This window comes from Macaca thibetana, chromosome 15, assembly GCF_024542745.1.
Source record: "Macaca thibetana thibetana isolate TM-01 chromosome 15, ASM2454274v1, whole genome shotgun sequence".
Taxonomy (NCBI): domain Eukaryota; kingdom Metazoa; phylum Chordata; class Mammalia; order Primates; family Cercopithecidae; genus Macaca; species Macaca thibetana.
Window position 1 is genome coordinate 77268111 of NC_065592.1, and position 464911 is coordinate 77733021.

General features: G+C 36.2%; 1 protein-coding gene, 2 long non-coding RNA genes and 2 pseudogenes across 18 annotated transcripts in view; 2 read left to right on the forward strand and 3 right to left on the reverse strand.

The window, feature by feature from the left end:
- LOC126938001 (ras-related protein Rab-13-like) overlaps positions 1–194 on the forward strand; it is a 1107-nt pseudogene extending 913 nt beyond the window's left edge. Inside the window, exon 1 of the transcript XR_007719924.1 lies at positions 1–194. This exon is cut by the window's left edge and continues 913 nt beyond it. The product of XR_007719924.1 is annotated as a ras-related protein Rab-13-like (transcript).
- A 17135-nt stretch (positions 195–17329) lies between these two features.
- Positions 17330–32577, reverse strand: LOC126938003 (uncharacterized). The gene is made up of 3 exons (XR_007719927.1): positions 31729–32577; positions 23256–23394; positions 17330–17575 (listed from the first exon to the last, which is right to left on the reverse strand). It is a non-coding gene; the product is annotated as an uncharacterized LOC126938003 (long non-coding RNA).
- Positions 32578–33240: 663 nt separating this feature from the next.
- On the reverse strand, positions 33241–39546 carry LOC126938002 (uncharacterized). 2 transcript variants are annotated; one of them, XR_007719926.1, is made up of 2 exons: positions 36595–39546; positions 33241–33525 (listed from the first exon to the last, which is right to left on the reverse strand). It is a non-coding gene; the product is annotated as an uncharacterized LOC126938002 (long non-coding RNA). The 2 variants fall into 2 exon arrangements; XR_007719925.1 differs by having other exon boundaries at positions 35130–39546.
- A 321-nt stretch (positions 39547–39867) lies between these two features.
- RFX3 (regulatory factor X3) lies at positions 39868–351292 on the forward strand. 14 transcript variants are annotated; one of them, XM_050762008.1, is made up of 19 exons: positions 39868–40212; positions 97349–97402; positions 114756–126719; positions 167711–167835; positions 222988–223085; positions 239345–239603; positions 262666–262740; positions 271099–271280; positions 276058–276177; positions 287352–287473; positions 289210–289322; positions 293557–293672; positions 294152–294306; positions 298313–298410; positions 301466–301615; positions 307301–307509; positions 322297–322450; positions 340691–340733; positions 344320–351292. In XM_050762008.1, exons 4-19 carry the CDS (start codon positions 167719–167721, stop codon positions 344556–344558), a joined length of 2250 nt encoding a protein of 749 aa, XP_050617965.1. In that variant the 5' UTR covers positions 39868–40212; positions 97349–97402; positions 114756–126719; positions 167711–167718; the 3' UTR covers positions 344559–351292. The 14 variants fall into 14 exon arrangements, with proteins under 14 accessions (XP_050617965.1, XP_050617968.1, XP_050617960.1 ...); XM_050762011.1 differs by lacking the exons at positions 97349–97402; positions 114756–126719 and adding an exon at positions 49243–49402; XM_050762003.1 differs by lacking the exon at positions 114756–126719.
- On the reverse strand, positions 96514–97203 carry LOC126938000 (uncharacterized; annotated as a pseudogene).
- Positions 351293–464911: the final 113619 nt, after the last annotated feature.

The window sequence follows — 464911 nt, forward strand, 5'->3', positions numbered from 1 at the left end:
GGGAGATGGCCTCAAGCTTCAGACCTTACCTGGGTTTTCAGGGCAAACATAAATGTAAATACACTGATTTATTCTGTTACTAGATCAGGTTTTAGGGTCCTGCAAAGGGCTAGTTCGGCACTACACTAGCGGATTTGCTCCTGTTCTGTCATTTTTCATGGTCTTCCTTGGTTTTAAAGGCCACCATTTGCACATACACACACACACAAAATAATAATAATAATAATGCTGTTATAAACATGGGTGTACCAGTATCTGTTCAAGTTCTTGCTTTTAATTCTTTTGGATATATAGCCAGAAGGGGAATTGCTGGATCATATGGTAATTCTATTTTTAACTTTTTGAGAAACTGCCAAACTGTTTCCATAGTGGCTAGGTTGCACCATTTTACATTCCCACTAGCAGTGCACAAGGGTGGCAATTTCTCCATCCTTGCCAACACATCTTCTGTGTTTTTTGTTTGTTTGTTTGTTTGTTTGACAGTAACCATCCTAAGGGGTGTAAAGTGGATCTTTTGCATTTTAAGGAGTTAAAACAGGAATTTCAAACTCAAATATTAATAGAGGGCAAGGAGGTAACTGTAAACAAGTGAGACAAGCCCCATTAAGATGATCTGTGGCACTGGACACTCAGTCTCAGGGTCTAGGAGGTAACAGGAATTGGCTGATACAATAGCCACTTGTAGAGCCCATGGAGTTATTACTCAGCTGTACCAGATTACGGCTCTGGCAGATCTTCATGCAGATCTTTCATGCATTACATGACATCTTCTGATTTTTAAGAATTAAGTAATGGTTTTGAATTTAGAGCCCACTGCAAGCCAATATTCTATAGTCAACTAGATTTAGATGAAAGGATGTGAATATAGGACTGTGGGTATAAATAGAAGCCTTCCCACATTTGCAGTGAGAATCTCACTCCTGGGCAAGACAGCAGAAATTCTGTGGTGGAACAGGTGCTGAAACCTAGCACCTGGAAGATGGCTGATATGGCAAATGAGAGCTGATGACTAAGAGCTCCAATCCTTTGGGCTCCTGCTTAGCAGGATGTAGAGGAGAGGCATCATGCTGGGGATTTCCCCTTTCTCAAACACTGATGACCGTAACTTCATCCAGCTTCTATGCTTTAGACACTACTACTGGTTAAGGGTGCTAGGACCATTCTGCTGCAATTGTCCCTCTGCACAAGTCAGCAGTGGGAGACATCACCTAGGCAAATTCTCTCTCAAGATACAGAGAAGCATATGGGACCACTAGAAATATATCAAGGAGAAGGTTGGGCTGCGCGTGTTTATATGGGGCCCATGAGAATGTTCTCCAGTATTTGCTTTTGGGGATGAACTACAGCCTGTTAGTTACATCCAGAACTGTGTAGAGCAGAGATAGGCAACCTTTTCCTGTAAAGGGCCAGATGGTAAATATACCAGGCTCTGCGTTTCACTTATAGTCTATGTCACATATTCTTTGTTTTATTTTGTCTTTTATAACCCTTTAAAAATATAAAAACCTTTTTTAGCTCTTGAGCCATATAAAAACAGGCCATGGGACAACTCATGGCCTGTAGTTTGCCAGCCTGATATAGAGAAAAATCCCAGTAACATTGTGTATACCTCGCCTTTCCAATAGATTGTCAATAGTCATTCAGGAAATTAATGACTTTTTGCATCCATTGTGGTTTCTAGCATGTTGCCTTATGAATACATGGGAATGACAAATACTGGTAGGTAAATGGATTCACAACTAAGAAGGGAGTTTTCAAATATTTTAAGCCAGGAGGTGATATCCTAGATCAGCTCTAGGATATAACCTTCTTACAGTTTTCTTTAAACAGAAACTCAGTGTCAGCAACTCATCAGAGACAGCAGGGCTCACCATTTGTGGCCTGACAGGATGCGGAGATATTAGAAAGGCAGATGGATGCCTTTCTGGATGAGAGGCAAAAGGCAACAGGAGCTGTTTTCTTTTTTTCTGTGTAAAGAAGCCAGAGTAGTTTTGTAAAGAATAGGTGAGAAGAAACGGTAATAATACTTATATTTCATGGAAAGAACAAAGATTATAAACATTAAAACCCTGTAATAACACACAGATTTGAGATTTAATTTAACTTAATTTATTTATCTGAGGCAGGATCTCACTTTGTTGCCCAGGTAGGAGTGCAGTGGCACAATCTCAGCTCACTGCAACCTCTGCCTCCTGGGTTCAAGTGATTTTCGTGCCTCAGCCTCCCAAGTAGAGATTGTATTTTAATATCCCAAATTCAGGGTGCAACCACTGGGCAATGTTGACTTAAATAGGAATAAATAAGAGTATATTGCCAGTGAACACATAATATTGTCCTTACTTCCTTTGTGAAATGTCTACTTTAAAGAGGAATTTTATAATATTCTTAGGTTTCCAATATTAAATGTAGAGCTCCAGTAAGGATTTGAGGGCAGAATTTTATCTGTGGTGGAAAAATTATGTTCACTTAATAAACTTTTTTATTTGGCCTTATGATTTCAGCGCCCATGCCACTCCCTGGGCACAACGTAATGGAGATAAGTTAACATTTCCAAGTCTCTAGGATACCAGTGTTTATACTGTTCTGATCAGGGTTTACTATGTGTTAGCAAAGTAGAAAGCTCTGAGTGTCATATGCAGGGCCCCAAGTCAGTGTCTAATCTAAAAATATTCCATTATTAGTACTCAAGAATGGTAATAGGACTATAAAAGAAATTATTCCTATGGGTTAAAACACAGAAACTACCAGAGTATCCTGTTAAATTGTAACACCTGTAAAGAAATAATGACATGTGAATTAACCCATTATCGGTCTTTAAGAACCCAAGAGGGATCCATTTTTCAGGTTACTAACCATCCATTGGTCAGCAGAGGAGAACGCCCTCAAAGCAAAAGATTTGACTGTAGAAGAGTTATAGTGATCCAGCATGTACAGGGCATGTAGGCCTGGATGGGGCTGAAATGGGAACTCTGGAAAGTGAAGAGAGATGTGAGTGAGGAAGGATGAAAAAATATGCTGAAAGAAATAAGGGCATACAAAATACACATGTACTTCCTTCTTAAAGCTGATAAGACTCAACCCTTGCATCATTAATTGAGTCTCCTAAGGTACAGAATTCAATAAAGAGACCAGCAACTACAGAAATAGAAGTAAGTAGTTTCTCAATAGATCCTTAAGAGTTGTAAGTGGTATTATAAGTATTGCACTATTCTAGATGTTATTAAGAGATGAGAGGGGAAAGCTAATATGTTCTCAGTATATACTGTGCACTCACCCATTATTTAGTTATCTCATTCAAGCCTCGCAACTACCCTGTAAAAGAGGCAGTAATTCTTATTACATATGTGAAAATTTAGAGTCAAATAGCCCATGTGACTTATACAAAGTTACTTGGCATAAAGTTTAGAGCTTAATAATTCTTGTTATTAAGTGCTGTGCTGGAAGATTTACATGCATCTCTTATTAAATATCAAAGGAGTCCATTAAGTAGATATTAGTAGTATCTTTATTTCATAGCTAAGTAATCAAAAGGTCAGTCAGGTTAATTACTTTGTTTAAAATAAGTGAGGATGCTGCGATTGAAACACACACTGACTGTTCCCAACCCTTAACTGAAGGATTACATTGCTTTCCAGGTAAGAAGTCCCTGGCTTCTGTCTTTGAAGCAATGCTTCCTATCTTACTATTCCAAAGGACATTTTTATATAAAATATATTATATAATATAACCATGTGGAGCAAAAATATAACAAACTCTCTTCGACTGGCAAAAAAAAAAGAAAATCCTCATCCTTTTCCTCTCTCCCCGCATTCCTCTTCCTTCCTCAATGATCTAAACTTCCTTTTGGGTATGGACCCCCATTACCAACTACAGGCAGATATGAAGAGCTAGAAGGGAGATACCTAAGCATGCCATTTAAAAGTATCTTGGACCATTTCAGGTGTGTATCCATTTAAGGTAAATTTCAAATTCCCGTCAACAGGTCTGTTTCCCTCCTCTCTTCCTATTTCCAGAGATAAAGTCTACATTGAAAAGGGAAGCAATTGTGTCCTTGTGAGGGTGAGACAGGGCTTCGGGAGCCCACATGGATATTTTGCCTGCCTTGTCTTTCAAGATATCTGATTGATTTCTGTGAGGACATTTGTCTGATTTGACAACAAGGTCCCAGACTGGCATCTCCTTTTTTTTTTTTTTTTTTTTTTTTTTTTTTTAGACAGTCTTGCTCTGTTGCCCAGGTTGAAGTGCAGTGGCACAATCTCAGCTCACTGCAACTTCCGCATCCTAGGTTCAAGCGATTTTCCTGCCTCAGCCTCCCGAGTAGCTGGGACTATAGTTGTGCGCCACCACGCCCAGCTAATTTTTGTATTTTTAATAGAGACAAGGTTTTGTTGGCCTGGCCGGTCTCGAACTCCAGACCTCAGGTGATCCACCCGCCTTGGCCTCCCAAAGTGCTGGGATTACAGGCGTGAGTGACTACGCCTGGGCTGTCATCTCCTCTTAAAGTCTGGGATCCGCTCTTCATTGGCTCTGACTGCTTTTGTCTTCACCCAATCTGGTTCCTGTCAATGACGGTGTTCAGCAACTGGCTGCATCATGAGCACATTTCATGGTCATCAGATAACTGCTGGGCTCATACTACCACAGCCTCCTGGTGTCAGAGACTTTTAGAGGTGCTACCTTTGCATTCCCTTATCCCTAATGGGTGACCCTCTCTGAAGTTTCTGCATGGAAACTTCATTCCCTTTGTCCCGCTGGAAACTTCTTGGATAAGGAGGGATGACAGCTATAGGTACCAGTGAGCTGGTCCTTGAGCCCACTACTTATATGGGTTCTTTTTTGTTTTCATTTTTTGAGACAGTCTCACTCTGCCACCCAGGCTGGAACGCAGTAGTGCAATCTCAGCTCACTGCAACCTCTGCTGTCTGGATTCAAGCGATTCTCCTGCCTCAGCCTCCCGAGTAGCTGGGATTATAGGTGCCCGCCACTGTGCCCAGCTAATTTTTGTATTTTTAGTAGGGATGGAGTTTCATCATCTTGGCCAGGATGGTGAACTGTTGACCTCATGATCCACCCACCTCGGCCTCCCAAAGTGCTGGGATTACAGGCGTGAGCCACCGTGCCCAGCCTTTATATGGGTTCTTAAGTACTACTATACATTTAGAACCTCCTGCAAATCCAACATTGGCTCCAGTGCAAATGTGAAGCAAACTTATGATACTACTGCGTCATTTCTAACTGCCAGGAAGGCTTAGGGAAAGCACTTCATGTCACATGCTGTGTCTCTCGAAAAAGGCATATTTACCCTAACCAGTTGAAAACTTCTGTCAACATAAAATTCGAACGCAAAAGTTATAGCAATTACCAAAATCTGGAAGCAACCAAGATGTCTTTCAATAGGTATATAAACTGTGGTATAGCCATACAATGAAATATCCATCATTAAAAAGAAATGAGGTATTGAGCCATGAAAAAAACATAAAGAAAGCTTAAATGCATATTGCTAAGTGAATAAAGACAACCTGAGAAGGTTACATGCTACAATTACAACTATATGACATTCTGGAAAAGGAAAAAACTATGGAGACAGTGAAAAGATCAGTGGTTGGCAGGTTTTGGGAAAATGAACGCAGGGGTTTGTTTACAACAGTGGAACAATCATACACTACATAATGTTTTCATCAATGACAGACCACATATAGCACCAAAGTGGTCCCATAATATTATAACGGAGCTGAAAAATTTCAATTGCCTAGTGACATCACAGCCATCCCAATGTCGTAGCACACCATATGACTCACGTGTTTGTAGTGATGTGTTTGCAGTGATGCTGGTGTAAACACACCTACTACACTGCCAGTTGTATAATGGTATAGCACATACAATTATGTACAGTACACAATACACAATAATGATAATAAAGGATTATATAACTGATTTATATATTTACGATACTATATTTTTTATTGCTTTTTAAGAGTGTACTGTTATTTACATATCTTTTTAAAAGTTAACTGTAAAATGGCCTCAGGCAGGTTCTTCAGGTGATATCCCAGAAAAAGGCATTGTTATTATAGGGGATGACAGCTTCATGTGTGTTATTTCCTCCAAAGATCTTCCAGTGGGACAAGCTATGGAGGTGGAGGACAATGATATTAGTGATCCTGACCCTGTGTAGGCCTAGAGCAATATTTGTGTTTGTGTTTTGGTTTTTTTTTTTACAGAAATGTTTAAAAAGTTAATATAATTAAAAATTACAAAAGTAGAAAAAAGCTTATAGAATAAGAATATAAAGAAAGAAGATTTTTGTATGACTGTACAATGTATGTGTGTTTTAAGCTAAGTGTTATTACAAAAGAGCCAAAAAGTTTTTTTAAAAAATTATAAGGGTTTTCAAGCCTGTAATCCCAGCACTTTGGGAGGCCGAGACGGGCGGATCACAAGGTCAGGAGATCGAGACCATCCTGGATAACACGGTGAAACCCCGTCTCTACTAAAAAATACAAAAAAAAAAAAAACCTAGCTGGGCGAGGTGGCAGGCGCCTGTAGTCCCAGCTACTCGGGAGGCTGAGGCAGGAGAATGGTGTAAGCCCGGGAGGCAGAGCTTGCAGTGAGCTGAGATCCGGCCACTGCACTACAGCCTGGGCTACAGAGCGAGACTCCGTCTCAAAAAAAAAAAAAAAGAAAAATTATAAGGGTTTTGTTTTGTGTTGTTTTGTGAGACAGGGTCTCACTCTGTCACCCAGGCTGGAGTGTAGTGGCGTGATCATGGCTCCCTGCACCCTCAACTTTCCCAGGCTCAAGTGATCTTCCTGCCTCAGCCTCCCGAGTAGGTGGGATTACAGGTGCCTGCCACCACACGTGGCTAATTTTTGTATTTTTTGTAGAGGCCAGGTGAGACCAGCTCTCACCATGTTGCCCAGGCTGGTCTCGAACTCCTAGGCTCAAGTGATCCTCTTGGTGCAGCCTCCCAAAGTGCTAGAATTATAGGTATGAGTTACTGCACCCAACCAAAAGGTTTACAAAGTAAAAGAATCACAGTAAGCTAAGATTAATTTATTATTGAAGAAAAAATTAAATATTTTTTTTTTGAGACGGAGTTTCGCTCTGTCGTCCAGGTTGGAGTGCAGTGGTGCGATCTCGGCTCACTTCAAGCTCAGCCTCCCAGGTTCACACCATTCTCCTGCCTCAGCCTCCTGAGTAGCTGTGACTACGGGTGCCCACCACCGTGCTCAGCTAATTTTTTGTATTTTTAGTAGAGACGGAGTTTCACCGTGGTCTCGATCTCCTGACCTCGTGATCCACCCACAACAGCCTCCCAAAGTGCTGGGATTACAGGCATGAGCCACCATGCCCAGCCAAAAATTAAATAACTTTAATGTAGCCTAAGTGTACAGGGTTGATAAAGTCTACAGTAGTGTACAGTAATATCCTAGACTTCCACATTCACTTATACTTTCTCACTGACTCATGCAGAGCAACTTCCAGTTCTGCACATTCTATTCATGATATGTGCCTTATTGAGGTGCACCATTTTTACCTTTTATACCATATTTTTGCTGTACCTTTTCTATGTTTAGATACATTTAGAAACAGAAATACTTACCCTGTGTTGTGATTGCCTATGGTATTCAGTACAGTAACCTGCTGTACAGGTTTATAGCCTAGGAGCAATAGACTATCCATATACAGGTGTGTAGTAGGTTATATCAACTAGGTTTGTGTAAAGTACTCTCTATGATGTTCACACAACTTGGAAATCTCCAAACGATGCATTTCTCAGAAAGTATTGACACTTGACTGAACTCTGTATGATAATGTAATTATGGATACATGTTACACAACACTTGTCAAAATCCATAGAATGTACAAAACAAAGAATGAACCTTAATGTAAACTATGGCTTTAGTTAATAATACTGATTTAATATTGGCTCATCAATTGTAACAAATGTGCCACACTAGTGCATAATATTAATAATAGGGAAAGCTGGATTCCTGGGCAAGATGGCCAAATAGGAACAGCTGTGGTCTTCATCTCCCAACGAGATCAATGCAGAAGGCAGGTGATTTCTGCATTTCTGGCTGAGGTACCCGGCTCATCCCATTAGGGCTGGTTAGACAGTGGGTATAGCCCAGGGAGGGCAAGCTGAAGCAGGGTGGGGTGTCACCTCACCCAGGAAGCACAAGGGGTTGCAGAACTCCCTCCCCTAGCTAAGGGAAGCTGTGAAAGACTGTGCTGTGAGGAATGGTGCATTCTGGCCCAGATACTATGCTTTTCTCATGGTCTTCACAACCAACAGACCAGGAGATTCCCTTGGTGCCTACACCACCAGGGCCCTGGGTTTCAGGCACAAAACCGGGCAGCCATTTGGGCAGACACTGAGCTAGCTGCAGGAGGTTTTTTTTCATACCCCAGTAGCGCCTGGAATGCCAGCAAGACAGACCCATTCACCCCCCTGGAAAGGGGGCTGAAGCCAGGGTGCCAAGTGATCCGATCCCACCCCCACGGAGCCCTTCAAGATAAGATCCACTGGCTTGAAATTCTCGCTGCCAGCACAGCAGTCTGAAGTTAACCTGGGACGCTAGAGCTTGGTGTGGGGAGGGGCGTCTGCCATTACTGAGGCTTGAATAGGCAGTCTTCCCTTCACAGTGTAAACAAAACCACCTGGAAGTTCGGACTGGCCACAGCCCACCACAGCTCCACAAAGCCACTGTAGCCAGACTGTCTCTCTAGATTCCTCCTCTCTGGGCAGGGCATCTCTGAAAGAAAGGCAGTAGCCCCAGTCAGGGGCTTATACTTCAAACTCCCATCTCCCTGGGACACAGCACGTGGGGGAAGAGGCGGCTGTGGGCGCAACTTCAGCAGACTTAAACATTCCTGCCTGCTGGCTCTGAAGAGAGCAGCAGATTTCCCAGCACAGCGCTCAAGCTCTACTAAGGGACAGACTGCCTCCTCAAGTGGTTCCCTGATCCCCGTGCCTCCTGACTGGGAGACACCTCCCAGCAGGGGTCTACAAATAGCTCACACAGGAGAGCCCTGGCTGGCATCTGGTGGCTGCCTCTCTGAAACAAAACTTCCAGAGAAAGGAACAGGCAGCAATCTTTTCTATTTGGCAGCCTCTGCTGGTGATACCCAGGGAAACAGGGCCAGGGGTGGACCTATAGCAAACTCCAGCAGAGATGCAGAAGAGGGGCCTGACTATTGGAAGGAAAACTAACAAACAGAAAGAAATAGCATCAATATCAACAAAAAGGACATCCACACAAAAACCCATTGGAAGGTCACTAGCAGCAAAGACCAAAGGTAGATAAACCCACAAAGATGACGAAAAAACAGCACAAAAAGCCTGAAAATTCCAAAAACCAGAATGCCTCTTCTCCTGGAAAGGATCACAACTCCTCGCCAGCAAGGGAACAAAACAGGATGGCTGACGAATTGACAGAAGTAGGCTTCAGAAGGTGGGTAAAAACAAACTCCTCCAAGCTAAAGGAGCATGTTCTAACCCAATGCAAGGAAGCTAAGAACCTTGAAAAACGGTTAGAGGAATTGCTAACTAGAATAACCAGTTTAGAGAAGAACATAAATGACCTGATGGAGCTGAAAAACACAGCACAAGTACTTTGTGAAGTGTACACAAGTATCAATAGCTCTATCAACAAAGCGGAAGAAAGGATATCAGAGATTGAAGGTTAGCTTAAGGAAATAAAGCATGAAGACAAGATTTGAGAAAAAGGAATGAAAAGAAATGAACAAACCCTCCAAGAAATATGGAACTATGTGGAAAGACCAAATCTGCATTTGATTGTTATACCTGAAAGTGACAGGGAGAATGAAACCAAGTTGGAAAACACTCTTCAAGATATTATCCTGGAGAAGTTCCCCAACTAAGCAAGACAGGCCAACATTCAAATTCAGGGAATACAGAGAACACCACAAAGATACTCATCAAGAAGAGCAACCCCAAGACACATAATCATCAGATTCACCAAGGTTGAAATGAAGGAAAAATTGTTAAGGGCAGCCAGTGAGAAAGGGCAGGTTACCTATAAAGGGAAGCCCATCAGACTAACAGCGGATCTCTCTGCTGTAACCCTAAGCCAGAAGAGAGTGGGGGACAATATTCAACATTCTTAAAGAAAAGAATTTTCAACCCAGCATTTCATATCCAGCCAAACTAAGCCTTCATAAGTGAAAGAGCAATAAAATCCTTTACAGACAAGCAAATGCTAAGGAATTTTGTTATCACAGGGCCTGCCTTAAAAGAGATCCAGAAAGAAGCACTAAATATGGAAAAGAAAAACCGGTACTAGCCACTGAAAAAACAAACCAAAATGTAAAGAACATCAACACTATGAAGACACTGCATCAACTAATGGGCAAAATAACCAGCTAGCATCATAATGACAGGATCAGATTCACACATAACAATATTACCCTTAAATGTAAATAGGCTAAATTCCCCAATTAAAAGACACAGACTGGCAAACTGGATAAAGAGCCAAGACCCATAGGTGTGTTGTATTCAGGAGACACATCTCATGTGCAAAGACACACATAGGCTCAAAATAAAGGGATGGAGGAATATTTACCAAGCAAATACAAAGAAAAAAAAAAAAAAGCAGGGGTTGCAATCCTAGTCTCTGATAAAACAGACTTTAAACCAACAAAGATAAAAAATGACAAAGAAGGGCATTACATAATGGTAAAGGGATCAATGCAAAAATAAGAGCTAACTATCCTAAATATATAGCACCCAATACAGGAGCACCCAGATTAATAAGCCGTGTTCTTTGACACCTATAAAGAGACTTATACACTCACACAATAATAGTGGGAGACTTTAATACCCCACTGTCAATATTAGACAGATCAATGAGACAGAAAATTAACAAGGATATTTAGGATTTGAACTCAGCTCTGGACCAAGCAGACCTAATAGACAGTTCCAGAACTCTCCACTCCAAGTCAACAGAATACACATTCTTCTCAGCACCACATTGCACTTAGTCTAAAATTGGCCACATAATTGCAATAAAACACTCCTCAGCAAAGGCAAAAGAATGGAAATCATAAAAAACAGTTTCTCAGGCCACAGTGCAATCGAATTAAGATTAAGGATTAAGAAACTCACTCAACACTGCACAACTACATAGAAAATGAACAACCTGCTCCTGAATGACTACTGGGTAAATAACGAAATTAAGTCAGAAATAAATAAGTTCTTCAAAACCAATGAGAACAAAGGCACAATGTACCAGAACACTGCTAAAGCAGTGTTTAGAGGGAAATTTATAGCACTAAATGCCTACATGAGAAAGTGGGAAAGATCGAAAATCAACACTCTAACATCACAATTAAAAGAACTAGAGAAGCAAGAGCAAACAAATTCAAAAGCTAGCAGAAGACAAGAAATAACTAAGATCAGAGCAGAACTGAAGGAGGTAGAGACACGAAAAATCCTTCAAAAGATTAATGAATCCAGGAGCTGGTTTTTTGAAAAGATTAACAAAATATATAGATCACTAGCCAGACTAATAAAGAAGAAAAGAGATAAGAATTAAATAGACAATAAAAAATTATAAAGGGGAGATCACCACTGATCCACAGAAATACAAACTACCATCACTGCATACTATAAACACCTCTACACAAATAAGCTAGAAAATCTTGAAGAAATGGATAAATTGCTGGACACATACATCCTCCCAAGACTAAACCAGCAAGAAGTTGAATCCCTGAATAGATCAATAATAGGTTCTGAAATTTAGGCAGTAATGAATAGCCTCCCCACCAAAAAAAGCCCCAAACCAGATGGATTCACAACCGAATTCTGTCAGAGGTACAAAGAGGAGAAGGAATGGTACCATTCCTTCTGAAACTATCCCAAACAATAGAAAAAGAGGGACTCCTCCCTAACTCATTTTATGAGGCCAGCATCATCCTGATACCAAAACCTGGCAGAGACACAACAAAACAAGAAAATTTCAGGCCAATATCCCTGATGAACATTGAAGTGAAAATCCTCAATAAAATGCTGGCAGACAGAATCCAGCAGCACATCAAAAAGCTTATCCACCATGATCAAGTTGGCTTCATCCCTGGGTTGCAAGGCTGGCTCAACATACACAAATCAATAAACATAATCCATCACTGAAACAGAACCAATGACAAAAACCACATGATTGTCTCAATAGATGCAGAAAAGGCCTTTGATGAAATTCAACACATCTTCATGCTAAAAACTCTCAATAAACTAGGTATAGATGGAATGTATCTCAAAATAATAAGAGCTATTTGTGACAAACCCACAGCCAATATCATACTGAATGGGCAAAAGCTAGAAGCATCCTCTTTGAAAACTGGCACAAGGAAAAGATGCTCTCTCTCACCACTCCTATTCAACATAGTATCGGGAGTTCTGGCCAGGACAATCAGTCAAGAGAAAAGAAATAAAGGGTATTCAGATAGGAAGAGAGGAAGTCAAATTGTCTCTGTTTGCAGATGACATGATTGTGTATTTAGAAAACCCCATCGTTTCAGTCCCAAATCTCCTTAAGCTGATAAGCAACTTCAGCAAAGTCTCAGGATACAAAATCAATGTGCAAAAATCACAAGCATTCCTATACACCAATAATAGACAGCCAAATCATGAGTGAACTCTCATTCACAATTGCTACAAAGAGAATAAAATACCTAGGATTACAACTTAAAAGAGATGTGAAGGACTGCTTCAATGAGAACTACAAACCACTGCTCAAGGGAATAAGAGAGGACACAAACTAATGGAAAAACACTCCATGCTCATGGATAGGAAGAATCAATATCATGAGAATGGCCATAGTGGTAGATTCAATGCCGTCTCCATCAAGCTACCAATTACTTTCTTCACACAATTTGAAAAAATTACTTTAAATTTCATATGGAACCAAAAAAGAGCCCATATAGCCAATACAATCCTTAGCAAAAAGAACAAAGCTGGAGGCATCACACTACCTGACTTCAAACTATACTACAAGGCTACAGTAACCAAAACAGCATGGTACTTGTACCAAAACAGATATGTAGATTAATGCAACAGAGCAGAGGCCTCAAAAATAATGCCACACATCTACAGCCATCTGATCTTTGACAAACCTGACAAAAACAAGCAATGGGGAAATGATTCCTTATTTACTAAATGGTGTTGGGAAAACTGGCTAGCCATATGCAGAAAACTGAAACTGGACCCCTTCCTTACACCTTACACAAAAATTAACTCAAGATGGATTAAAGATTTAAATGTATGGATTAAAGATTTAAATGTAAGACCTAAAACCATAAAAACCCTAGAAGAAAACCTAGGCAATACCATTCAGAATGCAGGCATAGGAAAAGACCTCATGACTAAAACACCAAAAGTAATGGCAACAAAAGTCAAAATTGACAAATGAGATCTAATTAAACTAAAGAGCTTCTGCACAGCAAAATAACTGTCATCAGAATGAACAGGCAACCTACAGAATGGGAGAAAATTTTTGCAATCTATTCATCTGACAAAGGGCTAATATCCAGAATCTACAAGGAACTTAAATTTACAATAAAGAAACAACCCCATCAAAAAGTGGGCAAAGGATATGAAAAGACGCTTCTCAAAAGAAGATATTTATGCAGCCAACAAACATATGGAAAAAACCTCGTCATCACTGGTCATTAGAGAAATGCAAATCAAAACCACAATGGGATACCATCTCACTCTAGTTAGAATGGCGATCATTAAAAAGTCAGGAAACGACAGATGCTGGAGAGGATGTGGAGAAATAGGAACGTTTTTACACTGTTGGTGGGAGTCTAAATCAGTTCATCCATCGTGGAAGACAGTGTGGTGATTCCTCAAGGATCTAGAACCAGAACTACCATTTGACCCAGCAATCCCATTATTGGCTATATACCCAAAGGATTATAAATCATTCTACTATAAAGACACATGTACATGTACGTTTACTGCAGCACTATGTACAATAGCAAAGACTTGAAACCAACCCAAATTCCCCTCAATGTTAGATTTGATAAAGAAAATGTGGTACATATACACCATGGAATACTCTGCAGCCATTAAAGAGAATGAGTTCATCTCCTTTACAGGGACATGGATGAAGCTGGAAACCATCATTCTCAGCAAACTAACACAGGAACAGAAAACCAAACACTGCATGTTCTCACTTATAAGTGGGAGTTGAACAGTAAGTACACATGGACACAGGGAGGGCAACATCACACACCCGGGCCTTTTAGCAGGTGAAGGGCTAGAGGAGGGATAGCATTAGGAGAAATGCCTAATGTAGATGATGGTTTGACGGGTGCAGCAATCTACCATGGCACGTGTTTACCTATGTAACAAACCTGTACCTTCTGCACATGTAATCCCAGAACTTAAAGTGTATATATATATATATATATATATATATATATATATGAATATTCCCACCAAACTCTGGGTTTGGGAGAATTGGCTCACAGGATCACAGGAGCCAGTATCAAATCTGATACTGGCTCTCAACTAGGGGATGCTGCTAAGGGATAGAGTGTTTGGTAACAGGGTGGCTGTGTCACAGCAGCCAGCATTAATCCAATGACTGAAATAAAGAATCATCATTTACTCAAAAAACAATAATAAATAGGAAAAACTGGTGGGAGGAATGAGGGAGAATGTGGGAACTCTCTGTACCTTCCACTCAATATTTCTATAGCAAACTGTTAAAAAAAAAAAAGAACGATTAATTTTTTTAAAAAGCATGAAACAGATTTTCCTTGGGATTCCATTACTGTATTTTTCTCCCCACACTATCTTTCCAGGGTTTCAGGCTTAAAAGTGAGTAAAGACTTTGATCTCCTACTTTTCCCAAACCCCTCTCCAAAAGACTGAAGGGCTATTTTTTACTTTCCCTTACTGGCTTTTAGGAGCATAAGATGTCACATCCTCCTCTTTCCTCAGGAGATATTTGCCCCACCTCCAATCTCTTCTACTAAGAGGTAAAGATGTAAGACAACAGTGAAAGGAGCTATCCTGTCAATAAGGAGGAATAGTGAATTATATTATTATTATACAAATCTTATTACTAATTGTACAAGTAGAAAAATCTTTTTTTTTTTTTTTTTTTTTTTTTTGAGACGGAGTCTCACTCTGTTGCCCAGGCTGGAGTGCAGTGGAGCGATCTTGGCTCACTACAAGCTCTGCCTCCCAGGTCCAGGTCATTCTCCTGCCTCAGCCTCCCAAGTAGCTGGGACTACAGGCGCCCGCCACCACACCCGGCTAATTTAGGAACACAGAGAAGTGTGTGTGTGTGTGTGTGTGTGTGTGTGTGTGTTGGAAAGTTGGTAGTAATAATCATAGCTATACTTTATTGAGGGCTCATTATGTACCTTATAACAACCCTCTGTATTGTATGTTAGATATCATTACTTATTTTCATTACTTATTTGTTTACACCTGTTTTACAGATGAGGAAGTTGAGACTTGGAGATATTAAGCTGCCAAAAGTCAGATAATTAGGATGCAGGAAGATCAGGATTCCAGTTTAGTCTCGTCTGACTCCAAAGCTTAGGCTCTTGTGCGTGTTCTTTTCACTTGAAACAATTATTTTATTACTATAAAAGTGATGCCTTCTTATGGTCAAAAAAGTTCTAAAAGTTGCATCAGTTAGGAATGTGCTTGTCCACATGAGCAGAAAAACCCTGTAAATAACACAGAGTGAGAGAAGTTTATTTGGTTCACACAATAAGAAGACCAGGCAGGGGTAGAGGTGGGGTGGGGAGGTAGGTAGAATAGGATCATTTATGGCAGCCCAATGGTAACATTAGGGACCCATTTTCTATTTTCTCACTCCATTGTCCTTAGTGTGTACATCTTTGCCCTCAGGATTTTCATATCAAGGTGGAGATACTCTATCTCCAGGTATTGCATCGGCATTCCAGGTGGGAAGTGGAAGGGAGAAGGAAGCAGGAAAGTTCTCTTACAAGGAAAACAACAGCTTTTCAAGAAACCCTTAACTTACGCCTTATTGTCCAGAATTGTGACACAAGGCCACCCTCAAACAGCAAGGGAGCCTGGAGAAGTATTTTAGAAAAGCCCACACTGCTACTCCAACAAAATTGGAATCCTGCTATTAGGGATGAAAAGAGAATAGATTTGGAGTAGGCAATTAGCATTGTCTTCCACAAACACCATAAAAGGTTATTAATTGAAACTTATAGGTCTTTCTACTACTTCTGACTATCATCCTCTTCTCATGTAATAATCACAGTTGATTTTTTAAGTCATGTTTAAACGACAGAATGGACATGTATGGGAGAGACTGGAACAACTTCAGTGGTGCAAAGGGGATATGTGCAAAGAAAAAAAAATAGAGTTGAGTCTGAGCAAGTAAATTGAGATGAATTAGGCATGAATTGACAATGGCCCTTACAGATTAGGCAGAGGAGTTTGGCTATTATACAAAGACTAAGAAAGCCACTGTGAATTTTGAACAGAAGAGTGAAATGTTTCTATAACACGAGAATACATATTTGTTGTCATACCGAGATTCTTAATCCCTTTCCAAGCTGAGTCAATATACTTATCAACACTTTGCTGCTTACCACCTCCGGAGCAACATGCCAGAGAATATGAATAGATCACTGGAGCATGATTCACCATTAATTAACAGCATTATTCTTTTTGGTGATTTATAAAAGATAAAGGAACAATTACTGTTTAACTAGAAATCTCTATAGATATGAACGCCTCTTGTTTTCTAAGTTGATTCTGCAGCTAGTGTCTTTTTAAAAGCCATATGGATATGGTTTAAGCTTTAAAATGATCAGCTAATTCTATTCAAGCTCAGTGTATAATTCATTAGAAAATACTTCCTTTCCTACCACCAAAATACCTCAGGGAATATATATTTTTTCACTCATTTGAATTGTGTCAGCTCTGTTACAAAAGAACTTCTTTCAGATGACATGAAGAGTTTACATGACTTTCCTGAAATACTTTTAGATAGTGTTTAGTGTTATTGGGAGCTTTCAGTACCAAAAAATATTTAGAAAGTCAAAAACTTGTTCTAATTCTTAAGCAACTTGAGCTTTTTAAGGAACCTCCTGCTCTGATATTTCAGGAGGTAATTTTTCTATGATTCTGTTTGTACATGTTTTCTCCTGCAACCACAAAGTTTTGATGTTACTGCATTTTGGGACCACCCTACCATTTGAAACTTCTTAATTTGAAGACATTTTTTCTTTATAGTTTTTTATTTTGCTTTTTTCCTGTAGGAAATCATGAAAACAAACAATAACAACAAAAAATGGCCGGGCATGGTGGCTCACACCTGTAATCCCAGCACTTTGGGAGGCCAAAGCAGTGGATCACTTTAGGTCAGGAGTTCGAGACCAACCTGGCCAACATGGTGAAACCCTGTTTCTACTTTAAAAAGTACAAAATTAGCTGCGCATGGTAGTGTGCACCTGCAATCCCGGAGGCTGAGGCAGGAGAATCACTTGAACCCAGGAGGTGGAGATTGCAAGATGGTGCCACTGTACTCCAGCCTAAGCGACAGAGACTCTAAAAAAAAAAAAAAAAAAAAAAATTATAGAAAATTATAGAAGCATTTCCTCTTCTGGCTTTCTTAATAACTTTGAATATAAAAGTTAACTTTTATTTACACATTTCACTTATTTTTTTACCAACTAACTTTAATATTATTTACTATAAAAGGGTTCACTAGTTTCTCAAATTTATCTACCTTGTTGATTTTATATTAATAAATTTGGCTAACAACTGGTCATGCTGATAGCAGTAAGATTAATTTATATCCTACCAGCTTATACTGCATGACAATTTGGCCCACGGATAGATTGGATTTTACCTTTGAACTAAATATGTAAAACTGTAAATATTATTTCAATAACGATACCATCTACTTAAGAAAACATATTGTCTGTCACTATAAAATTACTTCAGTAATAGACATTTAAGATCTTTTTTTAAAAAAAATTTTGAGACAGGGTCTCACTTTGTCTCCCAGGCTGGGGTGCAAGTGGTATGAGCTTGGCTCACTGCAGCCTCAACCTCCTGGGTTCAAGTGATCCTTCCACCTCAGCCTCCCGAGTAGTTGGGACTACAGGCACATGCCACCACACCTGGCTTATTTTTGTATGTTTTATAGAGACAGGGTTTTGCCATGCTGCCCAGACTGGTCTTGAACTCCTGTGCTGGTAAGATCTTAGTAAAAACATGCCATCTTTCTTCATAAAAATAAAAGCTAAATGAAACCAATAACCCAAAAATAAAAAAGGTTAGAGTCTCTAGAGTTGAAACTCAAAGTAAAATTTCCTTTGGGACAGAGAACTGAACCACATAGTCCTGATTCTATCCTTCAGACTTGTCTTTCATTAATGTCCAACACTAATTAACACTGCCACCACCAAAAATCTAGCCTCAGACATGAGCTGCTTATTCCTTAACAGTCTGCCCTAAGGATGACGTGTAATCCTTTGTTTAATATAAGAAAACAGAGCTAAGGCTGATTTTTAAAAAATTGTTTTTAAAAATTGAAAGAGAACCAAAAGAAAACTAGGTGATCTGACTTTGAAAATTTAGCCTTTTCTCCAGGTTTGCAGGTACATTCCAATGCTGTGGGAGCCCAATAATATAGGGTTAAAACTAGTTGCTGTATCAGATAAACTCTGAAGACTAACGCAACAGATGAGTATTTCTTGTTGTCCCCTGGCTCTTTCTACCTTTTACTGAGCCATCTCGCACACATCTTCTATGATGTCTACCTATATTACGTCAGATGGAGAAAAGCCCTGGAGACTTGCTCCTGTTGTTGGAGGCTGGGGAGCCGTTATGGGTCATGTAGCAGTTGCAGCGATGGAAAGCACTGAAGACAAAGGCAGGAGCTACAGGGCTGCCCTTTGCTCTTCAAGGTAAGAGAAGCCCTTGATCAGAGGTGGGATCTATACCACCCTATATTGGGCTACTCCATGCTACATTCTCATCACGCCTTAAAACCTAGCAGACTTGAAATCAGTGGTCTTGACAGAACATCTAATATATTTCAATCCCTTCTTCTAATATAAATGCTGTATTTAGCTCACAAAAAGTTGACCTATTTCTTTGTTTTTGTACTGTGAAGTATGAGTGAGTATTCAAACTTTGTCACAGTCTATCATGTTCTATTTGAAAGAAAAACAAGTTTGATTGATGTTGCACAGGATTACATCTGGAAATGAGTGAGACAAAATTTCCTCATGCTCCTTCTGACCATTTTGTAGGCAAGCTAAAATTGCTTTGCAGTCCCTAGAGTTGTGGGTGGGAGAACAGGCAGGTCTTAAAAGAGCTTACAAGCTTCTCCTTACATGTAGATCTGCCTCTCTTTTCACTTTTCAGGGACTGGAGGCACTTGTCTTAGTAAGACTAATGACTAATTTTCTTGGGCCTATTTGGAACAAGAGAACACACACCCTTGCCAGTAGTTATTTTAGTGTTTTTCCTCACCATTTTTCCTTCTCTTTGAAACTTGAGGGGTACTTAATGGTGAGCTGGAATAAGGCTCTGAAACTTATTAATTTGAAATAATTAGTTGAATATAACTTTCATCAAGCCATGGTTATTCGAAGTCCAATGTAGTCATGTAGCATTAAAGTCACAGGAAACAATCATTCTCTAGGATTATGCTAAAATCTCCAAACACAAAAATTAGAAAGAGGATAAGACATAATACCTCGTAAAAGTCAAACCTGGATGCAAAATAAGAATGAATTAGGAAAAACATTTTCTTTAAATATGCCATGCATGAGTAACTATCTTGAAAACTGTCACATGATAATGATTATTGGAAGCAAACAGGTAGTTAACTATGTAAAGTATAGAGAAAGACAAAAATAATGTATTATCTATATCTAATACTGTCTAGACAAGAGAATAGCCTGATTCTAGTTGACTGACCCCAGATTTTACTAAAGAAATATCCTGAAAGGACAAAAGAATAACACAACAGGCCACATTTAATTGACATCAATTTTCTGGGTGCAACATTCAAGTGTCCGCACTTACTGCTCCCTAAGCAACTTGTTGGAAAATAATAATTCATTTTTATTTATTTATTTATTTATTTTGAGAGGGAGTCTCGTTCTGTTGCAGGCTGGAGTGCAGTGGTGAGATCTTCGCTCATTGCAACCTCTGCCTCCCAGGTTCAAGTGATTCTCCTGCCTCAGCCTCCTGAGTAGCTGAGACTACAGGCATGCACTTCCATATCCAGCTAATTTTTGTATTTTTAGTAGAGACGGGGTTTCATTATGTTGGCCAGGCTGGCCTGGAACTCCTGACTTTGTGATCTGCCCATCTCAGCGTTTTGAAGTGCTGGGATTACAGGTGTGAGCCACCGTGCCCAGTCGGAAAATGCTAAATTATTAATTAAACAAACATTTATTGAAATTTTACTTTTGTAGTAGATACTTATCTCTTGATTTTTAGGAGCTTTTTAACCACTGGGAGAGCCAGATAAAGAAAAGATCATGTCAGAGATGGATGTGGCTATGATGATATAAGCACAAATGCACCTGGAAAGGCATCTCAAATCAGTCTAGGGAATTGGTGAAGGCCAATGGTGGTAACAAGCTCAAACTCTGGAGTCAGACCCTCTGGGCTTAATTCTCCATTCCATAACTTAATTGTTGCATAACCTCATGCAAATCAATTCATCTCTCTAAACACGAATTTATTAATCTGTAAGACAAGGAAAAAAGAGGCAGCTTTCCTAATGAGGTTTAAATGAGATTATGTATTAAAACATTTGGCATAGTGCCTGGAGACTGTAAATGCTCAATTTATGTTGGCGATTGCTATTTACAGAAGAGATGGTGCTTGAACTGGGCTATGGAATAAGTAGGAGTTAGAAAATAGGGAGGCAGCAGAGGGCATTTTCAGGGAGAGGCAATGACATGTGATAGGCACAGAGACATGAAACAGTATAACATCTCTCGGTGACAGCAAGTGGTTTATACCTATTCAAATTTAGTTTATTTTCCTAAAACCAATTATGCCTTCACAGTTTGCATGTAAATAACAAAAAAGGTTTCCTACAAACATGTGTAAACCTCTCAAGAATTCCTTCAGATATAACTTTCTCCCAACCCTCCTCATTCATTGGTTCACCAATGGGTTCAATTTGGCTTCCTACCTTGGTTTCTGCTCTTATTCTCTCAGATTTGCATTGTTTACTGCAGACCTGACTCTGCACTTCCAGGGGACACACATCCTGGTGTTTTCCTACTGATACTATAGTAGAGATATGCCTTACCATAGAACCTCAGCCATCCTCCTGGATACTCCCTAGCCTGCCCTGCCATTGATCTTGCACCACCAGACACAGAGGATGACTGGACTATTTTTTAGAAAAGTAGGCTGGTACGAAATTACAATGAGCTTTCTATGTTCAGTTTAGGAATCTGGACATTTTCCTAAAAGCCATGAAAAATTGCTAAAAATTGTCTAGAGGAAAGACATGATCAGATTTCTATTGTAAGATCATTCTAGTAGGAGTTTCCAGATTAGAGACAGAAAAAAATCACTGGAAATGTCTCCTCAGGTAATCCCAGTGAGATGGGACCTGTTCAAAAACAGTGGCAGCAGGCAAGAAGCAAAAGCAGTGAGAACGAGTGAGATTAAGGAAATAGAATGTCCTGAACTTGGAGACTGATTGGCTAAGAAAGTTAAGTTATAGGGAGGTGTCTAGGATTACTACTAGATTTCCAGTTCAGGTGACCAGAGGGGTGGTGATTCCAATCATCAAGAAAAGGAATACAGGAAACAAACATTAAATTAGAGTATAAAAGTAATGAGGCCAAATTTTGGATATTTTAAATTGAAGTTGATTATGGGACATAAATGGAGATGCCCATTAGCAGAGAAGTCTGGGATTCTTGCACATTCAGATTTTTTTATTTTTATTTTTATTTTTTGAGACAGAGTCTTGCTCTGTCACCCAGGCTGGAGTGCATTGGCATGATCTCGGCTCACTGCAACCTCTGTCTTCCTGGGTTCAAGCAATTCTCCTGTCTCAGCCTCCCAAGTAACTGGGATTACAGGTGTGCACCACCATGCCCAGCTAATTTTTGTAGTTTTTGTAGATATGGGGTTTCATCATATTGGCCAGACAGATTTTTGATTTAACATGTGGAAGGAATGTGCTTTATGAAGATGAGGATTCTTGTTTTCAGACAAATATATATATATATGTTCTATTAGAAATGAGTAATTCTTCTGTTCTAGAAATCACTGGTGATTTTGGATGCATGTTTAAATCATAGAGGGTCTGATTATCATTGGATTAACTGACTGAATCATTCTAAAAGGTATGGCTATCATACACTTTACCTTCTACGAGATTAGTTTGCTCTCTTTTATTTTTTAATATTTATTTATTTATTTATTTATTTATTTATTTAGAAATGGAGTCTCACTCTGTTGCCCAGGCTGGAGAGCAGTGGCACAATCTCAGCTCACTGCAATCTCCGCCTCCTAGGTTCAAGCAATTCTCCTGCCTCAGCCTCCCAAGTAGCTGGGACTACAGGCGTGTGCCACCACACCTGGCTAACTTTTTATATTTTTAGTAGAGACAGGGTTTCACTGTGTTAATCAGGATGGTCTCGATCTCCCAAAGTGCTAGCATTACAGGTATAAGCCGCCACGCCCAGCCAGTTTGCTCAATTTATATAACCATTGGTACCCTAGAGGGGTAGCTTGGCAAATACAGGCCCTTGTCTGAGTGTGTGTCCTGACAATTAGTTACTAACTTACGGTCTTGACAAAATTATTTACGTTTCTGGTCCTCATTTTCTCACTATGTAAAAATGAGAATTGTAATAGTACCTGTTTTCTCATGTTGTGAAGACAGAGTTAACTCACAGAGCAATGACTGGCACAAAGAAAACCCTCAATAAATGTTAGTTATAATTACTGTCCAAGATAATACAGTCAAACTCCATTGTAAAGCATCTCAATTATTGCATAATTTTAGTTTCACGTAAGCAAAATCTTACCCATCATGAGCACAGGCATAAATCATTGCAAATTTATAAGCTGCACTGATTTTTTGAAAATATTTTTAACTAACAATGAAGATTTTATATATATGCCACATTAATAACAGTATACACATTAAGAGATATAAACACAAGAGGAACATAGCCACAAATGTGATTAAAATGAACACGTGTTAAAAGTATTTAAATCATACCTTGGATTTACATAGTTGTTTTTTTTTTTTTTGAGACAGGGTCTCACTCTGTGGCACAGGGTCCCACTCTGTCACCCAGGGTAGAGTGCAGCGGCACGATCACAGCTCATTGTAAACTTGAACTACTGGATGCCCCCGCCTTTTAAAAAAAAGGCCAAAATATTTTGTAAGTTTACTTTTTTGAACACTTGAAAAATTCAATAACATTTCAAAAATCTTTTCAGCAGCCTTCTAAAGGTAGTTTATCATGCTTAACTTCTCACACACACACACACACACACACACACACACACACGAACCATGCAAACACACCTTGCCATGGTGAAAAACTATTACATTAATTAGATCATAAAAGCCCATTTATATGGATAAATTTTGCTTTAATGAATATTTCATCAAAAATTTATTGTGTTAAAATTTTTAAATAAGGTCTAGAATGTATACCAATTCAAGTCCTAGCTTGTGTCAGAGTACAATCTTTCTATATTCACTTTTACTAATAGAAAGTAGAACGTAAAATTGGGAGACTGAGGCAGGCAGATCATATTAGGTCAGGAGTTCGAGATCACCTTGATCTACATAATGAAACCCATCTCTACTAAAATACAAAAATTAGCCAGGCATGGTGGCGGGCACCTGTAGTCCTAGCTACTCAGGAGGCTGAGGCAGGAGAATTGCTTGAACCCAGGAGGCGGAGGTTGCAGTGAGCCGACAATGTGCCACTGCACTCCAGCCTGGGCAACAGACCAAGACTACCTTTCAAAAAAAAAGAAAAGAAAAAAAGGAGAAAAAAAGAAAAGAAAAAGAAAGTAGAATGTAGAAATTTAAACATAAAACTTCAAAAACTAAATTGCATTAGAATATACAGTATCTATTCAGGAGCTTTAACACTGCTGTAATTTCAGGTTATTTTGCCAATAACCAAATAACCCATCGGAGATTACAAACTCACGGTGAAACGGCTGCACTGTTCACATTTCTTAGACTCATCAACATCAAAGTGGACTATTCTTTAAACTTAAAAAAAATGCCAATCCATTTATAGACTGAACATTGAAGCCCAGTGAGGTAAAGTGATTTCCTCAAAGTAACACAGTAATGAAGCTAGTTCTGAGACCCAAATTCACAGGAAGTTGGGTAAATTCTTGTGATGCACAATAAAATGCAATTTTAAGCCTGCACAAATAAAATGCAATTGTCCTAATAAGAAGTGCAGAAAATTTCAAATCATTTTGAAGGTCATTAGTGAAAGTTAAATTTAGGATGGTCTAACAGTAGTACTACATTAACATGAAAATAAAGGTATGTTTGGATGAAAATGATAACTACATTTCTTTTAAAAGCACTTATTCGCATACTTCAAAACTGGAAAAGGATTATATAGCTTCCAAGCTTACCTAAAAACCCGTTTAGAATTTACAAAATATACACACCCATGATGGAGAAAAACTACAGCACAATGAAAAATTAGAAATCAAGAAGTTTTTATATTTTCTATGGAGAAAATTTGTGAAACCAATGAATCAATTTGTAGGGAGTTATAAGAGTAAAAGGATTACAAACTATGAACATTTAAGAACCATATTTTAAAGAAGCAAAATGTTAAGTTTGGTGATTTTTTAAAATCATGGTTTTAAACCTTTGTCAAATTTTAATTTTTATATTTCTACTTTCTAGTTTTTGACACTAACTAAATATTGCTAATGTAGTTATCAAGTGGTTCTTAATTTATTCTTCCTTTTATTCAATTCAGAGAAAAGTATAAAAAGTAAGGCTTTAAAAATTTTAAAGGAAACAGATAAGCTTTATAATTTTTTCTGTGTTTTATAATCTCAGATTTACAAGATTCAAGCAATGACATACTAATTCCTTTAACATAAAAACATTTTTTATTTTTTAGAGACAAGGTCTTGCTCTGTAGCCCAGGCTGGAGTGCAGTAGTGTGATCATAGCTCACTGCAAACCGAACCCCTGGTCTCAAGTGATCCTCCCACTTCAGCCTCTCAAAATGCTGGAATTATGGGCATAAGCCACCATACCAAAGCTAAAAACATTTTAAAACTGAAATGAAAATTCATTTTTATCTATAATAAGCTTTAGATCCCAGTGATATTTATTATACATTGTGGATTAGGCTGAAAGTTAGTATTATAGGTTAGGAGAACTAATATTTCTTCTTCTGTTCACAAATGTACTGGTATCCAACAACCACTGGAAAAAAGTATTCAGAGATTAAGATGAATGGCAAGGTAAAAGAGATAATAAAATGAAATCCTACTCATCAATAGTCATTGAAAATGATGATTAAATAAATGAAAGTGAAATAGGTTTTAATTGACCCTGAAAAGGATTTTGTATAGGACCATTTCTGACCCAAGATTCCCAGTCCTCCATGTCTTCTTCTTTACCTTCTTGCTTATATGACTGCTTGTTTTCTTTACTTTTAATGAAAATTCACTTTCATTAAAGGTGTAGCCCTTTGGTCTTGGCTTTGTGGAGGGGTTTCAGATTATAACTTCTCAGTTCATGAGGTCTGAGGTTTTGTCTCCAGTCTCCAAGAGGCCATTAAAATAGTAATTCTAGCTCACAAAAGAAGGGTAGATTTCCCTCCTCAGTACTGGTTTAGTTTTTTGATTTGGACTTTTGATCCTTCGTAGGTCTTTGAGAATTTCCCTTACTTTCTTGCCAGCTAACAAGTGCATTTAATAAGCTGTTTTAAAATACTTTATCTAGAATTTTTAGGTATTTGCTGAAGGAGGATCATTCAGTTTACCTAACCCACCTTATGGTGAGAAATGGAAACAATTGTTATAAACCTAGACAATGTAAAAGTATAATGTAATTTTAAAAATTGCAGTCAGAGTGAGAAAAACAAGGTGAAGGAAGGGAAAATAGTACAATTTTTTCATCATTCATTGTAGTTTCAAGAGATACCATCTAAATTTGAAAGAGAACCACGGATATTATGAAAAATAATACTGTGATTGCCAGAGGAACTAAAACCAAAGATTGTTAATAGTGTTTATCTCTGAGTCCTGAGTAGGGTGGGAGATTTTGGGAGAAGTGTTTTACTTTTTGAAAAGGTAGAAATAAAATTGTTTTTATTCACAACTGACATGTTCATCTACACAGAAAATCTGGTGGTATCAGCAAGGAAACTACTAGAAGTGACTTTAACAAGGTATCAAGATATAAAAGATGATAACAAAAATCAGCTATATTTCTCTACACTAGTAATGAACAAAAGACATTTAAAAACAATATTATTTGCAATAGCATCAAAATTATGATTACTCAGGGATAAATCTGATAAAAGATGTGAAAGATCTGTACACTAAAAACTAAAAAAACATTACCGAGAGAAATTAAAGAAGACCAGAATAAAAGATGTACCTTTTTCATGGGTTAGGAAGACTTTATATTATTAACATGTCAATTCTTACCAGATTATTCCTTAGATTCAACAAAATGTTAACCCAAATCAATGATTCTAAAATTCATATGGAAGTACAAAAGACTTAGAATATATAAAACAACCTTTAAGAAGAAAAACAAAAATACTCCGACTTCAAAATTATAAATTTACAGTAATCAAGATAGTGTGGTATACGACAGACAAACATATCAATAGAACAGAATAGAGAATCCCAAAATACACCCACATACATATGGACAACTTATTGTCGACAAAGATAGAAAGGGAATTCAGTGGAGACCAGTAGTCTTTTTAATGAATGGTGCTGGAACAATAGGATATGAAACAATCTATACGGAAAGTTGTGACCCTTCATCCTTATCTCATATCTTACACACCATTTAATTCAAAACATCTCATAGACCTAAACTTAGCAAAAATCATAAAACTGTGTTAAGAAAACAGATGAGATAAATTTTGGATCAGGCAAAGACTTTTTAGATGAAACAAAAAAGATAAAATAAAAAAGATACTAATAGATTAGACCATCAAAATTAAAGTCTTTGTTCTTTGAAAGATACCTTCAAGGAAGTAAAAAGGCAAGCCGTACACTGGGAGAAATATTTGCAAAGTATGTATGGCTGATGAAGGATTTGTGTCCAAAATATATGAACTTTTACAATCCAAGAAGAAGATGACAAACAAACAAACAAACAAAAAAGTGGGGAGGTAAAACATGAACAGATATCTCACAAAAGAAGAAATGGGACTAGTTAGTAACACAGGATATGCAGCTTAACGTTACTAGTCATTAGGGAAATACAAATTAAAATCACAATGAGAGTTGGCAGGGATGTGAAGCAATTAGGAATCCCTACGTTTCTGGTAGGAATACAAAATGATAAAGGCACTAGGAAAGCATTTTGGCAATTTCTTAAACATACATTTGGTATATGACCCAGTAATTTCACTCCTAGATGTCTACTAAAGTGAAATGAAAACATCTATCTACAAGCCCACTTATACATAAATTGTGGCAGCATTACTGTGGCAAGAACACTTATATATAATGGTGGCAGCATTATTCGTAACAACAAATATCTGAAAACAAACTGCGGTATATCCATACGATGGACTACTACTCAGCAATAAAAATAAATGAAGTATTGATATACACAACAATATAGGTGAATGTCAGAAACATTCTGCTAAATGAAAGATGCCACAGCACCCCCTCAGGAAAATTTAAATATTGTATGTTCCATTTACATAACATTCTAGTTAAAGGAATAATATAGTGGCAGCAGATCTAAGTTTTCCTGAGGATGGGGTGAGGTAATTGGTAAGAGAGAATTGACTACAAAAGCACAAGGAAGCTTTTGATGTTGATAGAAATGTCCAATATCTGATTGTGGTGGTGGTCAAATGACTGCATACTTTGCAAACATGTATCTAATTGTATTCTTAATAGGAGTGAATTTATTACATGTGAATTGTATTTTAATAAAGGATTAAGAACTCTTTTATACCCCCAAGATGGCATGACAATACCGATTATCATCAATATACTATTCCAATACCTTTGTTAGCTGAAAAAATTGGTTAGAAGCAGTAGAAATTAAAAACTACAGTATGTGTTGGAATAGATTTCAAAATCTCATCCTAATAAAACTGTTCTTGATTATCAGTATTACTTCTAGCCTGAAAGTAAATTGGGTAAGAGATATCATAGGTCCGTTGCCTTCTGTGTTCTTCCTTCTGAACTTACTTCAAGTGGATAAATGGATTCCTTACTTAATGCCTCATTTTTTTAGAGAATTTTAATGCATTAATATCCTCTGAGTAGATCCCATGGCCTTTTATGTGGCCAGATGGGAAGGGAATAAAACAATCTCCACTGGCCCAGTTTTTTCTCTTACTAAACACTAAAAAGAAAAAAAAAAAATCAAGACACCCTTAAAATCCCTTTTTCTCCAGTTTCTTTAAGAGAGGGGTTAACAAAGCCCTGTAACACTCTTAAAGCTCTCCTGCTGCTAAGGGGAGTGCAACAGAGACTGTCACCATAAGGACTGACTCCTGACTGAGAGCTGAGTCTTTCTCAAGAGAAATCTGACAATTAAGTGCAGAAGTTGTCCTTGGATTGCACCAAAGATTATCCCAGCTGGGGTTCTGAGAAGGACTCTGGCAGAATATGGCAAGGGAAGGCCCTTTGTGGCACAGATCGAAAACACCCTACCCTATGGGGCTGATCACAGTCAGAAAACTAGGAAGAGACTGCCTTTTAGATTTATAGAGAGCCTCCACAAGAGGCTCTCCAGAGTAAAGTCTTTTTTAAAAATTAATTTTAGAAAGAGACACATTATCAGTATTTCAAAAGACAAAGCAACTTAGGCAAAATTTAGACCAAAATAAGAAAGAAAATAAGATTATAGGTATATAGAAATCTTTACCAAATTTTTTCATGTAAGTTGTTTTCCCTGGTACACCGTGTGGAGTTCCAAATTCAAGATTCCCTTGTTTAGACTACTGCTTTAAAAAATAATTCTGTTTCTCAGATGCAAACGGGTTGGGTGTAGGATTAGAGATAAGAGGCAGGCAGTTCAACATAGCAGTTAAGAGGGCAGACTCTGTAGTCGGAGTCTGTTAGTCTGGTTCAAGTTCCAACTTCAGCAAAAATGAGGTGTGTTGTCTAGGGAAAATTATTTAATCTCTCTGTGTCTGTTTCCTTATAGGGGATAATAATGGTAATCTACATATAGAATTGCTACAGGATTAAGCAAAATAATACATACAAACTGAGAACAATACCTAGCACATAGAAAATGCTTGTACTATAGGATTAGGTTTAACTATGAGACCGAAAACAAGACTGATGTTTCTTTTTCATGTAAACATAATGCAGAGCAGTATAGTGGCCTCACAGTCATTAGGGTCTTAGTCTCCTACTCTGTTGCTCCATGTGCTTGACTTGGTGGCATCCTTCTTCTAAACACTGGGATGGAGAAGGGAATGAAAATGAAAGGATGAAAGGGTGAAGGACATAAGTAAGCTGGCTCAAAATTTTTTTGAAGTGGCCCTGTGAACACTTAGTTGACCAGAGCTTAGTCAAAAGACTCCATTCAACTTTAAGGGAAACCAGGAAAGGAAGTCTTCAGGCTCAGCCCAAAACATGAATAATTCTGTTTTCATAAAAGAAGGGGAGCAGATAATAATCTGTCAGAATGCTTCATAAATGTTGGTAATCATTGTTACTCTGTTACTTACATGGCTCCTAGATCAGTCTCCTCATCTGATAGTTCTTAGCTCATGGGACTTCTTTTGTATGTGCCTCTCCACTTGAATCTGTCACTGAAATTTGCTTATTTATAAAACTGCTTATTAAAAAAAAGTCCTATCTTTTCCCCTTTCTAATGTTCTGCTCAGAGTAAGTCCAATACTGTCCTTTTCTTATATTCATACCTACACTCATAATCTTAAAATATTTTCTAATTTATCTTATGCCTTTCTTCTTCAACTAGAGTGTTATACACTGAATTGTGTCCCATCCAAATTCATATGTTGGAAGTCCTAACCAGTAGTGCCTCAGATTGTATTTGGAGATAGCACATTTAACGAAATAATTTAGTTAAAATGAGGTCATTAGGCTGAGCCCTAATCCAATATGACTGATGTTCTTATGAGACAGAACACAGACACATGGAGGAAAGACCATGTGGAGATACAGGGGGAAGATGGACACCTACAAGCCAGGCAGAAAGTCCTCAGAAGAGACCATCTCTTGGTGTCAAGCAGTGACACCTTGATCTCCGATTTCTAGTCTCCTGAAGTGTGAGAAAAATTTCTGTTGTTTAAGCCACTCAGTCTATAGTGTTTTGTTATGGCAATTCAAGCAAAATTTTTCCTAGTCTCAGAGTTTATTTGGTGTTATCAAAGTCCCACCAAGAAACAGATGATACACTAGAAAGGGGGCAGTTTGATGAGAATTTAAGTACAAAGGGCCTATTTACCAAGATGTGGGTGTAGAGAAACTGAAAGAATGGTGCAGTAACCTAGAGAGCAGTGGAACTGTTACCACCCATAAGCCTAAAGAGAGGAAGGAGCCTTTATCAGAATTCCTTAGTCAATGGATATGGCTATCTTGAAGCAACTTTGCAAGGTAGGAGACAAGGTAATAAATAACCTGACTTTACTCTCCTCTCTCCATGTCTCCAATTTCCTGCCAGTGCTGCCCACTGATGGAAACCAACTGGCAGCCACAAAGCAATGATGTGGTCAGAATGCATGAAGGTCAGCTTTCTAGAAAGGCAGGTAAAAAAGAGTCAAGACTGAATATGGAGACACAAATAGAAGATAATCTGGCATAACAAGGAACTTAGACTTTAAGTTCTTTTGTACTTTTCACTCTTCCTTGTTCCTTATCCCCATGTGTCCATAATAACCAATATAGCAGATATAGCCAGTCCTCAATAAATATTAGAAAATTGACCATGCTTGACATTTTCAAGTACTGTAAACATTTCCTCCATTGTATTTTTTAGAATATATCCTCTCTCACTATTCCTAGTTATAGCTTTAACCCAAGTCTTAACCATATCTTACCTCTATAACTACTGCTTCCCTGTTTCTTTTGGCTCATTTACACAAATGGAAAAAACAAACAAAAGACAATCAACCCCTGAGACCACAATACTTAAAGAAAAAAAAAAAAAAAAAAGACCACACTAACCATCTCAGTAGATTATGATAATGTTTCTTCCTTTTCTCACCTTTACATTGCTTCATTATACTTGACATGAGATTAAGATCGATTGTGGATATTCCAGTAACATTCCTGTCAACTTCCTTCCCAAAAGTTATTAAAATTTCCAGCCTGTCTTACCTGTTTGTGGCAGGTAAGCATTATATTTTTTGAAGTCTACAATAAACTTTCAGAATTTTGTTTCTTTTCCAAAGATGATTGTCAAATACAGAGGTATGGCTTTTTCAAGAGATGCTAATAAGTTATAATGTTTTAATTGTACAACTAAATTAACTTAAATATAGTCTTATAGAAATTACTTTTGTAGTAGATACTTCCTTAATTTGCTCTCAGCAGTGAGAAGAACTTCCACCTAAACTCCAGTGTAGATCCACTTATTAAACATCATTCAATTCTGCCACCTCTGCAGCTGGTTTCTTAGCAGTCGATGGTTTCTGGTTCTTTCAGAAAGTCAGTGCTTTGTCTTTCATAGTAGGATCATTGAGTCAGTACTGGCTCAAAAGAAAATAATACGGATATTTTATGCAATTTTACTTATTTCATTTAAGGAGGAATTTAATCTTAAACTTATCCACTTTCAAAATAGGCATGTTTAACCCTATAAAAATCTTTGTCATACAGTTTTATATAATCTTTTTATTACTCACTTAAAAATTCTCGTCTATTATCAATCTTCAAACAAATTAGTGTTCTTCCTTTAAAGATTGTTTCTTCTGGGTGAAAAACGATGTAACATTTAACAAGTAGTCTATAATTACTCTTGTCACTCATTTGAAGTTACAAGTAAGATAACCCTATAAAGCAAATCCAACTGTCTTTATTTTTTCATAAAGACGTATATCAATTTTTAATGAAGGAAAGGTTGCAGTGCCAAATTAGGGTACTGAGTTCAAGTACACTTAAGTAATCACCCTTTTATTAGTTTTTTTCTGATCTTTGTGAAACTAGCAGAAAGTTCACTATAATTTATCTCAGTGGATCTATTAACTAATCCCTCCCTCTATAAGAAGAAGGAAAAAAGCCTAAGAAACAAAATTGTTTTAAATTCACTTTTGCCACTGTTATTTCAGGGCCATTTTATCCATCAATCACTATGCTTAGGATTTATATAGTTCTCAAGGTCTTTTGAAAATGTTGGGGATCTAAGAAAAAAAGTTGACTTCAAGATATGAAAAGCTGCAAAAAAAAAACACGTCTACAAAACATTTTTAAACTCAATTTTAAACTTATGTCATTTTTAAACTCAATTTTTAGTCATGTATATTTTATGTGATGTGGATGTATTTTCATGTGTTCAATATTATTTGGGGTTGGAGGTCTTCAAACCAAGTCTTTAAAATGGCCTTAATCTTTACAATTTTTTTGAGACAGGGTCTTACTCTGTTACTAGGGCTGGAATGCAGTGGTGTGACCATGGCTCTGCAGCCTCGAACTCCTGAGCTCAAGTGATCCTCTTGCCTCAGCCTCCCACATAGCTGGGACTACAGGCACACACCACGCCTAGCTAATTTAATTTTTTTGGTAGAGACAGAGTCTCTTTCTTGCCCAGGCTGGGCCTCCCAAAGTGCTGAGACTAAAGGTGTAAGGCATGACACTTGGCCCTTAATCTCTTCTATGAGAGAAAGTAGTACCACATAACATTTCAAATAGTACTTGCAGGCAAGTGTTTTAAACATTCCACTGTAAATTTTTGTGTTCCTTGCCCTCAAAACAAAAAACTAAATAAGCTAAAAAAAATTTTTGGAAAGATATTGCATGCATATAAATCCCCCTTTCAAAACAAACAAAAAAGGCATCATGAGACAAATACATGTTATGTCAATCAGTAATCTTTATTTTTCTTCATTAGTGGTTATATATTGCTTTAAAAAAACATTTTTAAGGATGAAAAAAGTTCAGTCATATGCTGTAACCATTGATATACACATTCAAAAACAATTTAAATGAAGGTTTTATGTATTATTACTGTGATATTGGTGTGTGGGGCGGGTGAGATCTATGACATGTTCCAGTGAGAAGATACTATTAGTATACTTCCAATAGGAAGAATGGCCCAACAGAACTTGGGAGATGTTTTCTCCAGACTACAGATTATACTAGAAGAAAAAAAAAAAAGGTAGAGGGAGGGAGGATGGGAAGGGGATGGAGGAAGTGGGAGGGAAGGGGAGGGAGAGGGAGAGGATTGGGGAGGGGGAGGGAGAGAGAGAAAACAAGAATTTGTTAAAGAATTTGGATAAATCTTTTTTTATATATAATTGACAATAATTTAGTAAATAAAATACTTTTCAGTACATATTATTGACATGAATTGCTGATTCATTTATAGGAATTAATCTTTAACAGTTAAAGTTCATTGTCTTGTAAAAATCTACTTGGGGTTCACAAAGGTCTTAAAAAATGCTGGTAGAAATATTTATTAACATTATTAAGGTACTTACTCTATCAACAATTTTTCTTAATTTCACTGAAGTACTATATAAACACATATATTTAGTATTTTGAATCAATTTCCCTGGTATTCCATCTCTTAAAATCCATTAAAATCAGAATTTTAGAATTGAGATCATTCAGGTCTTTTTATCCTTGACTTACAAATTGAGTATTCTTCTACCTCCAAAAGGTTTAAGTCTGAAGTGTTACCTACAGAGCTTATTTGACTTTCTAAACCTAGTCATAGAGTTAGCACCAATATCTCCCAAACACTCTTGTTACCTTAGAAGGTTGTATGATCTCCACCATATTTAAGATAGTTGATTCTAACAGAAAAATTTTTTTCTGTATTCATCTAGAGCTCACTTTAAGCCCTCAAAAGAAATTCCTTGTTTCTAGATGCATTCATAATTATAAAGTAGCAGAACTCATTTTTTTGAGCAGAAAATCAATGTTATCTATTGTATGTCACACTTACATATGTGAAAATTTGCCAAGAATTTTACTATTTATCCTTTCTCTGCAGGGTTGAACAAAAATATTACAGAAAACGTGGACTAATGAAGTAGATAATATAGTAACAAAAATTCTATTAATGATTTATAGTGTTTGGGGGCAGGTATTACTGGCATATAATAAATATATAATGCATATTAATTACAATTTTGAAAAATGTAAACACCTGCATAAAACAAGATCTAGACTAGAACTCTCTAGAACTTCTGAGATAATAGAAGTGTTCTGTATTTGCACTGTCCAACTTAGCAGGCAGTAGAGACTAGAACTCTCTAGAACTTCTGAGATAATAGAAGTGTTCTGTATTTGCACTGTCCAACTTAGGCAGTAGCCACATGTGGCTATTGAACACTTAAAATGTAGCTAGTGTGACTGTGGAACTGAATTTTAAATGTTTTAATTAATATTTAGATTTTAATAGCTACATGTCATTAGTGCAGCTTAGACAGTGCAGAACATTTTCATCATCCTATCACGTTCCCTCAGAATCCTTTCCACTAAAATCCCAACCTACTGCCTCTGCCATAAGATGACACTAAACATAGATTACTTTTTCCTGGTCTTAAATTTTATATAAATGGACTCATATGCTATGAGTCTGGCTTCTTTTGCCAAATGCAATGTTTTTGAGATTTATCTGTGTTGTATCAGCAGTCCTTTCCCTTGACTTGCTCAATGGTACTCCATTGTATGACTGTATCACAATTTGTTTTACTCTTTCTTTTACTTCTTTAAGACAAGGTCTTGCTCTCACCCAGGCTGAAGTACAGTGGAGTGATCATGGCTCACTGCAAACTTGAACTCCTGGATTCATGCAATCCTCTTGCTTCAGTCTCCCAAGTAGCTGGGACTCCAGGCATGTGCCAACATGCTCAGCTAAGCTTTAAATTTTTTTGTAAAGACAGGGTCTCGCTATGTTGCTCAGGCTGGTCTCAAACTCCTGGCCTCAAATGATCCTCATGGCTTGGCCTCCCAGTGTTGGGATTACAGGTGTTAGTCCTTGTGCTGGGCCCACAGTTTTCCCATCCTCCTATTGATACACATTTGAATTGTTTCTAGACTATTTCTTTTTTTGAGATGGAGTTTTGCTCTTGTTGGCCAGGCTGGAGTGCAATGGTGTGATCTCGGCTCACCGCAACCTCCACCTCCCAGGTTCAAGTGATTCTCCTGCCTCAGCCTCCCAAGTAGCTGTGATTACAGGTATATGCCACTACACCCGGCTAATTTTGTATTTTTAGTAGAGATGGGGTTTCTCCATGTTGGTCAGGCTGGTCTTAAACTCCCGACCTCAGGTGATCCACTTGCCTCGGCCTCCCAGTGTTGAGACTACAGGCGTGAGTCACCCCGCCTGGCCCCAGACTACTTCTTTTAAAGCTGCATGTGTACATCAAAAAGTAATTTACTTTGGTGTTAGGCAAAGGTAGTCAACTTATGATTCTATTATCATCTTTCTGTGTTGGAGTAAAAATGTAATTCCAAGACACACAGATGCACACAAATGTGTGTACACATGGGCATACACACTCTACACACACTCTTCAGAACTGCTGGAGTAATCAGCTGGTTTGTATTACTTAAAGAAAACAAAGAAAGACAAATCTAGAAGAAAATATTATTGCACTGTTTTCTAAACCAAAACATACTTTAGGTGGGGATAGGTAGGCTTGAGGGTGCTCCAGAGAATGGTGGCAAATTATGTTCAGTTTTGAATTATCTTGGCCCCACTCTCTGTCATTTTTTAATAATTATCACATATCCACAGAATTTCAGATCTAGTAAAGGCAATTAGTAATCCAGTAATATAATTATCCAGTATTCTACGTAAGTGCTCAATAAATACTGGTAGAAATGAAACAATACATTTTATATAAGAGAATCCACGACTCTACACCTCTCTCTCTCAATTGAAGAAAATAGGGTATAATCAAATGAAAAAATTTAAAACAGGTGTATTTCTTTCTTATAAAGATTCATCACAAATTCAACAATAAGGTGCCACAGACTGTATTACTTTTCAAAACTCTGATATTTTTCAGAAGCAAGCCTATCACATAGCAGTATTTTATCTTTTCATATGCATCCTTTCTTTTTTAAAGTATTAATAATGAAAAAACTTATTAAGTCCTTGAATATGCAGTGGATATGAATAGGCAAAAACACCCTAATAGATAATACAGAAAAGAAAATGTACCACTATGAATGTGTTAAAAGTAACTTACGAAATGCACAATCTATATATATAATCAGGGCTTCAGATTTTTCTTCAAGCAGTTCAGATACAAATGTGTTATTCCCTGTCTCTTCCAATCATTCTGATCGGAGAGAAAGAAAAGAATCCAAAGTTGAAACACAACATTCTAAATTAATAGATAATGTTGAACATTTTACATTCAGGAACTATGTCTGCCCCACTTTAGCTTGGTTATGTACTTTTTTTTAATCGATCACACAGTGTGTTTTGTACTATAATAGGTGATAACTGTTAGAGTGGTCCAATACTTGGTCTTTTCTGTGACTTCTTAGCAAATAATTTATTTCTGAAACATACATGCAACATACGTGAAGATGCATCTATGCAGCTTTAAAAAATCGTTAAGAAAAATTCTACAAGCAATGACGATGGGTTAAAAGGTTTCTGGGTTCTTTTGTAACTAATTAACAGTATTAAACAATACATGCATGTAAAATCCATATTTTCGATTCTATAGCTTGAATTGGTATCTTGCTTATTTGATTCAGTGTGGTGGTATATTCGTACGTTTTCACACTGCTATAAAGAATACCTGAGACTGGGTAATTTATGAAGAAAAGAGGTTTAACTGACTCACAGTTCTGCAGGCTTAAGAGTAAGCATGACTGGGAGGCCTCAGGGAAACTTACGATCATGGCGGAAGGTGAAGGGTACAAGGACTTTCTTCACATTGTGGCAGGTGAGAGAGGGGTAGTGATAAATACTTTTAAACAACCAGATCTCTTGAGAACTCATTCATGAAACAGCACTAGTGGGATGGTGCTAAACCATCAGAAACTGCCCCCAGGACCCAATTATCTCCCACGGGGCCCCTCCTTCAACACATGCAGATTACAATTTGTCATGAAAGCTGGGTGGGGACACAAAGCCAAACCCTATCAGGCAGGAACACTGATCATTTCAAATATTAACCTCAATATGGTTAGAATTGTATCATCATCAAGTATCCTAAAACATGGGTAAATATTTTAAATTCTAAATTTTCAAGAATTAACTTCAGGAAATGTATCTATTCCTAACTCTGGAAAAGATCAAACCTGTAAGGCATAAAAAAAAAAAAAAATTAAGCAGCTTAAAACTAATTTTATAATGTTCTAGCACAAGGGTTACACTTATTTTTTAATAGCCCCTCAAAGTACCTATTTATACTCTTGAGATACAGTTTTGCACAAGCTTCACTATGTGGTTTTCTTGCCTGTAGATTAAGAGTAGTAAATTAAAAGGGTGGTGAGGATAATAGAACTATGTTCACTGACAGCAGTAAAAAGCAACAGCTGACAATGAAAGAGGGGACAGGCAAACTGTAACAGACAATGGAACTTAAAAAACAAAGCGATTCAGAGAGCCATGTAGTGTGGGCATACAGCCCAACACACCATTATAGGAATGAGGACTTTATCAGTAAATGTAATAAAGTGAATATTCATAAGGACTACCAGTTTTCATAAAGCTGGAATATATACCTCATTTCCCATCTGTATGTAAAATGGGACCCACATTGGTCACCACAGTCATTTGTCTGACTAGAAACCCTTACTACCACAGTGGGTCAGGAAACCTTTTAGCTTTAGCACTAGGCTCACCACTGTTCACTACTGCAACACATTATTATTGTAAGAACATCTCTAACCCATGAGATTATCAAAGGCAACAATATTACTTTTTAAAATGTACCCAAAGTAGCTGGTTCCCAAAACACGGTAACCTTGTATTCCATGGCACACAGCCATAAACTAAAACCACGGACTTTTAGGACTCTGTGCCTGTTTTTCCTCAAATGCGAATATTACCTAGCACTGGTGGTGTTGGGATTACATGGGATAATGTATGTAAAACACTTCGCACCAGTTCTGGGAAACAGAATGAGCTCAGTATTATTTTAGCGCTGGTGAACTCATGCCGGCCCAAATCCCTTATTTGCAGGTGCAAAAATTAAGCCTCAAGAGGAGAACTGACTTCCTAACGCTCTACTTCTAATACGTCATTGTCTTGGATAAGCAGCTTAGTGGCAAATGTTGGCAGATTTTGGGTATTGGCAGGGCCTGGGGGCATGTGCCTGCTGGACTCGAGTCTGCAGAAAACTGGAGGAGTCTGTTCGAACCATGAGGCATTAGACGCTGTGCCTTATCAACGCGTGTTTGAGATGGCAGGTTGTGTTAACAACATTCAACACAGACGGAAGCCATTCGTCTATCTCAATTCAGCCGGAAATAGCAAGACTCTCAGCTACAGTAGGCTGAGTAAGTGGGGCTGAGGGCAAGGTAGGTAACAGGATCCAGGCTTGAGCTCAAGCCCCGGTTCAGTCTTTAAAGAGGGATGAGCACGTAAGGGCTTAAACTAACAGAACTAGAAACTAACAGGATGGTGTCGCAGGCAGGTGTAAGTTACCCCGCCCCTCTACGCCCTCCGTCGAGGAGACTCGCCAAATGCGTTTTCTCAGCCTACGGGCAGGGCAATTTCTTGCTCTCTACAGGCAATTACTCCCAGCCCTGTAAGCAGGGAGTGATGACCTCGCCTTTTCGTTCTGAGTGAGGGCCGGACACGCTTGGACCTCACCTCTCCGCGCCACTCTGCGGCGGGGCCGCGGGAGGCCGGCTCGCGCCCACGCGCACCCCACGCTCGCCTTCTCTAAGATGGCGGCAGAGGCTGCTCGCTCACGCCCCGCCGCCCGCGCTCCTCCAAGTCGTGCCCTCAGCAGGCGGGAGTGGGTCAGAGCGCGGAAAGCAGAAGGGCGAGAGTGACGCGGATCCTCCAGTCCAGCGCAGGCCGCGGAGCCCTGAAGCGTCCAGGAAAGGGAAAAGCCAGCAGGCTAACGCGACCAGGAACACCGCCAGCACCTCAGAAACGAAAAAAACGGCGGCACATCCGGGCCCCTCTGCCCGCCCCGCCCCGGAAGTAACGTATCGGGCAGGGGCGGGGGTTGCTCTTCAAAGTGGATTCTTCCTTAGCCATAGCTCGTCTTTCCACAAAGTGCCTGGAATCACCCTCGCCACCCCCTCCCTCGGGTTAGCCGTTACTCTCTCGTGGCTCCGGGACGTCTCTGCACAAAGCTGGCTGCCGGGAAAGGCAGCCCTCGTTTCACAGATAGTAATCCTCGCACCGCGACTCTAAATTCTCCTGGGCTTCGCCAGCGCGTGTAGTAACGTCCCTCTGAGAGGACTCTTGGTGACCTCAGCCCCAACCAAGCATAGGCGCACCTCTTCGGAGTCCTGTGTTGGAATCCCGGCCTCGTGCCCCGTCACCCCGCCACCCCGTCCGGCTTCGGGAGCCGTCAGTCACAGCGCTGCTCCCTCCCCTTCCGGCGGCTTGGCCGGGCCCGCCTCCTCCCCTCTTCCCTCCCCCACCCCTCCCCGTGCGAGTGTCTCCCTCTCCCTCTCGCTCTCTCTCTCCCTCTCTCTCTCTCTCTTTTGTGAGTTATAGCAACCGTTGCCTTGTGAATCAAGCGCCATAGTCACCGTAGTCCTGGCGACTGTTACCCATCAACAACAACTACTCCTCTCCTCCTCCTCCTCCTCTTCCTCCTCCTCCTCCCCACCACCACCATCTCCATCACCCACCAACAACACCACAATAATCCACAGCCAAGGTGAATATTCTTCGGTCTCTACATGTGTGTGGGAGCGTGTGGCTGCGTGTGAACGCGTGTGTCCGTGCGTGTGTGTGTTCGTGTGTGCGAGCCGAGTGTGGCTGTGCAGGGGTCTCACTCCTGACACGGGGGCTGCCGCTGCGGCGCCGCCGCCGAGGGGCTCTGTTCCCCGGGCTTGTTTACAATGGACCCTGCGCGCCGCGGCTGGGTCGGGGGTGTGGGCGCCGCGCTGCCCGCCGGCCCCGGCCCTGCGCCGGCCGCACTTCAGGGATGGAGCGGGAGATTGGGGGGCTGCGAGCCGAGCGGGAGAGGGAGCCACAGTTTTCCGATGCGGATGCCGGATCTTTCCCTTAGGTCTGGTATGAGGAGAAGGGTCAGGTGAAGAGATAAGAATTTGTTCTTTCTTTAATTTTCTTCTTTTCTAACGCTGCTTGTTTCCTGCTTCTTTCAAAGCCGAAATAGACAACAGTGTGCAGGGGGGGACCCAAGAGGTGGTGTTTTGTTGTTGTTGTTGTTCACTTGTGGGGCCTTGTTATGGGTTTCGTTATTTTTATCCTCGTACGTTGGTGAACTTTTCCCACCGCCTATTCCCTTCATTTTTGCCCCTCTTTGCTTGGTGCTGAATGGGCTGCTCTTCTTTCACCATCATGAGCTTCACGGTTTTCCTTTTTCTTTTTAAAACTGTGTTTTCTTTGTGCGGCAAACAGTCTTAATATCCATTCAGCACTCTTCCCTCCCCCTCTTTCTACTCCCCCACCCCCCCACATCCCTTGCACACACACGGAAACCTGGGGCCTCTTCGTTGGGCTCTCTTTGCTGTACTGGGAAAGAGATTTTTCTTTTCTAAAGTCTGTCTCCTCTCTCTTCTTTGGGGGGTGTGTGTGTGTGTGCTTGTGATTTAAACCGGATGCACGGCATCTGTGACACTTGGGTTAGTAGTTACTGACAGTGCTTTATCCTTCATGTGGAGGTGGGAGGGGTAGTAGTGAGGTTCCGTTTCACTTTGATGATCCTCTTTCTCCGCAGTAGAGTGTTAACAATTTTCATTGTGGTTATGAGACTTTGTGATGAACAGGGAAGGGACACAAGGAGGCTTTGTGAGAACTCAGTTCACAATGTTATTTGTGACAGTTATGGTACTTTAAGAGTTTTTTTTTTTTAATCTACTCTGTTCATTTTCCTTTGAGAGTTGAAATTGAAGTCAAGTTCATAAAGAATGTATGAAGCTTCTCAACTTGAAACGTGTGTATATTTCACTTTCTTTGTGGTTAAGATCTAGGCATGTTTGTACTTAACATATTCTTTTTATTTACTTTTTGATTTTCTTTGGACAGTGACTTGAACCTGCTCAGGAGAGAGAACTTTTTCCTTTTTAAGTATTTCTTTTAAAAATTATATTTCTCTGTAGATTTGAATACTTATTAGTCCTTATGTAGTAGGTTCTTGGTTAGCGTTAACCCAGTTTTACAGATCCCCTAAATTTGTTCATTTTTTTCAGCTTAACTTTTAGTTAATAGATTTATCAATAAAGAGTTTTGAAAATGAATGTGTGCTAAAACAAATACAACGTACTATTATAGTTGCACATATTGAAGTTTTTAATTTACAGTTTTAAAATGCTTATTCAAATAGTCTTCTAACAGCAAACATATATTGATTTAACTGACAGCAGCTTGTGAATAATGTGACAGTACTAATTATTCTTGAGATTGTCAATGAGCAGGGTAGGTAATTATAATGCTATTAAGGCTAATATTTTGTAAACTAAGAGTTGGGATTTTAAAAAACTTTTTCAATTCATTTCCTTGCGATTGCTATTTTAAATGAAGACGATATTTTGTTCTGAAAGAAGTCTTTCTCAGAGTACTCAGAATTCTTTATAATTATTCCTCCCCTCCCCAAACTGGGTTCCATGCAAATCTCTAATACTAACTTGTACTTTTTTTTGTTCAGATTGAGTGTCAAATGCCTGAACACTTTTGGATGATGAAGCTCCTGGGTCCTATAAACTCTCTGAAGTTAATAGGAGTTTTGCTGTCTTGGGACAGTTTCAGACCTTATGCCATTTATATAATAGGTTTTCAGTTAAGTAAATTATATGCTGGAATGTTACAATTTAATATTTGCAGTGTCTGAGAACTTTTTTGAGGCATTTCACTCATGTATAGCTCAAGTTTTCTGTGATTTAGATTTTCATTCACAAGTTGATTTGAGAGCAGAACTTAAATTGAATTTCATTACTTTTCCATTTTTTGAAGCATATATGTGGAATAAAATCGCTATTAGAGCTGCTGTGGAATTGCTTAAATAATCAGAAACACTAAGAAATGGTAAATTTAAAAATTAAACCCAAGAGTAGATACTTAGCTTTTACTTTATTCTTTCTTAATATTTTTCCTAGAAGGGACTATATTACATATTGATACTTTCTTGTGTTTTTAGTTTTTATACTAATAGAAATTTGTAAAAGTGATCATGCTTTGAAACTAAAACTATTTTAGCAGAAGTCACTTGTAACTTGTTTTGAATAGTTAAAGATCTGTGATTCAATGTATGCCATAATGCCTCAGTGTTGTTGGTTTGTTTTGCCTGTGAATTATATAAAATGGTGTAGGCATCATACGTATACACATATTTGGCAAACTAATGAATTTCTAGAAATTTTGCATCGTTTCACAATGTTTTCATTAAATGTTGTAGTGGTGCTTAGTTTTTCTATATTATTCCTCCAGTACTCAAATAGTCCTGTACTCTACTTTGGTACTCAAATAAAAGGTTATAGTTTATAAGCTTAATATGCTTTAACCCGGAACAGTGTATTTTACCCTAAACAAATTTATTATGGTAAATTTTTTACCGTTAAAAATAGCAATTAAAAAATGAATGAATCTTAAAAGCAAGTTGGATTTTATGCATCGTTTAAATGATAATATATGTTACTTTTTGGTAACATTTTTCATTTCTTGAGAAAGTTGATATTGTGTTGGTATTCTCCCGCTGAAGAAATTAGCAGGTAGAATATAATGATTTTTGGTTTTCAGATTTTAAAGTGTGGGTATATTTGTGTGTGTGTTTGTGTTTAAATGGGTGGGCATAGCAGAAGATATGTGGCAAGAGTTACACACACACACACACACACAAACACACTTTTCCAGAACACTAATAGGAATGTTACTTTGTTCTTAGTATTCATAGTGAGAATGTGTTACAAGAAATGAGAATAGGGAAGAAGTAAACTTTAACATTTTGGAGAGGCTCCTGATTATTTTGTTTTTATGCAGAACCATTGGCTAAAAATCCTCTATTTGAGCTTAATTACTTTAAAAACAGTTTTCATAACTGAATAATTTGCCTTTAACTTTTTGGTATATATTCCCAGTGGCCATCACAAAGTATGTTTTAAATTCCTCTCTATTCAGTTACATAGTGTTCCCATATTTTGGAAATCCAAGATTAAGTGGATTTGATTAAATCTAGCTTGTTAGAGACAGATGGCTGCTTTAAACAGGTGTCACTTTCATTTTTTACTGCATTGTATTGGGACTTCCAGTGGTTGACAAAAGGGCTGTCTAAAGCAGGTGGCATCCTTTGCTTTTGTTGTTAGTAAAATCTACTTTAAGAGTTAATTATTTTCCTAGGAAAAGTTTTTTTTTTAAATAAAGTATAAGTTTTGAACTACTAAAGATTAATAATTTAACGTAACTTTTATTTCTGAATATTATTCTATTTTTAAGTTGTAGAACTTGCAGATTCTTTCACAAAACACTTATCAATTCTTATAAATAATGGTAAATTCCCTTTGAATCCAGAAAAAGTACACAGGAACATTTTACACACCCAAGTCAAACCCCAGGGCCGATTTGAATAAAGTGAAATTTGGTTAACATGACAAGTTATACTTTTGTCGTCCTTCACTGAAATAATTTTTTGACAGCATTTTTTATATGTTGGAAATAGGTATTGTTTTTGTTGGTTAAATATTTTCAAACTAAGCGTTTTCCTGACTTCATTTACTGCTATAAAGTTTATAGTGATCTTTTAAAATGATAATATTTTTAAGTATTAATGTTCAAAAATATGTACTGCAGTAAATAAAAAACTATCAACCTATTGATTTCTAAGGTTCACGTTACTGTATAATTCTGTCCTTTTCTGTGGGAATTTTATATTTCTTATAACAGATGCACCAGAGGGTGCTGTGCTGTTTGCAACATGAGATTATTATCACTAAGAATGTGAACTCACTAGAACTTTTATTTAAAGAAAAATATTTTAATTATATATGCATTGAAGCATATAATAGGCTTATTTTTTATGGAGTTTAACATACGATCTTAATTGGCACTTTTACATCAAAACCTATCTTCGTGTACTAATACATATTACCGCAACATATAACAATATAAAGATTGGTATCTTTGGCACTGTCTGAATGTCAGCATTAGTCCTATGGGCATAATGTTGATTATCTTATGTAGATATTTTAATCTTTATTTCAAAACTTAGGTTACCCTGAGAATCATACTATTTGGTGATATGTGACTTTATACTTGTTAAATTTCATATGGTTAGCATATATCAGTAATTGTACATTCTTATAACACTTTAACATGGCATAATTAGTGATATACTTTTTATTGTATAATCTTTAAAAAACTGCACTGAAAAAATAAATGGCACTGGAAAAATAAATGGCAATAGTGATTATCAGGCTAATTCATAATAAAATAGTATTAACATTATCTAGATAACTCTGGCTGGGTGTATTTGTTCACGTTTAGAATCCCAGAACTTTGGGGCTGAGGCGGAAGGATCACCTGAGGCTATGAGTTCAAGAGCAGCCTGGGCAACAAGGCCGCAAGATTTCATTTCTACAAAAAAAAGAAAAATAAAATTAGCCAGGCTTGGTGGTGTGTGCCTGTAGTCCAAGCTACTCAGGAGGCTGAGGTGAGAGAGTTGTTTAGCCCAGGAGTTTAAGGTTACAGTGGGCTGTGATCATGCTACTGCACTTCAGCCTGGGTGACAGATCAAGACCTTGTCTCAAAAAACCAAAAACAGAAACGAATGCAATCCCTACTTCACGCTGTTGGAATAGGCTGGTTTGATTGTTTAATTTGGCTCTTTATCTGAAAACTTTTAGATTCTCTGCCTTACTGTGTGCCATATACTTTTAAACTGGGAGTGATCTTATATTACTTTTTTTATTTTATTTGTTCAGTGAGAGATTTTCAGGAGAACTACTGAGTCCAATCTTGGGCTGCTTCTTGTATCATCGATTCTCTTTTCACAGCAATATATATACTCTAAAAGACATACTGAAACAGTAATATCTTCCTTAAGTAAGCTTAGAAAGACATAGTAACAGCATATAAACTTTTAAATCTTGATAATGGATTTATCTGTACTATTACACATTTTACTATAATTAATTGTGATATTTTTATAAAGTAACCTTACAAGGCATAGTAGTTCATGTGTGTTGGACTGCCTCAAAGAATCCAAAACATTTAATAAAGTAACACTATGTTTAAATACTGGTCTTGCTAAAATAGGTTAGGTATTTTTGTTTAAAAATATAGTCCTACAGTTTACCAGTTAGTTTTTGCCAGTAAGATTTTTCCTTTTTTGAAACAGGGTCTTGCTCTGTCACTCAGGCTGGAGTGCAGTGGCATAGTCATAGCTCACTGCAGCCTCGATCTCCTGGGCTCAAGTGGTCCTCCTGCTTCAGCCTCCTGAGTAGCTAGGACTACAGGCTATTGCCATCATTTTAAAATTTAAAACATTTCAATTTTTTTTTTTTTTTTTTTGTAGAGAGAAGGTCTTGTGTTGCAGGCTAGATTTTTGAAAGTGTATTTTATGACAAGTTATATTGCTTAAAAAATCTTTATTTTTGTAGTTTTTATTTCGTATCAAATGCAGAGTGCTCTTAGTGAAAACAAATCAGTTAAAAATTGAAATATATTTAGAGTATCAATAAATAGGTATAAATAGGTTTTGTTCTTTAAATAGATGGATAGAATAAGTATACTGGTGAAGAACAGGCTTTGGAGTCAGATTTCAGATAATCTCATTAGCTGTGTGACTTTGGACAAGTTATTACCTTCACTTAACCTCAGTTTTCTCATTTGAAAAATAGGATCAATCTTGCCTGCCTTATGGGGTTTTGTGAGGATTAAAGGAGATAATTTATGTAATGTACTTTGCTCAGTATTTGACACAATATGTGTTCAATACGTGTTGGCTTTATTATTAGGGAAGGCTGAGAAAATACCTATTCTAATCTTTTTGCTACCTAAGAATCCTTTGACCATTCCTTTTTTAATGAGCCCAAAAAGTTTTGAAAGACTTTGCTTACCAATCTATACTCATTAAATAATAATTATTCCTTTTCCTCCACTTTAAAAAATAAAGCACGGACAAGCTACCAATCACAGGCTTGGATTATCATTTGATAACCAGTCTTATCACACTGAATTAATAGAATGCTAGCCCAAAGTTATGTTTTAGTTTTATTCTGCAGCCTTATAATGGGTTGCTTTTACTAGGTTTGCATAACTCTCCTGGTCAAAGGATTTTAGATTAAGATCTAATGATGTAATATTTCATTATCTGTTATACTGTCATTGTTCAGTTCATTGTCCCACTTATATTTTTATTTTCATGTTAGACACGAATTATTTTAAAACAGTCTGAGCCCTGTTTATAAACTTTATACCGAATGCAGTCAGTAATGTTTAATAATGATAGTCTAGTCAGTTGTGTAAAGATGAGTTTATCAAGGAATTATTCTACATTTTTATAATACATTGCTTAGTATTGTTACTTTACTAAGGGTAGAAAAATGTGTGAGGTCACTACTTGTGTACCTACAGCAATAAATAATTTTGGCATAATTTGTCAATCCCAATCTTCAGTTGTAAAGTAACCTTGGAACATTGTTTAGTGTAATATATAATATGAAATCATAGAGGAAATATGTCACCTGTGGCTTCCTTTCATTGGATATTAAAGATGTTTAAGTAACATTTTCAAGTTGGCTGCTTAATTGTTAAAGTTGCTATTCAGTAATTTCCTTTATTTCTATATTTTTCCTGAGTATTTTCATTGAAATGAAACAGTTTTCTCATTTTAGAGTGATCTATAAATAGTTCTAATCTTTCTGAAACTGGAAATTTGATTTATATATTTCAGTTGAAAATTTACCTGATACTATATGTCTTTTCTTTTTTGCCAAAGCATTGTATGTTGTACAGATGTTTGTCTGTGTCACTCATTTCACCATTCTCCCCACTCCCGTTAAGTGTTTAGTTATGTGACCCCTTTTGCATTATTTTTGTAGATAATTAGCCCCAATGTATCAATTAGACTGACTCTTAGCTTAGCCACCTCCTCAGCTTCCTTTTGCCAGTAAATTTGACACACATTTAAAAGGAACTTTTGGGAAAACGTTAGGAAATGTGATTTGGATGGTCAGGTTATGCAGTCATACATTGCTTAATGATGTGGATATGTTCTGGGAATTACGTAGTTAGGTGATTTTATCATTGTGTGAACATCATAGAGTGTACCTAACACAAACCTAGATCGTATATCCTGCTACATGCCTACGCTGTATAGTATAGCATATTATTCTTGTCTATAAACCTGCATAGCATGTTACTGGAGTGAGTATTTGTGTATCTGAACATATCTAAACATAGAAAAGGTCATGCATTGTGTTAAGGTGTTTAGTTGGTTATGATGCCACTGAGCTAGAGGAATTTTTGAGCTCCATTATGTTGTGGGATGTGGTTTGTTGTTGACAGAAACATTATGTGGTGCGTGACTGTATGGTTATTCTTACCATTTCCAATAGTCTGTTATTGTCTTACAATTTCTACTTATCTGACTGTCCTCTCGGACAAATATATAACCTTGTTCCACTAACTGTGTAATCTGAGTGTGGTTTTGATTCATAAGGCTCCCTTCTTAGTCCTGGCTATGTGCTGGCCTCTGGCTAAGTACTTTAGGGTTAAATCTCTAGTCCATAAATATTGTGTTTGCACAATCACAGATGCCTGCCATTGCTGACTTTTAATTCCTGGATTCTTCTTTCTCACTTTTATTAGAAGCAGTAATACCCAGCTACTACTGCTTGACTTTGCTTTACAGTGCTTGGTCTAGATTTCTGGAGGTTTTTGGTAATTCCTGTTTAGGCAAAAATGAGGTATTGGGTAATAGGAGTTGAGAGTGAGGCAGCTGTCCTCAAAATAATAGTGTGTTAGTTGGTAAGAGGAGACAGATAAAATGAAAGATGATAAAAGGAGAAAGGACGAGTGACCAGGCCAAGATATAAAGGACTTCAAAAATGCTAGCCAAAGGAGGTTAAAAAGAAAATAAAGGTTCTCACTCTATTTCTAACTGTAAAGCCTTAGTGTAGTCACTTAATAGGCCTCAGCTTCTCCATCTGTAAAATGAAACAATAGGGCTGTGGGATCTCTAAAGCCCTTTCCAGTCTATGATTCTGTAGCAAGATTGACACTGGGAAAAGGGAAACATGCCAATGACATGGAGCCAGGAATTGGCATTTCCCTTGCATGTTCTCAAAGGCTAGCAAGTTGTTTGCTTATTGTTTCTTCTGATAAGAACAAGAAAGAAAGAAAACCCACAGCCTGGTACTAGCATAATGGCCATACCTATAGCAAAATCTCAGAAGGTTCCACCATTTCAATGGCTTCTGTAGAGAGCGGTGGCCAAGTGCCCTCATTTTCTCACCCACATAGGAATTAGCTGAGTCTCACAGCTTGAGTTCCTGCCGAAGCCAGCTTCTCTATGTATGTGTGCCAGACAAGTGTCTGACATTTGGGGCTCCTCCTGTCTGTTGCTCACCAATGAGATATTTAAAACAGGACATAATTTCCCAAGTATGTGGATAGGCAATTTAACAGAGAGAGAGAGAGAGCGAGAGAGAGTGCGAGAGCGAGCGAGCGCATGCGCATTCTCTTATCAGAATAAAAATTAATTTAGGTTTCTGTTGATCTTGTTTTTAAGACGTTTCTTCCCCAATTATTGAAGCTATTCAACGGGTTTTTAAGAAGTGCTAAAAATCCTGTCAAGGCCTAGACAAGCTCTGAGAGCCTTTGGACTACTTTGGTGTCCCTGGTCTGGAAAGCATTGCCATCCTCCACACTAGTCTCATATTTTTCCATCGGTAATAATTTACTGCTTTACTTTCTCTTAATATTGTTTATATTTGGATAAGCATTCTTTTAATTAAACTTTGGTAGAGAAAAATAGTCCTTTAAGAAGTATACATTTTCTTAAATTTAAATACATTTTTACTTTAATACTACTTTGGTTTGTAGACTTACCAAGATTTTAGAACATAGCAGGCTAAGAGAAGAAGCATTTTTACATTTATTCAAGATAAGTCATATATTCTGCTGTATCTCAACTCTTTTACCAGCCTAATAGGGGAGTATATTAAAGCTTAGATTGTAATTGTTGTTGCTTTAAAAAATTTATTTTTGCATGCTTTTTTACTGATTAATATAACATATTCAATTTTCTGGACTACATTCAGATTTGCATGCCTAATAGCATTTATGTACTTCAGTATAACTTTCATCTTTAAAATATATCTCATCCCCTTCCGTCTCAGTCAGCATAGTTTACTTTAATGTGCAAAACCATTTTAGAGATTCTTTGCTTGTCAGTTAAGTGTCTTCCATGTTTTAGTTGTGGAGGAATGGGGGAGGTTGCTGTAGAAGGGCAGGAAAAGCAGATACATTTAGAAATCATATCCTGTTTCTATTGTTAGACATCAGTGCATTACATATTTTCCCCAGTTAATTTTCCTGGACCATTAAGTTCTGGTGGGTGTGGGGGCTTGAGATGGGACTTAGGGGGCATGGGGAGTTGGGAGACAGAAGACTTAGGTGATCCAGTATTTCTTCCAGATTTCTTATCTGTTGAAATAGTGTGCAGAGTACAACTATTTTTGTGAAGATGGGTATTCTGTTTAATTTTGTTAGTGATTCCTTTTTTCTAAAGACTCAATATATCTGTATATATCTATCCATTTGTACATTAGTAGATGTAAAATAATATCTTTCTTTTTTAAGGAACCAGAATTTTGATTTAGTCATGTACAAATTTTAGAAAGGTAGGAATTAAAAAAAAAGACATGAGAAAATCTAGTTCATAAACAAGATAACAGCAGTGATTCCTTAAATCTACCTTTTTATGTTTTGCTTTGGATAAATGGTTTTGTGGATATATATTTTTGCATTAGAATTTAGTTTTCCCCTGATACTATTTATACTATTTTAAATAACCAAAGAGCAAAACCTATCACATCAGGCATTTGCTTATTGGCATCTGATTATATCTGATGACAGTCTCAGAGATGAATTTTGATGAAGTGTCAGTTTAAGGGTCATTAATAAAAAACATCAAAAGTTATTATATGAGTAATATGAAATTCACCTTTACAACTTTAAAAGTACAATATGTATTTTGATGTGCCATGTTGAAAACCCAACATGAAAAATCAGTACATAACATGCAAACTCATAAATTTAGATTCTTTGTTTTATAAAATGATTATATTGCATATGTCTTAAGAGCATTTTAAAATACTTTGTTTAGCTCACACTTGTAATCCCAGCACGTTGGGAGGCCGAGGTGGAAGAATCCCTTGAGCTCAGGAGTTCAAGACTAGTGTGGGCAACATAGTGAGACCCTGTTTCTACAAAAAATTAAAAAATTAGCGAGGTGCAAAGGTGCCTGCCTGTAGTACTACCCCCTCTGGACTGAGGTGGGTGGATTGCTTTAGCCCTCAAGGTGGAGGCTGTAGTGAACCCAGAACCTGGGCAACAGAGGGAAACTCTGTCTCAAACAAAACAAAACAAAACAAAACAAAACTTTGCTAAAAAAAAATTGCTTTTCAATTAGAGTGTAGTAGATATATTAAGAAAAATGGAGTTTAACTTAGATAATGTGTTTTGTGTGTGTGTATGTAGATATTTAGAAAGTCATTTTAGTTTACATTTTGCTTGGTGTTGTAGAACTATCTGTATTGTTTTTGTGCACTGATGTTTGCATTATCCATCTCTTGGAGGATCATTAGGAACATTTAGTATTTCCACCTCAGCGCTATTTTCTTGAGGCAAAGAAAATTAGGGGAACTGTTTAATGAAATTCTTTGAATGACCTTCGTGTGGTTTTGTGAGCAATTTTTAATAGTGTCTCACATTATATGATGATTTTTAGAGGCTACTTTTAGTTAATAAAGACCATGAATGTTGAAATTGAATTAAATTGTAGTTAAAGACAAAAATTGTAATTCATTCCAATTATAGAAGGTTAAGATATTGTGCTGTTGGATCAACATTTGATCTGCTTATTTTTAGAAGTCTGCTGAGTTTTGAAATGTAAAACCTTTTGAATAATATTGAATGAGTAGAGCTGTATAATAGTTGCAGGTTTATATTTCAGCAAAGATTTGAGTGCCATATGTCTTGGAAGTAAGGTGGGATTCTTTTATCTTGGAACTTGGAAAGAGATTTATTTTAGTATTTTGATTGGGTTAGGTTTGCTTGAGCATTTTTGGGGGTTGATAGAAATGCAAATGACCACAGACTGGAGATACAGATCAGAGTAATTTGTGAGAGGAGGTTATTGTAGCGATCCTGATGCAGCACTCACTTCCAGTCCTGTTGCCTGTGATAAACTTTACGGTAAAGACTTCTTTATTGAATAATGTAAGCCTCTCTATTAAAATGTGTTTTTGTTAATTTTCATTGCTGCCTGGAATTTCCTAAATGTACATTATCTGGGAGCTTTGGAAGTCCCAATTTACCTTTTGTATTATAAACCTTAGAAAGAATGCCAGTAGATGGCACCCCATGCCCAGAACAGCACCTTAATCTGAAGGAATGGGGTAGAAAATGAAGAGCAGGATCATATAATTTGAAAAACTGGAGTATGAACAGTGACTAGTACAATGTAGAGAAAAAGAAGTATCATTTCAGGGACTAAATATGAATCCCAGTTCACCATATTCTGCGTATCTGATAATAATATTGCTGTCATGACTGATGACATTTCTAATATTTGATTCAAAAACATTCTAGCAGAGACCTAAGATAATTGGATAAATTAGTCTCTAAGCTTTTGGTTTTTTATTTTGTCCTTTAGCTTTAATTTTGAATGAGGAATTAAAGGATTTATATCAATGTATATTTAGTGCAGTATTATTTTGGTTAATTTAGGAATCCTGAAATGACTTAGATTTCCATTGAGTTTTAAGGAGCATAAAGTAATGAGGGAAATGGGTTATTAGATACAAAACTGGATATTCTCAGCTATGTGGACATATTTTTTAAGGTTTCGAATTGTAGAGTGTTACAAAAAGGACATACGATATTTGGGAATCAAGAAAGATAAAAAAGGGTAGGAAGAGATACTGAAAAGTGGAGTTGAATGAAATTAGTAGAGAATTTGTAAATAAAGATAAATTAAGGTAAGATGGAAAAATCACAATATGAATGATGAAATAATTTGTTGAATGAACAATTTCTTTTTAAAATCTTTACTGTGATTTTTACCTAATGGGAGGACCCGAGGAAAAAGATTGTACCTAGCCTCTTTTTGAGTGCCACATTTGTGTTTTGTTTGTTTGTTTGTTGGAAATTATTCTAACAAGGTGCTGGGATCTTTGACTAGTATTGTATGAGGTTTGGGTATTTCTAGACATTGTATATAGAAATTAAATTGAGATGTTGCATCAGAGTTTTCTTGTACTTATTTTATTATTACAAGGTAATATATTAATATATAAAATACATAAAATTAGTATATCCAGTTGAGATATCTGATTAGTTTATCTGATATCTAAAGCATCCTACATTTGTAAAGTCAGTATATAGTAAAAAAACTGTGTCCCGTAAGTGTATGTATTCCTATAACATTTTATATTTTGGGACATTTAAAACTTATATTGGAGTAGTCTGGTAAGCTCCCATATGCCCATTACACGGATTTAACAAATTAGTACCTTCTATTGCTCTAAAGCTGTATAATTTGAGGTATTTGTTTATTGAAATAACCTTGAATCATTCTTTACTTTGTGTTGCTTTGAAAATATTTAAATCTTACGCTAAGAACAGATTCAATGTATACTTGAAAAAATGCTTGTGTTTAAAACAAAATATTTAAAAATGATTGATGTTGTTTTTTCTCTCAGCACAGCATTTCTCTTATTTATTATTTTCATTTTTGTGGGTACATGGTAATGATATATATTTATGGGGTACATGAGATATTTTGATACATGCATACAAAGCATAGTAGTCACATAAGGGTAAATGGGGTATCTATCACCTTAAGCATTTACCATTTCCTTGTGTTACACACATTCTAATTATACTTTTAGTTATTTTAAAGTGTACAATAAATTACTGTTGACTGTAGTCACCCTACAGGCACAGCATTTCTAAATCAGGAAGTTTGTTCTTGGTTTCCGGTCATATCTTTTGTTCAGTAATTGAATTCAAGGCTCCTTTACTTGAATCCTGACCCATCATTAAGAAAGGGAGAAAGTCCAGGGACAGTAGCCCGCATTTGAAGAAACCTGTGTTGAAGACTAACTCTCCAAGGGTGAAATGGGGTTATCTTTTGTCTACCATTCTTTTAACTTTGTTTGTGGGTAGATTCGAGTAAACAGTTGAGTCATTTTGTAAGTTAATGAGGGAAGAGAACTATCTTCCGCTTCTTCTGGAATATTTCCTTCAAAGTTTGCTACTCATTTTGTTTGTAATAGAACATAAAGGAAGAGACATCCAAGAGTTAATGTACTGATAGTTTATGATATCACTCAAAGCAGTTTTAATATTTTGTGATTTAGTATCTTCAGAGAATGAGGAAGTTACTTTTCTGAGTTTTTTTATTTGACTGAGGCCAGACTGGTATGAAAGAAGTTTATTTTACAATGCTAAAATCTATAGCCAAAGAAAAAATCATTATTCATGTAATAATATTATTATTACATGAAACTATTCTGTAATGAGCAGACTAGTATGTATAACAAATAGTGATTACTGGCATTTTAGTAAACAACACAAAATGTATACCTAAATCTTTTTAAAAGCTGATGTTTCCTTGTTTGAACCCAATTCAATGATTAAGATATGAAGAGGTAAATACAGTACATTAAATAAGCTTGCATTTTTTGTTTATATAATAACTTTAATTGCTAAACTTCCTTATGATCCAGAGGGTTCAGTGGAATTGTGTATGACTTAATATATTTTGAGGCAGTCTTTAAAAATGTTTCTATACAGGGTAACTAGACAAACTGAATAGTAAAGTGATACAAAAATAACCAAAGTGATATACTAATTAAATGATCTTATTTCAGAACTAAACTACTCTTTCTTTTCTCAAAGGGTTATATATAATTCTATCTGACATTAGGAAATGTCTTCATTACGTAATTCTGCCTGTTAGATCTTTATACTTTTCAAAAGTAGATAGAAGATACAGTGTATGAAGAAAACACCAGTATAAAGTTTAATGAGCCAAACAATATGTGAATAAAACATAAATGGAACCCTGCAAAACAAAGGATTATAGAATGTATATGTTAATTTCAGAAATATTTATAGATTTCCTTATGCATTTAATGCAATATCAATTTCAACATTTATAGTAACTTTTTCTGTGCTTTCTATTAGATACCTTGTACTTAAAATCAAAGTATAATTTTATTTGGCTTTTTATTATTTTACATTCTGTTTAGTATCAGTGAAAGCACAGGCATTTTTATTCTAGTGTTTCTAAGTTGTTTAGTTTTTAATTGGACCACTACTACATTTGTGTTATAGTATATAATTTAAAAATCAGCCATTTTCAGGGTGGGGATAATAATATTGACCCACATATTCTATGCTTGAGTAACTCCCCAATAACTTAATGCTCTAATTTGGAAGAACACTGTCTCTTCACATTTAAAGGAGAGTTTTGTTTGTTGCTTTTTTTTTTTTGCAAGAAATGATCTGTATTTTATAAACTGACCCTGTTTGCATAGCAGCTAAGGTTTTGTGTCTGGAACCTCAAATCCCCTATGATGAGTATCTTTCTTTCTCAGTGGCCAACTTCAGCCTTTCTTCCTATCTCTACTTATTTTACTGCCATATTCCTCTGTCCCTTTACTGTGTCTGGCCCTGCACAGCAGACCAAAAGAGACAGCCGTGGGACTACAGCAGATTAGAGAGGTGAAAAGGTCTCTCACTAGAGTTACACTTGTTTCCAAATGGCCCAAATATATAGGATTTCAGTAGAGACATAATTAGAATGTTTTATTTGAGTCAGATTTTTTTAGTTGGAATGGACTTGGGAGGTTATCAAGTTGAACCCCCTCCTTCCTCCTCCCCACTTATTTTACAGGTAAGAAAACTGAGGGTAAGTGACTTGTACAATGACATAGAACATCAGAATTAGGACTGTCGAACTCCAGCCTCCACACTCCTTGACAAATGTTCTTAGGGCTAATACAAAGCTTTTTTTTGAAGGCAAACAACTCAAATGTACTGCCTTTAGTGTTTAAAATACCTGTTTATCTATAATTTTGAGCTCCGTATTTTTTCTAGAAAAAGCAAGTTTATAAATCTGCATTCAAAATTTGCATAAATATTGTTTTAATTATTTCCAACTATAATTTTTGGTATGTGGATTATTTTATTTTAGAATGACGTAGAAATAAAATTTAAAAATGTTTTCCAAACCATAAGTAGGCTTTATGTTAAGGAGAAATGCCATACTTGTTAGGTTTTTTAAAAAAGAAAAATATTACATATTTAATTCCTATTATTTGTATTTCCTCTTGTTGGGAATTAATGGTGTATGTCATAATCAGTGTATTAGTGTAAATAATTTTCAGTCCTAGTATGCGTGTCTTTACTTTTTTGATGAGGGTAAAGGTGCTTTTAATTATTTTAAGAATTTTTGTAAAAATTCATTTATTATGAATTTTAAAAATGGAAATGTTTGTTCTTGTAGGTCACTCTCTTGTGGAACAAAAGTAAAATACTGGCAGCTGATGTAGGTGGAACAAGCTGAGACTTGCTCAGCTGGGCTTTAAAAGTGTGGCAGCACTCTTAAGTAGCAGTGAACGAACAGAAGGAATATATGAACAAACTGCCCTTTATTCCATAGCAACCAGACGCAATACCAGAAACTATGCTATTATCTGATTTTTTATTTTCTTAAGCTGAGTTTTTGGAAGGTTATGTTGTTTACTTTTTAATAGTATGGGACTGTGGCAGGAATTGTAATTACCAAGATTTTGTCTAATTGTTTCTCTCTCTCTCCTCTCTGTCTCTGTGTGTGTGTGTATGTGTGTGTCTGTTTTACAATTAGAAGTAAATCAGTGAGCTCAGGCTTGAATTTAGTTTCGATATTGTGCTAAAGATGAACAATTTGAGCCCTAACTCTGTTAATTATTTGAAACAGTCCGTTTAAGAGAAACCAAGAATATGACACTGAACTTCCCAATGTAACCTGATGCTCTCTGCAGCCTCATTTGTGGTAACAAATCTGAAAGGATACATTTATATAAAACAGGAGTATGTTTCCTGTGGGGGAAAACCACTTGTCATTTGCTTTTAACAAGGTGTAAATCCCCACAGATAAACCTTCTTGTAAAACTGTTCCCTTTGGATTTAACCTCACCTTCAATAAAAAGGGAGATGCAATAAACAGAAGTATGATGAAATATTAGTTAGCTCTTGCATTTTTTGTCTAGAAGTTCCTCATTTTTATTCTTTATCATTTTTAAAAATTTAATGCTGCTGTTTCAGATGAATTGAGAGAGTCAGAATGTAATGCATTACATTCATTTTGCTTTCTGTTAATGAAATTGTTTTTAGCAGAGAGATCTAAATAATATACTTTTAGATTGAACTGTATTTCTGATGTATTGGCATATATACTGGCTCATAAATTAGAATGGAAAATACAAATATTGAAAGTGTAATTCAAATGAATAGAAAGTGCTAAATACTTGCAAGTCTTAAATTGAGATTTGAATATAGAGATTGAGTTACCAGAGTAACTAAATACTAGACTGCTATATTTGTTGGATGTACAGAGAAGGAAACTCAAATATGGAATGTGGTCTTAATGTCTTACGAATTTGTAATCTAGATACATTTTTACTTAACTTTTAAATTCGGATTAATAGAATCCTCTAAAAAGAAGGTTTTTTTTGAATTTTTAGAAATAGCTCAGAGTTTTATGTTTCCGTCTGTCAGAATCTTTTCAGGATTCCTCATTGCTTCTTCATCAGAGTCGTTTAAGAAATATTTTTTTTCATAGTGTCCCACAGAACAACCACAGTCTTTGCTGTTAGGAAGCTTACAGTCTCATGTCCATTTTCAAACTAGCATTTCATGACTCTTCTCCGTACTTCCCCTTTTCTGACCAGTCTACATTTCGTTGTCTGTGGGATCTGCATTTGTGAATTCAACCAGCTGAGGATGGGAAACACTTGAAAAAAGACAACAATAAATAACAACACAACAATAAAAAAAAGTGAATATAGTATAACAACTATTTACATAGCACTTACATTGTATTAGGAATTATAATCTAGAGATGATTTAAAGTATACACAGGAGGATGTGTACAGGCTATACACAAATACTATGCTATTTTTTATAAAAGAGAGTTGGGCACCCTTTTTTAAGATGGGGCTCCTGGAACCAATTCCCCATGGTTATGGAGGGACAACTGTATTATGTATTGGTTAAGAGAATGAAATTCAAAATGAACAGCCCTGGTTGTGAATTCTAGCTCTGCTACTGACTAGCAGTTTAATGTTAGGCAGATTACTTGCATTCTGTGAAATAGGATTAATAAAATCAACCTGAAAAGATTGTTTCAAAGATTATAGTATATGACATAATCAAAATAGCACTGTGTCTGACACATAAGTATTTAATAAATGGCAATTGCTATTATTATCCTATATGGTCTCCTGAATTCTGCCTTGTCATTTCTTTTCTCTAAAACTTGGTTCTCATCCTTTATTCTACTTAGAATGTGTTTTCTACCCTGCGTAAATTAATCTCTTCTGAAATTTGAGTGGTCCCTAACTTGATGGGTTCATTTCTAGTAATTTCTTATTATCTCTGCTAATTGGAAATTGTGATTTAGATTTTTGTTTGTTCAGTTGTAAATGCTTAATCTTTCTAAATTGTTTGTAAGCTTACTGAGGGCAGAAGACTCCATAATCAAGATTTTTGAACTCAGCATGAGACCCAGTGTCTTTTTCTAGTAGAAACAATGAATAGTTGTTTAAGCTTCAAATTGCTGATTTCGAATCTCTGATGAAAGTTTAGAAAACACATTTAACTGTTTAAAAATTTTGTCTAGTTCTGATTTTACAATGACCTTTCAAGCAATGCAGTTTTATTGTTATTATTTCCATTGGATTTATTTACTTCCTTTTTTTTTTTTTTCCAAAATGAATTTAATGGCTTGAAGGCATGAATTTTGAATATTTCTTCAAATAGAGGATCATGTAGCTGGCAGTAGATTGGGCTGACCTTAATCCAGGTCTTTTTCTTCTTTTCAAATGACATTTTGTCACCTCATTCTGTATTTTTATGTATAAATTTCTCTATATACGAAATGCTAGACTCACTTACCTATATACAGATATAATTCCAGACTTGTTTGGATTTTCTTAGTATCCAACAAGACTAATATTTTACTTTCAGAAGTTGGGGAATGCCGTTTAGGATTCTATACCTTATTTCTATTTTCTAGTTGTGACAGGGTGCAGGAATTCCTTAATATAGGAGAGACATGGGGCATTATGGGAACCTTGCTTTGGGGGACTACTTTGAATATCCTAAACCTCTTGGGTTTTTCCTTCTGCTGCCTAACTTTCTTGTGCCTGCTGGGATGTCAAAAGTAAAGGATCTGGACTTGAGTTCCAGGGTTACACCAAGGCAGCCGGTATCAGAATGCCAGTATCAGTATCAAGGCAGGTAATATCAGAATGGAATTACTATGGAAGTGAGATCCATGTTTGCATTTGTGATAGTTTAATTAGGGTTGTACTATGCAAAGGTATGAATATCTGCCTTTATGTCTACTACAGAGATTTTACCCTAAAAAACTTAAAAAAAAACCCCAAAAAACAAAAAACAGAGTTGTCATTCATGATTCTACCCAGCCCTCATTTTAATCAGTGTGTTTTCATTGTATACCATCTCTCGAGATGATGAGTTGCTGAATTTAGTGCCATTTGTGAAGCCATCTTAACCTCTTTTTCAGACTTAAGGAGTGCTCTTCAATTTCTGTAAGTTTTAATATACATGCTCATTTCACTTTTTAAAAATTATTTCATTCAATTCTTGAGCAAATATTGGCACATAAAGTAGGGGCTAAGAAGTGAACTGCTGTGAAGGATACAGGAATGAATAAACCTGATCATTCTTCAAGGGCCTCTGCCCTTGAAGGAACTCATAGTCAAACAATTGGGGATGAGGGAGAGAGAAAATAAATGAGTATGTATTATAATAGATAGTTGTCAATGCTATGGAAAAAACATGTGAGAAGCAGGGGGATAGAGAGTGTAAATGATATGTAAATGATGGGGGTGGAGAAGGTTGTAATTTTAAATAGGGTGATTAAGAACACCTTGCAGGTAAGGTAACATTTGAACAAAGACCTGAAAGAAGGAAGTTTTGGGTATGTCTTCAAATGTGGCTTTGTATATTTATAATATTGATACTTTGATAGCTGCTGGCCTTCCTTTTATATTAAAGAGTCCTAATTTTTACATCTGTCCTCACAGAGCACTTTTTGCCTTTCTCTTTGCCTCCTTTTATCATTTTTATATGCCTTTCCCTGATATATATATATATATATATATATATAGAGAGAGAGAGAGAGAGAGAGAGAGAGAGAGAGAGAGATGTATTGACCAAAACTAAGGAATCGATCAGATTGATACACTTTCAAAATTAAATTCTTGAAGTCCACCCTACCTTCTTCCAAGTTGGAGGCTCTTCGGAAACACTTAAAAAATTGAATATCATGTACACATGAAGTGTTAAAAGTAAAAATCACAATAATAGGCAAATAGAAATTAGAGTTAGCCAGACTGCTAATTTGGTTGGTTATACACTTAGTTTACTTATGGCTAATTTAAATTGGACAGAATCTTTGCATATGATGGCTTCTGTGATAAAAATGCTCTTCAGTGTTTTATATGAAACAATGTCATTGTTTATATAGCATAGCTATCATCTAGTCATCTATAATAATGATTTATGAATTGTATTTATTTGTAAAACTTTGTACATGTAAAAAGACATAAATGAGAGGTTGTTTAAATAAAAGTTACTAATGGAGACAAATTTGTCTTAAATTCTATTATTTTGACAAATAGATTGTCATACTGATATTTTTAGAATGGGATTTTCTGTGTACTAGTGTCACAATCATATTTTCCATTTCAGTTCGATGTCACATATTCAGTTCAGTGTCAGATATTCAGCGTTATGTGCCTGTCATCCATTATGAAATGTACAGTTTCACAGTATTCGAGGCTATTGTACTCTGTTGGATTGCTTAAAAAATGGTACAAAATAAAATATGAATATAACATAAATGTGTATATGTTTTAAGTTATTTGAGGAAGTAGACATTTTTATGGAACCTTAAGCAAAACAAAAAAATACCTTTCTCTATTTGAACTTATACAATTATATATACAGTATTTATTTTTAATCTAGGTTTCTATCCTGAAAGGCCGGTTCAATGATTATACTTGCAAATATGCCCAGGCATTTATGTCTGAAGTGAGTCAGCTGTGCACACATTTTATCAAGCTGTGGGCCAGAGTCTGTTGAAGACGAGTACCTGGTTATTTCTGCCATTAAAAAAGTAAAAAATTAAGCAAGATTTAGTATCTCCACTTGTTTGTACCACCGTCGTGTTTGTGAAAAGATACGTGAGGTATGAGAGACTTTGGTGACCCATGAGTCTTCTCTTGTGTTTTTCCTCTTAACTCTTTTGATTAGGAAGCATTTAAGCATATTACAGCATAGAGCAGTTTGATGAAATGATGAAGTGAATTTCCATGTATCCATCACTCTCCTTTAAAGTTAACAACTTATGGTTAATCTGGTTCCAGCTATAATCCTTTATTCCCCACCTATCTTCTTATTCCCATTACTTTTTACCTTTGGAAAGAGAGCCGACAAAGATGACTCAGGGCTAACACTCACATTGCCAGTCCGTTGCTCTGCCTTGTATGTTGTGTTATCTACCCTGTGGATGGAGGGGTGAGGAAAAAAAAATCGTGAAAATAATGAAAGTTTCTAAACAAGTGTTAAATTCAATATTTTGAATTGTGAACTGTCATATTTCTGATGTTAGAGTTGGAATTAAATACTGTATAATTTTTCAAATTTAGTACAGACTGCACAAAGACTGAAAGTGTTCTGTGAGATGGTATCATTTACATCTTTATTAAGATGGCTTTTATGTTTTTGAAAGATTTTCTGTGTATTTTTCTTTCATTAAAAATTATGAAATATATAAGTGAGTTTTTGGCATTCATAATATGATGTGACTGAAATGATCCTTTGGATTTACACAATATACTTCAAGGTACCTTTTCAGTATCCTCAATTATGAATTTCAAAAATCAGCTCATGTCAGTATCTCAAGTTTTTAGATGTATAAAGGTGAATGGTAGTAAAAAAGTGAAAGTGATTTTTAATAGAAGTTAGAAAATATGTTTAACTGAGGTTACTTTTCTAGTTAGTTCTAATCAGTATCACATTCCTGTAATAAATTTTAATATTAAAAATTTCTTTGGGCAGGGCATGGTGGCTCACATCTATAATCCTAGCACTTTGGGAGGCTGAGGTGGGTGGATCACTTGAGGCCAGAAGTTCGAGACCAGCCTGGCAAATGTGGTGAAGCCCTGTCTTTACTAAAAATACAAATATTAGCTGGGTGTGGTGGTGCATGCTTGTAATCCCAGCTACTCTGGAGGCTGAGGCATGAGAATCGCTTGAACCCGGGAGGTGGAGGTTGCAGTGAGCTGAGATTGCACCATTGCACTCCAGCCTGGGTGACAGAGTGAGATTCTATCTCAGGACAAAAAAAAAAAAAAAAAAAAAAAAAAAAATCTTTTTGTATATCAACATCCTTTTTGAACTTGGCTAAACGAATTGTTGAAATAATTTGAAGAAACAAAATAAGGAAGTATTCTGTCAGGAGAAAGGAATAATTTTAATTTTGGCCCTCAGAGTAATTTTATTTTTCTTTTTATACTTGGTAATACGTGTGTACAAAAAAGTATTCTAACCTGTAAGTCAAGTCCTTGGTTACCAACTCTAATTATATATCAAATAATTTACAATTCTTGATAAAAATTATGAAATTTAAAAAATCTGGCAGCATTTACTGAAGATCTTTGATTTTTAAAAATTTTCTTTTAGGAAGGTGGGTAAATGGAGATGAAGCAAATGTAATAGGGTGTTACTAGTCCAAGAAAACTGGAATTTTCCAAAAAGAGGCTTAATTGCATGGTGGAATATGTTATTTTCTATAGCTACATAGTATATAGTTTCTTTTAAGGATGCCACACTTAATTATATTGAAGCTTTGTAGCCTTGAGGAGACAAGGACCCAATGAATACCAGAAGGCACATTCCGATGACACTGCCAATATAGATATCCATACTTGCTGGTTTTATTTTTGGCATTCAGTTAATAGTATTGACAGGATCCTAAGTATTCATGTAACCAATTTAGAACTTTGATTCTTTAAGATCAGATCCTTACAGAATTATTTAATATATTCAACTAGTAATTGACCAAGTATTAAATAACTGTTTTGGAAGTTAACACATTTGCCTAACACATGCCTCGTGACTAGTATACTCCTCAGTAGAATCTGACTTTAATAACTTTATTGACTAATGTGTGTGTATGTGTAGCATGTGTGTTTGAATTATTTGTTCTTATTTGGGAAATATCAATTTTTAAAATTGCTTTTAAAAGGTTTTCATATATTAGACCCTACAGAATCAAGTTAAATTTTTCTTGTCATACAGGAGAACTAGAAAGTATTCAAATTAATTCTTTGTAAAATTAAGTGAAGCCTATAAGTTACTAATCTTGGTTTTCACATTGTGTCTGCTGACATCACTGAATCTTTTAAGAACTTTTTTTCTGAGTTGCATTTTTTTAAGAAGTAAGGATGAAGCAAGGAATATGTAATTATTGAATATAAACTTTCATATTTGTTTTCTCTTTTTTCCTTTTCATTCGGAAAATGAATCCGCATTTCTTTTAACAAATCCTCTTTTAATTCTCTTTCTAACATGTTCTTGTCTCTCATTTTTTTCTACCCCTTTTATCCCATTTGCTTTGCTCTGCTGTGCTTTGCTTTGCTATAGGCTATTTCAGTTCTCAGCCACCTTAGTGAACCCATTCTCTTCTTGCTTCAGCCTCAGTTCTTTCGTTAGATGTTGCCTTTACACCTTTCAGCGTACTTCAGCTCTCCTTCATTGTTGATTTCTTGGCCTTTCTTTTTTGGATAGTTGTTCCACATTCCTCTGTTTGTTGCTCTGGGGTACTTTTAGAGAAACAGTTAATTTCTTTTACTCTGCTTTCTATAGTGTGTAATGAGAAGAAATGAAACCAACCATTGAAGGACAGATAACCATGGCTCTTAAAAAAAGAATAAGGTAGTGCAGTTGACAGGTTATTTAAAGGGTTCCCAGCTCAGAATAGTTAAGTTGAAGGGCTAAATGCTTCCAAGAATGTAGAGAAAATGTCTAACTTAAAAAAAATTAACTTTCCAAAGTTGCAGGCAATATTAATATAGCAAAAATATCCGTGTAAAGTTCTGGATAGATTTTCAGTTAAGATGATTATTGTTGTTTTTGTCTGTGTGGTCTTTGGTATTTTATGATAGAACACCTTCATCTTGGTCTCCAAATATCTTATGAAAACGGCTTATTTAAAAATAAGTAACACAAATTAGTATAATTTCTAAAGGAATTAGAAGCTCTCCCTTAATGTCTATCCACTTTTCAAAATCCATTTCACACAATTTGATTTAACAGTATTTCATTGATAAACTGTGCTGTGCTTTTCTTCTCATTTACATTCAAATAATGCTATCTAATTTTAGTAAATTTATGTGAATAATTTATTAAGTGCTAAATCTTCAAAGTTATAAAATGTGCATATGATAGGCTGGTATAGATTTTATAATTAATATAAAATTATTACTGTCCAGAAGTGATGAAAAAAAATTCTCCGTTTTTATAATGAAATGTAGAACTTCTTTATTTTTAAAATAATATTTTGGGGGGAATGGTTTTTATTTTTACTAACTTCATGACTTCTGGGTTCCTAGGTTTAACTTATTTTTCTATTATTGAAGTTTATAAAAGTTGAAGGTACTTAGTACTGCTTTTTTCCCTAAAAGTTGCTCAGTTCATTTATATCCATTATGACCTTTTAGGGGACTCTATGAAAATAAAAACTTGGGGATGGTAGGTGGTATAATTGAAATGTAGATCATAATCTGTTCATTGTTTGTTTTACCAAATTAGTTAGGGATTCTGAGGATACGTTTTGAATATTTGTGTATGTTTAACATTTTGTCCCTTTGTTAGAAATCTCTCAGTGTGACTTGTTTTTAATAGGATGTGTCTTGAATTGTGGGCCAATCACTCTTGAAAAGTATTAAGCCCTTTAAACACACTGGTTGGACCCATAGAGGGAAGCCTACAGGTTTATTAGCACTCCTTAGCCTGAAAGCACAGCATACCCTTTTAGGTTGCACAGCAACAGACTCCTAGCAACCATAATAGATTGAATTTCTAAGAGTGACCAGGCCGGATGTAATAATAAAGCAAGAGGTACAAACAGTTGTCATGGTTTTCTTTTCACGGTAAGCTAGTTTGATTTGGGGAAGCTTAGCCTTTCAAAAATGGGCAACCTTCTTATAAAACTACTACTATTTGTGCACAGGACTTGTGGTATTAAAATAGCAATAATAGTACCAAATTTAAACAGCTACTGCTTAAAAATAGTATACCCAAAATAAAACAGCAACAACAAAAAGGATATCATGTAAAGAAGTTTTCAGAGAAGTATTTTTAAAGAGTTTATCAAAAACTTAAAAAGTGTACTATAGCAAAATAATCATGCTTTTTAAAAATAAAAAATTTTTATTTGTGTTTTCTCTTGTTGTGATCCTCTATTTAATTTTGCAGCAGCTTCTTGTAGTTTTGTGTGATTTAAGTGATGTTCATATAAAACTGATGATTATAATAAACTTAAAAAAACAGGCTATTTGAACTTTATGTAAACAACATTTTTTGAAATTAAGAACTAATAAGTAGTGGAGCACAGAATTTATTCAAGAAGAGTAAAGTTTTGTTAAAACATATAATCCTTTACAGTGACAGTAAAAGTATCTGTGATATTCCTAAGAGTGTAATATTGTGCTGTAACTTAACATTTCTCCTTTGTGTCCTTTAGTGTGTGATTGCTAATGTAGACATGAAAAGGAGATTAATTCAGATACATTCACAGCCTGAAACAAGATGCTCCCATCAAAAGAATCAGATCCTCATATAGCTGCTGGAGTTGGAACTACAGTCTTTGACAGCAATAAGCTGTAAATATACACACATGCTAATACCCTTGATTTGTTCATCTTTTGTGTCAGCATTTGGAAAAGATTGTTAAAGTGGCAGTTATAGTAAAGACTGGCAATTACAGTAAAGAACAGAAATTAGGTATTTGTGACCTATTATATTTCATTAAAAGACTTCCTTATTAAAATGGCACTGCTTACTCTGATTACTTGACAGCTGCCCTAAACAGATTAGAACATACACAGCTTCAGCTAAAGGTAAAATCAACCTCTTTAAGCAAGCTTATGGCATAGAACAAGTAAATGGTATAGAGTAAGCTTAATTTTTTTTTTTGTAACACATTTACTTGAGGTAGAGATGTTTATCAGTGATTAAGTGGTATATTCTTTCATATTCCTATAATAGTTTGCCCACAGTGGCATTTCCCATTGAGATATTTTTATACACCCATCTAATATCATACTAGTTCCTACTAGGGGACCTTATTATGAGGCATCATAGTTCGAGAGATCAGCATGACTTCACCAAAGAATCTTTTTCCTGATAAGTGAGCAGTTACAGCTCCAATTCAATGTAAATACTGCCTTTACCAGGCAAAACTCTAATTTTTGGAAGTTTCACCACGAGGTTGTTATTTTCTTTAATAATCCACTGGAGCCACTGTGAATTTAATATTTGAATTTGGGCATCACTTTCAGAACACTGAATTGTTTGCTTTTTTAGAGAAGAATTCCTTGTGGCACTTGTTACCTTCAAGATATTTCTATTTACTTTGTTATATAGTATAGTGAGTTACATAGTGACTATAGCACTTTATAGAATAGTACTGCCTATCAATTATTCTGATTGTAGTTTAGCAGTTAAGTAGGCTGTCTTGGTACATATTGTAACATTCCAAGACTTTGTCCCTATATTTGACATCATGAGGTAAGGCATAAACACTGTAGATCAGCCTGTGAGTATCAAATCACAGCTCACTCTTGAAGACACAAACACAGGTTCAATATGAAGCAGATTTGTGGGAAGGTTACCTCCTGCAACTAATCTTGAATGTAGATTTTTGTCAGGACTGTCACAACATTAATAGAAGGCTTATTGTAGTACTTGCGTGGATCTGTAAAATTTCCACAAAGATGCAAACTGTGCTGTGTGAGACACTTGTATGCCAGTTCCACATACACAAATATCTTTGACTTACATCTTTAGCTTAATTATTTTAATCTGATGCATCTTGCATAAGGTGTGTTAGCTTGCAAAATTGTTAGGGAAAAATGTGAGTTCTACTGAATAAGAGAAACCAGAGTTCAAATCCTGGTTTTGTCTTTTGATAGCTAATTATCCTTAAATAAGTTCCTTAACTTCCTAGATCCCAGATTTTTAGTGTAAAAATGGGACTATTACCTACTCTTTAGGGGTTTAAAATGAAAGATAAAGTGAGAGGGAAAATGAGATAAGTGTATATAGAGAGCTTAACATGATGGTACAGAATTAGTACTCAAACTGTGGAAACTAGTATTCTTATTTTCATCTTTCTGTCTTAGTCTTTGTGGTGTAGGATATGAGGAGAGTTTTGCAGGAGAGGGTAGCTGCTGAAAATAGTAACATGGCAGTAGACAATCGGAAACAAATTTGTTTTCAAAGAGGAATGTTATGTACTATATAATAAGTCATTTTCAGTATTGGTAAGTGATTTAAGAATTCTTTAAACTTTCATAAAATGACCTCTCAGATTTCAATCTTGAGGCAGGATCTTTAAAGATTACAGGAGCAGTGATAGAAAAAAATATGCACTAAGAGATGAAATACTTACTACTTTGGCCAAAGAGTAAAATTTAATTAATAGAACAAGCTTAGTTATTTTAGTACATATATACAATGAGGCTTGTATTATTTAAACAGCCTCTCTTTAAAATTTTCTTCCGTGTAAAAATCTGTACGAGCAGAAGTGACTAAACTGCCCAGGCTTGTGTAAGCACCTTACAATGTTGATATAAGAGAACTGAAAATATAGCTTCTGCTTAGAAGAAGCAAGGCAACAGTGGAGTCACATAAAAGTTTGATTACCTTTTGGCACTTTTTGGCCCACCCCTTAAAACTATTTAATGTGTTCATCATTGATTTACAAAATATGGTAATTATGTTTGAATATATTCTGTTGTTGCTTAAGTGACCATAAAGGCATTTATTTTAATTAGAAGGTAATATTTTTAAAAGAATAGAAGTGGTTTGAAATACAATAACGGTTTGAAGTAGCTAGTGTGATTAAACTGGTTTAGGTAGTGGCTATTCTATTCTTTGAGGAGGGTAAATCCAGCCTAAGATTAATGAAAGAAAGAGGCACAGAACATGTTTAACATTGCCTTGATATTTTAAGAGTGAGAAGAAAACCAGGCTAAAGTGATACTTTTAGAGCCAGGGGAAACAGTACTTACACAGATACAGTTACGTAGATACAGTCTTTCAGCTAAAACCACTAGCTGATTCTGTCATTCTGCACATTTTAAATTAATGATTTTTTTCTTGAGTACAACTTATGTGTGCATATTGTTAAGCCGTTTAATGACATTTTAAAGAATTAAATACTGCCAAAAATAAATACAGAAATGTTAAATTTCAGAGTTAAAATATATTCTATTGATAGCTGCCTTTTTTTTACATCAATGAATATGTAATTCTGATTTATTTTGTGTGGTGCAATGTTTCACTTATGTATGCTACAGTACAGTTGACCACTTGTAGAGATGTAGAACATAATTGTACCTTTTATGCTTAATTGCATATTATGTCTAGCTCAGTGAAGATTCATACATTAGCTTCATAAATTTTCTTGCTACATAGAATTTTTTTTCCTAAAAATGGAGAAGTTCTTGCTTTATGGTTATCTTTTTTCCTTGATATTCTGAGCAGTTTGAATGGTTGAATAGGGGAAAGTATTATATATATACATATACATTAATATACATACATATGTAAATATACATACACATGTGAAATAGTGTGGACTTTTCAGGTCAATTTAAAGTTGGAGTTCTTCATATTGATACAATTACTAGGTGAGAAAAACTAATTAAACTACCAAACTTTTCCAGATTCTCACTATTGGTATGGCCTTTTAACACCAAAATCTTTTATGCAAACTGTACACTATATATAAATGCTTCTCAAAGTGTGAATGGAAGACCCCTGGAGGCCCTTTTTCAATTCCCTCTCTGTGTGAGGCTGCATTTTCTTCATAACTTCTGATAAAACACCAGATTGAGTGCAGAACCAGATGTGAGAATCTGCCTTCTGTTAAGCAAGACATTAATGGATTTTATAAAAACGTAAACCAGTTCCATACTTATCAGATTTTTTTATTTGGAAAATTTAGATTATTTTATAATTTAAAAATTATTAACATAAAATGATTATTATTTTAAATTAATGAATATTATATTTCTCCATTTTATTTTCTAATAGGATGAGTATAGATAGATACAACTATGATTTTCTGAAGCCTTACCAGCTGGAGAGAGCCACTGTTGCTCATCTCTTCTTAATTCTGCATTCAGAATGTCACATTTCTAGGTTGAAAAGTAGCCATTCCAGAATTATACACACCATGGAAATTAGTAGAAATCACAAATCTGACTTTTTTTGGTAGGGAGTTAAAGAGTGGAAAAGGGAGAGGGAAAAGGGAGAGGGAAAAGGGAAAGAGTTGGTTTTAAACATTTATCAGTACATTACTGAATATAACACATCCCAACAAAAGTTCTTTGGGATTCTCAAAAAATTTAAGATCTGAAGGGGTTCCAGGTCAACAACTCTGCTTATCACAGAACTGCTGCTTGTTACTATACTATGCAAATTTAACACCAGAGTCTATGCAAATATATGATTGAGGCAGAATTTTCAGCCAGGTACTCTTGTCTGTAGAGTCACTTTACCAGTCTTTTTTTCTCTAGTGTCTTCCAACAAGATTAACTCCACAAAGTGATTTGAAGTCAAAAGATATGTGATATCTTTTGTGGCTCTCATCATACTAAGTACATAGGTTAATTACTTGTTGACTGGTTCGAGACTGTTGGTATTATGGGGATATAGAAAAATGGAAAGAAAAAGGGTTATGGGCTTGAGTGGTTAGGGAAACCTTCAGAGATGAGTTAAAGCAGGGCATGGATCTTAAAAGGTTGTTTTAGAGGTATACTGGCTGTGGGGAAGAGGTTAAGCACGTGATGGCATAGAGGCAAGTGTGATTTTGGTATAGAGTTTGAAGAGTTTGTTGGGAAATTGTGAAGCAGATGGACTGGAAAGGAAAAGGCTTAGGATTTGGACCTTAACTAAGTTTATAGGATAACCAGCCTCTGTGTGTGTGTGTGTGTGTGTGTGTGTGTGTGTGTGTGTGTGTCTATATATATATATATATTTTTTGTTTGTTTGTTTGTTTGTTTTTTGAGATGGAGTCTCGCTCTGTCACCCAGGCTGGAGTACAGTGGTGCCATCTCGGCTCACTGCAAGGTCCGCCTCCTGGCTTTACACCATTCTCCTGCCTCAGCCTCCTGGGTAGCTGGGACTACAGGTGCCCGCCACCACGCCCAGCTAATTTTTTGTATTTTTAGTAGAGACGGGGTTTCACCATGTTAGCCAGGTTGGTCTTAATCTCCTGACCTCGTGATCCACCCGCCGCGGCCTCCCAAAGTGCTGGGATTACAGGCGTGAGCCACCGCGCCCGGCCCATTGTATATTTTTTAAACGTCGATCACATGTTAAGATGAAAGTGGCCCTTTAGGGAGATTAATCTGACAGGTCTGTGTAGTATAGATAGCAGAGTGTATCTGAAGTCAGGGAAACCTCTGTCAATCATCTGAAAGGAAGCATAGAGTACAGAACTTGGGCTTTTAATTCAGAAAGACTTTGGTTGAAATCCTTTTTCTGCTAGTCTTTTACTTTCAGTTCATGGATAAGATGTAGATAACAACTAGCCAGTGGGGTTGTAAATATTACTAAGGGTGTGAAAGAGCCTAATACAGGTTAGATGTCTGGCACCATGCTAGGACCCTCAGTAAGTTATTATCAATACAACATTTATGACTACTACTGCTACTACTATAATAATAATATTGTTATTATTTGATGGATTATAATGAAGATTCAGGCTGGGGAACCATCCTTGGAAATAGGATGTGTGGGAATCAGTCCCACCCCAACACCAGTAAGAGCAAGAATACAAATGAAACTTCACTCATTATATTTCTACATACTTAAATGTTGCGTGTCAGTAAAGAAATGGTTAAATCAAACATCCTGTGACCTCCTAACATGACCAGAAGCAGCTTTGTAATGAGATAAATGACCACTTAGAATTCTCAGATTTTTTTAGCAGTTCTGTTCTAGAGCATAGTGGCAAAGGGAGAGCTGAGTCTGTCACCTGTCTGTGTCCTGCAGTCTACCTCCATTTTTCATATCCTGGGCTCTTTGCCATAGCATGCCCACAAGATCCTCCTGCAAGCAACGTTGCCCCACCCCTTGCAAGCTATCTGTTGACAACCCCGTATGCCTAGAGTTGAGTATGCCTGAATCTCGTTCTGTCATGGGGAGTGTAGTCCAGAACTTTGCATGGGAATTTGGGGTACTGGGAATGTGCTGAAGTAGAGTCTGAAGGATTCAAGGAGCGTGGCCCTGGGCTGTGCAGACTTCTTGCCTCCTGAGGAGGTACCGGGCCAGAGGGCCAAAGCAAGCTCTCTAAAGTGTGTGGCCCAAGGGCAATGGCCCGTCTCGCCTGAGTCTCAGGGTTGTGCTGGAAGGGACATCTGACATGAGTGACAAATGAACATGGCTTATTTACTGTTAGTTATGGGGTATGAGAAAGTGCGAGTGAAAAAAAATGAAAGATCACTGGGTTTCAGGAGAATGATGGAGCCACTGAGAAAGTAAGACAGTATTTGGGAGTCGGTAAAATGGGACCTGAATGTAGAATAGCCATGTTTTGCTCACCATTATATCCTCCAGCACCTAATTACCTCCTAGCACATTGCCAAGCATCTAGTATTGACTCAATAAATTTTGAAGGACAGGATAGATACTTTGAATAGCTGTGCCAGAGATGAAAATAAAGTCATTGTAGAATATAGAAAGAAGGAAAAATAAGGTCTTGTGGGTGAGGCCAATGTAGCACTTTGGATGTGAGGTAGATAGCATTGATTAGCATGGTCATCTGTAAACTATTAGTGTGGGGGGACTGTATTATATATTTAATTTTTGTATGTGTGATACCAAACAGCTGGTCTTTCTTGAATACTTGAATACTATACAAGAAGGAACTTTTTTTTTTTTTTGAGACGTTGTCTCTCTCTGTCGCCCATTCTGGAGTGCAGCGGCGTGATCTGGGCTCACTGCAAGCTCTGCGTCCTGGGTTCACGCCATTGTCCTGCCTCAGCCTCCCGAGTAGCTGGGACCACAGGCGCCCGCCACCACACCCGGCTAATTTTTTTTTATTTTTAGTAGAGATGGGGTTTCACTGTGTTAGCCAGGATGGTCTTTATCTCCTGACCTCGTGATCCACCCGCCTCGGCCTCCCAAAGTGCTGGGATTACAGGCGTGAGCCACCGTGCCCGGCCAAGAAGGAACTTTTAAGAAATGAATTGGATTTTAAAGTTATGATGAATGACAAAAATTAGTATCATCAGTAAACTGGTGTAACTGAGGAAGTTGTAATCATAAAAAACAGGGAGATCCTGAACAATTGTGGTTTTTGCTCACAATGAGATAGGAAACAGTGAAAGATATGTTCACAGAATAGGTTTTATTTGTAATCAATTTGGAAAGAAGTAAAGGACACAGATGACTGTAGACTGGCCTGACTTTTTCACTTGATATTTACAAGGTATACATAGGGAAAGGTAGTAGGAGAAAAGGATTATAATTAATGGAGTAAGTTGAATTTTATAAACATTTAACTGCAGATATGTTAGACTCATGTTGCTGAAAATTGTTAAGAAGTATTTTGTAGTCACTTAATCATATATGTGTACTACAAATAAGGCCTCATGTCAGAAAATATTTTTATAATGAGAGTAAAGTAAGAAAATATAATAATATGGTTAAAATTGCCAAGTTCTTTTTGAGAATCCAAGTGTGTTGATTATTGTAGATTATTGCATTTTTGATGTATCTGGTTTGTTATCACCTAAATACACAGCAAACACCTGTGATTGTTTTAGTGATCCTTGTCTTGTCTTCTTCAAGTAATCCCAAATATGTGTATTTAGACTGTTGCCTATTCATATATACTCAGCTGTGCCTGTTTGCTTTGTTACTTTTCTGTGTCTAATGGAGCAATATAAAAATTGATGGCAACTGTCACTTAATGTCACCTTTACCTTTAAAGAAAAAAGGTAAAGCCAAATCGTGCCAGGTAACTACGATGCTTTTTATAGTTAACTAAATTATCAGATATACTTTGTAATAAGTTGATCTCTGATATCATGGGCCAAATTTAGGGAACATATATAAATACATACATGTAAGTATGTTTGTATATCATTGCTACTCCACATTTACTTTATTAGCCAATAAAGATCATTAGTTTAAAAATAACTTGTGTATTCTCCTTCCCTGAACAAAAGATCTTTCTTTTAAAAATTTCCATAACAGTAAATTATTTTTAAGGAATGAGCAAATGCATGTCAGCTGCTAAATCATTCTCACTTTTGCTTTTCTGCAAGAAACTAGCAGGGTGATTTTCAGAATCGTTTGCTGTCTCATCTTCACAGTGTAAAAGCATGTATTCTTTTAAAGAATGCTTTTTCTCAGATTTCCCCTAATTTATTTTTCTTACTATCACAATACCATGATTATTCTTTGAATTAGAATTCTTTGAAAACTAAAAATTCTCTCATGTAAAATGAAAAACACTATCTTTTTTGACTAAATCACAAACATTTAAAAATAGTGCATTCATGTGAAGAAATACTTTAAATTTATGTAATTAATATAATACTTAGCTATAAACTTAATAATTTTAAATAGTCACATGCCTTCTACATATCAAAAAATTCATTTTTAATGTGAACTAATTGTTCTTGCTTTTAATATTTTAGGCCACTTGGTCATTCTCGCATTTTATGGTAGAGAATACATTGAGTTTGGCTCATGGAAAGAATATGAGGTAATTTGAACACATGTTCTTTATAAATAATGAACTGTTTATATACAATACAGAGTATTTTGAGATGTCATATATGGAATCTCATATCTGGATTTTTTCAATAGTAATTTTCTTTTTTCATATTTTGATGTTTTTCCTTTCTTGATGGTTGGCAATAGTTAATATAGTGAAGAACTTTATTTTCTGTCACTACTATATATGTTTTCAAGAAAACAGTATTATTCTTTACATAGTTAAGTGTTTTCAGTTCATATTTTTAAATGCTTCCGTTAACCTAGCTTTCTGTGGTGCTGTAAAAACCACAAGATAATTCCTTTCTACCTACCCAGTTCCCATACCAACCAAACCTGCCTTAGGTAGGATTAAGGTCATGCTGCATTTAAAAGTCATAACTGCCGCACAGAGTTTATAGAGGAACCATAAAGAAAGAGCACTGGAACTCCAATAATGTAAGATTTTCAGGCAGTACTCAGAGTGGTTTGAGAGCACAAATGTGAGACTCATTGGTTAGTCTTTTCCTGTCCTTTGATAACCATATGTGACCCTGCATAATGTGTGGGTTTGTCATTCTAAAATGGGAGTCAAATAAGTGTATATGCCACATATATTTTCACAGTAGTTTCATAGACTAAGCATTAAGCCTATATCAAAGTAAGTTTCACTTAAAGGTAGAAAAATAATAGTTGACTTTCTGAAATTCAGCCAATGATACAATAGCATGCTTATCAGTAGATATTAAGTATTTGTAGAGTAATTGGTTAACATACTGCTGATGTCATAATTCCCCTACTCAATAATAGTTTTGTTATGTAGGAAGATACAGCAGCTTGTTTGTGTGAACTTCTGCTTCCACTACAAACAGTACTTTAAAGAGAGGCCTTCCACTGGCATTCAGAAAGGTAAAAAGAGCAGGAGTCAGGGTGGGGTGGATAGGTGGGAAGGGTGTCAGAGGGATAGGCATAGTGTCTCTGAGTACTTGTAAGCTGTTCATCATCATTGGTCTTTGAGGTTATGTTTGCACCCACATTACTTCCTTACCTTTCCAAAGAGTTGAAATGCAATTGCCAGCCCATTGAAGATGATCAAACATTGCTATTTTAATGTTTCTTAATTTTTATAAATGAAGCCTATATGATTAAAATTGGTATTATTTAAAAATAATCATGTGATTTACTTTTTTGTAAGCATATATAATCTAGTAATTTTTTAAAAAGTGTTAATAATTTAAATACTACACTTTAATTTCTAAGTTCTAAAAATTGTGTTCATATTGTTTCAATCAAAGATGTGATGATGAAATAGAATCCATCAGTCGTCACAGAGAACAAGGTGTTCCTTATTTCAATTTGATGTATGGTCTCTGTTTTAGTAGCCATTACCATGGAGGATACTCTTTAGTTTCTTTGGGAAGATAAACACTCAATCTGCTAGTTAAGAGACAAAACTCAAGAGGAATAAGCTGAAGTTGTATCCTTCATTTCAAACTTGTGGTTCTGCATAAGTCCTCTGTAAAATACATCAAAAATTACCCTACGCATTTTCTAAAATTTTATGGATATAAGGTTGAAAGAGAAATTGAGTAGTTTTGTGTCTAAGGCCTTCACAACATTATTTATAGTTAGTAATTGCATTTATGTATAGAAGTTACAATTTAAGAGTTGTAATAATCTTTATCATAGGTAGTATATTTAAAGGGACTTAGTACCAACTCTTTTAAGTATTTTTCCTAGGAAATAATTACAGTTTTATTATATTTCTCAAATCATTTGAGTTGTCTGTGTCAAACAAACCAGTCGGACATTCTTTTCCCTTACCAGTTTTCATGATTGAAGATACCTGACTATGGACATTGATATTATACCTAATAATTGTGAATGTTTTTATGGATTTGAAGAAAAGCATTTCCATAGTATATTTTATTAAAGTGCTTACAAACTTATTTATCAAAAGTAGTTTAGAGGAAATTAATCAATACATGTGTTGGTGAAGTAATAGGAAATGAGCTTATTTTAAATTATCTGAGAGAAGCAATAGAGAACAATTCTACATGTGTTTCTCCTTCCATCTTTTTCTCTTTTAATTTGATTTTTGGACCTCTTTTCATTTTGATGACATTAAACTCCTTTGTGGTATGTGAAGTAAGGAAGTATCTTGGGAACTGGAGTGGTAGGAAAAGAAGTACGTTTATTTAAAAATATTGCCTAGCATATAGAACAGTAATTATAATATGCCTCATATTTTCACGGGTCATGCTACACAAAGGTCATGCTTTACAAAGCTCTTTTGTGTGTAGCATCTTATTTAGCTTTTCCCAACAGTAAGTTATATGGGGAAGGAATTGTTTCCAAATTAAGGGTGAGGAAACCAAGACAGAAAGGTCAAGAAACACTTTTCCAGATCTTTTGACTCTTACTCTAGTATTTGTATCCACTCTATTAATAATTTTTAAATTATATTTTTAATAATTTGAAAAATTTCTACTGAAAATTTTCAGGGGACACCTTTGGAGGGATGATTGAAAGCAGAGCAGGTCCATTTTTGTCTCTTTTTAAATTAGGACTCTAGTACTTTATTGGGAGACTGTTTGAAAGCTGCTGTTCTATATTGCTTTCCTAGGTGGAAGGACTTTAAATTAGAGTAGTAAACTATACCTCTCTTTTTGTTATTGCAGTTGCTAGAAGTGATGATTAAAGTTATATGCTGCTTTTTCTAATGGCATTGTGGATCTAGAAATAAGAATTAGACTCTTGGCAGTTTCCTTTACTTTTATTGCTTTCCAACTAATATTTACTGACTTAATACTGCACACAGGATATACAAGTTACTAACCTTTTACCAGGGCCAATAACAATTGGTCTTTAAAGAGTAATATAGTTTTAAAAATATAAATGAGAAAAATTGTAAACATTAAAATAGAAACTATCCTTATTAAACATAGCATGTCTTGGGCATAAAGTGACATTAGTAAGTATCATCATTCTTTATACAATTAAAATATTGCTTGAATTTCATAACCCCAAACCTGGTATTTAATTAAGTACATTGGTTGTTGAAAATAATTTTCATAAGCTATTGTCTGTTTATAGAACTTTGAAAATTCTAGGCCAGACGTGGTGGCTTGTGCCTGTAATCTCAGCACTTTGGGATGTCAAGGTAGAAGGATCCCTTGAGCCCAGGAATTGGAGACCAGCCTGGGCAACACAGGGAAGCCTGTCTCTATTAAAAAAAAGAAAGAAAATTCTAAGTTATGATAGCATTTATGAGTAATGGTAATAGTTTCTAGAAATGGCTCCTTCTTCATATTGTAGAATTCTAGAGTCTTTGATAATAATGAGTTCCAAAATAATGGTTTCACTTTACTCAAATATGCATTTAAATCTTATTGTAACAGTCTATGAAATTACTTATGTGCACACAGGAAATAAACCATATCGGGGCCCATCAAAAACGTGATAACATTTAATAAGGGTTAGAAGTTAATCACGCAAATTCAAAAAAATTGTTTAGACACAAATCATAGCAGTCTACAAATTGAATATGTATTAACGATTTTGTGCTTTTAGATATGAACATGACTCTGGAGTTTAATATTCAAAAGCTGGTGATTATTATTTTTCTTTAACTTGGTCATTGAGCTTTTAGTTTAGAGTACTACACTAAACACTCTGAACTGATAAAGTTTGATTACTTTGTCCATAGTTTATTCTGCGCATAAAACAGTTGGAGAGACTGAAAAGGGCAGAAAAAATGGATATTGACAGCAGTGAGAAAAGATTGGAGCCGTGGAAACTATTTCATATAGGAAAGGAGGGGAAATAACTTAAAATTAGTTTTCAAACTTATTTGTATTTCTCTTTACTCTTTGTTACAAACTGCCAGCTAAAATCGGTAAAGCAGCATAATATGTTAAAGAGAGCCGTAAATTGTTGCCTTGAAAGCTTTTAGAAAGGGTGATTTTTATTTGTCATAAAGAAGACAGACCCTAAAAGTTCACTGGGCTCTGGAGTAGAGTATAGAGGGATATTTGGTAGATTATACCCCACAAAAATTTTTTAAGACCAGAATGGTTAGTAATTCATCTAAATAATATCTGTATTATTATTATTATTATTTTTTTTTAGGCGGAGTTTCGCTTTTGTTGCCCAGGCTGGAGTGCAATGGGACAATCTTGGCTTACTGCAACCTCCGCCTCCCGGGTTCAAGCGAGTCTTCTGCCTCAGCCTGCCGAGTAGCTGGGATTACAGCCATGCGCCACCATGCTTGGCTATTTTTGTATTTTTAGTGGAGACAAGGTTTCTCCATGTTGGTCAGGCTGGTCTCGAACTCCCGACTTCAGGTGATCCGCCTGCCTCGGCCTCCGAAAGTGTTGGGATTACAGGCGTGAGCCGCTGTGCCCAGCCAGCATCTATTATTGTTAAAGTCTTTACCAGGTTTAAAGTTCTTTGATTATAGTTCGGATGCTAATTGCTGGGAAATGTATTGCTATATATTTATGAATATGCTCTTATAACTAAAGATGATGCATGTAATTTTTGGAGATTTTAAATTGTTTTTCAGAGATAAACTAAGATAAAAATTACAAGTTCATTTCAAATTTGGGATTATAGAAAGATTTAAAATTCTTTTATTCTGGGAGAGATTACAAATTCCGTATTATGTACACTTTAAAAATAATTGATAACAAATACAGAGGGAAGCAAAAACGTTGTCAACAATGTGAGAATGAAGCAGCATCGTTTGGCAAAGTGGTCTAGTGTAAGCAGCTCATGGTTTTTTGAGTCAGTCAAACCTGAGTTTTACTATTGGGTCACTCACTTACTAATTCAATATTTTTATGTAATGTGAGGACATTAATTGTTACCCTGAAGACTTGTGAAAATTGTGTAAAGGACTTATGCAAAGTGCGTAATCCAGTGCCTGGCACAGAACAGTGCTTCAGAAGTAATAGTTTCATTCATTTCTTATGTAAATGTGAAAGTTTATTCAGTAGATTGGATTAGGAAAAACTAATAGAACAGGGAGGTGATATAGGGGCAGATTTAACTCCATTCGTTTCCAAGGGGAAATGGTATTTGGTATGTTTTTTATTTTTATTTTTTGCATTTACTATTAATTTAATTAATTTTGTTTTGAGACAGGCTCTTGCTCTGTTTCCCAGGCTGGAGTGCGGTGATACCTTCATAGTTCACGGAAGCCTTGAACTCCCTGGCTCCAGCAGCCCTCCTGCTTCAGCCTCCTGCCTTAGCCTCCCAAGTAGCTAGGACTAGAAGTGTGTCACTATGCCCAGCTTTTTTTTTGTTTTGTAGAGAGGAGGGGGTCTCCCTGTTTTGCTCAGGCTGGTCTTGAACTCCTGGCCTGAAGTGAGCCTTCCTCTTTGGCCTCCCAAAGGGTTAGGTTTACAAGTGTGAGCCTCTGCACCCAGCCTTTGTGTACTATTTAACTGCCCAAAGTTTACTATATTCTGTGGTAGGCAACAAAAACTTAATTGGTTTATTACCTTAGGGAGAAACCAGTTTTGGTCCTACCTTGATTAAAAATCTTCAAAAACTTGATCTCCTTTTAGTAAGAAAGCTACATAGAGTTGTAAGTAGAAAACCACATGTGAAGTAGAAAATAGTAAATGTTTTCAAATACTAACTTTTGGAGAAACTCCCATCTATCAAAAGGAAGTAAATGTGTACTTAAGAGTTCAGTGTGGCAGATACATTATTTTCTTGCAATTTATGGTTAGTCAACTCTCATTTTGTTTTATTTTGATTAGCTAGTTATCTTAGGTCCCTCTGACCACTACTCATCCCTACCCACCTGCTGCTCTGTAAATCTGCTGACTCCTTTAGCTACCTTGCATTGTCTTGTATTTCATACACTAGCTAGCTACCATTTCGTAACAATAACTAATATTTATTAAGTGCTAGTTGTGTGCCAGGCACTGGGGTAAGCACCTTATATAAACTCATTTAATTTTTACTTGCTGTCTCCGAGGGAAGTAGGTGATCTTTTATATTCATTTCTGAAATTCAAAGGTTTTGAAGATGTTTCCCTATGTTTATAGCAAACTAATTTGGCTAAAAAACCTGAACTAAGTGAGATGAAGCTACATAAGGGTCTTTATGTATCCTACATCTGGAACATTATTTTTATTTTTTGCTACAGAAACATTAGTGTGTATGATTATGAGTTGCTGCCCTGTGTTCACCTGGGATGTTATATATATTTGGTATTACTTTACAAAATTCAAAAAATTTTGAGTTGTGTAATATATCTGGCCCATATATTTAGAGTAGCGGGTGGTGAACCTATTTCATTACTCCATTTTGTAGATAAGAAGGCTGATACTAGAAGACATTAGGTAAGTTGCCAGGTTTATAAATAGTATGTTAAGATATCAAGTAATTTACTCAGGTGATGCATGTATAAAATCAGACTCAAACCCAGCAGTTGACTCCAGAAACTGTACTCTGAAACCACGGTGTTGCCACTGCAAGATTGGCACTGGTATGTATGTCTTCAATTGACACAGTTTGCTGATCTTTACTAATAGAGGAAAGCATATACCTGGATATCTATAATCTGGATTTGAATATGAATTATTGTGCTTTTATAAGTATCTTAGGTATCAATGTGTCTGATTATAGAGTTCCCCTAAGTATAACAGAGCCTGGCCACTATGGCCTGTCTTAGGGTAGAGGTAGAATCTAGTTTCTCTGTTGTCACTTCTTTTTCCTCCTTTGTATTATCTGTGTCTCATTCAGTGCCATAAATTGCATATTTTGATTTTATTCAACAAATATTTATTTAATTCCTGTTACGCAGTAGGCTGGAAATACAACATTGAGCAAGAAAATGGTACTTGTCTTAACAGGGACACTATTGTTACTATAGATTAGACATATCTTGGTGGGGTACCCCATGTTGCAGCATATTTGGCATCTCTGGGCCAAAATGGCATTAGAATCACTCCCCTCCCCGCATCATTGGGACAACTAAAATGACCCTAAACATTTCCCAAAGTCTCCTGTTCAGGGATCAGGTAGTGGTGTATCTGAGTGATACTCAGCCTCAGCCCTGAGAGTAGTAGCTGCCCACTTGCCTGCCTATCCACTGTCCAAGTGGAATAATTGATTTTAAGTATTTCTTTTGCTAAATCCTGGCATAATACAAAATAAACAGCTGAGAGATCTAGGAAGCAAATAGCTAAACTGCTTATACTCTTGGTACAATGGCTAAACTCAAAAGCAAGATTGGTTGTGGATAGACTACCCATGGCTAATTGAGAATTCCCATTATACTGTGTAAATAATAAGCATAAGTTAATAAGCTCCCAAGTGGACATACCAAGTGATGCTGGATTTTTTTCATTATAGAATCAAGGTCTCTAGGCCCTTACATATGCAAGTTATTCAAAGACATATAATATAGCACACTTACACTAAGTGTATCTTGTAACACTTATACATATCTGTTTCACTTTTCATTTCTAAGTTACATTTTAAAATAAATTCCCAATTCTAATACATGTGAATAGAAACAACTATGAAGGTTTTATGATTTTGAATCCATCATTTGAAAAAGGAATAAAATGTAAATCTTCATTGAGTATCCATATAAGCTGCTTTTTGGGCAATATTTTATGTTAAATGTAATTAACATTCAAAGTTTACAGAACCTGTCCATGCTTATGACAGTTGACATTATTTTAAGTGAAAATGATTTTATTAAATTACAATTACGAAAGTTGTATATGCTTAATGGGAAACATTCAGAAAATATAGAAATGTACAAAGAAAGTAAAAATATATATATTCTTCTGCTCACAGATGACTACGTATCTGCTTGCAGCATTACTGTCATGTCTTCTCGGGATTTCTCTGTGAGTGCATATGGGCTCACCCTGGCAGTCTTGGTGTGCTTCTGCTTGTGTGTGTATGCACTCTTTTCTCCTACAAATGAAAGTTTGTGCACTTTATTATGAAAATTGGGTCATACCGTTTGTTTTTTTACTTTCACACTCATATTTTGAACATCTTTTCATGGTAATGAATAAAATTTTATATCTCTGTTAGCATCGTATGTATGTATCATGTATTTAAACAATTCTGTACCTAGACATTTGGTGGTATCCTATACAGTACTTTGGCATGTATGTGCATCTTTGTGTAGCTGTCCAATTATTTTCTTTATATGAATTCCTAGGAATGGAATTGCTGAGTAAATGCTGGGTACATTTAGAATATTTTTTGTCAATTATCAGATTGTTCTCTAGAAAGGTTGTACCATTTCATATGCCAAGCAGTAATGCTTTAATGTTTTGTTTCTTTGTTTACTCTGACACTGGATATAATCAGTCTTTATATTTATTTATTTTTTATTTTGGCAGTTGAATAGTTGAAAAAAATCTCACTTGGATTCACATTTCTTCAATAACTAATGACAAAAGTATAAAGAATTCGTTAGCCGTTCATATTTCTTTTGTTGAGTGTCCATTTATATCTTCCGTCTGTTTTTCTGTTGGGCAGTTTCTTTTCCTCCTCTTAAATTTCAAGATCTCTTCATATTATAGGATATGGAAATTTGTAATCCATCATGCACCTATTTTTTTATTTAAAAATATGATTTTTGTTTTAGTGATTTTTTGTATGCAAATTTTTTTTTTTTTTTGCTTTTCATTCCAGTTGACGTCCCCACATTGTAACACGATTATTATAATTCAAAATAATTCATTAGATAGGTTAAATATTAGATTTTTTTTAAAAAAAGGTACTTTTCAGATGGGAAACTATTTTCTTGATGCACAAGGTGAAATTGTTCATGTTAGTTAGATGTGTTTGCCATGATTACAGTTTTAATAGCTGTATATAAAAATAAGGATTGTGAGAGAGAAATTCTTTGATAATAGTTGAACAACGTTACATTAAAGCCAGATAGCCTTGGCTTTATTTGTTCTTTAATTTATCCAACAAATATTTATCAAGTGCCTATTATGCATTAGATACTAAGAATGGATTTTTCGTTTACCAGCTGTGTAACTATGAGCAGGTTACTTAAAGTAGCCAAGTGTCAGTTTATTTATTTGTAAATGAGGGATAATACCTACCTTATTGAGTTATTGTAAGGGTTAATTATAGATTACTGAAAGTAACCAACAGCACCTGACATATAATTGGACAACAATAAATTGTAGTTAGTATTATTATTCTTCACAGTAACAAAACATAATGTGATTTTAGCTTGCTATTACATATATTATTGCAATGGTAGTAATTTAGCATATAGGGTAATTAATGATGATGATTATAATTTTATTAATAGGGAGATGGAACCTAGCTAGGTTGATTATACTTACCATCCTGTCAGGTAAATAATATTTCCTTGTATTTGTATAGCAGTTTACAGTTTTCAAAGCTCTTGTCTTATTTATTCTACAGCATTCCTCTTAAGACAGGCAGGGTATGTGTAATTTTTCCTGTTTTACAATACAGCAGCTGAAGCTTAAGAGAGATTCATTGACTTGTCTAAGGTCATACGGCTTTTAAGTGATTAACAGGTTCCACTTATAATTAAGATTCCCGATGAACCTAGATTGACTCTTTTTGTGGGAAAGAACAGAGAATAGAATCTGACTATAATTGCCCAGTCTTCAGGCTTTAGCCATTTTATAGTTTCTTGTGGTTGCATCCATTCCAGTCATCTGAACATTGGCCTGAATGTTTTAGTTGTCTATTACATTGATGACATTCATGCCCTTGTGAAGTCACTTTCCTTTCAGTTTGAGTTGGGCCTGTAGCTTATTTTAACAAAGAGAATGCAAAGGAATTAAAGCTCTTCCAGGTCTGGGTGCAAAAAGGCCTAACAACTTTAGCTTTTATGTTTTTGAGAGACAGGATTATCATGTAAGAAATCTGACCATTCTCCTGGAGAGACCCAGTGGAAAAGAGGCCACGTGGAAGGGAGAATTTCTGAGATTTCATGGAGAGTGACACTCAGCCATGCTAGTATCTTAGCTGATCTCATTTCTCATCTGCTGGCTGAAAGCAGTAGTATGAATGGCCACCAGCAAGATGAGTGTAAGAACTACCCAGCTGAGCCCTGCTCAGATTGCAGAATTATAACCAAATAAAATGGTGGTGGTTTTGTGCCGGTAAGTTTTGGGGTGGTTTGTTACACAACAATAGAAAAGCAAAAGAAATATGCGACAATATTCTTGAAAATAAAAGCTTTGCTAAAAGATGTTTACTTTTCTTGGCCTACCTTGACAGTTTTGGTCTTTCCTTGGCTTGCCAATACCAGCTAACAAAAGAGAAATAGTAATGAACAACTCTTTTCTCTTCCAGAAGCCCATGATTTTGGCCTATACTTGGGTGAATCTGAGGTAAACTCAATCTCTGTTCTGAGTCTCTTCAGCGAAATCTCAAGAGATAGGGTTGCCTCCTAAGTCAAGTGTCTGATTCTTCTTTTCTGTCGATTTCCCACTTCCAGTTTTCTGTGGTTTTAAAAAATTTCTTACTATCAGAGTATAGTTGGTTTTGGCCTCAGTCAGCCAAGTAAGACAAGATGGACTAGGCTTTCCTCCTCACTTTTACTTGTTTCTGTTGTCCCCAAAAGATTTGAGAGGCCATTTAGGTCTGAGAGTGGCTCTGAGACCAGTAATCAGCTTTGTTTTTGATGATTCACGTATTAACAGGAAAGATGTGATAAATTGTTTATGCAGTTTATTTTTTCCTATCTCACAGATCTGTTTCACTCTCATTTAAGTACTGAAATACAGATTTTTTTCGTAACTTTCTATTAGAGATAAGAATCAGTGATCTAAAAATTTTAAGTATTTTTGAAAAAACCAAACAGGGGTTTTTTTTTTTTTTTTTGGGTAAGATCTTTTTGTCATGAAAATTATGAATTCAGAATATTACAGAACTTGATCAACTTCCAGGAGGGTGGAGTGAGGGCCTCGGTGAATTTGTGCTCCCTATACAACAACAAAAATATGGGTAAAATAACGAAAATCAGCCATTTTAGAATTCTGGCAATTAAGCAGGAGTGTAAATTGAAAATTATCTGTCGAAGAGAAAACTAGTGAATCTTGGGAAGACCAGTGGGATCTGTGATATTTTGACTTGGGGTTATTCTCGTCTCTCTCTCCAGCTTAGTGGTGTAGCCAAAAGCTGGCAGTATTGCAGACAATGGAGATAGCTGACCACTTTTGGAGCTCCATTAAAGGCACCATCCCCAGAGCATAGTTAATATTTTGTCCCAACTTGCAGCTCCCTGGGAAAACTCTTCTTGGAGAGTGGTTGGATATTTGATTTGACTCTGAACTCAACTCAGTTGGTGGAAGAAAAAGCTTACCCCCAGGGCATTACTGAAACAATAGCATACTTGGCAAAATGTCAACTGCCTAAGACTGTGATTTCAGTTGAGGCAAAGGAAGAAGCTGGCCAAGAATTTACAAGGAAAGTCTGGAGAACTAGCCAACTATAGGGAACTTTGGAAAGCTCTGACATATTCCTGGGTATTTAAAAGGCTGTACAAAGTGTAAGTCTGTACACATGCCCAGAAATGACCTGGGAAAGGAGAATGTCAACTCTGACTGATTTTGAGGCACTGAGTAAGCAGGAAGTGAAAATCAATGCTATTTGTAAGCTTCCTGAAGTTTGAAGGTATGATTTTTCATGATTTCTTTGGCAAAGGGTAGAAGACATATAGGTAAAGCATTTAAGGAAATCTTTTAAATGATGATTGGTTGACTGCTACATTATACTGGTCCAGGTATGACTTCTAGGAAGCCAGGCTTATAAATAAACACAAGATCCTAAAAAAAAAAAAAAAAAGTTCTAGTGGAGAACTTGGGGGCCACATACTACAGGTAATACAGGATCTTAAAATTAGTTCATGAAAGTACTAAATAAGCAGCATCAAGAAAAACAACACACTGATGATCAAAAAGGGGAACAATGTAGAGCAATCTGATATGAGATTTGTTAAAATATATTACCTAAAATGTTCAGTTTTCAACAAAAATTGAGAAATGCAAAGAAGCAGTAAATATGCCACACATAGAGACAAATAATAATAAAAAACTAACAAAAAAAGTCCCTGTGAGAGCCTAGATTTTAGACTTCATAGTCTTTAAGTTAGCTTTTCAAAGAACTAAATGAAACCATGTCTAAAGAATTAAAGGGAAGTATCAGAATGGTATTTCACCAGAGAAAGAATATTAATAAAGATAGAAATTATTTAAAAAGGGAATTCTGGATCTTAAGAGTATAATAACTGAAATGAAAAATTCACTAGAGGAGCTCAGCAACAGATATAAATCGGCAAATGAAGGAATCTTTTAACGCAAAGTTAGGACAATAGAGATTTTTCAGTGTGAGGATCAGAAAGAAAAATGAACAGAACCTCAAAAGACTTAGGTGACTCCATCGAAAGTTGTACCAACATGGGCATTATAGGATTCCGAGAAGATGAGAAAGAGGCAGAAAGAATATTAAAAAAAAATAATGGCGGAAAGCTTTCCAGATTTGCTGAAAAATATTACTCTGTGCTACACATTAAAGAAGCTCACTGTAATCCAAGTTGAATAAGCCCAAAGTGATCCATACCTAGACCATCATAGTTGAATTTAAAGAAAAATCTTGAAAGTAGCAAGAGAAAAATGACTTGTTACAAGGAATCCTCAATAGGCTTAATAGCTCACTTATGAGAAACCCTGGAGGCTAGAAGACATTTTGAACGTTGAAATAAAAAGACTGTCAACCAGTAATTCTCTATGTAGCTAAACTGTTCTTCAAAACTGAAAGTGAAATTAAGATTTCCAAATAAACAGAAACTGAAAGGATTCTCACGAACTCGTAAGAAATGTTAAAGGGAGTCCTTCAGGTTGAAATGAAAGGACACTTGATGGTAAATTTTAATCAGTGTGAAGAAATAAAGAGGAATGGTTAAAGGTAACTACAGGCATTATGAAAGACATATATAAAAATACATATACATGAATTTTTCTCCAGTTATTTAAAACACTACTGAATAAAGCAATTCTTATAAAGTTGTATTGATGGGCTTGTGATACATAAAGATGGATTCCTTCATAGTTTTACAGATATGGTTCTCTTCTGGAATTTATAATACAACATGAATGCATCACTACCTTATAAGGCAGAGATAAGGTGCTGTTTGTCTCTGCCTCTAGTTTCTAAAATTAACTTGGTTTAATGGCATTATCTTAATGGCAGTTGTCGTCACTGGGCTACCTCATCTCTTCCTCTGTTTTCAAGCAGTCCATAAATACTAAACTTTGCATCAATGCTGGTAACTAGCTCCCTTACAGTGCCCTATGTTTGATGATCCTCTCTTGCCACTTAATAAGTTCAGCTTATGGATGATGTTTATGATTATGTTCAAGATAAAGATATAATGTTTATAATCATCCGGTTATAACTGTTTACATTTGGCAATTTTCTTTCTTTCTTCTTCTTCTTCTTCTTTTTTTTTTTTTTTAAGAGACAGGGTCTCCCTCTGTTGCCCAGGCTGTAGTGCAGTGGCACAATTATAGCTCACTGCAGCCGCAATCACCTGGGCTCAAGCAGTCTTCCTGCCTCAGACTCCCGAGTAGCTGGGGCTATAGGCCTGTGTCACCACACCTAGCTAATTTTTTACTTTTTGTGGAGATGGGATTGCCTCAAGTGATTCTCCCTCCTTGGCTTCCCAAAGTGCTGGGATTACAGGCATGAGCCACCATACCTGGCTGCTAGTTTGGTCATTTTCTGTTTTGCAGACATTTGGATTGATTAGGGTTCTAATGGTGTATTGTTGCAAACCTGTCTTTGATTCTTTTAAAGATTATACGGCAATATTTTGTGGTTTGGGAAAATAAGCACTGTTTTTGGAGACAAATCTGTATTCAGAGTCTTGGCTGCCACTTGTTGGCTGACTTACCTTTAGATATGTTTCTTCTGGGTCAGTAATCTCATCTATAAATTGGAGAGAGTGATACTAAACCTTTTAACTTTTATTTTAAAAGCGTCATTGATATGAGCTTCTATGAGTTTGTGTTTTGGGAAGTCTCATAACCAATGAGACAATCACGGAGTTTCCTTCTTGCAAATGGTGAAGGTGAAGAAACTTTGAAACTTCAGTGGTACTTTCATAGTCTGTATTTGACAAGGGATCTTTTCTGATGAGATTGGTTCTTGTCATTTGACTGTTAATAGAAAAAGTCAGTTAAAACAGTAGGTCGTAAAAACTGCTGCACACTTCTCACTAATGTTTTAACTTGAAATGTGCAAAATGTGTAAATAGGCTGTTTTTGTGACTAGGGTTGAGGGCCTTTTTTTCAATATAGGCTTGCTTATTGCAACTGCAAGTCTTATATAAATCTACATCTATAAAAAATCATATCCAGTTTATGCTGTATTTCTTTAATATAGATTAAAAAATTGAGACACTTGCAGAGCAGTGGTTCTCAAAGTGTGGTTCCCAGCCCAGCAGCGTCAGCATCATGGGAATTTCATAGCATGCAAATTCTTTGATTTTACTGCAGACCTACTGAATCAGAAACTGTGGAAGATGGGGCTCAGCATTCTATTCTTGGCTTCCATGCTATATTTTGAGAAACATTATATTCTATATTTTATTATTTTTCCCAGTTTTAAAAATTTCTCTTACCTTTGCCTGTTTCAACAGCAGTGTTTTATAGTGACTTGCCTTTATCAAGTCTTTTCAATGCATTTGACTTAGTTTTTAAAGATCTCAAAAAAAAAAAAAAGATACAAGACCTTTTATTTTTGCTTTCATGGTTTATGTGATATTTAATTAAATTAGCTAATTACAATAACAATAAAACTCCCCTGTTGAGGTTTTGGAACAAATATTGTTCTGGGTGAATATACAGCTCAGCAGTTGGGAGCAGAAGTGTTGAGGGGCATGCTAGAGAGAGTCCTGCAGGCTGTGAGTTTTCAGTATTCTGTGAGCATCTGTCAGTATGGTTAAAGAGGAAATGAACAATGTGCGTTTACATAGCAAGCTGGGTAAGTGACACTTGATCAAGAGAGCTTCTCATGTGTATTATTTTATATAGGCTTATGGATTTCTTGGATCCATTTATCTTTATAACCCCTAATTCAATATGCATGTTTTCGACTTTTGTTAGTCTGTAGGTAGTCTTTTTGGCTAGACCCCAGAGTTACAAATTTGTTTTTGATGATTTTCAGATCTCTCAGGTCAGTATTGTGGAGAAATAAGAGAACCCAGTAGTTCATGAAAAATATGTGCCTGTTATTATGACACCAAAGGGGAAACTGTAGCAGCTAATACTTGAAGTAGAAAACAGATGGAAATCTTCTTCTCTAGCCTGACTCCAGCTTTTGCCCTGGCTTATAGTGCCTACTTTAATTTGGGAAATCCAATTATGTGTGGAGATAATTCCACAGGTGAAGTGTTTGCCTACTATTGAGATCCTTAAGGGTTATATAAGTGGATCGAGACTCTGGCCTGCTGAATCGAAACCGTTTCTCCTCAGCAACGTTCTAAATGGAGTTTTGATTGAGCTACTTTTTTATGAGTGTTTTAATTATTAGTATATTTTTAACCACATTGCTAATCCACAAAAGGAAAGGGCCTGAATAGCCTAAGTCAACTCTGGATCATCTTGTTACTGCAATAGTTAGATCACAGTACTGCTTTGCAGCATTAATAGAAAACTACGTCATGTGCAGAAAATAACTATTGCATAGCAACATCAGGATACTGTAACAGTTGTTCAATAAAACAGCAGTATTAGTCCCCCTGAAGTTGATTTGATATGCCGAGTATTCATTCTTCACTGACACAGTAACTCAGTCATTTCACTAACAAAATAGTAGTTGCTACATATCTGATTTAACAAATAAAAGAATGTTGCTTAAATCTTTAAGATAGATTGAAGTTTTTGTTAGGGATAGGCTCAATCTGTATCTTTTGTATAGTATAAATTGTGATTCTATATTGGAATTATACTTTGCTGTCTGGAAAAGTTTATAAAAGTAATGAAAATTTTGGTTTCAGACAAAACAAAAATTAGACTGAAAATAATTATTACATAAATTTTGAATAACTATGAGCTAGTGACATGTATGTATTACATCCTTTTCTCATTATATCTTACTAGGTTGTGTTATCTAGATTTTATAGATTGGGAAAATTGAATTAAGAAAGAAAGTGACTTGCCCAAGGTCATTTAAGTAGTAAGTGGTGGAGCTGGGATTTGAACTGTAGTCTATTTAACACTAAAGCCCAAGCTTTTAAATACTGCTTTACACCTTAATATCCGGTGCTTTAATAGTCTTGGCCTTCTTTCAAAAACTTCCGTCTTCCTGTCAATTCTAGAGATAACATTCAATAACTTGACAACAGTGACCTTTCTAAACAAATACAGTGTGTTACAGAGCCAGATGGCCTAAGATTATATTTTATTTTTCTGGCTCAAAATAAATTGCCTGCCCTAAGACTGATAAAGTCCAAAAAAAGACCCTTGTGTGTCTCAGGACCTCATCAGGCCACATGGCCAGCCAGTGCTGTTTATCATAAGTCAGCCACGAGTAGAAAACCTTATGTCTTTATACTATAATTTAGATTAGGACCTAATGAAGGGACAAGAAGCTGGTTTACTAAATGAGATCATTCAGTAATCGCAGTGCATTTGGTAGAAAGATTCTGAGGAACTGAAGACAGAATTCTAGGCAGTACTACTGTCTGTTCTATAAATTGGATGTATGGAGAAAGCTGATTTATAATTCAGCAAACTCCCAAATTAGGCATCCCTTTCCCCCCCTTGCTGGGATTTAAGGAGGATTTTTTATAATAACTAGCCACCTTATTCTTGATCACTCAAAATCTGGGTGAGAATTTTCTTGAAAGTCTTAGACAAATATATTTTAAAAGTAATTCTATATTGGGAACATAAGTTATTGTGCCACACATAAGCATAAACAGTACTTTCATGAGTTCAATTACACTTAATGAATTTCACACGTAGAGAGACAAGTTTAAGCAGGGTAGGCATAGAAATGTTTCAAAGGTATGTTGAAGCCAAACTTGTAGTTGACAGATATAGTGACAAAAGAAATACTAGACTTGGAGTTAGGAGACCTCTGTTTGAGACTTGGCTTTACTATTACTCTGTAAGGATCCTTGAGCAAGTGATTTAAATTCTCCAAGACTCAGTTATTTGTAAAATGATGCCAGAATGATATTACTTGCCTTGTTTTATTGCAGGATTGTTCTGAGGACCGTTAGGGAACAGGTGACAAAGGTACAGTGATGTACAAATGGATGCTGTTATTATGGCAGCATCTAGTATATATAAGGGTAAATGTCCTGAGCTGTGAGTAGGACAGATTTGCCTTTAGAATTGCTCTGCTGTTTAGTAATTTGGTGCTTTGGGCCAAGGCACCACAATCTTTTTGAATTTCAGTACTCTCTGTATAAAATAATCAACATCACAGAGTTGTGAGAATTACATTAATGTAGATACTATATTTAAATGTTTGTAAAATAGTGATGGGGTAGGAGTTATTATCCTGAACAGATTTCAGAAAGTTAGAAAAAAATAGCCAGAGATTTTTTATCTGTTCCCAAACATCTTAATAAAATAAATTACTCATAGAATGTTAGAATGCTAGAAGAACCTTTGAAGGTCATCTATCTTTTCCTGCTCATTTTAAGACAAGGATCACCTCCTAATATTTTTGTCAATTCTGCTCTGTTTATATGCATAGAGGATAACATTCTCACTAGCATCATCAATTATAAAGGATAGCAACTGTCTCTCAATCACAATAGATACAGATTTCTGAAAATGTAAAGCCATATCAGAGATGAACTCTGGAGGTAATATCAGGCTGTGAAAAGAATTTGGGCTTTGGCTGGGTGTAATCCCAGCACTTTGGGAGGCCGAGGCAGGTGGATCACGAGGTCAGGAGATTGAGACCATCCTTGCTAACACGGTGAAACACTGTCTCTACTAAAACAAAAAAAAACCAACAAAAAATTAGCTGGGTGTGGTGGTGGGCACCTTGTAGGCCCAGTTACTCGGGAGGCCAAGGCAGGAGAATGGCATGAACCCGGCAGGTAGAGCTTGCCATGAGCCAATATCATACCACTGCACTCCAGCCTGGGCGACAGAGCAAGACTCCGTCTCAAAAAAAAAAAAAAAATCTGGGCTTTGTTGTGAAAAGCTGAGATGGAATCTTGCTCCTGTCAGTTACTAGTTTGTGACAGTGAAAAATTTACTTAGTATTTTGTGGCCACATAACTATACTGTTTTTTTTGTTGTTGTTGTTTCTGTTGTTGTTGTTGTTTTAACCTACCACATAGGCCATGTCTATGTCTGTACTTAAACCTGACTGGCTCTCCATTTTTATATATCATTCTTTGGATCTGAGATGTGTTTGATTTTTATGTTACTTATACTAATGGTTCTTGACCTTCTCTTTCTTGTCTCTAACACATTTGAGACTGGGGATTACAATAGTGATCCCTGAAGATTGCAGGGGGTGCTTGTGGCAAATCAGCATCTTGGAGTTCTAGGTCAGGTGTACTTTGAAAAGGCTTCCTTTTTAAGACTGGTTTAGGGACTTACACACGAGCTATTTATTTATTTATTTTTTTGATACAGAATAAATAAATTCTGTTGCCCAGGCTGGAGTTCAGTGGTGTGATCTCAGCTCACTGCAACATGAGCTATAATTTTTAAAACTATAATTATTTTGGTCACATGTCATGTTTTTCTTACATTGTTGATTTTGTACGGTTGAATTTATCTGTGTTGGTGTCTAAAAATTATTTGAAAGCTAACTGGACAGTATTTTAATGTGAAATTGTAAAATAGTTTTAAGTGTATTCCCATGAGGAGAAGAGCTCTTCCAAAGAAAATAATAGGAAAATAATATTTAATCATTACCAGTAAAAACAAGTGCAAAAAAATTTGTTCACAATCAAGAATAATGACCTTTGTCCACTTTTTGAACACAGCGTTGAGAGGTTTCATAGTTTATATATTGACTTTATCTTTGACTTACTGAAAATATTGTTTTCATCCTTATTGGGTGTCCTGGAAAAATACCCAAGTTGATCCTTAAATTTGAAAAAAGAAAATTCAAAACCAAGTATTTAGTTCTGGATTCTAATGATACTAGACTAGAAAATAGAAGATTGGCAGGTAAAGAAAATAATATATATGAAATAGTATATGAACACAGAAGCATAACCTATTGGTGTTCCTACATTGAACACAAATTCAGTGTGCATTTTCTGTCTTTTTGCAGCAATTCAACTTTGGACGTGTGTTTCTTTCTCTTGTTAAATAAATGAACAGAATTTATCCCTTGATCATCTGTAACATAGTTTCATTGTAACCAATAGTCTGGGCTTTCACTTGAATTTCTTTTTATGAATTTATGTGGAGATGCTTTGCATTTTTCTAAATTTTGACTACACTAATTAGAGAGTGGGTATTACGAAAAACTGACAGGCAGTTTTAAAAAATATTAAATGAGTTGGTTATGAAAAGGGATACAAGTATGTAGTTTATATTTTTCAACTTGTTTTTACATTACCCTTTAGAATGTTTAATATTTTGTAATGAAAGTATGTGGTTTTTCTTTCTTTCTTTCTTTTCAAAAAGAAAACAATCGGGTAAAAATCTGAGAAATATTTTCAGTTGTCCAAGGCTGATGTTGACTTAAATAGGTCTAGGTCTTCATGGTTGACAGCTGCAGATAATTAGCTTTTTCTTTCTTAACAAAGAAAGCAAATGGAGCTGCAAGACATTCATTGCCTTTTCAGTCATCATAATAATAATGTATGTATTTAACTCCTGCAGTTCCTTAAATTGATTTAGTGCTAAGCTGCCTACATTACATATAATAGGAGTGACAAGTGAAAGCTGCAGCACATATTTGCGTGGCAAAAGGGAGCAGTGATTGACGGCAAAGTTTCTCTCTACAAGAAACAGCAGTGTTGTGGAGCTCAAAAAGGGCCAGATACATAATTCTTAAAATTGTAGAGCAGATTCATGAAATGAATTTTAAAGTGATTGCCACTTGGTGTACTTGAGTGTCTTTATGTTTTTGGCTCTGGGTGAGGGGCGCAGATGGACAGAATCTCACCTGACTGCGGAATATCAATAAATTCCTTTTAAGTATGTTAGTATTTGTAATTTAAGAATGATACTTATAAATTTTAGATCAAAAATTATGTCTCTGTACTCAGTAACTGAAAATTTCTTTTAGCTGTAACAATTCACTGTATTTGAAGAAGCCGAGTAATACATCTATTCAAATAAGGATTTTGAAGGCCCCAAATTGAGTTATTTTTCATGGAAGGTACCCATTTTTACATGTCTATAAAACTTGAGGTATCATTTCTGGAAAGGTAATGACATAGGATTGGTGGTTTCTTTTGGTCAGACAGTGGCTAAATGCGATCATGTTTCAAAAGTACTTGAAAAATATTCTGGCATTCTTTTGTTCCCATGACATATACTGAGAAGCCACGGTTGAAAGGACCCTTGGTATTTGCTGCTTCATGATGCTCTATGATGAGCCTAGAGTGCTGGGCTTCATATTATACCATGGAAATGTTTCTTATTTTGTTGACAACTCTGTGTCTGTGGCAGGCGGGGAGGGGAAGCCCTGTGTGTGCTTGTACACTGGCAGCCTCTACTGGCCATCGCAAAGAGCAGCATTGACCTCTGTTCTTTACATTCCAGGTTTCATATGCTTTTACTTGGGTTTAGCTCTTCTTTGATCCTCATCCTCTTTGTTATCCTCTTTTGAAGACTAGTTATTCTGTTGGATGTCTTCATTTATAATTATTAAAGAGCTACTAGTCCAGTATTTTCATTAAAAAATTAATATCATAAGTGAATGGAATTCTTCAGGACCTTGGAAGAAGTTATGAATATAACCTTTCCTTGAGAAATAATTTTCATATAAGAGGGAAGATAGATTCATCTTTATGTAGGTTTAAAAATACTTTCTCAGTTGCAAGCCTTAATGTATGATATAGAGATTAGTCATTTACTTATGACTGACAAATAACCCTGATTCCCTGAAAGAAAGCCTTGGCTCAATGATAGACTTAATTACACACACACACACACACACACGTGCTTGTACACTGGCAGCTTGTACACGTGTGTGTGTGTGTATTTCTTTAGATTTAGGTATATCAGCTCTCTCTTAGAGGTTTCCAGGAAGTGGGCATAAACGCTTATTGGGCTTTATGGATATGAATACCTCTGGGGATTGGATAGATGGTGGTGTCTAGGCTTTAAGTCTAGACAGAAAATGATAAGTATTTGTAAATAAAAGATCCAAGGATGGTAGTAAACTCTGGATTATTCTGTTTCAGGGGTAGAAACTTGTGAAATGTTTGATCTAATATCTTTGACTTTGGGCAATAATTTGACCACAGTAGATGATTTCCCCAACAAAATAGACTCATTTCTTGATATTTACATCTTGCCAGTGGCTCTACTTACCAATCACCTAGTTATCTTTGAATCTCTTGGTATTTTCAAAATTGAATCTTTTTATACAAAGTCTCATATCCAGTGGCTTCTGTTCCTACTGCTACCACCAATTCCTAGATTATTACAGTAACTTTAGGTTAGTGCAAAAGTAATTGGCAAAAGCCACAGTTACTTTTGTGCCAACCTATGCTAATAGATTTCATTTTATCCATGTTCTTTACCTTTTAATTCAACCGTACAACCTAGCCATATGCATTTGACTAAAACTTTACTTTTATTGCATCACTTTTTTTTCTTTTAATAATTTATTATTTGCTTGAGAAAATGAAGAGGACTAAAGGATATAGCCAGTAGAGCAAGACAAGGAGCATGGAGCTAGGAATAGGAAGATGTGGGATTTTTGCTTTGGTTTTGGCTATACGATTTTAAGCATATGCGTATACCTTCCTGAGTCTCTGTTTTTCTATTATTTAAAATTATTTGTTGCCAAGATTGGTTAAAATAATGTTGTATAAAATTGCCATGAGTTCTTTAGAACTCTATTTTCCTGCTACAGAGTAAAAAGACAAAATTTCTTAGTCTGGAATTTCTTTTCAAACAGCTCATTTCTGTACTATGCATGGCATATAGTAGGTACTTAATAAATGCTGTTTGAATAAACTCTGTACTTCAAATCTTGTATTTCTCTCTTATTTTCCCACTCAAATATGTTGTCTCTACTCTGATCAATGAAAATGTTGTTCATATGGTCACAGCTACGTCATTCTCCTATTCTTTGCCCTGCTAAGAATGCTGTCCTTCACTTTTTTTTTTTCAAATCCTGTTTTTTAGGAATAGTCAAGTTCCCCCATCTCCTTTGAGTCCACTTTTGCTTTTGCTTTTTTTCACCATAGCAATACTTATTGTCTTTCCCACTTACTGCTCTGTTTTGAGATATATGATATCTTGTATTATTAATAAAAATGCCCTGTTTATATACCTTCTCTTCTTTGTATACTGTAAACTCCTGTAGAACAAGAATAATAGCTTTGATTTTTGTAGTTACTCTTTAAGGATATTTTCATCGAACTTGTAGTATATCCAGATTAACATATGGGTCAAGTGCAGTGGCTCACGTTTGTAATCTCGGTACTTTGGGAGGCCGAGGCAGGTAGATCACCTAAGGTTGGGAGTTCAAGACCAGGCTGGCTAACATGATGAGACTTTGTCTCTACTAAAAAAAAAAAAAAAAAAAAGTTAGCTGGGCGTGGTGGTGCATGTCTGTAATCCCAACTACTAAGGAGGCTGAGGCAGGAGAATCACTTGAACCCCAGAGGCGGAGGTTGTGGTGAGCTGAGATCATGCTACTGCACTCCAGCCTGGGAAACAGAGTGAGACTCTGTTTCAGAAAAAGAAAGAAAGAAAAACAGATTAACATATGATGAGAAATGGTTTGTATTTGCCACAAGATATTAGAACAAGGATTGGCAGGTTGTTAGAAGTGAGATACTAAGATGCTGTCAGACTACTGATACCCTTGATTTATAGGGGTAAAGAATTCAGATTTCAAGGGCTTTGGGGAAGGTTCCCCTCTGGAAAAGAATGACCTGCATATTGTTATGAGTTAGTGATTCTTCTATTTTAATAAAGCACCCCTTTAACATATTGTTAATTAACTGTTCCTTAAATACCAATATTGTTTCCGTGTGAATATAAATTAAGTGGTAAAAGGCATAGAGTCATAGGGATGCGAGAGACACTTACTTTTCCACTGATACCTTTTGAATTTTTTTTTTTTTTTTTTTTTAGTATTTACATTTTTACCTGTTCAAATCTAACAAGTTGGAACTGTTTCTTGGATGGGTAAGTTATCAAACATTACCACCAGTGTAAAAGTCCTCAACATATATTTAATTGCTTTTATTTGTTAAATCAGCTTTATTAGGATGTAATTTACTTACAGTATAATTCACCAATTTTAAGTGTACAATTTGATGAGTTTTGGCGGATGTATACAGTTGTGTTCCACCATTACAACCAAATATGGATCATTTCCATCACCCTTAAAAGTTTGTTCCTGCCCTTTTGTAGTCGATCCTTTACCCTATCTCCTTGCTCCTGGCAACCACAGATCTACTTTATATTACTACAGTTTTGCTGTTTCTAGGATTTTATATAAATGGAATCATGCAGTATGTAGTTTTTGCACCTGGCCTCTTTTAGATTTTACCTGTATATGGATCAGCAGTTTGTTCCTTTTTATTGCTGAGCAGTAGTTTACTGTGTGGCTATACCACAATTTGTTTATTCTGATTACTATATGTTGGAATTTTTCTTTTTCAGGGTTTAGCTATTATGAATAAAACAGTTATGCAGACACAGTGTTATGCAATATAAGTGTTTTTATGGACATATGTTTTTATTTTACTCGGATAATGTGTACGAAGCGATTGCTGAGTCATATGATAAGGGTATGTTTTAACTTTTCTAAGTAACTGCCGAACTGTTTTCCAAAGTGGCTGTACCATTTTGCATTCCTACCAGTTGCTCTATATCCTTTTCAATACTTGGTATTAACAGTTCTTTTTATTTTAGCTATCATTCTAATGAAAGTGTAATGGTAACTCATTACAGTTACATTACTTTTTATTTCCCTAAAATGATTAATTGTTTGAGCATTTTTTCATGTACTTTTTGGTCATTTGCATATGTACTTATGTAAAGTGTCCAAACCATTTCCCTATTTTTAATTTTCATTTGTATTTATGAAGGCAGCAGTGCAATGGCATGATCACAGCTCCCTGCAGCCTTGACTTCCTGGGCCCGAACAATCCTCCCACCTCACCCTCCTGAGTAGCTGGGAACGTAGGTGGGTACCTCCATGCCTGGCTAATTTTTAAACTTTTTGTAGATACTGGGGTCTCCCTATGTTGCCCAGGCTGGTCTTGAACGCCAAGGCTCAAACAGTCCTCCTGCCTTGGCCTCCCAAAATGTTGGGATTATAAGCGTGAGCCCCAGTGCCCAGCCCCTAGTTTTGAAAAAACAGTTCTTTTTTTCCTTCTTATTGAGTTCTATATATACCTCTACATATTCTGGGTACAAGTCCTTTATCAGAGATGTTTTCCAATTTTTTTTCCAAGTCTATCGGCTTGTGCTTTCATTTTGTTAAGTGTGCCTTTTCAAAGAATAAGCCTTTAATTTTGATGAAGCCCAGTTTATTGATTTTTTTCTTTTGTGCTTTTTGTGGAGTGTTAAAGATTTTTATCTAAACGAATATCATTTAGATTGCCTCGAATGTTTTTCTAGTAGCTTATAATCTCATTTTTAGGCTTCTGATACATTTTTAGTTAATTATTGTATATGATGTGAGGTGTCGTATCTTTCCAAATGGGTATGTGATTGTTCCAGTTCCATTTGCTGAAAAAGACAAGAATTTTTCCATTTAATTACCTTAGCGTTTTCATTGAAAAATTAATTGACCATATATATGTGGGTTTATTTCTATTACATTTTTAAATTACTATCTTTATGACAATACCCTATTTTCTTGATTATTGTAGCTTATAGTCTTACAGTTAAGTAATATATAAGTCCTCCCACTTTCTCTTGTATTTCAAAATTGTTTTGGTTACTTTACATCCTCTACATTTTCATATAAAATTTTAAAAGCCTACTGGGATTTTGAATGGAATTGCATTGACTCTATAGATCTGTTTCAAGAAAATTAATATATTAAACAATATTGGGTGTTATGATCCACGAACATGATATGTCTCTTTCTTTACTTAGGTCTTTAATTTCTCTAACCAGTGTCTTGCAGTTTTTAGTGCATAATTCTTGCATGTATTTTTTGTTAAGTTTATTCCTATTATATGTTTAATACTATTATAAGTGACATCACATGCTATTATAATGCTAGCAATGCAATATTAGCAATGCTAGTATTGAAATACAGTATGACTAGTATTGAAGTATGGTACGCTTTTTATATTTTGACCTTGTAACATTGCGATGTACTAAATGCACTATTTCTAATAGCTTTATTTAATTTTTGGTAAACTCTTAAAAGTGTTCTGCATAGACAATCATGTTGTCTGTAAATAAAGACAGTTTTTACTACTTCTTTTCTAATTTGTGTGCCTTTTATTAATCTTTCTTACCTTATTGCTTTGGTTAGGACCTACAGTGTTGAGTAAAAATGGAGAGGGAGGATATCCTTGCCCTCTTGTATTAGAAAGAAAATATTCAGTCCTTCCCTATTAAGTATGATATTAGCTATAGTTTCTTTCTGGATGCCTTTTATTAGGCTGAGGAAATTCCCTTCCATTCCCAGTTTGCTGAGGGTTATTTGTGAGTGAATGTTAAATTGAGATGACCTTATACTTTTTCTTTTAGTCTGTTAATCTGGTAAAATATCCTGATTGATATTCTAATGATAAAGCAACCTTGAATTCTGGGATAAATCCCATTTTGTCATTATCTGTTTATATGTATGTTGCTGAGTTTTATAGGATTTTGTTACAGATATTTTGTTATTTGTCTTCCTAAGGAATATTGGTCTGTAGTTAAATTTTCTTGTAGTATGTTTATCACTTTTTTCTTTTTTAAATCAGGGTAACACTGGCCTCATAAAATGAGTTGGGAAATGTTCCCCCTTTTGTTTTCAGGAGGGGTAAACCCCAACTTAATTATGAATTGGAAACCACAAAAGTTCACTTGTGGCACTTAAACAACTTAGTTCTTGTGACTGAAATAAGAAATATTTTAGTATTGAAGGGCGTGTTCTCCCTTTCAGATGGTCTCCAAATGATTATTTGTATGTAAAAACAAAAAGTAAAACAGAAAATAAAACAGCTTATGTAGGTATGCTTATATAGGCATTTGTAAAAATTGATATGTAAATTAAAATTTAATAACCTTGGATATTAATTTAATATCAATAAACCATAGATATGGTATATGAAAATATATTCACAGAGATGTTAATACTTATATTATTTTGTTTTTGTTCATGTAAACATTTTGTGAAATCTCTTGTACATTCTCATTGTCATACTTTGTTTATATTTCAACTTAACAACTTGTCAGTGGTAATTGTTACGTTACATTAAATTAAAAAAATTCTTTTTCTAGCATAATATTGTTCTATTAACAGTTCTTTGTGGCAAGAAACTATTCCTTGAACATGCAATAGTTTTTAAATTGTATCCCATTTAGATGAGAAAACTGATAGATGTATTTAGATTGCTTAGTCACTGATTTGACCTCGTTGGGTGACTTTTTACATGTTGGTGTTAAAACTGTTCTATTTTCATCCAAAGCGCATTCTGTGAACTTTAGGATCAGGATGACAAATGCTGTCTACCGTCTAAAACGGTATCTGTTAAAATTGTTTTGGATGATTGGGAAGTTGGATTAAATGAATAAAAATGGTGAACTTTATTGAGTGACAAACATGAAACTCAACTTATATTTTTATGTGATGAAAATAGTTTGTTGCTCTCTTATGTATTTAAAAAATATTAGAATTTTAACCTTGTGAAGAGCTTTGTAAACATTTGCTACATATATTTTGTCTACCTAGTTTTGATAAATATTATTGATATTAAGTACATATTTTAAATAAATAATGAGAAAAAAGAAATAGTAAATCTCAGCGATGGATGTTTAAAAAGTACCAAAAAATACCAGATTTTATAAATATTGATAACCTGTCATCTTATAAGAAAAATAATCTGTGAGAATATTAAATACATTAGAGTAAGACTATAGGAGAAGTATTGAGAGGCGTTTATAGTTCTGTGTTAGACATGTAATAAAAATATGTTGTTAGGAAATTGGTTAAGTGATTAGGGAAGCATTGTCTTTTCTTAGTGTAGAAATAGAAGCATGCATACTTGGAAATGGCAAGAAAATAGTACAGTGTTTTGAAGCTTTTTTTGATAATGGGCATGTAGCTTTTAACTAACTAAGCCTGAGGTGGGGTTGGGATGGGATTAAGGGAGGTAAGGTACTAGCTCTGAGAGTCTGTGAAATCCTGCTTCGTTTAAAGTAGACCGAAATGAACTAAGTGACATGAATAAGGTTTTATAATGACTGAGTTTATCAACTTCAAGTTTAGAGCTAAGAAAACTAAAATTGAACATTGAAAATTATATATTTTAAAATGTTGGTTTATCTTACTTGATGAGTACAAGGTAGAGGAAAACTGGGCAAATAGGGTGATGATTGTTTTATGGAACAAGGACTTTTTAAAAATAATATTAAATCTATTATGTGATGTTGTTAAAATATTAGTTTCATCCATGCATAGATTGAGGTGCAAGAGGATTTGTGTTCTTAAATTGGTGTTGATTTTATTTGCATCTCATAAGAAAATTGAGCATATTAGTAAAATACAATGTAATTTGTAGAGCCCAGAATAGATTTAGTATCTTTTCTAAGTACCTGAAATGTAAATTTTAGGTTTTATTGGCCCCTGCCTTCCATCATTCAATTTGTCACATTCCCTACAATAAAGCTTATGGTTTGTGTATTCATATCTAAGCTGGGTTGTAAGCCAGAGTAATGGTAGAAGGCAAGAGGAAGATCCCAGACTAGGGTCCTTTGATGTGTAACCAACCATCTTTTTTAGTTGAACATTTGTTATAATAAAGTTTTTTTCCTCCATCATGTCACTATATCATTGTTTAAAACCCCTTTCCTCGATTACAAAAGCAACATGTACGTTATGAAGAGGAAAGGAACTACACCCATACTCTTACCATCCATGGATAACATAGATACCCTTCTTTAGGTAAAATACTTTCAAAATGAAATTGTGTTAGAGTCATTATTGGAAGATGTCCTCTTTTAAATTCTACCTTCTATCAAACTATAACTTACTCTGAGTAAAATGGATAAGAATGTAGTAGAATGAGATAACTAGGGGCTGAAGTGAAACTTCAAGAGAAGATTGAGAAGGAAAAGAATCCCCATGAAATTACTGAAGCACAGAACAAAAAGGGAAGAGCAAAACAAAAAATTCTGACCCTCACGAGTGTGTCTATGGAAATGTAAAGTTATATAAATAAGTATTGTTATGTATTATGTATACTTTCACTTATTATTCATACCATTTATTTTGATTTGTGTCTCTTTTTAGTTAGTTCACTGCATCCAAATGTAAAACAGTGTCTTCATAATAGAGGAGTGCCCAGTAAGTGTGCCAATTTTATGTTTTCCAGTCCTTTATTCTCAGAATTTAATCAGTAGAATCTTGTCCTGAAACTTACCACGTGTCTTCCACTTTTCACAGATGTGATTGGGGTAGAAATTCTTCCTGTTTATCTGAATGAGAACCCTTTGGTAAAATTCCTTTGATTCTGAGATAACTAGATGAAATGTGTTGCATAAATCATGTCACAGCAAACAGTTGTCACCTGGCACTAGAGCTTGATGAAATTTAAAAGTGTTGGCTCATTGCCTGTAGTGTTCAGTTACAGTTCTATAGAAAGTCTGTTTGTACAGATGAAGCAGTTCTTGGTGTAATGCAAGATTCATCTCTCAAGTGATAGGGCGCATATGAGTTTATTCCAGAGATCTTTACTCTGAGCTCCCAAGACATAGTCAGAGGGGCATTGTTTTAATTTCTCATTGCTCTCCCTTTGGCACACTTATAAGAAAATGAACAGATCTTCAATTTGGTGAAATTCTTAGCATTTATTTAATTCAGTGTCTGCTGCAATGCAGGAATGTTTTCAATAGTATTCTTGGCAGATAATCAAATTTGAGTTTTAAGATGCTGCTTTTATCTGTAACTACTTATTCCCTGTCAGCTCTTGTCTTCACTTTCTTCTACTACCAAAGTTTCTACATCCATCTTTACTTATTGGTAGTTTAGTCTTATACTTAGCCTTTTCTTACAGAATAACAAAGATCTATTAAGCATGTGTAGATAAAGGGTAATGAACCCATGTTCATTGACTCCAGAAGAAACTACAACTACAGGACTGTATTCTTTACACTGTGCCAAACTTTATTCCTAAAAGCTACATTAGATTTTGCCATTCCCCGGCTTTAAAGCCTTTGTCACCTATAGGAAAACATACAGACTTTGGGGGTCATAAAACAGGTGTATATCTGCTTTAAAAAAAATCACTTTGTTTCTGTTTCCCACCCCCATTACTCTTCTGCTCCATAGGTAAATTCTGATGTTTCTGATCTGAATCTTTTTATTTGTATGTGTCCTTGTAAAACATGTAGATTTATTTTGTGTGCAGACAAATACTGGACATGCCTGTATTTTAAATTTGCATTACTTGTGTTATGCTCTAGACATTTTTTATTTTGACCTCAGCACTGTTTTAAAGATCTGTCTGTATCATTGGCATACATCTATATTGCTACTCCTAACTGCTGCATAGTATTCTTTAGAGAGTATTTGCTTTGTTTTATTTATTCTATATATTGGAGACTTACATTACAAGGCCTTTTTTATAACTGACCCCATATTTTTAAGTTATCTCTTGGAATTACACTTCATGCACCTTAAATCCTAGCTGCATCATTCCCGTATGAAAACAATGTCCTTTTTTATATTGCCATGCCTTTGCACATGCTGTTCCCTAGGATACTTCCAGTCTTCTAATGACTGCTTCCTCACGAGTCAACTCAGATGTCATTTCCTTGATGAAGACTTAAGCAGCTATTTCATGCTTGAGCTAGTTGCTGTGTACTCTGCTCACACAGCACTTATTTTTATCTTGGGAATATAGAAGCCTACAATTCCACCTAGCAGTCTATATATCTGTCTAGATTCCTTGAAGACAGAGACCAGATAGATCTCAGGTATCTTTGTATTCTTTACTCTAGTTTGGTGAATTGCGTATAGATGGCAATCAGTAAAACATTCATTGAATGAGTGAATTGTGTGGAGTTCCTTAAAGTGAAACACTGACCATATAAGCAAAAATGGTTCTCATAAGTAAGAAAAGGTTGAGACACAAATACAAATGTCATATAAAGCTGAGAGAATAGCATACAGGAAGCTGAATCCTAAAATGAATTGAGGCTTGTAAAGATACTAAGTACTGGAACATGTTATGTTCAGATCATGAAAAAAATAATAATAAAAGAATAAACTACTGGTTGGGACAGATGTAACACTGGATAGTAGAGTGAAAGCAGAGTTATGGAACTCCTGGGTTTTTAATTTCTCTATCAAAAGAAAATGATACTCAAGTTCAGTAAAGAACACTAATGACAGTAGCAAGGGAATTGAAGTTAAGAAAGGTAAAACAATGATGAGAAAGCACTTTTTTGCTCTCAACTAGTTAATGTCCTTGGATTAAAAGACTTGCAAATATGAATGGTTAGGTAATCTTTGAACCATTATGACCAGTAACAGAGATGACAGAAAACTAATGATCATGGAGATACTGTTTTTATTTTCAAAAAAGAGAGAAAAAGGTAGAATTCTGCTATTTTAAGATTAGTAGGTTTTATGTTTATCCTTGGGACAATTCTTTTCTTTTCTTTTTTTCTTTGTTTTGTTATTTTTTTTTTTGGAGATGGGGTCTCGCCCTCTTGCCAGGCTGGAGCGCAATGACATGATCTCGGCTCACAGCAACCTCTGCCTCCCAGTTCAAGCTATTCTCCTGCCTTAGCCTACCAAGTAGCTGTGATTACAGGCACATACCACCACGCCCAGCTAATTTCTATAGTAGAGACAGGGTTTCACCATGTTGGCCAAGATGGTCTCGATCTCTTGACCTCATGATCCATCTGCCTCAGCCTCCCAAAGTGCTGGGATTACAGGCATGAGCCACCGTGCCTGGCCCTTGGGACAATTCTTTAACTGATGATTAGACAGATGACTTGTGAGGACTTACCTAGAAAAGGAGCAGTCCTCTAGGGACCACATGGGCTCACCAGGAGTGTGTCATGTTAAATATGTGATTTTTTTTTCTCCCTATATAGTTGGAGTAAGTTGATTTTAGTAAGGTTTCAGACAGTGTCTCATGAAATGTTTATGAAATATTTAACAGATGGCCAAATTGGGAGTTGGGTTATTGGGCCAGGTAAATTAATGGATGGTTGAAATATTTTGATGAATGAATTGATATCAGCTTGGAGAAAGGTATTTCCAGTGACATGACGTGGCCGTTTTTCTCACTCTGTTCTATTAATCATTTTTATCATGGACTTGGATTAAACAGGCACATCATATTTGCATATCACATAAAGCTGGGAGCAAAAGCTAATAGTTTGGATGAAGGAATTAGGATTGAAAAAAGCTTAGCCATCTGAAGTGATTGGCTGAAACTAAGATGGTCTGTAATAATGATTAACATAAAATTTTGCATATAGGTTTGTCAGATTATCACACTAGCCACGAATCAAATGGATATGTTTTAAAGGAAGTTCATGTGAAAAGACCTGGGAAGTTGTGCCTTAACTGTCACTGCCATGTCCCACAGTGCCATAGTTTGAATGTGTCTCCTCCAAAAGTGAGATGTAGAAATTTTTCTTTTTTTTTTTTTTTTTTTTTGAGACGGAGTCTCTCTCTGTCGCCCAGGCTGGAGTGCAGTAGCCGGATCTCAGCTCACTGCAAGCTCCGCCTCCCGGGTTTATGCCATTCTCCTGCCTCAGCCTCCTGAGTAGCTGGGACTACAGGCGCCCGCCACCTCGCCTGGCTAGTTTTTTGTATTTTTAGTAGAGACGGGGTTTCACCATGTTAGCCAGGATGGTCTCGATCTCCTGACCTTGTGATCCGCCCGTCTCGGCCTCCCAAAGTGCTGGGATTACAGGCTTGAGCCACCGCGCCCGGCGAGATGTAGAAATTTAAGGGCCAATGTGATACTATTAGAGCGTGGGACCTTTAAGAGGTCATAAGGTCATGAGGACTTCTTCCCTTGTGAGTGGGAATAAGACCACTGTAAAAGTAGCTTTCCACAGCCTTCAGGAGCTTGCTTTTCTGCCTTCTGCCATGTGAGGACACAGTTTTCCTCCACTCTGGAGGATGCAGCCCTCACCAGACAACCAAACCTGCCTACACCTTGACTTCCAGCCACGGATTGTCAGATATAAGTTTTTGTTCTTTGTAAATTACCCAGTCTCAGGTATTGCTCTGTCAGCACAAACTAAAACACAAGTGTAGACTGTTTTAATAGAAGTGAAGTACTTGGAATGGGGAAGTGCAGTCTCTGTACTGATGATGAGATACCATTGTATTCATTTATGGTTTCCAGGTTTTAAGAAGTATCTCGGAACTTTATTTTTTGTATTATTATTATTATTATTATTATTATTATACTTTAAGTTCTAGGGTACATGTGCATAACGTGCAGGTTTGTTACATATGTATACTTGTGCCATGTTGGTGTGCTGCACCCATCAACTCGTCAGCACCCATCAACTCGTCATTTATATCAGGTATAACTCCCAATGCAATCCCTCCCCCCTACCCCCTCCCCATGATAGGCCCCGGTATGTGATGTTCCCCTTCCCGAGTCCAAGTGATCTCATTGTTCAGTTCCCACCTATGAGTGAGAACATGCAGTGTTTGGTTTTCTGTTCTTGCGATAGTTTGCTGAGAATGATGGTTTCCAGATGCATCCATGTCCCTACAAAGGACACAAACTCATCCTTTTTTATGGCTGCATAGTATTCCATGGTGTATGTGTGTCACATTTTCTTAATCCAGTCTGTCACTGATGGACATTTGGGTTGATTCCAAGTCTTTGCTATTGTGAATAGTGCCGCAATAAACATACGTGTGCATGTGTTTTATAGCAGCATGATTTATAATCCTTTGGGTATATACCCAGTAATGGGATGGCTGGGTCATATGGTACTTCTAGTTCTAGATCCTTGAGGAATCGCCATACTGTTTTCCATAATGGTTGAACTAGTTTACAGTCCCACCAACAGTGTAAAAGTGTTCCTATTTCTCCACATCCTCTCCAGCACCTGTTGTTTCCTGACTTTTTAATGATTGCCATTCTAACTGGTGTGAGATGGTATCTCATTGTGGTTTTGATTTGCATTTCTCTGATGGCCAGTGATGATGAGCATTTTTCATGTCTGTTGGCTGTATGAATATCTTCTTTTGAGAAATGTCTGTTCATATCCTTTGCCCACTTTTTGATGGGGTTGTTTGTTTTTTTCTTGTAAATTTGTTTGAGTTCTTTGTAGGTTCTGGATATTAGCCCTTTGTCAGATGAGTAGATTGCAAAAATTTTCTCCCATTCTATAGGTTGTCTGTTCACTCTGATGGTAGTTTCTTTTGCTGTGCAGAAGCTCTTTAGTTTAATGAGATCCCATTTGTCAATTTTGGCTTTTGTTGCCGTTGCTTTTGGTGTTTTAGACATGAAGTCCTTGCCCATGCCTATGTCCTGTATGGTATTATCTAGGTTTTCTTCTAGGGTTTTTATGGTATTAGGTCTTACATTTAAGTCTTTAATCCATCTTGAATTAATTTTTGTATAAGGAGTAAGGAAAGGATCCCGTTTCAGCTTTCTACTTATGGCTAGCCAATTTTCCCAGCACCATTTATTAAATAGGGAATCCTTTCCCCATTTCTTGTTTTTGTCAGGTTTATCAAAGATCAGATGGCTGTAGATGTGTGGTATTATTTCTGAGGACTCTGTTCTGTTCCATTGGTCTATATCTCTGTTTTGGTACAAGTACCATGCTGTTTTGGTTACTGTAGCCTTGTAGTATAGTTTGAAGTCAGGTAGCGTGATGCCTCCAGCTTTGTTCTTTTGACTTAGGAGTGTCTTGGCAATGCGGGCTCTTTTTTGGTTCCATATGAACTTTAAAGCAGTTTTTTCCAATTCTGTGAAGAAACTCATTGGTAGCTTGATGGGGATGGCATTGAATCTATAAATTACCTTGGGCAGTATGGCCATTTTCATGATATTGATTCTTCCTATCCATGAGCATGGTATGTTCTTCCATTTGTTTGTGTCCTCTTTTATTTCATTGAGCAGTGGTTTGTGGTTCTCCTTGAAGAGGTCCTTTACATCTCTTGTAAGTTGGATTCCTAGGTATTTTATTCTCTTTGAAGCAATTGTGAATGGAAGTTCATTAATGATTCGGCTCTCTGTTTGTCTGTTACTGGTGTAAAAGAATGCTTGTGATTTTTGCACATTTATTTTGTATCCTGAGACTTTGTTGAAGTTTCTTATCAGCTTAAGGAGATTTTGGAATGAGACGATGGGATTTTCTAAATATACAATCATGTCATCTGCAAAGAGGGACAATTTGACTTCTTCTTTTCCTAACTGAATACCCTTTATTTCTTTCTCTTGCCTGATTGCCCTAGCCAGAACTTCCACCACTATGTTGAATAAGAGTGGTGAGAGAGGGCATCCCTGTCTTGTGCCAGTTTTCAAAGGGAATTTTTCCAGTTTTTGCCCATTCAGTATGATATTGGCTGTGGGTTTGTCATAAATAGCTCTTATTATTTTGAGATACGTTCCATCAATACCTAATTTATTGAGCGTTTTTAGCATGAAGGACTGTTGAATTTTATTATAAAAAAAATTACGAAGAATCAGAATGGTTTTCTAACATAACTTTTGTGTGTGTAGTGTAGAGAAATTATTAGAATAGTAACTATTTTCAGATATTTAAGGCTGAAAGAATTAACCTAGTTCTATATTTGCTCAGCTTTTAAATCATGTTATCTATTAGCAGGCTGAAAATTGTGCCAAGCACTGGGGATATAATAGTGACTAAAAACAGAAAAACTGACCTCCTTTTTACTCTTTATGGCACTGACAGTCTGATGGAAAAGACAGACATTAACCAAGTAATTACATGAGTAAATGTAAATTGCAACTATGGTAACTTCAGTGAAGTAGAAGTATACAGTGTCATGAAAAAGAGTATATAGTAGGAGCATTTGATTTACTTAGTAAGGTAAGGGAAGGGAAGGGAAGGCTTGCCTGAAGTAAGAAAGAATATGCATTGACTAGGTGAAAAGAGGTGGAGAAGGATCTAGGGTGAGTAAGCATGGTGCTTAAGAAAAACAGCCTGTCTGATGTGCACAGAATCTGCTCTAAACCTGAAATGGTAGGAAGGGATGAGGCCACTTAGCCTATAAAGACCTTGGTAAAGAAGTCTATTCCTTATGTAGAAATAGTGAGAAACATTTGCTGGTCTTACATAGAAGACTATCTGATTTAAATTTGGGAAGATATTTCTGGCTACAGTGTGGGGAATTGACTAGAGAGCATTTACTAAAACACCTAAGGAAGAACTCCAGTTGCGTGGACGAGGGGGCATTGTGCTGCAAGAAACAGGACCTATCAGGGAAAGTGGAATTCAGTTCTGAAGATGAGGTGGGAGACAATGAAGATACATTTAGGGGCAGGAGCCTTGGGTATGCATCTCAGTTTTACCACTCATAGTTTAGTGGCCTTGTGTAAATCACATTATTTCTGTGTCCCTGATTTAATTGTACCACATTTTTCTCATAGGTTTTGTTGAGATTAGATGATTTGATACATTTGTGAATGGCTTATAAACTGTGAAACATTATATAAAATGAAAGATTTGTCTGGAAAAAATAGTCAATAATAGCCATTATTGGACAGGTTAGCCTAGTCATAAAATGGGATTTCTTCAGTGGTTCCTAGTCTTAACTACTTGGAATAGATGATTCTTTAAGATTTTTATCGTTGTAGTTTCAGATTTCCCTCTCTCTTCTCAGTTGCTTTGGAGCAGCCTAAACATTTATAGCAGGTCCATGCTTTTTGGCTTTCTAGTGGCAACCAAGTAGCTTGATGTGATTTTAAATCAGTTTTACACATGGTCTTTCTCTTATATGTTATCTCAGATGTAAGAGGCAATTTAAGGAATCTTGTAGCAAAATCTAAAGCAAAGAATTAGAAAGTATTAAAAAATTCTCAATTTATCTTTTGGTAAGGTAGAACATACATATCTGAAGTTACATTCAAGTACATAGAGATATACATGTATTTTGAGTGTTGCCTGTGTGTATGTATGTTTTTGTGGGAAGCTATGCAAATACAGATCCTATGACTAGAAATATACCTTTAGTTTTTGAAATGGTTTATTTTACAACCCAAGATAAAATAGAAATCAGGGTAAAATATACTGTTTAGCTACTTTCTTGAGGCAGGAAAGGAATGACATTCCTAATTCATAGCAAAGAGTGCGTGTAGGTAACATTAATTATTCACATATTTGTGCACACAAAATCTACTCACATATCCATTTAAACAGCTAATATATTTATATGTACTACTCTAACCTGTATTTTTACTAAAATTATTTATGTATCTTTTCACTAGTCTCAAAAACCGATGCCCAATTTAAATGTGGACATACCTTTTTTTACAGTGAACTAAGGCAAAAGGCTGGGGTATATTTAGAAATATATTTAAAATATATAAAACATCTAAATTTATGCCATAAATTTCTTTGGGATAATGCCAAAGACAATTTCAACAGTAGCACTCTGCACAATTAAACATGTTTTGTGTCACTGTTCTTAAATTTTTTGTTGCTTTATTGTTCATTAGAAGTACTTTTTTTTTTTTTTTTTTTTTTTTGGAGGCAGGGTCTTGCTTTGGTGCTCAGGCTGGAGTGCAGTGGCACCACTTTGGCTCACTGCAACTTCTGCCTTCTGGGTTCAAGTAATTCTCATGCCTCAGCCTCCCAAGTAGCTGGGATTATAGGCATGTGCCACCATGCCTGGCTAATTTTTGTATTTTTAGTAGAAACAGGGTTTCACCATGTTGGCCAGGCTGGTCTCGAACTCCTGGCCTCAAGTGACCCACCCTCCTTGGCCTCCCAAAGTTCTGGCATTGCCAGCGTTACAGGCATGAACCATCGTGCCCAGACGGAATTATTCAATTCTAAGTAGGTATGACTTCTGCATGTGTCTTAGGATTTGGGGCATTTCTATGCAGAAGAAATACTGTTCATTTTAGTTAGTTACTGATAAGTATTTAGTTCCCTAATGAACTAGGAATAATAATTGCTGAAAGTCAATTGCATTTGGTGGGTGTTTACACTTGGGAGTTGCTTCTGGATCCATAGCTGAGTAGAAGACATGACAGAGTGATAAATCAGATCTCCTCCGCAGACTTCCATTTATACTGATAATGACCATAATAGATGTGCCTGTCACTAGGCTAAGAAATTTACATGTGTTTTTATTTAATCTTTCCAACAGTCTTATGGGATGTGGGTACTGTTATTCCTGTTTTGCAGATGAAGAAGCTCGGATTTAGTGAGGTTAAATAACTAGTAAGTAGAAAGGGCTATGTTCCATCCTAAGTCACTTTTGATTCCAAGACTGCTATGCTATTTTGAAACAGCTGATTTGGTACAAAAGAACTTGATTGAAATCATTTTAGTCTAATCTCCTGGAGCCATACTACTGTCTATGGTACTATATTAAAAAGAGATAATACACAGATAGCAGATACAAAGGTTGAAATCAGAAACCTGTAGTATTCCCTGAGTAATAGTGGATTTCTTGTTGCTTTTATAATAAGTTTTTAAATAGCTAATGCGTACACATAGTAAAAAATAATTCAGATAGCCAGAGTGTCTATGGAGTGTAAAGTATGTCTTTTTCCCACACCAGCCTCCTATTCCCCCACACAGAAGCAACCATTGTACCTAAATTATGGTTATTCTTCCAAATATGGTGTTAACATGAATTTATTTTTATTTTTATTTTTTTTGCCCAGGCTGGAGTACAGTGGCACAATCATAGTTCACTGCAGTGCCAAACTCTTGAGCTCAAGCAATCTTCCTGCCTCAGCCTCTGTGGTAACTGGGACTAGCAAGCATGTGCCACCAGGCACAGCTATTATTTTTATTATTTTATAGAGCTGGTGTCTCCCTATGTTGCCCAAGCTGGACTCGAACTCCTAGTGTCAAGCAATTCTCCTGCCTTGGCCTCCCAAAGCACTGAGATAAGAGGCTTGAGCCACTGTACCTGGCCAGTAGTTGGTTTTTTATAAAATGACATTTGAACATCAATTCTTAAGAAAACTAAAAGAGCCAGATCTTGTACCAGATTGACATCTGAGCGGGCCAAGCTAGAGAAGGCTGGAGAAGGATGCAGATGACACACTTTCAGTGATGGGAGTGTCAGATAGGGCATCAGCGTTACCCACCGTCCCCATAGGGGTAACAGAAAGCCCTTGCAGCAGGTTTGCCTTGTTTCATAGATGAGAAAATTGGTTATTTAAGTCATGTAGACAGTTGCAGGTGGAGCACAACTCAGATGCAGAAATATGCTTCTCATTTTTCCAATTCTATTTCAGCACAAGTGGCTTGCAGATTTGAGAGTGTAACAAAGAATTGTACAATTGAAATTGTACAATTCCAAAATTGACTAAGGGTTTCTACTGGTAAGCTAAGTAGCAAACTTCAGATAACCAAAGTCAGTAGCAGATATTAAAAAAAAAAAGCCAAAATAACTTTTAAAATACATTTTTGTTATTTTAGAATAAATTTAGATTTACAGAAAGCATGTAAAGATATTAAACGGAGTTCCCATGTAAGCTACACCCAGTTTCCCCTATTATTAATAGGTTTCTCCACTATGAAGATACTCTGGAAGGAAATCACTATATGCAGCCCACACGTAAGGAGTGGAAGATTATGTTCCACTTTCATGAGGGCTAAGTAAATTATTTGGAATGCTTCTACACAAGAGATATGTCTCTCATTCTGTTTATTTTTTCAGTCAAAACTTATTTATTGTCTTTTTGAGGCTCTCTTTGTTGCCCAGGCTAGAGTGCGGTGGTGTAATTGTAGCTCACTGCAGCCTAGACCTCCTGGGCTCAAGCCATCCCCCTACCTCAGCCTCCTAAGTAGCTGGGACTACAGACACACCACCATGCCCTGCTAATATTTGTAATTTTTGAGAGATGGGGTTTCACCATGTTACATAGGCTGATCTTGAACTCCTGGGCTCAAGCGAACTTCCCACTTCAGGCTCCCAAAGTTCTGAGATTGCTGGTGTGAGTCACCATCTCCAGCCTCAATCATTTACATACATAAATATGGCTCATGGATTATATCATTTTTGGGTTATAATCCAGTACTACAGTTTTATTGCTCAAATTGTTCCAGCTTTGGCCATTGAGAGCTCTTTTAATTGGCTTCTGTATCTCTTTAACACACTTTCATCATTGTGTTTTATTTTTGTTTTCTTTTTTGAGCACTTCTTCACTTTTCTACACTACAGGATGCTCCAGATTTGCCTTTTATATTTCCTGCTTCACTCCTAGATTCAGCTCTTTTTCCATGGACTTCTGATTCTTTTTACTGGAAAATAGTGTTGGAAACCAAGATCTGGGTGCCAGTTGTAATTGCAGCTCTTTTAAAACCAAATATTGAATAGAAAAGGAAGTTTTAGCCATTTTCCCAGGTAGTACTAAATTTAGGCATTGTAATAATTTATTTTATTTCACTGGACTGTAAAATTTGCATGAGTGAATTGAATGAAATGATCCTAGGATTTTTAAGGGAAAATTCTAAGAATTCTTATTACTCTTTTCTGCTACTCTTTAAAAAAATTTCTGTACTTGATATCACTTGATTTGATTTTTTGTGTGTGTGTCCTTGACCAAAAAACTTGAGGCAAAACTTCAAAACGTGGTCATCTGAAGCAGGTTGAGATTAACTCTGGATTATTGGAAAGACTTTAAACTCCATTAGGAAAATTAACAAACATGTAGTCTATGAAAGACATGTAATTCATATTTATGTAAAAGAATAATACTTTCTTCCACCTTCAGACATCTAAGATTTTAAAAAATGTTCTTTTTAAAAGAAATAATAGTACTTTCTTTTGTATCACCAAACATTTCAAATTTGTGTGTTGAACAGATGATTGGGGAGAATCTTTTGTTAAGGAAAGAGAAAAACAAAAAAAATAGTTAAAAAAAAGAAAAAAAAGACTTCTCAGCACAGTTAAAATACATTTTAACTATGTTTTATGTTGTTTTAAACAGACATTCCCTCTTATGTATTTCGTCTTTCTGACACCAGAATTGAGATTTTCTTAATCTAATTGAGATTTTCTTAATCTGGGGTATTTTCACATAGATCAAACATCTCATTTTTAGAGGTTTTAAAGGGATTTATTTGTATGTGTGTGATTGCAATCTTAGTAGTACTGATGAACCTTTTTGAAGCTTATATTTTAATTTTATTTTTTTCTCTGCCTTGCCAGGCAAATATTCTCTTTAGCATCTACCATTTCAATAAACAAGTTGAATTTTACAGCCCATCAAGCAACCAGGTCAGTAGAATCATAGGATCTGATAGGTGAGTGCATAAACTATAAAAACCAAAATCATTTTCAAAGAATTAACCAAATGTTTTTATCCTGGGCTACGATGATCACTATTTGTCCTAAACTATTTTAATTTTCTGTGTCGTAGGTTTTTTTTTTTTTCTTGAGACAGGGTCTCGCTCAGTTGCCTAGGCTAGAGTGCAGTGGTGTGATAATAGCTCACTGCAGCCTCAGTAATTGTAGCTTCAATCTCTTGGGCTCAAACGATCCTCCTCCCTCAGCCTCTGGAGTGACTGCTACTACAGATATGCACTTCCACACCTGCTAATTTTTTTCCTTTTTAGCAAAGACAGGGTCTTGCCATGTTGCCCATGCTGGTCTTGAACTCCTGAGCTTAGGAGCTCCTTGGCCTCCCCAGTTGCTGGGATTACAGGTGTGGGGCACTGTGCCTGGCCAATTTTCCATATCTTAGTTTAACTGTGAAGAATAGTCTTTTAAATCAATGTGAATAGAAAAGTGTCAAATAAACCGATAGTGTACAGTTGTAATTAGTGAAGAAGCACAGCACCAATGAGGAAAATAACCAGGCAGGTAAAAACTGAGGCAAGGGTAAATGAAACTATCTCTAATAAATAAGCAAACATGACCAGTGCATAGAAAAACTGTGCGAGGCAGGGAAGCTCCAAGAGCTCTAGGATGAAAATAGCTGGGAATCCTCAAGATGGATGGAACTGAGTGTAGAGATGGGGAAATAATTTTGAAATGTTGAGGCCCACACTTGAAGAGCCTAGAAACAATGATCTTGGACACGACAGAAGGAAATTAAGTGTCTAAAGTATGCTAGGTGTTGCTCTTCTATGTATTAATATGATATCATTTAATTCTTACCTCTATTCTTTGAGGGAGGGTATTATTAGTAACAATATGACAGATGGAGAAAATGAGGTACAAAGGGGGTTGAGAACATGCTGCAAATCACACAGCAACTAATTGGGGGTAAACTCAAAGGGCCTCATTTTTAATTTTAAAGTAGTTTGGGGATAAAGATAATAGAATCAACTAGGTGTAGCATAGGTGCAGATTTTTAGGGCCTAGGTCACCCATCAGTACTTCTTTGGAGTTTTCTGGGTTGAATTGGTTAAAAGAAAAGAGTTTAAAATTGTTACATTTAGATTTAGGTAGTTTATTGTAGTTTAAAAATGTGGGTTATGGCTGGGTGCAGTGGCTTACACCTGCAAACCCAGTGCTTTGAGAGGTCAAGGTGGAAAGATCACTTGAGGCCAGACGTTTGAGACCAGCCTGGGCAACATAGCAAGACTCTTTCCTTACAGAAAATTTGAAGAATTGGCCAGATGTGGTAGAATGCATCTATAGTCCTAGCTACTTGGGAGGCTGAGGCGGGAGGATCACTTGGGACTAGGAAGGAATTTGAGGCTGCAATTCAAGCTGTGATGGTGCCACTGCAGTCTAGCCTGGGTGACAGAGTGAGACCGTTCTCTATTTTTTTTTTTAAAGAAGAAAAAGAAATACATGGATTATAATAAACTGCTGTATTGTGGGAGGGCCTCTGAATGGACAGAGGACTCTTGGTGATACAGCTGATGTAGCAAATGGATTTGGGGATGCAAAGGTCGAAAGGGAACTTTGAACAGGATCCTTTGTCAAGATCCCTACCAACTGTAGAGAATGATTTTTGACTCTCCTTTTTTGGAAAGGATCGTTTTTAAGAGATTACTCTTAGACTCTGGCAAAAGGATTGTTAGTATATTAGTCCATTTGTGAGTGGGAAAAAAAAAATAACTAAAACCCCTGTGAATTGTAAGAATGTAATTTTTTTAAAATCATGTGTTTATGTTTACAGAGTAAATCTCAAGAGCAAATTAATTATATGTCTGTAGTTCTTGAAGTTAAGTAGGTTAAGTGAGGGAAAAGCATGATTTAATCTTGCTTTATTGCTGGCCAAATCTCTAGGCTGGCCATTTTTCCCTTTTAATAAAAATGCTTGTGATTCCTTGTCTTCCCATTAGCTCATAGTTGAAAGCTCTGTTAAGTTGTCTGTGAGACGGAGTATATTAGGCTTGCCTGATTAAAATTGTTCATGAGAGATCAAGCAGACAAGGGACTTTTAGCATAATTAAAAAAGCACTGCTAGCCTTTAAATATGAGATTTCAGAGACTTTTGAATTCATATCCACCTGTAGGGAAGTGTGTTTATCTAATTAGATTTTGATTCTCTTATGAATGCTTCTTTCTTAATTCATGCATGGTGTCCTTTCATTTTATAGGCTATTATCCCTTCATGCAGGAGACACAAAAAATGCTTAATGAAACCAAATATTGAATGAACTGAAATGTTTCCCTTGAAAGATGACAATGTGATAAGAAATCGGTTACCTCCTTTTGTTAACCTGTATATTTATAAAAGGAGCAAGAACAAAGATGAAAATAGTAAAATAAAAAATCAAAACAAATTGTATATCCTGTGTTCTCTGGTTAACCTGAGAAAATTATATCAGCTTTTGAGAAATAGTCTTCTTTTGTTTAATGGATGTCTTAGCCCAAAGTTTTTATTTTTGTCTTTTCATTTTTCTTTTGTCAACTTTTGCATTGCTGGGCTCTGAAATCATTCAGTTATTATTTCCGTGTTACTATCATGTTTCAGAAAAAAATGAGTATACCTAATGGAGTTTAAAATTGCTGCTGCTTTTATCCTTCTGAGGTGAAGTCCACTGTTATTGACTGAGTACTTCATAGAGCACTTCAGTTTTTTTTTTCTGTGTGTTTTTTAAAAGACATTTTAATTCTTCAGAAAGGAATGCTTTTTAGCATAAATCAAAATGTTATTGCTATAATGAGGCAGCATGTTAGGAGAAAATTATCAAGGTGTGAATTTTTTTTAACCTACATGTATAAGGCATTAATTTCATAGACTAAGGGCTTCTGACATGTGAACACTTCTTTAGAGAAGGCATTTTCCTCAACGAATAAGTAATGCTTTGTTTTCACCCAGAAGATTGCTTTAGAACATTTTTCATGTAATTCAAATAATTTTTCCATTAGCTGAGGATTGTTCTCAAAGCTTCTTGACTTTTTTAAAGTTCCATCTTATTTTGCATTTTTAAAAAAGAATTAGTTTTAGCCTGATTTTAACATAAAACAGCATTGTCCAGCAAGAACCCAAATTATTTCCATTTTAAGTCTGTGTGAGAGAATAGATGATAAAAGAAGCCCCTAAAACCAAAATGTATCATACATTACCCCAATTTATTAAGATTGATTTTAGGAAACTAATCAAACATATTGATCAGGCATAAAAATATTTTAATTGAAAATCATAAAGAATGGAGAGGGAAAGGAGTCTGAAATTTTAAATGGTGAGAGTTGTATGTATTTTTTTTTTTTGTAAGTCTCATTATCTGCAGAAGGACTGCACTAAACAAGGTTACATCTTGAAATGGTAAAATCTCTGAATAGTTTTGTTTGTGGGAGGAGGTCACAGAAAGGTTATTCCTCTGGCTTTCTCCTTCTTGACAAGTAATCAGAGTATTTCACAGATCTCCTGGTTTCCAACCATTTTACATTCTTGAGAATTAGTTTTTGCATCAAATTATATAATACGTTTACCTTTGACTAAATAAACTCTTTTAATAGGATCACACAAGTAGGACAGATAGTAATAGTTGCTTCAATGAAGACTTCATTTAGGATGAAATAGTATAAATTAATAAGGTATAGTTCTATATTATAATTATGGCAACTTGTATACCTCTGTCCTATGTAAGTACTATTTCTTTTATATACTCCTCCAGTAACCCCTTAATCTCAAACACTAGTTTGTGTATCAGTTTGTTTACACATTCACCTGTCCATCATCTATCCATTCAGTCAATCAACATTTATTGAACTGTTCTCATATATCAGGCATTGGGCTTGGGCACTGGAGATATAGGGATGAGTAACTGTCTTTGAGGAGATGTTTTTACAGGAAACACACCTACAAATAAATAATACCAGTATGAATAGAGTGATGTACATGTAAAAGAAGGTACATCTAAATGTGCCTGGAATGTCAAAGAAGACTTCACCAAAGGAAACAATATTTAAACTGATCCTGAAAAGATAAAAGTTCATTCACAAGGCCAGAAATCAGGGCATGCAGAAAAGTGAGAACAGCAAGTACAAATGCATTGCATTTTTAAAGGACTTTGAAAGATCTTATTATGTCTAGAATACAGGAGAAATAACAGGAAATGATGCTGGAAAAGTAGGTGGGAAGATCTATCCACCATGTTGACAAATTTACACTTTGCCTCTAAGGAATTATAAGGCACAAAAGCCATCAAAGTTGGATGCATAGCATGAGAAAATTTGTATTTTTAAAAAATAAATTGGGTGGGAATATAGGAAATATTTGGAGAATGAAGAAAGAGTCTGTACGCAGTGATCATCAGATGGCCCTTATTTCTTCAGTGAACTAGGAGTGATTTTGTAAGATTGGATTATGAAGCCAGATGGGCTTGTCTTCAGATCCTCAACCTGCAGATCCCCTTAACTTTACTCACCCTGAGATATTTCATCTGTAAAATAGGAAAAATAGCTATCTTGAAGTATTGTTAAGTTCATGTGTTCAAGATGTTTTGCTTAAATTTCTAGGCCTATGATAAATATTCAGTAAGTAGTGGCTATTAATATTATGTATTAAACTCTTAACTGCTTAAAATTGCATAGTAAACATTATAAATGCTCCCTTCTCTCAATAAATTTGTAATAACTTACTATATGAAAAACACAAACAGAAAGACAAATACATATTAGAAAACTATGTTTATCTTTGAAGATTTCTTTATTGCTTTCCCTACATGAAAGATAACTCAGTTGAACATTGACAAGCGCATTCATTAACCCACAGGGTCCCAAGTACTTTAAATCATTCAAAATGTTGGGTATTGGTGGCTTTAAAGTTTGATGAATGTGATTAAATATATTTCTCCCCAAGTACAAACTGTTTGTTTTGATTTCCTGATGACTGGCATTAAAGATCAGGAAGTACTGTCTGTCTCCTGTCCCACATGGAAATTTATCCTAGACCCTCACCTAACAAAGTGATCATTTGAGTTTCTGCTTCAACTCTTTCTGTGACTGAGAGAAAGCTTTATCTTACAAGGCAGTCCATTCTATGTTCAGGCAGCTTCAATTGTCAGTATATTCCATTGGTGTAGCTGATACAGCTTCCTTTTAATTTCTCCTCTGTGGGTACTGATTCTCTCCTGAAACCACACAGACCAAATCTAATCAGCGTTTTACTTGCTCTGCCATCAGCTGTTTGGCAAATGCCAGGATTCCTTTTTTGAGGCTTCATCATTTCTGGGTTTAGTGTATTCCCAGTTTTGCCAGTCATGATTTTGTGAAAAACAACTTTGTTGTGGTATATTTGGCATACAATAAACAGCATATAGTTAAAGTGTGTAATTTGGTAAGTTCTGATGTAGTATATAGCTGTGAAAACTAACACTACAATCAAGATAGTGTATATACTGTCACCCGAGAAGTTTCCGTGTCCCTATTCTCTTCCTCTTGACTCTCCCTGCCCCACCAAGCTCTGTCCCTCCCTACCCTTGCAATTTGTCTTCTGTTTTCTGTCACTATGTATTAGTTTACATTTTCCAGAACTTTATAATAATAAAATAATACAGCGTGCATTCTTTCTGTGTGACTTCTTTCAGTTAGCATAATTATTTTGAAATTCATCTATATTATTGTCTATAATAGCAGTTCATTCCTTTTTATTGATTTCATCACATAGATATACCACAATGAGTTTATATATTCACCTGTTGGTAGATAATTATGTCTATTTATTGATTGTTATGATTAAAGCTCTTCTGACTGTTGGTGTACATGATTTTGGAAAAATGCTTTCTTTTGGATAAATCCCTAGGAGTAGAATTGCTTGGGTGATATGGTAGGTATGTATTTCAATTTTTAAGAAACTCCCAAACTGTTATACAGACTGGTTGCCGTGTTTTAGATTCCAAACAGCATTGTTGGGAATTGCAATTTCTCTACATCCTTACCAACAGTTGATGTAGTCAATTTTTAAAATTTTAGACATTCTATTATTAACAAGTCAAAAAACAGCTGCTGGCAAGGTTACAGAGAAAAAGGAATACTTTTACATCATTGGGAGTATAAATTAGTTCAACCATTGTGGAAGACAATGTGGCAATCCCTCAAAGACTTAGAGCCAGAAATACCATTTGACTCAGCAACCCCACTACTGGGTATATAGTCAAGAGAATGTAAATCATTCTTTTATAAAGATACATGCATGTGTATGTTTATTGCAGCTCTATTCAAAATAGCAAAGCCATGGAATCAACCCAAATGCCCATCAATGATAGACTGGATAAAGAAAATGTGGTACATATACACCATGGAATATTATGCAGACATAAAAAGGAATGAGATCATGTCCTTTACAGGGACGTGGATGGAGTTGGAAGTCATTATCCTCAGCAAGCTAACACAGGAACAGAAAACCAAACACCACGTGTTCTCCCTTATAGGTGGGAGCTGAATGATGATAACACATGGACACATGGAGGGTAACAACATTCACTGGGGCCTTTTGGAGAGGGTTGGTGGTGAGAGGCAGGGCATCAGGAAGAATAGCTAATGGATGCTGGGCTTAATACCTAGGTGACGGGATGATCTGTGCAGTAAACCATCATGACACACATTTACCTATTTAACAAACCTGCACATCTTGCACATGTACTCCTAAACTTAAAAGTTGAAGAAAATAAAATGTTAGCCATTCTAATGGATGTGTAGTGGTTTCTTTCTGTGGTATTAATTTATACCTTCTTAATTTGTGCATATTTGCCACTTTATGTCTTCTTGAGTGACTGTCCAAATCTTTTGCTCACTTTTAATCGGGTTGTTTATTTTGAGTTTTGCGAGTTCTTTACATTATAGATGTAAGACGATTATGTTTGCAGAGCCTCGCCTGCTTTTTCTTTTCCTTCCTGTACAGTGTCTTTCAAAGAGCACAAAATTTTAATTTTGATTAAGTCTAATTTATCTTTTATGGATTGTGCTATTAGCATTATAACTAAGAAATTTTGCCAAAATCAATGCCAAAAATATTTTTATGTCTTCTTCCGGAAGCTTTATGTTTTTATTTTTTACACTTAGGTCTATAATCCATTTTTATAATAAACTTTTTACTTTGGAATAATTTTAGATTTGCAGAAAAGTTGCAGAGGTAGTACAGAGGTTCGCATATACCCCCATTCATTTTCTGCCTTTGTGAACGTCTTAAATAACCATGATATATTTGTTACAACTAGGCAACTAGAGGGTACATTACTGTTGGCTATATTTCAGACTTTATTTGGATTTCATCAGTTTTTCCACCAATATCTGTTTCTGTTCCAGGTTTCTACATTTTGTTTAGTTTTTGTGTCTCCTTAGCTCTGATCCTTGATGACTTTTCTGTCTTCCCTTATTTTTCATGACCTTGACAGTTTCGAGCAGTACTGACCAGATATTTTGTAGAGTATCCTTAAATTTTGGTTTGTTCGATGTTTTTTTCTTGATTACACAGGGGTTTGGATTTTTTTTTTGGAGAAGTGCCTTTTTCATCACATCATATGATAACAACATACCTTTATCATTGGTGTTGCTTAACCTTGATTACCTGACTAAGGTGATATTAGCCAGGTTACTCTATGGTAAAGTTAATTCTTTTTTTTTTTTTTGAGACCGAGTCTCGCTCTTGTTGCCTAGGCTGGAGTGCAATGGCATGATCTCAGCTCACTGCAACCTCTGTCTCCTGGGTTCAAGCGTTTCTCCTGCCTCAGCCTCCCAAGTAGCTGAGATTACAGGTGCGTGCCACCACGCCTGATTAATTTTTGTATTTTTAGTAGAAACGGGGTTTCACCATGTTGACCAGGTTGGTCTCGAACTCCTGACCTCAGGTGATCTGCTCTCCTGGGCCACCCAAAGTGCTGGGATTCAGGCGTGAGCCACCATGCCAGGCCGGTAAAGTTCATTCTGTTTACTCTTTCTATATTCTGTTTTTTGGGAGCAAGTCACGTAGCCTATGCCCGAGGAGGGGAGGGTTTTATAGAGGAGGGAATTATGTTCTATCTCCTAGAGGTGTGGGTATTTACATAAGTTATTTGAAATCCTTTATAAAAATAATTTATCTCTTCTCTCCCATTTATTTCTTCAATCATTTATCAGTATGGCCTCATATTTCATACTTTACATTCAAATAGTACATTATTTTGTTACTCGTTCCAGCTTTGGCCATTGGGAACTCTTAGGTTGGCTCCTGTGTCTCCTTAACTTGTTACCCTCCATCTTTTTTGTTGAGCACATTTTATTTTTTGATACTACGAGATGCCCAAGTCTTTTATTTTCTATGCCCCAGCTCCAGAATCATCCATTTCTCAGAGGAACCTTGGTTCTTGTTTTTAGAGCTTATTATATAGAAATTAAGACCTGGACACTGGATATGCTGGTTGTTGCCACAGGGTGTCACTATGTCTAGGTTTGCTTGGCAGACAGAACCAGGAAACATGTAAATGTGCTAACACATGGATCTCTTTCTCTCTCTCTCAAATTAATTCTGTAGCTGTCTATTTGTATATATATATAAACAAAATGCATTCATACTGGTGTCTCTGACTCTAATCTCATACTCTGTAATTCTTTTTAGTTTGGTTTATTATCGTTAATGTCTCTCTCCAACAATGAGAAACATGGCTTCCATCATCCATTTACTTGGTTGTACAAACCCAGTATACATATAAAACAACTTCAGAGTTGTTAGCCTGTATCCTGCAATTCATTTTTAGTTAGTTTTGTATATGGTGTTAGCTGTGGATCAAAGTTCATTTTTGAAAATATGGATATCCATTTGTTCCAACAATACTTGTTAAACTATTCTTTCTTTACTTGAATGCCTTTGCATCTTTCTTGAAAATTGGTTATCTGTTTATATATGGATCAGTTTTGAAATTCTGTATTCTATTTCATTGGTGTGTTTGTTTGTCTTTAACCCAATAACATACTGGCTTGGTTGTTGCACACTTACAGTAAGTCTTCAAATCAGGTAGTGGTAGCTCTCCTTTTTACTTTTTCTTTATCAAAGGTGTTTTTGCTATTCTAAGTCCTTTGGATTTCCATATGAATTTTAGAATCAACTTGTTAATTTCTGCTGAAAAAGCCTATTGGGATTTGGGATTTGGATTGCATTAGATCTTTAAATGAATTTAGCAAGACTTGACATGTTAACAATATTGGGTCATGTAACCCATGAACAAGTTATACCTCTTAGTCCTCTAATTTCTCTCAGAAGTATTTTTTGTAGTTTTCAGTGTATAGATCTTGCACATCTTTTGTCAGATTTATTCCTAAGTATTTTGTATTTGTGGATGCTATTATACATTTATTTTTTAATTGCAGCTTTTAAGTTTTAATAACTAGTAGGTAGATATACAATTGATGTAAATATTGGTTTTGTATCTTGCAACCCTGTTAAACTCACTCGTTCTTATAATGATTTTATAGATGCTAACTTTCTGTGTAGATGATTATGTTGTCTGAATATAATTTTATTTCTTTCTTTAAAATCTGGATACTTTTTATTTCTTTTATTTTGCTGATTGCACTAGCTAGAATGTCCAGCACAGTATTGAATAGAAGTGATGAAAGCAGACATTTCTGTCTTGTTCCCGATCAAAGAGAAGAGATACTTAATTTTTCATCCTTAAATATGATGTTAACTGCAAGTTGTTAATAGATGCCTTTTAATAGGTGGAAAAAATTCTATTATTGCTACTTTGCTGAGAGTTTTTATCGGAAATGAATGTTAGAATTTGTTAAATACTTTCAGGTGCCTATTTAGATGATCGTTAAGTTTTTCTTTTTTAGTGTCTTAGTATGGTAGATTACATTTAAGGTGATCTGAAGCCCTAAACAAACTTTCAGATCCTGAGACTGACTCTATGTAGTTCTGATGTATTATACTTTATGAATATTAGATTCAACCTTTTAAGATTTTTACATTTATGTACATGAGAAATACTGATGTGTGGTTTCCTTTTCTTGTAATATCTCCGTGTGTATTAAAGTAACGCTGGTCTCATAGCCTAGGTTGGGACGTATTCTCTCCTCTGCAATGTTTGGCAAACATGTTAGTATTGTTAGTATTGTTTCTTCTTTAGTTTGGTAGAAGTAGTTTGGGCCTGGAGTTTTTCTTGTGGGAAGGGTTTTAAATTGCAAATTCAATTTCTTTAATAGATACAGGTATATTACATTATTTGTTTCTTCTTGAGTGAGATTAGGTAATTTGAGTCTTTCAAGGAATTGATTACTTCTGCTATTAAATTCTCAAACTTATTGGCATAAAGTTGTTAAAATATTCCCATATTATCTATAGATTCTGTAATGATGCCACCTCTCCTTTGTGGAATTCCTAATTTGTATCTTTTAATTTCAGATCAGTCTGTCTAGAGGTTTATCAGTTTTGTTGACCATTTCAAAGAATGAGATTTCGTTTTCACTGATTTTTTTTTCTATTATTCTATTTTCTATTTCAGTGAATTTGGCCATGATCCTTACTTTCTCTCTTCTCATTTCTTGAGGCTTGATTTACTCTTTTACTGATTTCTCAAGGTGGAAGCAGAGGCTATTAAGTTAAGACCTTTCTTATTTTCTGATATAGATATTTAGTAGGATAAATTTCCCTCTAAGTACTGTTTTAGTGGCTTATTACAATTTTTGTTTTTTAAAAAATTTCATTCAGTTTAAAATACTTTCTAATCCCTGTTTTTGTTTCTTCTTTGACCCTCTGGTTTATTTAGAAGTTTTATACTTAGCTCCAAAATATTTGGGGGTATTCTAGAGACCTTTCTGTTACTGTTTTCTAATTTAGTTCAATTGTGAGCAGATAACATACTGTTATAGCTTGAATCATTTTAAATTTGAGACTTGTTTTATGGCCAGAATGTTATAAATCTTAGTTTCTGTCAGTTTTTGATTCATATATTTTGAGCTCTGTTATTTGGTGCATAATCATTTAAAATTATTATGTCGTCTTGATGAATTGAATACTTTATCATTATGAAATTATTCTCTGTATTCCTGATAATAGTTCTGTTCTGAAATCAACTTTCTTTCTGATACTACTATAGCCACTAGATTTCTTTTGACTGGTATTAGTGTGGTATATCTTTTTCTGTCCTTTTGCTTTTAACTTATATGTGTCTGTATTTAATGTGTATTTCTCAAAGGCAGCATGTTGTTGTGTCTTGCTTTTATAGGAGTCTATTAATCTCTGCCTTTTAATTTTTAATTGGAGTGTTTAGATCATTTGCACTTACTACTATTATTTTTGATATGGTTCCTTTTGTCATCTTGCCGTTTGTTCTTTATCCCATCTGTTCTTTCTTTCTCTTTTTCTACCTTCTTTCTGTTATTACACTATATTTTTCATGGTTTCTAGACCCTTTAAGCATCTCAGCTGTCCTCTTGACCTAACTCCAATTTATTTAAAGATAGATATGGACTTACTCTATCAAGTTCTTCAAGACTGAAGTCTAATGTCATCTAAGTATTTTTGACTGAGGATTTGTACAGGTTATTTTGTCAGTTCTAAAAAACACTGCTTGCTAATTTTGCATTTGCCATAATACTTAAATGTGAAAGTATATGAACATTATAGTTGGTTTTGAATGACCTTTTTTAGGATCAACCGTTGGCTTCTTCGCTCTTCCCATTCCCAGATGCAAGACTCTGAGGCAGTGACACACTGAAGCCTGACATGCTTATTTACGATCATATGGAGAACATCTTGGAGATGGCCAGCTTGTATTCTTAGGTTTATCAGTATGTTTCTATCTTTATTCAAGATCTTCTTTTTTCCATTTTATTTAGGGAAAGGAAAAAGAAAATATATACATAGTTTTTTTCATCTCTGCCTCTCTACCCATTCTTTCTCTACCCATTCTAAAATATAGAAGAGTTGGTAGAATATATTTTTCAAAAAGTTGAGAAGCATTTCCCTACCCAATTTTAAGGAAATATATTTAATATGCCATCTCACATAGAGAGAGGGCATTCAGGTCTTGCAGTTTCTCCAGGTAAGTGAATCACATGAAGAAGGGTGAAAGGAGAGATAGGATTAGGCTTGAATACTGCAATGGTTATTTAATGAGGTTTTGAAATAGGCAAATCAGCACCTTTTAACTTCAAATCCCAGGAAGTAGGGTGGAACGAGGTCTATGTGCGGACTCTTAAGAGACCTAAACCTGAAATAGCTCCATGAACCCTGGCCTAGTACTGAAGAAAAATAACTTCTCTAAGATCCCCCTTGTGTGAAGTTGCCGCCGCCTTAGAGGATTTCCTTGGAGTAGCTTTGTTACCAGAGGATTTTTGTTAAAGCAGCTCTAGTTTCTAGAAGGTATATAAATCAGGGTATTCTTGTTCATTCTGTATTCTAAGTCTAGCTCTTAAAATTTCAAAGAAGCAGAATGTGGTACATCCCCATTAAATGCAGGTGCTTTCTGCCCTGTTTATTTCAGACAGTTGAATGTCTATAGTAGTTAGGACTGATGATTTGTAAGCTGATGAATGATGCCAAAAACTAAAATGTCTCTTGAGTACAGTGGAGCCTATAGTCTAGTCTCCATGAATATTAGGGCAGTGTGCCAACTAAAGCTGGCTTAATTCTGCAAGCAGGAGCCCTTTGCAGAAGGATTCATGGTAATTAACCAATTGAAAGTGCAATATTTTCCTTTCATTAATTTGGCAGAAAACAACTAAATATCTACAGCAAGAATGTTTTTGACATTTTCATTTGCTCTTGGAAAATAATGTATACTTTGAATTGTGCTATAAAATAAAACTGCTAGGATTTTGTCATTTCCATTTCAACTTCCTAACAAAAACACGGATTACTCAATTAGCAATTTTTTTTTTTTTAAATTAATAGGAATAGTTGGCTGCAGGAGTAACCAGAACTGATTGACATTTTGAGGTGATTGGCTTGTAGGAGATTCTTAGGGAGTTTATTGGCTCAGGCTTCTTGCTTGTCACATCTCCTTCCCTGTATGTCTGAATAATAGAATTGTAGTTGGGTGTGATCGTTTCCTATCCTTTCTCTCTTCTCAAGTTCATTTTTATCCCAAATATTGCACAACATTTTGCTCTCTTTTCCTGTTTCTTTTGGGTTAAAGAAGTATTTATTTCAATTAGTTCATGCAAAGGATTGTTAATTTTTTACTTTTAAAAATGTACTTAGGACCAGCCACCTCGCAGGTAGTATTTTGAATAATTTTGGAACTAAGTGTCCATTGATGACAAATGTTTTGCTGGAGGTATTATTGAAGTATTTATTCATTTTAAAGTATATTAGTTTTGACATACTCTTATTTGTTGATAGTGTTTATCTTTTCACTAAAAATATAACATTTTATAATCATACCTTTGATTACTAGACTCTAGTTATTGAAAATTTGATGATCACTCAACATTTTTCCCTTCTGCAATTTTGACACACTTTCTGGGCTGTGTTTTTGCTTCTTTATGTTCTTTTATAAACTGCATATGTTTAGTTAGAAAAATACCAGTTGTAATTACCAGAAACCCATTTCAGCCTATCTGAAAATGGAAATGTAGAAGGATATTGGGATAACTCCTGAAATCACAAAGAACATCTTGGCTTCATGAAGAACTGGAATTTGCCATAGGTAAAGCTGTTAGGAACATAGGTAATACTCTTCCCATCTTTTATGCTTGCTTCTATCTACATGTCTCTTCCTTCTTTACACTTTGTAGATTTACTTTTTAGCACTTTCAAGGATGTACATGACCAAATATAGTTACCTACCACTACTACTTAGTTAATCAGTTAAAGTGACCCGCAGAGAGACACCAGAGTGTCAGTCCCAGTCCCGAAAATACCACGAGAGAAAATGTAGACCAACTCAGAGCAGATATTCCCTCTTGATCTAATTAGTTATTGTTGAGAGAGCAGCATCATGAAGTGCAAATTTGGCTTCTGTGGTCCCACTCAGATAAAAGGCACTGTTTTTTGTTTTTTTTTTTAAATAATGCAGATACTTCTTAAATATAAGGATAACGAAATAAATTCTTTGTGAATGTGAGTAATTATCCATTCAGTCAGTAAATATAATTTTGTGTTTACATGTGTCAGGAACTATGCTAATTGGTAGGGATTCAGTGGTGAGTAAGGTAAATACAGTATTGAGCTTATATTCTAGTAGAGTAAATGGGATTTTTAAAAATCACCATATGAGTAAATAAAATATAGTCATGAACTGCATAATGATGTTTCAGTCAGTGATGGACTGCATATATGACAGTGGTCCCCTAAGGTTATAATGGAGCTGAAAAATTATTATAGCCTAGTGATGTCTTGATGATCCTGAACCTATGTAGGCCTAGGTTAATGTGTATGTTTGTGTCTTAATTTTTAACAAAAAAAGTTTTAAAAGGAAAAAAAATTAAATATACAAAAAGATTATGGAATAAGGATATAAAGAAAATATTTTAGTAGAGCTGTGCAAGGTATTTGTGTTTAAGCTGTGTTATCACGAGAGTCAGAGTTAAAAAATTAAAAAGTTTGTAAAGTAGAAAGGTTACAGTAAGCCAGTGTTAATTTATTACTAAAGAATGAAAATTTATTTTTATAAATTTAATGTAGCCTAAGTATACAGTGTTTATAAAGTCTGTAGTAGAGTACAGTAATGTCTTAGGCCTTCACTCACTCATTGACTCACCCAGACCTGACTTCTAGTCCTATAGGCTCCATTTCTGGTAAGTGCCTAATTAAAATATACCTTTTTTAAAAAAATCTCTTATACCATATTTTTACTGTACTTTTTTTGTTTAGATATGTTTAGATACATAAGTACTTACCACTGTGTTTCCATTGCCGGTAGTATTCAGTATGGTAACATGCTGAATAGGTTTGTAGCCTAGGAGCAATAGGCTATATCATGTATCCTAGGTGTATAGTAGGCTGTACCATCCAGGTTTGTGTAAGAACACTCCATGATGTTTACAACATGATGAAATTGCTAATGATGCACTTCTTAAAACATATCCCTGTTGTAATTGTGAAATGTGGTAAGTGCTTTAAAGAAGACACCCATGGCTGAGCTAGAGAACTACATTTGGAGTGCAGAAGGAGGGTGGGGAGAAGGTAAGGACACTTACTGCACTGCTTTCTAAAGAGGTGATATTTATCTTTAGACTTGAAAGATTAGGGAAGGATGTTCCTGTCAAGGAAAGTGGAATGTACAACGACCTTGAAGTACAAGGGCTGTAGAAAGCTTAAGGAAATACAAGATGATCATTGTGGAGGAACACAGTAGAAGAATTTGGGATGAATTTGTCAACAACTGCTTTTTGTAGTGTGTACATAGACCAAAGCTCTGATTTAATCAATTAGCATTTATTAGAAAATCTGCCGTGTTACAGAGATTGCTAGATTTGGTAAGCTTACATGCTAATAGGTGAACATAAGGATGAGCCTCATAAAGGATGACACACTTAATAATGATATAAGGCAGAGCATGATATTCTATTAGAAGTGTATTTGTTCATTTCTTAAATATTTATTGAGTGGCTTTATTACATGTCAGACACTGTTCTAGGCACTCAGGCCAGATAGCAAATAACTACTAATTATGTAGGACCTCTCTTCTCATGGGGCTTATCAGAGCCTTGCTACTCAGAAATATGATTCTTTGAATAGTATCATCATCAGTCAACTATGAGATGGTTAGAAATGCAGAATCTCAGGCCCCACCCAGATGTACGGAATCAGAATCTCCACTGAGATTTCACATGATTAGTATGAACAGTATAGCTTGAGAAACACTGTTTTAGAGCAGGGTTTGGCAGACTATGGCCTTGGTGCCAAATCCATCTGGCTGCCTATTTTTGTAAATAATGTTTTATTGGGACAGCTATGCCCATTTCTTTACATGTTATCTATGACTGCGTTCACAGGCAATGGGGCATTTGAGTGGTTGTGACAGCGGCTCTAGCCTACAAAGCCTAAAATATTTACTACTTGGCCCTTTACAGAGTAAGTGTCCCACCCTTTGTTCTAGTCCATGAACAAAGAGCATGATAGATATTTTTACTTATTTGATTGTGAAAAGCTTTGTGGAATAGGCAGTGTTTGAAAAGTTCTGAAAAGCATTGGTTTAACACATTTTCAGCCTGTAATCTACAATACAAATGAAATACAGTTGACCCTTGAACAATGTAGAGGTTTGGGGTGGCAACACCCCCACCCAAACAGTCAGAAGCCAGCTATAACTTTTGACTCTCTCAGAACGTAACTATTAATAGGCTTACCAATAACATAAACAGTTGATTAACACATATTTTCTATGTATCTGTATTATGTACTGTATTCTTACAGTAAGCTAGAGAAAAGAAAATGCTACTAAGAAAATCATAAGAAGAAAAAATGTATTTACTATTCATTCAGTGGAAGTAGAGAATCATAAAAGTCTTCATCCTGGTTATCTTAACATTGAGTAGGATGAGAAGGAGGAAGAGTAGGGGTTGGTCATGCTGTCTTGGGGAAGTGGAAGAGGTGGAGGAGGTAGAAGCAGAGGTAGGCACACTTTGTGTGACTTGACAGAAATACAGTTGACTCTTGAACGACATGGGCTTGAGCTACAGGGATTCACTTATATTTGGATTTTTTTCAACCACATGCAGATAAAAAGTACAGTATTTGGGATGCAAAACCCACATGTATGGAGGGCTGCCTTTTTGTATACTTGGGTTCTGCAGGGCTGACTGCAGGACTTGAGTATTCAGAGATTTTGTATATATTGATTTAGGTATACGTGGATTTGGTAAGCTTACACGCTAACCTAGAACCAATCCCCCATGTATACTAAGGGACAACTGTATGCTGTAATTTGTATCTGATTTTTTTGCTTTTTCGTTTCTTTAAAAATGTTTCTTTACAGTACCAACCCTTCTTCCACTGTGTTTTAGTGCCCATGTCATAGAAGCATCCGTGTCATAGTGAGATGAACTGCCCACTCAGAGATGATTAGCATCATAGGGTGATACTCCCAGCACTTGAGCTCACCCACAATAGCAACACAAGGTGGCTACAAAATTATTATAGTTGTACGGTAGGTATTACAGTTAATTTTATGCAGCTATTGTTTAATACTGCATCTTTACATTTGTTTGCACTTCTTGACTGCAGATGGTACCATGTGCATTCTAAGTTCATAAGTTTTGATACATTTTAACTTTTTATCATAGATTTATATATATTTTATGGAAGTAAATGAAAATAGACTAGTACCTGCATATATTTTATGCATTCATGACATACTTTCAAATTAATTTTTTGATATTTCTGGGGTACTCATTCTTTATGTGATTTTTTTTCAAATTGTTATACATCTTTAAAAAATGTTCCAATATATTTTTTGGAAAAAATCCACATATAAGTGGACCTTCACAGTTTAAAGCTGTGTTCTTCAAGGGTCAGCGTTACATTGAAGTCTGATATATAAAACATTTAAAAATTCAAAAGAGTGAATCAGATTTTGTGATGGATACCATTATGGCAAGTGGAGAAAAGACCTAGGAAATTTAAAATATTGGTGTCATTGTGATGAAATAAAAGAACAACAATAGTATAAATTTATTTATCTAAAAAATTTTTACCAAATGCCTTTGAGGCACAAATGTTCATTTGATGGTAATGGTATTTTGAAGATTGCTAAGACTTAATGTTTATATGTCTGTCTTATTTCTGAGGAAACTGATACTAAAATTAAAGCAAAAGTGTTTTGCCAGTGAGTACAACAGTAGTAGAGCTGGAACTAACTGGGATCTATGCCTTCTGATTAAGCTGATTAAAATTCACTGAATCAAAGAGATTTAAGGAGATTGATGGTTAGAGCCTAGCATGCTATCCATCTTTCATTCCAAGCTTTAACCCAGAACACTCTGCTATTAATTATCCTGCGTATTAGATTTACATGTAAGATTTCTTTTGAATGCCTTTGAAAACAGCATTTTATTTTCTTACATATCCTTTTCTCTTGTTGAAAATTATGTTGGTCACTCTGAATACAAAGAGTACTTCTGTTATGAAACTAATAATTTGAATATAGAAATCACTTGCTTGAACAGCTATGACTGATAAGTATTTAAGAAAACTTGGGAACCTCAGTGAACCTGGTAACCTAAGTCAACTAAGGTTTGAGACTTTAAGAGTTGTCAATGTGATTATTATCCTGGCTCTGCAAATGGGCTGTGGGTTGGAAGCCAGTGCTTAGACAGAAACCTGTTACGTTGTGGGCTGCTTCAAAGAGATTGAGGGCTTTGAAATAGGGAGATATCAAGTCCATCTTTCTATTGTTTAAAGCAAATGTAAAGCAGATGTATAGCAGCTGCTAAGATATATCTGTTATATAGTAAATTAAAAGAGGGCATGGAGATATGTAGCTACCCAGAGTACCATCTAGCCAATATCTTCTAATTATCGACCTGCCCAACTACTTTGCAAGTCAGTGTAGTTCAGGCAAGCCAGAATGTAAGAGGGACATGGGTTAGGATGAGATTAGCACCTCCAGGAACGTAGAGGGAAAAAAATGCCTTATCTAGTCCAGTGGAAAAATACCTGGGGCTTCACATCCTGCAATCAGACAGTGTTCAGGTTTTATGAGAAACTGAGGTTTCTAGAAAATCCGAAAATAGTTGTCAATTTATATCTATCTCCACAGACACAAACACACAATTATATTTTACGACAGTATTGGCATATATTAAGATTATATAGTAAACATTTTCTTTGACCTAAATTTTTAATCATAAGAATAACTAAAAATTAAAAAGAAATGTTTAAAAGAAATGAAAACATTTTTTGTGGGCCCTTGAGAGTATTATGGGTCCTTGGCACTGTGCCTAATGGGTAAGTTAACCCTGTCTATTTCTAAGCATTTGTTTGAATGAGCATATCTAGTATCTAGAACAATTGAGAAACTCATGCTTGGCAAAAATATGCGTTATTTGTGGAGCTATTCATTTCATGTAAATGTTTTAAAAATTTTTTAAACTTTCTTTTGTTTACTTTGTCATTTAAATCTCTTGTAGTTTGTCTGGGGACAGATAGGTTTCCACAGTCTTTAAATATGGCTAGAAAGACCTTTATGTTCTATTGGTTGTGTGGCAGTGAGATCAGACTAACTTCACAAATAGGGAAATGAGAATTTGGATCACTTGAGATTTTCTGAATTTTCTATTCTTTTTATTTGGACTTGAATAAAAATAAGCAAAGGAAGGTTTATGAAGGACAACATGGTAGCAGAGTATTGCTGATATTCGCTTGTTCATGAAAAAGGAAAAGTGTGGGAGGAAAGACTTTTTAAAATAAATTTTAAACATTTTTGCTTAACTTCAGAAACTCTACAAAACTTGATTGTAATACTTTCAAAGTGTTCCATCATCATTACAAGATCTTAAAGTTCTGAGATATTCTATCAAAATTATTTAGCACTACCTATTCATTCAACTCAAGCTCATAAATTATACAAGTTGGAGATAGGGAAAAAAGAGGAGAAATAGAAATTGAAAGAGTGAGAGAGAATAACAACAGTTTAAAGGAATGTGTGCAAGAGCTTCTGCTACTTGCCTTGATGTAATATCTTGATTCTGCAACTTCCCTTGATGTAATGCCTTGATGTAATACCTTGATGCTGGATTAATTCTTCTGCCATAAACTGTGATAAAACTGAACAAAATATATGAGGCAACTTTTCACGTGTTGGACAATAGTGCAAGACTGTGATTATTGACAGAAGGCAGATACATAAAAAGAGCCCCACATTTTCTCTGCGTCTCTGTGTAGGGATATTTTCCTGACTGTGTAACAAGGACTTGGAGTCCAAGCAGAAACAGTGGCATCTCTGAGCTGAGAAGGCAGAGACCAGAATTTAGGGCTGTTAAAGCAGCTGGAATCTGGAGTGGGGCACCAGAAGGGTGAAGGCTGCACAGAAATGGGGATCCAGAATTCTGAATATGGGTTCACTTCAAGTCCTTGACTGAGTGATGAAGTGTACATATGGCAAGTCAAACTGTGGGCTTACCAGAGATTTCCTACTATGGATCTGAGATCGTAGGTAGATATTGGAGCTGTGTCCCAAGAACACATCATAGGCATCCAGCTGAGGAAAAAAAAAAAAGGCCGTAACTTAGTAAGGACCACATCCTAGAGTAAGAATGTCCAACCTAACATGTCTCACCTCATGTTTAAAACTAGATCTTAACATAATCTACCAGGAAGACATATAGACGTTTAATTCTGCCAAAAGAGAGGAGCTTGAGAAACACCTTGGGATTTTCTCAAATTAATACTAACAAAACATAAACAAATTCAGAGTGTTTAGCCAGTAATTATACTGCCTGAGAACAAAGATTATCATTCTTCAGAGGATCATAGCAGAATCCAGGTTCTCTGCATTTTATTATTATATAATACTATATATATAGTACTATATATATTTTATTTATATATTGTATTATAGATTATATAGTATAGTATATAATAAGTTACTACACATGCAAAAGAAAAGGGAAAAATGTGACCAATAGTCAAAAGAAAATAAAGTTAATAGCAGTAGACCTTGAGATGGCCTAGTAGTTGCGTTTAGCTGACAAAGGCTCATGTATGCATACCAGCAAAAGGACTTAAACAAACAAATTGTGATCTTAATGAGTAAATGGGTTAGAAATCTTGGCAGAGAAATGGAAACTACTAGTGTTCTATACCAGTGGCCCCCAACCTTTTTGGCACCAGGGACCAGTTTTGTGGAAGACGGTTTTAACATGGACTAGGGGGTGGAGGAATGATTCAAATACATTACATTTATGGTGTGCTTTATTTCTATGATTATTACATTGTAATATATAAGGAAATAATTATCTACTCATCATAATGTAGAATCAGTGGGAGCCCTGAGTTTGTTTCCCTCCAGGTAGACAGTACCATCTGGGGGTGACAGGAGGCAGTGACAGATTAGGCATTTGATTCTCATAAGGACATGCAACCTAGATCCCTCGCATGAGCAGTTCACAACAGGGTTTGCACTCCTATGGGAATCGAATGCTGCCACTACTCTGACAGGAGGCAGAGCTCAGGCGGTAATGTGAGCAATGGGGAGTGACTGTAAATACAGATGAAGCTTCACTGGCTCACCTGCTACTCACCTCCTACTGTGTGGTCTGGTTCCTAACAGTACATGGACCGGTACCTGGGTAGGTTTCACAGACAGTTGAGAGATTGCGAACCTTGTTCTATACCACTGTAAGATGACTATAGTTATCAATTATTTATAGTTTCAGATAGCCAGAAGAAGGGTATTGAATGTTTGTAATACAAAAAAAAAAAAAAAAGATAGATATTTGAGATGATGGATATGCTAATTATGCTGACCTGATACATTGTATGTATGAAAACATCACTGTGTACCTCATGAATATGTCAGTTAAACAAAAACTTCAACAATCACTCATTTATAAACATAGATGGAATTATGACTGGCTTTTTCAGTTAAATGAGCCAATAAACTGTCTTTTGTGCTTAAAAGCAAAAACAGAAACATTGTTCATAAACATTGTATTAAAGTTGTAAATAAAATACAAGTAAATCCAGTTCTGTATATTTAAAAAAGATCATTATTCCAAAATAATTGAATGGTGGGGTTTTTTTGTTTTTGTTTTTGTTTTAATAAATTCTACTGTGTATGAAAAGCTGAGTGAAAATTCAAGAACTGAAAAGAACAATAACTGTAATCAAAAATTTATTGGCTTTACCATCTCCAACGTGCTGTTAAGAAATAGCATTCAACTTGATGCATATCAGTGAAATTTATTCAATCTGATTAACTTAGAAAAAAATTGAAGAAAAATGAACAGAGATTCAGGGACCTAAGGTGCAATACCTTATGATCTAGTATATGTATAATTGCAGTTACAGAGGTGAAGAGCATGAAAATGGGGCATGAAAAGTATTTAAGAAATAATTGTTGAAAATTTTCCATTTTTGATTAAGAATACATTGACTTATACATCCAATAAGTTCAGCAAACCCCAAGCAGTATGAATATACTATAATGTGCCACATTAAACTGCTGAAATATCTAATTGTTATTTCAGTGGGTTCTATATGTTCCACACTATTCAGGAAGAAGCCACTAACTTTTTTCACATGGGGAAGGATATGGCACAGGGAAGGCAGGGCTATTTTATACATTTAAAAATGTTGAATCATAAGGTTTTGCTGAATGTGTGGGTCTATTTAAAACTAAAAACAATGTTTTTCAAATCATAAAAGTAATGCAGGCTCACTGGAGAAATTCATAACCATACAGATATATAAAATTTGCCTGTGATCACAAGGCCTTTGACCCTTTTACCCTACCACATTTCTAGTTTGTTTGTTTTTGCCACGTAGTAGGCAATCATTAAACAAAACAAATTTTCTTTTCTTTTTTGAGACAGGGTCTCATTGTATTGCCAGGCTGGTGGGAAGTGGTGTGTGATCTTGGCTCACTCAACCTCCGCCTCCTGGACTTAAGCAATCTTCCCACTTTAGCCTTGCAAGTAGCTGGGACCACAGGTGTGGGCCACCATGCCTGGCTAATTTTTAAAATTTTTAATTTTTTTGTAGAGACAGGGTTTTGCCATGTTGCCCAAGCTGGTCTTGAACTCCTGAGCTGAAGTGATCTACCTGCCTTGGTTTCCCAAAGTGCTGGGATTACAGGTATGAGCCACTGTGCCTGGCCAACAAAAAATCATTTCTTATTAAGGCATATTACTCTCTAAAACAAGCCCTAAACTCTCATCTCCACCTGAAGTTTTTATCTTAAGTTGAGACTAGTATTATTCTTTTTGTGAGAAAATCTCAGGATGTGAATTCAATCTATATGTATTATATATGTATAATTTTAAAGATATACCAATTATAGATGAGAAATTATGGAATTACAGAGCATGAACATAGCTTATATTTGCAATTTCTGTATTACAAAAACTGAATACATAATTTCTTTATTAATTATTAAGAGAGTTAATTATGGAATTAGAGTGACTCTACTGTTGCTATTTATCTTTCTTCCTCCCACACATTTGGGAAGATATTGTCCTGCTGAAGATTTTCCACAGACATCTCTGGGTATTTAATTTTTTTTCTCGTTGAAGTGATATTTGGACAAAATGAAATTCAAGTGATTTTGTACCTGAAGTTCACCAGGGACAGCCTCCTATTTCTTCTTTATTCAGAGATTTTTTTATCAGAGGAATATAAACTGGAATCTGCAATGGTTCTCAAAATTCCAAAGTGGTTAGTGAGACCAATTAAGTCTTTCCTTACCAGTATTTAATTATGATTTTTTCTCTATAGTTTTTAACTGAAATATTTAAAATCATGAATCACATTAATTCTGGGAGTCTTTGCATTTAATAAAACCTTTTCTTTTAGCAGTTTTATCATCTGGCAACTTTGTAAATCTCTTTTTTATAAGTTTTGTGTTTGTATCCTCAGGGCTGTGATTTATTTGGGACCTGGAAAAAAGTCCAAGAAAAATTGTGAGAAACTTCATAGAAAAGAGGGCGCCTACATTTTCCTTACCATTTTGGAGCTAACCGCCTGAAATCCAGAACCTCGACCCAACTTCTGTTCGATTGTGGTAGATTGAGATTAGAGATAACATATCCCTGTTTTTGCTCCACCAATTCAAGAATTATAGCCCAGACCCATTAAGTCTGGGGCTGATGTAGAGCAGGTAGTTGAAATGAATCTAAAAATATTTACAAGTTTTAAAATAAGTGCTTATGAGAAATATCCACATAGGACAAATAAAAGATGCTCAATGAATGGGAACTTATATTATCCAACAGCAGAATTACTTTACAGATTTAGCTATAAATTTTGAAACCAGTTTTAAAGTCTTACTGGCATCTTATTCATTCCAGTCTATTTTCCTTTGCATTACTTTACTTTTGTTGCAAATAATAAAAAAAAAAAAAAGTAAAAAAGCCTAAAAAATGACTCCAGTGGATTTAAGCCACAAATGAAATACATTAGCTAATTAACTCAAAAGTCCAAAGATAGGGCTATTTCAGCAGTGTTCCACCAGCTTAGTGACTTCCATTTCCTTCTTCTGGATTCCTGGTGTTTGCTTTATTGTGATGCTCTTGATATGGCTTTTAGGAGCTCCTAAGGCTTATTATTTCCATATTTACTTGGTGTGCCATTTAGTAGTCGTTTTACTACTGATAGGCTGATATGGCTCTGATAAAATGGTTCTGCTATGGCTTTTGATAGGTTCTAAGACTTACTAGTTCTATATTTACCTCTCCTGGGAAAAAGAGTATTTGTTTTCAGTATTTCTAACAGAAGTCCTGATATTTATTCTGATTCAATCAGATAGATCCTAGTTCCACCTGTATCTGTATTACTAGCTATACTCACCATTCAGCTTACCCTCCTGTTAATTTTCTTTCCCTTAATATGATCTGAACAGTACAATAAGTATAGTGTGGATATTTTTTCCTTGTTTTAAATGTATTCTAAGATTTTGTTCTTTTTAAAAATTACCTTAAAATATATACATATATGAAAATATATAATACATAAAATGAAATATACCCTTTTAAAAAATGTTCAGTTGAGTTTTTAAAATTTATATCCATGTAACCACCACCATAATCAAGTTGTAGAACATTTTTATACTCCCCAAAGCTCCCTTGTACCCATCCCCAGCCCCAGGCAAACACTGATCTACTTTCTGTCTCTCTAGGTGAGATTTCTGTTTTCTAGAATTTCATATAACTGGATTAACAAATGCATTATGCACACTTGTGTCTGGCTCTTTTGCTTAGCCTAATGTTGAGACTCACTCATGTGCTATGTGTATGAATAGCATATGAATAGTTCTTTTTATTCCAGAGTAGTAGTGCATTTTATGAACATACTACAGTTTGTCCGTTCACCTCTTGAGGTATATTTGGTTTTCAGTTTTAGCTATTATGAACATAGTTTCTATGAATCTTTGTAAGTCTTTGTTTAGACAAATGTTTTCATTTTTGTTAGATCAATACTTAGGAGTGGAACATTGGGTCATATGGTTACTATATGTTTGACTTCAGAAGCACCTTTCAAAGTGCTTTCTGAAGTGGTTGTACCATTTGAAAACATTTCCTTCCTTAACAGAGAGCTCCAGTTGTTCTGTATCTACTCATTGTTTTAAAGTTGAATAGAATTCTCACCATATGTTTGGATAGTGTTAAATTAATATTAAGAAAGAAGCCTGTAGTCATCAGGAGTCTGTATTTGGTCTGACTAAACTGTAGGATAGTTCAACAATAAGGAAATAACTTTTTTGTCTTTTATCTTCCCGAGGTTGTCAGTTTTCACATAGATCTTTATTTTCTTGACAAAAGTACTATTTTTATAGAGGTTTTTTATTATTTTTAAAAATATAGCTCCATTGTCATAATCCAGATAGGCAATCCTACTGTAATCATATAGAAATCACATTTCTGAAATACGTTTCTCTTTTTGAATCCATTTATTTTTATAAAACCTCCTGAACCCCAGTGTCTTATATATAGCAGATATCTTACATAGTGCAGATGTTCAGTCAGTGCCCATTTTTTGAATACCATATTTTTACTTCATAATGTATAGTATTTACCATTCATGCCAGTAGCTAAATTGGACAAAACTGTAAAATAATAAGTCTGACTTATTTTGAAGTCTTCTTAACTGGCATAATGAATGATTCAAGTTGTTGAATTTGATCTGTAAATCACTTAAAAGATCTTTGATTCCCAGTAGCATCAAAGGTAGAAAAGAGTTTCTTCTAATAAGGCAGAAGGGTTTCTCCTTTGCTTTGTCTAGTAATTCAAAATAATCTTGTAAGGTTGGGCAGATCTACCCCATGCCAGGGTGGAACAGCCACAGTGTTTCTGTGTTTAACTTTAGGTCATCTCTTCTCTTTTAAAATACACACACACGTGAACTTCCACCATTACCACCACCATTACCAACAACAGCAACACAAAGCCCAAGTTTGTTTCAGGATCAGTTTGGGAATGTAGAAAAAAGCCATTGTTGACTCTGGAGTCAGCCCTGCCGAGCTGAAACAAGACTACTTTTCATTTTGGGTGAGTGGGATAATGTTCATTGTATATATGTGCCAGGAAGATTTAGAGTTTTCACCTGTGGTAAATCCCATGGGTTGAGTTTTGTTCTTCAGCCTCTTGTCATACTAGTCATTTTTAGGGCTTCTCCTGCCTTCCTTTAGGTATCTTTTCTACTCTGAATAAGAAATCAGGTCTCCTTATCCAAATGCCTCCTTAGCTTTTATTTATTTATTTTTTTTAAAGAAAAGTCACTTACAACACTATCATGATCCCCGGGAGAATATAGAAGAGCACAGTCTCTGGCTTCAGAGTTCCTATCAGTTCCTGTCAGTAGAACCGTACATACTGTTGTTGGAATAAAATTGCCTGCTAGAGTAATTTTGTGATAGGCTCTCTTAGGTACCATTGCATTAGGAATGGAAGACCAGAGGGGCAGAGGATAAGAAAATATATTAGAGGTGATGTGAGAGGAAGCCAGCATTAGTCTATGAGGGTTTACTTTCCATATGTGATCTGTGTCACACAGCAACTCTACCTACAAAGACAGTAAACCAGCTCCGTGCTTTGATTTGTCCGTCTGTAAACAGAGTAATACTACCGGTGTCATCAGGTTAATGGGATGAGCAAATGAATTCATATAGGTCAAGGACTTGAAATGCTGAGAGTTTTAATCTTCTGCTATTCTGTACAACAATAAAGACTAAAGTATTTGCTTTAAAAATGCACGCACCTTCTGTCGTATATTTTTACAAAATAGAGTAGAAGATATTAACCATGGTTATTTCTATGGAATTGGATGTTTGGTGATTTAAGTGTTCCTTTTTTCTATAATAAAGTTTATTTTACTTTAAATTTTAGATGAAAGGAGGATATTCACTCTTCATAAGTAATGCTGCCTAACAGTTGCATTTAATCAATAGGGGTTTCTTCTCCCTTTTTTTTGTTAGCTTTCTCTACTTGGTTTTGACTAGCTCCTCAAGACTTTGTAAGCTGTGAGTTCAGAACATACTGTAAACCTTTAACATGATGATCTGGGTAGTTCTTTAGAGGTTCATTAATGTCTTATTTTGCTGTTGATTGTGGCTTAATAGTTATTCTCAATGTTTGTTCTGGCTCAGTCACTGAATGTGGCCATCCTGTAGCAAATAGTCAGTCCAGAGCCTCAGGAGATACTGTGTTGATTATTTATTGCTTTCCTGGTTGTTTTTTGTTTGTTTGTTTGTTTTTGGCACATAGTAGAAATATTTATCTCTGAGAGTCCACAGATTTCATTATTCCTTAGGCTAGTTTCTGTAGTAGCCACAGAACTTTACAGATGGGAAAGATCCATATTTACTGGTTTCAGATTTGACCCAAGGATGTCTTTGGTTATGCAGATCAGGATCTAAGGGATTTAAATGGACAAAATGGTTTCTGACATCTTGGATTATCTGAAGAAAAGAACCAGGAATGAATGGAGGTAAGGAAGTAAAGGAAATAATAGTACTGATGAATAAAGGCAGTTATGGAAGAATACAGGGGTTTATAGAAATAATTACTGACTTTGCTATGGAACCTGCCTCTTAAAATTTACTCCTCTTTTATCTATGTGGGATATGGTGTTGCAGCTGAAAGACTCTGAAATCTACAGTTAGTTTGGGGGAAGATAGAAGTCAAGTTACTGCTCACTTAAAATGACCTTAGACAAGTCTCTTAACCCTTTTCAGTTTCTTCACCTGCAAAATACAGGTATTAATAAAAATATCTATACTGCCTCTTAAAAGGGCTGTTGCGGGGTTCAAGTAAAATAATGTATGTAAAAATGTTTTGTAAATAGTAAAGCTGTAGCTAAGTATTTGATGGTGATGATATTTATGACCACAGTTGGTCTTCGCAACTACGATAGCTTTCTTATGTTGCTCTGGGCTTCTGTGTTCACATTTCAGCTGTCCTCTGTGTAGAGGCATTTGGTTTCATGAACCATAGACTGTCCTGTTAGTATTCAACCTGTGTATGAGTGTTTTCCTGGCCTTGATCATTCTCCCAAGTGGTGAAAGCTGCTGATTATTGTGCTTCATTGCAAAAATCTGGAAGAAGGCAGCACACATGGTGAGAGCTTTAATCTACTGCTGGCTAATTGAAGGATGGATGGAGGCTGGGAGGTGGTTCTGAGGAACAAGTGGTGCTGTGGGCCCCATTTCTGCCGCATTTACCTAGTCTTCCTCACTGCCTTCATGTACCATGATGACAAACTTCCTTATAATTTTGAGTGTGGTAGGAGGAGAAGAAAAAGGTGATTGATTTTACAAATGCAGAGGTTGTAGTTGGAATTTTACAGTTTGCCCTCTGTGAGCAAGTTCTGCATCTGCAGATTCAACCAATTATGGATTGAAAATATTTGAGTATAAAAACAATTTAAAAAGTATTAAATATTCTACGTATAACAAAATTTCATATGTACCCCATACATATGTACCAACATAATTAATAAAAAAATGAAAATACAGTATAACAACTATTACATAGAATTTACACTACAGAATTTTATATAAGGGACTAGAGCATCCATGGATCCTTTTATCCTTAGGGAGTCCTGGAAGCAATACCCTGCAGATACCAAGGGGCAACGGCAGGTTGTTAAAGGTACAGTAAATTTAATAATGCACTTAGTTCTCAAAAGAGTACAACAGGATAAGTTGATACTTTACAGACTTATTTGGTATTTTTACCATATTGATTCAGGTGCATGCTCATTTGGCCCAGGTAAGAAGGGTTTGCCTCAGTGTCAAAAAGACACAGCATGGATTACAAATAGCAGTTTTTATTAAAATATGATATTTTTAAGATATTTAGTAAAAAATATACTTGTTTTATCTTATTCTCTCAAACATATAAGAGACCCATGAGATTATTTTAATTAAAGAAAAAACAAAAACTTGTCCTTTTGATACTTGGAAGAAATTATAAAGTATAATTATATCAATTTGGTATTCTTTACAATTTGATAGTACAGCATCTATTTTTATGCTTTTAGTAATGTATGCAGTGTTGAAAGCATCGAATTTGCACAAAATAAAAAAATGTGAAATGTGTTCCACATTTATTTATTTATTTATTTTAACCAAATGGAAATTGTTCCATTGCTAAAAGGCTGAATGTTGCCTTTTAGCCATTTAAAACAAATTCATAAATAAATATTTTAACCTTCAAAATTAAAGTATTTGAATCTATAAATTTTGGTTGAATGGAGCACATAATAAGAAATAGTTGAAGGCAGCAGGACAATATTAATAGGTAACTTTTGTATCATCTCGTGATATTATTAAATGTATTGGTTAATCCAAAAATACTCCATGTAATACATAATTTCCCATTGGATCATCTCTCTTGCTTTGAAAAGAGATTGTTCCAGCTTTGTTTTAACATTGGCATTCAAATAACTTGAATAACTTGTCTTATTAAAAATATGAATTCTAAGCAACTTATTTTTCTATGATGATGTCCTATTTTAATTGATGTTACCTAATTTAAAAAATTCAAATCAGTGTTTTGATTAATAAGCTTCAAGTATTTGGCTGGGCACAGTGGCTCACGCCTGTAATCCCAGTACTTTGGGAGGCCAAGGCAGACGGATTGCCTGAAGTCAGGAGTTTGAGACCAGCCTGGCCAACTTGGTGACACCCCATCTCTACTAAAAATGCGAAAATTAGCTGGGCATGGTGGCAGGGGCCTGTAATCCTAGCTACTTGGGAGGCTGAGGTAGGAGAATTGCTTGAACCCAGGAGACGGAGGTTGCAGTGAGCCGAAATCGTGCCACTGTATTTCAGCCTGGGTGACAGAGCAAGACTCCGTCTCCAAAAAAAAAAAAAAAAAAAAAAAAAAAAGCTTCAAGTATTTATAAATCAATGCTATGCTATGTAATAATGGTTAACATTTATTGAGCTCTTACCAGGCACTGTTGTAAGCCCACAGAAGGCAGTAACTTGTTGAATCTTTATTATCACTGTAAGAAGGTAAGAACTATTTATACTCATTTTATAGTTTATTCTTATTTTACAGTTGAGAATACTAAGGCATTGCTACTTAAGTAACTTGACCAATATCATGGCTACTCAACTGTGGTAAAGCCACAGTATGAATTTAGGCAATGTGGATAGAGAATTCAGCATTCTTATTCATTGTGTTTTGTGAAATATAGAAAACATACAGATAAAGCACAAAATGCTCACATTACTCAGATTAAGGCCAACAAATATGCACATCTATTTTGTAGAATCGGTATCTGCTTTTATTAGGTGAAAATAGTCATTTAAAGAACTCAGATATTTATATAATGTCACTACTGGTAAAGACTGCTTATTAAAAAATACTTGCTATTATAAACCCTATTAAGCAAATCATATGTTCTTCCTGTTTTCTATGTGAATTTTGTGAGTTTACAAATTTTAGAAGGATTTCTAGAATTCTTCCTGTTCTAATATTTTATGAATTTATGATCCCCTTTCCTTTAATCTTAATTCCTGAAATTGTTCACTTGTAAAACTGTTGATTTGTTTAGTCATTTAATTCTTTTTCTTTTGTTCTTCACCCAAATTTATTGAGGGGGTTCTGCATCTCACAGATGATAATATGTTTTCATTTTCATTCAGTTCAAAATACTTTCTCTCTTAATTCTTTGACCCATGGGTTAGTTAGAAATGTATTATTCAGTTTCCAAATATTTGATTTGCTTTATATTTTTGTTATTGATTTTTAACTTAATTCTTTTGAGATCATACAACTTACTTTGTAAGATTTGAATCCTTTAAAATTCATTGAGATTTGTTTTGTGGTCAGGTATGGTCTGTCTTCTTAAATGTTTTGTATGTACTTGAGAAGGGTATAAATTCTGTTGTTTCTGGGTGGAATGTTCTATAAATGTCAGTTTGTACAAATTGATAGATGCTGTTCAAATTTTTTATATCTTTACTACTTGTTATGTCAGTATTAAAAGAAGGGTATAAAGTATCCATCAATAATACTGCATTTTATTATTTCTTTTTCAGATCAACTAGGTTTTGTTTTATGTATATTGGAGTTCTGACAATAGGTACATAAACATTTAGGATTGTTATATTCTCTTGATGAATAGACTCCTTTATCATTATGAAATGACTCCTCTTATTCCTGGTAATATTTCCTGTTTTGAAATTTCCTTTGACATTAATATAGCATTATATATATTTACATAATTTTGATTTTAATCTGTGTCATATTTAAAGTGCATTTCTTGTAAACAGCATTTAGTTTGTCTTTGTTTTTTATATGGTTTGACAATCTCTGTGTCTTCATTGGTGTCTTTGAATTTTATTTAATGTGATTATTGATATGGTTGGGTTTAAATCTGCTGTGTTGCCATTTATTTGTTGTTCTGTCTATTCTTTGGTTCCTTTTTTCCTTTTTTCTTTCCTTCTCTTGGATTAATTGAATAATTTCTATGATTCCATTTTATGTTGTTAATTGGCTTATTGCTCTACTTATTTATGTTTTACTCTTTCAGTGGTTACTATATGGTTTAATGTATGCTGCTTTAACTTATCACAGTGTACCTTCAAATAATGCGTCACTTCATGTATAGTGTAAGAAAAGCCAGTGATTCTCAACAGCACCTGGGACAATGGGATAAAGGACCATACTGGAATCATACTGGGTGCACATATAGGAGCTTTGAGAATTCCTCATTTCAGATGCCCTTCTATTGCCTTTTTTTCCCCCTAATAAGGATACTGATAACATCCTTTCTTTTTCTGGATGAGAACACTGAGGCTCAGGTTAAAGTGGCTTTAGTAAATGGCAGAAACAGGCCCAACATAGCATAATATAATGAATACTGGTCTTTAAGTCAGTTACACCTGAATTTGAACTCTAGTAACTCTTGCTTGCTAGATATGTGATCTTGGACTAGTTAATTAACCAGTATAATGTTCATGCTAAAATATGGAGAATAATCACCTTATAGGGCTGTTGTCCCATGTGCTCATACAACACTTGATTTCTATCTTGGTTGTCTAAATGGGATAGTATTTATAAAGCACCTAGTTAAATTGCTTGGCAGGACTTCAAATATACTTGTCATGTAAAGATTCTGGAAGTAATTGGCTGACTCCCAAGTAAGTGCTCTTATTTTACTTACACAGTAAATTATCTCTGCAGACTTTAACCAGTCCTTTACACCTTGAAACATTTTGTGCACATGTTAGAGAAGCAATGATTAATATAACTGAAGTTATTATGAGCGGGTATGATAATTAAACCAAATAGGTTCAGAGTTTGAAGAGATCTAGGTAGTGAATAAAGCTTCAGGAAGGCTAGTGGCGGGGACATTCAGGAACGTTGCCTGCTGTCTTCTAGGAATTGATAGAGAGATTGAGGGGTCAGCACTGATGTGATGTGAGAGGGAATATAATCTTGGATCTCATTGTGTTGCATTTGCAATTAGGCAGTTCATATTATAGAATTAGAATTTAGGTAAATGAGAAGGATTTGGAGCAAGAGATTAGAAAGTCATCATGATATGCAAGTGAAAGTTGAAGTTGCAAAATAATATTTCAGGGAGAGTGTGTACAGAGAGGAACAGAAGAGGCAAAGGATGTATCTTAGGGGACTAGTCCTTATTGAGGAGAGAAGAAAGAGGAGATAGCCAAGGAAGTTAATGCTTTCCTCATCTTGGGATCTTTCCCAGCATCTAACAACAGTGACCTGCCTTCAGTAATGGAATATTTTATTGAATTTATAGTGGATGTAGGTCTTGTTAGTTTTATTCTTAAATAGATCTGGAACTATTATTGTGTATATTAAAAATGCTAGTCATTGGCCAGGCATGGTGGAGAATGGTACTGGTTGACTAGCCGTGGTGGCTCATGCCTGTAATCTCTGCACTTTGAGAGACTGAGACAAGAGGATTGCTTGAGCCCAAGGGTTCGAGGCTGCAATGAGTCATGATTGCACCACTGCACTCCAGGTTGGGCAACAGAGCAAGATCCCAACTCTTTATATATATAGTGGTATCTACTGCAATGTGCTCTTTTGGTAAGGCAGCAAATACGTCTTTGGGTCTTTCAACTAGTATGAACAATGAAAGCTAACTAACTCTGTAGTGTTTTTAATTTCTCACTGATTTTGCAAGATAATGATTTTACTCAAGATTGACATTCTCATAACTTGAATATTTCAAATATGAAATGCAAATTTTGTTTCTTTTAGCTTGGAAATACAGAAAACATTACAGGTATTTTAAGCAGACTGGAATATGGCAGGAGCATAGCCTTTACAGTCAGATGTAGTTTCATGTGTGTCCTGGTTTTGTCTTGCCAATGCTGAGCTCTTAAGAAAAATATTTGATCTTTCTGAAGCTCAGTGTCCCATTTCAATAAAGTACGCAACCAACACACACATAATTTTCACACAAAGTTATTGTGAAAATTAAAGTATTAAGTTTAGTAGCAGATATGTGGTAGGTGTTCAATAAATAGCAGCTTTTAAAATTTTTAATTGGATGTAACAGAGGAGGTAAAGATGAAAGAAGACAATCTTGATTTGTTGGGATCTTGATTTATAGATTTATTGGGAGAATTTGCAAGTACCAAACACTAGCCTTACCATTCTTCATGTTATCTAGGTGGAGAGTACAATTTTTTTCTTTTCCTGGTTTATTACTTAGTATTCATCCTCCCACACTGGGATGTTATTCAAAAAAGCATAAAGGTTTTTCACTTGCAACCTTACTAAGAATTGTCAAGAGAACTGCTACACTGCAGAACTTAGCTTATATTTGCTCCAACTGCCTCTACTCAAAAGGTGTTAAAGCAATGAACTGTTAGGGTAAATTTCACATTCAGGAAGCATTTGTTCCGTGTCTTCAGAGCAAGGAGAAATAAACAGGGATGAATTCTTTAAAGAAACTGTGTCTAGGATCTGCAGTAGTTTTAGATATTTTTCTTTATTGAGGTTCTTTTTTTGTCTCGTAAAGTTAAACTGAAACATGAAAAAGAGCATAATCTAAATACTAAAGGTGGGCCACTTAAAAATAAAAGTGTTCACTTCTTAGCAACTTAAACAAATCATAAGCTATAGTATGATGTTCCTAAAATATTAAACTCCCATATAAAAATAATTTGATTGTGTATCCTTGAGAAAGAACATAAATTACCTAGATTATGAATTGTTTATTAAGTCTTATAGTATTTCACAAAACAATTTACTAAGTAAATTGAATGCACTGAAAGAGTTCTACTTGGTATACATTACCTTGTGCTTTAACAAGTATTTTAATATTCTCTTAGGAAGATGCCATTGTTTCTGTTTGGGAAATTGGATTAAAAGCTGGGACTAGTATCCTTAGGAGAATAGGTTGTAACTGAAAAAAAATTCAGTCTTGCTATAAAATGACAATTTTGTAAAAATTTCTGTGTATTTCTCAAGGAGAGAGGTTTTTGGGTTTTTCCTGTTAAATTGAGAAAATTTTCTATATGTAAAGCCTGTGCTTTAACCAGTTAAAGAAGTGTGATTTTTTAGACTCAATATAAAACATATTAGAATCTTATTTTCTGAAGTTACCCTATTCTCTATAGTTATTGACTTTTATTCAGCTCACATTAAATAATAAACAAATTTTCAACATTGGTGGTAGCTTTGTTAATATTCAGTTTGGAAGAAAAATGAATTTACCAGTAGAATTGCCAGCATCAATAATTTTTAAAAGTAAGAAATTTGCAGTTTTTTTCTGGTCATTCAAAGCTAGTTATAAATTTCCCTCTCTTTCTAAGAATAACTAACAGAATTGATATGCTTAAAAAGTGGACTGAATCCTGTTATTTTAAGCCAGGTGATAGCTTTTACTGCAACTATGTTGCATCTCCTGAAATAACCCTGAGCTTCAGGAAATACCAGCTTCACCCTTTGCACCTTTCTTTTACAACCTTTTACTTACATATTTACCTTAGGAAAATGATATTTTTGTTTAGAGCCCTCTCAAGAAGAAGAAAAAAAAAAACGAATTAATATATCTTTATTAAATGGTTTGAAGCCTTTCTTTTACCTCTCTATAGGTAATTACTATTTATTTACTTGAAACAAAAATAGCATTATTGTTGAGTCAACTTAAGAGCTCAATTCTATAATTCATAACATTCCTTATAAAGTGGTATGGTAGAGCTTCATTATGGATATTCAAATAGATCATGGCACTAACCATGACTCAAGGTCACCTTGAAGGCCTGTCCAGCTTTAGAGTCTGTGAGCTTACATTTCTCTGAACATAGATAAAGTAAAGTAATATGACATGATTAGTGTTGACCTTCAGTGGTCTTATTATGAAGTAGTTCTACTGTACTTTGGAAAGAACAAGCCAGAATACTCAAATCAGATACTGATCCTATTTCACAGTAAGCTTTGTTTTGAGACACTGAATATTTTGGCCAGGTGGCTTATGTCTAAGTACTGAAAATAGCTTAACTGTTATTTTTGATGCCCATAATGTTTAAAATGGTGTGACTATAAGATCCTATGGATAATGTTACAAGTAGTCATCCAGATGTGTGAAAATAATTTCAAAGAAGGAAATGATACAATTAAGCTGCACTCCTGATTCGGCTTATATATGTAGAGTATTTTGGAGGGGCCGTTGGTGTAGCCAGTGTTTGGCTGTGCGACTGACTAGGTCCTTATAACTGGAGGTGGAGGAAAGGTAGAGAAGAGAACAAGAGGCCCGCGTGGTGGCTCACACCTGTAATCCCAGCACTTTGAGAGGCCGAAGTAGGAGGATCACTTCAGGTCCAGCGTTCTAGAGCAGCCTGGCCAACATGATGAAATCCCCTCTCTACAAAAAAAAAAAAAAAAAAAAAAAAAAAAAAAAAAAATTAGCTGGGTGTGGTGCCACACACCTGTAATCTCAGCTACTCAAGAGGCTGAGGTGGGAGGATCACTTGAACCCAGGAGGCAGAGGCTCCCCCAGGCTGAAACCCCATCTCTACTAAAAATACAAAAATTAACCAGGCTGGTGGCAGGTGCCTGTAATCCCAGCTACTTGGGAGAATTGCTTGAACCTGGGAGGTGGAGGTTGCAGTGAGCCAAGATCGTGCCACTGCACTTCAGCCTTGGCAAAAGAATGAGACCCTGTCTCAAAAAAAAAAAAAAAAAAAAAAAAAAAAAAAAAAAAAAAAAAAAGGAGAGAAAGGAGCAAGAGAGAAAGGGAGAGAGAGAGAGAGGGGAAGATGGATTGATTCGCTCTCCTACATTTAAAAAACTTCCATTGCTGTCTTAATTTAAAAAGAATTTATGTATTAAATGTTGAGTAAACCTTATAGGGAAAGGGAATAGAGTTTTTGTATGTAAATAACCTTTTAGTTTTATTTAGAAAACACTATCCTTATAAATTTGGTTTGTGAGAAAAGTGGCTCCATGGATCATGAGAAATAATCAGCCCATATTTGTATCTGATTTTGAATATAATATGTAAATATTAGCTAACTGTTATGGTACAACAAGAATATCATTTATATTACCTTCCTAAGGAAGATTACATAGAAAGTAAAATTTTTGAGTCAGTTATACTGGGAGGTGTTTGCTTCTACTTTGCCTTAATATCATATTGTAGAAATACTACTTTTATGAAAATTAGGCATAGGCAACTTGTGAGCTAGTAAAAGCCAATAGTATGCATCAGATGATTAAAGAAATCAAGCAGTATGGTTGGTTTCAGAGTTATATTTATGCAAAGCAGTTTTTAAATATTTTTAAAAGGATGCATGAACATAATATGTAAAGAGGTAATTGGGAAGCATTTTAACGTGGATAAATAGTACATGTTGTGGAAAGCTTGTAAACCTGCCATCTAAAACTGATTACCCTTATGAGCATTTCATGCTGTTTGACAGTGAAAAGTGCACCTTGTAAAAGCTGTTACACAAACCATTACATTGAAAAGGTTTCCATCTCACACCCCAAAATTACACTTATTTGCTGCAAGTGAAAATTCAGAATTTGTTCCCTGTTTATTTTGGTTACAATTACTGTTGTGTTGAATTTTGCTTTTTGCCTCTTCCAGGAAAACTAGAAATTAGTGTTTTTGGTTTCTTTATTTCAGTGTAAATAGAGTCAGTTTGCATATTATAAATGGCATCCAGAGATGATGTAATAATAAAATTCTGAGCCTGAAACACTCAGAAACGCTGTATAATAATAAAATACTGAGCATGGAACACCAAGATACTCCATGTAAAGTATTTTGGTAGATAGAGAAAAACAAGTTGGCAAGATGGTTCAGAATTCCTATAGAATATAAAGTCCTGTGAACCATTTTAGTTGATAGCGCCACACACACACACACACACACACACGCAGAGTTTGCCTCACTTGAAATCTTGTTAAACATCCTGAAACAGAGCCTTACTCATTTATGTGAGAAAGAAACTTGGAAATGTCTAAGAGAAACTCTTAAGATTGCGTTCTTCATGTTATATGAGTATTTCTTTCATTGTGTAATAAGCGCTTTGCACATATGTCAGGCCTTCCTACCTCTGAGTGCCTTCCTCCTTTCTTTTATTAACCATAGTCTGTTAGAAAGAGCTTTTGACTGGGAATTGGGAGTCTTGTATTCCAATGCTTGATCTGATACTGTTGGATCCATTTGGTTGATTTTTCTCAGATTCTTTGTGAAATGGGAGCCTGCACTCGATGATCTGAATACTTTTAAGCTTTAAAGGGCTGTGATTTGGGGAAGCAGGTCAATTATCTGAAAACTGATTACTCCTTCACCAAAAGAAAATTTACTGGGTGATCAATTCACTGAATAGATAGATAGTTTTTTAAAAATCAGTTTGCTGAAACATAAATTCACTGAATGGCTATTTTGTTAAATTTACCTAATACTCTGATTTATCATTTTGTCCAATGACCAGTTTTCTATATAAACTGCCTGAAATGTGTTTGTATTAGCTACATAGAAAGTTTATCACAAATCATGCTGCATAGAATAGCTGCAAAAGTTTTTGAAATTTTTAGTGGGAAGTAATTATTAAGTTTTAATTTGATTTTAATTTTTCCATCGCAATTTCAAACCTGATATTTTGCAATAGAATTATTTATCAGTCTAACTCAGCTGAATGCCAATTTTATCATTGATACTTCAAATACTGCATGCTTTGTAGTTACTTAAAATGGAAGCAACATGTTCATCCAATTCAATTGGTTAAGAAGTGTGTGAATTAAGGGAAGTATAGAATGTATTTAAGTGGATAGAAAGTGTGTTAAAAGAAACAAATCTTCTGTACTATAATTTATACACTTTTTGGTATTCAAAACATTCATAACCCTTTGATTTAAAATAGATTCTGATCCCCAAAAGTTGTTAGACCAGAAAATAGCAAAATGGCAGAATATAACATAGATAGACCACAGTGCTGGATTACAACAGTATTTCAGGTAAATTAAAAGCTTGAACTCGTCAACTTAAATATCAGAGAATTCTTAAAAGATTCTTTGAAACTATTTTATTCAGTTCAAATAGCTGTTAACAATGTAAATGGTTAAAAGAAACAAGTTTTGACTGAATGGGTAATTTGTCAAATTGGCCATTAGGCAAAATAAGTTTATTTTTGGCAAAGTAGACCTAGTTTTATCATACCCCATCACCATCTGTGCCAGGGATGGGGAAAAAGAGGCAGTAGTGGAAGACTACTGTATTTGGAGTTAGAACACTTTTTCCTCAGTCACACCCTATAAGCCAAGTAGGAACCATTTGGAAGGTCTCCCTCTGTGTTTATTTGCATGTGCCTGTGTGATGTACTGTGTGTCCAACTTAACTTTTGATACCAAAGACCTGTTGTCTGTGTGTGTGGCTGTGTGTGTGTGTGTGTGTGTGTGTGTGTGAGAGAGAGAGAGACAGAGAGAGACAGAGATAACTCCTACAGCACAGACTTTTTTGAAATAACGAAGTAGTACAATAAAAAGGCCTGGGTGAGACTTGAAAAATTGCTTTTTACTTTCCTCTGCTTGGCCGATCCTTGTAACAAAACATGTCCTATATAAGCATGATTGACTGAAACAACAAAATGAAAAGATCAGGGTATATGATGAATTATTTGGCATGCACCAAGGAAGGGTGGCCCTGTGCTCAAGCAGGAATAGAGACGTTAGTTGTACTGCAGGATTACCTATGGGATTGCTATGGGGCTTAATTACCCTGAACAGTGTCTTTGGCCTACAGCCTTTCTTAAAGCTCTGTCTGTTTCTCAGTTATTGCTCTTGATTGCAGTGCCATTAGTAAGTAGAGTTAAATATCATTTTCTTGCCATTGCTGAATGCAATTTGTGATCAAATGTAAAGGTCAGGGAGCAACAACCCCTGGCACCTGTGCCGGAGACTCACTGAAACCAACTCATTGGTGAATGAATGAGTTGAGATTGCCCTTTCTTTTGGTGTCTTGAGAAGCTGTAGGCCGTCATTCCTACTCCTTTAGAAGTAGGTGTGATGGTATGTACCTGAGAGCTCAACTCTGAGATTTCAGAAAGAAAAGATATTGTATTGTGGCACATTGATTTTTAACATTTTCTGAGCCCTAATTCAAATTCCACCAAGCCCGTCTGTATGGATGCTTCAGCAGAGTTAGTATAGAAACTCTGAATATTCCATGATTCAGTCATTTTTATTAGTCTTAGCTAAGATCTACAGAATAGACAGTCATCTTGTCAGATACTCTGCATTGCTGGAAATGAAATTAAGATATTTTTTAGAGGATGATCTATCATGGAAAACTATTAACTGGATTAAAAAATTACAGCATATCTAATTTCCATAATATAGAAGAATGAAAACATAGAAAAGACTCTAGACAGGACTACATAATAGTTGCTGTGTTAAACATCTAAATAGTTGTCATATTTTTAGCCTAATACTGCATATGGGTAGGTTAAAAAAAAGAATGAAACAAAATGTTGCTCCTTGACTTAGTAGGTGGTATAGCATATTCAAGTTCTCACTCTGCCCATTTCTAGTTATATGAAGTTATATGACCTTGGTGCTGATAGAATTGTTTAAGTTATGTGCCTTAGTTTTCTCATCTATAATAAACGGGATAATAATAGTACATACATCAGGATTTCTAAGTGTGTTAACTAATTAGTAACTAGAGGCTTCTTAGAATACCTTTTTTTGGTAGAAAGTTTCAATGATTATTAAGAGAACATAGCAGAATATCAGTTGAATGTTACCAAGCTCAAATATATTTCAAGTGGTTAATTAACGATGAAGTCAGAACAATTACTATTAGGCTAATTACTTATTCTTAGCATTTCAGCTATTAAAGATCTCTGAGTGCTTCTGTCCCATAAAAACAAAGGAATCATACCAGGCCGCTTATTCTAAGATGACATGATTAGAGCATTAGATCTGAATCCACAATTCAGTGAATCAGGTGTACTTATTAAAACACAGTAAATGATATGTCAGAAGGTTCAGAGCAATAGCTGAAGACTTGATTTGTTCATTTGAGTTTACTTAATCCTTATCTTGTTTATTTTAAAAAACTATACCCAAAGTCTTTTGAGTCTTTTAATTCTTTGAATATGGGAATTGTTATAAAATTCTGTTGTAATAGAAATTGAACATGAAGTCACACTAGAAAATTAAGAAAAAACACTTAATAATTTGATTTAAAATGGCTGTGATATACAATTACGTTTATGTAGAATTTTTTAAAAATTATATAGAAGATGCCTCTAGTACAGCATATTCTAATATTAATGTTTCAATAGGGTCTTAAACTCATCTTCTTTGGAGATTATTCTTTCAACAAATCAAAGATTCTATGTATATATTGGGTGCTGTGGCTACATATGTAGGTGAAAAAGATAAGTATAGTCCATGAATTCATGGAGTTTGTAGTCTTGTTGGAGACACACTTACACTATAGATGTGATAATTGCTGTGTACTGAGTAAAGATAGTGTGCTATGGGAATACCAGGAGGACACTAGATTCGGACTTGTTAAGAGCAAGGTGGAAAAGCAGTGGTTGTTTGGGAAGCTATCAGGAGAAAGTAGGATTTCTCCTGAGACCTGAAAGACAAAGTGAAGATTAGAGGAGGTAAGAAGGAAAAATTGTTTCAAGCAGAAGAAAATACCTGTTCAAATGTCCCCAGGGTTGGCTGAGTCAGTGGCTCATGCCTGTAATCCCAGCATTTCGGGAGGCTGAGGCAGGTGGGTTGCTTGAATCCAGGACTTTGAGACTAGGGTGGGCAACATGGTGAAACCCTGTCTCTACAAAAAAATCCAAAAAATTAGTTGCCAGGCGTGGCGGTACGTGCACGTGGTCCCAGCTACTCAGGAGGCTGAGATGGGAGGATCACCAGGGCCTGGGAGGTTGAGGCTGCAGAGTGAGCCAAGTTTGTGCCACTGCACTGCAGCCTGGGCATCACAGTGAGACCTTGTCTCACAAAAACAAAACAAGACAAAAAACCAAATGCTCCAGGGTTGGGGAACTGTGGGTAGTTCCATAAGGCTGGACTGTATATACTCTTGGGAAGACAGTAGTAGGCAGGGGCTATATTCTAAAGAGCCTCCTAAGCCTTGTTAAGGGTTTGCAGTTTATTCTGAGGGCACTAAGAACCTATTGTAGGTAGTGGCCTGAACTCTAGGGATCTGTGTGGCGAGATATAGATATGTGGGTATATTTTTGAGACATAATTAGGAAGCAGACTCAGTAATTTATTAAATTTGGAAGATGAGAGAAAAAAAGAAATCTGGCTCTTACTAGGCTTCTTTGAGAAAAAATGATGCCAAGATGACTGGATCCCAAGATTACCACTTTTATCTTATGCTGTCAGTAGAATTTGAATTCATCGAGGGCAGACTGTGTATCCCCCAAGGCATGTAACAGCAGTTATTGGCAGAAAGTTTAACAGAAAGGATGAAAATCTAAATCGAATTTTGATGATTTCATGTAAACAGGTGGACTAGTAATGATGATAGGGTATTTAAAAAGATTCAATGGGTAGTTAAAGATACAGAACTGTAGCTCAATAGAAGGAAAGATTATTGATAGAGTTACAGATTTGGGAATTATTCACATACGGATAATAGTTACTAGTGACCAAACTCTTTAAAACAGAGTGTTGAGAGAACAGAATACACCCCAGCTCAACTCTTTTTTTTTTTTTTTCCTGTTCAAAGGGAAGAAATTAAACTTCTGAGGCAAATAGAAAGACTGGCCAGACAGTTAGGAAGAAAATCAGAAAAATTGAATGTCTTGGAAGGCAAGGAGGAAGAGCTTTTTGATAAAAGAGATTGTTATTAATTTCAAGTGTAATTTGATAGTACAATGAGTGTGAAAAATAAGAAAAGGTCATAGAATTTGCAGATTAAAAGATTGTTCCTTGGTGACTTTGGAAAAGATGATCTTCTCTTGGAGGGATATGGCAGAAACTAAATAACAAGGTGTCAGTAGTGGAATAGAATGGGCAGAAATGAAGACAGTGACTGTAGATAACTCTTCTGAACAAGTTTGGTGATGAAAGTAGTGATTGGGATGTTATAATTAATGTATTATCAAGGATAAAAGAAGAGTTTTTTCCCCATTTTAGTCTCTATGGAAGACCACCAAAGTATAATGAGAGAGATGACAATGAAACTTATTATATGAAATTTCACACTTATCTAAAATGTTATATAATGACAACTATATTTTTGTAAAGAATTTACAGTTGATTTTGAGCATTATAATAAACCCAGTTAAGGATATTAACTCATGATTTATGAGACAGCCTAGGATAACCAACTTTAGACGATGTAGCTATATAGTAATGAGATTTTAAAGGAATTCTTGTTTCTGAAGGCAAGAAAATGCTTCATACCAAATTGGAAGGACAGCCATCCACGGAGTGCATCACCAGTTCCCATAGATAAGTACCAGTGGAACTGTTTGTAATTCAGTATAGATGACTTATTTCAAATTTTATGATTTTTACAGAGAAATAATTTTTCTGTTAAGTATCTGAATTTACAGAATTGGCTATAGTCTTTAATCTGTTTACATTTTTATCCTTTGGCCAAGTCTTTATTCCAAGTGTATATACATATAATGAAAATCAATGTAAAAATTTAATAGCATTATGTTTTACAGCAAGTGTTTTCAGAATTTATGTGTATGTGAATATATAGAGGTTTTTTTGAGGTCCACTTACACCCATGTTCACTACATTTGCCAGAAAATGGCAGTAATGAGAATTCTGTTCTTTAAGATATTGTACATTTAAAATGGGGTATATTGTTTCCATTATTAGCAATGTTATTATACAGTATTATTTTTCTCTTTTAGATGTGTTGATCTCTTTGAGCCTGTCAGAATAGTTAGCAACTGCAAAAGACTCTATTCTGCACTTTTATAAAAAGAAAAAGAGAAGAGAGGAAAAAAAAATTATTGTGTAGGCAAGATAATCTAAGAGGAACACTGTCATTGGAGTCTTTTCTGATGTGAAGAAAATTAAGAATTTCTGTTCTGGCTGTCACTCCCTATAAAATCTAAAGGAAACTCTGGTGCAGTATTACCTGCTCGTTTCTTTTGTGGCTCTGTAAATAATGCTGCCTTTTAAGCTAATCTTTGCCTCCCTTTGCTCCTGTCCTGTATGTCTTTCCAGCACTTTGGCTTCAGTGTTAAGGGGATTGTTTTATTTTAGATTTTGGTAATTAGTTCTTTAAGATAAAAATTACAGTAATTTCATTTCTCTCTTTAAGTAATAGTTTTTCATAATCTATTCCGAGTCAAGGAAAGAATTAGTTAAGAGAAAACCTTTGAAAAGTGAAAAAAGTTACCCAGGCAACCTGTATATGTTACCAGTGTGCTGATTAATCAGCTTCAACATTAATCACTGTCATCAGTTATCACAGGAAGATGACTGCTGAACAGTCTACACTATTATCATTCCATCATTTTTCTACAGATCAGTTTAGTACAAAGATTTATTGTACACAGTCATGAGGATTACAACATCAAACCTAAATAAAGAGGCAGCATTTTTATAATACAGAAAATCATGAATTTTCTTTTTACATTCCTCATTTACTTGATTTATTGATTTGATAAAGCCCCGTGTTTTACAATGAATAAATTTTCACAAGGATGTGTTTTATATAAAGAAGGGTTGGTGTTTGACTACAGTTTGTAGTTTAACTAGTTTTTTCATTTGTACTGGGTGAAGGTGGAAGAAATTTGTAGGTGAAGTAATCAGCTCCATATATTTTTTGCCAGAGTTTTAAGAAACTAAATTTAATACGTGACTATTTAAACATGTATTTAAATGTAGCATGTGACTAAACATGTTTAAAATACTTATATATGTGTAACATATATATGCATTAATAATTTCTACTATGCCTCATCATTGTACATTGTCTTTCTTGAAGTTGTCTAATGTCCTTAGGTTTTTTTTTGTTGTTACAGTTATCTTAATATTGTTCATTATCTACTCCAGAATAGTCAGAATTTTGTACATTTTGTACTAAATTTATGTTAAATGTCAGTAATTTCCTCCCCAAAAGCATTGTTCATTTTAGTTGTCTTAATTTTAATAGAAATCTTAACTGCTATAGACGCTATATATGCTACTATTATTTTCCAGCTTTTATTTAGGAATGCTGATGCTGAATCAGAGCATTAGTAATAAAAGTGTTATGCTGCAGAACTTCAATTACAATAATTTTGGGTCTTTATGTAAAAGCACACCAACACACCAATGTTAAACTCCTTGTTCTATGTTTTAAAAATAGTAATTTTCACCTGCAAAACATTTTTTTCTGTAAATGACATTTCTATGATCTTATGTTGAACCAGGTTTCTAATGCTCTTGTAAATAAGTTATTCTTGAATATGATCACATTTTAGATGTCGTTTATTTTCACTATACCCATTAAGTAACTATCATCATAATTTTGGCTAATTTGGTTCAAGTAGGAATGGGAGCTAGCATCTTTTGTCTTTCTATGCTAAGGAAAAAGGAAGGAAATTCTCTGTTGAGCTTGAAAATTAAATTACAGGTCTTTGTTTTCTATACTGAATTAAAACCAGTTACATTCCTCAGTGTTAAAAATAATACAGTAAGTGTAGTGGAACCAAACTTTGCACACTTTGCTCTTTAGGAGAGCAAATTATTTCAGGATGAAAGACCCCAATAAAAATTAGGTGGATACTACCTATTTTTAAGCTAGCCCAGTAACATAGTTGTGTTTGATAAGTAATTGATTAGGTCAGACTATTAATCCATTTAATCTGGCATGTACATTGTGAGTGATAAAAGGAATCCAACTGTGAATTTGAGTGTATTAAATAACATTCAGGAAGTTCCACAAAGAACATTCGAATGCCTTAAAACTTGCAATAATGCATGTTTGTTCCAAACACATTTGCTTTGCCTAGGTTTTACCCATCAGGTTGAAGAAATGCTAATCTTGTTCCATTCAGCAGCTGGGTTTTTGCAATATCTTTTCCTTCTCCTAGGGGTTAATTAGCCTTCTTTCAAAATGTGGCCTATTTAGCTGTAGATTCAAATGATTCAGTCAGAGCTGGCTGTACAAAGCAGAACCGTTAACAGGCGGGTGTGTCCAACTGCTTAATTAGCCAGAATAAAAAGGTCCTTTGTCAAACAAGCATCTGTTGCTCATGACACACCTGACAGCCACATTAGACGAGAATGACTAGACTGAAATTGTGCATATCTCTCCTGTAAGAATATACAACTCATTTACATATGGGCTGCATCATTGACAAACTGCAGGGGTTTATTTAGCTTATCAAAATGGATTAATGTGACGGCATTTGTGACTGATAAACAAATATCACTTGAAAGAAGGCTGTGAAGAAAGTAAACTAACCAAATTACTCCCAAACATAAACAAAACACCAGAAACCACTGCTGGATGAATGGGAACACCTCAAATGTACTCATAAGTGATTATGCTGGGAATAAAACAAAACCTAAAATGGAGCATGCTAGGACACTGCTCTCCTGTGATGATCCTTACTTTGCAGAAATGTTGGAAGCCTACCAGAATACTATGAATGTGTCAGTGGGCTTCAGTGATCTGTTTAGCAGAATTTGGCAGGAGGGTTATACTCCTCAAACATGCTTTAACATTCTAATTGATCTGCTGTTTTTATCAGGTCTTCAGAATTAATCACTAAAAATGCCTCTGGAAAGATACGTATTCGTTGGGTTATATGGTCTCAGTTGAAAGAGAAGAAATACTTCCTAACTTTGGTGTCAGAAAGAGGGGATGTCTTTCTATTGTTGTTGGAAGTGTAAATCATGTAATATCGATTGAGAACCCCAAAGATTGCTGTCTAGACCAACAGTCTCTAGCTTTTCTTTGGAAGCCCTACCATCATGATATTGCAAAGCAGTTTATGTACTGGTTGATATCATGCGCTTTAGAGTCAGACAGACATCAAGTGAATTCAGGCTTTTTCTCTTACTAGTTTTGTGGCTTTTGGCAAGTTATTTATTTTGTGCCTCAGTTTCTTTATTTCTTAAGTGGGGATAACACCTCCATCAGGGGATTCTTCTGAAGATTGAACTAGAAAATGTATTTAAAGCACTTAGTGTAGTGCCTGGCACCAGGAAAAGACCTATTAAATGAGGGGCCAAATTATGATCTTTTCAGTCAATCTGTGGAATGGATATGATTGATGCCCTCTAATGTCATAAAGCATGGCAAAGAGAGCCTCTCTGTCAAGGCCGAAGATAGTGAAATCAGAGGAAAATGAAATGAAATTGTGTCTATGAAGGAAAATGGAGACACGAAAGAGAGGCTAAGTTTTTATCAACTGGCATGACCCAATAATCCAGGAACCAAGTCGATCAGACCTATGAGCAGTCATTTGGGAATAAACAGAACATGTGCTAGGACTTGGTTGATACTTGATGTGATACTTGGTTATGCAGGACTAGGCTTTATGTAACAGTTTGGATGTGGTTTATAGATACAGCTGGAGGTTAGATGGAAAGTTCTGTATGACTCCACTAGCTTTATGTTTTACAACCATTGTTTTTTTTACCTATCTTATTTCCCCCACTCTATTCTATAAAGATTCCTCCTATTAAATAGTTCACAACTTTTTCTTTTTTCCCCATCTCATTCTAAAAATTCATCAGTTTGCCTTTCTTTACTTCTCTTTGTGCAGTGTCTGTATGGCCTTGGGTAAGTGATGTAACATCTCTGGGCCTCAGTTAACTCATTTTTAAAATGAGGAAAATCATAGTTTTAATCTAGTGATACATTTCTAGCAGTAAAATGGTCTAAGCTTGGGTATTACTTTTCTGTGTAAAATTAGTATAAATGTCATCAATATTGTTTTAAACCCGAAAAGCAATTTTCTTTCTTTCTTTTTTTTTTTTTTTTTGAGAGAGAGTCTCTCTCTGTCGTCCAGGCTAGAGTGCAGTGGCACGATCTCGGCTCAAATCAACCTCCTCCTCCTAGGTTCAAGCGACTCTCCTGCCTCAGCTTCCTGAGTAGCTGGGGTTACAGGCGTGCGCCCCCACGCCTGGCTGATTTTTGTATTTTAGTAGAGACGAGGTTTCACCATGTTGTTCAGGCTGGTCTCAAGCTCCTGACCTCGTGATCCGCTCCCCTTGGCCTCCCAAAGTACTGGGATTACATGCGAGAGCCACCGCGCCTGGCCCCCTCAAAAAGCAGTTTTCTACTTTCAATCTTTATTTGTAGAAATAGATTTCTGATTATTCTTGAAAGAGTCACAAACTCAAATTCCTATAGAGGCCAGTCAATTGAAAAGAGTATAGCCATTTAAATAATTTGCCTGTAGAACACATAATATGTGCTCACCTCTTTAAAACTTTCAGATATTTCAAGAAATTCTGGAAACTTTTTTGTTTTGTTTTGTTTTGTTTTGAGACGGAGTTTTGCTCTTGTCACCCAGGCTGGAGTGCAGTGTCGCGATCTCAGCTCACTGCTGAGATCAAGGGATTCTCCTGTCTCAGCCTCCGTAGTAGCTGGGATTACAGGCGCCCACCACCACGCCCAGCTATTTTTTTTTTTTTTAAATAGAAATGGGGTGTCACCATATTCACCATATTGGCCAGGGTGGTCTTGAACTCCTGACCTCAGGTGATTCATCCACCTTGGCCTCCCAAAGTGTTGGGATTACAGACTTGAGCCATTGTGCCCAGCCTGGAAATTTGTTTTCTAGTACAAAGTTTTCTGATTTTCAAATGTTAGCAATTAAGAATTTTGTAATCACTCTGAGTCAAACAAAACCCGAGTGGGGAGTCGAATATAGTCCATAGAAGGCCAATTTCCAAATCTATGTGTTTTATCTTCTGATATGCTCTCCCAGGAGGCTTATTGGGAGTTGTTAAGAATTACTTTAAAGGTCGTTTTAATTTTTAAAGAGAACTTTTTTCTTTACGTCCTTGCATGTGTTTGATCTAAAACAGTAGATGTCAAAGTATGGGTCATTTACCAAAAAAGTATGCAGACTAGTCTGTAATACAATGTATGCACAAACAAGTTAGCCTCTGGAACATTCCCATCCAGCTTTGGGGGAAATAGGCAGATTTAGTGCGAGTGACATCATTGTAAGAAACTCATCTACTCTTAATTGAACAGCTTAAAGGCGAAGCTATAACTGGCAACGCTGTCTTCCTCATCTGTACACTAAACTGACAGAGGCCACCAGCCATCTTGGAGTTGGCAAGAGAGACTGAAAAAAACCTCACAGAAGATGATATCTAATGTCTGGTTCATTCCTTATTCTTTCCAGAAAAGCATTGCCTCACTCTTACTAATAGTTCCTCTGCTATGGCACAAATGACATATAAATATATAATAAATCAAAGGACCCTGGCTTTTGCTTTCTTCCCCACTCCCCCTAACCCCCCCCCCCCCCCCCCGGTCTATGGTAGAAGAAAGAGGAAAAGGCACAGACTGGGTTCTTAATTTGTGTATTCTCTCCACAAATTTTGAGAACTGTAGGTCCTCTAGTAATACTCGTTAGGCAAGAATTTTGTGTAGTAAAAAATACTGTCATTCGCAAACATTTTTGGTCATTTCTGTGGTCTTAATGCTAGTTCAAAGGTGTGTATGTGTCTGTGCGTGTGTGTTTGGAGATCAGTACTACGTTTAAATAAACCACCATTTGTGAGATTTCACATAAAAATCTGGATTCTCAGCTTCTTTTGGAAAATGGAAGGAAGTTTCCCACATACGATAAGCTGGAGCTGAACATTAGCTAACCCATCTAGGAGAATTAGCCACTGAATTTATCACTTTCCTTTTATTTTGTAAACTTCTAGTCACTTTTGCTCTCTATGCCTGAGGTTCCTCATCTGTAAATGCAAATTATGATCATACCAACCGCATTGGGTTGTTACACGGATTAATTTTTAAATTAATAAATATATCAAACACTTAAAATAATTCTTAGCATATGTTAAACAATCAATGCTAGTTGTTACTGCTATGCCTTTTGTATGTACAAGGTTTATTGTGCCGCTTTAGGGGTTGACTAACAAAAGAATGAGAAAATAATCACTTAGAACGATGCCAATGTCAAAGTGTAGAAAGAAAATTAAGCACAGATTCAAAGAGAAAAAGCGCAGTCCCAAGTCTACTCCTGTTACCTTGAACAAGTCTCTTAATTTCTCTGGGCTTTAGTGTCCTCATTTATAAAAAAGACAAATACATGTGTTGTCTTTAGAGGTCCGTTTCTGAAATTGAATATGATTGAAGGTTTTGGGGGAAAATTACAAGAAGTCATGCTGTGACAAAAGATGCCAAGAGGGATTAATTTTCTCCTTGAAAAACTGAATACTCTTTCAAAAATTTCTTAATGAAACTTAATGTTCACTATACTTCATATAGATTTAAACTATGATGCAGTGTTTTTCTTATGCTACCAGTTAAATACTGTTTCTTTTGCTCCATTCCTCCAGGAAAGAAAGTTAGAAATCTGGTCTTTGCTCAATAACAAGGAAATTCATATTCATTTCATTGAATGCATAAGTAGTAAAAGGGGATGTCAAGGCCAGGAAGCCGGAGAAAGCATTCTTGTTAGAGTAAACAATGCAAAATTTACTCCTATGTTGGCAGGTCAGGCAAAACTGAGAAACGTGGCATGTTTAATTGTGAATGAGAGAAACTACATGTCTTTGTTTACAAATCTCACTTACATGATAGTAGTCTCCCCCATCTTTCAACTGTATTAAATGTTATGGATTTGGGGCTATCTTTGTATAAGACTATAATCAAATTTTGATTTTAGTACCATATGATACGATACACAAAATTAGTTAACTTGATTCTTTGGCTAAGTTTAGGGTATATCAGTTGGCTTTTGGATGTACATTAATTGTTTTAGATCACCAAATAGTTTTTTTTTTAATTATACTTTAAGTTCTAGGGTACATGTGCACAACATGCAGGTTTGTTACATATGTATACATGTCCCCTCCCCCAATCCCACAACAGGCCCTGGTGTGTGATGTTTCCCTTCCTGTGTCCAAGTGTTCTCATTGTTCAGTTCCTACCTATGAGTGAGAATATGCGGTGTTTGGTTTTTTGTCCTTGCGATAGTTTGCTGAGAATGATGGTTTCCAGCTGCATCCATGTCCCTACAAAGGACATGAACTCATCCTTTTTTATGGCTGCATAGTATTCCATGGTGTGTATGTGCCACATTTTCCTAATCTAGTCTGTCATTGATGGACATTTGGGTTGGTTCCAAGTCTTTGCTACTGTGAATAGTGCTGCAATAAACATATGTGTGCATGTGTCTTTATAGCACCATGATTTCTAATCCTTTGGGTATAGACCCAGTAATGGGATGGCTGGGTCAAATGGTATTTTTAGTTCTAGATCCTTGAGGAGTTGCCACACTGTCTCCTACAATGGTTGAACTAGTTTACAGTCCCGCCAACAGTGTAAAAGTGTTCTGTTTCTCCACATCCTCTCCGGTACCTGTTGTTTCCTGACTTTTTAATGATCGCCATTCTAATTTGTGTGAGATGGTGTCTCATTGTGTTTTTGATTTGCATTTCTCTGATGGCCAGTGATGATGAGTATTTTTTCGTGTGTCTGTTGGCTGCATAAATGTCTTTTTCTGAGAAGTGTCTGTTCATATCCTTCGCCCACTTTTTGATGGGGTTTTTTTTTCCTTGTAAATTTGTTTGAGTTCTTTGTAGATTCTGGATATTAGCCCTTTGTCAGATGAGCAGATTGCAAAAATTTTTTCCCATTCTGTAGGTTGGTTGCCTATTCACTCTGATGGCAGTTCTCTTGCTGTGCAGAGGCTCTTTAGTTTCATTAGATCCCATTTGTCAATTCTGGCTTTTGTTGCCATTGCTTTTGGTGTTTTAGTCATGAAGTCCTTGCCCATGCCTATTTCCTAAATGGTATTGCCTAGGTTTTCTTCTAGGGTTTTTATGGTTTTAGGTCTAACATTTAAGTCTTTAATCCATCTTGAATTAATTTTTGTGTAAGGTGTAAGGAAGGGACCCAGTTTCAGCTTTCTACAGATGGCTAGCCAGTTTTCCCAGCACCATTTATTAAATAGGGAATTCTTTCCCCATTTCTTGCTTTTGTCAGGTTTGTCAAAGATCAGATGGCTGTAGATGTGTGGTATTATTTCTGAGGGCTCTGTTCTGTTCCATTAGTCTGTATCTCTGTTTTGGTACCAGTACCATGCTGTTTTGGTTACTGTAGCCTTGTAGTATAGTTTGTAGTCAGGTAGTGTGATGCCTCTAGCTTTGTTCTTTTGGCTTAGGATTGACTTGGCAATGTGGGCTCTTTTTTGGTTCCATATGAACTTTAAAGTAGTTTTTTCCAATAATGTGAAGAAAGTCATTGGTAGCTTGATGGGGATGGCATGGAATGTTTTTCCATTTGTTCGTGTCCTCTTTTATTTCGTTGAGCAGTGGTTTATAGTTCTCCTTGAAGAGGTCCTTCACATCCCTTTAAGTTGGATTCCTAGGTATTTTATTCTCTTTGAAGCAATTGTGAATGGGAATTCACTCATGATTTGACTCTCTGTTTGTTTTAAGTTGGAAAGGACCTTAGAAATGATTTACTCTAAATTATGCTCTGGTGACATCCTGACAGCCTATAAAAGTGTCTAGAAAGTAGAATTCGTGACATTTACATCAAACAAAACCGGAGTGGGGAGTCGAATATAGTCCATAGAAGGCGAATTTCCAAATCTATGTCTTTTATCTTCTGATATGCTCTCCCAGGTGGCTTATTGGTAGTTTTATCTTCTGATATGCATTCCCAGGTGGCTCATTGGCTTATAAGAGCATTTTGACATAATTTTGGATGATAGTTTATGAAGGGATTTAAACAATTTATAACAGATGAGATAGAAGGTAGCTTTCAATGAAATTTAACCCAGATAGTCTCAGGATAAGTGGTGCTAATGGGAATTTTTTTAAAGAACGTGGATAAGTAATTTTCTGTATTTATTAAGTGGTCAAAATGACTATATACATATGTGCATGGACTGTCATGGTAGTATGTTGGGATAAGAGGTATAAGAGTTGAAAGTTAGTTTTAGTATAGGATTTTAAGAACAATTGTAAGGAAGCTAGTCATGGAGGAGTAACATTTTAAACTTTAATTTCATTTTAATCTGTTTCAGAGACCATCATGCAGACATCAGAGACTGGGTCAGACACAGGCTCGACAGTGACCTTACAAACTTCGGTGGCTAGTCAAGCAGCAGTGCCTACGCAGGTGGTACAGCAAGTACCAGTACAACAACAGGTAAGGAGCTGCTGAACTTAGAAAAGATGCTGTTACTTTCATTATGTTGGCTGTCCAACATACCTGTATCCAAAGATTATTTGGACTTTACTGTCTTGCTATGACAGGCATACTTCAGTTTTTAGGTTCATTCAGCAAATGTTTCTTGAGCATTTCTTGGATATGCCAGCTTCTTTCTGTGCTGGGCTATAGGGATACAAAAATGAATACTTAAGTTACAATCTCTATTCTCAAACAGCGTCTCTTGACTCCTGAAGCGAGTTATTTTTTCTGACATGACCACCCAAAGTTTTCTCCTTCTCTTCGCTCCCCATTGTTTATCACAACTTTCTATTTCTTTCGTATTGAAATGTCAGCAATATTATTCTTTATTAGGTGGCTCACAGTAGTACTTAATAGGATGTATGTACCTTCCAGGCAGGGATTTTGCCTTTGTGGTATTTTAGAAAGTGCCTTGGCATTAGGTGGCTGATAAATACTGTTGAATGAAAATAGAATAATCTTAAAGGTCTGGAGATCTGACTCATGCCATTTAAAAGTTGGAAGCGAATTTATCATCAGATATTAACTACAGGTCTTATTCATATGCAGGGCAGTTGACTTGTTTTGGAAAGATACTGACAAAGTAATGTTGTTCATGTATGTGGATTGTGAACACACTGGCCTGTGATTTCTTCTAAAGAGTGGTGAGAACATAAGTGAGAAAGATCATATGTCATATAACATTATCTTGAGATTCAAGATTTGCCTATAATTTCTTAGTATTAAAGAGACTCTTTAGCAAACTTTGCTCTTACAATTATAAATAAGTGGTTAGGGAGAAGGATATAGATGGGTTATAGATGATGAAGGACATTTTTGTAAATGATAGATACAAGGTTATATTCTTTACAGGATATAGAATTGGGTTGGGCAGGGAGTGTGGTGGAATCGTACAGAAGTCATTGGCTTTTGGGATAAGTAAAGACATCTGAAATAATCGTTTTGTGTTTTATTCTTTTTGTTTGTTTGTTTGTTTGTTTTTTGAGATAGGAGTCTTGCTGTCTCCCAGGTTGGAGTACAGTGGCGCGGTCTTGGCTCACTGCAAGCTCCGCCTCCCGGGTTCACCCCATTCTTCTGCCTTAGCCTCCCAAGTAGCTGGGACTACAGGGGCCCACCACCACGCCCGGCTAATTTTTTGTATTTTTAGTAGAGATGGGGTTTCACCGTGTTAACCAGGATGGTCTCGATCTCCTGACCTCGTGATCTGCCCCCCTCGGCCTCCCAAAGTGCTGGGATTACAAGCGTGAACCACCGCACCTGGCCGTTTTGTGTTTATTTTTTAGATTTAAAAAAAAAAAATCTTAGCATACTCTACCATATATACATACACATCTTTCCTTCCCATCCCACAAGCTCCCAGTTTATTCGATTGAACTATATGTAGTTTTGATCTTCAAACAGTGTTACATGTTTCAATCTATTGCTTATGCTTCTTTTATTTCTTTTAAACATATTCTGTCTTTTTTAAAATTACAGATCCAGAGGATACATATGCAGGTTTGCTTTATGGATAAATTACATAATGGTGGGGTTTGGGCTTCTAGGGTACCCATTACCCAGATGGCGAACATTGTACCCAATCGGTAATTTTTCAACACTTATCCCCTTCCCACCCTCTCTCCTTTTAGAGTCCCCAGTATCTATTATTGTCATCTGTATGTCCATGTGTACCCATTGTTTAGTGCCCACATTATTGGTTATGTTTTTATCTTTTTATATATTTTTTAACCATTAAAAATGAGTCCTCAAAATGGTGATTTAAAAGGCTCTGCTATTATTAATGCCATCACCAATTTTAAGACTCCAAACCTTATTGAGAAAGGGATAGCTTATGTCATGTCATCCAAAGAGCAAGTAAAGAACAATGCAGACATTGTTATAACTAAGTTTAAAAAGATAACAGTTATCTTTTTAAAGGCAATGTTGAACATTTAACTCACTCTGGTTTTCATCTCTATGGAAGAATGGTTTTGAGAGAGTGCCTATCACTAACAAGAGTGTGATGAAAATGGTGTTCCTATCTCCAGAAGGTGCCTTCTGTAAACATGAAAAAAGTTTTCTTTTTATTGAATTTACATATTATCAAATATTTACACCAGGTCTTAATAGGTCATATAATAGTGTAAAGAGTCGAAAAATTTCGCACGGTTTGTTATTTTAAAAATATGGTCTTTAACCTTCCCCATTCTCCCACAAACCACTCCTCATAGGCAACTACACTGACTTCTTTAAACTTGTTATTTTGATATTTACTTCCATTTACTTAAAGATAATATACATATTTTACTGCATCTTGAATTTTTAGTTTTAAGCATTTAAAGCATTATCTTGGCATAACCTTCTTCTGGTTCCTAACACACAAACACACAACCTGACCCACCCACCCACCCTTCAGATTCCTCATGTTCTTGACAGATTGAACCATATTTTTTTTATGTACAAAAACAATAATTTCATATGTCTCAATCTATGTTATGTTTTAATTTTAGTAAATAAGTATTCAGTGCTTACACTACCATGATATATAAATGCTTTTCAAATCCAGCCTTGTAGTAAGCATTGATTACCTTCCTTTCCCGTAAAACTCATTTATTTTTCTTAGATTTAATGATTGTGTTTCTTCTGGTTTGCAGGATTGCCATGGACAAGCCAAACACCAGTTTGATTTCTGATCTTTTTTATGTGGTTTATGTGATTTTTTTTTTCTGAAACTTTGTAGAATATTTGAAATTCCAGTTTTATGAACTTTTTGATGATGTGCATTGATGCGGGCCTATTTTCAAATACTGTGCTAGAACCTTTGATGGGCCATTTCAGTCTGGACATTCATGCTTTTTCATTTCTGGGAAACTTTATTCAGTTTTTTCATTTATGATTCCCTCCCCCTCTGTTTTCTTGTGTTTTTCACTTTCTGGACCTTTTTTGTTCTATTTTCAATTTCATTGTTCAGCCTTTCTATTATTTTTAAATTCTATCAGTTTTTTTTTTTTAATTTTCAAGAACTTTAAAAAAGTTCCTGTGTATTCCTTTTTGTAATATTATGTTTTATTTCATGGTTTTCTTTTTCCTCTCTGAAGATACTAATTTGTTTTAAGTTGTTGAATTTTTTTTTCTCTTTATCTTGTCTCTTTTAAGGTACCCTATTCTGTTTTCTTTTGTTTTTTACTATGTCTCTGTCTTTCATGTTAACAGCTTTTCTCTGATGTCTGATAATCTGTGCGTGTTTATCCATATTTTAAAATGTGGGTATAAGATACTGATGTGAATGTATGAGTGAGTCTTATTGACTTCAAAATGGGTCATCTCACTGACGAGGCTTTTTAATTAAGAACCCTCTGATGTTCAGTATTTTTGTTTTTCCTCTTTGGCTGGTCAATTTTTTTAAGAAGACTTGTCCAACTTCCTGCCTAGTGGGGGAATACTTGGCTGCCTGGGAGCTGAGTTGGGGAAAGAGTTGGGTATTTATTGCACTAATTTAATTAATCTTTCTCTTTTTTCATGTGATATTTCCCGTGCTTGGTATTCCTCAATGCAGAGATTAAACCAAAGAACAAACTCCAAACATTTTACTAAAGTTAGGGAAGGCCAGTCACCTTACTGCATAGGGGTTGGTAGAGGGAGCCTGATTGCTTCTTAAATAGAATCATGTTTTATATTAAATACATATATTAAAAACAAAAAATTGGATTTCTGTCAGAAGTGGAAAATCAGTGTCACTAACCATAAATAGAAGATTATACATACACACCCTCACCACCCCTCCGCAACACTTCAATCTTGACCTCAGAAAAATTAATCTTGTGTACACCTTGACCACACTTTGGAAAAAACATTGTACTGTACCATATGGCTCACCACTAGCAGGCATATTTTTCAGTTCCTCAAGTTAGCTTTTTCTTCTGGGACATTGAAGGCAGGTGATACCTTATATTCCTTTACACCAAGGAAAGAAGGTAAGAACTCTCATTTTCTTTTTGTCAACAAAGTGTTTTATTTCACGCAGTTTTTTGTTGTGATATTTGCCTGGAGACCCTTGTTATGTTGTCCTCCCAGAATTATTTGGAAGCCTGTTTTTCTTCTTTGTCATTATTATTATTTTTTTTTCTTAAGTAGAACAGTGTTAGGTTTAAGCTCCCCAGTATATTCCAGTGGTATCCCTGTGGATGTAAATTGTCTATAACTGACAAGATTAGTGCTGTAATTCCTTACTCCTCTGACATGCCTATAATGTTTGAATTGTTAATGTGCTGCTGTTATCTTGGGTTTGCAAACTATAGTAAAATCCTTTAAAAGTTTCTAGCTTTTGTTACTGACCCGTAATGGATATAGCAATCATGATATTGATGTCAAAGGTAGTTACTTCTATTGATTCAATTTTTCATTGTAACTTTGCTTTGTCGATTTTGACATAAAGAGAAAGTTTATAGCTAATGTTTTAAAATTTTGAGACATTTCAATATTATATATAGGTTGGTGCAAAAGTAATTGTGGTTTTTGCCATTAATTTTAATTTAATTTTTGCACCAACCTAATATACTAGAATGATGAGTGTATTAGTCCATTTTCATGCTGGTAATAAAGACATATGTGAGACTGGGTAATTTATATAGGAAAAAGCACTTAAGGGACTTACAATTACATATGACTGAGGAGGCCTCACAATCATGGCACAAGGCAAGGAGGAACAAGTCACGTCTTACACAGATGGCAGCAGGTCAAGAGAGAGAGCTTTTGCAGGGAAACTCCCATTTCTCAAACCATCAGATCTCATAAGACTTATTCACTATCATGAGACCAGCACAGAAAAGACCTGCCCTCATGAGTCAGTTACCTCCCACAACATGCAAGAAATGTGGGAATTACAATTCAAGATGAGACTTGGGTGGGGTCATAGCCAAACTATATCATTCCACCCCAGCCCCTCCCAAATCTCATGTCCTCAAATTTCAAAACCAATGATGCCTTCCCAACAGTCCCCCAAAGTCTTTACTTATTTCAGCATTAACTCAAAAGTCCACAGTCCGAAGTCTCATCTGAGACAAGACAAGTCCTTTCTGCCTATGAGGCTGTAAAATTAAAACAAGTTAGTTACTTCCTAGATATGATGGGGGTACAGGCATTGGGTAAATGCAGCCATTCCAAATGGAAGAAACTGGCCAAAACAAATGGGCTACAGGCCCCATGCAAGTTTGAAATCCAGTGGGGCAGTCAAATCTTAAAGCTCCAAACGATCTCCTTTGACTCCATGTCTCACATCCAGGTTATGCTGATGCATGAGGTGGGTTCCTATGGTCTTGGGAAGTTCTGCTCCTGTAGCTTTGCAGGCTACAGCCTCCCTCCTGGCTACTTTCATGGACTGGCCTTGAGTGTTTGCGGCTTTTGCACATGCACAGTTCAAGCTGTCAGTGGATCTGTCATTCTGGGGTCTGGAGGACTGATGTATCAGGTGAACCAACTCCCAATATTTCGATGTAAGTTCTTTCTGTTTTCCCTAAGTGTCGACCGGTCTGAGAAATAAAGAGAAAGAGAGGAATTTTACAGCTGGGCTGCCGGGGGTGACATCACATATCGGTGAGTCTGTGATGTCCCCTGAGACGCAAAACCAGCAGGTTTTTATTAACGACATTAAAAGGGGAAGGAGGTGTACAAACAGGGAGTAGGTCACAAAGATCACATGCTTTAAAGGGCAATAAAGATCACAAGGCAAAGGGCAAAACAAAGATCACAAGGCAATGGGCAAAACAAAGATCACAAGGCAATGGGCAAAATTAGAATTACTAATGAGGATCTATGTTCAGCTGTGCACATATTGTCTTGATAAACATCTTAAACAACAGAAAACAGGGTTCGAGAGTAGAGAACCGTTCTGACCTCAAATTTACCAGGGCGGGATCTTTTCCCCACCCTATAAGCCTGAGGGTACTGCAGGAGACTATGGCGTATTTCAATCCTTATTTCAACCGCATAAGACAGACACTCCCAGAGCAGCCATTTATAGACCTCCCCCAGGAATGTGTTCCTTCCCCAGGGTATTAATTATTAATATTCCATGCTGGGAAAAAAATTCAGCGATATCTCTCCTACTTGCACATCCAATTATAGGCTCTCTGCAAGAAGAAAAATATGGCTCTATTCTGCCCAACCCTGCAGGCAGTCAGACCTTATGGTTATCTTCCCTTGTTCCCTGAAAATCGATGTTATTCTGTTATTTTTCAAGGTGCACTGATTTCATATTGTTCAAACACACATGTTTTACAATCAGCTTGTACAATAGTGGTCCTGAGGTGACATACATTCTCAATTTATGAAGATAACAGGATTAAGAGATTAAAGTAAAGACGGGCCTAAGAAATTATAAGAGTATTATTTGGGAACTGGTAAATGTCCGTGAAATATTCACAATTTATGTTCAGAGATTGCAGGAAAGACAGGCATAAGAAATTATAAAAGTATTAATTTTGGGAACTGATAAATGTCCATGAAATCTTCACAATTTATGTTCCTCTGCCACGGCTCCAGCCGGTTCCTCCGTTTGGGATCTCTGACTTCCCGCAACACAGATGCCCTCTTATCACAGCTCCAGTAGGTGGTACCCCGGTAGGGAATCTGTGTGGGGAATCCTACCTGACATTTCCCTTTCACACTGTCCTAGCAGAGGTTCTCCATGAGGACTCTGCTCCTACAGCAAACTTCTGCCTAGACATCCAGGTGTTTTCATACATCTTCTAAAATCTAGGCAGAGGTTCTCCAACTTCAGTTCTTGACTTCTGTGCACTAGCAGGCTCAACACCATGTGGAAAGTTGCCAAGGCTTGAGGCTTGCACCCTCTGAAGCCACCACCCGAGCTCTGTGTTGGTCCCTTTCAGTCAAGAATGTCTTGGTGATTACCATTCGGCTCCTCATTACTTATGCAAATTTCTACAGCTGACTTGAATTTCTCCTCAGAAAATGGGAATGTCTTTTCTATTGCATTGTGAGGCTGCAAATTTACCATTTATATTCTGTTTCCCTTTTGAAACTGAATGCCTTTAACAGCACCCAAGAATCAAATCTTAAATGCTTTGCTGCATAGAAACTTCTTCCACCAAATACCCTAAACCATCTCTCTCAAGTTCAAAGTTCCATGAATCTCTAGGGCAGGGGCAACATGCTGTCAGTCTCTGCTAAAACATAACAAGAGTCACCTTTTTCCAGTTCCCAATAAGTTTATCATCTGCATCTGAGACCACCTCAGCCTGAATTTCATAGTCCATATCATTATCAGCATTTTGGTCAAAGCCATTCAACAAGTCTCTAGGGAGTTCCAAACTTTCTCACATTTTCCTGACTTCTTCTGAGTTCTCCAAACCGTTCCAACCTCTACCTGTTACCCAGTTCCAAAGTCACTTCTACATTTTTGGGTATCTTTTCAGCAGTGCCCCACTTTACTGGTACCAATTTACTGTACCACCCCTCATGATTCAATCACCTCCCACAGGGTTGCTCCCAAGACATGTGGGAATTGTGGGAGTTATAATTCAAGATGAAATTTGGGTGGAGACGCAGCCAAACCATATCAGTGAGAAACCAGAAAATTTCAGGATTCCAGTGTTACACACTTCTTCTGTTTCTTCAAAGCCATAAGACTTCTAATTTCACCGTGTAGTAAGTACTGAATAAAACAATTCTAAAATTGTTTTTATGGTTTTTTGTTTATTTTATATGACCTCAAGTATCCATTTGTCACATTTTCTTAGACAATATGGTTCAAGGATAGAAAATTCTGAACAGAGAATAGCAAGATCTTACTATGTACAGGGCAAATATTACTTACCTGAAATACCTGGGAACAGAAGTACTTTTGCTTTGGAATTTTTTTCAGATTGTGGAATATTTGCAATATACATGATGAGAGATCTTGGGGGTGGCACCTGGCATTAAACATGAAATATATGTATTTTTATGTATACCTTATACACATATCCTGAGGATGAGTTCAAACAATATTTTAAGTAATTTTGTGCAGCCTATTACTTGAGGTCGGGTGTGGAATTTTCTTGTGGTGTCATACTGGCACTCAAAAAGTTTAGAATTTTGGAGCATTTCAGCGTTTTGATTTTTGGATTAGGGATACTCAATCTGAAATGCTATATGAAATTTCCTGTCTTTTCATTATCTCACAGAACATCATAGAATCTTATTTCCAAATACAGACATTGTTGTCCAATTCAATAAAATCAATAAAAATATCTTTAGTATTTTGACTAGAAACTCAAAATTTGATATTACCCGTCTTATCATCTTTATAAAGACTTTTTGGACTGATGGGTCTCTATAGAATATGACTAGCAATGGATTGCTCCTTCTCAATCTTCATTCTTGAATGATTCAGTAAAGAGTTTCTTGTAGATTTTCGTTGTTCTTCATTTTATGCCCCAACCTAGGAGATTGTCTAACCCCTGCTTGTCCTAGAACTGAGTTAAACATCCAGGAGAAAGACAAAGGAAAATGTCTTCCTGCTATTCCATAGCCAGCCAGATTAGTTTTATTTTCAAGGTAGAACTTTGAAAGAAGTCAGAACTTTTATTCCTTGTTATAGTCTTGGGCTCCAGGTATTCCACAAGTACTGCTAATATCGAGGATAATTTCTAAACCATCTTTTTAGGTTTTTCAGTTTTAACTGCCTTCGCAACAGAAGTCCTCCTCTGTACTACCTCTGTCTGTCTTACCTCTTTCTTGGAGAAGGGCACAAATCTTTCTATCTCAAAATGAGTAAATGTATTGTCTCTATATTGTTTCTTCTAAATGTAACACGTAAGGTACAGTGGAACCCTGGGGTTGAGGGACTTCTATTGAATTCAAAGCCAGATTTTTTTTTTTTTCCAAAGAAGCTTTCAATTTTGCTGAAATTCTTTTATTAGAAATTGTAGTCTTTACCTTTTCCTGCTAAGGGACTCAGAGAGTTTGTTTCTGGTAGATTTTTGGTTTGTAATTGGGATATTTGAAACCCCTTTTTATGCGATAAAAGCTTATTTCAAGACCATATTCAGGAAATAACCTTTGTTTTTTCTATAAATTGCCTGAATAGAATAGAAAAGGACACTTTGTTCATAATCTGAGTCATTAAAAGGAATAGAATAGCTAGTTGGCTATATTGGGTTCTTTTTGGTTGGTATCAGTCTGTCACACATTTACCCTTTCCACATAAAAGATGGTATATCCTGCAAACTGAGCATATTATCCTTGTGGTCAAAAAGATAAATGACATTTTCTTTGGGGAACAAATCTAACCAGAGTTGTAAATTAGGTTGCAGGAGAAGGGCAATCTTCAAGTAGGGTAAGTTTTAAATGAATAGTCTCCATTAGATCTCTTTATTTTGGGTATCTACAAAATGATCTGTTAATCTTTAGGAAATAGATTTTAGTAATTTAAGTTTAATATGAATACTTCTCAGATCCTCACATTCCTTAGACCATAGTTTCAATACTGTGTCATTTCCATCTTCACTTCTATTTGCCGTATTCTAAGTAGTATGTCATTACAACCAGCAAGAAACCCTGATAATTAGAATTATATCTATGATAAAGTTATTGCTGTGAAAACAATCAGTTGTGATTTTAAAAAATTGCCTATAGTTTGCTTAAATTCATAATAGAATATTCTCTTGGATCAAATTTTGATTAAAAAATATCTTAAATGAATTTGTTAGTTTGGGGAGCTATGCCCAAGATAGTGCACTCCATCATTCTTGTCTTTATCTTTCTTTTCTGTTCGGGGTCAAGAGGTTTGCTTTCTGTGAATCCTAGCATTGATGGACATGAATAGAATTATTTTCATTTGAGACCATTATTTCATATAAGCAGCTGAAACAAAGGCTTTTTTTTCTGGTTTGCTCTTGTTTGGGACTTGATTCCCATTGGCTTGGTTCCCTGAGGGGGACAGTGTTCTCATAATTAAGATTGTGGCAGACATCCTGAAAGGTGGAGCTACATTTTAAAATGAATTCCAAATAAGTGTCTTAAAAAAAAAAAAAAGACAATGATTTTAGCTCTTGGAAAGATTTATTTTTAGAACCAGAACTGCAAAATTTTGGTATCCAATATAAAGAAATAAGGTGTTTTGAAGGACCATACTGATTTACAATGGAAACAAATCTTGCTGTACCAATCTAATATTAAGGCCCTTTGGTTGTCCATCTCTACTGAATATTTATGAAAATGAGAGCTGTACTATTTAAGTAGTTGAGTAATAGTATGCTTTGATTCTCTATTAAGTAATTTTAAAAATATTTTTTTATCCAGAGTTAGATCATCGTGATCAGTTCTAGATACCATGTTCTAAGACGAATGTGCCAGGCACTATGCTAAATGCTGGGGTTTCTAAGGAAATTTGAGGTGGTATTTGATGGGTAGGAAGCCAGCTTTTGAAGAAAATACAAGTTTGGTGGAATTGGATACAAAGTGCTTAGGAGCAAAGATGGAAGATTGTCTTTGGGAGTGAGGGTCAGTAATGTGAAGGATGTGACTCTTGAGCTGCATGCTGAAGGAAAAGTTGGAATTCACAAGAAAAACAAACTGGTAGAAAGTATCTCTGGTCAAGGAAAGCATGAAAGATTTCAAGTGAAATAAGGCAATCTGTAAAGGTGAGTGGGAGAGGAACCTGGGAAGTGAGGGATATGGAACAGTGTTGCACAAGAGCCTCTTTGCAGAAAGTTGAATCAGATGACTCATTTGTGGTGCCTTCATATGTGTCCCCTCCCTAGCATTTTCATTTTCTTCCTACTCAGTTGACTTATTTCATTAGGTATTCCCCCACTGCCAGTTTTCCTGATAGAGATATCTGAACTTGCCTACTACATTTCCTTTCTGTATGTTCAGTTCTTAATCCTATGAAATTTGGATTCTTCCCATCCAACTATTGAAACATGTGCACTTCTGAGCAAGCTAAATCCAACGTTATTCTCTAGGATCTTTCTGGATTTTTCTTTGACACTTGATACTATTGACTATTATCTCTCTTTTCTTCCATGGCTTCTGGGGTTCCTCTTGTATTTCTTTGAGGACTACTTCATAAAGGGAAGCAGATTTTGTGGAAACTGAGTGGGCTTTATAGTTGGAAGATATAAATTCAAATCCTGACTCTAGCCCTTTTTACTTATATGACTGGGCAACTTATTGGCTTTTCTGAAACTCAAGTTTTCTTATCTATAAAATAGTTGTAACAATATCTTGTTCATTTTTAGCTAAAAATATTAAACAATACTTCTATTAAAATATTTAGGGTAGTAAATAAGCCTTTAATACATTTATTATTTTTTACTATTATTATTTTCATTGTTATTATTAATAGTAGTAATAGTAGTAGAATTCATGATCTTCTAATAAAAAAATTAGGAGTTTTTAAACTCCCTTTTTTGTAACATTGGCTTTTGGCCACTTTCTCTTTGCTCTCACTTTCAAGTAACTTATCCTCTGTAGCTATTTTAGTCTTCAAACCAGTGCTTCATTTTCTTTACTAGGCAAGAACTTTTCTTCCTCCTTCCTTGTATTGGACTGGATTAAGAGTCGAGGACGCTCAGACTCCAGATCAGAACCAACATCAACTTCATCTGATCTGCAGGGGTGGTGGTGGTGTCTTTCACTTTGAATAGGCACCCAGTGTAGTCATCAGTCATTTGAAAAAATGCCAGAAGATTTCTCAATAAAGATACCTCTACCATTTTATCTACCTCATAAAATATAATAGTTTTGGATCAAGTGTGGCATTGTGATAGGATAGAAGACTTTAGGAAATTAGGGTGGAAATAATATATTATTATTTTAGATGACCTTATTGGAATTTGAGTTTCTAGTTAGAAGAGGCTTAAACTATTCCTGTAGTGCAACTATTCCCAAGGATGTCCCAGAGTTGAATTGCAAGGAGTTTTCTTTTCTTTCTTTATTTTTATTTTTATTATTTTTTTTGAGACAGGCTGGAGTGCAATGACGCGATCTCGACTCACTGCAACCTCTGCCTGCTGGGTTCAAGTGATTCTCCTGCCTCAGACTCTCGAGTAGCTGGGATTACAGGTGCACACTACCATGCCCAGCTAATTTTTGTGCTTTTAGTAGAGACGGGGTTTCGCCATGTTGGCCAGGCTGGTCATGAACTCCTGACCTCAGGTGATCTGCCCGTCTTCGCCTCCCAAAGTTCTCAAATTATAGGCATGAGCCACTGCACCAAGCAAGGAGTTTTCTTCTTCAACAAATCACTTACTGTGTAAGACTATGTATAGACTTACATTAGTTGATTCTATAGTTTTGTTCTTAGAGACATGTAATTTCTTTCCTATTAATATCTAATTTGTCTATCAAACTATCAATTTTAACATTAGTACTTTTTTTGCTGGGAAAATTCAATGTGTCCTATAAAATGTTTTACATGAGTAGAAAATAGAAAACTTTAGGATAACTGGCACCTGCACTTAGATATAATTTGAATAGTTTGCAACGTAATTTAAACAGAACACCTACCTTTTGCCACAGCAAATTAGAGGAATTATTTATGTGTGCTAAAAATACACCCTCATTCTAACAGATCGCAATGTATGGCTGAGTCTGTTTGTCATCAGTGTATGAAAGAAAGGGAAACTTTAAGGTCCAAATCAAATTTGTCATTTATAGTATGAACTGGTCGAGGAAGTTTCCCCAGAGGGACTGACTTTTAAGCTAAGGTTTGAGGAATAGAGGTAACAGTGAGGGAATAAAAGAGAGTGTTTATTCAGGGAAGTGTGTGTATGAAGACCTGGCACAAGAGAGGAGCTGGTGGGTTTGTGGAGTTGAAACAGAGTCTGTATGGCTGGGGGAGAGCATGGGAGGGGTGAGTGGTAAGAGTTGAAGTAGGGTGTTAGGTGGCACCTGAACAGGTGTCTTGGTATCTTCAGCTTATGAATAATATTTCCGTCTGTACTATAAGGTATTTAAGTTTTCAATAATAGCTATCATTTTGAATTTACCTACCATTTTACTTCTGTCAGAAGTCCAATTGAAACAATGGATCATAGTAATAGAAGCTACCATCTACTGAGCATCTTACTATGTGCCATTCCCTATGCTTAATGCACGGCTCATTATTTCTCAAGCTTAAAACAACCCTATAAGGTAATTGGTATTATCTGCCTTTTATGGATGAGGAAACTTGGCCTAAAGGAATTTAAATAACTTGTTTTGGATAAACAAGTCTTATGTTTGGTCTTGACAGCCTGTGCTTGTATTTGAGAGGTATACTCCAAGGCAGTAATTATAAAATTAATGTGTGTGAGCTTGATGTTACATTGCTTTCAGGAGTGGGGCACATATTATCTGTTTAGCAAATGATTCTTTTTTTCAAAGGCTCTTTCATGAAACCAGTAAATACTTGGCCAGTAGTAAATGCTCAGTATGAATTGGAGAAATATATTAAATAATGGAAACACTGAGGTATTCTGATAGCATCATTGTGTATGTGGAAGGGAAAGGACTTGGGCCTTCCTTGCTAGTTTCCACTTGCCCCTGATAGCAGCTCTTGCCATGCCTTTGTGGAACCTCTAGGGATTTATGGAATACAGTTTGAGAATCATCTCTCCTGGATTCTTCTGTAGCCAAATGAATTGGTCATCAAAAAATTTCAACGTCTATATCAAATTGAACCGTTATATCAGAGGGTTAATTTAATGGAACACTTACTTTCCTGTCCCTGAAAATTAAGTATTGTACCTTTTTTAAAATGCAGGGCTGATTTTAGAAATAGATGCACAAGTTATGCCTCTTTATTTTCTTTGAAAATGTGTGTTGAAAGTTTTACATATCTTCTAGAATTTATCAGGCTTTCCACTTACCAGAAACCCCCATCCCCATGCAGAACACTCTCTCCCTGCCCGAAACAAAACAAAACTTGTGTTGACATCAGTCAAACCATTTCTGAAAAGACTCTGATGGTTCATTTTCCTTACAGCCCTTATGAACTGATAGGCTTTCTATTTAGAGCAAACTGGAGCCACTCTCTTTGTCCTGGCTGCCTAGTAGCTCATTGCTAAGCCTTAAGTCTAATATTTTAACTAATATACCTTGCTGTAGCCCTTTTTTTTTGGCCAAGAGTCATTCTCAAGTCACCTGACTTCATGAGCTTTCAAGCTCTACTTCCAGAGATAAAGCAGTCAAATGAATTAAACAAGATAAACTGTTAAGTGCTATAAGCCCTCTGACAGCAGTACTAAACATGGCAGCCGCATGGCAAAGAACATAATATACTTTATGTCAAGATGGATTAATTTTAGCTCTATCAATCACTATGCATTATCAAGAAGTGTCACAAGCAAAAGTAGGAAAGCAAAGAAGAGCACCCAGGATATAAAGGACTTTTTTTTTTTTTGAGCAAAATAACTAGCAAATTTTAAAACGTGGTCCTTGAACCTCCTATGCCCTGTCTAAACTCAGACTCTAAGTATGAACATCAATAAATATAGCACCTTAAAAAAAGAGGGAAAAATGGTAAAATCCATGTAGTAAAATATTAGCAACCAAGTAATCTGTGGAAAGGAGTGTTTTGTATAATTCTTGCAATTTTTCTGGGCATCTGAAGTTGTATTAAAAGAAGAACATCTTAAAATAAATAACTTTGCCAATCTGAAATAAGTTTAAAAAGTGGCAATATGAACTACTAATAAATTATAGTCAATAGACATAGGTATTTATTTAGTATTTTATCTTTAAATAAATGAAAACTGAAAGTTTGCCTTATATATTCTAAGCAATATGAGCTCTTTAAAAAGGTATCCAGTTTAAACCACTTTATTGTCACCTAGAAAATCATCTAGAGAAAGATAAATTCTGAGGTTTTGCCTGATTTTCTCTACATTTCCCATCAACTCTTGTCTTGATAATTACTATCAAGAAAATAAATTTGTCTGAAAAACACATAAAACAGATGATAGTTAAGAATTACAGGTACTCTAAAGGACTATTTTTAAAACAGGTCTGTATAAGGAATTAGTGGTACAATTGGACTACTTCACAAACCTCATTGCTAGAAAATACAAACTAAATGATTCTCAAGAAAAAGACAAAAGCATTAAAAATTAGAAATTAGGTACTAAACTCAAAATTATGATTTGCCAGTTTGTGGCTTTGCTTTTTGTTTTAATTAGTAGGATATATATCCTAGTAGACTGAAGTCCCGCAGTTTCCACCCCAATCTCTAAGAAAACCTAGATTAATTAAATCAACTGATCAGCGTTTTTAAAAAACTGTTAAACTCACCCAAATTCATATTATGATTGCCTATTAATTATTGAATGTGGGGCAGAACACAAATTTTTAAATTAAATACAAAGGTACAACTTTTCATTTTATAATTTTCTTAAATGTTGCTTTAAAATATTATCTTTTATTTCTGTAAAGTATAATTTTAGCAGGTGACTTTTAAAAGTAAGCCTCAGGCCAAGTGTGGTGGCATGTGCCTGTAGTCCCAACTACTTGGGAGGCTTAGGCAGGAAGATCACTGGAGCCCAGGAGTTGAAAACTGCTGTGAGCTATGATCACCACTGCATCTCTAGCCTGGGTGAGAGATTGAAGGGGACACAGGAGATAGAGTGGAATCTGTTTTTCCCCTAACAAATAATAAATTTATATATTAACCTCAAAGTGTCAAATGGAGAAAAATGGAACGTTCTCCAGTTGAAAAAACAAACCAACAAAAAAGGCTCAAAACTGAAAGTAGTAATATATATAACTTTTTATTTCTGGTTTACAGATTGGTCAAGCTGTTTCTCGTAAATCTACTTATCTAACCAAGGACATGATTTTTCATGATTTTTTTTTCTCTGTCTTCCTTTATTACTTGGAGTTTCTAGGTTATTAAGTGTTGATAGCTTTGGATCCTATTAAATCTGTGCTTTTTATTAGTAGTAATTTCAGCTATTTATAAATAGTAGGATTAAAGAAGAGAAATCAAGGAAAATATATTAATTAAGAAAGTATGAAGAACAGAATTATATTATTAAATAAAAATGCTTATGAATATAATTAGGTTTAAAGAAGCATTGTCCCATTTGTGAATCTCAAGTTAACTTTGTATCTCATCATTAGCAGAATTAAGCCATAATACAGATTTACATGTTTCTTCTTGTTTGTAAACATATCTATAAAATCTGCATGTTGAATTGATAGAGCAAAATTATTTGTGAAGTTTTTTGGAAAGTGATACTAAATAAATTAATTTTACTTTGAACAAGCCTAAGCTTCAGATCCCAGTGATAACCTTTTTATGGATTTTTTTTATGAGACTGATAAGATCATCAGTTACAGTCCTGTTTATGACCATTCATAACATAATAATTCTATGAAAAGCCTTTTTACCAATAATATTTGGAATTTTTTTTTTGGTCTTTGTTTTGGGCTTATTTTCAAGGCTTTTCCTTGAATTTGAGGTTCCCTTGACTTTGAGAGTTTGTTGCCTGTGGGTTCATTGATTTCGTAGACAGTTACAATATTTAAAACTCGTGATTATGCTTAATTTTCCCAAGCACTTTTAGAAATACATTTTGAAAAAATGGAGTGTTTCTTTAATTACTTTAATTAGATATTTAAAATATCTAATTTTTAAGATATCTATATTCGATATAAAAATAGCAAAGCAAAAGTGCGTCAGAGAAGTTGAGAAACTTTATCATGGGAAAAAAGGGATCTAGAGAAGCTAGTGTAATAAAACAAATTCATACTCTTTAAATTTATAGCTCAGTATAAAAATGTTCAGTATAAAAATAGCATTACTAACAATGCTAATTAATTAGATGGTTATTAACTAATTGTGTTAAATCTAAGTAGAAAATTTATTTCACGTGGAAAATATTGTTAATGTTTGAGCTTAAATTATATTTCTGTCTTTGTTTTGGTTGGTAGTACTTCAAGTTAGCATTCAGTTAATGTGGTTTTTGTCCTGTTTCTTATGAAGCAGTAATAATATTGCCCTAAAATGTTAGAGATATGAACTAAAGGGATAGTGACTTGAATATGATCTAATGGGATGTAGGTGAATCAGAATCCCGGGTCTACCACTTATAAGCTATATGGTGTTAAGCAAATCACTTCAACCTCCCTTAGCTCTACTTTTTATAATACTGGTTGAGCATCTGTTATGAGCCATGAACCTGTTTGGTGCTGTGATATAAAGAACTTTGATGTTAGGCCAAAGAGACTGGCAGGTAAACAGATGACATAGAGAATGGTAGTGCCTGAGGTATACATACAGGGATGTGGGAGCAAAGAGGTGACTCAGTTGATGGGAGGAGGAAACTGTGGGAAACTTTCTTGAGAGGGTGGTACTTCTTCAAGGTACCCCTCAGTCTTAGTTTTCTTATCTTTGAAATATAATTTGCCCATAATGAGGCGGGGTGCAGTGGCTCATGCCTGTAATCTCAGCACTTTGGGAGGCCAAGGCGGGTGGATCACCTGAGGTCAGGAGCTCAAGACCAGCCTGACCAACATGGTTACTAAAACCCCCATCTCTTCTAAATACAAAAAATTAGCCTGGCATGGTGGCGCATGCCGGTAATACCAGCTACTTGGGAGGCTGAGGCAGGAGAATCGCTTGAACCTGGGAGGCAGAGGTTGCAGTGAGCTGAGATCACACCATTGTACTCCAGCCTGGCAACAAGAGCAAAACTCTGTCTCAAAAATAAAAAATTAAAATTAAAAATAAATGAATAAATAAATAAATTGCCCATAAGTTATAAAGGTCAAATGAAAAAAAAATTGATGTAGTGGTGTTTTGCAAACTGCAAAGCATTTTACAGATATAAGTACAAATTATTGATTTGTATGTCACCTACTGTGCTAAGAACTGGAGATAGGCAAATGGTTGCAAAGAGTAGTGTTTCTCAAAGTGTAGTATATGGATGTATTCTCAGTTATCTCCGTGTGTGTGTGCAGGTGTATGTGCTTGTTTAGATAAAATTTATAATGAAACTACAAATTGAATCTATTAATAAATGAGCTGAATAACCACATTATAACTGATATTGCCACTCAATTTCAGTGTATTTCGTATTTGCTTATGTTGTTTTTCCTTCTAGGTGAAACTACTATAATTGTCTTGCACTAATGAGGAAGAGAACCAGTCTTAATATGAAAATGTTAAAGCTAAGTGATATCACAGGCAAATTGAATACAAAAAAAAACCACAACCCAACCTCATTGTGCTAGTTGGTCCCACCCTGTCATTGTTTATTCCTCACTTTGTGTTTGCTTATGTTTTAATAATATTTTGTGAATACTGAAGGTCAGCAGTCATGGCCCCAGGGAATCCTTCTTGTTCATCCTATCTAGGTTAACTTTCTATTATGCACTCTCCTAGCCCATGTACTTTTCCTTCACAGACTGTTTCATTACTGTGGTCTTAAATGATTCATGTAATTAGTGTCTCTCCCCAAAACTGTATCATACATTGATGATCCAGGGACCATGTCTCCCTTTGCTCCCACCATAGTCCAACCTTGCACGCACTGTATGTCTGGCACATAATGGGTCCTCAGTAAATGTTTGTTGAAATAATGAGTGAACTAGGTTATGACTGAGTTGCCTTCTAAATTGACAGTAATTTATTTACATGTTTAGTGTTAAATATGTACAGGCACACACACTCCAATTTTTAAACTATAATTTCTGAATACTGTAAGCAGTCACTATCTGATGTATCCAAAATGGAGCATCTCTATTCCAGGTTGGTGCAACAAGACTTACTAGAATATGAGAAAGAAGGGCAGGCATGGTAGTTCATGCCTGTAATCCCAGCACTTTTTGGGAGGCTGAGGCAGACGGACCACATGAGGTCGGGAGTTCGAAACCAGCCTGGCCAACATGATGAAACCCCATCTCTACTAAAAACACAAAATTAGATGGGCATGGTGGAGCATGCCTATAATTCTTGCTACCTGGGAAGGTGAAACAGGAGAATCGCTTGAACCCGGGAGGCAGAGGTTGCAGTGAGCCGAGATTGCGCCATTGCACTCCAGCCTGGGCGACAAGAGTGAATCTCCATCTCAAAAGAAAAAAGAAAAGAAAAAAAGTATAGAAAAGATGCATTAGAATTTTTATTTCTATTTATTTTTACTTAAAAATAAATATGGCCAAGATACAGAAACTTATACATATCATATATATAAATGAGGCATACTGAGGGGCAAAAATGCAACTTGTTTGTTACACTTTCTGTTTTCAGCAGGGTGGATTAATGGATTGTGTAGTCTGATTTTAAACTAACTTCATAATATTGACAAGTGGCTTAAAAATTTTTCCACATATAGCTTACAGATTGAAGATTGCATGAGTATTACAGGCAGAAACAAGAAAAGGGCAGAATGAGTACCTGTCCAATTCTTTGACAGTCATGTAACAATTTAAAGACATTACCTAAATAAGAAGTTGGCTCTAAAAGTTCCAAATTCTAACATTTTTGACACATGGATTTGTGTCTATTGTATGTATTATTATTTTCGGTGATGAATTCTTACCCAAATATATATTGTGCTCTAAAATAGACTAATGAAGTTGCCTCAATTAACAGGATATTTAAATCTTTGATCTTTAGCTTTTTATTTTGTAATTCCTATTTTTATATGTTTTGTAAAGTGTATACTTATATTTATACACTAGAACATGTATATAATTTATAAGTAAGTATTTTTAACCAAGAAGCAAACGATAAAAAACATTCAGAAACTACTGAACTAAAAAATTTCTAAGAAGTATAATTTATATGCAATAAAATCCATTTATTTAAGTGTACCATTTGATGAGTTTTGGCAAACATATATACCTGTATAAATACCACCAAAGTCAAAATATTGAACATTTTCGTTACCCCAAATACTTGCCTATTCTTTGTTGTTAGTACCTCTCTTCCCTGATCCAAATTCTAGGAAAATACTGGTCTGCTTTCTGTTAGATCGCTTTGTCTTTTCCACAACTTTTATTTGAATTTCCAATAAATGATATCATACAACATATATTCTTTTGTGCAAGCTGGCTTCTTGCACTCACCATAATGTTTTGGGAGTTCATGTTATTCTGTGTATGAGTGTGTGTGTTTTTATTTAATTGATGAATTGAATGATGTTTCATTATACCAATATTTATTACAGTTGGTTTATCCTTTCGCTTGTTGTTGAACATTTGGGTTGTCTCTAGTTTTGAACATTCATATATTCTTCGGGCATAGGTTTTTATTTGTCATGGGTAAATCCTTAGGAGTGCACTTGTTGGGTCCCGTGGTAAGTGTTTTTTGAACCGTATAAGAAACTGCCAAACTATTTTTCAAACTCGTTATACTATTTTATATTCCCATCAGCAGTATATGGAGTTCTAGTTGCTTGACATCTTTGTCAAACTTGGTATTGCCAATATTTTTAATTTTAGCTGTGCAAGTAAGTTATATAATGGTATCTCATTGTGGTTTTAATCTGATTTCTCTGATGACTAATAATACTGTCTTCTTATGTGCTTATTGACCAACTATATATTTTAATATCTTTGCCTACTGAGAGCTTATTATTCTTCCCTTTCTACTTTTATTTAAAATAGTGAGTACCTAATTTGTGTCTCTTTTTTTTTTTTTGAGATAGAGTCTTGCTCTGTCACCCAGATTGGAGTGCAGTGGTGTGATCTCAGCTCACTGCAACCTCTGCTTCCTGGGTTCAAGCAATTCACCTGCCTCAGCCTTCCAAGTAGCTAGAACTACAGGCATGTGCCACGATGCCTAGCTAATTTTTTGTGTTTTTAGTAGAGATGAGGTTTCACCTTGTTAGTCAGGATGGTCTCGATCTCCTGACCTTGTAATCCACCCGCTTCAGCCTCCCAAAGTGCTGGGATTACAGGTGTGAGCCACCATGCCTGGCTAATTTGTGTCTAATTAAATGGATTTCTATAATACACTTACATAGGTGTAAGTAACCTTTTAAAATTCTAAGTTAAAACCAAGGAAAGCAAGAATAAAATAACTTTAATAATGAAAAAGTAACATACGTGAGGTCATGTTTTTGGTAAGAAATAAATGGAATACTAAAAATGATATGAAATTTGTTTAATTTAGAAATCTTATCAGCTTGTATTGAGAAACTTGATAATTTATGGGTAGATGGTATGCTAATTTGAATAAATTTAAATGTGGCCTCAGCATGCCATGGACAGAGTTAGATAAGGCAAATAAGCTACATTATGGCGAGGGCTTGCTCACTGGGATCAGAATCAAAGTAAAATGGCAGACATGTGCACAGCTCATCCTGATACCTGTCTGACCAGAGAGTATTATGAGGTGCACTCCTATAATTCTGACTGGGAGTTAATGGCCTTCAAAGTGGAGATGACAGCTTTGGAAAGAGATCAGTAGTAATCTTCAATCTGCAGAATTTTGTATTTGACCATAAGATTTTCAACATTTAGGTAATACTTTAGAGAATCTCTGTAGAGAACTTGAGTATTAGTCCCTGAGGCTCATTTCTTGGATCATAGAGATTAATGGTTATAATGTACATACTGCAAATAGTATGGATAATATTTATGGGATAAATAATTTTTTGTTCTAATTTTGTTCATGAATCTTGTATCATGACAATGATAAATTACGTAATTGTTGTTAATGCTAATTTGAAGACTATGGAGCTGGAAGAAGTCTTAAATGTTATCTACTCCAGTTTTTTTTTTAACCTGTGTTTTTAAAAATTATGGTAAAATACAAACTTTACCATCTTAACCATTTTTAAGTGTACAATTCAGTGCATTAATTACATTCACATTGTTGTGCAACCAGTCTCCAGAATTCTTTTCATCTTGCAAACCTGAAACTCTCTACCCATTACAATTTCCCATTTCCCCTGGTAACTGCTGTTATAATTTTGTTTATATGAATTTGGCTTCTCTAGTTGCCACATAAGTGGAATCATACAGTATTTGTCTTTTTGTGATCTGTTTATTTCACATAATGTCCTCAAAGTTCATCTGTGTTGTAGCATGTATCAGAATTTCCTTTTTAATGCTGAATAATATTCCATTGTATAGATATATACCACATTTTGTTTATTCATTCATCTTCCCATGGACACTTGGGGTACTTCCACCTTTTGGCCCTTGTGAAGTATGATGCTATGAACAAGCTGTACTATTGGGAATTATGATGCTATGAACAGACTGTACAAATATCTCTTTCAGACTCTGCTTTCAATTATTTTGAGTATATACTGAGAAGCGGAATTGCTGGATCATATGGTAATTCTTTTTTTAAAATTTTGAGAAACTGCCATACTGTTTTCCATTTCACATCCCCACCAACAGAGCACAAGGGTTCCAATTTCTCCACACCCTCACCAACACTTACTTTCTCTTTTCTTGAGAGTAACCATCCTAATGGATGTAAAGTGGTAGTTGGTTTTTGTTTTTTGTTTTCTTTTGTTTTGTTTTGTTTTGTGTGTGTGTGTGTGTGTGTGTGTGTGTGTGTGTGTGTGTGTGTGTGTGTGATGGCATCTCACTCTGTTGCCCAGGCTGGAGTGCAGTGGTGCCATCTCGGCTCACTGCAACCTCTGCCTCCTAGGTTCAAGCAATTCTTCTGCCTCAGCCTCCCGAGTAGCTGGAACTATAGGCGCATGCCACTACTCCTGGCTAATTTTTTTGTATTTTTAGTAGAGACAGGGATTTCACCGTGTGAGCCAGGATGGTCTCGATCTCCTGTTTTGTGACCCACCTGCCTCCGCCTCCCGAAGTGCTGGGATTACAGGCATGAGCCACTGCGCTCGGCCAGTACTTGTATTTTTAAAAGTCGATTTTTCTTTTTCTTTCTCTCTTCCTAATCTTTCACCTTCTCCTCCTCCTATACTTTTTGTCCTCCTGCTTCTGGCAAACAGGTTTGTATATAAAATTGATCTTCCCAGAACTTCACAGGGCTGGGAAACCTAGAGATTCACCTTTCCTTATCCCTTTTATTCCTGAAGGGGTCAGGAGGAGAACAGAAGAGAAAACACAGATCTCTTTAACTTTCTTATTTTAAGACTGAGGAAACTGAGACCCAGGGAAATGAAGTGCATTGGCTGCAGCCACACAGGAAATCAGGACTAAAATTTTATTCTCTAAAAGTTTTCTTAAACTATATAGGTGTCAAAGAAATCTTAAACGATCTCTAATGATTTTTTCTGGGTGGGATTGTGAATTAACTTTCTCAGGTTACCTAGTCAGTGGCTTGATATTGTCTGAAGTGTGGAATGTTTATTCTATTGGGATGTGGAGTGATTTTAGGTGACCTTAGCTGATAAAAGATGGACTTCAGTTGATTTTGGGAAAGAGCTTTAAGAAAATGTTGAATTGCAGAGTGATGAGATTATTCCCTCATCCATTCTCTCTCATTCTCTTGGAATAGTCAGTGAGGTCAGTTTGGTGCAGAGTATCGGTAAAACCTCATGAATGTTTGCTAGTCTTCCCCTATACCTATTGACACACCTGAAACTAAGGAGTAGTATTCAAGCTTAGAGATACAAACATAGAGATATGGCAACAAATAGTTGGCTAGTACTAAATACCTGTTTTGATATTATTTTTAGTTTTGTTTTAAAACAGTGAAAGATGGAAGATAGTAGTTTTCCGTTTTTTTCTTGTGTTTGCAACTTTTTTTTCCCAAGAGATTTAAGTAAAAAATGGAAGAACTGTTAAGTATGTAAGATAAGAGGTGAGACCGGGCACAGTGGCTCATGCCTATAATCCCAGCACTTTGGGATGCCAAGTCGGGCTAATCACTTGAGGTCAGGAGTTCGAGACCAGCCTGCCTGGCCAACATGGTAAAACCCCCATCTCTACTAAAAACACAAAAATTAGCTAGGTGTGGTGGCGGGCACCTGTACTCCCAGCTGCTCGGGAGGCTGAGGCAGGAGAATCACTCGAACCCTGGAGGCAGAGGTAGAGGCAGGAGAATCTCTCGAACCTGGGAGGCAGAGGTTGCAGTGAGCCAAAATTGCGCCACCGCACTCCAGCCTGTGTCACAGAGCGAGACTCTGTCTCAAAAAAAGAAAATTGGCAGGTGCTACATGGAGATGGCATATATACTGCCTTAGTTTGGGTACTAAAGAAGCAGACTGATACAAGGATTTGAGTACAAGTAGTTTATTTGGGAGGTGATCCCTGGAAATAGTGGTAGGATATTGGGAAAATGAGACAGAAAGGGGCTTTATCCAATACAGTTTTTCTTATTATATAAGATACAGCTGTGGATAATTATCACAATGGAGAAATCTGGGAGCCAGTATTATCCCACATCTCAGAGTTATCCCACTTGAGGTGTGAGGAAGCCTACGGTGTTTATACACTTACTTGTTTGGTCACAGGCAGAGAGATACAGGGGTGGTTAATTTCCTGGTATTGCTAGCTGATGTGCTGGTAGGCAAAGAAGGTACTAGGGGACCAAGAAATCTCTCAGGCAAAGAAATACAGGTGCTGTAGTGAGAAGCTTGATTGGTGTACACTGAAGAGGTAAGAGTGAATGTATACAGACTTGGGGCACATAATATTTACCCCTTAGGTACTAGAATAATGACTACCTTAGGTAATCTCTAATGTGGCTAAACATTTTCAAAGATAAAATGAATTTATAGCCACCTTTGTTATTAGGCTGTAAAGTCTTGCAACTGCAAAGGGAATTTTTCTTGGTACCTAAACATAGTCCTTCCAGTTGCTTCTTGAGTTTGTTTTTAGATCCTTTTCTCAATGGGCAAAGTACTGAAAGTGTCAGTTCCCGTAGTATTCCTTCATCTATTTGAATAAAGACTATTATTACTTTCTACCCTAGCCTTCTGTTCTCTACTAACCCAAATTATTTTAGGTTTTCTTTGTTATGCCACTTCCCAATCATTTAGTAATTTATATTACTTTTTCTTGGACTTCCTCCAGTGTCTTTTCATCCTAGTTAAGTTGATGAGTCTATTTTCTATAGCTGCTTTTTCAAGATAATACAATTAATGAAAAGAAGTCTTATATAATTTAAATTTCTGGCCACATGTAAAACTTCATAATTTATTAATTATCATCATTTGAATAGTAATTTAAATGATTTTAGTTATACAGATCACTGAAATTATCCCCAAAGTCATAGCATATCTATATCAATTATTTGATAGTTATTGTAATATATTTTAGAGCTGTGTAAGTGGAAACACTCATTTAATCCTAAGTACTTTGCTCTAATATAAAGTATTAAAATTAAAGAGTAAGAATTAATTGTGCTGCTAAAGAAATGGAATTGGTTACATTATTTTAAAGTATCTAAATTCATTTTGCTTTATCTTAACTCCACTAGCAAATAAAAAAGTACTATTGCTATTAAAACAGAAACATCTGAATTTTTGAAAATAGGAGCCACTGTAAATGATAAACAGGCAACCCTGATGTTTAGAGAACTTACCCTTGATAGCAACTAATGATATTCACTTGTAGTTATACATATACAATAGCGAATAAATTGAATGACTTTACTTCTAATTAGTCTTTCCCGCAAACATTAAGTAATTTAGTAATTATTTTGCTTTTTTTAAAAAAGGATTCATCTTATGTTAAAACAGTACTTTCAAGAATCTTTGCTTTTAATTACATTCTTGGTCATTACTCCAACAGACATTTTGTCATTCTATTGTGGCCATATGTCATTATGAGAAACTTAATACACTTCTGTTCAGTTTTCTGAGGGGAAACACCACACGTCATAGACACACACACCAATCTGAATTACTTCTCTGGACATTGTAAAGTAAAATACTTAATCTCAGTTTGCAGTTATATTGTATAAGCATGTATTTTATGTAGTAGAGAAAGCAGAAATATTTTATATACTTTTTTGCTTTTAATTTTTAGGGAGCTATAATTTATTTACAGTAAAGGGCACAGATCTCAGTTTATGCAGTTTATTGTGTTTTGAAAAGTGATTGTATAACCCACAATTTAAATTAAGGCATTTTTATCACTCTAGAAAACTTTCCTCTGGCTCGTCCCAGTCTCTAGCCTCCCCATCCCTCGATCCCAGAAACAAACACTGTTCTGATTCACAGATTATATAATTAATAGTTTTTTAACAAATAATTTTTAAAAATCATGTACTTCATAGACTATTTGAAATGGTACAGTTGTCAATTTATTGAAGACTGTTTTGAACCACTGAGTAGGCAAGGGACTGAATATTGATACTATGATTGGAAAAAGGAATCATAAAAATATAATTTCCAGTAGTACTTACTTTTTAATAAGTATTTTGTTCAGTTTTCTGAGGGGAAATAATTGAATTAATAATTGAATTAATATATATTACCTATATATACTCTTTGGATAACTTGCTCTAGGGATCATTTAATTTTTTTTTAATAATTTGAAACATCCTAACCAGCAATCTTAAAATAACTGCTCTGTAAACCTAATTGGTCATTAATTCAGCCCCAAATTAGTCATCAGCAATTTGTGATCCATTTCTTTAGTCATTTGTTGTTGACTTCAAAATATCATTTGCTTCCTCTAGTGTAAAAGTATTTAAGTAATTATCTGATTTGTTGTCACTGCTTACAAAGCTTTTTTACATCTTCAGAAGCAGTCCTTTTATGGTAGGATTTTAATTTCTACCATTTCAATAACTTTTATTCTTATAAAATAGCACATGGGTGGAGGTATTAAATAAGAAAGTAATGAAATAAGGAAAAATAAAACTCCTTTATTTGGAAATATCTATGGTCTGAATGTTTGTGTTTGTCTGCGGACAAAATTTATATATTGAAATCCTTACCCCCAAAGTGATGGTATTAGAAGGTGGGGATTTTGGAAAATGATTAGGTTATGAGGATGCAGTCCTTATGAATAGGATTAGTGCACTTACAAAAGAGAACCTAGAGAGACCCCTCTTTCCATCTACAATGTGAGGACATAGGAAGAAGGTGCAGTCTATGAGCCAGAAAGCAGGCCCTCATCAGGCATTGAATCTGCCTTGATCTTGAAATTCCCAGCATCCAGAATGGTGAGAAATAAATTTCTGTTGTTCGTAAGTTACCCAGTTTTTGCTGTAGCAGACTGAACAGACTAAAACAAGAATAGTTCCAGCACTCTTCACTATCTTCATAACTTTTTCTCCTGGTATGCCATTTGCCTGTGTGATTTTTTCCTTGGAAGCTCAAAGCTACTTGTCATATTTCAGTTTGTATCTGCCTCCTTTCCTTCACCAAATCCTTATTAAGGATTCCCTCTGTACTATTAATAGCAATTATGATAAGTAGTAAAGAAGAAATAGACATTGTTCCTGACTTTATGGAGCTTACTTACAAAATAAAATTATCTTTCTCTCATCTGCGTCAGAACTACCGTTGTTTTTGCAAGGAAGCTAGTTATACTAAGATGTAAGTGGATGACAGAACATGGAAATTAACTCTGTCATCCAATTCACGTTATAAACAACAGTGCTTAGGAGTCATTCTTTGTTGAAGGGTTCCAAGCAGGTGGGTGATGGATTTTAGGTGACTAGGCATTCCCAGTGACTGTCAATTGACTGAAACTTGTTACATCAATGTGCAGGGACACTTTGGTAATTAGATCAATAATATCTTTTGTTTACTAAGCCAAAAACCATGGAGATGTCAAAGAAAATCAGTTAAGGAAATGAGATCCCTGTCTATCTTATTGGTAAGACCATTTTCTTATCTTTAAATTATTTCAATGCCCTTTTACTTTTCTCTAGATTTAAGATTCTAAAACTTAATTATGTTGTTCTCAGTCCTCTTGAAATTGAAATCATTATCTTTAATATTCACTAATTTTTTATTGCTTTACCTTATTTATTCTTTTGTTTTAAAAATGTCATACAAGTGCTAAAGGCAACACATTTTACTAAAAAGGATTCAGATAGAATAGAAGCACACAGACAAAGTGAAGCTTATTTTATTTTGTCTTGTCATCCTGGTATCATTAAAATTGTCTTTTAAGATATCTTTTTTAAAATTACATAAATCAGCTATATAGCAGTTTGGATTTCTGTGAACTGCTTTCAGAGTAATATTTCTTAGAGTATGAAAAGTTTTAGAAATGTAATGTATTATACAATAAATTGCATTTTCACTTAGAGGCAGAAGGTCAACAGTGGAACAATTTATGCTAGTGGAACTGAGATTGTGGATTAATTCCTATTTTACAAAAATGTTGAATTCTCATGTAAACATTGTAGTCACTGCATGTATGTAGCTGAAATACTAAAATAGCTCTGGTTATCTTATATATCCTAACCTCTTGTGAAATAGATTTCCGATTCTAGGGTTTGATGATAGCATTCTCCTTAATTTTCATGAGATACTTTACTCATTGACTTTGAGATTTCATCTTGTCCTTTGATATTTTTAGTTTTCAATTTGCTTGTAACTTAAATATTTGAACTTTTTGAGGAGGAATTATCCTTGTATTTTACCAAAGCCTTAACATTTAGCAGGAAATTAAGGATTTAGGTTGTTATGTGTGTTACTCTTAATTAGGGAATGTCAGTGAAGGTAAAAGCAAAGAAAGCAGAAGTGGTTCTAAGTGTATTTCCTTTTCCCTGGGGAATTCTGAAAACCCATGGAGGTGTAAAATGTTGGTAACAATTCCTTTGGAGTCTGGACTTATGTTTCTTATTGCTGTGTATCAAATCACAATGATTTAGTAGCTCAAAACAGCACCCACTTATTGTCTCACAATTTTTGTAGGTCATAAGTCTAGGGTAGCTTGATTGGGTTCTCTGTTCCATGTCTCACAAGACTGAAATTGTGTCTGTCACATGGGGCTTTTGTCTAGAGATCCTGGGGAAGGATCCATTCCAAGCCCATTGAGTTGTTGGCAGAATTGCAAAACTAAGGCCTCTGTGTTATCTTGTTGGCTGTCTGATGGGATCTGTTTTCCACTCCTAGAGGCTGCCTGCTTGACTTCTCTTGTGGCCCCTCCATTTTCAAAGCAACAATATGGCCTTATGTGTTGACTCTGACTGCTGCCACCAGCCAGAGAAGCACTCCACTTTTAAGGACTCATGGGCTAGATCAGGCCTACTCGATTTTAATGTCAGCTGCACCATAGCATGACATAATCATGAGAGGGATTTCTCATTGTATTCACAAGTTACAGGAATTAGAGTTTCTAATCTTGGTTGAGGGGGAGGCATTTTTAGAATTCTGCTTACCCTACCACTTTGAAATCTATTATCAGTCTTCATAATACTTTACTCATAGCCAGTGAGCTAGAATGAAGTATATAACTCACATATGAAAGGGCATTAAGAAGGCCTAAATTTTAAAATGAGAGTTTTGCTACAAAATCTCAAAAATGAGAGTTTTGCTACAAAGGATATATGGGGAAACTACTACTTTTTTGAATGGGAATGCTCCTTATTATAAATAATGCATTTATCTCCCAAGTGCATGCATGGTTTCAATACAATCCAACTGAAACATCTAGATGACTTTTGAATATACATAAGAATAGCCCAAAAAAAAGAAAGAAAGGAAAGAAAGAAAAGAACAGAAAAAAGACATGACAAAGCAAAGCAAAGAAAAGAAAATTTGCCAAAAACAGACTAGTGATAGAGAAAGGACTTGTTTTATTTAATCTCAGAAGATACTATACAGTTTTGGTAATCAAAACTGAAGTGATATCAGACCAGGAATAAATAAGCACATTACTGTATAAATGAAAACTTAGTTCATGATGTTCATTAATAGTAAAATAGTTAAATAAGTTAAGCTTCGTCTATACTGTGGAGTACTCTGAAACCAAAGTAGTTGGTGCATGTATGTATGTGCATACACACACGTATACACACACTTGGAAACAATCCAAAGATGTATTGTTAAGTGCCAAAAAAAAAAAAAAAAAGTAGGAAAACACACATATCTCACCTAGGTTCCTATACTATGTGTACTGCCCTATAAAAGACACTGCATCAGGGGCATAAAATGCTCACCTATAGTGTTTCTCTTGTATTTATATTGGGTCCTGTAGCATATTCTCAATAGTGAGCTATGAGCAACAGTACCATGTATTATTTGTGAGCCAAGACATTTAGGAGCTAGTATGCTTCTATAATCTCTCAGCTGCTGCAAGCCTACATCAGAGTGACACAACTAAAAGGTGGTGGAACCTCTGTTAACCAGGGTCCCTAAGTGAGCATATGGAGCAGGACCTGCTGCACCACTAACTGCCACACAGACAGCCTCCCAGTGGTAACTCCTAAGTTAGAGAGTTAACTTAGAAACATTTTCTAAGTTAGAGAGGTAACTTTGGAGTTACCACTGGGAAGTTATGTTTGTGGCTGTTAGTGTTAACTCTCCTAGTTAGTGCAGACACAGATAAACACATGAGGGTGAAATTACTGGTAGGGGGTTGGAGGATTGTATACCATCCTGTGGTTAGACATTATCTCTGTGAAGTGGAATAGCAGGAATTGTGAGCATAAAGGATGCAGTTGCATTTTACTTGGATTGTTTCTTCGTTGTCTGAATACTTTATGAAACTGTGTATATGTATAATTTTTGTTATCAGAATACTGGGATCAATAAAATGCAATTCTCCTAAAAAGTAGGTAATACACTAGCAGTTTGCTTCAAAATTAACTTTACTCTTGCTAGAGGAGTATTATGATTGCTACTCTTTTTCTTTTCTTCAGGGATTTAGATGAATAGTAAGTTGATACAATGAAACAGCTATTTCTGTTTTAATTCATGCATGAAATGTAAATCTTTAAAGTAGAAGTCTTTTGTTCATGTCTTTATGAAGAGTGTAATTTATAGTGTATGATATGCAGTGCATTATTTTCTAATGTTCTATCTTTTGCAAACTACCTCATGATTTTTTTGCTTTATCCAAGATGCCCATTATATTGTTACTTTTTTGTTGTTGTTGTTTTTTAGACGAATCTCGCTCTGTCACCAGGTTGGAGTGCAATGGTACGATCTCAGCTCACTGCAACCTCCACTTCCCGGGTTCAGGTGATTCCCCTGCCTCAGCCTCCCGAGTAGCTGGATCTACAGCTGTGCAACACCACGCCCCGTTAATTTTTTGTATTTCAGTAGAGATGTGTTTCACCATGTTGGCCAGGATGGTCTCGATCTCCTGATCTCGTTATCCACCTGTCCCGGCCTCCTGAAGTGCTGGGATTACAGGTGTAAGCCACCACGCCCAGCCTGTTACTTTTTTTACTTAACTGTTTTCTATACAATTACTTAAAAGAATTAATTTAAAACAAAAACTTTGTACCTAAAATGAAAAGTCAGCATCTCTTGATATAAGATTTATCTTGTATTCATAAAACTGAATATAGTAAAAATGAAATAATACTTATGAGATTTGGCTCGCTGCATTTGCTTGAAAAGACCCAGTCCTAAGACCTGCCTTCTCTTAAAAAGTGAGATTATTCTTCAATAGAACCTTGGTTAAGCTTAAGAAGGCTTCAGTTAACATACTGAGGATTGTAGAACCATATATTGCATGGGAATATCCAAACCTGAAGTCAGCAAATGAACTAATCTACAAGCATGGTTATGGCCAAATTAATATGGAATTATAGGGGTGGGATGCGGGGAGCTGGAAGGGTTGACAGTGCTACGGGGGGAGGAGAGGGGGAGATGGTGGGATGGTGTGATTGTAATGGAGGGAAGATTATGGGAGTGTTTAAACGGGAAGAAAAAAAAAAGACAAAAAAAATGGAAAAAAGGAAACAGAAAAAAACGAAAGAGAAAAAAAATAAATAAGAATAGAAAAGAAAGAAAAAAAAAACAAAAAAAAGAAGAGAAAAAAAGTAGAGGGAAGAAGCGAAACAAAGAGAGATAAAGAAGGACAAAAAAAGAAAAAAAAAAAAAAAAAAGACGAAGGAAGAGAAAAATTCGAGAGAGAAGAAAACAAAAGGAACAAGAAAAAAACAAAAAAAAAGAAAAAGAAATACAAAAAAAAAGAAAAATATCATGAAACAAATAGAGAAAAAAGGGAGATGAAAAGAAAAAAAGAAAAAAACAATAAAGGGGATAGAAACAGCAAAGAATAAGAAAGAGAAGAAAAAAGAGACTATGCAAATTCCCTTGACAGATAACATTTTGATTGCTCAGTCTCTTCGTAAATATGCCATCATCTGCCTGGAGGATTTAATTCATGAGATCTATACAGTTGGAAAGCACTTCAAAGAAACAAATAAATTCCTGTGGCCCTTCAAATTAACTTCTTCAGGAGTTGGAATGAAGAAAAAGACCACCCATTTTGTAAAAGGTGGAGATGCTGGCAACAGGGAAGACCAGACCAACAGTCTTGTTAAATGGATGAGCTAAGGTGTATCCCATGATTATTTATGTAATCTAGTCAGTTACTAAAGTGACTGCTTTCAAATTGAAAAAAAAAAAAAGTGAAATTAGTAATTGTTATAGATGGTAAAGGCTGAGACCTTTTCCTTGACAAAACAGAATGATTGTAAAGAGAATTGAAAATGGGCTGGGCATCGTGGCTCATGCCTGTAATCCTAGCACTTTGGGAGGCGAGGTTGATCAGGAGGTCAGGAGATCAAGACCATCTTGCCCAACATGACGAAACCCCGTCTCTACTAAAAGTACAAAAATTAGCCGGGCATGGCAGCATGCACCTGTGGTCCTAGCTACTCAGGAGGCTGAGACAGGGGAATTGCTTGAACCCGGGAGGCGGAGGCTGCAGCGAGCCAAGATCGTGCTACTACACTCCAGCCTGGGTGACAAAGTGAGACTGTGTCTCAAAAGAAAAAAAAAAAGAAAAAGAAAATGGAGTTTTTAGTATATGATTTATTATTATTTAATGTCTTGCCTTTGTACTACCAATATCATTATTTCCATATTTGGGGAAACACTGGTATTGTGAGAAGAATTCTAGGATTAGAGTCAGAAGATCTGGAATCACTGCCAGCTGACACCATGTCTTTGCGTTGTCATTATATCTTTGTACTTAAGTCACTATTTATAAAATGGAGATAAAAACGCCTACCATTTTTACTTCACCTTAGGATTTTTGCAAAGATCAAATGAAATATTATTGCATATCACTATTAATAATAGTATTAGCACTAGTTTAATAATCATGTGTAAGTAAGAAGTTCTGTTATTTAGGCTATAGTGCTTCGGCTGAAACAAATAATTCATTCTTGTAATTTCCAGTACTATACCCTGAAAGAGCCAACATCTTTACTCTCCTGCAAATATGCATAATATCAATAGACATTGGGAATAAATATGAATCTGTATCTATGTATTCACACCAGAAAATACATTTAAAGTACATATTCTTATGATCTCCCTAGAGTTGCCAAACTTAATTTTGCGCAGTTAGATATTTTGATGTGCTGCATACATTTATTGATATTTTATGTTTTTGTAGTTTCATGTATTACTAGAAAGACTAGAGAAGCCTCTTGTTACAAAGAACTCTCCTAATACTGCAGTAAGCTTGACATCTTTTGCTCATTTGCTCTTTCTGGTCACCATAGTATTATTTAGTAAATGCTTTTCACAATAAATTATTACTTACTTTAGTAGAATCTTAGCATTGGTGGCTCTGCTAGGACCCAAGGGAAATAATACTTAAGACAGCATTATAATCCTGATAAAATATTATTCACTTTGTAAGAAGTAATGGTTACTATGTTCCTTTTGATTCACAAAAATAGGTTTATGTATTTTATGTAATATCTATCCTGTTTTGTCACTGAGAAATTATTCTAAACTAAATCTTTTCTGAGAAACATTCCTGCTCCCAGACACACTCCCCCTCTCGCCTTTGAAACCTGCTTTACTTCTCCCAAGTAGCTTCTGCTCTTTGATGCCAGTCTATTTTGGGAAAAATAAATGGTAGGCATCTAGGGATGATATATTGAACTAATTCACTTCCATTTAATTCCTCCTTTCTCAGATGGTCACAAGCTCAAGAGAGCCAGGACCCTACTGCTATGTTAGCCTTCATATTATTCCTCTCAAAAAGTTCAAGCATAACACTGTTACACTTACGCTATCCTCACAAGTTAGAGTTGCCTATAGCAATCATGTAGTTTTAGTAAATAATTCCTATAAAGCATAAGTTTCATGTTTAACTGCAACCCTGTAGAAGAAGCAGGCTTTTGGTGTTTATTGGATTTGAATCTGCTGGAAGCATCTTTTAAGGTCTAATGAAAAAAAAAACAAACAGCTATATCCAAACAGCTAAGATTTTCTGAAAAACAGAAGAAGCTACATGGTTTATAAGTGATAGGGTCATCTAGCACAGGGGCAGTGAGTGAATTTATAATGTAAATAAACAAATTCTATTTTCTACATAAAATGAATTCTGTCATTTAAATTCACAATACACTGTTTTCTAATCTTTGACATTCATCACATTCTTTGACATGGAAGGCCTACCATTCCTAGAAGATTCACAGCAACTTTGTACTTAACATTGAATATCCCAGGAAGTCCTTTGTAAATTAATGTTAAAGATCCAGGGAAACTCCTGGCTCTTGCGCAATAAACACAGTGAGAGAGAATTTAACTAATATTTTTTCCAACCCCCTTAACCATGCTTTTTGTTCTCTGTGATCCCGTGCTCATAAAGTATAAACATCCTTTACCTACAAATTATACCAAACATTCATCATACTTGTAGAACTTCTTTTGGGCAAGATTTATTAAATAGCCTGTGACATATAATTTATTTTATTTTATTTTACTTTATTTTTGAGATAGGGTCTTGCTCTGTTGACTAGGCTGGAGTGCAGTGGCACAATCATGACTCACTGCAGTCTCAACCTCCTGGGCTCAAGCAATCCTCCTGCCTTGGTCTCCTGAGTAGCTGGGACTACAGGTGTGTGCCACCGTGCCCAGCTAATTTTTTATTTTTTGTAGAGGCAGGTTCTCCCTATGTTGTCTAGGCTGATCTTAAACTCCTGGGCTCCAGTGATCCTCCCATATTGGCCTCCCAAAGTTCTCACAATTTTTTTACTTTTTTTTTTTCCACTAAAGAAACAAGGTCTCACTATGTTGCTCAGGCTGGTCTTGAACTCCTGGGCTCAAGCAGTCCTCCCACCTCAGCCTCCCAAAGTATTGGAATGAGCCATTGTGCCTGGTGCAAAAGCTGTTTTCAGGTTTATGATTTCTATTTTCATAACACTTGCTTATGGAGAAAATCAGTTTTTCCTGTATGCTTTTTCTTTTCTTATGTCTTCCCTTCTAGCATACCCATACTGTGCTTTCAACTTTTTGACTTCTCTTTCCTCTATTGTTTCATTTCCCTATGGTTTTACTGGGCCAGAAATACCGACTGAGTTCTATTCCTTCTCTTTTCTCAAAAGGTTACTTTTGTAATTAACCTCCCTGCTGCTACTCTGGATGGCTTACTTCTCCACTGTCCTTTTATTAATAGCTGTTATAATGTGGGTCCTTTTTCCTCCTGTTTCACATTTGGTCAGTCACATAGCAGCCTCTACCATAACTGTTCTAATATCCTATGTTTTTAATCTGCTAAGAGCTCTCATATTTCTTGTAGGTCTGTTAAAATGATCTTAATATAGTTTTTCACATTTCTGAAAACTAAGGTTTGAAATGTTTGGTGCCAACCAAATGTGTAAGAAATGCTCTTCTGTGTGAAAGGCAATGAAGGCCTTGACATAATAAAGAAATTTTTACAAAGAGACTAGCATTGTTCTTAGCTGACTAGTAAGCTTAACAATTATAAATGAACTCATTTACTATTGAAAAGGATTTCTGTTTTGAAGTGTGATTCATTTTATTTTCTTGAAGCACATCCAAAATAACATATTGTATAAATTTGTCCTCAAAATATACTAATTGATTCTGTTGAGCTAGCACATTTTCCTGTGGTATATAATTTGTTTTGATACTCACTTTTTTATAAATAATACAAATTACAAAAAAAGTACACAAAATTAGCAAATGCATTTGTAATACAGCATTTGAATAGTAGTATGAGGTGCTTCCATATATTTAAATATGCATCAGTAAGAGAGTGTTAAGTTTTTTAATTCATCTAGTGTTTATGAATGTAAATACATCATGCATGTATTTATATTTGGGGATAATTTTTTTTCCCTTCAGTTGACAGAATAAATTCTGGTACAGAATGTTATTACAGTCAGACTTCATTGCTGCCAACATACTGATGAGTACTAGGTAACCATTTAAAAGTTAACTCAAGTTCATTTTAAACCTGATATGGTCAGGTCATTTTAATTCATTGAACACTTAATTATTGAAATTACTGATTATTCCTGCTAATTCCACCTTTGTCCTTCTCTTTTCAGTTCACATTTTGCCCATTTCACTGTTTTTTAAACATTTTAAAGTAGTGAAAAATATTTTTTATTCTCTTTGGAAATACTTCTGGGAATTTATTTTGGGAAAGGCAATGAAATTGAGATGATTAATTTCATAGAGAGTTTATTTAATTATCTCTTCTCTAAGTGCTTAGATAGTACAAATAGTAAATGTGTTAGTTTAAAGACTTCACAAAGATGGGTAGGAAATAAAATTATTGGGGATGGTAATGAAATGACTACAAGATGCTGGTTTCCCCATCTCTTTTAGAAAAGCAAACCTGAATAGTTCCTGCACTACGATAATGGCAACTAAAATAGAAAATAAGCTTTAATAGATAACTTAGTAAATATTTGAACAAAAATTAATGTTTAACATAGTAGCAACTAATATTTGAACAATTTGAATCACATTTGATCATTTTAGAAAGAAAATAGCATGCATCTTTACTTTAAAGTTTCACCTTTGGTTTTTACTGATACTCTAATGGTATTAAAAGTGATCATATCAGTTCACTTTGAAAAACTAAACATTTCTTTGTTTATTTAAAAAAATACACATCCCCATTTAGAAGATTCTATCAATTTTATAATATTCTCTAGGCATTGTTTGTTAGTGAATAATTTTTAAATATTTATAGTGTATTTGCCCTCTACTGGACTCTGGGAACATACCAACAAATATAGAAAATGCTGCTGCTCTCTCTGTATGTGCACTTGGGCCAGGGCTAGGGATGGGCTGGAATTCTTTTATTCTCATTTCCCATCCTGTGTCTGGGTGTATACATCCTGATAGACTGGCTCTCTGGTCACAGTTCTCTTCCTGGACCTAACTGACTTTACTTTGGGTAGAAGAGAGCATATCTATGGCTTTCCAGTCCACTTTTACTGTTATAACAAAGGCAGAGCCTCATTGCCCAAACAACAACAACAACAACAAAAATGACAAACTCTAAACTAAAAACTAGGGTAAAGAAAATGTTCTCGAGGGTCTTAACTTCTTAACTTCTCACTGGTAGAATGAAATATGTATACATGAGATACTTTCCCTTTTTTGGTTCCTCTTTTCATTGTCTGCCCTTTTTAAATCCCTCTTTCCTTCCTCCACTATCTTTTGCCTTTGAAAAAAATCCCTTCTCAAATTATAAGTGTTATGCCCAATTCCATTTCTTACCTTCACCAAATCGTTTCAAGGGCCTCGTAGGCCCAGATTCTTAAAGGTTGGCAGAAAAACCATACATACCAGATGATGTGGTTTGGCTGTGTGTCCCCACTCAAATCTCACCTTGAATTGTAATAATCCCCATGTATCAAGGGCGGGACTGGGTGGAGATAATTGAATCATGGGAGCAGTTTCCCCCATGCTGTTCTCCTGATAGTGAGTGAGTTCTCTTGAGATCTGATGGTTTTATAAGGGGCTTTCCCCTTCACTTGGCAATCTTTTTCCTTCCTGCCGCCATGTGAAGAAGGACTTGTGTTTACTTCCCCCTCCTCCATGATTGGAAGTTTCCTGAGTCCTCCCAAGCCCTGTGGAACTGTGATTTACTTAAACCTCTCTCCTTTATAAATTACCCAGTCTCGGGTATTTTTCCATAGCAGGGTGAGAATGGACTGATACACTGGATAATCATAAAAATGGTGTTACCTCCAAAATATGCTGTAATTCAGTATTTTCACTATTTAATTTGGTGTTCCATTCACTTTGTCAATTTGTTAACTTGGTAGGTAGTGTAAAGAAATATGCCCTATTTTTACGTTGTACTGTAAAGTCTCCATGTGATCAAGAGACATATTTATATATTGCTGTCCTAGACGAGTTAGCCAGCATCTATCCTGATTTCTTTTCCAAGATTCTTGACATTTTCCAAGTTTCATTTCTACTTTAATTATAGAATCTCATGATTTTAAGGGACCCTTGATGAACATTTATTGTGCACATTTATGGCTGAAACCAAATGGGATCTAAAGATGAAATTTGCACAGACATAAAGACAAGACTCTTGTTTTTGAAGTATTTCATAATTTCACCAATTATTCAAGATGTATTATAATTGTCATACAGACCTAAACCATGCTTTGTATCTACACTTAATTGCTTTGGATCCTCACAAAAACCCTTTTGATATATTCGATGTCATTTGTATTTTATACACAAGGAAATCATTGCTTAAAGAAATAACTGACCACCCTAATATCCAGTATCAGCACAAGAACCTCTTAATTTCAAAGTAACCAATTTTTCCATCTCACCATATTGGCCACCATGAAGGAAACCAGTTGAGAATCTGAATTATTACTAAGCTATGTGTTACTACCTGTGTATTCATAAATCCTGAGAGCATAAAGAAAGGAATAGTCTCTTATGGGATAAAATAAGTTATAGAAGACCTTTTAGAGAAACTAATTTTTAAAATATATATTATAGTTGTACATATTTCAGGGATACATGTGTTATTTTGATACACATATGCAATGTGTACTGAACCAGTCAGTGTAGTTCGGATATCCATCACCTCAAACATGTATCTTTTCTTTGTATTGGGAACATTACGATTCTTCTAGCTATTTTGAAATATATAATAAGTTGTTATTCACTACAATTTCCCTACTGTACTACCAAATACTAGAACTTACTACTTTCATCTAACTGTATTTTTGTACCCATTAACCAACTTCTCTTCATCCTTCCTTCCCCATTTCCCTTCCCAGCCTCTGGTGAAATTTGGTTCTAATATAAGCAATTAAGTAAAAATTCTCTCTAAACACTACTTTCTTGCGTGCCACAAATTTTATGTTTTGTTTTTATTATCTTTAAATTCAAAATATGTTCTAATTTATCTTGTAATTATAACTGCAAAAATAAAAATATTATGTTGTTTAAAAATTTAGAAAAGTAGAGAAACTAAATTTTTAATTAGGCCTCAAAGGAAATAGTGGATTTCTATTGGTTGATGAGATAATTTCTGCAGAGAAAACAGTATAAGTGATGAGAAGGTAGCAAGAATATGCAAGATTTTAGTGGATGATTATAAAGGAGGGAGAGGCTATGTTTGAAAATATCCATCAAGGTTTACATATTATAAATGAAATGATTTTATGTCCTGGTTATTTTGTTTTTATCTAAAATATGATTGGGACACACTTAAGAATTTAAACAGAGGCATTATATTATGAAAAATATGAGTATTTTTGAAAGTGCTAACGCTCTGTTTCCTACTATTAAATATAATATTTGTATTTTTTTCTATAGATGGTTTGTCAGGTTAAGGAAATTTTTCTCTATCCCTAGCTTACTCTGTGTGTGTGTGTGTGTGTGTGTGTGTGTGTGTGTGTCCATGAATGGATGTTGAGTTTTGTTGCATTTACTGAGGTGATCATGTGTTTTTTTCTTTTATATTGTAAATATCGTGGATTGTATTTGTGGGTTTATCGTGGATTGTATTTGCGGGTTTAATATTTATATTAAACTGGCATTGCATTCTTGGGTTAAACCCTACCTGATTATGATGTATTGTCCTGTAAATATATTATTGAATTAGATCTACTTATATTTTGTTAAAGATTTTTGCATTTAGGTTTATGCGAGACATTAGTTTGTAGTATTCTTTTCTTGTAATATCTTTTCTAGTTTTGGTCTCACTTTTAGGCTAGGCTCATAAAAACAATTGGGAGATGTTCTGTTGTTCTCTGTTTTTTAAAACATTTGTGTTAGATTGGCAATTTTTTTCTTCTTGACATGTTTCCTACAATTTACCAGTGAAACCATCAAGGCCTGGAGTTTCCTCTGTGGGAATCAATTCAAGTTTATATATATGATTTGGGATTGAGTATTTTGGCGCAAGTTTTGGTCATTTGTGTCTTTTATAAACTTTGTCCATTTCATCTTAGTTGTTGAGTTTACTGACACTACATTGTCTTTATTACCACCTTTTTAAAGATGTATAGTGATGTTTCCCCTTTCATTCTTGGAATTTGTAATTTATGTCTTCTTTTTCTCTTTGATAAGTCTACCTTGCTATTGTTTCAATTATTTTTTTCTGTTTTCAGATTTTTATTTCTTTTATTAGCCTTTCTTTCTCTCTTTCTTTCCTTCCTTCCTTCCTTCTCTCTCTCTCTCTCTTTCTTTCTTTTCTTCTTATCCTAGGTTTGATTTGTTCTTCAGTTTTTAACACAAAGTGGAAATAGGTTATTGCCTTAGATATTTTCCCCCTAACATATATATATTTATAGAGGGGAATTTATATTTCCCTCTATATGAGGCTCTGGCTGCACTCTGAAAATTATGATATATTTTCAGTAACATTCAGTTCAATACATTTTCTAATTTCCCTTGTGATTTCTTCATGATATAAACCATAGATTATATTAATAAGTATATTGTTCATTTTATAAATATTTTGGACTTTTTAAGATATCTTTTTTTTTTCTTTTTTCTTTTTTTTTTTTTTGAGGCGGAGTCTCGCTCTGTCGTCCACGCTGGAGTGCAGTGGCCGGATCTCAGCTCACTGCAAGCTCCGCCTCCCGGATTTTATGCCATTCTCCTGCCTCAGCCTTCTGAGTAGCTGGGACTACAGGCGCCCGCCACCTCGCCCGGCTAGTTTTTTGTATTTTTTAGTAGAGACGGGGTTTCACTGTGTTAGCCAGGATGGTCTCAATCTCCTGACCTCGTGATCCGCCCGTCTCGGCCTCCCAAAGTGCTGGGATTACAGGCTTGAGCCACCGCGCCCGGCCAAGATATCTTTTTGTCTTTGATGTCGAATTAATGTTTTTGGTCAGAGAGCATGCTCTGTATTGTTTTAATACTTTTAAATTTGTTGGGACTTGTTTTATTCCTCGTTGTTTGAACTTTCACGAAGCATGTTCATGTGCATCAGAACATACCTGTTCTGCTGTTGTTACGTAGATTATGACATGAAAGTCATTTTGGTTAAGTTGATTGATAATTTCTATATTCTCAATGATTTTCTGTCTTTTTTGCATATCAATTATGGAAAAAAGAACCCTGAAACCTCCAATTGTTACTGGATTTTTGAATTTTCTTCTTTCCATTGTATCAGTTTTTGCTTCAGGTATTCTGAAACTCTTGTCTTTAGGAGCAGACACATATAGGATTTGTTATTTCTTGATATTTTTCTTAATGAAATATTTCTCTTTTTATCTGGTAATACTCTTTGTCCTGAAGTCTACTTTGACTGATATTAATATAGCCAGTTCATTTTTTCTTATAATTGGTATTTGCAAAGTTTATCTCTTTACATCCTTTTATTTTTAACCTGTTTCTGTATATTTAAATTGTGTTTTGGTGGATAGCATATAGTTGGATCTCACCCATTTTTACCCATTCTTGACAATCAGGATTTGAATCTTGTAGATTCCAGGTAATTATTGATATGGTTGCATTTAATTCTAGCATCTTGTTGTTTTCTATTTGTCCCATCTGTTCTTTTATTTCCTTTATTTTTGCTTTCTATTAGATTTATTGACTGTTTTCTAGTATGACACTCTATCTTCACTATTTTTTTCTTTAGTATTCAATGATTTTTAAAAATATGTATTTATCAGTCTGTGTTCAACCAATAATTTACCACTAAATACATATGAATATTATAAAAGAGTATTTTCAATTCTCTCTTCTGTCCTTGGTGCTATTTTTGTCATTCATGCATTTCACTTCTACATGTATTGTAATAGTGCCCCACTAGGCATTATTATTTTTGCTCTACGTAGTCAATTACCTTTTACAGAAAAGTAAAAGAAAACAAAAAATTCCTATAACTTACCTAAAAATTTATTATTTCTGATGTTTCTCATTTCTTTATATAGATCTCAGTTTCCATCTAGTATTATTTTTCTTCAGTCTGAAGAACTTCTTTTGTCATTATCTTCATTGACTGTCTGATGGAGAAGTATTTGTCAGCTTTTGTTTGTCAGAAAAAGGATCCTCTCTTCATATTTGAAGGCTATTTCACTGGTTATGGAAATTTAGGTTGAAATTTTTTTTCTATCACTATTTTAAAGCTGTTATTTTTTTGTCTCAGACTTGCATTATTTTTGACTGAGAAGTTTTCAATCATTCTAATATTTGCTGCCTGGTATCTATCTTTTTTTCTGTCTGCTTAATTTTTTTCTCTTTATTACTGGGTCTAGCACATTAATTATAATGCATTTTGGTTTAATGTTCTTTCTCTATTCATTTTAAAAAATTTTTTTTGGTAGAGATAGGGTCTTGGTGTGTTGCCCTGGCTAGTCCTAAATTCCTGGCCTCAGGTGATCCTGCTACTTTGGCTTCTTTGTCTGTACATTGATGATGTTCTTCTATTTTTGTTTATCATTTCAATCAAATTTGGAAAAAGAAATCTACCACTCTTTATTCAATATGTTTTCTGTTACTTCTCTGTCTGGGACTGCTAAATACTGTCCCATAGTTCATTGATACTTTATTTCTCATCATTTCTTTTTTAAAGTCTCTGTTCTTCAGGGTGAGTAGATTTTATTGCTAGGCTTTCATTTTAAGTGGTCTTTTCTTCATTGTGTTATCTGCTTTTAATCCTAATCAGTGAAATTTTCATTTTAGATATTATATTTTCCTACTCTACAAATAGTACTTGGTTCTTCTTTATAGCTTCTTTCTCGTTTTCTCATCATGTTCATGTTTTCCCTTAAATCATAAGTCTATTCATAATAGCTGTTTTAAAGTTTCTGCCTGATAGTTCATTTCTGACTTTTCGAGGTCTGTTGCTATTGATTGATTTTTCTCCTGATTACAGGTCACATTTCCCTGCTTCTTTGTATGTGTAATTTTTTTTTATTGTATGCTAGGCATTATGATTCTTACGGTATTGTAAGTCTGGATTTTGCTGTCTTCCTTTAAACATATTACATTTTGTTTTGGGTAGTCAGTTACACTGCTTGTAATTCAGACTGATATTGTCAAGTCTTGTTATTTAGCGTCATTAGGATGAGCCTAAAGTTGTCTTTACTCTAGAGCTAGTATAGCCCTACTACTAAGGCTTTACCCCTTCTGGTACATCTACGGAATGCCCTAGGGGTTCACTAAAGTCTTACCACTATGGGTAGTCACATCTTAAAACATCTCTGCACCTTACACGTGTGCAGTTCAGAAAATGATGAGAGATTCTCTTGGGTCTGTTGCTGTCGTTTTCTCTAATGCCTTCTCTAATACTCCGCTCCCACCTTTCAGCGGCCGTTAAGCCTTCCCATTTCTAATCTTTGTTTCCTTATCTCAGTGGGACCATCATTCTGTCCTAGTTTCTCTCTTCCTTTTCTGCAGTGTGGAAAATGGTTCTAGGTCAGAAGCCAGGATCATGGCAGGATTCACCTTGTTTGTGTCCGTTCTCTTAAGGATCACCATCTTATGATGCCTTTTGTCACATGACTGAAAACATTATTTTATATATTTTTGTCAAGTTTTCTATTTGTTTCTTGTGGCAGGGCATTTCCAGTAGTATTTACTCCAGCATGGCCTGAGGTGGAAGTCTTACAAACTTTCAATATATTTTAATATGATGTGTAAGGTGTTTAATGTATAAGGTGCAGAGATGTTTAAGATGTGACCAGCCATAGTGGTAAGACCTTAAGTATGATTTTATGTTTAATATGATTTTAATATGTACATAATATATGAATTCATTTTCACTTAAAAAATCTAACAGCAACATAACTATGCAGAATAAAAGATAGTTTTTTCACCCATCTCACCGCTTTTCATGTCATTCAGCAGAGTTACCATTTTTAGAAGTTTGATGTATATCCTTCAGTTCTCTTTTATATGAATTCGTATACACATGCAAACATATATGCTGATACATATATGCACACATACATACACACATTTTATTTACGTTTATGTTTCTATGTTCATAAATTTATTTTTGTAAGCACAAAGCTAATAATACTGAAAGAATAAGTATTGTTCCACAACATACTTTTTTAACTTAGTAATATATATTGGAAATCTTGCTACTAAAATACATATAAATCTTACTTTATTCTTTTATATCGGCCATATATTCTATGGAATGGTCGAATTAAAATTGACTTGATAATGTCAGGTTTCATCATCATTAAGGTTTTCCTTTTTTTTATAAATTACATATTTTTTGAAATTTTTTTGTACAGCAACTCTTCAGATACTGAGTTTTCTTGTTGAGGAAATTCACAAAAATGTCAAATGATATGCCTGTTTATAATTTATAAATTTTTTAAATTACCTTTAAATTGCCTAAAGAACCTATTTATATTACTACTGACTATATGTAAGCATGCTTGTTTTCTTAAAATAATGTCTTTAATTAATATAATCCCTTGGTAATTTTTATAGTTCTAGAGAGTAAAAAGTAGTTTTCTTTTCATTTGAAGTTCTCTGATTACGTTTAATGTTGAGCTTTTAACTTTGACATTTGTCGTTCATCTGTAATTTTAATTTTGTGACACACCTATGTTCTAACATGTTTTAGTTCTTTTTTTTTTATTTATAGGGAGTATTTATATATGGGATACTATACCTTATTAAGTATATTGCAAACTATTTATTCAATGATGTCTAGATTCTGAACTTTGTTTATGGTGTTATTTGTTCTAAACTGTCTTTGTTGTTGTTGTTGTTCAAATCTGACTGGCTTTTCTGGCATCTGGCTCTTGAATGTTTCTAGGGAGGTTTCTTCATTTCAAGGTCTATAAATATTTGCATGATTTTATTTTATTCTATTCATTTGTATATTATTTAAATAAACTAGAATATGTTTGTATATTGACATATGTATGTGCATTCACATTTAAAAAAAGATTTTAGTTTCTTGAGAACACTTCATTTTTCTAAATCACCTTTAGTATTACTGCAAAATTGAGAGGAAGGTACAGAGATTTCCATAAAACCCCTTGCTTCACACATGAATAGCCTCTTCCATTATAAACATTCTCCGCCAGAGAGGTACATTTGTTATTACTGATGAACCCGCATTGACACATCATTATCAACCAAAGTCTAAAATTTGTATTAGAATTCATTCTTGGTGTTGTACATTCTATGGTTTTGAACAAATGTATAATGACATATATCCACCATTACAGTATCATGCAGAGTAGTTTCACTGTTCTGCAAATCCTTCGGGCCCTGCCTTTTCATCTCTCCTTTCCCCCACTGGCAGCCACTGATCTTTTTACTGTCTCCGTCATTTGGCCTTTTCCAGAATGTGAGATGGTTGAAATCCTACAGTATGTAGCCTTTTCAGATTACTTTCTTTTGCTTAGTCATATGCATTCAAGTTCTCTCCATGTCATTTCATGGCTTGGTAGTTCATTTCTTTTCAGTGTAAAATAATATTCCATTATTGGAATTAATGAAAACAATATTTCATTGTTTTGATGTGTAGTGCAGTTTATTCTTCCATCCACCTTCTGAAGGACATCTTTGTTGTTTCCAAGTTCTGGCAATTATGAATAAGGTTGTTATAAACGTGTATGCCTGTTTTTGTGTATACATAAGTTTACAACTCCTTGGGTAAATACCAGGGAACGTGATTACTGGATCATATGACTAGATTATGTTTAGTGTTGTTAGAAACTACCAACCTGCCTTCCTAAGTATCTGTACCATTTTCCATCCCTCCCAGCAATGAATGAGAGTTTCTATATTTTTCACATCCCTGCTACCATTTAGTATTGTCAGTGTTCTGGGTTTTGGCCATTGTAATTCAGTGTTTTAGATTTTGGTATCTTATGATGGGAGAATATTTTCATATCCTTATTTGTCATCTGTATTAAGGTCTTTGACCCTGTTTAAGATCAGCTTGTTTATTTTCTTATTGTTGAGTTTTTTTTTAATTACTTTATTATTATTATTATACTTTAAGTTCTAGGGTACATGTGCATAACGTGCAGATTTGTTACATATGTATACTTGTTGCTGTGCTGCCCCATCAATTCATCAGCACCCATCAACTCGTCATTTACATCAGGTATAACTCCCAATGCAATCCCTCCCCCCTCCCCCCTCCCCCCTCCCCATGACAGGCCCCGGTGTGTGATGTTCCCCATCCCGAGTCCAAGTGATCTCATTGTTCAGTTCCCACCTATGAGGGAGAACATGTGGTGTTTGGTTTTCTGTTCTTGCGATAGTTTGTTAAGAATGATGGTTTCCAGCTGCATCTATGTCCCTACAAAGGACACAAACTCATCCTTTTTTATGGCTGCATAGTATTCCATGGTGTATATGTGCCACATTTTCTTAATCCAGTCTGTCACTGATGGACATTTGGGTTGATTCCAAGTCTTTGCTATTGTGAATAGTGCCGCAATAAACATACGTGTGCATGTGTCTTTATAGCAGCATGATTTATAATCCTTTGGGTATATACCCAGTAATGGGATGGCTGGGTCATATGGTACTTCTAGTTCTAGATCCTTGAGGAATCGCCATACTGTTTCCCATAATGGTTGAACTAGTTTACAATCCCACCAACAGTGTAAAAGTGTTCCTATTTCTCCACATCCTCTCCAGCACCTGTTGTTTCCTGACTTTTTAATGATTGCCATTCTAACTGGTGTGAGATGGTATTTCATTGTGGTTTTGATTTGCATTTCTCTGATGGCCAGTGATGATGAGCATTTTTTCATGTGTCTGTTGGCTGTATGAATGTCTTCTTTTGAGAAATGTCTGTTCATATCCTTTGCCCACTTTTTGATGGGGTTGTTTGTTTTTTTCTTGTAAATTTGTTTGAGTTCTTTGTAGGTTCTGAATATTAGCCCTTTGTCAGATGAGTAGATTGCAAAAATGTTCTCCCATTCTGTAGGTTGCCTGTTCATTCTGATGGTAGTTTCTTTTGCTGTGCAGAAGCTCTTTAGTTTAATGAGATCCCATTTGTCAATTTTGGCTTTTGCTGCCGTTGCTTTTGGTGTTTTAGACATGAAGTCCTTGCCCATGCCTATGTCCTGAATGGTACTACTTAGGTTTTCTTCTAGGGTTTTTATGGTATTAGGTCTAACATTTAAGTCTCTAATCCATCTTGAATTAATTTTCATATAAGGGGTAAGGAAAGGATCCAGTTTCAGCTTTCTACTTATGGCTAGCCAATTTTCCCAGCACCATTTATTAAATAGGGAATCCTTTCCCCATTTCTTGTTTCTCTCAGGTTTGTCAAAGATCAGATGGCTGTAGATGTGTGGTATTATTTCTGAGGACTCTGTTCTGTTCCATTGGTCTATATCTCTGTTTTGGTACCAGTACCATGCTGTTTTGGTTACTGTAGCCTTGTAGTATAGTTTGAAGTCAGGTAGCGTGATGCCTCCAGCTTTGTTCTTTTGACTTAGGATTGCCTTGGCAATGCGGGCTCTTTTTTGGTTCTATATGAACTTTAAAGCAGTTTTTTCCAATTCTGTGAAGAAACTCATTGGTAGCTTGATGGATGGGGATGGCATTGAATCTATAAATAACCTTGGGCAGTATGGCCATTTTCACGATATTGATTCTTCCTATCCATGAGCATGGTATGTTCTTCCATTTGTTTGTGTCCTCTTTTATTTCACTGAGCAGTGGTTTGTAGTTCTCCTTGAAGAGGTCCTTTACATCCCTAGTAAGTTGGATTCCTAGGTATTTCATTCTCTTTGAAGCAATTGTGAATGGAAGTTCATTCATGATTTGGCTCTCTGTTTGTCTGTTACTGGTGTATAAGAATGCTTGTGATTTTTGCACATTAATTTTGTATCCTGAGACTTTGCTGAAATTGCTTATCAGCTTAAGGAGATTTTGGGCTGAGACAATGGGGTTTTCTAAATATACAATCATGTCATCTGCAAAGAGGGACAATTTGACTTCTTCTTTTCCTAACTGAATACCCTTGATTTCTTTCTCTTGCCTGATTGCCCTAGCAAGAACTTCCAACACTATGTTGAATAGGAGTGGTGAGAGAGGGCATCCCTGTCTTGTGCCAGTTTTCAAAGGGAATTTTTCCAGTTTTTGCCCATTCAGTATGATATTGGCTGTGGGTTTGTCATAAATAGCTCTTATTATTTTGAAGTACGTTCCATCAATACCGAATTTATTGAGCGTTTTTAGCATGAAGGGCTGTTGAATTTTGTCAAAAGCCTTTTCTCCATCTATTGAGATAATCATGTGGTTCTTGTCTTTGGTTCTGTTTTTATGCTGGATTACGTTTATTGATTTGCGAATGTTGAACCAGCCTTGCATCCCAGGGATGAAGCCCACTTGATCATGGTGGATAAGCTTTTTGATGTGCTGCTGAATCCGGTTTGCCAGTATTTTATTGAGGATTTTTGCATCGATGTTCATCAGCGATATTGGTCTAAAATTCTCTTTTTTTGTTGTGTCTCTGCCAGGCTTTGGTATCAGGATGATGTTGGCCTCATAAAATGAGTTAGGGAGGATTCCCTCTTTTTCTATTGATTGGAATATTTTCAGAAGGAATGGTACCAGCTCCTCCTTGTACCTCTGGTAGAATTCAGCTGTGAATCCATCTGGTCCTGGACTTTTTTTGGTTGGTAGGCTATTAATTATTGCCTCAATTTCAGAGCCTGCTATTGGTCTATTCAGGGATTCAACTTCTTCCTGGTTTAGTCCTGGAAGAGTGTAAGTGTCCAGGAAATTATCCATTTCTTCTAGATTTTCTAGTTTATTTGCGTAGAGGTGTTTATAGTATTCTCTGATGGTAGTTTGTATTTCTGTGGGGCCGGTGGTGATATCCCCTTTATCATTTTTTATTGTGTCTATTTGATTCTTCTCTCTTTTCTTCTTTATTAGTCTTGCTAGTGGTCTGTCAATTTTGTTGATCTTTTCAAAAAACCAACTCCTGGATTCATTGATTTTTTGGAGGGTTTTTTGTGTCTCTATCTCCTTCAGTTCTGTGCTGATCTTAGTTATTTCTTGCCTTCTGCTAGCTTTTGAATGTGTTTTCTCTTGCTTCTCTAGTTCTTTTAATTGTGATGTTAGAGTGTCAATTTTAGATCTTTCCAGCTTTCTCTTGTGGGCATTTAGTGCTATAAATTTCTCTCTACACACCGCTTTAAATGTGTCCCAGAGATTCTGGTATGTTGTATCTTTGTTCTCATTGGTTTCAAAGAACATCTTTATTTCTGCCTTCATTTCGTTATGTACTCAGTAGTCATTCAGGAGCAGGTTGTTCAGTTTCCATGTAGTTGAGCGGGTTTGATTGAGTTTCTTAGTCCTGAGTTCTAGTTTGATTGCACTGTGGTCTGAGAGACAGTTTGTTATAATTTCTGTTCTTGTACATTTGCTGAGGAGTGCTTTACTTCCAATTATGTGGTCAATTTTGGAATAAGTGCGATGTGGTGCTGAGAAGAATGTATATTCTGTTGATTTGGGGTGGAGAGTTCTATAGATGTCTATTAGGTCTGCTTGCTGCAGAGATGAGTTCAATTCCTGGATATCCTTGTTAACTTTCTGTCTCGTTGATATGTCTAATGTTGACAGTGGAGTGTTGAAGTCTCCCACTATTATTGTATGGGAGTCTAAGTCTCTTTGTAAGTCTCTAAGAACTTGCTTTATGAATCTGTGTGCTCCTGTATTGGGTGCATATATATTTAGGATAGTTAGCTCTTCCTGTTGAATTGATCCCTTTACCATTATGTAATGGCCTTCTTTGTCTCTTTTGATCTTTGATGGTTTAAAGTCTGTTTTATCAGAGACTGGTATTACAACCCCTGCTTTTTTTTGTTCTCCATTTGCTTGGTAGATCTTCCTCTGTCCCTTTATTTTGAGCCTATGTATGTCTGCATGTGAGATGGGTCTCCTGAATACAGCAGATTGATGGGTCTTGACTCTTTATCCAGTTTGCCAGTCTGTGTCTTTTAATTGGAGCATTTAGTCCATTTACATTTAAGGTTATTATTGTTATGTGTGAACTTGATCCTGCCATTATGATATTAACTGGTTATTTTGCTCGTTAGTTGATGCAGTTTCTTCCTAGCCTCGATGGTCTTTACATTTTGGCATGTTTTTGCAATGGCTGGTACCGGTTGTTCCTTTCCATGTTTAGTGCTTCCTTCAGGGTCTCTTGTAAGGCAGGCCTGGTGGTGACAAAATCTCTAAGCATTTGCTTATCTGTAAAGGATTTTATTTCTCCTTCACTTATGAAACTTAGTTTGGCTGGATATGAAATTCTGGGTTGAAGATTCTTTTCTTTAAGAAAGTTGAATATTGGCCCCCACTCTCTTCTGGCTTGTAGAGTTTCTGCCGAGAGATCTGCTGTTAGTCTGATGGGCTTCCCTTTGTGGGTAACCCGACCTTTCTCTCTGGCTGCCCTTAAGATTTTTTCCCTTCATTTCAACTTTGGTGAATCTGGCAATTATGTGTCTTGGAGTTGCTCTTCTCAAGGAGTATCTCTGTGGCGTTCTCTGTATTTCCTGAATTTGAATGTTGGCCTGCCCTACTAGGTTGGGGAAGTTCTCCTGGATGATATCCTGAAGAGTGTTTTCCAACTTGGTTCCATTTTCACCCTCACTTTCCGGCACCCCAATCAGACGTAGATTTGGTCTTTTTACATAATCCCATACTTCCTGCAGGCTTTGTTCATTTCTTTTTCTTCTTTTGGTTTCTCTTCTCGCTTCATTTCGTTCATTTGATCCTCAATCGCAGATACTCTTTCTTCCAGTTGATCGAGTCGGTTACTGAAGCTTGTGCATTTGTCACGTATTTCTCGTGTCATGGTTTTCATCTCTTTCATTTCATTTATGACCTTCTCTGCATTAATTACTCTAGCCATCAATTCTTCCACTTTTTTTTTAAGATTTTTAGTTTCTTTGCACTGGGTACGTAATTCCTCCTTTAGCTCTGAGAAGTTTGATGGACTGAAGCCTTCCTCTCTTATCTCGTCAAAGTCATTCTCCGTCCAGCTTTGATCCGTTGCTGGCGATGAGCTGCGCTCCTTTGCAGGGGGAGATGCGCTCTTATTTTTTGAATTTCCAGCTTTTCTGCCCTGCTTTTTCCCCATCTTTGTGGTTTTATCTGCCTCTGGTCTTTGATGATGGTGACGTACTGATGGCGTTTTGGTGTAGGTGTCCTTCCTGATGTATAGTTTTCCTTCTACCAGTCAGGACCCTCAGCTGTAGGTCTGTTGGAGATTGCTTGAGGTCCACTCCAGACCCTGTTTGCCTGGGTATCAGCAGCTGAGGCTCAGTTGAAAATGCAGAAATCACTGGTCTTCTGTGTTGCTCGCGCTGGGAGTGGGAGACTGGAGCTGTTCCTATTCGGCCATCTTGCTCCGCCCCCATTGTTGAGTTTTAAGAGCTCTTTGTAAATTTTGGGTAACAATCGTTAATCAGATCAGTCTTGCAAATATTCTATCCCAGTTTGTGACTTGTCTTTTCATTTTCTTCACAGTGTCTTTCAAAGTAGAAATTTTCCATTTTAATGAAATCCAGCTTGTGAATTATTTGTTCGATGAATTACACCTTTGGTGTTATATCTAAAAAGGCATCACCCAACCCAAGGTTATCTAGATTTTCTATACATTTTAAAAATAGGATTATCAGTCTTTCTTTCTCAAAATTTTGGATGCTCATTTGTCTTTGGTTTTGCTTATTATATTTTTAACCTTGCAAACAGGTTTACAATTTTATTTAAAAGTATTTTTTATCACTTCTGAATTTTGTAGTGAGGAAAATTTTTCATAATTCCAAGTAAAAAGAAATATGTTCCTTTTTTATTTTATGTCATAATGTATCATACTTGAATGATCTTCAAATGTATGCTATATTGTTAAGTTTAAGAAGCAAGGTTCAGAACAGTGTGTGTAAAATGCTGGGTTTTTTTCTTAGAATGAGGTATGTATGTATTCACATGTGGGTGCTTCTATACACATTCATATACATTTGCATGTATGTCTAAAAAGATACAGAGAAAAAGGCAATGAAAGGATAAACCAAAAAATAGTGAAAATGGTTACTTATGGGGGATGTGGGGGGCAGTTAGTATGATAGAGGCAACAGGGATGAAAGGAGGATCATCTGTCCAAATATATTCCTTGTTTTATAGTTTTGGCGTTGGAACCACATAGATATTTTATGTAATAATAAAGCAAAATTAAATCAAAATTAAATACAGCAAATCCTAAAATTAAAAAGAAAATTAAACACATGAATTTAACTGTGTATCAAGCTGATGACTTATTTTAAGTGACTTTATAGTAATACAGTTATACATCTCTAGGGGCATATATCTTAAGGGCAGAAAAATTGGAGGAAACAAATAATATTTGATACTCAAATATTAGTAATATGGTATTTTTATTTTGAAACCATAAAATTTCGTGATAAAGCAAATAAGTAATCGTGTTAAAATCTCTAGTAACCAAAATTTGTAGCATTAAGAGCAAAGATGGGCAAATATATCAAAGATATATTTAATTTGTATCTATTTAAAATTCATTGAAAAAATTAGTATGAATTTATATGTATTTTTATCCTTCAAAAATATTTGTATTTCTAGCTTTGATCAATGAAAGGACCTAGAAATATGAATAGCATCCTAGCAGTGAGCATTCATGGGTTCCAGTTGTAGTCTTTGAATACCATTTTCCACTGAGAAGAGCCAGGGCTTTTTGAAGAAATGTCTGATTCCAGATCTTGAGTAGAAAATATGACAAAAGTCTAGAACATTTGTTATAGCAGAAAGTAGCAGAGTTAAGAAAGATGGGGTTATGTCATAGGAAGCAGTTTGAAGAGACTACCATTGGCCAATTTTAGCAAGGAAAAAAGACTGCTAGGATTGAAAGTCATTCAATATGTTCAAAAGCTGGGAATCATAAGGATACAAACAAAACAAAGTGAAAAAACACATCGATCACCTCTGGAGGTTACTGGGGGATAAAGTCATTTTCAGTGCTGTAATAATAAAAGAATCATGTACTTATCCTATTCTTCCCATAAAAACTTTTCAAAGTAACTAAATAATTAATGAGAGGAATTTATTCTTTATAGAAGGATTTTGCTAATAAATGAAGAAAGAATAATAGACTACCGCAAGTTAACAACCTTTATTTATTAAAATAATATCTGTAGGAAATGATCATCAATGGCTACTAATATCCTCAGGCAAAACATGGATAGGGAGCAGGATACTATTAATAGACAGATCCAGCTGACAGCATGTGACTCCACTGGTCAAACTTAATATTGAAGAGGGACAGCCAGTTGTTATATGTCAACTGATATGGTACCATAGGAAGTACACAACTTTTAAAAAATTGAACTTGTTCAAGCCCCAACATGTACCAGTTTATACAGCATACATGAGATAGAGGAACATATAAAATGACATTTCAGGATGCTGTTTATCAAATCTAGGTGCCAGAAATTCTCCAAGATAAATGACCCAGTTTCTTGAATAAGTAATAGGCAGGAAATAAAAATGATGGGGGAACTGTTGGAGATTCAAAGAGAAAGAAAATATCAACCCAAATGCATTATGTAGACCATGTTTGGATCTTACTTTGAAAAAACCAGTAATATAGTGATTGGACCCATCAGGGAAATTTTAACAATGACTGAGTTTTAGATGATGTTAAGGAATAGTTAATGTTTTATATGTGATATTATTGTGTTCATGCTAAAAACAATTCCTATCTCTTAGAAATACAAATGAAAATATTTACCAGTGAAATGATATAATCTCTGGAATTCCTTTTTTTTTTTTTTTTTTTTTTGAGACAGAGTTTCGTTCCTGTTGCCCAGGCTGGAGTGCAATGGCACAATCTCAGCTCACTGCAACCTGTGCCTCCTGGGTTCAAGTGATTCTCCTGTCTCAGCCTCCCAAGTAGCTAGGATTACAGGCATGCGCCACCATGCCTGGCTAATTTTGTATTTTTAGTAGAGATGGGGTTTCATCACATTGGTCAGGAGGCTGGTCTTGAACTCCTGACCTCAGGTGATCCAGCTGCCTCCACTTCCCAAAGTACTGGAATTACAGGGGTGAGCCACTGCACCCAGCCTTCTGTTAATACTTTTAAATAATCCTGTGAAGGGAATAAACAGAAAAGATCATTATCTTGGATGACAAGTACATAGGGTTATTACAATATTTTTTACAAATTTGAGTGTTTGAAATTTTCTATTATGAATTGTTCTTAATTTTAAAAAATTCAGCTTTAATTTTTTAAATTAAAATGGAATAGAATTTCATGTCATCAAAATAATAACTTTCTTCTTTTTTTACTTTTTCTTTTTTTTTTTTTTTTTTTTTTTTGATACAGAATCTCACTGTGTCACCCAGACTGTAGTGCAGTGGCACAATCTTGGCTCACTGCAACCTCTACCTTCCGGGTTCAAGCAATTCTCCTGCCTCAGCCTCCCGAGTAACTGGGACTACAGGCACATGCCGCCATGCCCGGCTAATTTTTTGTATTTTAATAGAGACAGGATTTCAGTGTGTTGCCCAGGCTGGTCTTGAACTCCTGAGCTCAGGCAGTCTGCCCACTTTGGCCTCCCAGAGTGCTAGGATTATAGGCGTGAGCCACCATGGCTGGCCAAGAACTTTTATAATTTTAAACCTGAACAGTTGAAATGTGTCTATACATTTATACCTGCAGGAATGTTACAGAATTTATTCTACATAAATGTTGTAGTTGCTCTGGAACCAACACGTACTTATCTTGAAACTACAGCATGAATCTAATAGTTTTTCTTATAAGTCATTCTCACATTTATCAATAATACCAGAGAAACCTTTGAGGTAGATCTAATGCTGTGTATTCTTCCTATCATACCTACCTCTTACTAAGGTCCTAATACTTGTTTTTCAGGTACAGCAGGTACAGACTGTGCAGCAGGTACAACATGTCTATCCAGCTCAGGTGCAGTATGTGGAAGGAAGCGATACTGTCTATACCAATGGAGCAATGTAAGTTTATATGTGGAAGTCTTTTTAATTCCCCCACTCAGAGAAAAATAATGTACTTTTGAACACCTCCCACTATTCCCAGATTGTTTCCTTTTTTTCAAAGTAACTTTGTACTAGAACAGAGTTACTGAAATTAAGCTGATGTTTAGAGCTTTTATCTACATTTATTAAGAATATGCACTCATTTTCCTTTCACTTAACCCCACAGGATATTTTAAATTATTAAAAGTCTTATGCCCTTTAATAGTTATTCTTTGTGCAGAGAAAAAATGTATATACCCCTTGTTAGTGATATCTGTATTTTAATGATAGCTTCTAAACTCTATGCTTTTTGTTTTTATGTACAAGGTCAATTTTTATGTGATGGAGTTTGGGATTTTTAAACATTTTTAAAATAAGATATTCCACATAAAATTGCCTGCTACTCAATAAATCTTACTTTCCTACCTAAACCTGCCCCCTGCCTAAAACCAGGTTAACTCTTTTGCCTCAACAATAATATAAATTTTTATTTGGGCTTCTTAGCTGCTTCGGAATAAGACGCAGAATGTTATTATAAATAAAGGAACTAAGAATTATTGTAAATCACTAGGATTGTTTCCAAATTGGCTTTTTTGCTTGCAACCCATAGGCTTCCTCGGTTAACCTAAAATGAATTCAGGTTCTCTCACTGACTCTTCTGCCCACCTCCCATCGATGTTGGTATACCCCGGGATGATAACCTCTGCTGTCTTTATTCTTATTACATCTACTCTTTCCTTGAGTGATTTCATTTATTTCCATGATTTCAACCTATAAGTTCCATGAAGGCAGGACTTTTTTTTTTTATTCACCACTGTAATAACTTTTAACATCAGAAGTATTCATGACCTGTGAGTTCAGTTGTTGTTATCTGTTATTATAACTAAAAACAGAATTCTGGTTAACTTCATATTCATTTTATAATTGTGACCAATGTACTTAAATATTCTGAGCTTTTTGTTATTGTTTCCATGGAAGTGGAAGGAGAATAATCTCACTCTTACTGAGTTTTTATGAGGATACAGGGAAATATATTTAAAGTACTGAATACAGAGCCTGGTACATAATAGATGATACAAAACTAGAAGCTTTTCATTGACTCTTACTTCTCTCATTTTTTGCTATATTTGGTCACTGAATCTACCCACATCACTACTGCCTAACGCTACCTCCATTCCCTATAAAATAAAATCTAACTTTCCACACTGGCATTCTCCCCATTCCTACTTCCCTAGCCTTATTTTCTAGCTTCTAGGCATAACCAACTTTGTGCATTTTTCCCCAAATATTCCACCTTCATACTTCTATGTTTTTGGACATGTCATTTTCTCTGCTGAAATAGCATTCTCTGTCTTCTCTCCTTTCCTCCCAGTCTCCCCAAACCCAGTCTAGTGTGATCTTTATAGACAGACACGTTACTCCCTTCTTTGTGACATGGACCCTGACTCTCCTTCTCTGCAGTTAGCTTATCCTTCCCTTATAAAGGGCAACATTATCCCCTGACTTTTACTTACAGCATTGTACTATGAATGCTTGTTTATGTTTCCCATAGTAGGAAGGACTCTCCCTGAATGGAAACTTGGCATTTTGTTTTATTTACATTTACTTAGGTGATTGGCCCATGATAAAGTCAGTAAATTTCTGTTACCCTCTTAAATCTATACCTCTTTACATATTTTAGACACACTGTGAATGTTTTTCACTCTACTTACTTGTTGTTTAGGTCCAGGGCCCCCTGGAGCATGATTTTGGAATCTTTACCGTAAACTTAAACTATTGTTGGCATTTATACCAAGTGAAAAAGACGCCTGCCACTTCGACCTTTATGCTCTCAGGGAAAATAAATGGCTTTCTAGACACTGCTAGACGTCACCCAGTTGTCAGTTGTCATTTCATCTTTGTCTGTGACAAGCAGTAATGGTCACCTGCAGGGGAATGTGAGAATGGGAGTTTGTAGCTTTCATGACTGTTGTGGTAGAATGTGACAAGGGAAAAGGGCAGTTGGAATGGGTATTGAGAGAGTTAACTGTATAGTACCTATCACAGTTATTTCTCATTTTGTATTGGTCCAAGCTAAGGTGGAGAGATTAGTCTGTTAAGTATGAAATGAAGTACCAGTTGAGCTGAAAATCAGAAATCCAAAATACTCCCAAATCTGAAACTTTTTGAGCACCAACATAATGTTTAAGGGAACTACTCATCATGCATTTCAGATTTTAGATTTTCAGCTTAAGGATGCTCAACTGGTAAGTATATAATGCAAATATTTCAAAATGTGAAAAAGTAAAAAATTCGAAACACTGCTTGTTCCAAGCATTTTGGATATAGGATACTCAACCTGTAACCTCAGTTAATCAAAAGTGCTTTATGTATCATCTAAAGAATAGTAAGCACTCAATAAACATTAGTTATTGCTGTAAAATTATGCACTTCGTTTACATTTTTCACTACTACTTATAGTTCTGAATTCTGCATATTGTCTTGTGCATTTTTAAACTGCTTTACCAATGATCTTAGGGTCTTCCACATAATAGCTGAACATGAGTTGAATGAATTCATTCATTCACAAAACCTTAGAAAAACAGCATTTGTAAGGTAGGTTCTTTAAAACTATAGAGCCCGTTTAAGTTCAGAAATGATTCAAAGCAAATATCTAGTGCTAACATGTATTTTCTATGGCCCACTAGCTCAGTTGGTTAGATCATGACTAATGAGGTCTAGGTCATGAGGTCATTTGTCACAAAGTCCAATTAGCTTTGATCTGGTCTGTGTGGACTCAAATTGTATCCTCAACTCTAGCCGATAATGTCACAAATGTGCACTTTTGGTCAAGAGGGAGAAGATGCATCTTTAAAAACCTTTCTTTACTATCAAGGATGATTTTTGACTAAAGGTTCTGTAGCATCATTTTTATACTTAATAAGGAAATGTCATTGTGTTGCCATGAATTATACTCAAAATTTTAGCAACTAGGGACTATGAATATTTTTTCTCAAATAGGACTAGAAAATTTTTTTCAGCATAAGCTATTTCAGTCTTTCTGTAATTTTGTAGTGCTGACATTTGACTATTACAATTTTTGTCTCTAATGTTCATTTTAGGGTCTTTCTGTGGCTTCTTTTTATTTGGCACATTTCCATGTATGTTAGGAAAGAATATTCCATATTCTTCTATTCTACCACACTGAATTAATAGCAAGTTAGTGTTTGATCCCTGACTTGTATCACAGTCAGAGTCCCACTCCTATGTGATAATAAATGCTTTTTGCTAATGATACTTCCAGAAGATAGGGACTCTGATCTTTATCATGAACTTTTGAGCACCCAGTACATGGCCCTACAACCTATGCATGCTTACTAATGCTCTTGTCACCAGTGTCCCCATGTCATGTAGCCATAATGCATGGGGTCTCACTCAAGAGGTGATGACAGCTCTCACAGATATGTGTCGTCACTTATGAAAAAGTGTAATCATTATAATTTGATGATACTAAAGTGTTTACCTGGTTCTCCCTGTGAATATGGACAATTACTGCCAGCAAAACAGGCATAACAGTGTGGGTTAGTGAGTGAGTGTACATTTCAGTTAAACAACTGAGACTGCTTTACAGCACTGTGTGTTGGAATATAGTAGCTTTTTGCTCAAGGGAGAAGGTAATTTAATTCACTTTTGCCCCTGTTTATTTTATCCTGGCTTCTGTAGGAACCTATGCTACATCATTTGTGTATTTCCTTGCAGTAGTTTTTCCAAGATTTTCCCAAAGGCTTGATCATTATCTTTATTTCTATAAATTCTTACTATTTATGATATTTAATCATTTAGAATACTATGATCAAACCTGCTGGGAAACATTGCATACCATGTAGAGAGTTCATTTCAATGGAAATTTCTTGGTGTAGTTAAGAAATATTTTTTTTAAATAAAAAGATTTTTTCTTCCCCCACTCTTTTTTGACTCATACCTCCCCCACTTGCTCCTACATCATGCTAGTCAAAGTGGAAATAGAGACATCATGCTGTATTGTGGTCAAATTAAGAAATCTTTATTTTAAAGGGTTTTCTTATAAAACCATTCTTTGAAGCTTGCCCACTGTTTAGAGATAATCAGTGTTTTAAAAAGCAAAATTATTCATTGTGTGTATATCTGTTCTAGTAGTGTTCCTGTTTAGATTATAGATTTCTCAACTCCAATACATAACTTCTCATACCATGATTCATTATACATTAGTCCCTTAAGAGTTCTGTGGTTACACAAGCAGGGAAACACTATGTGATTCACTTTCTCTTTAGAACACTCAATTCCTGTTACCCTTTTAAAAGCTCTGAAAAGTCCTATAGAAATGCATAGAACCACAGAACACTTTTACCTGAATAATATCTAATAAAATCACATGTTATGCTTTGGGAAATGGTACACTAATATATATTGACATTGAATAATTTAAAATCCATTTTTAAAGTACTATACCTATAGTCATCCCTTGAAAAATCATGTATTAGTGCATTTTTAAGTCATCTAACTATTTTCCCATACAGTTTAAATGATTAATAAGAAACCTTAAAAGGAATATTTCTTCAGTAAGTGGAATATGAAATTTCAGTATTTGCAGGTGAAATTATGCTTTCTTCTTCTTATTCAAATGCTGTCTCCTTAAGAGAAATGGTTACGTGGAATTCTGTAATTGAGATGCGGAGGTGCTTTCTTCATTTATGCTTCTACTTATGTACACATTCTGACTGGTATAGGAGTTGGTTTTTTAATCCACTTGCCATTTAGATTTCAGTAATTGTATATGGCTGGTTACGTAGAAATTTCTCTTGGAGAGAGGACTGCCCTTATGTGGAAAAGACCATGAAAGGGCACCCTGTTCGCTGTCTAATACCTAAAACAATGGCCCATGATAGGTGCTCAATCTGTATTTGCTGAATGAGTTAAATGAAGATTAGCATTTAATGATGGATGAGACAGGAGCTGACTACTTGGTGGCTTTAAGTACCAGAGATAAAATGAATGAAACTGAATTGAGATACTGCTGCCCACATGCTCTTCAGCCCCTTCCAAGCTTGCTTGCTTCTCCACATTACAATACAATTGCCCTTATCAAGGTCATTGATGACCTTCAGTTGTTAAATCTAACAGACATCCTTCTAGATTAAATTTACTTAATCTCTAGCCATCAATCAGTCAACCACTCTATCCTTAAATCAGTGTCTTTTTCTGGCTTCTCTGACTCTATATTCTTTTCTCTTCCTATCTTATTTGCTTCTCCTCATTCTTATTATTGACCAGATAAGTTTTCTGTGACTTTAGCTTCAGAAGCATATTGGTGTACATATTTCTCTGGTATTCTCTAAGAGAGACCACATTTCTTCCATAACATGTATGACTATCTGTCATTCTCTTGACTATCATTCTTAACTGATCACTTCTCTCTCCCCCACTAGAATGTAAGCTTAATGTGGGCAGGGACCTGGTTTGTTTGCATCCTGTTCTCTCTCTAATACCTAGAACAGTGGCCCATGATAGGTGCTCAATCTATATTTGTTGAATGAATTAAAGACTAGCATTGAATGATAGGTGAGAGAGGAGCTGACTACTTGGTGGCTTTAGGTACACAGGGAAAAAATGAATGAAACTGAATTGAGATGCTGCTGATGTAGCATTCACATAGCTTTCTTATTTGTTTTGTTGTGTTTTTTCCTCTGGTGAAAAACTTTTGAGACTTACATGTGTGTGGTTACTCAGTTTTTCTTGTTTATAAATTTTTATCAGTGACTTCAAATCAAATCTTTTATAGTGGCATTTCTGCTAAAATTGATTTAAGTCCATATTTATTTCCCTGACCTCTGTTGTCAGGGCAAGTGACTCATATATGTACTGACTATGTATATCTTTTTGGTATGCTTCAAAAACCATTATAGCACTGGAAATTTTGGTAATGTTATCATGAGCAACTGCCACAGAATATAAAATTACTTTTTATAACAGTAGAGTTTGGGGTTTTTTTTAAACTCAAGTAGGCTAAAAGAATTAATTTATTTTATTTTATTTTTGAGATGGAGTCTCACTCTGTCACCCAAGCTGGAGTGCAGTGGTGCCATCTCAGCTCAATGCAACCTCCGTCTCCTGGGTTCAAGCGATTCTCCTGCCTCAGCCTCCTGAGTAGCTGGGACTACAGGCGCACGCTACCACAGCTGGCTAATTTTTGTATTTTTTAGTAGAAACAGGGTTTCTCCATATTGGCCAAGGTGGTCTCGAACTCCTGACCTCGTGGTCTGCCTGCCTTGGCCTCCCAAAGTGCTGGAATTACAGGCGTGAGCCACCGCGCCTGGCCTAGAATAAATTTTAAAACACCTTTTCCCTTTCATTAATGTGAAAATCAGGTTTCATAATTGTAGTATCAACTAGTACAATGGTTCTCAAAGTGGATTCCCCAGACCAGTAGCATTCACATCAACTGAGAACTTGTTAGAAATGCCCGCTTTTGGTGCCCACCCCAGTTCTACAGAATTAGGAACTTTGGGGGTGGGACCTAGCTCTCTGTGTTGCAACAGGCACTCCAGGTGATTCTGATGCACATTAAAAGCGTGAGAACCACTATTCTACCCTACAGAAATAAAGAATTTAAATGCTAAGTAAAGATGTGCAGTTCCTTACAAAATAATCATAGGATGGTATAAAGTTATGACTCCAGTACTCTATATTATCAGCATATATAGTAATGAAAATACGACACATGAAGGAGAAAACTCAGTAAATTATTACAAGAAGTATTACTGACTTTTAACATTTATTCTTGCATTTCCTCCCCAGTAGGTATAGCAATGGCTGAATAAATGCTTTTTATTGTTTTACTTTTTATTATGGCAGTTGAAGTTAGAAGAAATAAGTATGTCTTTTGAATATAAGTGAAAGCAGATGTTTTGTTAGTGATATTCAGTAGTATTTATCACTTTATATTTAACCTTGTTTTTTATTCTTATGTAATAAGGTGAGGTTTAATATCAGGTCACTTGAATTCCTTTCTGAAGTACTGTTTTCCTTTTGGTGTCTTCCACAAAATAGACATGTCATCTTTCTGGTGTATCCTCTGCCTTCAGTCTGATGTGGAGCACTTGAGAATATCTGTTTTGAAACTTAAATAAGTCAATAAGTAGTGCATGTGGGCCAGGCAGAGATTTTACATATATACGTGTGTGTGTGTGTGTGTGTGTGTGTGTGTGTGTGTGTGTGTGTGCGCGCGTGCGCAATTTGTTGAAGATTCCAAATAATGTAGCTACTTCTTTGCAGGGCTTTGGTGGTCCATGTAAAAACTACATAATTTGAAGCTGTTTAAGGCAGAGGTTCTTGGTTTCAAGCAACAGAAACCAACTCTGGCCTATTTAAGACAAAGAATTTATTGAAAGATATTTGTTACTCACAGAATTTCCAGGAAGTCTGGAGAATCACGCTGGGAAAAGGCAGGCACAAGTGATGTCAGGCAGCAGGCAGACCTTGCACAAAACCATAGCACAGAGATAGTGCAGTACAGACACCACACCACTGCAGCCATCCCAAACACTGTCTGCCATTGCTACCCCTGGATACTGATCTTGGATCCTGGCCCTACTGCCACTCTAAACTTGACATGTCTCTCACAGTGTGTCACCATTTCCATTGCTTTGTGCCCCTAGCTCCTTATTTAGAGCAAGTCCACCTGGTTATTTGAGTGCTAAGTTGATTTCCTTTAGCTTGTTTATAAGGGAGGTTGGAAAAGCCAGTACCTGGCTTTTTGAGCTATTATATTTGGAAGTGGGATTAGTCTCCCACCAACATTCACAAGTTAAGAAACTGTACAAACATAGAGAGTTCAGATGCTGTATAACGAACAGAAATTACGGTAAGTATCTCCACTTCAATGAATCTTCAACATGATAAAAATGGACTCGATTCCTAGGCAGGGATATAGGCTATAAGTCTTTCTGGCCATAAATCACAGTGCTTAAAATTGTGGAATAAGTATTTAGGATATTAGTAATTCCTCTGAATTAAAGAATTTTAAATCCTTTGTGGGTAGTGACTTTGCTATGCTTTATATGCTGTTTTATCTGTTACAAAATATGGTTCTTGAGACATACTCAATAATTATCTGTTGATCAACTGACAGAATCACTTAATTAATTATTGGTTGTCTGTGTCCCTGGAATCGATCAATTAATCACTGGTTGTCTGTGTTCTGTGGAGCCCTGGAGTTCTACGGTGGAGGAGAGGCGCAGAGGTGGCTGTACTGGGAAGGAAAGAGAGAAACAGACTCTGCTCCGTCTTCTGTGTCCCCCCTTCAACTGGAGCATGTTCTACTTTTATCCATTTGACACTTTGAAGTTAATATATAAATTTAATTGGAAAAGAGTCTACACACCAGTGGGCTTGAAAGTAATTTAAAAAGTAATTAAATAATGAGAAGAAAAGAGCATCCTACCTTCTTTTTACTGTTTGTTTTTAATATTGACTGAAATGGTTTTCCTGGCCAATTATTTTTGGTAAGGAGTGTGTGGATTCATGGGACATTTTCTGAAAAAAACAAGAAAATTCTACAGCAAGAAATAAAATATTTACTAGATTTCTCTAAAAACCAAATATTACTTTCTCTTCCAAGTCCTTAGAAATAAAAACAAAACAAAAAAGTGTAGGGCCAGTTTTTATCCTGCTCCAAAACATATGGCTGATTTCCTCAATCATATAGCGAGTTTTCTAAGAAAATTTTAATTTGCCATTCCTCTTTAAATCCAGTTTATTTGGTAGTGTGTACACGTTTCAAACAGAGGTATCATAAAAGAAAGAGCGCTGGACTGGGAGATAGCCAGACCAGAGTTCCAGTCTTCCTTCATCTTTTCACTCTCTGTGTCATCCTCAGAGCAAGTGTTCTTACCTCCTCACATCTTACTTTCCCCATCTATAGAAGTGGGGTAACAACTTCTAACCTGTATGATTAACTTCATGTAGATTAAGGAAGATAATATATTCCCCTGTCTCTTAAAAACATTTGTCCCTGGTTCCCAAATGCACCTCTTGTGCTCTCAAACTTTTCTAAGATACTAAAAACTGGCTCATTCTGACTGCCTTTAGTTATTAACTCAGTCTAGTTCAATCAGACATATAAATGCCCTCACTTCACTGAGCAAGCTTCCAATAAGATCACCTCCTATTGTTGTATCTAATTCGCAGGTTCCAGAATCATCTTACATGGCCCATCACAGTCATGGTCCCTGATTGCAACTCCATTTTCTCATGGTGTATTTTTACCTGTCTGGCCTCAGGACTTTGTAGGTTGTCTCTCTGGCTAGAACATTGCCCTACCTCCTCCTACCCATAAGGCCTTTACCACTATCCCAGCCCAAATCAGAATCCAAACTTCTTACAATAGTCTGTAACAGTGGCTTTTAAGCTTTTAAAACTATCACCCACTGTGAGAAAGTTAGGCATACATTTCATACTCTGGTAAGTACATACATACATACCTGGGCATTCACACACACATCATCTATGTGTATATTCTGTATATGATAGAAACAAAATTTCTAAAAATGATTCTTATTCAGTGTAATAAGCACTGATGTTTTCTAGTCTAGTCTAGTCTCTTTTTTAAATGCTGTTGTGACCTATTAAAATTCATTTCATGACCCACTACTGGATCATGGCCTGCAGTTAAGAAAATTGTTTACACTGCATGCGTGTTTAGTTTTTACCTACTTTAACCTCATTTCCTTCTAACAGCTTTCTCATTTGTTGTATCTAAAATACTTAAGACTTCTAATTTCTTTCTAAATATCAGTATCTTTCCTGTGTTGTGTGCTATGTTGTGAGTTTTTGTATTCTCTTCCTAAAATATTATTCTTCCTGTTTTCCATGGGGCTGACTCCTTTTCATCTTTTAGTTTCAGTCTAAAAAAAAAAATCTGGCTTTCAGGGATAACTTTCCTTAACTATCCTATCTAGTATGCTCTCTCTTATTTATTCCACTTTTTTTTTTTTTTTTTTTCATTTTTTTTTGAGACGGAGTCTCGCTCTGTCACCCATGCTGGAGTACAGGGGCTCGATCTCGGCTCACTGCAAGCTCCGCCTCCTGGGTTCACGCCATTCTCCTGCCTCAGCCTCCCCAGTAGCTGGGACCACAGGCACCCACCACCACGTGCAGCTAATTTTTTGTATTTTTAGTAGAGACAAGGTCTCACCGTGTTAGCCAGGATGGTCTCGATCTCCTAACCTTGTGATCCACCTGCCTCGGCCTCCCAAAGTGCTGGGATTACAGGCGTGAGACACCAAGCCTCTGGCCTATTCTACTTTTATATTGTATTTTTTTGCTTTCATAGGAATGAAGAAAACTTCTAATTGTCTTATTTTCTTTCTTATTTTTGCCCACTTTCTCCTTGTGTTATGTAGCCCTAATAACAGTAGAGGTCATGTCTGTGTTGTTCCTTTTATTCTAGGTGCCTGAATAGATGCTTATTAAATATTTGTTAAAAGAATGTATGCAGAGTAACCTAAAAGCAATAAAATGTTGTACCCATGTAAGATAATGGTTACCATATCTATATTCCATCTTTATAATACAATTTATGGTATGAGATTTACAAGCTACTTTATTTCCTTAATTTATCACTTTCATGCCATTGCTTGATTTTATAGTGACAAGCTTATTGGTTGGAGGATATTCAAAATCTTAGTAAAATACAAAATACAGAATTTAGAGATACTGAGTATCTGGAATTGTGGATAAGACACCTGAAGATAAAGAAAACAGAAAAAATTGGTTATGGCTAAGATAAATTGCCATAATCATTCTAGTGAATAAGTAAGTAGGGAATATTCAAGGTCATCCTTAGCCAAGGTATGTGCTAAGGCACGATGGGAAACAAACGGCACAAAATTACTGAATTCAATGAATCAGAGTCCTGACATTTACATAGAACCTTATAATAGAGTCAGCTATGAAGAAGCTTCTGTCAGCAAGTATACACATATCGATGTGTTCACATTCATTACTGGATACATATGCAGAACAATGGAAAGATTTCTCTGCTGCTATAGAAATAATGTAACATATTTTCATGATTTAGTCTATGGTAATCAATACAGAACAAACAAAATGAACACAGCGGTATCTTTTAAATGTGCACAGAATTGCTTGGGGATTTATCTATTTCAGGAATGTACAGTCCAGAAATAGTTAGCTGCTTTCAATCTGATATGCCAAAAATTGAGTCGTTTTCTTGAACATATGTTTAGGAAATTTCTGGAGAAAATAGTGTGCAAGCAGTAACTCTTATGAAGAATATATTCAGTATACAATATAAAAGATGAGCTGATCTGAGATATCAGAATTAGAGAGTCTATTTCTGGTACCTTAAAAAGAACTGTTTATTTTTGCTGTTGGTGCTTCCTTTTTAAAATTAATTCTTAAGTGTTTATTCAGGAGCTTAAAGTATTTAGACATGGAAAAAACCTTTAGGAGTTACCTGTTACTTGTGCATGTTTCTGGCTCTGGCTCTGGCTCCAGGGACTCCAACAAGTGGGTTCATGCTTGTCTTCTTACCTTTAAGGGACAGTGGCTAAGGATATGATGATGATGATGATGATGATTAATTTGGAGATGGAGTCTCACTCTGTTGCCCAGGCTGGAGTGCAGTGGCGTGACCTCGGCTCACTGCAACCTCCATCTCCCAGGTTCAAGCGATTCTTCTGCCTCAGCTTCCCAAGTAGCTGGGATTACAGGTGTGTGCCACCATGCCTGTCTGATTTTTTGTATTTTTTTTAGTAAAGACGGGGTTTCACCATGTTGGCCAGGCTGGTCTCAAACTCCTGACCTCAGGTGATCCATCCACCTCAACCTCTCAAAGTGCTGGGATTGTGGGCATGAGCCACCATGCCTGGCCCAGCTAAGGATATTATAATCTGCCTGTATTACTCAACCCAGTGTTTGAAAGTCTCCCCCATTTCCAATTGCAAGTGTATTTTTGTCAAAGCCAAATTCAGACAATTTATCACACTTCATTCCTTAATATAATTGTGTGCTTTTTCTCTCTAAAAATTGCTACTCTTTACCCCAGTGTGTGTTTATAGAGTAGCCAAGCCTTGTCCACAGTCGCACAATGTAGTAATGGGGATAGTTTATGGATTAGGCATACTCTTTAGTGACTTTATCCCTTCTCCTCTTCTTTGGTCATTTTTTAGCTTATGAACTGACTTTGAGGGCTATATAGAGATTTTATATATCTGTGATGCATTTATTTGCATTACTGTCCTTTACTGAGTATAATGATACAAAGAGGACAGGCCCAAAAGCTGCAGTGATCCCTTGGGATGTTTTTCTTATGGTGGGGTAGCAACTTCCATGATCACAGAACATCTAAAATTCCAATCTGAAGTGGTAAGTATCTTCTGAAATGGCCCTGCCTTTTCCATGGCTGCTTCTTTACAGTTGCAAGTACATCGTCTATAGGCCTCTTTCTGGGTAATAATGGAGAATAGTGTAGTGCTAGAAAACAGTAAAGTAAGCTGTAAGGAAATCTCAAAATAGCAACAAGAAGTTCATATGGTCCCTATTCCATTTGTTAAGCTATTCCTTAGTAGTTGTTGACATGTATCATTGACAGATGTAAAAAGTTATGTTCCTTTTTTTTGACATAATGGTTGAGAATATAGATTGTTTAGATTCCAGATCCATGATTCATCAGCTCTGTGCTGTAGACTAAGTTATTTAACCAATCCAAACTTCAGTTATTCACCTTGTATGTGAAACAGGAATTATTAATATAACAACACCTACCTCATGGAATTATTATGAAAATGTAATGAACTAATGCCTAAAAAGCACATAGAATAGTACCTGTTGCATAGTAAATGGTCAGTAAATATTAGCTATATTTAGCTATTATTATGTTTTATTTGAGAAATCTGCTTACTAGTAGGGGGCATCCTGAATCATCCTGCTTGGATGATAAAAAGGAAAGGGGGCACCATGTCCCGCATCTGTCAAAGTATTTATTGTCCTATATCTGTTTCTATAGCTTATTTGACTATACTTAAATATCAACATCAGATTGTGCTGCTTTAAGCATAGTTAATTGGGCCACTGTCATATTTGGTAGACAAAAATTAAAATGACCCCATTTCTCATTTTATCAAAATTTGAAACCAACATGGCTGTTTTATTTTATTAAATAAACATGTAAATAAATAAACAAATGAGATTTCCAGTTGGGAAATACAGCAGTGATGAGAAGAATGGTACATGTATTTTAAGTGACATTTTTCTATGTCACTTAAAAAAAAAAACATTTTCTATGAATCTGTTTCTATCATCACCCCAGACTAAACTTTTTACCTGGATTTGCTGTGGCTCTTTCTGGAAAGGGCACTTTACCCAGTGTGGAATATTTTCAGAACACTCTTATTATTTTACTAAAGTATGTATTGTAAATTACAACTATGATTTATAACGAGTTAAAAGTACTTGTTTTAAATTAATCAAAAATCTTGGAGTAGTTTAGCATAATTTCTCATGTTTTAACAAAATAAAAGATTTGTGATACAGAAATTTATGAAACTGGCTATTATGTCTACTGTACTTTTAAATATTTTTATTTGTTGACTGCTTAGTGTGCCAGCTATGTACCAGCAACTGTGTTAAGTGTTGAGAGTACTGATGGGAGTAGGAAGACTTGAGGAAATTAACACATCAAGAGCTATGTTTGAGGAATTCAAAGCATGTTGGGAAAGTACAGACCATAAAACATAACAGCCCTGTGAGGAGTGGCCATAGAGGGCAAAGGATGCAGAAAATAATTTTGAGATAAGGAGCTTCTGTTGGGAGTTTAAGGATGATTAGGACAAAGGAAGGGAGGTGGAAAAAAATGAAAAGGCCTTTCAGGCAGAAGAATCCTTATGTAGTGAAGTAGAAAGGCAAGAGAAAATGGCACTTTAGCAGGACCAGAAAAATGGTCAATATGATGCGAGTGAAGAGAGCATTTGATAACATGGCTAATACCAAGTCTTGAGATTATGTAGTCACGACCCCCTGATGATTTTTGTAAGATGGACGAGAGTTTTGAACTTTTTTCTGAAGGCAAGAGAGAATCATAGGAAGGTTTTGAAGCAGTTTAATTTTTATATTTGCATTATAGAACATTCTCCTGGCAGCAAAGTTGGAGATAGATTGCAAGAGCAACTGATTAGAGAAGGGAAAATCAATTAGAAGGCAGTTGTAGGTTGATCATCCCTAATGCAAAATCCAAAATCTGAAATGCTCCAAAATTTGAAAGTTTTTGAGCACCAACATAAGAGTGACATCTTTGGTTTCTGATGGTTCAATACATACAAACTTCGTGTCATGCACAAAATTATTTAAAATATTTTATAAAATTACCTTCAGGCTATGTGTATAAGATGTATACGAAACATAAGTGACTTTCATATTTAGATATGGGTCCTATCCCCAGGATCTCTCATTTTATATATGAAAATATTCCAAAATCTGAAAAAAATCCAAAATCCAAAACACTTGTGGTCCCAAGCATTGTTGATAAGGTGTTCTCAGCCTGTATAATAGAGAACATTATGAATTAAAGTAGTGTGTATGATAATGGAAAAAGAGAATTGGAAAATTATTTAGAAGATAAAATTGACAGGACTCAGCAACTCATGTCAGTCAGAAGGAAGAGTAATCAATAATTTCCAACGCTGAGGATGGTGGTGCTGCCCTCTACTGAGAAGCGGAAGTGTGGAAGAAAGAACAAGAGAGGAAAGGAATCTCATCATATGTTACATTTTACACAGCCTCCCATATTTCATAGGAGTTCTGAGTAGTGATGATCACTTGGCTGTTAGAAACCCAGATTTAATATTCTTAAAGTATAACTAGGAAGTAAAGAGAGCAGTGATACCAACTTACGTAAGATTGTTTACTAAAAGCGTGTAAATGATTATACGGTACTGTATGTAGTAAAGGTCTTTGATCTAAATAAAAGTAAGCGCTCAAAATAGAAAACTCAGAAAAATATTAATATTTGATGATGTGGTAGAAAAATTGGAGATTCCAAAAGGCTCTTGAGAGGTTATGGTAAAAAGCAAAAAGTGGAAAAGAAGGGCCGTAGAAATTAAGGGACAAAAGAGGTTAAGATATCCAGACCTTAAGATACATATAGTACATGTCTGAAAACATACACACCAAACTCTCAGGAATGGCTAGCTTTAGGAGGTAGCATTGAAGATAATAGCAAAAGAACTGGGAATTTCTATTTTGTATTTGAATGTTTAAAACATGTTCTATATATGTTTTTATAACTTCTTGAGAACTTAGTATTTTAAAATAAAAATTTAAAAAGATCCTCTTAAAATTGAAGTTATAGTCAATTGAAAATAAAAATAGATGAATCAAATAAGCTTAATCAGAACAGAAAAGGGAGGTAAAGGGTAACATGGAGTGGCCAACAGTGTCATACTATAGATAGGTCACAAGAGATAAGGACTGACAGGAGTCTTTTAGCTTGGTATTTAGCTGTGGTCACAAGTGACCTTATTAAAAGCAGTTCTAATGAAAGGCTAAGGGCAGAAGCTTGACTGTAATTGTTGGAAAGTGGAAAGTGAGGACATGAAGAGTTGGAATAGTCATCTTATAAAGGAGGAGCTTAAGTGTGAAGGGATAGAGAGAGATGAGGGAGGGACTTAGTGTCCAAGGTGAGTAAACTGTTTGCTTAAGATCCTTGTAGAGGTAAGAAAGAGATCCATGCTAGCTCCTTTAGTCATGGAGGTTTATTGGGACTCACCCAGGAATGTTAAGTAGTCTGAGTATTAGCAAAGTAGGAGCTAAGTCAACTACTCACACTACTCCTACTTATTCCAGGTTCCAGCTTTTCTAAAACTGGGATTTGTAGTACGTTTTATAAGCAATTGAAGTTGTTCAGCAAGATTTCTTGGAGGGAAGAGACCTGAGCTTATTTATATGCTGGAGGTAGGCACCAGGAGAGGGCAAAATCTCTGTAACAGAACTAGTTGAGGTACTTATTTAAATGGGTGAACCCTTAATTTGAAAAGTAAATCAAACTGTTTCTGGGAATGAAATTTTGTACAAAATGCAAAACTTGCCATATTCCGAGGGCTAAGCCAACCAATATGTTTCAATTACATTCATATTAGGAAAAAAATTAATAAGATGACATAAATAAGCTAGTAAATTTCTTTTTTCTTCTTCTTCTTCTAAAGCCGAACAACAACGTATCCTTACACAGAGACGCAGATGTACAGCCAAAACACTGGAGGGAATTACTTTGATACTCAAGGGAGTTCCGCCCAGGTGACTACCGTAGTCTCATCCCACAGTATGGTGGGCACTGGTGGGATTCAGATGGGCGTCACAGGAGGACAACTCATCAGCAGCTCTGGAGGAACCTATCTGATCGGCAACTCAATGGAGAATTCTGGTCACTCAGTGACACACACAACTCGGGCCTCCCCAGCGACAGTAAGTATTTGAGTTTTTGGTAGTTTAATTTAGCTTTTAATAGTCTCTAATGAACATTTCCTTTTATAGAGGGAAAGGAACAACACAGATGGGACTGGGGCAAGAATGTGTTAGATAGTTTTAATATTGTGATAGTTTGCAGAATATAGTATATGTAGTATTATGCAGAATGTTACTGATATGTATGCCCTCTAATCAGGTGAATTAGAGTTTTTAATTTTACTGGCAAATTAGAAAGGTGAGTTTTGCTCATTGAACTGCTGGTTTTCATAAGCTGTCTTCCATCAGTAAAATATCTTAAATTTATATAGAAAGAACTCACTTTCATATTGTGCTTACTTTATGAGATAAAAGCCAGGCAGTAATACAGAGAATAAAATATAATTTAGCTTGGAATTTTCACTTCTTTCAACAATAATATTTATGCTAGCTCATCCCCAGAGAAGAATAAGAAGTTATGTAAGCCAGCATTTCCCAAACCTTAAATATGTAAATTTTGCCATATTCTCATGCCAACTGTATTATTACTAACTTAATACGTTTTCTAAGTTGACTCACTTTTAAAATAGAAAATAGTGTGTAATTTTTTCCTAATACATATTGAAATCAGTGTTTAAATAGTAAAATTAAAAATATTTACTCACGTGTCATGTGTAAATTCGTGTTATTCCACCAGAGAGATACTTTAGGAAGCATTAGTATAGGTGATTCAGATGAAAAATATTTGTGTTGGCTCTGATCATAGATATGAGTGAATAGTATCTTAGTCTTAGGAACATACATATTTAAGTTAAATTTAATAGATATATTTATTTTAACACATTGGGTTATTCTTTGTTTGTGGGTTTTGTTTGTTTGTTTGTTTTTGTTTTTTTAGATGAAGTTTCACTCTTTGGCCCAGGCTGGAGTGGCAGTAGTGCAATCTCAGCTCACTGCAACCCCTTCTTTCTGGGTTCAAGTGATTCTCCTGCCTCAGCCTCCCAAGTAGCTGGGACTACAGGCACATGCCACCATGCCCAGCTAATTTTTGTATTTTTTTTAGTAGAGATGGAATTTCACCATGCTGGCCGGGCTGGTCTCAAACTCCTGACCTTAGGTGACCCCCACCCTCTTCAGCCTCCCAAAGTACTGGGATTACAAGCATGTGAGCCACTGAGCCCGGCCAACACAATGTATTTTAATGTACTGAAATGATGTCATAGAAATAGCCATAGAAAGTTTTGCAGAATTTGATATCATCAAACTCTAGCCTGAACTTCTGTTTTTCACCTCAACTAAGCATATGAGAAGGGTCATTTAGAACCACATAGCTAAAGCAGCAATGGAATAGATTTTCTAGGTGTTACATATAAAAGGGTGCTGGGGATTTGAATTAAGGAGATGTATCCCATTTTATCATCTCATCATATAGTTTGTTCTTGCAACGAAATAGAGATAGAAATAAATTGGGGAGAAAATAGTAATATGAGAAGCTTTATATTTCTCATTTTATGGATTTTCTCCAGGATATTATATGTGCTTGGTAAGTACTCTGTATATACTTTGTATATTTGTAGTAATTTCTTGTGTTCCTACTTTAATCATTCAGTGCCTTTTCCCTAATACATTTTTAAAAAACTCTTGATTTTAATTCACTATTTGTTACTAGCATCAGAACAGATGACTAGCTCTTCTGAGCGGAGAGTTCCTTTTTGTAATTTTTTTCTTTGTAATTTTGAAGCATTTCTTATGTGTATTTATTGTCTCTTGCTTTTAATAATATTAAATACAGTATTTTAAACCTTTTAGTCACACTAGTATATTTATGTAGATTATAAGCAAGGGAATTGCTACTAATAAACCATAGCTTTTCTGGATCTCAGTTCCCCTTATCAATAAAATAAGACGTTGGTTAGACTAAATGATTTCATAATTTCCTCCTACTTTAGAACCATTAGATTTACAAAGGAATTATAAAATATTCTAGATGTAAAAATAACTATATCTTCAACATAAAAAGAAAAGAGATAGACAAAGGTGGCAATAGTATATAGCACTCCTCCTATAGGCCACCTAGAAAATTATTTTCAGTGAAAGGAAAATACCACTTATCAAGGCCTTAGGAAAACTGAAAAACGGGGCAAAATTTGCCTTTCCCACTTTCATTTCACCCACCCTCTCTTATTCTAACATACCATCCTTTGAAACCCCATTCCTTTCCTGCCTTACCTCCTCTAGGTGTTCCTACTTGCCTTCATGCTGATTCTGATACCTGTTTAACATCCTTATCAACTGGATGTGGGTTTACTAAATTTACTTGCTCTCTCACTAAATTAACCAAATTGTTTAATCCAGCTCATGTAAATACAGTTGCATTGCTAAACTTTATAGTTTGATTCTTCTTCTTCTATTTTTTTTTTTTATAAGGGATACACTTTCTATGTAGATATGTAGGTATGAAAGGTGGCATTACTCCTTAAGTTATCCATTAAACAAATTTGATGTGTGATTTTTATTATACTAACTGGTAAATTAAACAGATAAAGTAACTGAATTATAAAAACTTGGAATAGTTGAAAACTTTTACAAAACACCAATTTATAATATCAATTGTATATATTAATTTTGTACTAAAAATATTCATATTTGAGGTTGTTTTGTTAAGGATAAAAATTCTAAGGTGATTTTTTTCTTTTTTTTGGTTTTGCTTTCTTTTTTATAAGAAAATTTTCCTTTTATACAAAAGTTAAGAAAAAAAAAAAGGTAACTTTTGCATGGAAAAATCACAGTGATCTCACCAAAGCCCATATTGATTGATAGTGCGGTACTTGTCTAAATATACTTCTGCTAGTGTTTTTGTATTACCTTGAATTGATTATTGAAAAGTATATTTGATTTAAATCCCCTTCTCAATTGTACTGAAGATGTGCTTGACTCACAGTGAGGTTGTGATTCTCAGTTTACAGTTTCACATCTGTTACTGTAGTAAAATTAACAAAGTTGAAGTCCCGTGAAACCTATTTAAGATTTCGTATCATCCGCCTCTTGCCAAATGTTAGAAATGCTAACCATAGATTTTTGGTTGTTTTCACTCATAAAAATCAAGTTTTGTTTTGTTTTGTTTTGTTTTGTTTTTTTAAGGAGATGCCATGTCATTAAATGGGATTTAATTGAGTTTATGTATATTTTTCATTTACTGTAGAATCATACAAAAGATTGTATATGAACACAATCTTTAAAGATTTGTTGGTCAAGACTCAAGCCATTTCTTTCCAAACATTGAGCCCATCTGTACCATATAAGTTCAGTTTTCCTTACTGTTCTTTAGTGTTCAACATATAACCTGTAGAATGACTGATGCAACTTACTGTGCAATAGTAGCCTATACTGTGGCTGAAATTCTTGACTGAGAAATCGTCCTTTGGGTCACTCCTTAGGGGACTATCAGTAAGTGTAATGCATAGTCAGTTAATTCAGTTGATGTAAAACTAGCTGTGTTTGGGTACTTGGGAATAGCACAAACCAAACACTTGGCCCAGTTCCTGTGGCAAAGTTTTCTGCTCCAGTTCTTAGAATAATTGCCTTGACACTGTCTTACATTTACCTGTGCCTATACAAAAACACTTTTATTTAAAATTTTAAGGAATAATTTCTTACCACAACGAAAAGTTTATCCTAATGTGCAAATCAATTTCTTGAGATATATTAATGAAAAAAAGTGAATTGATTTGATATTGAAGCCACTACTAAGAAAAATGATGAGCACTTTTCTTACTTAGTCTAATATTCAACATAAAACCTAACACCGTCTTTCTCATACTGGAAGAATCTCTGAGTCATTAACAGAAAAATTTTATTTGAGCATATGATTTATTCTTATAACTTTAAATGAAAAAAATTTGCATAAAGGTGTCTTAATATTTGGCTTATGTATTGTACAGTTTTTCAGTTTTCAAGGTACTTAAAAATCTCAGCATTTTTCTGGTGAGGTAGTGGAGAAAACGGAACGCTTATACACTGCTGGTTGCAGTATAAATTACTTCAAACATTGTGGAAGACAGTGTCGTGATTCTTCAAAGGCCCAAAGTCAGAACTCCCATTTGATCCATCAGTCCCATTACTGGGTATACACCCAAAGTAATAGAAATTATTCTGTTATAAAGACATATGCATGCATATGTTTATTGCATCACTATTCACAATAGCAAAGACATGGAATCAACCCAAATGCCCATCAGTGATAGACTGGATAAAGAAAATATGGTACATATACACCTTGGAATACTAAGCAGCCATAACAAAGAATGAGATCATGTCCTTTGCAGGGACATGGTTGGAGCTGGAGGCCATTATCCTTAGCAAACTAATGCAGGAACAGAAAACCAAATACTGCATGTTCTCACAAGTGGAAGCTAAATGATGAGAATACATGGACACATAGAGGGGAACAACACACACTGGGCCTTAGAGGAGGGTAGAGGGTGGGAGGAGGGAGAAGATCAGGAAAAATAACTAATAGATAATAGGCTTCACACCTAGGTGATGAAATAATTGGTACAGTAAATCCCCATTACACACATTTACTTGTATAACAAACCTGCCCATCCTGCACAAGTATCCCTGAACTTAAAACAAAAGTTTAGAAAGTCAGCATTTGTTAATTTGGTAACAAATTTTACATGATGAATACATTATGTCAACTACTAATATTCAAATTTAGTCAAAATACTATTTCTCCTTTGATTTACTGTTTCCTTTTATATGGTCCATGTGTGTATAATTATGTATATAGATATATACATCCATGCTTTTACTTATGTAAATACATACACATACATTTAAAAGACATTTCCTGTGGATAATATTAAATAGCAATTTTCAGAAAGATTTTATAACATTTTTATTGAATTATCACTGGATATGGGTTCAGCTAAGTTGTGACCTGAAAATGTTAGGGATCTGTTTATTGCTACTATTTCAGTAGCACATGGACGTTAAGGTAGAAGAATTGGCTACAGTCATAAATCTGAACTCATTATACATCTGTCTTCTAACTATATCAGCATAATATTTCCCTCTGTTTTCATTCATTTGATATTCTAATGTATTTTTCATGATTATTTTTCTATATAATCACATCATTTATAGAATTTTAGAGTTTTGGAACTGAACATACTTTTCACTTAAAGATTAAAAGTTTGTGAATGTAGTTAGTGATTTTTTTGGTGCTCATCACAACATAATTTATCTTATACCAGGTATGCAGTAATTACCAACTTGCTTTAAAAAGCCTTATTTACTCACTCTTACATAAAATAATATTTTTATTCTTATAATTAGATGGTTATGTATGGAGTTTTTTTTAATTCTTAATACTTAAGATTACATTAATCATTTTTGAGACTGTGATATGAAAGTTAATTTTTACACCTTTATGTATATACATTTAGTATTTATATATGTTAATGGGATGTTGCTAAAATTAGATCCCACCAAGAGGCACAAGAAAAATATGTTGAAATTAATATTGTTCATGTTTCCACCTCTTTTGATTAATGTAAAATATTATAATTTATTTAATTATTTGGAGGAAAATTTGAAAGTCCATCTGCTGCTATATAAGTAAAAGTTTGGCCTAGTTTATATAATTAATAGAAAGTTAAGAATTAATTTAAGAATTGTGAGTGCTTTTATTTATTTATTCTTGGCTTGGCATGTTTATGAATTTGGTGTAAGAGAATGCTTTTTCTAAGAGGATAAATATGTTTAGCTCTCCAAAATAATTTTACCTTCTTATTCTTTTGCTTCTGTGTTACCAATGGCCATGTGTTTGATTTTAAAATTTTAATTTATTTATATGAATTAGTTACACATTCTTAAGTTGCACGTTCAAAAGATACAAGAAAGTGCATGAGTCTCTCTCACCTGTTTCCCAATTCTCATCCTTAGAGGCAACCAATATTACCACGTTCTCTCTTATCTTTTTTAAAAATTATTATTATTATTATTTTTATTATTTTGAGACAGAGTCTCACTCTGTCACCCAGGCTGGAGTTGAGTGGCGTGATCTCGGCTCACTGCAACCTCCGCCTCCCGTGTTCAAGAGATTCTCCCACCTCAGCCTCCCTTGTAGCTGGGATTACAGGTGTCCACCACCATGCTCGGCTAGTTTTTTGTATTTTTAATAGAGACAGTGTTTCACCATGTTGGTCAGGCTGGTCTCAAACTCCTGACCTCAGGTGATCTGCCCACCCCAGCCTCCCAAAATGCTGGGATTATAGGCATGAGCCACCATGCCCTGCCACCAAGTTTTTTAAGTATTATTCTAGCAATATTCTAGCAGGATATGCAAGCAGAATATATATTTTTTCACTCCCTCTCTTTTTCATTTTTTTTACACAAATGGTAAGAAAAATGCCACATCTTATGTCTTGGAGACTTTTTGTTTCATATTAGTATATGAAGGACTTCCTTATATTTAAGGGAAATGATTATGTTAGAAGGAGCTGAATTGCCCATCTATCTTACCGGAGGAAAAAATGTTGAAATAATATTAGATTATTGGTTATGACTACATTGAGACAGAAAAGCAATATAGTTACATGAGATGAACACTTCTAATTATCATATATGAAGATACGCTTAGAAGAAATTTTAAGTTAGAAGTATGCATAAATTATGCATAAATCACAGTTCTTATTTTATGTGAAAAACAGTAATTTTTATTTAAAATAATTTACTAAGTTTTACAGTTAGCCTCAATATATTTTTTTAAAAAACTCTGTCCACTTATTTTGGCAGAAACATGTATCACCATTATGATCTTAGCTTTTTCTGTTTTCCTGTGTCCCTTTTCCCCTGGGCCAACTCAGTCCCTCAAATGAAACTCCTCAGACAGAGTACCATGAACCGTCTGCTTCCTACACTAAACCATAAATTGACTGAAGGATATGGGCCTCATTTTCAAAGCATTTAATAAAATGGGGCTTTGAATGACTTGTAGTCTCCATCACTTCATCTGTATTCCATTCAGCTGTCAGTCAGTTCCACACTGCTCCAGCCTCGAAGCTGATAAGATCTAGAGGCAGTAATTTTACCATTAGAGCTGTAAGACATTCCACTCCTAGAAATCTTGATAAACTAGCAGGTTAAGACAAAGAGAATGACAGGGTCCTTCATTCTTTCCTGAGCATAGCCAGTGAATTACTCTGAATTTTAAAGCAAAATATAATGAATTATTTTATTTTTTAGCTACTTCATATTTGAAACAGCATTTCAGAACACAGGTGTATGGGTAACATGCCAGAAAAAGCTAGGTTCTTTGTCATACAAGATCTAGATAAGCAAAGTTTAATGATGCTCAAAAATTGTACTTATAAATATTAAAGTAACCTATATCTCAGGCAACCTCTTAAATATCTTTTGCTTGATCCTTCCTTAGGTCTACATGTCAAGTTTTACGTTAAGTTACTAGTTTGAAACCAGCATAATTTTTAAAGTAAAAAGTTCTACCAACTTAATGCTTCACTTATAAAGATTAGATAATCCAGATAAAATATGAAATGCTTTGGTGCAGATTAAAATATTAATTAAAATATTAATATCATAGTCTATGAGTGACATATGAGTCAATATTAGACTCAAAAAGTTTCAATACTGCCTCTTCTACTGGTCCATGTGTTTAATTTAAAGGGAAAAAATACGACACAGTGCCTATGACCAATTGTCAGTTCTCTGAGAGAGAATTTCACCATGTTCCTGTGCATATTAGTTCATCCCCCAAAGTCTGTGATTTGATTACCACTTTCTCAGTACACATAACTCCAGTTGTTGTGTTTATTGGCCACAGAATTATCTGGTTTCCTTTAAACTCTAGTTACAGCATTTGATTGTAACTATTGGTGTTAGTAAATTCCATGACATAGGAGTTTTGTAATCTAACTAAGGACTTAGAAATAATTTTATATATACACTTCCAATTTACTAAGTGTAAGTTTGAGTGACTTTTTCATCTGTCTCATAAGAACGGAAGATGTGATATTTAATTGTGCTTTTAAAATTATAGGAAAGATGCAGTTAGGCCAAAAAAAGGAAATGTGAAAATCAAAGGGAGGTAAAGATGTCAGAACTTGCAGATGATATTATTGTGTACTTGATAAAAATCATAGAGAATGAAATTAAAAACTATAACAACTAATAAGACATTTTAGTAAGGTGGCAGTACAATTTTTTTTTTCTTTCGAGAGAGAGTGTCACCCTGTCACCCAGGCTGGAGTGCAGTGGCACAATCTCAACTCACTGCAACCTCCACCTCCTGGGTTCAAGCGATTCTCCTGCCTCAGCCTCCCTAGTAGCTGGAATTACAGGCACCCGCCACCAAACCCAGCTAATCTTTTGTATTTTTAGTGGAGACAGGGTTTCATCATGTTGGCTGGGTTAGTCTTGAACTCCTGACCTCAAGTGATCCACCTGCCTCGGCCTCCCAAAGTGCTGGAATTACAGGCCTGAACCACCGTGCCCGGCCACAAAATTAATACACAAAGAAATCAATAGCTTTTCTAGATAGTTAGAAAATGTAATAGAAACAAAGATCTCATAATAAAAACAAAAAATACCTGGCAACAAACTAATAATAAGTGTGCAAGATCCAGTTGCTGAATAAGAAATACTTAAAGTTCCCCAGGGACACAAAGGGAAACTTGAATAACTGGAAAGGCATGCCATATTCTTGGATAAGAAATTTCAGTATTAAACATTTAATCTCCCTAAGTTAACATAAAATGTTGCAACATAATGTCAGTCATAATGCCAGTAGATTTTTTGACAAGAAAGGCTGTTCATGTAAATAAACTTGCAAGAATTGTATAGAAAATTTTGTAAAAATTAAAGTAATGAGGGATGGGGTAGAGGGAAACAACCTATCAGATATTACAATGTATATAAAATTATAATAATTAAAACAATTGTCTAGGCGCATGAATAGACTGGTAAATGAAAGACTAGAGACCAAGTAGGCCAAATGCGTGCAGGAATATTGTATATAATAAAGGAGGCATTGCCTGTGAGTTGAGAAGTCATGGATTATAAGTAAATGATATTTGAAACAACTGAATATTTTATAAAAGAAAATTAGATTGGTTCATATATTAGTCTTTATGTCAAAATTAATTTCACTTGGATAGAAAAATGTGTTTTATTATTAGAGTGGGAAGCATAATATAAAATCCAGAAGCTATAAGGAAAATATTAATAGACTCAGTTATATAATGGTGAAAACATTCTGCTGAGAAAACCACAGTAAACAAAGGCAATGGTGAAACAACAAACTGGCATAAAGTTTTGAGGTATTATACTCAAAGGACTAATTTTTTAAATATATAGACCACTCTTACAAATCCATCAGAAAAAAATAACGAAAATGGAGCAAATACAAGAACAGGCAGTCCAATGAAAAGGAAGTGAAAAAATAAACTACAAAGAAATACCACCTTTCATCCCATACAAGCAATGTGGAAGAGGTTGGTAAGCCTTGCTAAGTGTGTAAGGAAACAGATACTCTCAATCATGATTGATGGGAATCTAAATTGGCACAAAATTGGAGAGCAATGTGGAAATTTTTTATCAAAATTAAAAATACACATATCCTTTGACTCAGTGAGTGTGCTTCCAGGAATTTATCATACTGATAATACTCTTATGTATATGAAATGCTACATAAAAACTATATTTGTGGTAGACTTATTTGTAATAGAAAAAGATTGGGGTCGGACATGGTGTTTCACGTGTGCAATCCCAGCACTTTGGGAGCCTGAGGTGGGTGGATCACCCGAGGTTAGGAGTTCGAGACCAGCCTGACCAACATGGTGAAACCCATCTCTACTAAAAGTACAAAAATTAGCTGGGTTTGGTGGCAGGCACTTGTAATCCCAGCTACTTGGGAGGCTGAGGCAGGAGAATCACTTGAACCCAGGAGGCGGAGGTTGCAGTGGGCCAAGATCGTGCCATTGCACTCCAGCCTGGGCGACAGAGACTCTGTCTCAAAAAAGAAAAAGATTGGAAACCACCTTATCCATTAGCAGGGAAATATGTAAATAAATGTTAGTACTTTTATCTCTTAAGTGGAATTACATATAGCCCCTAGATAATGAGGCAGTATATATGTGTATGTGTATGTGTGTGTATATATATATGCTATGTAGCATGCTTATATATGTTTATATAGGCAGTATGTGTGTGTGTGTGTATATATATGCACACACACGTATATGCACATTTATATGAAAAAAATCTCCAAATCATATTGTTGAGTGACAAAGCAAAGAGTAGTGTATGTGTGTAAATAGAAACACATATTGCTATGTGCATAATATAAGGTATCCTAATTTTTTGTTGGGGGGGTGGTGGTGGGACAGAGTCTTGCTGTGTCACCTAGGCTGGAGCGCAGTGGTTTGATCTCGGCTCACTGCAACCTCTGACTCCCAGGTTCAAGTGATTCTCCTGCCTCATCCTCCCAAGTAGCTGGGATTACAGGCACGCGCCACCACACCCGGCTAGTTTTTGTATTTTTTGATAGAGATGGGGTTTCCCTGTTTTGGCCAGGCTGGTCTCAAATTCCTGGCCTCAAGTGATCCGCCTGCCTCGCCTTCCCAAAGTGCTGGGATTACAGGCGTGAGCCACCACGCCCAGCCATCCTAAAGATATCTTTAGGAAGGATACTTGAAGAATAAAAGGTGGGAGACATGTGAATATATTATCTATTAAAAAAAAAGTCATTTGTTATTTTTTAAAATTTTGGACAAGCTGTTAATGATTATACGTTATATGTATTTGGTCATATTCCCCAAATGCATGTAGATAAAACAAATCCTTTATGTGCCCAGTATTAATATTGTCTGTGAGGTGTCACAGTTCACATTAAACCCTGATCCTAGGTTTCAGATAAAGTCCTCATTTATTAGACAGTTGAAAGTTTAAACATTGAAAGTTGGCATTAAATTTAGTAGAAATTTTTAGAGCCATTCTTATTGTTCAATATTTTGGAGTGGAAGTTGATGTTTGTATCTGTATTTATGTATTGAGAATCTGGGTTTTTCTTTTTAGTCACTGACTTTCTCAAACATTTATTGAGGTATTACTGTTGACCAGGCACTGTGCTTCTATGAATTTGAAGACTTACAGTATGGGCTAATGGAGCTAGTTCCTGCACTGAAAGGTACCTAATCCTGCAAGGCAAAAATAGAAATTCACAAATACCCTCCAGACTTCTTTTTAGGCTTAGTTTCAACTACTTTCTTTCCACATTATTTTTTAAATCACAAATGTTAATACGTTATCAATTGATTAATTTTAGATTTATCAAAATTGTACTTACCTTCTGATAATATTGCTTATATAAGTTCAAAATTGCCTAAAGATTGGGTAGGATTGGATAGCAAGAGAGTGAAAGAGAAGCATGAATGCAAATAATACTTAAGATTGCAGAATCACCCTTTAAGTAGAGTTAACTAGCACCATTGTGGGAATGCCCGTTACCAACCTACTTATATTCCCTTAAGTAGTCATTGCAGTCTGACTCTGGCAATGAAAAAAAAAAAGATCATGTTTCAGTGCACCTGTTTTCAAACTTGAGTGTGCATCCTCTGGAGCACTGATAAAACGCATCACTGGATCTCACCGCAATGACTTTCGATTCAGTCAGTGTGGGCAAGGACCCCATAATTTGCATTTCCAACAAGTGCCTGGGGGATACTGAAAATACTGGTCCAAGACCACACTTTAAGAAAGCCTGTTTTAGTGATTATGGAGACTAACTACAAAGTGAAAGTGTTCTTAGTACTCAGAATAAACTGCAAAAGGCAGGGACCATTTGAAAATGTAAGATGGAGTTTAAATCCAGTATTTAATTATAACCCAACAAATTTCTGAGGGGTAATTCCAACTCCAAACTGCTTTTGTACTTCCTGTCTCATAAAGTAGTTTTATCATCACAGACTCTTAGGCTTCTAGTGAGGGTGGAGGAATCTGGGCTCCATAGAATAATCAAAGAAGTCCAAAAAGACAATCTTGATTTCAACCCAGCATCCCAGCATCAGCCAAATGTTCTCAGAACACATTCAATTTATACAGGTTTCTTATGCAACCATTTTTTCCCCCTTATGAAAATGTTCAGAATAACTTCAGGTTACAACTTTGGCACAAAATTGCCAAAATTTCAGGTTGAAAGCATAATAACTTAATTTTTTTCTCTAGATGTCATAAAATTATCAGTGAATAGAAAGGAAAAGATTTCATGTATTTGAACATTTATAAAACAGACAAGATTTTGTCTTTACTAGCTACTTTCTGGTTCGAGAGGATGTGAAAAATAAAGCTGGCTAGATTTGCTTTCTGGATTTTTTTTTTTTTTTTAATTGAGGATTAAAAGAACAGCCTATCCTCAATCTCTTCAGTTAAGCTACTTCTTGACATTGCTGTGGAAGTAATGTATTTACATATTGTTTGAATATACAACTTAAAGAACGGTATCATAGCTAGAACCTTAGCTTGATTGGTGGTGTTTCTGTATATATCTGCCAGGTCTGCTGAGCTCAAGGAACACTCTGGAGATCCTTAGAAGGAAGTATTCATTGACTAGACGGGAACTGATACTGTTTCAACTGCTTATTACAGGGTATTTGAAGTTTTAAAGCCACAAACTACAATGAGAAATACCTTTACACTGTGGCCCAATACTCACTCATATGCACATACATATATTCATGAGTGCACATCTACATACATGTACATACATGTACGTATATACATATGACTGAAACTGAAGTTTCATGAAGCAATACTTATCCATACTGTGTGCAGTTAACTCTGATTATTTTCTACTCTATTCAGTTAATTTTTTAGGAATGCTGGTCAGTACCTACATTATTGATTCTGTAACCCACTAATTAGTTGCACCTTACATTCTGAAAAACACTGCTTTGGGCAAATGAAAGAGGAGGTTAGAGCATTTACAATACATGTATGAAAGGCCTGGGGACAGAGTCTCCATTGTAGGGGTTTGTTTTGTTTGGCATTTTTTGGGGAGGTGGGGTGGGGGGGTCGGGGGCAGAGTCTTGCTCTCTTGCCCTGGCTGGCTTGCAGTGGTGCAATCTTGGCTCACTGGAACCTCTGCCTCCCAGAGTCAGGCAATTGCCTCAGCCTCCCGAGTAGCTGGGATAGCAGGCGCCCACTACCACTCCCAGCTAATTTGTTGTATTTTTAGTAGAGACGGGGTTTTGCCATGTTGGCCAGGCTGGTCTTGAACTCCTAACCTCAGGTGATCCACCTGCCTTTGCCTCCCAAAGTGCTGGGATTACAGGTGAGAGCCACCGCGCCCGGCCTTGTTTGGCATTTCTAACAGGTACCCAAATGATTTTGATACTGCTGGTTCAGGATCACAATTTGAAGAACCGCAATTTTAGTGATTATAGAGACTAAATGCAAAAGGAAAGTGTTCTTTTGTTGTTCCTGGTTGAATGGCTTCCTGTAGGATGTACCCTCCTCTTCACACACACCAGGAGGCTGTCATTTCACACAGGTGTGAGTGGTGGCTACATGCTGATGCCAGCCATCACAATTATCTTTTCTAAACATAAGTCTCCAAGTAGAAATGTTTCTATCTTACCTGATCTCAAGACGCAAACCAGGTAGAAATGTTTTTGTCTTACCTGATTTCAGATACAAACAAAATTTAAAGTCCTAAAGATCAGAAGAGAAATTACCCAGAAGGAAATTCCTGGTTTTAAGTGTATCCTCTTCATTAAGTTTCTCTAAATAATTTGCTGTTTTCACAAGAAAACAGAAATGCTATGTCTCTGAGAAAGCACTCACTGATGAGGTTAACAGAGTAACCTGTATTAACAAGAAAATGCAATTGTTATACATTAGGTAACTGTTTTTATGATTAAAATTTAACTATCTAGTTAAAACTTTTTGTTGCCTAGTAACTTCATCATTTTAAGTCATTTTTGAGTAATGCTTATCAATCATATTTAAATTTTTCCAGTTAGAAAGTCAATTGTTAACAGTAAATCATTTAGCAAATTTTGGTTTTATAAACCACTCACTCCTCAGAAGATAATTTCATTACAACAATTTGAAATATTTATACTTTATTTATATTCATGTTATATTTGTATATGATGGCAATGATGTTGAATTTAAGCATGATAAATCTTGGATTTCAACTTCATAGTTAATACCCAAGAAAGTCTACATATCTCAAGAAAATCTGTCAATCCCACATAGCCTCAGGTTTCTAATCCGTTAAAAAGGAGATAATATTCCTTACCTTTCCTATTTTACAAAGTTGTTGTGAAGATAAAATGAGAATTAATATGGAAAGCCTTTATAATTCATAAAGCATTGTACTATTCCATTTTCAAATCACTTTAACAGTTCTAGGAAAGAAAGTTTCTACCATGAAACCAATTTTAATTACAGTGATAGTTGAATATATCAATCTTGACCTTTAATCTTTTAACAAAAGATTAAAAAGCCATTTCAGAGTCGAGAGAACATGCCTTGACCTATAAAGACAATAAATAAGATGATATAATTGTTCTTTTTCTTCCTGCCTTATTAGCATATAATGGAATGACAGGTTGATATTTACATTAAGAGAGAGTTCTAATTGTCCATATATATGATACTCTGTTTGGGACGTTGCATAGGTGTGTATGTAACCAACATGTCCAAGGGAGCCTCTTTTGGTTCCATGTAAATCATAGAAAAGACTCAACACCTCTTCCCATTTTGCTACATTTCAAACTGAGGTTTACCTTTTTGGCATTATCAACTGCCCCTAAATGATCCCTGTGCTCCAGCCAGTCTTGATTACTTGTACTAGAAGTATCTGCACGTGGCATCGGTTTTACTGAAGATTTTGTAGGGGAAAGCACTGTTTAGCATCACACCCTCCAAAAGATGGTCACACAAAGCCTCTTTGTACCACCTTGTTCTCCCCACTCTGTGCTTTTATTCTGCCACTGATCCTCCACCTTCAGTCTTTCCAGGTCTGGGATCATTCTCTCTCCTCTAAATCTCTCAAAATCTCTCAATGTTTCAGTGAACACTTAAACCTGAGAGCAACTCTGCAAAACAAAGAGCCATCCTATGAGAAGGACTCTCCTTTAGAAGGCAATGAGGACTTATAATAGGGAAAATGTGTTCCCTTATAATAGAAAAAATGCATTCCCTTATAATAGGGAAAATGTGTTTTTTCTTTTCTATTACATTTTTCTTTTTCACAATATGTATTGCCTTTGAAAAAATATAATATTGATGCCTTCTTTGAGCATGGGAAGAGAACACAAGCACAGCGTTTACTGGACATCATTTGACCCTCTCCTCCCCTCCCCCATCCTCTTTTCCCCCTGGCTTAGGTTAAGACTTTTCCCCAAAATCTCTTTTTTGATGCTAATTTTTGGACAGATGTGGCATAAGCCTCAGGGTGGCTCAGCATAAGCCTCAGGGTGGCTCTTGAATACTTGGAGACTGTCTGCCTGTCCCTCATTCCAACAAGGCAGCATTAGCATCTTGGTGATTGGAGTTGTTTTCAGCCTGAGTTTTAGGCCACGGATTTATTGCACTGTCTCTGTCCCCAGGAGATAGGTGCCCTGTACCCTACAGGTTCTTCCTAGAAGGGTTGCTGTATCTTTGTTGGAGCTCCACTAAACTTGATATTTTTTCTCCCTGGGTGTGAAATACGACATCTCCCTTGCCCTTTCTGAATTCCTAATCCTAATTCCTGAGAAATAATGGAACTTCCCTTCACTGCTGTAGTCTGTCACAAAATACCCATGCTTGATGTACTCAAAAGAAATAATATTCTCTGCCATACAGTATCTGCATTTTTGTTTTCTTGAATCTACCCAACAAGAACAAAGGCCAGGTGAGTGCTTGTGTGGTCATATTTTTGTCACATTTGTGACCATGCCACTTTCTATACTGGAAGCAAATTAATTGGTATACTCTCTAGCTTTCCAGGCTTAGTGTGGAGATCATTTTGCTCAAATAAAGGCAACTCCTGGGATTGTGTCTTTCAAGGATTCAAAGTTTGGTTAGGGGAGCTTACTCACAAATATATTTACTGTAACTCTCCAATTCCTCTCTGGTGCTCCAGATATTTTCTCATAGCAACCCATACACCTTCCTCTCTTTCTTCACTCAGTTGAACTCATTCACAGCAAAAGTCATGGCATGGGGGTGGGTCGTCTCTATACCCTCTGATGAAATCTAATTTACTCTGAATAGGCTTCATTGTAAATCACTCTCTCAGCAAGTTAATCCAACCAGGTTTGATTTTTCTATTTATGTTCCATAGCACTTTGTCGTATGACACATTGCGAAGAGATCTTTTCATCTTCCTGGTAGTATGTGATCAGAAATCTGACATGTAAATTGGCATGTAATGTGGAAGTTCTTCACACTGCCTGAACTTTTCACTCTTCAACCTTTGCCAGGCTTTGAGACCACATATAATTCCTAAGGCTGGGAAACTTTTCATTGTCCTTTATCACTTTTCTGCCCCAGAGATCAGTCACTCGGACATTTCAGCAGTCTGTCTAAAGGCAGTGCTGAAACCCCCTCTTCATCTTCTGAAAATATGTCTGGCTTCCAGTAGCACTGAATGGAGGGTTCCCATCTTTGGCTGAGAACCAACAATGGCTCACCCCACCATTTGATCTTAACAGGAGTTGCCATAGCCTCTTATCTGATTGTGAGGCAATAGTCCAGGACCCTCATGAACCAGTCTTAATTCCCAAGCACTATGTATCCTAACATTAGATAATCATAGGGAGGAGGTGTACACTATTAGTGACTCAGTCCCAGAGTCATTTAATAGATTACATATAGACAGTGTGTCTTAGTTCAGAGAATTGATTTTTCTAATATCCATAGTCTAAAGGTTTATAAGTTTAAAGAAAAAAATGGAGAATGTTTACCATCCCCATTTTTAATGGAAAAAAGGAACTTTTTAATATTAAAAAAAAATTGGTTCTGTACCATTAAGTAAAAAAAGGCAGAAGAACATTTTTAAAAATTGAAAGAATCTAAGAGGAAAAAGAGAGGAAGGTGCAATGCTCAAGAAGAGAGATATCACTGAGGCTTTGAATTCGTCTAACTTAGGTTGTCACAAGGCCTCTTGTTAATGTGATTACAGTACTTTGCACTACAGTTGAAATTTCAATAACAAAATGATCTGTATTCTTAGAATAAAGACTATGCAGCAGAGAAATGAGCAGGAAAAACATTTTATAATCTATTCATGTCAATGTGTTTGATACGTGTATTTGAAATGTTCTAATCACATAGTGATGAAATAAAGGCCATTGTGTTCATTTCAAGTAAAAATACGGCACTATCAAGCCTTCTCCCTTAGACTCCCACCGTTAGAGCTATAATTTGAAAATATTTGTATTCATCCCTTTCATTCTCACTGCAGTGCTATCACCATTTTCTCACCTCAATCCTGGACTATTATCATAGCTTCCAAGTTGGTTTTCCTGTCTAGATTCTCTCCTATCCTACATTATATCCCAAATTATTAATAATATATGAAGTAATGCCAGATTAATTCCGTTTCTCAAGACTTTTTAACAATGGCCCACATCCTGTATAATTGAACACTCCTAGCCATGAAATTGCAGTCTGTACATATTTACCTATCCTTAAAGGAACGTTATCATTCAGCCAATTGTATTAGTTCATTTTCATGCTGCTGAAAAAGACATACACGAGACTGGGCAATTTACAAAGGAAAGAGGTTTAATGTATAACTCACAGTACAACATGGCTGGGGAAGCCTCACAATCATGGCAGAAGGCGAGGAAGAGCAAGTCACATCTTATGTGGATGGTGGCAGACAAAAAGAGAGCTCGTGCAGAGAAACTCCGATTTTTAAAACCATGAGATCTCGTGAGATCCATTCATTATCAGGAGAACAGCACGGGAAAGACCCGCCCTCATGATGCTGTCATCTCCCACTGGGTCCCTCCCACAACACATGGGAATTATGGGAACTACAAGATTAGATTTGTGGAGGGACACAGAGCCAAATCATATCACCAATCTTACCCTTCCTTGAACCTACATTATGCAATCTTACCTTGTTTGCTTTGCCTAAAATGTTCACTAACCTGCCCCTATCAGAATGCCTGGTATTATTTGTCAATTTTCTACTAAAGAACCACCTTACCCATGCTCTGTCAAACTGTAACAGCAAGAAGTAATATCCCTTCCTTCCAGTAGTATTCAGTTATTTAATTCATTCAGTTTGCCTTTAATCACTTACGTATTTTTGAAACTCTGCTAGTTTAACGAATTTCCCACTATAAGCAGCACACACCGTAGTTATACTGGAAGAGGAGTAGTTGGTTGATTTTATTCTTATACTTTAAAAAAAGCTTGAATTTTAATCACTTTTAAATTCTAGCTACCTGGTAACGTAATCATTTTCATTGCATGAAGCTATGGGGATATAATATCTTTGTTGAGGTTAGGAGCATTTCCTCAGATGATATATGAGAATATCGCATTGAACATTTGGGCCAGTAATCTTCTGGATCAGTGAGCCTACTTTTAAGCAAATGTTCCATCGGTGTTAACTGATCATCATTTCCTGTCTTAAATATGACAGTCATGAGTATTATGGTGAAACATCATTTAGTGTTAATATATATTTCTATTTAGCAGAATTTATAAATTTTTCCTAAGGAATGAACTTAACTTTTTAAGTGATCCACAATAAACTGGAAGCATGTGATCTCACCAGTCCACTTTGGGATTAGTATTTTGGGTGTCAAATGCTGATGTGTGCCATCTTTTTCTTGAGATTGGTAAACTCTCAGAAGACTGAACAAATATTTACTTAAATATCTAATCTACAATAATGGAAAATTTAACAAATCAATTTAATCTTTGAAGAGACTGGTAGAAACTTATCCTAATTCACTAACATTTTATCTAGCATCTAGCTAATTTGCACACTATCCCTCTGTCCCTCTATCCAACTCTTCCCCATATGCATAAAACTACCCCCTTGAAACTATGATAAACCCAAATCATGGGCGAATTCATAGGAGTGACATTAGTAATCCATTTGGAATCATGCAGCTAGTTAATCCTTCATATCTTTGTAATTTCAAAATTCCAACTCATTATTACTCTTCTTCCCCATTTCTGCATTATTCCTCTTGCCTCTTCCTCACCCTCACTTTCCCGCCATTGTCATAATATATTCCTGTGAGTGATAGTCTCTTCCCTTATTGTTGTCCCAGAAGCTTCTATTCAATCCACAAGCATTTATTGGGCACACTTTCCTCTTACCTATTTTAACTTTACTACCAACATGGCCCATTATACCTAGCAAAACCCATCTCCTGGCTTTATCTGAAAATTAGCATTTTTCATATATCCCTACACTTTCCTCAAAACCTTCATGACATCGCTTTTTCCCTAATTCCCACATACATTATCTACTTCCAACCTATTTTTTTCAGCCTCACTCATACCGCTCCCATATATATATGAAATGTATATTTATAGCTCATGCCCTACAAACTAGGTTTTTTGCCATTTCCCAATTATGGACACACCCTGTGCTTTTTTGACTCCTGGCTCTATTAAGTCGATTCTTCCTAAATTTCCCTTTTACCCCCTGAATACTTCCATCTTTTAATACTTGGGTTTTGAATTCAGAGAGTCAATAAACTAAGAAAATAAATATGAATTTTGTAGGTGTTCTTACATACATTTTTTTTTAAGTAGAGAGTTCACAGTTTTCATTACATCTTCAAAAGGGTTAAAGGCCCCTCAAAAGTTAAAGACTACTACTCTTATTTTCTTCCACCTTCCTGAACTATACTTGTATTTTTGTTACAAAGAGTCTTGTTTGGTGTATTAGTCCATTCTCATGCTGCTGATAAAGACATATCTGAGAGTGGGTAATTTATAAAGAAAGAGAGGTTTAATGGACTCACAGTTCCACGTGTCTGGGGAGACCTCACAGTCATGGCAGAAGGCAAAAGGCACATCTTACATGGCAGCAGGCAAGACAGAATGAGAGCCAAGCAAAAGGGGAAACCCTTTATAAAGCCATCAGATCTCGTGAGACTTACTACCATAAGAACAGTGTTGGGGAAACTACCCCCATGATTCAGTTACCTACCTCTGGCTCCCTCCCACAACATGTTAGAATTATGGGAGCTACAATTCAAGATGAGATTCGGCTGGGGACACAGACAAACCATAAAATCTGGGTAATTATGCATTTATTCATATATATGACTATATACCCTATCTCTCTTACTGGATTGTAATGTCTATTGAATTATGAAAAATTTTTGTAATCATGATCTTTTGCACACAACTTTATAAATGACAGTCACCCAGTTACTATGTACTTAAAAAAACTGTTCTTTTAAAAATGTAATCAGGGCTGTGATCCTTTCATGAGATTGGAATTCCCTTCAATATATTTTTTAAATGAATATAATAAATGTTAATTTTTTGTATGCATCTCAGAAGTTCTTATCAGTGAGATGGTAACTAAATGACCTGGTTATCCCATTGGACTAATTAATAAGCCTTAAAGAATTCATGAGTATTTGGAAGCCGGTGGGTTTCCAAGTAGGCTCTAACATGCATGCTAAGACTGGTGTCTTCCTTGTAGAAAAACTCAGTCTTTGTTTCTTGATTGTCCTATCATTCCATGTTTCTGCCTTTCCATTCCCCGGGCTCCACAAATTCAGCACAGGCCTAAGTCGGTTAGGCAGAAGATTCCTAAAGCCAAAAGAAATACCCCTTTTGTTACCTATATTACAAAGTGACACAAAGAAGAACCAAAATTCTGAAGGTCCAAAGCATTCTGGAATGTCAGTGTATCCATTCCTGGGGAATCCAGTTTCACCCACATATTTCCTTGCTCCTTTCCAAAGTTCTTAAAAAACTGGCCAGAAATGAGAAGGCCGTTTCCTAAAAGCCTGGACTTCTAAGGAATCATCTGGAAATCTAGGACCCCACCATAAAATAACAGCTTCAATAACAGAAGCAGATCTCTGATTTTTTTTCCCCCAGAAAAAGAAGTGCTGGTTTATCCAACTGAAAGGTGCTTATTAACGAACTGAGAGCATGAACTTCTTCTTTAGTGTTGCTCAGCAATTACATATCTGGTAATTTACCTTTCATTTAAAATTATAATATCAAAAGTTACAGATCATCTTATTTTTATTTGCTAGACTGAAATCTTACCTCAAATTCTCCACACTCAAACTTTAAAGAAAATATAAGTATAATGGCAAATTAGGGTTTTGAGCAAATTCTTCCTATAAGTGAATTATAGTCATATGAATCCTTTGACTTGTTTTCTGCTCTGTTTTCTCTTTGAAAACAAAGCACTTATTGATCATGTTTTAAGAGATGTTATACCAAAGTCCTTTATAGTTTCACAGTTTAATGTTTTGGCAAAATGTTTGTTTATTCATTACATTTACATTACTCTTTCTGTAATATATCTGTTTTCATTTGTGCAGTATCACTATTTTCAAGTATAGTGATAAACTGCATTAACATCCATTCTGGCAGAGAATGTTTTAGAAGCCAGTTTACTTAATTTTGTTGTCTAAAAAAAGTTAGCAGTAGGATAAATTGTATTATATCTTCCTATGAATTAATTTAATATCTAATTTTAAGAATTTTTTAATGATTTCTTAATCTAACATATGCTTTTCAGTATTACATTTTATTAACTCCAGGGAAGAATTAGCAATGTGGGAAAACAATGTAAAATAAAATTAAAGCTATTAATTCCTAAGTTGTTTAGAAGAAAATTAGATTTAATGTTGATATAATTGATACTGAATATTCTGTGTATAAAGTGTTTTACCATAAAGAAATTGGCAACTTGGTAGACAATTAAGACTTTGCAATGGATATTACTGCATTATTTTTCTTTGGGGGGTGGCAGTATGTTAAAATTTCAAATCTTTTTCGATTTCCATAGCCAAAGTATAAGACAGTTAACTATGTTTTAAAGCTCTAAATATTTTTATAACTGCTTATACTGAATTGTTGATGTAATCAGACTGTTAAAAATAATGAAATCAATTTTCTCTCTTAAATTGCACGGTGTGATTTTTTTTCTTTTGAATTTAGCTAATATTGTTAGTATAGCTCAGTGTCCAAATACAGGGTGTTCAGTACCTGTTTTTAATGGAACTTGCAATACTTCCAGGAGTTGAAAGATAGATAACTTTAAATATGAGGTTATTAAGAGTATATCACATTTATCAGTAACAGCTGGTATTTAATAATTTCTCATGCTATGCTGAGATTTCATGGAATAAAGCTGTTTCTGTGGTTGTCCCTTCTCTTTGTTGGCTCTGAATTATTTTCTCTTCTACATTCCATTTCTGCTGTCATTTCTAATATTTCTGCCTTACCACTATATCCTAAAATATAATGTAGGGATCAGCACTACTTCTTCATATTTGGTCGTACTAATCACCCCCTACTTCCATATTTTAATACGGGATTAATGGAGGAATGTATAGATTTAGTAACTTTTGGACATTAATGAAAGAATCTTGTTCATTTGCATTAAAATATTAATGCATATTAAACTCAAAATCCGCAGTATGATTTTCCTTTCATGACAGAATAGCACTAATATTAAATACTCTTTAGGTGGGAGACTATTTAGAAAGAGAATGGTTACTATCCCACATCCTGAACTATGTAAGTCAAGAATGTTTATTCATAAGGAGAAAAATCCACCGGGGTTCCTGCTCCTCAGGTCTCCATTCTGATAATTATGGAATGTTCAAAAAAGGTTTACTTTGTGAATGGGCTTATTATTAGTGTGCATATTTTTATTTTATTCTCTGGAGGGTGGGGAAGAAGTGGGGGGAAACACATTAAGTGATAGCTATTCATTAACAACCATTGAGGAAGAAGTTGAACTTTAAAGAATCTATCAGAAATTCTCTGGTCAGCCTTTTATTACTATCTTGTCTTGAGCCCTTTTTTTAATGACATCTATTATCAGATTGAAATGGCGATTGAGACGCTGCAAAAGTCTGACGGTCTGTCCACTCACAGAAGCTCTCTTCTCAACAGCCATGTAAGTTGCCTCTTCTTCATGTACACTAATCTCTTGCTTGTTCTGCATGTGTTGCTTGCCTCTAAATGCTTGTTTTATTTATTTACTTATTTATTTTGCTTCTTAACCTTCCTTTCTCAGCCCCTTATGATCTCTGTGTCATTTAATGGCTATTTTGTACAGTGAAATATCCAAAAACTAAGAGTCTCCAGTATAATGCCTTATTAGATTTCTGTACTCTTTGGGTACAGATACAATATTTTCAAGTTAGTAACAAGTTGCCGTGTATTTGTAAAAAGTAATAATAGTGATTTTCAATATTTAAAATGTTCTGGTTTGATATTTATTTACTATGAAGCAAATACTTGTAATCTGCATCCCTGTCAAACAGCCATGTCTACTTGCGTGACCGGTAATATTCTTTAAGTAGAAAAAAGATTATTAATGTCAAATCCAATGATAAACTGTTTGAAAATTATTTGTTTGCCAGTTAGACTATGTAAAGTGGGCAGTAGACAGCCCTATAGTTGAACTCAGGTCCTAAGACCTAAAGAGAAGTAAAAGTGAACCAAAAGAAAAAGGGAGACTGTCTACAAGCCATAAATTGCTAATAATTGAGATAAAACAATTACCATTACTATTTCCTGAAGCTGTTCCCTGTTATCAGATGCAGATATCACTATGACACTGGTAAGTGTAAGAAAGGTGATGATAGTTTTGTGAAATTATAAACATTTTTATCAACTGTTCACATTTGCGAAACCCATGAAAATGCTGAATAAAAATTTATTTTGTTAAGATGATTTCTGAATATATGGAAAAAAGTAAATAGACCCATGATTTAAATTTGTTTTAGATTGATTTTCTGCTAACTTAACACTAGTGACATTTTAGTAAGAATTAGAATTTCTCCCCCAACTGACAATTTGTTCTTAAATTTAGGGATAAAGTATTATGACTTCTTATTTCTTTTTCATATTTTGTAACTGAAAAGCTCGAAATTAGATCACCCAAATGAAACGATTTTTTTCAATGAACCTAAAACTTACTCGTAGAAAATGTTTTAACTGTGTTTTTTTAAATACTTGATTTTTGAAACATTTTCATTTTAAATCTTAAAATAGCACTAAATACCTCCTTATGTTCTTACACATTTGTTTTTAGATGGGGTATTTTATCTTGTGTCTTTTTTCAAAGGAAAGTATCATGGAAAACAAAACCACGTTAGCCAACTTGGAGAATGCCTATAATTTTGGCGAAAAATCATACATATAAACTTAAAGATAATAACATATATTCTGGCCCTTCCTTTTGAAACAGTTTAAGAAATATAAGTTTTTTCATTTCTGAAAATTGGTATTTAGTATGTCACTCTTTTATATTTCATAAGTATATTCCTGCTATGTTGGCATGTATCTGTGATTGTATTAAAGGCTGATTTCTTGTATACTACTAGGCTGCGTGTGTCGGGGGGGTGATGACCAACTTGTATTTATGCTTTGAAAATGGCAAATGAAATTGTTCTTCCTTTTAGTCAGAAATGTGCAAGGACATAAGAAAAAAAAAAAACCTGAAGTTTCTAGTTACCTGTTTCAGCTTTCAGACTTCCAAGTTGTGCTTTCGTATTCAACTTAGAGTTCATTTTTACTTGACATGTATAATTTAGTAAAATATGTTATGTTTAATTTTAAATTTAACTTCAGTTATTCATCTTAATATTTTTATGAACAATAATGGAGTATAAGAACATGTTTTTTATGTATTTTTAAGATGTATTTGTTGATTTGTTTGAAGCTTTTCAACTGTGTTAGAGATTTTTAAAAATTACTTTTCTCTATAGAATTCATGAAATAATGTTTAAGGTTAATAAATGTGTGAATTAAGCTACATAAACAATGACAAATGTTTATTACTCCATGGCTTCATTTTTTTTTATTACATAATATGTCTGATCTTCCATACTGTTAACAACTGCCGGAACACTTCAGTATGTGGAAAGAGTGGGAGCAAATGTTGATAGTGCAGTGATAATCTTTCTCCAGCTATCCTGATTCATTTTTATTACACCTCTGAGGCACAGTGAAGTTCATTCAAAATTATATTTATAGTCAAATATTTAGAAATACAAATGATTCTACGGATGGTTTATAAACAGTGGAGAAAGGATCAGTGCTTCTGCTGACTAATCAGTGAGGTTAGTTTCTTCCTAAACGCAGAAGAAGATCCGGTTGTCTTTTTCCTCCTTGGAAATTTGAGGATGCTTTTAATGTTTCTGAGATTTATCAAAACAGCTGGAATTTGCTAGTGCATGCATTCTGGTTGATAACTACTTGCTAAAGATATTTTACATTCTGTGAACCTAACTGGTGATTTTATGTTGCGTAGAATTTTTTCAGTGGAGAGATTGGGTTTTTTAAAAAAAGTGTTATTAATATTTTAAATGTCAGTAAACTATGCTACCTTTATTTCTCACTACATAGGGCATAATATAGAATTATTTGAGGTTTGTGGGATTCTGTAAGGTGAACATGAATTCCACTTTATGATGATTAGTTCCCTGATTTATCACTATCTCCACAGGATCAATTTTATTATGTAAAAAAAATGGGAGAAATTATTGATAATTTGCATCCCATATTTTTCCTGTTTCTAAAGAGGGGTGTTAATCATGACTTTTGAGGTGAAAAGTCTATTCTCATTCTATTTTGGAATATGGGTAAGCAAAGATTTCCTATTTTCTCTTTCTATATTTGCTTATTCACAGTAATTTTAAAAACTCTTATTAGGACTAAATAAGATAAATAATCCCCTCTCAGCAGAATCCAACTTGATTGCTTTGCTTTATACCTTTCCACACATTAGAAAATGGGGTGGGGTATTGAATTCTTATCCCATTTTCAACATATTCTTAAGAGAATTAACATGGTGGGAGTTATTTTAGTACCAGCATCTGTAATAGGCAGTTAGCAAATCTTTATTGTAAATGATAGTTCCAAGAAAGTAAGGATTTTTGTATGTTTTGTTCACCGGTGCATCCCTAGTGCCTAGAACGGTACCTAGTACATCATAGATACTCACTAAATATTTGCTGAATGAATTAAAAGAAACAATAAAAGGGATCAGGCCTTATGTTACCTTCATTATTTTAGGAATTCTAGGATGCCATTGCCAATCATGTATACATTTATTTGGAGACTCATATTCATTGTATTGTTTCCTTTGTTTTCAAGTTTGCTTCTAGTAGATGTATACGTGAACATTGTTGGTAAAGGGTGGTCTTGTTCTGGTATTCCATCTGAGCAAAGAATATATGGCCACTCTGTTATTTCTCTACAAGCAGCCTTCAGTTTAAGAGTAAATAACTCTTTTTTTCTCTAAACAATCTCATCTTTTAAAAAGTTCTTGCCAAGAGTGACATTGTTTGTCTCCTGGTATTTTAGAATGGTTCTTTGTATTTGGCTTTACAGAATTCTATTAGTCTGGTAATTTTTTATTTAAATATTTTTGTTTCTTATTTTTTTATATATGAAGATGCTATAGGTAAGTGATGTATAGTCTGCCTAAATCAAATTTGAATATCTAATTATTTTCATTGCAGACTTAAGATTTTTTTATACTTTTTCTTGGTGTTAATTAATACAAATTAGTATTTAATGGTTGTGGTGTGTTCACTTGTTTACGAACTACTTATTTTACATTGTGAATTTGAATTCAGAAATGTTGTTAATTGTCCCCAATAATCGCATAAAATTTAAGGTTGTACATTTCTTTAAAATTCCATTTAAAGTTTATGAAAAGCTCTAGCCATCTATTTTATGTATTTCTCACAATCTGGCAAATAATTACTTCATGTTGTTTGCTAGTTTTAGCTACCAAAATACATTCAGCTCAAAGCAAAACCTTGTTTTTTTACTCACTTTTCGTTGACTTTGCTGTATTGTAAATATAAGTTATTACAGAAATAAGGCCTGTCAAAATGCATATCATTAGTAAACTGAAATAAAAATGAATCCTGATGGGTAATAATCCATCTGGGAAAAAATGACAAATGTTACATTTAGATGTTAATTGGGCAGTGCAATATTTGTTTATTTTTATTTGTCAATCAGGATTTCCCTTTGGGAAAAATGGGAACCATTCATCTTTAATCTATCTTGATTAATACAGATTAAATGCAGAGGTTGAAAGATGCAGTTATCTTGGTTTCCACCCTTAAATGAGTATATGTTAGTTCATTAGTAGAATAATCAAGTTTTAAAGATAAAGGTTAAAAGTTCCTATGTTATTTTATGGGCTTTTGAAATAATTCCTTGTTATTTTACGGGTTTTTGAAGTCAGGAAACATTTTACAAGACATTTTATAAAAGAGCAAAACAAATAATAATTGTTTAGTTCTAAATTGCTGAATGTTAAGATTGGGGAATACTAATGTCCAAATACATTGTATTAAAGACAAAACCCAAGGAAGCAATATTTAACAGGCATTAACTTCCCTTGGGTAGCTCATGGAGCCTGTGCCTTTAGGTTGCACTTAAACTTACACAAAAACTTAACTGCCAAGTTTCTCTTACAATTAATGTAATGCTTTCTAATACTATGTTTTAGACACAAATGTCTGATTTATAATTCCATCACTGTATCAAAACGTAAAAGTTAAATACTGGCATATAGGATGGAGATTATAATCCCCAGCCAAAGTCTTATCTGGTGGATCCTTTTAAATCAATTTCTGTTAATACAGTGAATTTCTAGGAGATATAGCCCGAGGTGGGGCAGTTGTTGGCAGTCTTCCTAGCTGGGACCTGCAGGGCTACAGCAAATCCATCTCCATCCTTTCAGGGCTTTTACCTCCACTTGACTTCCTTATGCTCTCTCAACCTGCTCTCCAGGCATCTGGCAAGGAATACAGTTCCTCTTTCTGCATATATCGGGTAGGGAACAAAACGTAGCTTTGCTAGTGTCAAAGTAATAGTTATCAAAATACCTGTTCTTATACCATTTTTCAAACTAACTAGTGATTTATATAAATATATATATATGTATATGCATGTATACATGTAAACAAACTGATTTTTTGAACTAGTTTGGAAATGAAGAAGAATTTAAACAGAATTAAACAGAATTTCTTCAGTTTAAGAATGTAAACTATGTAAGACGAACAATCAGTTTATAAAACAGTGCAGATTTTTTGACTTACCTAGCCATTTCAGAGGCCTGCCTAGCCAATCCAGTAAAAGGTTCACTTCCTGTAAATTATTCAATTGGGATATAAGTAATATCATTTAGGCTTCTAAGTAGTTTGTACCAACATTTGCTATAATTATCTCACTATTTCTATGAAAAGTTTTCTTTATTAAGAGTGGGCTGATTAACCCATATATATATATATGTATATAAATGTAAATATACTATTGGACTCAAAATATTTTATATTAAACTTTAATATTTGTACTTTTACTTTTATAAAAGGTAATTTATTACAGTATCCTTCAAATATTCTATTATTGGATTTTCTTTTTCAAATTTTGTAGTACAATTTTTAATCTACAAGATAATTCCTATGATCATGAAAAATAAGTAAGCTCTCATTTTTACATATTTGTCTTTATTTTTAAGTAATTAAATGATGCACGAAGACTAGTATACAAGTAGGGCAGTTTTTAAAATGTTTTATTTGTTTCTGGTTAATTAAAATTATTTTTATTTGCTTTTATCAGACTAAAATTACATTAATCTGTTTTTATTATTTGTATACTTTTGGTTGTAAAGTTCATATTATAATATTGACTAATTCCATTTCTGAAAAAAAAATGCCCTTTAAATTAAGATTTTTCTATATAATATGTCTTCTGTTCATTAGCAAAGGAAGTAATATTGATTTATTCACTCAGAAGAAATCATACTATTATACCTTTGACAATATGCATTATTTTATGAGGATATGTAGATGTACATACAAACATATCTTTGGCGTTTTCAACTTACACATATTGTGTGTTCCATGCTTGTGGATGTGGAAACTTCATTAGTTTACTTGAAATATACTACTCTGTTTCAAAAAGTATTAACGTTTTTTATGTCTGCCTTTCCAGAATGTTTTTCTTTCATGTCTTCTTTATAGTCCTTTATATCAAAAACCTATATGCCTTTCTTTAATATATTAAGACTGCCAATAGAAGGTGGTCAACCCTTGCTCTGTGTAGTATATGTACACAAAACAAGAACCAGCACTGTTGTACGGTACAGCTCACTAGGACTGCCATAACATCACTCAAGTGCTTCCCAATCTCAATCATTTTACCAAAGCATGTGGATGAAATATATGAATCAGGATTTTATTGCTGCATTTTATGTGTAGTCTCCCTCAGCTATACTCAAAACTAATAAAGTATTAAAACTAAAGAAAAAAAAAAAAACACTAAAGATACGTGCTGTCCCACTGTTGTAGGCAAAATACTAATTTGAACCTCAGTAACTTAATTTCCCAATCAGACTGCCTTATCTCTTTTACACTAAATGAATATGTCTAGTAAACCTATTCTGTGTGTCACTTAGAATGCTCAGAAATCATGTTTAAGCGCCCCTGGACAACTTGTTTACTGACAATCAGGTTCCAGATGATTCATAACAAAATAGTTCTTCTGGCCCGTAATACTTTTATGTCATTGTAAAAATGAATGTTTATTTTGTGTAATCTTTTTAAACTTGTATAGGTCAGCCTTGTATATGTTAAGAGGTGTTATGTACATTTAAATGTGCATATTCATTCCTATATGTGCCCTGTGAAGGACTTCAGGTCTTTCTGATCAAAATTTGAATTTTATTTTTAAAAGTACTCTGGATTGTCTTGTAGATTTGGTGGCTATGTTTTGTAAGCCAACTATCAATATGGGTTTAATGACATACATTTAATTACATAAACATCATGTAGGAATATTTGACATTAAAATGGTTTTTGGAAATTAGTTGTCATGACTAAAGTCGGTAATTCTGAAAATATTTTTAATGAATTTTTAAATTAAAAGTCTGAAAATTCAGGTTCTAAGTTTGATTGCAAATCTTAAAATATGTAAGCAAAATGGAGAAATTTTTTATTTATTTAGATGTTCATATTATCATTTTTAGCATTTCATTGGAAATTCCTGGAGGACAAGGATGAGATCACATTCATTTTTGCATCACTAGATGCCTGGCACATTACCTGGCTCATAGTTGGTGCTCAATAAATGAATTCTTTGGCTTCTAAAATTTATATTAACTTGAATTGTGTGTTAAATGTCAGCTCTTTATTACACCTGTCTTATATATGGCATGAAAATTTTTTTTTGAGACAAGTAATGTGAAGTATTTACTGCTTTTGTGAAACATTGGTCTGGAGTAATCAGGATATGTGAATTGGAAACCAGCTCAGGCATGGAAACAATATGTGACTTTGAGAAAGTAATTTAAGTCTATTTCAGTTCTCCTTTTATAAATAAATAAATGAATAAAAAATTTAATTTTGCTAATGTTAAAATTCAATAATACAGACTTGGATTCAATTTTCTAAAATTTTCTTGTACATCCAGTGCTTTAAAGATGTTTTTTTGTAATGTACACAGGACAACATAAAACTTTAAAATGTGAACATGGACTGAAAAAGTATTGCGTTACCCACTACCATTGCAGTGTGCCTTCCAAAATTATGAATAAACACAGTTTTGAGGCAGAAAAATTCAAATGGTTGTAATAAATGATTCATTTTCATTGCATGTAAACTCTTTGCCAATGTCTAGTTAGTTTATTTTCATTTGGGGACAAAATGACTGCATTTTGTCCTTTCTGCTTTCAGAATCTGTCCCAGTAGACCATATTGTTATTTTCTAGTGGTAATTTGAGATAAATAAATTAAAATTCTATAAAAATGAATATAACTTTAATATAAACACTGATACCAGGCAGGCTGCTGTTCATGTGTTATAACAAGCCAACACTAAAGACATCTTATGTACCATGCTACCAGGCTTGGTAACATGTTTTGTTCCGTAGCAATTATATTTCTGATATTTATGACCAGTTAATGGGATTATTTGAACTCCTTGAAGTGGTATCTATTTTCAAAATTGCAATCAATACAGAGAAAATTAGTATGTCTCTACATGTGCTTGAATATTTGAAGAAATGGATATTGTCTGAGATCCTTAGTGATGTTCAGCTATTTACAGTGTTTCTGAGCATTTTCAAAGGTAGATTACCAGCTTCTGAATTACAGTAGTTTACTCTATCATAAGACTTGATGAAGAACTTCTGAGTATTTCTGTATGTTGCGTTTGCAGTGTCTTGTAGAAATTTTGGCAAATTATGTGATTTGTCTGTGTTTACTGTGTCTTATTTCCCTAGCTCCAGTGGCTGTTGGACAATTACGAGACAGCAGAAGGAGTGAGCCTTCCCAGAAGCACTCTATACAACCACTACCTTCGACACTGTCAGGAACACAAACTGGACCCAGTCAATGCTGCCTCTTTTGGAAAATTAATAAGATCAATTTTTATGGGGCTACGAACCAGGAGATTGGGCACTAGGTTAGTATTGAAAAATAAGATCATAAACTAATCTCTGTTTTTCAAACTAGAGCAATTCAGTATATTGTTTAAACAAAAGTACTTGATTACAGACAATATGTAAGGAAATACGTAGAATGAACTCAGTTTATAACATCCCCAGGAAAAGGAAAGGACGTTATTCAGTGACTATTTCCAAGCCAGAATTATATGTTGTCTAAAACATTAACCGAGCAAAGCTTTGAGAAGAGCTGATTCTCAAACTACATAGAAATTAGTAGACCAGCCTGTTAATGCAAGATTTGCATATGGTGCTTTAAGACACACACATACACATACACACACACATAAAAAAATGTATTCTCTTATTGAAAGAAATCCTACTAATGATGATGCATTAAGTGACATAGTAAATGGAAAACTATGTATCTCTTAACTCTTGAAAACTTACATTTGTCTTTATAAATAATTGTTCAGTTAGAGTAAGAAGCTAAAGCAGAGTTTTTTCATTTGATTTCTGGAGACCAATTAAAAATCATTTGGTAAACTTGCAATATAGTGTTTTAAATTCCTCAGTGATAAGATAGTTGTATTTTACCTCTTATTAGCCCCTACTATTTTTTCTGCTTTTAATGTGAAACCATATGTGTGTGGAAGGAAAAGCATAGTATAGTTCAATTGAATTGAAACAATGTGAAGAAGTCATCTCTGGTTTTTCTTCCTTTGGAAATAAGAGTGTTTTCACCAACCGAAACATCATGAAAAGAATACTTAGAACTCTGGAGCTTCATTTTTGTCTTTCCATATTTCTATAAATTATCATAAGATAATTATTTTAAGTAGCTGGACAGAAGGCTATGGATGTTTTTAATTTCCTAAATCTTATAGAAATCATATAAAAAGTTAAAATAGAGATACTATACTATGCAACATTAGGTGATTTACACTTCATTAGCTATAAAGCACAACTTCAGAGTATTTTAGCAAAGAGGTTTTCTTTGTTGGCTTTTTTTTTTTTCTTTGTTTGTTTGTTTTTTTGAGATGGAGTCTCATTCTGTTGCCAGGCTGGAGTACAGTGGCACAATCTCTTCACTGCAACCTCTGCCTCGCAGGTTCAAGTGATTCTCCTGCCTCAGCCTCCCGAGTAGCTGAGACTACAGGTGTGCGCCACCACGTCCAGCTAATTATTGTATTTTTAGTAGAGATGGGGTTTCACCATATTAGCCTAGATGGTCTCCATCTCTTTGGTGATCCACCTGCCTCGGCCTCCCAAAGTGAAGAGTTTTTAATCTTAATAAAATAAGCACAGCCTTAGTAATTGACTTCATTAAAAATGTATACCAAAAAGAAGAGTGAGTGTTGTGGGGAGAAAAGATTGATCTTTTTGTCACCATCACAAGACTCATAGCTAGGACCCCTATAGCAAAAGATTAACAAGCGAAAAGCATACAAATTTGTTTAATATAAGTTTTACATGACTGGGTGCCTTCAGAAATGAAGGCCCAAAGAAACAGAGAGATCTGTATGTATTTTATGCAGTCTGATGAAGTGAATAGTTCTGGAGAAATTGGACAGAAAGGAGTATGATCTAATGGTTCTAGAGGTATGATCTAATGGTTCTAATCTGGGGGAAACTAAGCAAGGCCTGTTTTGTTTTGTTTTTGTTTTTGTTTTATTTTTTGAGAAGGAGTCTCGCTCTGTAGCCCAGGCTGGAGTGCAGTGGCCTGATCTCAGTTCATTGCAACCTCTGCCCCCTAGGTTCAAGTGATTCTCCCTGCCTCAGCCTCCCGAGTAACCCCGGTTACAGGCGCCCCCCCACCCACCCACTGCGCCCAGATAATTTGTGTTTTTAGTAGAGATGGGGTTTCGCCATGTTGGCCAGGCTGGTCTCAAACTTCTGACCTCAGGTGATCCACCCGCCTCGGCCTCCCAACATCGTGGGATTATAGGCGTGAGCCACCGCATCCGGCCCAGCAAGACCTGTTTGTTCAGATTTTTCTGCATCCCTGTGTCTTCAAAAGTAAGAACGTTCTTTTCTGCAAGGTATAGGAGGACCCCTCTGGAATGAGGGTCCCATTACCTGTTTTCAGGAGAAAGTAAGCTAGGTTTTATGGCCTGCTTCAGAGGAGAAGGAGTGAGGGGAATTTTTTCTAGTTTCTGTGGCCTGCTTCTGTTGTTTCCTCAAATGCCAAGGTGCCATAGTTTGGGATAGCATGTCCTAAACCTCTTCACTGTCTCAGTTTTATGAGATTTACAAGGCCTGTATCTATTCAAAGCATGAATTATTGCTTTCCGGTTGCATTTTAAGTGATTATACAGCTTTTAGTTTGCTGAAGGTTTAGCTCTCTCATAAATATGTTTCCTTCTTTCTATACTTCAAAAGATAGTATATTTTAAACTGAAGAATATGATTGTCTATTCACACTAAAGGAATAGCTTTCATTCCCTTGAGAAAAGCTTTTTGTTTCTATAGTATTTTTTTTTTCCCAAAACCACAAAAATCATTATTTGGGGACCTAACCTACTATCTCCTAGCTGGTGGCTCTGCAGTTATGCATACCGTGCCAATATTTTGAAACTCTGGGCTTTATTCAACATTCTAATAGCTGTATTGTTGTGCTTCTTTTGTTACTGAAAGGGATTTCAATGGGTCCTATTTTGAGGCTCCGTTCAAACCTTGAAACACGTCTTTAAAATAGAAAGGGACAAAATTGGGGTTGTTTGGTTTTGTGAATGGGTAGAATCCATACTCTGTAAGTACATATTGCAGTATTGCAGCTTTTACCTTCTGATGTTCTGGGTTCCTCCCACCCGCCACTATGTAACAATTATGATTTATGTCTCCTGTTTGTTTTTTTTAATTGTATGTAGTGTTTGCAATTAGGTTTGTGAAGCGAAGCCTAGAAAAATAAGGAGAAAATAAGTACTATGGAGGGAGTTTAAAGAAATGAAGTGTTAAGAAGATAGAATTCTAATGTAGAAAAACTGGCAATTGTAGGAGTAAGGTACTAGACATTCTTTCTACCATAGAAACTGTTTTGCATTTACTTTCTACTCCTAATCCAAGGAACAGATGGAAAATTAATGTAAATCATGAGGCAAACTAAATCAAATACTTTTTTTAAAAAGTGAACTATATGTAAAACTATTATTAATATTATCCATCAATAAAATAATCTGGTGAAACCACTCAAACCAGAACCAGATCTTTTCTAAAGTTTTTGGACCTTAGTAAACAAAAAGTAAATCAAATCACTGTTTTAAACAAAGGCAAATAAAAAGGTGCCTTTTGTTAGATCCCATCTCCAGGTTAAGTTTGAGTAAAGAAGACCATGGATATACTTCTCTCCCCCAGCCATTCCCAATGAAATAAAAAGAACCTCTCCCAACCCAACTAAAATGTTAATTTGTAGGAAAGGCACCCCATCTATTTGAGGTCTCACAGGAGAGATGTCATTTTCCTCTGTAGTTTTGTCTTGTAAGTAATGCCTCCTGCTTCCTACCCTACCTCCACTCCTTAGTGTCCCCCAGTTTGTACAGGAGAACACCACAAATTGGGTATGTGGAATTTTTTGGTTTGGCTTATTGCACCTTTCTGCAGTGGATTTTCAAGACAAGATCTAATGTCTGCAAGTGGAAGGCCTTGCTTTACGGGCATTAAGTTTCTTTATCTGCTTTATTGTGCTGAAAGCATGTAGATATTTGGATGCCCTGCATTTCTTTTAAACTAGCAGTATAATTTATGTAATATGATTTTAATGTCTTCAAATATGTATAAGGTTCATTTAATATATGTTTTTAAATCTTGGAAGTACAATTCTGCCCTATTTTTATAAAAAATATTTAATCCATACTCTTCTTGCATTTCTTTTTGTAAATGGAAGAAAAAATTGGAAAAAGCACTGATGTATTGCCATATATGGACTTGTGAAAAACTACTATTTTCTCTTTGCAAGAATTTACATATGTAAGATGATATTTTGCAAGAATTTGCAAATTCCATTCAGAGCAAAACTTTATCATTTCTAATAGCAAACGTGGTCTTTCTCATGAACATGGCGAAATTGTGACATTTTTATTCCAGGTGGAAATTTGCCATTTTCATAGAGAAATTTCCCCATGTCTGTTGTGACAAGTCCTATTTAGCCTGCAGAACTGATACAAATCCATAAAAACAGAAACTAATAAAATGTGTTTCAAAATCAGTAGATTAAAGACTTACTTTCTTTTTAGGTTTCAAAATATTAAGTAAGTCTTTACCACAACATTTTGTAACAAATAATTAAGTTATCTTACTTCATCATCACTGAAGTAAAGAGAAAAATGTCGAACTTATCCAGGAAAGTAGAATTAAGATTTTTTTTCTTTGTTCTGTATACATACTTTACAATGAATGCGTATTCACTGACTGATTTTTGTTGGCCTGTTAACTAATTTTTACTGGCTAAAAACTTTTTTCCTATCTTTACCCTTCTTAACTAAATTTAAAATAGATATTTGAAAATGAAATGTAATTTGTATAGAACAAATGGACTGTTTGACTAATATTTAAGTGAAAGTTTATGAACAAATATCTTTAGCAGGGCCTTTAGCTGATTGATTTAGACTCTTATTTTGATTCTTCAAATTTTATCACCATAAAAACATAAAAGTATTCAGAACAGGTTAATCATAATATATAACATTAATATACTGTTTTTACCAAATTTTTCCAAGTGTGAAGTTTAATGGACATCCCATGTGATTAATATTAGTTTGACTGACTTTTGTTTCTAATGTTTCTTGTTCGCTAATGAAGAGGAAACTCCAAATACCACTACTATGGGATTCGTGTCAAGCCAGATTCCCCTCTTAATCGTCTGCAAGAAGACATGCAGTATATGGCTATGAGGCAACAACCCATGCAGCAGAAACAAAGGTAGACTCTGACATTATCGTTGATATGTCCAAGCTATGTATTTCTTAGTTGTTCGGGTCTCCTTTTTTCTGAACAAATACCTAAGTATAAAAGAATGTTCTTATTGTTGGCATGCTTTCACTACGGATAGTTCTTAAATATGATTTAGAATTTCAGTGATCCCGCCTGTTTTCCAAATTTTTAAAAATTACTTATCAGTCAGCCTGTTTGGTCCCTTTTAAGTGTGACATCCCAAACTGTTCAGACAGGGAAATGAAACACAAACATAAGGAGCAAACCCAAGCAAATACCAACTGGAGAAATTGGTTTCAGTATTCATGAGCTTCTGACTTGCTATTCTGCACATCCCTCAAGTCATTCTTTTTGACACAGTATGAATTTTTGCAGAATGTTTGGGATGTCTTACATTTGCTTTGAATCCAACTTTCGTAGATACAGAATTGCTGATATTAGAGTTGTAAGAGATCTCAAGCATTCATGAATGGATGGATGGATGATGGATGGATGGACGTATGGACAGATGGATGGATGGATGAATAGAATCATAGATCTTAGAATTGAAAAATATGTTAGTCTAGTCTGGCCTTAAAACCTTATGACAATCAAAGCATTAATAGTCTCTGTTTTTTTCAGATGAGTCCCAGAGAGGTTAAATGATTTGCACAAGCCCATAATGAAGTTGCATAGCCAAAAGGGCCTTCAAGTCCCATGTGACTTATGTCACAATTTAGAGTAAATAAAATGAAAAAATCCTTTCCTCTTTACCAGCATAGCTCAACCAAGACAGTAGTTATGATTTTTCTTTTCAAGTGAGCATGCAGAATTAGGTAGGAGAAAGGAGGCCTCTGCATAGGTCCCAATGTAATGATCTGTAGTGATTAGTTGCCTTGGCCACATCTCCCCATCCATGCTAGTTCACTCAGAAGCATTAACTCTAAGATAATGTCAGAGAAAAGAATGTATCACACAGTAATTGTATACTATTTAGTCAGCCAATACTGATTGAGTCTCTACCATGTGTTAAACCCTGCATGCAGAGATAAGACACAGTTCTATGTTTGAAGAGTTAAAAAATTAGAAGGGGAGGCACATGGAGAATGGGAAAAAAATGGAAGGCAGTCTGGGAAGTGCTGAAATAAAACTTTGATCAAGGAACTATCACAATACAGAGGAGTTTTCAGGAAACTCTGGGAGAAAGGGAGATTGGGAAGTTTCTAGAGAAAGTGCTATTTGAGTAGGAACTTAGAGAAGTCATAAAAAGAGAAATATTGAAGCAGAAGGAAAATTCACCTAGGGGTGAAGTCCATGATGTCTGTGGTAAATGGTCCATGATATATTTAGTGAGGTTGGTATTACAGAAGGAGAATCAAGGAGTTAATTGAGTAGTTTAGTGGGAGATGAGATCTTAAAAGTAGTTTGGATCATATATTAAGGGATTTGCTTGTATGTAAAGCTAATAAGTTTGTTCTTTGTGCAGAACATAGCTTTGAAGCTATGTAAGGCTTTGAAGCAAAACAATGAAACTTTGATTTTTTCTAGAGAGATGACTTTTTGATTTTGGGCAAGACATATTTAATGGAAAGAGACTGGAGGTAAGGATACTTGTTAAGTGGTTTTTTAACACAGTCATAATTTCCAGTGTAAGTTTACCAGACTGAAGACTCAGTTCAAGATTGGCTATTATATAAAAGGTATCTTAAAGGTTTTAGATTTTTTTTATTACAGATTCTCAATCTTATTTTTTAATTGCTGATTCTTATTTTTTGATGTATAGCCAGTGAAAAATAAGGTCTCTGAAAAAAATAGTAAAATAAATTATAGACTAGTACCTCATAGAGTTGGATAGTACCTCATAGAGTTTGTGTGAGTTGCAATAAATTGTTACTGTTTTGGATTATGATTGCTTTTTGCATCTGTTAATGGCAGCACTTATAGCCTTTACTTTCTGGTGTGATTTCTGCACTCATGCATAGCAGCACTACACAGTGGAGATGATGGTGAAATCAAGAAAAAGAAAGTTTGCTTCAGAAATAACATATACTCAAACTTAAGTATGAATAAAAACTTAATAAATTATACCTAGGAATTGAAGCCCATTATTTGACTGCAAGGAATCTCCTGTGATTTAACTATAAGGAATTCTAGCAAGCTTTCATAGAAACAGAAGCCTTCAAGGGACATTCTTTATAAAAAACCTGAGTTACATAAGTAAAGCCTAGGACTTTCTTTGGTCTCCTGATGAAACAGATTCTATAAAGATTAGCAAGCCATAAAAACCCCTACCTTCTCAGGATAGTGGTACTTGAGTTTGAAAACAGATAAAATATGGAGACGTTTGAGAAATGATATAAAAATCTCAGTAGTATTAATAAATTGAGTTTGATTGTTATTTCTTGTGAAACAAAAATGTGAAAGAGCCATAAAAGTACTGAAACTTCCTTTAATTTGTTGGGTTTTTTTAATGATACAAGTTTAGGATTATAGACAGTTGCTCTTAAAATGGTATCTTGCTAATTGATTGCAGTGTTAGTGTTGCCAATTCCATGGGCCTCTCTTATAGGGCAGCAGGAGTGTTCTGTGGTCTCTCTGAAGGAATCTGTCCACTGACAACACTTAACTGAAACCAATTACCCTGTTGTGCAGAAATATTTAGACAGGAAAGAAGGAGTTTCTTTTCATGGGTGTGTACATAGGCTAATTTAAGAATATTTGTTGAAAACAATGGGAAAAGAACTTCTTAAAATATATTTTATGGCTTAAAAAATTTTTTAATGATGATTTCAAAATTCAAATGATTCTGCTGAATACAGTAAAAATTATGTAAAGAGACTGCCAGTCTCTTGCAAAAATACAAATGACATGTGAAAGGTTTAAAGTATAAAATAGAAGATATTTCAAAATATTCACATTATTTGAATACTTGAAGGTTTATTAAATGTATCCATGTGTGCTTATCTTTCATAATGTAGATTTATGTTTTATATGTTATAGTGAAGAAATGCAAGTCTATGCAGTGATTATTTTGTTAATTAAATTCAACTTTTGGAACTCAATTTGTACATTTTTCTTGTGAATTTGGAATTATTGTTACTGTAGGGATAATAGTGATTATTGTTTTTATATAGCTCACAATTTCTTGAGCTCCTTTATGTAAGGTATCACTTGAAGGTTTGATAGGGTGGTAGAGGAGATCTCCATTTATCTATAAATCCAGTTCCCAGCAATACAACTGTATGGAACATAGCCATGAGTCTGAAAATAAATGTAAACAACTTCTGATTGGAAAGCAGATGTCACAGAGCCTGCAGTTTCACTTAGTTGAAAAGATGAAGGCATACTCAAGCCATTTTACCTAAAATAAAGGAGATTAGAACCCACTTGGTTCACAGACAATCATGAACTATGACAGCTGGCAAGAAGAAATACAAGTAGACAGGCTCTTCTGTTTACTTTAAAGTTATTCAGTACAACAGTTTGTGGACACTCTGTGGAGGGGCAAATGGACTTAGGCACTCCAGTAGATACTTCAAATACCACTCTAATGACTAAAATCTAGCCTAACACAATATAACAACTGCTTTGCGTATTGATGGCATTATGGGTAATCAAGGAGAGGTAAAATACCATGGTCTTTAAGGAGGCAGGAGAATGTGTAACAGTTTTTGTAAAAAAAACTTCTATTAAAAATACTTCATATGAAAATAATTTTTTTGCACTGAAATGAGGTGATCTTCAGTTTTTGATGAAATTCACTCATGGACTAATTTGTTTACCCTAATTTAGATAATAAGTAAGTTAGATTATTTAGAGCAAAAAGGAGATCAGTAATTTCCAGCTCTCCAAACCAAGTACAATGTTTGCTGCAGTTTATTTTTAATAATGAAAAGAAGTACATAGAGAGTATTGACACATATATTTTAGATATTTTTCCAAATTCCAGTAATGAAAGCCAAATACTTTTGATAATGTGCTTGGCTGTGTTTGATCCCAGTAGCCGTTCTCAAAATATTAAATGTCATTTGTCATTTCTTCAACAAATACTTATCAATTGTTATTTGCATAACAATCTGTCAATCACATCTAAAAGACATAACACAGAATCATAGAGTGTTAGAGATGGAAGGAAGAGATCACCTAGTCCAACTTACCCTCTTAATGAGAAAACCGAAGTCCATAAAGTTTAAATAACTTATCCATAGTCATATAGCAACCAGGATAAGAACGCTTGTCTTTATTCTCATGAGACTTCCACCCTCAATGAAGTAAGATAACCCAAACAGAAACACACATGTAATAAAATTTTTGCATATGAAATAAAGGGAGAAATCACATTTTAATGAGTATGTTTCAAGTAATTGAGGAAATGTACTACCTCCTGCCTCTTTTCATGGTCTCTTCACGGCAATTGGATTCTGTGAAAGAATAAACCTTTCTTTCACAGGATGTGAAGTAAGAATGTCACTGAGAAGAGAGAAGAGAGGTCATTTAGAAAGATGGTACAGCAAGGCTACTTTTGTTTTGGCTGTAGATAGATGTAAAAGTATGCACATTCTTTTAGAAGTGAGAGGAAATTTAAGAACTTTTATCATTAGATGGCCTTTCTTTTTTTTTTTTTTTTTTTTTGAGACGGAGTCTCGCTCTGTCACCCAGGCTGGAGTGCAGTGGCCGGATCTCAGCTCACTGCAAGCTCCGCCTCCCGGGTTCCCGCCATTCTCCTGCCTCAGCCTCCCGAGTAGCTGGGACTACAGGCGCCTGCCACCTCGCCCGGCTAAGTTTTTGTATTTTTAGTAGAGACGGGGTTTCACTGTGTTACCCAGGATGGTCTCGATCTCCTGACCTCGTGATCCGCCCGTCTCGGCCTCCCAAAGTGCTGGGATTACAGGCTTGAGCCACCGCGCCCGGCCTAGATGGCCTTTCTTAATATAGGGTTCAAAGACTAGTTAAACGAACCCTATATTTAGAATTGGAAAATGGGGAATTGAGTACAGACTACATGGGCACTTCTACAGAGTGTATGAGTTAACCTCACTGAGCCTCAGGTTCTTCATCTGCGAAATAGAAATTCATAATAGACTATCTCACAGATTGTTTTGAAGTTCAAGTGGAATTAAAGTATCTGAAATTTTGTTTAATAACTGGAAGTGTTCAAGTGTTAGATAATTATTATTGGGATCACTATTATATGATGAGTACTGGAGAAAAATATCTTTCTTATGGAATATTTAGTGTTTTGAAGGAGAATGAAGCCTGGCAGTTGGTCAAATTGGGCTTCCATTTCTCTATACCTCTAGGCTAGTGGTTTCTAACTTTGATTGATGTTAATAGTTTATCATTCCTTTCCTAGACATTAATGCCCTGGGGTCATTACAGAGTTAAACATCTAGTGCTGGTAAATTGCTCTGAAGCAGCTGAGGGAGGCAGGAGTCTTTAGTGAGAAAATAATCAGGTGCCTGTGTAATTGGCTTTTGGATACAACTAAGGAATGTTGGCATTAAGATATTTAATGTTCACCATGCCACTGCTCTTGTCCCTGATGTAATAATCGTCTTTTCCATTGAAGAGAGGAGAAACATAAATAATCACAATTCAATAACTACCAAACTATAGTAATTTATGCAGTTTGTTAATAATAACAGTCACCACTTATGCTCCTAAGTAGTATTTATTGAACATTTAAAATGTTTTTCAGTAAACACATTACACGCAAGATCTCATTTGGCAATTATATTGTTACTTACTAATAAGGAAACTGAGGACCACTTAATTTTGCTGTATTCAAGAAACTCACTAATTTATTCTTTCCTAGATAGAGCCTCAGATGCCTTTTTTGTTGTTGTTGTTATTGTTTATCTCTTGGCATCAGATGGAGCCAGATTGTCGTTCTCTAAATAAAGAAGGTGGGAAAGGGTAAGAGATAAAAGAAGTGTCATGCATACTTGTAGCAAGAATATATCAGTTCTATATAGCTAACCATAAACCACCTATGCTTAGAGGACTCAATGAAGAAATTCATGAGATCAGGGAATCATGTCTTTCTCTTTCAGCACTGCATCCTCAGCACCTGGGAGAGCTCTAAGCACATTGTCAGTGCTCTCTAAATATTTGTTGAATGAATGTCCCACAACTCTGATTTTCGCCAGCAGCTTCAACTGCCTCCTTTACCTGCTGCAATTAACATATAGCCCGTTTCAATTTAATTGTTTCTACCTCTTCTTGCCCAATTATAGATGTAAAGCTAATGAAGAGACAAATAGAGAGCCACCAATAAGAATTGAAGAGATGGAATACCTATATTAACCAGCAGGGTTGATGTTAAAAGTCATTTGGATGTATTATGAATATATTCATTGTGACATCAAAGTTAGTTACTATTCTAAAAGAATGGAACTCTTCATATTTACTATTTTCTTCTGATCCATTAGTGTTTATATCACTTGGTTCATTTCAGACATGAAGTCATCTAAAGACTTTCTGGGACAGTTTTTTTCCAAAGAAGATTACAGTATTCCAGTAGAAAATTCTAGCCTCCTGACCTTGTTCTGAGCTCAGTATTTCAATTTATTCATGCAAATAAAATGATTGTGTAATTTCTGGAATTACAAAACATAATGATGATTCCTTTTGCCTGTACAGTTTATATTTTGTGTTTTGCATGTGCATTTTTCAGCCATTTTGAAAGGATTTTCCAAATGTTTCATTTAATCTGTTGAAAATCCTTCCACCTGGTGTTGTTAGTTGAATGTAATGGTAAATATGTACCATTCTTGCCTTCCATTGGACTGTTTTAGTATCCATGTGTGTGGGATTGACAGAATGTTACTTTTACAATAGAGTTACAACTCTCCAAGTCCTAAATGGCAGCTATGACTAACCCCATGGAGGAAGATTCCTAATTATTTTCTAATTTTTCTGTGTTAATGACAGATTTTATGCATACAGTCAGCTATTAAAGCATTAGAGTTTCTTTTATTTCTTAATCATTAACAACTTTAGCACTGATTGCCCATAGAGTTCCAAGCTGTTAAAATTATCATTTGCCTCTTACTAATTTTGAAACCAGGAGCTGTTTCATTATTTGATAAAGCACAGGTCTTTCTCAGAGCACACACAATGCAAGAGTACTAAGAGTTTACTCTGGGTAAACCGAATCTAAAAATAATTAATTTGTAAAGTAAATGGAAGTAAAGGGAGGAAAATACTCTTAAATATTTAAAAATTCAGTATTTTTAAAGGATTCAACAGAAAGGGTTTTTTGTTTGGCTTTTTTTTTTCCCCAACAGAAAGCTCACCTGTTTTTTTTAATTTATTCTCCACATATGGTAGATTTGATAAAGTTTACGGTGATTATTTTATGAAGAGTATAGAGAGTCAGAAAATCTACATGTCATGTTTCAATGCTAAAATGTCAGTTGAAATTCAACCAAGGTTAACATAATGTAGAATTATTATGTGAGCCAACAGAATGTAAAAGACATCTTGGAAAAATTATTTTTATACCCAGCATTTTAAAAACCATGTGCCTATAGTGGCCTACCCATAATACAGTATGTGCTCAATAAATATTTGTTAAATTGATTTGATATATGTACAAAATCAGTTGATGATATGATAAAATCAAGCATGTTACCTTAAACATTTATTCATTCAAATATATTTATTGTACATTCCAAATACAGTTTTTTGAGAAAAATTAAAAATTGATGACTTATTTTATTTAAAATGATGTGGTTTTTTAAAAAAATATTATTTGATGTATTTCTACAACATTGGGCTGAAGGAATCTATTTGGGATCAACAGCCTCCTATGGACTAGGGCTGTACAACCTACTTAAGAAATACCTCAGAGACTTGTTACAATAACCAGTTCCTAAGCTCCACTCTCAGATATTTTGGGGGTGGGTCTAGGGTGAGCCTAGGCACCTGAATTTTTTGAGAAACTACCTAGATACTGATATGCACTTAGTTTTCAAAACCAGTGATATATAATCTACAACCACTGTTTCTGAGAAGAATCACTTGCTACCGGTATTTGTTTAGCCTATTTTTAATGTAATTGTTCTTGACTTCCTGTTAAACTCCCTCCTTCTTTGGGAAGACACAAAATTCTGAGGTGAGGGTAGGGATAGGATATTTTCCTTAGTTAGGGTACCATGAAAATGAGGATCTAGGCTTTCTCAGTCCATTATTTCTGATTTCTAGGGATTTTTTCTAAGTTCTAATCCATTGCCAGAAATACCACGACATGATTCATTACTTAAAGCAGGAAAAGCAAAAGTTAGCACTACCTGGAAGCTCTCTCATACTTACAGGCTCACATTAGCCCTCTTGTACATGAGCTGTATTCCATATTACCTTCTTGATGTCATTCTTTATGGCACAAACCCATCCTAAACTTTATCCCTCGACCTTTTCCCAGGAGGCATAACATACGCTTCTGGCTTGCAGAGGTCCTGTAGCCAAGCAGCCAAGAATGGATGCACATATTGTGTCTTTGCTCAATCTTTGTCCATCTTTCAATCCACTGTTCACCTTGCTACCCTTACTCTTGTGGTTAGAATGAAAACACTCATTTCCAAGTTTTAATATATTTTCTTTGTTTTTCTTTATTTCTACTGTATATTATAAAATCTTTTCCTAAGTACTGACCTGCGTAGTTTCTCCAGAATTTACCAACTTACCTCCTTTTTTCCCCTGAAAGTTGATCTTGATGCATTTTTCATCTCCCACATAATATAGTTTATCTCTAATTAGTGTTTCCCACTCAGTATCATTAAGTATAATCATATGTTAATTATGATGCATCATGATTTTGATTCCTTATTAAAACTATAATCTCTCCTTTCATTAGGTACTTCCATTTGCAATACTAACAGCTGTCTCCATCTTCCTAAGGAAGCAGACAATCTTGCTTGTAGGCTATAGTCTTCCTAAGCATTGTGTGCAGTTAGATTGTGATGTAACATCTGTCTTTTGAAAACTTAGTCTAAGTGGAATATAAGTCATTTTCTTTTATAGTTAAATTCCATTTGCCCTTGATATTTGTGCCTATTAAGCATCTGTAGTATGTTAAATGCTGTGTAGGACAAAGAAATGTGGGGCAAAGCATAACTGGGCAAAGTCTTGTAATAACTTTACAATCCTGTATTAAAACTTAATGTAATTGAAGTCTATTGGAATTATTTTCATTTTTTCCTTCTCCAGGGTAAATATTAATAATTCAAATTCCTTTAACATAACACTTTTATTTAAGCTCCATGAATCCCAAATTCCATTAACTTAAATGAAGAAACATGGTTAAACAACTTTAGGCTATTTTATTAATGAGATACAATTCCATAGCTGAAAAGGGGAAGCTAAAATCAACTGAAACTTGGAATGAATCAATAAGGACAAGAAACCTTCCTGAACAAAATAAGGTTAAAATCATTCAAATCTGCTACAACAGAATGGTTAGCAATTGCTCTACCATACATGTACACAAAGTGCTTGCTTCATAAAGTTTCTTTGCTTCTCAAAGATGATTCTTTAAGGAGGAAAAAAATCAGAAAAACATTAAATTTTTTATAAACAAGACATATAGCACATCACAACACTAACTCTTCTGTTATCTTTGGATATGGCCCCAGTTGTAAAGCACCTCCCAGAAGGTTTTTCTATTAAATAAAAGATTAGGCATGAGTTCTTTTCTCTCATTAGAAAACAGCAATCAATTTTTTGGTAATGAGGAGTCATCACTAAAATTATATTCATAAGGATGAAGAGTGCCGTACTGATTTCCAGTCTCTTCCCCCTCTGACTTTATTTTTTGTTTTTCATAGTTGTTTGTAAGATATTGTCACATAAGAAATACATGTAAATGTCATTATGAGAGATTTGGCAATTTTTTGAAAGTTTCATTTATCTGAGTTGTAATTGATAACATCTAAGATTGATTCATTTCCTAAAGCAAGCTGAGCATTAGTTTGTATGATGTTCTGCCAGGTTCAGTCACTTCATATCTGGTGTCAGCATGCAGGCGTCTTTGAGTATGTCTTGTTCATATATTAGGGGCATTGTTATTCATAGTAACTTCATATTAATGATGCAGTTGAATTATAATATCAGTATAGGGGTCAAGTGTCTGGATAGTGAGAATATTAGTTTATTTTGTTTGTAAATATAATTAGAAATAGGGAAAAAAAAGAATGGGAGGCCAGACAGCATAATGTCAATGTTATCTCTAGATAGTAAGTTTATTTTAGATTTTAATTTTTCTTATGCTTTTCTGTTATTTCCAAATTTCTGAAATGAAGAAAAATAAGTGGAATCAGAGAAAAAGAAGAAATTACAGTTGCTGCTTACTTATTTTGTTTTGCTTATCCTAGGAGACTTGGCCAGGTTTTTTTTTTTTTTTTTTTTTTTTTTTTTTGGTGTATGATACTTCTTTTCCAAGACATCTTCCTTCTTCCCCATGCCACTGAAGCACATTTTTTCTCTTTTAGCTGTATGGAAAGTACATAAGTTCGTATGACTAGGTTCTAAAGATACATAACTTTAGCTGACTTTGATTCTTCATTTTAATTTGATAAACTGTTTGTAGATGGATTCTTGCATATATTTTGCTACAAAATGATGCTTATGGCCTTTGTATTTGAGGATGTTGATAAGTGTCATGGAGATAAATGTGTTGAGATGCACAAAAGGTTCTAGGAAATATGAAAAACAATATGATAGGATTTGTAGGTTGATCATGTTTTAGAGATATTATCTAATTGAAAGCCATTCATCAACATTTCTCAGGCCTGAGCTCCTAGATCATTGTTCAGATTAAAGTTCCAATATATCCATTGGCCATTAAAAGTTACTTTCAAGCTGTGTATTAAAACTTAATCATGGACATCTTTGCTCCTGCTGTCCAAAGAAATACCTTATAATTCTTTCATTCTTAGGTAAATTTCTGGATTTCCAAAAATGGGTACCCTCCATGCACCCCTTTCCCCCTTTTTTCTTTTCACAATTGAAAAAAAAATATTGCATTCTAACTTTATGAGACTATCAAGGAAAAAAAAAATCCTACAACTATCATGAGACATTAAAGAAGATAGTATGAAACTGAATGCTTTGGAAGTTTCGGGTAGTACAAAAAAGCAAGGAATAATTTGGTTTATTTGTTTTTTTCCATCTAATATTTTTAGGTACAAGCCTATGCAGAAAGTGGATGGGGTTGCAGATGGTTTCACAGGAAGTGGTCAACAGACAGGCACATCTGTTGAGCAAACTGTAATTGCCCAAAGCCAACATCATCAACAGTTTTTAGGTATGTTAAGGTGTAATGCATATTAGTTGCTACTAGGATTTTGAAAAGAGAACAATGGTAGTGTTTTCTCCAAGTGCAATGTCTATTATAGATGTCAATGACATAGAAAGATTTTTTTGGTGCCAAAATTATGCACATCATATGTATAACAGTCCTAGTTCATGTCTGCCTTTCGTGTTTATTAGAGCTTATTTTTAAAAATCTCAAGCTGTATAGGACTTTTATGCATATGAATTAAAGACTCATTGCTATGAAATTGTTTTCCAGAATTTGTATTAATTGGCTTTTGTGATCAAAATTATGTTGTTTACTTTCAGTAGTAACTTCAAGTGCCAAAAAGAATTCTCATTTCCTGTGTATAACGTTACATATGCACAGGCTCAGATTAGAAAAAAAATTTTTATAAACTTTTTAAAAGTAATTTATTCATTTAAATTAATCACAGTACTTTCTTTTTGTAATTTAAAGATGGAATACATATTTCTTGTTATTGAAAGAGTTAGGAAGAAAAACTTGCATATTTTTCATATTTTTGCCATAGCCAAAGGGGCAAAAAAGTGGCACTTTAATTTAATTGACAGCTCTTCTAGAGATGAACATGCATATTTTCCATATAACGAGTCAAGATAAGTAGAAGCTATCAGAGAGTGACTGTGTGTATGTGTCTGTGTGTGTGTATATGTGTCTATGTGCACTTTCTGACAAAGACAACTAAAATAGACTCTCAGATTGGAATCATTACTGAAGTTGAAAACATCATGGCAGCATTTCTCAGACTGAAGTCCTCAGGTTATATTTTTGGGGACCCTTGGTCATTCAACAAGAATTTTATTTTGTGATTTCACTTCAATTATCATCTTAAAAACTAAGAATATTCTGGATTACTTAGAAAACTAGAACTAAATACCGTTCTGCAATTTTAGTTTCCATATTTGTACCTGGATTTATGATAAGATAGGCACCAAAATGTCTTACATTAATTGTCCAGAGCTAATAAGAAAAGAACAGAGAGAGAGACTTACTATGTAAATTATGCCTCCCTCACAAGGGAAGCCTAGATCATGTCCCTGTATTCTGTGTGGAGGAAAGTTTCACAGTCATTTGTGCATAGAAGAGTAATGGGAGAAGCAGCCACCACAAAGCACATGTTGGTATAGACCTGTCAGAACCAAAAGATCCTCTGCTGCAGCAGTCAATACTGATCCTTGTTGCAAGAGATAACTTAGTTACAGGACAAGAGCATCATCCATCACATCAAATTAATGTTGTTAAGTTGTATGTTATTTTTGTAGTTTTCTTTGTATCCGCTTTGTAGCTCTTTAGGTTTATAACTCTGTAACAGTTAAGAACATAATGATTTTAAAGCTAGTTTTTTTATGTAGTTAAGTAACATAATAAAAATATCTAAAATAGGTACTAGCAAACTCGAGATATTTTTCTTTTAATAGGGGCCTTGTGTTGAGAGAAACTGTGATATGCAGTATACTATTTGCAGTAAAATTGTAGTGCAGATTTTGTTTCTAGAAAATTCTTAAGTGTTCCCTTCAGTTTTATATTTTGTGCTGATGATGGTGCTTAGTTTTACTTGTAAAATATTAATATAAAAAGTCCTTGCTCTCTGGACCCCTGACCTTTAAAATTTGTTTTTCTTTTTGGTCTTCTTAAATTTTCCCTCATTAATCTGTAATTGGCACCATACACAATAGCTTTTTTCTGTTCTGTTGTCATGGTAACAGATGCATCTCGAGCACTTCCAGAGTTTGGAGAAGTTGAAATCTCTTCTCTGCCAGATGGTACTACCTTTGAGGATATCAAGTCACTGCAGAGTCTTTATAGAGAGCACTGTGAGGTAAGTCTTTTCAAATGTAGTATGAACACATGCTAGGTTTTGCCAGACAACTTGCTAAAATAAAATAATCAAGCTTATTCCTAAAGGACAGACGAACTTAGCACTAATTCTTTTGAGCATATCTTTTAGCACTAACAAATTCATTTTTCTTCTTTCTGGTCTCAGAGTGGAGAGATGAGAAATGCAGAAAATTGAGAATAAATTTTATTCTCTATTTCTTAAGCCTATCCTGATATGAATCCTTTGATGTAGCAATTCCACGTCTACATATTTGTCCTACAAAAATACTAACATATGGGTGACAAGAGAAGCGTACAAGGACATTTGTTGCGTTATTTTTAAATGCAAAAGATTGGTTATAATTAAAGGTTGATTATTATTTCTTTATCTAATAGGGAGCTGCATAAATAAAATATGGTATTAATACAATCTTTAGAGTAGAATACTATACAGCCATCAAAAAGAATAGGAAACTCTATAAACATACCAAAATGGATCACTTCGAGATTTAATATTAAAGGAAAAAGCAAATGCAAAAAATTATGTATACATATTTTCACTTCAGTGAAAAATAACATGGGTGTATATGTATGTGTATATATGTATGTATCTTCCTTTTCCTTCCAAAAGGAGGAAAAACAAGAAAATGTTAACAGTGGTTGCCTTTGTGAAGGAAACTGGGTGACTGGGAGTTAGAGGGGAGAGACTCAACTTTTCAACAGACCAGTTTTATCTTTTGAATTTTATATCATGCGTATATTTCTATTAAAATAATTTCTGGAAATGTTTAATAAAGCACCTTACGTGTTCTTTCCAGGGATCATTGAGGCTCCAGTTTTGTTTGTTTCACTTTTGTGGTTAATTAGGGTTCCTTTTGGTGTTTTCTAGCCCTACTCCTACTCTCATTTTGAGTATCCCACATCAGAATTTGCTTCATTGTCTAGGAGGTGAACTCTCTCCATGCCAGCATATTAATGTACCACAGCTCACCTGGCAAAAAGGGGATAATGGATTATAATAAGAGTTTTCGAGTGCTTCTCCTTTTGAAAGAAGAGTCTATTTAGAATTTAAGTAGCTTTATTCTAGGGATATTTGTGATCTGCTTAGGAGTAAAAGATAATCCTTTGGATTTCCTGGGCAGTCCTCCTGGCTGCTGATAATGCAGTATGCAGTAAGAGGTCTTAGCTCATAGCATTAACAGATATTTTCCCCCACTTCAGAAATAAGAATTGCTAGAGCAAATCTGAGTGCTTGTCAAGGGTACTAGATTATTAACAACTGAGGGCAGGTTCTCTCCTTATTAACATAACATGTTCCAGAAGTGTTCTTCAACGTGCCCTACCGGTTCCCAACATTTCTTGGAATGATGAAAGCACTTAATATTCATTTTCCTTTGACTACTATGCTTTTACCCATATTAGAGAAGTTCTGGATTTTCCTTATGTATATAGAAAAAAATTATTTCTTTCTACATCTATCATCTTATTCAATAAAGATTTGTATAAAGATTCTCTAAACAATTTCTCATTCCTGCGTGTTCAAGTGAACCTTGCTTTAAGCAAATCAACCTATATGGATTTTTTTTTTTTTTTTTTTTGAGACAGAGTCCCACTCTGTCACCCAGGCTGGAGTGCAGTAGTGCAATCTCAGCTTGCTGTAACCACCACCTCCTGGGTTCAAGCGATTCTCCTGCCTCAGCCTCCCCAGTAGCTGGGATTACAAGCATGCACCACTATGCCCCACTAACTTTGTGTATTTTTAGTAAAGATGGGGTTTCACTGTGTTGGCCAGGCTGGTTTTGAACTCCTGACCTCAAGTGATCCACCCGCCTCAGCCTCCCAGAATTGCTGGTATTACAGGCATGAGCCACCACGCCCAACCTATGATGGATTTTTTAAAAATTTCTCCTATTTATTCAAAATGTAAGTTGGAGCATAATTATTTATATTGCTACAAAACATACAGTAAGATTATTCTAAGTGACAAACTCGCCTGAATAAGGTTGAAAGAGCCTTTGGATTATAAGATTTTTATTAACATACCATTTTCAAAAATAAATATACTTTATACGAAGAAATAGAGGCATGTATTATAATCTGTGTGGAAAATGGCAGTCCACAGAATGATCCCCACTTATTTCAGAATTACCAGTGTTCATGCCATCTCTCTCACGGGGCTGAGCTACATATATAAAAAAGAAAAATTCTAATTATTTTTTCCTGTTAATAAATATTCATTTTGAATAAATATGAAAAAACTTTTGAAATACAGCTGCCTGAATCTCATATGTAGTCCCATAGTCATTTGCCCTAAGCCAGTAGAATATGGATTATTTTAATTTATATTTGCCTATATATTTTAGTCTGAACATATTTGAAAGTAGGTGGACAAATGATAAAATGTTTTATTCATGTGTAAAACTGCCTGAAATGAAGCTGTTATGAATGTCTTTTTTGAAAGAGTTATTTGAGATTATTTAATTTGAAGAGATACTGAATTTAAGATACACTGATTATATTTCACATTTCCTACAGTACATATTTTTAAAGAAAGATTAATATACCTACTTTGCCTATTATTGGGAATTCTCACAATTTGTTTATCAAAGATATTTTTGTATCACTAGTTTGTTATATAAGGAACAAGTATAACTTTTTATACAAGTTGCTGAAACACTTTTTAATTTTAGTGTAGGTTAAAAGAAAAGTGTTCTTACAGCAATCTCTTATATAGAACTATGTAAGGTATTATGTATAAGGTATTAATAGTTGCCTCACACTTTTAGAGATGTCTCTTGGAATGTGCCTAAGCTACAATTGAGAAAGCAGTTAAAATATTTGCTGCTTGAGAATATTTTGATCTTTGCTGGGATGAGGGACATCTACATGCCCTTTATTTTCAGGACTTGTATTTTGCATTTTTATTGTTACTGAGGACTGTGTTAATGAATTTGTCTCCCTATCTTCATTTTCAATATTTAACTACTTGCAACATTTTATACTTTTAGAACATATTTCATATCAGTTATTCTCTGTATCATGCATAGGGCCAGCTCTATACAGGTGGCCCAAACTCGACAAATATGAAGTTATGGTTGCTGTTTTTGCCTACATTACTCTGATAGACTCTCTAGATTGTCCCCCGATTTATTTTATCTTCCATGAATTTTATAGATATTTGTGGGGCTGTTTTACCTTCGCCTCAAAGGTGATGACATCAATCATACTATACTGACTACCTTTGTCTTTTAATTCCCAAAATAATCACACAATCATGTGTTATTGGCACCAACAAATTATTCTTTAGTTTTATGCCTGCTTTTACCTGAAGACTTATTTACAAACTAATTGCAAAGGCAGGGTAAAATTAAATATCATCATTGACAGTTAATAGGGAAAGTGGTAGATTTAAACACCATAAAAAAAAAGTCTTTGATGCATCTGGGAAATAGTTCCAGGAGATTAAATTAAGGAGAAAGAGGAGGTGAGGCCCCCGAGATTTGAAAAGTAGATAGTCTTAAGGTTGTTCTGTAAAGGAGATGTACAGAGATAGGATTGGATTCTCTTTAATGTTGAATGCTATACCCAGACAGGCAGTATCCACTGAAGGCCTGCTGACTCCATGGTTTCTGCCCCAGCCTCTGTTTACCTGGGAACACACTGGAACCCGTGGTCAGCTTCCTTAGACAAAGCTAGTTCAGCCCTAACTCCATCTGCCACACAAAAGCGACTCCACACCCTTCACTTCCACCCATTTTGATGGCCAGTGGTTACCTAGCCCTAAGAGGACTGCTGTAAATTGAATCTATGTTCTATACCCTTCCAGGTCTGAGAATAGGTAGGGTGACAGTAACTGTAGAGGCAGAAGAAAGCAGTAGGTAAAGGAATGAATGAATGAATGAATGTAACTAGAGAGGAAGGAAAGTAAGAATGAAAACTGGAAGAAAAAAGAGGTAGAAGTGAGGGTGGCATGAGTACATTATGAAAAGAATGTTATCCTGCTTAATTTTCCAAGAGTTTTTTCCCCCCTTTATCTTCTTGCTAGCTAGTTTTTTTGTTGGTTTGTTTTTTGTTTTTCTTCCACTTCCTTTGGTAAAATTTAGTGTGGTTTCACTATGTTAACTTATGACCCCAAGGGAGAACTTGACCATATAAAATCTTGTCATGTTAGGTTGTCCTCACACAGTCCCATAAGTAATATTGTAAGGTAATACTGCTACCATTTTGTTTTTTAGGCAATATTGGACGTTGTTGTGAATCTTCAATTTAGCCTGATAGAAAAATTGTGGCAAACATTCTGGCGCTATTCTCCCTCTACTCCAACTGATGGCACTACTATTACTGAATCGAGGTCAGAATCAATATCTTTTCCAATTCATTTTCATGGCTGAGTAGATGTCACAGCTAATAAATTAGAGATATGTATACCAGTTGTGAACCTTACCTGATGACATTAAGTGAATAGATTGATGTTTTGGCCATCCTAGAAATAAACCACGAACTGCTCTCTTGAGGTTTCAGTGTGTGTATATAGCTCCCATTTGTATTGATTTGGGGGACTGTGGTAGTTATTTCATCCTCATGGAATTACTATCATATCTGCCTTTCATACCGTCAGAAAATACGAATGTGCATAGACAGCTCTGGGGGAGTGTTTTATATATCTGTCTCTCTCTCTATATATATATATAGCCAGCTGTATGGCACCAGTGCAATGGTGGTATAGTTCTAACCTCAGTAATATTTGGTAAACTTAAACTATTTTTAAAGTCCATTTTCTTTTTTATCCTCATTTGCCATCTATTCATTTGCTACATTTATTCACACCAGCAATCTGAGTGAAATAGAAAGTCGACTTCCGAAAGCAAAGCTGATAACTCTGTGCAAACATGAGTCTATCCTGAAATGGATGTGTAACTGTGACCATGGGATGTACCAGGCTTTGGTGGAGATTCTCATCCCCGACGTCCTTAGACCTATTCCTAGTAAGTTAAATGCAGACGAGTACGGATGCTTTTGTTCTCATACATTCCACCCAGGAAGTTTTGAGAAGTGACATTGCAATCTATAATGATTCTAATTTCATTTAGATATGCCAGATAGAAAACATGCAACACAGAGTATTGCGTGAAAGCAGCCTAGAGCAAAACAGTAGTAAAAGGGAAAAGATGATCTATTTTTCAGTCTGTCTTATGTTTTTCTTTTTTTTCTTTCTTTCTTCCTTTTCTTTTCTTTTTTTTTTTTTTTTTTTTTTTTTGATAAAAAAGCCAACCTGTAGATGTAACAACCCAAGTAAACTAATTGCAAGAACACTAGCAGGCCGGTCAACCATGTCAAAATTATTCTACCCAAGGACACAGTCCCCTTCATAAAGCCAAAAATTATGGAAACCTGTAATTGCTAGGCCAACCTCCTTCATGGTTGCTTTTGATTTGAAGTGAATCTATCTTGATTTCCACTGAAGTTGAATTCCATTATAAAAGCATTTACTTTGTCACCTACATCATGTTAAGAACTACAAATGCAGTTTCCATTAACAGTAATGGTTAACTGGCATTTTAAGAGAAAAATCTTTGTAACTACACAAGCATTGTAATCCCACTACCAAGAAAATGGGAATTACATAGATAGGTTAGATTATCTTTTTAAGTGATGGTGCTTTTTAAACTACTTTGTAGCAAACAAAGCTATTTTCTGCAAATATCAATGATATAAATGCTACCACAGATACTGTTAGAAGCAGCTGAAACTATTTTATGCCTACATCTATATGAGTACACACTAGTGACCTTAACTTTTTAAGAATTGAGACAGTTTCTACTCTGCATTGACACTAATAAAGTAAAAGCAAGCGTAGAGCTTGTGAAATTGGCTACTGTGTACTTATACTATTCACAGATGATTTGTGTTAAATTATTCTAGAAAATACAAAAATAGGAATTTAGTAGAACAAAAGGGGAAGATATTAACATTTGTATGCTTATACTTTCTTTTTCTCTAAATAACAATAGACAGCAGTAGAAGGTATAAGATCTTTAATATGTTCCCGACCACCTTAAAATATATGCTTAAACATATTTCCAGATAATATTAATGAACACACATAAATTTATATAGGAAGAAATAAAAAAAAACTTAGCTGACATTATCTCACAATTTTGTAAATTGCTAATATAGTCTACTCTATCACCAAGTTTCCTGACTAAAGGTTGATTAAAAATGGTGTTATGGAAAGTTTCACTAGCTAAACTCTCTACTGATTTATGTTCCAGAATCGGATTTTCCTTGTTTTTCTCTTGCTCCCTGTGTTCTGAGTGATAATCTCTAGAGATGTTTATGAGAAGTTGCATAGAGTAGCTCGTTAGCCTCTGACATCTTACTACCAACATAAAGTTTTTCTCATGAGATAAAAGAAGGGATGTCAGCAAGTACTTTCTTTTTTGAGGCAAATCAGCAACATCAGTATTCATTAAACAGTTCTAACATCTTTTGCTTCTGTAACAGCACCATAAGACTTTAACTTGTGAGTTTAACAGTTCTCTATTTTAAATCTTGTATCAATTTTAGTTTAATTCAAGCCCATAATTTTAAGTACACAACACACTGACCTTTGTCTTTTGCAAATTTTGATTTTTAAAAACAGTTTATTCTGTCAAATAGCTTGTCTCTAAATTAAGCAGACGCCCAAATAGTTTTATACTCTCTCTGAAATTATAAGATGCATTGATATACCATCCTACCAAGGAAATTTGGAAATTTAATTCCCATTCTACAATGAGGTGTAACAAAATAAAGCTTAAAATACAACTTAGATAGCTGTTTTCTGGTTGTATGCATTTTAATATTAATCTTGAGCAGGTTGAGACAAGTCAGCTTTGGAATAGAATTTAAATTCCAAACCATCCATTCATGAGCCTTTGAAAGTTGTCAGAGTCAATCTGCACAATTTTGTACATACATGAATCCCTATAGAGAGAGCAAACTTAATTTTATTTTTAAAAATTGTATTTTCCTGGCTACTAGCACTTCACTGTACCATTTTCTGTCCAGATGGGATTTCTTTTTTTAGCTAAAAAAAAGTCTGCACATCACACTAATTTAATGTCAGCTTGAAGCTACTATATTCTAAAATACATTTATCTGAAAGTGAAAAAACGTTAATTGTATGAGCACTCAATGGGTAACACTTAAATGTACAATTACAAGTATAACCAATGGTGGCCCAGAATATCATTTAGTAGAAAAAGTGAAAATTCACAATTATTTAAAATGCAAAATATATCTTTTCTTATCTAATCACCCTTGCATTAAATTTATCTAGATAAAACAGGCCCATAATAAATATTTTTAAAGTAACATTTATAGATTTGGGGGTTATTTTTCAGATTAAATAATTATTGTATATTAATTGTAAGAAAAATGGAAAATGCAGATTGCCAAAATGAACCTTGAACAAAATTTTACTGTTTCAAAAGGGATTATTAATTTTTTTTCACTCTTTTTCATTTCCATTCATGCCTGCCCTCCATGGTTTTAGCACATAATACAACAGAAAAATATTTTTCTTTCTTTTTTCCTTTTTTGGCTAATGTGGGAAGCTTTGAAGGTTTCAAAAGATTGGTTCTCAAGAAATTTCCAATTCAGTGTTTCCAGTTATGATCCTTGTGGTTAAGGATCTGCACTGCTTGAGTGTTTTTCCTAACCAAAATTTAGCCCGTTCCAGTCTCGTCTCTCCAGTTTTTAACAGTTAAACAAATCTCTTAAAAATGCATTTAGTTGTCTTTATTATTGGAATAGTAAAATTTATATTGTTTGCAAATAACTTGAGTAAGTGAAATTATTTATAAAACCTGGTTTTAACAGAAGCATAGAGAATCATGTCAGACTCATTTGACAACAGAAAGAAAAACCAAGGAATTTAAGCCCATCAGTAACATTAATATTCTTGGGGACCTTGGCCCAAAATATAACTGTGTTTCTTATAGTAGCATATTTTGATACCTACCCCATTATAGAGAACCTACAAAGATGAATTTTATGTTGTGGGTGCTTCAGGCACTTATCTATTAAATGTCTATAATTGTCCTCTATACTACTATGGAGCCTTGGGCACAGAGGAAGTAAAATACTATTAACTGAATTACTTGTTGTACAAGAAAAGTATTCTGTCTCCTACTATATAGCAATCTCAGTAAGCAGATTTTTTCTTATTAAATAGTCATAGTCATCACTGATAACTGAAGATGCTTCTAATTATTTTATGACCACCATCAAATCTTCTGTCATGGGACCTGTCCCTATTTCAGGTTTTAACAGATATGTCAAGAATACAGAATGAGCTATTTTAGGAATATCTTAAGAATATGGGTTTCCCTAACAGCAATTTTATCATACTGATCTTTTATCTCTACCTGCCAAATGAAATGGAAAATAATTACCCAAAAATTTCAATTCAGACAATTTTAATTTTTACCTTTTCAACAAGGATGAGAGAGAATTACTCCAATTCATAGATTCTAAGTAAATAGATGCATAGAGAAACAGAGAAAGCTTTGCATTATTTTTCTTTTTAATAAAAGAAATGGAAATAGATTAAGAGCTTGAAAGAACAAGACGAAGAATTTTAAAGAAAATACATAATCTTTAGCACAAAACTGTTAATGAAAGGAGTGTTTTTTCCAAGCAAGAATATTCTATAAGTATATTCACAACTGGTATATGTTGCTGTAAGCAAAAATGTTTGAATCCTTTTTTTCCCAAAAAAGTGTCACAAGTATCTGGGAACAAAATAACTTTAAAGGAAAAAGCCCAAAATATAATTCTTGGATGCTTTAAAAATTAGGAATAATGTTAAATAAAGTTTTATCAATGAGGACAATATGAGTTCTGTGCTATATCAGATATTGTGTACGAGCATTTTCTTTTATTCTAGCACAAAAATTAATATTCTTTCATACCTTTTTTATTCTGCTTTTATTCTTTAATGTTTAGGTGCCTTGACCCAAGCCATTCGAAATTTTGCAAAAAGCCTTGAAGGTTGGCTTTCCAATGCCATGAACAACATTCCACAGAGAATGATACAAACCAAGGTATACTTTATGTCCTTGCTTTTTCTTTTGTGTTTAGGAAATTATTCTGAACTGTGAACTTTACATCTATCCTATCAAACGGTATTATGTAAAATGTTAAGGTTATAATATACATCATCTTTTAAAACTGATTTTTATATTTGTATTTTATAACCATGTAATAAAGAACTTGCACAAGAGATGTTTGGCAATGTTCCTTTCAAAGAGAATAGGGAAGCATTTCAAGCGTGGTGCATTTACAAGCCCTTTCTAAACAATATATTAGGTATATATATTCTAAATTATATATATAAGAAAGATATAAACTATGTGTTTAATTTCAGATATTAAAATAATAGCCTAGAATATTCAAATAGTTTTCATTTGAAGGAATTTTCTATTTCTAAAATTTCTTACTGTACCTATCATATCCTGAAAAGTTCATAGAAATTAATATTGTTTTGCTTTTTCAGGATGTTTTGGTGTTTTTCTAAACACTGGAGGATGCTTTTGTGAATCAAGTGAACAATTAACTCGTAATTAATCAATGTATCTCAGGAATGTGGATTATTTAGCTAGAGATATAAATTTTAGTCTCTACTTTGTCTCCTACTAGCCATGTTACTTTCAGTTAATCTGTGAACATATCCCCATAGCAAGATTGGACTAATCCTAAATTTTATTTAAATTTTGGTACCAGAAATCACATTTGTGGCTTCTTGTCAATGACTGTATTTACTGTCAGACTCCAGCAATATACTTTGCCTTTGAATCTGGGGGCAGAGTTGGTCAATTGAAGTTATTTTAGCTGATAAACCTCTGTGGGAACATAAGTAGCCTCCAGTTCGTTCACTTGGGCTTAACGTTTGCAATAAAACTTTCTCTCTCTAAAACATATATAGAAGGCAACATTTCACTGATATGCCCATATTAGAATGTTCCTCTAGAGCTGTGCTGTCACAGTAGGGCCAGCCTCATGTGGCTATTTAAATTAGAATTTTAAATTAAGTGAAATGAAAAATTTAGCTCCTCAGTCACACTTGTTACATTTCGAGTGCTCAGTAGCCTCCTCTGGCTGCTGGCTACCCATGTTAGGCAGCATATATGTAGAGCATGTCCATCATTGCAGGTAGTTCTTCTCTTTGGCAGTGCTGTTGTAAAGTACCACATTGAGGTGTGCAAAAAAGGAGGTGGTCTTTCATTATGATCGAGGAATCCTTTCAACTTTCGGTCACATTTATAACAATGCCTCAAACAGCTAAAAGCACTTCCTTCCCAATGTTGTCAGAGTGAATGTGGTAACAATCCAGTTGCAACATTGGCCGTCTCATTGACCTCCAGAGTTTGCTTGAATGATTCACCAGAATGATTCACCACAGTAGAGGGTGCCGTCTGTTCTTCTGGTTTCACTGATATGCAGTCTCTTTTCCTCTCCGCATTCAATTAATAGAGATAATTTACCCTGACAGAGAAAACAGCATTCCAACTTCTGTGGCTTTTGGAATCAAAATGCCCAGGTCAATTCCCATCACTAATGGAGTTTCTTTGCAACCTTGAGCAAGCTACTTATCTTCTTTAAATCATATGTGTCTAATAAGATAGTTAAGAGATTTGAATAGGATAATATATGTAAGGCACTTAATCCAGAGCCTGGCACATAGTATATACTGGATTAATTTAAACCACAAAAATGGAATAAGATTCTTTTTTGAGTATGTGTGAGCTTCTCCCCAAGTTCCAAATAGTCCTCAAACATCTCACTGTCAGGATAGAGCATCCTGTTCCCTGTGAACACCGTCTACCACTCCCAAATGATCATTCAACTACTCACACCTTATATACCCATATAAGTGATTGAGTGCAATATTATACATTCCTGTAAATTGTCCATTTTTAAAATATATTTTTAAAAGATTAAAATTATTAGATCTGTATTGTGCACATAACAAATTTCCATGAGATAATGTAGACTTTATGTAGACTTTTTGCATTATCTTTGCTATCTTTCAAAAAAACTGCTTTATTCAGGGTGTGAACAGGAAACAAATCATGCACCCAAAGGTGGGGATAATCTAAGAGAGTTTAAGAAGAGCTTATTTCCAAAGGTATGAACAAAGTTGATAAAACCAAGGAGGAATAGTAAAGCATCCCAGGGCTAGCAATAGTGAGAATCCTAACCATCCCTAGGAATGAAGGGGTGAGAGGTAAAAGCTATGGCATTAGGAAATCCACTCTTTCCCTCAGGACTGTGGTAACATTAGAAAAGGAAAGCAGGCTCCACTCTTAACAGGCAGCAAGCAGAGGTTGTAGTGAGTAGGTACCATGGTAACCACTCTTTCTTCCCATCCTTCCGTCTCCTGATAGTGCCTGTCATTGGTCAAACCCAAGTGGAAGCCAGAGAACAAGGAGGGAGGTTAATGTGGTCCATTCAGATCAATCTTCAAGATGAAGAAAAATGGAAAGTAGATTTTGAGAGACAAATAGAAACTTCCTGCATAGCCGTTTTAAAGAAACTGTAATTCTGAAAAAGGGTTATTCTGGTTGTTTGCCTCTGGTAATTTCACCTCAAAATTACTCGTTTCTATAAAATAAAGGTAGCAAGAATAAATCTGAATGGTAATGCTCTGACATGCATTTTTAAAGTCAGTTTAGAGTAGGAATGTCCAGATCTCTTTTTATTTGAAAAGCCAAACTGCACATCCCTACTTTTAAAATTTGCCTACTTTGTACTTGACTGTCCAAAGAGCAGTAAAAAAAGAAATGAAAACCAACATTTTTCCTGCTTACCGTGGATAAGAAGTTACTTTCAAGACTGATTTAATTAATGCTACACTCAGATGTCAAAGAATGTGGGAGTTTGTTTTAGTCTTGACCTCAACCTACTCAAAAGGAAAATAATACTTGGTTTAGAGATTTAAATGCTATAATTTACAAGTAAACTCTCTCACCAAATGAATTTTAAATAAGTATCAGAGGCAAGCATTTAAAATTTGGCAAGGGAAAAAAGATTTGAAGATGGCAGTGGTTTGTTTTACTGGAGAAAACAGAATCCCAACTTAATTGGATTGCTTTACAGGTTGCCGCTGTAAGTGCCTTTGCCCAGACTCTGCGAAGATACACGTCTCTCAATCACCTGGCCCAGGCAGCTCGTGCAGTGCTTCAGAACACTTCCCAAATCAACCAGATGCTTAATGACCTCAACCGTGTCGACTTTGCCAATGTCCAGGTACTCTATTTCCTTGCAAAGTATGTCTCTTAAGGCAAGATACCCAGTTTGTTCTTCTTAATTAGGATCATCAAATTTCTTTTCAAAGTCTCATCTATATACCGGCAGCATCTATATTCACAGTGTCCTGAAAGAGAGAAGTTTGACCCAGATACAGCTATACCGCTCCCATGTTTGTGGTTAAAGTAAGCTCACATTTACAGTCCTAAAAGACAACATATCACCAGTGTTTGCTGAATAGTTAGTAGATTAATAAAGGTCACAGTCATTGAAGTAAGACAGGCAAGAAGTTAAACTCTTTCATATACTAGCTGTGGGATCTTGGGCAAGTTACTTAACTACTGTAGGCTTCATTTTCCCCACCTTATAACACCTATCTTAGATTATTGTTTATATATTTAATAATTTGTACCATGACATGCATAGATACTTCTATTTTAGTGCCCCTCCTTGAAAGAACTAAGAACAATTCTATTTCAGAGTTTACTATAGCTGCCTAGTAAATACTTATTCACTTAAAAAGAATTATAGGCAATAAGTTCGGCTCTTGTGATAGTTCAAATGAAAAATATTGTTTAACCTTGTGATCACATTACCCACTTGTACTTTAAAGTACACTTTAAAAGCTGAGTTAGAAACAGTATTATAGAATTTCAATATCAATCACTACTTTATTTCTGGTTCTAAAGTAATGAATCTAAATGTTACCCTATAAAAACAATATCATTGTCTACCAAAAGCATAAGCAACAAAAGGAAAAATACATAAATTGTACGTAATCAACATTTAAAACTTTGGGGTTTCAAAAGAGACCATCGAGAACACGAAATGACAACCCACAGAATGTGAGAAGATTTTTGCAAATCATATATGTGATAAAGGATTTGTTTATAGAATATGTAAAGAACCATTACAACCCAGTAATAAAAGACAGCCTGATTAAATATGGACAAACATCTGAGTAGACATTTCCCCAAAGAAAACAGACAAATGGCCAAGAATCACATTAAAAGATGCTCAATCTCGTTAGCCACAAGGGAAATACAAGTCAAAACCACAGCGAGGTACCATTTCATTTACTCTAAAATGGGTCTAAGCAAAAAGACATGTAATAACATATCCTATTGGTGAGGATGTAAACAATTGGAACCTCATACACTGCTGGTCAGAATATACAATGCTGTAGCCACTTTGGGAAACAGTGTGGCAGTTTATCAAAAAGATAAACATAGAGTTACCATATGACTCAGCAATTCCACTCCTTGTTGTATACCCAGGAGAAATGAAATCATGTCCACACAAAACTTATACATAGAGGTACATAGCAGCACTATTTATATCAGCCACATAAAAGCAGAAACAACCCAAATGTTTGTCAACTGATTTAATAGATAAACAAAATGTGATCTATCCATTCAATGGAATATTATTGGGCAATAAAAAGAAATGAAGTTCTGATTCATTCTGCAACATAGACGAACCTTGGAAACATTATGCTAAGTGAAAGAAGCCAGGTACAAAGGATCACATGTTCCGTGATTCCATTCATATGAAATTCCAGAATAGATAAATCTATACAGACAGAAGATAGATTGGTGGTTACTTAGGGCTGGGGGATTGAGAAGACTGGGAGGTAACAAATAAGAGTCATGGGGTTTATTTTTAGAAAAATGAAAAAGGTGTAAAATTGATTGTGGTGAGTGATGTACAACTTTGCGAATATACTAGAAGAAACCTTTGAATAGTATTCTTTAGATGAATGAACTGTATAATGTGTGAATTACATTTCAGTAAAGCTGTTAAAAAACAATACTGTTGTTTTAAAAATAAGCTAATTGTTAATTATTTTATTTTCTAGAAATTTTAATTTCTACTTCTTGCCTAGTTTTGTCATTTAAAATATACCAAAAAGTAACATTTGGGCTTGATCCATTTTAGAGTATAAATTAGTTGTTCATTGTGATTTTCATGGACTGGGTTCAAACATCTGAGATATATATAGAGAGAGATATCAATATCTAATATTTTATATTATTTGTATCTAATGTAAAACTATATATATGAAGTTTTAAAAAATATCTATCCATCTACAAAAACACATACACACATACAAGTACATAATCTTTACAAGAACAAACTTTCTCAGCTTTACAAAACCATTTACTTTACATATTTCAGTAGGATATATTAACTAAATATGCAAAAATATTAACAGTTTATATTGCCTTAAAATTTACTGTAATATTTATTTCAAATCTTTTTTCAGAAAAGTTTAAAAGTGTCTTAAGAAAAGTTGAAGAAGGCAGCTTCTAGTTTCAGAAAGTAATTTAAACTCAATAACAGAAAACATTTTAAAGAATTATTTCTAATAATATCTGAGAAAGTTTTTCAGTGTTCTGTTAGTATTATTATATGTATAAATACATAAATGTATTTGTGTATCTGCATTCCAATGAAGTATTTCTACAAATGAGTTCTTCCCTGGTTATAAGCATTAACTTTGAGAACATCTTTGCATATTAATGATCAGTGATATGTCTACTGTACTACTTATCCTCTACCTGCCAACTTTGAGAATACCCTTTCTTTTCCTCTATTTTTGACTATCATGTTTTTCTGGGTCCACCATGATAGTCATTACTGCTGAAACCCGTATGATTCAGCATCTGCCCTCCAAAACCTTCTTCCTTTTTTCAGAGTACCATGACACTGTAGTGAGTCCTTCATTTCCCCCTACATTTTACTTTTCACAGCTCTGTACATTTTAATGAGTAATCTCTTTCTCAAGGTAGCACTTTTCGTCTTTAACACCCTTATTTCTTTCCTTTTCTTTTCCTAGTTTTGCCAGATTTTCCCAGAGTCCCTTTCCTCCCTTTTCACCTTTATCCCCATCTCCAGTTCATTTGGAAGTTGTCCCAACTCCTGTAACATGAACCTCAATAATCTGACAATATACGAATGATGCTCTTGTAATAAGGAGACTTCTATTTAAAACAATGAAATTACATGTGTGTCAATATTATAATACACTAAGAGCTTGAAAGTGCTAAAAAGTTCCTTTCAGGATATCCATATATCACTTTTTACTGCTCTATTCTTCTCTAATTAAAATTTCTTTTCTTCATGCATTTAAGATAATTTTTCTATTGCAGTACAGTTGGTTTCCTGTTTAATTGATAGTATTACAATGGCATCATTCTCTAATTTTTTTGTGTAAATGGGTGGTTTTTGAAGTCCACATTATGGGCTAAATAGGTTTGGGTGGGCTGACTTGATAACTTAGCTATTGCATATACTTATGTTTCTGTATTTAAAAGCATTCTGATTTTGAAGCTCCTGACTACTTTTCATTTTGGATATATATTTTTTTCTAAGTTAAGAACATCTGTAAATGTCCTTAGCTTTTTCAATTATAGACTTGAAATATCTACATTCGTTTCACAGGGAAATATTTACAATGTGCTCTATTGTTAGTATATTTTCACTGAAGAGAGTAGTAAAATGAAGTATAATATAAATTAGTTTGAAAAGTCAGAATAATGTGCTGTGGTTTATTTCTCTAAGTTAGGTTTTAGATTATCATCTTTTCTTGGCAAAAACTAACTGCCAAGTAAATAGTGAGTTTGAATTTATGGTAAGATATGAAATTAAATTGCTTCATGGATACTAGTAAGTTTCTCCTTCCAGTTATCAATGTGCAAACAAACAAAAAAACCTATCCTGCTAATTTCAGCTTTATTTGTAATACTAAAATGTTGGAACAAACAAATCAAACAAATGTCTAACTATGTGGGATTGGTTATATAAATAATAGTACATTATGCAATAAAACAAATTCATTCAGTGGACAATAAATATAGGTCTAATTTGCCTACATGGAAAGATGGTTACTATATATTTCTAAGTGAAACTAATCAGAATATCTAATAGAAAATATAATATGATCCTCTTTTATTTTAAACATTTAAGTATGTATAAGCATATAATAATATAAAATGTATGTATAAATATGAGTGTTTTATATTACAAATATATATTTAAAATATAAATGTATGCATAAATAATATAGTGTATGTGTGTATTATAATATATGCATAAATATATATATTTATATATGCAGAGAAAAGTTTGAAAGGTACATGCATCAGCATGACATGCCATAATTTCTTACTGTTGCCATTTTAAGTATTCTTAATGTTTTGTTCCTTTTTAGCTTGTTTGTATTTACAGTTTTTTCTATAATTATATTTTAGTATACTTAAAATATTTAAAAGTGGTATTCAGAAGGTAACATCTGAATGGATTTATGATTAATTAGTTAAGAGAAAAAAGACAGTGAATAATATCATCAGCTGAGATACAGAAGAAACAGTAGGTTTCCCTGAGAATTTAAAATAAGTTAAGTTTGGGGCATTTTGCATTTGAAGTGCCTCCAGGTTGAAATGTCCCTTGAATAGGTAAAGTCTGTAGGATCAGGAGAGATCCTGGAACTAGAAGAAGGAGATAATGGATTTATTCCGTTGAAGTTGTCAATTTGAATGAATTTGATTTTTTGAGAGCATATAGAAAAAAAAAAACTATAGACACCCTTTTGAGAAAAATACGTATATATTCACAGGGTTTTATTGGGAGCCTCATAGACACTTCTCCAAAGAAATCTGTCTTGACAAAATTATCTGGACACAACGAACCCAGCTTAAAATTTTTCATTAAATTTCATTTGTTTAATATTATGCTTAGGGAAACTGAGGCCCACCTAAATTAATTGCTCGAGGTTAGTTTTGTTAATTCAGACCCTAAAGCCTATGTCTTCTCATTCCCCATCAAATATTACATTACCAAATAATTATGTTTTGCCTTGAATGAATAGGTTTTTTTAAATCTTAAAATACAACATAGCACTGGAGACATCACAATACTTATGGCAACCACTGAAAAGTAGCTTTAAAATTTGCTATTTTCATTGCTGTTACCAAACATTTTCCAACCAGAACCAGAAGGAAAATTGCAATAATCACATTTTTTGGCAGGAAGCATGTCTGCATTTTCTCAAAAGATTTTTTGTTGTTGTTGTTATTGTTGTTTTCAGTTCTCTGAATTAATTTGCATTCGTAGCCTTGCCTTGATAGCCCTTGAGATTTCTGTTCCCAATCCATAGAACTCATAACAGCATATGCTTCTACCTAGTACCATTCAGTGTTTGTTTCTGTTTTAATCTTGAGGGGACCACTTTTGGCCGATTGTATCTGTTTATCTGTCTGATTTACCCTAAATCTTCTCAAATGAATTGGTTTTAAAGTTTTATCTGATGGGGAACAAAAAGAGAACTTCTGAAAGCAGTGTGAAAGCTGAATAGAATGAAAGACCCTGCCTACTGTAGGTTCAGACTTCTGTTTTTTGAAGTAATCATGTATTTTAGTCTTTTACACAGACTAGTTAATGTAGAAAAACCAAATCATACTTACATGTGACATCACTTTTTTATGTACCAGAGTGAGCAACAAGAAATATTCATCCCTTAAAACTGATAAAGATTGTGTTACCCTAACAATTGACAGTAGTTTTTTATTTTCTGGATTCATTTAACTGTGTGAAGCTCTGTTCTTGCATCTGGTGTGTGTGCTGATGTTCAATGAAAGGATGCTGAGTTGAACTTTTCCTTTGCTTTCTGTGTTACTGTCTCAGGAGCAGGCTTCCTGGGTGTGCCAGTGTGATGACAACATGGTTCAGAGACTAGAAACAGATTTCAAGATGACTCTTCAGCAGCAGAGCACCCTGGAGCAGTGGGCTGCGTGGCTTGACAATGTGATGATGCAAGCACTGAAACCCTATGAAGGAAGACCCAGTTTTCCTAAAGCCGCCAGGCAATTTCTGCTAAAATGGTCTTTCTACAGGTATCATCTAGGTTTTTCCTAGACTTGCTTCTTCATATTCTGCAAATATGTGTGTGTATGTGTGTGTATATGCTTCTGTGACAAAAGAAAAGAAAGGAGTAAAGACTTTAGTTTGTGGAAACTCCCTGTTACAACTACCTTCAACCCAAGTCAGTGATTACAACATCATGGAAATGTACCAGGAAACTTAGAGAAATGAACTTTCTGCTAGGAAAAGAAATCTCTTGCTCAAAGCCCTAGATGTCCTCAGATGTGAACATCTGAGATTCCAGTCTAGATAATGTATTCAGCAATAATCAGAAAAGGGCTACTGTACTCCCTCTTGCAACATACATTATTTAGACTTCTTTCTTGAGGCCTAACACTAGTCTCCTTTAGTTCTCTGTTTAGTGATGTTCAGAATGTGGTCCCTATACCAGTAGCATCACTATCAATTGGAAACATGTTAGAAATGCAAATTCCTAGCACCTCCTCCAAATCTACCTGTATCAGAACCTGTAGAGATAAGGCCCAGCAATTTATGTCTTAAAAAGTACTTCAGTTGATTCTGATGCATACCCAGAACTATCTACCTTCTTGCTTCTATCAGTTATAACTGTTTTCAAACCTGGCTGCACATCAGAATTAATGTAAAACAAAGAAACAAATCCTAAGTGCCTTCCAAGACCTACTAAATCAAAATCTTGGTGGGTAAGAGACAGTGATTAGTGGCTGAGCATGGTGATTCATGCCTGTAATCCCAGCACTTTGGGAGGCCGAGGTGGTTGGATCACGAGCTGAGGAGATGGAGACCATCCTGACTAACACAGTGAAACCCCATCTCCACTAAAAATACAAAAAATTAGCTGGGCATGGGGGCAGGAGCCTATAGTCCCAGCTACTTGGGAGACTGAGTCAGGAGAATGGCGTGAACCCAGGAGGCAGAGCTTGCAGTGAGCCGAGATCGTGCCACTGCACTCCAGCCTAGGCGACAGAGTGAGACTCCGTCTCAAAAAAAAAAAAGATAGTGATTAGGAATGAGGATAATCAGGATTTTTTTTCACAAAGCTCTCCTGGTGATTCTAATGATTGCCAGTAATCTAGTAGACAGTAACATAGCTTATTAATAATATAAATCAGTTTTTGACTAAAATAGTATAGATAGAAATGTGTACTTTTGTAGACATAGAAGCACCCAGAAGAAAAGGGCTTTCTGATTACATGACATATATCAAATGATGGGATGAGCTGTTGACCATAACTCCGCCACAAAAATTAAAAACAGCATTTATGAGGCAGTTCCAAGATGGCCGAATAGGAACAGCTCCAGCCTCCAGATCCCAGCATGAGCAACACAGAAGACAGATGATTTCTGCACTTCCAACTGAGGTACCGGGTTCACCTCACTGGGGCATGTCGGACAGTGGGTGCAGGACAGTGGGTGCAGCCCAGTGAGTGAGAGCCGAAGCAGGATGAGGCATCGCCTCACCCAGGAAGCGTGAGGGGTCAGAGAATTCCCTTTCCTAGCCAAGGGAAACCGTGACACACAACACCTGGAAAATTGGGTCACTCCCACCCTAATACTGCGCTTTACCAAGGGTCTTAGCAAATGGCACACCAGGAGATTATATCCCGCGCCTGGCTCAGAGGGTCCCACGCCCATGGAGCCTCCCTCATTGCTAGCACAGCAGTCTGAGATCGAACTACAAGGCATCAGGGAGGCTGGGGGAGGGGCACCCACTGTTGCTGAATCTTAAGTAGGTAGACAAAGCAGCCAGGAAGCTCAAACTGGGTGGAGCCCACAGCATCTCAAGGAGGCCTGCCTGCCTCTGTAGACTCCACCTCTGGGGACAGGGCATAGCCAAACAAAAGGCAGCAGAAACCTCTGCAGATGTAAATGTCCCTGTCTGACAGCTTTGAAGAGAGTAGTGATTCTCCCAGCACAGAGTTTGAGGTCTGAGAACTGACAGACTACCTGCTCAAGTGAGTTCCTGATCCCCAAGTATCCCCTAACTGGGAGACATCCCCCACTAGGGGCAGACTGACACCTCACACCTCACACGGCCAAGTACACCTCTGAGACGAAGCTTCCAGAGGAACGATCAGGCAGCAACATTTGCTGTTTAGCAGTATTCACTCTTCTGCAGCCTCCGCTGCTGATACGCAGGCAAACAGGGTCTGCAGTGGACCTCGAGCAAACTCCAACTGACCTACAGCTGAGGGTCCTTACTGTTAGAAGGAAAACTAACAAACAGAAAGGATATCCACACCAAAACCCCATCTGTATGTCACCATCAGCAAAGACCAAAGGTAGATAAAACCACAAAGATGGGGAAAAAGCAGCACAGAAAAGCTGAAAATTCTAAAAATCAGAGCACCTCTCCCCCTCCAAAGGAACGCAGCTCCTCGCCAGCAATGGAACAAAGCTGGATGGAGAATGACTTTGACAAATTGAGAGAAGAAGGCTTCAGACAAACAAACTTCTCTGAGCTAAAGGAGGAAGTACAAACCCAGCACAAAGAAGCTAAAAACCTTGAAAAAAGATTTGATGAATGGCTAACTAGAATAACCAATGTAGAGAAGCCCTTAAACAACCTGATAGAGATGAAAACCATGACACAAGAACTACGTGACAAATGCACAAGCTTCAGTAACTGACTCAACTGGATGAAAGGGTATCAGTGATTGAAGATCAAATGCATGAAATGAAGTGAGAAGCGAAGTTTAGAGGAAAAAAGAGTAAAAAGAAATGAACAAAGCCTCCAAGAAATATGGGACTATGTGAAAAGACCAAATCTACGTCTGATTGGTGTACCTGAAAGTGACGGGGAGAATGGAACCAAGTTGGAAAACACTCTGTGGGATATTATCCAGGAGAACTTCCCCAACCTAGCAAGGCAGGCCAATGTTCAAATTCAGGAAATACAGAGAACTCCACAAAGATGCTCCTCGAGAAGAGCAACTCCAAGACACATAATTGTCAGATTCACCAAAGTTGAAATGAAGGAAGAAATGTTAAGGGCAGCCAGAGAGAAGGGCCAGGTTACCCACAAAGGGAAGCCCATCAGACTAACAGCAGATCTCTCGGCAGAAACTCTACAAGCCAGAAGAAAGTGGGGGCCAATATTCAACATTCTTAAAGAAAAGGATTTTCAACCCAGAATTTCATATCCAGCCAAACAAAGTTTCATAAGTGAAGAAGAAATAAAATCCTCTACAGACATGCAAATGCTGAGAGATTTGTCACCACCAGGCCTGCCCGACAAGAGCTCCTGAAGGAAGCACTAAACTTGGAAAGGAACAGCCAGTACCAGCCACTGCAAAAACATGCCAAAATGTAAAGACCATCGATGCTAGGAAGAAACTGCATCAACTAACGAGCAAAATAACCAGCTAATATCATAATGACAGGATCAAGTTCACACATAACAATATTAACCTTAAATGTAAATGTGCTAAATGCTCCAATTAAAAAAAACAGACTGGCAAATTGGATAAAGAGTCAAGACCCATCAGTTTGCTATATTCAGGAGACCCATCTCACGTGCAGAGGCACATGTAGGCTCAAAATAAAGAGATGGAAGATCTACCAAGCAAATGGAAAACAAAAACAAAGTGAGGGGTTGCAATCTTAGTCTCTGATAAAACAGACTGTAAACCAACAAAGATCAAAAGAGACAAAGAAGGCCATTACATAATGGTAAAGGGATCAATTCAACAAGAAGAGCTAACTACCCTAAATATATATGCACCCAATACAGGAGCACCCAGATTCATAAAGCAAGTCCTTAGAGACTTACAAAGAGACTTAGACTCCCACACAATAATAATGGGAGACTTTAACACCCCACTGTCAACATTAGACAGATCAACAAAACAGAAAGTTAACTAGGATTATCTAGGAATTGAACTCAACTCTGCACCAAGCGGACCTAACAGACATCTACAGAATTCTCCACCCCAAATCAACAGAATGTACATTTTTCTCAGCACCACATCACACTTATTCCAAAACTGACCACATAGTTGGAAGTAAAGCACTCCTCAGCAAATGTAAAAGAACAGAAATTGTAACAAACTGTCTCTCAGACCACAGTGCAATCAAACTAAAACTCAGGATTAAGAAAATCGAAACCTCCCAACCACGTGGAAACTGAACAACCTGCTCCTGAATGACTACTGGGTACATAACGAAATGAAGGCAGAAATAAAGATGTTCTTTGAAACCAATGAGAACAAAGGTACAACATACCAGAATCTCTGGGACACATTTAAAGCGGTTTGTAGAGGGAAATTTATAGCACTAAATGTCCACAAGAGAAGGCAGGAAAGATCTAAAATTGACACGCTAATGTCACAATTAAAAGAACTAGAGAAGCAAGAGCAAACACATTCAAAAGCTAGCAGAAGGCAAGTAATAGATCAGAGCATAACTGAAGGAGATAGAGACACACAAAACCCTTCAAAAAATCAATGAATAGAGGAGCTGTTTTTTTGAAAAGATCAACAAAATTGATAGACCGCTAGCAAGACTAATAAAGAAGAGAAAAGAATCAAATAGATGCAATAAAAAGTGATAAAGGGGATATCACCACCAACCCCACAGAAATACAGACCACCATCAAAGAATACTATAAACACCTCTACGCAAATAAACTAGAAAACCTAGAAAAAATGGATGAATTCCTGGACACCTACACTCTCCCAAGACTAAACCAGGAAGAAGTTGAATCCCTGAATACTCCAATAACAGGCTCTGAAATTGAGGCAATAATTAATAGCCTACCAACCAAAAAAAATCCAGGACCAGACAGATTCACAGCCGAATTCTACCAGAGGTACAAGGAGGAGCTGGTACCATTCCTTCTGAAACTATTCCAATCAATAGAAAAAGAGGGAATCCTCACTAACTCTTTTTATGAGACCAACATCATCGTGATACCAAAGCCTGGCAGAGACACAACAAAAAAAAGAAAGTTTTAGACCAATATCCCTGATGAACATCGATGCAAAAATCCTCAATAAAATCCTGGCAAACCGAATTCAGCGGCACATCAAAAAGCTTATACATCATGATCAAGTGGGCTTCATCCCTGGGATGCAAGGCTGGTTCAATATATGAAAATCAATAAACGTAATCCAGCATATAAACAGAACCAAAGACAAAACTACGTGATTATCTCAATAGATGCAGAAATGGCCTTTGACAAAATTCAACAGCCCTTCATGCTAAAAACTCTCAATAAATTAGGTACCGAGGGAACTTATCTCAAAATAATAAGAGCTGTTTATGACAAACCCACAGCCAATATCACACTGAATGGGCAAAAACTTGAAGCATTCCCCTCAAAAACTGGCACAAGACAGGGATGTCCTCTCTCACCACTCCTATTCAACATAGTGTTGGAAGTTCTGGCCAGGGCAGTCAGGCAAGAGAAAGAAATAAAGGGTATTCAATTAGGAAAAGAGGAAGTCAGATTGTCCCTGTTTACAGATGACATGATTGTATATTTAGAAAACCCCATCGTCTCAGCCCAAAATCTCCTTAAGCTGATAAGCAACTTCAGCAAAGTCTCAGGATACAAAATCAATGTGCAGAAATCACAGGCATTCTTATACACCAATAACAAACAGAGAGCCAAATCATGAATGAACTCCCATTCACAATTGCTTCAAAGAGAATAAAATACCTAGGAATCCAACTTACAAGAGATGTAAAGGACCTCTTCAAGGAGAACCACAAACCACTGCTCAGTGAAATAAAAGAGGACACAAACAAATGGAAGAACATTCCATACTCATGGATGGGAAGAATCAATATCATGAAAATGGCCATACTTCCCAAGGTAATTTATAGATTCAATGCCATCCCCATTAAGCTACCAATGACCTTCTTCACAGAATTGGAAAAAACTACTTTAAAGTTCATATGGAACCAAAAAAGAGTCCGCAATGCCAAGATAATCCTAAGCCAAAAGAACAAAGCTGGAGGTATCACGCTACCTGACTTCAAACTATACTACAAGGCTACAGTAACCAAAACAGCATGGTACTGGTACCAAAACAGAGATATAGACCAGTGGAACAGAACAGAGCCCTCAGAAATAATACCACACATCTACAACCATCTGATCTTTGACACACCTGACAAAAACAAGAAATGTGGAAATGATTCCCTATTTAATAAATGGTGCTGGGAAAACTGGCTAGCCATAAGTAGAAAGCTGAAACTGGATCTCTTCCTTACACCTTATACAAAAATTAATTCAAGATGGATTAGAGACGTACGTGTTAGACCTAAAACCATAACAACCCTGGAAGAAAACCTAGGCAATACCATTCAGGAGATAGGCATGGGCAAGGACTTCATGTCTAAAACACCAAAAGCAATGGCAACAAAAGCCAGAATTGACAAATGGGATCTAATGAAACTAAAGAGCTTCTGCACAACAAAAGAAACTACCATCAGAGTGAGCAGGCAACCTACAGAATGGGAGAAAATTTTTGCAATCTACTCATCTGACAAAGGGCTAATATCCAGAACCTACAAAGAATTCAAACAAATTTACAAGAAAAAAACCCCATCAAAAAGTGGGCAAAGGATATGAACAGACACTTCTCAAAAGAAGTCATTTATACAGCCAACAGACACATGAAAAAATGTTCACCATCACTAGCCATCAGAGAAATGCAAATCAAAACCACAATGAGATACTGTCTCACACCAGTTAGAATGGCGATCATTAAAAAGTCAGGAAACAATAGGTGCTGGAGAGGATGTGGAGAAATAGGAACACTTTTACACTGTTGGTGGGAGTGTAAACTACTTCAACCATTGTGGAAGACAGTGTGGTGATTCCTTAAGGATCTAGAACTAGAAATACCATTTGACCCAGCCATCCCAGTACTGGGTATATACCCAAAGGATTATAAATCATGCTGCTATAAGACACACGCATATGTATGTTTATTGTGGCACTATTCACAATAGCAAAGACTTGGAACCAACCCAAATGTCCATCAACGACAGACTGGATTAAGAAAATGTGGCACATATACACCATGGAATACTATGCAGCCATAAAAAAGGATGAGTTCATGTCCTTTGTAGGGACATGGATGCAGCTGTAAACCATCATTCTCAGCAAACTATTGCACGGGCAGAAAACCAAACACCGCATGTTCTCACTCATAGGTGGGAATTAAACAATGAGAACACTTGGACACAGGAAGGGGAACAGCACACACCGGGGCCTGTTGTGGGATTGGGGGAGGGGAGAGGGATAGCATTAGGAGATATACCTAATGTAAATGACGAGTTAATGGGTGCAGCACATCAACATGGCACATGTATACATATGTAACAAACCTGCACGTTGTGCACATGTACCCTAGAACATAAAGTATAATTAAAAAAAAGAAAAAACCAGCATTTATGACCTTTGTAAGTCAGTGTCTTTACCATATATGTAGGATGGAATTCTTTCGTAAGTCGGGTAAATTATATTTTTAACTCTGGCATTTGTTCTTGTGGTAAGAGTTCATTTTTTAGCTGCTTTAGAGAAAGCTGGCCCCACTGATTTGGCCCTAAGGTTAATGTCTGCTGTAAAGCATAGGCAGTCTCTAGTGTAGAGTCTGTGCGGCCATGCACATATCAGAAAGTGGTGGCCATAAGACATACGCCCGACTGTAGCTGTGTCTACACTATGGTCATCATCTGGACATCAGTGGTGAGTCCAAAGCTCGTTGTGAGGAAGGAAAGACTATGAATAAGTAACAGAATTTAGGAACGAATAGTACTTGTGAACTCAGTAAACCCAGACTATAGGATTTCCATATTGTTTTGACTACCGTTGGTTATAATGATGGAATCAGAGGTCTTTTAATTATGATGGTAGTTCCTTTGGTTTTATTATAAGTGACTTTTTTCTTTCTCAACTGATTTGGTCCAAATTCTTATTTCTTAAACTGAAGTAGACATATAGATCCACATCATATGTTTCATTAAGAGTTAAATTATCCTTACGTCCTGAAAATAGCCGTCTAGTGTCTAGCCCAGGGTCAAATGCAATGAAAGCAAGCCAGCCAGTTTTTTGCTGTTGTTTTGTTTTTGTTTTTTTAGTGGTACAATTCCATAGTCCTGCCTCTCATATATTTAGTACCTTTAGCCCACATAATTCAAGAAGCAAATTATTAAGGTGTTGTCTGGCTCTGTGACCCACTAGTATGCATCAGTGAAGCCAGTGCTAGATTTGGATCTGGGTGTTCATGAGAAATGTGTTGATGAGAAATTATGTTTTCCCTTGATACATCAGAAGGATTTGAAATGCGTTATCACAGTGTTCTTGAGGTAGATGCAGCAACAGTTGTAGTAATGGTAGAATTAGAAAATTTGATTTGGGAACATTTTTTAAGATTTCAGATATTTTCCCAGTTGCCCAAGAGTTTTTTATTCATCAAGTTTTTTTCCCAGAAAATAACATAAATGGTATATGTGCTCCATGAATGATTGATGAAACAGCAGTACACTGACTGGCAGTACACTTGACTGGCTGTTCCAAAACTTACATGACCAAAGTCAGAGTCCATCCTCTACATCCAAAAAAGCAAGGTGTTTTTTTTCTTCCTACTGCTTTCTTATGTTGTTAGTGTCAGACTTGCCCTTACCTCTACCTGTGGTTGTTGGTTGTTTTTTTTTTTTTTTTTTTCTATATTTAGTCGATGTCATTTTAGAAATACATCCCTGGAGCCTTCATTCCACAGAGATTTGTTGCAGGTATCTTGAAAGGAGAGAAAATTACTTACTTGCATTTCTTGTTCTCTGCAGATATACAATCCCAGTAGATCATCACTTGCCTGGCCTCTGTCCTCCCTGAGTTGAGGATAATTGGCTTGTTGTTATTAGACACTATTATGGTTATTATTTTCGTTTCAAAAAGACTTGAAAGCATACAGTTCAGGGCCCCTGAAGGAAAGGCGCATTCAGACAGATGCATACCTCCTGCTGGTAGGCAAAGTCAGTAACTTAGAAACTTGAGCCTTTAATATCTGAACTGTTTTTTACTGAGACATAAGAACATATTGAGTAGTGAAAATTGCATTCACAAACTATCAGAGAAGCAGAATTAGAATATTTTTTAATGTTTTTGGCATTGCAGATGCCAAAAATTTGTAAATTTGTAAATGCCATTATAAATTTGGCAGTCACATACATAGTAGGCCCTTCATGTTCTGAAATCAGATGCTTAATCTCTTAATTTCTAACATTTTTTGTATGTATTTACATACATAGAAATATAGAAATGAACTTGCAGAGAATCATGATAGCAGTTGATACAGCGCTACAAACAGTCTCTGCTCTGAATGGGGGCTCTCTCCTTGCCTAACCTGGCTTTCAGTGACTAATGGTGGTTCCCTGGGAGGCAGAAAAAAAAAATCACTGCCTTTCTTGGGCAGAATTGGAGAAGTTATGTGGGCCATTTCTCAGCTTGTGTGTTTTGTGGATAACAGAAGAAAGCATTCTTCAGGGCCACCCTGAAGGTCATTCAGATATCCCATTTTTAAAGAATGGAATGTATAGCTTTGATATTGTGGCTTGAAAGTAGGCACAGGGTGCCTAGTTTGCCTACAACTGGACAATATATGAATCTTCCAAAAAGTAATACTCTTTTCTGAATCAACTGTAAGCACTTTTCAAAGAGTGAGTTCACATAAGGATCACAGGTGTGATGTTCTTACCCGAAGGGTGTGATACATCTTCAAACACTCAGAAGAGGCAGGTTGGCTATCACATGTTAGGGTATATGTTTCAATTTCCACATGATGAATTATAAAGATAAATATACAAAGGTATTTCTTGTCCATTATAAAATAATTAACGTTTACAACTCTGATCTTAAAAAGAGTTGAATTCATGGTAACTTAGCAACACTTCAGTGGAGTCAATTTTACAACATATCTTACGGAAGTCTGAATCGGACAGTAGGATTCCAATTAAACTGTTAATTGTGTCATTTAATACTTGGCATGTAGAGCGGAAGCCTGACACAGAGAGAATAAAGTAGATATAGCGTTAATGATACAATCCAGCTGATTCTTTTCTAAACATATGACAATAATTTTGTGACATACATATCAGTATTTTTTAAATAACTAGGTAGTATAATTGAGGATCAATAAATTTTTTTTAAAAAACTTCCAACAGAATTTAGTATTACATGTGCATTTTATGCTGAAATAAGGTGATTGCCTAACCATCTAGAAGTTTCCAGAACACTCAGAATGAAATCCAAAGGCCTTATCATGGCCTACTAGACCCTACACAGTCCAGCCACTAGAGTCGTACAGACCCTATCACGTATTCTTCTCTTTGCTCACTGCCTTCCTACCACATTAGCCTCCTGGCTGCTCTTTGAACACAGCAAACAGTTCTGTCTCAAGCTCTTTCATTTGCTCTCCTTTCTGCCAGGAAAATTCTTCACCTGTGTTCATTTCCTCACTTCAATCCAGTTTCTGCTCAGATATCACCTCCTCAGAAAGAATTTTCTAGATACCCCAACTTAAAATGCCTGCCCTCATCACTCTCCAGTCTCTGGCCCTGATTTATAGGATCTCTTACTCTCTAACTTTATATTTTTTATCTACTTGTATATTTACTGACTGTCTTGCCTAATAGAATGTGATCTTTTTTGAAACCAAATTTTGTCTCTCTTGTCTGAACCAAGACCCTGCTGCAGAGTAGGAACACAATAAATATCTGCTGAATAAATAAATGTGAATTTTCTTGGAAAAGTTGAATTTGCATTTCTAAAATGATACCAGAAAACTATTTGTTATGAACATTCTCCTTAGTTGTTCACATGATTTCAGGGTTATTGTATTTTAACAGAAGGCCAAGGTGGGCGGATCACCTGAGGTCGGGAGTTCGACACCAACCTGACCAACATGGAGAAACCCTGTCTGTACTAAAAATACAAAATTAGCCAGTCGTGGTGGTGCATGTTTGTAATCCCAGCTACTCGGGAGGCTGAGGCAGGAGAATCGCTTGAACCCAAGAGGCGGAGGTGGCAGTGAACCGAGATCATGCCATTGCACTCCAGCCTGGGCAACAAGAGCGAGACTCCATCTCCAAAACAAAAAAAGAGAAAGAGAAATACAAAGACCTAAAATTCAAACTTAGAAATGTATAAAGAAAGACTCATTCTCTATCTGTGATATTCATTCCTGAAAAGATTTATTAACATTCACCTGACTCGGTATTGTTTTTCTGTATTATTATATAATGAATGACATCTTTTAAAATAAATATTTTTATTATGCAGTTAATATATGCTCACATTAGAAAATGTGTAAATACAGGCCAGGCATGGGGGCTTGCACCTGTAATCCCAGCTATTTGGGAGGCTGAGGCAGGAGGATCTGTTGAGTCCAGGAATTCGAGACCAACCTGGGCCACACAGTGAGACCCCATCTTTAACAAAATAAAATAATAAGCTGGGCATGGCAGCAAGTGCCTATGGGAGGTGAGGAGCATAAGATCACTGGAACCCAGGAGTTCAATGCTGCAGTGAATCACTATAATGGCATCACTGCACCCCAGCCTGGACAATACAGCAAGACCCCCATCTCTAAAAAAAAAAAAAAATTAATTTTTTAAAAAGATAATCTAGGAAATACAAAAACTTCTACCCAGAAATTGCCACTGGTTAAATGTTTTCTTTTTGGGTTAAATAAAATTGGGATCCAGTTGTTTCCCGTGAACTATTTAACTATATTTTTCTCTTAACATTTTTTATTTGCAATTGTATCTTAAGCATTTCTTGCCATTAAATATCTTCAGAAACATAATGTTTAATGTCCTCGTACTATTTCATTATGTTTATGCCTTATACATTATTTAGACATTCCCTTATTCTTGAACATTAAGATGGGTTTTGGTATTTTGATACAGTTTTTTAAAATGCTATCATGATTATCTTCATATACAATCGTACATATATCTTTGGATAAGTTCAAGTAAAAGGATATAAACATTTAAAGTAACTAATACTACTTTAATGAAATGTGTGATCTCAATGCTAATAAAGTATTAGATATTCCAGTTTACTTGGGGGTAGGAATGTTTTGAAGTATGGAGTGTTTTTATGTAAATGAGCTCATATATCTTGCTTCAACTTAACCATTATATTATAAACATCTTTCCATGTTACTACTTATTTGTCTACTTCATTTTTAACTACTTATATGCATACAATTTTATATCTAAATGAGCCATAACTTGTTTAATCAGCATCCTACTAGATTATCTTTTTAATGATATTTACTTTCTCCTCCTAGTTTCTCACTAGTACAAATATTGTGCTGCAGCTGTAACTATCTTTGGTTATTTGTGTAAATTTCTAGAATTCGATTTCTGGGTCAAAGTTTTGACGTTTTAAATTTTGACAAATACTGCCAAATTTCCCTCTACAAAAGTTTTATGAATTTATATTCATAGAGACAGTAAAGGAGAGTTTTTCCAAACCAACTCTAACATTGGGTCTTTTAACCTCTGACAGCTTTGTAGAGTATATAAGGTATCTTACTTTAATTTTCATTTCTTTAATTCCAAATAAAATGAGTCATTTTTTTATGTTTGTTAGCCATTTGTCTTATCCTTTAAATTTTTAAAATTTGAAAATTTTAGATACTTGCTATCTTTCTTCAGCAAGATAAATGCAATTAGGAGCAAATATTCTGTTCGTGCTTTACTTTAAAAATCATTTATTTCAAGTCTTTGTTAGTATGGGTAAAAATGTTACATAACATTTTATTTTTAGTTTTGTGTTGTTTTTGCTTTTTTTTAGTAAGTGATTCACTGCTTTAAAATTTTTTTCCATAGGAATATAAACATTTATTTTCACATAGCTCTTATATTATGATCTTATAAATTATTTTTACAAATTGGTAATATGTCACTGAATTTTAGAAAAGTCATGGATAGAGTTATATATAGAATTTTGTCATATATTTTGGCATGCAAATGAAAGTATTCATTTATTTTTAATAATTATTTATAGAGTTGTAAACTTAAGGAATTCATTAAGGTAATCAATTACAAGATATTATTCACTAGACCTACTATTTATGATAATGAATATATTATTAACACTAATGTAGGTAACAGTATAGTTACATGGGTAGTTTTCTTAAGATTTCACATACATTATTTCATTTGACTCTTGGGCTAACCTTTGAACCTTACAAAAAATTACGTGATCACAATTTAAATCACACAGTGGTAACCTGGGTCTGTGTAACTTCAAACCCACACTTATTCTTCTTATTATAACTTAGTAAATAGATCTACAGAATTGAGAGGCCCTCTGCCATCATCATATAATAATTGCTATTCTTGCCACCATAAATAAATGAGAATGAGAAGGTCAGCTTCTCTTTTTCTGTGTATTATAATCACAATCACTTATATTTGAATAGCATTCTAGTTATAAGTTGATTTCACATCCTTTAACTTATTTTATCCTTGAAATAAGCATGTAAGTTAGATAAGACTAAAGGCAGTGTTTTGTTTTCATGCAAGAGGAAAAACATCTCAGGGAAATAAATGATCTTTTTGAGGTCAACAGTCAATGAAGAGACAGAATCAGAATTCAAGGCTTCTGTGTTTCAGATGGACAATGATGATTTGTCACTTGCCAAGTTGAATGCATACAATTTGATGTATTAGTAGCCTCTCTTTAAACAAGGTTGAAAAATGAAACAGAAAACAAAAGTACAGTCTTTGTTTTTCCATTTGCCTAATGTGTTATAATTCTTTACTGTAAAACAAGGCATAGGTGAGATTTTACCTCTTTCTCCTGAGAATTCAATGGTGGTTTTAGTGTTCGTGTGCCAAAAGTCTTTAGAAAAAGGCCAATAAATGAAAGTGGTAAGAAACACACACATACACACACTCTCACACACACATCACTCTGATTCTAAATTTTGACTATTTTAAGGTTTGAAGTGTGTGAACAAGCTTAATGATTGGCATGTTGAAGCCAAGATTTTATTTTGGACTCATTTCCATTTTAAATATAATAGAGTTTATTATTATTTTATTAATAATATTGCTTATATTTTCATATTATATACATTAAATGCATTTTCAAAAATAATGGATTTCTTAATTGATTTTATTGTGCTTATTTCTAATGTAAATATGCCATAATTTAAGTGGAAATCATAAGAAACTGGAAGCACTTAATACGTTTACCTTCCAAGAAAACTTGCTGGAATCCTTGTACATACTTGCCTGTAATCTATATTGCCACATCGGGGAATATTGCTTAGTATATTTTGTAAGCTTTGTCTGGCAGAAATACATATTTTTCCTAAAGCATACCCCAGAGGTCATTATCACTGAGAGGGGACAGACTGCCAACCTTCATCAGTAAGATTTTTACTTCAAGTTGCTTTTTCTTAGGGTAGTGATGAGTGCTGAATCTTTCAGAAATATTTTTTGTTGAATTCTGATTTATTTGTGAGTTTGGTAGAAGCAGCAGACTTGCCTATGATAGTAAAGTGACTTTTTCCACTAAGACTATCTATCTCTAATAAGGATCAAGTCTCGGTGAGGATTACCTCTTTATCATTCTATTTAAATGAGTTGAGGCAACTGCTTTCAATAATGAAATGATTTCATGGCAGGTTTTATACTATACCAACCATATAGACTCCCAGCTTGACTTTTTTTAAGAGGAAAAATAGGTAGAGTGCTAATTTTTGTCATTAATATTAGCTGCATATATGTCTTTTCTCTTGGAACAGCTCAATGGTTATTCGGGACTTAACCTTACGCAGTGCTGCTAGCTTTGGCTCCTTCCACCTGATCCGTCTACTCTACGACGAATATATGTTTTACTTAGTAGAACATCGTGTTGCTCAGGCAACAGGAGAGACTCCCATAGCAGTCATGGGCGAGGTAAGAGAGACTGAAAGAGCTGTGACCCATTGGGTTATTAAAAATAAACCAGAATTATACTTCAGTCTAAATATATTAATTACTGATTAAAACTATGGTTCCTAACCAAGTCAGCCTCAGACTCAGGAGGGGCTGTAGAGTTATTGCAAGAGTTCCTTAAATTCCTCTGTTCTTATGTGCTTAATCAAAAGATTCTAAAATTGTAGATTATATCGTGAAAGTTCATGGAATGTCTCTCTATATTATACAGGTGCCTATTTAAAAGAAAAACTTGAGAACCACTGGAATATGAAAAATATTTTGAGTGGGAAAAAGATTGATGCTCCTGATAAAGCAAAGGGCTAGGAATACAATGGAAAAGGTTAAATATGTATTTTGTAGACTCTTTTCCCCAGTCCCCAGAAACAAGTAAATGATTCTGTTTTAGAAGGATAAAAATGGTAATGATGATAACTAACATTTTTTGGACACTTAATATGTGCCAGGCACAGTTCTATGTTTTTTACATGTAATAAAGCACTCAATGCAAGTCTTTGAGATAGGTTCTACTTTATTCTGTTTTACAATAAGCATCCAAGGTTTATGCAGAAAGCTAAGACACAGAAAGGTTAAATGATTACTCAGCTAAAAAATGGTAGAAATTTTTTTCAAACACAGTCTGATTTTCAAACCCATGCTTCTAACCACTAGTGATGTGAGGGGGAAAATTCTCTTCTTCAGAATTTCTGAATAGTAATCAAAATGGCTTATCAAAAAGCTAAAACTCTGAATATAAACAAGGGCTGGTTAATATAATAAGGAATAGATGCAAATGCTCAAATGGTTCAGCACTGGCTTATTTTGTTACATTGAATGCAGGAGGCAGGGGTAGTTTATACCTTGTTGAATTATACCAGATTAGAAAATGTGACAAATTTCCCAAGGCTGTAAAAAAGACATGTTCACTTTTAAGCTATGTGTATGTGCTTATATAAATAAAAAAGAGTGAAAATAGATATTATTCAATGCTTTTCCTAGTTTAATATAATAAGGCATAAATAAAAATACATTAAAATACGTCAAGGACCTCCCTAATATTCTAGTATAAATAAAATGCATGTCAAACTTGCCTAGAAGGTCATTTGAAATATTCATCTTTTCCACTTCTTTAAAACCCCTTGCTGTATACCAGTCTAAATGTCTTTGTATGATGTTCCCTGATGATGGTTAAGCTTTAATGATGCCAAATATATGTGTGAGATTAAGCAGGAATCACTGTGGCTTTTCATTGTAAGCAGGACCTCATGTGACCAAAGCAATCTGGACTTTTCTTATATTTGACTTCCCCTCATTGCCTCTTTCTTTAGTTGTTTTGTAGATGCCGTGTTGGAAAATGCCCAGTTAGCATGTGGACTCAGTACCCTAAAATTTCTTAACTCAGGGTTCAAGACTTCAGAAATGGACCTTGTCTTTTAGTATACTTAACACATTTGCCATCTACCTCATACACTCCAGGACTTCTTTAACAGGATAAACAGGATAATGATGGCAGGGATTCTCATTAACACCATGTGGCTAATCCTGATGCATGGCCTTTGCTTTCCTTGTATCTCTAGGGAACAAAGGCAGTGGACATGAGCCAGTCACATAGTGTGAAGGCTTAGCAACCTCCTGGTATGCTTGCAGAGGTGGCACCAGAATTAAAATGGGCTACATAATCTATAGTGCCAACTAACCATCCTAATAGGTATTCTTTTTTTTTTTTTTTACTACATGTAAACGATCTAAATGAACATGACAGATTTTACATGAGGCAAAGATATATACATAAAATCTAAATTAAAAAAAAAAAAAAAACACGGTCAAAGATCCAAGCATACTTCCTGATTTCTTTGCTTACTCAGTTTATAGGAAAGCCCTTTGACCTGCCTATGCTCATCCATTATTTACCCCAAAAGGCAAATTCAGACTAATTTTATAGGTTGGTCTCCCCATACAGCATTGATGCCTCATACACCTGTTTGCTCTCATAGATCTAGTGGCCATGGTCATACTATCATATCTAAAATTTCTTGATTTGGGAAAAAGGAGAAGGAAATTCAGAAAATTTAAAAGTCTGTTTTCTCATGTTCTCCTCACGTTATCCTAAGTCTACCTTCTCTTGGTCCCTTGGATGACTTCCTTTTCCAATCACCAACTCCAGATGTGCCTGTGTACATAGTGGGAGTAACACATCAGGCCAAAATCCACTGAAATCCATAAAAATCACCATCACTCCCAGTCACAGCAAGTGGTTTGGAATAATGATTAATAATAGCAACCACAAAGACAATAACAATTGTCACTATTTATTGAGAGCATATCATATATTTAACGAAATTAATAATCTTGCTCTGTCTACTAATGGCTCTCTCAGTAAATGGTGCCACAATCCTCCCAGTTGATTATACCAGACACATCAGCATTCCCTTTTTATGTCCTTCTATCTTGACTCCCATCTCCAACCAATTACCAAGTTTTCTGTTTCTGAAATCCCTCAGAGTGCAGTCAGTATCGTCTTATGAAAATGCAAAGCTGACTGTGTCATCCCCCGCTTGAAACCCTTCAGTGGCTTTCCCTTGTGTTACGAACATGAGCTTTTGCATGATCTGGCCCTGCCCCTCTGATCAACGTCAGCCTCCCACTTCCTACTCTTTCTGTTGCAATCACAGTGGCCTTTTCTCTGTTTTCATTCACCTTTTCTCATCCTTGGACTGCTGCATAAATGGTTCTTTCTACCTAGAAGCCTCTGCCCATCTCCTCGCACCCATTCTAACTCCTACTTCATGTTGTAAAAATCAGTTTCTCAGGGAGACTCAGTTCCTCCAGAATACTTTAAATAGTTCAAGTCTTTCTGATTTGTACTTTTACTTGTCATTCTAGAAGCTCCACAATACTAATTGCACAGTTCTTTGTTTGATTTGTATAATCAAAGATGTAATACCTGGAAACAATAAAGGACTTTGAGTCAGAAGTGAATTCTACTTCTAACTCTGTCGTGTCTACTAGTATAATCTTGGGCAAATCATGTTGACTTGTGTTGAACTCCAGACTTCTGATCTCTGAAATTGATTTATCATTTATTAACAAGTTTTTCTTGTGCAAATACTCTATGCCAAAGCTATCATGATTGGGACACAATGATGAGCAAAATGGATTTTTACCCTGCCTTTGAGGAGCTTAGATTTCAAGTGGGGGATATATATTTAAATAGTCACATAATTATAGCCGCAAACTTTGTTAAGTGCTATGAAAGAAAATTAAAGGGATATAAGAACGCTTAAAGCATGGGGCCCTAAATCTAGCCTGGTAGGACCAGGGAAGGTTTTCCCAAGGAAGTGATGTTTGAGGTGAGAACTAAAGGACAAAAGATGTTAACTCTGTGAAGAGAGAATCTGAAGGTAAGGGGTGAAAAACACCCCAGGCACAGGGGAATGTGCTCAGGCCCTGACAGATGGGAGGGGGCACTGCCAAGGTGAAGTTTTTCTGGGAAACCTAACGTTCAAGCACCACGGAGACCAAATAAACACTGTCAAATGCAACTGACAAGAGGAAAAATTGAATTAGGATAGAAAGTCTAAATTTCAAATGAAGCTAACACCTACATAGCAATTGTGTGCCAGGTACTGTTCTAAGTGTCATATATATGTGTTAATAACTCACCACAGACCTATAAGTGGATACTATTATTACACCTATTTTACAGATGATGAAATGAGAGGCCAGGCACGGTGGCTCATGCCTGTAATCCCAGCACTTTGGGAGGCCAAGGCGGTGGATCACCTGAGGTCAGGAGTTCGAGACCAGCCTGACCAACATGGTGAACCCTCGTCGCTACTGAAAATACAAAACAATTAGTCCCAGCTACTCAGGAGGCTGAGACAGGAGAATTGCCTGAACCCAGGAGGCGGAGGAGGTTGCAGTGAGCCGAGGTCACACCACTGAACTCCAGCCTGGGCGACAAATCAGGACTCCATCTCCAAAAATAAAAAGAAGAACAAATGAGACACAGAACCAAAAAGTAACTTGCCCGAGGTCACACAACTACTAAATTGTGAAATCAGGTCCCGAAACCATGCCATCAGGCACCAAAGTCTTTGCTGTTAATCTGCCATGCTTATGACCTGCTACAGATTGGAGCAGGATTGGAGTAAGAACAGTTTCAAGGGCAAACCTGCAAAATAGTCACAAACTTTGCTGGGCATTTGTTTTGCCTTTATAGGTGCTTGCTTTGGAAAAGGTGTCAGTTAAATAGTTTCATAAGCAAAGAAAAAGACTTTCCTTTTAGAGTGACTTAAGAACAATGAATGTATCTTTTCAATAATGTGAACTCAGTAAATGAGTTTTAAAATTAACATTACTTAACATTATTTGAGCAGGCAGGCAGGAAAGAAGATGTTTTACATATAAAAATACACAAGCATACAAACCATTACTTTTGAATTCACTGTAACACTGTCATTTCAATTGTTGCTGGTGTTACTGAAATAAAGACTGCTATACAGTGGACTCCCCTAAACTGGAAGCAGCTTCACAGTCCCAAAAAGTTTTCCTCTAAATGTCAGTATGCTACTACATTAATACTGACTAGTAAATTATTTAAAGCATATGCAATTCTAGAGTTTCTTTTATTTTTGCCTAAATGGTAAAAAGGAAACAATTTATTTATTGCTAGAATTTATATAATTTTTAAATTTTCATTTAAATATTATAAATTTATCCACAAGCTTTCTGGCAGTGGTGAAATTTTAAGAGTAGGAATAAAATAAACAAGTTGCATCTGTTTACACACCTGTTAAATAAACAATTTTAAAAATCATAAAACTTTCTGTACAACTCTGACCAGAAAAATTGAGCAGAAAAATGTCCTTTTATTCAAATGTTATGGCTGTTTAGAATCTTTCTGCTTTATTTCTTTAAAACATACATAGTGCATTAATATATTCACTAAATCTGTAAAATTTTTATTGCTTCATAAAATTATTTTGTTACAAATCTTTTAATAATCTATTAAATATATCTAAATTCTTTTAATCATAATTTATACTTAATATTATATCTAAGACACCTCTTTAGCCATTTTCAAATAAAGAGGAACCGGTAGAGTCTTTAAGTATTTAATTGTGAATATCAATATAGAAAAGATAATATTTCAGTAATATTTTTTGAGAAAAATTTAACCTGTAACAATTTAACATCAAAAGAAAAATGTCTTGGATTCATCAAAATTAATGTACTTGGTTAATTTTTTTTGGAAGGAAAAAAAATCTTCAACCTAAAAACTGAAGAAGTGCAATAATAATTGAACATGTAAGCTTTTGGGATAAAAGCTCAGTGAAAGAATTCCATTTGGTGGAGGTGGAATTACAGTCACAGTAAACAAGTATTGGTGCTTAAAGTAAAATCAAACCAAAGAAAAACAAAGTTTAGCGAGCATTGTGCTAGTGTGACTAGGGAATACACTTTAAATGTGCCTGTTGAACAATAGACTTGTTATAACAGAGTATTTTAAAAGGAAAGAACATTATCACAAGTCAAGATAGTTTGCAGGAAAAAAAATAGAATCTTGGAACAGTAGTAGCTTAGAAAATGTAAGGAATGTTTGTCAAAAGTTATATTGTTGATTGTTATTTATAGTAAAGCTTATTATTTACTATATTAGTATTTTTCTAATTGAGGGCAGGCCTTGTGCCAATCACTATGCTAGGTGTCTTACATTCTTATTTAATATTGACCAAAACCTTGGAAAAGATGTCTTAGTATCCCTATTTCACCAGTGAGGAAAACAGAAATTGAAAGTTGTCCCAAGTCAAAACTAGCAAGTTTTGAAAGTAGGACTGCCTCACTTCAAATAGTCAAATGGGATGGGCTTAATCTATATTTCAGTTTTTCACCATATAAATTACATAGTTTCAGAATAGGGACTATGTGTTTCAGAATAGGAACTGTGTGCAACTCCCCAAAACACATAAACACATAGACACACATTTTCTCTCTGATAATCAAGCCAGGTGCTTAGCTTATAAGTTATTATTATTTTGTTTCATAGTTTTTTTCCTCTGCCTTACAGGATGCCTCTTAATACTCTTGCCATCTTTTCCCCTTGCACTTTTTGTTAGTAGATGTTTGGAATATGAAAACTAAATGGATATTAGTCTAAGCAAATTGCATTTGGAAAACTAAATCTGCCAGAAAATAACAAATTACACCCTTCAGCTCCTCTATACCCATCCTGAGATCAGACCTAAATCAAACATTTTTTTAAACAATTCGTAGTTTGGTTTTAGTTGTAAATCTGCTCATCTACTTTAGCACAATTTCTGACTTGAAAATAAATTATAAAAGTGACCCCAAAGTTCCAGAGAATTGGCACCTTGTCCCATTTTTCTTCCTTTTTCCTGGTTTGTCATTCTGTTCATTTCTCTTCTTGCATTTGAGAAAAGAATCTGTTGACTCAGCAGCCCAGGGCTACGGTTCTTTCCCTCTGGGATCCCTGCTCATTAGCTTCCTATGCATGGCTTTCTTCCCTGCTGACTCTGGGCTATAACCCCTCCTCTCATCCTCTTCAGGGAATGGAGAAAATTTTGCTTATAACGTGATCTAAACAATCACACAATAGGTACCCAAAAACTACTCACTCAAGGAAGGAAGTACAAAGGAGTGAGAGAAGGACAGACTGCCAATTGATAGGACGTCTTCTTGGATTTCATGATTGATACACTAGATTTCTTTACCCCGGGGGAGGGGGGAACTCCTAGACCAAAAAGTGTACCTTCTCCTCAGAAAGTGCCTGTCAATACTATTTCAGAGAAATACGATAAAGTTGGACTTTCATAGGTGCTTACAAGAGCACTTTTCCTAAAGAGCTTAGAAGTGGGAAAAGAAACCAAAATAGAAGTTGAAGACTTTTAAACATATTTCAAGGACTAAAATGGTCACTGTAGACGTCAGGAGAGAAATCTCATCAGCACACAGTCCTCTTCAGCAAAGTCCACCACTAAGTTACTTGTTTAGTAAAGAGTTTCTCCGGTAGCACTGCAGCTATTTGGGCAGACCCAACCAGAGAAAAAGATTCCCTGGCATAGAATAAGCATGACAGTGCCACCTACTGGCCACTTTGCCACACTCTGTCATCCTGTGACACTTTGCCACACTGTCATCAAGTGGCTCTGGCTTTGAGATAGTCTTTATGGTGGTTTTGCTCTCAACCACAGGTGAAGATGGTGGTTGCTGGCCCCCCCGATAAATAAATAGCTCTTGTTTGGGATAGGTAAATTTCTAAACTCATAGGAATTGTTTTCTGCCTTTCTTTACACCATCGTTGTGTGAAATATACTGCCATAAAATGTCATAAAAATTAGAGATTTTCTGCAAGAATATGGGCCTTATGTGATGATAATACAAGCACTCCAAACGTGGTTGATGCTTGTTGTGACGGTTTTCTTAGTACCAAGGGAACATGTTTCTATATTGCTGCTCTGATTGTCTCTCCAGTTAATGATTTCCAGAAAAGAGAAGTGGTATAATCAAATTTAAGATATAGTCCTCTGATAGAATAAATTAATGCTATGCTTTCCTATTAAATAATATAGGTGTTTTCAAGGGGAGCCAGTATTAAATTAGGAGCAAGGTTCATTCTATTTCCCCAATAGCTTTACTTGCATAAAAGATGTGCTACCTGGCCCAGCCCTGCAATTTGCAGGGCCCAGGATACCATATGTCTAAATATTTTAAAAGTTATGAATCAGACTATAAATAAAATCTGTTCTATCCACCTACCTTGACAAATAGGTCTTGATAACAACTTGGAAGGCTGAGTTTGGATTTGAAATTCTGTCTCCCCTGAGTTCCATACCAGAAAATAGTGACATATACATAGCCAGCCCCTGTCCCCAGCCTCTGGCCCCTAGACTGCTTCATCACTCCCCATCTTATATTATGAACAGCTTTGTGCTCAGATTTGTGGACACCTCAGCCCAGTCCTCAAGTTTTGTCTATGTTTTGCAAACAGCTGCCCCTTTTCGGCTATCTCTTCATGCCTCTGAATGGTAGAGTTGGAGAAGAGAGCTGCTGGGACCTGGAAGGGAACTCAGAGCCATGGGGCAGGGAATTCTAGGGTCTCAGATAACAAGAGGTGATCTGGGAGAAGGGAGGAAAGCACAGGCTCCAAGAAGTCACATCCAGTTGGCTCTGTGGACTCCTTACACTGTAAGAAAGGGAATGGCAATGGAAAAGACAAAACAGAGTTCTCCATAGTGTGGGTCTTGGGCCAAAGGCCCCTCTCACTTTGGCCTTAATGGTGGTGTTAAATGCTCCTGTTTTTGAAACCACTTTTCTCTTCCAAGGCAACTGAGGCTGATATTGTAATCTGAACACTTCACCGCCTGCACACTCACTTGTGTGTCTTAGGCATTTAAAAACATTTAGGTACACCTGTTGCTGTGTGCCCAAGGCAGGCAGAAAAGCCTGAACAGTTAGAATCATGCTGCCCTGTGTACAGAGTGAGCAGTAGCACACATTGCCAGGATAGCTGTCTAGCCCACAAGAGCAAGACCAACAGCAGCTACCGGTAGGATTTGCCCACGTGTGGAGCAAACTGCCAGAGATCTTGGCCTTCTTAGCATGTTTCAATAAAAACTATTTAAAGATACATAGAAAAGTGCACATACACATACATAGAAAAGTAACCAAGGAACACAAAGTTTTACCAAATGGAATGTTAGTAATCCTTGCAAATATTATGAAACCTGAAATTAAAGTCAGCAACCTTTTCCTTGGTTGTAAAACCATGTATCAATGCTAAATGCAAAATGCTTTGATTTATTTGGTTCTTGTTTGGGAAACATTTAAAGAAAATAATAATGCTCTGGACTCCTTATATTGAAATTTCAAGATGTTTCTTTTCACCATCAAAAACATCCAGAATAGCTGCCATTACCGACCTTTTTTGAATCACTTTTATTATCTCTTTTTTTTTTTTTTTCTTTGAGATGGAGTTTCTTTCTTGTTGCCCAGGCTGGAGTGCAATGGCAATCTCAGCTCACCACAACGCAACCTCTGCCTCCCAGGTTCAAGCAATTCTCCTGCCTCAGCCTCCCGAGTAGCTGGAATTATAGGCATGTGCAACCATGCCTGGCTAATTTTGTATTTGTATTTTTAGTAGAGACGGAGTTTCTCCATGTTGGTCAGGCTGGTGTCAAACTCCCGACCTCAGATGATCTGCCCGCCTGGGCCTGATCACTTTTATTAACTAAGGTTAATAAAAAGATTGCAAAGCTATATATTATTTGTAAAATTCAGAATGTTACAAAGTTCAAGCTAAGTATGGAATGGTGACATTTCTTCATAGGGCTTTTGTGAAGATTAATTTACGTAGGTGAGTAGAGTAGATAGGCAGGCAGACAGGAACATAGTAGGTTCTCGATCTTTGTTAGTTCCATCTCCTTCCCTTTGCATAAATATATACATATCTGATAAGTATTTGATTGCCTTCTACTCTGGATTAGATTTTTAAAAATCAATTCTGCATTGACAATCCAAGTAATAATATATATAATTAGATCATCATTTTTTGGACCATACAAAGGTAAACTTAAAGTTGAAATTGATAAAACAGATGACAAAAAGACACATGAAGGCATTGATAATATTGTACTGCAACTGGAAGAATACCCTGCAAACAATTTTTGAGTCAAATGATTCATGATTTTGAATGTTGAGTCAAATGATTCATGGAATTACAAAGAATCCAACAGCATTCTTTGGTATGTAGCCAAAGTGGTAATCAAAAGCAAAATAATTCAATGCTTTGAAAAATACAAACAACAAAATAGAATGGGGAAACAAGTCAATTAGAAAAGAAAATGGGAACATTAGAGAAGAAGCATAAACATAATTCTAACTAGACAGTCATAGCTAGACTTGAATTAAATCTTAACTAGTAGAAATGAATGAAAGGTTTTATAAGTACTTGTGAAATGGAGAAAAAGGATAATATATAGAATTTAAGCAAGTTAAAAGGTAGTTTCCCAAAGAGATATCTTATTCCAGCCACAAAATAGAAACTATTTCAGAAAACTGTATAATCATTTGTTCTTTGGGCCTGTGACAGCTTAAAAATCTTCTTTCCTAGAGCAAATGATTAATTCACAGAAACTGGCAAAATGTATACGTATACACATACATACATATTTTATCCCCTACATTTGTTTATCTAAAGTTACCATTGCTGGCAGAACTGGTCTCCAAGGTACCTGATAACCCTCAAGTGAGTAGTCTTTTCTGGTTAACATTTTCACATATGTGGACTATCTGTTGCTGATGATCATGTTCCCAGGTCAGCAGGAATGCTTCTGGCAATGTGGTGTTTGCTTTCTGTGCTGGGCCGTGTCCACTGCCTGTGGTCACTTCCTCCATCTGATCACATGCCAGCACCTTGGCCTCTTACTGCTCTCCTCTGCACAGCATGGATCTTCATGGAGCCATTGAGAAGTGCTGACACAGAGGGCTTTCCAAGGTCTTTGGGGCTGCTTGTAGTGCAGCTGGTAGCATGGGTTGGTACTCATGAAACTGTCCGGAGAACCAGGATATATCCTCTTTTTTAGTGTGTACTTTAACATATTCGCTTGGATATGGAGCTTAGGACTGCTCTGGCCCCATTATCCCTCAGTATATTTTGGTTTCCTCAATTTTGGTTTCCACTTCTTTCTCTGAATGACTTCCTTGTCAACTTCCTTAACAACATTCTGCTCTGTGAACCTCATAGACTTTTTAGATGCATGTATGGTTTCAACAGTCTAGACCTTGAAATGCATGCTGTAAACACTTTCAGACCGTAGGAACTTGTATATAAAATTAAAAGTCTGTAAATGAAAAATAAAGTACAAATGTACTAGTGACAAATGTATCATAAAAGATGAATTGATTCCTACATACCATTGTACCCTACCCTTAGTGAAGAACATAAACAAAATTCAGCAAAAAATTACTATGTTCCAAATAGCTTAATCTGGTTGGATGTGTTTCCTCCGATACTAGAAAAAAAAATATCATATGGTTTCACTCAAGCAAATGTGATAATTTTAAAAAATAACTTATGTATGTGTAATAAGCAGTAGGATGGGCATTAAGATGTCCACATCTTAATCCCTGGAACCTGTGAATATATTAAGTTACAAATGGAACTAAGGTTGCTAATTGGTTGAATTTAAATGGGGAGATTATCCTGGATTATCCAGGTGTGCCCAATGTAGTTACAAGAGTAACTACATTGTTAGTATGTGGAATACTAACTGAATACTAACTAGAATACTAATCGCTGGCTTTGAATGGAAGGAGGCCAGAAACCATATGTAGAATACTACATACTAACCTGAAGAGAGAGGTGGAAGAATCTGTGTCAGAGTGATGCAGTGTGTGAGACTCAACCTAACATCGCTGGCTTTGAATGGAAGGAGGCCAGAAACCAAGGAATGGTGACAACCTCTAGAAGCTGAAAAAGAGGGGAAAAAAATGTTTTCTAGACACTTCAGAAAGAACCACAACTCTGCCAACACCTTGATTTTAGTGACTCCAAATCCATTTAGAAGTTCTGACCTCCAGAGTGACAAGATAGTAAGTTTGTCTTGTTTTTAGCCACTAAGTGTGGTAATTTGTTGCAGCAGCAATAAGTATCTGTTACGGAATGAAAGCTATCTTGCTCTGAATGAATATTGCTCAGTGATGACTTATGGATTTATAGGTTCTTCTTCCAGTACATTATTTTTTTCTTGCTTCCACCTCTCCTTGCCACACATCTTACTGTCCTTTCTCCATTGATGACCCACCCTGAAAGTCATCATCATCTGGAACACTCCCTATTTGCTTTTACCTATGGAGAACTTCTATATTAGACTCTCTCTTTACATCTTCACCTGCCATCCAAATTGGAGCAAATGTCCCATTAGGGAAGCTTGCCCCACCTGAATTAATAATACATGTAACTTTTCCCCAATATTTTGTCTTGCAAACTTTCATGCAATCTTTTCTGTCACTCTAGACTTCCTTCTTCTTCCACGAATGCATACAATTGAACACCAGCTTTGGTCTGTCTCTCTTTGCCTATATATGCAAGTGCCCAGCGAAAGTAGAGGAAGATTATTTTTCTAACTCATTTCTGTCTTTAAAAGCTGACACTTGTTTTTTCCCTTGTGACCTTCATCAGTGATGCCCATATGCGTGAGCTGTGCTCTCTTGAAGCCTCTGGTTCCGTATCCTTCCTGTGACCCACGTCCTTATATATCTTTCTCAAAGATAAAAATCTTCTGTTCCCTTCACTGTTAATGAGCTGGAGCAGGTCTTCTAGGGTCTTACAAGCTCTTCCTCTAGTCAGGTGTCAGCAAACAGTGGTCCACAGGCCAAATCCAGCTCATCATCTGTTTTTGTAAATGAAGTGGTTTGTCTTGGGGTAGGGTGCTTTTGGGTTTGTTTGTTTGTTTGTTTTTGGAGACTGAGTCTCACTCTGTCACCCAGGCTGGAGTGCAGTGGCATGATCACAGCTCACTGCAGCCTCGACCACCTTGGAGGGTGATCCTCCTACCTTAGCCTCCCAACTAGCTGGGACTAGAGGTACATGCCACCACGCCCAGCTAACTTTTTTGTATTTTTTGTAGAGATGGGGTTTTGCCATGTTGCCCAGAGGTCTCAAACTCCTGGGCTTAAGCAATCCGCACACCTGTGCCTCCCAAAGTGCTGGGATTACGAGCATAAGCCACTGTGCCCAGCCCTGTTTTTGTAAAGTTTTATTAGAGCTACATCACACACATTCATGTACCTGTTATCTATGGCTATTTTTGCACTACAATGGTAGAGTTGAGTAGCTGTGACAGAGTCTTAATGGACTATAAAGCCTAAAATATTTACCATCTGGTCCCTTACTGAAAAACTTTACCAGCCCCTCTTCTTGACAATACACTTTTGTACTTTGCTGCTATCAGTTTTGTTTTATTTTGTTTTGTGGGTGATAGTTAACATAGTGACATTAGACTTGGACTTATAAATAGAGAAAGAGACAGAGAGGGAGGAAGGATGAAAATGTGCTTACCCATAAATCTGTAATCTGGATATACTAACAGGGAGATTTTCTGTAACATGCAATTTTTCTATACAGCTTTTGGTATCCTTTCAGAGTACTGGGATAGTAGAGTCAGACTGATTCTGCATGTCTGGTCTGCAGTTCTTGGGAGATAATGATGATACTTATAAATAATAACAATATTGATAATGGTGGTCATTTGTTAAGTGCTTCCTATGTGCCAGGCACTATGTGAAGTACTTTAACTTGCTTCTTTGGAAAGATCCAAATTAACACTATTGGGGAACTTGTTACAGATTTGCTTAAACAATTAGCAAGCGATGGCTGTGCTTACAAAGAATTAATGATACGTATAACATAAACGTGATTATGATTACTCACTAATTCTTTCTCAGGGTGGGGTAAGCTCTTCCAGCAGGGAAGGTGTCCCTAAGGGTGAGGTCTTCATCCCAATCCCCTGAGCTCTTTCCTTCTGCCCTACTTCTGTTCCAGTATGTTTCTTGCCCCCCGCATGGATCCCCACCTGTTTGCTCTCTAGGCACCCTGACTTCCTCTGCATTGTTTCAGTGCCCAAACATTACAGAACAAGGCTGGCCTGCCTCACTATGAAAAGTCAGCTGTTGCTGAACTGAATGTGCAACAGTCTCTTCAATGCACCTGTGGGCTGCATTCTCCCATGCTGAGCCAGGTTCCTCTCATGGTGACCATGCTCAGGGACAAGTACTAGGCCTCAAAATCCTGTAATAAACAACTCAGCTGCCTGGCTACAACCCAGGGTCTCTCAGGGATCCTGCCCATTGTTGCCCTGACTGTGCTAAACTGTTGCCCACTTACACTTCATGGACATTGCTGGTCTTACGTGAATATATGTGCTAACAGACTCTCACTGTCTACCTCGAGCATGCATTTCCCAGCCCGCTGTTGTCCAGTGAAGTGTTCATTATTTTGACCCTAGTCAGGACCTGGAGGAAATAGTCTATAGGATAGGAAGTGTTTCCTCTCTCAACAATAGACATGCTTTCTGTACCGTCTGTTCTAGTTTCTCTTCAAACGTTTCCTATTTATCTCTCTGACTGATGGAATGTGAATTCATACATTGAAGGCCATATGCTTTCTAACTCCAGAGCACTTTTAAAATCCCTTAATTTATATTTCTTCCTCCATGTGTGGGTGTCTCTCTCTCTCTTTCCCCTTCCCCTCCCTCCCCTCTCTCTCTCACCCCACATCCCATCCCATTTCTCTCTTTTTTTCTCTCTCTCTCTGATTCTAAACCAAGGAGAATATCTGGTCTCAAATCTAACAGCACCATATTTACTACTTGACGTTAGACAAATCAACTCATTGTTTTCAATAGCTGTAACATGAAATCTAAGCACTTAACTTGCCAGATCCCTAAGTTGTTTTGGTGAGGCTGAAATGAGGAAGTAAATTTATTCATCTGGTAAGTATTTATTCAGCCTTTAATGTGTATCAGGCACTATACCAGGTTCTGGGATACATTTATGAAGAGAACAAAGGAACTTTCTTACCTATGGCAGTGACATTTTGGTTGGGAAGACATATATTAGGTGAGGAAACAAACAAAATAAGTTTTGCAGGTTGTGGTGGGTGCTTTGCGGGAAGTGAGCATGATGCGGTGACTGAGAGTGACAGGGACAGCGATACTCAAGATAAGGCTGCCAGGAAAAGCCTCTTCAGGGAAGCGATATTGACAGTGTGACACTCGCAGTCTGTTTGAGAGAAAACCTACCGTTTACTGAACTGCAAACACACCTTGTAAGTGGTAAGATGTCACGTCAGTGAAGAGTAGTCCCCTCTAATCCTTTGTGCAAGAGGAAAAATTACGAAACAGTAAGTTTTCCCAATTTGTGATGCTGTAACTTCGTAATAATCACTATACTTTCTTGTGAGCTCCTTTTTTTTTTTTAATCTAAATCTTTTACTACTTTCTCCTCTTCTGTTTTTTGTTTCTTTGTTTGCTTGCTTGCTTGCTTGCTTGTTTTTGAGACAGACTTTCGCTCCTGTTGCCAGGCTGGAGTGCAGTGGCATGATCGCAGCTCACTGCAACCTTTGCCTCCCAGGTTCAGGCGATTCTCCTGCCTCCACCACCATGCCCAGCTAATTTTTGTATTTTTAGTGGAGATAGGGTTTCACCATGTTGGTCAGGCTGATCTCCAACTCTCAACCTTAGGTGATCCACCTGCCTCAGCCTCCCAAAGTGCTGGGATTACAGGTGTGAGCCACCATGCCTGGCCTCTCTTCTGTTTTTGATTTGTACTGGCCTCATCTTGTCATCTGGCCCCTATCTATGGTACTGTTTTCCTTCTGCCTGCTCTCAAACTTCCCTGCCACTGTTCATACCCTTCCTTCCTGCTGCTTGACCTGCTGCATGCCATAAACCCATGAAATTTGTTTCCATTTCTAAGACTTGAACCCTATACTTCTAAAACCTTCCCTAAGGTTTCCTAAGCTGCTCGTTTTTCTGCTAACCTACCTACCCTTCAGAATATAGGGAATTTCTGCTACTTACCTCCTGAAGACAGGAGTATTTCCAAATTGATCTGACTAGAATTGGCTGGCATAGTGCCTGGCACATAGTAAACCCTCAATAAGTATTTATCGACTTTTAATAAGTGAACTGATTTTGCTGATCTCATGCAGTCTATCTACAGGGTTAAAGTGTTTTTTCCTCTATAATTTTACATCTATTTTCCCCTCACATGTAAAATGCATATAAAAGCCTTCACCTTCAGCTCTATAGGATAGTAAAATCTGATCTCTTCTTCAGAGGATTTAAAAAAATCGTAATCTACTTTCTCTGTTTGTCATACATGTAAAACTTTGTCGTTGATCCCAGAAACACCTAGAGGCATTGACAGTGTCTCTGAGATTCTTTGTACATTGTCCAACATAGTGCATAATGACAAGCCTCGGAATTTAGTATGTAAATGGATTTTTGTTAATGATAATAACCATCACTGAAATTTCAGCTGTTTTGGTTTCTGTTTTCAGCCTCTTGAATTATCAAATGTCTTATTCATATTAAGTAGAAACGTCTAAGGGGAAAATCTTTGTATTAAGGAAGTTGTCATGTTTTCAGAGTTAAGTAGCAACTAAATGCAATGTTTCTTTTGAAGAGGATTTTCAAATATATCCAGAGTTTGGTTTTAGACACTCTGTGTGATATTATTGATCAGCAATAGCAACAATAACTTAGCTACAAATAACTTTCAGAGACTTTTCAACAGCAAATAGAATACTCACTTTTTATCAGTATAAAGTTGTGTTTAGAATCATCACTGCCAACTCGTTTCAAGAACTTAAGTGTTAAGTATTCCCTTAAATCTATATCTTTTTGTGTTATGTCAGTTAGTAATAACTTGTAAATGATCCTTCAGTTTTGAACATTCTCTGTTTATAGTTCTAAAATACTTAAATAATACCAAAAATTGATGAAGAATCCCTTTGGGTTTTTGTTGTTTAGATTATATTCTTTAATTCAAGAAAACCCACATAATTTACACTGGATTTTTATTTAGACTTATACAAAGACCTGACCTATGTGATCAGGAACAACTTCAAAATTTCAGTATTTATGATTTATATTTGTTGCCCCGTGGGATGTATTAGGTTGGTATAAAAGTAATAGCGGTTTTTGCCATTACTTTTAATAACTCTAAAAAAAACTCTAAAGCAGTGGGGCAGACTTTCAAATAAATATACTAATAATTACATGTCTAGGAGGCCCCTGTCTCCTTCAAAGCAGTCACCTAGGAAGGCTACACATTTGTTCCAGTAATGCTGCTATGGCTTAAAAATGTTGTGGAATGCCTCTGAAATGCTAAGAAGTAAAGGTAAAATGACATTATTTTAAATAACCTGAATTGTGGCAGAGGTGAATTGAATTTTGTTGAGTAGTCAAATCATCCCAGGAACAAGTATAGTAAATAAAATCTGGAGTGTTGCTTGGAGGCATAGTTGGATGTAAAATAACAAGATGGGCTTTCCTAATGATGCATAAACTAACTCTTAAAATTGTCAAAGAGGAATTCCAGAACTTTGGACCTTGGAATAAATGTATAAGCTCCCAAGGTAGCTACTGTGAAGAACAGTACTTGTCTAGGTAGGGAAAAAAATATGTGTATGTTTGCAAAATAAGATCAGTTTTATTACTTTATAGACAAACCTTGTAGATGAAAAAAATACTCCTATCATGGAACTCTTTATAATCAAACTTCCGAATGTAAGTAGAATTTCTGCCTCATCCTTTCTAAGCCTGTTGAGAAATCTGGATTTCTAATAATGACTTATTACCTTAAAAAAGTAATGTTTACTGTTTTAAAAGTAGATGCTTTGCAGTTTCTCTTAACCTTTTTTTGATTAGCTTTGTTACTGTATTCAATTTTTATTTCAGTGTATCCATCTTTATTCACTCTGAGATTCTCAAAATGTGTTTTCTCATTGTAAAATTATCAAACTGTTGAACTAAGTTAGAAAATAATATCTAAGCCGAAGGCTATTAGTTGTTCTCTATTGTTTCAAGCTCTTTTTTGTTGACATTAGTAATGATCAAATGCCTTTCTTTTCAAAGTGAGACCCTATTATCTAAGAGAGAAGTCTCAAATTAAAGATTTTATAAAAACAAATAGCCCTCAATTTTGGAGTTTCTATTATATTTTTATGTTTATTAATAAAAGCTTTAAAAATAGAGTTCAGCCAAACTGCTGGATATTGTTTCTCTAATGTAGAGACTTCCAGGTGGACTCATCAGCCAAGCATGGGGGGTGGAGCTGATGTGTCTTGCTTGATTGGGGCTTTTCCAAATTCATTTTGCCACATCAGTCTTCATCCAAGTCATCCAGGCCCCTGTTTCTTCATTGCTGAGTTGAAATAATAAAAGGTAAAATGGAGCATGGAAAGCAGAGAAAATTGTTATCCTTCTGCAAAGCGGCTAAGACAGCTAAATTGTGACATAATTTGAACTGTTCAAATTTGACAAGTTTGATTGGAAAATTATGTGACCCATGTAATTAGAGATCAAAATGGCCACTAGTTTGCAGTTTTAAAGAGTCATAGATTGGTGTTTTTACCACAGACTGATATTATTCTGCCCCATATTAACTATTGCACAAATGACTATTGTTTTGCAGTTTGGTGATTTAAATGCCGTGTCTCCTGGAAATCTGGATAAAGGTAAGAATTGAAAATAATGTACATTTTAAGAACTTTTTTTCACTAACAAATTCTCATAGAGGAAAATACAGTGTATGTTTACAATACTCTGATTTTGCAGAAGTGGCATACAAATCCTAGATAAATGTGAAACTCCTGTCTTCATTATTTCTCCATTTTTCCCCATCGCTATGCCTTCTACATATGAGGCATTTTAATTGCAGATAATTGAATTTAAATGTAGTTATAAAGTTCTTTACACTTTTTGCCTGAAGTTCATTACAAGTAACAAGAAATTATTTCTGACCATGGCTAGAGTCCTGGAGATAAGTGATAAAATTGGATGAGACATTTTTATTCAAGGCCCACCAGGCAAGAAAAAAGATTCCTTGGCTCACCTACCTCACCAATTCATACTTTTGTGTAGAAAAAGAACTCAGAGATAGCAGTGAGGTTTACTGTAAATGCAAGATTAGTAATGGTATAGATGAAGAAGGTAACATACATACTTCTGAAATTTTAATAGCATTGCCACTCTAATATACAGTATAATATGATAACATGATATATGTTTCTGAAGAACCTCAGGATCAACAAAATCACACCTAAAAAGGTGGACTTAGGGGGAGATAGAATGGGGATAGAGCACACAAATCTTACCCACCTTTTTAAGCAGAGCACAAGCAAAACAATACTGATAAAAATACCAGTGCAATTTTTAAAAACAAGTAAATTTTCTGTTAAACACTGCAGGAAACAGAGCTCTTTCTTTTAAAAGGTGGTGGAGGGAGGGAGGTATCTTGAGGTTTTAAAGAATTTTTATGGTTATTGACTATTGGAGACAGGTACAAAATGCACAGAAACTGGGGAGAACTATGCACTTAGCCCTTCCAGGCCAGAGTCACTGGGGAAAATGAGGTGAAAGGAAGTACGTGGGGAGTCTGTAAAGAGGTTCAGCGCTGTTCTCCAGAGCGTGCTATATTAAGGTACTCAGTACAGTAGCAATGCAGGGAAATTAGAAAATTATAGCCAAAAAATTTGTTACTACAAATATATACTCTATAGGATTAACCAAATAACCCTCAGAAAAATAAGTCAATGATGATATTAATTAGTAATTTTAGAGCAAGAAACGTGGTAACTGATACCCATGTCCATTATAAAGCAACACTGATGATGTACTCACACCAAAGCCTCATAACCCAAATTTAGGGGTTTCATCCCAGGGTGTCCAGAAGGGCAGTAGAGATTTACTACTCAGTCAGACTGCATTCCAGCCAGCCTTCTTCACACAGTGCTGAACGACAATCTTCTGTAAACTCCTGTAGCACCTAATTTTAGTTTTTATGCACCAAATTTCCATAACCTGACGTAGATTCCTAGGAAATGTCTTCAAGTTTTTATAGAAGCATAAAATGTCTACAGAATTACATCCCTTTGTCCTTAGGACCTGGAGAACGGGCTTGCTTTTATAAGTTGCTTTGTAGATTTTCCAAAGGAAAATCTATCACCCAGAGATACGTCTATTACGTCTATCACCCAGAGATAGACGTAAGCAAAACCTACCTGGAACACTTAAGTTTGTGCAGTCCGTTATCTCACTACCCTTTCCATCCACAACAAAATAGATAGAAGGACTTTCCTCACTTTGTCTGCACTGCCCTCCCTGCCTGAAAATGAGTTTTTGTCTTTTCAGTGCTCCCTTTTTTATTATTTTGACACTAATTTCTTAGGCACAGGGAAGTCTGTGGACAGGGAGCAGAGAAGCAGTGTGACTTGTCCTCACCTGCTGGAGGTGGCCACGCTGGTCCCATTTACCCCCAGACCTCTTGATGGCTCTTGAGATAGAGCCCGATGGGCATACTCGGGGCCTAAAGATTTAATGTGAAATCCTAGGAGTTTTTGAGGGCTTCTCCCACAAAATGAGAATTCTTGTTCTGATAATAAAAGGGATATTTGCTCCATATAAAAATTTCAAATAATACAGAGAATTAGAAACTATAGAAAGTGAAGCTTTATTATCACAACCCTAAGAGACTACCACCACGAAGAGTTTGTGTTAAGATCCTTACAGACATTTTTGTTTTATGTATAAAAACATGAAAAACCAAAACATTTCATGCAAACATGTTTCAAGTATACCCTCTTGATGAAGCAAATGTCTACAAAAGGTATCCCTCTCCCTGTAGCCCTTCAACACTTTGAATATACTTGTTCTGACACACTCAAATATTATCATTGTTCATTTTCCAGAGGCAAAAAGGTAACTTGATAAAGTAGGTGGGCCAAGATATCTTTTGCCTCATCTAAGAGCACTTCTTTGTTTTATTGGTCACTAATGCATGACACACATTTCTAGGTAATGCATATTAATCTCCACCTATTTAATCACAAATTACCATTTCTCAGACCTTGCTCCTGGTGGCTGTACACTGTACAACCATATATGGAAGCACTTTTACCTCTCACTGCTTTTTTCTAGAACCAGCTTTACCCCAATCATAATGAAATAAGAAAAGTCAAGGGGCCTTGTTTATAGAGACAGCTGCATTAGCAGAGATTTTTGCTGTGGGTGTCTGCCAAGTGGTAAAGCTACAATTTTACTGCTAGCAAAGAATCCAACTTAATCTGACTAAAGAGATACTTGTTGCACGTTCATTGTATGTGATATGCCATAGAACAGTAGAGAATGGAGACCTGACTTTGTTTATACAAGCCACTGTAATTATCCCTCATGAAGAGGTATTCGGAGGAGACTGTCACCCAATAGTAAAGCTGTATATGTGCATTTTCTGTCTCTAATGTACTTTTGAATTTTAACAGTGCATACTGGAAAAAAATTAAATGGCATTCTATTATAATGATGCCTTAGTTAATATAAAATGTATTACAATTTGGGGGTAACCGTGATTATATAGTGCATTTGATTTCCAGAAATGAATACCAGCTATTAACAGTATCAGCTGCCAAGAATGGAAATCCATTGCACATTTTTAATCTGATACTACTGCCTCAGCCTTAATAACTTTTATAATAAAAATTAAGGGTTTATTTAATACTGTGACCATCTATAACATTGATGAATGCCAAAAAGTCTTACAGCAGCCTTTGTTTATACATGGAATAGTAATATTAAGAATCAACTAGTTCTGACTCACATTAACGCTAGCACAGATAAAATGTGTATTTAGTGTAGATTTTTGGAGGAAACAAAACTTTTTTTGTATTTGCGTTTTCAGCTCAGTACATTCCTCAAAAGTCAGCATAACATACCAAAGTGACTACTTTATTATGACACAAATTATGCCATTATTTAATATAGACACTTATGGAAATTCCAAAGGCTTTTTTAAAAAAGTTAATGAAGTATCAATCACAAATTGCCAAAAGTAAATTAATCTCGCTTTGTTTGAAAGAATTATAGATGCATCAATACAGCATTGATATGAATACATTCCGATGAAAAGAAAACCTATAAGCTTTGTTTCCTGAGAAGAGCTAAGATGTTGCTTTCTTAATGTACTATATTAAAGTGTTTCTAAAGCACGTGTTGATTTGCTATTTTCTAATTTGTTTTCTGATAATAGTCTTGGTTTTATTTGTGCAGATGAAGGCAGTGAAGTGGAAAGTGAAATGGATGAAGAACTGGATGACTCTTCAGAGCCTCAAGCCAAAAGAGAGAAAACAGAGCTGAGCCAGGCATTTCCAGTGGGCTGCATGCAGCCTGTTCTCGAGACTGGCGTGCAACCAAGCCTCCTGAATCCAATTCACAGCGAGCACATTGTCACAAGTACTCAGACTATCAGACAGTGCAGCGCTACAGGAAATACCTACACTGCAGTCTAAAGAATATTAAAGCGTATTTCTCCAGCTTACATTAACCCTGTTGATATTGGGCTTAAGTTGAAAATTTAATAAGCCTGAAGGTCGACTGTTGTCAAATTCTATCTGTGCTGAACATTAACTTTTTGGAGTTGTGAAATGGAATGGGTGTATGTATTTTGCCAGATTTTTTTTTTAACGTAAACAAATTATTTGCCTCTTAATAATGAATTTTTTCCCTTAGTTTCAGGTGTCAAGAAGGATTTTTACAACACTTAATGTCAATGTTTTGTTTTCTTATAATTAAAAAGTAATTTACATTTTTTTGTAGCTTAAAATATTTTCTTGTTGATTGTTAGTCTTGGTGTATGATTTCATGTGTAAGTTTTTAAATTAGATGCACTTCTGTGAAATATCAAAAGAAATGATTGTTTTGATTGACACTGGAGGCATGCCCATTTGGCAGCAGATGCATCAAATTTGCTTTTGAAAGGTGCTTTTCATTGGACAGAACCATAAGACACTATTTTGATAACATTTTGAGTACGGAGAGAGAATACAGAGCATTTTTATTATAGTGCTAGAGGGTTTGGAAGGTCATCTATTTTTCGCTGAGGAAAAATTGAGCTGTGCATTTATCAGTTCAGAGTAAATGACAGAATTGCAAGAGATTATGCTAATAGGTACATAGTTTGTGTACATAATTATTAAAACATGTTAACAATGCAAGCTTCCGTTAAACATTGAATTTTAACTATTATTTGCATACCAATTCCTCTGTTTAAAGACTACTGATTCTGTATTTGGGACCACTGCACAGATGCATTCTGCTGTTAAGTGGGGGCTGTTATAGTTAGATACTGAAGCAGGAAAAAATGACTTGACTTTTTTTTTTAAGTGTACATGCTACTTATGCTGAGCTGGACATACAGGAAACCATTCCATTTGGATGACTTTCTTTTATTCCAGGTCTTTTTCCTAATAGTAGTTCAATATGCTGCTATTATAAACGAGAATTTATAGAATGCACGGAATGTAGCAACCTACATAATGTTATTTCCTTCAAAACTATTTCCTGGTTTCTAAAGTATGTGGATTTAAATTGTAAACAGAACCTGAAGGCAGTGTAACTGGCACACCTCACTGTTACTTATCCCCAATTCTGTAGGATTTGGATAGGTGGCTGGATGGACCATTGCCATTGAAGAATGTACATCAGGGATCATCGTACCTCGGCTATTACATGGTGCCTTAAAACAGAACTGAAGCTAAGGTTTAGTAAGGTTTATTTCGTTCATGTGACTAACTCTTCAATCCATTTGACAAAGTGTGCCTGTCATTTTCAGATTCCCGAAGTAAGGACAGGTGACATGTTCTTCAAAGGAAATTTAGGGAAAACAAAGAAAAACAAAAAGACAAAAATCAGTTTCCCTCTTTGAGTGACCGTGGATCTATTTTTTATTCTTAGAGCTGAATATTACTTGATTACAAATCAGATTGCTTAAGGGTGTGGAATAGCAGGCTAGTTTTAATACCAACTTGTTACATAAAATCATATATGTTTTAGACCATTCTTATTTAGTTACAATTTTAGAAAGTTAACAAAGTAAGCAGGTACTTATCGAAGTGCATCTTTTCAGTCTAAATGTTTGTCTGTGTGTCTAGGTGCTGGTGTGTCCACATGCACACATGAGTGCCCATGGGGCAGGAGTCTGCTACAAAGTCAGAAGGTGAGATCCTAGAGAGTTATACCCAGCCCCATTTTAATTTGCATGAAAAGCCAAGGTTCTTTTAAGCACTCAAATTATTTAATGATTAAAACACAAAAAAGGCACATCTGTTCATTTAAATAGTTGTAAAAAACTAATCAGCAAAAATAAATAGATAATAAAGCCAAAAAAAAGGAAAGCACAAAATGATTGACAGATTATCAAATGAGGCCTATATTAAAACCAAGATGTTTATCTTTCCAGTGGTATTGGGGTAAGGGGGGTGGGGGGTTGGAAAGAAGAGGTGAGCCAGTCTGTAAAGTTAGAAATACCAAATGGCTTATCAGGTAATACGCAGTGTATTTAAGCTGCTGTTGCTTGATTGCCTCAGACTACTCAAATAACATCAACGACATTTCTTAAGTAAAATTTAAATATTTTAGATATAATTTTAAAAACTGATCCAAATTTTTTATTTTACAACTCATATATTTGAAAGTCTTCACTAGCATGGTAGCATCACCTTCATCTAAATATCATTTAAATTACTGTCCCCCTTTTTCCTCCCAAAAAGACAATGGATTTGTACCAAAACACACACACAAAAGGCAAACAAAACATGGTAAGCTGCAAAAGATCATGTATCTATTTCATTGTGCATAGGAAGTGTTTACAGGTAAAATTAAAATCAAAAATTGAAAAAAAACTCTTCATTTTGGCTCTTCTTTCTGAATTTTTTCAGTTTCCTGTCTCTACCCACCATCCTTTGAATGATACCATATCTGTATTGGACCAAATGTATTTATTGGTTGCATTTTGTTTATTGGATGACTTTAAATGTATTTATTATCATTGTTTCCTTTAATTTAATGTTGGATATATTTGTATCATTACAGGAATCTGATAATAATGGGCAAATTTAGATTGATGAGGCTTAGGGATCGGGGATGCTCCAGGATTCAACATTTCTTCCAATTGTTCATGGTTTGTTCTAAATTAGGACAGATTAAGAACTAATAAACATGATTACATTTGAACTAGACTCAATAAAAATATTCTGATCTCCTTTATGAATATTTAGGAATATTCTTTGTGACTAATGTAAGTAGTTTGGATCAAAACATAAAAAGAAGACCTATGGTTTATGCTACTTCTGGTTATTTGTAGTTCACAGTAAAACATGCACACACATACACACAAACATTTTCATCAATTTCAAATTTGAATTGTGAAATATTTGAGAAAATAAAAACATAATTTATACATTTGAGCAAATTTAGCAATCACATTTATTGCATCTATTTCCATTTTTCCCTTTTTTCATTCATTGAAACTGGGTTTTCTAAATAATATTAGACACTAACACTCTTAACAGATTTATTCACAAATGACACAAGTACACATTTTAAGACTTCTTTGTATTTCTTGCAATTATAACCAATCACTAGTCATGAAATATACCTACATAAACCAAGTGCTACACTTTCAGTGAGGAAGCATGTAAGGAAGGTATGTTGACTGTTTTTAAGTTTCAGAAAAGATATTTTCATATGATAGGATTGAGTATCATGGGTATAGTTTGATCTTGACATATACTTTGAAAATCATACTCAGAAGATTTGCATTCATGAAACCAATGAACAATAGGGTGGAATGGATGAACCAGCTCCTTGGAAGACAGGGCCCAATTTTCAATTTTTTCTTTGGCTATCAAGTTGCTAGTCACTTATTCAGGATTTTCATCCAAACTGTGTTTGGACTGACTGTATAAGTCTTACTGCCTTTTCAGAAATCTGCTTTCCTTTGTGTGATTTTTCTCGTACTGTATAGCACGGTTTATGCACCTCTCTTTAGATGGTGTACTTTAAAACAAAGTAAAATTTAGAAAATGGTTTTAACACTGCATACCTAAAATTAGTAGTGTGCAGCATTGACTGCCTTTGATTTGTAGTAAACAAGTAAAAATGAATACGTTCTTGCAGATGCTGTAAAAGTCATTCAGGAATGAATACGGTTTTAGTGCCGTAATCATGAATCTTTTTATATGAATGCACTGTCTAAAAGTGCTAAATGCATTTTCAAATTTTTAAAAATTCCTCAGATGATATATTTGAAATGTCTAAAATAATGCTGTGCTTGAAACATTAGTGTAAAAGAAAAAAAAAATGTGTGTCACTGTGATGTTGGTCCTCCCTGTGTGGACACAAGTAGAAAGTAAAAACTTGGCAAGTCACTTTTGTGTACAGTTTGAGGCAGTGGTTATATACAATAAATTGACCTTTATTAGATCCCCCTGACACACACATTCTTGGTGAGAAAATAACAACCATCCACAAATTGAGATCAGAACTTTTGTGATCTGTATGAATCACACCAGATCATGGGGGAGGAGGATTGGCATGCAGTGCTATTGAAAATTGGGCTTGTTGCTAGATCAGAACAACCTCCATGTATATGGTTAGAACAAATCAATTAATGGAATCCTAGTATTTCTGCAAGTTTGGTGATTTTTAAAAACTGGAATAGAAGCATTAATTCAGTGCTTAGTTCTAGTATTAGAAAACCCTTTTGATGTAATGCCTTGTATTAACCCTTTGAGCATTGTAAGATATACAATGGGGGACAAAAGCCTTTCAGATCATTTATTTAGACTTAGACCGGTAAAGTATACTCTATATCCAAATGTCTAATTATGCTGTTTTTTTAAAGGGGGGGGTAGGAAGAAAAAGTGTTTCCACGCCGAACACTTGCATTTTATATACAACTCTTAATTTTTCTTCAAGAGGGCTTGATATATTTATTCCCAAATATTCACTGCCATCTAAGTAAGTGTACTGTTTACAGAAAAAAAAAAAAATCAACTTTTCTAGCATCACACCATAGTTTCTAGAAAAGGAGGACAAATACATGGGCCTGGATAGACCTATGTCATAACTGATTTCTGCACATTGAAGGTACCTAGATTGCCTTTAAAAGGTATGAGGAAAGGGTTGTTTCTTTTTTTTTTTTTTCTTTTTTTCCCAAAATGAAACAAAAGATCTCATTTATTTAGCTTTAGAAAGTACAAGTGTAAGTGAAGCCTTAGGAAGAAACGAGTTCGAGTGGATTAAGAGAATCTGAACTCTTTGGGGGCAGTTAGGCTATTTGGAGTTAGATCGCTCATAAAATATTGTTTGGGAATTTCACACAGGGCATAATTGTATCTATGCTCCAAAACTTTAATACTTTGTCAAAAAATTATATATAGATAGAATGGAGAGCAAAGCACTTGATTTTAAGCTCATCTGTCAGGAGATGCTATGACTACTGCTTCTGATATCTCTAAATGTCAGTCTGCTTACACCATTGCTGATTTTGTTCAAGGGACTCGCTTCGTGCACTTGATTCCCTCTGTTCCCTGCGTGATCGAACATGAAAGCAGTGTTGTCTGCAGATGTGCTTGCGCTGCCCTAGCCGGGCGCAAATAAGAGTGTAACCTATTCTGATGTCTGGTGAAAGGACATCCATAGCATAGTGCAAGTATGCCGTAAACATTGCTTTTTAGGCAGTTTAGGAAGTCAAACCATGCAAATTACTCATGTGTTAACATGCAATACTCAAAGGGTTTTAATTTAACTCTCTTCTTTTGAATTCTTCATGATGATTTACTGTAAATGCTTCTCAGTTTGCATGCCTTGATCATTGCTGCTAGTGATTTTATGTGCCAGTAGACCTGAGTTTAGTTTACCAATTTTACTTAAATAGTAAAAGCCACTTACAAAGTGACTGCCTAGGATTTTTTTTTTCCTTTCATTTGAAATAATTGATAATACTTTTTTTAAAAAGAAAAATGTGTTTTGTCTCTTCTTTTATTTTGTTCTATTTTATTTTTCTCCCCTCTTTCCTTTGTTTCTTTAAATAAATTATGATGTTGGGATTGGAAGCCCTGAGTAATGAAAATCTTTGGTAAGAATTGTTTATGTAGCTCAATAATGAGGACAACAAATCTTTTTTAGAAGAATTTTGATTCTGGGGAGGAAAGAAAATATAAAAACTCCCATTGACTGTTGATAACCAAGTAAATTTTTCCTTCAATAAATTAGTGTTTTTGAAGAAATGATCGCCTTGTTTTAACCTGCTAAACAACAATTTTAAATGACCCAATAAAGAAGCTATTGAATTTTATTCATTTAAAAAGCATCTTTTGTACCAAAGCAAATTTTTTTCTCTACTCATTTCCATCATCAATTTGGACCTATGGTGGTGACCAATGCATTGGTTACAGAAACTTTAAGTGAGTGCCTTGAAAAAACTTGGAAATTTGTGCCTGAGGTGGTAAACTTTTAATTAGGTTAATTGTAGTGCTTACCAATCAGTAACTTCACTATCACTCAGGGCTTTCGTACCTTCTAGGTAAAACTTCTTTCATTGTGTTTTTTTAAGATAACTGTATTTTTTTTAAGTGCCATCATTTAAATTTCACTTAGTAAGTGGCCGATTACATTATTCAGTCCCACAAGCACAGAAACATAGTAACACTAGGAGATATTTGAACATTTATTTTACAATCGACTGAATATATTATGTAAATGAGGTAAGCAACTTTTGTAGAGATTGTATGTGTGAGATAATGTAATGTTCTTTTCCAGTTTTTGGACTACAGTTGAATAAACTTTTTAATTATTTAAAAACATCTTTACCGAATAACATGTGATGGTTTTTTGTATAATGTATTTGATTTTGTAAATACGTATTTCCTGATGTGATTTTTGTGAGAAATGCTAAATCTTTTAGTATATCATGTCCTCTCAAAATTGGCAGGAGCTAAATAATAGTTTGTGGGCGATTTGTATTGTGTACTGTACAATAACTGGGGAACTTTTATAATTATAAAATTATATATTAACTTTTAGTGTGTTGTTTAAACAAATGACTGGAACATACTAAAGATATTAGTAGGATTTTTCTGAATATTTCAGACTTGAACTCAGGCTAGCTTTCTTGTGTTTTTCAAAACAAAATGGTGTCTTGTCTTTTAAAATCAATAAATTTGTTTCCTTGTTACAAATACATTGGAAATGGCTTGGGTTTTTTTCCCCTCAAATCACTGCCTGGAAGCTAATAATACAGTACCTCATCTGGAGGGTAGTATCTGTCATTCATTAACTTAGAAACAAAATTAAGTTGTTTTCCTTTTTTGTGTCAAATGAAATTGGCAATATTTACACATGAACAGCACAAAAAGAGAAAATTATAAGCCCAGCAGGGTACAAATCTTACCCTCAAAGAAAATTAATGATTGAGTGCTATATAATTTCAGAAGCTGTCACATTTCCATTGTAAATCCAGATTTTTGGATGTGCATAGTGTGTTTGTTTTATGTCACTTCACAGATATTTGGCACTCAAGTTCCTTTCTTACATTCAGCTTGCTTATTAAAATTTAACGCACTTAAGAAGATATGCTGCCAGTGTTTTTCCATAGAATACCTACAGGAAAATTCACTTTTTGGTGTACAATTCTATGAGTATTGACAGACACATACAATCATGTAGCCACCACCCTAATCAAGTTTAAAATGATTTATGTCACATTTAATTTACTTTCAAATCACTATATATATATATATATATATATATATAGCCTCCTGTTAGAATATGGAATAGCCCATTTATATGGGGTTTCTTTAAAAGAAATACAAGGCAAAAAATATACTTTTTGGAATCTCCAGCATGATACTTCCAGATCGTAGTCTAAAGTTATCTCTAAAACTACACTATTGCTGGGTGCAGTGGCTCATGCCTGTAATCCCAGCACTTTGGGAGGCCAAGACGGACGGATCACGAGGTCAGGAGTTCGAGAACAGCCTGGCCAATATGGTGAAACCCCGTCCTACTGAAAATACAAAAATTACCCAGGCGTGGTGGCACACACCCATAGTCCCAGCTACTTGGGAGACTGAGGCAGAAGAATCGCTTGAACCCGGGAGGTGGAGATTGCAGTGAGCCGAGATCGTGCCACTGCACTCCAGCCTGGTCAACAGAGCAAGACTCCGTCTAAAAAACAAACAAATAAAAACAGCTACACTATTGGCATCGTAGCCCACAGAAACACCAAATTCATTTTAACTTACATTGGTATTTAAACTAGTAGCTTAGAAACGTATCCAAATAATGTTATTTAATAAACAAATGAAAGAACCGTAGGCAAAATTATAGCTAATAGTAGAGACAATACTAGAGTAGAAAGAAAAGTAATCTGACCAATTTAGGCATTTTTATGTTGCAGCCGTTGCCACTTGTGAGATATTTGGAATTTTCATACAAAATGAAGAGTTCCCAGTTTCTAATCTTATTTTCATACTTGATTTCCCTTGGAAATTTTAGGTCTTTCAAATCTCTTATAATTAGTGCATTACTTGGCTATAATACTAGTCCTGCCATGAGTTTTTAATATTATTTTCTTCTGCTTTGGAACTCAGACATTTCAAAACTTGAACTCAGCCTACTACCAGAGAAATGTAACTTGTTTTTATTTACCCATTCAATTCGATCACCAAATATGTTTTCATTTTGGTCTAAAGGTAATGTAGTTTCTCTCTGTTGCTCACTCTCTCTCTCTCTCTCTCTCTTTCTCTCTTTTTGAAAATACAAATAAAAGATAATGAAGTTTCTTGAGACTATGGAGTTCACATAGCTAGTCTCTCATGATCAATAATCACAACCTCGAAGGAGACAAACATTCATGTGAATGTGGAGCAACCTCTAAAACTGAGGTTTTAACTTGTATAACACTTGAATGTTTTGCAGTTTGTGTGTATGCCCATATTTCTGCGAAGAAGTTTCATAGTTTTCATCACATTTTCAAAGGTATGTGCAACCCAAAACTCACTGTTTAGAATGCTACCACTAAATTTCAAACTTATATAAAATGACAAGTCTAGAAATAGCATATTAATAATTACTAATAGCATGTTGATTCGTTATTATCAACAGTAAATAACAAACCCCAAGCCTTTGCATAATCTTAAAAGATTATGCTCTCTTGGGTTCAAAAAGTTATAGTGAAGCCTTCAAACTCAAACCATTTACTCTCGATTTTGTACTCAGGTTGCAATGCAATAGAAACAATGACAAAGTCAAAATGGCATAATTCAGTTGGAGCTTCTGAAGAATTAACTGATTTTAAAGATATTGGTGATAATTCTTATCTAGAACTGTATCCACTCACAACAAGAATTATATGGCACACTCCCACAGGAATTGAGGAAAGCTTAATGGAGTATTTGCAATGATGTGTTAATGGTTAATTTTTTTGTCTTTAATGATAAAATGTTTATATAAGATAATTCTGTTCATATAGAAAATAGATACAAGTTGGGTAAATAAGTACTAAGACAGTTGCTATAGTTCCCGCTTCCCTAGTTGGTCATTAGGCCTCAGTTGATGACCACATCTTACTAATTCCTCTCCTCATTGCACATTCTTACTCTGCTAGGGCCTGCTTGGTAGGTTGCTGAAAGGGTGACTCAACCATTCATTCCTTGCAGTCTTGTTTATTGGGTTATCACAGTTTTCCATTGACTATGAAGCTGAGATACTGAGAGGACAAGTAGCAGGATAGTCCTCCTGACTCCAATTATGAAGCAATAATCCAACTTCCTTTTTATAACTGTGGTTAACTACCTGAATCACTAGAGCAACTGCCTTCCTTACCTGTTGGTTCAGAACCATGAGGAACCCAAACTGGCCAAGGGATAGTCTTAGGACTGACTGTCTCGGCTTCCAGTTTAATAAAATCATGACTTGGTTCCCAAGTGGAAGCAGTCCTGCCTTGAATATTTGGGCCTCCAAAGTCACTAAGCTCAATGTTTGAGGCCTGAAAAGCAAAAATCTTGTAAATGGCTTGTTTGGTGTAAAAAGGGGCTACTCCCAACTAGATTCCTTGATTCCAGGAACCATGTATTCTAACTGTGAAAGAAATGGTGCTAAATATTGATGGCTATTTATTGTCTCCCAGCTGACATCATGGCTGAGCCTTTAGCAGGCTGTTCTATTTCTTGTTCTATGGAGTGAGCTGTTTCCGTGTGATGAAATGCATGAGACTTCTGAATTCTGTGGTGAAAGCCCACATCCCTTCACCATATAATTAGTTCTATAATCAGTAGAGGATTGTGTAGGATATCATATTCATGAATAAAATAACTATAAATGGAAGAGTGATGGAAAAGGCAAATCTACATCTGGAATATTTCTCTATTCCTTTAAGAGAGTTGCTTTTCCCTCTTTGATGAAAAAGATCCTATGTAATAAACCTGCCACTTGGTCGCCCTGGGGAATAGGGCCACTTCAGGAGGCTTAGCATTGACTTCTGTTATGGGCAGGTTGGCACTCTGCAGCTCAGCAGTAGTAATGGCCTTGGTGAGGGGAAGTCTGTGTTGCTGAGTTGCCGAGACCCTGCAGAGTGTCATCCATTCTGCTATTTGAGTTTCCACGTTCATGGGGGATTTCCATCTTAGTCTTAAAGTAATTAACATTCTCCTGACTTAGAGATAAATAAGATAATCACATAGGGGGAAATGTTCAGGACTGGAAGTCAGAAGCCTGAACTGTCTGTCTTATTACAAGTCTGCAACTTACTAGATTTCTATTCTTGAGAAATTCACTTAACTCTACAAATCGGAGTATATTTAGAAGGAAGATGAGATCTCTTCCCTAAGCAGTGACTGGAAAGATTGGTATATGTATGCTGGTTAAGAGATAGTCTTAGAAGTCAGGTAAACCTGGGCTTGAATCCCAACCCCACAACTAACTAACTATGTGACCTCACTGGGTAGATTGAGGAATACACATTTATAAGACTGTGTAATATTTGCTAAATGCTTAGCAGGTGCTCACACGTAGCAAGCCCTCAATAAAAGGTAACTATTGCAGGTAACCTGCTTTAACTACCCTCTAAAATAAAAAGTGTGAGAACTTCATTAGCTGCCAGTCAGTAATCTTATAAAATGGGCTTATCCTATTATTTCCAGAAATTGCTCTAGAGTGGAGTCTGGTTGACTCAACTAGGATATTATTTAACTGTGATTAAGCTTTGCCAATAAAGTGCATTCTTGATTTAAACAAAGAAAAAGGAAAACGGGGAAAAAAAAAAAAAACGGTATATCCAGAAGTCTAGACTTCAGACAAAAGAGAATTTACTTTCTAATTCAATCAATTCAGGCTTCCCAGGAGGTAAAAATATTTCTTCTGGATGTTTAGATGCTTCTGAGCTTTTCTTTCTTGCATGCATTCAAAAAACAACCATTGAATCTCCCAGAGTTTCTTTTAAGTATTCCAGACAACTTAACAACAGTTTGGGGATAGACTGTCCCCATTTCTCTCTGTAAATTTTTTTTTATAGTCAGCTCATCTGCCTTTTAAGCTTGTCTTGTTTTTAGTGGACATAGTAGCTGGACAGACTTTCTCCCACCTCTGAATCTTTTTTTTTTTTTTTTTTTTTTTTTTTTCTTGAGACAAGAGTCCCACTCAGTTGCCCAGGCTGGAGTGCAGTGGCACAATCTCGGCTCACTGTAACCTTTGCCTCCCGGGCTTAAGCCATTCTCCTGCCTCAGCCTCCAAAGTAGCTGGGATTACAGGCGCCCGCCACCATGGCCAGCTAATTTTTGTATTTTTAGTAGAGAAGAGGTTTCATCATGTTGGCCAGGCTGGTCTCGAACTCCTGACCTCAGGCGATCTGCCCGCCTCAGCCTCCCAATGTGCTGGGATTACAGGTGTGAGCCACCATGCCTGGCCCCACCTCAAATCTTATAGCACTTATCATCTATATCAGAGGCTGTGCATTAGCAGGCTATGGATCACAGGAAGGTGATGTTCAGCTTACATAGTGTTAGGCTACAAAGGGCTTTTGTGGTTTTATGTGTGTGTGTGTGTGTGTGTATTTGTTTTATTTTAATTTACTGTCAGAAATTTGAAAATACCAGAAGATCTCACAGTAATTATGTCAAAGTAAAATCTAGTTTGTGGTTTCTCTTGAGCATGGGAGGATCAGGCAACACTGAGCCTCCATGCCCCCATGGCAGTCTTCTGGGACCAGAGAGACAGGGCGTGTACACTCCACTTGGCCCGTCTACTTTATGTTGTGTCCATATTGCTACTTTGGATCCACTCTATTACCTTCCTTACCCTGTAGGCATGTGAGGTATTTTTAATTTTGTTTTTAATCAACACATAGTAATTACATTTTCGTGGGCTACAGTGTGGTAATTCCATACATGTATACATTGTGTAATGATCAACACAGGGTTTTCAGCCTATTCATCATCTCCTACATGTATCATTTCTTTGTGGTGAGAACATTCAAATTCTCTTTTCTAGCTCGTATTAGTTCATTTTTGCATTGCTATAAAGGAATACCTGAGATTGGGTAATTTATAAAGAAAAGAGGTTTATTTGGCTCACAGTTCTGCAGGCTATACAAAAAAACATAGTGCCAGCATCTGTTTCTGGAGAGGCCTCAGAAAACTTGCAATCATGACAGAAGATGAAAGGGCAGCAGACATGCCACATGGCGATAGAGGGAGCAAGAGAGAGATGGGGGAGAAAGATGCCACGTTCTTTTAAACAACCAGCTCTCACGTGAACTCACAGAGCGAGAACTTGCCCACTACCATGGGGAGGGCACCAAGCCTTTCACGCAGGCTCTGCCCCCACAATTCCCCAAACACCTCCCATCAGGCGCCACCTCCAACATTGGAGATCACATTTCAACATGAGATTTAGAGGGACAAAACATCCAAACCATACCATAGCTATTTTGAAATATACAATACAATATTATTAACCACAGTCACCCTACTGTGCACTAGAACACCAGAACCTGTTCCTCCTATCAAACTGTAACTTTGTACCCACTGACCAACCTCTCTCCATCCTCCTCAACCTCCCAGCCTCTGCTAATTACTGTTCTACTCTCTATTTCTGTGAGGTCAATGAGTGAGAACGTGCAATATTTGTCTTTCCATGCCTGGCTCATTTCACTTAACATAATGTCATTCCAGGTTCATCCATGTTGCCACAAATGATGGGATTTCATTCATTTTTATGGCTGAATAGTATTCTATTGTGTATGTAGACCATGTTTTTCTTTATCCATTCATCCACTGAAGGACACTTAGGTGGATTTTGTATCTTGGCTCTTGTGAATAGTGCTGTGATAAGTATGTGTGTGCAGATATGTCTCTGACATACTGATTTCATTTCCTTTGGATACATACCCAGTAGTGCATTTGAGTTTTTGACTTGTGGTTCACATGTTCTTAGCATATGAACTTCTCTGCCAGATATAATTTATCTATCAAGCAAGGACAAATGGGCAGTCCTCACTCATGGCACATAGAGTGGAATTGGTAGCAGGTGTGTGGTCTCCCTGTTGCCTATCACACTGTGAGACAGAATGAGTGTCTAGCATGGCTGGATATCAGACTCTGAGAGAGAGAGAGACCAGCCCTTGAGTTGTGAGCTTTAATCGACACAATTAGGGAAAGCACCAGCCCCTCCCTTGGAGTGATTAGATGCTGGCACCCAGCAGCCGTATGTGCTGTTGAAAAAGTGGTCTCCTTCTGAAATGTCAGCATTCATTGAACAGGAGAGCACCATTTTCTCCCCAGACACATGTTCTAAGCCTTGAGTTGTGTGATCTGGAAAATCAGTGTCTTTGGTCTTGATTCTTCACTTCAGCATTAACCAGAATTGACTGCCTTATGCCAGAAATGTAGAAAGCTTTGAGATAGCAGGTTTCAGGCACCTGACAGTCTCTGTTCTGCAGAAGGCCAACCTTCTCTTAGAGAGGGCGCCCTGCAGGGAATTTGCCTGGCACAAGTTAAACTTTACTTTTTATTATTTCTTCAAGTTCTTTCTATTTCATGTAGCCCTTGCTAGCTGCATTGTAATGATTGACTGAAGTTTGCTGGTTGTTTGACTTTGCTGTAGTGTTTCACAAATCTGCCAATCAACCAATAACTTTTGGTTCTTCGATTACTTACACAGTAGGAAAAAAAGGCAAAGAGTATGCCTCATTATCTACCTGTTGGCACTTCATTAATGCCTTTTATTTGCTTCCCAAAAACAAGAAAGCAGGACATATCTTTAAGAAAAGGGGTCAGATTACTATTATCTGACAGAGGAAGGGGCAAGAGATTTTTTAAGAAAAGAGAATAGCAAAGGTTTTCACATTGAAAGAAAGATTTCAAAGCACAGGCTATGTCTCAAGATGATTGAATAACATTTTAAAAATTGAATTCCTTTACACAAGGCCTAAAACCAACTGGTAAAAAATATTTCAGACTGAACCCACAGAGACAGTGTCCTTCTGTTTTGTGGAAAAAATGTAAAGGAGATGTCAAATTAACATGCTTAATTTCTTACAAGTGTGATTACCATTTTCAAAGATCTTTTTATATGTCTAGCCTAGTAGAATGGGATGCTGCATAATGAAGAGAGAAAGCAAAAGTAGACACAGAAAGTTGAGAGAAAAGGAATCAACTCTGTGGGATAATAAAAGATTTCTAAGGAGAATTTTAGAAAAGAAAGTTCCTGGCCAGGCGCGGTGGCTCACGCCTGTAATCCTAGCACTTTGGGAGGCAGAAGCGGGCGGATTGCCTGAGCTCATGAGTTCAAGACCAACCCGGGCAACACGGTGAAACCACATCTCTACTAAAATACAAAAAATTAGCTGGGCGTGGCGGCATACGCCTGTTGTCCCAGCTACTCGGGAGCCTGAGGCAGAAGAATTGCTTGAACCCAGGAGGTAGAGGTTGCAGTGAGCTGAGATCATGCCACTGCACTCCAACCTGAGCAACAGAGCAAGACTCAATCTCCAAAAACAAAGAAAAGAAAGTTCCTTATTTGATCAGAAATCTGGAAAGCTCAAGGCAGCAAAATAATTCATATTTATCTCATCACCTCTCAATTCTCATGCTGGTGTTCCAGGAAGGAATGGGTCCCTGAGTCTCTCCCCCAGGCTAAAGAATTGACCTTGAATTTCTTGGAACATCATCCTTGAAGAGAGAAGAAAGTCCTGTAATATCTGCCACCTACAAGATACTGATCAAAGAATCTTCCATAAAATGTATTTGACAGTCAAGATTGCTCATTGAGAAACTTGTAACTTGTGATGTTTATGTATACCACAGAATGGAAGTTAGCCACTTATCCTCATGGGTGCTGGATGGCGAGCCACGTATTGAGGCCGAGGGACCCTAGACAAAAGAGTTTATGCTGATGAGACCTGATTTGCATCAGCTTATTGCTAGCCCTGAGATCGCAAAGTATTCCATGCATGACTGGGGACGTGGGAAGCTGTGTCTGAGTTGTCTGAATACAAATATAAATGTACTATATACTCCAATTAAAAGGAAAACACTGTCAAATGAGATTTTAAAAATATAACACTGCATACAAGTAAAAAGGCTCAGAAAGGTTGAATGTATAAAGATAGGGAAAGAAATAGAAATAGAAACACAAACTATTAAAAACTTAATGATGAATCTGACAAAAGATATGCAAGACTTGTACCCTGAAAACTATAAGACATTACTAGGGAAAACTTAAACTTAAATAAATGTAGTGATATACTGTGTTCATGGGTCAGATGACTCAATGTTGTTAAGATATTAATCCTCCCAAAATTGATTTATAGGTTCAACACAATCCCAGTCAAAATCCCAGCAAGCTTTTAATAGAAAATAGCAAGCTGATTGTATAATTTAATACATATGAAAATGTAAAGGACCTAGAATAGCTAAAACAGCTTTGAAAAAGAAGGACAAAATTGGAGGAATACCAGTACCTGATTCTAAGACCTTTATAAAGATACCATATTCAAAATAATGTGGAATTTGCATCAAGATACCTCAGTGGAACCTATCAAATCAATGGAGCAGAATAGAGTGCAGAAATGGACCCACACATTTATGGGCCATTGATTTTTTTACGATTTATTTTTACAAATACGCAGTCAATTCAGTGGAAAAGATAGTCTTTCAAAAAGTGATGCTGGAACAATTAGGTATGCATATGTGAAATCTGATCCTTATTTCACACCAACCACATACAAAAATAACTTAAAATGAGTTATAAACGTAAATGTAAAACCTAAAACTATAAAACTTTTAGAAGAAAACATAGACATAATCTTTGAGACTTTGGGTTAGGTAGAAATATTTTAGATATCAGGTCGGGTGCAGTGGCTCATGCCTGTAATCTCAGCACTTTGGGAGGCTCAGGTGGGCGAATCACCTGAGGTTGGGAGTTTGAGACCAGCCTGACCAACATGGAGAAACCCCGTCTTTACAAAAAATACAAAATTAGCTGGACGTGGTGGCACGTTCCTATAATCCCAGCTACTTGGGAGGCTGAGGCAGGAGAATCGCTTGAACCCGGGAGGTGGAGGTTGCAGTGAGCCGAGATCATGCCATTGCACTCCAACCCGAGCAACAAGAATGAAACTGTCTCAGAAAAAAAAAAAAAAAAAAAATTTAGATATCACTGTAAGCATGATCTATGAAAAATCAAATTGATAAATTGCACTTCATTACAAAATAATTTTCTGTTCTTCAAAAGACACTGCTAAGAGAATTTTTAAAAGTCATATAATAAGGCAATTTTCTTTGGGTCTCTCATGTTTCTGCAGGTGTTCCAAGCAAATGCATTCACCACTTTTGTTCTGACCCATCTCTTCGAAGATATTTATGCAGCAAAAAGCCTTGGAAGATAGAGATAATGGCTCCCTGTGGCTTTGGGTCATTTCTTTCCTGACCAGTATAATAAAGATATTGTCTTTTGGAGGGGCGAGGGGAAAGGTTGGGTAGGCTTGCAAGCAGCCCCCTTTAAATATCTAGGATTTCCTAAGCTTGGAGTATCTCACCTGTGACATAAACCCACCTCGTCTGTAGGACCTCCCTGGGCCTTGCCACAACATCCTCGTGGGTCTTGGGTCAGGGGTGGGCAATGGAAGCAGATGTGAATGTGAAGCTCATGCTTCTTGTTGTGATGTTATCAAGTCCCTTTTCTCTAACCAAGGAGCTGCCAACTCCTGCCCATTTCTTGGAACCTGGCAGGTTCACTTGTTTGTTCAACAGCAGGGTAAAATACCAGACCCTTCACAGTCCTTGACACCACAGACTGGGAAAAAATATTTACAAATAATATATCTGATAAAGGACTGGTATCCAAAAGATGTAAAGCACTCTCAAGTTCTATTTTTTCCTGTCCTTTAACATTCTTCTACAAAATCACTTTTTAAAACTAATTGAAAAATTAAATTCTGGCATGAGGGGTCTCATAATCACTGGTAAATAAACAAATAAATAAATAAGTCGGGTGCATTGGCTCACACCTGTAACCCCAGCACTTTGGGAGGCCAAAGCAGCTATCTCCTGAGGCCAAGAGTGTGAGATTAGCCTGGGCAACATAGCAAGATTACATCTGTATAAAAATGTTTTAAAATTAGCCAGGCATGGTGGTGAGAGCCTGTAGTCCTAGCTACTTGGGAGGTTGAGGCAGGAGGATTGCTTGAGCCCAAAAGGTGGAGGTTGCAGTGAACTATGATAGCACTACTGCACTCCAGACTGGGTGGCAGAACAAAATCCTCTCTCTATTAAAAAAAAAAAATCTGAAACCCCAAGGTGTTGAAAGTATGTGCATAGTACTTAACTTTTAACATTAAATAATATTTGGATGAATATTTACTTAACATCTATCTCCCTTTAAATTTCAAACGTCATTATCTCAAGAAACTTTCAGTCTTGATTACTACAGAATTCCCAATATATAGCACTGTTTGGTATATAATTTAATCAATGAGTATTTGTTTTATGAATTAAGGAACCAATTGTCTTATGATTGTACCTAATAATTATATGATTTAAAGTTGTCTCTGCTATTACAAATAACTCTTAATGATTCTTTTCCACATACATTTCTAAAAGCTGAATTTGGGGACCAATAAATTGCAAAATTTTAAGCTTTGGGACATGTTGCCAAACTCTACTTTGAAACCTTGAACCAATTTATAATTCCTTCAACAGCTCCGGATTAGATCACTAGAAGCCAACTAACTGAAAAAAAGTAAAAACATCTTACATCTGATTTAGGGCTGTTGGCCATTTTACAAGCAGAGAAATCAATACTTCAAAAGTTCCTAAATAAGCTAGCAAATTGATTACTCAGAAAATGATATTTGATTATTTGGAACTCTTCCCTCAATAATTGTCATATTTTAGATGCATTCCAGGTAAATAAATATTTTATACATCAAGTGATCATCCTAAAGTTAAATTTGGAGTATGAATTGTAAATAGAATGCTAAGCACTTATGTTAACATATTACACCTCTGTCATTTTAATTGTAGCCCATTAAACATATATTCATATCCTCAGAACACTTCATTATATGTATTAAGGAAAATGTTCTTTAAATTCAATGTGAAAAAAACACTTTTTTTTTTTTTTTTTTTTTTTGAGATGGAGTCTCGCTCTGTCGCCCAGGCTGGAGTGCAGTGGCCGGATCTCAGCTCACTGCAAGCTCCGCCTCCCGGGTTTACGCCATTCTCCTGCCTCAGCCTCCTGAATAGCTGGGACTACAGGCACCCGCCACCTCGCCGGGCTAGTTTTTTGTATTTTTTAGTAGAGACAGGGTTTCACCGGGTTAGCCAGGATGGTCTCGACCTCCTGACCTCGTGATCCCCCCGTCTCGGCCTCCCAAAGTGCTGGGATTACAGGCTTGAGCCACCGCACCCGGCCAAAAAAAATAATTTTTATAAAGAAAGCTTTCTCACCTAAAAAAGGTAACTCATAATCTCATCACACTGAAAACAACCCAAGTTCCTTTCAAATGTGGAATGAATAAGGAAATTATAGGCTGTTCATACAATGGAAACTATATATTAGTAAATTGAACCAAGTACAAGTAACAACGTGATAAATCTCACAAACACATGGAAACATGAGGCCAGATATGAAAAAATACATATTACGTTATTCTATTTATAAAGCCCAAAAACAGAAGTATGCTACAGTATTGTTTACCTTTGAAGAGAAGAAAACGGTGCTGCTTAGGAAAGAGCTCAAGGCCACTTTTAGGTGCTAGCAATGTTCTCTTTCTTGATCTGTATATTGGCTATCTTTATATTTGCATAGAGATAATTTATTGAGCTGATATTTTAAAAAGTTAAAACTAGTTTGGGTCCAGAATCCCCTCTCTAGCAGAGCCTGATGGCTTAAAACCCCAAATCCAATCAATAATTTTTTGAAGTCCAAGAGGCATTTAACTTAAGCTTTTACGTGAAAGACATCCTGAATAATTTTCTGCATTCTAGCTCTACTTTTAACACATTTTTCAGTGATGTCTTAGACCAGAAGTATCCATGAAATGTTCATGGTTTAATAATCACAAATGAATACTGCCTACCCCATTTCTTACATCTTATCACAAAAGGATAGATTTGTTGAATTTTATTTAACAAATGAATATTAAGAATTTTCTTTTTTAAAAAAACTCTGGGCATCTGATAAGTTACCAGTAGAGGATACAATTTTAACTAGATCATCTTTAAAAAATCAGAACAGGAAATTTTGGAAAGTCTCCAAAATTCACAAGCTGTCTCTATTCTGCAGAAATGTTTCTCAATGGTCTGCAGTGCCCAGTGTTTTTCCACTTTGTCCAAATGGCTATTCAGATGATTAACGTCAGCAGGCTCTGTGCATTTGAGTAGTAGCTCTGCGATCTTTACAATACAGAGACCTCAGTGTGACATGTGGCAGCAAACCAAGACCACAGAATATGTCTAGGAGAAACTTTAAGAAACAGCAGCTATTATGGTCAGGAAATCAACCTGTTTGTGTTGCAGAAATAGGACAGTTTACTGGCTTGATAGGTGTGCTATCACTGTGATATGCCCAATCCCAGGCAATTAGATTTAGGATGCCATATGGCCATCCTGAATGATTTGCAGAATCCAAAATGTCACACAGCTTAGGACCAGTGGAACAGCAACAATCATACACAGGAACACTTGTGCTAAACAGTGTCATACAAATGAAGAGAGTCTGAGAGGGGTCACCCCCAGGGTTTGTCCATCCCACTCCTCTGGCTGCTCCCATCCTTGCTTACTCTCAATTACTGAGCAGTGAGAATGCTCACACTCTCAGTTTCTGCCCTCCTCTCCATCCCACCATTCTATTTCCAGCTTTTATCGAACACAACTTTATTTTCCAGCACTAGAATATTTCAGCATCTTATTAGAGGCCCAATCCTGACAATGATCTAGAGGTGCATCCATCCTAACATCCGGTTTTACGAGGTGGCTTGGGAGAATATAGCTGTGTAGGGACAAAAAGGTGTAATAGCTTTTCCTCACCCATTTCACAGACTATGGCTGATACTCCTATAATGGAAGACAGATTAATAAGATAAATGTATGACAAATTTATTTAATCAAAGTTTTCTGTGACATGAAGACCCTAAGACCCTGGGAAAACTGAGTGTTTTTGTAGGTGCAATAAAGAATGGACAGCCATGTAGAAATGTGATTTAACAAAAAGGGGTGTAATTTTATGGTCATAAACTGCTCCAGCAAAGCCTGTTTGTTCAGGTTCTTCTTAGCCTGTCTATGTAGCATTCCTTCCTCTGAGTGTAGGGCAGGACACCTGTCACATGAAGGCTTTCAATGAATGTCTTAATTTTGTGCGTCTACAAAAGAATACTGGAGACTGGGTAATTTATAATGAATGGAAATTCTTTTTTCATGGTTCTGGAGGCTGGGAAGTCCAAGATCAAGAAGCCAGCATCTGTCAAGGGCCTTCTAGCTGTGTCATCCCAAAGTGGAAGGACAAAAGAGGGTGAGAGAGAAAGAGAAAGGAGGGCCAAACTCATTCTTTTATAAGGAACCCACTCCTGTGACAGCAAACTCACTCCCCGATAATGGCATTAATCTGTTCATGGAGGCAGTGCACCCGTGACTCAAACAGCTCTCATTAGACCCCACCTCCCAACACCACCACAATAGGGATCAAGTTTTCAACACATGAGCTTGGAGGGGCACATTTAAATCATGGCAGGAGAAAAGAAAGAAGGACAGAGAGCTACATTTCTAGTTTTTATGGCTTGCTTTAGGGGAGTTTTAGTCTTCATAACCTGCTTTGGAGAAGTGGGGAAAGGAGAAAGAAGGGCAGGAGAAGGTCAGAGGGAACTGCTTGCTTCTATGGTCATTTCAATTTCCTTGAGTTCAAAGTACTCAGCGGGCTAAGATGCCATACTTTGGGGTATTGTGTTCTGAGTTCCAATATCTGCTTGCCATGTTCTTCTGGGAGGATCGAGAATATTCTGAAGCATCACCATCAATCAATTGCTTTTCCATGGGTAACAACATTGGATGGGTTTGTCTGGGCCTGGCTCAAAGTGGATTATAATTAGGAGTTAGGAAGACTGTACCCTTTTTCATAAAATAATAAAGTAAAATCTTACAGGAGTATACAGAGTAAAATGTCAAAGTTCTTTATCTCAATTGAATTCTACTTTATAAGTTAACTGCTATTAAAAGATTGATGTGTATCCTTACAGAATAAAAACATAGTTATTAAAAAATAAAATTTATTTACAACTCATGCAGGTTTGAATATACCCGTTTTTCTATAATTTGCTATTCTATCATAGTGATATATCAAAACTTATTTTCAAGTCATACATGTGTATCTATATCAAATATTCTTTATAATAATAATATGTTTGTATAATTTTAAGACTGTGACTTAATGTTTTAATACATTTTCTACTTATCAACATCTAATTTTTTTTGTTTTGTTTTTGTTTTGTTTTTTGTTGAGACAGAATTTCACTCTTGTCCCCAGGCCAGAGTGCAACGGCCTGATCTTGACTCACTGCAACCTCCGCCTCCTGGGTTCAAGCAATTCTCCTGCCTCAGCCTCCTGAGTAGCTGGGATTACAGGTGTGCACCACCAAGCCCGACTAATTTTTGTATTTTTAGTAGAGACAGGGTTTCACCATATTGGCCAGGCTGGCCTTGAACTCCTGACCTCAGGTGATCCACCTACCTTGGCCTCCCAAAATGCAGGGATTACAGACATGAGCCACTGTGCCCGGCCAACATCTAGATTTTTAATTTTTTTTTGTTACTATAACAAACACTGCAATAAACATCTGTATCTACAGCTATATTACCTTTATATGCATGTGCTAATATTTCTGTAGGAGAAGAAATAGATTACCATGTGATTACTAGGTAATATGGTGTATATACATTCTATTTTTTCACATTGCTCTGTCATTTTATTATCTAGTTTTCAGTGTACATGTATAAGCATTTCCTATACTCAGCCAAACTTTTATAAATTTTCAGTTTCATGGACAAAAATAACATATATTATGCACTGAATTATGTTCCCCAAAAAGATAGGTTCAAGTCCTATCCTCATGTACCTGTGCGTGTGACCTTATTTGGAAATAGGGTATTTGCAGATGTAATCAAGTTAAGGTGAGGTAAATAAGGTAAGCCCTTATTGAATATGACTAGTGTCCTTATAAGAAGAGGGGGAAAGTAGAAAAATAAATAAATAAAGAGACGTTTAGTGCACATGAGTTCTCCCACCCCCTACACACACACACACACACACACACACACACACACACACACACACACAGAGGGAAAATACCTGAGGACAGGGCAGAGACCAGAGTGACACAGCTGCAAGCCAAGGAACAAGGATTGGTGGCCACTGCCAGAAGCTAACAAAAGTCCAGGAAGGAGTCCACCCAGTTCCAGAGGAAGCATGGCAATATTGACAGTTCCACTTGGGACCTCTGTGTTCCTGAACTGTGAGACTGTAAGTATCTGTTGTTGTAAGCTACCAGTTTGTGGCAATTTATCATGGCAGCCCTAGGAAACCACATAAACTGGTACTTCTTTTTATTAGTAAGATTGAGCATCAATTTTATATATTTAAAGATCATTTCTACTTCCTCATTGAATGTCACGTTCAGGCTCTGTCCATTTTTCTATCGACTTATAGGGAAAGGAGCCTGGCATTGGGGAATTTACATTCTATGGGAGTTTGGGCACTGAGACATCAGGCGCTTCGATGGTCTGCAAGAGTCTCCTTCTCTTTAAGGACTAGTAATGAATCAACTGTCATCTGAAGTCCCCTAAATTCAAAGATAGTGAGAAGCAGATGTGAGACAGAAAAAAAGCACAATAAATAGTAATCATTTTTTTTTAATGTTTACAGATAAAGTCTGCAGAAAGAAATGAGCAGGCTTCCAAGTGGTGTCATAGCTGGAGAGGCGGAAAGGCAGAGTGGCAGACATGGGATCAAAGTCTGTCACTTTTATAGCAACATCAACCTCTCAGTGAGTCTTCTCTTTCCTTCCCTTCCCTTCCCCTCTCTTTAACCAAACAAAAAATGTGCCAAGAATGAGAAAGATGATGGGCTGGGGAGTGTAGTGTGGTGTGAGTGCACTGACTCTCCAGCTGGAAGATAGGATTCATATCTCAGTTCCCCCTGTTCCGAGCCTTATGACTTTAGGCTCTGGTCACTTGACCTTTCTCTGTGTCAGTTTCCTTATCTATAAAATGGGGATGTTCATAAAAATGTTCATAAAATAGTTCCCCCTTATCCATAGGTTCACTTTCCTTGGTTTCAGTTATCTGAAGTGAACTGTGGTCTGAAAATATTTTGAAAGAGAGGGGGAGAGAGAGAGAGAGAGAGAGAGAGAGAGATCACACACTCATAAATTTTATTACAGTGTTTTCTTATAATTGTTCTATTTTGTATTAGTTATTTTTGTTGATCTCTTACCATGTCCAATTGGTAAATTAAACATTATCATAGGTATGTAGGTATAGGAAAAAACACTGTTTTATGCTATTTGCAGTTTCAGACATCCACCAGGGTTCCTGGAAGCTGCCCCCCTTGGATTAGAGGGACTAGTGTAATAGCAGCACAGAGTCATTGTGAGGAGTAAATGAATTATTAATAATTTACTCCTCAATTAATTTTTATATATAAAGCTCTTAAATAGAGAGCAAAGTATAAATGTTAGCTTTAACTATGATCCTATCACTGTGTGATATGCCAACACAGAGAGAGGCTGAGCAAGGACTTTCTTCCTGATGCTAGATGCCACAAATGCCTACCCACTTGGGGAAAAGAGGGAGAAGACGGGACTTGTACCTCCTAAAAGAGAAAATTTCGAAATTCCTGAAAATACCAAGAATCGACTAGTTTAAATTTTCTGCCAATCCACAGAATGAAAACTGTAAATTGAGTTTTAAAAATACTTTGGTAATAGAGTTCAGTTTATGGACTGGGAAATCTGTATGCACTACATAAAAATTCCTGGGACAGAGTGATGACCTGACGGTCCTGTAAAAGGCACACCTTTCTTTCTCAAATTCAGCACATTTCAAAGCTTCCATTTTCTAAACATTTGTCAGATTTATGAGGACGCCTACATGAATTAAATTATTTTGTCTGTGGCATCAAGACAACTACGTGCTGGGGGACTCTGGCCCTCGCTCTTCTTGCTCAGACCTGAAGGACCGAGATGGGATGCTGATGGGGAAACAGCCACTCCATTCCTGCAGCCCCAATTACTCGAGAAGGGGCTTCTCTCTGCTCACCAAGTAACAACCGCTTAGTCATAGCCAAGCCTGTCTTTTACAAGAAGGCTATTCTTTAAATTTGAGTTTATATTTTTATTTCAACCTAAGAGTGAATTTGAACACAAAGGTTCAAGTAGACCAAAATATATTCTAACCCCCCACAATACACTCAACCAAGCAAAGATACAAATAGAAAATGTGTGGATCACATGACTTATGATGACTTAGACTTGCTGTAACACACTTTGGACTGATTCACGTAACAAAAATCTCTGAGAAATCAAGCACTGAGCCTGGCACAGCTATAGAAGGGGTGAGAGTAATGTGTCTCGATGGGAAATATATTCAGATGACAGGGGACAACTCTAATTCAGGATGAAGCCACGAGAACTGGGGTAAGGTGTATGCTTGTAACTGAATTGACTTGAACACTCACCAACACTCCTTTAGAATCATGATATTTTTCTTCTCTGAGAGGAACAAAATCATGACATTTGGGTCTTCTTCATAACTGTGTGTGGATGTTCATCAGAATGGAAGGCAGTTTGAGCTGGACTGGTGCAGCGTCCACAAGAAGAAACCGCTTTGCTGGCCATGCTCAGAGGGTGGAAGGTGTTGTATGGGGGTGACTTCTGACTGCTTGCTTTCTAGGGGATAATATAAAAGACATATTAACTCATTTAGTTTTCCCAATAAGCCTGTGGGATAGTTTCTCTTATTAATCCCTGTTTTTGGGTGACAATAAATATCAGTCAAGTGCTATTTTAAACACTTGGCCGACTTGACTGCTAACGGTTGACTCCCTGAGATTGCATGATGGCAGGAACTTCAGAATGTCGACCTTCTGGATATAGCTATTCAAAGGTCAATTCCCAGTGCCATATGCTTCTCTGAATAGTCATCACTGCTTCATCTGTGTTGAGGAAGAGGAGTGTTGTGGGAAACCAAACATCCCTGACTGCTCCTGCTGAAATGCTCACGGGTACCACCAATAATATAGTTATGGAAGAGAGGAAAGAACTCAGTTCTCCAGTCCAGTTTTCTGCCTCCATTTCTGCTATGCCACCTGCTATGTAGCCATGAAATCAATTTTCTAAAGTTCAGTTCTATAATCTGCAATATTGGGATAATAATGGAACCCACAACATAAGAGCAGTGTGAAGATTAAATGAGATAACACATATGCTTTGCCAGGGATCAGTGGGCTCTATGACTGGCCCAAGGACATCTATGTGGGAGGGTCCCACACATGTTGCCCTGATCAGTTCAGAGGTGAGGCTTGGCCAGTCATTGCCATGGTTATGCTGTGGGGGGAGATATTTTTCTGGGATCTCAGCCTCTTTTTTTGGACTACTGTATTAGTCTGTTTTCAGACTGCCATAAGGAATACCTGAGACTGGGTAATTTATGAGAGAAAGAGGTGTAATTGACTCAAAATTCCTCATGACTGGGGAGGCTTCAAGAAACTTACAATCATGGTGGAAGGTGAAGGGAAAGCAAGGCACGTCTTACATGGCAGCCAACATAAGAGGGAGAGAGAGAGTGAGAGCAGGGGAAACTGCCACTTATAAAACCATCAGATCTCGTAAGATTCACTCACTATCATGAGAACACTATAGGGAAACGGCCTCCATGATTCAATCACCTCCCACCACGTCCCTCTTTCAATACATGGAGATTACAATTCGGATTACCATTCGAGATGAGATTTAGGTGGGGACTCAGCCAAACCATATCAACTAGTAAAGTTAATAACTAACTTTTTGGAGTGCTAATCAGGTGTAGTAACAAGAACTTATATATTACTAAATATTTTCACACACTGCTCAGAAGAAAAGAGGTTCTCTTCAAAATATTACTGCTCACTGACAATGCACCTAGTCATCCAAGAGCTCTGATGGAGATGTACAAAAAAGTTAATGTTGTTTTCATGCCTGCAAACACAACATTCATTCTGTAGCCATAGTTAATCTAGAAGTAATTTTGAGTTTCAAGTTTCATTACTTGAGAAATATACTTCATAAAGTTATTGCTGCCATAGATGGTGATTCCACTGCTGGATCTGGGCAAAGTAAATTGAAAAACTTCTGGAAAGGATTCACCATTGCTGCAATCTCATGTTAAAACTGTAATGGGTAAGGAGTTGAACAAAGAACGTGATTTCTTAAGAGCGAACATACTTCTAGTGAAGAGATTGTGAACACTGTTGAAATGCCAACAAAGGAGTTAGAACATTTTTATAAACTTCATTGAGAAAGCAGCGCAGGGTTTGCAAGGATTACTCCAGTTTTGAAAGAAGTTCTATGGTGGGTGAAATACTATCAAACAGCATCACATGCAACAGAAGACTTTCATGAAAGGGAAAGTCCATTGATATGGCAAACTTTATTGTTGTCTTATTTTTAAGAAATTGCCACAGCCACCCCAACCTTCAGCAATCAGCACCCTGATTGGTCAGCAGTCATTTAGCATTGAGGCAAGACCTTCCACCAGCAAAAAGATTATGACTCAATGAAGGCTCAAATGGTATTTTTAGCAAGGAAAAAAAAGAAACGAAGTTAAGGTAGCTATATTGTTTTTAAGACATAATTCTACTGGACACTCAGTGGATTACAATATGGTATAAACATAACGTTTATATGCATTTGGGAAACCAAACCATTAGTGTGCCTTGCTTTATTGCATTATTTACCATCAACATTGTGGTGGTCTGAAACTGAACCTACAATCTCCTGAGGTATGACTGTACTTTTAAATAAAAGAGATTGGAAGGTCACAGAAGTAGGCTCAGAAGAAAAGTCTCTTTCTCTGACCTTCTCCTGTTCTCCTGTCTCTCACCTGTCCTTCCTCCTTTGAAGTGAGTCATAGACACCAGAATTCCTCTTCCCCAAAGTGAGCCATAGAAACTAGACCCTAAAGCAAGACAAAACCTAAAAAGGTCACTCTGTCCTTCCTCTCTTTTCCTTTAAAGACTCTCATTTCCAGAGATCCTTCCCTATACCCAGGAAGAAGGAATGCTACACAGAGAAGCCAGGAAGAATCTGAACACACAGGCCTTGCTGGGATACTCCCCTCAGTCTGTTACCACGAGATCATAACTTTTGTCCACTCACATTTTTACATGGCTGGTCATTCTTCATTGAACCTAAGCATAAAAATAGACAGTATTCCCTGGGTCTTTGGGTCTTCATTTCTGAAGGTTCCTATATCAAGTGAAATTTTGATTAAATAAATTTGTTATTATTTTCTCATGTTAACCTGTCTTTTGTTATAAGAGTGTTGTCTGTGACTCTTATGATGAATGAGGACTTTCCACCCCTGCAATGCTGTATGAGAGTAGACAAGAGTTAGTCCTCCTGTCTTCTTCCTCTATGGCAAGAGCTTTGAACCACGTGACCTTTAAGATGCCCACTGTTTCTGAAGGGTCTATGATTCTCTGACATCTGACTCATAAGCCATGTTTCTCCACATATACGCCTTTGGAGTAAGATTTGTATCTTTGGTCAGAAGAACTTTCAAACATGTTCTCATGTTATCAGAATCTTTTTTTACCTCTTTATTACAATATGGCCTCCTCCATGTTCTCCTCTGTGTGTTTGGCACCTCACTTTTACATAAGCTTCACTCCTCCTCCATGCAGGGGTGACCAGGCTCTGACTGAGTGAGCAGCACTGATTTAGAAAGTCAGGTGAAAGCCCATCAGGAGCTGTCACTGCTGAGCCTGGGATGCCAGACCACAGGGCAACTGCACAGGTGCTCGACTGAATGGGAACAAAGGTCTGTGACAAGGGCAGCTCCCGTGCTGAGATTCTAGGCGTCAGCAGCCAGCAGCGCTCACTGTCAGGGAAGAGCACACGGGCTCAATCTTGGCAGAACCTAAGCTGGTGCTTTCTCAATTCCCAAGGCCAATGTGGGAAACCGTCATGCACAAAATCCCTCTGCAGGTGTTCAGGACAGCTGACAGGGTAGAGAAAGCAAAACCGAAAGGAGGAATGTGATCAAGTAGTTTGCTTAATTGTGTGCATAACTATTTGTATATTCATTCATTTGCTCATCCACTCAATAAACATTAAATATAACAAGACTTCCAAGACCGTTCTTTAACTCGATGGAAGACCTAGGTTTGTCTTATCCAAGTACATGCTGCCTTTTCTCTTGTGTGCTGGGGTATTTAGCATGTGGACAAATTAAACAGGATTTTAAGATGTCCTTAGCTTAATTTACCATAATTTAGCTACCAGCAAATGATGAAGAATGGAACCAAGATGCATTGATTTATACATAGTGTGGAAAGAGAAAAAAATGTGCAATTAGAAATCACGTTAAATTATTTTTAAAACTATGAAACAATTTCACCAAACTTTTTTTTTTTTTTTTTTTGAGACGGAGTCTCGCTCTGTCGCCCAGGCTGGAGTGCAGTGGCCAGATCTCAGCTCACTACAAGCTCCGCCTCCCGGGTTCCCGCCATTCTCCTGCCTCAGCCTCCCGAGTAGCTGGGACTACAGGCGCCCACCACCTCGCCCGGCTAGCTTTTTGTATTTTTTTAGTAGAGACGGGGTTTCACCGTGTTAGCCAGGATGGTCTCGATCTCCTGACCTCGTGATCCGCCCGTCTCGGCCTCCCAAAGTGCTGGGATTACAGGCTTGAGCCACTGTGCCCGGCCAATTTCACCAAACTTTTAGTTGCCTGTGTTGCATACAATAAATTGCTTTTGTTTAGAGAATTTGTGAATACCTCATGAACTATGGGGAGTGGTTAGCTACATTTGTTAAGATGAAATGGCCTAATTGCTAAAAGCTTGCTTACTTATAAATTATTGCCATTCTTTGTTTTCCTGACCCTAAGTTCCTAAGAGATTATCAATTCTCAAAGGTGTATTGTCTGCCTTTACCTTTTAAAATATAAATCTCGACCTCATGTTTTGTGGAGATGCCTCCTTCAAATGTGGTCTGCAACTCCTTTTTCTCTTTCTCAATTTCAATGGCTTGAAAAGAGCACTTCAGGCAAACTTCGTTTCTCTTTCCACTCCCTGGGTCTGTCTGCACTTTGTGAACGATGCCGTTGAAGTTATGTGATGTGGTGGCCCTGATAACCCCCTCTCATGCTAGATACCACTGTTGCCTGTCTTTTACTTCTGGCTTGTCTCTATGCACACACATTTGACATTATTACCGCTGTTTTGCATAGCCAATGCTGGGTTTAGATTTACCCACACATTCACCATATCTCTTGTATCTCACACTTTCCACTTGGGATCATTTGCCTTCTGCCTGAAGTAAATCCTTTTAAATGTCCTTTAGTGGAAAAATGTAATGTTTTAAAAAACCACTTTTATTTTTTTAGAGACAAGGTCTTACCATGTTGCCTAGCCTGGCCTTTAACTCCTAGACTCAAGTGATCCTTCTACCTCAGCCTCCCAAATAGATGGGACTACAGACATGTGCCAATCATGCCTGTAGTCCCATCCCAATCAGTGATTGAAAAAGCTTTCAATCATTTTTAAATAGCAGCTTATACAAAGTAATATGTGCTCACTGTGGAAATCTTTAAAATACAGGGCAATACAAAAAGAGTAAAACATTGTTTAGCATGCCACTATTAAGAAAGAGCCATGAAAAAATAAATTTTAAATGCATTTCTGCATTAGGTACCCACAACACACACACACACACACACACACACACACACACACACACAGAGCTGTGCACATAATTAGCTCCCAGTACTATTGGCTATTTAATATTATATACCTGGGTTTTCTACATTAAGGGGAACATATTGTAAGGCTGCTTTTCAACCCTCCTTTTTCATTTAATAATATGCTTGACTATTTTCTCCTGTTCTTTCATATTCTTCTACAAAATTCCTTTTTTTTAAGAAAAGGGTCTTGCTCTGTTGCCCAGGCTGGACTGCAGTGGTGTGATTACAGCTCAGTGTAACCTTGAACTCCCAAGTTTAGGCAGTCCTCTAACCTCAACTTCCCAAGTAGCTAGGACTACAGGAGTTTGCCGCTATACCTGGCTAATTTAATGTTTAATTTTTTTATAGAGACAGGGTCTTACTATTTTGCCCAGGCTGGTCTCAAACTCCTGGCCTCAAATGATCCCCCTACCTCGTTCTCCCAAAGTGTTGGGAATGCAGGCGTTAGCCACTGTGCCCAGATCAAAATTAATATTTAAAGATCATTGAAAAATTAAACTTTGGCATGGGGGTTGTCTCACAATTACTGGTAAATATATATTTTATCCTAAGCTGGATAGTAGGTATGTCAATGTTTGTTTTAGTAGTATTATTTGTACTTTGTTCATATGTAATAAACATTTGTGTGTGTATTATTAAGGTCTTTTAACATTATAAGGGTGAATCTTACGGACATCAAGACTTGACCTGGAACACTAGTCCCCTGATAGCTTTGTGGCTCAGTCTCACACCTTTATCCTCTGCTCAAATGTCATCAGAGAAGCCTTCCCTGACTCCTACCCCCAACTCCTGATACCTCCATCTCTTTTGTCCTGCTTTATTTAATACAGATCCCTTCCTACCTCCTGACATGTCATATATTTAATCGTTCATTTGTTTATTGCCTGCTTCTTCCACTAGGCTATAAGCTCAATGAAGAAGGCAATTTGGATTTTTTGAATAACTATATATCAGTGCAGAGCAGTGCATGGCACACAGTAGGCTGTCAGTAGTTCTCTGGTAAATGGTAGAATGGGTGAATGATCTGCATAGTCATAAAGAATAGTTAGTACCAGAGTTAGTAGCAATACATATTTGTGCCTCTTGTCAATCACTTAACCATGTTATGACCTCATGTTGAACTCTCTAGTTTGTACAGGAGAAAATGACACTGGCATTGTTTTCTGTCCTCTGTGATGGGCATAATAAAAGTGTTTCTGACGTGTTCTGTACTTAAACATAATGCTAAGTTTGTTTTCTTTCTCTTTGACATTAGTGTTTATGGCAGAGTTGTGCACTTGGAAAGCACCTGGAATGTGTAATAATTTAGTTGAACCCTTTGTTTTCCCCCATGTAGAAACTGACGTCCAGGTAGATTCAACGTTCACCTAAGAAGATGCAGAAAGTGAGTGAACAAATTGGGGCCAAGCTAAACCCTATAGAGCAGATAAGAAAACGGAAGCTTAATTTGTGCTTCCCAATCTTTTTCATATTATGACATACATTGATAACCATTATATAGTGTCTGTGGAGGCTGCTCATGGCTAGAGGGAAATAAACAAGGGGTTCTGGCCACCCCAGGCCTTGGTACAGCATAGGTGGTACTCCAGCATGCTACCATATGCCTGCCTGGAAAATCTGGCTTAAAGAGTTGATGTTCCCAAAACAGCAAACAAGAGGTGCAGCTGCAATTTGCATTCAGTTAGTTCCAAGCCAGAGCCCTTAACTATGGTGATCTAATGCCCTAAACTCAAACTCAGCATCCTACAGATTCCCAGGTGCTGGGGGGTTTGGAGACAGTAGGTTCATCTTCTCTACTTTACAATCATAACCGACTTTTTAACCTGAGTACGACAGGTGGAAAGAATATCTACCCCTTTCATGAGGAGTTCTATGCCCAATCTCAGAGTATAATCTCCCCAACCCAGAGAAGGCCATCAGGAAATTTAACACTACACTCTCCAAAAGCTATTGAGTCTTAAATAATATCAGGAGGTAGATGCTCACTGTTATAGACTGAATGTTTGTGTCCCCCCTCAAGTTCAGATGTTGAAATCCTAGCCTCCACTGTAACTATAATTGGAGAGGGGGGCCTTGGAGGAAAAAATTAAGGTTAAATAAGGGCATAAGGGTGGGGCCTTGATCGTAAAGGATTAATACCTTAGAAGATGAGACACCTGAGAGCTCACTCCCTCTGTGCAAATGAGCCAAGAAAAGGCTCATGTGAGGACACAGAAAGAAGGGATGCAGCAAGAAGGTGGCCGTCTGCAAGCCAGGAAGAGAGCCCTCACCAGAAACCAAATCAGCTGAACCTTGATCTTGAACTTCTAGCCTTCAGCGATGTGAGAAAACAAATGTCTGTTGTTTAACCCAGTAGTCTATTTTGTTCGAATACACCCACCATTCAGGTTAAAGACCTATTTGGTAGGAAAACCCTTGCCTAACTCTTACTGGAATATCTTTTAGGCCAGCTAAAGATGCCACAAACTAGATGCTCAACTAGATGCTTGCCTCTTGAGTCTGCAGTATCCACATTCAGATGTGGAGATAACTTTTGAGCTCAAAACAAACACATTTGTGGCTATTGTTTTGATTTTTGATTACTGAAGGGTCAATCTTGATAATGTTTTAAAGACGAAAGGAGTCTCTTCCAAAAGTAATCACATTCCACCTCGGAAGCAGACACTTGCCAGCAATCTCTCAAATGGCAGACTCCTCCTTACATTAAAAACGACAACAATTTATTGCTTCTCTGTCACTGGGCACCCAACCACACAAAATGGGTGCAATGTGGTACCTAAGTGGTTGCTCCTTACAGTAGTGTAAAATTTTGAATAGTAAAAGATGGTAAAACCAAATGCCTAACATTGTACAATGGTCAAAATTATACAATAGAGCATGCTTTTTTATGATTAGGTACAAAGTTATGGAAAATATTTGATGTTCATGATATATTATCACATTCAAGTGCAGATTAAAAATAATTTTAGACACAGGCATGTAGGAAAATTATCTGGAGGATATGCATCAAAATATTAACAATGATTGTCCCTGGATGCATGAATTATGACTTTTATTTGCTTCTCTTTACTTTCTGTAGCTCCTACTTTCCTTATGGAGTACTTGTGCAATTGTTGAAAGTTAAATAAAAATGAATAAATCCACCTACTTAATCCACCCCACTCCAACCCAAGAGAAAAAACAGGCAGCCGGTGTGGATATTTTGCTCTTACAGCGCCTTCAGCAATCTGACCACGGGTCTCGCATCATGTCAATATTGTGTTCTGCTGGTGGTTTGTATCCTCTTCTCCCTCCCCCAACCAACCCTCACCAAACACCGGCTGGAGCCCTAGAAATTTCAGTCGTTCTGACGTGACTTTGTTCCTGCTCCACTTTATTTTGAATTAATGAGTTGTCTTCTCACTGTAGTAACAATTGCTACGGAGTTCTCTGGAGACCACACCTGGCTGGCTGTGTTGAGTTCTGAGCCTCTCAATTGTATGCAAGAGGCTGGAAAGATTTGAGAGAAGATTGCTAAAACTACTTCAGGGGCCCTGGAGGCACTGATTTAGGAGGCGGAGGAAAGACATACATGCGAATATGTCAACCCTGCGCTAACTAAATAGGGAATGTAGGGAAAACAGACTTCCGGTTTATGAAGAACATAAATACCAGAAACATCCCAAAGGGTAAGTGAGACCCCCTTAGGAGGCATGGAGCAGGGGGTGGGGTGGGAAGTGTATGATGCACAGATGTCTGGGTAATTCTGCCTAAAATGAAGAAAGTGGAATCTGATTAACCTGGCCTAAGAATTAAGAAGGGTGTTCACCCCAGGTCTGCCAAACCTTGAGAAAACATTTAACAAAGGGAAAGGGGAAGAATAAGAGGAGAGTTTTGGCTGATGGCGTGATGTGATAAGGGACTATCGTTATGCAACGTGTGTGTTGGGACTACTGTTACGCAAAGCAGTCTGGAAAACTGACCTGAAAAATCATGTAAAAGAGAGGAGTTTGATGGGGCAGTGTGGAAAGAGAATGGAATTTCGAGTCGAAGATTTCCAGTTTTTGAGCGCTGACTCTGCTGACTTCCAGCTTGTTAATCCCTTGTAGGAGCCTTAGTTTCCCTCCCTAGAAAAAAATGGGAAAATGGCTCCTCTGAGTAGTTGTGAAAATCAAATGGGATAGTGCATTAATGTCCATGACTTGTGGCCTCTAAGGAGCTGTATTTCAGGAGATTCAGTTCATAGGACTCGGTGACTATTTAAACGCAGGTGCTGAGGGAAATGGAGACACAGCATCCAGCAATCCTAACCTATCTTAAGCCACTCTGCTGCTTCTGCTTCCATGTAGGCTAAGTGCTCACTGATCTAATTTGCTGCAGATACTTACTGACAGCTGTGGTGAACACCTATGATGGGGCCCAAGCACAGGTTTGGTTTTATTTTTAAAGCTTTCCAAGTGATTCCAATGTGCAGCCAGGATTGAGACCCTCTGAGGTAGCATAATGAGAATGGGGCACACAGCCTTGAAAAGAAAGAAGAAAGAAATGAGTCTGTGGTGAAGAGTAAGTCTTCTCTGCTCTCCTCGCCCAAAGGCTCCCAGTTCTTCTCTCTTGAGGCACTTTTAATCAGTTTCTTTTTTTTAATCCTTCCAGAGAGTTGTATGTATAGATCAGAACCTATTGTGCGTCTTTGCTTTTTCCACTTACCACCATGTCATGTGGACTGCTCCACACCAGTACTATCTAGTCTCCCTCCTGTTTAACACAGCTACATTGTATTCCATAGTATGGCTATACCAAATGTATTGAATCACCTTATTAAGTTGTTTGCAATCTCTTTAGGCAGTAAATATCCCTGTCCACACATGTCCAGCACTTGCGTGATTATGAAGTAGAGTTGCATTAAAAGACATTTGAGTAAGCTCCTCTAAAGAAAATTTAAAATTGTCACAAATTCGGGAAAAGATAGATTGTTTTGTGGCCGTGAAAACAAGGAGCCACCAGAACACAGATAAGCCAACGGATCCGTGTTAACCCCACCCTTCTAAAAGTCAGCCTGTCAGGGACGGCACTCACTCCAATAAACATGCCTCTTCATCCTAAGCAACAACAGTCTCACCCCAGTAACCAAGCTTCTGCACACAATGTCAACACCTCTGAAAACTGGCCAACTCTGAACTTCAGACTTCCAAAATAATCCATATAAGAATAGTAGTCAATTCTATGCAGAATATGCCATTATAACTCTATAGGATACGTTGTTCTTTGAGGGGAACTGAGGGGCCTTCAGGGTAAATTTGTGATTTTTGCTTAGATTTTGACTTTAAAATCTAGTCTCATCATAATGTTTGATTCCAGTTCATCTGTAGTCCATTTTTTAGAAGCAGGATTGCTGAGTAATAAGACATGAGTACTTTGAAATTTGGTAGATGCCATCCTCCAAAGAGATTTGCCAGTTTACCTATCCATAATCAGTGATGTGCTACTTATTTCTCTGTCCCTTAACTGAAACAACTTGAAACATCTTTTGCAATTCGACAAAGTGGAAGAATGTTTTCTTTAGATTTTCATTTCACATTTTCCAGATTTAATAAGCTTGAGTCTCTGATCTTATATACACACACGTGTATGTATATACAATGTATACACTCATATGCATATATATGCTAATTTGCATTTTGTGTGATTTAGCGGTTTATAGCCTGTAGACTAGTGATGTTTGAAAATCATGCTCAAAGATGGTCATTTCTCTCAATTGTAGTAATGTACATGAAGAAACTGAAAAAGTTGCAGTAATCCATTTTTCATTAAAACTGGCTCACTAAGAAATATGCTGTTTGGCCAGTTCATTTCAAATATTCAGAAAAACAACTTGTTCTTGTTCGAGGAAAAAATCTAGATTGTTTTAAGATACAAAGGAGGAGAAAAATCTGATAGTACTAAGGTTGAAGTAGCTCTCTGCTCCCACTTGTGTTAAACCTACACAAGTTAAAGTGGTTTTCTATTTTTAAAGAGCAGAGATTGCAGCTGTTCTAAAGCACAGCCCTCTCAGCAGGTACCTGGGGAAGATAATTGGCAGGTACCACTGAAGGTCGATGCGATGCACTGAGCCCTGCCCACTCTGAAAGACCTAACGAGGCCTGGGCTTGGGAAACCTGCAGGAGGTTCGGCTCACAAGTGGCCATTTGGGAGTGTTTCTACCAATGGCCAGCAGCTATGTTCCTTCCTTATTTGGGAAGGTTTGTAAAATAACACCAATAAATTTCTTTGTGTAGTTCTTGGTATTACTAAGTACTTTTGTATGTATTATTCCTATTGCCATGCCTTAGGCTATAGAAGTGTGCCTGTTTCTGGAATGGAAACTAGCTTTAAATTAGCCCAAATAAATAAAAATGAAGACGGCAACCCTGGCCATTATCCTGGGGGTTAGTTTTATTATCATCCCCCTTTCATCAGAAAGGGGACACTTGAGGGACAGGTCAAAAACGTATGCCAGCTTGTGAAAACGAGATGGAAACAGATCTTCTGACGTGGAACCCTGTTTCCTTTCACCATAATAAACCGAAAACTATATACGTAAATGTCAAAAATATTCCCTCCTCAGCATGTACTAGGAATCCTTTTTCTATATTGATGTGATTTCCAAATATAAAAATTAGTGGCAGAAGAAGAAGCACAGACCGTTACTGTAAAACTATAGAAAACTCAAATTTATTTTGAAAGCTTCCCAAACTAATGCTGTATCTGACAAACAGCACAGCACAGTAGTCTTGGTTCCGATTGCAGAGCTCAGGAAAGCTGTCTAAAATGGTCTATTTTACACTTAGGTGTACATAAAAATTGTTTTAAGATTTATTTTTATTGTCTGCAATTAGCTTGTATATGCTGCTGCCTTGTCTTCTGCCTCAGGAAGTGAGCTGTTTATTTCTCTTTCTTCCAAGAAAACACACATTGCAGTGCACCTTGACTACGAGCTCAGTGATACAGTGTCTTTGTCCTATTATGCAAGGCCTATTTTTAACTCGTACAGTAAAACTGTCATACTAATAATGTCCTTATACCAAAAATTAATTTTGATCCTTGAAAGGTAAAAATTTACGTTCTCTGTGCATGTCAGTGTTCTTGGCAATCTAATTGAGCAATTTTTCCCCCAGACCATCATTATAAATTTGACAAATTTGGCAGACCTATAGGAACTATTGAGCTGCAAATCTGCATTGTGCTTGTAAATTCTAAGATTCTGTGCTTATCACTGATTTCAATTTTCCGTTAAGGAGAGCTCGGAAAGAACAGGCAATGCATTTGAAGAAATCACAGATGAAGTAGATTCTTTTTTGGAGATGGCATCTCTCTCTGTCGCCCAGGCTTGCGTGTAGTGGCACTATCTTGGCTCACTGCAACCTCAGCCTCCCAGGTTCAAGAGATTCTCCTGCCTCAGCCTCCCGAGTAGCTGGGACTACAGGCGTGTGCCACCATGCCCAGCTAATTTTTGTATTTTTAGTAGAGATGGGGTTTCACCATGTTGCCCAGGACGGTCTCGATTTTTTGACCTCGTGATCTACCCACCTCGGCCTCCCAAAGTGCTGAGATTACAGGCATGAGCCACCACACCCAGTCACGAAGTAGATTCTTTTTTTTTTCTTTTTTTTTTTTGAGACAGTCTCGCTCTGTTGCCCAGGCTGGAGTGCAGTGGCGAGATCTCAGTTCACTGCAAGCTCCGCCTCCCGGGCTCACGCCATTTTACTGCCTCAGCCTCCCGAGTAGCTGGGGCTGCAGGCGCCCGCCACCACACCCGGCTATGCCTGTAATCCCAGCATTGCGGGAGGCCAAGGTGGGAGGATCATGAGGTCAGGAGATAGAGACCATCCTGGCTAATACGGTGAAACCCTGTCTCTACTAAAAAACACGAAGTAGATTCTTAAACAAAGAAGGACAACCCCAGAGATTAGTGGCTCAGCTTACTTTCTTTTTCTAGTAGGTAATGATCCAATTCTTAAACACAGGAGTCTTCATGTTTGCTTTATAGTTGCAAGGAGCTAGAGACCTCAGCAGTTTTCTGTCAATGCTGTGTTGACTGCGCGGTCAGTTCTAGTGTCATGTTGCCGTTCTTAATTATTAAGAATACCTTCCTTTTCTTAATTTCTCATTTTGATTGTAGCTCATTTTGTATGTATATATAAATGTATTCATTTTTACATGGATGTTAACTGAATTTTTACCATGGACCAAACATTGTCATTCATTCAACAAATATCTTCTGATTGTCTACTATGAACCACAACCAGGTTAAGTGTTGTGGATTTAACGATGGGCAAAATAGATATTCATGGAGTTTACAGTAGCATGAGGGAGAGATGTATTAATCAAATTACCATCCTCCCTCTCAAATATATAGTTCCAATCCGTGATAAGTGTTCTGAAAGAAAAGAATGAGGTGACCTGAGAGAATGGGGATTGATTTGCAGGCAACTCAGGGATGGTTTTCCTGGGCAGTGTTGTTGCTTTCATATGCGTTATTCACTAAGTCTTCACAGCAAGTCTTTGGTACAGGTGTTAACCATCTGCGCTTTGTGGATAAAGAAGTGGAAACATGGAAGAGGTTAAAGTGCTCTTTGTACTATGCCTCAGATGCTTATGCAACAAATATGAATGAAAGGGAAGTGCTCATTTGTCGGTATACACATGGAGTTAAGCCTCTTTAAGATCATTCTATCCTTCATTTGCCCCTTCTAGGAATTTTATTTGTGTCAAGCCGTCCCTAAGAAGATAAGCTACTATTATAGCTTTGAAATGATGTGGAAATAGTTTTAAAGTGTGGCAAAGTGAACTGCCCACAAATACGACACACTTGTAATTAAATGATACAGTTATTGTCTTAGTCCCTTTGGGCTGCTGTGACAAAATACCATAGACGGGGTCACTTATGAAAACTAAAAATATATTTCTCACAGTTCTGGAGGCTGGGAAGCCCAAGATCCAGGCACCGGCAGATCCAGTGTCTGGTGTGGACCTGCTTCCTGGTTCACAGATGGTGCCCTTTCGCGTGTCTCCACACAGTGGAAGGAGAAGGCAGGTCTCTGGGGTCCCTTTTAGTTTTTATCTTATTAATGTTTTTAACCAACAAGAATGATCCTGAGAGGGGTCCCTTTTTATTAGGGCACTCATCCTAATCATGAAGGCTCTTCCTGCAGGACCTAATCACCTCCCAAAAGGCCCCGCCTCCTAATACCATCACCTTGGGGGTTAGGATTCTAAAATATAAATTTGGGAGGGATGCAAACATTCAGACAGTAGCAGTTATCCTTCATTATCTGTATGTAATTCTTCAGCTTCCTGCTGCACGTTTTAATGTGCGGCTTGACTTTGGACGCCACTCCTCCCAAGCTTAGAACAGAGCTGCATTAAGTCCACAGGTGTTAGAATGGCAGCACCAGCAGTACCTAAGACTTTGTTAGAAGTAGAATTAGAAATAACAGTTCTTGGGCACTGCACTAGGCCTGCTAAATCAGAATCACTGAGGGCAGGGCCCAGCAATCTGCGTTTTAACAGTCTCTCCAGGTGATTCTCATGCATGATAAATTTTAACCAGCACTGCCCTTCAGAATGTGGACTGATGTTAATACTGGCCTAAAGGTAAATCTGCAACCATATGATATTTACAAATGAGTCGATGCATGTAGAGCAATGAATAAATATTAGCTATTATTCTCAATACATGGAATATTAAAATTGGAAGGAAATATTACCTGGTGTAGCAACTTTCTTTTATGTATGAAGAAATTGAAAAGGATATAGATACCTTAGTTAAGTATATGCTGGTGCAATTTTTATATCATCTATTTTATTCTTTTTACTATGTTCTCCACTAAATCAGATAATCAAATGTATTCTGGTTTATGGTCAGTTCCAGAGAGAATAAGAGATGTGTCAGCAAGCTTACAATGTCTGTCTTATAATTCCTGCTTTAAAAGATCAAGAAAAGAACCTTATGAGAAATCATGTACAAATCTCACACAGACATATCAGCTCCCTGGAAAGAGCTCCAGGCTGATGATCAGGGAAATAATGTCCTTGTAGCCATCTCCTGCAGGAGGTCTCACCTTGGATTTGAATGTGGACTGGCAAGTTATGCATAATCACATCATTTTTCGAAAATGCCCCCCTAACTTCCTTTTCTCTTAATTTTCCAGCTTGTTTTCCCAATCTACTTTGCTTTCACTTCCATACAAATAGGAAAATATAGCTGATATCTATGTATTTGGTAGATTTACAAAACATGCCACTGTGCCTCTCAGTATAAGTATGATATAAATCACAAGCCATAAATGAATGACTGAACAACAATAACAAAAATAAGTAAAAGCTGAAACTCACATGATTTTGTAACTAATGAACCTCTTTTCTCTTGTCAGGGAACAACTGAGTCAGGTCTTCTCTTACAGGAGTTATTCACATTGTTTTTCTCTTTCTATTCAATAAAAGCTGACTGAATGCCAAAATTAAGAAAAAATAGGCTGGGCGCAGTGGCTCACACCTGTAATCCCAGCACTTTGGGAGGCCGAGGAGGGTGGATCACGAGGTCAAGAGATCGAGACCATCCTGGCTAACATGGTGAAACCCCGGCTCTACTAAAAATAAAAAAAATTAGCTGGGTGTGATGTCAGGTGCCTGTAGTCCCAGCTACTTGGGAGGCTGAGGCAGGAGAATGGCGTGAACCCAGGAGGCAGAGCTTGCAGTGAGCTGAGATCTCACCACTTCACTCCAGCCGAGGTGACAGAGCGAGACTCTGTCTCAAAAAGAAACAAAAAAAAGAAATAACTACTCTAAAATCATTCCAATAATTGCCTTCAGGTCAAGAGATCGAGACCATCCGGGCTAACATGGTGAAACCCCGGCTCTACTAAAAATAAAAAAAATTAGCTGGGCGTGATGTCAGGTGCCTGGAGTCCCAGCTACTTGGGAGGCTGAGGCAGGAGAATGGCGTGAACCCAGGAGGTTATTAAAGGTTATTAAAAAGCTTTAGACCAGGAGTGAAAGGTAGTCAAGTACACTTGGAAGAGGGTGACTTGAGAGATCAAATGCACAAACCCAGGGGATATGGTTCATTCAAGCTTCTTTTTTAACTTTTCCATATTTTCTTCAGCAAATAGTAATGATAACCACTAACTATATGTTGAGTGCTTGCTATACAGTGCCATTTAATTTTCACAATAAGCCTATAGGGTTATATTGGGTTTGCTGTAAAGGCTTCCCCAAATTCAAAGCATCTAAGTAATGGCCCCATTTACCCAGGCAATAAGGAGTGGGGCTGGGGTTGGACCCCAAATCTGCCTCCTCCAGATCCCATTAACATACTCCCCACCATGACTTGCTCCTTCCTTGCCCTCCCATCCCTGCGGGACTCCCTTTCACATCCTGCTAGTAATGACCAGCAATCCTGGACTCAGTCTTCTAGATAAAATGCTCCTTCCCTGAGATGCAGGTCACATTTCTCTCTCTTACCCTATCTCACCCCACACCACACTGACAGACTGAACTATTGAAATGAGGTAATGAGAAGAAACTCTACCCTGAAATAAGAGAAACTATACCCCAAATGAGACTTTCCTCATGAGCTACAGAAAGCCCCTCTCAGCATGCTCCCAGGTCCTGCCTTTGCTTCTCTCTTGGCAGGCGCACCCTCTCTCTCTAAGACCAGACCATCTCTGTGACTTCTAACTTGGGCCATCCCATTCACTCTTCTCAAAAAACCTGACCTCACCCTTGAGAGTTGCATTTACCTTAGAATTTCTTCCCTCTCCTCCAGAAGCACCTTTTCCCAAGTTGGAGTTATTGAGGCTAGAATCCTGTGCTGATGACGTCAGTAGAGCTGTCCCAGGTAGTCTCTGGCACCCAGGTTCCACTGGAAAGAGTGGGGGGGGGGAGCAAAGCATCTTCAAGATCCTAACAGCAAAGAGATGTTGCCATGCCTCTTTCTTTATTCTGCTTATCTACAGCAATGGTATTTATTTATTTATTTACTGTGTGTCCCTAAGATAATTCTGAAAATTCAGAGATTACTGTTAGCAGCGGAATGTATAGATCTGCAGCAACCTCAATTCTTGCCTCCTCAGAGAAAGAATTCGACTGAAAGGCATAGGCAGAAGGAGAGACCAAGGCAAGTTTTAGAGCAGGAGTGAACGTTTATTAAAAAGCTTTAGACCAGGAGTGAAAGGTAGTCAAGTACACTTGGAAGAGGGTGACTTGAGAGATCAAATGCACTTGAGGGTCAAAATGCCCTTTCGACTTGGGGTTTTATACATTGGCATACTTCCTGGGTATTGGGTTATGTCTCACCTGATTCCTCCCTTGGCGTGGGCTGTCCACATGTATAGTGGCCTGCCGGCCCTTGCGAGGGGAGCACGCAGTGTGGTTACTGTATGTAAGGAACATGGCTGTGCTACAGCCAAGCAGGCATAGGGCAGCAGGCGTAGGCTGAGGTAAGCAGGCATAGGGCAGTAGGCATAGGCTGAGGTAAGCAGGCATAGGGCAGCAGGCGTAGGCTGAGGTAAGCAGCCTAGCCGACTCAGTGGGATTGGGGTTCAAGCACACAGTCCCATGTCTTATATAATCATAACCATGTAGACACAACATAGAGAAGCTCCCCACCTGGCTCTCAGTCACTATTGTCTGTGTAGTGTATAAATGTAACACTGACCCTGTGAAGGGGCTGCTGAATAAAGTCAACTCTCATTTAGCTGGTGTCTCTCAAGTGTTCTTCCAGCTCCCTGCCCCACATCCACCCACTTTCTTCAGACCTCAGCTGGGGCTGGATCCCAACTGTGAGCGTGACACTGGAGTTGTACAGATGCTCACTTGAGGCGTTCTTCCCTTATCAGTCTAGCATTCCTAGAGGAAGGTCATATACCAGTTAAACTCCACCATTTGCCTCTTAATGCACATACTTGAGCCCATTTACCCAACTCCCGAGATCTTATTGAGAAGCTGCTGATGAATAGTTTCAGGTGTTTTCTATCCATTAGTAGACCGCCTTTCCCTGGTGCCAGCTGTGACCAATTATTTTATTATTTTTAGAGAGCAAGTTGACAACCACCTGACCAACACCTGATGGTCTCCTGATATTCCTGATGTGTGTGTGTGGTGGGGTAGCCCTCTCCTGCCCTGCTCATGCCTGACTAGCTACCTACTATAACATTACCTGCACATATTTTAAAGTTGACATCTAGAATGTTTCAAATTAAAATATTCACATGAATATTATTTCCAGTTCATTGCTAATATTGACATTAAGGAATAGTTATAGTCACATTTTAAAGGAAGCCAGCAATTCTAATTAATACGGTTATTTGATATTCATTATCATCCATTAAAAAATTGGACAAGTTCTTATAGTCAGAAATCATATATATTTTCTTTATCTTCTCCAAATCTTATTTCCAATGTACTTTCTCCATAGAATTTTATCCTACTTGTAATATATTTTACACTTAAACATCTGTTATCCTAACCTTATCATACCTGCTACAACTAAAATGTATATAAATTTAAATGCAACTTAAAAAAACTTCCATGACCATATGTCTCATAAAAACTCTTGATTTAATTATCACTATACTTTTTATTACTAATTATAGATGAAGATAGCTATGAAGGTAAGGGAATTTAAGTCTAAGGACCCCTTATTCCGTGGCCACTGTGATTGCTGGGAGTTGCCAAGTCACATAGTAATCTATCATCAAAGATTAGTTTTAATGATCTCTCAGTTGGCAACTTAATAGGCCTCCCTCAACTTTATTATGAACAAAGAATTAGCTACCATCTGAGTTTTGAAATGATTACAGTCATTTACTTTCTCTACAGTGACAGCAATATTTTGAATTGCATCTTTTTTTTTTTTTGGTGCTGTAAATATTTTTATACCTATGACAACTAAACACTAGATGTCATAAAATTTAGGGTGAGTGACAGGTATGCCTTTCCTTTAAAAAGTGAGCACTGAGAAGGGGAATCCGCATCTTCATTAGTGTTTCTCAGGAAGATCAATTAAAAAAAAAAAACTATTTGTGGAAGTAGACAGTCTGGAAATATGTTTCCTTAAAATGCTCCTTCCTGGGTCTTAACATACCTCAGCTTGAAGACCACTGGTGTGAAGAGTAAAGGTTGGGTCATTCTGTTTCTCTCTCTTGCTCGCTCTCTCTTTCTCTTTCTCTTTCTCCTTCTCCTGTCCCTGGGAAAACACTGATTTGCAGAATGAATATAGTTTATTTTTTAAAAAAGATAAACATGGCCCAGGTGCAGTGGCTCATACCTGTAATCCCAGCACTTTGGGAGGCCAAGGTGGGGACATCACAAGATCAGGAGATAGAGACCATCTTGGCTAACACGGTGAAATTCCATCTCTACTTTTAAAAAATACAAAAAATTAGCTGTGCATGGTGGCACACACCTGTAGTCCCAGCTACTTGGGAGGCTGAGGCAGGAGAATCGCTTGAACTGGGGAGGTGGAAGTTGCAGGAAGCTGAGATTGTGCCACTGCACTCCAGCCTGGGCAACAGAGCGAGGTTCTGTCTCAAAAACAAAACAAAACAAAAAAAGATAAACATTCTACTTTCTTCATAATGTTTCCCATCTTTCATAACAAACTCCATCTTTTCCTGGAATATGCAGTACATTTTAGTTCCTCTAGTAATCCGGTCTAGTTACCATGATCTCCTCACCCTATCTCCTCCCACAATCCCTCTCTCAACCTGTCTTCTCTCACGTCTGCCAGGTATAAAAAATGTACTCATCACCAAGTCACACACGCAAGGGCTGGGCCTAAGCTTTGAACTGATATCTTGTAAGCATGTTCTCCTCCCCAGTGGTGGCTACCAGGGAATGTGTGGGTTCTTTCAATGGTTGCCCTCCAAAAGACATATATACATTCTAACTTCCCAAACCTGTGAATGCGACCCTCCTTGGAAAAAGGGTCTTTGCAGATGTAATCAAGGACATTGAGAGGAGATCATCTTAGACAACCTGGATGGGCCCTAAATCCAATGGCAAGTGCCCTCGTAAGAGACAGAAGAGGAGAAGACACATGAAAATGAGGAGGTAATGTGACCATGGAGGCAGAGGTTGGAATGATGCAGGGAAGGAAGCCAAGAAACAGAGAACGCTTCCAGAAGCCGGAAGAGACAAGGAAGGATTCTCCCCAGAGCCTCTAGAAGAAATAAGACCACGCTGATGCCTTGATTTCAGGCTGCCGTCCTCTGGAACTGTGGGGGAAATTTTCTGTTGTTTGAAGCCACCAAGTTTGTGGTAATTTGTTACAGTAGCCCTTGGAAACCAATACATCCATCTAAAGAAATAATAATTGAAATACAACAAGCCAATTTTATCAATGATTAATATTAGCATTACCATAAAGATTTCATAAAGGATTTGTTATGAGGAACTTCAGAAAAAACTTAGGTCCTTTCCACATGGGCCAGTTTTGTTCTTGGCTGTAAACTACGTGAGAGGAGCTTGAGGAAGCACTTTATATTCTGAGTCACCTGCACTTTTGAGAGGGCCCAGCTCTGAGTTCAGGAAGGTGAGTTAGTTCATAATTAGGCAGCCTCTTTTTTTATGACCAGATCCTGACTTATATCCAGGCAGAATAAGTGAAACACTGTGTAAGATTTGATCTGAGAGGCTGGGAAGCCTAGGAGCCAAAATACCTCGTCTACCAAGAATATGTGACCTAAATGTCAAAGGGATTCATTCTTTGGGGTTAAGGCAGGAGCTCTGAACTTAGAGAGATTATGTAGTAGTTACTGGGCTCTCTTTGCTAAGCACCCTAAAAAAGGCATTGTTATTGTAAAATACAGTCAAATGTTGTTATTTATGGCAGCTATGTTCTATGAAGGTGCCACTAAAGTTCCTCCTAGGGGAAATACCTAGGGTTAGGTTCCTGCAAGCTTCTGGTCACAACATTGTCATTCATCCACCAACAGATGGAAGGTGTGTGAGGGTGAAGCGGGATGCAGTTCTATGGCCTTTACGCCAGACTGAGAAAATCTCATTCCTAAGGGCTTCCAGAGCCTGAGTCAAAGCCATGCAGCAACCAAATGTGAGAATGAGAAAAAGGGAAAAGAGTAGAGTACTTAGATGATTGAGAAAGAGGAGAGACAGAGAGAAGGAGGGTGAGGAGGAAAAAGTCTTAAAGGAAAATTGGAGAAGCCAGAGAAGCCTGATCAGGAACTGGGAGGAAGAAGAAGGTGTGGGAGGCAGATAAATGAGACCCAGGATTTCATACAGCTTGGCTGGGTTTAACAGTCCCACTTGAGAGCTCTGAAGTCATAGAACCCAGGACTTCTAGGGAAGCTGGATCTTCTAAAGTCAACCTGCTTAGTTAAGAGGAACATTGTCTCCAGAGGATCAGAATGGATTTATAAACCTTGCTTCCTCCCTGCAATTCATTCTATTAGGAGGTCACAGACTGGGGGCACACAGAAAGCAGTTCAGCTTTTGAAGAAAAGGTCCTTTTATGGCACATGAATCTGTAAGTGTGGGGGATTCTTGTCAAAAGAAGAACTGCTTCCTTTTCTTAACTCTGCAGCAGATCAGTTTCTCTGCAAAGAGGACTAAGGACCTGCGAATCGGTTACTCAGGGCTTGGAGAGCCCAACCTTTGAAGCTGGAGCCGAATGACTATGCTGGGTAGCTGCCGGAGATAGGCATTAACTTTGGGACAAGAGTCCCTGGCTCTGCCGGCCCGCTTCTAGGGAAATTGTTCACAATACAGCAGCGAGTAAACCTGCAATCCCAAGTTAAGTAATGGAAGACGAATATGGTCTTTTGGGCCCAGCCAGTTGCACTAGTGTCTGCGGGCTTTCCTACCACATTGCTGCTGCTCTCTCGACCCTGTCAGTGAGGGAAGAACTCGGCCCTTGGGACTGCCGCTCACACGTGGGTGCCAGTTGCGCCAGAATCACACCAAGAGCGAGTGCCCACTCATCAAGCAAAGAGCCCAGTCAAAGGCCGTCTCCAAACCGACGCCCACGCCCGCAGAAAGGTCCCAGCGAACAGCAGGTGTCACCCTTTTGCTTCCAAACCCCAACCACTTTCAGGTGCCTCTCGCGCTCTCCAAACTTGTGTGTTCAGGGCTGCCGCCCCGCTGGGTGGCTGGGCCCATCTGCGCATCTACAGGGCGCTCCTGTGCGGTGGGTGGGGAGTCGCCGCTTTCCAGCTCGCCCTGCAGGGGGATGAGGGAGGTGATACCGAGGGCAACAGGTGCCAGCAGAAGTCACCGGGCGTCTCGGAGGTCAAAGATTGAACTTGCAACGGGAGCTGGGGAAGGTGGTGCGCGCTTCCAAGTCCCTCCCCCTTGCCCTAGCAGTTTTTCGGTGCCCAGAGCAGCGCGGGGAAGGCACTTCTAGGGCTCACGGACAGAGACGCTTGGCCATGGCTGCGACTCTGGCTCCGGCCCGGGTCCCAGCGCGCCTGCAGTACAGCGTGCAACTGCGTTTTGTGACGGAGGAGCAGCTCTTTCGGCCTGGGCAGTTCTTGTGCCCCAGCCGGAAATTTCTGCGGCTGGAGGTGCACCCAGCAGGGGAGGAGGCGGACGCGACGATGACTGATGGTGAAGTACCGGGCACTACCTCCGTATGCCGAGTCCCACTCAGAAGTTGCGGCTCTTTTGCGCGCGGGCGCAGTCATGGGAGCGCGGGTGTGTGCGCTTTAGCGCACGTGTAGGGATGCGAGTGTGTGCGCCCATCGCGCGTGCATGGAGTGCGTGTGTGCGCGCTCGTTGGGCGTGTACGGGACTGCGTGTGTGTCCGGTCCGCGTGCGTGTACTGAGGTGCTCTATGTTGCCCGGCGCACGGGTTAAGTGTGGGTTGCGCACTCCGGCTGTCACCGAGCCGCTGTGCACCCCCAGCAGCTCTCTGAAGGGAAATGCCGGCTGCCTCTCCTGTCCGGACAACGTCCAGATGGATCCCGTCGTATCTTTATTGCTCTCAGAAAACTTAGTAGCTGTAGGCGGACGAGCTCTGAGAACTAGCTTTGGCCTTAAGAGATGCCAAAAGTGGGGTCAGGAGAAAACAGGCCTGTGATTTCTTCGCCGGGAATCCATTCAGGACCAAAACAGGAGAGGCACCAATGTCCCAGTACTTCCAAGCCTACGTGTTTCTCATTCCTTTCCAAAGGAATAGGCCGCCTTGCAGTTGCACCTGAAGCTTTCTGGTGAGCGAAGTTGTGAAGTTGAGAAAGGACTAAGCGGGGTGTACACCAGGCTAAGTGGCTGTTGCAGTCAGTGTGGCATCCATTTGGCATTGCTTTTTGGTTCAAAATGTGGCCTTCACCAAGAAAGTACAAGCGCAGTCACCTGGGATCCACGAGTTGTGGGTATGTTAGGGGAAGGCTTTTAACCTTGGTGGGATCCCAGATCTTTTTGAGAATTCGAGGACATGTGTAGACTTTGGCTCCAGCAAATGCTCATACTTGCTCACAAAACGTTGCATAAAAATTGGAGGGGTTCATGCTTCTTGTCCCCAGCTCATATTAAATACCTGGCTCTAGTAAGTGTGGAAAGCAGAGCCCATAAGGCATCTGTGAGGCTCCAAAGACTTAAGGAGTTTCTTCCTACCCAACTTCTGAGAGTCTGAGTAGAGTTTAAAGTGTTCTGCCCTGTGAATTGGTTCCAGTGGGAATTTCAAGTAACCGGCAGGTACTGCCTTCTCCCTCCTCAGTGATAAGGATACAAGTTCACTGCTCTATCTTCAAGGACTTAGAACATGATCAGGCACATAGTAGACACTCAATAAATGCTTGTTGTGGAGCAAAAGCAAGCCCTGGGATGTGTCTTCTCCCTTTACTGTAGGCCGGGATGGGCAAGTTTGGGTCTTAAAACGAAGTATTAAATACCATTTGACTAGTGTTTTAGGAAGCTTGAGTCTTGGTAATGGATCAAAAGTCTTATTCAATAGCTCATTGATTTCTCTTTTGGATGCAAGAGAAGAAAGGAAGTAGCTTTTAATGTTTCTTTTGGGAATTCCGAAACTCAAGATTCCAGAAAAGAGTTCTGTTTGCCTGCTATAGTCAATATTTAATCTCTAGTCATGTATAGAGAAAAGAGCACATTTGCAACTTGTGCATTATTTCATGTCCTATGGTTTTCTTTTCCACAAATATATGTTAAGCGAAGACATATCCAAAGTTCAAGGTGATTAGAGTTGCAGACTCCCCAAGGCATTACCCCAGTGCCTGGTCTTTGAGGACATAATTATCCTAGAGAAGCTCTCCTTTAATGCAATACATCAAGTCCAGAGATGACCTCTGTGGTATGTGTTGACACAGGCTAATGGAAATAGAATAATTAAAGCTAAGGCAGGGAAGTAGTCATTGCCACAAGATTTTGACAGAATTCCTTGGGAAAGATTCATTAATAAGGAAGCATAAAACTCACTTTCCAGTCCTAAGGTGCATTCAATGCATGAATGTAGTTATTAAAGCTCAGTTCCCTTTTATGGAAAGTTTTGGAGAGAAACTATTCTGGAGTTTTTCTTTAAAGTAGCTCATTTTATTATATCATGAACTAGGCTTCTGTGGATGGGGACCAGGGAGAGAAAGCTTAAAAAGAAATTCTAATACATTATTGGAAGAAAAAAGATTCTGGCAGACTCAAATATTGTGTATTTAGTAGCAAAATTTTGAGTGGCTAGGATTTCTTTGGGAATAAATTTGGCCCAAATTCTTTCATGGACTTTAGAAATGGGTCTAAGCAAGGTACACTGAGAAAATTATACAGATTTACCTCATAGCTAGAGTTAGTTGTTAAGTAGATAGATTCTGGGATAATGCTGCCTCAATTAGAATCCAGGCTGTACTCACTGGCTATGTTACCTGTAGTGAATGATCCACTCTATTTAAGCTTCATTTCCTCATCTGTAACATAAGGATGATAATATGAATTATAATGTTCAAATAAAATACTACATGTCCCATGTTTAGGACAATGCCTGGGATATATTAAGAGCTCAGTAAGTGTTAGCTATTATTATTATGTAGAGACAAATTCTCACTCTGTCACCCAGGCTGGAATGCAGTGAAGTGATCATAGCTCAGTATAACCTCAAACTCCTGGGCTTGTGTGATCCTCCTGCCTCAGCCTCCTGAGTTGCTAGAACTACAGGCATGCACCACCATGCCCGAATAATTTTTACAATTTTTTGTAGAGATGGGATCTTGCTATATTGTCCAGGCTGGGCTTGAACTCCTGGCCTTAAGCCATCCTCCCTCCTCAGCTTCCCAAACCATCGGGATTACAGACGTGAACCACTGCACCTGACCTATTATTAATGTTATATTTACTTTATGTCCCCCAGATAACAGTTTCCTTAGGCTCTTCTTAGAGTGAGTGAGGCTAGATTTTGGTAAAGATGTTCCAAGCAAAACCATTAAATCTGCTAAATAATAACTTGAAAAATGTGAACAATCTTTTAGAGTCCAGATTTCAATAGCTTGACATGTAAAAAATGGAACAGAACAAGACAAACCAGTCTATTCTAATTTCAAACTTTCCAAAATTGACCACAATTTTATAGAGGTAACACACCAGGGGATCCGGCAAGCAATGGATTCTAACTTGTGAGCTCTGGGAAGACATTGATTCATTTCTTCTTTTCTCAAATATTTTTTGAGTCCCTATCCTGCCAGGAGCCTGCGTAAAAGCGTGTTTTATTCATCCTCCTATCCCCAGGGCCTTCCACAATACCAAGTACACATGAGACATCAAAAAATGTTTCTTGAATGAATCAGTGCTTTAAAACAGGTTTCTAAGTCTTGCTAAAATAAAACTTAAAATACTGAGCACTGAGTGTGCAGAATCCAAGTTGCCCAAGACAATTAAGACATTGGCTTGACTTGCAGTCTAGAGGGATGTTTTAAAATGCAGTATGGTAATAGAAATTTGAGGTACAGTAAGGTCAACAGATCAGGAGACAATTGCCATTGAGAAGATAGTTTGTTACTCACAGTTCCCAACGGGAGGGGGCATACCACACCACAAGGGGGTCACATAGAGAAGCACCTGGGTGGGTCAGGGGCAGAAGCAGGGGGCGGGGCGGTGGGGGGAGCTGTAAGCAGGAACCTTTATTGTGCTTTCTGTGGGAAGGAATGGGTGAGGCAGGGGGTTGGCTGATTTGAATGATTTCAGTGGGCTTTAGGGTTTAGAGGCTGTCTCTAGTTGTCCGGTACCTGACCCTGGGGTAATTAGGGCAGACGATAGTGGCCCAGAGTGTGAAAGCCCCAAAAAAGGTGGTTGGGCTGTAGACTCTGGACTGGTTGATTTATACTTGAAAGGCATGCTCTCAAGTGAGTTGTTTACTCTCTCTAGGAATTGGCATACCTTGGGAGGGGTGGTCTCTCCAGGGTGAGAAAGGCCCCAGATGTTGAAGCATCAGAATACAGAAAATGAAAAACATGGTTAAAACAAGGGAGAATCAGAATACAAGAGAATAAGAAAGTATAGAGCATGGGTTGAGTGCTGGCTTCAGATAAGAACCTCAGTTCAGGGGATGAGAAAAAATATTTGTTGGTTTTTATGCCTCAAGTGTATCCAAACCAGTAACTGGAAAAGGGGGGAACAAAAAAAGTAGGGGATGGACCTGCTTCTGCCTCTCCCCAACCCTTTAACCCAAGCTCTCTGTAAGCCTCGTGCTGGGGGACTGGAGAAGAAAGAAATTAAGAGCTGAGGCTGTATTACACAAAGGCTAAGAGTAGACTGGATTTCCAGGAAATAAGAGAAAATTTTTTTCGTTTTTCAGTTTAGAGATGTCTTTTAATTAATCCGTAAGAGTTAGGAAAATTTATAAACAAGTCCCACAGATAATCACATATGAAAATCCAGCGGTTTTTGTCTGTGAGTTATTGTAAAAGGATACTAGGCTTTTTGTTCCCTGGTGAATGCTCGTCTCATTAGAGGGGGAAAAAAAGAGCAGAAGAAAAGTCAGAGAAAAACACCCTTTATAGCTCATGGGAACTCTAATCTTCCTTCATTAAATTCTATGATAGTAGACTTAGGAAGTTGAGGCCTGTGGACAGGATCCTGAAGGCAGTCACCCACATATGAGATAAGCATTCATTAATTTTCCTTCCACAGATATCTATGGAACACATATTCTGTGCCAATCATTGTGTGAGCCATAAATGAGCTAGCTAAGAACCTACCCTACAGATCTAATGCTTTAATTGAGGAAAACAATAGTCAAAGATAGAAACCAGGATAATTTCAGATTGAGATCAATGTTTTGAAGAAAATGAACAGAATGAAAAAAGGCTACATAGAGAGGGAAGGAGGCCAATTTAGGGAGTGTGGTCAGGGAAGACTTCTCTGAGGAAGTAATATTTGATCTGAAGCAGGAAGGAAAGATGAAAGGAGCCAGCTAAGCCAAGAGCTGGAGGAAAAATACTGCAGGCAGAAAGAATGGCAGGTAGAAAGGGCCTGAGGCTAGGAGGGAGCATGTGTGTTTGTACTGGCCTGTGTAGCTGAAGTTTCATGAGAGAGAGAGGGAGCAATGGAAGTTTAAAATTAGTGTTCCACTTATTACTGTAGCATAACAAGCCACCTCAAACTCGAGTAACTTAAAATAACCATGTATAATGTTCCCAGATTGTGTGAGTTAGGACCAGGGAGGGCTTGGCCAGGTGATCCTTTGTGGCGTTGACTGAGGTCAGTCTCTGGCACTCAGCTGGTGACTGGCCTGGTCTGGAGATCCGAGAACACATCACTCTTCTGGGCAGGCGCTGGAGCTGATGTGATGTGTCCACTTGGCTGGGCCACAGTGCCTAGACATTTGATCAAGCATTCTGGATGTTTCTGTAAGGGTATATTTTGGATGAGATTAATATTGAAATTGGTGGGCTTTGACTGAAGCAGGTAAATGCATGGAGTTTTGATGTGTCCCACAATGGACTTCCTAATTCTTCACTCCTGAATTGAACTTAACCCCACTCCTCAAAAACAAAACAAAACCAACCAACCTGCAGGCCTATCCCAGAAAACAACTTCTCTCCAGGCAGACAGACAAGGAAGCAAGAGAGGAGGGGGCTAGGCTGGGCAGGCTCATGTCTTCTTCCAATATATCCATCAGAGAACTCCAGGGAGAGAGAATGGAGCTGGGGAGAGAGACCAAAATTGTTACTGGAGCACAGTATTTCTCAACAGAGCATGAATAACTTGAGCTGGGAAAATTCTTCACTGTAAAGACATTGCAGAGTGGTTAAGACCCCTTGCCCCTTGGCAACATATGTCAGCATCCCCATTCCCCAATTACTGCGATAATGACGAACAACCTTCCTGCGTTGCTAGAACAACTCCTTTCACATGGACATGAGGGAGAAAAAGATACACAAACCACCATCTTTCCCCACAAACAATCACAGATTCACAATACTCTCTCACACTTTTCCATCTAAACTCCGAAGAACACCACACTCATCTTTGACACAGCAGTGCCTCTCCCAAACAGCAGACTACGCCTCACATTCATCATCAAACTCAACCTCGCTACCATTTCGCCCGAGCAACAATTTAGATATTGTTGTTGTACTGAAGAGTCAATAAAAAATGTGAAATACAGTCAGAATCCTGCTAAGTATCTTCTTTCTTTTATTGTTATTTTACCAAGAGCAATACTTTCATGGTTTCAGTATAACTTTCCGAGAAAGATCTTTAATGAGACTAAACGGAGAATTCCAGGTAGCCCTGGTTTTGTGGGTCCAGTTATGGGATGTGTATCAGTGAAGCGAAAGTGTTTCCTTCCTCTGTCAGGCAGGACTGGTACCTTGAGCAGATGACAAATGAAAAACTGTTCAAAACCCCACGTGGCTGAGTCTGAAGACAAAGAAGTGAAAATAGACGAAAAGGCTTGTTTTCCTGGCCAAATAAAGACCCTTTAAGGTTCCTTTTCTCAACCAGGCGCGGTGGCTCACGCCTGTAATCCCAGCACTTTGGGAGGCCGAGGCAAGTGGGTCACTTGAGGTCTGGAGTGCAAGACCAGCCTGCCCAACCTGCTGAAACCCCGTCTCTACTAAAAAAATACAAAAATTAACTGGGCATGGTGGCGTGTACCTGTAATCCCAACTACCCTGGAGGCTGAGGCAGGAGAATTGCTTGAATCCAGGAGGTGGAGGTTGCAGTGACCCCAGATCGTGCCATTGCACTCCAGCCTGGGTGACAAGAGTAAAACTCTGTCTCAAAAAATAAAATAAAATAAAACAAAATAAAACAAAATAAAATAAAGTGATTAAAATAGTCCTTTTTTCCCTCCATTTTCAATAGTTGCACTAAGTTGTGGTTCTTTATTCAGTACGGTGAATAAACCAGTTTGAAGACAGGCACTCCACTGATTGATACTTATAGTGAATGCTATTTTGAAGAAAAAGAGGTATGGCTATCTTGTGAGTAAAGTGTAGTCAGCATGGTTAGTCGGCCCTGATTTTGAGAGTTAATACTGGAAACAAAGAGGTTATTGAGGCAAGAAAGAAAGTATCATTGATATAATATTTATGCTTTGTGTTATGATTGATCACAGAGTCTTTAAAATTAATTTTTAATTGTATGTATTTAAGGTGTACAGCATGATGTGTTATAATATACTGAGTGAAATGATTACTGTCGTCAAGAAAATTAGCATATCCATCAGCTTCTGTAGTTACCTATTTTTTATTGTATGGTGAGAGCACCTCAGATCTATTCTCTTAGCAAATTTTCATTATACAATACAATACTATTACCATAGTCCTCATGCTGTATATTAGATCTCTAGATTTACTCTTAGTGTTTGAAATAACTACTTTAAAATATGAGGCTTATAAAAATGTACTAGACTAGAGCCATGCTGCTGATGAAAATCCGTCTTTATCCCCTCTTCCCCATGCTTCTGTCACAGATGGTGCACGCTCATACCCCTGGCAGTTTGAAGCAGAAGTCTGAAGTGAGTGTATTCTGTCACCAAGTAGAACCCTCCTCCTTCTCCTTCCACCATTTTCCTCCCTCGTAAACTCCCAGTGTAGTCTAAGAGCCTTTCTCACACCCCACTCCCCTTCCAATGCAGGCAGTGTTTCACCCTGAAGATTTGCTGATAAAAGTGGAAGGAGTCAGGTTTTCCCCAGTGCACCAGCATTTTAATAAGAAACAAACCCTTTGCTCAGAGGAATGACCTTACATGCTTGATTAAAGTCTTTTGTCAGACCTCTGAGAGACCTCTGGGTTTTCCAGATCACTCTCAGCTCCAAATATTTACCTTCATTCACCTAAGCTGTTCCTTTGTGTTATGTGCTGTATGAATTATCTTTATACAGTAATCTGGAGGGTAGATAATATTGACATCATTTTACTGGTCCATTTTATCGCGGGTATATTGTCCTCAAAATCTGATTATTTCCGTCTTTCCATGATACCTTCTTGTATTTAGTGACCCAACATTTGGCCTGTGGTAGAGTTGGACTTTTAGCCTCAAAACCAAGTTGGATTTGCCCATAGAATGAGGAAGTGCTTGTTAGTTTTGTCTGGGGGAGCTGGATCCCTTCATAAGCTTAGAAACCTCAGTGAGACAGTAGAGTGACTGATAATGTAACTGTTGGCATATTTTGGACAAAATTGAGGTTTTCTAATATCCAGGACACCCATATAAATAAAATTATGCATGACCTTCTTTTCTTAATTGCTTCTCACCATTTTAACCCCTGTTTTATGAGGACTAGGCTGGCGAGGGACCAGGTCAGATGTCCCCATTTATGAGCTTTGTGACCTTAGAAGATTTATTGGAACCTGCCTGAACCTTAGTTTTCTCTCTTGGAAGCTAGGGTAATTTTTACCTCAAATCATAATAATAACATAGAATAATGAAAAGTGAAAAAAAGGCAAAATGATTTCTTTTCATTTTGAAAATAAATGGAGTCAAAATTAACAAATATAAATAACATCAAGATATTTTTTACAAGCAGTTGTAAAGAGAGGTTACTACTTTTGTGGAGCTTACATTCTAGTACCATCCAAAAAAAAGCATTAGGATAATTTGTGCTGGACTTCGTGTGTGTGTGTGTGTGTGTGTGTGTGTGTGTGTGTGTGTGTGATCCTAACTGATTGTGTATAGTTGTCCTTCACATTCACAATATGGCTGACTTTGTAAAATCAACTCTGCTGAGAAACTTCTTCTCAGGCTTTTTGATGTGCTGTTCCTTTTGCTTGAAATGCTGTTCTACGCCCATACCCCCATCCTGGCTCTTTGTATATTTGGGTTCTTTTCATCTTCTAGTTCAAAGTTTGAAAGTCACATTTTCAGAAAGACGTTCTCATCATGCTAAGCACCCACTGCTCCTACCACATCCGCTGTCATTTCTCTCAGCCTTCTTTCTTTCCTAGCAAGTATCACAACTGGTAATGAGAACTAAAAATATTTTTTAAAAATTTATCCTTGGTTAAAATTGAAGTTGGACTCACAGGCCACAAATCACAAGATAATTTAATGAGAAACCTTGAGAGGAAGGAAAGAGGCTGACCCAAATGCTTTTGAGAATGTGAGGGAGAAGATTGAAGCATATTTCCCAATTAGGAATCATAAAGGCAGAAAGAATAAAGAGCACAAGCCAGGCTGGGTTAAATGACTATTTAGGTTAGAGCAATGCATATTCTGAATGTTGTTACTGTGAAATTGAATTCCTGGTCAGTTTCTTAGCCAAGAAGGGTACAAGGGGTCTCCAGTGCTATTTCGTTTTAAACTATAAAGTTTATTGTTCTCTCCTAGAAAATATAAGCCAACCTTGAGGCTATTACGATGACCGAAAAGCTTGCTTAACATGTTTATTGTGAGAAATTGTATTTATTTACTACATGTTTGTTTTTAGAAAATTGAATTTGTTAGAAGGCTTGTTGTAAAAATTGACTTTATTCATCTAGTTGTACATTGCAGCACCATGATGAATAGTTTACTGACCTTCAGTAACTCTGTATCAGTGACAGGACTTAATTTCATTTATTGATTTGTGCAACTTGTATTTATTACATACCTACTATGAGCCAGGCACTGTTCAAGGAACTGAGGAAATAGCAGTGCGTTAGTTGTGCATTGCTGTGTAACAAATAACCACCAACTTAGTGGCTTAAAACAATACACATTTATTATCTCAGAGTTTCTGTGGCCAGGAGTCTGGGCATGGCTTAGCTGAGTTCTCCACTGCAGAGTCTCTCAGGAGCTACAATCAAGGATCCAGCTAGTGCCAAAGTCTCATATAAAGACTTGACTAATAAAGCACCCTCTTCTGAGCCGACTGTGTGATTGTTGGCTTAATTCAACTCAATTTCTTGCTAGCTGTTCCCTGGTGCCCTGAGTTCCTTGGCACATGGGCTTGCCTTACATGGCATCTTGCTTTATGAAAGCCAGCAAGAGGGAGAGTCTAATAGCAAGATAAAAGTCTCAATTTTATGGAGCCCAGTCGTGGAAGTGACATTCCATGACCTTTATCATGTTCTATTGGTTAGTCAGAAGCTCTGTCCACACTTGGGTAGAGATTACACAGGGACATGAATCCAGGAGATGGGGGTTATTGGGGGCTGTCTTGGAGTCTACCTGCCATGAACTGTGAATAAAACAAATCCATTGATTTTTATGGAGCTTGCATTCTAGTGCCGTTCAGTAAGCACCAGGGTCTTTTTTTCTGTGCATGACTTTCTACAGGCCTGTTTGAGAAAAACATATTTTGTGCTTCTAATAGGTTTATTGCTAAGCACTATATGAAGAAATCTTTTTTTAAATTAGTTATCAGATATGGTCCTGCCCTGAAGCCCTCAGGGTGTTTGCAATTGAATTGCATAACTAAAGAATGTACATAAAATATATAAACATCTCTCAGCAGAGTGGCAGTGATCAATGGAATAGAAAAGCTCCAGTATGCTTCTGGCTTCCAAGCCCTTTACTTTACTTTGTATAGCTGGATGGAAGAGGCTCTTATTTCTGAAGAAGATAGACCTTGCTGTGGTAACCTCTGCTTAATTTTTTGTCAGGTTTATTGCATCACAACTTCATTTCTTTATGGGGAGGTTTAGCTAGATTTTCTTCTCTGTAGGGAAGAGGTATATTGAAGATAAATTTTACCTTGTGTCTTGGTTCAGATGCTATTTGAAATATTGTATTAACTCATTCACAAAGAGACAGACTGAGCTGCTGTTTCAAACACCTGAAATTACAACGAGGTTTTATAGAATGAAACAAAGGGGTGAGAGAGAAGAAGGAAGAAAGGAGGAAGGAAGGAAGGAAGGAATAGAAGGAGGGAGACAGGGGGAGGGAGGAAGTAAGGAAACAAGGAAGGGAGAAAGAAAGGAAGCTGGAGCCTCACTAGATTTGTTGCATCTTAGGGGATGATGGATAGTATACTCTATGGATGTTGATTTTTTTAAAACTAGCTATGTTTTCTGGCTTTAAGTAATCATCTAAACATATTTCATAAGCCTTGATATTTATACAGTCTTGGGTTAGAATTTATATCTTAAAAGACATAGAGATAGACTCTGTACCATCTTGAGAGAACACTTATGTCTTGGATCTTAGGTGTCAGAAAAATAAAAGATAAATGAAAATCCATTAATTGGAATGGGGAAGAGGAAAGTGAATCTGAATTGTACACATTCTTAGCCTAACAAAGTCCAGCTAATGGCAGCGCAGAGTCTATGGTGTTTGTAAATACTGTATTGCAAACTGATATGAGATGCTTTGCTGCTCTTGGAAGAAGATGGAGGCACAGTTCAAAAACTGGTCTAAGACATTAGGAGGAAAGAGCAGAGCTGAGATGCATACCCAGCTGTTGTCCAGAGGCTGAGCTTTCATAATGGTTCTCTGTGCTCAGAAAACAGTTCCATGGAATTGCTTCATGTAAATTCCTGTGGACAAAGCTAATTTTTTCCTTACAAGGGCATTCACTTCTGATTTCATATTTTTTTCTTTCTCAGAGAAGTAAGTTTTCTTGTTTTGTTTCCACAGATAGCAAATCCTTCAGTATATGAATTCTGTTTCTTAGATGCCAAGGCTAGCAGGTCAAAAAAGCAGAGAACATGTCAACTACAGGCAATGAACATTAAGTTTTTAATCTAGAGAATATTATCAGAAGAGACTGGAGTTCATAGAGGTGGAAAACATTGGCAGACTCCTCTAGCTAGTTCATAAAGAGCCAGGGCTGGTGCTCAGTCCTCCCAATGGTCAGCTCTACTCTCTCCACCAGTCTTCACAGACAATATTTAGAATGCATTCTCTTAACCAATTTAATACGGTTTTTATCTCTTGACTCCCAGGAATAGTCATGATGTTTCTTTTCCATTTACAGGAAATCTTTGGCCCTCTGCCCCCCACCATAAAGCATTTGACTCTTTGAAGTTCCAGTTAGAATGATAATATGTTCTCTAGGTTGAAGCATTTCAGTAGTATGGCCTGCTTTCTTTGTGCCTTCCCAGATTCTGATATGGCTCTTCCTTTTCAGATTTTTCAGGTTTGGGATTGTGTCTTTATAATTTCTGTATTTCTAGGAAGATATACAGTAGGACCTAGTGAATATAGTTATACAGCTTCTGGAGCAGAACGTATACTTTTATTCTTGGAAAATATGGACCAATAATTTTTATCACATTTTCTCAGCCATTATGACAGTGAGCCAGTTTGTCTGCAATCTTTGTTATAAATCAGTCAAATTCTTCTTTGCTTTTATTAGTTAATTTTGTCCCTCTTAGAGCAAATTATTCAGATAACCTGTGCCTGAACTTTAAAATAATAATGTGACAAATAAAGGGAAGCAGTTGAGTTAATTCGCAATGTCTGCTTCAATGAACCATCAGTTTGTGTTTTGGAAATAATCTCCAGGTCCTTCCACTCTTTTGCCCCTTGGCTCTTACTTCAATGTATTGCTATGGTTTCTGTTAATTCATGTGGGGCAAAACATGTTTGCAATTTGTAGGTAACACTCATCTCTCAAAAGGGTCCTATGATTTCGAATAAATCAAGTTCCTTAGAAAGCCAGAGAAGACGCTTTTCTTCATGGGGCTTAGATCCCAAACAGTAACTTATTGTTTGATGTAGAACAGTAGGCTTTAAAAAACCTTTTCCAAAGCAGCATTTTCTATTGGCAAGTAGGAGGATTATGATATTTGATGGTCATTTTTATAAATTTTGATAGTTATTCACTCATTTACAATTATTTGTTGAGCACTTTTCAGTGCCTGCACCATTATACTACCCAACAGTAATAAAAAGATCAGTCATTTTATATGATTTTTACTCTTGATGATTTGACCTAAGAGACACAGAGACTGATGTCAGTACTTAGCGGACCTAAGAGTACCTAACCTTGTGAAACGGTACATTCTTGCCCCTTCACTGCTTGACTCGGTCCTGGTTGCTCCTGGTTGTCTCTATGGAGACCACTATCTCTAACACTCATGGAATGAAATTTCTTTTAAAGATATCAATAACACAATACTAATAGAGTGAGACAAGAGACAACACAGAGGAACTGAGGCATGAGAGGTAGAGTAGTGAAGTCTAGAAGGAACCATGAAGCCATGGTTATCTTTTTATAATAGCCTTCAGAGAGTAACTACCAAATATATTTTCTACCCTGGGTAAGTCTTTCATTGGACACCTATGTGCTATGTAACTGCTCCTCAACATTTTGCTTCCTTTTTTCTCTCACACTTTTCACCTCCAGCTGGTTAACTGCTGGGGTTGTGGGCATCTTTTTGGAATGACCCTCAAATATATATCAGTCTTCTGTGGTTCTAGGATACCCAGCTTTCCTGTGTCAATCAAATATAATGCTATGCACCAACCACTTACTAGATAGAGCATATTTTGAGGTACGTATTATGACCAGGGTAGAAAACTAGAGCTCTCACAGCAGAGTGTCATTAGGAATATTTTATGTGGTGGCATATTCTTAAACACTTTAATTTGATGGGTAACCAAGGTAATAGTGATGGTGTAAATCTTAATCTCCCAACATATTCCCAACACCTAAATAACAATGAGAAGAAATAAAATTCATGCTCTCAGCATAACAAGAAGACAAATAATGTCCAAACTTCAAAAGACCTGCAGCTACAAAAATGAACACCAGATCTCTGTGAGTTATCTCTTGTCCTCCTCCCAGAGTCCTTGTGAAGTACAAGGGTAGTCTCTGAAAAATTGATTGGAATGGAGAAGGAAGACTTAGCAGCAGGCCTGATATTGATCTAAAACCATCACCATAAAAAGAGAAAAAAAAGTGATCTGCTGGATCAGGAAACTGACAACCAGGAGGAAGGTAAAATTGTACACAGTGCTTCAAGAGGAAGTCTTGGAAAGGTAACATTTGAGGAGAACAATTTAAAAAAGACAGGAATTCTTTCAAAGCTACATGCTGAATCGAAATAAAAAGAGAGCGCATTTGCAGTCCTACAAGCCAAAAGAAAAAAGGCAAAGGATAAGTAACCCTACCCTACAGTCCTGTTTAAAACAACAGCAACAACAACAGCAAAAACCCTGTCAACCGTATTTTACTGCCCTGACATAAGACAGAACTCTTGAACTAGGAATCTCTGAAACCTATTCAAACCTAAACCACCAGCCCTGTACACAGAAATGCAGAGGCACAAGCAATCTTCAATGATCTATCACCACTATAAAAATATAGAAGAAAATGAGAATCAAATTAATCCAGATGACAAAAATTTTATCCACTAAATGCAACTAAATGAAATACCCTCAAATAAGCATTTTTGGCTATGAAATACAGTACAAACCACTTTGAAACAGAAATGAAAACACCAAGAACAGAAATGAATGCAAAATAAGCAGAACTAAAATAAAAGTTGATTGATTTTAGGAAAACATAGAAATCTAAGTTATACAAAAAAATGAAGACTAATTTAGAAAGTCTCTAAGGAATAAGAGATTCAAATGAAAATTTAAGGAGAACATTGAAGAAAATCAGGAAAACAACCAAGATGACAAAAAACAAAAAGAAATTTTAAAAAATGAATAAAATTTTAAAATAAAATATCTTAAAAGACTAAGAAAGTATTTGAAATAAAATGTAGCAAAAATAATCCAATTGGATCTCTAGAAAGAGATATACAAAACAATGGAACAAGTTCATATTTAAAAATATAATTAAAAAAACCTATTTCTGTAAATAGAAGATCAGAATCTACATATTGAAAGAGCTCAGGGAATATTGACCCATAACTACTAACTCTGAGACCTATTTGAGTAAAACTGTTGGAATTTATAAAGATTAAAAACAATCCTCAGAGCTACAAGGTGAAAAGATAAAATATCTTACAAAGTAAAAAGAACTAGGCTGGCTTTGTACATTCAAAAACATAATGTTTGTTGTTTAAAAAAAGTAAACAGTACATCAACAGTAGAGCAGCACCGTTTTGTGTGTGTGTGTGTGTGTGTGTGTGTGTGTGTGTGTTTTAGATATGCAAGAGTGTAGGAATTTGTATCCAGGAAACTTTCTTGAGAATCTACTAGAAACCCACTAAGGCCTGAGTAGATGATGTTCATTAAAGGATTGATGATGAGGATTTAATATACTTAACTGCATATCTAACACTAAATCAAGTGGAGATGAGGATAAAAGAATATATGATATATGCTAAAGTAGTGATTAGAGGCAAATTCATAGCCCTAAACACTTTTATCAATAAAACTGAAAGAATGAAAATTAACAAATTAAATTTCCAACTGAAAAACCTAGAAAATGTCAAGATGTAAAACAAAATAAAAAAATGAGAAAAATAAATAAAAGTAGATATAATTAATAAGTCAAAGCCTGGCTGGGCTTTGAAAAACTTAGCAAAATATAAAAACTGCTAATTAACCTAATGAAGAATAAAAGGGAGAAAGCACAAATATTCAAAATAAGAAATTGGCAAGGGGAAATATCATTGAAACAGAAGAATTATAAAAAACTAATTAGACACTCATTTGCCAACATGTATGCTAATAAATGTTGAATTGAAATGCTGAAACCTGTATGAATTGAACACTTTCCTAAAGAAATTTACTGGATTTAAAGAGACAAATTTACTCTATCTAAAGAAACCAACTGACATCAAAGAAATAAAGAAAATTATAAGGGGGCTACTTCACAAGAAAGCACCAGGCTCAGATAGTTTCACAGGGGAATTCTACCAAACATTCAAACACCAGATAGATTGAGGGCTGTATAGCTTATTCCAGAGTATTACAATTATTTTTTAGAATGAAGTATGCAAATGACAATGTAATTAGAAAATTATTACCAATATCATGTATGAATATTGATGTAAAAATACTTAATAAAGCATTAGCAAACAGAATCCAACATCGTAATAAAAAACTGATAAAACATGATTAAGTGACATTTATTTCAGGAATGTAAGCTTGGTTCACTATTAGGAAATGCAGTCAAATAATACACTATGTTAACAGATCAAAGGAGAAAAAAATATGAATATCTCATATGTTGCTCAAATTTCTTTGGATGCTCAGAATTCTTTGGGTGAAATCCAGCTTAAATATATATGTATGTATATGTGTGTGTGTGTATATGTATATTAAACTTATTCTCATATATGTAACTTACTCTTAAAGCCCATATCTTAATGGGAAAGCTTAATGAGAAAACACTTCAACTAAGAGCAGGAACAGGAAAGTATGCCTACCATCTATTTAATTTAACCTTGTCCTGGAAGTAATAGCAAAGACAATTAGAGGGAAAAGAATTGGAATCGAAGAAGTAAAATTATCTATATTTGCAAGTGATATGACCATGTACCTGGAAAAACCTAGAAAAACAATGGTAAAACGTCCTCCAATAAGAAAAATAATTCAGTAAATCACTGAATATAAAATTAACATGACAGAATTACTAGTTTTCAGATACAGAAGCAATAACCAGTTTGATGACATAATGCTAGAGAAACCATTTAAATAGCAACAAAGAAAATTAGATATTTAAAATGAATTCAGCAGTAAGTTTGCAAAATTGAGTAAGGCAATCTTCAAAACATTCCTGAATGATACAAAAGTATGTGAGTAAATTGAGAGCCTCTCTACCCCGCACTTGAAAGGATGACGGGCGGATCACGAGGTCAGGAGATCGAGACCATCATGGCTAACACAATGAAACCCCGTCTCTACTAAAAATACAAAAAAAAAAAAAAAAAAAAAAAAAAAAAAAAAAAAAAAAAAAAAAAAAAAAAGGATGACTCATATCATGAAGATGTCAGTTCTCCCTAAGTTAATTCATTAATTTAACACGATCCTTATGAAATACCAATAAACTTTAAAAATAGTTAATAAGTTGATATTAGAGTTTATATGAAAAAATAAATAGCCAGGAAAACACTAAAAAGAACAGCTATGCAATAAAAGTAGCCCTACTATACACTGAAACACCACAAAGTCACTATAATTAAAGCATGAAGAGACAGATCAATGGAATAAAATACAAAGTCTAGAAATAGATTCAAGAACATCTGGAACTATAACATATTGTAAAGATGGCACCTCAAATCAGTAGAGCAAAAATTAACTTTTAAATAAATGGTTTTAGGACAACAGGTTAGTCATTGGGAAAAAGTTAAAATTAGATTTGTAACTCACATCATACAAAAGAATACATTTCAGGTGGATCAGAAATCTAAATATAAAAAAATAAAATCATGTAAGTACCAGAAGAAAACATGCATGGTTCTTGTTTTACCTGTGTGAAGGAGAAGACCAACAGGGATTCAAAATGCTGATGTAATTTTTTAAAAACTATTAATAAATTTTATTATTTGAAAATGTTTACAAGTCAAAGCACAATTGAGCAGGGAGAAAATATTTGCAGTAAAGTGTTAATATCCTTAATATATAAGAAATCATTAAAAATGAAAGGAAAAGACTAAAATCCAATAGAAAAATGTACAAAAGACATGAACAATGTACTAAAAGAGATATAAAATGGACCTTCAACATATGAAAGCCTCACTTTAAAAAGAAAAATGAAAAATAATAATACATTGTGGTATCATTTCTTGTCTATCAGATTGACAAAAATTAAAACATGTAACAATACATTCTGTTTTTAAGGTCTTAAGGAAACAAGCACTCTCACATATTGGAGGTGGAAATGCAAATTGGTATAATCCTTATGGAAGGGAGTTTGGCAATATCTAAAAAAAGAACATAAACTACATACGTCTTTACCTTTTGATCCAGCAATTCTGCTCTTAGGAATTCACGCTGAAGGGACCTTTTTAACAGCATGAAAACACATATAGTAAGTTTTTCATTAAGTATTATTCATAATTGTGCAATGTTGGACTTGACCTAAATGCTGAAACACTAGAAACAGATTAAACTATGTTAAATACACACAATGAAGAACTATGCAGTTGTAAAATAAATGAATGAGGAAGGTCTCTATGAAGTTTTGTGGAATGATTTTCAGATTAAGTGAAAAGGCAAAGTGGAAAAAACTATATAGTCTATCGCCTTTTGTATGAGCAAAAAGGGGAAATAAGAAAATATGTGCATCTGAAGATTTACCAAAAAGAAAGGGAAGATAAATGAGAAACTAAGGACATTGATTACCTAAAGTGAGTGGGTGGGAATGGGGTAAAAAGGGTAGAAATAACTGAGGGTGCAAGAGGATTAATTTAACACTTTTTAAAATATATGCTTTTGTATAGTTCTAAGTTTTGGATCTATGCTAATATTTTGTGTAATCAATTTAATAAATAAAAACAATAAACATAGGAGAAAAATTGGAGTACAAACAGAAATAAATTGAACTGTATTTCAAATGAATAATATAATCATACTCAAGTTATCTGAGATGGACAAATAGAGGAAATAGAAATTCTATGATGTTTGAGCATCGTAAGCTTGAAAAACATTCTATCTACCTCAACTCTCGTTTTGATTATTTTCTTTTCAGAAAGAAATTTGTGTTAAAGGACAAAGACACAGTGGTTATAGGGGGGGAAAAAGTCTTCATGTACTTTAAACCAAAAATGTGTGGTTAGTAATCAAATGACAGGTAGAGACGAAATGACATTCTAAAATTAGTGTAGGGCCAGGAGAATTTGGCTGATTCAAACATTCTGATCTTGTGATGTGGCTGCTAGATTCAGTATCTTAGGTTATCACTCTTTGCTATTAATGCTTCTAATTCTGGTTTACAGACAGCAGTAAATTACTATTATAACGACAGCCATAACAACATTGGATAAAAAATAAAGCATTTAAGACTTTTTAAGTTATGTTTTGAGCTTTCCCTGAAAGAAATAACTGTTTTCACATATCATTTCTTTAAACTAGATCAGAATATTGGCCAACAAAAATGGATTCAAAGTGTGTGAAAGTAGCCTAAATATAATGTGCTTTGTTTTATCTTAGAATACTATAATTTTTATAAGTTAAAAAAAAGTCATCAGTGTAATTTGGAATAATATTAAAATCTGTTCTTTTTCTTTTTTTTTTTTTTTTTTTTTTTGAGACGGAGTCTCCCTCTGTTGCCCAGGCTGGAGTGCAGTGGCGCGATCTCGGCTCACTGCAAGCTCCACCTCCTGGGTTCACGCCATTCTCCTGCCTCAGCCTCCCGAGAGTAGCTGGGACTACAGGTGCCCACTACCACGCCCAGCCAATTTTTTTGTCTTTTTTAGTAGAGACGGGGTTTCATTGTGTTAGCCAGGATGGTCTCAATCTCCTGACCTCGTGATCCGCCCGCCTCAGCCTCCCAAAGTGCTGGGATTACAGGCATGAGCCACGGTGCCTGGCCTAAAATCTTTTCTTATTAGACCTACTGATGACTTAGTGAATAATATCTATAGGAGCAGTGATTAAGCAGACGTGTAGAAATAATCACACCTTTGTTGTTTAGTTCTAAAATATGAATGTATGTTTTCATTAATGATTGACTTATAAAAACCATCCTGAATATCGACATTAAGACATTTTAGATGCTAATTTTCTATTAAGATCTAAGACATTACCCAATGTCTTAGAAATTATGTTAGTTGCTCTCTTATGAAAAAAATCTACCCTATTCATATTTCATGGATTATATAAATAAAAATGTAGCAGGGTGAGTAGTGGCATCCAAAAAGATATGTCCCTGCCCTAATCCCCGAAGCTATGACTGTTACCATATATGGTAAACGAGTGAATATTGCCTTATATGGGAAAAGAAATGATTAAGGATTTTGAGAGGAGGCATTTATCCTTCATTAGCTGAGTGAGCCCTAAATCCAATCACAAGTATCCTTATGCAAGCTAGGCAGAGGGAGATTACAGGGAGAAGAGGAGGGGATGTGACCTCAGAGGCAGAGACTGGAGTGTTGCAGGCACAAGTCAGATGACAGCTGGAGCCACCAAGAAGCTAGAATAGGAAAACAATGAATTCTCCCTTGAGCCCCGAGAGGGAGTGTAGCCTTGCTGACACCTTGATTTGGGGCTTCTGGCCTCCAGAACTATGAGATACTAAATTTCTGTTTTTTTTTTTTTTTTTTTTTTTCTTGAGACAGAGTCTCATTCTGTCGCCTTGGTTGGAATGCAGTGGTGCGATCTCGGCTCACTGCAACCTCCGCCTCCCAGATTCAAGCAATTCTCCTACCTCAGCCTCCTGAGTAGCTGGGATTACAGGCGCACGCCTCCATACCAGGCTAATTTTTGTATTATTAGTAGAGATGGGGTTTCACCTATTGGTCAGACTGGTTATGAACTCCTGACCTCGTGATCTGCCCACCTCGGCCTCCCAAAGTGCTGGGATTACAGGCATTAGCCACTGTGCCCAGCCAATTTCTGTTGTTTTCAGCCATCCAGTCTATAGTAATTTGTTCCAGCAGTCACAGGAAATGAATACCTAACAGTAAGTTACATTCATGTTTTGAGATAATGTGGATGTGATTATTTAAAAACAGAAAACAAATATTTGGATAATTCATTCTTTTAATTTACAACCACTTGTCTCTAAACATAATCCATGCCTCCCAGTAGAAAGTTTATGCTGCATTGTCTCAGTGTAATGTGGGCAAATTGTAGTTCTCTGAGAGTGAATAAAAATATAGTATAAAATTCTTCTGGACCTCAGAATTAGATATAGATCACCCAGTGATCTTGGCTAGCCACACAGAATTGGAAATTCAGGAAATATTTGCTCATACAAGATATATCATAAAAATAAAGATACTTTTCTTTGAGGCAGACACTTTAAAAGTATTTCAGAGTGTTAGAAAGTCACTAAACATTTTAAAGCACAAAAAAGGGGCTGGGTGCAGTGGCTCACACCTGTAATCTCAGCACTTTGGGAGGCTGAGACAGGCGGATCACCTGAGTTCAGGAGTTTGAGACCAGCTTGGCCAACATGATGGAACCCGGTCTTTACTAAAAATACAAAAAATAGCTGGGTGTGGTGGCACGCGCCCATAGTCCCAGCTACTTGGGAAGTTGAGGCAGGAGAATTGCTTGAACCTGAGAGGCAGAGGTTGCGGAGAGTCAAGATCAAGCCACTGTACTCCAGCCTGAGCAGCAAAGCAAGACTCCATCTCAAAAACAAAACAAAACAAAACAAAACAAAACAAAACAAAACAAAACAGCAAGTACTAAAAAGGTCAATGGATAGTTTGAGACCATGTAAACTAAATCCACCTTCATCTTTTAGATAAGACAATATGGTATATTGGGAAGACCACTAGATTGAGTCAGCTTATTTTGTTGCATTAGATTTTTCTGGGCTCTTTCCAGGAGGTTTGAAAATTATAAATCCACTTACGGTTATAATGGGAAGGGTGTCTCTTAGGAAAATAAACTTTTTTTAAAGGAAGTAAAACCAATCCAAGTATCAGGAAAGCAAGTGTTTATAAAAACATATAAATCCAAAATTGATGGCAGGAAAGCTTTTGCCTGAAGGTAACAAGAGACAAGCAGAGATGATGTCAAGCTGGGAGTGTAAGGTAGAATTCCCGACCTAGTGGAAGACATGAGCATATGCTGCATGCCTGGCAGCAATCACTGGTTAGCCTTTAGTGAGATATAGGAGTGATAAGAGGATTTGGTTATCTGTATATCCACTAGGGAGGAACTTGAATTACCTGTTGTGTACTCCAAATATTGTACTGAATAAGTGTTGGATTTAGTTGGTTGATAATTTCTGATAGAAAGCAAAATAGTTGATCCAGTTCAACACATTAGAGAATAATTATTTAGAGATGTGAAAGTGATAGGAACCTTGAATAAAAGTGGCCCTCTTATAGTCAGGGAGAACCCTGGGCATTGGGAGATACATATTCTAGATTTTAGGAAGGGTATATAACCATTTCCCAAGATTCAGATTGGGAAGCTCTTCCATTATTATTGATATTTTATACAAAATGAAATTCTGATAGAATAACTTGTGTATCATTCCAATGAAGAACAAATGGATGATATTGTAAAAAGACTGTATAACTGTATGAGGAACTCTAGCACAGATTGTAATTGACCATGAATAACAGGTATAAAGGAAAGGTATAACCAGGGATAAATAATTTCTTGATATAGAACGATAAACATTTATCAGAAAAATACAATCTAGCATGGTTTGAGACTGAGGAAACAAAAGTAAAACTAAAAAAAATAAATGTTTTGCTTATATGGACCACCATTCTGGAGTGAATGTTGAATATTAATTGGAAACAGAAAAAGCAGACTCTATTTTGCTTCTCTGTTCTCCAATAAGGGAGATCAGAATTCTAATGTAGGTGGAAGGATGGAAAAAGTTCAACTGTAGAGGTTCTTAAGTTGGGATCTATAAACTCCCAAGCAAACCATGGATAAACTCCAGAAGTCCATAAACTTGAATGAAGAATCATTACATCTTTGTTTTCACTGACTTTTAGCTGACATTTGATGTTTCCTTTCATTTTAAATGTAGATAACAAACAACAGTAGTGTCATCATTGAACTTTATCATAAATAAAATCACAGACTTTTTCATACCATATCACAATAATTGCAGCAGCCTCAAAATATTTATGCACATCACTGCTTCAAAATTATGGTAGTTATTAGAACTGCAGCTAGATCTTGCTATTTGACTTCTTAATAAAGAAAGCCCATATTATATTCTGAAAACTGTATTTTAATATTAGTTTTCTTAATAATCTTTTTTTTTATACATTTAAAAGTATTATTCTGAGAAGGTTCCCATTAGGCTTCATCAGACTGCTGAAGAGGTCTTCAACATGAAAGCATTTAAGAATGCCTGATTTAGTTCCTCTAAGTGAGTTTGTCTCCTGAGTTGGATATTCCAGATGTTTGGAGAATGGAAAGAATTCTGAACTGAACTTGGTTATCTTGAGGAAAAGTGGGGAGTCACAGAGGTACGTAATGATTAGAAATAAGTAAATATTCTAATTTATTCTAGATCAGTCAAATTGGTCTTAATATTTACTAATGTCATACTCATATTAGGCAATAAAAAGATAGATTGGGAAGGCTTGGAGTGGTGGTTCTCATAAGGCTCTCTGTACATAGTACTCCTGTGATCTAGTAACTTAATTTACTATTTTGATTGAATTAAGGAGAAAAAAATGGTATGATTGCCATACAGGTAGTAAAGGCATTTTAGAAAGTTCAATACCACATATGTTAAAACCAATCAAATAGAAATTGCTTTGTGTTTTTTAAAATGAGCTTCAACTCCAAAGCCAACAAATGGGGACAAATGAGAAATGAGAAGCTTATCTGTTAAAATTGGGAACAAGGGTGCCCATATTTCCACTACTCTGTAGCATTGTATTGCAAGTATTTCCCAATGAAATTAATAGAGAAAGCTGCTAGGAAAACAATTATTAAAAATGAAGAGTTTAAACCTTTTCTGTCTCATATATGAAACACATAGCATAACCAATGGAAGAACAATTACAAACAATAACATAACTTCCTTAGGAAGGAGGTTACAAAATTAAAATTCAACAATCAATAGCTACTGGCATAAAACAGACACACAGACCAATAAAACAGAAGTGAGAACCCAGAAATTAATCCACTTATTTACTGCCAAGTGATTTTTGACAAAGGTGCCAAGAACACTCACTGCAGAAAGGACTGTCTCTTCAATAAATGGTGCTGGGAAACTGGATGTCCATACGCACAAGAATGAAACTAGACCACCGCCTCTCACCCTATATAAAAATCAACTCCAAATGGATCAAAGACCTACACGTAAGACCCAAAGAAAATAAAACTACTAGAAGAAAACATAGGGGAAATGCTTCAAGACATTGGTCTGGGAAAATACTTTATGAGTAAGACTTCAAAAGTACAGGCAACAAATGCAAAATAAACAAATGAGATGATACTGATACAGAAGGGGGAAGGGAAGTGCTGAGTAAAGGAGGGTGTGGTCCCTGGCTAGGGCTCCACCACTGGGCCTGTGCCCGTGGACTTAGGAGACGACAGGCATTTTTGTTTTCCTGCCCAAATGTTGCATTTCCAAGACCACCCTGGCCTGCCACGCCCCCATCCCGAGCCTATAAAATCCCCAAGACCCTAGCAGGCAGACACACAAGCAGCTGGACGTCATTGGCGGAAGAAGACGGAAGTGGTTGGATGTTGAGAGGGGGTGTAGGGGAACACACTGGTGGAAGAGCACAAGACATCAGCACGCTGGCAGGCCATGAACGAGCAAAATCAGGTGGAGTTTGGCCAGGGCAGTCCGAAGAAAGCCCCAGCCCCTAAGTGGTGCAAATCCAGGGGAAAGCCTTCCCGCTCCATTCCCTTCTGGCTTCCCCCATCTGCTGAGAGCTACCTCCACTCAATAAAACCTTGGACTCATTCTCCAGGCCAAGGTGTGATCCGATTCTTCTGGTACAGCAAGGCAAGAGCCTGAGATACAGAAAGCCCTATGTCCTTGTGACAAGGTAGAGGGTCTAATTGAGCTTGTTAACACAAGCCACCTAGAGACGGCAAAACTAAAAGAGCACACGGTAGCACAGGCCCACTGGGGCTTCAGGAGCTGGAAATATCCACCCCTAGATGCTGCTGTGGGGTTGGAGCCCTACACCTCCATCTGTATGCTCCCCTAGAGGTTTGAGCAGCAGAGCCCTGAAGAAGCAAGCAACTCCCCGTGTTGCAGGCCCTGCAAGGGGGACAAGGGAACTTTTCCTGTTTCAATATCAAACTAAAAAATCTGCATATCGGCCGGGCGCGGTGGCTCAAGCCTGTAATCCCAGCACTTTGGGAGGCCGAGACGGGCGGATCACGAGGTCAGGAGATCGATACCATCCTGGCTAACATGGTGAAACCCCGTCTCTACTAAAAAAATACAAAAAACTACCCGGGCGAGGTGGCGGGCGTCTGTAGTCCCAGCTACTCGGGAGGCTGAGGCAGGAGAATGGCGCGAACCCGGGAGGCAGAGCTTGCAGTGAGCTGAGATCTGGCCACTGCACTCCAGCCGGGGCGACAGAGTGAGACTCCGTCTCAAAAAAAAAAAGAAAAAAAAGAAATCTGCATATCAAAGGAAACAATCAACAGAGTGAAAAGACAATTTACAGAATGGAGAAAATATTTGCAAACTATTCATTTGACTGGGGATTAATATCCAGAATATACAAAGAAGTCAAACATGTCAACAGCCAAAAAACCAGACAATTAAAAAATGGACAAATATATGAACAGACATTGTTCAAGAGAGGACATACAAATGGCCAGCAAATGTATAAAGAAATGCTTAGCATCACTTAGCATCAGGGAAATGCAAATCAAAATCACAATGAGATATCACCTTACATCAGTTAGGATGGCTATTATTAAAAAGATAACAAATGCTGGTGAGGATGTGGTGAATAGAGAACTTTTATATACTGTTTGTGGGAATGTAAACCTCTATAGCCACTATGGAGAAGAGTATGGAGTTTCCTCAGAAAACTACAAATAGCACTACCATGTAATCCAGGTAGTGCTGGGCATTTATCCACAGGAAAGAAAATCAGTATATTGCAGAGACATCTGCACCTCCATGTTTATTGCAGTATGTAAAAAAAAAAAAAAAAAAAAAAAAAATTAAATAGATTTAGGAGTGCAAGTGCAGTTGTCTTAAATGGATACATTGCACAGTGGTAAAGTCTGGGAGTTTAGTGCACCCATCACCTGAGTAGTGTACATTGTACCCAATGGGTAGCATTTCATCCTTCACCACCCTCCCACCTTTTGGAGTCTCCAGTTCTATTATTCCATGCTGTATGTTCATGTGCACCTGTTCTTTGGTTCCCAGTTACAAGTGAGAACATGTGGTTATTAACTTTTTGTTTCTGAGTCATTTCACTTAGGAAAAGGGCTTACAGTTCCAACCACATTGTGCAACGTTATTCACAATCGCCAAGATCTGGAATCAAACTAGATGTCCAACAACAGATGAATGGATGAAGAAAACATGGTATATATACACAATGGAATATTATGCAGCCACAAAAAGAATGAAATCCTGTCATTTGCAGCAACATGGATGAAATGGGGACACATTATGTTAAGTGAAACAAGCCAGGAGCAGAAAGTTAGACACTGAATGTTCTCACTCATGTGGAGGCTAAAAAGAGTTGATCTCACAGAAGTAAAAAGTAGAACAGAAGGCACCAGAGGCTGGGGAGTGTAAGAGAAAGGGAAGGATAGGAAGAGATTTGTTAAAGGAAACAAAATTTCAGTTAGATAGGAGGAATAAGTTCTAGTGTTCTACTGTAGGATGACAATAGTTAACGATAATGTTATATAGTTTCAAATAGCTGGAAGGAGGATACTGAATGTTCCCAACACAGAGAAATGATAAATGTTTGAGATGCTGGGCATGCTAATTGATCTGATCACTGTACCTTATATGTATAGAAACATTACTGTGTACCCCATTAATATGTGCAATTATTATTCATCAACTTAAAAAATTTAAAAAACCCTAAAAAAATAGCCAATATATATGCAAAGAAAAGTTAGAAGATATTTGGAAAGGAAGACTCCATTTATGATAGTAAAAAGAAAATATGTATAAACTTAATGAACAATGTCCAGAACCTATATGTGGAATGCTAAAATACTTTTATGAAAGATGATACAAATAACCTTGAACAAAAGAAAGGATGCACTTGTTCTTGTTTGGAAGACTCAACTTCATAAAGCTGTCAGTTCTCTGTAATTTAATGTATAGATTTCACACAAATCCCCAAATATACAATTATGTTTTTGCAGGTTCTTTTCTGGAAATAGACAAATTGTTTTTAAGAATCACTTGAAAGTATGACTAATCAAGATTAGCCAGGAAAATCTTTAAAAAGAAGAGAAATGGGTAGGGATGGGAGTGGGGGTGGGCAGCTCTACCAATAACCATGTAACAGTCCTGCATGTTACAAAGCTTTAATAGTCAATGAAGGATTGTATTAGCAAACAGGCCAGTGGAAAAGAGTGGAAATTTGACATGATAGGTCCAATTCATATATAAATTTAGTAACAGTAAATACGGCAACTCAAATAATTGAGAACAGATAACTGGTTTTGGAATACTTGGATAGACATATGGAAAACAATAAAAATGGGATCCATTCCTTTTTCATATACCAGGTTAAATTCAGAGGTTAATTGTAAAAATGAAAACTCTACATATACTAGAAGAGAAAATGTGCTAATAGCTCTGTATCATGGGAATAGAGGAAACTCTCTAAAACACTCAAAATTTAGATGCAATAAGGAATAAGATCGATACATTTGATTATGTTAAAAATGTTGTATGTAAAATGTAAAATACAGATAAAGAGTTGATTTTTCTAACATATAAGGGGGGGCTTAAGTAGCAAAGAAATAGGCCAGCATTCAGGAGAAATGGACTAGAGATGTGAGCACAGCATTCACAGAGAAACAGAAGCAAATGGCTTCTATCCATGTGAAAAAGAGGCTCAATTTTGATCAAAATAAGAGATGCAAATTAAAACTAAACTGAGATATCGTTTCTCACCATTTACATTTGGAAAAAAATCAGACTTTAACAGTGTACTTCGTTGGCAAGGCTGTGGGGAAACAGCCCTCCTACACATTGCTGAGAGGGTGTAAAATAGTATTATACAGGCATTTACCTACTTCTAGGAATTCATCCTGAAGGTGCAGTGGCAAAAATTTTAAAAGTCAAATGTCAAAACTATTATTTGCAGCAATATTAGTAATAGCAAAAGAGTGGAAACATACAATGTCATCAATAAAAGAGTAGTTGAATAAACTGGATAATTGATAAAGAGAAATACTATGCAGCTATAAGTAGGCATGAAAATATGAAGAACATAGATATATACACATACAGATACACACTCACAGACACACACTTCTAAGGGGTGATAGCAAATGTACATACAGTATGCTGCCATTTATCTAGGAATATCAGGAGAACTACCTATCTACTTATCTATTAGTTTTTTCCTCTATTTAAAAAGTAGTGGAATAATAAACCCTAAAAGAAAAACATCCTGATTGTGATATTGTAGTATAGTTTTTTCCGGATATTATCATTGGGAGAAACAAGGTAAAGAATATATGGGTTCTCTCTGTATTATTTCTTGCAACTGCATGTGAACCCTTCCCTTGGCGACAATTATCTCAAAGTAAAAAAAAAAAAAAAAATTATAAAAAAGAAAGGATTTTGCATAAGGCACATTCCTTTTGAGACTGGTCTTGTAAAACTAGTTTACCTATTATGCAGAAGTTACATGATGCTGTGGATCAAACAAAACTCATCTTTGAAGCTGCACCTCAGGGATGGGTTTTGTTTGGCCCATAGAGTATTTTTTTAAAGTCGAGCTCACATTAAACAATGGAGGTATTTTACATGAAAATCCAGATTTCTGCTTCCTCCAAAAAATCTATAACTCTTGCCACAGAGGCTTGCCTCATCTCATGCTAAGGAAATACTCTCTCCATTGCACCGTGGCCCACATCCCTCCTTACTGTTTCCATCCCCTGGATATCAGCTCTAGTTCTTAATTTCCCTGCCTGGTCCCTGGAGGCCTTTCACTTTGTGACCACTGTAGTAGGTATCTCATAGAACTGCATGAGGTTGGATTTGAAGCAAAATATTCCAGACTAAATAGAGCAGAATCTCATTTATGACAGAAGTGACTAGGTAAAAATGGACACGGAATTCTGATATTATCTAAAATATTTGCCTATCACAAGGTTTGGCACATAAGTGTTTAATAAAATGTTTTGTTTAATGAGTTAATTGCATATATTTAAGCTGACAGTTACATTTTCTTCTCTGTCCATTTTTTAAAAACTATTTTTCAAAACTCCTCATAGCTAGCAAGATTAAGTGAATTTTATCTTCATTTTGTAACCACTTTCTTTGAAAGAGGGAAGTAGAACTGGCCAAAAATAGGGAGACAAGAGCATGTAAGATACAAACACCTAATATCTAAACGCGGATTTGGCTGATTTTGTAGCTTTCTTTTCTTTTTTCTTTTTTCTTTTTTCTTCTCTTTTCTTTTTTAAGATTCAAATGCTTCCCTTAGTAGAATCACTAAGTGGCTAAATTCTAAATTTATAGAATTTTCCTCTACTGGAAGATTTATGAATGCCCAAATAATCATTTTGTGGAAAATAATTTAAGCTAGCTAGTTATGGAACAAATATTGACTGGTCGTAGAAGATTTAAAGGAGGATTGGACTTTGAAGCAGGTCAGAAGTTTGAATCTGCTCTGCCACTCACAAACTGGGCATACTATGTAAGCTCTTGGAGACCCAGCTCTTTCACTCATAAATCCAGGATAATTTAGGCTAAAAGCTTTAAGTTATAAAAGGAGGAAGAACCTAGGAAGTCTCGAGACTGACGGCTTAGACCAGGGTCCAGCAAACGTTTTCTATAAAGTGTCAGATAGATAGTAAATATGTGAGGCTTTTGTGGACCACATTCAGTCTCTTCCACCTAACCCCTGACCCTGTGTGTGTTTCATAGCTCTTTATAAACATGAAGGCCATTTTATCTCGTAGATCATACAAAATCAGACTGAGGATTTGTTCCATGAGCTGCAGTTTGACAACCCCTGGTTTATACAACATAAGTGTTTTCCATGGAGGCTCTGAAGTTTGGATCCTGCTTGCTGATTTTCTGTGTATACGCCCTCGAATTATGCTGGATGTTTATTGGATATGGCAGATACTATTGGTATTTCCTGTCAGGTACCCAGCAGGCAGGGCTGAGGCCAACGTCTGACTGATATGGCTGGTAAGATACAATAAGGCCCTTCTACTTTCAGACCGTTTATCAGTTTCATAGATAGCTAAAGAAAGAGTACCCTGAGATGCCAATTCTCTGGGTCCTCATTCCACACACCGAAAATGATGACACCAAAACAAAAAAGGCCAGATGAGTACAGTGTGAGTTGTGGGATGCCCTGTGGCAGAGGAGCCAATTCGTGATGACAGCTAAGCAATTTTATAGTGTGGAGCTATTAATATATCCTAAGAGCAGTGGGACATGAAGCCCCATAACTCACCAGAACCTGGAGGCAGTAGGAAACTGACAGCCTCCCAAGAAAAATAGGGAGATGAATGGGAGATGGCTTCAAGATGGTTCCTCAGGAGCCTCCTACCTGCTTTGTGTTTTGGAATGATCATAGGGCTTTCCTCCAATACTTGGATTAGTTACAGTACAAACTTTTGATTGCATGACCTCTGTGGGTACATGCATGATTGCTGGGGTGTCGTGGAGAAACTGGCTGCTCTCTACAATTCTCCAACAGTTACCCTTGTTGGAGAGCAAAGTTTTTTTTTTCTTGTTGATATAATCCCAATTTGATCTTGCAACCAGAATAAAGCCTCAAGAGATAAATGGTGATTGATGTAAGTCATTCGTAGCCATCCCATTCTCCTTTCCAGTGACCAATTTAGGTTTAGGCATCTGACCCAGTTTGGGTCAATGATATGTAAGATGAGATTTACTTAGGGATTTGGGGAAAGAATTTAGTTTCTGGCAAAGTTGGAAGGCCCATTAGAAGAAGCCTTTTTTCTGCCTTTCTTATTGTTGTGGATATTATTTGTGTAATTCACTGAGATTAAAACTGCAGCAGTCAATTTAGCATCATAAAAAATAAGCCTGAAGGTGATAATCAATATATAAGTATGGCAGACCAGAAGGATGAAAAGAGCCTCAACTCTTGATGACAGCCATGAACTACTGAATGAACCCTGGGGCTTTTGAACATATGGAATGTAGTTATTAATATAATAGCTGTTTTAATGTCCTTATCTGATCATTCTAACATTTGCATCAATTTTGAGTTGATGTTGATTGATTTTTATCTTCAACATAGATTATTTTCCTATTTCCTTTCATGCCTGGTATTTTTTCAGTTGAATTCAGATTGCACATTCCATTGACTGTGAATTTTACCTTTGTGGATGCTGAATATCTTTGTTTTTCTATAAATATTCTTGAGTTTGTTCTGGGATGCAATTATTTGGAAATTTTTATCTTTATAGATCTTGCTGTTAAGATTTGTTAGATACAAACAGAGCAGGGTTTAGTGTAGGGCTAATTATACCCTATATTGAGGCAGGACTTTTCTGAAATACTGGACTCCATGTCCCAGGAGTTGGGTTTTCCCAACTGGCCAGTGAGATCAGGCATTATTCCTGGCCATGTGTGATCTCTGATCACTATTTCCTCTAATCATTTTGGGGGTTCTTTCCTGGCCTAAATTGCATGCATGAATCACTACTCTGCAAATACTCAAGGGGGATCATCTACAGATGTCTGTAGATCTTTTCTCTATAGCTCTCTACTTTCTGTTAATCTGTTCTATGAACTTTAGCTGCCTTGGTCTCTCTGGACTCTGCACTCCACCTCTTTAATTTGGGAGTTTGCATGGCTCTGACTGCATCCCCTGACACTGAGCTGTAGCCTGGAAATTTTTAATGTAGTAAGCTGGGAAAATCATGGGGCTCACCTCACTTGTTTCCCATGTCTCAGACATTACTATTCTTTGATGACTGATGTCCAATTTCTTGAGAATATTTTTTTCAGTTGTTTTAAGTGGGAGCATAATTCAGCCTCTGTAAATTCATCTGGACTGGAAGCAGAGATACACAGTTACCCTTTTCATAAAAAAAGTAAATCATGAGGTTGGGCATGGTGGCTCATGCCTGTAATCCCAGCACTTTGGGAGGTGGAGGCAGAGGTGGGAGGATCGCTTGAGCCCAGAAGTTCAAGACCAGCCTAGGCAACATAGCAAGACTCAGTCTCTACAAAAAATCTAAAAAATAGCTGGATGTGGTGGCCTGTGCCTGTAATTCCAGCTACTTGGGAGGCTGAGGTGGGAGGATCGCTGGAGCCTGGGAGGTCAAAGCCTCAGTGAGCCTCAATGCTGCCACTGTACTCCAACCTGGGTGACAGAGCAAGACCTCGTCTCAAAAAGAAAAAAGAAAATAAAACTAAATTATGACATTAATGGGAACAAATGGGTTTATGGTTGAACTACCCTTAATTGGCAACAGACAGTAGGTAACAGAGTCCCCCTTTTTGTCTGGTTTGTCTTCATCTGGCTTTTTCCTATGACTAGGCTGGTATTGCCCTTTCTAGCCAGGGAGAGAGTTAATGATCATTTAAAGAAATACTGAAGTTGCTGGCAAGATGGCCAGATAGGAACAGCTCTGGTCTGCAGCTGCCAGCAAGATCAACACAGAAAATGAGTGATTTCTGCATTTCTAACTGAGGTACCTGGCTCATCTCATTGGGGCTGGTTAGACAGTGGCTGCAGCCTACGAAGGGTGAGCCAAAGCAGGGTGGGGTATCACCTCACCCGAGAAGCTCAAGGGGTTGGGGAACTCCCTCCCCTAGCCAAGAGAAGTGTGAGGGACCCTGCAGTGAGGGACGGTGCATTCTGCCCCAGATACTATGCTTTTCCCATGGTCTTCGCAACCCACAGACCAGGAGATTCCCTCGGGTGCCTATGCTACCAGGGCCCTGGGTTTCAAGCACAAAACTGGGCTGCTCTTTGGGCACACACCGAGCTAGCTGCAGGAGTTTTTTTTTTAATACCCCAGTGGAACCTGGAACACCAAGACAGAACTTTCATTTTCCTGGAAAGGGGGCTGAAGCCAGGGAGCCAAGTGGTCTATCTCAGCAGATCCCACTCCCACGGAGCCCAGCAAGCTGAGATCCACTGGCTTGAAATTCTCGCTGGCAGCACAGCAGTCTGAAGTAGACTTGGGGTGTTCAAGCTTGGTGGGGGGAGGGACGTCCGGCATTACTGAGGCTTCAGTAGGCAGTTTTCCCCTCACAGTCTAAACAAAGCTACTGGGAAGTTTGAACTGGAGAGAGCCCTCCATAGCTCAGCAAAGCTGCTGTAGCCAGACTGCCTCTCTAGATTCCTCCTCTCTGGGCAGGGCATCTCTGAAAGAAAGGCAGCAACCCCAATCAGGGGCTTATAGATAAAACTCCCTGGGACAGAGCACCTGGAGGAAGGGTCGCTATAGGCCCAGTTTCAACAGACTTAAACGTTCCTGCCTACTGGCTCTGAAGAGAACAGTGGATCTCCCAGCACAGCACTTGAGCTCTGCTAAGGGACAGACTGCCTCCTCAAGTGGGTCCCTGACCCCCATGTCTCCTGACTGGGAGACACCCCTCAGCAGGGGACAATAGAGCAGGTGTCTCATACAGGTGAGCTCCAGCTAGCCTAGAGGTAACCATCCAGCTAGCCTCCACCCTGGCAGGTGCCCCTCTGGGACGAAGCTTCCAGAGGAAGTAACAGGCAGCAATCTTTGCTATTCTGCAGCCTCCACTGGTGATACCCAGGTAAACAGGGTCTGGAGTGGTCCTCTAGCAAACTCTAGCAGACCTGCAGCAGAGGTGCCTGACTGTTAGAAGGAAAACTAACGAACAGGAATAACATCAACAAAAAGGACGTCCATACAAAAACCCCATCTGAAGGTCACCAAGAGCAAAGACCAAAGGTAGATAAATCCATGAAGATGAGGAAAAACCAGCAGAAAAAGGCTGAAAATTCCTAAACCAGAATGCCTCTTCTCCTCCAAAGGATCACAACTCCTCACCAGCAAGGGAACAAAACTGGATGGAGAACGAGTTTGACAAGTTGACAGAAGTAGGCTTCAGAAGGTGGGTAATAACAAACTCCTCTGAACTAAAGGAACACGTTCTAACCCAATGCAAGAAAGCTAAGAAGCTTGAAAAAAGGCTACAGGAATTGCTAACCAGAATAACCAGTTTGGAGAAGAACATAAATGACCTGATGATGGAGCTGAAAAACACAACACAAGAACTTAGTGAAACATACACAAGTATCAATAGCTGAATCAATCAAGTGGAAGAAAGGATATCAGAGACTGAAGATCAACTTAATGAAATAAAGTGTGAAGACAAGATTTGAGAAAAAAAGAATGAAAATGAATGAACAAAGCCTCCAAGAAAAAATGGGACTATGTGAAAAGACCAAACCTATGTTTGATTGGTGTACCTGAAAGTGATGGAGAAAATGGAACCAAGTTGGAAAACACTCTTTAGGACATTATCCAGGAGAAGTTCCCCAACCTAGCAAGACAGGCCAACATTCAAATTCAGGAAATACAGAGAACCCCACAAAGATACTCATCGAGAAGAGCAACCCCAAGACACGTAATCTTCAGATTCACTAAGACTGAAATGAAGGAAAAATGTTAAGGGCAGCCAGAGAGAAAGGTCAGGTTACCCACAAAGGGAAGCCCATCAGACTAACAGGAGATGTCTCTGCAGAAACCCTACAAGCCAGAAGACAGTGGGGGCCAATATTCAACATTCTTAAGAAAAGAATTATCAACCCAGAATTTCATATCCAGCCAAACTAAGCTTCATAAGTGAAGGAGAAATAAAATCCTTTACAGACAAGCAAATGCTGAGAGATTTTGTCACCACCAGGTCTGCCTTACAAGCAATCCTGAGGGAAGCACTAAATATGGAAAGGAAAAACTGGTACCAGCCACTGCAAAAACATACCAAATTGTAAAGTCCATCAACATTATGAAGAAACTGCATCAACTAACGGGCAAAATAACCGGCTAGCATCATAATGATAGGATCAAATTCACACATAACAATATTAACCTTTAATGTAAACAGGTTAAATGCCCCAATTCAAAGACACAGACTAGCAAATTGAATAAAGTCAAGACCCATCAGTGTGCTATATTCAGGAGACCCATCTCATGTGCAAAGACACACATAGGCTCAAAATAAACAGATAGAGGAATATTTCCCAAGCAAATGGAAAGCAAGAAAAAGTAGGGGTTGCAATCTTAGTCTCTGATAGAACAGATTTTAAACCAACAAAGATGAAAAAAGACAAAGAAGGGCATTATATAATGGTAAGGGGGTCAATGCAACAAGAAGAGGTAACTATCCTAAATATATATGCACCCAATATAGGAGCACCCAGATTCATAAAGCAAGTTCTTAGAGACCTACAAAGAGACTTAGACTCCCACAAAATAGCAGTGTGCGACTTTAACACCCCACTGTCAATATTAGATAGATCAACAAGACAGAAAATTAACAAGGATATTCAGGAGTTGAACTCAGCTCTGGACCAAGCAAACCTAATAGACATCTATGGAACTCTCCACTCCCAATCAACAGAATATACATTCTTCTCAGTACCACATAGCACTTATTCTAAAACTGACCAAGTGCTTGGAAGTAAAACAGTCCTCAGCAAATGCAAAAGAATGGAAATGATAAGTTTTCAGACCACAGTGCAATTAAATTAGAACTCAGGATTAAGAAACTCACTCAAAACCACACAACTACATGGAAACTGAACAACCTGCTCCTGAATGGCTACTGAGTAAATAACGAAATTAAGGCAGAAATAAATAAGTTCTTTGAAACCAATGAGAACAAAGACAAAATGTACCAGAATCTCTGGGACACAGCAAAAGCAATGTTTAGAGGGATATTTATAGCACTAAACGTCCATAGGAGAAAGCAGGAAAGATCTAATATCGACACCCTAACATCACAATTAAAAGAACTAGAGAAGCAAGAGCAAACAAATTCAAAAGCCAGCAGAAGACCAGAAGCGACTAAGATCAGAGCAGAAATGAAGGCAATAGAGACATAAAAAACCCTTCAAAAAATCATGAATCCAGGAGCTGGCTTTTTGAAAAGATTAATAAAATAGATAGACCACTAGCCAGACTAATAAAGAAGAAAAGAGAGAAAAGTCCAATAGATACAATAAAAAATGACAAATGGGGTATCACCACTGATCCCACAGAAATAGAAACTACCATCAGAGAATGCTATAAACACCTCAATGCAAATAAACTACAAAATCTAGAAGAAATGGATAAATTCCTAGACAAATACACCCTCCCAAAGCTAAGCCAGGAAGAAGTCAAGTCCCTTAATAGACCAATAACAAGTTCTGAAATCGAGGCAGTAATTAATAGTCTACCAACCAATAAAAGTCCAGGACCAGATGGATTCACAGCCGAATTCTACCAGAGGTACAAAGAGGAGCTGGTCCCATTCCTTCTGAAACTATTCGAAGCAATAGAAAAAGACGGACTCCTCCCTAACTCATTTTATGAGGCCAGCATCATCCTGATACCAAAACCTGGCAGAGACAGAACAAAAAAGAAAATTTCAGGCCAATATCCCTGATGAACATCGATGCGAAAATCCTCAATAAAATACTGGCAAACTGAATCCAGCAGCACATCAAAAAGCTTATCCACCACGATTAAGTTAGCGTCATCCCTGGGATGCAAGGCTGGTTCAACATAAGCAAATCAATAAATGTAATCCATCACATAAACAGAACCAATGACAAAAACCACATGATTATCTCAATAGATGCAGAAAAGGCCTTCGATAAAATTCAATACCCCTTCATGCTAAAAACTCTCAAAAAACTCGGTATTGATGGAACATATCTCAAAATAATAAGAGCTATTTATGACAAACCCACAGCCAATGTCATACCGAATGGGGGAAAACTGGAAGCACTCCCTTTGAAAACTGGCATAAGACAAGGATGCCCTCTCTTACCACTCCTATTCAACATCGTATTGGAAGTTCTGGCCAGGGCAATCAGGCAAGAGAAAGAAATGAAGGATATTCAAATACGAAGAAAGGAAGTCAAATTCTCTCTGTTTGCAGATGACATGATTGTATATTTAGAAAACCCCATCATCTCAGCCCATAATCTCCTTAAGCTGATAAGAAACTTCAGCAAAGTCTCAGGATATGAAATCAATGTGCAAAAATCACAAGCATTCCTGTACACCAATAATAGACAAACAGAGAGCCAAATCATGAGTGATCTCCCATTCACAATTGCTACAAAGAGAATAAAATACCTAGGAATATAACTTACAAGGGATGTGAAAGACCTCTTCAAGGAGAACTATAGACCACTGCTCAAGGAAATAAGACACAAATGAACAGAAAAAAAAAAAAATCCATGCTTGTGGCTAGGAAGAATCTATATCATGAAAATGGCCGTATTGCCCAAAGCAATTTATAGATTCAGTGGCATCCCCATCAAGCTACCATTGACTTTTTTCACAGAATTAGAAAAAAACACTTTAAATTTTATATGGAACCACAAAAGAGCCCATATAGCCAAGACAATACTAAGCAAAAAGAACAAAGCTGGAGGCATTGTGCTACTTGACTTCAAACTATACTATAAGGCTACAGTGACAAAAACAGCATGGTACTTGTACCAAAACAGATATATAGACCAATGGAACAGAACAGAGACCTCAGAAATAATGCCACACATCTACAGCCATCTGATCTTTGACAAGCCTGACAAAAACAAGCAATGGGGAACGGATTCCCTATTTATTAAATGGTGTTGGGAAAACTGTCTAGCCATGTGCAGAAAACTGAAACTGGACCCTTCCTTACACCCTGTACAAAAATTAACTCAAGATGGATTAAAGACTTAAATGTAAGACCTAGAACCATAAAAACCCTAGAAGAAAACCTAGACAATACTATTCAGGACATAGGCATGGGCAAAGGCTTCATGACTGAAACACCAAAAGCAATGGCAACAAAAGCCCAAATTGACAAATGGGATCTAATTAAACTAAAGAGCTTCTGCACAGCAAAAGAGCCTATCATCAGAGTGAACAGGAAACCTACAGAATGGGAGAAAATTTTTGTAATCTATCCATCTGACAAAGGGCTAATATCCAGAACCTACAAGGAACTTAAACAAATTTACAAGGAAAAAACAAACCCATCAAAACGTGGGCAAAGGATATGAACAGATGCTTCTCAAAAGAAGACATTTATGCAGCCAATAAACATATTAAAAAAGCTCATCCTCACTGGTCATTAGAGAGACCAGTGAACTCCCATTCACAAAGGGAGTTCCTTGTAAGTTGTATTCCTAGGTATTTTATTCTCTTTGTAGCAAATCAGCACCACAATGAGATACCATCTCATGCCATGGCGATCATTAAAAAGTCAGGAAACAACAGATGCTGGAGAGGATGTGGAGAAACAGGAACACTTTTGCACTGTTGGGGGGAGTGTAAATTAGTTCAACCATTGTGGAAGACAGTGTGACGATTCCTCAAGGACCTAGAACCAGAAATACCATTCGACCCAGCAATCCCATTACTGGGTATATACCCAAAGGATTGTAAATCATTCTACTATAAAGACACATGCACACGTACGTTTATTACAGCACTGTTCACAATGGTAAAGACTTGGAACCAACCCAAGAGCCCATTAATGATACACTAGATAAGGAAAATATGGCATATATACACCATGGAATACTATGCATCCATAAAAAAGGATGAGTTCATGTCCTTTGCAAGGACAGATAAAGCTGGAAACCATCATTCTCAGCAAACTAACACAGGAACAGAAAACCCAACACTGCATGTTCTCACTCATAGGTGGGAGTTGAATAATGAGAAAACATGGACACAGGGAGGGGAACATCATGCACCAGGGCCTGTCAGGGGGTGGGGGGTTAGGGAAGGGATAGCATTAGGAGAAATACCTAATGTAGATGACAGGTTGATGAGTGCAGCAAACCACCATGGTATGTGTATACCTATGTAACAAACCTGCACGTTCTGCACATGTATCCCAGAAGTTAAAGTACAATTTTTTTAAAAAAGAAAAGAAATATTGAAAATGTTTTTACATTTGTCCCTCATCTTTTTATGTATGTTTTCAGTGCTTTTCGTTCCTTGTGTTGATCCAAATTTCCATTTGGTATTTTCTTTCTGCTCGAAGAATTTCCTTTACTATTTCCTTTAATATTGCAGGCATGCTGGTAATAAATTATTTCAGCATTGATTTTTTTGTCTGAAAAAGCTTTAATGTATTTTTATTTTTTAAAGATATTTTTGCTTGTTGTATATTTATAGTGACCAGTTTGTATTATATTTTATTTATTTAAGGATGTCTCTCCACTGTCTTCTCTCCACTGTCTTCTGGACTGCATAGTTTCCAGTGAGATCTCTATTGTATTCTTTGCTTTGTTTCATTCCATGTAAAATGTCTTTTTCCCTCTGCTTTCCCAATTTTATCTTTGACTTTTAACATTTTCACTATGATATGCCAGAAGTGTGTTTTTATTTACAGTTTTTCTTCTTTGGATTTTTTGAACTTCTTGAATCTATTGTTTGTTTGTTTGTTTGTTTTTTCCTGAGACAGAGTCTTGCTCCATCACCCAGGCTGGAGTGCAGTGGTGCAATCTCGGCTCACTGCAACCTCTGCCTCCTGGGTTTAAGCGATTCTCCTGCCTCAGCTTCCCCAGTAGCTGGGCACCATGCCCGGCTAATTTTTGTATTTTTAGTAGAGATGGGGTTTCACCACATTGGCCAGGCTAGTGTCTAACTCCTGACCTCGTGATCCACCTGCCTCGGCCTCCCAAACTGCTGGTGTTACAGGCAGGAGCCACTGTGTCCGGCTCTATTATTTTTTCAAACACGTCTTCTGGACTCTTCTGTGTCTCTTATTCTTTTGAGTTCCAGTTATGTATATGTTAGGTCATCTGGTACCTCTTTGTTCTTGGATGTTCTGTTCTTTTTATTTCTTCCACTTTTAGTCTTTGTATTTCAATTTGGATAATTTCTATTGATCTGTCTTCACGTTTCGCGATTCCCTCTTATGCTATGTCTGGTCGGCTATTACTCTCTGAAATTATTCTTCATAGGTATCATATTTTTCATTTTTAGCATTTCCATTTGAGTCGTTTTGACAGCTCCCATCTCTTTTCTGAAAATTTCCAGCTGTTTGTGTGTGTTATTCACTCTTTCCAATAGAAGTTTTAATGTTTTAAACATAGTTATTTGAAATTGTTTGGCTGACAGTTCTAATACCCGGGCCATCTCTGGGCCTGGTTTTACTGATGCTTTTATGTCTTGACGTGGGTCTTTTTTCTTGCTGTTGTCTTTCTGTGCCTCAGTTTTCATCTTGCTTTGCATGGCTGTGTCACAGATGGTGTTTCTTTGCATGATTGTTGCTTGTTACTCATTGAGGTGCTGTTAGCATAGTGTGAGGAGGGACAATTTCCCAGTACTTCCTCCTCAGTCTCAGTCTTAGGCAGACCCTGTGGGCCTGAGTTTTGGGAGCAGGACTTCCTGAGCTTCACTTCTCTTCCTCCAGTGGTAGACAGACTCCCCTTTCTATTCAGTCTATGCTTACGTCAGAAGCAAATTCCCTGTCTCTACTTTTATAGCAGCCTAACTCTGCCCTGTACTGGTGGGTGGTCTTTTGTGTAAGTGAGTTCCCCTTCAGGATCGGCAGAATTTTGCTTTATATCATTACAAGATTTGGGTATGAACAGGCATTCTGATCCTTTTTTAGTAGCATATGGATTTTGCCTAATGTCAATGTAGGGTGGGGAACAGGTTTTCTATCCCTCTCCTGGGACAGATATTCAAATAAGGGTCAACTTCTGAGATTCTTACTCCTTCCCCAGCGGCAGATGTCTTTTGGTCTATATCAGGGTAAAATTTGGGGTACACACGAGGTTGTACTTGCCTTCCAGATGCAGTCAATCACACACTTCTTCTCATGCAAGGGCCCAAACACAAATGGGCTTCCCGGGGTCATCCTGCTCCTCTCATAACTCATCAGGCTCTGAGTCCTGCGCCATCAGGGGTGAGATGGCACTCCTGGGTTTCCTACCCTGCCTTCAGTGTTTCTCATAAGCACCCGGCAGAGACTCACAGAAAACAATTGCTGAGTAGGTGAGGACTCCACTTGTGCTGGGCTCCCTGGGATTCTAAACTGCTGTGCTAGTCCACCTTGAGTCTTCACAAGTGCATTTATCTTTCAGTTGTTCTTTTTCTTCCTGCTTTTAAGACTGTCACCTCCTTCTTTCATAGTCTGCTGAGAGTGAAACAATCTGTGTCTCTTATCTCTCCTCGGAGGTCCATGTCACCTTTTGAATTCATTTCATTTGGTTGTCTTGTACCCTCAACTCTTCAACTCTATATTTAATATTAGGGTTAGAGTAATGTTCTGCTGTGGCTGTTTACACATTCTAAACTCAGGTACTGTAGCTTATTCATCAATATATCCTGACAGCTAAGCACATGCATTTCTCTTACTAACATAATAATATGTTCTGCTCATTATTGGCATAAAGTAGACATGTTAAGTTACTTTAATATTGGAAGATTTTCTATTTTGTTTCTTCTTTTACAAAGGATCTCAATATTTACTCTTGGTTACTCCGTAGTGGTAGCATTTTTAAAACAACTAACAGTATTAGTAAATTTTCTGACAGTATTTCAGGAATGAAAGAATAGCAATGATACAGAAACCAGTACACAGAAGGACAGAAACAATTGCTTTTAGAAATAAATAAATATTACTATATTACAGAAAGATGAGGAAATAATCACCAAGCTTTTTCTGAACAGGATGCATGTCTGAGAAAAGATACCAAGCTCAGGTTTTCACCCCAGAGACTCGGGCCTTTTTTTGTGTTGTCAGAGTTCTTGTCTCTACTGAACGTTGAGTTTATGGAAAAGGAGAACACAAAAACAAATCAAACAGATGCCAAAGGAAATGCCTAGCCATGAGAATGACAAGTCCAGTCCTCTAAAACTGCTCACAGCCAGCACCAGTGTTGAAAGCAGTTAATTATTTTCTTCCCCTTTCCCTGCTTCTGTTGTAACTTTGTTTCTCTTGGTTTCTTATTTTTTCTTTATTTATGTTCCTATATTTGGAAAGCTTTGATTCTGATTTTGGTTCCTTTTGGTTCCTGTCCCCGCATTGTTCTGTGCCTGGTATTTGCCCTCAACTTCATGACTTACGTTGGTTCTTGCTTCTCAGAGTGGATCTGATAGCCACAAGCCTTTTCAGGCAAATACCTCTGATACTATCAAGCCCCACTCCATGGCCAACGTCCTGAAATAGATGAGGACATCTGCCTGTCTACTCTTTCTTCTGACATTTCACATCTCTTTCTGTTTTTTTTTTTTTTCCTCTAATGTCTAATCACATAGTTTTTGGAGTTAGTTAACCTTAATCCAGGTCAATCTATATCTCATACTTCCTCATTCCCTCAAACTGATTTGTGTGTTAAGGTGCCTAAATTATGTGTATATATTTTCATTTTTTCCTTGTGTTGATAGAATCCATGTGTGTCTCTGGTGACTCATTAGTGGATTATATGTGGTATCTCTCTCTGTCCATTCTGTTTTCCTCAGGAGATTTTAAAATCAGCATAGGCAAGATTGGACTTTAGCCCATCTCTAAACTTTAGAACAAAGTTCAAGTTCATGCTTCTTGGGAGGATGTAATAAAGCTTCTTCCGATTCTGATGACCTCATTGTAAGCTATAATTAATGTATACCCTTTAGTATTTGTTTGGAAATGCCTGCATCTGGATGTGCTAGGGATGATAATGGGTTTTGGAAGATAATGCACATAGCAAGCATACTGTATTAACTATTTGTTTTGTTGTTGTTGTTGTCATTGTTTTGTTTTTTTGAGGCAAAGTCTTGCTCTGTCGCTTAGGGTGGAGGGCAGTGGTATGATCTCGGCCCACTGCAACCTCTGCCTCCCAGTCTCCTGAGTAGCTGGGACTACAGGCACCTGCCACCACACCTGGCTATTTTTTTGTATTTTGTAGAGACAGGGTTTCACCCTGTTGCCCAGGGTAGTCTTGAACTCCTGAGTGCAAGTGAGCCTTGGCCTCCTAAAGTGCTGGGATTACAAGGATGAGTCACTGCGCCCAGCCCCTCTATTAACTATTCTTATCCTTATTATCCTTTGCTCAGTTTTCTTTTGGACTGAAAAAGCATGTCTTTGTTTAACCACTGAGGACTCAGATCATCACATATACCACTGATAATACAGGTGACCAGAATGATTTTTTTTTAAATTTTGACTAGAACAAATTGTTGATAGTTGAGAGACTTTCCAATATGCTACCCTATCCCCTTTAGTGCAGGCAGACTATCTTCTGAGTGGATAATATCTCATTGGAACATGTATGATACCTCTATTTCACTTCTTCCTCTTTTTCTTTCCAAGTTTGATTTTTGCAATTTTTCTCTTTCCCTCAAATTTCTTGAATGATGAGCTTTTCTTGGCTTTGCAAATGGCAGATGTTAGAGTTTGTAACAACTAGATCTCAGGTTATGTGACATCACTGGCTCTATATAACAACTAGACTTCAAATATCTTTGAAGAAAAATTGCCTTAAAAATAAGTTTTGGTCAGCTAACACTAGGTGCATTTGTGTTGCATAATCTAATTTTTAAAATCCTGGTGTTTTGTTTCTCTCAGTCATGTCATATCAATTTACACTTTTAAAAGTTTTCTGTGTGAATTAAGGACAGTGTTATTTAGCAAAGGCAATTATTTGGTTACCTCCCCTGTGCTAGTCGCAGCCTGGCATTTAATCTGGCTGAGGCCCACAGACCGCAATTTGAACAATCAGGGTAGTTTTCTGTAATTGCAATAAATCATATCATTAACCATGACAGACTTTTCCTCCCACAGATTTTTTTTCAGTAGCGGTTAACTCCTGAACTCCTCATGAAGGCCAGACTTCACTATAGTCTAGTGAATTTCATAGTCAGCTGGCACAATATAAAGACGGAGTTTGTGTTGGAAAAACAGTGATGTCCCAAGAGCAGAGCCCAAAGAGGTCTTTCTAACTTTAAGAGATGTAAGGCTCAAATGAATATGCCACACACAGAGACCATCTGAAAGAATAATTTGTGAAAGGATTATCTGCTCTAAGACTGTTTAATTTTCTAACAAGGAAACAGATGGAGATCAAGATGTGAGGCATACTTATATTGTTACATTTTGGTCATTTATGTAAAATACACCTGCTACTGTATTGAGGCTTCCTGGGATTAAAAAAAAAAAGTATGAAAAGAGAAAATATTTTAAAAGGAACATTTATTGTCACCTTATGTAAGATAATTTTACAATATGTCCATTTTAAATAGGAATTTTTTAAGTGGACTATGTTTAAGGCTCTACCATCTTAAAAACTTCACTTTTGCCTTTGCTGAAATCCAATGCCTGATGTGGAGCTACCTTTAAAAGTTTACAACTTCAAATGATATACTTTTCTTTGTTATGCAGTTTGGGTTCAAAGTATTGGCTCTAGCTATGGCAGAATGAGAAGTGAGAGCATTTTAACTTTCACCTTATTTCTTTCATCTATTGATTTTCTTAAGCACATATTTTGTTCATGTTTTCGATGTTTTGACCATTTATACCTTGCTCCATAGCTGTTAGTATCCTTTGTTTTGTCTCTAAGTTCAATAACATAGCTTACTGTTATGATGATCTAACTTGTGCTGAAAACAGAACCAAGTATTGCTTAGGATTTATTTTTTAAAATTTAAAAAAAAGATGTAATTTCACATCTCTAAGCCCTCGCTAATCAAGGGACAATGTCCCAATGTCAAGGGTTCCTTGTTTCTCTTTAATTTCTTTTGATCCTTCTTTCCACTTCTAAATCATTCTTACTGTCGTTGTGTCTTGTACTAGGGATGTGGGAGGTAAATTCTTCGAATCTTGCATGATCCATACTGTCTTTATTTTGCCCTGAAATTAATTTCTATCTGTGCCGGCTATCTAATTCTGGCTTCGAGATGATTTTCCCTGAGACAGTTGAATGTGTTTCTCTGTAGTCTCCTAGTGTTTAGTGTGTGTTGAGAAGTTTGTCCCCGGTTTGATATCATTTTTAATAGTTTTTTTTCTTTTTAGTGGTTTTACTTTGTTTCTATACTTGGTATTCTGAAACCTCATAATGAGTCTGAATCTTTTGTTATTGTTGTTTTAAAATTTTATCTTCACCAGCATTTGCTGGCCCTTTCATTCATTTGGTTTTTAGACTTTTTCATTGTAATAATCACACCATTTGATTTCAGAGTTTTATTTGTTTGTTTTGCATCCTCAGTTATAATAGCTTATCCTTGTCTTTGTTTTTATAGAAGTAGTATCCTTTTGTCTGTTAACTTTTTAGAAATAAGCTTTATTTGGCCAGGCGCAGTGGCTCACGCCTACAATCTCAGCTCTTTGGGAGGCCGAGGCAAGCGAATCACTTGAAGTCAGGACTTCAAGACCAGCCTAGCCAACACGGCAAAACGCCGTCTCTACTAAAAATACAAAAAAAAAAAAAAAAAAAAAAAAAAAAAAAAAAAAATTAGCCAGGCATAATGATGGGTGCCTGTAATCCCAGTTACTCTGGAGCCTGAGGCAGGAGAATTGCTTAAACTCAGGAGGCAGAGGTTGCAGTGAGCTGAGATCGTGCTATTGAATTCCAGCCTGGGCGACAGAGCAAGATTCCATATCAATAAACAAACAAACAAACAAACTTTATTTTTTAGATCAGTTTTAGGTTCACAGGAAAATTGAGTAGAAGGTTTGGAGACTTCCCATATATTCCCGTGCCTACACACGCATAGCTCTCCTCCTTATCAGCATCGCCCACAAGAGGGGGTCATTTGTCACATTTGATGAATATACACTGACACATCACTATCATCCAAAGTCCATAGTTTAAGTTAGGATTCACTCTTGGTGTTGGACATTCTATAGGTTTGGACAAATTCGTAATAACATGAATCCAACATTATAGTAATACGGAGTAGTTTCACTGGCCTAAAAATCCTCTGTGCCCTGCGTATTCATCCTTCCCCTTCCCCTAACCCCTAACAACAACTGAACTTTTTACTGTCTCCAAAGTTTTGCCTTTTCTAGATCATTATATAGTTACAATCATACAGTATGTAGCCTTTTCAGATTGACTTCTTTTCACTTAGTAATAATGCATTCAATTTCCCTCTATGTCATTTCATGACTTGACAGCTTGCTTCTTTTTAGTGCTGAATAATATTTTATTGTCTGATGTACCAGAGTCTATTTTATCCATTGACCTACTGAAGAACATTTTGGTTGACTTAACATTTGGACAATTTTGAATAAAGCTGCTTTAAACATGTGTATGCATGTTTTTGTGTGGACCTAAGTTTTCAACTTCATTGGGCGAACACCAAGAAGTGTGACTCCTGGATTATATGGTGAGAGTATGTTTGGTTTTTATAAAAATCTGCCAGACCACTTTCCAAAGTGGTTGGGCTAATTAGCATTCCCACCAAAAATGGATGAGAGTAACTGTTGCTCCCCATCCTCATCAGCATTTGGTGTTGTCAGTGTTCTGGATTTTGGTCATTTTCTGGTAGGCTTGTAGTGGTTTATCTCATTGTTATTCTCAGTCATGTTTCTCTAATGAGATGATGTTGGACATCTTTTCATATGCTTTTTTACTATCTGTATACTTTGGTGAGGTGTCTGTTAAGGTCTTTTAGTCATTTTTAAATTGGGTTGTTTTCCTATTGTTGAGTTTTAAGAGTTCTTTGTATATTTTGGATAACAATCCTTTATCAGACAAGATTTTTTGGCAAATATTTTCTCTCAGTCTGTTTTATTTTTTCATTATCTTAACAGTGTCTCTTAAAGAGCAGAAATACTTAATTTTAATGAAGTCCAGCTTATGAATTGCTTCATGGGTTGTGCTTTTGGCATGGCATCTAAAAAGTCGTCAGCCAATGCAGGATCATCTGAATTTTCTCTTATGTTGTCTTTGAGGGGTTGTAGTTTTAGATATAGATCTGCAATTCATTCTGAGTTAATTTTGCAAAGGGTGTAAAGTCTATGTCTAGATTCTTTTTTTTTTTTCATATGGATGTCCTATGATTCTAGTGCTGTTTTATGAAAAGAGTATCTTTTTTCCACTGTATTGACTTTACTTGTTTTCAAAGCTTAGTTGACCAAGCTTTGCATTTCTGGGCTCTGTATTCTGTTCCATTGATCTTTTGGTCTGTTCTTTTGCAAATACTACCCTCTTTTGATTATAGTAGCATTACACCTAACTTTTAAAAAACATTTGAACACAGAAAAATGTTGAATGGTGGGTATAGTGAACCCTAAACCCACAAACTAGATTTAAACATTTGATGCAGTATCCATTTAAATCTCTCTATCAAAGATATCAAAACTTCTAAAATAATCTTTCTTGTTTAGTAAATTATTTCTGTTTTTTCTGATGTCAATGTCTGATCATTTCTCTTGGTTATTCTCTTTCATGTCATTGGTTTTCCTTGAAGAAATGATCCTTAGTAGATTATTTTAAAGACTAGATTGATATTGTACAGGGTTGACAGAAGTTTCTTATGCAATTGCGTGGTGATTAATTCTATAAACTGGCCTGAGTTTCCACTAGCATTGCATTTGTATCTGCTTCCCTAACACGTTTTACTCTTCAGTGAGAAGAAGCCTGGTTTTAAGCTCTGTGTAAGAGGGCAGGGTGTGTTGGTTGTCAAGCTTCACTTGGATGTGGATATGGAGCAGTCAATCAGCTGAGACCTCTGCTCCAATTGTGTAAGATACAGACAACTTCAGTTGTCTAAGTGGAATGATGTTTCCTCTTTTTCCTCCTGCATCTCTGCTGTGTGATTCCAGAGTTACCTTAAACTTTGTTTGCTCTGTTAGACTTCTAAATATAGGACTGTTATTATTGAGTTAGAAAAACATACTTCTCTCTGTACAGATACAAAAGATTTGATAAACAAAAGCATGGCTTGGGTTTCAGCTCCTGGTAAACCCCTTGCTGGGAACCTATGTGTGTAGTCAAACCTACACAGCTGTATGTGGAAGCCTTACCCACATTCAGGACCTAAGGTCCTCTCTCCCAGAGTGTAGTTCTTTTTAAATATTTGAAGAGCTCTGTCAGGGTGAGGGAAGATACATGGAAGGCTTCAGTGGCCTTTCTAGTACCCACCCCAGTTCCCACCTAAATATAATTTCTACATTGCTACCAGCAAGGTTCCTCTAATATACATAAATATAACCTTTTCACTTGCCCAGCAAGAGAGGAAGTGTGAGTTTGAGGCCCCAATCATGAATGAAATTATATTAATACATACAGAGAAGTCACGATGGGGAGCTACTGAATGGTCAGGACAAAGGGAGCCAAAAACCAAGTTAAAATGCCCAGATGAAAGTAAAAACTGTGGGAATAAAACTGAGAAAGTGTGCGGGGTTAAACATGGTGTCTGCAGAATCAGCTCAATGGAGGGGATCCCTGAAGCCATGGAAGTTAAAGAAACCCAGAGGGCCCCAATGTAGACATAACGAAGAGCCTTGGCAAATATGGCCAGGATGGCGAAGGCATGAAGAATCTATAAAGTTCAGATAAGAAACATTTAGGCATAGAATAATAATCTGTGCCATTTTATATTAAGTGTGTCATACATTTATAACTAACTATTCAAACTTTTCTCATTGATCATGCACGGAGTCAGGACTATTGTGCATGGTATAAAATTACCCCCAGATGTGGCCAATGCTTAGCCACCTCCTCTCCCACTCATTCCCAACTTTACCATACACTATTGCATTTCCAAACCCTTTGTGGTCGCTTGAACACTGAGTTCTCCCATATGTCTATAACTTTGAACATAAGATTGTATCTAATTCTTTCCAGCCAGCCTGAAAAATACATTTGCCTCCTCCTAGACCTAGCTAGAGATCTGTTTGCCACTGGAAACATTCCTAACTAGCCCATGTTGAGTTGATGCTCCATCTTCTTCCCTCTATATTTTGCCCTTAAATTATATTGCAATTGTTTAACTACTCATCACAAATTATTCCCTTCTAGAACTGTCCTTATCAATCTCTGTTACTTGATACTTAACAGGAAGGTGCTTAGTGATTGTTAGCTAAACAGATGAATGAGGCCCATGGTCTATCCTTCTCTAACCTCTGTTCTTTGATATATACCCTCTCCTTTTACTTCTCTTTTATGCATGAGTAATTTTTATTTTTCAAACTCAGAAAAACACATCTGAAAGATACACCTGCTCAGAGGCTATGATAGCAGTCTATTTATTATTTCCCCTTACAGTCATTCAATACATACTATATATGGGGCACTGGCAGAAACACTGGGGATGAACAGAAGTGGACCCAGTTCCTGCCATCATAGAGCTGATTGTTTAGTGGGGGAAAGTGATGTCAATCACATGGTTATACAGACAAGTATAATCATATTCTTTGAAGGAGGACTGTATGGTGCTGATGGTGCTGCTGGAAGCTCTAATCATGGCAGCAGGTAATTAGGGAGGTCAGGGAAGGCTGCTTCTGGGAAAGTGACAAAGAAGCTGAAATTGAATAGGAGCAAACAGAGTGATCCAGATAGAGTGCACAGTATGTTCAACGGCCCTGCAACTGGCATAGGGAATAGGATAGACTAAAAGAAGTCTGTGTGATTAGGAGTGAAGAGCAAAGATGAGCATATTGAAGAAGTTGGAGAGTAGCAGGTATTAGCACATGCAGTGTTTGGGCTATGCTAAGCAGCTCTTGCCTTTAAGTGTGCAGATCCTGGGACCAGACTGCCTGTGTTTATATCCTAACTCCAGCACTTACGTCCTTGGGAAAGTCTCTTTGCCTCCATTTTCTCATTTGCAAAACAAGGATCATATTAGTACCTACCTGATGAGGATTATATGAGTTAGCAGAAAAGCATTTAGAACAGTTTCTAGCACATAGCACTATGGTAATTGTTAGCCATCATTATTATTCTAGAAAAAGTATGTACATATATATATTTGTGTGTATGTGTGTGTATACATATATATGTATCCATGACTTAATTTTCATGACTTAGTGTAAATAATCCTTGTATCTAATCTTGCCCATATTTACTTTGGTAATATCCCAGGAAAAACATTCTATATGGGAAAGGAGAGAGAGATGGGAAATTGAGACTTTTTTTTTTTCTAATTTTTTCTTTGAAACTATGATTTTGAGACTTATGAAGATTCTGATACAGTTTTAAAACCTCTCTGTATAAAGGATTATATTCTTTTTTCCATTTATTACCCCTATGTAAGAGCATGAGGACCCAATAGGTAGCATTTTTCTGTAGGCTAAGAAACAATGTGCTTTGAGCACCTAAATACATTTATTCAGCACCTCTTCTTGACCCCTTAAGTTGAGGTGGACATGCAGTAGCAGAAATCTCGCTGATAACCACCCCCCCTTTTCAAGTCATTAACTACTAAGACATACATGCATAAAGGGTATAAAGGGATTTCATTTCAAGCATCATTGAGTTGTGAAGGTAAAAATTCTGCATAATTTGTTCCGTTGGAACTGTTATTTGAGAGGCCATATTGATTTCATTGGTGACCACATGTAACTTGTAACATTTCCTTAAAGGATCATTTTGATTCTAATTGTGTTGAAATAGCATCCAAAGCACAAATAGGGGGAAAAGAGAGATTTCATCTAGCACTGCTTTTTTATTGAGTGCCTCCTTTATGCTATTTAGTGAAAGTGGAGCCTGATGTGTGTATGTGTTTCACGAGTATTGCTGAACGCGGTGCCTCTTAGAAGATCCTACCTTCTAAGTACATTTGGACCATGAAACAATATTTCCTTTTATCTCCCTTTGTCATTGTTAATTAGGAAAAATTGCCAGATTTCCCAGTGGTAGCATGTCTAATTTAATAACCTGAGAGTCTGATGCTTGAAAATATAATGAAGTGTACTAAATACCATGGCAGTTTTATAATTACTTATACAAAACATATTGTCACTAATCTTTACTGATTAGAAAAGACTGTTATAAAGCACAAAATGCAGTCAGATGAGAACTACAGCTCTATTTGCATAATTCAATATAATTATTAATCATGAAATTTTTCCTGAGTATTGGCCAATGGACCAGAATTTGTTTGAAGATGAGGAATATTGGTCAAAAAAACCCCTTCTAAATTATTTCTTAATTCTGTAAAAAAGATAAATAAAGAAAAATAAATAAAATAATTAATTAATTAATTAATTTAGTGGAAATCTCCCTCTCTCTTTTTCTTTGGAAATATTTTTATCATTTGGTTTGATTACCAGCCTAAGTGATTGCCCTAACAGGATTAGCTATTTTAATTAAAGTTTTGGTATCTTGGAAATACTGCCTGAGCCAATATTTCTATACATCTTAGAAAACTCAGTCTCTTCCAATTGTTTTTATTTTAAAATATTATATAGGCAGCACAATGGAATAGTGGGTCTTAACTTTTGTAAAATCCCAGTTTGAGTCTTCCTTAGTTGTGTGACCTCAGAGAAAGATAATATTTGGCAGATGACTTAGCCTTGGAATCTCAGTTTCTTTATCTGAAAACACAGGAATCTTTATTATAAGGATTAACTAAAATTTTACTGTAAACCATACCACCTGTACATTATAGGTATCAAAAAACCCATAAACCTTTTCCCCTTAGGAAAATGGCCATGATGTGGGAGCAGTAACACATGAAGACCGTGTAATGTGTGACTTTGTAGCAATAATAGTATATAGTAGCTTATGTTTAAGTGCCTTTAATTTAGCTGAAAGAGTCTACCCCTCTATGTGTGGGTAAATGTTGAGCATGGTGTTTTAGAGCGTGGATGTGTCAGACAGATCCAAGCTTAAATCTTGATTCTGCCACTTATGTGTTTTGTGACTCTGGGGAGATTATTTAACCTCTGGGAACCTTACTTTCCTGATCTGTTAAATGGAAACAATAATAGTATCCCTTCTTGGAGATTAAATAGTGAAAGTTTAATAAATTGAAGCATGTGGAAACTTCATACAATAAGGGATCTGAGGGTGCTTTTCTGGGTCTTTATGTTTTAGGTGAGTCTCTTATAATTCACATACCCTGATGAAGCCTTCTAATATACTGTTATACTCCTTTTATCTGGTGTTGGTACCTGAAATTCCCTTAAGGTAAAATATGGGTTTTTATTTCATTTTTTGCAACTAGTTTGACTATGCTAACCTACTGCGTCCTCATGCTTTTACATAGGGGTAATAAATAGAAAAAAAAATCCTTTACACACAGAGGTTTTAAAACTGTACCAAAATCTTCATAGGGTTAGTATAATTATTTGGAATGGATTTGTTATTGGTGGTAGAATCAGATTTTTTCTTATTAATGATGACAGTAAAGAGGTTCAATAGCAGTTAGAAACTAATAATATGAGTTCTTCCAAAAAAGACAAATGCCTCCACAAAGTTTTTCCAAAATTACCAATTTGGGGCTAGTTTCAGGGAGTTGAAATGATGGAAGCACCAAAATTTTGCACAATTCAAAAATATTCCCCCTTTTTTCTTTAGCATAGACTAGACTCTCTGGTATATATCTTTGTTTTATTCATTTTATTTGCTGAACATTAACTGAGCATTTAATAGGATACAAAGGCTCATCGAAATATGATATTCAAAATATGATATGAAATATAAATATTCATAGATGGGGTGGGGGGCAATGGGAACAGATGCATAAATGGATATTGCTAAAAACCTTTATTAAGGACAGTGCCAAAGAAATGCAAAGGTGTTATGGGAACAGGACAAGGGGTACTTGGCCTGGCCTAGGGAAAAGCACGAAAGAAATAATGGACTAGGTGATGATTAGGGATTGGTTTTCAATCAGGGATGGTTCTATACTCCTAGCAGGTGTTTAGAATATACAGGGGCATTTTTGCTTGCCACAAAATGGTTGGAGAGTGGCATTATTGGCCTTTGGTGAGTGGAGGCCAGTGATGCTGAATATCTTTTGATATACAGGATAATCTACACATGGCAAAAACTGTTCTTTCCCAAACGCCAACAGGAAACATTGAGTGAAGAGGGGAAATAAGGTATTCTAGGGAATAGAAATTATTATTTATGTTGTGTAAATACTATAGTATGAAAAGAATTTCATTGAGCTTGTAGTATATGTAAAAATAAAGGCAATTAGAAATTGAGAATACTCTTTTTCTGTCTATTGCTTTCAGTTGGAATGCCCTGAACTGGTTTTTCAAGCCCATGATTTTCCTGAAGCCTAAAGTAATGATACATGTTGGTTTTGACTATGCATACTAGTGACGCTGGGCTTCTCAAGCCCCTGGAGAATAAGTTCACTCAGATCACTGTCAGAATGATGAAATCCCAGGAAAGAACATTTCCATTTTTTTTCTTCCAACAGACTGCCAAGTTAAGAAGGGGCCAACTGTAAAACAGTATTGACATTTTGAACCAGAAAATCTGTTTTTCTTTGCTTTGATATATTTTAGAATAAAATAGATTTGCTCAGGCATCCAAAACAGTTAAGAAAGTTATCCATGGCTATAGCCTAAATGCAGAGGAAACAGCAGGAGAAATAATTAAGTCACATACATGCAGGAACAGGAGCAGGTGGAAAGGAAGAGGAATGGGGGATAGGAATCTAGGAGCCTCTGGCTCTAGGGATGTGTCCAGTGAGCACAGAGGATAATCCCCAATAGTGATATAACCCAATAGTGAAGATACAGACAACGAGCTCCAGTAGTTTAGCAGAAATGGTAGAATGGCCATGATGATATGCACAAAGGTTTTCAGAGTTCGCTCCATCAGATCCCAAGGTTTTGCAGAGGAGTTATCTATGACAGAATTGGGAAAGGGTTTGGGAGGGACAATAAGTGAGAAGAGGGGCAAGGAGAAGCTAGGTTAGCCAATTCCTACTCTGGCCTTTAGCAGGCATCTCTGATTATTATTAGGTTGGTGCAAAAGTAATTTCAGTTTTCACCTTTACTTTCAATGACAAAAACTGCAATTGTTTTTGCACCAACCAATATATGTGTTGGAGTTCTGTATAGGATTTTATTTTAAAATGATACAAATTTCTGCTTTAAAAGTTATTTCAAAACCACGAATATTCAAAAAGCATCAAAATGCTCATTGCTAGTGTCATTTATTCATTTTGAAATTAATCTGCTGTGCAAGTTTGATCAAGTGCCTTAACCAGTCTGTACTACTATATTTTAAAAAATTCAGGTAATGAGGGTTTCAGACTGAAAATTTTAAGGACCTTTTTAGCTCTAACATTCTGTGAATTTTCAAATGTATTAGTCAACTTACTGCTTTATTGTGAAGAGAGATGATTTGATGAGTATAGATTGATTCACGGGAACTAACAGATGAACCACACAGAAGACCTAGCAGAGTCTAGGTTTCTGATCTGAAAGTTATAAGAAGTGCGAAATTAAAATGAGGTTATTTATGGAAATTCACAGTTTCCAGCACTCACAGTTGCTACAGGTTTCATCAAGGCATAACATCTTGGCAAACAAAAATCAGGAGCCCTAATTCATCAATTTACCTGATGTTCTAGTTAAAAGTCTTTCACTGGGACTATTAGTGGGCCAGGCTTCCACTGGGTAGAGGTGCTGGTTTTATGAAGTTATCAGAACCTTTTCAAGAGGATTGTCAGAAAAGAGGCCTTTCAACTCTTTAGTACACATTTTCAGTTAGTCGGACACAGCTGCATGAGGTATGAATTTACTTTTCTAAGAATCATTTGATAAAGCAATACCCTTGATATGGCTGTACTTCCCAGCAAGCATTTGGAAACATTATGCAGCCTGTCAAGTCTGACAATTTCACACATTCACTTCCCATTTTCCTATTAGCATTTAAGAAATTGTGTTACTCACTTGACCTCCATTCATTTTAAGCACATTATCCTGGCTGAATGTTCAAGCTGGTTGTTAAGGAGCAGCACCTCTGGGTTCTACTATCATCTCTATTTGCCTGGGTTGGTCCCTTGGCCATTTGCTAGTAATTTAAAATGGTTTCGCAGGATTGCTGGATTTAGGCTTGCTCTCTGCTTGTTATGAAATATACTGGTTGGCATTGTAGTAGTTTGTTTAGAACATTTTCTGCATTAAAGAGAGAAATGAAATGCTCCACTAGAGGGTCACAGACCAGCACAAGTTTATGCAGTGATTACAAAACCACATATTGGTATTATGCTAAGCACTACATGTAGGTCATTTTATTTCACTCAAGCTGTACAACAACCTTATGAGAAAAGTGTCATCATCATCATCATCATCATCATTTCATGATTAGAGTTGAGCAAATTGACGCTTACAGAGGTAATAACCAAAATCTCACAAGCTAATTGCTGTTGCTTAGTAAACTTATTTGGCTCACTTCTCCTTGGTGGTTGTGTGTAGTAATTACAAAGATGTCTGGCAATATGTTATTTAGGCAGAAGTGCACTGTCATAGTCTAACATACCCAATTTTTGTGCTAATTTAAATTATAACGAGAATATAAGACTTTTATTAGATTAATTCACACTCAGATCCAATTATATGTCATGGACACCAGGTAAAGTTTGACTATTATCTTGTTGGAGCTTTCGGTTGAGAGCTGGCACTGCATGTTTTATTGCTAATGCATTCATCTCCACAAAGTGGAGGGTGGCTTGGTTCATAGCCCCTTAACTACCGAATGCATGGCCACTGCTGTCTTTCAATTACGTTTTGTGATTCTGCAGTAGAGAATACTCCAGTTATTTTCTTTGTTACACCTGAAAGCGGCTCTAAGCCTGAAGTCTTTATTTCTTTCAGTGAGCGCTTACAGACAAACAGTGAAAGAAAAGGATTCATTAGACATTGTTTTTCAGCTCTTCTAACAAGGAAGTAAAATGAATAGGTGGGTTCAAATGATGTCAAATATCAGTGCTGGTTTGATTTTATGGCTTAGCACAGTTAGTGCTTTCAGAATACTGTCAGTATGTATTTAACATTGCTTTGATTCAGAACTCTATGCAGTTGTAAGAGTGACTGGTATGCACAGGGATATACTAAAATAGCACAATATTAAAGCATTGTGACCGATGTATGCCAAGTTCACCTGTACTCTCCAAGGAGATTTGTCAGAAGTTTTCCCTTTTTTTGACCTCATCAAATCTTGTAAACAACCTGAAATCTTTATCAGAACTATGTAGGGATGTAAATAATAAATGAATAATTTCTAGTACTGTGTATTCTGCTGCATGTCTATGCTTCAGTGTATACTGATTTCTTGTACTTTTTTCCCCCACATGTTTCTCAGTAATTATTTTTATTTAATTTACATATATACAAATTGTGTCAACATTTTTGAGAGCACTGAAGTACATTCATTTCTCAGCATAAAGTCATTTGGTTTTTCTTGGTATAGAAGCACTGCAGACTCATTATGTAAAGGAAACTTGAAACTACAAAAAGTTGGAAGGCAGACAAAGCCAAAACCATCCCCTAAGACAATCATCACTAATACTTTGTGTTTCTAAGTCTCTTTGTTTTAAGCATTTAAAAAATATTTTTTCAAATGTACATAAAATCTGTGATTTTAAAAAATTTATCATATCATAGCATTTCTGTATGCTAAAAGATAACTTCTCTAAATGCCATTCTAAATAACTGTGCGGCATTGTATCAGAAAATATTCGAACTACTTTTTTTCTGCTATTAAGCTAGGGAAGAAAAGAATTCTTTCTTAATGTTTACAGCTACATACCTTCACCTAACAGCCTGTTTCCTTACTATGAAATCTGAGAAGCTTTAACCACTGCTAAGCACAGTGTAGGCACCATCTATCAGGATGGCCAGGAGCCTTTGTGCTGAAGCAGAGTTCTTTAAAGTTCCCTGCTGTGCCAGGCATTGACATTTTTGGTGGGAGTCTGGGGGCTTCTTGGGGGTGTCAGGACAGTAGTTCTTCATTTGCCTGTAGGCATGCCAATAAACTGGCTGAAAATTAGTCCTGGCTTTTTCTTTGAGTCAGGACCAGGACAAAGACACCTGCTATAAACAATTACTATTCTGGAAAATTCTAACCAATTCAGTAACAATCATCAAAAATAAGAAAGAAGGGAAGAAATAAAATATATAGCTGATATGATTGTCTAGCCAGAAAAACTAAAGAGAATCAATTGAAAAAAATGGAATTATTGAGAGTTTAGCTAAGTGACCAGATTTTCAAAACAAATATACAAAAATCAATAACATGATCACAGATGAGCAAAAACATAGTAGAACATGTAATGGGATAAGTTCTGTTTAAGTTGTTGCTGTAAATATAAAATCTCTAGGAATAGCCTTCGTAAGTGTCTAGGGATCTACATGAAGAAACTTTACAACTTTACAAAAATCCATGAAAAACTTGGATAAATGTAGAAACATATTGTGTTGCACATTGGAAAGATTCACTGTTGTTAATGCAGATAGTAAAATTTCCTCCAAAATACAATTAACAGAATCATCAGTGGAAGAGAATTGGTATCGCAGAAACAGACCTAAGTATTCAATTTCACATACCATGGATGTTATTGTGAGATATTGTGGGATGGTACTGTGAAAGGGAGTATATATGGAGTTTAAGATAAAACACTGTGGAATCAAACAATCATGAATTAAAACCCCAAATCTGCTAAGTTTTATGGCTGTTGTTTTTACTACTGTTGTAATAGTTCCCATCTCATGGAGTGGACCGAGGATTAAATAGGACATGATATGCAGTCAATACATGGTAGAGTTCATTAATATTATTTCATCCTCAAATATTTGGAAAATTAGGCATCCTGATTTTTTCCTAACATATCATACTTCAAATGTTTAAATGTATTCTTAAATCTGCATTTACATAATGATTAAATATAAAGAAAATACAATAACATTTGACTCCTATGAAATACAAGAAAATTAATATAATATTTTCCTGTCCCCACACATCTCATCATTAATTATCATGAACTCTGTCATTTTCACATGGGTTCTAAAAGCACCTTAGAAATAAGTTTGATATTTCTATGATTCAATTCTCTGCAATGTTGAATCTATGATTTACTATACTATTATAGGTAAGCAATCCTGGATTATAATAGTAATAATTGTCCGTTGTAGAAGGTATGAAAAACACAAAAAGGTGTCAAGAAGAAATTTGGAATGACCCAAAATTCCATTACTTGAAAATAATCATCATTAATATTCTTGTGTCTTTTATTTTGGATTCTTTTTTCATTTATGTGTTTCAGAATTAATATTCATTCTTGAGTTTCAGAATTAATAAATTTGCTTAATACGATTTCAATAAAAATCTCAATTGAATTTGTTGGAAGTTTAATTCAATGAAATGATTTCAAGAATAATTTTAAAATATGTTTTTAAAAGGAGAAAATTTAGGGGAGACTTGTCTTTACCAGTTTTACTGTGTATAAAACTATCCAAATTAAAATTGTTTTGTACTGGTGCAAATTTGGACAGTAAGTTTGTGATTCCATAAATAGTCCAGGAAGAGAATTTAGTGTTTAAAATATTTAGTATATGATAAAATTGCTGTGATTATCAGCTGGAGAAAATATTATATAGCAAAATTTTCAGGGATAAAAAAGTGAGATATTACTTTTTACCATATAGCAAAATAAATTTCAAAGTAATTTAAGGTTACACCAATTATAGTTTTTAATTACCATATTTGGTAATTTTCATAAAGGTTAGCTTTATCTTAGCCTGTACTCCTCTTGTAATATTTTAGCTTAAAAGGACAGTGTCTCCTTTTATCTTACTGAGAACTTGAAGTATACAATTAAAATTTATGTCTTGCCATAAAGTTGTTTTAGAAAGGTGATTTTTATTTCAGATCCTTACTATTACTTAATATGTTTTTCTTATGCTGCAGAATAATTTTGTAGGCCTAGCACAGTTGTTGTTCTCTTCTTATCCTCACAGAGAGAATGTAATGATTATTTTGTTGTAGCAGAGGAAGTTTGTCATGCTTTCTAGAGGGCTTCTCAGACTTTTTCATGGCACACACTGAGGTGCCCATCTGATTTATGTCTGATTTATTTTGTTTTCATTTTTCTTTGCTTTTTATACTGTAGGTGCTCACTAAGTTCTTCTTACTTCATAGTTCAATTTATTTTGTAGAGAATTCTACTAAACTGTATTTCTGTGGCTCCGTCAAGTAGGATTATGATTTGTAAAATTCATATAACTGTTTTATCAAATAACAACTGGAAATATATACAAAGTTGCTGACACCCCTAGCATTTTAATTGTTGAAGGTAGAGGGATCATCTCAAGATTACCCAAGAATTATGTGGCTGAATCATTGCTCCTTTGGAATGTGCTATACATTTTATTTAATTGCACCATGTAAATTGCCCATGATGGAGCAAATCCATCATGAACTTTGATATTTTTCTGATCACCTAAGAATTCTCATTTCTGGTTTGTGACATGCTGAATATATTCGGTGATTTCAGCAGTGTTAGAAAATTCTAGAAACAATTCCCAAGGTAAAATTAATTGTGACTTACTATGAATAGTGACTTACTATGAATAAGAATGTCAGATGGCTGCATAGTATTTCATGGTGTATATGTGCCACATTTTCTTTATTCAGTCTAACATTAATGGACATTTGGGTTGGTTCCAAGTCTTTGCTATTGTGAATAGTGCTGCAATAAACATATATGTGCATGTGTCTTTATAGCAGAATGATATATAATCCTTTGAGTAGGTAGCCAGTAATGGGATTGCTGGGTCAAATGATATTTCTGTTTCTAGATCCTTGAGGAACTGCCACACTGTCTTGCACAATAAAGGATGAGTTCATGTCCTTTTCAGGGATATGGATGAAGCCGGAAACCATCATTCTCAGCAAACTAACACAGGAACAGAAAACCAAATACTGCATGTTCTCACTCATAAGTAGGAGCTGAACAATGAGAACACATGGACACAGGGAGGGGAACATCACATAGAGGAGGCTGTTGGGGGGTCGGGGCTAGGGGAGGTATAACATTAGGAGAAATACCTAATGTGGATGACAGGTTGATGGGTGCAGCAAACCACCATGGCACGTGTATACCTATGTAACAAACCTGTATATTCTGCACATGTATCCCAGAACTTAAAGTATAATAATAAAAAAAGAAGAATGTCAGATGGCTTTAGGAGGATGATAGAGGAGATTGATGCAATTATTGTTAAAAAATAATAATAATTAATGATCAGATAATAATCACTGATAATGAAGCCCAATATACTAAAATCCCAAGCTTTTGCTATTGAACAAAAATGATGTTTGTACTCCCCACTTAAAAAAATGGTTGCAATAAAATCATTGTTTTCTTTTCCTTTTCCTGCAATTGCTGAGTGGGTTCAGTTGCTAGTAATGTCTTTGTCTATTTTTAAACTGTGTGAGAATGCGCTTTGGAGACATGAGCTTTTTTTTTCTTCTTCAAATATTCTTGTAACAATCTATATTGATGTACTAATATTCTGTTTGTCTGATTTTCCAACATTATACAAATGGTCATATAATCAGCAATGTGCCATAGCAATAAGAGATATGCCATATCCCTTAAGGTTTTTCTAATTAGCTACTTAATGAGAAAATTTGGTAATTGTTTTGAGTTAAAGGAATAGGTGTATTTATTTGGACAACATTTGATTTTGAGTGAAGATTTATTTAAGAGAATAAAATACAATTATAGTATTGTATAACTAATGTGCACAGCTCACTGTTTTTTAAGATAACAATTTTAATCTATTAACAAAGATCTGATTTCAGAGTTTCATAATATTGAGGATTTATTTAGCTTGTAAAACCTACAGCAACCTATTCATATGTTCTGAGATAGAATATACATCAAGGAAATTTTTGTCATGTATCCAGTAAAGAAGAATTAATTAAAGTAGTCAGTTTGTTAATCTGTAAGAATGTGTGAATTTCCATGTTTCATGTTTCCAATTCCAAATTAGGGTAAGTGGGACTAGAATAATTTTAGTAAATATTCTCTTGAAATGAGGAGTTTTCAATGTGGCTCTCCAACGTTAATAAGTTTGTTGTGGCTATCAATATCTGAAATGGTCCATAAATTTATATTTGAAAAGCCACCATCAGGCAAAGTTTTCTGAAGTCTTTGACTTTCATATAACAGTATTGCTTGAGTATCTGTATGATTTCCTCCTGTAGCAGGTTTGTGCAAATCCTATGAGGGGAGAAAGCACAAGCGATATCCCTGCTTTTCCTAGAGAAAACTAGTTTTACAGAGAAATATCTTTCCCAGAGTACTCAGTCAAGTGGCAGAGCTAAAAGGAGAGTCTGTTTATATGATTAAGTGATACAAGTCATGCTTTATTTCTTCCTATCACTAATTCTTATCCCAGTCAGTCAGCTAATCTATGCAGTCAGTCTAACGTGGATGACATGGCTACAAATCCTAGCCTAACCTAGGATTTGGTGTTCTGTGTTTTTTTGTTGTTGTTGGTGGTGGTGGTGGTGGTTTTTGTTTGTTTTTTGTTTGTTTGTTTGTTTGTTTTGTTTTGTTTTGCCTATGAACAGGATCTGGGAAATAGCATGTGGTACAAATGTCACAAATTGTGTCAAACATCACCATCCCCATGCCAGTTGTAGCTGATGATTCACCTGTGAAATAGAGCCACCAATAATAAGAACTTTCCAAATATAACCTCAAAAATTTTTGAATCACAGATTTTTCATAAAAAAAAAAAAATCAGAGTCAGGCAAAGAGAATACAGACACACGCATTTGAGCTGGTCTCAGTCAGTTGGAGATTCTTAAATTCAGAGAACAGGCCCAGAGGATTGTGCTTGCCTCCTTTATGGAGTCGTTATAAGAAAATCTCTGTCTCCCTTTACTTATGTCTTTATCAAATGTTTTAACCTACATTCAGGACTATTTTTTCTCCCCACCTTGAGATGTTAATTAATATAACTAGTCATCTAAAATGACCAACTGGAGAAGTGACATGATTGAGTACCTTGGTACCTATGGTGGTTAATTCTATGTACCACACACACAAATATCCATAGGAGTTAAACAAAAGAAAAAGAAAAAGGAATAAAAGCTGATATATCAATGCAAAAAATCATCAAAACACAGAGGAAGACAGCAAGAGAGGAAATGATTTTTAAAACCTACATGACTAACAGAAAGCAGTTAACGAAATGGTATTAGTAAATCTTGCTCTGTCAATAATTATTTTAAATATGAATGGATTAAACTCCCCAATAAAAAGATACCGAGTGGTTGAAAGAAAATAAGACTCAACTACTGTCTATAAGAAATTAACTTTAGATTTAAGAACACATATAGACTGTAAGTGAAGGGACAGAAAAAGGTATTTTATCCAAATGGTAGCAAAAAGAGAGCTGAAGCATCTACATTATATTGGAGAGAATAGACTTTGTCAAAAAGTGTCACAGCGACCAGGAATTTTATAATGATTAAAGGTCAATCTATCAGGAAAACACAATCACAAATGTATATGTACCCAACATCAAAGCACCTAAATATATACTTAAAAATGGACAGATCTGAAGGGAAAAATAGAAAGCAACAAAATAATAGTAGGGGACATTAACACCCTATTTTCAACAGTGGACAGAACATCCAAATCAGTAGGAAAACAAAGAAGTTGAATAATACCATAAGCCAAATGGACCTAACAGACATTTACAGAACATTTCGCCCAACAGCAGCAGAATGCACATTCTTCTCAAGTGCATACCAATCTTCCTCCATTGTAGATCACATGTTAGGTCACAAGAACAAGTCTTAACAAGTTTAAGAAGAATGATGTCATACAAAGTTTTTTTCTGGCCACAATGGAATGAAGCTGGAAATCAATAGCAGAAGGAATAGTGTAAAATTCACAATGATGTGGAAACTCAACAATACACTCTTAACCACTTGGTCCAAAGAAGAAATAAAAAAGGAAATTAGAAGATATCTCTAGAGAAATAAAAATGAAAACGGAACATACCAAAATTTATGGGATTCAGCGAAAGAAGTACTTATAGGGCAATTCATTGAGATAAACACTTACATTAAAAAGGAGAAAGATTTCAAATACAGAACCTAATTTTATTCCTCAAGGATCTAGAAAAAGGACAAATTAAACCCAAAGTTAGCAGATGGAAGAAAATAACAAAATATTAAAGCAGAAATAAAGAAAAACAATAGAACAATCAATGAAACTGAGAGATGTGTTTTTTTTTTTGACAAGATAAACAAAGTTGAAAACCCCCTTAGTTGGATAACCTAAAAAAAATTAAGAGATTAAAATAAATAAAGTCAGAAATGAAAGAAGATTAATTACAAGGGATGCCACAAAAATAAAAGGAAAACTAGAGACTACTATGAATCATTATATGCCAACAAACTATAACCTGGAAGAAATGAATAAATCTCTAGAAACATACAAACTACCAAGACTAAATCATGAATATATAAAAAATCTCCCAACAAAGAAAAGCTCAGGATAAGATAGCTTTGTGGTGAATTCTCTCAAACATTTAAAGAAGAATTAATACTACTTTTCAAAGTCTTCCAAAACATTGAAAGGGAGGAAATACTGCCAAATGCATTTTAAAAGGACAGCATTGAACTCATACAAAAACTAGGTAAGGACATGCAAGGAAAGGAATTTCAAGCCAATAACCCTGATGAACATAAATGCAAAAATTCTTAACAAAATACTAGCAAACCAAATTCAACAGCACATTGAGAGGATCATATGCTACGACTAAGGGGGATTTATCCCTGGGATGCAAGAATGATTCAAACATATCCTTGTCAATTAATGTGACATGCCACAACTAACAGAATAAAGGATTAAAAAAACACACGATCATCTTAATACATGCAGAAAAGGCATTTGACAAAACTCAGCACCGTTTTATAATAAAAAATTCTCAACAAACTAGAAATAGAAGGAAATTACCTCAACATAATAAAGGCCAGATAAGAAAAGCCCATTGTTAACATTATACTCAATAGTGAAAAACTGGAAGGTTATCTTCTAAAATATGAAACAAGGCAAATGTGCCTACTCTTCCTATTTCTATTGAACATAGTACTGGAAGTCCTAACCAGAGCAATTAGGCAACAGGAAAAATAAAACGCATCCAAATTGGAAAGGAAGAAGTAAAATTGTCCCTGTTTGCAGACAACATGATCTTAATATAAGAAAACTCTAAAGACTCCATTTAAAAAATGTTAGGATTAATAAACAAATTCAGTAAAGTTGCATGATACAAAAACCAACATACAAAAATCAATTGTGTTTCTATACAATAGCAATGAACTACATGAAACAGACATTAGGAAAACTATCTCATTTACAATGGCACCAAAAAGAATAACACACCTAGGAATAAACTTAACTAAGGAGGTAAAAGACTTGTATACTGAAAACTATAAAACATTGATGAAAGAAATTAAACAAGACATAGACAAATGGAAAAACATCCTATGTTCATGAATTGGAAAAATTAATATTGTTAAAATGTACATGCCACCCAAAGAAATCCACAGATTCAGTGCAATCCCTATCCAAATTCCAATGACATTTTCACAGAAATAGATAAAACAATTCTAAAATTCTTATGGCATCACAAAAGACCCAAAATAGCCAAATTAATTTTGAGAAAGAAAAACTAAGAGGCAAAAAACTTCCTTGATATCAGAATATGTAACAAAGCTACAGTAATCAAAACAGAATGGCACTGGCACAAAGACAGACATATTGACCAATGGGACAGAAACAGAGAGCCCAGAAATAAATTCACTCATATATGTTCAGCTGATCTTTGACAAGGGTTCCAAGAATACATAATGGAGAAAGGATAGCCTCTTAACAAATGGTGTTGGAAAAACTGGATATACACATACAAAAAAGTTAATTTGGACCCATATCTTATGCCATAAACATAAATCAAGTCAAAATGGATTATAGGCATTTATGTAAGACTCAAAACTGTAAAAGTTCTCGTAAAAACGTAAGAGAAAGATCTTGATAATGAATCATGGATATAACACAAAATGCACAGGCAACAAAAACAAAAGTAAAAAAATTGAACTACTTCAAACTAAAAAACTCCTGCACAACAAAGGAAACATTCAACAAAAGGAAAAAGCAAACTGTGGAATGGAAGAAAATATTTGCAAACCATATATCTGATAAGGGGTTAATATTCAAAATATATGAGGAACTCCTGCAACTCAATAGTAAAAGAAACCCTAACAACCCAAATAAAAATGGGCTAAGGACTTTGATCTTGAATAAATATTTCTTCAAAGAAAACATGCAAATGGCCAACAAGAATATGAAAAATTGTTCAGTTTCACTAATCAGAGAAATGCAAATCAAGACCACAAAGTGATATCACCCTACCACATATTGGAATGGATATTATAAAAAACCAACAGATAAGTGTTAGCAAGGTTGTGGAGAAAAGAGAACCTTTGCACACTGTTGGTAAGAAGGCAAATTTGTTCTGTCCTATGGAAAGCAGTGTGGATGTTCCTCAATGAATTAAAAATGGAACTATCATAGGATGCAGCATTCCCACTTCTGGGAATTTCTTCAAAAGAATTGAAATCAGGATCTCAAGGAGATACTAGCACTCCTATGTTCATTGCTATGGCTATATTCAACATAGCCAAGATGTGGAAACAACCTAAATGTCCACCAATGGATGAATGAATAAAGGAAATGTGGTATACACATATGATGGAATACTATTTAGCCTTTAAAAAGAAGGAAATTCTAACATGTGCTGTAATGTGGATGAAGCTTCAGGACATTATGCTAGGTGAAATAAGCCAGACATAGAAAGACAAATACTGCATGATTCCACTTCAGTCAAGCAAGATAAATAATATCTACAGATCTGCTTAATAAGATTGTATCTATAGTTAACAGTAATATATTGTGCACTTAAAACTTTTTAAAGAGGGTATAAATCATGCTAAGTGTTTTTACTGTGATGAAATAAAATAAAATAATTAAATAAAAAGCAAGTGAGCTTTAGGTAGAGCTAGCATAAAACAGGTTACTAATATACACGATAATTTTATGGAGAAATATATCAGGAACTATGTAACATTTTCCATATTTTTAAAATTATTCTTTCCTCTGTTTTTTTACTCTGTGCACAAACGCCAGCTAACCTGCTTAATCTCAATAAAAACTTTGTCTACAGACGTTTACATAGAGCTTCAAACCTAATACTCTTAGAAAATCGGAATAATCAGGGAATCTACACAGAAAGGAAGAATTCCTCATGCTGTAAAGCTGGGATAAGTTTGGCCAATTCTTCTCTTACCTTAATTTGATTTGAAAGATGTCAAACAATTTTGAGACCATATCCCTTTAAAATAGACAAGAAAAATATAAGGGAACTGGTTTTATTACCACAAATTAGGATTGAACTCAACTGACAGCTGGTCCTGCTAGATAATCTAATTATTGACAGAATCTACTACAGCCCACAATAAACTGTTTCTTAACCAAAGAAATTATTTTTAACAGATGTTCTGTGGTGTTTAATTGGTTTATATCATGTAACTATGTAATAGGTCAACTCAAGGACTTGCCTTGGGGTTAACTTTGTAAATAATTCATCTCAGAGGGTTCAACAGAAAGTTACATTTCTCACAATTGATAACGCCTAGTTTTCCAGGAAAAAGAATATCACAATCCTGCTATCTTTAAAAGAAGCATGGAGTACCATCCTTTCCACCTCATTTGGGTAAAAACAAATCCAGAGCTGCTTCCTCAATAGATGTTGGCTCTATCCACTGGTCCTCCATCATAGAGTCTACCCCCTGTGAAAGCAGGGTGGCTTATTCTTTGGGGAATTATCTTACTTGGCCCTCCCAGTTTTCAATATCAAAACATGTAGGTCTGTCTGTCTGTCTGTTTTTTTTTTTTTTTTTTTAACAGATCATGGGCATTCAAATTTCTTAAGAGAGAATGTAACACAACCATGTGCTGCCCCAGAGTTTACAAACTCAACAATATAAGATAATACTATAGAGGTAGGTGTCTTAAACAATTCAGGTAATCCCTTCCTGTAGATAGATTAGGCTTTATCTTGGATAAAACTAGGCTATTTATGACCGGAGAGTGTTCTTTTGAGCTCTAGGAGCATAGCTTCTCATTTAATTACAGTTTGTCCTGAAATTCTCAACTTCAGTAGAATGACGTTAAGTAGAAGCAGTATGAAACTTACCTTGATGTTTCTTGTAGATATGTGGAAACCGTTGTCCACCATTCTGTGTTTGCCTCATGAAAATTCAGAGAACAAACTTCTTTATGTATCCCTGCTTTCCATGAGTAACTAATACGTGTTTATCGTCTAGACACTGAGGGCCAGTAACTGATTATGTTTATCTTTCTGCGTAACCAGGCTATCAACCAGATAGGAAGGTCTCAGATAAATTGATAGCTCATTTCCAGCAAATGTATAGGACTGTGGGATGTATGTCTGCGTACTTGTTCCACCTTTATGCAGAGAGGTAGAGTAGGCTATTGATTAACAGGGTGGTCTCTGAGGCTGAAAACCTTGGGCTCAATTGCCAGTGTCCCCATTTACTAACTTTGCAACCTTGGGTAAGTTAATTTCTCAATGTTTTGTGTTTCAATTTTCTTATCTGTCAAAGGAAGATGACAGCAGAATCTTCCTCATTGATTTCTTGTAAGAATTAAATGAGTACCATACATAAAACAATTAGAACAATGCATGTAATTCTTCATACATGTTAGATAATGTTTTTGCTCTTCCACCAGTGTTCTCAATTCCCTTTTATCAAGTTATGTATGTATTTTTATTAGAATAACAATGTACTTCTGGGGATTGTTACAGGTGTCAGAAACACAACTTAAATTGCAATAAGTAAGAAAGAGTAATGCAACACATTTCAAAGAATGAACTGGTTTCAGGCATTTACCCAGGAGTTCAAATAATGTCATTGTTTCTCATATTTGGTTAGTCCTGGCCTTTTAAAAATGGAGTCAAAACTTACCTCCTGTCCTTTTATCACATTTACTTCATCCTGTAGGCTTATAATGAGACAAATTGAATTAAAACATCTTCTCTCCATGATCTTTGACCAGAATTTCCTCACTAAAACCACATACACAAAAAATAAACAAAGCCTCTCGTGATGAAGACTTCTTCAGGACATTTAAGTCCTTTTGGGAATGAGGTAGAATATGTTACTAAATAAAATATGATACAGGTATCTTCAAATTTTGACTCTCTGTTAATATTACTTTCAATTCTATACAAATCTGTTTTGCTAAAAGTACAAGCATTATTTTGCCTCTACTATCAGAAAACTTAAAATTTACAAATTTCTTAGCAGCCCAACTTGTGTTTTCAAAGAGTGCCCACAGTCAACAGAATTCAACTATGTGACCATCAAGGCATTTTTGTAGTCAGCAGTAGCACGACTACTATGTCTATGACCTATACACATACAGACAAGGGTCAAGATCACTAAATTTCTTCTTTTATGTTGACTTTGACCAACTAGTAATGCCTGCTTGGCACTGTATTGAGAAGGATTCTGAGACTGCATTGGACTAGGTGGGAAGGAGTGCCCTGATGGATTTATATAGTCTGCATTGAATACATGAGTTGCCATATGTTTATCTTCTCTGGTTTATGTTAGCAGTTCTGAAGTGCTACAGGTATATCTCAAGGAGCCATCTGTCATAAAGCATAAACAATTCCAAGATGTTCATAATTTGTGTTATATTTAAAAACCTGAAGTAGCAGAAATTTTGTAATCCTTCTTGGTAAAATTATTAGTAATTATAATTGCCACTTAGAAATTCTACTTTAACACAAATGTTGCTACTGAAGTTTATTTTCTTTGCTTCCCTATGTAATAAAAATAGTTGAATAAAGAGGATTGCTTTATTCAAAACAATTCAAAATAGAAAGCCATTAAGTTTCTCAGGTAATTAGAACTTGATACATACTGATATAAAATGTTTGAGGTAAATAATTATCTATTTTGAAGGTAATTATTCAAAACCAATTCATAACTGGCTTTCAAAATACAACTTTCAAAATCATATTCTAGTGGTGGATACAGATTGGATATTCTGATGCAGTTTTGATTAAAATGTTATATAACATAAACATAGTTGTTTAAAAATGTACATTTTAAGTAATATTCCAGATTTGTATGCTTTGATGATATAAATGATACAAAATAGTTATGATGGCCACAGTTTCTCCATTTTAAAGATAATACCACTTTAAAATATTGTCACCTACATTTTCTTAAGTACTATTTTCTCCATTTAACATGAAAATTTTATATTGTGAGTGAACATTCACATACCCAATACACAGCTTCTACCATTAACATTTTCTTATGTTTTCTTTATCATGTACCTATAAATGCATTTTTCTATCCATTCATAAATCCACCTTTTTGTTTCTTATTGCATTTCAAAATAAGTTTTCGAGTATAGCCATTATGGAAAACACTCTGAAGTTCTCAAAAAAAATTGAAAATAGAACTACCATATGATCCAATAATTCTACTGAAGGTTATATATCCAAAGGAAATGAAATCAATTTGTCAAAGAGATATCTACATTCCCATGTTTATTGCAGCATTATTCTCAATAGCCAAAAATATGGAATCAACCTAAGTGTTTATCAGTGGATGAATGGATAAATAAAATGAGGCATATATACACAATAGAATACTATTCAGTCCCCCCAAAAGAAGGAAATCCTGTCTTTGCAGCAACATAGATGAACCTGGAGGACATTATATTAAGTGAATAGGCCAGGCATAGAAAGACAAATACTGTGTGACGTAACTCATGGGTGAAATCTAAAAAGCTGAACTCATAGAAGCAGAGTAAAATGGTGATTACCAGAGGGCTGGGAGAATGGTGGGGATTGGGCATATGTTGGTCAAAGGATACAAAACTTCAGTTAGAAGAAACTAGTTAAAATCTGGTGACTATAGTTAATAACAATGTATTGTATGCTTGAACATTGCTGAGAGTGGATTTTAAATGTTCTCGCTACAAAAAAATTGATAAGCATGTGAGTAATGCATAGATTGATTAACTTGATATAGTCATTCCACAATGTGTATGTATTTTAAGACATATCTTTGTACCTCATAAATATATATAATATTTGTCTATTTAAAATAATAATAATAAAGCACTTAAATTAGTGGACTTTGAGTAAAACAGATAATCCATCATAATGTGGATGGGCCTCATTCAATCTGTCCAAGGCCCTTAATAAGACAAAAATTTACGTCTCCCAAACAAGAGGGAATTCTGCCATGAGACTGCATTTGGAGTCACACTGCATCATTTTCCTGGGTTTCCAAGCCGTCTGAACTATGCAGCACATGCTGGACTTGGACCTCCACAATCATTTCAGTTTCATTCTCTCACAAGTGTATGGTGGAGTTTTGCAGAGGCTACATGACATGTGATACAGTGACAGATTTAATACAGAAGCAAATATGACAATCCAGCTGTCTTTGAATGAGCCAGATATAAAAGGGCTTTCAAAAATTTAAACAGTGGTACACTTACAATTTTTTTTGCTGTTTAAAAAAAATAATGATTATAAAATACGCTATTTATATTAACATGTATTGACTTATTATTCTTATGATTAAATGAATAAATATGTTACAGAAAAGCCACAATAAAGCCAAAGTAAGTTGTAAGCATCAATACATTTCTCCCTAGACACGTCAACATGTATACCATAAAGTTCAGTATTTGTTTACTTTTTTCTTTTGAAGACATGAAATGAAATGTATAAATCTTACAAGTACCAGTTGATGAGTTGTACACATGCTTCCACCCATGTCACCCCAGACCCTATCATGCAGGAGAACATTACCGTTGCCTAGAAACCTTCTCTGTCCTGGACCTATCCATTGCCCCAGAGGCAACCACTATTCCAGTATCTTTTTCTTGAATTAGTTTTGCCTGTCTTCTATGTGAAATCATACACTATGTACTCTTTTGTATAATTCTTCTTTTACATAACATAATTTTTTCAGATTCATCCGTGCTGTATTGAGAATCAGTAGTTTGTTCAGTTTTTATTGCTGGGTTGTATACCATGGTACTAATATACTGCAATTTTAAAATATATTTTTATCAACAGTCACCTGGGCTCTGTCTAGTTTCTGGGAATTCTGAATAAATCTCCTATAAATATTCTTGTGCAAGTCCTTTTTTGACGTATATTTTTATTTGTCTGGGGAAAATACCTAGGATTGAAAATATTGGGTCACAGAGTGGGGAGATGTTGAGTTTTGTAAGAAACTGCTAGACCTTTTCTTGTGATTATATCATTTTACACCCCTACCAACAACGCATAAAAGTTTTGGATGCTTCACATTCTCACCACTAGTGTTATCATTCTTTCTAATTTCAGTATTCTGGCAAGTATTCAGTAGTATTTCCTGGTAATTTTAATTTAATTTAATTTTCGCGAGTAATGAGTAATAATGTTGAATACTGTTTCAGATGCTTATGCCATGTGTTTTTCTTTTCTTTTCTTTTCTTTTCTTTTTTTTTTTTTTTTTTGAGATGGAATCTCACTCTGTCTTACAGGCTGGAGTGCAGTGGTGTGATCTCGGCTCACTGCAACCTCCACCTCCCGGGTTCAAGCGATTCTCCTGCCTCAGTCTCCCGAGTAGCTGGGACTACGTGTGTGCCACCACCCCCAGCTAATTTTTGTATTTTTAGTAGGGATGGGGTTTCACCATATTGGCCAGGATCTCTTGACCTCGTGATCCGCCCACCTCAGCCTCCCAAAGTGCTGGGATTACAGGCGTGAGCCACTGCTCCTGGCCTTTTTGTTTTTTTTTAAACAACAACAACAAGAACAACAAAAACAAACAAACAAACAAACAAAATGGTGTCATATCTTTTGCTCATTTTGAGGGGGGATTGTGTTTTCTCATGATTGAGTTATGGGAGTATTTCATAAATCCTCAGTACCATTATATTGTCAAATATATTTTGAGAATGTTTTCTAGTCTGTGGCTTGCCTGTTAACATTTTTAGACCATTAAGTATGATGTTTGTTGTTGTTTTCTTTTGTAAATGCCTTTTATCAGACTGAGAAAATTCTCTCTATTCCTAGTTTTCTGAGAGTTTTTACTTTCAGTGATTGTTGAATTATGTCATTTTTTTGTCTGTTGAACTGATCATTCTTTAGACTGTTAATGTGCTGAATTACAGTGATTGATTTTTGAATGTTAAAGCAACCTTAAATTCCTGAAAACCCTAATTGATAATGATGTATTGTCCTTTTAAATGTACTACTGTATTCAATTTGCTTTATTTTGCTAAGAGCTTTTATGTGTTCATGAGGGAAATTTGTAATTTTTAATTTTTGTTACAGAGTAGATTCTGGTATTACAGTTTTGCTAGGGAAACTCAAAAGTGACTTGGGAAGTTGATCCTTCTCTATATTCTGAAAGAGTTTATATGAGATTGATGTTACTTTTTCTTTAAATATTTGGCATTGAATTCACCAACAAAACCATCTGAGTCTGTGAGGGTAAAATATTCTTTGTGGACAAGGTTTTTGACAACAATTAAAAGTTCTTTATTATATAGGGCTATTCAGATTATTTGTTTCCTTTTGTGTCGGTTCAGTAAGTTATATTTTTCAAGAAACTTGTCCATTTCATCTAAATGTTGAATTTTGAGTTTTTAAAAATAGATATATTCCTGTTATTGATTCTTATTTTAATTCTATGTTGTCAGAGAACATACTCAATATGATTTTACACCTGTTAGAATTTTTGAGACTTCATTTATGGCTTACAATATGGTCTGTCTTGGTGTCAGCACATTGTATGCTTGAAAAGAATATGTATTCAACAGCTTTGGGGAGAGTATTCTACAAATATTAATTACATCAGGATAGTTGATAGCATTGTTCACATTGTGTATGTTTTTACTTTTTATTGGTCTTATTTCTGTCAATTTTTGCTTCACGTATTTTGAAACTTTGTTACTAGAAACATATACCTTTATGATTGTCTTCCTGGTGAATTGATCCTATTATCATTATGAAATGATTATTTTTGTTTCT

Excerpts from the sequence above, each read along its gene's own strand:
- RFX3 (XM_050762002.1), top strand. The coding sequence starts at position 41,433 with ATGAAGCTTCTCAACTTGAAAC. Across the intron at positions 289,323-293,556 it reads TTTATAGAGAGCACTGTGAG|GCAATATTGGACGTTGTTGT; the intron begins GTAAGTCTTTTC and ends TTTGTTTTTTAG. Across the intron at positions 294,307-298,312 it reads CGTCCTTAGACCTATTCCTA|GTGCCTTGACCCAAGCCATT; the intron begins GTAAGTTAAATG and ends TTTAATGTTTAG.